The sequence below is a fragment of the Canis lupus genome, chromosome 9 (genome assembly GCF_048164855.1).
Source record: "Canis lupus baileyi chromosome 9, mCanLup2.hap1, whole genome shotgun sequence".
Taxonomy (NCBI): Eukaryota; Metazoa; Chordata; class Mammalia; order Carnivora; family Canidae; genus Canis; species Canis lupus.
Genome location: NC_132846.1, coordinates 30,133,566 through 30,709,267, shown reverse-complemented (window position 1 = coordinate 30,709,267; position 575,702 = coordinate 30,133,566). Strand labels below are relative to the sequence as shown.

Here is a 575,702-nt window from a genome sequence, read left to right as displayed (position 1 = left end):
TATATATTCTTTTGTATTAGTCAAGGGGAAAGGAAGTTGCAAGGAAATACAGTATTGAGTTTGGGGCAGTGTACAGAATGGCAGGATATAGAATTTCATCTCAAAGTTCTTGTTTAGTAAATGTTAGTGCTGTGATGGGAACAGCCTCAGTTATATACATCCTGCTTCAGTCTTCAGTGGCTGTGATAATATTCAAAGAATCCTAAAATCTCAGGATTTATACAGATTTTAGAGGTCAACTGCTCCAACTCTTTTAGTTTCATGTGAACATTTAAATAGCATAGAGTCAAGAAAAGTAAAGCCAGAGGCAGCATGTTAGGTTCAGCCCAAGAGGTTCAATGAAAGGCCTGACTGCACAGTGCAGAGAAGGGAAGTGACAAGCCCCTAAGGAAAGATAACCACTAGCAGTAGTAGAATTCTAAAGCTGGGAGGGGTGAATAGATCAACATTTTCCAAAGCATGTTTTGCAAATATCAGCAGACTTTTTTTTCAGAAAATAAGTTTGGGAAATGCCAAATTAAAAGAATCCTTTACAGCCGGACTTTGGAGCCTGTGATACACTAAAGGTATTAAGAACCTATCTGCTACTGTGGGGGTTGGGTCAGGGAAGGGCAGTTTTTCCAAATTTATTTAACCAGGTTTATTTTTGTTTTTTTGTTTTGGAATATACTTAGAGAAATCCTGATCACATTTAATTACTCCATTTTACAGAGATCTGCACCTTCATGCAATCTCTTCATTTGACAAGTGACCACTCCTACTCTGTAAGATCACATGGCCAGCCAATGACAGAGTCAGAACTAGAACCTAGTCCCCACCCCCAACCCCTTCCCAGTGACATCTTAGGCCACACTGTGGTCTGTTTCCTTCCCCTAGTAGATCTGGAACTCCTAAAGGGCAGAAACTGCCCCTCTTCCTTGTTGTGCATCCTCCTCGCCCCACCTATAGCCCTCTTGTGTAGCCTGATGCTTTATGGGCTGCAAGCTCTCCACAAATGGCTCCTGCCCTGAGTTCCCCAGTTGGTTTCCTTTGTTTCCAAGGCCCTCAAGAAAGAGTGCCCTGCTGGGTGGGGACAGAGGGCCTCTCGTCTTAGACTTAACATACTCAAGAAAAAGAAAAAAGAATGAAAAAAATTTTTTAAAGCTACACCAGAAACATTTTATTAGTTTTCCATTCTGGTGACAAATGCAAACTTGGTAGGGAAGTTGCACAGTGTTCAATAATGTTCGATATTCCCTTCACTCCCTTCCTTAGTGTTTGTATGTTGGCTTTTTATCAATTCATGACAAGCAGGTCCCTTCTAAAACTATTCCAGGGGATCCCTGGTTTGGCGCCTGCCTTTGGCCCAGGGCGCGATCCTGGAGACCCCGGATCGAATCCCACATCGGGCTCCCGGTGCATGGAGCCTGCTTCTCCCTCTGCCTGTGTCTCTGCCTCTCTCTCTCTCTATCATAAATAAATAAAAAGAAAAAAAATAAAAAATGTTTAAAAAAAAATAAAAAAATAAAAAATAAAACTATTCCAACAGAGGTTAACTAATCAAAGTTTTCTCAATTTAAGTATTTTGGAGAACAGAAGAATTTTTGCTGCTGCTCCTATTGCTGATGTGTGTATCTGCTTGTTTCCCTCCAAAAATAATTTCTTGGCAGATAGCATGAACTTTTCCTCTGCCTTTGTGTTTGAATAAGGGTGGGAGTGTGCTTAGTATTGTCTGTCACCTTATGGTTTTTCATTTATTTGTAACAGAGTGCAACTTGCTTCCTCCCCACCCTACAGTTATCTGAATACATTGGGAAGTCACTCTTTAAAAAGATTACATCTGGTCTTCTGTTGGAATAAGATGAAAAACAAGTGTATTAACACTTCACCTTTAATGCTTTCTCCTGGAAAACATGGAATATATGAGCATCATTCATACCTTCCCTTGACTATACCCACACACACCACCTTCTCGGCTTGATCTCTGAAAATCTTTGATTCCCTGTGAAGTTTGTCATAGAAAACTATAACCATTTTTGGTTCCAAGGCTGTCATAATAAATCCAAACTCTGCCAGTAAAAGTCTGGAGAGCTTTTTGCTTTTTGCCATTAGGTACATTTCTCAGAAGCAGCTGGCACTGTGCCTTTCCCGAGACCCTTCAGCTTCCATGACATCTTCTAATATTCGCCCACCCTCCCTGATAGTCCAGCTCTTAGAAGGTAGCCTTTTTCTTTTTCCATTCTTTCCTCTCATTTCAAGGTTAATTTTCTCAGAAACTTCAGTTTTTACTGAAGCATTATTCCTCTTTTATCTCTGCAGTGATTCACTTGGGTGACAAACTATCATTTTAGAATTGTTCAATTTTTATTTTTCTCAGTTGGAGCTAGTGGATGTACATTTAATTTCAGGAAAGTGAGATGTAAATGTAGTTTTCTTCTGGATTACACAATGTTTCTCTAACTGAATGGATCCATTCTCTCATTCACCAGGAGCAAGTAACTATGCCCTAGAGTAACTACCTGAAACAGCAGGCTATTCTAAGCATTCTTAGGAACATAATTCTCCTGATCCTATATAGTTTATGGTAATCTTCCCCAAAAGTTTATGAAGAGTGAAAGATACTAAAATCTACACATTCATGAGCTATGGCCATAATACCACCTCCTACTGGGGAGGTTGGTGGCCACAAGGGCACACTGGCTCCTTCAAAAACATGTATAGATAAAGATTGGCACATTCAGGTCTCGTACAGCATAATCCATTTATAGCTGATCAGTCGAGGGTTCAAAAGATGACCATAGTTCTCAGGCTTTCAAGCTAATCTGAATATGTGATAAGTGATAATTTTCTAATTAACCCCAGTAACCCATGCAGATTAACAACCAACTGGTAGTACATTTCCATTTCCTATCCCCACACCCCTACTTTGGTTGGTGCCAGAATGACTGAGAATTAGGATTTTAGATGTATTTTGTAAGAATCCAGAAATGTTGGTGCTGGGCAAAAGCAATTCCCTAATGGGGTGTTGACCTTAGATTGAGAAACAAGTGGCCAGGATGTCAGGCTACATCCAGAATTGAGCTGAGACAGTGTGTGGACTGGAGAAAGAAAAAGCAAATGGGACTGGAAGAAGAAACTTGGTGCATGGTCAAGTCTGACAGCTTAGCCATTCCAGAAAAGTTAGCCCAGGGGTTATGTTTCTGAGAGATGGGGAGTAGAACAACCTAGGTCTGATCACAGCACTGCTTCAATTAAGCCCTTTGACAACTCCCGTTTATCAGTGGAGGCTCTCCATGACCTAGCCCAACCTAACTCCTGCCTAAGCTCCCACTGCCTATCTTTGGCAATCAAATTTCTCTCACAGCAAACTGCATCCCTTTTGCCTATGAGTGCATGCATTTTAGTTATTGTAGTGGTTACCTGCTGTTTTTGTCCAACACCTTAGTTCTTCTCTTTTGGGGTCCTCTCTCCTCCAACTTCTTATGAAATACTGCCTAGCCCTGCCCACTTTATACAGTTCTAATAGAGCTGCCAATCCTACAAAAGTCTTGCAACATTTCCTACCTCTGTTAAAATTATTTTCTGCTTTGTATGAGTCTCTATTAACAGAGCTCCATATTAGCGCTGTCTATTCCATGGCCAGGTGATGGGTAAACTTCCCACTCCACAAGCTATGGTGATTAGCCTGTTTATTGATAGGCATGTGACCCAAACTAGTTTGGGTTTAGACAGAGCAGAGCCTTTCCATGGGATCTTCTTTGCTGGCCCTGAAATACAGATAGCCTTCTATGGCTATTAAATACAATCCAGGAATCCCTGGGTGGCGCAGCGGTTTGGCGCCTGCCTTTGGCCCAGGGCGCGATCCTGGAGACCCAGGATCGATTCCCACATCAGGCTCCCGGTGCATGGAGCCTGCTTCTCTCTCCACCTGTGTCTCTGCCTCTCTTTCTCTCTCTGTGACTATCATAAATAAATAAAAATTTAAAAAAAAATAATAAATACAATCCAGTGTGATATGAGCATAGTGCTAGCTGTGGCCAAACCACCCTTTCCTCTGCAACATGGATTATGTATATCTGCTATGGGAGAACAGGAAGCATACACACATGAACAGGGTCAAGAGTTCTGGGAGAGCTGAAGCAAGTGCCACCCCCAGATTTCCCAGTTACACTTTCCTTGTATTTATGTAAGCTATTTTGAGATGGGTTTCTGGCCCTTGGAAACAGAAGAGTACAAACTAATAATCATTTGACCAAAAATAACCTCTACATCCTTAATGGAAATTCTGTCTTTGAGGACAATGTCTTGTGAAGCCTTTCCACAGTCCTCTTTTTGAAATTAATTACTGCACGTGAGTACCATGTCTTAGTCTTTGGGGCTGCTATAGCAAAAATAACATAACACATGCCTTATAAACATTTCTCGCAGTTCTGGAAGCTAGGAAGTCCACACTCGTGATCACCAGGAGATTCAGTGTCTAGTGACGGCCTGCTTCCTCATTGACGGCTGTCTTCTCTCTGTTACCTTCACATGGCAGAAGGTGCAAGGGCTCTCTAGGATCTCTTTTGTAAGGGCACTAATCCCGTTGGTGAGGGCTCCACCCTATGACCTAACTTCTTCCCAAAGGCCCCATCTCTAAACTCTGTCACACTGGGGATTAGGTCTCAGTATATACGTTTGGGGGAGAGACATGTTCAGTCCGTAGCATCCTCCATTAACAAATGTATACCTTGGGATCCCTGGGTGGCGCAGCGGTTTGGCGCCTGCCTTTGGCCCAGGGTGCGATCCTGGAGACCCGGGATCGAATCCCACGTCGGGCTCCCGGTGCATGGAGCCTGCTTCTCCCTCTGCCTGTGTCTCTGCACCTCTCTCTCTCTGTGTGACTATCATAAAAAAAAAAAAATTTATACCTCAATAGTTGCACTGGTTTCATTCTGCCTCAATTTGGGGTTTGATTACACATCTCTTTTCCTCATTTGCAGGGTCTTTAAAGGTAAAGAGCATACCTTAATCATCATTGGATGCTCCATAGGACACCACCTCATAGGTGCTTAAATGTTTTGAATTATGTCTAGATTGGTACTATGTATCATGCTCTGTTCTAAGAACTCGGAATAACAGTGAATTTTAAAATATGAAAATTCATGCCTTCATGGAGTTGACATTCTAATAGGAAAATTATTTGACCAAAATTCATGGGAATTGCTGAATTGGGAAAAGCCTTGAAGAAAGGCAAACCCTACCTGGAACCAAGAGCCTCAGACCAAAAGGACTTTGCTTTTTCCACAACCAAAGAAAACAAAACAAAGAGCTCTTAGTGTAGCAGAAGTATGGGAAGTATATGTCAGGATGAAGTTGAAAATAGAACTTGAGGGCAGCCCTGGTGGCTCAGTGGTTTAGCGCCGCCTTCAGCCCAGGGCACAATCCTGGAGACCAGGGATCAGGTCCCGCGTCGGGCTCCCTGCATGGAGCCTGCTTCTCCCTCTGCCTGTGTCTCTGCCTCTCTCTCTCTCTGTATCTCTCATGAATAAATAAATAAAATCTTAAAAAAAAAAAAAAGAAAATAGAACTTGAGCATACTATTTTAAAAGATGGTTGTATTAACCTGTGTCAAATGAAAATGGCCAGCTAGGTAAAATTACAGGCATTCCCCAAATTGTGCCCCTTGGTAACTCAGTAACAGTTTTCCCTCAGAGACCAAGAACTATTTCCTTCTCACCATATGCTCTACCCTAAAACTGACAGTGCGTGTTCATCTTTTTTTTTTTTAAGATTTTTATTTATTTATTCATGAGATAGAGAGACATATCTTTCATATCTTTCAACCTTTGTACCTGCCATCCCCTCACCTTGGAATGTGTTTGGTTTTTTTATTTTGAAGTCAGTAATCACTGAATTCATGGTAAGGAGAGAAAAATCTCTAGTGCTTTCCCAGTTTCTTCTAGCTGCAGACTGTTTCTCTCTATACCAGACAGTACTTTAGAATTTATCCCCAGAGCAACTGAAACATAGTGGAAGGGAAAACAAAGAAGAGGGAGTTTGTGAGAAATGGTAGTTGGTCAGTTAATCTGTTTTTGTGAGAGACTAGAATATTCTGCTTTAGTGTTTATAAAGAAGAGAGTGTACTACAAGCTTGAAATAACTCTTTGGAGCTATAACTTTTTAGGGAGCTAAGGTTTGTAACCATGTTGTTGGTTTTTTAAAGATTTTATTTATTTGACAGCGGGGGAGCGGCAGAGGGAGAGGGAGAAGCAGGCTCCCCACTGAGCAGGGACCACCACCACCCTCAGCCAAGGGGCTGGTTCCCAGGACCCTAGGATCATGACCTGAGCTGAATGCAGACGCTTAACAGACTGAGCCACCCAGGTACCCCACGTACCTATGTTTAAATGCCTCTAATGAGCACATGTACTAAAGATGCCTTCTGTGGGTAAAGGATACCACTGCACAGAGAAGGGGTCTATTCCCACAGGTAGTGACAGCAGAAAGTTCTCAGGCAGTGGGGACAACTGGGGCACCTTGTTTGGGTGCTGTCTGAGCTGGTGCCTCATAGTAATGCCAAATTGGAGATTACATGTTTCTGATGCATGAAAGCCTGGGAATTTTTCTCATCTAGATCTGTGGTTGTAAAAACTTGCAGTTACCACCTGTTTCAAAGTTTTCTCTGCTCATTTCCCCCACTCAATTGTAAAAAGATTTAAGGATATGCCTATATCCGGGGGTGTGGAAGCTTACAGCTTGCCAAATTTATTAAATCTTCCCTTGAGTGGCTTTTATATAAAATCATTATCATTATCTACCTGGCACCTTTCTAGATGCTCTAGATATATTCCCTCATTTAATGTTCACAATACCTCTATGAGGTAACTGCTGTTGTTAAGACTTCTTTTTCCACAAGGAAACCAAGACACAAAGATTTAGGTAACCAGACCCTGGTCACACAGCCACAAGGTGATGGTGGAGCTGCGTTGTGGGGATGTGTAAACCTGTGTTCTACTGCCTTGCCCAGCATGATGTGTGGGAGAACATTCCAGGTAGCCTCAGAACCAGACTCCACATAAATATCTATAGGAAGAGGCCTGGGAATCATGACTCAGTCAAAATTCTAACTTATTCCCCTGCTTGTGGTCTCAATTACTGGTAAAAATAACCACAGTGCTTGCAAGTGGGATACAAAAGCCCATATTTCACTAGAAAAATAAACCTGGGGATCACATCCTACTTTGCCTTCCTCCAGGCTGTAAGTAGGAAGGCTGATGTCTTGACCAGTGGGTTCCTCAGTGAATATAACCTTAACTACTTTCAATACATACAACAGCTAAATATTCTCACCTAGAAATAAAATCATCCTGTGAATGGTCAATCTAGATACTCCAGGTTTAAGAAAGCTGAAAATAACCTGTATTATAATCTATCACAATCATCCTGGAGCTACATTTTTAATGGTATTAAGTCTTTTCCAGAATTCAGACCCTGAAATCTTTCAGACAGTTATACAGGATACATATCAACAATCTTGTTCAACAAGATTTAGATTAAGCACTTCCTCTCACAGGACCTAAGAACTCCATAATGATTCTGTTGTTTTGTTTTACCCTTGAATGTTTCTTACTCTCTGTAGTGAATAATGTTATCTATCTATCTGTCTGTCTGTCTATCTATCCATCTACCTACCTACCCACCTTACCTACCTACCTATCTATGTATCAGCACTCAGGTTCTTAGCTGTGCAGAGGTCCCTAAGAAGTCCATAAATCCTTAATGAAAAATTGTCATTAAAAGGAACTAGAGAGGAGTGTCTGGGGGCTCAATCAGTTAGGTGTCTGCCTTCACCTCAGGTCCTGATTTCGGGGTCCTGGAATCCAGGCTCCCTGCTCAGTGAGGAGTCTGCTGCTCCCTCTCCCTCAGCCCCTCCCCTTGCTCGTGCTCATTCTCTTTCTCAAATAAAATATTTAATAATAAAAATTAAAAATAAAAGGAACTAGAGGGGCACCTGGCTGGCTTGGTCAAAAGAGCATCCAACTCTTGATCTTGGAGTTATGAGTTCAAGTTCCATGTTGGGTGTAGAGATTACTTAAAAATAAAATCTTAAAAAAAAAAAGTATTCCTCAAGTTTAAGTCATGTTTTACATTTCTCTGAGAGGCTTGACAGACTCAGATTTCCACTGACCTGAGATTTGTTGAGTCCTATAAAGATGCCTTTACACAGAATTTAATAATACTTAAGGCAGATTTCAAGATACAGGAGCAAAGTCATGTTTGTAAAAGCCTTCCTCATATGACTTGGTTGAGACAAATTCTATTAAACTAAGAATAATCATGAGATTGTATTACGTATTTTCCTAGATTTGTAAATGTTTTCCTAACTTCATATGCCTAATTCACAACAATTTCCTTTTGCTGCCCATTTTGCCTCACCTTTTATTGATTTCTCATATCTAAATAGCTCATATGTATAGCCTAAGGTGTTGTCATGATAGTGGAAATAAAAGGCAAGTAGTATATGACATCATCCCACCATCTCCATTCTCTGTTAGGAGAGGTCTAATCTTGTGATTTTGGCAATACTCTTATGGCTTAACAAACCAATGAATCATCTAATTAAACAGCTATCTCATTAATAATTCATCTTTATACTTTCATTAGCTAGATTTTACAACCTGGTCTCTGAGGCCTTGATAATTAAATATTTCACCATCCATATACCTTTAAGTTCATTGCTTAAAACTTGCCCCATGTTTTTGCTTTTAGCCTTTGTCCTACTCTTTGGTATGTCACTAAACAGGCTGAGCATTCAGTAAACTATGCTATTCAGATTCTTGCATAACATTCTAGTTTAGAACACAGTAGTCTTTGTTTTAGAGAGCCAAGCCAAAGAATGTTCTCATGTACGTGGTGGCAAATAATCTCAGACGTTATCTAGGTATGTATATCATACTACTATACATTTTTAAAATATTTTACATAAGTCAGCTCATAATTATACATGGCATTGAGGAGAATAGTGCTGACTGAAACAAAATGATGAAAACGGTAATTGTTTTGGAAATGTAATCCAAAAATATACTCAGATATATGTCAACACATGCTTGTGTGTCCTAAGTAATTCAGTAACCCATGCAAGCCCTTTGTCAGCTCTCTGCATGTTAACTGAGCCAGGGTGATGGTAGGAGGTGCTGCAGATAATCAACTATTTATCAAGTCTTGCCTGACCTTTAGTAAGTGGCTATTTGTCAAATGTGGCATGAAAGACAGCTTTTAAATCCATTAAATATTTATTTAAGGACTTGAAGATCCTCCAGCTGGAACACCAGTATGCCCAGGTATGTAACTCAATATTCACAAGAGAACATCTCTCAAGATCTTTGCCTTCTATAATCAATTCATACATTGCCCTTCCTATCTACACCCTTGCAACTGAGCACCGGTTCAATAAAGGACTTATTTACAACTGCAGTATGTCTAGAAATTATACTCCAAAAACCCTTGGGCAGACAAATGCCATTGATCCTAGTGTCACATTCAGGAAGTCACGGATCCAAGTACCATATTCAGCAAATTCCCAGGCACAACCAACTTGCTAGAAAACCAAAAAGGGGAAATCTGGGAAGTAGGCCAACATCCTGGGTGTCATTGTATAGCATCCAAGCCAACTCTGGTTTCAAAATTCTTTTGAAATTGTTACTCCATGATAGGAATGCATTCTGTGCTTGGCCACAGATCATCACACAGAAATATATTGCAGAATTGTTCTTGCACATTGCTGGTTTTTTTGCAACAGGAAAATTTAATCCTTGGTAGAAAAGTTTGTTTTGTTTTTGAATTTGTGTAAAATCTACTGGTGAGGCATTACCAAATAGTAGATAAAACACTGTATTAAGGCTCTTTATCATATGTAATCCTAGGCTAATCTCTTTATCTTCTATCTTCCCTGCTATTTTCAAAAATGCTATGAAGAATTAATAAGAAAATATTTTATGTAAGACATGGTTATGAGCATCAGGAAGACATAACCCAAAAGATACTGGTAAGAAATGGTAAGCCTGCAATGATAAACTTTAAAAAGTAGTAGTGTCTCTAAATAAATTAATGTAATACAATCTCAAAAATGCAGCAGGATTTTTTTTTTTTAAGCAAAACAATTTTTCAAATTCATGTAGGAAAAAAAAAAAAAAAACAGCCAGGAAATTTCTTAGGGAAAAGAAGAGCAATAAAGGTGACTAGATCTACTATAAAGTAAAACATGATATAAAGCTACTGTGATCAAAACTGTAGGGATGGGGATGCCAGGGTGGCTCAGCGGTTGAGTGTCTGCCTTTGGTTCAGGGCATGATCCTGGGGTCCCAGGATCAAGTCCCACATGGGGCTCCCTGCATGGAGCCTGCTTCTCCCTCTGCCTCTCTCTGTGTCTCTCATGAATAAATAAATAAAATCTTTAAAAAAAAAAAAAAAAAAAAAACTGTAGGGCCACCTGGGTGGCTCAGTGGTTTAGCGCTGCCTTCAGCCCAGGGTGTGATCCTGGAGACCTGGGATCGAGTCCCATATCAGGCTCCCTGCATGGAGCCTGCTTCTCCCTCTACCTGTGTCTCTGCCTCTCCCTCTCTCTGTGTCTCTCAAGAATAAATAAATAAAATATTTTTTAAAAACTGTAGTAATAGCATATGAAGAGACAAGAGAGGCCAATGGAATAAACCAGAAAGCCCAGAAATGCATCAGAAAAATTTAGTATATGATAAAGAAGGCATTTTGAATCATTCAGTGAGAAAAGTCTAAAAGTTACACTTTTCATCTATAAGATTGACAGAAAAAAAAAAAAAAAAAACATGCTCTAATGGTCAGGTCAGTAGCAAACAGGTATTTTCAAACATTTGCTAGTGGAAACATGAATAGACATGACCCCTTTGGAGGGCAATTGGCAATAGCTATCAAAATTGAGAATATTTACCCTTGCTTTTACTAATTTACCCTTCAAATATTCTCTTATATGCAAAATGACCTACATATAAGGTAATTGATGGCAGAAATGTTAATGAGAACTAAAAATTAGAAGCAATGTAAGTGTCCATTGACAGATTAGCTAAATGAATGATGATACCTTCATAAAGTGGAATGATGTGCAGCTTAAAGATAAAGATAAGACAATCCTGTTTGTGCAGATATGGAACAATTCCTAAGCTGTAAGGTTAAGTGAAGACCAAAATGCAGAGCAGTATGTATAGAATGTGGAATGTAGAGTGTATAGAATGTATACTTGGGGGAAGGGAGATAGTATATCTTTCAGAAAGGAAACTAATCCTAGTGGTTTTCTCTGCAAAAGAGAATTAGTGAGGGACAGAGCGGAAGAGACTCACTTTTAGTTATATATAGTCATTTGTGTCTTTTGACTTTTTAAAATTGTGCCCATAAATTACTGACCCGAAAATCTGGGGCTTTTTATTTTTTAAGAAACAACAAACAATATAACACTGATAGCAGAAATAAAATAATATGAAAAATAACCTCTGATAAATTTATATACCACAGTCTAAATACCACAGAATATAAATGCTTCTTATTCTGTTCAGAGTGTTGAACAATATAAATAAGATTATTATTCCAGAGGTGGACACTGGAAAATTTAGAATGTAAGAAACGGGAAAGAAATGTCTTACCCAGACATTTAGAGGAATAAAGGGTCAGAATCTCTTAAAAGGACAATTTAACTATCTGTCTCAGTGTTCTGAAAGAGTTTCAGTAACTGATGGCCCTGACGTAGCTTCAAGTCAGCCAAATAACCAGTAAATTTAAAAATCATAATGCTTGCCCATGAATCCTGCCTTTTGAATGGTCTAAACATTTTAGGAATAGTATTCAAATATGCTTAATGGGACTTTGAGCACTTTCTCACAGGACCTAGGAACTCCATAAATGAGTTTGTCATTTTGTATTGTTTTACCTTTGGAATGTTTCTTTTATGTAGTGATTAATGTTAGTCAAAGGAGCAAATGTAACTCTGATGGCTATGAAATCTGGTCCATTTTATGAGGAAGAAAAAGCAGATTATGTAAGATCAAAACTGCAGCCACTTCTGCCTTCTAAGGACAATAGTAGAAATATCAGCCCCCTACTTCACATAGAGGCCAAAAAGAAAAGTCTTTGCTAGCACTACTACCACTGGCAGGCTCGAGGTTCATGAGCATTGTTTTGCAAAACATACCCGTGAGTTTTGGGATATGCAAAGGCAAGCCTGGAAAAGATCAAAATAGTTCTGCATGCAAAGAGAACGGAGTTAATACATAAAGAGCCACAAGAGTCCTGGTAAATTTAAGGTGAAAAGATGCAAACAGCGTGTCAAAGGGAAAGGGAAACCAAGCAAACTTCTGTAAAGTCTGCTCCATACGTAAATCCCTTTTATGAATGTTAATATAAGGGGAAGGAGGGCTATTCCACACTTGGGGACAAAGCAATGCACAATACTAACAGCACAGGGTTAGGCAAAACAGTAGATAAATGAAATTAATTTCCAAATGCCAAGGGGATTGGAAAATACATAAATTACCCAGATTTCTTTAAGGGAGAATTCAAGAGGCTCCAGCTAATTTCAAAGGAGAAGGTAATCCCGCTGACATCTAGGCTATACCTCCTCCCTCCACTCAAGATTTGCACAGTGAGATTGTGAAATAAGCCAATACACTTATTACCTCAACAGCACTAAGCAGGCACAAGGGGAGTACTTGGAATTCCCCACTCCTTCTTCTAAGGAGAGAATTTCAGAGGTTTCACCTAACCCAATCTCAAACTCTTGGTCAGGAAATTTGGCTTTTTAAGACCTCTCATTTCTTCTGAGATCTTTAAAATACTTGCTTCCTCCAAAGAACTCCCAAAATTCTTCCAAAGAATTTATTCATAAGGGATGCCTGGGTGGCTTAGCGGTTGAGCGTCTGCCTTTGGCTCAGGGCCTGATCCCAGGGTCTAGGATCGAGTCCCACATCGGGCTTCCTGCATGGAGCCTGCTTCTCCCTCTGCCTGTGTCTCTGCCTCTCTCTCTCTGTCTCTCATGAATAAATAAATAAAAATTAAAAAAAAAAAGAATTTACTCATAAAAATGTTTCCATGGTTTTTTCTAGTACTCTCAGGGATTCATTTTTTACCATTTAAATCTGTTGATCTCAAATTTATTTTGAGATATAGAAGGAATTTGTGTTTTGTTTTGTTTTTTTACATAGTCACTCAATTAACTGTCCAGCCTTTTTGTATTGAATAATCAATCCTTGTCCTATTCAATTAAAATGCCACTTTCGTTGTGCTAAAATTCTTCACAAGTCTATTTCTGGATTCTGTAATCTATTCCATTGACTTTAACGGTGAGGGAAAATTCTTTGTCTATCCTCGAGGCCTTCTAGCTGGACTAAGAATTAAATTTACCCGAGACAGATTAAAGAAGAAAAAAACAAAATTTTGTTACATGCAAACAGATGCCCCCATAATGAAATTGAGACCCAAAGAAATGACCAAGGCAGGCAATTTTTATACTTTTTATTTTTATTTTTTAAAAGATTTTATTTATGCATGAGAGACACACAGAAAGAAAGGCAGAGACACAGGCAGAGGAAGAAACAGGCTCCATGCAGGGAAGTCCAACGTGGGACTCCATCTTAGGACCCTAGAACCATTCCCTGAGCCAAAGGCGAACACTCAACCACTGAACCACCCAGGCATCCCAGTGTTTATACATTTTAGACAAAGGATGATAGATTTTTGCGGAATAAACAGGTAAGTTTGGGAGCTTTAATTAGTAAATTCTAAGCAGAATTTAGCCTGAGAAAGTGAATTAGTGAAAAAAATAGCAAGGCTTATTTTATAGCATTCTCAACTTTATTCCTCTATTTATGTTGATAAGGATGTCTTTTTACCTCTGAGTACAGGGAGGCTATTTTTCATATGGGAGATTTGTTTTCTGCTTTCAGGGAGACAAAAGAAGTTCTGAGTGTCCTTGTCCTGTTTGTTTCCCAAATAGATTCAATTCAAAGTAATCACTATGCTGTTGCAGCCTGCCCTGGGCCCCTCCAACTACATTCACAAAATACCTGTTTATTTTATTTATTTATTTATTTATTAAAGATTTTATTTATTCATAGACACAGAGAGAAAGAGGCAGAGACACAGGCAGAGGGAAGCAGGCTCCACGTGAGACTCGATCCCAGGTCTCCAGAATCACACCCCAGGCTGCAGGTGACTCCAAACCGCTGCGCCAACCAGGGCTGCCCAAAGTGGGTAGAATTTACTAGTAAAATCAACTGTGACCAGGGCATTATTTAGTTGTTTACTCTCGGTAAGGAGGTTAACAAGTCTCAACATTTGTCTCAGTAATTGCTGTTTTGATTGTCTCTTCTGGGGACAATATTGGCAATTAATATTTCACTAGAAATTCATCCATATTGTGTATTTAATTGTTTTTATTTGCATAGGGCTGAGCAAAATCAACTTTTAGAATTCTTTTAATTTCTCCCACGTGTGTGATTATTAATCCATTTCCATTTCCTTTTTTTTTTTTTAAGATTTGTATTTATTTATTTGACAGAGCACAAGCGGGGGGAGCTGCAGGGAGAGAGAGAAGCAAACTCCCCGCTGAACAGAAAGCCCAACTCAGGGCTTGATCCCATCACAACCCTAGCCAAAGGAGGACACGTAACCAACTGAGTCACCCAGGCACCCCTGCATTTCCTATTTTTAGTCTGTGTGCTTTCTCCATTAAAAAGAAAATGGATTATTAATTTTGTTGGTTTTTGGATTTATTTACCAGTACTACCTTTTGTCTTTCTAATTCATTATGCATTCCTTCTTTTTACTGTATTGAGTGTAATAATGCCAATTCCTGCATAGGTAGAATTTAGGAAACTGTTTAAATAAAATAAATAAAAAGTGATATGCCATTTCTATTGCTCCCCCCCCATATAAATAATTATAAAAGAGAGAGAGAGAGAATTAAACTTTAGAGAGGATAAATCAAATGAAGTCTTTAATTCTTGTTTTCTTCTAGGTAAATATCACGATAACTGTCTTGCGATTTTTGATTTTAGAATTGTTGACAATTCATTTTTCCTAAGAAACAAACCCTAATACACTAGGAGTTAAAAGGATGCTGTTTTTATTGACTTTCTTTAAGATGGCAGTCCTCTGTTCCTTTATTTCTTAATAAATGATTATGCCATAGGTCAAGGAAATCAAGGAAAAATACATCCCCAGCTTTTCTCTGTGCGCAAAATTTTCTTTCTCTATTAATTTGTTTAGATACCTAGCACGTATTCCTTGTCTATGTGTGGTTTTGGTATTATGAGTCAAGTAGTTCCATTCCTTTTAGTTCACTTCAATCCAGCAGTCCTTTAATGCGTGCTTTGACTGTCCTAGGTGCTAGAGAGAGAATACTTGATAAACCATACCTCCTCCTCTCCCTATCTCCCCAGCCTCTCACCCCTAGGAGTTCACACCGTGTTCTGTTGGTACGGATTGCTCTTCTAGTCTCAATCAGACTTTGCAGAGAGATATACGTGTTGTAAGGCAGGACAGAGGAAAAGAGGAATGGCTAAATCCAGATCATTTGCCATAGCTCTAAAAACAAGGAACAAAAGTTAAGCTGGTTAATATGCATGCTCCGTCCCCAGCAGGATATTCACAGCAGTATTACTTGTAGCAACCCTCAGGAGCCTGAATGGAGCTCTTGTTTGACTCTCTAAACCCTGCCAGTATTGAATCCCCTGATTGTATTCCTGGGGAGAAGACTTGGTTCCGGGTGCTGTGCCAAGAAGAGTTGAAGGTGGGGAGGCCTCATTTCCTCCTAACCTCTCTCAATTCTTGATGCCAGGGGATCCTAGGAGGGTAGAACCAGTTTGCATAAAGCTTACAAGAGAGTTTAATTACCTTCAGAGGTTTTAATTTCTCAAAAAATGTAATTATTTAATTCTGACAATTCCACATAAAAGTTGGAAGAAATATGCAGGTAATATACTCATATATAACATTTATTTCATACTTGAAATAGTTAATTCAAAATAATCAACATTATCCCCAGGAACACTGATGATGAAAGCAGCCTTAGATTTATTATGAAACTACAGGAAAGAACAGGGTTTGAGGCTTGCTACTCATTTGAGACATGAGAAACCAGGAGGCAAGCAAGACTATGATAGTATACAACAGGATATCTTTGGAATATTTCAGTACATTTAGATCTTGTATTTTCTTCTACAGTGGAAAAGGTGAGTCATCTGAAGTCTCTGGAACAATAGTTTAGGAACACTGTTGAAGTAAAAGATATCTACACCCTGTGAATAAGGGCCCCCAAGAGAAGGGCACTTGGGTGGCTCAATCAGTTACACATCTGCCTTTGGCTCAGGTCATGATCCCAAGGTCCTGGGATTGAGCCCTACATCAGGTTCCCTGATCAGCAAAGAGCCTACTTCTCCCTCTGCTGCTCCTCCTGCTTGTGCTGTCTCAATCTCTCTCTCTCTCTCTCTCTCTCTCTCTCTCTCTCTCTCTTTCTCTCTCCTCTCTCTCTATCAAAAGAATAAAATCTTTTTAAAAAGGGGGAAGTGCCCAGGAGAAAGGTGTTAGTCTAACTGGAGCCTGGAAAATGGTCCCTCCAATGCTCATTCTACTAGTGATAGAAGAAGAAACAACATTCACTTCTTATCCTTGTCCCATCTGAAAATTCTCAGCCCTTACTTTCTCTCACCTTTTGTGATATATACACAGAGCTTAATGCTGGTTGGGGAACATTTTTATTTTTTAGCTCATTTTGCATCTGTCTTTATCATTAGATTTTTATAAAATTATCTCAGCAACATAATTGGAAAGAATCCCAGAATGTCTTCCCTGTGGCTTTTTTTATATATATAAGATTTTACTTATTTATTCATGAGAGAGACAGAGAGAGAGAGAGAGAGAGAGAGAGAGAGAAGGGCAGAGACACAGGCAGAGGGAGAAGCAGGCTCCATGCAGGGAACCTGACGTGAGACTCGATCCCAGGTCTCTAGGATCATGCCCTGGGCTGAAGAGGGCACTAAAACTGCTGAGCCACCCAGGCTGCCCCTCCCTGTGGCTTTTCTAAGTTAAATTTCTCCAGCTCCTCATACAAAGACTCATCAACCTCCTGGTCACTCTTCTACCATACATATTTCAATCTGTCCCCATTGGCCTTAAAAGAAAATAGTTGGAACAGCAAAATACACTCTAGTGATAGTTAACAAAAGCAGAATATTGAGTAATATGATCTCTGATCGTCTTTGCCCTGTCCATTGTAGCACTCTGGCAGCCTCGCTATTTTATTTTTTATTTTTTATTTTGATTGATTGATTGATTGATACCTATTATGTCACAGTTCACTATGTCTTTTTCACATGAACTGCCAAGTATCTAGCTCTTCTTAGTTGATTTTTGGATCCTGAGCTCAGATATGTTATACTCAACAAGGTTCTTGATTATAAAACAGAAGACAACTATGATTCCTTAAGCAGCAATGGGATGTATTTTGATTCCTGTGGCTCCGAGAAAGACAGGAGGAGCCAAGGGAGGTAAGGCCCAGCTGAGTTTTCACCACAGGAGCAGGCTGCTCAGAATGTGCCACTTGCCAGTAGGGTAGTCACTGCCCCAAGACTGGCCTCACCACCACTGGACACCTACCACTCCTGTGCTGCATTCTGCTGTCTAGACATGCACCTCATTCTTCTAGACCACACACACCCCTAACTTTTCCCCTGCAGAGCCACCCTGAGCACACCTAATTGACCTGAGCCGTGTCATTACCCTTCAGGATACAAAGTCCCACGTGGCAGCATTTGATTAGGTGTCTTAGGTCTTGTCCTTGCTTGTGCTCCCAGGGGGATAGCTGCCCTTTTAGTTTCTGTAGTCAAAGAGGTAGCTGCTTCCTTATCATTATTTTAGGATTCCTCCCAAATAGGAAAAGCTTTTAGATGCTAGGCAACCCAAATTATAAATATCTATTATGCATACATTTTCATTTCATTAACTTGGGTTCATTACTTGCAAATAATAACCTTCAAAGAATGATTCTGTCATCTAGTCAGTTTTCATTCCCAGGTTGCTGCTGCTACAGACTTTGTAAGCTAGTTTTTGTGTTTCTCCACACTCAAAGGATTACACAGGAGAGTGTCAGAAGGAAGCATTGTGACCAGGCTTCCCTGTGGTTGGAGGACCACACATTGATCTCCAGGAAATGGTTGTCTAACCAGCTGTGGTCCTCCTACTTGCCTAATCTGATCACCCGGTACACAGACCTCCATCCTGCCACTTAAATAACGGGCTTTTTGTTATTTATTTTTTAAGATTTTATTTATTTGTGAGAGACACACAGAGAGAGACAGAGACATAGGCAGAGGGATAAGCAGACTCCTTGTGAGGAACCCGATGCAGGACTCAATCCCAGGATCCCAGGACCACAACCTGAGACAAAGGCAGACAACCACTGAGCCATCTAGTCATCCCTTAAATAACAGGTATTAAGGAAGGTTTTATCAGATGCCTTGCACAAATCTAGACACACTAGATCTCTACCAGTAAGTACCCTTATCTACCAATCTACTAAACCTATCAATTTTGGGTTTTTTTGTTTTGTTTTGTTTTGTTTTGTTTTAAAGATTTTATTTATTTATTCATGAGACACACAGAGAGAGGTTGAGACACAGGCAGAGGGAGAAGCAGGCTCCATGCAGGGAGCCCGACGTGGGACTTGATCCCGGGACTCCAGGATCATACCCTGGGCCAAAGGCAGGCGCCAAACTGCTGAGCCACCCAGGGATCCCCTCAGTTCTGTTAATTAATGTGTTCTGTCCAGCAGCCACCAGAGGTATGGAGACAGTAAAGTCAGACAACAAAGATTTAAAACATAGTTTCCGTTCTTCATGTCTTGAAGATAATACGCATTAAAGAATAAACTGTTGAACTTCACAGTATTATTTTTTCTAGTTTTTTTTAATTTTTATTACTATTCTCAATAGACCAAATATGATTAAAGAAGAAATCAGTTTTCCTATCTCATTGGACATGATTGTGTTTAAGGAGACTCTTTATTATCCCAGGAGGAAAGTAAGCTCTAGGGCAGTTCCCTCCCACATGGCTTAGAGGACTATTCTTATAATAGTTCTGTAAATTTGAAAGTATTTAATATGAAAATTATCATTAGCATTTTTAAAAAACAAGCTATTAGAGAAATCCAGGTAAAAAATAATACCTCAGTGCCCAATGAAATGAACATATAGTTTTTTAAAAAAAAGTAAAACCAGCACTTGGGTGACTCAGTTACTCATCTGCCTTCAGCTTAGGTCATGATCACAGGGTCGAGCTCCCTACTCATTGGGAATCTGCTCCTCCCTCTGCCACTCCCACTGCTTGTCCTCTCTCTCTCTCTTTCTCTCTGTAAAATAAAATCTTTTTTAAAAGAGTAACACAAATACCTACAATAATCAAACAAGGAGGTGCTTCACCAAATGCCATGAATTTCAATAACTAATTGTCAAGTAACGCTCTTGAGCTATCCACATTACTAATTATTTAATCCCAGTTTAGATGGTTAATTCTGATTGTTAAATAATCCTAAAGGTATTCCTCCCACCACTCCCAAGAGGAGGATACAAACTCCAACAGGGTAAAAAAGAACTGATAAGGGATATTTAACCAAATTTCAGAAAAGCAGAGCACAAGTCTTGTAAGACTGCATATTGCCTAGCTGATATATATCTCTTCCATCCCTTGTCATCACTTCAAGTTACAGAACATGTAAAGACCCCAAATTTCCAGCCCTCAGACCGTGGTATAGAAAGGAAAACAAACTGGAACAAACCAGTTTCATATATTTATAGAGGAAAAAGAATCCTGACTCAAAGCAAATAGAAAGTAGGAAATTTAGATAGAATGTGAGCAGAGTGAGAAAAAAATTACAAAGGTATTTTACAAACATACTGGCTTTTTAACAATTCAAAGAAAGGGAAACAGTCACAAACCTAATAGATATATGGTCCAATTCAAAAACCCTAGAAACAAGGGAATTGCCTACAACAGCTTGATTCCACAAAACATTTTAAGGACATGAATTAAATAGAACATGAGCTCAAATACCCTGTGATAAAAGAAGAAAAAATTAGAATGAGTTGAAAAAAAATGAGTACAAAACAACATAATTACAAAACTAGGGAAAAAAACAGCAAAGAACAGAGAAACAGCTAAAACTTGAATTACAACATAGAGCAGAGGTTAGATATAACCACAGTAAACACAGGTTTTAAAAAAGAAAGGAACTAGGGACACCTGGGTGGCTCACTGGTTGAGCTCTGCCTTTGGCTCAGGTTATGATCCCAGGATCCTGGGATCAAGCCCTGCATCCGGCTCCCCACAGGGAGTCTGCTTCTACCTCTGCCTATGTCTCTGCCTCTCTTTGTGCCTCTCATAATAAATCTTGCAAAAAAATAAAATACAAATTAAAAAAAAAGAACTAAAGACTAAAGTTAGTAGAAAGGAGGTAGATAGTGGGGATCAGATAAATGCGACCTCATGTAATGACAAGTGGTGTCTGAAGTAGTAAACCACTCAAATGAAAACTACCCAAGAGAATGTCCCTGAAACAAAAGCAGATCTGCTGAATTAAAGAGCATACTGCATTCCAGAAAAATTCCACATGGACTGCCCAACCCTGAGGCCCATCTTGGCCTACCTACTGAAGCTCAAAAGTAAGAAATTATTCACACTTTCAGATTGACAGTATCAGATAATCTGCAGAGAACATACTGACCTCAGAATTCAGTGGCAAAAGACTGGACTGGAGCAGTGACTAACTCCTAACTCAAGAATATCTTAACAAAAGAAGTTGCCACTTCAGGAGATAGACTTTCCAAAACATGAAAATGAAAGGAAACCCAGCACCCATGAGCATCTCTCAAAAAAAAAAAAAAAAAAAACTTCATAATGATAGGCTGGAAATTAAGAATTAAAATTAGAAGAAAAACAGAAGGGGGATGGAGAAGCCATATAAGAGGCTCTGGGTGAATACCAAAACCATTTCAATATAGACCAGTACAAACTATTGTACTGTTGTGAGAATGTCGATGCCCCAAACATGTCTGTATAAAAATACTATAAAAGAGGAAGGGGATATGCAGATGGGAGTAGGTGTGAGAACGTTATCTTTGTCTTATATATAGAAGAGGTCAAGGTTAAAAAAAAACGTGACTTTCAAAATTCCTCCTGAATCCTAAAAAGAGATTTTAGAAGCTAATATTTCTCATAGAGAAGAAAACTTTATCGAGAATTTAGCAATTCTTTTACTTCAATTTTGTTTTGTGTTAAATCCAAGTTGTTTCCTTCTATGAAATACAAGTAAAACTAAATTGACTATCATTATTTGTTTGATAGCAAAGGAAGCTTAATATGTGATGATGTAAATGCATGCAGTTAGGATAATATAGTGAATATTAAATACTGTTGATCTCCCCCTTAAAAAATGTACATTTATTTCATTATATCTACTAACCCACTGTTTTCAAATTATGCCTTCCATGGATATTGCCAAAATTCATCAAACTGTATACTTAAAATGGGTACATTTTATTATAAGTAAATATGCCTCAATAAAGTTGATTAAGTTATAAAGTTGTTTGTTTGTTTTTTTTTTTTTAATTATGGTGCATTGGAGTCTGCAGAGAGAAAAGCAGGGAAGAAATGAGGTGAAGGTGTGTGGGCAGGGCTCTCACCTACCCTAACTCCTACCCATCTGTTAAATTAACCTGGGTAGCTTGGCTTTTTTTTTTTTTTTTCTTTTTTACAGAAAGCCTTCAGCATAGAGTTCCAAAGCTTTGAGGAAAAGAACACTAACTTTTTTTTTTTTTTTTTTTTTAAGATTTTACTTTTTTATTCATGACAGAGTGAGAGAGAGGCAGAGACACAGGCAGAGGGAGAAGCAGGCTCCATGCAGGTAGCCTGATGTGGGACTTGATCCTGGGACCCCGGGATCACGCCCTGGGCCAAAGGCAGATGCTCAACCGCTGAGCCACCCAGGGATCCAAACACGAACATTTTAAGAATAGATGTCATGGCACCTCGGTGGCTCAGGGGTTGAGCATCTGCCTTTGGCTCAGGTCATGATCCCAGGGTCCTGGGATCCAGTCCCTCACCGGGTTCTCTGCATGGAGCCTCCTTCTCCCTCTGCCTATGTCTCTGCCTTTGTATGTGTGTGTCTCATGAATAAATAAATGATCTTTTAAAAAAAAAAAAAAAGGATGTCAATTGACTTGAATATAAATGTGTACAGCTAAAATAATAAATTGTGTACAGTTATAGGAGGAGGGGAGGAGAAATAAGCTAACAAAATAATCCCAGTGAATTAAAGGTAAACTAATATTTGAAACAAAAAAAACACTTCTGAATGAGACCCATGTCTGCTTTCTAAAGTGGCTTCAACCCAGTCCTTCCCAGACAGATAGAGATGTCTCCAGATGGTGGGTAGAGCTTCTGGATGTGTGAATGGGCCTCACCGGGGCTTCAATGAGCCCCTGGGTAGGCCTCCACCATGTCCCCCAGCCCGGCTCAAGCTACCGCAGGCCCAAGCCAAGGAGCAGCTGGCTGGGGTCCTGCCGGGACAAAAACCTTTCCAATTTTCCTAACAATTCCTCCCTCTTCCTTGCAATGTTTTGGCAGCTGTGGGGCCCCTTGTTCTCCTCCCTTTCAACTTGCCTAATGCTTGGAGCCACAGGGGAGACCCAAACCCTGCAGACCATCCCGGAATGCAAAGCATTTGCAATGAGTCACAGCTGCCATGGTGCCAGCTAGGGCTGTTCCAGACTTGGAGAGGGAGCGAGGAGGGGTCAGTGGAAGCAGCTGCAGAGCTCGTGTCAAAGGCTGGACCCAGGAAAGAGGAGCGTCAGCACTGGCTGGAATGAGGAAAGTCAGCACTGGCTGGAATGAGGAAAGTCAACAACCAGGAACAGGGTGCATGGGACCACTGCTCTGAAGCTTCCCCACCTGCTTTACGGGTAGTTCCCAGCTTTTCTAGCCACATTCTCCAAGTCTTGAACATTTTCACAGAAAAAAAAAGAGAAAAAAAAAAAAAACAACTTCTGGAATAGAGAGGGCCGCAAGTTGGTTTTTGGAAAATGATCCCCGACAGTCCTCTAACCAACAATCATAAAGGGCTGAGCCCAGTGAGCTTTGCAATACACTATTTTAAGATGCACTTTAAAAACGTAGTGGGCGTTCTCTCCTTTTTGCCAACAGAGAGGGCATTCACGGGCTCTCTCTGCCGGAAAGTATGACTGTCTTTTAAATCCTGATCAGAGTCCTTGGTGTCAAAACATTGCCTCTTTTATACTATTTTATGAATAACTGTGAATAGAGGATACATTCATATATTCATCCAAAATATTCAAAAAATTGTGGATGAGGACTATATGCCTCTCTTACTTGGCCCACCCTGGCCACCTCCTTCTTCATAGTGGAAGCAAGCACTGTTTACTTGAGTCTTGTGTATTTTTCCACAAGTGTTCTTTACATGCACAAACATGTCTGATATATGTAAATTTCTGTACAAATAGCATATGTTACACAGTGTTTCATTCTTTGTTTTTAACAACCTTGGAAGCCGTTTCATATCAGTACAAACAGAACTCCCTTGTTTATTTGTTCATTTAACAGTACCCTAGATATTTAGCAGTACCCTGTTAATACACATGACAGTTATCTTCAATCCTTGCCCAAGACAAACTGTGCTTTAGTGAGTATCTTTGAATATATGTGCAGGTCTCTATACAGATCAAATTTCTAGACGCAGAATTGCTGTTATGTTTTGATATTTTGTTACTTGTTTTTCAAGATTTTATTTTTAAGTAATCTCTATACCCAACGTGGGTCTCCAATTTACAACTTAGATCAAGAGTCCCATACTCCAGAGCATCTGGGTGGCTCAGTGGTTGAGCATCTGCTTTTGGTGGCTCAGGGTATGATCCCGGGGTCCTGGGATAGAGTCCCGCTTTGGGCTACCCATAGGGAGTCTGCTTCTCCCTCTGCCTGTGTCTCTACCTTTCTCTATGTCGTTCATGAATAGATAAAATCTTTAACAGAAAAAAAGAGTCATATGCTCCACAGACAAAATACAGGTGCCATGTATTTTGACATTTTGAAATGTTGTTAATTGTCCTTCTGAGATATTATACCAGTTTATATTCAAATGCATGAATGTGTCTATTTCCCTTATTCCTCAGCACAGGATTATCCAACTTTCTTTGCCAATTGAGGAGTTAAAATATAGTATCTCATAATTCTAATTTGGTCTCTTTTACAAGTGAGGCTGAGCATCTTTACCTATGTTTGCGATGCACTGGTATTTACTGTTCTGTGATCTATGTTCTCTGCCCATTCTCTAATGTACTGATGGTTCTGATTCATTGAACTCTATGTATTAAGGAAAATAGCCCTTTGTCAACGTATATATAGAGAAAATTGTTTTCCAATTTGTTTTTCTTCTCCCTATAAGTACAGTGTTTATTTCATACAGAACTCTTCTTAGTTTTCTGCTGTTGAAGTTACCTTTTAACTTCTAGCATCTAGAAAGTTTAGCATTTAATAGTATTTCCCCTGAAATTATGATAACTTGGCCCCATATTTTCTATATAAGATGTATTATTTTGCATTTAGCAGTTAAATCTGTGATCCAGCAGAATTTATTGTACTGGTATGATCTATATCTTTCTTCAGATGGCTATCCAGCTGTTCCAAAACCACCTACTGAAAAACCCAATCCCCCCCAACTAAACTGAAATGCTACCTTTATCGGAAACTTAAGTTTTCAGATGTGTTTATATAGTAATTTATTGCTGCATAACAAGTCACCATAAATTTAGCGACAAAAATAACACACTTTTATTCCCTTGCAGTTTCTGTGGGACTCAGGTTAGTTGGGTTCTCTGCATGAGGACCTTTCACAAAGCTGCAGTCAAAGTGTCAGCTGAGGCTGGGGTCTCATCTGAGGCTTGACTGGAGAAGGACATGCTGGCAAGATCACATGGCTGTTGGAAGGATTCAGTTCCTTGTAGGTTGTCAGGCTGAGGGCCTAACTTCTTGCTGGCTATCTGCTGAAGGCCACTCTAAGTTCCTGGCTATATGACAGCTCACTTCATCAAAGCCAGGAAGGGAGAGAGTCAATGAGGGAGTCTGCTGGCAAGATTTAAGTTACCATCTTATCCAGTCTTATCTAATAGATAGAAGTGACATTCCACCATCTATTGGTTAGAATTGAGTCACAGGTCCCACGCACACTCAAAGGGAGGGAATTACACAAGGGAGTGAATACTATGATATGGGTATTCACTGGGGGGTCATCCTAGAGTCTGTCTGCTCTCTGGCCAGTGATTCATGTCCCTTTCACAAGCAAAATGTTCTCCAAAAGTCTCATCCCCTTACAGCATCACTTTGAAGTCTGGAATGTCATCATCTAAACCAGGCCAGGTGTGGCTCAGGTACCTCAGACATAGCTCATTAGGTCCAGTTCCTGGAGCGCAATTCTCCCCATCTGCAGACCTGTGAAACTAATGTGACCTGTCACTTGCCCATGCACCTAACAGAGGCAAAGGATAACAAACACTCCCATTCAAAAAGGAAGATGGTGGGAGGTACGAAAGTCACTGTCCACAGCAATTCACAGGTTTAAGTCTGTTCAAAATGTCCATAACATATATTGGCATATATATAATGGTACATTGTGCTTACTAAATTCCAAGGACTTTTCTAAATGATTTATATGTATTAATTTACTTAGCACTCACAACAGCCCCAGGAAGGTATGTACTATTATTATCCTAATTTTACATAAGAGCAAAATGAAGTACAGAGAGGTTCAACAAGTCCCCAAGGTTATACAGCTAATAAGTGGCAGAGCCAGACACAAGGGAAGTATTCCTCGAAGAGCAATTTGTAGGAGGTTTAGCTGAAGGAGCAATATTTGTTCTCAGCTGGCAAAAATTCTTCCTGGTTCCTTGTAACACAAAATTGTAGGGATGTCTGGGTGGCTCAGCAGTTAAGCATTTGCCTTTGGCTCAGGGCGTGATCCTGGAGTCCCCAGATCGAGTCCTACATCAGGCTCCTTGCGTGGAGCCTGCTTCTCCCTCTGCCTATGTCTCTGCCTCTCTCTCTCTCTCTCATGAATAAATAAATAAAATCTTTAAAAAAAATAGTGTGTGTGTATGTATATGTGTGTGTGTGTGTGTGTGATGCTTTAGCCCTCTCTACTACTCAGTTCCCAGCAATCAACAAATGTGGGGCTATTCACAATTCACAGGTATTTTTCCCCTACCCTACCAACTTCACTGACAGATTGCTTCCTACAAATACGTCAAGAGTGTCTTCATTAAACTCCACCTCTCCTGCTGCTCCTCAGAGCCACCTGAAAATTTCTGCAGCCAGTCTAAGCATCCTTTTTTTTTTTTTTTTTTTTTTAGATTTTATTTATTTGACACAGAGAGAGCACAAGTAGACGGAAAAGCAGGCAGAGGGAGAGGAAGCAGAGAGCCCAATGTAGGGCTGGATTTCAGGACCCTGGGATCATGACCTGAGCTGAAGGCAGACACTTAACACTGAGCCACCCAGGCACTCCCAGCCTAAGCTATCATTTCCTTCTTTCTTTTTTTTTTTAAGATTTATTTATTTGAGAGGGAGAGCACATGTGTGTATATGCACACACAAGCAGGGGGTGGGGGCAGAGGGATAGAATCTCAAGTAGACTCTGTGCTGACCGTGGAGCTCTACACAGGGCTCAGTCTCACAACCCTGAGATCATGACCTGAGCCAAAACCAAGAGTCAGATGCTCAACTGACTGAGCCACCAGGCACCCCTGTTCCCATAATTTCCTACAAGGAAATGTTGAAGTCTCCCTCATGGCACACCATGTGGGGGGAATATGTCTGAGGCCCACACCACAGACATCCCTTCTGATGTCTTTGCCAACCCTCACTGATCCATACTGCATCCAGCAGCCCTTCCTCTATACTGTAGATCAAGCCTTGAAGTTGTCACTTTGGGGTGCCCACTTCACATCCATTTGCCTTTCTCTCCTTCCCAAGAGAATCCAGACTTTCTTGAGGTATCCAATACTCTCTCATGCAGCCCATGGGATTTGAAGGAAAATGACTCTGTCCCCTCTATTCCTGCTCAAGGAATGTGCTCTGATTAACCTAAACCAGTTTCAGTAATTCCTTCTCCCCACTTTGGCAGAGTTTGGTTTGGTAAGCAAGGTTTGAGCCAAACAGCACACAGCAATCCCTTTGGTGACAGCTCCTGAACCAGGGGAGCAGGGGACATATTAATTAAGTTGGTCCATCAGGACTTTTACTTGCTTTCTCATCTAGTGGATAAGAACAAGGAATCACATAGCTAAAATTGGTGTGGGCAGCCATATTAGAGACACAAGGGGAACCAGGCTTCAGATGAATCCTGTGGATAGCAGTGATGAGACGCAGAAAAAATCTGGGTGGTTGATGATATTGTTGAGCCTGTCATAGCTTTGGAGTTCCTATTACATGAATTAGCACACTTCCTTATTTCTAAAGCCAGTCTGAGTCGGACTTGCTGTTGCTTGCAATCAAAAGTTTCCTAATTAGTACAGAATTAAAGATGGTGCCTAATTTGGTCAAAGTCACATCTTTTTATTATTTGGGCACTTTTTTTTTTTTTTGTAACATCTACGTTAGGTTGATTACAATCATTTGTTTTTGAGGATGTTCAAAACTGACTAGTGCTAATTACTTTAGTAAGCTCTAATGGTTATAATAGTTAAACTAAGGTTTTAAACTATCTAAAAGTATGATCAGCTTCAAAACACAGAACAACAGCAATATCCAGGGAAAGCTCAGCTTTGTAATAATTGTCATGCTCAAGGAAGCAGGTGGCATCCCACAACATCACATTTGCACATACCTCCTTAGACTTACCACCTCCTGCCACATTTGTCTCTTTGTCAGTCAGCCACCACTGAGAGTTGTGGGATGCTTGAGGCAGGAGCTGGGTTCTCCTTGTCCAACAACTTAATATATGTATCCCTGCAACTCGAGAGTACCAAAATTGAAACACTCCAGTACTCATTTACAGATCTCAGAGTAATTCCAAAGGCCCTTAGGAGGCACTAAGTATAAAAAGTGAAATCAGAATGGCACCTTGAATAAATAAGCGGGGTCCTGGATGGAATAAAGATTTCTCTAAATTTTCAAAACCCATTTCTATGATGGAGGGCAAGAGGAAATGTTACATCAGGGCTCTTTTTCTCCTCAATTACTCATTGTATTATTCATGCTTAATGTGTTGTGTGCTGACTCTAAAGATCTGGGGGCGGTCCTTATTATTTTTCTCCCAATGAAAAAAAGTTTTTGCACTTGGGACCTAGTATGGAGGACTGATTTAAATAAGTCCATTGGTTCAAGGCTGAGCTTGGAGCTAAGCATTTCCCCAAGCCTGGGTAGCTGGGAAGGGGTAGTATTTATAGATTTTCTGGAAGTGACAAAGATGGGATCCCATTTGCACATCTCAGATGAGAGGTTGGAAAGTGATGCCTTAGTCTCTGGGGGTGGATTTACCTGTCAGCAGAGTGGATCCCTCTGAAGAGCTGCTGTGTTGGCCCAGATTAAACTATCAAAACAAGTCACCTGGAGGTTCCGCACTCCATGGCTACAGCAGGAGCAGGAAGGGCAACCTCAACAACGTCAAGCAAATTTGGTTTCCTCTCTTGGTTTATGCCTTTTGCATTTTCAGAAGCCCTTCTTCACACATAGATCACAATGATTTCTATATTTTCTAGGAACTTCATGATAGTCTTGAAAATGGATCTTTACCCCTTTGGGAGCCAACATTTGTTGATGCAGTTGGTAGGGATTTGGTTTTATTTTTCTCAATGTAGTGAGCCAGTTTTCCCATTCAGTAAACATCTTTTCCTACTGTTTTCCCTCTAGCTGCATCATTTCCTACATTGTATGTGGGGACCAAGTTCTAATCTAAATACAGCTCTGTCCCTAAGCCATCTATTATTCCGTTCCATTATCCATTTTGTCCTTGAATAGGTTTCATGTTTGTACAATCGTAGCTTAGTAGTATGTCTTAAATATCACCTCTATGTATTTCTTTTTCAAAGGAAACTTAGCTAAATCATGGACTTGTTTTTCCAAATAAGTTTAAAAATAAGTTTTCAGTGTTTCTCAAAAAACAAACAAACAAACAAAAACCCTGGCATTTTGATAAGATTCAATCTATAGATTAATTTGGAGAGACCTTCATTTTCATAATATTAAGTTATTCAATTTATTTTTTTTTAAGTTTTTTTTTAAGTTATTCAATTTATGAGCATGGAATATCTTCCCATTTATTCAGATCTTTTGTGTCCTTTGTTTATTTTTATTTTTTATCTTATTTTTTAAAGGGTTTTATTTATTCATTAGAGACACACACACAGAGAGAGAGAGAGAGAGGCAGAGACATAGTCAGAGGGAGAAGCAGACTCCATGCAGGGAGCCCAATGTGGGACTCGATCCTGGGACTCTGAGATCACGCCAAGCCGAAGGCAGAGGCTCAACCACTGAGCCACCCAGGCATCCCCTGTGTCCTTTTTTTTAAAAAAAGATTTTACTTTTAAGTAATCTCTACACCCAGTTGTGGAGCTCGAACTCACAACCCTGAGATCAAGAGTCACATTTTCCATTATCTAAGCCAGCTTAGGCCTTCCCTTTTATGTCCTTTAATACAGTTTAAAATTATTCCTTCTACAGCTCAAGTATATTCTTTAATTCCTAGATATCTTGTAGTTTTTGTTGCTAGTGTGAAAGTATCTTATTCTATTACATATTTTCCAGTTGCTTATTGCTAGTATAAACAAATGCTATTGATTTTTATCTCATCAATTATTTATACCTCACTGGGAACAAATTCATAGATTCTTCCCTGGGAGGAGATTTTAATAGGTAGAGAGGAGAAGAGGAAAAAGAACATGAAGAAACATGTGTGAGGACAAGAGACTTTAAGGAGCCAGCCCAAAGGCCGGAGAAGAGAGCTGCCAGGTAGGTATTTTGGAAACCAATTTTATCACTTCATCTTTTCCCCTGAAGTTTCATGGAATTATCCTAATTCTGGCACAGGCCAGCCTCTTCAGAAATGTGCCATTCTTTCCTCTGTGACTGGCTCCAACAGCAAAGCCTACTGGAGCCCAGTCAGTGCTCAGCACTATCACCACACCCTCATTACTGTAGGCAGCCTCCTGGGACAGCAGCCTCCCCACTGGTCTCCCACACTCCCCACTGCCCAAGTATCTGTCCCATCAGGTCCATCCTTTATCATGTCACTCCTCTACTCAAAACTCTGCAATCTAGACCCTCACCTCCTTCAGATTAGCAGCCAGAGCTGTTGGCGCTGCTCACAGGACTCTCTGTTTGTTCTCTGACCTCACCATGGACTGTGCCCATTCCTGCTCACTTTGTTTCACCACGTTAGGCCCCTTGCTATTTCTCCAACTTGGCAAGCCAGCTGCAGCCTCGGGGCATAAATAATTATACGTTGCTTCATAAAACAACTTAGCAGCTTAAAATAACAAATTTTTATTATATCTCGTGGTTTTTGAGGGTAGAACACTGGGCGTGGCTTAGCTGGGTGGTTCTGATCAAGGTCTGGGAAGAGTGAAGCTTACGGCTGTGGCTGCAGTCTCATCTGAAGACTCAACTAGGGGAGAATCTCCTAAGCTCACTCATAAGGTTGTTGGCAGGCCACAGAGCCCCATGGATTTTTGGACTGAGGACCTCAGTTCTTTCCTGGTTGCTGGCCAGGTACTGGCCAGTTCCTCTGCTCCTTACCACACAGGCCTTTCTGCAGAGCCTGAAGCCGCTCTCCTGGCCAGAGCCTTCCACTGGGGAGAGTGATATGGGAGAAAATGGGCACCCAGAATAGAAGCTGCAATCTCCTTAAAACCTAATTGCAGAAGTAACATGCCACCACTTCTTCCATATCTATTTATTTCAAATTTAGCCCACACCCAAGGGCACGGGAGTTAAGTTCCACCTCTTGAAGAGCATCGAGCATTCATGGACATCTTTTTTTACAACAATCGCAAGAACCTTGCACTTGTTTTCTCATGACCACCTCCTTCTCTCATTCGGGTCTCTACTCATCAGAGAGGCTTCTTGTGATCTTCCTACCTGAAATAGCATCACTCTCTATCCCTTTTTCAAATGAGGTCCTTATAGATGCTATTAAAAGGGTCATTGTGGGGCCCCTGGGTGTGGTGGGGGGGCTCAGTTGGCTGGGGGTCTGACTCTTGATTTCTGCTCAGGTCATAACCTCAGGATTGTGAGATTAAGCCCTCAGTCAGGCTCTTCCCTCTTCTTCTGCCCCTCCCCCTCCCTCTCTTAAAAAAAAAGGATCATCTCTATGACTTACATAAAAATAACAACTCAGAGAGTTTTTCATAATCCTACATGCCAAATAAAAGCCCTTTAAAATCATATTGTGTAATTGCATTGTAATTTTTCAAAAACAACTTACATATGATTAGAATTCTGTCTAAACTCAGAATATACAGGAAACAGCCTCACTTGATGTCTCTGGTGCCTACCACTAGGATGAGAGAACAAAGGTAGTAGAGAGATATTTTTAAGTATATACCCCTTTGTGCTATTCGAAGTTTTATCTTGTGTCATTGCTTTCTTGAACACGTACGTAAGCAAAAAGCATGGCACAAGCAATAGCATGGCACAACGCCTGGGTGGCTAAGCGGTTGAGCATCTACCTTCTGCTCAGGGCCTGATCCTGGGGTCCTGGGATCGAGTCTCACATTGGGCTCCCCTTAGGGAACCTACTTCTCTCTCTGCCTCTCTATGTCTCTCATGAATGAATAAATAAAATATATATATAAAAAAGAATAGCATGGCATTCCTATTGCTTCTATAAACTGTGATGTAGTTTCCACAGAGTTAAAAGTATCTTTTAGCCAAAGATTACTTTTTTTTTTATTTAAATTCAATTTTCCAACATATAGTATAACACCCACTGCTCATCCCATCATGTGCCCTTCTTAATGCCCATCACCCAGTTACCCTATCCCCTCCTTCCTATGCTCTTCCCCTTCTGCAACCCTTTGTTTGTTTCCAAGAGTCAGGAGTCTCTCATGGTTTGTCTTCCTCTCCAATTTTTCCCCACTCAGTTTCCCTCCTTTCCCTAGGGTCCCTTTCACTATTTTTTATATTCCACACATGAGTAGAAACCATATGATAATTGATTTCTCCAATTGACTTATTTCACTCAGCATAATACCCTCCAGTTTAGCCAGCAATTACTTAATCAAAATTAAATATCTATGAAACTATTAATTTGTTTATATAAAGAACACTGATGGAAGCAGAGTGGAGTGATGATTACCAGGTGCTGGAGGAGGGGGAATTGGGCAATTATTGGTCAAAGGATATATAGTTTCAATTTTCCAAGATGAAAAAGTCCTAGAGTATACAGTATAATGCAGATAGTTGACAACAGTATACTGTATATTTGAAGCTTGTTAAGAGGTAGATCTTAAATTAAATGTTCTTATCACAAAAAAAGAAAAAGAAAAGGAGGGAGGGAGGAAACTTTTAGGGGCGATGGTTAAGTTTATGCATTGTTTATTATAGTGACATTTTCAGGGGTGAGTGCTTACCTTCAAACTCATAAAGATGTATATATTAACCATATCCAGCTTTTTGTGTATGCCAATCATACCTCAATTAAGGATATTTTAAGAGGCACCTGGGTGGCTCAGTGGATTAAGCACCTGCCTTTGGCTCAGGTCATGATCTCGGGATCCTAGGATTGAGTCCTGCATTGGGGTCCCTGCCCAGTGGGGAGTCTGCTTCTCCCTCTCCCTCTGCCCCTTCCCCCCAACTTGTTCTTTCTCCCACTCTCAAATAAATAAATAAAATATTTAAAAAATAATATATTTAAAGAAAAGAATAGCAGTATTACTAATAACAGTTTGGCAAACAGTTGTGAAATTTTGGTGCTTGAAATCTTTTTGCAAATCAGACTTGTCTTCCTCTACCTATTTAATTTTTTTTTATAACTTTGGATTGTTAGGATACATTTGCATCTTTTAAAAGAAGGGAATAAATCTTGCGGTGTCTGGGTGGCTCAGTTGGTTAAGCATCTGCCTTTGGCTCAGGTCATGATCCCAGGGTCCTGGGATCGAGACCCGCATCAGGCTCCCTGCTCAGTGGGGAGTCTGCTTCTCCCCTTCTCAGCCCCCTGCGTGTGCTCTTTCTCACTCTCTGTAGCTCTCTTTCACTTTCTCTTGCTCTCTCTTTTTCCCAAATAAAATCTTTTTAAAAATGTAAAAAATAGGGAAATAAATCTTTAAAAAAAAAAGAGAGAGAGGAAATGATCCCAGAACACTGGCCATATTTTGGTTATTTTTTTTTCTAGGTAGAAATGTGAGACAGACATATGTACAAATGTTAAGTTTAAGGATAGCGATTATTACATCCATCAATAAGAACGTATTTTTGGGCGGGGAACAAAAAACAAAAAGTATTTTCAGCAGCCCAAAATAAAATTATACTCACTGATATTCATTTATTCTTTCTTTCATTCCAATGTATTGCCTGCACAAGCACCATGATGTGTGAAAAGCTGAGGATAAAAGCAACAAGGCAGGGAATCTGCTCTCAAGATGGTTACAGACTTGAAACTGAGGATGTATAATTCCCTGTGATGGACACAAAAAATAGCACACAGTAGCCCACAAGAAAGGAGTGAATTACCATGCAGGGAAACATAGGGGAGGTTCAAGAGGACAGTTCAGAAGTCTTACAGATGATCCATTTTGTTAAGGGATCCATGATGGACTATATTACAATAGCATGACAATGATACCAAGCCATCTGAACAGAATCATTCTTCCCTCTCATGTGATCAACTTCTGTGATTCTTGGCAGTGTATATTTCTGATGTGCTTTTAGCAACTTTCAAAAACCTGACTGGGGGTGCCTGGGTGGCTCAGTAGGTTAGGCATCTGTCTTTGGCTTAGGTCACGATCCCAGGATCCTAGGATTGAGCCCACATTAGGCTCTCTGCTCAATGGGGAGTCTGCTTCTCCCTCTCCCTCTGCCTCTCCGCTTGGCTCTCTCTCTCTCAAATAAGTAAATAAAATATTAAAAACAAAACAGAACAAAACTGAAACCCTGGTTGGGCTCATTCACCTATATTATGGGAGGATGACATCATCATCAAAAAAGAGGTATAAATTGGAAGTAGAGAGAGGCTTTCCTGTAAGGAACGTAAAATAAAGGAGCTATAAATTTTGAAATTAAAATGTGACATTCTTGGCTAATTCAGGTCTTTAGTGATTTGCACTCTTTGCAAAATTTCACTGTGAAGAGTGGGGCAATAAACTTCATAAATCTCTTAAGAGTAGTGTGGTTCTATCTAGAGGTTAGCTTATTAGTACAAACCAATTTTTGCTAAAGGACATTATTTCTGTACTATGGCAGGGGTGCTAGCTGCTTCTTGCCGTGCTCTCCTCTTCTTGGGCGCATGGCTGTACCACTGTCCCCGCCTTCCTTGCAGATAGGAACAGCCCTGTGACTGAGTCCCAGCTGAAGTCTCCTGTGCCACTGCCAGGCCTGGCCCACTAAAACTTCCCACATTTGATCTGTCTTGCCCTTTGCCCCTCGCAGCTGGCTGGAACACAGACTACCACCAGGGCTACCTTGGAAGCTACCAGCTAAAGACAGCAGAGACTCCATCAGCTCTGGTGCTCAAAAGACTGCAAGAGGAGGCACCCCACCGACCAGTGGGGTTTACCTGGCACCACTGTGTGAACAAGAAACAAGCTGTAAGATATTTGAGCCATTATACATTTTTTAGAGTAGTTATCCTTTTATTTTTTTTATTTTTTATTTATGATAGTCATACAGAGAGAGAGAGAGGGGCAGAGACACAGGCAGAGGGAGAAGCAGGCTCCATGCAGGGAGCCCGACGTGGGATTCGATCCCAGGTCTCCAGGATCGCGCCCTGGGCCAAAGGCAGGCGGCCAAACCGCTGCACCACCCAGGGATCCCATCCTTTTTTAACTCATAGAAAAACTCTCTTTTACTTTTTTGGGGTGGGAGGAGCACACAAGACAGGATAAATGGAGGGAAATTTAATTATCATGTTTGTGCCAGGCCTCTGTCATTTGCCCTTTTAGACTCATGCTCTATTCTCTGTGTCCTGCTTTTAGTCCCTGAAGACTGACCTACATTCTGGGCCTCTCAGCCCTCTGAGGATCTGGAGAAGAGAAGGAAGGAGAAATGGGAGGTCAGGATATTTCTTGTGCTGCTTTGCTCCCTGTGAGGTCCTGACCAGAGTCCACTGCTCTTCTCAATCGCCAGTTTACATGATGGTCTCACTCCTTCCAGATTCAAAGAGCAGTTTCCTGCCCTTGCCTGCTTGGCTTTGTCTTAGCTTGGCTGCCAAAAAAAACAAAAACAAAAACAAAAAAACCCCACAGATTGGGTGCCTAAACAGCAGAAGTTTATTTCTCACAGTGCTAGAGACTGGGAAGTCTGAGATCAGGCTGCTGGCATGGTCAGGTTCCAGTGAGATCCCTCTTCCTGGCTTGCAGATGGCTGCCTTCCTGCTGTGTCCTCAGAGAGAATGAGAGAGAGAATGTTCTTTGGTCCCTTCTCATAAGCACACTGATTTCATCATGATGACCCCTGCATGACCTTATCTAAACCCAATTACCGGGATGCCTGGTGGCTCAGCAGCTGAGCATCTGCTTTCGGGTGTGATCTCGGGGTCCAGGATCGAGTCCCACATCGGGCTCCCTGCATGGAACCTGCTTCTCCCTCTGCCTATGTCTCTGCCTCTCTCTGTCTGTGTCTCTCATGAATAAATAAATAAAATATTTAAATAAAATAAATAAATAAGCCCGATTACCTCCCAAAGGCTCTATGTCCTAATACCATCACATTAGGGATTAGAGCTTCACACGTGAATTTAGGGGGGCTGCGATGCAGACATTCTGTCTATAACAGACCTAGGCACACATCGTCAGCCACGCTGCTATAAGACCCATGGTACTCCAGAATTCTTTGCAGTGACTCCAGGCCCACACCTTTGTGTTGTCTGTCTGTAAATAAACCCTTCAACAATCATCCCACTTTGAGTGGGCCTTCTGTTTGCTGTTAACACTCTGATTGAGACAACCTTGCTCTGTCTTCACTCTCAAAAGTAATAGTAACAAATTTTATACACATTGGCTGAAATGAGTGGGCATTCAATATCAACCACAAGCACTAATTCCCATGCAAATTATTACATCTCTCTCCTCAGTCGTACCTTGAGCTTCATGGCATCTCCAGATTCACCTCTGTCCACAACCCAAACCTAAGATGTAAGTCTCCTTAAACTTTAGGTCAAAATTTGAATCCTTAGCTCGACATTCAAAGGCTTTCATAATCTGGTCTCTCTCTCCTCTCCAGTATCATCATTGCCATTTCCTCCCCCATCTTCCTTTCCTACCCTTCAAGCTGGAACAATCTGGATTCTGACTCTACACATAACAAGCCCTCTCTCTGGATCGCCTCCCATCTTCCTCTTCATTTAACTCCTGGTAGTCTTTCACCTTTGTCCTGCTGGGGCATTTTGCCCTGACATCTACAACCAACCCCTACCCCACCCCTACCCCCACCCACGCACATACACACCTTCCTGGCCTGGATCAGGCCCTCCTCTATGCCCATATCACATTGTGTCTACCTACCTGTATCACACCACTTTACTATCTAACCCCTGGCTGCTGGATTGGGATTCTTTTAAAGACAGGGATTGACAATTATTAACATCTGTATCCCCACAGTACGTCCTTAATATATGTTTGTTGAATGCATAAGGCTCTAATAGTTTTAGGCTTTTGTTAAACACTTGCATGTGCACTGAAATTCCTGTGGGGGACCTGGATAAAGCTGGAATGAGGATAGGGGCATGCTACTCTTCTGTTCCCATCACTCTTTTACAAGAGCTGGAGATTTGGGGGGGAAAAACCTTGTTTCCCTTCCAGAGTGTCTGTATCCTCGCTTCCTCATGGAATGAAGAGATAATTTCATCACCCCTGCCTTTAACATGTTCAACTCACCACAAATTCCCAATATATAGACCTGAATTACTGAAGTTTTGCTGTTGCACATATGTAATTTTATTTTTTTTTAATTTGGTTTTCTGAATAGGTAATACATTGCCATGGGCCAAAACCAAAACACACAAAAAGTTACACAGTAAAATGTCTCCCTTCATCTCAACCCACGTCTCCATTAATTAGTTCCTACACTCCATATATGTCCCTCTTCTTAACATATACTTAGTTCCAGAGTTGTTCAGTACATCTACAAGCAAATAGCAAATATATATTTTTATATTTTGCCCTTCTTTACCAAAGCATGACATACTTTTTTGAACTTAGGTTTTTTGCTTTTTGTTTTTTGGCAGTTTTTAACTTACCATGTTTTGGAAACCTTTCTCTTCCTGTTCAATCCTTGCCTCCTCATTCTTTTGGACAGGTGCATAGTATTCCTACATTTGGATGTATCACAGTATCTTTAACTAAACCTTCATTGATAGACTTTTGAGTTACTTCTAATCTTTTTTGCAAATAATGCTTGAAATGATGTACATTTAATCTTGATGCCATATGATTTATGTATAATTCCTTTAACATTTTAACTTTGTATTTTACTTCAAAAAACATTTAATCTGTGGGCCAGCTAACATATGACATTTGCTAAAGGATAAATTAAGGTTAGACCATAGATCAGTGACCTGAAAAAGTTATTTAACTTTATGAGTTCACTTCTGGGCATTTAACCATAAGAATGTTGGACGATATAGCACAGTATGAGTTCATTTCAATAGACCAGGCAGTGTATGTGTAAACTTTGCAGATTTTGCCAAGGTCATTTGGACAAAGCAGCATTCAGGGTTCCCCTGGGGAAAAAGCTCAATCATTTTGGTACTTTTGATGATCTTTATTTTTTTCAGATTTTATTTATTCATTTGAGATAGAGAGAGAGCACAAGTGGAGAGGAGAGTCAGAGGGAGAGGGAGAAGCAGATTCTCTGCTGAGTGGGGGGTTCCAATGCAGGGCTTGATCCCAGGACCCAGAAATCATGACCCAAGCTCAAGGCAGACACTTAACCAACTGAGCCACCCGGGTGCCCCATGATCAGTAATACTTTAATATTATTTGGTATTCTAATGCATTGTATCAGCAGAGGTTTATAAAACAAGGGAGGACTCAGCATGTGTATCTGTATCCCGAGCACCAAAGTCCGCTGAAAGAAGGCATAATGCATTGGTGTCAAGATCCTGCTCATTCCAGAGACTGAGAAGTCAGTTGGGGTTTTCTGACTGCACTCTGGTACAGAAAAGAATTTTGTGTGGGCTTCCCTGTATGGTAATCCTGTACATACCTGCTGCTGTAGAGGCTGGTGTTCCATTTGGCCAAAGGAAGATTTCATCCAGCTGCCCTTCTTAGGTGCCTGGTTGTCAAGGTTGCCTGTGAGGAGAGCCCTCAGGCATGGCTGGTGCTGCATCTGCTGGAGGGCAGTGATGGGTTGCAAAGAGCCGACTGAATACCACTAGACCTACCTACCAAAGGCTTGTAAGAGCTAATTTCCTCAAGGTGGTGGTGTGTGGGGGGCACTGTGGGTGGTGTTTTATGAAGCTGCTCAGCCTAAATAATGTCCAGACTTAAGAATAAATCTGTAAGACCAGATGCATCTCCATCCAGGAAGGATGGGTCTCCAGGCCCTCTGAGGCAGAACCAACTGAGGACACTCCGTGAAGTCAGGCCAACCTCTGCCAGACCGTGTTTGTAGAGCCTAATGATCTAAACTCATTTAGAAGGAGCAAAATGCTTTATTTTCTTTATCTCTTTACACGTATATTTTATACTTTCCAGTTTTAAGATCTTCTGATTTAAGAAAATAAACCCAAAGGAAAAGATAAAATTAGAGACCTAAATTAGAGGGAACCATTGCTGAAGGATATAGGTTTACAGCCTTGTTATGGAAAGTTTTCACAAACCTTGGCTTCATTTTGAACTTTAGCCTTTATAACGCTTTCTGAGTTTCTGGTAATGGTATCATATCTATTTTGCAGATTTATGGAACTCTTTCCAACTCACTCTACCTCTTCCCATCTCACTAGTCATCTGTTTGGAAACCCTAATATGGATGAACTACTCTATTACATTTCTGATATTTATTAGGTAAAATTTTAAAATGATATTGCTATTTCCATGTGTGTTTGTTTATTTCCTACCACAAATTTCCAATAAGCATTTATTAGGCAAGTCCAGTTCCAGTTCTTTGGGGATGTATCAGCAAGCCAAACTAGTAAAATCATGTCTCTACACTGAAGGATGAAATGGTAGATGAAGAGTTTGTGTGATCAATAGTTGAACAGGGGTCAGTTTAATAAATTTACTTCCAGTGGGTCTTAGGTTCAAATATGGTCCCACGAGAAAAATGAGTCCTTCTGTTGACTGTTTTCCCTTTTCTTCTTTCTTCTTCAATTTTCTCAGACATTTCCTTGATCTTCCCTCAACCCATGCTAGTGTATGAGCATGCACACACACACACACACACACACACACACATTCTTGTTATATCCTATATCTAATCTAAACACAGTAATAACTCTTCACATCTTCACATGTTGCTTCCACAGTTTTCTTGCACAGTCTGAATTTCTTACTTTCGTTTGGGAGAGTTATATCTATTACAGAGTTAGGCCCAGTGGGCAGAGCTCTCTCTCTCTCTCTCACACACACACACACACACACACATACACATGCACGCACACGCACACACACACACACACCTGTCTTTGTGTACCTCTTGACTGAAACCACATGCAATTTGGTGCTTAATTAAAAATTTATTTTATGACAATATTTATATGTTTCTGTCATCTAACGCTGTGTGACAAGCAGCCCCAAAACTTAGCTGTTTAAAACAATAGCCATTTTATTTGCTCATGATTCTGTGGGTCAACAATTTGAACTGGGATTAGCTGGGTGGTCCTTCTGTTTCAGATGACAGTGCTTGGGCTCACTGATATGGCTCCATTCAGCTGGGAGTTTGACTGGAGCTGGATTGCTCAAGTTGTTTTCAGGTGTCTGTCCACTGGTTTCTGTCTAGCAGTGATGAGACTTCTCACATGGCTTCCAAGATGAAGACACAGCCTTGGGAATTAGGCATCACTTCTGTCACATTTTATTAGTCAAAACAGGTCCCAGAATCAGCACAGATTAAAGAGGAGAGGAAACAGGGGCACCTGGGTGGCTCAGCCAGTTGAACATCTGACTCTTGATTTCAGCTCAGGTCCTGATCTCAGGGTCATGAGATCAAGCCTGTGTTGGGCTCCATGCTATCCCCCTCACTCATGCTGTCTATCTTTCTCTAAAATGATAAATAAAATATTTGCCAAAACAAAGAGGAGAGGAAACATATTCCACATCCCCCAGTTACTAGGGGAGTGGTAAGGTCACAATGCAAAAGAGCATGTAGGATGGGAGATACCACTGCAGCACCCTTGGAAACATGAGCTACTACACTCTATAGACCTGTTATGTGTTAGCTGATTATCCTCTATAAATCCCAGTTCTGAGCAGGAGTAATGAATCTAGTATTAGTAGTATTAGTTTGTTTTTTCCCTGTATGTCTGCCTGCTTTTGATTAATCAGCACTTTAGCTTGAATGGATGTTTTGAATTATATCCTGAGTTCCATGTGTATCAGTCAGTATGTTCAGTTCCAAGGCACAAGAAGCAATTCTGGCTCTCTTGAGCAGAAAGGGAATTTTCATTGGCTTATCAAGTTGTTTACAGAAGACAGAAAGTTCAGAGAACTAGACACAGAACAGGGACAAAAAACTAAGGAAGGCTGGTGGGAAGGCATATCCACAGTGGCACCACAGGGATGCTCTGCTCAGGGCACTGTTGCTAGCACTATACACACTAGGCTGTGGGGCTGTCAATGCTACTGGGCTTGGGCCTGAGGCTTTAATTCTTTCCCTTATTGTTCTAAGTCCTGAATAAGAACAACCATTTGTCCAACTCTACTAGTTCCATCTTTGATCAGAAAGTGAGGAGAGGGTCCCTCCCACTTTAAAGGTTGGAAATGAGAGTGTTCTGCTCCCTACCTAGACTTACACGATGGAGTGTTCCCCACAAATACAAAGAGCTACCCAGCACCAAACAACCAGTAGTCATTGCTAAAAGTAGTAAATTGTCCTGATCTGGCCCCTGCTACCTCTCTGACCTCAACTCCTATTCACCCCCACTGTTGCCTCAATGTAAAATACCAGCTAAGTATGCTTTTGCTTCCGGGCCTTATTGTATGCAATTTTCACATATGAAATGCTCATCCCCAAATACCTGCATGACTTTCTCTCACACCTTATTCAAGTCTTCCAATAGCCATTTTATCTAAAATTGTAACGTCTAATCCCACACTTTCTATTCTATGGGGCAAGGATTTTAGCCTGTTTTGTTCAGTGTTGCATCTCCAGCATCTAGAACAATGCCTTAAAAATAGTAAATGTTCAATAAATACATCTTCGATAATGTAGAGCCAGTATCAACCCTTTGAAGTCCCTTTGAAATACATTTTTTATATGGTTGACAATGATTCTTCTTAGAATTTAATCTTCCTACCAATATATCTCCCCACAATATGGTTTCCTCATTTTAAATTGTTGTGTAAGACAAATGAAAATTTTTGATAGGTTAAAAAATTGTTTAATTTATTGCTCTCTTTCCTTTAACCAGGCTTATCCCCCTGCCTAGAAGGAAATGAGGTGAGTCAGACAGGATCATTTATTGTAAAACCATACCTTATGTTTTAGTCTCTTCTCAGCATTTCTAAATTGATATTTTGCTGATTTATTGTACTACTTTTCAGGGTATTGCTGCTAGCTTAATAATTTTCAAGGTCATCCCTTTCATCCTTCATTCAGAAAGACATGAAGTTGGACTTTTTCCAGTTTTCAGGAATGCATTAGTCCTTAGAAGCTGCCATGAGCAAAGCAGCATGACAGTGACCTAAACTGATCCATGATATATCCCAAAGGCAAAACATCAGGCCCTGTAGATTTGAACACATTGATAGTGTTCAGATAGTCATGAATGAGTCAAAAAGTTTACCAAGAATCTACTGAATGCAAGGTTTGTATTGAATCTTCCCTTTCTGTGGTTTGGTGAACTTCCTTCTCATTAGCCAATGTGACATCGGTGGAGGAGTTAATCAAGCTCTGCCATTTGCACAGCTTGGGCAAACAGAAGGCAGAAGGGAGGGGATCCGGCAGGCTTTAACAGGTGCTTCATGCCATTTCACATTTGTGTCGCTGGCAGAGTGCCAGTTTCTGTGGCTTGTTTCAGATGATAATGTATTTTCCTGTTTGTATAATAACTAGTAAAGATGATCTCCACTTGCTTTTTCATCCATCTGTCCATCCATCCATCTACTCATTCACAGACAATATACTCACTAAGCCCCTACTTTGCACCACGCATTGTGGTTATAACAGTGAACAAAACAAAGTTTCAGCTTTCAGGAAGTATATGACTAGCTGTACCATCGATTTTTAGAATTCCTGTTTTAATGACTGCAAATAGATACAGAAGAGAATGTTGATGGCAGACACTCATTATCCCCTAAAAAAAGCAAAAAACTTTGGGCCAAAAAAACAAGCAAAAGGGAGAAACAAGGTGCCCAATTCTTACTCATATTCCTAGAAAATGTCATCATGACATTCAGAAGAGGTGGATGATGATGAATTTCCACCTGCCTACTTCACTTCAGGTCCCTGTCACACCATAACATTGCCTTCTTGTTTCATGTCTTCCCCTAATGAAGTCACTCTGCTGTCCTAGGATATATGCTCAAGTGCTATAAGTATTGAAGCATTTGGGGCAACATCACCCCAGAAAATTCAAACGTTTACATGTAAAACAGAAAATACTTGTAAACCATTTTCTCTCACCATTCCCGTCCTGTTCATCTGGGGTAGCCTATTAGATTTCCAGCTTTGTAGCTTCATGTTTTCCTTTTTCTTTTTTTAATTTTTTTTTTTTTTAGCTGCATGTTTTCCATCTATTATTTGCCCCTGTGAAGCCCTGCCTACTAGCCTCAGGCTTTCACCCTGGGGTATTTTGATAGAGTTGGTGTTCAGTGAATGTTGAGTACACAGAATGTGAGAGGTAAGGTATTTTCCAGCATAGGTATGAGTTAAGAATAAAGCAACCTCTGAAAATCTTGATAAAAAGCGATAAAAATCAGGATAAATCATGCATAGCCATTTGTTGTAGATCTTCACTTCTGCACTGAATTGAAGATCTACACAAACATTTCAATGTTTGAAGTGTCCAAGCATTCTCTTTGGACATTTTCTTTCCTTGACTCCACACTCTCCCACTTTTCTTCCATTTTGTGGCTTCTTCTCAGTCTGTTTTGTGGGTTGCTCCCCCTCCATTTGACCTCTATTTGTTGGAGGTCATGGCTCAGTGTTGAGCAATCTTCTCTTCTCCATCCAGCTACACTTTCTCCCTAGGTGATCTCATCTGTCTCTCCCTGTCTTTAATTGCTACACACAATTTTAATTCAATTACTTTGTACACCTATTAATTACTACATATACAGGAGGAAAGGCAGGAGGGAGGGAAAGAGGGAGGGAGGAAAAGTCCATTTAATTACTGTATATATATTACTCTAATTACTACATAGAGAAAGTGAGAGATGGGTTGAGGAGAGAGAGGGACAAGGAAGAGAGAAGGCATATATATATAGCACAGTGACTAATGATTACATGGTTTCAGCCCAGCTCTCTCCTCTGAACTCTAGATCCATATATTGAATGCCTTAACATCTCTTCCTGGATGGTTCAAAGGCACCACAGACTCAACATGTCAAAACTGAATTCATATTCTCTTTCAAAACCTAATCTTTCTTTGTTCCTGATGCCTTTGAACGGTACTTCCCATTCATTCATTTGGTTATGCAAGCTGAAAATTCAGGAGTTATTTTGACACTTCCATCTCTCTTATTGCCCACATCCAATCCAGTACCAAGTTTTGACAAGTTTGCCTTTTAAATATCATTCAAATCTGTTCTCTTGTTTTCTACTCCCATCATTTCAATCCCTGCAGAGAGCAAAAATCCTCTGGATTTGACTCCTGCTGATCAACCCACATCCATTTTTGTCTCCTACAATCCATTTTCCACAGAGCAGCCAAAAAAAATCATTCAGAATGCAAAGTTCTCAAATGGCTTTCAAATGGTTCCACTGCTCTGAGGATATATGTGTCCCTGCTGACTCAGCCCTCATTTGATCTATATTCCCCTCATTCTCTCCAGCCAGGTCCCCAGCCTTCTTTCCAGTTCTCTTCTTTGTATGTCTCCCCTACCACAGGGCCTTTGTCCTTCAACCTGGGAATCTTGACCATATCTTCTTGGAGTTTACTCTGATTCATGCTTCAGATCTTGACTATCTCTTCCCCAGCACTTACCATAAAAATATTTGTTAAATAATATTGGAGCTTGAAGGGGGGCATTCATAAGTGAGACTTCTCTTTTCCCTACCTAGGTTTAGAGCCAACTGAGAGAGAAGATACGGAGGAAACAATCAGATGGAGATCAATATATCAGTTTTATGATCAATAAAGTGGTTGACAAATGAGGTTTAGGTGTACAGCAAAATTGGTATCCCCAGTACAAAACCCCAAACCAGGGACGCCTGGGGTGGCTCAGCTGTTGAGCATCTGCCTTTGGCTCAAGGCATGATCCCAGAGTCCCGGATCGAGTCCCACATCGGTCTCCCGGCATAGAGCCTGTTTCTCCTCCCTCTGCCTATATCTTTGCTTCTCTCTGTGTGTCTCTCATGAATAAATAAATAAATAAAGTCTTAAAAAAAAATCAGGTAGCCTCACTCCCCTAGTCTTTGCTGTATGCACATGCCCATAGAACAAGACCCTCACAGAACTCATCTCCTAGAGGAAGGACAGAATATGTATCCAAGAGAGGAAAGGAGAAAGAGGCCAGACTATGGCCCACCACTACCCTCAAGAGCCTTTCCCAAACTTGCCATCCAGGTAAGCCACTCTGCCTCCAGGATCAGAATGAGGGGTAGGAGAAGAGGCCAAGTGTGCTGGAAAGATCTTTCCCTATAGAAACCAGAGGAGTGGATCAGAAGCAATATTCCTCTAACAGGTCAATAAATACTTGGACATATGACTGAATGAATGAGTGAATAAACATTGACTACACATCTAATAAGTACTGGAGATGGAAAAATAAATAAAGATACCTAACATTTATGGACCATCTACTATATGCCTAGCTCTCTTTTGTTTTGTCTATATCAGTTTATTTAATTAATATTAAATGTATTAATATTTATATATTTATAGTATTGATTTAATTTAATTTAACCTATTTAATTTTATTTAATAGAATTTATCTCATTTTAGTATAACTTAACATACTTATTATTACATGTTATGTTTTATAATTAGAGAATATATGTTGAATATAAAAATATTTTAACATGCATTAATATTTGCAATGTATTAATACATTTAAACCCCATAGCAACTCTCTGAGGTAGAAATTGTTATCTTCCCTACCCTCATCTTTCTGCACCATAGGACAAGGTCTGACCAGTGCGATGATGAGTTTTGAAAGAATCGTGCACACTTGCCTCAGCAACTTCTCTCTTCTTTTGTCTCTGCCTGCCCGCAGAAAGAATATATTCTCATATGCACTGCCTTGTGTGATAAGCTTGATAGTATGGGCCTACAGTTCTGGGGACCTCATTTGCTTTCTTACTAAAAAAAAAACCCAACAGATTAGGGGTGCCGGCTGGCTCAGTCAGGAGAGCATGCAACTCTTGATCTCAGGGTAATGAGTTCAAATTCCACCTGAGATGTAGAGATTACTTAAATAAATAAAACTAAAAAAAAAAATCCCAATAGATTAATCAAATTTCAGATTATGCTCACATTGAATAAAAAAATCTCACTGAGCATTAGTTGAACATGATTCTGTAAGGTTAGGCCATTAATAAAAAATCAGCTCCATCATCTGCATTATTTAGATCTTTGGTAAACAGCATTATATCTGGTTTCGATAATTATACTTTGAAAACAATGTAGCGAATGTGCTTAAGGTTCTAAGAAAAGTGACAAAGATGATCATCAAATCAACAGATAATAAATTACTGCAATGAAAATTTAAATTAATTCAGGTTGTTAACTCATAGAAGAAAAGGTTAACGAATTCTTTGATTACCCCTTACAAGTAAGTGAAGTGTTTTTTGTTTGTTTGTTTGTTTGTTTGTTGTTGTTGTTTTAAGATTTTATTTATTTATTCATGAGAGACACAGAGAGAGAGATAGGAAGAGACACAGGCAGAGGGAAAAGCAAACTCCATGCGGGAAGCCTGACGTGGGACTCCATCCTGGGTCTCCAGGATCATGCCCTGGGCCGAAGGTGGCGCTAAATCGCTGAGCCATAAGGGCTGCCCAAGTGAAGTGTTACAGTAAGTAGGATGGTCCCTATGTCCACAAGAAAAAAAATCGGTAAAACAGATGAGTCTGGTTTTAGCAATTTTAATTTTTTTTTTAAAGATTTTATTTATTTATTCATGAGAGACACAGAGAGAGAGGCATAGACACAGGCAGAGGGAGAAGCAGGCATGGAGCCTGACACAAGACTTGATCCCGGATCTCCAGGATCACGCCCTGGGCTGAACACCATGCTAAATCACTGAGCAACCTGGGCTGCCCCTGCAACTTTCATTTTTAAAACTACAGAAAATTGCAACCAATACAATAAAACCACATTCCTTCCACCCCAAACTAGCAACCATTACCATTTTGTCTTATTTTGTTTCCAGCTTTAAAAAAAAAAAAAAAAAAAAAAGTCATAGAGTGCATGGTAGAAATTAGAACAATATCAAAGGGCTTATAGTAAAAAAAGAGGTAAGCCTCCCAACCCCAGACACTTGATCTCTCCCAGAGGCAACCCTACTACAGGTTTCTTATATTTCCTTACAAAGATATTCTATGCACATATGAGCATAGGTATAAGTGTGTTATCCCACCCTTTTTTCCCCCACAGTTGGGATGGGAGCTCATGATGTACAACGTTCTGTGTCTTGCTTTTTTAAATTAGTATTTCTTGGAGATTGTTGAAACAGGAGAGTTTAAATCTGACAGGATAAAGTACTTTTTAGTGGTCATGATGACAAAATTCTGAAATAAGTCACTAAAATTGATATTAGTTTTAGTTCTCTTAAGCCACTTCTGTCATTGAACAGGTTGAGGTTCCTAGGAAGCCGACTGAAATGGAGATTAGTATGCAGGAATTTTATTAGGTAGTGTTGTTGGGATCAATACCTATAGAGGAAAATAGAAGGAGAAAAATAAAAAGCAGAAATGGGCAGAGAAAGTTTAGGCTGCAATGCAGTCTCCACAACATAAACCCTTGGGGAGCTAAAGCTAGCAAGGCCCTTCTGACTTATCCTGAGTCAAGAAAGAGCCTCCGAAAAAAAAAAAAAAAAAAAAGAAAGAGCCTCCACATCAATCAATTATGAGATGCAGATGGCGTTCGGCAGATGTGGCCTTGGGGTACACAGTCTCTTCAACCAGGACAATTTCCAGAAGAGACCAATAGCTAAGAGCTCTATGCCAGTGGCCTACCAAAGTATGGAGGAGTAAGTTCTTCATCCCTGAAGGGGATCTAGATAAAGCATTGCAGTATCTGCTCAAAAAAAAAAAAAAAGTTCTTGTTTTTAGGACTATATTTAGGACTGAATTTCATTATATAAATAGATATATATTATATACATAATTTAAATTATTTTAAATATATTTATATTAAATTATATATTAAGTATATAAATTAAATATAATTTAAATAAATACATATAAATTATATATTATACATAATGAATTATATATATATTTAACTTTCTTTTTTTTAAGATTTTTTTTTTATTTATTAATGAGAGATACAGAGAGAGGGAAAGAAAGAGAGCGGCAGAGACACAGGCAGAGGGAGAAGCAGGCTCCATGCAGGGACCTGACATGGGACTCGATCCCAGGTCCCCAGGATTAGGCCTAGGCTGAAGGCAGCACTAAACCGCTGAGCCACCCGGGCTGCTCTATATTTAACTTTCAAGTGGTTCAAGAAAATCCATTTGTGGGAGTGTGAGAAAGAGAAAGAGATCAAGCAAACTTACAAATGCTAACAATTAGTGAGTCTACGCAAAGGAAATACGGGTATTCACAGTATTGTTCTTGGAATTTTCCTAAGGCACTGGTGACAAGTAAGAAATTGTACCTGGAACCCAAATGTTAGAACTCAATGTTGTGACTTGTTAAAGGCAGACTTTGTAACTATCTAAGGCCATTATACCAGAGTTTCAGGGTGACATGATTGGGTATATAAAAAAACTCAGTGAGCCCCCCACCAAGGTTTTCTCCCAACCTGTTGAACCTCATTCTGGGCAGGAAGAATTTTCCATCATCCCAAACATGTCTTCAAAAGGATAGTGAAGAGATTTGAGAAGCCATGCTCTCTGCACATCACTGTAAAGAAAAAGTATCCAAAATCTACAAATGAAGTAGAAAGTACCATGTGTTCTTTCAATATTAGAGCATTATCTAACAAGACTACCTAACAAGTCTGATTCTCTAGGAAATATAATGTTTGATTTACTATTTCCTGTTGATTAGAGCCTAGATTCAAGAAAGTTAAATAGTGCCTTATTGAAAATTGATAGTGATTTCTGTCTGGTCAATAAGATAACCTCACGTCACCTGGGTGGTTCAGTCGGTTAAGCACCTGACTCTTGACCTCGGCTCAGATCATGATCTCAGGGTCTTAAGCATGGACCCTGCTTAAGATTCTCTCTCTCTCTGCCCCTCCCACTTGTCGCTCGTGGGCTATCTCTTTCTCTCTCTCTAAAAATAAATAACATGAGATGCCTGGGTGGCTTAGTGGTTGAGCGTCTGCCTTTGGCTCAGGTCATGATAGCAGGGTCCTGGGATTAAGTCCTGTATCGGGTTCCCTGCAGGGAGCCTGCTTCTCCCTCTGCCTATGTCTCTGCCTCTCTCTCTCTCTCTCTCTCTCTCTCTCTCTGTGCCTCTCATGAATAAATGAATGGAATCTTAAAAAAAAAAAAAAAGAAAATGTAATAACATATCTTGTTAAAGGACAATAGCTTTGGGTTCCTTAGAAAAGTATTGCCCGAAACTATAACCGAAGAACTGATTATATTCATAACCAGTTTAGTGAGGATGTTGCCCACTGCCTAACATCTGTAGGACAGTTGGGGTATTTCTGCAAAGCATTCATAATTTGAGTATTATCCAAAAGTAGTTTCATCAGCTGGTACTCTCTCTGCGTATTTACCGAAGTCCTTTCCATGGGCTTTATTAATTCTAATTGTTGTAAGTGTTCAAAAGCCTTCATGACAATAGGTTTCTCAAAATTATAAACAGAATGGGCCTTCCTTTGAATAAACTTCTGAAATTCGTTATAGACCATTTGAAAATTAAAGGGTTCCTCTTCATAGGTGTCATTTAAATGTTTCATTGCAATTATAAGACAGATTTCCAAAACTGAAAGACCAATAGCATGTGTAATGACCACAGGCTTTTGTTGACATTGAAATGCTTTTGTAGTACTTCTCGTACACTTCTATCTTCCATGAGACACAGGGCAGAGGAGGAATCCGGTGACCATGAGAACCGCTCCATGGGCACCGCTCGCCACGTAATCTCCTCAGCTTCACCTGCTATTGCCAACCAGCCATTAAGATTTTGAATATCATCCTTGAATTAATATAGCTGTAATAAGGTTATTGTTGTTTTTGTGATCATTTAAAACCACAACATATTAGAGATGTGTCACCTCCTTTGAAAAACAAGAATCAACATTTATAAAGTGCCTAGAATAGTCAAATTTGTAGAGGCAGAAAGTAAAAGAGTGGTTACCAGGGACTGTGTTTTGGGGAAAGGGGGAGTTCGTGTTTAATGGAGACAGAGTTTCAGTTTGGGAAGATGAAAAAGTTCTAGAGATAGATGGTGGGATGGGGGTTGCACAACAATGTGAATGTATCTAATGCTACTACACTGTACTTAAAAATAGCTAAAATGTTAAATTTTGGGTTATGTATATATATTTTACCACAAAAGAATCACTGTAAAAAATTTTCAACTAAAAAACCAGAATGAGACCACAGGTGGAAGATAAGGTCAAACAGAAAATAAAATGATAGGAAAAAAATATAGGTGTTCTGAAAAACAATAAGAACAAATGGTTATGGGTATTAATTTCTTTGAAGGAACTAAAGATTGCCTACTGGGAAATTATGGGTATATTAATACCATATTTGAAATTTTTAACTTTTCACAGAGAGGAAATAATCTCTAAGAGAACAAGATGAGATTTTAAAATTTGGGTTGATTACTGGAAACACTCCCTGTCTGAGAGATAAATATTAAATTATGAAATGGTCTCCTCAGGGAAATTGTGAAAGTCATCATCCAAAATATTAAAAATTAAATCAGATGAAACATTAGGCAGGTCTAATGTAGGAAATGATCCTGGTCTGGTTTTGGGGAGGCAGACTAGAAGGCTTATTGGGGCTTTTCTATTATTTATTTTAAAGATTCTGCCAAAAAGCAGAACCCATATGCTCAGTTTCAGGGATAAGCTTGAAATTGTTATTCAGACTTCCTGAAGAAACAAGTGTTTGATTAGAGATTTGAAATAAGGTTTGGGTCCTATTTTGGGTGTATAAAACTAGAGACCCAGACTGCCCAGATCCCACACCGCCAACCATCCTGCATACTCAGTTGGGTTAACCACATGAAAAGAAAGAGCCAAATGCAGAACAGAGTTCTACTTTAATAGCAGAGTAAGCACTTCATCTTCCCACAAAGAGGGAAGGGGTCTCTGGCTGGATTGAAGAATGTAGCTTGTGCTGAAGGTCTAGGTGAGATGCCATTTCTTTCCCCCAAGTAAGAGAGGCCTGAGTCTCTGGAAGCCATGTGGAATGAAAGAGAGGAAAGTAGTCAGTTTGCCCCAGGTGTGATATACCTACCACACACACACACACACACACACACACACAAAAGTGAATATAGGTGCAAACTTTTTTTTTTTAAGATTTTATTTATTTATTAGAGAGAGAGCAAGGAGCAAGAGCACAAGCAGGGGGAGAGGCAGAGGGAAAGGGAAAAGCAGACTCCCCACTGAGCAGACAGCCCAACTCTGGGTTTGACCCCAGGATCATGACCTGAGCTGAAGTCAGATGCTTAACCGACTAAGCCACCCAGGCACCCCAAGGTGCAAACTTTAATGTACAGTAAACTTACCTGTTAACAAAAGAGTCTAAAAGAATAATCTGGGCTCTAAACTACAAACTCCTCTCTTGAGGCATTGCAGGCAACAGAGATGGGCAAAGACTTACAGGTGTGGTGAAAACGGGGAGATGCCCTCATCCACATTTTCTCCCAGACAAAACTAAATTATTTATGAGGGCTGATTAAATCTCAGAGATGCAAAATTATTCAATATGTGTTCATATGTTCACCTCTTTTAGAAGTGAGAAGGCCAAGGAAAGCCCGCAGTGAAAAGCCTTTATAGGTTTTAAGGATGGATGTCAAGGAATATTATGATTTGAAAATTTAAAATCCTATTACAGAAGAATATAATTGTATATATAATTCTATATATAATTCTATAGTTAGAATAGAAGGACAAGGGGCACCTCGCTGGCTCAATCACTTAAGTGTCTGCCTTGGGCTGAGGTCATGATCCTAGGGTCCTGGGATTGAGTCCCATGTCAGGCTCCCTGCTCAGTGGGGATTCTGTTTCTCCCTCTCCCTCTGCTTGTGTTCGCTTGCTTGCTCTCTCTGTCAGATAGATAGACAGATAGATAGATCTTAAAAAGAAGAAGAATAGAAGGATAAATGTTTTGGTTGGAAAGGAAATACTTTAAAAGATAAATTCCAACAAAATTAATGGAAAGTAGTAGTAGTATTTTTTTCAGCAAGTAGTATTATGTGGAAAAGACTATTGTCCTGAACTTGAAATGGAAAAAAATGGAAATTTATGATAGGAAAGAGGAGAAGCCTAGAAGAAATGTCAAAGAAAAATATGTTGAAATGTAGATAACAAAAAAAAAAAAAAAAAGAAAGAAAGAAAGAAAGAAAGAAAGAAATGTAGATAACAGAAAACCTAAGAATTTCTCAGATAGCCCTTTGGCAAATTATGTATGAAAGGATTCTTACTATTCATGTATTGTCATTCATTCAACAAACACTCACTGCCTCTCTGTGTTTGTGCCAGGCACTGGTAGGCATTGCAGATAAAACAGGTGCAGTAGGACAGGTAACAGAATGAGCTGGTCTAGCCCGGGGGTGGGGTAAATCTTCCTTCGCATGGGGTATCCTTATTGCATGTCTTAGTCTGGTTGCCCCATAAGTAGACCTTAAGATAAGGATTTGGGCACAAGCAACCTATTGAAGGGTTGGTTCCAGAAAGCTCTGTGAATGAATAAGGAAGTGGGACAAAGAAAGGAAGGAATGAAAATTACTAATGAGCAACTTACACCTGTGGGGAATTGGGGCTCAGTCCTACAGGGGACTCTCTGAGAGACTTTGTGGAATCTTCCTAAGAATGTCTTACTAAGGGGTATGAGGCTAGGCCATTTACCCAGCAACTCCCATCCCTCCCTAGGTAAGGGTCACCCCAGGGGTGTTCAATTCTCAGCACTTGCAGCCTCCCCTCAGGCAGAGAGACAAAGGAAGCTTATATAAACACTATAAGACAGGGGTTCCCAAATCTCCAAATCACCTGGAGGACTTGATAAAACCCAGATTGCAGGACCCCACTCCAGAGTTCCTGATTCTAGGGTGGGGCTGGAGAATGCATTTCTTTCTTTCTTTTTTTTTTTTTTAAAGATTTTATTTATTTATTCATGAGAGACGCACAGATTGAGAGAGAGAGAGAGAGGCAGAGACACAGGCAGAGGGAGAAGCAGGCTCCATGCAGGGAGCCCGACGTGGGACTCGATCCGGGGTCCCCAGGATCACGCCCCAGGCTTCAGGCGGCGCTAAACCGCTGCACCACCGGGGCTGCCCTGGAGAATGCATTTCTAACAGATTACCCTGTGATGCTGATACTGTTGGTTCAGGGACCACACTTTGAAAACTACTGCTCTACACCAGCTCTGGGGCAGAGCACAACAGTATCTGTTACACACTAATATCTAAAGGATAATAGTCGGTAAGTAGACAAAGGGTCAGAGAGAGAGTAGAACTGTCTAGGTAAAGGAAATCCTCTACAAAGCCCCTGAGGCTGGATGGAGTCTGTGTGGTTAGAGGAACTGCAAGGTAGTGCCGAAAGGGAGAGAGTAAAACAAGATGAGGCAGGCAAAGTGTGTGGGGAAGAGATCAATCAGAGCCTTGGAGGCATGGTAAGGAATTAAGTCTTTTCCCTAAGAGAAAGGCAAAGGTATTGAATGGCTTTCAACGGGACAGTGACTGATCAGATTTGCATTAAATGTTCATTCCTGCTACAGCATTGAGAACATTAGGAGGGGCAAAGACAGGTATGGAGATCCCTTATAAGGTTTCTCTTGCAAAGCCAGATGGGAGACCATGATGGCTTGCACTGAAGTGGTGGCAGGAGAGGTGGAGAGAAGTAGATGGATCTCATAAATATGTAGGAGAAAGAATCAATAAGATTTGATGATGGATTAAGAAGAGGAAAGAAGTGAAGACTGTGTCACGGATGACTGTTAAGTGTCTGGTCTGTGCAGGTGGATTGAGAACCATCCTACAAGGAAAGACCCAGAGTTCAATTATGTGCAGGTTGAGTTTGAGGTTCATGTAGGACATCTAGGTGGAGACTTGGAATGAGCAATTAGGTATACAACCCTAGAGCTCATGAAACCACTTAAAGGTGTAATGTTGAACAAAAGTCAGAATGGCTGCACTAATACTTCAGTGAAGCTCAATTTTAAAGTAACCTCTTCCTCTCTTTCACAAACCTCCCCTCCTCCCTCAGTAGCCTGTTGCTTCAGGAACCCAGTACCACCCTAAAGACTTGACAAAGGAGGCTGACAGCAAGTATACAATTCCTGTCAAAACCAGCTAGATCCTGTATTTCCCTGTAAGATCCCCAAACCCCTTCCTCTGGGTGGGCTTGCAGTTTTTTTGAAGGCCATAGCCTGCTGCAGCCTCCATTGCCCAGCGAAGCAATAAAGCTATTGTTCCTCTTTATCCCAAACTCTGTCTTCATGACATAAATAAATAAATAAATAAATAAATAAATAAATAAATAAATAAATAACAAATATATATTTTGTTTAAATGCAATTAATTAATATATAATGTATTATTAGTTTCAGAGGTACAGTTTAGTGATTCATCACTTTTTTTATTTTTATTTTATTTTTTTTATTTTATTTTTATTTTTATTTTTATTTTTTTGTGATTCATCAGTCTTATATAATACCCAGGCTCATGATATCATGCACCCTCCTTAATGACCATCACCCAGTTACCCCACCCCCCTACCCCCCTCTCCTGCAACCCTCAGTTTGTTTCCCATGATTAAGAGTCTCTTGTGGTTGCTCCAACATACAGAGGTCAGTTTTTGACAACAGATAGTCCTGGGTTTGTGATAAATTTGGGAATTATTCACATGTAGCTGGTGTTCGAGCCATGCAGGTGGGTAAGCCCCCTAAAAAGAGTTCGTGGAATAAGAACAAAAGGGGTTCAGACTTAACTTCAAGGACTTCAAAAATCATGGTTAAGATGAGGAACATAAGCCAGCAAAAGGGTGTGAGAAGAAGCAAGACCAAGACAATATGGTGTGACAGGAGACAAGGATGAAGGAGTTATGAATCGCCAAGAAATCAAATCAGGTGAGGGTTGGTTTGTTTGTTTAAGGTGAGGGTTTAAAACACCTTTCAGATTTAGTGAGATGGAGGTAATTCATGAGCCCAACAAGAGGCACTGCAGTTGAACAGGAGGCAGAAACAAGGATGAGATTGGTTCAATAATGAGAGAGTGGGATGGAAATGGAGACAGTGAGTATAAAGACAATGCTTAATCTGCTTTTGAGAAGTTTTGATATCTATGAAGGGGAGGACAGCAACTAGGGAGCCAGTGAAGTCTGGGGTGGACTTCATGGCCTGTCCTCCATGTAGCCTTTCAAATGTTGGGGAAGACTTGAGCATATTTAAATGCTGACAGTAAGTCTCTGGATTGAGAGAGTCTGAAGACCCTGGAGATGGATAATTGAGAATTTATTAATTGAGAGTAGGAAGAAATGGAAAGCAAGGCACAGGTGGATTAACCTTTGATAAAAACATAGATATCTCTTCTGCCTAATGGCAGCAAAGGAGGAGAGGGCACCTTGTGTAGATGCAGGAGGATTAAAAGTTCAGTAGCATAAGTCAAGGAGTTTCTACCCCCCATGGCTACAATGTTCAATGGAAGCAGGAGATGAAGTCATGGGAGAGGGAGGAGTGAGTATAGTTTGGAAAGGGCTAGGGTTGACTATTCAAAGACAGTGGAGAAGATTGAAGAATGATTTTTTTTTTTTTTTTTTTAGGGTGGTGAGGGGTAGAGGGAAAAAGAATCCTAAGCAGGCTCCATGCCCAGTACAGAGCCCAACACAGGAGCTCAATCTCATGATGCTGAGATCACGACCTGAGCTGAAACTAGGAGTCAGATGCTTAACAGACTGAGCCACCCAGGTGCCCTTGATTTTTTTTTTTTTTTAATCCTGGGAGGGAAAAATACCTCATGCCTTGTATTCAAATGATTTTCTCAAATGGGCTGTTTTCGTGTGATGATAAGGGCAGTACCTATGAACATGGATACACTTGTTTACAGCTTGGAGATCAGAAGCACCATGCTACTAAATATGCATGTGGCCCTAAGAAACACGTAAATATTTATATGTGATGTTTATACTCTTGGTTCTAATGACCTTCTAGAGTTTAAGTTTCTTAGAGGCACTGATCTGGGATATGTGCCTAGGATCATCTGGCAAGCTACATTTTATTCTTTCATTCATTTCACAACTAGTGAGCACTTGCCATGTGGCAGGCACTGTACTAGGTGCTGGGGGATATGTCTATGAACAAGGCAGAGGAGGGCAGGCTGCTACAAGGACCTCCACTCACATGGACTGCAACACTGATGGTGTTCCAAAGCTAGACATATCACAATGCAATTGGAAGTTCCCTCCCTTGCAGGAGCTTTAGATTCTAATGGCAGAGAGGACAGCTGGGTGGGGTGGAGACAAGCAAACAAACAAATAAGATAATTTCACATTTTTAATAAGTTTTGTGGAAGAAAAAAGATCAGATGAAATAGAAAGTAACTTGAGGATGGGGACAAAAGTTATTATAAGCTATGTGGCCTTTCTGAAGAGATGATGTTGGGGCAGAGAAAGACAGGGTCTTGGGAAGAGCCAGGGGGAGGGCTTGGTGGTAGGGGGGAAAGGCAAGTGCTAAGGCACAAGCGGGAGGAAGCTTCTAGGACTGAAGACAGTGAGGAGAAGCTCAGCCAGGTAGGTTGGCCCGGATCCTGTGCTGCCTCTTGAGCCATTGTAAGGAGTTTGGGTTTTATCCTAAGCTTGATGGAAAACGCTTGATGTTTCTAAGAGAGAAGTAAATGTTGTGATTTATACATTTAAAGGATCACTCCAGCCACTGTATAGGAAGTGGACTGGACAGGGAGAGAGCAGAGAGGCCACTTAGAAGGCTGCTGAATAAATAATCCAAATGAGAATACAGCGGCTAGGACTAGGGTGGTGATGGTGGAGATGCAGAGAAGTGGATCAATGCCGGATCAATTTCAGAGATGGATTCCACATTAAATTAGTCACTGGAGGAGGCATTAAATTAGTCACAGTGAGGTGGGGGCGGGCGTTAAGCTGAGGCCTCGTTTTTGTTTTGTTTTTTTCAGGCTGAGTGAATGGCTAGAGAGTGGTGTTGTTCCTGCTTCTCCCTCTGCCTGTGTCTCTGCCTCTCTCTGTGTGTGTCTTTTATGAATAAATAAATAAAATCTTAAAAAAAAAAAAAGAATGAGGATGTGGCAATTTCCAAACTCCAAGAGGAGCAAGCATTTAGAAAGACAACACTATGTGTTTTGCAACACAGAGGTCATTAGTGACTTTAAGAACAGTTTCAGGGGAGTGGTGGAAACAGAGACCAATTTGGGGGTAAGTTAAAAAGTAGTATAGGGCTGAGGAAGTAGAGATGTTACATACAGATATCTCATCTGAGTGGTTTTGTATTCTAAGGGACCATAGCAGTGAAGGGGTAGCAGAGGGATACATGTAATCAAGAGAGACCTTTTTCTTCCTTTCTTTATTTTTTTAAAAGATGTTATTTATTAATGAGAAACAGAGAGAGAGAGGTAGAGACACAGGCAGAGGGAGAAGCAGGACCCACGCAGGGAGCCCAATGTGGGACTTGATCCTGGGTCTCCAGGATCACGCCCTGGGCCGAAGGCAGCGCTAAACCACTGAGCTACCCAGGCTGCCCTCTTTATTTTTTTTTTTTTTAAGATTTATTTATTTATTCATGAGAGACAGAGAGAGGCAGAGACAGAGACAGAGACAGAGACATAGGCAGAGGGAGAAGCTCCCTGCAAGGAGCCTGATGTGGGACTCGCTGCCAGATCTCAGAATCACAACCTGAGCCGAAGACAGGCGCCCAACCTCTGAGCCACCTAGGCGTCTCATCTTCCTTTCTTTAAGTGGAGGTGCTGGAGTCTGTTTATAGAGCAATGGCAGTGATATGGAAGGAAGGGGAGAATTAGATGAAGCAGGAAAAACTGGGAATATAGCAGATACCTCCAAAAGCACCCCTTGAAAGAGGGGATGGGGTCCAAAAATGAAGAGTTTATCTTTTATTTTTACTGACTTTTTTTTTTTTTTTTTTTTTTTTTTTTTTTTTTTTTTTTTTTATTTTATTTATTTATGATAGTCACAGAGAGAGAAAGAGAGAGAGGCAGAGACATAGGCAGAGGGAGAAGCAGGCTCCATGCACCGGGAGCCCGATGTGGGATTCGATCCCGGGTCTCCAGGATCGCGCCCTGGGCCAAAGGCAGGCGCCAAACCGCTGCGCCACCCAGGGATCCCTTTTTTTTTTTTTTTGAGATTTTATCCATTTATTAGAGAGAAACAGAGCATACGTAGGGGGAGCAGCAGGCAGAGGGAGAAGCGGGCCTCTCGCTGAGCCAGGAGCCTAATGTCCTAGGATCATGACCTGAGCCAAAGGCAGGCGCTCAACCAACTGGGCCACCCAGGGGCCCCAAAAGTTTATCTTTCAATAGGTGCAGGGATGCTTTCTCCATTTGTTAAGTTCTTAATGAATTATTTGTTGCAGGACGCCTGGGTGGCTCAGAAGTTTGAGCTTCTCCTTTGGCTCAGGTCATGATCCTGGGGTCTGGGGATCGAGTCCTGCATCGGATTCCCTGCATGGAACCTGCTTCTCCTTCTGCCTATGTCTCTGCCTCTCTCTCTGTGTTTCTCATGAATGGATAAATAAAGTATTAAAAAATATATATATTTGTTGCATGCAGTTCAAAGGAGAGAAAAGATTTGCAGTGACACCTCCCAGGCACCAGATGGTGATGTTCAGCTGCTGTCAATTCTCTGTCACCTGAGCACCTTCTTAGGAGCAAGTAGATAAAAGGTACTTTTGTCCTTCTAAATTGGACTGGGTTGGCCCTAGGGCAATTGGAGTTGTAGGTGACTTTCTGGTTTGGCTGTTTTAGTGGAACTGCAAATCCTGTTTTGGGAAGAATAGAAGGTTTATGCATGTGAAGAGGACATTGTGATACAAAGCACAAAGAGAACAGGGATCTTTTCACAGCATGGGGGTTGGGAGTCAGTGGTTTACCTAGTTACTAAAAATTGGGAAGAACCTGCTGGACACTGAATAACATTGGAAATCAGGAAGAAGACTAATGTATTCATTAACAGGCAAACAGTTGAGCAGGTCAGAGTTTCTGGTATGTTGTAGGAACTGACTGCGTGAAGGCAGCTGTCGGAAATGGCCTCGTGGCCTGTGTCCTTTGGAGTGACCTGCGAATGGTGGCTACACTGTCTCAGGCCAGTGGACCCCCAGCAGCACCTCTGTGCTGGGCACGTTGGCATTTGTGCTGTCCCCATTGGTTCTCCCTATGGGCTTTGGAATCTCTGCCCTAGTTGTACTGAAATAATCTCTTAATCACATCCTTCCTTTCTTACATCCCGGCCCCAATCTGACCTCCTGGGAGGGCCTCTGTTGAACAGCACAATAACCCAGCCAGCCCCACCCTCTCGTTGGCTAATATTAACAGTATTTATTTAAATATGTTTATACACAATTTGCTGTATCCTGCTGTGTGTTTCCACTTTTATAAAATAGTTAGATCCTTCCAGTAAACCAATAGCCTAGCAAACTGGTGTGTATTTCTTCTGTGGTGGCAAGGGCTGCTCCTATTTCTCCTGAATCTGGGCAATTATCCCCCCAAAACCCAGAGAGATCTTGGTTTTAAGTTTAAGCAAACTATTTCCCCCTTGAATTTTCCGTAAGTCTTTATGCACGCTCCTGTGTCCTTTGTTTTGAAAAAGCACCTTTGCTCCTGTGGCACCTCCATACTACTATACTCGTTCCTGCTTTCCTTTCACTGAGAAACTTCCTTTTTCTTCTTCAACTCTTTGAAACCTGTCTCAACTAGTTATAAAATTGTCCTCTGCAAGGTGAGCAATGATTTTGGCCAGGCTTTGTGTTCTTCAATCACTCTTTATTCTCCTGAACTCCTCTGCATCATTTGATACTGTTGACCATCTTTTCCTTCTTGAAATGGTTCTTTCATCTTTCCTTTCCCTTTTTTTTTTTTTTTTTTTTTTTTTTACTTCTTTCCTTTTTTTTTGGCTTGCCTGACTCTGGACTAACCTGATCTTTTTTTCACCTCTGTTGCCTTAGAGGATTCTCCTTCCTGCTTCTGCCTTTGGGGAACAGTTAGTTACCCCAAGGTTAGGCTCCTTTGGGAGTGAAGCCATCTCTTCAGGCTTGCCTCTCTGTTCATGATTTCTCTCTGTGATCTGATACTCTCACAAAATGGCCAGGTTTATTTACCTAATTGCCCTTGAAATGTTTCCACTGGGGTATACAGCTTTCACCCTAAGTTGAATATTTCTTTTTTAAAACATGTTGTCTTCCCTTTGCTCCCTGAAATCACCTCCTCCCTAGCTCCATTCTCCAGTTCAGTAACCCCATTGTTCGTCTTGCTTGGTCACCCAAACATGAAAACTTTGCAGCATTTATGACCTTCTTTTTTTCAGACCTAGGTTTTAATCCCAGTTCTCTAGCCATCAGGTAACTCACATTAAAGAAGGATAATCATAAAAACTCAGGGTTGTTGTGAGGAACGTTTCAAGTGCACTAAACAGCTCTTAAAACATCAAAAATGCTCAAAAGCTTTTGATAATAATTCTTTTGAAATCCCCTCCATCCCCCAATCCCTACTTTTCTTACATGTAAGTCATGAGCAGATTCCAAACCAACCTTCTGAATTCTAGTCCCTAGCTCTTGCAATCCAACATGCATATTTTTACTGGATTAATCTTATTTGAATATTGCTTTCATGATATTACTACCACGTAACAACTTTTTAATGACTTACCATTTCCTTTCTCCGAATCTAAACTTCTATCCTACCTACTCTGGCCTCACTCTACCCCCACTCTTCTCCAGAGCATCTCCTTGGCATTTCTTCCTTTCTTCTCCATGGCGGTGGGCATGCCATGCTTACTTTTGCCTCGTGATTTCACACACTACTCCTCCCGATAGGCCTAACTCCATCCTTCAGATCCAGTTAGATTTGTCTTCTTCATAAAGACATTCCATGACTTCACTGATGACCTTCTTTCAGAGGTTAGATTATCATAGTCTTCATAGTGGGTTTGTACTTTATGATTTAGATGTTAGAGTGATAGTTTCTCTACCTTCTGAATTTTTTAAAAAATATTTTATTTTTTTAAAATTTTATTTATTTAATTTATTTATTCATGAGAGACACAGAGAGAGGGAGAGGCAGAGACACAGGCACAGGGAAAAGCAGGCCCCATGCAGGGACTGTGGCGCTAAACCACTGAGCCACCGGGTCTGCCCTAAAAAATATTTAATTTATTTATTCATGAGAGACAGAGAGAGAGGCAGAGACACAGGTAGAGGAGAAGCAGACTCCTCGCAGGGAGACCACTGCGAGACTCAATCCCGGGACCACAGGATCATGCCCTGAGCTGAAGACAGACACTTAACCACTGAGCCACCCAGGCATCCCCCTTCTGATTTTTTAAATGAATCATTTATTTAAATACTTGTACACAAATATTAGTACTAGACAAAAGATGGAAACATCCCAAATGTTTTTCAAGTGATAAATGAACATTTGGGTTGTTTCCATCTTTTGGCTAAGTATTAATATTTGTGTGCAAGTATTTGTCTGGACATATATTTTCAATTTTCTTGGTATATATCTAAGAGTACAACTGCTGGGTTATATGGTAGCTCTATAATTTTCTGAGGAATTGCCAAATTGTATATCAAAATAGTTGACCATTTTACATTCCCACCAGCAATGTATGAGGGCTGCAATTTCTCCATATCCTAGCTAGCACTTGTTATTGTCTTTTTCTAATTATATCATTCTGCTGGGTATGAAGTGTTATCTCATTGTGATTTTGATTTGCAATTCCTTGATGCCTAATGGTGTTGAGCATTTTTCCATTGCTCATTGATCATTTGTGTATCCTTTTTGGAGAACTGACTAATCAGATTATTTGTTCATTTTATTTATTATTTTTTAAAGGATTTTATTTATGAGATACAGAGAGGCAGAGACATAGGCAGAGGGAGAAGCAGGCTCCCTGTGGGAAGCCTGATGTGGAACTCATCCCAGAAACCTGGGATCACACCCTGAGCCAAAGGCAGCTGCTCAACCACTGAGCCACCCTGGTACCCCTATTTGCTCATTTTAATTGAGTTGTCTTATTGTTGATTTATAGTAGCTCTTTATATATTCTAGATATAAGTTCCTTAAAAATATATGATTTACAAATATTTTTCCCATTCTGTGGGTTATTTTTTCACATTTTTCATGCTCTTTTGAAATTTAGGTATTTTTTATTTTGAGAAAATTCAATTTTGTTTTTCTTTTGTTGCTTTGGCTTTGATGTCTTATCTAAGAAGCTATTGCCTAATCCATGGTTACAAAGGTTTACTCCTATGTTTTCTTCTGAGAATGCTATGTTTAGATCTTAAACTTAGGTCTGTGATTCATTTTGAGTTAATTTTTATATATAGTGTAAGTAGGGGCCTAATTTTTTTGCATGTGGATATCCTTTATGATATTTTAAATATAAGTCTCCTACATCAGATGTTCCTTTAAGACTTTGTGATATGTTATATGTCTACATATCTGTCTCAGTGCCTTGTACTGTTCTAAGGCACACAATTAGCTACCTTGTTTGTATGATCCTATGTGTGAATCCTCCATATTTTTGTCGAGGACAGAATGTTTACAAGATGACATGATGTTCAAAATTAAATCAAAGAAAAAAAGTTTTTTTCACGTATCACCCAGCATGGTTTCTTACGAAAAATTTTCTATACTCTGGAGCGGTACATTTGAGCAGTGCATTTCTTTCTCCTTGAAGTAGATTTCATTGCTATTTAAGAGTTCTCCTTTAGGTCCATGTCGAAACATCCCCACCCCCAGCAAATCATCTTTGTCCCTAGGTTTGCTACTCCTTTTCTTGCTGTTTGCAGTGACTACCGTTTCTATAAAAACTGTGGCCCCTGCAGCCTTCCTTCCCATTCTTAGTTTACACTCCATGTCCTTTGACTTCTACCTCCTTAGTAGCTTTACCAGTATGTTCCATTTTTGGCAATCCCTGGGACAAAGAATTCTGTTCACCTGGTATTTGACAGGAATAATTCATTACATTTCATCTTGCTGGCCTCATATGGTGGTTTGAAGTGCATTTTTAGTTACCCTTACACTTTCGCACTCACACAGACCTTCTCTTATTTTTTCCTTTTTTTTTTTTTTCTCTTATTTTTTCCTATCACCCAACATCTCTCTCTTTCAAACCTGGTGGGTTTATTTTGTATTAACCTTTTAGAAATATAAAAGCACAGCTTAGGTAGGGTCAGAGAAAAAGCCGAAGTCAACCTGTGGATTACCCAGCCCAAGGGCTGCATTTGACGGCAGATCTGTGAGGTATCATTTGGTCTAAATCTAAGACCAGTGCTTGGTACCTTATTTGGATATTGCTGCTTTCAGTGCTTGGGCTGTTCTTCCAAACACTGGAGTTCTCGGCTACTTTTCAGCATGATGTCAGTACCACAAGTATTGCATTGTCTTAGAGGTTCTAGTGGGGGATTCCAGATAAGATTCCACATCTGAATACACTGGAAAACATTAGGTAGAAGTAAACATTTAAGAAATGCATTTGAAAGCCTCACTTGATAAACCGGGGGAAAAAAAATCCCGGTTTCAATGATTGGAGTCAGAGTCCTCTTTCATCTTCAAAACAAGCACCAGCTTGAAATACTCAAAAAGAAGGCCCGAAGGAACCAGCTGCACCCATCCTAATCTATTCCTCCAATGGTACTTAACAGAGGGTCACTGCCTTCCTGTGCTCTATACTGCTCAAATATAAACTGCTTATTTTCTCAAGATAGGAAAGTCTCTTATTATGCTATAACTAAGCTATTTCAAATGTTAAGAAATGGGGCTGTTATTTACATTATTAACCATCTCCCTCTGTCACTAAATGTAAAGAACATTCACAGAAGTGCGCATTAGTCAAAGCAGTAGGCACTGTGGTGAGAGGCTGTTCAGAAAGTACTCACTGGAAAGTGAGAAAAGAACTAGAATGTGGAAACTGGGTGCTAAAAGGGTTTCTGAGACAAAACAGCTTTGACAAATTTGTATGAAGGACAGCATATTCAGAAAGAACACGGATATTTTTGGTTCTATGGAGGCATATTCAGAAGCAATAGTTACTCGGAATTTACTGGGACACTTGCAAAGTTCATTAAGGTACAATGTTTAGCCTCATTTCTGGCTCCATTTTAAATCTCTGTCCTTCCATTTCCCACCTCTCCCCACTAACCCTAATTTTGTGCTATACCCCTAATGTATGCTATCTCATAGCCCATGAATACTTATACATTGCCACAAATCTTTTTGAGATAAGATGTGGAAATAACACATAAAATTTAAAAGCCAGGATTTCCCTAGTAATGAGATTTCTCCCTGACTTACTGTTTGACATTTGTATTGATTTGGTATCAGCATGTTTTCCATTTTGTTTCAAGCTATTTATAAATTTGTGGGAAAAACAAAGATTTAAGTCCCTGCTTTGAAAGAGCTCATGTTTTAATTGGGAGGGGGGGGATATTAAAAAACACAAAGGGACACTTTGCCGAGTAGTTCAGTAGCTTCTCTACCGCTGTGTCCATCATTGTGAATGTAACGGCATGCACAGAGAAATTGAGATGTTGAATAAAATTTAAGGTGGTGACAGAGAAGTCCTGAATGCAAAGCTTTGGAGTTTGTAGAAAATGAAGAAGAAGAAGAAAAATCTCCCATGATCTCAACACCCACACAGCTTCTTATCATTTGGTGTATTTCCTTCCAGTCTTTTTTTTTTTCTTCCTCTGAATAGTTGAGGATAAGCTTGTGATGTTACAGCCACATACACAGTTTTGTACAGCTTTTTACCCTAACAAGCAATTCCCTATTTTTGTAAGAACGTTTTCCTGTATATTTTCAACACCATAATTTACACAAATATTCCCTCCTCTCTGGGACATTCATACCACTTCCAAGAGAACCCTCTGAAACCTCCATGAGTAGAAATAATTGGAGAGCGGACAGACGCCAGATCCGAGGCATCAGTTTCTCCATGATGACTAGCTCCAAGTACGGTAGTGGTTTTCCCTATTTTTGGTGCCAAACCTCTGGCATCTGAATTTCGCTGCTTTCCTTTCGCTCCTTTATGGGTCCCATCCCTTTCTCGAGGCCTCTAACCTCGTTTCCCAACTGCGTTGAGGAACGGAGGGTTATTTGCCTCGTAAGTTCCTTTTCAGAGTAATTGGCACAGCTCAAGAACACGGAGACTTTAAAACCCGGGGCTTTCGCGGGACCTGGGATTAGCTGTCTTGCGGACCTAAGTTTTTTGAGCCCTGCGTCTGCCCGCCCGTCTGCGAGGCGGGTTCTCTGGGGGGCCCTTTCTGAATCGAGTGCGACAGTAAACGGGGGAAGTGGAAGTAAAGTGGGAAGCGGGAGGACCATTTTCTATCCCTGGTCGGTCTCAACAGGTAGAGCCCTGTGGTTCTCCCTACCTGCTGGCACCATCCCAGAGCTATTAAAATTCTTTCAAGGTGTGGCTGAGGGTGGGGTAGAGGATGCTTAGCCACCTACAAGCCCCAGTCGACTGTTAGTTCTAAGTTGCATACAAAAATACACAAATGCAAAGAGCTGGAGCGGCCGGAGAACGTTTCTGAGTCAAACTGGCTGTGCTGCGCCCCGCAAACACGGAGCGTCGGGGGGCGTATCTGACCCGCTTCTGCTTGGAGCCTCCGAACGGGTTAAAAGCGCAAGCGAACTCTTGGGAGTCCGGTAGGAGTTGCTGGTTGTGCCGGACATTGCTTACGAGGCGATTTTTGCGGTCCACCTCCCTCTGGGTTTTCTCATTCTTTTGTGGGATGTTCGTGGAGCTGGCCTGGGCACTCACTTTCTCCAGTTTCCACGTCCCAGACCCTCCTCTCCAGGTCCCGGAGCGCCGCACCTATTCCCGCCCCGAGTCTTCGGGACTCGCTCCAGGCGTGGGGGGGGGGCGGGCGGGGGGACTTGGTTCCCTGAAAGCGACCTTGCCCTGGGAATTTCCTGTGACCGTTTCTCACGGACAAGCCCCTTCTCCCGCTGGAAGGACGGACGCCCACCGCCACGCGCTCCCGCAAAGCCGCAGCCCCGCCCCGCCCCGCCGCGCCGCGCCGCGCCCCCCTCCCCGCGCGGGAGGCCGCCCCCGCTCGCCTCGCTCCCCCTCCTCAGGTCCCGCGGCCGAGAGCCCGGATGTTGGATTCAATCCCTACGCCCGGTCCTTCATTTCCATAAAAGGGCAGCGGCTCGGCGGGGCTGAGATTGCTGCGCCGCGGGCGCCCCTCGCCTCCCCCTCGCCGCGCCCGGCACCTCGGAGCGCGCCGCCCCGCCCGCCCCGCCCCCAGCTCGGGAGTGCGCGAGGCCCCCCTGCCCCCCCCTGCCCGCAGCGCGGCCGCGGGGGACCGTGAGGGACTCGGGTGAGGCGGCCCGACCGCTCCGGGCGGCTCGGGGGGCGGGGGAGGAGGGAGCAGGCGCGCCCAGCCGCGGCCGGACTCGGACGGAGGAGGCGGGGAGGGAGGGGTGGAGCGCCGGCAGACGGGCGAGGGGCCGCGACGACGGGACTCCATTAGTCGCTCCCGCCGGGAGGCAGCGCTTTGCCGGCCGACGGGGGGACCGCGCGCCGCCGCCCCGCGAGCCGCCGCCGCCGCCGCCGTGCTTGTTGCTGCGCGAGCCCCCGGCCGGGAGCGCGAGGAGCGCGCGGTGAGGGGCCGGGACCGGGCCGGGACCTGAGGGGGAGCGAGGGCGGCGAGGTGGAATGTGGGGCCCCCGGGCGGCGTCTCGGCGGGCCGCGGTGCGGAGCGCAGGCCGGCAGGTGAAGCCCGCCGCGGGCCGCTAGGCGAGGGCCGCTGGGCTGGGGCGGCGAGGGCCGGGCGGCGAGGGCCGGCGAGGGCCGCCGCGGGGCGGGAGCGCGGGGCGCCGGCCGGGAAGGGCGCGGAGTCCGCCCGCAGTCCCGCCCGCAGTCCCGCCCGCAGGCCCTCCCCGCCTCGCCTCGCCTCGCCTCGCCTCGCCTCGCCTCGCCTCGCCTCGCCGCCCTCCCGAGTTCGTGCGGAAACCCTCGGGTCCTCCACCTCCTCCCGCTCCGCCGCGGACTCCGCGAATTCGGTGGGATTCGCCTGCCTTTGGGGGAGTGACGCTGACGAGAGCCATTTCCTCCGTGCTCGCAGGAAGGAGCCATGGCTCTGGACGGGATAAGGATGCCAGATGGCTGCTACGCGGACGGGACGTGGGAACTGAGCGTTCATGTGACAGACCTGAACCGCGATGTCACCCTCAGGGTGACCGGGGAGGTGCACATTGGAGGGGTGATGCTCAAGCTGGTGGAGAAACTTGGTGAGTAGCGTCGCAGCCGGGTCTAGATAAAGACCTCCAGGCTGAGGCGGCGGCCGGGGGCGGGGGGCGGGGGGAGGGGGGAGCGGCTTACGGCTGGGGGAGGGGTGGGTTTTGGAACTCTTGCTCGGCATCCCGCAGACACTTTTGAAAATGGTAAGATCTTTCAATAATTAAGCAAAAAAGACCTTTCACCTTTGTGTTGTGTTTTGCGTTGTTACTGTTTGAAATTTTCTTAATGTGGTGATTCCTGCCTCCCAATTAATAGACCTAACTGTGTGGTTACTGGCGAGAACGCCTTATTATTATTATTATTATTATTATTATTATTATTATTATTATTATTATTTTACATTCAGCGACTTCACGTTGGAAGAAATGACAAAAGTGCGCATTTATGTTGAGAGGGGGGATATTACAGGGCTTGTGGTTATCACGTATCTTCAGCGCACCTGAGTGTTGGTGACATCTGGTATTGAGGATGATGCAAACATTTTTTTTTAAAGAATAAACTGTACTGGAAAATGTGCAACTTCTTGCGCCAATAATGAAGGTTCTATAGCCGTACTATACGTGATGGAGTGTATTAAAATGTTCCAGTCAACCACTCTTACCAGGGGTGGGGCAGTGTTTGGACTATCTGAAGTCTGTGCTTTAAAAAAGCTATTTCGAGTGTTCAATTGTATATTAAGCTCATGAAATAATTTTATGCTAAAAAAACAGGCATAATTAAACTAATTCGAGATTCATAGTATTTGCTTGGGTACAAGTATATATTGCATTGATTTAAAACTGAATCCATTTAAATAATAGGGTATCCAACAATAGGGACTGTAAGAAAATTCTGTAGTACAATATTTTGCTCGTGATGCATGAAATTTTCAAATTTAAGAATCAACTAAAATAATTCTAAATATGAGTTTATCACAAGAGAAAGGCTCAGAGGTCTGTCTTCATGAGCTTAACATGCCTTTTGCAGGTCATGCAGTTGTGGTAAGGTGAAGTGTGGCACTGCCATTTATTTATTTATTTATCTATCTATCTATCTATTTATTTATTGCCTTTTTAAAACACGGCTTTCATTCTTCAAGCCACTCTGGAAAATTAGAGAAGTGCTTATTTATCAGGAAATGTATTTCTTTACCAAGAGATTGTTGCAAACCTACCATATAAATTTATGGAACTGGTGCCCTATAATGGTATTTGCAGAATAGTGTAGAATTCATTTAGGTGGATCATCTTTGTATCTCTATAGGTGGTGTAATTATTGAAGGACCAAAAAGAAGCTCCTTACAAGATAGACTCTTCTTAGGGCTGTGCATTGTTTGGCTTTCTGAGACTTGGCCCAGGAAAGCAAGCCCCCCTCGGGTAGTCCTTTGTAAATGAGATTTTACTATATTGGTAATCCAATTAACTGTTGGTTAACGTTGTTCTTATCTGATTTGACTGTATAAATCACTTTTCGTAATATCTGTGAATCTTTTTTTTTTTTTCCAGCATTAGCGTGGGATTATTTAAGGAAGAAAATAGAAAGTATAATTTTTAATATTTCCTTTCTTTTTGAAGGAAACAAGCATTTGCGTCAGAGGTTGCTTATATATATGATAACTGGACCTTACTGATACATTGGTTTCAATATGAGATATTTCTTAGTGTGAAAAAGGAGCCATTGAAGGTGACTGAGACAACTTAAAGTTCTTGAAAGCCAGGCTTTATCTGATAAATAAGTAATGACTTCTATATTTATATTGTATTGATTAGAACTGTTTATTACAGAATCACAGGTATAAATAGAAATATAGAGAATACTATTTGCAGACAGAACTGATGTTAATTTAAGTGACTGTACTCTGAATCTTTTAATGTTGGTGACTGTACTCTGAATCTTTTAATGTTGATACATTTAAAATTTTTTATGCAGTGAAAAGAAGCCCTGAAAAGTAGGAGATGCTGTGTAGGTGGAAACCTTGCATTTTTCTCGAACTGAACCAGTACTGATCTTCCATTTTGATTTGCAAGTAGAAAGTGCTTTTCATCATTATTCTGACTTATCTGTTTGGTGCAAGTAGAACTATGATTTTTTGCTTCTGGTTTTAGGATTAGTATCAAATACTGAATGATGAGCTATTTTGTTACCTATTGGTAAGTGAAAAGAGAAGAAATTCAGTAGGGCAGCATTTAAAGTTTACAAACCCCTTTAGTCAGATTAGAAAGGAACTTCATAATTTTTCGGCATTGCCTAAAACTGCAATGGCTTGTCTTTTGAAACGCTGAGTTGTGTCACCAAAGGTATTAAAGGGTGGACTGGGTAGTTACTTGTCAGCAACTGCAGTAGATCAAAGCAGCTTGCAGAATCTAGATGATTAGAGGTAGAGATGGCACAGGGCCTTGTGTCTTGGGATCACAGAGCAGGGATGGACAGTTGGCAGAACCTGGCTGCTGTGGCCTTTGAATAGTTTTGGTACGGTGGAACGGAAGGTTATCACAGCTTTCACCAACCTTTGACTCCAGATGCCTGTCTGGTCCCCTTGTTCTGATCAGAATCTGTATGAATACCAAGAGCATTAAGTTTTAACTCTTTCTTTCTATGTAATCAATGATAATTGTTTCCCTGGGATTAATAGATTGTGTAATGACACCTCCCTTCAAGGTTGTATTAAAATTTTGTAAGTGGGGCACCTGGCTGGCTGAGTCAGAAGTGTGTGTGACTCTTCATCTCACGGTCATGAGTTCAAGTCCCACATTGGGTGTAGAGATTATTTAAATAAAAAAATACTTGAAAAATAAAAAAACAAAATTTTGTATCTCTGTCCATGTAGGGAATTTTCTGAGAAGAGGCTTTTTAGCATTTATTAGATTATCAAAGAAGTCTGTGATTAAGGAAAAAAGATTGTAACACAACTCCTGGGTTTGACCCCTGCAGGTCAGCCTTATTGCATTCAGCCCAGACTTAGTCACTTAATTGAGCAAGCTAAAAAAGTAAATAAATGCTTCCTTAGTATGTGTCAGCATCATTATTTAGTTAGTATTTTATAAAGAGCTTTTGCACTTCAGTTAAGGTCATTAAATCATGATTCTTTGATTCATGACTTTGATTCAAAGATCTGAAAGGCCTCCTTTAAATTTTAGTGTAAACCTCATGTCATTATGCAGTAACCTTTTAAAAGAAACATAAAGAGTGTATGCTATGAAGAAGTGGGCTTTAGGGAATTATATCCTGATGTCACAGAAAATGTTTTGCATCTTTGACTTAATTTAGGATGATACTAGACAGACAATCGCAAGATTGGTCCCTTCTATGTTTATACCTCATTCTGAAATGAAAAATTGTTTTCTGCCCTCTATTTTTTAAAAATCCAGGTTGACAGTTTGAAATAGAACTTGAAAAATTTATTGTAGTTTTTTAAAAAATAATTTTCAAATCTGTATAGTTTATTTTGTGTCTGTTTTTATTTAAAAGTAGAGTTAATAAAACATTAGGGACAAAGAATGAGATGACAGCAAATAAACTAATTGTACAAAAAATAAATTGTAAGGAAGAGCCCCAATTTTATGGGATTTTCCTTATGTTCCTCTAGAGATCAAGAAATATTAAAACTGTCTACTCACTAGTAGTCAAAACTTAGTATGGAGGATTCGAAGTGAAGAGGTGCTTTGTTTCACTGCGTTTTCAGAACACTTTATAAGTGTCTTCTGAACTTTTTTTTTCTTTTTTCTTTTCTGAGCTTCTATGTACAATTTAATATTACCTTTCTGTAAAAATTCGTATTAGTTAGAGGATAAGGAATTTATTCTTCTATGGAACTTACCGGTGTCTAGCCGGCAACTCTGTGAGCTTGGAGGGAGGAATAATGGACTGATTTCTGAGTTTCTTTTCACTCTAATTCTGTGAGTAGGAAGAATGTAGAAGTTGGGTTAAATCAAGTTAAATAATAATCCAGAGAAAAAAGTACAATTTGGGGGACTCAGGAGTAACTAAAAAAAAGATGAGTTGACCTAGAAAGTTAGAGGACTGTTTCTGAATTGTAGCCTGTATAAAGAAGTCCTCTTTGCATTGAAGTGTTATGTTCTTGCTATAAATAATGAAATAGAGTACATTTATGTTGGAATTGCATGTTCAGACGGAGTTAGGCTGTGAAGTTGGCACATATAACAAAAAAAATCGATGTTAAAATACTCCTAAAACTCCCTTAAAGTGTTCATGAATTATATTATACATTTATTCCATCTCCCAGATGTGCAAAAAATAGCTAATTTTTCCTTCAGAAACTTTTTTTTTTTTTTTTTTTCCTTCAGAAACTTTAAAAATAAATTTCTTTAGTTGAGCATCAGATGAAGAGGTTGGCTTGCATTAGGGGATTTGTTGCAAAAAAATACTTTAAACACTAGGAATGAAGCTTGGCAAGATGAATACAAGGAGAAAAGCATGTGTAACTGGACAGCTCCCTTCTCCTACTTGTGCTTAGTGCTCCTTGGGGAAGGCATGTTTATTTAGTGAAATGGTGTCTATGCTATTGAAATCCTGTTGTTGTTTTTTTCCCCTGGAGGACTTATGGTTGAATTAATGGAAATATCTATGTGGTGCAGATTCACAGTACTTATTTTGAAATGTATGAAGATTATAAAAACATATTTAAATATTTTGGAATGGGATGGGAGAAAAATTTTACTAAAATTCTCATACCACAAAAAAGTATGAGCTATTCCTCAGATGTATTATGTATTGCTTGCTGTCATGTTTTGTACCCTATTTTTTAAAAATCAACAAATACTGTTTGATTCCAACTAGAGTTAACTTGTTTATACAGGCACTAAAAAGAAAGTATCTTTCTTTTTTTTTTTAAGATTTTATTTATTTATTTGAAAGAGCGCAGCAGGGGAAATGGCAGAGGGAGAGGGAGAAGCAGGCTCCCTGCTGAGCACAGAGCCTGTCCCTGGGACTCAATACCAGAACCCTGGTATCACCATGACCTGAGCTGAAGGCAGATGTTTAACTGACTGAACCACCCAGGCACCTGCGAGAATGTATCTTTATTTATTCAGTTATTTAACAAAAGATCCCCTTAGAGATGTCTAATAGCTATTAAAGAAAATTGAAAGAAAATTAATGTTTTATTTTTTTATTTTCATCTCTATTTTTTGAAATTTCAGTCTTATAAGTTCAGTAATAAAAGTAACTGTGAGTGGGACACAGGGTGGCTCAGTCAGCTAAGTGGCTGCCTTCATCTCAGCTCATGATCTCAGGATCTTGGGATCAAGCCCCACATCAGGCTCTCAGCTTACTTAGCAGAGAGCCTCCCTCCCCCATGTGATCTCTCTCGCTCTCTGCCTAAAATAAAAAATAAAATCTAAAAAAAAACAACAACAAAAAAACCCCTGAGCACTGTATAATCTTTATTTAGGTCACCAGTTAGCATTTTTGCCATTTGATTTCTCTGTACACATATTCTTTTGAATCACTTTCAGTAAGTTGCAGGCATCATAACCTTTCATCCCTGAATATTTAAAATATGTATTACCTAAGAACAAGGACTTTCTCTTACATATTACATTAGTTATCAAATTTAGGAAATCAGGGACACCTGGGTGGCTCAGCAGTTGAGCGGCTGCCTTTGGCTCAGGGCGTGGTCCAGGAGTCCTGGGATCGAGTCCCACATTGGGCTCCGTGCATGGAGCCTGCTTCTCCCTCTGCCTGTGTCTCTGCCTCTCTCTCTTTGTGTCTCTCATGAATAAATAAAATCTTTTTTAAGAAATTTAGGAAATTAAACATTAATTCAGTAGTATTGTCTAATATGCATCCATGTTCACTTGTATTTGCCACTTGATTGTTTTTTAAAAACAATTTTATTTATTTATTCATGAGAGACAGAGGAGGCAGAGACATAGGCAGAGAGAGAAGCAGGCTTCTGTAGGAAGCCCAATGTGGGACTCCATCCCCAGACCCCAGGATCATGCCCTGAGCCAAAGGCAGATGCCCAACCACTGAGCCACCCAGGCATCCCTGCCACTTGTTCAAGTAATGGCCTTTGTTTTTTTCCATCCAGGATTCCATTCCACATTTAGTTGTCACTAAACTATTCTTTACTCAGTCTCCTTTAATATATGCAGTGGCTCCCAAGTATTGGTAATATTTTTAGACATTGTTAGGGGTATATATGCAGTGACTACCAAGTATTGCTAATATTTTTAGACATTGTTAGGTATAAGCTTTCCTATAATGTTCTCTGTCTTCAGATTGTTCTTGCTAATGTATACACAGAGTAATACAAAACAGCGTTCTGGCCCTGACACTTAAATCATTTGTGTAATCTTTCGACAACTAATCTAATCTTCTAAGTGGGTTTTGACATTTACAAAAAGAAAATTAACACACTATCTCATAGGTTTTGGTGAGGATTAAGAGATAATATGTGTGAAATGCATTTATAAACTTTTAGTACTATACACATGAGAGTGGCAGTTTTTTCAGTGGTATTGTGATACTGAACTGGGGGGAAAAAAAGAACTGCTTTTAAAAGGAGTTAAAATATAATCTAAACTATTTAATGGGTTCCAGCTTTGAAAGTAGAGAATTGTACTCAGAAGGAGTTTAGTTTGGGACTGTTTTGTGTTCTCACTACCAATAATAATAAAAATAGCTATCATTTCACCCTTCCTCTCACTTCCAAACACACACCTACCTCTTTAATATAACAAAAGCTGTTTAACTGCTGTTTTCATGAGGTTTCTGAAGTTGAATGGACCAATAGGTGGATGATGGTATTACAGAGGTTTGAAAAATTTATAACCATGAAGGCATTAGTAGTAAATTAATTCCTTTTATAGGAGTGATGTGTCTTATTCAGTTATTACAAAGGAATGATACAAAATTGTTTCTTGGCACATGAAAACGTTGAGCCCATTTAGAAACTAAGTGGTTTCAGGAAAAAGTTAATGTATGCAGTGTTTTTATTTAAATAATTACTTTACTGAAATAAATATTAATGCTAATGCCATGGTGTGTTACAAAATGATGCATATGCCCAGTGGGAGTTAAATGAATATTCTAAAGGAATATTTTTAAATAATTTTTTAAAAGATTTTATTTATTCATGAGAGACAGAGGCAGAGACACAGGCAGAGGGAGAAGCAAGCTGCATGCAGGGAGCCCAGTGTAGGACTTGATCCTGGAACTCTGAGATCATTCCCTGAGCAGAAGTCAGATACTCAAACGTTGAGCCACCCAGGCATCCCAATAATTTTTTAATTGAGTTGTGATGTTCTACAGTTGGATTTGTGTTTACAAATTCATATTCATTATAATTCCTTTGTAACAAGTTATTTGCATAATTGCATTTTTTATTAGTTTTTTCTTAATGTCTAGCTTTCTGAGACATAATTTACATACATTAACATTCATTCTCTTGGTATAGTGTACTGAGTTTTAACAAATTTATATCATCATGTTAAACTACTATAATTAAGATATAGATGTCCATCATTCTGGGAAGTTTCCTTGTGTTCCTTTGTAATAAGTCATCCCTTTAATCCCAGATCCTGAAAAACACTGTTAGTTTGCCTTTACTAGAATGTCCTATAAATGGAACCACAGAGCATGTAGCTTTAAGTCTGTTTCTTTCACTTAGCATAGTACATTTGACTAAAAAAAATTTTTTTAGCATAATACATTCAGATCTATGTATCATGAGTGTAAAAGTAGTTTTTTCTATTGCTGTGTAGTCATTGTATGGATGTGTACCAAGATTATCCATTCACCAGTTGAAGGGCATTTGTATTGTTTCCAGCTTGGAGAGATTATTTATAGGGCTGCTGTAGAACATTTGCACGAACATATATTTTCATTTCTCTTGAGTAACTATTGAGGAGTGGGATTCCTGGATAGAATCCTAAGTATATGCTTAAAATTTATTAAAAAACTGTCAACTTTTCCAAGGGCCACGGTATTTTGCATGCCTGTCAGTATTGTACCAGAACTGAAAAAAAAAAAAGTTTGAGAGTTCCAGTTGCTCTGGGTCCTTCCCCAGCATTGGTATTGTCAGGTCTTTTTGTTTATATTTTTAATTTTAGTCAGTCTAATAAGTATGTAGGGGTATCATTGTGGCTTTAATTCACATTTTTTTTTTAAAAAATTTATTTATTTGAGAAAGAGTGCTTGCAAGAACACAAGGGAGGGTGGGAGTGTCAGAGGGAGAGGGGAGGAGCAAACTCCCTACTGAGCAGGGAGCCTGGGATCCTGACCTGAGCCGAAGGCAGACATTTGACCAACTGAGCCCAGGCGCCCTATAATTCACATTTTCTTAATGACTAATGATGGGGAGCTTTTCACATGTGTGTATGCCATCTGTGTATCATTTTACTGAAATGTCTTCATATCTTCTGCCTGTTTTTTTTTTAATTGTATTTCTTTCTTACTGAGTTTTAGGTATTCTTTATATATTTTAGATATAAGTCCTTTATCAGATACGTGTTTTGCAGTATTTCCTTCTAGTCTATGGCTTATCATTCTTTTCTTTTTTTTCTTTCCTCTCTTTTAAAGATGTTGTTTATTTATTCAGAGAGACACACAGAGAGAGGCAGAGACATAGGCAGAGGGAGAAGCAGGCTCCCTGCAGAGAGCCTGATGAGGAACTCGATCCCAGGACCCTGGGATCACAACCTGAGCCAAAGGTAGACACTCAACCACTGAGGTACCCAGGTGCCCCTCAAATGTGGTAACTCGTTAAACTAGATGATATATCTACCGAAGGCTTGTTGTGGATAGGAGGATCATTCAAATCCTGGTGTACTTCACTAAGAATACTATTTATTCGTAGTGACTCTCCTAGAGTGACCTGGTAAACTGTTTTGAAAACTATATCTTCTGCTTTTCAATAATTCTTCTAAGTGAATTAGTATATATAAAAGAAGATGATAAGCAGTGAATGAGTAAAATGTAAGGTTAACATTTGGATTTTCTTCATGATTCATGATTTTTTCTTATTATGATTCATGTTTTTGGACTCGATTATCTACTATCTAGTTGTATAAGGACCAGCAGCTACCTTCCGTGTTTCCTTGGGCAACCTGTATACAATTTTCAAGGTTAGGAAACTGACAACCTCCAGCTCAGAGATGAAATCTGCTTTAGAATTTATAGTGAATCATTTCTCAGATATTTATCTTATTTTTATATTATGCTGTAACTAAAAACTGTATCAGATATTTTAAAGGTTGATTATAATTTTAAAGTATCCATGTAATGATGATTTAGACATCTTTTTCTTAATGGAACACTCAGAATTGTGAATAAAGCATCTAATAAAGTGCCAGTATTATTGATGGTAGATGAAGATGTCTATTGGATAAGTGCCTCCCAGCTTAATATTCCTTAGTATAATTCTTGAATTTTATAACTTTTGAAATTAAAAATAACTTGGAAAAAAGCAAATGATTGCTGTTATCAGGTTACAGTTTTATGCACAGTATTGGCATTCTATTGCTGTGATAGAATGCTCTTGTGAAGCATAGACTAGGGTGGGGGGTAGCCTACTGGTGTGACAGTCCTGACTTTACCATATTCTAGCTATACAACCTTGTGCTGGGTGACTTAACTGTCTGTGCCTCTGATTGCTCAGCTGTAAAATGAGGATAATAATAGTAACTTTATCATATTATTAAAGAATTAAATTACTTAATACATATGAAGTCAATGTAGTAATGATGATGATTGTAGTCCAGACTGTTTCAGTGGTATGTAAGTTTTTCCCTTTTACTGAGCTAGAGAAATAATGGTATTTTATAAAAGATTGAGGAAGTTTCTTTTATAAAGAAGCCAGATAGTAATGTTCTCTTACCATATTAGGAATGAATTTTTTAACTTTATTGCGCTACCTTGCATCACTACTGGTAATACTATAAGAAAAATGACAAGAATGTTTTAGAAGCAATAGGTTTTATGCTCCAATATATACAGAATTATAGATAAACTATGCTAGTGTGAAGGTATGTCCAATGAATAAAAATTCTGGTTTAGGCAGATGCCTTTAAAAGGTAAACTTTGTTAGTGTTTAAGAACTTAGTCTAAGACATGGCTACTTATAGTTATATGTGACTGTGGCATCTTATTTAACTTGATTATTTAATCTCTCTTAACCTTAGTTTACTTACCCGTTTCTTGGAGTTAATATGAGAACTAAGTATGGTATTAAAACGATTAACAGAATCCCTGGTAATTAGTAGAATGCTTAGTAAGAGCTCAGTAAATGCTATCTTAAGTTATACTTCAAATATTGTGTAAACCTAAAATGTAAACTTGAATTGTAGATTGAAGTAGTCTAATTTTTTTTCATTGTGCTTATGTAGTATTTAACCAGAAACCTCTTATTTTTTTGCTTTTGTAAGTTTTGTTGAATGGTTCCAAACTCTCTGAGTATATTACCTGAAGCCAGACTGCCTGGGTTTGAATACTGGCTTCACTCTCTATAAGCTTTGTCACCTTGTACCAAATTATGTAACACTGCTGTGACTTGGTTTCCTTACAAGTAAAATGGGGGTAATAATATATTTACTTTATAGGTTTGTCGTGAGGACTAAATGATTGTGTATATGTAAAGTACTTAGTTCTTGGCACCTACTAAGTACTAGTTATAATAATTGTTTCATTGAGGATCCTAATGGACCTCTGGAATATCTCACTACTAAGTATTTTAGCTCATGGGTTTGAGGCATAAATAAATGCCTTAACTCAGACTATGAAAGAAAGGCTTTAGAGTGAGATGGGACATTTGTGTGTAAACATTCCTGTATAAAAATAATTCTATATACTCAAGCCCTATTTTTGATAGGTTATAGAGGTATATAGCAGGAGACTTCTTTGGGGATAGAAGTAGTTCATGAACTTGACCACATTAGGAGTAGCAGTAGCAAACATTTAGGGAGGGCCAAGCTTTATATTAGGTAATGGGGGCATAGTCTCTGCTTAAAGTGTGAGCAGCTTTCTCATACCAAGATGAAAACAGAAGATTGCTTTGAGTTGATAGTCTGGTTGTGAAGTGCCAAAAAAAAGTGGTATAGGAAGATGACGGAAATTTAGAAGAATGAGCAATGACTAGTCTTATTTGAAGAGGGCCAGAGTGAAAAGTTAGGAAGAAAGGCATTCTAGATTGTGATTGCACTGTTCATGATGTATTGGATAACAGCTTGGAGAAGTAGAAAGTAAGATTATAGAGAGGAAAGATAAAAGTTCAGTCAGTGAGGAGATGATATTCTCTATTATTCCTTCACTCACCCACTTAATATTGTAAATGAGAACCTCCTGAATGCTAGACAGTATACTATGAATGGGAGAGACAGGAAGTGACAAAATTAGCTCATTCCTTATTCTCATCTTACAGTCATAGGGACAAGACAATCTTTAAGTAAGTAATTGCTATAGTGTGATGAGTGTTATGATGATTGAAATAGCTACTGGAGTATTTGCTGGGCAATGTCACCTGGTATATAGGGAAGGATTTTTGGAGGAAATAACTTTTAAGCTGAGAGTTGAAGGTGGAGTGGGAGTTAACCAGTAGTGGTAGAGGATGTTAGCCTAAAGGCATGGGATGAAAGAACAACAGGTTAGGAGAGGATGAGAAGTGGAGGAGAGAGGGTGGCCATTTGAGGAACTGAAAGAAGTCTAATGATGATGGAAGAGCAGTCTTGGGGAAGCCAGTGACATGACAGGCTTAAGAAATAAGTGCTGAGGGCAGCCCCGGTGGCTCAGCGGTTTAGCGCCGCCTTCAGTCCAGGATGTGAATTTAGAGACCTGGGATCAAGTCCTGCGTCGGGCTCCTTGCATGGAGCCTGCCCATGCAGGCTCTCTATGTCTATCATAAATAAATAAATAAATCTTTAATTTTTTTTTTTTTTTTTTTTAATGATAGTCACACACACACACACAGAGAGAGAGAGAGGCAGAGACATAGGCAGAGGGAGAAGCAGGTTCCATGCACCGGGAGCCCGATGTGGGATCCGATCCCGGGTCTCCAGGATAGCGCCCTGGGCCAAAGGCAGGCGCCAAACTGCTGCGCCACCCAGGGATCCCCTATAAATCTTTAAAAAAAAAAAAAAAAAGATTTATCAGTACTTTCTGAGATAAATTTAAAATGCCAAACCAGGTTACCTGGGTGGCTCAGTCAACTGGGCTTCATCTTTCGATTCCGGTCATGATCCTGGAGTCCTGAGGTCCAGCCCCGAGTGGGTTCCCCACTCAGTGGAGAGTCTACTTCTCCCTCAGACCTTACCCTCTCTCGTGCGCGCGCTCTCTCTCTCTCTCTCTCTCTGAAATAAATACATAAAATCTTAAATAAAAAAAATAAAATGCCAAAGCCAATAAGATATTCTAAGTTACTTTTTTTTTTTTTAAGATTTTATTTATTTATTTGAGATGGGGGGAGAGAGAGCACAAGCGAGGGAGGGGGCAGAGGGAGAAAGAGAAGCAGACAGTCTACTCAGCAGGGAGCCCGGTGCAGGGCTGGATCTCAGGACCCCAGGATCATGACTTGAGCAGAAGGCAGACACTGAACTGACTGAGCCACCAGGTTCCCCATCACCCTTCCCCCGCTCTTTTTTTTTTTTAAGATTTATTTATTTTAGAGAGAGAAAGACAATGTGTGTGCAGTGTGGAGGGGCAGAGTAAGAGAGAGAGAATCTGAAGCAGGCTCCCTGCTAACTGTGGAGCCCAACATGGGGCTCAATCTCACCACCCTGAGATTAGACCTAAGCTGGAACCAAGAGTTGGACACTGAACTGATTGCATCACCCAGGTGCCTCTCATCACCTTTAAAAGACAAATCCAATTAGTATTTCTGAGAGTCAGATACTAACTGGTGATTTCAACCCTGGTGTTACTCTCAGAATTTGTCAGATGTTGGTATTTCATGGACTCCCCAGTCAAATCTCGTAGGAAATAAGCCAAGTTGAACCAATAGTAAGCCTTCCAGATTGGATAGAAAGTTATCCACCTTCTGGAAATGAATAATTGGTATATCTTTTATTTGTGGGCATTCTGTAATTGCATGCATGTTATCTGGTAAAATTTCTCAGCTACTTTGGGTTAATATATTTTTCAGTATAAAGTAACAAATTGAAATTGTAAACATTATTCTCTTGGGCTTGTAAATAACTTCAAGAGGCAATTTGTAAGTTTAATTGATTCTGGGTTTTTTTTTTAAGATTTATTTAAGATTTATTTTTTAGAAAGAGTTAGTGCAAGCAGGGGGAGGGGCACAAGGAGAGGGAGAGAGAGAAACTCAGGCAGACTCCCCAGTGAGCATGGAGCCTGTCCCGGGCTTGATCTCATTACCCTGAATCATGACTTGGTGAAATCAAGAGTTGGGACTCTCAACTGAGCTACCCAGGTGCCCCAATACTGTTTTGATGAGTGAATTCCTAAATTTTCAGTCACTACAGCTATATCAAAGATACACCAATTTGTTACTTTTATCAGTTTAGGTTCTAAATGTTTTCTTTAATTGGTTGGTCTATCTGCTTTAGTCAGTCATTGAAGTCTTAATGTAAAATAATAATTTTTTAAATTTAAAACTGAATGGGGTACTTTAATTGAAATATATTGGCAGTTTGAATGATATGTAAACTTTGAAGCAGTACACAGCATTTGCTTACAGATTAAAAGCATTTTTAAAAGACTGTAACAGGGCAGCCCTGGTGGCGCAGCGGTTTAGCGCCGCCTGCAGCCCAGGGCGTGATCTGGAGACCCTGGATCGAGTCCCACGTCGGGCTCTCTGCATGGAGCCTGCTTCTCCCTCTGCCTGTGTCTCTGCCTCTCTCTCTCTCTGCATCTCTATGAATAAATAAATAAAATCTTAAGAAAAAAATAAAAAAAATAAAAGACTTAAAAAATAAAAGACAGATTTTTGGAAACCAAAAGTGTGCTTTGCACACTTTTTGAGTATACACATTTCAGTTATCACAGTTTAGTTAAGTAGCATCCGACAATAGGATTTACATTTTAGTTACCACCATACTTTATGAATAATTGCATGAAGTGAAAACTTCTCATTTTTCAGTCCCCAGCTCATTATGTAAATAACAGATGTGCATCATGACTAGTCATGTCACTTATTTCAGAGTCTGTCCGTGATTTGTTACTTGTGTATTTGTTTCACACTTCATGCATAGGTAGCAAAATGTGTAGCTGTGTTGCCTCTTTGTCTCCCACTGATAAACTCATGAGCTGTTTTATAAAAATGGATCATTGAAAGAAGAAATTGGACAACAAAGATAAATATGCAACAAAGAAACAAAAAGATAAAATACCCGAAGTGAATCAAACATAGATGAACAGTTAAAGAAAATAGCTCACCATGGGACAGTGGGTACTTGTTGCCGTTGGAGAGAATATATATGCAGCCTAAAGGATTTAGTGAAAGGCAGATTTATTGACATACGTGAGGAAAGTGATGTGACAAAAAGGATGAAGATTCTCATAGAAAGTAACACCAGCAAAAAAAATTGTTTTAAAGGAACTCTCAGAGATATTTCATGACACTGGAAGTTCAAAGGCTAAAATGGGAGTCTGCCCAAACTCAGAAGGACAGTGGGCTTAAAATATTCATTAAACCACATTGTAAATAGAGAGCTATCCTCCAGGCTCTGTTTTTCCATTTATAGAACACAGGCAGAGTAGAGTAATTCTTAAGGGCCCTAGGATTTTTTAGAGTAATCAAGTAAGCATTGGCTTCAGCTTCAAGTCACCAGCTGCATTAGCCCCTAACAAGACAGACTGCCTGTCCTTTGAAGCTTTGTTTTGTTTTTAAGATTTTATTTATTTATTCATGAAAGACACAGAGAGGGAGAGAGGCAGAGACACAGGCAGAGGGTGAAGCAGGCTCCATGCAGGGAGCCCGATGTGGGACTCGATCCCGGGACTCCAGGATAGCGCCCTGGGCCAAAGGCAGGGGCTAAACCGCTGAGCCACCCAGAGATCCCTCCTGTGAAGCTTTGAATCCAGGCATTGGCTTCTCTCTAGCTATGGCAGTTGTAGAAGGCATCTTTTAATACAAAGGCTGTTTTGGCTACATTTGTTTAGTGTAGCTACCTTCATTAATGATCTTGGCTAGATCTCCTGCGTAATTTGCTACAGCTTCTACATCAGCACTTGCTGCTTCACTTTGTACTTTATGCTGTGGAAATAGCTTCTTTCCTAAACCTCATGAACCAGCCTCTGCTGGCTTCAGACTTTTCAGCAGCTTCCTCACCTCTCTCAACCTTCTTAGAATAGAAGAGTTAGGGTCTTGCTCTGGATTAGGTTTTGGCTTAAGGGAATGTTGTGGTTGGTTTGATCTTCTGTCCAGACCATTAAAACTTTCTTCATATTAGCAGTAAAGCTGTTTTGTTGTCTCATCATTCCTGTGTTCACTGGACTAGCCCTTTCCTTTCAAGAACTTTTCCTCTGCGTTACAAGTTGGTGTAAGAGGCCTAGCTTTCAGCCTATCTCAGTTTTCAACACTAGGCTTTTGATTTAAAGTGAGAGATGTGCAACTTTTCCTTTCACTTGAACATGTAGAAGCCATAATAGAGTTATTAATTGGCCTAATTTTAATATTATTTTGTCTGAAGGAATAGGGAGGCTAAGAAATGGGAGAGAGATGGGGTAATGCCCAGGCAGCAGTTAGAACACACGCCAGCCATATTTATCAATTAAGTTTGCCATCATATGGGTGTGGTTTGTGGTATCCAAAATAATTATACAATAGTAACATCAAAGGTCACTCACTGATCACCATAACAAATATACTGAGAAGGTTTGAAATAATGCAAAAATTTCCAAAATGTGACACAGAGGAAGAAAGTGAGCAAATGCTGTTGGAAAATGACACAGATAGACTTGCTTGGCACAAGATTACCATAAACTTTCAATTTATAAAAAATGCAGTAAAGCGAAGCACAATGAAATGAGGTATGCTTGTAGTTGCTATTATCAGTTAAAGACATGCATTGTTTAAATATTTCTTCATTCACATTTGTTGTTGGGAGAATGACTTGATGATGAAAGACTTGTGTAGTTTTGGCTGGTTCTAGGCAGGACCTCCTAAGACCACTTGAATTACAGTTTCCATGGTCTAGTTCATAAATTTCTGGAATAATTTCTTAGCTTCCTTAGTGTGTGTATATATATATATATATTTTTAAAAAGATTTATTTATTCATGAGAAACACAGAGAGAGAGGCAGAGACACAGGCAGAGGGAGAAGCAGGCTGTAAGGAGCCCAGTGGGGGACTCCTTATGAATCCTGGAGTCTGGGATCACGCCCTGAACCGCAGGCAGAAGCTCAACCACTGAGCCACCCAGGTGTCTCCCTTAGTATAGATCTTGAATTGATTAGCTTCTTGGTAATGAACTGGTAAGTGTATGGTAGGGATGAGGTCCATTATATATCAATAAATTGCTATTCCAGTATATGGATAGTATTAAAACAAAGAAATGGAATCGTTTGAGTATTTCAGTGTAGCTCTTGGAGATCCTAATGAAATAGCAGTCTCTTTGGTGGACAAGGTTTTTCTGTGCCTGCGAAGCATGTTTACTTTGGGCAGAGCTGAATGAACATAAATTTAGTCTGTGAACCCGTTTTTTTCATGCTGACTATCGATTCAGTTAACATTTCAGGTGTCCGTGAGAACTGAATTTTAATCTTAGCTCTGCCACTGAGGAATTGTTGGGGCTCAAGCAAACCACTAACCCCAATGGACCTGATTTCCTTATCTATAGGAAGAATTTAGACTGAGTTTCGTTTCTTCTCTTTATTTTTCTTTTTCTTTTTCTCTCTTTCTCTTTCTCTCTTTCTCTTTCTTTCCCTTTCCCTCCCTCTCTCTCTCTCTCTCTCTCTCTCTCTTTCTCTCTCTCTCTCTCTTTCTCTCTCTCTCTCTCTCTCTCTCTCTCTCGACAGACACACAGAGACGCAGAGGAGAAGCAGGCTCCCTGTGGGGACCCAATGTGGGACTTGATCCCAGAACCCCGGGATCACACCCTGAGCTGAAGGCAGATACTCAAACACTGAGCCACCCAGGAGTTCCTAGATGGGGTTGATTTCTAAGAACATTTTCAGGTCCTACTTTATAGAAGCTTGATAGCATCCCTGTGATACTGTGATACTGGTGGGGGAAAGGAACAGATTAAACATGTTGCAGTAAGATCTGGTGAAGTCAGACTTAATGGAAAATTTGTTGAAACTCTAACCAGTATATTACTCTCTGCTGCAGCCCTTTGCCGTTGATATTTCTTGAATCAGGGCACCCTGGCTGGCTTAATTCATGGAGCTTATAACTCTTGATCTCAGGGTTGTGAGTTCAAGCCTCACATTTGGCATAGAACCTACCTTAAAAAAATCGAGGTGCCTGGGTGGCTCATTCGGTTAAGTATCTGCCTTCAGCTCGGGTCATGATCTCAGGGTCCTGGGATTGAGCTCCACATTGGGCTCCTTCCTCAGCAGGGAATCTGCTTCTTTTTCTCTTCTCTCTGCCTCTTCCGTGGCTTGTGTGTGCACACTCTCTCTGTCTCAAATAAAGTCTTTTAAAACATTCCTTAACAACAACAAAAATTTTTTGAGATCTACCACATAATAGTGCTCTTACCAGTACAGGTCACTTATCTCTGAGGCAGGAAAGGCAGGTGCTAAGGAAGGGAAGGGAGGAAATAAAATCATCAAGTGAAGCATACTTCACTTCTCATTGTTCGCTCTGGCAAGACCTGGTGTTTCCACTGTAAGGGTTTTTAATTTAAACTATTTATTTGAGAGAGAGAGAGAGAATGAGTAGGTGGGAGGAGCAGAGGGAGAAGCAGACTCCCTGCTGAGCACAGGCTAGATCCCAGGACCTGGAAATCATGGCATGAGCTGAAGTCAGATGCTTAGCTGACTGAGCCACTCAGGTATCCCGTTCTTGTTTTGGTTGTGTGTGTGTGTTTATTTATTTATCAATATTTTTTAAGAGAGAGCGAGCATGCAGAAGGAGGGGCAAAGGGAGAGGGAGAAAGAGTCTTAAGCAGACTCTGCACTGAGTGCAGAGCCAACATGGGTCTCAAGACCCTGAGATCACAACCTGAGCTGATACTAAGAGTTGGCTGCTTAAGCAACTCTGCCACCTAGGCACCCCTGCACTGTATGTAATAATTTCTTTATCTCCCTGTAGATGTCTACTCTATCTTACTCCTAATACATATTTCTTATATAAAATGTGTAGGATGGTCATCAGGATTTTACTGTGAAATGTGAATGAATCTTAACATTAGTCCTTTGTCCTCAATTTAACATATCCAAACCTGCTTCTCTTCTGAATAACTTTATCTTGGTTAATGGAGTGGTATTTAAGAATGTCACTATTTACCCAAAGAATACAAAAACATGAATTCAGAGGGATGTATGCATCCCTGTGTTTATAGCAGTACTATTTACAAGAGCCAGGATATGGAAGCAGCCCAAGTGTCTATCAATTGATGGATTGATGGATGTATAAAGAAGATGTGAGATATATATATGTGTGTATATATTACACACAATGTAATAATATTCAGCTGTAAAAAAGCATAAAAAATCTTGACATTTGCAACAACATAGATGGATCTAGAGACTATAATGCTGAGTGAAATAAGTCAGAGAAAGACAAATACCATATAATTTCATTCATGTGGAATTTAAGAAACAAAACAAATGAGCAATGGGGGAAAAGAAAGACAATTCAAGAAACAGACTTAACTCTAGGGAACAAACTGATGGTTGCCAGAGGGGAGGTGGGTGTGGAGTGGGTGAAATAGGTAAAGAGGATTAAGGAGTACATTTGTGATGAGCACTAGGTGTTTAAAATAAAAACTTAAAAAAAAAAAAAAAAGAATGTCACTTCAAGGGTGCCTGGGTGGCTCAATCAGTTAAGCATCTGCCTTTGGCTCTGGTCATGATCTCGGGGTCCTCATATCGAGCCACATGTTGGTCTCCATGCTCAACAGGGAATCTGCTTCTCTTTCTCTCTCTCTCTCTGCCCTTCCCATCACTTGTGCTCTCTCAAATAAAAAATAAAATCTTTAAAATAAAAAAAAATGCTAATTCTTTTTTTTTTTTTTTAAGATTTTATTTATTTATTCATGAGAGACACATAGAAAGGCAGAGGCATAGGCAGAGGGAGAAGCAGGCATGGAGCCTGATGCAAGACTTGATTCCGGATCTCCAGGATCATGCCCTGGGCTGAATACCATGCTAAACCACTGAGCCACCTGGGCTGCCCCTGCAACTTTCATTTTTAAAACTACAGAAAATTGCAACCAATACAATAAAACCACATTCCTTCCACCCCAAACTAGCAACCATTACCATTTTGTCTTATTTTGTTTCCAGCCTTAAAAAAAAAAAAAAAAAAGTCATGGAGTGCATGGTAGAAATTAGAACAATATCAAAGGGCTTAGAGTAGAAAAAGAGGTAAACCTCCCAACCCCAGACACCTGATCTTCTCTCCCAGAGGCAACCCTGCTACAGGTTTCTTATATTTCCTTACAAAGATATTTTATGCACATATGAGCATAGGTTTTAGTGTGTTATCCTCCCCTTTTTTCCCCCACAATTGGGATGGGAGCTCATGATGTACAACATTCTGTGTCTTGCGTTTTTAAATTAGTATTTCTTGGAGATTGTTGAAACAGGAGAGTTTAAATCTGGGACTTGATCCCAGACATCAGGATCACACCCTGAGCTGGAGGCAGAAGCTCATCTGCTGAGCCATCCAGGTATCCCAAAAATGCCAGTTTGGAAGTCACACTAATCTGGATTCAAAATCTCACTTCTGTATATGCTAGCCTTTTTTTTGTTTTGTTTTGTTTTTTTACCTTGGGCCAGGTTATATAATTCCTCTGTCCTTTGGTTTTCTCATCTCCCGAAACAAGGATTAAACAGTATTTATTACTTGGGATTTTTTTTTTTTCATGGTAAAGACTGCTTTATTGGTGGCAGTTAGTATAAGTCAATAAATATTGAGTTTATCAATTACTGGTCCATAGAGAGCTGAATGAAACTGAACCAACTGCCTGCTGAGATGAACTGAAGTCAATCTTGCTTCTTGGGAAAAGAAGCCACAGCTAGCTAATAATGGCATATGCTGTTCCACCAACTGTAAGCATCATAGTGGCTCTATACAGGAGGGCATCAGCTACTCCATCCTTTAGATGCACTGGTATTCCATTATCCTCCTGAAATAGCTTTTGTTTCTCTGGAACTTTATTTTCAAACTGCCTGCGTGAAACAGTACTTATGGTCGTCTGGGCAATCTGGCGAAGAGTCAGCAGATTCCGCAGCATCTTGGCTCAGTTACTACCCACCAACTGCGACAACTGAACACCAGGAACGAAAGTCCCCGCACCGGAACCGGAACTACCTCTCTACTTGGGATTTTTGGGAGAATTAAATGATAGTGTATTAAGTGCTCCTGGCATATATTTAATGTTAAATAAACAAATCTTAGTGCTTTTGTCACTGTCCGTTTAATTCTCAAGCTAGGAGCTTTCTAGCTTTTCTCTTCGCCTTCCAGCTGTCTTTTCTTTCTTTCTTTTTTTTAAATTTTATTTATTTATTCATGAGAGACACACAGAGAGAGAGGCGGAGACATAGGCAGGGGGAGAAGCAGCCAGCTATCTTTTCTCATCGATAGTCAATCTTGTTAAGACCTGTGATTCTTAGACATGTTTCTCATATTTGGCTCTTTTTCTTTAGCTTCTTCCTGAGGTCAGGTCCTGCTTCCAGAGTATTGCAGTAAATGTCTTGTTGCCAGACTCTTCCTAATTCATTCTCCATAATTCCATCACAATCTGATTTGGAGACTCCATTATTTATAGGGTTGTTCCTCTTAGCACATGTTGGAAGTCCCACATCTCATAAGATGGGTAGAACATCATCTTTAGAACCTCATTCCTCTTTGACATTAAAGTTGGTTGCTTCTGTAGCATTTTGTTCTTTTATCTTTTTAGCTCATTTTACTTGTCTGTGTCCCTTACTTGGACTATGTATGTCTCTTGGATGGGAGTTCTTACTTGCTAATTTTATATTCCAGTGGCCAAGTGTAGTGTGGCAAATGGTAGGTACTTGGAAAATGTTTATGGATTAATTTATTGATTGTGTACCTGAAGAATAACAGTCTTCATTTTACTTCCCCTTTCCCTTTTTGAAGATCTGAGTAATTAAAGAGACCAGAACAAGAAGGCACACCTAAAATTAAGGGAAGAGGATCTTCAGCATCCTTACCTCTGAAATTAAAAGTTTGAGAGGAAGGAGACCTAAAGGGGTGAGAGTAAGGAGTTCTTCAGGACAAAAGAATATGTGATTGAATGGTGAAATTAAGATCTGCTATCCTTAAAAAAAAAAAAAAAAAAAAAAAAAAGATCTGCTGTCCTTAAATTTCAATAAATATTAGAGATAACATCATAGATATCATTTTTAAACCAATAAACCTATTTAAGCATTAATTTTACTTGTAGATCTTGTCTTTACACATTATTGGCAATGACATCTCATTAGAAACATTAGAAGAGTTGTGTATTTGTTTTAGCAAATAGAGAGGAAAGCAGAAACAAAAGCTTCTACTGTTGGTAGCTTAGTAAATGTAAGAAACGTTGCCTTAACACAGTACATTACAGCTGGGAAAGAGGAAGAAGGTAGGTTAGTTCCTGGAGTTGCGGAAAGAGGACTAGGGAGATGCCCAGTGCCGTTAGTTAGACGGAAGCCCTTGTCTCCCTTACAACTTAATAACCGTGTTCTCGTTCTTCCCTCTCTAACCCACACTCTGCAGGTGCTATTGCTAGCAGTTTTCCTTACATCTTGTGTTGAAGCACTGACCATATATTTTCCAAAAAACCTTGTGATACCTGTTTAGTGTGATATAATATTGTTAGTAATATGCTTTGGGTCATTTTAGATTTGGGCAGCAGTCTGATTTGGAACCTAACTGTTGTTTATGATATTTCTTTGTGGCAAATCTGAACTTTCAAACCAAAAAATGAATTTTTGGAATATAATCATTTTGCATAAAAGGGATTGCCTTCGACAAAGTAATTCATCCTTTTTAGAAGATGTGAGCAAGAAGAGGAAGTCAATTCAGTTTGATTTCTCCACATCTAGGGGAAATCTCTGTTGTGCTTCTGGTTGTTATAGAAGCATGTTTTACTTCTGAAGTTGAAGACAAAGTGGATTTTTAAAATTAATTTACATATTATTTTTCTTGATGTTTTAAGGATACTTTGCCTGTTGGGGCAATACATTCTTGGGGTAGTAATGAAGGATCGTTAAATTTTTCAATATGAGGATTTATTCATTTTTCAGGTATTGTATGCCAGGCATCGTGCTAGGTGTAGTAATATAGTGGTGACTGAAATAGACAGTGTTTTTGTTTTAGAGTATATAGTCTAATTGGGAAGAAAGACACTCCTCCCATGAACAACAAACAATGAATGCAAATTTTGATCATCAATATCACAGTGTACTGAAATAGAGAATAACAGAGGGACATAGGTCAATTGGAAGGTTTATCTTAGGGTGGCTAAAAACGACTTCTCTGGGAATATGAAATTTAAACTAAAATTTGAGAAAGATAAGAGAATTTGCATTCAGAATGGAATAGTGTGTGCAAAGCCACTGAGGCAAGATAGAGCTTACTTATTAGTTCTTGGAGAAAAGAAGGAAAGTGTGGTTGAAGCACACGGAAGAGTAGCATAAAATAAATTCAGAGGAGTAGATGGGCCATAGTGTGTGGGCCTTTGTAGACTACGATAAGGTATTTGGATTTTGAGTGCATTTAGAAGCTGTTATTTTCATCAGGAGAATGACATGAGTGTTAAGTGGATCACCTTGGATGTTGTGTGGAAGGTGCTGAATGGAATCAGGAGGCTAGTCAGGCTATTGCAGTAATCAGTGGAAGAGATGCTAGTGACCTAAACAAAATGGGTTCATGCTAGTGGAAATTGGAGATTTTTGGAAGTTAAACTGAAAGGATTGCTGATAAATGTGGGGAATGGTGGGAAAAGAAGGATCTATTACTTCTAGAATCTGGTTTGAGCAACTGGGTTGATGGTTAGTGCTATTTAGTAATAGTAGAGATAAGAGAAAATTGGGTTAAGTTTTGGATATATGAAGTTTGAGATGCCTGTGAGACATCTAGATGGAGAAATGAGATAGGCAGTAGGATGTATAAGCTGGTACTCTAAGCAGAAGTTTGGACTGTAGATAAAATGTATAGATGACATTTAAAGCCGCGGTAATGGATGAGATACCTAGGGAGCCAGTGTAAGAAGTGTATGGTTCCTAGAAGGTGAGTAGGGCAGCAGAGCATAGTTAACAGGATTGGTTTGAGATAAATAGATACTTCTTTTATTATAAGACAAAGGCAGAGACCCATGCAGGTACAAAGGCTGCCACAACCTTTAGTTTGTTACAACAAAAAAACAGAGTATCTGCAAAGCATGATAAAAGGAAGTGTGCCTGTGATTGTTTCAATCTAGTTGTGAAATGAATGAGGGAAAATCTGAGTTTGGTAGATGAGTAACTAGGTGGAATAAGTAAATGGTGTGATGGAGTTCTAAAGTCTTATTTTGGAGGTCAAGAGGACACTGGCCTATGATATCTGGTCTGGTCAGTTTGCATGGCTAGTTCGCAGTGGTGTCAGAACCAGTTGCTTAGTAGCTTTGTTAATAGCTTACTAGGATTGAAGAGTTTTTGCCATCATTAAAGACAGGGTGAATTCTTGACATGCAATAGTTAACACTACCTAATTTGGAGTTTTAAGAGGATGCTAAAATAAAACGGAACAGGACAAACTGTATATTAGCACAACAGAAAAATATTACTAAAAAATAAGGCATGTGCCCAGAAAGCATCTGTGTACTTATAATTTAATACAAAATGTTGACTTACCAGAGATTATCTAATGTAAACTTTGCTTCTGGTTTATGAAGTTATGAGAATGCTAAACAAATTTTGTATTTCCTTCCTTCCTGAATATTATTTCTTAAATATGCAACAGAAATCTAAGCCACTTAAAAGTAACATTTTGTTTCCTATTTGTTTCAAATTGTTACTAATAAGTTACTTATTTTTGAAATGTGGTACTTAAAAATAAGTTAATTTGGTTAACTTTCTATTTGTCATTTTTTTACTTTTTAAACAATTAAAAAAATTTTTTTAAGATTTATTTATTTATTCAGAGAGAGCGAAAGAGAGGCAGAGACACAGGCAGAGAGAGAAGCAGGCTCCATGCAGGAAGCCCGATGTGGGACTCGATCCTGGGTCTCCAGGATCACACCCCGGGCTGCAGGCAGTGCTAAACCACTGCGCCACCGGGGTTTCCCAACAATTAAAATTTTTTAAAAAATGAAAGTAAATAATTACATTTTAGAATTGCATAATAAAATAGTTAAGAAGGAATTGTGGCCCTAATAGGAAAAGATTAAATAGAGTATTAATAGTGTATCCCCTTTCTCTGTGCTTATATTTTCTAGAGTGTAAGGAAGCTATCATTGCAAAAAGAGGGACATAGTATTTTCCCTAGCAGAAAGCTTTTTGAAATACTTGATTTTTTTTTTGTGACTCCTGGAGTCATGGAGCAGGTGAATGCTCCAAAGGCCATTTGGTAGAATAAGCAATGTTTGTATACTCAGCCTCACAATAATGAAACCCTTAAGTTTTGTTCCTTAGAATACACAAATGGTGTCTTTGTAGGTTAAATACTCAACTACTTCTTGAATTTGAAGAGCATTCTGTTAGTCAAGAGAGATTTTTATTGATTCAGTTAATGTTTTAGCCATTTGCAATTTTAATGATGTAAATTTGAGTGTCAGATAGTGTTACTTTTATGTGGAACAGAGCACAGCATGATTGGATCTATTAAATAAGGGAGGAACACAGCAATAATTCTTTCCAGAATTCTAGCAAAATTTTTTTAAGTTAATTTTAAAAGTTTATAAATTCTAGTATAATTAACAAACAGTGGTAGCTTTAGGCATATAATATAGTGATTCAATAATTCTATACATTACTCAGTGCTGGCAAAGTGTTTTTGAAAAATTGACGTATATTACTAAAAGTATTATAGATGACCTTTATTGGTTTATGGAACCATAATCTAAATAGTTCTTGACTTCTGAAAAAGGCTAGATTTATGAATAAAGAAAGAAATGTCTTTTCTAGTGCAAGAGAGAAAATGACTTTATAGTATTCCCCCCTTAGATTTTCTTTCTGAGGTTTGTATTTATAGTGTGTTGCCTCTTAAAATCTAGATAAAATATTTTAAAGTCACAATATACCAAATAAAAGAAGGTGGTTACACTATACCTGGAGCATAACTGAAAATTAACTTTGGAAAAATTGACTACTAGAACATATTGTTGAGCATGATCTACCCCTTGAATGGTTTTATAATGCTGATGAAACAAGTCCCCCTTATGGTGATGCTTGCTAACTCCTACCATGGCAAGTGCCAGGCTGATGGTTTTGTTGTTGTTGTTGTTGTTGTTTGTTTTTGTTTTTGTTTTGAGAGTGAGGGTATGGAGAGAATCTTAAGCAATCTTAAGCAGCCTCCACAACCCGTGAGAGCCTGGCGTGGGGCTCCATCTCACAACCGTGAAGTCATGACCTGAGCCAAAATCAAGAGTCAGTCACTTAATTGACTGAGTCACCCAGGTGCCCCAGGCTGATTATTCTTATGTGTGAGTGTGTGTGTTGCATTTAGTTGTCTAATGCTATGTTTGAAACACTAAGGCTGCCATTCTAAAAAATTAGAAATGTTTATTAGAACAGGTGCGGGTTTCAGATTTTGATGTGGGAGTAAAATACATGGAAAGTTGTTCTAAAGTTTCATTATGTACATGTAGGGAACTTCAATAACTTTCTTTATAAATTGTAATGCCACATAAGGAAAATAAGCCATTATTTTATGAATCACCAGCATTTTCATTTGCTTTTCATTATTTATTTGTAGTGATTTTATAGATGACCATTTTACTTTTAAAATCAAAGTTTTTATGCTTCTACTCAGTCTTTGATTGGAGGAATATATAAATATATATCTTGATATTTGAAATCTCCTGTGCACATTGTGTTTATATCAGTTACAGTTGACATAGTATAGTTTAACTTATTACTGTGGAGACAAGCTGTGCTGTAGCATACTAGATAACCTAAGTACTTTCAAGAGTTACTGCATTAAGATATACTGCTTTACACATACATACAAAATTTGTTAAGTATTTTTGATGTACAATTGGCTCTTACACTTGCCTTGTTGAGTGATTCTCAATTGGTAGATCATCGTTTTTCTCAGGATTTTTATCAGTGTATAAAATTCATTTTTGCTGCTTCTGAATAGAACAGCTATATTCTTGTGATATTCTGGGTGAAGCCAGTTATGGTACTTGAGGTGAAGGTATTACTAGTTTTGAAGTAGGATACATAGTGTTATACAAAGCCAGCAGCAAAGGAAGATTTTCTAGAAGGTGAGAAAACATTATTTTGTGTATTTAAGAGAGCTTAATCAAGTTTCTAAAAAGTTTTGAGGTGAAACAGACACAATGACTGTGCTGAAGAGCAAATTAAGAAATGGTAATTGTAAATGCGTTTTGAGTTTTATATTATCATTCCAATCACTTTTTAAAGGAGCACTTGGGTGGCTCGATTGGTTAGGCATTGGATTTGATCTCAGCTAGGCTCTTGATCTCAGGTTGGAGAGTTCAGGCTGGGCATGGAGCCTATTAAAAAAAAAATGACATTGTAGGGGCACCTGGGAGGCTCAGTCGGTTAAGCGTCCAACTCTTGGTTTTGGCTCAGGTCACGAGCTCTGATTTCTGCATGGGGTGCCCCACTCAGTGAGGAGTCTATTTCCCCTCTCTCCTCCTTGGCTACTCCCCTCTTGCCTCTCCCCCCTACTTATGCTGTCTCTCTAAAATAAATCTTTTTAAAAAATGTAATTCTTTTAAAAAATGATCTTGTAATAACTTCTTTGTTTTCTTCTTCTTTCTTCTTCTTCATGAGAGACACACAGAGAGAGGCAGAGACACAGGCAGAGGGAAAAGCGGGCTCCCTCTGGGGGGCCTGACCTGGGACTCAATCCCAGGTCTCGTAATCAGGCCGTGGACTGAAGGCGGCGCTAAACCTCTGAGCCATCAGGCTGCCTCAACTTTCTCTTCTTTAAAACAAACCTAGGGCAGCGCTGGTGGCTCAGCGGTTTAGCGCCGCCTTCAGCCCAGGGCCTGATCCTGGAGACCCAGGGTCAAGTCCCCCATCAGGCTCCCTGCATGGAGCCTGCTTCTCCCTCTGCCTGTGTCTCTGTCTCTCTCTCTGTCTCTCATGAATAAATAAATAAAATCTTTTAAAAAAATGGAAAAAAAAACCCTAAAAATACTCCTTGGATTTGCTTTCCACTTTCTGTCCATCTGCCATCCTATTATTGTGCTCCTCCTGTAACAAAGTACTCAGGAAAAGTTCTCTGTATTCCTTATCACTACTTCCTCACTGCCTAACCATTGCTACTCGGACTTTTATTTCCACTCCCACATTAATTTATGTATCTCTCATTTTCACTCTGTTTCCTGTAGTTCTTCAGAATTATCAGTGATGATTTTGAAACATAACATTCCCTTGTTTATTCTTGCTGGATGCAGGTGGGCTGCTCCTTTGTTGTGAGGAAGGGAGGTGGAATTGATAGGGAGGGTCAGATTTTTAGAGGAAGATCAGGAGAGTTAGCTGTTTCTGAGTTTAGAGTTCAAAACCTAATTGATGGAAAGTTGAGATTTTCATTCATCAGAGACCCATGAAGTTTTTCTGTAAAAGTCCTGATACAAATATTTGGGGCTTTGTGGGTCTGCCTGAGTGAAGGGTGGCCAGCTATATGCATTGACAGCCAGAAAGTAGTAGGAATTTAATGGCCTTGGGAGCAACCAAGGAAGTAGATAGATACCTCACCTTATGTTTCCTTAGGTGGGACAAGTCTTAGGCATCTTCTACATAATTCCTCAGGGGGTCTTTAGCAGGACTGAACTCCCAGTTATACACAGTAGTCAGTGAACCCTTAATACACTTCTCTGTAACCGTCTCACTTCCTATTCCCTTCAAAGTGTGCTTCCCTTCAAAGTTCTCATCTCAGGTTTGCCTTTTGGGGGAATCCAAATGATATATCAGTGTTTACAGAGGAGGAGGAGGATACAGCTTTTTCTTCCCTTTTCCCCCCACTGGGGAGATAGGTCTTCCTTAGTGGTTGACATTGGCCCAGAGGACAGAAGAGTGAATGGACTGAGGTATGGGGAGGAAAGTAATATATGCCTACCTACCATTAATTCAGTTCAGCTCAGACTTACTCAAATTGGTTCATTCTTTGCAGTTATCTTTTCCTGTTTTGGGTTCTCTCTTCGTGAAAAGTAAACCCTTTATATAATGTGTGTGACCATTTACCTCAATAAATGAAAAGGTTCCAACCTTGGTGGTTTTTAATGTTAGATAAGATTTTCAGTATTTAAAGTTAATTGACAAATTCTGTGCTGGAAAATAATTTAAGATGCAGGGTACTGGGCAGCCCAGCCCAGGTGGCTCAGCGGTTTGGCGCCGCCTTCAGCCCCAGGTGTGATTCTAGAGACCTGGGATCGAGTCCCACATCAGGTTCCCTGCTGCGTGGGGCCTGCTTCTCCCTCTGCCTGTGTCTCTGCCTCTCTCTCTCTCTCTGTGGGTCTCTCATGAATAAATAAATGAAATCTTTAAAAAAAAAAAAAAAAGATGCAGGGTACTACATACAGTGTGTCTCACAATTAAGTGAGTAGTTATAAAATAGGAATTATATATATTAATACAATTAAACTTCAATTGACATAATTGACTGGGTTTTTCCAAAACAAATATTAAAATTTCAAAGTGGCAATGTAGTCAGAAGTAACTACAATTCTCCCATTACTTACTGATTAATTTTTTTTAATGTCTGGGGATTTAATTGAAGACTTTTTCCATTTGTGTTTCTTCCACAATGAGAAATTCAGTCATGTGATTTAAGTTTCACCATTGAAGAAGGTGTTTCTAGGCACATGATGTGGAAATTTTATTTTTTACTGTGTGAGGCTTTCAGGTATACAAGTTGTGTTAAAAAAAAAAAAGTATATGCTTTTAAGCTCTTTTTTTTTTAAAGTTGACCAAGGCTTTTAAAACTTATATTAAAATGATCTTTTTATCAGAATCATGAGAGTAGTTTTTGTTTCCAAAAATGTTATTTTCCAGGGTTTTTTTTTTTTTTTTTCTTTTCCTGGAAGGCTTTGTTTCTTTTTTTGTTTTTGTTTTAAAAATTTGTTTATTTGAGACAGAATGTGCACAGGAGCGGGTAGGGCGGGGGTGGAGGAACCAAGGAAAAGGGAATCCTTGGAGTCCCAGGCTCAGTCTCAGGACCCTCTTCATCCCTGTGTCCCATATTGTACCTGGTATAAGCATTATTAGTGTTCTAATAATTCTGCGTCAGCTACCTCATGTATGGGCTTTCAAGGGCACAGAATGTTTTCTCTGCTCTTTAGTATTTCTTTTATACTCATCACATAAAAGACAATATTTAATTAGTTGCTTATATTAAATATCCAATTTAGTTATCATATAATTTCTTTCGAAGTAATCTTAGTGATTTTTAAGTGTTTTTAAATGTTTTGTGTATTGCTTGTGTTTTTATAGATGTAAAAAAAGATTGGTCTGATCATGCTCTCTGGTGGGAAAAGAAGAGAACTTGGCTTCTTAAAACACATTGGACCTTGGATAAGTATGGCATTCAGGCAGATGCTAAGCTTCAGTTCACCCCCCAGCACAAACTGCTTCGCCTACAGCTTCCCAACATGAAGTATGTGAAGGTGAAAGTGAATTTCTCTGATAGAGTCTTCAAAGCTGTTTCTGACATCTGTAAGACTTTTAGTAAGTATTAAATTCTTCATGAACATATGAGTTATGTGAAATATGTATGACTGATGATTAACACTGAGCTTATTTCAAAGAGTAGGCTGGGGTGAGCTATGTATGTATGTGTATGTCAGTTTTTCACTTTATTCTTGGAAGTTTTATATCACTTCAAGATAAATATTAAAGTAAGATGGAACAGGAGGAGTCTAACATAGATTCTTTTCTTGCTAGAAATGTATCAGGTATGTATTATTATATAATACTTCATTCTGATGACTTAATTTATTTCTCGGGAAGGAGAAGGAAAAAGCATTATTTTCAGGATGTAGCTTTTGTAATGTTTCCTTCAGGTAAGTCACTATTTGACTTTAGTGATTGAGCACATTGTGTCACTTCCTTCACTAAAGGCCTGACACAGCTCTAAAGGAAATGACCATGAGTGTTACCTTCCTTAAGCAGTCTACAACTTGAACACTCTTGTAGTAATTCTGTTTATGCTTTCTGAAATGAAATGTGGGTTACTTTTGGCTGACCCAGTTATGTCATGTGACAGGAAGTATTCGGCCATCAGAGAGAATGTGAACTATTGTCATTATTACTAGAACATAACTCTATTATTCCATAGATTTAGAGGAGATGCAGGACATTACTATTTTGATCTAATGACTGAAATTACAGTGTTTTTTTTATGCTTGATGGAATTTTTAGGAAAAAAATTAAAATACAGAAAAGTATAAGGAATTATATGAAACTTACCTAATTCCTGTTATTTTAGAATTAATAACTGCCATTTTGCAAAACTTTTTAAGTCACAATAATAGAGGTAAAGTTCTTGAGTCACATTCTTATAATTTGTCTTCACAAAGCAACCACTGTCATAAGTTAGTATATAACCTTCTAGTACTTTTAAAAATACATTAGTAACACACCAACATGCACATTCATTTTTCCATATCTGTTTAGATCCATAAACAATATGTTAGTGCCATTACTTTGTGGGGTTTTGTTTTCAGTTTTGTATTTGTATGTAGGAGTTTCTCAAGTGGCTATACAGTAGTCCCCTGCTATATGTGAGGGGTATGTTCAAAGACCCCCAGTAGATTCTTGAAACCACAGATAGTAAATGTACTGTATTTTATCCTATACATATATATATATATGTGTGTGTGTGATAAAGTTTAATTTATAAATCAGGTACAATAAGAGATTAACAATAATAAAATAAGTCCATTATAACAATATACTATAGTAAAAGTCTTGTGAATGTGGTCTTTCCCTCAAAATATCCTATTGTACTATACTTATCCTTCTTGTGATAATGTGTGATGATAAAATGCCTACATGAGATGAAGTCCGGTGAAGGATATAGGCACTGTGACACAGCATTAAGCTGACCTTCTGATGATACATCAAAAGAAGGATCATCTGCTTCCAGACTACAATTAATGGAAATCGTGGATAAGGGAGGACTGCTTTACCAATTTACATTACAACCAGCAATGTATAAAAATCCATTGTCCCAAATCATCACAAACACTTGAATGTTGTCAGTTTTTAGTGTTTACTTCTAAAATGAAATACTATATTTTCTCATTCAAAGCTGATAAAGTTAAGAATGTTTCTATATCTTTATTAGCCATCTAAGGTTCTTTTTTGACTTACCCATTTATATGATTTATCTTTTTTTTTTTTTTTTAGTTCATAAACTTTATTTTTTTAGAGCAGTTTTAGGTTCACAACAAAATTAAGCAGAAAGTACAGAGTTCCCATTTATTCCCTATCCTTGCACATGTACAACCTCCCCACTATCAACATCCCACACTAGAGTGGTACACTTGGTAAATCGACACCAACACATCATCTAGAGTCCGTGGCTTACATTTGGATTCGCTCTTGGTATTATACAGTCTGTAGGTTTGGGCAAATGCATAATGACATGTATCCATCATTATAGTATCATATAGAGCAGTTTCACTGCCCTAAAAATCTTCTGTGCTTTGCCTTTTCATCCTTCCTTCTTCCCTAACCCCTGGCAACCATTAATCTCTTTACTGTCTCCATAGTTTTGCCTTTTCTAGGATATCATACAGTTGGAGTCATACAGTATGTAGTTTCTTCAGATTGTTTCTTTTGCATAGTTATATGCATCTGAGTTTCCTTCATGTCTTATGGCTTGATAGCTCATTTCACTTTAGCACTGAATAATATCCCATTGTCTGGATGTACCACAGATTATTTATCCTATGTACCTACCAATACCAAGGGTATTGTAGTTTTTTCTAAGATATGCAGTATAAGTAAAGCTACTATAAATATCTGTGTGGAGGGTTTTGTATGGGTATGTTTTCAACTCCTTTGGGTAAATACTAAGGAATGTGATTGTTGGATCATATGGTAAAAATATTTAGTTGTTTAAGAAACCACCAAACGGTCTTCCAAAGTAGCTGCACCATTTTGTATTCATACTGGTAATGAATGAGAATTCTTTTTTGCTCTGAATCCTCACCAGCATTTGGTGGTGTCAGTGTTTGGTTTGTGGCCATTCTAATGTGCAGTGACATTTCATTGTTATTTTTTTTTAAGATTTTATTTATTTATTTATTCGTGAGAGACCCAGAGAGAGAGAGAGAGGCAGAGGGAGAAGCAGGCTCGACACAGGGAGTGGGACTCTATCCCTGGACCCCAGGGTCACGCCCCGGGCCGAAGGCGGCCCTAAACGGATGCGCCACCCGGGCTGCCCCTCATTGTTATTTTAATTTGTATTTCCTTCATAACATAGGATGTGGAGCATCTTTTTGTATGTTCATTTGCCATGGGTACATCATCTTTGTCGAGGAGAGTGTTAAGGTCTTTGGACCTTAACCACCCCCCCCCCCCCCAACTAGGCTCTCATGACAATGAGATTGAGACCAGAGCTGAGATCAAGAGTTAGATGCTTAACTGGTTCAGCCATCCAGGCATCCCTTTTGACCTATTTTTTAATCAGTTTGTTTTCTTACTGTTGAATTTCAAGAGTTCTTAAGTTTTTAGTATATATTTTGGAAAATGGTACTTTATTAGATATTCCTTTAGCAAATATTTTATTCCAGTCTCTGGCTTGTTTTTTCATTCTCTGACGGTTTCTTTCAGAGAGCAGGAAATTTTAATTTTTTTTTTAAAATTTTTATTTATTTATGATAGTCACAGAGAGAGAGAGAGGCAGAGAGACAGGCAGAGGGAGAAGCAGGCTCCATGCACCGGGAGCCCGACGTGGGATTCGATCCCAGGTCTCCAGGATCGCGTCCTGGGCCAAAGGCAGGCGCCAAACCGCTGCGCCACCCAGGGATCCCGGAAATTTTAATTTTAATGAAATCTAGCTTATCAGTTATTTCTTTTATCGATCATGTCTTTTTTGTCATATCTAAAAACTCATCACTAAACTCAAGATTATCTAGATTTTGTTCCTGTGTTATCTAGAGGTTTTATAGTTTTGCATTTTACATTTTGGACTGTGATCCTTTTGAGTTAATTTTTGTGAAGAGTATAAAGTCTGGGTCTAGATTCTTTTTTTTTACATGGGGATGTCCAGTTGTTCGAGCATAATGTATCGAAAAAGTATCTTTTCTCCTATGTATTGCCTTTGCTCTCTGGTCAAAGATCAGTTGCCGGGATTTCTGGGTGGCTCAGCGGTTAAGTGCCTGCCTTCAGCCCAGGGCATGATCCTGGAGACCCAGAATCAAATCCCATGTCGGGCTCACTGCATGGAGCCTGCTTCTCCCTCTGCCTATGTCTCTGCGTCTCTCTCTCTCTCTCTCTCTCTCTCATATGAATAAATAAATAAAATCTTAAAAAAAAAAAGATCAGTTGCCTATAATTATATTGATCTATTTTTGGATGCTACATTCTGTTCCATTGATCTATTTGCTAGACAGCACCCTGTCTTGATTATGATAGCTTTATATTAAGTCTCGAGGTCATGTAGCATCAGTCCTTCAACTTTGTTTTTCTCCTTCAATATGGTGTTGGCTATTCTAGGTGTATTGCCTTTCCATATAAACCTTAGAATTAGGGATCCCTGGGTGGCGCAGCGGTTTGGCGCCTGCCTTTGGCGCAGGGCGCGATCCTGGAGACCCAGGATCGAATCCCACGTCAGGCTCCCGGTGCATGGAGCCTGCTTCTCCCTCTGCCTGTGTCTCTGCCTCTCTCTCTCTCTCTCTGTGTGACTATCATAAATAAATAAAAATTAAAAAAAAAAAAACCTTAGAATTAGTTTGTTGGTATTCATAAAATAAAATGGTTTTATGTTTTAAGCCCTTTTTTTTTTTTCAAGTTTTAAATTCTAGTTAACAAAGTGTACTTATTAGTTTCAGGTGTAGAATTTAGTCATTTGTCACTTAAATACAACACATAGTGCTCATCACAAGTGTTTTCCTTAATACCCATTATCTATTTAACCTACCCCCCTGCCCTATGTCATAAGCTCTTTTTTAAAATAGATTTGATTTGTTCTGAGAGGGCACAAGCAGGGGTGAGAGGGAGGGACAAGGGGATTCCCCACTGAGTACGGATCCTAGTGTGGGGTTCTATCCCAGGGCCCCCAGATCATGACCTGAGCCAACATAATTTTTACTAAATAAAAAACCTGACAGCCAATCTTCTAAAAACTCACATAAGAAATAGACAACCTGAGTAAACCTGTATCTGTTAAAGAAATTGAATCAATAAATTAATAACCTTCCAAAACAGCACTAAGGCCAGACTGGTTTACTGGTGAATTCTACCAAACACTTTTTTTCTAGTTGTACTGAGATCATGGTGTACATTTAAGGTGTACAGCATAATAACTTAAGTAATACTGTAAAATGATCACCAAAGTTAACATCCATTATCTCATATAGGTACACACACACACACACACACACACACACACACGTGCACTCAAAATCCTTGCAATTGTAACTCTTAACAACTTTCAAATATACCATACCAGCATTAACTATAGTCTTCATGTCATACATCACATCCCTAGTACTTACTTATAACTTAAGTGTGTACCTTTGACCACTTTCATCCAGTTCCCCCCACTCCTCACCTCCTGCCTCTGGTAACCACAAATATGATCTCTCTTTCTATGAATTTACTTTTTTGGTTTTGTTTTGTTTTGTGTTCCACATATAAGCGAGATTATACAGTATCTATCTTTCTCTGACTTTATTTCATTTAGCATAATGCCTTCAAGGTCCATCAGTGTTGTCACAAATGGCAGGATTTCCTTCTTTTTATGGCTGAATAATATCTGTGTTTGTGTATCACAACTTTTTTATCCATTCATCTGTCAGTGAATACTTATGTTGCTTCCTTTTCTTAGCCATTGCAAACAATGCTAAGAACATGGAGGCGCAGATATCTCTTCATGATAGTGGTTTCATTTCCTTCAGTTATATTACCAGAAGTAGAATTGCTGGGTTATACAGTAGTTCTATTTTTAATTTTCTGAGGAACTTCCATTCTATTTTCCATTGTGGCTGGATTCCCTTTACTCCATATCCTTGCCAGTACTAATCTTTTTGACAATAGCCATTCTAACAGGTATGAAGTGACATTGCATTGTGGTTTTGGTTTGTATTTCTCTAATGATTAGTGATGTTGAACACTTTTTCATGTATCTGTCTACCATTTGTGTATCTTCTTTGGGAAAATGTCTATTCAGGTCCTTTACCCATTTTTTTTAAGATTTTATTTATTTATTCATGACAGACACACAGAGAGAGGCAGAGAAATAGGCAGAGGGAGAAGCAGGTTCCTCACAGGATCGATGCAGGACTTGATCCCTGGACCTCTGAGCCAAAGGCAGACGCTCAACCACTGAGCCACTCAGGCATCCCATTCCTTTACCCATTTTTAATTGGATGTTTTTGCTTTTGTTATTGAGTTGTATGAGATCTTTCTATAATTTAGATATTAATCACTTCTTAGTTATATGATTTGTAAATATTTATAGATCTAGTTCTGCTTTTTGTTTTTCTTCTTTTAAGATTCCACATATGAGTGAAATCATACAGTATTTGTCTTTCTCAGTCTCACCTATTTTACTTAGCATAATACCATGTAGGTCTACCCATGTTGTTGAAAATGGAAGATTTCATCCTTTTTATGGCTGCATATATTCCATTGTGTATGTGTATGTTTATATATATGCACTCCATATCTTCCCTATCCGATATTCATCTGTCACTGGGCATAGGTTGCTTCCATATCTTGGCTATTGTAAATAATGCTGCAAATTAACAAGGGTGCATGTATCTTTTTGAATTAGTGTTGTCATTTTCTTTGGATAAATACCCAGTAGCAGAATTATTGGATCATATTATAGTTTTGTTTTCTTTTTTTTTTGAGAAAACTCCATTTTTATTTCCACAGTAAGTATACCAGTGTACATTCCCACCAAAAGTGCATGAGGGTTCCTTGTTCTCCGCAGCCTTGCTAATAATAACACTTATTACTTGCCTTTTTGATTTTAGCCATTCTATCCCAAGTGTTAGGTGATACCTCATTGAGATTTTGATTTTGATTTTCCTGAAGATTAGTGGTTTGAGCATCTTTCTGTGTGTCTTTTGGCCACCTATATGTCTTTGAGAAAATGTCTATTAATCTATTTTTTAAAAGGTTTTATTTATTCATGAGAAACACAGAGAGAGAGACAGACAGAGACACAGGCAGAGGGAGAAGCAGGCTCCATGCAGGGAGCCCGATGTGGGACTCAATCCCTGGACTCCAGGACCATGCCCTGAGCTGAAGGCAGACGCTTAACCACTGAGCCACCCAGGTGTTCCTATTAATCTATTTTTAAATTGAATTGTGTTTTTGGTGTTGAGTTGTATAAGCTCTTTATGTAGTTTAGATATTAACCCCTTATGTGATAAATAATTTGCAAATATCTTCTCCCATTCAGTAGGTTGCCTTTTTGCTTTGTTAATGGTTTCCTTTGCTGTGCAACAGCTTTTTATGTTGGTGTAGTCTCAGTTTAATTTTTGCTTTGTCTCCCTTGCCTCAGGAGACATACCTAGAAAAATTCTGCTGTGGTCACTCTCAGAGAATGTCTGTGTTCTCTTCTAGGATTTTTATGGTTTCAGGTCTCATGTTTAGGTCTTTAATCCATTTTGAGGTTTTTTTTGTGTGTGTGTACGGTGTTAGAAAGTAATCCATTTTCATTATTTTTATGCGATTTGCTAATATTTTGTCCAGTTTTTCCAGCACCATTTTTTAAAAAAGATTTTATTTACTTATTCACGAGAGACACAGAGAGGCAGAGACACAGGCAGAGGGGGAAGCAGGCTTCCCATGGGGAAACTCTTGATCTCAGGACCCCAGTGATCATGCTCAACCACTGAGCATCCCCTGGCACCATTTATTAAAGAGACTGTCTTTCCTGTGTGTTTTGTTTTGTTTTGTTTTGTTTTACCTCGCTTCCTTTGTCACATATTAATTCACCATATAAGCATGGGTTTATTTCTGGGCTCTGTTCTAATCCATTGATCAGTACATCTGTTTTTATGCCAGTACCATACTGTTTTATTTACTACAGCTTTGTGTAGTATATCTTGAAATTGAGAATTGTGATACCCTCAGCTTTGTTTTCTTTCTAAAGACTGCTTTGGCTATTCAGGGTCTTTTGTAGTTACATAAAAATTTTAGTAGTAATTGTCCTATTTAGTAGTAATTGTGAAAATGATGTCGGGGGCAGCCCTGGTGGCTCAGCAGTATAGCTCTGCCAGCAACCCACGGCAGGATCCTGGAGGCCCAGGATCAAGTCCCACGTCGGGCTCCCTGCATGGAGCCCGCTTCTCCCTCCCTCTGCCTGTGTCTCTGCCTCTATGTCTCTCATGAATAAATAAATAAAAATCTTAAAAAAAATGATTTTGCGGGATCCCTGGGTGGCGCAGCGGTTTGGCGCCTGCCTTTGGCCCAGGGCGCGATCCTGGAGACCCGGGATCGAATCCCATATCAGGCTCCCGATGCATGGAGCCTGCTTCTCCCTCTGCCTGTGTCTCTGCCTCTCTCTCTCTCTGTGACTATCATAAGTAAATAAATAAAAATTAAAAAAAAAAAACAAAAAACAAAAATGATTTTGGTATTTTGATAGAGATTACATTGAACCTGTAGATTGCTTTGGGTTGTATGGACATTTTAGCAATATTAATTCTTTTAATCCCTAAACATGGAATATCTTTCCATTTGTGTCATCTTCAGTTTCTTTATCTGTTTTATTGTACAGTCTTTCAATTCTTTCATTAAGCTTGTTCTTAGATATTTTATTCTTTTTGGTGCAATTATAAGCAGAGTTGTTTCTTAACAACTGTCCCATTGTTTCTCTTGCTGCTACTTCATTAGTAGTATATAGAAATGCTACTGACTTCTGGGTGTTTTGTATCCTACAATTTTACTGATTACTTCTAGTAGCTATTTGGTGAAGTCATTAGGATTTTCAATGTATAGTATCATGTCATCTGCAAATAGTGACAGTTTAACTTCTTTTGTACCAGTATGGATGCCTCTTATTTCTGATTGCTGTTTCCAGTACTTTCAGTACTATGTTGATTGAAAGTAGTGTCTTTGGGACACTGGGTAGCTCAGCGGTTAAGCGTCTGCCTTTGGCTCAGGGCATGATCTTGGAGTCCTGGGATCAAGTCCCACATTGGGCTCCCTGCATGGAGCCTGCTTCTCCCTCTGTCTGTGTCTCTGCCTCTCTCTGTGTCTCTCATGAATAAATAAATAAAATCTTAAAAAATAAATAAAGTGGTGTCTTGTTCTTAAGAGGTAAAGTTGTTTTGTTTTTTGTTTTTAGCACTGAGTATATTGTTAGTTATGGGTTTTTCATAGATGGCCTTTATTATGTTGAGGTATGTTCTCTCTAAACCCACTTTACAGAGAATTTTATCCTGAATGGATGTTGAATTTTGTCAAATGCTTTTTTGGTATTGATTGAGATTATATAATCTCTATCCTTCCATTTGTTGATGTGGTGTATCATGTTAATTGATTTATGAATATTAAGCCATCCTTGCATCTCCAGAATAAATCCCACTTGATTCTGGTGAATGATCTTTTTAATGTATTGTTGAAAGTGGTTTGCTAAGATTTTGTTGAGGATTTTTCCATCTGTGTTCTTCAAGGATGTTGGCTTGTAGTTCGTTTCTTTTCTGTCTTTTCTCTTTTCTTTTCTTTTTTCTTTTCTTTTCTTTTCTTTCTTTTCTCTTTTCTTTTCTTTTTTCTTTTCTTTTCTTTCCTTTCCTTTTCTTTTCTTTTCTTTTCTTTTCTTTTCTTTTCTTTTCTTTTCTTTTCTTTTCTTTTTTCTTTCTTTTCTTCTTTTCTTTTTCCGGTTTTGGTATCTGGGTAATGCTGGTCTCATAGAATATATTTGGAACCTTTCTTTCCTCCTCTATTTTTGGAATACTTTGAGGAGAATAGGTATTAACTCTTCTTTAAATGGTAGAATTTACTCATGAATCCATCTGGTCCTGGACTTTGGTAGGTTTTTTATTCAATTTAATTATGAGTAGTCTGTTCAGATCTTCTATTTCTTTGTGATTCAGTTTTAGAAGATAGTATTTTTCTGGAAATTAGTCTATTTTTTTCTGGGTTCTATTTGTTGGCATATAATTTTTCATATGCCATTCTCTTACAGTCGTTTATATTTCTGTGGGGCCAGTTTTTACTTCAAGACTTTCTTTTCTGGTTTTATTTATTTGGGTCCTTTCTCTTTTTTTCCTTGGTAAGTCTAAGGGTTTATCAATTTTATCTCATAATTTCATTGATTTTTGTTATGTTTTGGGTGTTTTTTTTTGTCTCTATGTCATTTATTTCTGCTCTGATCTTTATTATTTTCTTCCTTCTACTCACCTTGGGGTTTATTCTTCTTTTTCTGTTTCCTTCATGTGTAAGATTAGATGGTTTATTTGACTTTCTTTTTTGTTTCTTGAGTAGGCCTTTGTAATACTATATATTCCCTCTTAAAACTTTTTTTGGGGGTGCCTGGGTGGCTCAGTTGGTTAAGCATCTGCCTTCGGCCTAGTTTATGATCTCAGAGTCCTGGATTGAGCCCTGCATCAGGCTCCCTGCTCCGAGGGGAGTCTGCTTTTCCCTCTCATTCTGCCTGCTGCTCCCCCTCCTTGTGCTCTCTTTCTCTCTCTGTCAGATAAATAAAATCTTAAACAAAAAAAGAACTGTGTTTTTTTTAAGATTTTATTTTGTTTTTCTAAGTAATCTCCGTACCAAATCTGAGGCTCAAATTTATAACCCTGAATCAAGAGTTGCATTCTCTACCAACTGAGCCAGGCACTCCTTAGAACTGTTTTCACTGTATCTTCAAATATCTCTTTGTTAATTGCTAGTTATTGTTTACAACATCCTATTTGTCTGTCATAGATGTCATCTTACTTTCTGAGAATTGTATTTAAGAAGGTTTTGTTTTGTTTTTCTGTTTCCAGCAGTATCTCTGGTTCTCCCAAGTTGTTTTCCTTTTCATTTGGTGTTTTTCATGTTAGAAGCTCAGTACATCCATTCCATTGCTACCATAGCAAATTTTATCATAAACTTAGCAGCTTAAGGGCAGCCCAGATGGCTCAGTGGTTTAGCTCTGCCTTCAGCCCAGGGCCTGATCTTGGAGAACCAGGATCGAGTCCCACATTGGGCTCCCTGCATGGAGCCTGCTTCTCCCTCTTCCTGTGTCTCTGCCTCCCTCTCTCTCTCTGTCTCATGAATAAATCAATAAAATCTTTAAAAAAACAAAATAAAATAAACTTAGCAGCTTAAAACAATACAAATTCGTTATCTCACTGTTCCTGTAGTTTAAAAATCTGGGTACAGTGTGGCTCAGATTGGTGTTCTAGTTAGTCTTTTTTTTTTTTTTTTTAATTTTTATTTATTTGTGATAGTCACAGAGAGAGAGAGAGGCAGAGACACAGGCAGAGAGAGAAGCAGGCTCCATGCACCGGGAGCCCGACGTGGGATTCGATCCCGGGTCTCCAGGATCGCGCCCTGGGCCAAAGGCAGGCGCCAAACCGCTGCGCCACCCAGGGATCCCTCTAGTTAGTCTTATAGAGCTGAAAGTAAGGTGTCAGCAAAACCGTGTTCCTCCTGAAGGGTCTGAGAAAGAATTATTCACCGTAGAATTTGGTTCCATGTGGCTGTGGGGCCAGAGTTTCTCCTACCTTGTCTGCCAGAGACCTCTGGCATTCTCAGTTTGTAGAAGCCTCCCAAATTCCTTGACATATGACTTCTTTCCTCCGTCTTCAAAAACAGCAATAGCAAGTCCAGTTTTTATTACTCCCTTCACATCTATCTGACCTCTCCTTCTGTCTCATCTTTCTTGTGCTTACCTCTTCTGCCTTCCTCTTCTGTTTGGCAGACCTCATATGATTACATTGGACCCATGGAGAAATCCAGGATAATCTCCCTTAAATCAGTTGATTAGTAGCCTTAATTCCATTTGCAAAGTCTCTTCACAGCAGTCCTAAATTAGTGTATGATTGTATAATCGGGGACAGAAATTTAAAGGAGTTAACCTCTAGAACTGTGAAACCTACCACAGAGCCCTTTCTCAGATGTCTCTCAATCATTGTCCATTCATACATTTAATAATAGAGCACTACAAATATCAATAGGAAGTTCTGCATGGAATGAGGTTTAGCTTGTCACCCCTCTCTGGGGTATTTAGACACTGAGCAAGCTTTATCAAATGTCAGTATCTAAAAGATTGTTCCGTAGGGCTTAGATTCTCCTCTAAGAGATCCTAAAAGGCATGTATCTAAGGGGTAGGTTTAATCCAATATGGGACAGGATTTGGATTTTTGTCTGTTTTTAGTGCTTGGTCATGCTTGATATTTGGCACTATGAGTCATTGTGTTTCCTATTGGTATTTCCTTTTGCAAACATCTTGATTTTATTTTTCTCCTTTTGTTAAGTCATTTACTACTCTCCCACTCTGGCTTTTGTCTCCCAGAATTTTTCTTTTCTTTTCTTTTCTTTTTTTTAAGGTTTTATTTATCTATATGACAAAGCACAAGTAGGCAGAATGGAAGACAAGGGGAGAGGGAAAAGCATGCTCCCCTCTGAACAGGGAGCCCAATCCCAGGACTGTGGGATCATGACCTGAGCCGAAGGGAGACACTTAAACCAACTGAGGCACCTAGATGCCCCTGACTTTTTTTTATGTGATGTTTTTTACTATTCTTTTTGTCCTTATAAGTGCATGTTTTATTTATTAATTTATTTAGTATGATTTTAGAGAGGATTGAAAATAAATGCACAAGCTCAATATACATTTTTTTGAGATTTTCAGATTCCTTTAATTTTAAAAAATATTTTATTTAAATTCCATTTGACAGCATATGGTATAACACCCAGTGCTCATCCCATCAAGGGCCTTAGTATCTGTCACCCAGTTACCCCATTCCCCCATCCTCCCCCCTTGTGCAACCCTCTGTTTGTTTTCCAGAGTTAGGAGTCTCTCATGGTCAATATACATGTTTAATGAGAAATTCTCACGACAAAATTTATTTTTAGCGGCACCTGGGTGGCTCAGTCAGTTAAGCATCTGCCTTTGGCTTAGGTCTTAATCCCAGAGTCTTAGGATCAAGCCCCACGTTGGGCTCCTTGCTCAACAAGGAGCCTGCTTCTCCCTCTTCCTCTGCTGTTCCCCCTGCTTGTGCTCTCTGGCACGCACTCTCTGTGTAAAAAATAAAAATAAAATCTTTAACAAAATATTTTTAAACTAAAATCTGATTATCCTTCAATCAGAGAAAGACCATTATCATACGATCTCACTCATGTGGAATTTAAGAAACAAAACAGAGGATCAGAAGAGAAAAGAGGAAAAAATAAAACAAGATAAAATCAGAGAGGGAGGCAAACCATTAGAGACTCTTAATCATAGGAAACAAATTTAGGGTTGCTAGAGGGGAGGGGGTGAGGGGATGAGGTAACTGGGTAATGGATATTAAGGAGGGCATGTGATGTCATGAGCACTGGGTGTTATATGAGACTGGTGAATCACTGACTCCAACTTCTGCAACTTAATAAATCATATATTAATTAATTGAATTTAAATTAAAAAACAAGATAAAATCTGATTATCTTACCTGAAAACCCTTCTGTGCTTCTCTGTTCCCCATTTCTTCACTCCCCATAGTTTGATACATATATATATATATATATATAGCATTTATGTAGTCCATCTTCCACTAGATTTGTCTTCTACTTGATAACATACTGATTTTGAACATTACATTTCATTGCTATGTAGTATATCTTTGTGTTATAAAGAAGTCCTGGATCATTACTTTGTGTAGTGACTCATAATACTAGTTTATATTATTGAAGTATAAAATTGAGCATGAATGAAGGCACGGTATTTTGGTATACCCATTTTAAAATAGTCCTCCAGGTGTATTTTCGTTAAATATAAACTTAGTTTAAATTACTTATTTTCTTCACCAGACCTACTTTTACATGCGATTCACATTTCTAAATTCACTAGTTTAATTCTTTCTTGAAACAAAACACAGTCAGTGAATCAGTCCTAAATTCCGGTATGAATGAAATAATTAGTGTCTTATGTGGAAGTGTAGATTTACTTTACCTTTTTGTTATAATGAAAACCTATTCAGACTTCATGTATAGAGAGTGGCTACCTTGTTCCAATGTAGATGTGCCTATCATTTGAGAAATAAGATGTCATTCTTCCTCCACTTACCCCTTCATTAAGCTACTGGTTGTCAAGAAGTTGGAATCAAAATTACCTATGGAGCTTTTTTTTTTTGAGATATAATTGACATATTAGTTTCAAATATATGAAATAATGATTTGATACTTGTATACATTGTGAAATGATCCCCACAGTAAATCTACTTAATGTCGTCCATCACTAGAGCTTTTATAAAACAAGCTGTTAGAAGCCCTAAGTCACTCAGAGTATATGGGGGTATGACTGAAACATATATTTTTAGTATTATTTTTAACTTCACAAGCAATTCTCATGGACACATATGGTTAAGAACTTTTTTACATTCTTATGACTGACCCAAAAGCTAGTTACACTTAACAGTATTCATCCTTCTAATAATATTAATAGCTGGACAGGAAATGACCTAGGAACGAAAATCTCAAAGGATGAATCATGTGGTATAGTGATTCTCAAGCAGAAGGGACATGCCAGAATCATTTGGGATGCCTTTTCAGATGAAACATGCTTGCTTTCCCCTCTCCCACTAAACCTGACTGTGGTGAACTGTGGTAAAAGCATGTCCGTATCTCAGGCATGACTCATTATATGTCCCTTTATACTTTTTTTAGATTTTTTCACATGAATTACTTTGAGGAGATGAATGGGATGGACAGATAGGTTACTACCACCACTTGATACTGAAGTTGTGATTATTCAAAAGCTTGGGATTGTATAATGCCTTTCTTATCTCCTAACATGGTAGTGATGGCATTTAAAGCCGAGGGTACACTGAGAATTGAAAGTGAAACTCATCAGTGATTAAGTCTCTTAGAATGTTAAATCTTATTTTAAAAGTACTCTAGGAGGGCAGCCCAGGTGGCTCAGCGGTTTAGCGCCTCCTTTAGCCCGGGGCGTGATCCTGGAGACCCGGGATTGAGTCCCATGTAGGGCTCCCTGCGTGGAGCCTGTGTCTCCCTCTGCCTGTGTCTCGGCCTGCCTCTCTCTCTCTCTCTCTCTCTGTGTGTCTCTCATAAATAAAAACATTTTAAAGAAATTAAAATTAAAAGTACTCTAGGAAATGATTCAATTCTATTAATTAAATAAATATGGCTCAAAAGATATACTTGATACTTGAAACATCTCCTGAGTTTGTGAATCTACATAAAGCAATTAATGCTAATGCATTAAATCTCAAAAATTACATTTGAGGTAAATTAACCTCTTTTTACCTGGAATATACAAGAATGAAGAGAATCGGGCACCTGGGTGCCTCATTCAGTTAAGCCTCTGCCTTTGGCTCAGGTCACAATCCCAGGACCCTGGGATTAAGCTCCACATCAGGTCCCCCCTGAACAGAGAGACTTCTTCCTCTCCCTCCCTCTGCCTGCTGCTCCCCCTGCTTGTGATCTCTCTGTCAAATAAATAAATAAATAAAACTTAAAAAAAAAAAAAAAGAATGAAGAGAATCTTGGATTTTTAATTAGGTAACCTTAGCTATAAAGAATATGCTATACTATTTTTAACTTTAAAAAGAAATCAAGGGTTGGCTCAGTTGGTTAAGTAGATTACTCTTGATTTTGGCTTAGGTCAGGATTTCAGGGTCCTGGGATTGAGCCCCATGTGAGGCTCAGCCCTCCTTATAGATTCTGTTTGGGATTCTCTCCCCATCTCCCTCTGCCTCCCCCCACCCCCACTCGTTTTTTTCTCTCTCTAAAATAAATGAATCTTTTAAAAATTATTTTTTGAAAAAGGAAATCAAATATGCCTGGAAGCTTTTATAAAGAAAGGGACAGAATTTAAGGAGCAGGCATTTAATTCTAACATGGTTCTGCTGCTTAGTACTTAAAATGTACTTACCTAAAATTTATTAATAATTAAAGGACAGTAATGTTCACCTGTTCTCTGGTAACCTGTTTGTTCAGGACAGTTTTTCTGGTAATTCTGTTTTTATATTTCAGAAAAACATTGCCCAGAAAATAGGTGAAATAATGAGACAAAACAAAAACCTGACCTGTACCTGAGTGTTCCTAATAGTAAAATTCAAATAACCAACAGAGAAACAGAAAAAGCCATATAGTTATTAAAAGGTTTTTTGAACTTATTTTTAAAACCTGGGAGAGAGGGAGGGAGAGAGCATAAGCAGGGGGAGGGGCAGACACTTAACCGCCTGAGCTACCCAGGTGCTCCTATAATAGTATTTTTTAAAATAGAAATCCAGTGTGATTTGCTACTATACAATTTACATGAAAATTAACTCTGACTTGAAGAAACCTAAGAGGAAAAAAAATGAAGAAACCTAATAGAAAAATTAGTGAAGGAAATATAAATGGCTAAAAACTCTTGATGTACAACATCACTAGTAAATAAGGAAATGTAAATTAAAACAAGGAAATATACTATTTTTCAAATAAGCTAAGCTTTAAAAAACATGTCCATCTTGCTCCACTTTTGCCTTAAAATTATTATAAACTTTTGATCTGGTAATTCCACTCCAATGAATTCTTGAAGAAATAAAATGTGGAGAGATATGTACACAGATATATGTTTGTAAAATCATTATTTATAATGGGCTCAGTATTAGAAGAATGGTTGAATTATGCTACATTTACGCAGTGCAATTTTATACATCTGTTAACGTAATCTCTTACTTACATAGCCATATTCCATTTTTCAAGAATGTGTTTTAAATGACTCAATTATTTATACTTTCATAATTTCCAAATTTCTACCATAATTGCAATTTTTTAATTAGAAAAAAATTAATACTTAGCGCTTAATGAAGTACTTGTTATGCCAGACCTTGTTCAAGGAACGTTACCCATATTAATCATTTAATTTTCACAACAACCTCCTGAAGTACTAATATTCTCATTTAACAGATGAAAAAACTCAGATATAGATTTTATATATTTACTTGAGAGAAAGAGAGAGATCATGAGCAGGGCGGAAGGGCAGAGGGAGAAGGAGACCTCATATTGAGCAAGGAGCCTGATGCGGGATTCAGTCACAGGACTCTGGGATCATGATCTGAACCAAAGACAGACACTTCATTGACTGAGCCACCCAGGTACCCTTGGGTTATTTCTAGTTTTGGCTTTTTTTTTTTAAAGATTATTTATTCATGAGAGACACAGAGAGAGGGAGAGGCAGAGACACAGGCAGAGGGAGAAGCAGGCTCCATGCAGGAAGCCCGATGTGGGACTTGATCCCAGGTCTCCAGGATCACGCCCTGGGCTGAAGGCGGCGCTAAACCACTGAGCCAGGCTGCCCTGTTTTGGCTTTTATGAGTAATTCCCTAGTTTTGGCTTTTATGAGTAAATCTATTACATAATGTGCTTTTATTTTCTTGAGTAAGTAAGTAGAAGTGATATGGCTGAGTTGTATATGTTTAACTTTATAAGAAACTGTGAAACTTTAAAAAATTTGTCTCATTTCCCATTCCCACTGGCTGGGTATGAAAGTTCCAGTTCCTCTACATCCTCACCAACACTGGCTATTATCAATCTTATTAATGTTGGCTACTCTGACAGGTACCTAATGCTTTCTCATAGTTTTAACTTGCATTTATTTCCCTGATCAATATTGTTGAGTATTTTTTTTAAGATTATATTTATTTTAGAGCATGAGCAGAAAGAGAGGGAAGAGAGAATCCCAAGCAGACTCTGTAGAGCCCCACATGGGGCTCAATCCCAAGACCCCGAGATCATGACCTGAGCCAAAATCAAGAGTCAGACACTTAACAGACTGAGCCACCCAAGTGCCCCCAATAAAACACAACAGGTTTTTGTATATTAATTTATTTTATTCTACAACTTCATTGAATTTTATTAACTGATTAGTTCTAACAGTTTTTATTGGAGTAGTTAAGGTTTTCTATATATAGTATTGTGTCATCTGTAAATAGCAGTTTTACTTCTTCCTTTCCAATTGGTATGTTTTTATTTTTTTCTTGCCTAGTTGCTGTGGCTAGGATATAAATCTTAATTTTTTATGGTTTTAGAAAAACAAATACATATATAAGAATTCTAGTATATTTTCTCAGTACCCCCAGCAGATGGTTATTTCTCTACTTTACGGTTACTACACTTACTACAAAGCTATGAATTGAACGCTTTGGTAGATTATTTTTAGAAGTACCATACTTCAGTCTTTTGAGTAACATTAATATTTGGCAAAACATAAACATACACAGAAGGAAATTATTAATTCTTATATTGGATGGATTTGCCAGGTGTAAAGTGTTTAAATTTTCCATTACACTACTAAAATAATCTTTCTTCTTTATTTTAATAGATATCAGACACCCTGAAGAACTTTCTCTCTTGAAAAAACCCAGAGATCCAACAAAGAAAAAAAAGAAAAAGCTAGATGACCAGTCTGAAGATGAGGCACTTGAATTAGAGGGGCCTCTTATTACTCCTGGATCAGGTGAGACTTTGTTAGACTAACTAAAGGATACTGTGAGAACCATGCATATATCCATATGATTGTGTTTTTTTGACAAATGATTTACATAGGTTTAAGAGAGTGATCATTTTTTAAAAACTTTCCGTCAGCATTTTTCCCCTGCAATCATGAAATCACCACCAGGCACTGTCGTGTGCAAATCATCATGTCAAGTGTCTGTTAATAGCTGCATCAATAAAAAGGAAGGCTGGTTCTCTGCTCAAGAATAATTAAAAGGGGGGCAATAACTTTGTATTGCAAAAAATTGGACAGTGTTTTATATTTAGTTCTTTTTTCTGTATTCTGTGAAAACCACAATTACTTATTTAAGACATTATTACTACTCTGGGTTATTTAAAACCTCTATGCTTTGCATGTGTTGGTCCCTTTGGCTTTCCACCTTTTTCCTTTAAGACTTTGCCCCTTTAAGAAGCTTCCTTAGATTTCCTTCTATTACTTTCCCAACCTGAATTAAGTATCCTTCTCTTCTAAGACCAGACTTTTCTGTGTTTAGTATCATACTGCATGTTCTCACCTAATAAATTGTGAGCTCTCGGCATGATAGAACTTTCACATTTTTGTTATCAGAACCCAACTCAGCATATGGCATCCAGGAGGAGCATAGGCAGTGTCTTTTGGGTAGCTAGATGACTAATTAAAGTACATGGTTCTTTAGTCCTGGGCATATACAGGGACTGGACATCCTTATTCGTAAGTTTTTAGGCTAATTGAAAAACAGTTACTGTACTTAAGAAGGTAATATATAAGTGCTAAATGAAAATACAGAAAGTAGGATTGCAGGAATTTGGAAGACAAAACAATTCCAAACAGGGTATATTTACTTTATAGGTTGAGGAACTGAGTTTGTGAATTAAGCTTTTAAAAAGTTGCAGTGGCTAGGACTCTGATGGTAAGAAAAGGCAATCCAGACAGACTGATCTTGACAGTGAACATTTTGGTCAAAGAATAGTTACAAGATGTTAATAAACCGGTTGAGCCAACTGACTGGGGGGAGACCTCAAGGAACTTCAGGATTACACGGAGGATAAAGGAGAATAAAACAATGTGCCTTTAATATAGAGTAGGGTTAATTTAAAAATTCAATTAATACATGAAGATTTATGTTACTGAAGGCATCTGATAGGGGACACCATCCCTTTTTCACTTAGTTTATAGTGTAAATGGGACTAAGTAACTGCAGGGTGGGTTTTTGTTTTTGTTTTTTGAGGTGTTATATACAGTAAAGTGGACAAATTTTAAATTATAGTTGAATATTTACAGATGTATACTCCATCTAGTTTGTATGCTTCCATGACTTGTCAGCACCTTAAGTCAATATTTGAACCAAATATTGAAAAACATGATCAGATGCATACTGTTTCCCTAAATACAGGTCCAGGTATCTCAGTATGTGATACCTTCATGATTTCAGATGCCTTGCTTCGCAAATGTAAATGTTCCTCTACTGCAGGTGTGGTGAGGATTAAATATATACTCTTCAGGCTTGGTTTCCGTTAGTTCCTCCTTTTTGAATTGTGAGCATCTCAGTGTGAGCATGGCCAGTTATACTCAGTAAGTGATAACTGTTATTTAATGTATACTTTATCTTTCATTTTTCCCTGTGATTTTGGTGGTATTAAAAGCAAAGAACCTTACAAGAAGTATGAAATTTATGGGGTGCCTGGGTGGCTCAGTCGGTTAAGTGTCTGCCTTTAGCTGGGTTCATGATTTCAGAGTCTTGGGACTGAGCCCCAAGTCAGGCTCTGTGCTCGGCAGAGAGTCTGCTTCTCCCTCTCCATCAGCCCTTCCCCATGTGCCCACATTCTCTTTCTATCAAATAAAGAAGTAAAATCTCTAAAAAAAAAAAAAAAAAAAAAAAAAAGTAATTTGCCCAAGGTTTATAATAGAGGGCAGAGCTAGAATTCAAATCCAGGTCTATCTGGCTCACACTCCTGTTACTAACCATTACATAATATCATTTCTCCAGTTATATTTAAAGTAAATACTGTGTGAATAGTCGTTGGAACATTTGATAAAATATTAGCATATAAATTATACTTTAACAAAGTTTAATTTTTTTTTAAAATGTAATCTTTCAAGAACCATCATGAATGAATTGATTCTCAGACTTTTTTTTTTTTTTTTTGATTCTCAGACTTTAGTCAAATTCTTACATAGAATATGACATATTCTAGGAGTTCTTAAATACCTTGCTTTCACAACTGTGCTCAGGTGGTATGCCCTTGAGTGCTTCACCACTTTACTGAGGAAAATACCAAATCTCTAATTACCTATGAGGGAGGGAAATGAGCCTGATCAGCTGGGGAAAGAGTTTTTCCAAGAAACAATTAACTTTGTAGTATAGTACTGACTTAAGAATTACTAATTTCAGGATTTACTATATAAGTAGAATTAGAAAATTATCTCATTAGAAATTTTTCTTAAAAATCTTAAAGGCAGTTTAGACAAAGAAAAATTCTGGGTTCTAAGATAATACAGAAAGTAATGAATACTTTGCTTGTTTGGCATTGTCAGGAAAATCATTTATGCAAGACGCCATTTTTCCTATTTGGAGTTTGCCATTTTTAAGCAGCAAAAACATTTAAAAAAATTTTTAAGCAAACTAAATTATTAAATTTGCTCACTTTAAAACAGCTGGCTTTTTTTCTGAAAATATTCATTAAAATACGTGGCAAAGGCCTTTAACTAAAAGTGCCCAAATATAATAGGGACCATGTTATAATATTGACAATATATTTTTAGAAAAAAGATAACAGGTTATATACGTAAAAGAAAACATATTTTTAACACTTGATATTGCTTCTTCATATTCTGTAATTGTAAGATTTCATGTGTTTAGTTTTCTGTCTATTCCAGGAGATTTGTATTGAAATTTGTTTTCACCATTGAAAACAGCGATTCTCTATGGGATTTTTTCAGCTGTGCATGCTGATTTTGGAAACAGATTTGGATTCTGTCTTGTTCTAGATTCAGTTTTGAGCGAAGTCTTCTCCAGTATTAATACCAGCATTACTCATAGCATTTACTGTAAAGACATTTTCCAACACTTCAGTCTGGTTTTGACTAAAAGCAGTTCTTGGTCTTCGGCCTCTATACAACTCAGCCCTCTTTTCAGAAAGACAGTCTTTCTGAGGCTGAGTAATTTTCATATTTCAAATATCTTTTTCTGGTACTGGGTGATGCATAGTACAAGGGAATGAGATCCCATTGGGAAGGCTCAGGATATGTAGACATAGGTTAACATCTTTTGCTGAGGAACTACAGGTGTCTGTCTGTCTAGGGCCTGTTTCATTGATGGAACACAGGCTTTCTTCTGGTCTTGTCCTAAAATGCTCTCAATTGAAAAGGAGCAGGGTGAGGATTTGCTTTCCCCAAGCCACGCACCTTCCCGGAGGCTGGGAGACATCTTTGCATGGGCTGCACAGGGTAGCTCTGGCCTCTCCTCGCCTCTTGACTGACTCCACCCCACGTTTACAGTTGGGATCCTCCTGTAGTTCATTCCAGGCTCCCTGAAAACATTTTTGTAAACTGTTCTTTAATTATAAAAGTATGCTCACAGTAAAAATTCAAATATTACAGAATTATGCATTCATTTTTGTCTTTCATGAAAGCGTGGTTTTGGGGCTCCTGGGTGGCTTAGTGGGTTAAGCGTCCAACTCTTGATCTCAGCTCAGGTCTTACTCTCAGGGTTGTGAGTTCAAGCCCCATATTGGGTTCCATCCCTACTTAAAAAAATCAATAAATAAAAATAAATTTAAAAATTAATGGGCAGCCTGGGTGGCTCAGTGGTTTAGCGGCCCATGGCGTGATCCTGGAGGCCCGGCAAGGATCGAGTCCCACGTCGAGCTCCCTGCATGGAGCCAGCTTCTCCCTCTGCTTGTGTCTCTGCCTCTCTCTCTCTCTCTGTTTCTCTCATGAATAAATAAATAAAATCTTAAAAAAAATTTTTTTTTAATTTTTGAAAAAAAAAGGACTGTTATACATTTGTAATTTATGTTTTTGCACTTGGAATAACATTAATGGATCTTATAATCCTTTAATTATAGAAGTCCTACATTCATACAGTCTGATTATAAAAAATTCCAATAGTATAGAAAACCTACTAAACTGAATGTGAATATTCCACTTCAACTTACTCCCTTGCTGCTGTGAAACTCTGTTGTAAACAGTTGGAGTACAACTTGCGAGTACCTTTTCTATATGTTTATATTTGTGTCTAATTATGTTTTTTATGACATGAATGAGAGTTTAGTAAATACTGTATATTCTGCAATTTGAGTTTTTCCGTTGAACAGTAGATTTTGGTGATCTTTCTGTGTTGGAATAAAAGGTCTCCCTAGTTCAATATAAATAGTGTCAAAATTTCCGTTTAGGAAATGTATATTTAACTGTTTTCCTACCTAGATAGTATTTAATTATTCTATCAAATATACTCCAGAAAGTCTCCCAGAAGTTCAAATATACACCATAAAAGTGTAAAAGTGATAGTTTTACACTCCCATCAACAGTACATGAAAATGCCCCTTTTCCTACCTTCTGACTGATAATACATGTTGTAAATCACTACTGATTTTTGCCAGTATGTCAATAAAAATATCTCAGAATTACATTTTTAGTTGCCCTGATAAACACTAGTATGAATAATAGTTGAGTAATATATATTATAGTTTTTAATTTTGTGATCTTTTTACTGTACTAAAGTTTTACATTTTTTATGTAGTCAGATTTGTAATTTGCTTTATAGTTTTGGGCTTTCACCCTTGGTTAAGAAAATCACAACTATTACAAAAATTCTTCTATATTTCCTTTTTATATACTTTTATATAATTATTTCATATTTATGTGTTTTAATTCATCTGTAATGTCAACATTTGTTATTTTCAATTCACCTGCAGTTTGTTTCCTAAGTATGGTAGGAGATTGATATTTTGATGGAAATTTTCTAAAATGTATTAAATACTTTCACACTCTGTTTTAAAAAAGAATAAGAATGTAATTAGTAACCATAGTAACCAAGTTATGAGGCAGATTCTAAAGTTACATGGGGTTTTTAAGATTTGTAGTAGGTGGCCCAAGACTGTAGTGCTTTGTTGAACTCACTCTCCCCTCCTCGCAGTTTGGGTTATCCTTCCATATAGTTGAGCAAGCTCCTATTTGTTGTTAACTAAGTATCTTAGTTCATCTTATCCTTAATAACTTTCTACTTCAAATATGTTTTAAATTGAGCGATCAGAAACACAAGGCAGTTGGGATTGTCACTGAACTGAGACTTAGAAGGAATATAAAATGCATTAACCCTCTGTCCCAGCATTGAATTGGGAAATAAGTACAAACATACCTGTTGGAAGGCACATTTGCAGTAGCAATGGTGTAGCTGACAAAATTCTAAACAAATCACACCAATTGGAAATGGCTTAAATAAGTTATGGTACCCAGGAGGTGGTGTGTATCGCTTCAATCAGACTGGCTGATTTATAGCTTGGCTCTGAAACTTAATAGCTTTTGACATTGGACAACTTATTTAACCTCTCTGTGCCTCAGTTTGCTCCTCTAAAATGAGAATAATAGGATTGTTGGAAAAACTAACTGAATTATTATCGTGGAGTGCCTAACAGGGTAAGAATAAGAGCAGTGAGGTGATCACATGTGAAGTGTAGAATATACAAAGTCGAGGAAATTGAGAAGGCAGAGAATTGATGGGGTGGCTGATTCTATTAAATATTGTATAATTTAGGGGAATATATTTTGTTTTAGAATCTTTATAAAATTGTCAATTCTACCTTTAATTCTGAATAGTCCATCAAATTAGGAATGAATTTTCAGTATTCTGACATTCCTAGTAAAAGATTTATTTGCTATATCTTTGAAATATACAATGAGAAGATTTTGCCTGGAAGATAGTGTTTTTCTATTCCTTATTTATATATATACTCACTATAGCAAGATTATTTTTTGCCCACTTAAGCTGGAGTAATGTTTTCAGCCCTTTTAATTAGTATGGGCTGCCCAAGTAACCCTTTCACAAAATGCCTTTGTAGTTTTAAAGTTCAAGCATTTAAGGATATCACTGACTATCGCAATGTTCTTTAAAGCTAATAAAGAATTGACAGCTTTCTTTGTTGCTTATTTAATAATGTTTAGGTACTGCAAATTGCTTTACTGACTAATAACATTGGGAGAACACATAGGGACATCAAATGAGATACCATGTGGCTAGAAAGATTTTTTTTTTTTTACTTTGTGTGCTCTTCCTAGACTAGGTCATGACAACTATAAAAATCTCTAGCATGACTACCTCTGTTTCATAGGGAATTGTTTCTGTCATTGCATGGAGTAATTGTTTTTATCATTGCATGGAGGGGTTGTTAGAGTGGAAGGGAAATTCCTAAGCATATTCCTAAATTAGATAAGGGAAAACAGTCATTCTCTTTGCATCCTCCATTTACACATTTTCTTTTTAAAAATTATGACTGAAAACAAACATAAAAGGGTTAGGACTTCGAGGGAAGGTTCTTTTACTTAACATTATTCTGAACTTTGAAGTCTTAATTTAATCCAGTCTCCTTAATTTTTGTAATTTAAAATGATGGAGGATATATTGTCAGTTGACTAAGTCAACAAGTTTTAATTAATGTAGCCTCTACTACATGTATGTCCCTGTTGAACACTGAGGAATTGGAAGATAAAATACCCCTGCCTTTGGGGCTTAATTATAAAATGTATCTTTGTTTGCAAAACTTTATCTTCCCGTTTGCTTTACTAGTTTATTTGTAAAGCTGTTGGAACCAGTTCAGCTATTAACTGAGAAAATGTTAACATAAAATTGTTCTTAGTTTATGTGCATTTATTCAGTTACATCAAGCTGTCTTAAAACAGGGTGTGGATTTCAAAGAGTGATAAACGTGGATATGTTTGTCACTGGATGCTTGACTAGAGCACTTCATTTTTTTGAATTGGACAAAAAAACTTATGTTACAGTTTTTAAGATTCTTTACTCTTAAATTCATCTAAAATATTTACTTCGGTTTATAATTCACATTAGGAAAATCTGTTTTTCTTTTTTCCATTTCCTTTTCCTTTTCATTTCGTTTCTGTCTTCTGTTGTTACCTTTCCTTTACCTTCTGAATTCCTGTCTTTCCTTTCCTATAGGCACCGATGTTCTTTACATTGGCCCTCTGAAAGGTGAGCCTTGCCACAATTAAAAACTTGATCTGTCTGCTTCAGCTATATTCTTAACATTTAGCTTCTAATTCCCTTGAACTGTTTTCCCCAGAATTTCTGCCAATGTAATTATATTCTTTTGACCTTGTTATTTATTATATGTTCTAATGTTGTACAAGTAGAATTAAAGTTAATTTTACATGTTTTCAAGACAGGTAAAATAATGTACTAAGCTCTTCCATAATGAAACTTGTTTCACAATTTGCGTTATATAGCATGTATTATTAAAAACTAAAATTCTGTACTTCATTCATACTTATTACCTATTTTTCATGTTATTTATTAGGAAGTATATATTCAAGCCCAGGACTTTACAGTAAAACAATGACCCCCACTTACGATGCTCATGATGGAAGCCCCTTGTCACCAACTTCTGCTTGGTTTGGTGACAGTGCTTTGTCAGAAGGCAACCCTGGTATACTTGCTGTCAGTCAGCCAATCACATCACCAGAAATTCTGGCGAAAATGTTCAAGCCTCAGGCTCTTCTTGACAAAGCAAAAATCAACCAAGGGTAAGTTTTAAAATACAGAAACATTGAGGGACGCCTGGGTGTGGTTCAATCGGTTAAGCTCTGACTCATTATTTCAGCTTGGGTCATGATCTTTTGGGTCATGGGATTGAGCCCCACATCAGGCTTGTATACACGCTGTCTCTCAAATAAATTTTTTAAAAATTAATGAATTAAAGACACACTGAAGAATTTCTTTCTCCAACTAGAGGTAGAAATATTTTATTAATCTTGTCTTGCATTCCACTGCTCTTGTTAATTTGTCCAGGTGGCTTGATTCCTCAAGATCTCTTATGGAACAAGATGTGAAGGAAAATGAGGCCTTGCTTCTCCGATTCAAGTATTACAGCTTTTTTGATTTGAATCCAAAGGTACCGAGGGTTTAGAGGGATCTCTTTTTTTTTTGGTTCATTTGGATGTTTGTTTTTTAGAATTGATGGGGTAAGTAATCATTTGTATATAGAACATCTGAATAATATTACAAACCCAAGCTTTAGACAAAGGCATCTGTATTTGAAATAAGTATTGTGTTCCTAGGTTGGGAACATAATTAAACTTTTTCTTTTTTGTTAAAATAATTGAATTTTTGGTTGATTTGTATTTTAAATGCACTAGCTTGGTACTATAGAATTGATAAAGTTAGTTTTAGGGATTTTTTTTTTTAAGTCTCTCTTTAAGCTGTGATTTTAGTAAAATAAGAGTTTCTGGAAAAAAAAGTGTTTCTGAAATAGTACCTTTTCAATGACTTTCAAATTTCTAATTATAAATCACAAGATGTTGCTTCAAAGAAAAACTAAGTCTACATTTCTTCCTACTTAGTTAGGCAAACATTGTTATATATTTTTACTATCAAATGACTGCATCATCTGTCCTACTGAAATACTTTGCTTTTCTGAGAAGAGTAAATTTGATAAGAAATCTTGGAGTATTTTTCCCTAGAAAACATATGGCATGGTGTTTTGGATCTTTTGCTTCCTTATTATCGTTCTTAGGTGAAAACCTCTCTTGGCTACTTCTCATCCTTTTCATGTCTAGATTATAGTATAGATTTTAATGTATATGCTTACCATTTTTTATTATGTGCTTAAGTAATTCTTTAACGGTAAAATGTATAATTTGGAACTACAAAAAACAGTCTTAGTCCCCTCAGGCCATATCATGTCTCATTTCAGTAAAACCAAAACTGTTTTGGGAACATAAGTTATATTTGCTAGGGAAGGGGATGCCATATGTTTTGTTACCACTCTAAAATAGTATTGCTAGTACATTACTATTAATTTTTATTAACATAACTAAATGGATAATTCAGTAACATATAAGTAAATCTTTACCACAAGTATATATATGTACTCTGTATTTCAGATTCTTAATATAATTACTAAGGACCTAGTACTTTGTCTAAGTATGCTTTTCCATAGTGAGCAGGGTGTTCCCTGAAGTAACTTACTCCCTGACTGTAACATTTTAGTGTGGCAGGTTGCAATAACAAGTGAAAATCAGTCACTTGTACCTTACTTTAAATGTCTCTCAAGTTAGATTCATTTTGTTAAGAGCTCTGTAATATCTAATTATTATTTCCCTGTAAAATAACATACAGAATCTTATTTCTAATACTGAGTAATAATATTTTGGCATATTTTTAATGTCATTTTTAATGGAAAATTAGATGTGGGAATATATAGATATACCTAACCCGATAGGTATCCTTGTTATTGAGCATTTGATACTGTATAAAAATCCCAGAAAAAAAGTATATTAAAACTTTTTGTTAAGCTTTGAAAGTGAATATTCACTTTTCAAACATTTTTATGTTAAGGGTGATGTAGTAAAAAGATTGTGTCTCTTTTGCTGCAGTATGATGCAATCAGAATCAATCAGCTTTATGAGCAGGCCAAATGGGCTATTCTCCTAGAAGAAATTGAATGCACAGAAGAAGAAATGATGATGTTTGCAGCCTTACAGGTAGTGGAGAGTATTGGTAAATGGGACTTTCAAGGGAAAGAGTAGGGGATTATTTTTAAATAAAGTAGCATTGTAATTCCAGTAGTATTTTGATAGTGTTTACTTTTTGCTGTGTGGAAACTGAATACACTTAAAGACAAATCCATGAATTTAATTTTTTTGTCATCTCATCTAAGAGTTTGGTGGTGGTGTACTGTTAGTGGTATACTTAACAGCTATTTTTCTGTATCCTATAGGAGAAATACATTGTCCTACCTCTAGATATATAGTAGCTTAACACTACCCCATTTTCCCTTAGAAATGGGATCTGTGTTGAAAATCACATTTCTAAAATGAAGCTTATTACTTGCATAATTTCCTAAGTAGCTGGGGATGATAATGTTTGTTAAATGGCTATAGCAAAAATAATACATTTTAAAGGTGATAAAATAGTGAAACTAAACATAAAAAAGTTTTTAGAATGATAATCCTTAAGAAGTAGGTAGCTAATATTTTCCTTATATTAAACCAGTGTTACCCCAAAAGTGGTTCTGAACTGCATATCAACTTTTTCAGAATTACAGTAGTGCTTATTTAAAAATTATCCAGGGCAGCCCGGGTGGCTCAGCGGTTTAGTGCCGCCTTCAGCCCAGGGCGTGATCCTGGAGACCCGGGTTAGAGTCCCACGTCGGGCTCCCTCTGCCTGTGTCTCTGCCTCTCTCTGTGTCTCTCATGAATAAATAAATAAAATCTTAAAAACAAAAAATTGTCCACTTCACTACTGCTGTCCTCTAATAAAATAACATAGGGTGGCATCCACAAATCCGCATTTAAGAGACACTGAGGGGATCCCTGGGTGGCGCAGCGGTTTGGCGCCTGCCTTTGGCCCAGGGCGCGATCCTGGAGACCTGGGATCGAATCCCACGTCAGGCTTCCGGTGCATGGAGCCTGCTTCTCCCTCTGCCTATGTCTCTGCCTCTCTCTCTCTCTCTCTCTCTCTGTATGACTATCATAAATAAAAAAAAGAGAGAGAGAGAGACGCACACTGAGCTGCATGCAGTTGACCACTAGATTAAGTCATTCTTACATTTTAGATTGAGTGAGGCTTTGGTGAATGCTCTCAGATTATGGTAGAATTCTGAATTCTGGTTTTGTGTAAAGTTCTAACAAAATTGGTGTTCTTTAAGTACAGGAGGCAGAGGTGACATTTAGTTATGAAAAGCTTTCACTGTGGGGGTGTCTGGGTGGCTCAGTCGGTTAAGCATCTGCCTTCTGCTTCATGTCATGATTGTAGGGTCCTGGGATGGGTCCCCCATGTGTGGGGCTCCCGGCTCAGTGGGGAGCCTGCTTCTCCTTCTCCCGCTGTCTCTCTGTCCCTCTTCTCCCTCTCCATCTGCCCCTACCTCCACTCATTCTTGCGCGCGCGCTCTCTCTTAGGTAATAAAAATCTTAAAAAAAAAAGATCAGGGTGCCTGGGTGGCTCAGTTGGTTAAGTGGCTGCCTTTGGCTTATGATCCCAGAGTCCTGGGATTGAGCCCTACATTGGGCTCCCAGCTCTGCGGGGAGCCTGCTTTTTCCTCTGCCCAGTTTATATGTTCTTTCTCTTAAATAAAATAAAAATCTTTAAAAAAAGAAAAAAAGCTTTCCTTATGATTTTATTTTCTTCTCTTTAGAACACAAATAAAAATGCTCTTAATCTTCTAAATGCTTTTATGCATCCAGGAAGGTTTTCTGTTTAAGACTCCTAAAATTGTCCTTTGTGATGGAAGAGAAGCCCCTTTCTTCTGTTATATGATGAAGGAAAGGAATTGAAACAAAGCTTACACAAGGAAAATCTTTCATGATAGATGAGTTAGTTTAGATAGACTTGCTTAATCAACTAGTTAAGGGTCTTCTGTTGTGTTTCTAGATAATTCAGACTATCTGAAGAATTTCTTGAATTAAATTCTGGAGTAGGGTCGCCTGGGTGGCTCAGCGGTTTAGCACCTGCCTTCGGCCCAGGGCATGATCCCGGAGTACCGGGTTTGAGTCCCACGTTGGGCTCCCTGCGTAGAGCCTGCTTTACCCTCTGCCTGTGTTTCTGCCTCTCTCAATCTGTGTGTCTCATGAATAAATAAATAAGATCTTTAAAAAAAAAGTTCTGGTGTAATTTTACTCAGAGTACCTCACTTGGTTTATGGCTTTCTGCCTACATCTTTCTCACTTAGAATATGGGCTTATAATTTTCTAGTGAAGGTTTTGCCAATGACAGAATAATACATATAAAATATATGTCGGGGGGACACCTAGGTGGCTCAGTGGTTGAGCATCCGCCTTCAGCTGAGGACATGATGTGATCCCTGGTCCAGGGTTTGAGTTCCACATTGGGCTCCCTGTGAAGAGCCTGCTTCTCCCTCTGCCTGTGTCTCTGCCTCTCTCTGTGTCTCATGAATAAATAAATCTTAAAAAAAAATGTGTATATATGTATACACATACACTCATACATATGAGTTTCACATATATATGTGTGTGTGTGAAACATATATGACATGTGTGACATCTATATGTGTGTGTGTGTGTGAAACTCAGATTTTTTACATAGTATTTATCTTTTTATTATAAAAGTAATGCACTTAAAAAATACCAACAGATACGAATGTGCCTGGCACATAGGTGCTCAAAAAAATTTGGTGAGTGAGAATATAGCTGACCCTTGAACATGGGTTTGAACTGTATGGGTCCACTTACATGCAGGTTTTCTCAAGTAAATATAGTCCAGTAAATGAAGCAGGCTCCATGCAGGGAACCCAATGCAGAACCCGATCCTGGGACCCCAGGATCACACCCGGAGCCGAAGGCAGATGCCCAACCACTGGGCCACTCAGGTGTCCCCAGAATATGTGTTAATTGATTGCTTATATTATCAGTAAGGTTTCTAGTCAAGAGTAGACTATCAGTAAAGTTTTAGGAGAATCAACGCCCCTCCCCCCATGTTGTCCAAGAGTCAAAATGTACACACAGTTGTATTTTCACAGAAATGGGATTATTTTGTAGCTTTCCCTCACCCACTATACAGCAGATGTTCCATTTTAGTGCAGTAGAAAATGCCTCAGAAATCATGAATTTTAATCTGTGGAAACGGAATGTCCCAAAGCATAGGTCTCGGGGACCATTTTAGAATCTAGATTTAGAGTGGCTGCACCAGTTCACAGTGTAAGAGGGTTCCCTTTTCTCCGCATCCTCTCCAACATTTGTTGTTTCCTGCCTTGTTAATTTGCCCCATTCTCACTGGTGTGAGGTGGTATCTCATTGTGGTTTTGATTTGTATTTCCCTGATGGCAAGTGATGCAGAGCATTTTCTCATGTGCATGCTAACTCTGGGAAACGAACTAGGGGTGGTAGAAGGGGAGGAGGGCGGGGGGTGGGAGTGAATGGGTGACGGGCACTGGGGGTTATTCTGTATGTTAGTAAATTGAACACCAATAAAAAATAAATGGAAAAAAAAAAGAATCTAGATTTAATGAGAGAACTCTGGACCAAAAACCCCCTGAATTCTTAGAAGCCTTCCCAGAGACTGTCCCAAAGGCTCTAGGAACCCATCCAGTACCAGAAGGGGGAAACTTTGAAAAAACGGCAAGGAAATGTCTAGTATTTTTATCTCCGACATACCGTACACTCTGAATTATTTTCTCCTTGGGGCTTCTGTTTCCTTGTGTTTCATGAATCTACATAGTATAAAGAAACAAGTAATTTAAGGTAAGGTGTGTAGGGCACCTGAGTGTGTCAGTCGGTTAAGCTTCTGCCTTCAGGTCATGATCCCTGGATCCTGGGATCAAACCCTGCCTTGGGCTCCCCGCTCAGCAGGGAGTCTGCTTCTCCCTCTCTGCCCCTGCTCATACTTCTCTCTCAAAAATAAATAAATAAAATCTTTAAAAAAATAAACTAAGAAGGTGTAAATAAAGAAATAGGTTAGTAACACTGTTTTGAAGCAGTTACGTTCAAGTCTGTATTATAACATTTAATAGATACCCCATGCACCTCTGAAAGCAAAGCTGGATTTTATGACCAGTCCCATTCATAGCCAGGGTTTCTTCAGGATAACTTTTTTTTTTTTTTTAAGATTTTATTTATTTATTTGAGAGACAGCACGCATGCTTGAGCAAGCACAAGCAGGGGGAGAGGCGGAGGGAGAAGCAGATTCCCTGCTAAGCAGGGAGCCCAATGGCAGGGCTTGATCCCAGGAGCCCAGGATCATGACCTGAGGCAAAGGCAGACACTTAACTGAGAGTGCCACCCAGTTACTCCTCCTGGATAACTGCTAAGGACTTTTTGCATCACAGCCACCTGAGTCACTTAATAAAAATACAGATTCTGGACTGGACCCCCCAGATCTGCTGAATCAAAATCTCGGGGGGTGAATCTAAGAATCTATTTTTCACCATCTCTCTTAAGAATCTGTATTTTTCACCAACTCTCTTCATGATTCCTAATGTTACTCTGCCATTTGAGGCAACTGCCCAAGGGCCTCTACCTACTTCATTCTCCATGATTCGTGAACATGGAAATTTCTGTCACTGTAAGGATCTCATTTTAGCATAACCGAAGGTACAGCCAGAGACTATTAATTACCAATTCACTAAATCTTAAAATATAGAGGAAAACTGACAACTGGCCTCAAATTAGTTCACTGTTTCCTATGAATAAATTGTATTCAGTGAATGAATGCTTCAGAAATTTGGATTGCTACTAAATGCTTTGAAAGGTAACTGATTAAGTGATTTAAAAATTCTGCTTATCATTCCATCAAGATCTAACAGATCTGTAATAAGTGACTTACTTACCTAAGCATATTTAAAATCATGACTAGTTACTCAAAAGCAGAGATTTTTCTATCTACATAGAGGAGTATTACTACTCATTATGTATCTACCCAAATATATACTTATGTGTGTATATCCACATATAAATGTAATCAATCTTATTTATTTTGTTCATTTGAGAGAGAGAGTGCATAGCAGGAGGAGAGGCAGAGTTTGGAAAGGGAGAAGCAAACTCCCCACTGAGCCACCCAAGTTGAACTACCCAAAACCCCTAATCTTATCATTCCTTTTTTAAAAAAAAGATTTTTGGCATTTATTCATAAGGACATAGAGAGAGGCAGAGACATAGGCAGGAGAAGCAGGCTCCATGGAGGGAGCCTGATGTGGGACTCGATCTCAGGACTCCAGGATCATGACCTGAGCCGAAGGCAGATGTTTAACTGCTGAGCCACCCAGGCGTCCTAATCTTACCATTCTTCTGTAACTGAGAATATAAACACCTTCCTCTGATTTTATTTTCAGTATTGAATTGAGTTGAGGAGTGGGGTTGGGGAGAGTAGAGCTTTAGATTTCAGCCTAATACTGATAACTAATTTTCCTCCGCTGGGTAACAGTAGTAATATAAGGTAATCAATGTTATCCATCTTTACACAAGACCTTATTCCTATTCTGTTAATTCATTCAGTGTTCATTGGGTTCAGGACCTGTTTTAGACACAGGGAATACTGCAGTGAGGGAAAAAAACACATAAAAAAATCTCTGCTCAGGGGCAGCCCTGGTGGCTCAGCAGTTTAGCGTAGCCTTTGGCCCAGGGCGTGATCTTGGAGACCCAGGATTGAGTCCTGCATCAGGCTCCCGGCATGGAGCCTGCTTCTCCTTCCACCTGTGTCTCTGCCCCCCACCCCCCACTTGGTTTCTTGGTTTTACATGTCCAAACACCTTTTGGATAAGTATTAGGATATTTCGGACACTGATTTCAGGTGCTATTTATTTCCTTATCATTCCAGTTCTTGGACACTTCTCTTTTCAAGTTAAGTGATGAAAAGCGTTGAATATAGATGCAGGCAGTAATCTCATTTTAAAATGTTACTAAATTTAGAATAGTCACTTAAATAAATATCATTTCTGTTTTCAGTATCACATCAATAAGCTGTCAATCATGACATCAGAGAATCATTTGAACAACAGTGACAAAGAAGTGGACGAAGTTGATGCTGCCCTTTCAGACCTGGAGATCACTTTGGAAGGGGGAAAAACATCAACAATTTTGGTAGGGTGAATCTTTTTCCTGCTAGTATAGTTTGAATTGATGCTTATCTTTTTGTGGATTTAGGTTCTTATAAGTATTGGGTGGATATAGAGAAATATTTCAAGCTTTACAGAATACAGGTGTTGGCTTTTCAGAAACTTTATGGAAAATTATAAAATTAATATTGTTCTAGTCTGCAGTGCTTCTAGTACAGCAAAGATAAATTTTGTGATATCTGCCCATTCTGTCATAAGCAGTGGGAAGACATTTTTGCAGAGTGAAAGGTAGTCTCAAGTCATGGTAAAATCCATTAGTGAGCTGCACATTTGTAGTGAGCTACAAAAGGAAGAGAAAAATATATCTTGGGAAAATTTTTAAATACTAAGTTTGGTTTTAAAACTTAGAAATTAGGAGATCCCTGGGTGGCTCAGCAGTTTAGCGCCTGCCTCTGGCCCGGGGCGCAAGCCTGGAGTCCCGGGATCGAGTCCACGTCGGGCTCCTGGCATGGAGCCTGCTTCTCCCTCCTCCTGTGTCTCTGCCTCTCTCTCTCTCTTTCTCTCTATGTCTATCATTCATAAATAAATAAATAAATAAATAAATAAATAAATCTTTAAAAAAATAAAAATAAAACTTAGAAATTAGTTATTACAGAAGAAACACTTAGGGCTGTTATGATTTTGCATAATTTCATATGCAGATACAAACAGTTCTAGCTGAATTAGAATCAATAATATGTTCTTAAAGGTTATATGAACTGCTATTTTGATCAAAATTTTTATTAGCTTTTTATGTCATTTGAAAATGACCGTACGTATAACCATATAATGATTCTACCTTTAAAACCTTCATTAAAAAAAACCTTCATAATCTGTATTTTATGTAATTTTGTTTATTGAATAAGCTCATACTTGATAATCAGATACTATATATTAGAGCTTCAAATTTCAAGAAAAATCAGGAAAAAATGATTTCTTTCCTTAGGGTGACATCACTTCTATTCCTGAACTTGCTGACTATATTAAAGTTTTTAAGTAAGTACAAAAAGGGGAGGGATTCCAAATATTAATGAATGATAAATATTAATTTTATAGTAATGTTCACATTGTTGAAATTTACTGTAAGATTAGCAATGCATCTCTACAAGCATTTATCAGTTAGAGAAACACTAAATTGAGAGAAAATAACTATCTTTACCAAATTAAAACTGTAGTACTCATGAACTTGTTTTTTTCTAATAAACATTTTTCTTAAAAGGGAAAAACAAAGACAGTATAGCCTAGATTGCATTGTGTAGATTCTGAGACATACAGTGGCATTTCAGTACAAAGCATCCCCTCTGGGTGAAAGCAGGACATAATGAACCATTATTGCCAGTGGTTATTTCCTTGTTCAAAGCCCCGGATTCTATTGCATTTTATTCATTTGATCATGGAACATTTTATGAGTGTATCTTATCTAGACTTTTATCAATCTAGGCACAGTCCACAGAATCAAGAGAGTTGGGCATTAAAGCAGAGAGGGTAAAGAGGACAGGATGTGATATGGAATATAAGATGTAAAGCCATTATGGAATAAACCCTTTACTGTAGCTAAACATAGAATAGCTCACCATAGAGAACAGTTTCTGAGATCAGGGCATGATTTCAGATGCTGCTCCCTACCCCATTCTCCCGTTACACATCCTTCCTTATCCATACTCCATCGTGACTATTCTGTTTTCTTTGTGTTTGGCTTTGGTGTGGCAAGTTGAAACACCAGATACACCCTGAGAGAGACAAGTATTTTCCTCACTTTAGTTATGCTAGGTACACCTGCCTGTCCAGAGAGGCCCCAGAGGCAGCCCTGCACACACCCAAGAACCTACTGGTGGATTACAGGACCTAGGAGCCTTCCCATTGGTGACATTTACTTCACCTTTTCTTGTCCTTTCCATGTGACCTGCTAGTGATAGAGATGCCAACACTAACAGAAATACTCGAATTCTGGTCCTTCTGTCTTTCTCCCCTGCCCATTCATTCTTTGTGAGGTATTCCTGAGTAGATTGTTCGAGAAGGCGCAAATCCATTAACAGCAACATTGAATATAACATGCTGGCCCAAGGGAACGGAGCTCAGCATGTGTAAAACTTGGCCTTAGACTTTCGCTGTTGTGAAACTTGGCTGCTAATCCTATTGATAAAGTTATTTCAAAAGTTATTTTTCTGTTAATTCTATTTGACATGTAGGCCAAAAAAGCTAACTCTAAAAGGTTACAAGCAATATTGGTGCACCTTTAAAGATACATCTATTTCTTGCTATAAGAGCAAAGAAGAATCCAGTGGCACACCAGCTCATCAGATGAACCTGAGAGGTAAGGAAAGCCTTGGAATGAGCAGTGTTGATGGAGTAATTTCTGTTGGCTGATCATTGATAAACTTCACTGTGGTGGGCCAGGGTAGTTTTTTAGCAGATTCATTGCTTCTTTAGGTTCTATTTTAGGTCTAGATTCTTCTTTTCTTCTTCTTCTTCTTTTTATAAGTAGTTTTTGTCACAATTTTGGGTATTCAATTTCACATGAATATTTTGTTGTAAACTCTTTGTGCAGTCCTCATTTGAAGTGATTCCACTTTTCTTGTCAGGTAAATTTATGGTACCTCTTTTCTCATCTTCAGCATTTCAGCATTCAGGTTTTCTTCATTCTCATCCATGTTGTAGTCCTCTGTTTTTGCTGACTTCTCCCTTCCTCATCAGCATTGTACTCCTCTTTCTTTACTGATGACAAGCTTGTCCCCTTCAGGTTCCCTAGCCTCATTTTTGGCTCAACAGTGGGGTAGCAGGCATCTATGGGGTTTGGCCAAGTTTTTCCCCTACCCCATAACTCTTCCCTGCACATTTTTGTTCAACACTCAGCTCTCAGTCTCGCCTCTGGGAAAGCCCCAGGATACTGCTCTGAGGCTCCTCCTAGCTGACAACCGGAATCTCATTGGTTTCCTCTTGTCTCTTCAAATCTAGTGCTATCACTAGGATCTGGTATTTGAGGCACATGTTATTGGACATGTTTCTACTCCATTTTAGCAGGCTTGCTTCCTGTGGTCTGGACTAACACCGGCTGGGAGCTCAGAGCTACTGGCTTTGGTCGTCGTCCCTCCCCCCGCCCCCCCCAACTTTATTTGCTATTTGGGTGACTTCTTTAGTTCTTCATACTGCTTCTTCACCTCCCTTACCTGATTGATGTAGTGGTTCAGGTAGAAGGCGAATTTCCTACCCAGGTTGGACTGGTTCTTCTGCCGCTGGAGAACATCTTGCTGCCTCCTGCCATGATTTTTCTGCAGGGTCTTGCAGATCGTTGATGAGCCCTTCACTTGTGGACATATTCACTAAAAAGTACCTGGCTACCTGGCTTACTTGACATAAGAACTGCACTCACCACACCTTTGGCACGAGTGTGTCCGGGGGAGGATGCAGTAGTTTGGCATCTCACTGTTCCACACTCTTTACAGCAAAGGCCAGAAAACTAAAATACATTTTCTGGACTCATTTCCAGTGAGATTTTGATTCCAATCAGATACATTCATGTGAAACTTGAATTTCCAATTATGTTAAGGGGCTGGAGAGACAGAATTGAGAAAGGAGCAAGGTGCTTCTGGGCTGTGGAGCTGCAGGGGCAGCCTCCTGTTTCCAGCCTCTCTAGGGTAGCAAAGATTGCACTTCTTTAGCAGGCCAGTTTTGAGGGCTGTATTCAGGGAGTTAATTCCTATCGGCCCGGCCCATTTCTCCTTTGGGCTACATTTTGCATGTACATTTATGATTATATGTTAAAGCAGTAAGTCTTTCTAACTAAAAATATCCATATTTGGACAAAAGTACCCAAGAAGGGGGCCCCTGATTCATTCACAAAAACGTTTCCCAAAATAATTTCATTTAATTGCTTAAAATACAGAGGTGCTTTCCTTGATCTATAGTCTTAATTTTCCATTCTGCATAGTACATTAGGATATTTTTAGTATATTTCAACAAAAATAATTCAAATCTCTACCCTGTGTTCTGCCCAGTAGTCCTCTGAACTGTTGTTTTAAAAAATGGGAAGTCTCTGTCCTGGGTAGAAGACTGCTATGCCCATGTGTTAGAATTCTGTAATTTTCCTCAAAGTTTTAATTAGGCTCCTGCCTTTCTCTCATAAGACCCATGGGTTTGACTTTTGGGTCTCCATCATTATTTGTTACTCTTAGACTCTATTGCAGCTCTGTTGTTGCTTCACTCCTAAGCTGCCCAGGACCATTCCAGATGATCTCCTCTCTGTCTGTAGACTAGATCTGTGTTCTGGCCCCTGTCGTCTTTGTCCCTGTTACATCCTTAACCTTCTCCCTGTGTGAAGTCAAGTCCTGGTATGGAGAATGGCTTACACATGCTGCCTCTACCAGGTTCTCCCAAAAGAGCACTTTTCCAGCACATCACACTAATGAAGATAACACCAGTCTTAAAATCAAATGGCCTAGATTCTGCTCTGCTATTAAACAAGCCCTATGATTTTAGAAAAATAGCTTCTTTGGACCTCAGTATCTTTTTCTAAGAAATAAGTGTGTTGGACTAGATGCTCTCCAAGGCCTTTGGACATCTAAAATATAAAGTTATAAAAAATTTAGTTTAGTAAATACTGATTGAATTCCTGTACTGAAAACTGTCCTAGATACTAGAGACGTGAGCAAGAACAGATGACAGTACCACTCCTCTAGGAGTTTAGAGCATGTAGGGAAGATAAACAGTTACAATTTGGACAACAGTACTTTAAAAAGTAACAGGTCAGGAGCTTGGGTGGCTCAGCAGTTGAGCATCTGTCTTTGGCTCAGGACATGATCCCGGGGACTGGGATCAAGTCCTGCATCAGGCTCCCTGAGGGGAGCCTGCTTCTCCCTCTGCCTGTATCTCTGTCTCTGTCTCTGTCTCTCTCTCTGCGTCTCTCATGAATAAATAAATAAAATCTTAGGAAAAAAAAGTAACAGGTCTAAGGGGGAGCAAAGGGACAAGGTATCAGTGTTCAGTGACAATGGAGAGAATCAGGATAGACTTTGTGGGGGAAATAATGCCAGAGTTAGAGTTTCACGAAGGGAAAGTGAATTAGTAAAAGCCAGGCAGGCAGAGACTGTTGTGCAGAAATGTATGGAGAAAGCATCAACAACCAAGGGGGTGTTTTGTGCTGCTGGAACGTAGAGTCCAAGGGGGAGGATGAATACTTCTTAGTGGTTGCCGAATCTGATTTCTACTAAAATGAGTGATAATAGCAGAAGAAATTGGCAGAAATTAAGAGGATAAAAACGTTAAGGAGATTGTTTTTTAAACTGGCAGCAGTGAAATGCCACTGAAAAGTCACTAACATGAAAATGATGGGATTCATCCTATTTATATTGGCTATAGTATAGAGGAGTAATTTTAAAGCAGTGACTGATGCAGATTCAGGTGATGAGTATAAATGGGGAAGAGGGTGCCAACTCAGAGAACCCTAAGGAAGCCTCAGCAGCACCCTGGGTGACAGACTTGGGAGAGGCTGATGGGGAGGAATTTATTTCTGGCTTGCGCAGTTGAGTGAAAAGGGTTGAGAATATAGACGACCTGAGTTTGGGTGGAAAGATGATGAGTTTAATTTTGGTACCTGTGGAATATCTTTTGGAGATAACCTGTAGGCCACTGGATAGCTGGAAAGCTGCACTGAAGATACTAATGGTATTAGTTTTAGGATTAATGCTTACTGCAGCCTTAGAATGGTTGTCTGTACTATGAAAAAGCTAAGAACAGAACCCTACAGAACACCTATGTTTGCGGTATAGGACAGATTAGAGGAAGAGGAGCTTGCAAGGGAAACACAAATGCTTATGAAGACCATGGAAATGAGGTATGGTGGGAACTAAAGTAACAGTTGTTTTAAAAAGACAGTAGTCAATAGCATCAAATGCCACAGAAAAGTAAAATAAAGATTGTTAAGCCTCCATAGCATTTATAGCCGCATTGGAAGTGGATAGTGGAGTGTATTGTATAAGGAAAAAGATAGACCTCTACATACCCACCACACAAATAGGACAAATGTTAAAACTGAAGTATTATATTAAAGAAACATTTTAAATGATAAATGGGAGATCTTCTTCTCTCCAGATGCAACTCCTATCATGAATTTGGTGGACTTTCTCTCCCTTTTTGCTTTCTTTTAAAAATATTAGCAACAGCATTTAACTTTCTCTTCAAGTATTACAAACTATCAGGAAGTTGTGTGGCAATTCATTTAACCTGCAAAGTTAAAACAGAGATGTCTGAAGATATGTGATCTTTTACACACTTCATTAATCATCCAAATGGACTTAAAGGATACAACCCCATAATAATTAGACCTTTAAAAGTAAAGTACTGTGGTGCCTGGCTGACTCAATTAGAGGAATCTGTGACTCTTGATCTTAGTTAGGGTCGTGAGTTTGAGCCCCATGCTGAATGTGGAAATTGCTTAAATAAATAAACTTTAAAAAAGAAAAAAAAGAGTAAAATGCCAAAAAACCCAAAAAGCTTGGAAATGCAAAGTGAGTGGGAAGTCAGGTGTTGGTGTAGGCGCAGAGGCACTTATTAGGCTACATCTCAGACAACAATCACTGCATGCCATCTTGGCTGCCTACTTCCATGGCAACATGCTACACTTCAGTGTAACCCAATTACTGTTCCTCTGAAATGTTAAATGCAAATTTAACAGCAACACAAGCTTCATTCCTCTCTTCAGACTATCTGAGGGACTCTCTCCCTACAACCCCTCAACTTTCTCCCCATTAGTAACATATTTTCACCTCTTCCTTTTCCGGAGTCCAGCCTGCACACCATTTACCAGGTATTAACCTTCAATTCCCTAGATTCACTGTCTTTTCCATTATATACATTTACCAAAACCTTAACCAGGGCTCACTCCAACCACCTGTCTTTTACTTGCTTACATTAGGCTGCTGAGCACTCAAAGGAGGGAAGGGGGGGGAAAAAATCACAAAACCGAGTGGATAGGTTTCACTAGATATTCATGGATCTCCAACTTCAACCTGGGCCTCAACACTTGCAGTACTTCTGTGTTTTTTTAGACATTCTCAACAATATTTCAGATCTTCTCAGGCCTCTGATGCCATTCAATCTCAGGGGACAACTTCATTTCTTTTTTCTTAGAAAGCCATTAGAAGGGAGGTCACATAGCTTCTCTGCCACGACAGCTGAGAAAGCTAGCTTCCCTCAACTTCCACACAGTGGAAGGAGGCACCTCTTCTCTTAAGGCTCTCCTATCCAAGTGGGCTGAGTTTTCTGCCATCCCAGGAGCCTCGCTCCATCAGAGACCCTCTTTATCTCCCGGACACTAGATTTCTTTCTTCCTATTTCTAGTGTGATGTTTCCATCAGCATTTAACTTCCTGGAGTCTCTCCTATCTTAAACCACAAAGTCCCTTTCTCCTTTATCTTATACCTCTCTCTGCTGTAACTGCCCTCTTTCCTCCTTCCTTGTTACAGGCGAGGTTCATCAGAAAGCTATTTTTGTTTCCTATTTATTTATTTATTTATTTTTTGTTTCCTATTTACTTCTCAGTCATGGTACTTTGGCTCAGATCCTCAAAGGGCTACTGAAATCTGCTGAATCTGTTCTCCAAGGCCACTATCCACCTCCAGTGCAACTATAAATGCTATGGAGGCTTAACAATCTTTATTTTACTTTTCACACAGTATCAGGGCACTTGGGTGGCTCAGTAGGTTGAACATCCATCTGACTTTTGGTTTCATCTTGGGTCATGATCTCAGGGTTGTGGGGTCAGGCTCTCTCTCACCCCACCCTACCCCTCTCACATAAATCTAGGGCACCTGGGTGGTCCAGTTGGTTAAGCATCTACCTTCAGCTCAGGTCATGATCCCAGGATCCAGGGATCGATTTCCACCTCAGGCTCCCGCTAAGCAGGGAGCCTGTTTCTCCCCTTTTCCTATTCCCCTGCTTGTGCTCTCTGGCACACACTCTCTCTGTCAAATAAATAAAAATCTTAAAATTTTTTTTAAAATCTTTTTTTTTTAAAAAAAAAACACAGCATCAAACTTGCCATGTGGTATTTTTTGGTAATATCCTTTCAATAGGACCCTTCTCTTTTTAATCAGGTTTTCTGAGGGCCACAAACTGTATTAGATGTGTCTCTGTGCTCTGCCTCAAACAAAATTATTGGGTGGTAAAAATTTCCTTCTCAATTAATAGATTCCAAAACAGCAAAATTCAGCATGTTAAGATACCATAAAATGAGGGCTGCCTTTTTTGGCTTGAGATTTCTTAAAAGTAAATTTGACCATTTTCACGTTTTTTTTAAATTCTAGGATGTGAAGTGACCCCAGATGTAAACATTTCAGGGCAAAAATTCAACATTAAACTCCTGATTCCAGTTGCAGAAGGCATGAATGAAATCTGGCTTCGTTGTGACAATGTAAGTTTTCCAATTAAAAGTATAAACCTTAATTTTCTTTGATTACTTAGAGTTGACCAGTCATCCTTAGATTTTTAAACCCAAAGGATATGTGATACATATCATATTTCAATATTTCTTTTCAACAGGAAAAACAGTATGCACACTGGATGGCAGCCTGCAGATTAGCCTCCAAAGGCAAGACCATGGCAGACAGTTCTTATAACTTGGAAGTTCAAAATATTCTTTCCTTTCTGAAGATGCAGCATTTAAACCCAGATCCTCAGTTAATACCAGAACAGATAACAACTGATATAAATCCTGAATGTTTGGTGTCCCCTCGCTATCTAAAAAAATACAAGAACAAGCAGGTATTTGATTCATTTTACTTCATCTGTTTTCTTCCGGTTTTATGATTTTGTACATACACTTTAAATTCAGTTCCCCTCTTAAAACTTTTTAGTGTTAGTGATGGTCTTAATTTCATATCCAGTGATCAGAGCATAAAATAGGATGTAAGTAACCTTCAGTCCATTTAAATTAGTCATTAAAAAATATTTTTCATTTAATAGGACAGATAATGAGGTAAGATAGTTGGGAGCATATTTACTCAAAACCTAAGGAAATCATCCTGTGAACAGGGTGTGTTCTTTCAGGGAATTGAATATGGTGAGGATGCTTTGGGTTTTATTCCTTATATAATTAAGTGTAGTATAAAGCGCAGCCAGCATTTCTCAACAAAGTCTATAACAACTCTTCTTGCTGTCAAAATGGACTTTCCAGCCTTGGAAATAAACTTTACAAGGGTAGAAATAGTTTATCTTTTCTTAACAGTAAAAAAAAAAACCTAAACCAAGATTTGCACATGTGACAAAGTTTGGTAAATTTTCATTGAAATTCGCTGCTTTTGTTCACTCTGTTTAGAATTCCTTTCCTGGAAATTAATACCATAAAAGGATTGCTATTTAGGAAAATGGTTCTTCGGTACAACATAAAAGGTTCTTTGCAGGGGAATTTCACTTGGGATAGCCCCCAGTATTTGCTACACCAAACATCATGCCATAAAAGGCAAAGGCTTCAGTCTGAGGTGGGGCGGTGAAGAAGACCTTTCAAATAAATATTTCATTTCTATCTAGTTTCATTTTTATTTCTGTTAAAGAATAATTTTAAAACATTACTGAAGGCACCAATGAAATACCCAGAACATTTACTAATTCTTAACTTTAAATATAATGTTTATCAAATGGGTCTGAAATCACTTAGCTTAATGTTCAGAAGTTTTAATCACCAAGTATTTGTCTTTAAGTTTCAGAGGTTGTGTAAGCTACATGGAAATTGTTTATCCCACAGTCCTATGATGTGGGAGTAGTAAGGAATGGAGGAAATGCTGCCCTGGGGAGCTTTGTGGAATGTAGATTGTAAGTTAAAAAGGGAAAGTGAATCAAGTACTAATTTTTTTTTATTCTTAGTTATTTCATTTAAAAATTACTCATTTAAAAAAAAACCTTATTTCTGAAAGTGGATTCATTTGCCTTCAAAGACAAGGAACAATTTCAAACCTTAGCAAGCATATCATTTACACTATCTGCTGTCAGGAAAGAAAAATACAAAGTGTTACTGAAGATTGCCAACTGTTGGTGTAGTTGTCAAAGGTACTGGATTGTTTTCTCAGAAGCCTTTTAAATGATAGTTTTCACTTTAAAAAGATAGTTCTCTATCCCTGATTTCTCAGCTAGCTTGTCATAGTGAAAATTCTCTGGAGGACAAAAACAGTGACTATCTGACTGTCTTTAACTCGCAGGATGGCAGCATGTGTGTGGTCCGTGGTTAAGGATTCTTCTAGCCTTTTCTTCCATGCTGGCATCTTATCAAATGCACATTCTTTTTTAATGCTCTTTTCTCTGACTAGATTTATATTGGTTGTTCCCAGAAAGTAGAGACCATGTATTGCCCTGACAATTCCTACTGTCAGCTAAGAAGTGCTGACAGGCAGAGTTCGTTGCTGTTGTGTGTCCAGCACTGCACCAGTCGTTGGATATAGTGCTTAGTAATTGTTAAACTATACAATACAGTGGCATTCAGGAATCCAGTAGAAAGAGGTTTGGGCCATGAGCTCCTCTATTCCTACCAGGGCCCATCAATAAAGATTGTGTTATATTTAATCTACTTTAAATCCCTGCAACTATTTATTAATTATTTAAACTCACTGTATGTATCTTTATATGACTATGATTCCCAAGCTGAATTTTTACATTTTAAAGAAAAGAGTTGTCTCTGTTTTATCCATGTGAATATACATTGAACTAGATAATCTATTTATAGCCATTGTTCCTAGTGTAGTATATAGCATCTCTTCATTTTCCCTTCCAGGAAAAAGGATGCAAAAAACAGATGGTAATTTGAGGGGTTTGCTTTTCTTGTGCAAATAAACCGTATGGTCCTGAATACCTTCAACTTATTTCTGAACAGTGATGCATGGGTCATAGTATCAGACTCAATCTGAAAACATTAAAGGTTTTTGAATATTAATTTTGATTTTGCTACTAAAAGCATTAGTTCTGCCTAACGAGTAAGAACTGGTAAATGAACAGGGAAAAGGGTATTTGCTCTTTTTTTTCCCTACAAATAATTTACCCATAATTTTAGTAACACTTATCAGTTTAAAATAATGTGGAAGTGTTTCTCAGTGTTCTAAATGGAAAATAATCGCTGCTTCCTTGTTTTCATTTTCATGCTTGCATTTACTTTGCTTGGTTTCCACCTAAAGTAATTTTTTTTGCATGGTTTTTGGCTGGAATTTTGGTTTGCAGGTTACCGCAACTTTTTCTTTGCTTCATTGCCATTTTTTCTGATTGCCTTTTTTTTTCTTTCTGCTTCCTTTTTCTTTCTTCGCATTGCCATCTACAGCCAGGCTATATAAGAGATTTGGTAAGTTCTCCATATTTACCAAAAAAAGAAAAGAAAAAAATACATAAAATATTTAAAGCCTTAGCCACAATCCCTTTTTATGGATTAATTTCCTTCCACTCTTTTTGGCAGTAGTCATCCCAAAGTGAGTGTAATTTAAATTAAAAGTTAACTTTTCTAATGATTCATTTAGAAAAAAATTTTAATTATTATGCTGGTTTCAAGTACTTTAAAGGTGCTAATAAATATTCCTGCTAGAAGTTTATATTCCAGGTACTCATTCTGATACTGTGTCTTGGTGCTAAGTTTAAAACTTCATTATTCATAGGATTAGAACATGCCTTTTATAGAAGCAGCGACATATATGTGTGTACTTGGAATATACCTCAAGAGTGGCAGTTACATACTCCTCTAATAGTACCTTTTGTTTCTGGATATATGGAAACTAAATTAAGAAGAAATCTATCAAGGTTTATTTTGAAGAGTCATCATTATACTAAAATTTCCAAAAGTAGCTGCAGAGATTTCCTAATTCTAGTTCTTAAAATATGTGATTGTGGGGTGGGGCACGTGATTCAGTTTTTTACTTTTTGTCATGATCCTCCCATGAAAGAATATTGTCTCGATGGTAAAGGTGGTGTTTAATCATGTTTAGATAACAGCAAGAATCTTGGAGGCCCATCAGAATGTAGCTCAGATGAGTCTAATTGAGGCCAAGATGAGATTTATTCAAGCTTGGCAGTCATTACCAGAATTTGGCATCACACACTTTATTGCAAGGTCAGTGGTTCTCCTAAACATTTATGTATAAATCTTAATTAGTGCCTTTTTATGTAATCTACTTCAATTAAACATTTAAAGTACCTACTGAGATCCATTAGCAATTTTACAGTAAAATGTCAAGAATATTGAAACCTATTTTCTATACTTGTAATTTTTGCATTAAAAATTCAAAATGATTTCTCTTTTTACTTATATGAAAATATCCTTTGTAAGAGTTAAAAAGCTCATCTTAAAAACAAAGCAACATGTCCTCCCATCCCCCACTTGTTTTTAAACTTTATGTTTTTAATACTATAGGTTTCAGGGAGGAAAAAAAGAAGAACTTATTGGAATTGCATACAACAGACTGATTAGGATGGATGCCAGCACAGGAGATGCAATTAAAACATGGCGCTTCAGTAACATGAAACAGTGGAATGTAAACTGGGAAATAAAAATGGTAAGCTTGAACAGTGTTACCTGAGTGCATGTAGAGCCCTTCTACTAAGAATTAGTAAATTAAGAATTAAAAGGCTATTAAATTCTGTAGATTATTTGTACCATTACCTTTTAAAGTATAAAACATGGTTGGTTATTTCCCACTTAACTTGCCATTTCATAACTGTCCCAATTATTAGAATTCTAAGAACATAATGATCTGCTTAGAGGGTGGTTTTCCTGTAGTGGTACATCCCTGTCAGTAGCAGCTACTGTTTATTGAATTCCTACTCTGTGCCAGTCATGATGCTAGATGTTTTTACATTTGTACCTTATTTCTAATCTTACCACGGCCTTGTGAGGTGGTTGGATTGTCCCTACTTTACAAATGAGGACACTCAAAGTTAATGGCTTAATGGCCATGATTGCCATGACTGCACACTTAGTTAACAGAATCAGGATTTAGACTGATGCTCAGAGGTCTAAAACCTGGCACAGCTACTACTGTATATCATGCTGCCCCTAGCCTTGGAGTACAATGAAAATCATTTAAAATAAACCATCTTTTACTGATAAGCCATGTGTTATTGTAGGATCATTAGGATTATTGTATCAGTTCCTATTACTGCACAGAATCTCCTATTTCTGAAATATACTAGTATCCCTTCTTATCTGTGGATAACCATGGTCGAGATGCAGATAACCCATCCTCCTCCTGACATATTGCTAGAAGGTCTGTAGTAGCCTAACACTATGTCACAGTGCCTGCGTCCTTCACCTTCATCCATCACGTGGGCATTTTATCATTTCTCATTATCACAAGGATGAGTACAGTACAGTAAAATATGTTGAGAGAGAGACTATTCACGTAACTTTGATTATATATTGTTGTAATTCTATTAGTTATTAATCTCTTACAATAACAAATAATAAAGTATCTAATTGATAAACTTTATCACAGGTATATGTGTGAAGGGACAAGAACCATATATACTATCCGTGGTTTCAGGCATCCATTGGGGATCTTGAAATATATTTCCCATGGATAAGGTAGGGGAGGGCTACTGTATCCACACATGATACCTAAAGGTTAAATATCTAGAGCAAATATTAAATTAAATGCAAGAAGTAAGTTTTCTCCCAGGCCTTGAAGAGAGACCTTCTCATAACTAGACTAACCAGAGACCATTGGGAACAGAATGACCTAAACCCCTTGCATTCAGTCTTCCTTTTCAGAACATGAAAACTAAAAAGGTGTGGGGGAGGGGTTAATAAACTTACTCTTTAGGATTAAAAAAAAAAACAAGGCTCAACAAATATTTTGTGAGAGGGGAGACGTTAAATAGCATGGAAGCTTCGCTGGTCCCAGCCACACAGAGTTTTCCAGGGACTGACAGTTCTTGGTCTTCATTCTAGGTCACGGTAGAGTTTGCAGATGAAGTACGATTGTCCTTCATTTGTACGGAAGTAGATTGCAAAGTGGTTCATGAATTCATTGGTGGCTACATATTTCTCTCAACACGTGCAAAAGACCAAAATGAGAGTTTAGATGAAGAGATGTTCTACAAACTTACCAGTGGTTGGGTGTGAATAGAGACACTGTGTGATGAAATTCCATGGCCATAACAATATTTAACTTTGAAAGCTGTTGTTTGTTATATGCTGCTTAATAAAGTAAGCTTGAAATTTATCATTTTATCATGAAAACTTTTTTGCCTTACCAGACCAGTTAGTAAGTGCACTAACAAGCACGACTGTTAATCTGCTCTCGTGATATAATATATGGACTCAAATATGGCACACATTCCTTAGGGACATGAATTGAAAACTAAAGTAGGGGGCAAGTCGGGAACAAAACATCACTGATTTAATCTAGCCAAACCAAGAAAGTCAAGCCATCTACTTTAAAGCTATCCAGGGCTTAAACTATATGAAGTCTATTTATCATGTTTAATGCATGTGTTTTAATGTATGTTTAATTTGATCTTGTGTTTTAAAAATACCTACTTCTGGTAGCCATTGATTCTCCATCCCCCCACTCCCACCCCCAAGTAAATCAGGCCTGTGAAAGGTCCCTGATACTTAATAATGTCATTGTTTGACCTTGAAGGAAAATGCTATCAGTCCGTTTGGCTTGGTTTATTTTTGTCTTTGAATAAGCATGTATGTATACTGTCTTCTGTTTTTATTTTTACACCCTATTGTATTACAACATTTTTAGTATTCACCAGCATATTCACTGTCTGCCTAAAATATGCAACTTTTGCATTACAATATGAAGTAAAGGTCTATGAAGTATGCATTTTGTGTAACTAATGTACAAACACAAATTTTATAAAATTGTACAGTTTTTTTTAAAAAAAACTCACAGCTAGCAAATGGCTTAGATGTAGCATCTTTGCATTAATTAAATGCTTTAAAAATATAATTAATGTGCAGATCTCATACCTGCTAAATTAAGAATGACTTCATTATAGTCATGATTCGCCACAGCGTCCTTAACTCTAATGCCTGGACTGGCCATGTTCTCGTCCGCTGTGCTGTTACAGTCCGCATTGGTGCTAGTTGGAAAATTCCTAGCTCACACAACCCAAAAGGGTGCCAGGAGGGGTGGATTACCAGTATTGTCCAATAATCCATGGTTTAAAAACTGTATAAATGCATTTTATTTTAAATAAAAGCAAGATATTTTATTTGTTTCTTTTTGTACTTCTTGTCTTTACTGTTTACATAGAATTAAAACTGAAGAAATGAACTTTTGCCTTTGGAAACGTGTTGTGTTGTGAGGACAGCTTGCTGGTACCAGAATGTCAGCAGACAGGAATATACTCCATCTCTAGGATAGGTTCTTCCACCACTTCACTTTTTTCTACTACTTAAAAATGAACTGCATGAATATTAGGAATCTAAACAGTATGACAGATGAAAGGACATTGTTGACTTGGGAAGAATTCGTTTTAAACTCAAAATGAATGACTCCTGGTCTAAAAAACCTCAACTCACATGTGTGAATTTACTGCCTGTTGTTAAGAGCTATTGGATCCTCACTTGGCTACAAAACTTCAGCTCTGGATTTTCTCCCTTAGCTCTTGCTTTTCATCAGGCCAAGTCTTCGTTGCTTTTTCCCTCAGGCAAACTTTTGTCATTGATGTCACTGACACCTGTCACTGTCCTTTTCTTGTGCCCACCACAATGACACAGCCTCTAAAGCAAAGCGCGTATCACATTTTCCATGACTTTTTATACTCTGTCTGGTCCTACAAACCTCACTCCAAAATATAAGGGCTCCTTCCCACTTCAAAAAACCTAAATAATATATTCCCTTTCCTCACCTGAAATGCAGGTCACTAACTTGGTTAAAAGCCCTAAAATATATTGAGATGAAGGCTTACCTGAGTGCCTTAGTGTTTCACAGCCTCTGTACTGATTTCTCTGAGTTTGCCCCCCCCCCCCCCCCCGCCATCCTAACAATCTCGATACTAATTTAGCCCCAGCATAGCACTGGCTGTATGTCAGCTCTGATGACTCCAGTCAGGAGCTAAGAGGGCTTCTATGCTCTGTATCCCAGCCCACATTCTCCAAGACCATTTGCACTTGCTCATCGCCATGTCATTTTGCAGACTTTCTTCCAGTCTCCCACATGTACCAAATCCCATTTTTCTAGCATTTTAGGAATTTTAGAAAGAGGGGCACCTGGGTGGCTCAGTTGGTTGAGTGTCGGCCTTCAGTTTAGGTCATAATTCCAGGGTCCTGGGATTGAGCCTCACATAAGGCTTCCTGCTCAGTGAGGAGTCTGCTTCTCCCTCTGCCCCCTCCCTTCCCTCCTGCTTATGCTCTTCACCCCTGCCGCCCCGTCAAATCTTTAAAAAAGTTTTTAGACCTCAAGAGTTCTTCCATGAATACTTCCAAGCTTCCTCACAGCCCCAAATTTTCTTACTCCGGTGAACAGCCACTAAATTTGGTCCTTTTTGGAACTTAGGAGCAATCATCCTTATTATGATTATTGCTTATAATAATTCATTACTCCCTTGAGGACTGGATCTGAGCCTCATAGTTGTTTTTTTTTTTTTTTTTTAGATTTTATTTATTCATGAGAGACACAGAGAGAGAGAGAGGCAGAGACACACAGGCAGAGGGAGAAGCAGGCTCCATGCAAGGAGCCTGATGTGTTGGGACTCGATCCCAGGATCACGCCTTGAGCCAAAGGCAGATGCTTAACCACCTGAGCCTCCCAGGCATCCCAGAGCCTCATAGTTTCTACTTAGGATCAGTTAACACGTATATGTTCATTGAATATAATAATGGCTATTTTAGAAATCAAGGAATTAGGACAACTTAGAATTTTTACAACCTCAGCATAGTTTAATATAGAGGAAACAGACATGCACACCAGCTATGCTTTAAGAGACATGCTGAGTGCGTTCATGTACAAGATCTAAAGACTTAGACAATCCATCCTCATTTTCTAGACGAGACTCCAGCCAAGTGACCTGTTCAAAGCAACATGGCTATAACTAATTAGTACCAAGGCAATCTAGAAGTGGAACCCAGATTTCCTTCTCTGTACCAGTAGTGTTAAAAACAAACCCTGCATGAATCTTGAGGAACCCCATTGGTAGTGGTCTCTATACAGAGACATCAGTCCATGAAAAGAACCCTGGCCAGGGCCTTGAGAGACACAGTTTCAGGTTTACACTCTCAGTTTCACATGAACATGAAAGCACTGGGGACAGGAGACCAACCAAGCTCTCTTCCAATTCTTTATCTTAAATCAGCAAGTTAGAGACCTGCTGATGCTATAGTTAATCAGTAATTTTAACTTGGTACAAATTATTTTTTACACAACCTTGAACATCAAAGGTCAGGGACCTAGAGACATGAACTTATTTTCTTTTTCAGCTTTATCAAGGCATAACTGAAAAAAATTGTAAGATACTTAAAGTGTAGGGGCACCTGAGTGGTGCAGTTAGTTAAGCGTTTTATTCTTAATTTCTGTTCAGATTGTGATCTCAGGGTCAAGAGATCAAGTTCTGTGTTGGGCTCTGTGTTCAGCAGGGAATCTGCTAATCTGCTTGAGATTCTTTCTCCTTCTCCCTCTCCTCCTCTTGCTCATGCTCTCTCTCTCTCTCTCTTAAATAAATCTTAAAAAAAAAATAAAGTGTACATCATGGTGATTTGGTAAATGCATATAATATGAAAGGATTTCTACCATCTAGTTAGTTAACATATCCATCCCCTAGAGACACAAACTTTGTAGAAGAAAAGCCACTTGCTGTTCTTGACCCTCTGCTCTTATACAAGCCGAAAAGCAACAGGTGGCAGATTTTACTTTTTGTGTTCTGTACACCATAGTTTTTGTTCCTTTTTATGTTAAAAGTCTTTGCAAACCAGAACCACTATGAGATGTCATCTCACACCTGTCAGAGTGGTTAGACTCAAAAACTCAAGAAACAAGTGTTGAAGAGGATTTGGAGAGAAAGGAATCCTCATGCACTGTTAGTGGGAATGCAAACTGGAGGGTCCTTAAGAATTTTTTAAATAGAAATCCCATATGATCCAGTAAATCCACTACTGGGTATTTACCCAAAGAAAACAAAAACATTAATTCTAAAAAGATATATCCACCCTTATGTTTATTGCAGCATTATTTACAACAGCCAAGATACAGAAGCAACCAAAGTACCCATCAATAGACAAATGGATAAAGATGTGGTGTGTATACACATACACACAATGGAGTTATTCAGTGAGCCACAAAAAAGGATGACACATCTTACCATTTGCAACAGCATGGACAGACCTAGAGGATATTATGCTAAGTGAAATAAATCAGCCTGAGAAAGACAAGTATCATATGACTCACATGTGGAATCTAAAAAAACAAAGGAAATGAATAAACAAGCAGAAACAGACCCTTAAGTACAGAGAACAAACTGATGGTTGCCAGAGGAGAGGAGGATAAAGGGATGGATGAAGGGGAGTGGGAGATCCAGGCCTCCAGTTACAGGATGAATCTTGGGGGCAAAGGGTGCAGCACAGGGGTTGTAATAGTGCTGTGAGGGGGCAGATGGCAGCTGCGCTTGTGGTGAGGATGGCAAGAATGTAAGACTTGGCCAAATCACTCTGTTGTACACCTGAAGCTAATGTAACACTGTCAACTGTACTTCAAAAAAAAAGTGTTACTCAAGTGCTTTTAATTAGTTACCAGTTAGTTATGTGGTAGGATCAGACCAACCTCGGTTTCTGACTGTAATTTATCCGGAAAAAAATACCACAGAATTGAAAATGTTTAAGTACCCAATACTCCACCTACATTGAGCATAGTGATTTCCCAGTGAAATGCTAGGTTTTTAAACTCAAAACTTCTTTGATCCCCTAAGACACTTTCCTATCCTATTCCTTTCATAACTGTTTCTACCCTGTATAGTCAATATAGTCAAGTTTGACGGGGTCTAGCTAGTTTTAGACTAATCACTTAAAACATGGCAACATCTTCACCAATTTGATAATTCATAAGAGAACAGGGCTTTCTGAATTCAGCTCTTTGTGCCAGAACCGTCACTGATACTCACAGGAGCCTTTCCTACGTGCATAACCCTACCCAGCTATCATCTGCTCTGCTTTATTCCAAACATGTAGACGGATTCAAAAAAATCCTGCCACCCCCCAATAAAGCATTTTTGCAGCTATTGTAGTCATTCCTTCTTTTTGTTGTGAAGAAGGCAAGGAGGAGTTGCCCTGCTGAGCACAGACCCATCAGATATGGTACGATAATAACTTGGTCAATTCTTAAATCTGCTGATAAGGGTCGGGTCATCTCTACACAGTAATATCCAGGAAGAAGCTGTTTACCGAAAGCTCTGTGCTCTTCAACAAATTAGCTGTGTCTTTATCTGTTTGAACTGCTTTGGTTTGGCAGCTCAAGAATGGGGGAGGTGGTAGAGAGCGACAGGAAATGGGAAATTTTCAATCTGGGTAAAAGGAATGAAATTCTCAGAGTGGACTGCAGAGCCACCCAGAACAGGAAACAGAGTAGCAAAAAAAAGCCTTATCTGCTGACCTTATTTCCCACTGTGCTGATTCCTCTCTTGCTTTCTCTGGTTTATTTAATAAACAATACAAAGTTTCCCAGGCTGAATGTGTACATTAAAATTCTCTATTCCCTTAGTAAACACCAGCACACATGCACTCTTAGTTGAGTTTCCCTTTTGGATTTGTGCATAGGCCTGCATATTACTAAAAATTATAAGCACTTAAAATAATTTGAGACCCTTTATTTCATGAAATCTAGTTAGAGTCTCATGTGGCTTCATTGGCCAGGCATTATCTGTATTACTGCTCAGGGAAGTGGTCCAAGGCCAATGTTAATTAAATTTGTGATACAAACAGCACAACCAATCCAAACAAGTTTGACATACCTGTATTAATATGGTTTGCAGATACTGCACAATAAAGAAAATGCTTTTTATGAGCACAAATTCTCATCTCAAATCTAAATTTTGTTTTATTTTTATGACCAAATAAAATTCAGGTAAAACACATTTACTTTCAGGTTTACTGATCAAAATATCTAAACTTTGTTTCGATCTTCCTGGCCTAATTATAAATTCAGCTAACTCTTTGAAAGAACATTTGGAAAACACTCCCTAAAGACCAACAGGTGGGGGGAGTAACCTCACCAGATGGCAAGAAGTCATATCACACTGTACTCAAAGGGTAATTTTGGCACTGGGGTAAGTAAAATTAACCAAAGTCCAAACAGAGACTTGAGAAACAAACATGCACACATATGGACCCTCAATTTCTGAGAGCCAGCCTTGCAGATCACGAAACAGACGGACTTCCCAATGAATGGTGCTGGTGATTATCTTTAGGAAACAAAGGAATTTGGACCAGTGCCTTCATACATGTGTGTAGTAGTCCACATCAATTCCAAATGAATTTCAGACTTAAATGTGACAGGAAAAACTGTAAAATTCTTAAAAGGTGACAGAAGACAGCATATATATGTGACACTGAGGAAAGTGGACATTTGGACATCATCTGGTAAAATTGGTGATATATCCTACAATCCTGCAGTTCTACTCCTAGGTATGTATGTACCCTGGAGCAACTCTTGCATGTGCAGAACAGGAGACCTGCACAAGAATATGCATAGCAGAACTACTTATAATAACAAAAAACTGGAAATAATCGAATATAGAATAATCAGAGTAGAATGATTTACAATACAGTCATAAAATGGAATCAAAACAGGGGATAAATTCCAAAACACAACATGGATGAATCTCAACCCAAAGCTGAACCAAAAATTTAGCTGCAGAACACAGTATGATTAAAGTTGAAAAAATGTTCAAGTTTTCTCAAACATTAAAAAATAATATAAGTGGCAAATATTTTCCTCTTCTGTTGGGAGGGTAAAAGCCGCATTATTAAAAGATTGTTGGTGATTCTGAAGTTCAGTGTGAAACAGTGTGATGCTAAAAATCACTGGCCTAATGGGTATAGGGGGTCTTGGCTCTTGATAGCTGCCCTCTGCTTCTGACATACTTTCCTGTTCTGGACTAGATCAGCACGAGTCTGGCCACTGCTGCCAAGTGAATCACTAACTGGCTGTTTGGCTGTCCTAGTTTAAGAATGGAGCTAATGAGCCCAGTGTCAGGGGTTCAGTCCCCTTGTGGTCCACTGGCTTTCTGTTTCATGCTCACAGGCCACGCCATTTAAATTCTGTAAATGTGCAGAGATAGTAAGAAGAGGGACTGGGTAAGAAGCGACAAACAGATCTATCAGTTCAACTAGAAAATCAACTTTAAGCGCAAGGCTCTGGTCAGGATACAAATGACAGCATTGTTGTTACTCAAGCAATCGTGGAGATGTCAACCCAAATCTTATTAAACCATCCAAGTCACAGCAGAGGAACCAAGGAACTTACCTGACACCTTCTCTTGCTTGCTGTCTGGTTGAGTATAAAATGTATTCCTGTACTTGAGAATGTGCCTTCTATAGAGGCTGACTTTATGAGACAGGAATACTGAACAAGATACGATTCTCAAGAAATTAAGCTTTTGTGATTTGAAAGTGCCTTATTAATGTATGAGCATGAAATCAACAGAATGGGAAATGTTGATAAACACCACTGCTATGTAGCAGGACAATCTCGAAAATACCAGGAGTCTGTTTTGTTTTGAAAATGTTCCTGGTTCATACAGAAAGTACCAGAGCAAGGAGTGATTACGGGTAGGTAGAACTGTTAGGCGTTTTTTGAAAAAGTCAGTAAAGCTAATTCAGGGCAGCTTCAGTGAGAATGGAAAAGACACCATATCACAGATGAAACAAGACCTTAATATATACAGGTTTTGTTTTCCTACAACGGACATTTTGAAAAGCCACCATTCGTCCTGGGGTAGGGCAGGGGGTACAGCAACAGTTGATCTGTACCAAAGGTGGGGAAAAGGAAGCCAGCTCTTCAAAAATAGCCTGAACAGGAAAGAAATACAGCTAACAAGAGCAGAGAATAGGCAGAAATTAGGAGACCATTTTGAGGTCATCTTTGTCACTCATGTTTGACTTTGATTCCTAAATCTCCACTCAAGAAATTATTTTGTATAAACACTCTGCCTATGTCTTCACACAAGTTTTGCAAATGCTTCAATTTCAGGTATTCTCAAAAAAGGCCCAACTGTCTTGTCCTAAATGTGTTTTTTCTTTTTTTGATTGGGTTTTAGCCTTGCTTCAGAGCTCCACGTACTTGCCATCTGGCAGTAGTTTAGAAACTTCCTTTTGCTTTCTTATAAATTTTGTGGAAAACCACCACAAAACGAAGAGTAAATGCCGTCTACTGATTTCTTAGCAGGAAGCCAGAACTAAGCTCCCTGCCATGCCCCCGCCCAGACCTTGCTGTGCTATAGATGGAGGTCTGCACTGTCAACTTGATTCTTCACATGCCCAGAATTCCTCCTCTGAAGATCTTTAAAGAGGGAACTGGACAGATGTTTTCATTAATTGTCACTGGTTAAGACAAATCTGGAATGCAGACCTTCAAGTTTTGTTTGCTTTTTTTTTTTTAAGGCAAACAACATGAATTGACAATGTTTCCTCTAGTCCCAAGAACTGCTTGAGATCAAACCATGTTGATCTCTAAACAAAAATGACTTCTAAACCTATGAGATTTGATTATAAACCTTGTCCTTGATTTATATTCTAAGAAATAACACTAAGAAGCTGTGTTCCAGAAAAGCCCAGGGCACAGTCTTCTGCAATCTGTTAGGCAACTATTTTTAAAAGCGGGTGGGGGAGGGGAGATATGTAGAATAACTGTTTGGCACATAATTAATTGAGTTCCGTCTCCAAGTACGAGGTCACAAATTACTGGAGGCAGTCAGCTCATTTTAGTTCTAAGAGATCTATACAGTCAGATGTATCCCTCAGTGAGGCAGGTAAAGCTGCATGGTCGACTGTTCTTTTGAGAAAGGAAAGAAATGCTTCTGTAGAGCTGAAAACCAAAGTAGGTTGCTGAAGATGGAGCAGTAGAAGCAAGGAGCTGTTACCTTTTTAATAAATCTAATATTTTGAATACTCAGAAGGAGAAAAATATATTAAGTGATTCGGGGCCCAAAAGACTCTTCTACTCATGTGAGACAGCACAAGTGCACGAGAAGTTTACGACTTAACTGCCAAGAGAGTGATAGAGGTGATAACTGCTCACGAGTCAGAGTGCTGGGGGGCAGAGCAACCCCAGACAACTGCCTGACTAGGGGGACCCCAGAGGACAGGCTTTGAAGGATGTGGAGAGAAGTGCAGGAGGAGGGCAGGAAGGCAGGAGGATTGGAAACAAGGATTCAGGTCAGTGAGAAAATCCCAATCCTAATAGCAGGTGTTCAATAAGTATTTACGAAAACATTTGAAAACATTTAATCCCTAAAAATTTTTAAATATTTAATCCTTAAGTAGTTTTTCCTTAAAAGAGGAATTTTTTTTTTTTAAGAAACTGATTAAAATACTCAGAGTTCTGTGAGGTAATTTAGTACATGTTTGACTTACTCAAGTGAAGCTAAATCAAGCCAACTGTTTCAGAAGTACAGACCGGGAAACCAGAATGTGAGGAAGACAAACTACTGAAAATCATCCTGAAGAAACCAGACAATAATATGCACATGTGATGTGTTGGCTATAACTTTAATTAGCATCAATTCTTGTGTTATTAAAAAGCAGTGGAGGAACAATGATGAGAAAGTAACAAAAAAGCTTTACAAAAATACAAGATAAAGGAGTACATCGAAGCTTCCAAAAACAAGATGTCATGGAAGACCCACAGGAAGGCCAATTTCCATTTTAAAAGATGCTCCTTACATTTCAGGAGAGGAGGGAGAGGGCCAGAAACAGACATGAGCATGTGAGCACGTCCTCAGGGGAGGTCTGAAGGGAAGGAGAGAAATCACCCCATCGAGCAAGACCGCTGAAGCGTGGGAATCTCAGAGACACGGTAAGGGGTGTGCGGAGAACTTCGACCCTGAGCAGATGTGCCTAAATCTGCTTTTCTAAAACAAATATATAGTGGTGCTTGGAGTGATTTCTGTAAGGGATTTAGAAATATTGCCACAATTAAGTCTTCAAAGCCCACTCTTTCTGGCAAATTGCATTTAGGTCCTCTAAAGAACAATGACACCAAAACTCAAACACTATGTATAACCAGCACCATGTAAAGCAAGAAAAACAGACCCGTGGGGCCCTTCCTATCTGACAGGATCTGTGCTCCTGACCTCTCGAAGAGGCCTGCCTGGACAACCCATGTGTCCCCATAAGCTATTTCCCAAGTGTGTCCCAACCCAAGAACTAAGAGGGCCTTGCTCATCCTTACTTCCCAGTGCCTCTGATGTAGTCTTTGAATAAAGGAAGGAAAGAATTGCAGTCACAAAGAAAAGGATTAGCCTCTAACAATGTGAAATCCTGAAGGTGACAGTCGCTATGGGGAGAAAGTCAGAGGGAACTGTACTCCAGGCCTGAGATTGAATATGGTCACATGCTTGCTTTTTTATTAGCCCAGCTGGGGATTATTTATTTTGCTATTTTTAGCTCCAAAAATCTTAGCCTTCTCTCCCTACCACTAGCTGTTTTGAAGTTAGAAAACAGCCAATTTAAATACTAGCCCAAGAGAAACATCCCAGAGACAGGTGCCCTCAAAAGAAAAAAAAAATAAGTATAAATTCAAAAACAAACAAACAAGATAAAAAGATTTCAGGATTGCCTATGTTCTTGTTTTCTGTTAGGGATTTGAAGACAGTCTCGTGGAGATAAAGTCTAGGTGTTGATTGTCAGGGGAAGCCTGAAGCAGAAGGGGGTGGGGCACACTTGTGTGATTTCCTCTCAGCACATCTTCCCCTGTGTGAATCCCCTGAGTCCACTCCCCAAAAACGGCCACAGTCCCACTCCAACAGAAATTAAGAATTTTTTTAACATGATCTCTGCCACATTTTCCCTTCACTAGTGGTAATAACCAACATTAATTGAGCAAGAACTTGGCTTTACTTTACACATAACTCATCTCACTGGAGCCTCACAAAGGGAGCTAGCTGGACTATGGAGAAACCAAGGAACTTTCTCAAAGCCATGCAAGCTAATAAGTGAGTCCAAAGCTCATGATCTTAAACCACTGTTGTACTGCTCCATTAATATAGACAATTGAGTATGACTCAAGAAAAGCACAGCAACAAGAGCAACCCATGACCCATCCAATTAACTTTTTGTATTTCATAAACCTTTTAAAAACTTTTATTGTAAAAAATTCAAACAGATAAAAGTAAGTGAGATGGAATGCTCAATCTAGAGTCAGATGCTTGGGACACCTGGGTGGCTCAGCAGTTGAGTGCCTGCCTTCAGCTCAGGGTGTGATCCCGGAGTACTGGGATCGAGTCCCACATTGGGCTCCCTGCATGGAGCCTGCTTCTCCCTCTGCCTGTGTCTCTGCCCCTCTCTCCCTGTGTCTCTCATGAATAAATAAATAAAATCTTAAAAAAAAGTCAGATGCTTAACCAACTGAGCCACCTAGGCATGCCAAAAATGGATTGTTTTTATTATTGCTTATACAGTTCTTATATAGTTCTTTACGTGTGTGTGTGTATATATATGTATATTTGTATGTATATATGCATACACTCACATAAATATATTCAGGATACAAGTCCTTTATTATATATACATTTTGCCACTCCTTTCAGGCTGTTGATTGCTTATTTCTTTTCCTTTTTTTTTTTTTTTAAGATTTTATGTATTTATTTGACAGAGAGAGAAAATGTGCACAAGCAGGGGGAGAAGCAGAGGGAGAAGCAGGCTCCCCCTGCTCCCCGCAGCTGAGCAGGGAGCCTGATGCAGTGCTTGATTCCAGGACCCTGGGATCATGACCCACACCAAAGGCAGACGCTCAACTAACTGAGTCATCCAAGTGCCTTGCTTATTTTTATATATTTTTAAATATTTCATTTATTTATTTGACAGAGAGAGCAGAAGTAGGCAGAATGGCAGGCAGAGGGGGAGGGAGAAGCAGACTTCCCGCTGAGCAGGGAGCCCGAAGTGGGACTTGATCCCAGGACCCCAGGATCACGCCCTGTGTCCAAGTCAGGCGCTAAACTGCTGAGCCACCCAGGGATCCCCTCTTTCCATTTATTAGAATCTTTTTAATTTTGAGGGGGGTAAGACTGAACCTATATTTATTTGACAGAAACAAAGTTATTATTATTTTTTAAAGATGTATTTATTTCAGAGAGAGAATGTAGGGGAGAAGGGCAGAGAGAGAGGCAGAAAGAGTCATAAGCAGACTCCTTGCTGAGCATGGAGCCCAACATAGGGCTCCTGAGATCACGACCTGAGCAGAAACTAAGAGTCAGATAGTTAACTGACTGCACCACACAGGCACCACCAAACTTATTATTTTTTAAATAAACAGCTTAGTTAAAATATAATTGAAACAAAAAAAACTGTACATATTTAATGTATGTGATTTTATCAGTTTGGACATACCCATATTTCCATGCTATCATACTGGAATCTTTAAAAGAAAAATGTTGTCAGAAATACCTTATCCCAAGGTTAAAAATGCTTTCTATTCCATTCTATCCTACTCAAAAACTTGTTAGCTATTGTATTATTTTAGTCAGAGATTACCTCAAATAATAGTAATAATTCCAAACAGGGAAAAATGCATTCTTCAAAATGTAAATAAAGGAACTATATGAGCTAATCAAGCAAGATGGCACTACTGTGTTAAAGCATATTTTTTGGTTATTGTATACCTTTTTTTAAAAAGTAGCATGTTAAGGGGCTGGTCATACAGGCTATACAGGTCATACAGCAGGGGAAATTAGTCACAAGATTTGAGGTCCTGAAGTTGGACAACATAACTTTAAAAAAAAGAGAGAGAGAGAGAGAGTAGATGCTAAAAGATAATCGAAAGTGGAAACCCCAGCTTCCTCATGATATCACAAGACAGCCTCTCTCATTAACTTCTGAAATATAGTTAAGTGTGATTTTTTTAGAGAAAAAAGCATTGGCTAGAGTGATATGTGGTATACTCTAGTGTCACAAGTCAATTCTCTTAAAACAGTACAAAGACCAAGAAGTGACAGAGAAGTAGTTCTATAAGAGGGAAAACTCTTAGCAGGGAAATAAGAAAGGATGGGTTTGGTCTCAGTGGTACTTTTTCTGAGACTAACATCCAGCAATGGTCAAGTTTCCTGCAACCACATTAATTAGACTACTAAGGTATTAATAACATACAAACTTTGTGATCTGGGTATATCTTTTCCTTTGTGAATAAAAAGTGCATTAGAGATAACTGAACCAAGTTTTGAAACTGCTTTTCTCTACTGTGTAGTAGAGATGATTTTGACCAAAGAAGCTTACAGCACAGAATGTCAGTCTTTAATAATTTTAAAAACATCCTAATTCGGGCAGCCCAGGTGGCTCACTGGTTTAGCGCTGCCTTCAGCCTAGGGCATGATCCTGGAGACCGGGATCAAGTTCCACGTCAGGCTCCTGCATAGAGCCTGCTTCTCCCTCTGCCTGTGTCTCTTGCCCCCCGACCCCGTCTCTCATGAATAAATAAAATCTTAAAAAAAAAACCCATCCTAATTCTTGAAATGTATCAATGTAACTATTAAAAATATCTAGTACTCACCAGAGATATCCCAGTGTCAATGATTTAATCTACATTTTAAATGCACCTTCTATTTAAATATGCATAATCAACTCAAATTATAATCACTACAAAATCATGACAAGTCCTAAAGGGAGAGATGTGTGTGTGTGAGAGAGTGTGTGTATGTTTGTGTATATGTTGGAGGTAGAGGTGATGGTCACAGAAAGAAAATCCTCTGTTAGGTGTTTTTCAGCACCATAGTCTTCTCATTTTTCCCTTAAAAGAAGGATTGGATAGAAAATAACTAAAAGAAATACCGCCAGGTCTGGAGAAACATATGCTATTGCTTCAAAATAAACATGAAAGAAATGGGTCTGGGTTATGCGCACACACATCTATGGATTACTCATGCTCACTTCCAGAGCCTATCCCTGACACAGCTGTGAAGTAGGCAACATTCATCTTTAGATTCTCCGACTTCCCTTTCTGGGCTACAGTTTTCTCTTCCACTCAATGCCTCATGCTGTCCAGGGTAGCTCCAAATCAGGCGTGCCCTGCTTGGAATGTGGCCTGTTCCTTAAAGTAGTGTTGCTCCTTTCCCATCTTGCTCTACTTCTCTCCAGTCCTTCAATAAAGTTGACGTTAAAATTCCCTTCTTCTCAGTTAATCAACTGTGAGGAATGTAATGTTGTAAGTGGCATGGAAATGACTAGTGTTTTTATTTCTCCCATGTGCACTTCAATTCTAAAGGTTTGTTAAGCTAAAGGAATATATTCCTTTAGGAGGAAAGCTCAATCCAACAAAGTAAATGCAGGGAGGTCTGGGTTTCCTCAAGGATCCTTCATAGGAGAATCCTTCATAGGAGCAGCCTTGTCACTTCTAACAGAAGTAAAGTCACTACCCCCATTGACTCTCTAGCAAAGGGCTGATGAAAAACTGTGATGGATGCATAGATTTTTGAAAACCTATTTAAAAGTGAAATGTGGGCAGCCCGGCTGGCTCAGCAGTTTAGAGCCACCTTGGGCCTGGGGTGTGATCCTGGAGGCCTGGGATTGAGTCCCATGTTGGGCTCCCTGCATGGAGCCTGCTTCTCCCTGTGCCTGTGTCTCTGCCTCTCTCTCTGTGTCTCATGAATAAATAAATAAAATCTTAATAATAAATAAAAATAAATAAAAAAGTGAAATGTACATCTAAAAGTAATGCAACTCTAAGAGTTTCCTCTTCACAGTATAAGATTAAACTCAATGACAACTCAATGACAATTGAATGCCAAGACCATTCAATGGGGAAAAGATGGCCTTCAACAAATGGTGCTGGGAAAACTGAATATCCATATGCAAAAGAATGTAATTGCTCCCATACCTTATATCATATATAAAAATTAACTCAAAATGGATCAAAGACAGGGATCCCTGGGTGGCTGAGTGGTTAGCACCTGCCTTCAGCCCAGGACATGATCCTGAAGTCCCAGGATCGAGTGCCACATGGGTCTCCCTGCATGGAGACTGCTTCTCCCTCTGCCTGTCTCTCATGAATAAATAAATAAATAATCTTTTTAGAAAGATAAAAATAGGCAAAGGACTAGAGTAGACATTTTTCCAAAGGAGATATACAAATGGTATATATAATTACATAAAAAGAGGGCACCTGGGTGGCTCAGTGGTTGAGTGTCTGCCTTTGGCTCAGGTCATGATCCTGGTGTCATGGGATCAAGTCCTACATCAGGCTCCCCACAGGGACCTGCTTCTCTCTCTGTGTCTCTGCCTCTCATGAATAAATGGATAAAATCTTTTTTAAAAACCACATAAAAAGGGCAGCCCCGGTGGCACAGCTGTTTAGCGCCACCTGCAGCCCAGGGCATGATCCTGGAGCCCCTGGATCGAGTCCCACGTCAGGCTCTCTGCATGGAGCCTGCTTCTCCCTCTGCCTGTGTCTCTGCCTCTCATTCTCTCTCTGTGTCAATATGAATAAATAAATAAAAAATCTTTAAAAAAAATCACATAAAAAGATGCTCAACATCATTGTCAGAGAAATACAAATCAAAACCACAATGAGATAGCACTTCACATCCATCAGGATGGCTACTATAAAAGAAAGAAAAGAGAAGAGAAAATAAGAAAGCAAAGGAGAGGGAGAAAGAAAAGAAAGAAAGAAAGAAAAATGAAAGAAAGAGAAGAAAGAAAGAAAGAAAGAAAGAAAGAAAGAAAGAAAGAAAGAAAAGAAAAGAAAAGAAAAGAAAAGAAAAGAAAAAAGAAAAAGGAAGGAAGGAAGGAAGGAAGAAAGGAAGGAAGGAAGGAAGGAAAAGGAAAGGAAAGGAAAGAAGGAAGGAAAGGAAGGAAGGAAGGGAGAGAGGGAGGGAGGGAAAGAAGAGAGAAATGTTGAGGATATGGAGAAATTGGAACTCTTGTGCATCGCTGGTGGGAATGTAAAATGGTACAGACACAGCTGAAAACAGTATGATGGTTCCTCAAGAAATTAAAAATATAATTACCAAATGATTCAGGAATTCCACTTCTAGTATATATCCAAAAGAATTAAAAGCAGGAACTCAAACATATTTTTATATGTGTGTTCACAGCAGCATTATTCACAAAAGCCAAAAGCTGGAAGTAACTCAAGTGTCATTTAACAGATGAATGTATAAACAAAATATGGTATACACATATAATGGGATATTACTCAGCCCTAAAGAGGAAGGAAATTTTGACACATGCTATCACATGGATGAATCTTGAAGACATTATGCTAACTGAAACAAGCCTGTCCTAAAAGGACAAATGTATGATTCCACCTGTATGAAATGCCTAGAGTAGTCAAATTCAGAAAGACAGAAAGTAAAACAATAGTTTCCAGGGACGAAGGGGAGGGGGCAATTGGGAGTTTGTATTTATGGGTATAAAGTTTCATTCTGGGATGATGGAAAAGTTCTGCAAATGGACAGTGTGAATGTGAATGTACTTTCATGCCACTAAATGAGTTAAAATGAAAGAGTTAAAATGAAAAAAAATTGTTTAAAGTGGTAAGGTCTCATTCTTTTTTATGTTTAAGTAATACTCCATTATATGTATGTATATGTATATATATGCATATACCACATCTTCATTAACCATCCATCTTTCGATGGACAAAGGTTGCTTCCATATCTTCTTGACTATTGTAAGTAATACTACAATGAACATATGGGTGCATATATCTTTTCAAATTAGTGTTTTCGTTTTCTGGGGGTGCAAATACCCTGGAATGTAATTAGTGGATCATAGGGTAATTCTATTTTTAATTTTTTGAGAAACTTTCATAGTGTTTTCCATAGTGGCTGTACCAATTTACTTCCCACCAACAATACAAAAGGTTCCTTTTTCTCCATATCTTTGCTAAATTTGTTATTTCTTGTCTTGATTCTAGCCATTCTGATAGTTGTAAAGTCATGGTCACTGTGGTCGTGATTTGCATTTCCCTGATTATGTTTCATGTGTCTTTTAGCCATCTGGATGTCTTTCTCTGAAAAATATCTATTCAGGTCCTCTGCCCATTTTTAATCAGACTATTTGTTTTTTTTTTTTTTTTTGGTGTTGAGTTGTACAGCTTCTTTAAATATTTTAGACATTAACCCCTTATTGGATATATCATTTGCAAATATCCTCTCCCATTTAGTACACTCCCTTTTTGTCAATGATTTCCTCTGCTGTGCAAAAGCTTTTTATTTTGGTGTACTCCCAATAGTTCAATTTTGCTTTTGTTTCCTTTGATTGAGGAGACATAAAAAAAATTTATCTATGGCCAATGCCAAAGAAATTACTGCCTATGTTTTCTTCTAGGAGTTTTATGGCTTCAGGTCTCCAATCTATTTTGAGTTTATTTTTGTGTATAATGTAAGAGAGTGGGCAGCCCGCGTGGCTCAGCAGTTTAGCGCCGACTTCAGCCCAGGGTGGATCCTGGAGACCCGGAATCGAGTCCCACATCTGGCTCCCTGCATGGAGGCTGCTTCTCCCTCTACCTGTGTCTCTGCCTCTCTCTCTGTGTCTCTCATGAATAAATAAATAAAATCTTAAAAAATAAAATGTAAGAGAGTGATCCAGCTACTGGACAGCTACATTGCAAAAGAACTAAATTACTTTCTTACACCATACACAAATATAATCCTTAGATCTAGTTTAATAGCAATTTGTTTGGCTGGACCTGGTGCGGTGGGCCACAGTGAGCAGAAGGCCTGTAAGCTCTGGCTGGCCCAACTGTTGATGCTGCTGGTACTCTGGCAGCATTTGTGGCCACCCTTCAGAAGAAATGCACTGGGCCCTCACATGGCAACCCTGTGTGAATGACTTCCCAATCACAAGGCTGAGAAGGGCTTTTCCTCCTCTCTCTGATTAACTGTACTCTCCATTCCTCTTTCTGCAGTGAACAACCAGATTTAGTACAGATGACAAAGATTCTCCTTGACCGAACTTCAGTCAGGCTCCTCTGAGACCTTTACTTGACTAGGCCTCAGCCTTGGCCTTCATCCTTGCTGGAATCAATTTCCTCATCTGCTACCTTTTATATGTGTCCTAGTCCTGCCTTTGGCAAGAATCCTGTTAAGCTGGTTTGGCAAATTCCCCCATCCTCAAATGTCTCCTCATGGTAATTTCCTATCCACTGACCCCTTCTCTTTGTTAGTTGGCTGTTAATCTCCAGCTCTTCACTGTATTTGGAGTTGAGTACCATCTCTCTCCCCTACTGCAATTTTTTTTTTTTTTTTAAGATTTTGTATTTATTTATTCATGAGAGACACACAGAGAGGCAGAGACACAGGCAGAGGGAGAAGTAGGCTCCATGCAGGGAGCCTGACGTGGGACTGGATGCCCCATACCCAGGATCAGGGCTGAGCCACCCGGGCTGCCCTCTGTGGGGTTTTTTGTTTTTTTGTTTTTGTTTTTTAAGATGTAATGCTCTTATTACAAGAGTCTTGGATAAAGTCTTCTTTACTGTTTTAATAAAAATAAATCTTGGAGTACCTGGGTGGCTCAGTTGGTTGAACATCTAGCTCTTGATTTCAGCTCAGGTCATGATCTAGGAGTCCTAGGATTGAGGCCCTGCATTAGGCTCCCTGCTCATCAGGGAGTCTGCTTCTCTCTATCTCTCTGTCTCTCTCTCCCTCTGCCCCTCCCCTTGCTCAAGCTCTCTCAAATAAATAAATCCTTAAAAAAATAAATGAGGGATGCCTGGGTGGCTCATTCAGTTGAGCATCTGCCTTCAGTTTAGGTCACGATCCCAGAGTCCAGGGATCAAGTCCTGCATCTGGCTCTCTGCTCACCAGAGAGTCCTTCTCCCTCTTCTCACCCTGCTTGTGCTTTCTCCCTCAAATAAATAAATAAAATCTTTTGTAAAAATTAAAATATACAAATGAATAAATAAATTTTTTAAAAGATTTTGTTTATTTATTTATTCATGGGAGACACAGAGAAAGAGAGACAGGTAGAGACACAGGCAGAGGGAGAGAAGCAGGCTCCATGCAGGGATGTGGGACTTGATCCCGGGACTCCAGGATCACGTCCTGGGCCAAAGGCAGGCTCTAAACCTGTTTAGACCTGAGCCACCCAGGGATCCCGAACAAAATAATTTTTAAATTATTTAAGTTAAAATTTTAAAATTTAGGATAATTTTTCAGAGTAATTTTTAACACACATCAGCAGTAATATTAGAAATTTAAAGAAATTAGCATTTCAGAAGTAACAATCCCACAGGAGTCACAGTTACTGGCAAAGTCACCAACAATTAATCCAATCATCTAACTGTATCCTGGTAAATAAAATCCAACAGTTGTTGAGCTTTACATTCATAATCTTCTCAAAGTTAGAAAATTTAATGACCAGACTTGAGGTCTTGTGGGAGAATGGAAAAGAAATTATTAGTGGTGATTTAGAAAGCAATACCTAAGGCTTGACATACTGTTGCAGGCAACCCAAATCTTAGACATTTACTATCTCCACCAGTCTACCCCATCCAGACCCCACACACTTCCATCCCCCCTATACGCTCAGCCTCAGCAAAATACCTGTTGCTCTTGATCTGAAATGGGCATCAATTACCCATTTTCCCTCCTATTCTGTAGGATCCCCAGACACATGCCCTGGTTCCTCAGGGCTACAGCACTAGGCTGTGACACTCTGAGAAAGTGGAGGAGGCTGCTGAAGCTGTAGGCAATGTGGGATGTTGGTACAATGCAATCCTGTCTGTGCTTAGCAGAGAAAATGCCTGAGACCTCAGAGTGTGTGTCTGTGTGACTCACTGGAGGAGCTGTCTCTTTGGGAGGAAGTAGGGGGCAGCCTCTCCGAATTCCATTTAGGTACATTAAGAGGTGGAAAACCACTTGGAAGAAGCAGGAAGCCAAAGGCCAGAACTCATCCCTGGCACATGACTGCTTTCTGCATTCAGCTGGTACAGACTCATTTGGAAGGAAACGATTCATTCCCTTTACCCAGTGAGAAAGAAGTATGTCTCTGTCCTTTGTCAAAATGTCCCAAAGAAGCCTGTGTTGCTCTCAATAACAGAGAATAAGTGCTTTCGTTTGCATCACATCTCACCTCCTGTACGGTCAATAATGGAAAATATTGTAGAAATGTGTCTGGCAACAACATTTGTTTCATCAGAGATGTTTTACATTTAGTTTTGGAGATCTTCCTTGGTCCCAGGGCCATTTGGGTTTCCCAAGCAAGGGGTATTGACTGAATTGGTAAGTTAGCCATTTGTCTTAATAAACTGTATTATTAACTTTCTGACTTGATTATAGGCCCCACAATTAGTTGGTTTCTAAATGAGAATGATAGTTTTTTTTAATGGCAATAATTTGATTCATTAAATTTTCTAAGTAAAACAGAAAAAAAGCTTTCTTTTTTACAGAAGTAATATCTACTACTTGGGGATTTTTGACTGGAGATCAGCTGTTAATCACATAAACATACACAACTCTCCCCACCCCCATCAAATTCTAATTTAATATTTGTCCTGTTTTATAAAAACTAAATTATTTGCATTGCTCATGAAATATTCCTTTAAATAAACTCTATTTCAAAAAAATCTAATAATTCAGAAGTCTCCTGAACTGTGTTCTTTATGCTCTATTGTCCAAAAACATTCTTCTAAAGTATGACATGAACCATCTCTATATATATCTGCAGCAGAAACAATGCCAAGACAGTGAGTCAGCCAAAGTGAAGACATTAAATGATACACTATAGGACTTCCATTTTTGGACCAAAAGGTCCACGACAGTGATTTTAACTAGACCATATGACATTGCATAAAAATGTATTTCAAAACAAAGAGTTTCTTCTTAGCTATCTGTACTACATTATGCAATTCTTTGTTCCTAATTAGCTATCTAATGTTATCTGTCTTTATATATCTAATGGGTTTTCCCCATTGAATAATATTTTCAGTGAATTTCAGTGAATATTTTCAGTAATTTAATCAAATGTCTCCCTCTGTTTAAAAAAAGGGAAGGAAGGAAAGAAAAAAGAAAAGGCTAAGGTTGCTACGGGCTAAATCTAGTTTAATTAGTTTTGGTTTGTCTTTTGTTTTTTTAAAGATTTATTTAATATTTAAATTTAAATTAATCTTTAAATTTAATTATTTAATCGGAGAGAGAGACTTTTTTTTAAAGATTTTATTTATTTATTCATGAGATACATAGAGAAAAGGCGGAGACATAGGCAGAGGGGGAAGCAGGCTCCCTGCGGGGAGCCCGATGCAGGACTCCATCCCAGGACCCCAGGATCACGCTCTAGTCAAAGGCAGATGCTCAACCACTGAGGGACCCAGGCATCCCAAAGAGAAAGAGTATCTTAAGCAGACTCCCCACTGAGCCTATGGGCTCTATGTGGGACTCAATTTCACCATCCTGAGATCATGACCTGATGAGTCATGATCATGATGATCATGACCATTAAGAGTCCAACGCTTAACCAACAGAGCCACTCAGGTACCCCTCGCTTAATTAATTTTTTAGAAAATGTATTAAGCTGAAGGAAACATATTTGAGAAAAGCTTGTTCCCAGTGACTTCAATATCTTCTCATTAACTTTTTTAAAAACTCAAGCTCTTAGTTTTCTCTTATGTTATGAAATTAATTAACTGAAAAGCATATCTGGTTTTAATTCCCAAGCCTAGCTCAATTCAAAAAAGCTCTTATTCATAGAACTTAAGATATAGGGTCTGTCTTGCCCACTGACTGTGCCCAGGGCAAAGAGGAAAACTTAGATTAGGAAAGCATATTAGAGAAGACAGGCCCATCAAAATGATTTAGTCAGGCATTATTAGGGTATGTGTTTCCTATCCAGAATTGATCCTAATTAAGTCCTAGGAGGAAAACTACATCTTCTATTGATTTATCTCTTAACTGGATGCCATAGCCTGGCCAAAGTGACACAAAAACTAACCATCACAGTACTAGTTACAGGATGTTCAGTGATCATCACTGGTTAAGCCACTGTGGGAAATGGAGATAAAGCCTAAAAGAAAGGTAAATTGTAGAGACCAACCTATTCTAATTACTTATGAAATAACTATAAAAAACTTAAAATGAGAGAATGAAAGCCTCAGCGCCCAGCATCAGAGCACATGATTCAAGGCAGGTGGGAAGGACTGGGAGAAGGGCAGGGCTCAGAGACAAAGGAATAGTGCAGGAGTTAAGGGTAAGAAGGTTTAGGTTGGTGGATGGGATGGAAGGTTCTTCCAGATGAACCCACTGAACTCTTTTCTCTTCCTGGTCTTTTTACTTTTGGAGAGTTTTAAAACAAACAAACAAACAAACAAACAAACAAAAAAACCAAAACAAGCCCTTAGTAAGCAGCATTATGTTATAGGATTTAATGCCCTACTAAATAAATGAACATCCTCCGTTAATAAATCCAGCAGATTTATAGCAGAACTTTCATACTATAAAGAGCTACATGGGGGGTCCCTGGTTGGCTCAGCGGTTCAGCGCCTGCCTTCGGCCTGGGGCGTGATCCTGGAGGCCTGGGGATGGATGAGTCCTGCATCAGGCTCCAATCCTGCGTCGGGCTCCCTGCATGGAGCCTGCTCCTCCCTCTGCCTGTGTCTCTGCCTCTCTCTCTCTCTCTCTCTGTGTCTCTCATGAATAAATAAATAAAATCTTTAAAAAAAAAAAAGAGCTACAGCATTGATAGCTTGGTTAAAGTTTTCTGTCTTAATCATTTAAATATGTGGGAAACTTTTGTTTGCCTTTAATATGAAAGCCACAGGATTTAATTTTTTAAATTCACTATTTTTTAGTCTGTAAAAGTTTTTGGACTTTTGAAACTATATTATGGACTTACTATTTTCTTAATTGAAAATCCAAGCATAATTTTAAAAGAGAACAATAATCACTATATCTAATTACTAAAAAAGTGTAAGCACTGACATTATTTCATTTAACTCAAACACAACGTTTAAAAATAATGACTCCCAGATGGACAGGAAGTTACCATTAGAACAGCTGGAGGTGAAAGAATTTTATGTTATTAAAGAAGCCCTTTTAAAAAATCTCAGCTTAATCCATATTAACTTTCCAAACTGCATCTGTAAACTCAATCTTAAAATATCAGGAAAAGTTTTGGAATCCCAGGTCTTTGACTCTTTTTTTATTGTTGTTAATTAACATTAATGACAAAGAAATAAAGAGAAATAAAATTTTGTATCTCTACAGGACACATCAAATCCTCATTAAAATCTGCATGCAGCTACTTATCTGAGTCAATGGGACTCATCAAGAGGTCTTCTATTATTACTTCTACATATGCAAAGAGTAAAGCCTTGCTCTACCCAGTGCCTTGTATGTATAATAAGCATTTACTAACCCAACAGTCACTTAGTATGTGCCTACTGGATGCTTAACTCTGCATAAATGTTGAAACTAAACGAGTTCAGTAAGTAGATGAGCTAAGACCAGGTGCACATATAAGGTTCACTGGGTGCCTTCGGATGTGCCTCAGGGCACAATGCAGAAGCTTCTCAGCAGGGGGCTCTTTCAAATAGCAGGCCTAGAAGTCACTGGCCACATTCCACAGACATATAAAGTGGCAAGTGTCAGAAAACAAGGCTGTATTTGACACCTTAATGGTACTCCCTTTCGCCTTGGCTCTTCAGATGCCCATCTTTTCCCTTGGTTCTCCTTTCTTCTCTCCCCTTAGTAATTGCTCTCTTCCCCTCACTGCACACACTCTCTCACAGTGCAGTCAGCTGTGCTGTCACTTCAGCATCCTCTAAAGGCAGGCTGGTGACCCCCAAATCCCCACTTCAACTCAGACCTCCTCAGTAGTGCTGGTCCAGTGCAGATACCTCTCAAGTGCAGATACATCTCAATGCACCATATCCAAGGCAGAACTCATTATGATCCTCTCCTACTCTCCCACCAGCCACCAACATCCCCTCCCTAACCTACCTACTGTGGCACCATGACTGACTCAGTTCTGAAAGTCCCTCCACTTCCCCTTCCTGCCCTCTCACAGGCCAGCACCACAGACATCCAGTCAGCCACCGAGAGGAGTGCCTCAACTCTACCCACTAAACATTTCTTGAACCTGCCACACCCTTTCTGTCTCATGCCTTAGTCTAAGACCTGGCCATTCCCTGTCTGGATTACTTTCATTACCTGACCCTATTCTTCTAACTGCAGTTGTGCCCTCTTATAATTAGGCCTCTACACCACAGGGTCTTTCTAAAACCCAGTTGTTTTCAGTGGTTTCCTATTACTATCAAGATAGAGTCATAAAAGAAAAAGAAACAGAGAGGAAAAATGAGTGTGTGCATATATATGAATGCATGTGTGTCCGTGTCATATAAGCACTGGATCTCTAAAGACAGGTCCCCGCCTTCGTTTCAAGGCAGGATAGTAAATAGGTTAGGTGCAACAACTCTGGAGTTTGAATTTCAAATTCTGGGTTCAAATTTCAAATTTGTAATTTATGAGTTATGTGACCTTTAATATGTTGATGACTCCTTGTCTGTATTAGTTATCTCGTATTGCATAATAAATCATAATAAATCACCTCAAAACATGACTGGGGCTAGATCTTTTTTCTGAATGGCTCCCACACATGGAAGATAGCAGGAGGCTACAGCTCCTTAACGACTACTGGCAAGAGGGCTCACTTTCTTGACATATGGGCCTCTCCACAGGGTTGCTTAAGTGTCCTCATCATATGGCAGCTGGCTTCCTCCAGAGTGAATGATCTGGGAGACAACAAGGAGGCCATAATGCTTTATGACCTAGTCTCAAAAGTCACAAATCATCACTTCTTGCCATATTTTATTAAGTGGAAACAAGTCATTAACTAGCCCACAATCAAGGGGAGAGGAATTAGGGTATACATCTTAAAGGGAAGAGTATCAAAAAATTTGTGGACATGTCCTCTGTTATAAATGTCCTCCTCTACAAAATGGAGAAAATGCTAACTATTTCATGGAGTTAGATGAGTATTAAATGAGCTAATAAATTGCTAAATGTTCAGCATGGTGCATCACCCTCATCCTCCCTCACCAACTCCCTCATGAATCCTGTCTCCTGACCTTTATGAATACTTGCCATTCTCTGAACAAGTTAAGCCAACATCTCTGTCTTTTAGGAAGACTCTCCTACTCCATATCTTTCCTCCAACCTTTAGTGGTCCATCTCCAAGCAGCTTCCTAGAATCTCTCAGGCTGGCTAAGTGCCCTGCAGCTCAGCCAGGCACTTCCTACATACATCTACCTTTCTCTCTCTCTCTCTCTCTCTGTCTATCTCTCTCGATGGCAATTGTATCTTTCTCCAGTAATCATCCCCTCTTCAGGCAGGTCTTCCTTGACATTCCCAGGTAGAACCAGGAGCTCCCTCCCATGAGACCTCTTGAAACTTCAAACATATTTCTGTTTGTGCATCTTTACATTGCAATTATCTTTGTCTCCCACTGAGAGCTTTGTCTTAATCATCTTTGTAGTTTCAGTCACAAGCATAGTGCCCAGAATACAGTAAGCATTCAACATATAATTTGTTGAACAAATGGATAAGTATCTAAAACTTCAGAGAATACTTTTAATGTGTAGAAGGAAGAGAAATCACAAAAATGTCAACAAAATGGGTCAAGTACACTGTAAATCTTACAAGCTCTGGCTAAAGTCATGCTATACTATCCATCTGCAATGCTGAGAATGCTGTTTTCTTAGAATTTACTTTTGTCTTCATCACTAATTAATATAAGCTAAGTTTTAAATGATTATGATATAAGGAAAACCATCACTTTGTTTATAAACTATGAATAGCTCTAAGAACTCTGAGAGAAAATAAAGCCTGTTCATTGCTTACAGTTTACAATGCCAAGGCACAGAAATATCTCCTATACTTAACACATTTTCATAATCTCTTATTTAAAAACCTTATTTCATTATTATTCCTTTAAATGTAGTTGTTTAACAAGGCACCCAGAAATAAGTATTTTTTCCTACAAACACTGATGGCCAAAAAATGGAATATGATACAGATAAAAAAAATAATTTCAGGGGCGCCTGGGTGGTTCAGGATTGAGCGTCTACCCTTGGCTTGGGTCATGGTCCCAGGGTCCTGGGATCAAGGCCCACGTCGGGGTCCCCACAGGGAGCCTGCTTCTCCCTCTGCCTATGTCTCTGCCTCTGTGTGTCTCTCATGAATAAATAAATAATCTTTTAAAAAATAATTTTGAAAATAAAGTAAATCTTAACTTGAAATCTATTTTTCAACAATTCAAGTGTGAATAGACAAATTGAGAGATGACTTATTTTTTTGAGAGAGACAGAGCATGCCCGAGTGTGCACTGAGCAAGGGTAGGGGGCAGAGGAAGAGACAGAATCTTAAGCAGAAGCCCAGCACAGAGCCCTACTTGGAGCTTGATCTCACAACTCTGAGATCATGACCTAAACTGAAACCAAGAATCTGAGCTACCCAGGGACCCCTGTGACTTAACATTAAAGCATAGTACACTTGATAACATAGGAATGAATAAAGAGAATGTGAAATGGGAAGATGCAAATGTATCATTCATGGTGTTTTAGTTTGAACTTGACCTACTATAACCTTAATGGGTATTCCTTGTCCTCCCAAGGTTAGATATCTTTCCATTTTTTGAGAGGTATGTTTTTAAAGCATTTGTGATAGCTTTTTTTTTAATATTTTATTTTATTTATTCATGAAAGATACAGAGACAGAGAGAGGCAGAGACACAGGCAGAGGGAGAAGCAGGCTCCATGCAGGAAGCCAGATGCGGGACTCGATCCCGGGACTCCAGGATCATGCCCTGGGCCAAAGGCAGGCGCTAAACCATTGAGCCACCCAGGGATCCCCTGTGGTAGCTTTCAAGAGCCAAAGGTAAACTCAGTAACATTGGACTAACACTCAGTGGAATGGGTATTTTTGGATGAAGCACCCTCTCTGGTATCCCCTCAAATCATGACTTGTATAATAAGTAGCCAGCTATTTATTTTCTATCTACGTTAAGGCAGGCCCTAGATGGAGAGGATTAGGGATTTGTTACACACCAGAGTTTCTGTTAACATTTCCCTGTGCAAAAAAAGGATGTACAAACATCTGTGCATATAGTTGTACTCTTCCAGATGTGTCCATGCCTGGGGCTCACACAAGGCCTTATTTTAGGAGTTTGGTAGCAGCTTCTTTGCCTGTGGCTCCAATACTTAAGCACTGCCTTACCTGAGTAACTAAGAAAATAGTAGCCAGCAGTGCCTCTAAACTATGGGATCTGGGATCAAGCTTAAGAGACAAGAGTCCAGGAGGTTCTTTGCTGAAGATGCTGTTGGAAGGACACTGTGAGCAGAAAAGCATTTCAAAATCAGAAGGGATTGGGCAGCCCTGGTGGTTCAGCAGTCTAGCGCCGCCTTCAGCCCAGGGCCTGATCCTGGAGACCTGGGATCGAGTCCCATGTCAGGCTCCCTGCACGGAGCCTGCTTCTCCCTCTGCCTGTGTCTCTGCCTCTCTCTCTCTCTCTGTGTCTCTCATGAATAAATAAATAAAAATCTTAAAAAAAAAATCAGAAGGGATCTTAAATGCATAGGAGCCACATGCCCCAGATTTTCCAATGTCAGCACAATTTCAAATATTCTGCTCCTATGGCAGGCAGGTCATGAGTCATAGGTCATCAGGCTACCACCTTAATTTTATAGGCAAAAAAACTGAGGATAAATAACTTGCCAAAGATCACATATAATTAGTGCCAGATGGAAATGTTAAACCATTCATTCCTTAATGTCCTGCTAACCAATCCCCAGGAAAAAGTGAAGGTCTCTTGCCGTTTAATTCTAGACTTTTTTTCACTATATAACATTGAATATGCTTTTTATGAGTTGCATCATTACAAGACAATTTGAACTACAAAGCGAAGTTTCAGATGGGCCAATAGTTTTTCCTAGAACAAGAATGAATAGTTTTAAGTTGGGGACCGGGAGCTAGCAAGCAGCTTTCAATCAAACCGAGCACCTTTCAGTAATTAATTCAAGAATGAACTAAGGAGCATCTAGCAAGACATCTGAATGTGTGAACTTTATGTTAGTTAGAAAACTTAATTTGAATTACAATGCACAAAAACAGATTTTAAAAATTGAGTCAACAGGGGATCCCTGGGTGGCTCAGGGGTTTAGTGCCGCCTTCAGCCCAGGGTGTGATCCTGGAGACCCGGGATCAAGTCCCACGTTGGGCTCCATGCATGGAGCCTGCTTCTGCCTGTGTCTCTGCCTTTACTCTGTGTGTCTCATGAGTAAATAAATAAAATCTTTTTTAAAAATTGAGTCAACAAAAACCATAGAATACAATAAAGAAAGGAGAAGGAAAATCTTGAAGAAAAGTGGACAACATATATTCAGGGAGGTGTGTTTAGACATGATTATTCAGTCCTGTCTAAAATGAACTTTAGACTTTAGGGTTTAGAAATTTTCTCAATCTTAATTAAAGAGTTTAAAAGGGGGGACACCTGGGTGGCTCAGCAGTTGAGCATCTGCCTTTGGCTCCCAGCGTGATCCTGGAGTCCCAGAATCAACTCCCACATCAGGTTCCCTGCATGGAGACTGCCTCTCCCTTTGTCTATATCTCTGCCTCTTTCTCTCTGTGTCTCTCATGAATAAATAAAATCTTTAAAAAAAAAAGTTAAAAGGGAAAGCAAATCAGACATAATTATTCTGCCTCTGGGAAATAATATTGTAGGGTTTCCTCATATGACTACCAGTACAAGGAAGCGAAGAGGGAGACAGAGAATCTCCAATCTCAGATGATCTACAGTTATATAACTGAGGTAGCCCCAGGTTTATAGATTTTAATCTCCTCTCTAATTCAGCAAAATATTAACATTTTCTTATGTCATTTAAAATTATTTGCAAGCAGTCTATAAATGGCTGCCCGATATCATAACCATACCCTAATTTATAAAATGATTATAAGTATTATAAATTATGCTGTGATCAATATCTTTGTATATAAATCACTGTCCACATTTCTGATTTTCCCACAGAGAAGGGCCTAGAGGCTGAACTATGTCAGAGTTTGAACAATTGAAGCTTCCTTTTTTTTTTTTTTTAACATTTTATTTATTTATTTATGAGAGATACACAGAGAGAGAGAGAGAGAGGCAGAGACACAGGCAGAGGGAGAAGCAGGTTCCATGCAGGGAGCCCAATGTGGGACCCAATCCCAGGACTCCAGGATCACGCCCTGAGCCAAAGGCAGATGCTCAACTGCTGAGCCACTGGTGTCCCACAATTGAAGTTTCCTGATAACATCTGTCAAATTAGCTTTCAGAGGAAGCTGTACCAATTTATGCTCCCACTGACAGAGGGCAAGGTGCTTATTTTATCATTGCTTCAGTATCTCTGAGGATAATCATAGATTTTTGCTGATCTGGAAGGAATAGGAATACCACTGTTTTAGTTATGATTCAATTATTAGTGGGTTTTAATATGTTTTCACATAACTATCAACAATTTGTGTTTCTTTTTAAATGAATTACCTCTTTAAACATGAGTTCCTCTTTGGTAAAGTAATTTTGATGTATGCATAATAAAATCCTATCATCTTTCTTTATAATCTATTTTCATATAAGTTAGGCAAATGTTCTTTTAAAATTTTCTAAAGAAAACTTCATAAATCAGTAAAAGTAAAATGAACTCTTAAACCTGTTACAACAGTGTAATACTGTTGAAATAATTATAGAATGACTAATTTTTTCTTGAATAAATCATACATTAAACATTTTACAAAAAGAGGCCATAGTCCTGGCTCTGCCTCTAACCAGAATTTTTATTTTAAACAGCACAAAATTTCAACGAGTCTCAGTTTGTTCATCTGTAAAATGCATAATCCTTAGGAATCTTTACAACTTCAAAACTAGGCAGTCTTGTGCTTACATATAACAATACATAGCACCACCTAGAGGTAAAAAGAAACACTTTTCTACATTTTTCCTTAATGAATCTTCAGTCCTCCGCAAAATATCAAGTTGATATATTTTGTATTAGCAGAAGTCACCTGAGCAAATATATCAGAATTTTAATAGTCTCTGTCAGACAGGATAAATATTATTAATGAATCTGTCATAGAATCTGCAGAAGTTCTTAGTGTCTATTATAAATTGAGCTCATTTTTCCCTACCATCACTTTTTTAGGGGATCTATCATTTTCTCTGGCATTGCTTGAGAAAATCAATGACACCCTTCTATGTCCAACTCTAAGGACCATCAATGTCATGATTACCTAATAATGTGTTATATTGCAGTAAACAATATATATTCAGCATACTAGACTCATTTTTTACTCTTTGGGGCTCTGTGGACTTGATGAAAACCAGGGTCAAAAAACAATTTATCTCTGATTAGATATGTAAGGTCACTCCCTGGCTTCAGCTTTAGGAAAAAGAATGCCTGGGTTGGAACTGTGAGTAGCATCAGAAAGTCCCAGTGGTGGTGCCCTGAATTTACGTGGACTCAGAAAAAAAAATCTATGGGAAGGTCTGAAATCCATGGATATCCATCTAGATTATTGTGACAGCTTTCTTTCCAAGCTGATGTGAGCAACAGCTTCTTCCTCTTTATAACCCCCTTTTGGAACTGTGCTATTTTAATTTGTGCTTTTGAAATTGTTCTGAGTGTGTTCTTCAGCTTCATCATGTTGAACTTTCCAATAAAACTGTAAACTCACCAAGTGAAACTGCATCTTCTGATCATCTTGGTACCATACTTCCCCAGACCCTGGTGTGCTATAATGCAAAAGTTTGTGTGGACTGAGTGAGAGTACTTTGCTGGTGACTGTGAAGACACAATTCCTCTGGCAAAGGTGAATGTACAAGGTAAAAGAGAGTTCAGGCAAACAGAAGTTAAATCATTGTGACAAAGTTCGGGAAGAGTGCTGCCTCAGATCTGAGTTTACCTTTGATTGATGCAACTTAGATTTCAAAGAAAAACAGTAAAATCTGTTCTGAAATGGTCTTAAATTTGTATGGTCTCCAATTTCTAACTCATATTTTTGGGGCTAGATTCCTTCTGAGGGAACTGCATAATCATAAATTATTCTTAACAAGGAAGAAAAAAAGAAATTAAAAGTTTTACACAACTTTTTATGCTAGAGGTTTTCAAACATTCAGAAGTTGAAAGAACAGTACCATGGGCACCTACAAACCACCAACAACATTTAACCATTGTTAACATTCTTCTCTATATAACTATTTATTTCTGAAACACTGAAACTAAGTTGCAGATATTATGATGCTTCACACCAAATACCTCTTCAAGCATCATTTAATATCAAGGATATCTCTTTCATAATCCTGCTGTCATTGCCACACTGAAGAAAATGAACAATAATGCTTTAATATTTCATATGAAGTTGAAATCCAAACGTCCAAAACTGTCCCAATGATATCCTTTATAGCTGTTTGTTTTTTAATTAAGGTCTAATCAAGATTTGCTGATTACATATAGTTTATGTTATCTTTGAGGCACTCATGTTTTGGGCAACTACTATGTCCCAGATGACACAGACCTTCCTATTTAATTTTCACAAGAAAATATGAGATAAATTTTAGTTATATAAAATGTGATAGTCTTACCTCTGAACACTCTGATCTGTTTCAGTTATTCACCATTATATTCACAGAATCTAGCACAGAGCCTTGAACATACTAGGTACTAATAGATAGACAGTTGTGGAATAAATGAAACAGGGTGTGCTTGTTTATTCTGATGGGAAAACTAAAAGAGAAACATGATGGTAAATTACATAACTTGTTGTGATAATACACTGAGGCAGAGGTGACTCTCATTCACACTCTCAGGCTTTTCCGGGAATATTTGAATAGTTCACCATTAGCTGCCTGAAGCAATATGCCTGAAGCAACCAGGGTAGCAATTAAAGTTCATGCCAATTTTAATCTATTCAATAAATTCATTTTTGTTTTAATATTAAAAATGGTTCTTCAAGGGCACCTGGGTGGCTCAGTCGGTTAAGTGTTCGCCTTTGGCTCAGGTCATGATCCTGGAGTCCTAGGATTGAGCCCCGCACTGGGCTCTCTGCTCAGCATGAGAATCTGCTTCTTCCTTTCCCTCTGCCCCTACTCCACTAGTGCTATCTCTCACTGTCTCTCAAACAAATAAAATCTTTTTAAAAAGTGGTTGTTAATTTAATATCAAGGAAAAAGAGTTTCCCGTTTGTTTTATCAGGCTACAGGTTTTATCAAATTTGGACACAAGTGTGGGACACTTGGGTGGCTCAGTGGTTGAGCATTTGCCTTCGGCTCAGACGTGATCCCAGGGTTCCGGGATGGAGTTTCACATCGGGCTCCCTGCATGGTGCCTGCTTCTCCCTCTGTCTATGTCTCTGTCTCTTTCTCTGTCTCTCATGAATAAATAAACAAAATCTTTAAAGAAAAATTTGGACACAAGTGATTTAAAGGAAGCCAACAACAAATGTCAGGTTTAGAATCCAGGCCATTTCTTTGTTTGTTTTTTGGGGGGGGCTGTTTTTTTTTTTTTTTACAATTTCATTTTAAGTAATCTCTACACCCAACATGGGGCTCAAACTTACAACCCCAAGATCAAGAGTCGCACGTTCTACCAAAAGAGCCAGATAAGCACCCCTTATCTAGGCCATTTCTCTCTTTTGTGTGGATTTAGAGAACCCATAACCACATAAAGATATAGAAATAAATAGCAAGGGGCACCTAAGTGGCTAAGTTAGTTAACCATTTGCCTTCAGCTCAGGTCATGATCCCAGCATTCTGGGATCAAGCCCCAAGTAGGGTTCCCTGCGCAGTAGAAAGTCTGCTTCTCCCTCTCCCCCTGCCCTGCTCATGCTCTCTCACTTGCTCACTTTTTCTCCCTCAAATAACTTTTAAAAAAAGAAAAAAATAGCAATAGTATTTTAATTTCTAAATTATGGCAGGTCAATCCCTTATAAGATATACACAAAATATTGCAAAGTTGCTGACAGAAACAATGACTGCAGCCTCATTTTGGTAAACATTCTGATAAACATTACCTGGCAAGAAGGTAAGTCATTTATGTCATTTTTGGGTTAAAATGTTCTGATTTTTTTGTCTGTGTCTTTTAGAATCTCAGAGACATATTTGTCAAGAATTGTTTTAGAAAAGAAAGATGATTAATAATGATTCCTTTACCATGAATACTGTAATTTCTATGACATGTAAGAACTGAAATAATAGTTTCCATAATAAATATTAATCACACCAATCTTGTACAGAAATGTGTAGTTCTGCCTTCCAGTTAAGTCAACTTTGTAAGTCACCTATCAGCATTTAAGATGAACAACGGAGTCATTCAGTTTGTTGTGATATCTCTTTGGTTCTCCATCAAGGGAAATCATTTTTTTTTAACTTTATTTATTTATTTAGAGAGAGAGCATGAGCATGAAGAAGGGCAGAGGGAGAGGTAGAGAATCTCAAGCAGACTCTGCTGAACACAGATCCCAACACGGGGCTTGATCCCATGGGCCTGAGATCATGACCTGAGCTGAAATCAGAAGTTGAACAGTTAACCAACTGAGCCACCCAGGGGCCCCAATGAAGGGAAATAATTTAAATTTGAATTCAAAGAAATTCTTGCCAGTCCTTTCTCCCTGAGCCAGAATGCATCTATTCAAAAGGGCAATTTTCAATTACTTTTTTTGTGTGACTAGTTTTCATAAAAGGCTAGTATTAATAACACCGTTTGCTAAATTTATTTTTTTTAACCATCACATTTTACAGACTGAGAGAGTAAAGAGGCGCATTCTCTGGGTGAGATATTTTTAGGAAGGATGCAGGGGTGGTGGGCATGTTCAGAGTGTGAAGTTTTGGTGGCAGCCTTTGTCACTCCTGTAGATTTTGTTGCGTGTCATAAATCTGGCCTCAATTACACAGATATCCATAAATTTTTAGCCAGTGAATGCTGTACACATTAAAACATGGAACTCTGGTCAAAGATTTCATCACCAGCAATCAAGCGTTTTTCAAATTACCATGTCTTTGGAACTATTTGAAATATAGAGAATAAAGACCAATAAAGGATGAAATTTCATTAATAATCATGTAGAAGGCCCTTCGCATTTTTTAGTAAAGCACTGTACTCAGCAAAAAATAACTAGTTTCCTTTTAATAAACTAGAATATAAATATCATGAGAACAGAGACTATATGGATTGTTACCACAGCCACAATATAGTAGGCACTCAATGAATATTTACTGAATGGATATGTCAAATGTTTCAACTCTTGAGGAAGCTATTAGGCTTTATGGAGGTCAATGGACCACAACTGATGACTCAGTCTAGGAAGTGCCATGAAGTGGGTACTTTCTGATTTATATATCTATAGCTTTGGCATCTCCAGCAATCAAGTAGAAACAACCATCAGAACTGAACCCAACAGGACCTGACCGCACAAGCAAAGTGACTTACATTCTTGGCCCGCATTCTCTCTCAACCCTCACCTACAGGACTATGCAGAGCTCCCTGGGACCAGAACTGAGGCTAAGAAAACTCAGACCTGCTGAGTGGAGGATGTGTTATCAGATATTAAGAGTTCTTTAAAAGCTGTAATAACAAATACTGTTTCTCCATATAAGAATAGAAAAACAAAACAAAATAGAAAAACAGACTAACTAGGGAAAACAGCTTAGAAAAAGGCTTACATTTACATGAATATTAAACAGAAGACGGAGATGACATTACAAATTAATATGAAAAGGATGGAATAATCAACAATGGTATTGGGACAAATGGACACTCATATTGTAATAAATTTAGATATATACACTCTGCACCTAGACACAAATTAATCTAGGTGAATTAAGTATCTAACTATGAAAAGAAAATCACTTTAAAACTTTTAAAAGGGGGACACCTGGGTAGCTCAGGGGGTTAAGCATCTGCCTTTGGCTCAGGGCGTGATCCCGGGATCCCAGGATTGAGTCCTGCATCGAGCTCCCTATGAGAAGCCTGCTTCTTCTCTCTCTGCCTGTGTCTCTGCCTCTCTTTCTAACTCTAGTATATAAATACATAAAATCTTTTTAAAAATATAAATAAATAAAACTTTTATAAGGACATATACTACAACATGGATGAAATCTGAAGGCATTAAGCTAAATGAAGAAAGTCAACCCCAAAGGGTGAATAGTGTATGATTCCCCTCATATGAAGAGCCTACAGTATATAAAATCATGGGGACAGAAAGTAGAATGGTAATTATCAGGAGCTGGGAGAAACAAAATGAGGAATTTGTCTTTAACAAGGACAGAGTTTCGGGGATCCCTGGGTGGCTCAGCGGTTTAGCGCCTGCCTTTGGCCCAGGGTGCAGTCCTGGAGTCCCGGGATTGAGGTCTGCATCAGGCTTCCTGCATGGAGCCTGCTTCTCCCTCCTCCTGTGTCTCTGCCTGTCTCTCTCTCTATGCCTATCATAAATAAATAAATAAAACTTAAAAAAAAAACAACAACAACAAAAAACAAGGACAGAGTTTCAATTTTGCAAGATGAGAAAAGTTCTAGAAATGGATGATGCTGATGTTTGCATAACATTGTGAATATATGTAAAGTCACTGGTGAGAATGGTAAATTTTATGTTATGTACATTTTATGAAAACAGTAAATTTTATGTATATTTTAGTACAAATAAAAAAACTCAGAAGAAAATGTAAACAATGCCTTCAATTTCAGTAATACGGCACTCAGTTATACAATACCTATATCCTACCAATATCTAAAAATGCTTTTTTTGAAGATTTATTTATTTATTCATGAGAGACACAGACTGAGAGAGAGAGAAGCGGAGACACAGGCAGAGGGAGAAACAGGCTCCTCGCAGGGAGCTCAACGCGGGACTCGATCCTGGATCCCAGGATTACAACCCAAGCTGAAGGCAGATGCCCAACCGCTGAGCCACCCAGGCATACCTAAAAATGCTTAATAAACATTTAAAATATTTCTTAAAATATCAAGTGGTGATTCCCAACACTTCAAACTACAATTTTAAAGTAAGTGGTCCTGTTATTGGTAGAGCTCTAGGCACTTGGTAGAAGTATATTTAATACTCTTTGAAGGAATTCATCTTCATCTGTGTCCTCACAGAATCACCAAATAGTTTTCAAGAAAAGGAACAGTTTATAGTAAAAACAAAAAAAAACAAGCATACAAGAAACAAGGCATCATGAATAAGAACCAGCAGAAACGACAGCAGAAAAGGACTCATAAAGATTATCAACCAAAGGAATAGTCTATATTGCCTGATATGGACAAAAGAAGAAACAAATTTATTGACAAATATAGGTAAAAAATAATGATTTATGGAATAAAATTTGAAAAGACATAACTAAAAATACACAGCAAAAATAGCAGAAATAAAGAGGAAGATAAGTGGACTTGAAGTATTCTTATGTTATATCAAAGGTAAAAGTATTGATTAGTTTAGGACTTTTTGTTTTATTTTTATTTCTTAATTTTTAATTTTAATTTTTATTATTTTTAAAGAATTTATTTATTTATTCATGAGAGACAGAGAGCGAGAGAGGCAGAGACACAGGCAGAGGGAGAAGCAGGCTCCATGCAACGAGCCTGATGTTGGACTCGATCCCGGACCCTGGGATCACGCCCTGAGCTGAAGACAGACGCTCAACTGCTGAGCCACCCAGGCATCCCAGCTTAGGACTTTTTATTCTTTTTAGTTTTTAAGATTTTGTTTATTTATTCATGAAAGACATAGAGAGAGAGGCAGAGACATAGGCAGAGGGAGAAGCAGGCTCCATGCAGGGAGCCTGATGTGGGACTCGATTCCGGGACTCCAGAATCACGCCCTGGGCCGAAGGCAGGTGCTAACCCGTTGAGCCACCCAGGGATCCCCACCAGCTTAGGACTTTTTAAAGTTAATGTGCATGTTGAAATTTCTAGTAATCACTAAAAAAAAAAAAAACAAAAAAAAAAAAACTTACTTTAACTTCTAAGTAAAGGGTAAAATATAGAATGATTATTCAGAAAAACTTAATCCAAAACAATTCAATAAAGGAGAGAAAAAGAAATTAGACAACTAGAAATCACAAAGTAGAATAATAGATTTAAATCTAAATATAGGGATCCCTGGGTGGCGCAGCGGTTTGGTGCCTGCCTTTGGCCCAGGGCGCGATCCTAGAGACCCGGGATCGAATCCCACGTCGGGCTCCCGGTGCATGGAGCCTGCTTCTCCTTCTGCCTGTGTCTCTGCCTCTCTCTCTCTCTCTCTCTGTGACTATCATAAATAAATAAAAATTAAAAAAAAATACAACAGCATTTAAAAAAAATAAAAAATAAAAAAAATAAATCTAAATATATAAGATATTAAATGATAACGTAGATTAAATACTTCAGTTAAAAGGTAAGATGGCCAGACTAGATAAAACTAAAAATCTAATGATACTTTCTTTGAAAGAAAGATACCAAAAAATAAGGTAGACAGAAAAGTTTAAAGTAAAAGAATGATAAAATAATATATCATGCAGATTTTAACCAAAAGATAGCTAATATAGTAGATTATTGTGAGACATAATAAACTTTAAGGCAAAAAGCACTACTAGAAATAAAGAGGTCCAAAATTTTCACAAACTCCAGTCTCAGATGACTTACTAGGCAAGTTGTTTCGTTTTTGTTTTTTTTTTTCAGATATCATTTATTTATTCATGAGAGACAGAAAGAGAGGCAGAGACATAGGCAGAGGGAGAAGCAGATGCAGGACTTGATCCCAGGACCCCAGGATCATGACCTGAGCCAAAGGCAGACAACCACTGAGCCACCCAGGTGCCCCTTACTAGGCAAGTTCTATCAAAATGGTCAAGAAATAAATAATTCCAAAATGTTTCAGAGCTAGTGTGACAGTAAGTGAAGACATTATAAAAAGAGTAAAAAGAAGGACAATTCTAGGACAATATCATTCACAAACAGCTGCATAAATCCTTAACAAAATAGTAACAAGTCAAATCAAGTAAGTATAAAAGAAAGCAAGAATAAAAAGGAAAATCTAACATGACTAAGTTGAGTTTATTTCAGAAGTACAAAGTTGATTTCACTAAGAAAAAGAAAGCAAACAATGTAATTTACTACATTAACTGATTAAAGTGAAAAACCATACAAATATCTCAACAGATGTAGAAAAGCATTTGATAAAATTCAACATAAATTCATGACTTAAAAATCTTACCTAACTAAGGAACTAACTATGGAAGAAGACCAAGTAGGATGACCCTAAACTCACCTTGTCATACAAATACGAGATAACACATCAGTGTAAACAACCCAGGAAATGACCCCAAAATGGCAGAATAAACTCCACAATTAAATGTAGACAAGAGGTCACATCTGAGAGGGTAGGAAGGGTAGAGACTTGGTGGGGAGGTAAACCCTGCAGGTCTGGCCACTGGAGGGAGGGAAGGGGAGAGCCTTGAGTGGGAAAAAGGATGAGAAACAGACTATCACACCAGGGTGCCTGCACAGCAAAGATGAATTCCCATAGCATTTGGCTTTGAAAATCAGAAGGGCCAAATTCTGTAAGTTTTTACAGTCAATGGGACTTAAAGTCTAGAGCTTTAAAAACCAGTTAGCTGGGATCCCTGGGTGGCGCAGCGGTTTGGCACCTGCCTTTGGCCCAGGGCCCGATCCGGGAGACCCTGGATTGATTCCCACGTCGGGCTCCCGGTGCATGGAGCCTGCTTCTCCCTCTGCCTGTGTCTCTGCCTCTCTCTCTCTCTGTGACTATCATAAATAAATAAAAATTAAAAAAAAAAAAAAAAACCAGTTAGCTTAGTTCTGGGAGAATCCAGGGGGCAATAGGAAGTTAAATCCCTGCCCTTAAGAGACAGCACAACAAACAGCCCAAGGAGTTACAGCTTAGAATCAGCAGTTTGAAAAACGCATAGGGCTTATAGGAGGGATAGTTACTAATCTCAGAGTAAGTGAAGAACTTCTCCAGAACAAAGGAGTTAGCAGGTGCCACTTCTGTCTTCCACAACCCAGCATAAGCACACAGCCACCTGTGGGAACCAGCATTCACTACCTAATTTGTTTATACATGCCCCACCCCCTCCAGCTGGGCTTGCCTCACTTCTGGTGTTGCAAGTCCCCTCCCCTAGAAGATCTGTGCAAACCTTGCCAAGACTATATCTTCCCATTGTGTGATTTTCAGGGACTCAGTCCTGGCTGCGAAAGGTAGTCATCACCCACAGAAGGTGTGCATACCTTGTTAAAACTGTAGCCCCTGCCCAGGTGTGCTTTGCAGATCTGCCCCAGCTGGCCCAGTCTCCACAGTGACTATGCATCCCCATGGAAGAGGACAGATACGCACACCTTGCAGGCACTGAAGCCTTGCCTGCACATGCTTTGCAAAGGAGCTCAAGTGGTCAGTTTTCCACAGCAACTGCATGTCTTCTGTGAAAGAAGACGAGGGCCACCTTGTTAAAAATGTGGCCCACCAGGGCAGCCTAGGTGGCTCAGTGGTTTAGCGCTGCCTTCAGTTCAGGGCGTGATCCTGGAGACCCTGGATCGAGTCCCATGTCAGGCTTCTTGCATGGAGTCTGCTTCTCCTCTACCTGTGTCTCTGCCTCTCTCTCTCTCTCTCTCTCTCTCTGTCTCTCATGAGTAAATAAATAAAATCTTTAAAAAAAATGTGGCCCCACCCACTACTTTCAGGAACAGAGACATAGCTGACTTTCTAACACATAGGAACAGACAGAGAGTTAGGCAAAATGAGGATCCAGAGGAATATGTCCCAAATGAAAAAACAGGACAAAATCACAGAAAGAGACCTACGTGAAAAAGAGATTAGTCATATGTCTGATAGAGAATTTAAAGTAATTCTCACTGGACTTGAGAAAAGAGTAAGGGACATCAATGAAATCCTTAACACACAGAGAAAAAAGAACCAAACAGATGAAGAACACAATAACTGAAATTCAAAATACACTACATGGAATAAACAGCAAACTGGAAGAAGCAGAAGAATGAATCAGCAACCTAGAATAATGGAAAGTAAACAAGCTAAGCAGTTGAAAGAAAAAAAATATGCAAAAATAGAAGAGGCTTAGGGAACTCAGTGACTCCATCAAGTGTAATAACATTAGCATTAGAGGGACCCCAGGAGAGGAAGAGATAGAAAAGGGATTAGAAAGTTTATTTGAAGAAATAATAGCTGAAAAATTCCCAAATTTGGGGGAAGGAAACAGAAATTCAGATCTGGGAGGCACAGAGATCCCCCAACAAAATCAACCCAAAAGGACCAAATGGAGACACATAGTTGAAATGCAGTGATAAAGAATTTTATAAGCATCAAAACAGTTGCATAAAAGGGAAACCCCATAAAGCTATCAGCAGATTTTTCAAGAGAAACTGCAGTCCAGAAAGGAGAGGCATGATATATTCAAAGTGCTTAAAAGGAAAAAATCTGCAGCAAAGAATATTCTATCCAGCAAGGCTATCATTCAGAATAGAAGGAAAGATAGCTTCCCAGGCAAACAAAAGTTAAAAGAGCTCATGACCACTAAACCAGCCCTACAGGAAATGTTAAAGAGGACTCTATGAGTAGAAAGGAAAGACCATAATTTTAAAAAGTACAAAACAAAAAAGTTGTAAAAATAAGGATATCTATATATCTATAAAAATCAGTTAAGGGACTCACAAAATAAAATGAAGTATGATACCATATACGTAAATATGAGGAAGGGAGGAGTAAAGAATGGGTTTAAACTTAAGCAACCATCAACTTCGTAGACTGCTATATGTAGATGTTATATACAAACCTAATGTAGATGTTATATACAAACCTAACCACAAATCAAAAGCCAGTAACAGACACACAAAAAATAAAGTGTTTCACTAAAGAAAGCCAACTTATGGTGTGAGAAGAGAGCAAGAGAATAAAGGAGCAGAGAATATCCACAAAAACAAACACAAAACAATGGCAGTAAATAATAAAATGGCAATAAATACATATCTATCAACAATTATTTTAAATATAAGTACTAAATGCTCTAATCAAAAGACATAAGGTGATGGAATGGATTAAAAAAAAACAAGACCCATCTGCATACCACCTACAAGAGACTCACTTCAGACCTAAAGACACATGCAGGTGAAAGTGAGAGGATAGAGAAACATTTATCACACAAATGTAGGTCAAAAGAAAGCTAGTGTAGCAATATTTGTATCAGACAAACTAGACCTTAAAACAAATACTGTAACAATAAACAAAGAAGGACACTATATGATAATACAGACAACAATTCAACAAGCAGATATACCAATTATAAATATTTATACACCCAACATGGGAATACCCAAATACATAAAATTGTTAATAGCAAACATAAAATAAATAGCAAACATAAAAAAAAACTGTTAATAGCAAACATAAAAAAAAAATACAATAATAGTAGGGGACTTTAACACGCACTTACATCAACGGGCAGATCATCCAAATAGAAAATCAACAAGGAAACAGTGGCTTTGAATGACACACTGGACCAATGGATTTAACAGACATATCCAGAGGATTCCATCCTAAAACAGCAGAAAAAAAAAACATAATAAGCCACAAAAGAAGCCTCAACAAATTAAAAAAAAGTCAAAGTCATACCATGCATCTTTTCTGACCAAAAACTATAAAACCAGAAACCAACCACAAGGGAAAAAAACCTGGAAAGACTACAAATACATGTAGGTTAAATAACATGCTACTAAACAATGAATGGATCAACCACAAAATCAAAGGGGAAGTAAAAAATTACATGGAAACCAAAGAAAAATACAACAGTCCAAAATCTTAGGGATACAGCAAAAATGGTTCTAAGAGGGAAGTTTATAGCAATAGAGGCCTACCTCAAGAAGCAAGAAAAATCTCACATAAACAACCTAAACTTACACCTAAATGAACTAGAAAAAGAACAAGCACAACTCAAACCCAGGCAAAAGGAAGGAAACAAAAGATTACAGCAGAAATAAGTGATATAGAAACTAAAAAAATAATAGAACAGATTAATAAAACCAGGAGTTAGTTCTTTGAAAGGGTCACCAAAATTGATAAACCTCTACTTAGATTCAGCAAAAAAAGAGAGAGAGTGGAGCACCTGGGTGGTTCAGTCAGTTAAGCATCCAACTCTTGGTTATGATCTTTGGGTCATGGGGCTACATTGGGCTCTGCACTTAGCATGGAATCCACTTGTCCCTCTTCTCCTCCTCCCCCCATTCATGTGCTCTTGCTCTCTCTCTCAGGTAAATAAATAAATAAAATCTTTTTTAAAAAAGAGAGAGAGAGAGAGAAAGCACTCAAACAGAATCAGAAACAAAAGAGAAAAAATAACAAGCAGCATCACAGAAATACAAACAATTATAGGAGAATATTACAAAAAATCATATGCCAACAAAATGGACAACCAAGAAAAAATGAGCAAATTCCTAGAAATATATAACCTCCCAAAACAGATCAGGAAGAAACAGAAAATTTGAAAAGACTGATTACCCCCAATGAAATTGAATCAGTAACCAAAAAATGCCCAACAAGTTACACAGGTGAATTCTATCAAACATTTGAAGAAGAGTTGAAATTTATTTTTCTCCAACTTTTCCAAAAAACAGAAAAGGAAGGAAAACTTCCAAATTCATTCTATGAGGCCAGGATTACCCCAATCCAAAAACCAGATAAAGGCACACCAAAAAAAAAAAAAAAAAAAAAAAGAGAGAGAGAGAGAAAGAGAGAGAGAGAGAGAGAGAGAGAGAGAGAATTATAGGCTGATATTGATACCACTGATGAACATAGATGCAAAAATCCTCGACAAAATACTGGCAAAACAAATTCAACAATACACTTAGAAACTCATTCACCATATTCAATTGGGATTAATTCCTGGGATGCAAGAGTGGTTCAATATTTGCAAATCAATAATGTGATATATTACATCAATAAGGCAAAGGATAAAAACCATATGATCATTTCAAAAGATGCAGAAAAAGCTTCTGACAAAGTACAACATCATTCATGATTAAAAACCCTCAACAAAGTAGGTTTAGAGGGAACATACCTCAACACAATAAAGCCCATATATGAAAAATCCAGAGCTAATATCATTCTCAATGGGGAAAAACTGAGAGCTCTTCCACTAAGGTCAGGAACAAGACAAGGATGTTCACTCTCCCCACTTTTATTCAACATAATACTGGAAATCCTACTACAGCGATCAGACCACAAAAAGAAATAAAAGGCATCTGAATTGGTAAGGAAAAAGTAAGGCTTTCATTATTTGCAAATGACATGATATTCTATACAGAAAACCCAAGACTCCACCAAAAACCTGCTAAAATTGGTAAGTGAATTCAGTAAAGTGGCAAGATAAAAAAAAAACAAAGTACAGATATCTGTTACTCTTCTACACACCAATAATGGAGCAGCAGAAAGAGAAATTAAGGAATCAATCCCATTTACAATTGCACCGAAAATAATAAAATACCTAGGAATAAACCTAATCAAACGGTAAAAGACCTGTGCTCTGAAAACTATAAAACACTGATGAAATAAACTGAAGTTTGACACAAAGATGTTCCATGCTTATGGATCTGAAGAACAAATATTATTAAAATGTCCACAGTACCCTAAGAAATCTACACATTTAATGCAATCCTGTCAAAATACTAACATTTTTCACAGAACTAGAACAAACAATCCTAAAATGTGTATGGAACCACAAAAGACCCAAATAGCCAAAGCAATCTTGAAAAAGAAAAACAAAACTAGAGGTATCACATTCCAGACTTCAAAGTTATATTACAAAGCTACAGTAATCAAAACAATATGGCACTGCACTAAACAGACACATAGATCAATAGGACAGAACAGAAAGCCCAAAAATAAACCCACATTTATATGGTCAACTAATCTTCAACAAAGGAGGCAAGAATATGCAATGGGAAAAAGATAGTCTCTTCAACAAATGGTGCTGGGAAATCTGGACAGCAACATGCAAAAGAATGAAACTGGATCACTTTCCTACACCATACATGAAAATAAACTCAAAGTGGATTAAGGGCCTAAATGTGAGACCTAAAATCATAAGTATCCTAGAAGAGCACACGGGCAATTTTTCTGACATCAGTTGTAGTAACTATATTTTATTTTCAATTTTGAAATTTGTAAATTTTTAAAAAGATTTTATTTATTTATTCATGAGAGACACACAGAGAGAAACAAAGACCTAGGCAGCAGGAGAAGCAGGCTCCCTGCAGGAACCCCAATGGGGACTTGATCCCAGGACCCTGGAATCATGACCTGAGCCAAAGGCATAAGCTCAACCACTAAGCCACCCAGGCATCCCAGTATTAACTATGTTTTAGATATGTCTCCTGAGGAAAGGGAAATAAAAGCAAAAATAAACCATTGGGACTACATCAAAATAAAAAGCTTCTGCACAGCAAAGAAAACAACCAACAAAACTAAAAGGCAACCTACTGAATGGGAGAAGATATCTACAAATGACATATCTGATAAAGGGTTAGTATTCAAATATATAAAGAACTGATAGAATTCCACACCAAAACAAAAGATAAAAAATATATAATCCAGAATAAAAATGTGTAGAAGAACAGACATTTTTCCAAGGAAGACATCCAGATGGCCAACAGGTATATGAAAAGATGCTCAACATCACTCATCATCAGGGAAGATGCAAATCAAAACTACAATGAGATATAACCTCACACATGTCAGAATGGCTAAAATAAAAAACACAGGAAACAGATGTTGGCAAGGATGTAGAGAAAAAGGAACCCTCTTGCACTGTTGGTGGGAATATAAACTGGTGCAGCCACTCTGGAAAACAGTATGGAGGTTCCTTAAAAATTAAAAATGGAAACTACCCCACAATCCAGTAATCACGCTACTTTGAGTATTTACCCAAAGCATACAAAAATACTAATTCAAAGGAATACATGCACCCCTATATTTATTGCAGTATTATTTACAACAGCCAAATTATGGTAGCAGCCTAAGTGTCCACTGATTGATGAATGGATAAAGAACATGTGAATGGAAAAAGTATACGAATAGTATACTTATCTTTTATTAATTTTTAATTCCAACATAGTTAATACACAGTGTTATATTCTTAGTTTCAGGTATGCAATAGAGTGATCCAACAATTCTATACATTACTTAGTGCTCTTTATGATAAGTGTACTTTTTAATCTCCATCACCTATTTCACCTATTTCACTCATCCCTGACCCACCTCCCCTCTGATAACCATCAGTTTGTTCTCTATAGTTAAGAGCCTGTTTCTTGGTCTCTCATTCTTTTTTCCCCCTATGCTCATTCCCCTATTTTTTGTTTCTTAAATTCCACATGTGAGTAAATTATGCGGTATTTGTATTTCTCTGAGTGACTTATTTTACTTAGAATTGTACTCTTTAGCTCTATTCATTTCGTTGCAAATGGCAAGATTTCATTATTTTTTATGGCTGAATAATATTCCATTATATATGTGTGTGTGTATACACATGTGTGTGTATATATATATATATACACACACACACCCCTATCTTTTTTATCTATTCATCATTCAATGGACACTTGGGCATGTTTCATAATTTGGCTATTGTAGATGATGCTACTATAAATATCGATGATGCTACTATGAATCCCTTTGATTTAGTATTTTTGTATCCTGTGGGTAAATACCTAGTAGCACAATTGCTGGATCACAGGGTAGTTCTATTTTCAACTTTTTGAGGAACCCCCATACTGTTTTCCAGAGTGGCTGCAACAATTTGCATTCCTACCAACAGTGCAAGAGAGTTCCCCTTTTTCCACATCCTCACCAACAGCCTGTTGATTCTTATGTTGTTGATTTTTGCTATTCTACAGGTGTGAGGTTTTGCATGTAGTGCTGCGCTGTAACTGCCTCTCATCAGATCATGAGAACCAATTCTTAAATATTTAGAAATTTTGCAATCCTATTGCTAAACAGTTGGTAGATTGAACTCAGCCATTTTTTAGGAGTATTTACACTATAGAAATTGACAAACAGTACAAATCAGGGGTTTATTTAATCATTCTGGTATACCCAAATGATGCTGGTGTGCTATATTTTTCTAGTTTAAAAGTTTCCCCTAGGGGCAGCCCCGGGTGGCTCAGCGGTTTAGTGCTGCCTTTGGCCCAGGGCATGATCCTGGAGACCCGGGATCCAGTCCCACGCCAGGGTCCCTGATGGAGCCTGCTTCTCCCTCTGCCTGTGTCTCTGCCTCTCTCTCTCTCTCTCTCTTTTTCTGTCTCTCATGAATAAATAAATAAAATCTTTAAAAACAATAAAAAATAAAAAGTTCCCCCCTAGACAGCAAACTGACCTACAGGTTAAATCTGGCCTGTCACATGTTTTTGTGAATAAGGTTTTATTAGAATCCACCCATTGGGGATCCCTAGGTGGCTCAATGGTTTAGCGCCTGCCTTCGGGCCAGGGCCAGGGCGTGATCCTGGAGACCTGGGATCGGGTCCCACATCGGGCTCCCTGCATGGAGCCTGCTTCTCCCTCTGCCTCTCTCTCTCTCTCTCTCTGTGTGTGTGTCTGTCATGAATAAATAAATAAAATATTTAAAAAAAGAACCCACCCATTTGTCCATTTGTTTACATACTGTCAATGACTGTTCTTATGCTATAACAGCAGAGTTGAGTGGTCATGACAGAGATCAGAGCCTAAAATATTTACTATCTGGCTCTTCACTGAAAAAGATATGGTAAACAAAAACTATGTTGAGCAAGGGTAACAGACATGCCAAATGATAATAAATTATAGTTTGAACAGAATTCATCAGAAACTTCCATCTTGGAAAAGTGCTTTTTCCATATTCTTCTACACACAAAGCCTAAAATCTTATAGCCATTTGTTTTTTTAATACTCTAAGATATCTAGCAACAGTATACATTTGGTAGATAACCTCTTTTTGTTAAAAGGGTAAACAATTATATTTATGCATAAATATTTTGGAGAAGATGCACAAAGCTCTTGTAACATTAGTTGCCCCTGAAAAGAGGAACTGGGTAACTTATGGGCAGGGAAAAAATAGTTTTCACTTTATATCCTTTTCTATTTCTTGAATCTTAAACCATGTGTTTATATGGCCTACTTAAAAAATAAATAACATGTTTAAAAAGTATTGGCTAAGAAGAGATTTAGGAATCTCAATCCTTTCTTCTAAGAGGCACCCTGGTGTAATAGAAAGAGCATTGTTTTGAGATTTAAAAAAGAAAAAAAAAGAAGATATGGTTCCAAAACCTGGTCTGCTACTTATTAGTTTTGTGATGTTGGCTGAGTTCCTTAAATTAGCTGAATTTCAGCTTGGACATTAATAAAATCAGTATAACAAAAGCTACTTTGTGAGGATTAGACATTATATAAAACTGCCTTGTACTTACTAAATGGTAGCTATTATTCTTTGGATTTCAATTATCCCTGCTATCCATTACCATCAATTATGTTTTGGATGTTGATTAAAGGGAGCCTGAGGTATGAGGTGTAGAAGAGTCTTAATTTACAGATATCAACTAACGACCTGTGGGGGAAAAGCAATCAGTCATTTAAAAATTGTATTCAAAAAGGGTGTTGCCTGTGTTCTCCTCTAGGATTTTGATGGAATCTTTTCTCACATTTAGATCTTTCATCCTTTTTGAACTCAGCCACAGTAACTTCTTGCAAGATACATCCACGAAGGCAAAAGAAACAAAAGCAAAGATGAACTATTGGGACTTCATCAAGATAAGAAGCTTTTGCACAGCAAAGGATACAGTCAACAAAACTAAAAGACAACCTACAGAATGGGAGAAGATATTTGCAAATGATGTATCAGATAAAGGGCTAGTTTCCAATATCTATAAAGAACTTATTAAACTCAACACCAAAGAAACAAACAATCCAATCATGAAATGGGCAAAAGACATGAAGAGAAATCTCACAGAGGAAGACATAGACATGGCCAAGATGCACATGAGAAAATGCTCTGCATCACTTACCATCAGGGAAATACAAATCAAACCACAATGAGATACCACCTCACACCAGTGAGAATGGGGAAAATTAACAAGGCAGGAAACCACAAATGTTGGAGAGGATGCGGAGAAAAGGGAACCCTCTTACACTGTTGGTGGGAATGTGAACTGGTGCAGCCACTCTGGAAAACTGTGTGGAGGTTCCTCAAAGAGTTAAAAATAGACCTGCCCAAAAAAAAAAAAAAATAGACCTGCCCTACGACCCAGCAATTGCACTGTTGGGGATTTACCCCAGATACAGATGCAATGAAATGCCGGGACACCTGCACCCCGATGTTTATAGCAGCAATGGCCACGATAGCCAAACTGTGGAAGGAGCCTCGGTGTCCAACGAAAGATGAATGGATAAAGACGATGTGGTTTATGTATACAATGGAATATTACTCAGCCATTAGAAATGACAAATACCCACCATTTGCTTCAACATGGATGGAACTGGAGGGTATTATGCTGAGTGAAGTAAGTCAATCAGAGAAGGACAAACATTATATGGTCTCATTCATTTGGGGAATATAAATAATAGTGAAAGGGAATATAAGGGAAGGGAGAAGAAATGTGTGGGAAATATCAGAAAGGGAGACATAACATAAAGACTCCTAACTCTGGGAAACGAACTAGGGGTGGTGGAAGGGGAGGAGGGCGGGGGGTGGGGGTGAATGGGTGACGGGCACTGAGGGGGGCACTTGACAGGATGAGCACTGGGTGTTATTCTGTATGTTGGCAAATTGAACAATAAAAAATAAATTTATTTTAAAAAAATTGTATTCAGGTGCTTTTTGGGTCTTCGAGTGCAAAAGTCCAAGGGGTTTTCAAGGCTTCGTAAGAACTATCCCAAGAGATCAAGCAATCAATGGCATTTAATAATGGCCCAAAATCCACAATGCATTTTCATACTGGTTCTCTCTCCTCTGCTTTGCTTCTCCTTTTCTGCCCTTGTATCTTGGAACTGCTTGCCCTAATAAAGTAACAGCTCATGAGTCTTTTGCCTCAGCTTATGTATACTTCTGGGGGAAGCTCAAGCTAAGACCCGGGACAACCTAATTCTTTTCCTTTTTTATTTTATTATTTTTTAAGATTTTATTCATTTATTCATGAGAGACACAGAGGGAGAGGCAGAGACATAGGCAGAGGGAGAAGCAGGCTCCATGCAGGGAGCCCATTGTGGGACTCCATCCTGGGACTCCGGGATCAAGCCCTGAATCAAAGGCAGTTAGATGCTCAACCGCTGAGCCACCCAGATGTCCCTCTTCTCCTTTTTTTAAAAAAGATTTTATTTACTTAACTTGACAGAGAGAGAGAGAGCACAAGCAGGTGGAGCAGAAGGCAGAGGGAGAGGGAGAAATAGGCTCCCTGCTGAGCAGAAAGCCTGATACAGAGGCTCAATCCCAGGATACAGAGATTATGACCTAAACTGAAGGTGGATGCCTAACAACCCAGGTGCCCTGGGCCTGCCTAATTCTACTGAAGAGAGTCTGGGACTTTGTAGCAGATACTGTTGGTGCCCTACTTTCACGCCTTAATATTACAGGGCCTGCTTTCTTGACTGCCAGTATTTGCATCTCTTGTTCTGTTGGAGGGCTTATCTTTATCACCCTCAATCAATATATTCTCCCATTGTATGAGATCTCTTTTACTTTCTTGATGGCATAGTTTTCTCTACAAGTTTTTAATTTTGATGAAGTGCAATTTTTCAAATTTATTTTATCACTTGTCTTTTAGGGATTGTATCTCAGAGACCACTGCCTAACCCAAATTCACTAAGATTTACTACTATGTGTTCTTCTAGTGTTGTTGTTGTTGTTGTTGTTTTTAAGATTTTATTTATCTATTCATGAGAGACATAGAGAGAGAGAGAGGCAGAGACATAGGCAAAGGGAGAAGCAGGCTCCATGCAGGGAGCCTGATATGGGACTCGATCCCGGAACTCCAGGATCACTCCCTGGGCCAAAGGCAGACTCTACTCAACTGCTGAGCCACCCAGGTGTTCCCTTCTAGTGGTTTTATAGCTTTTTTACACTTAGGTCTATGATCCATTTTTAGTCAACTTTTGTGTAGGGTTCCAGTAAGAGTCTAATTTCATTCTTTCACATGTGGATATTCAGTTGTCCCAGAACCATTTGTTGAAGACATTATTTTTTTCTCCATTGAATTATCTTGGCACCCTTGTGGGAAATCAATTGGCCTTAAAGGAAGGGTTTATATATAGATTTTCCATTTTATTCCATTGACCTATAGATCTATCTTCATGCCATGACCATAGTGTCTTGATACTGTAGTTTTGCAATAGGTTTCAAATTGGGAAGTATGAGTCCTCCAACTTTGGACTTCAAGACTTTTGGCTGTCATCTTTGCTTCCTGATTTATACTTTCTAGATCTTCTTTAAGAAATCCTTTTGGACTTCAAAGCCAGAAAATATTTTTCTGTAATAGTTTTCAAGAAGTTTTATCCTTTGTCCTTCTCATTCCAGTCATTGATTTATTTGGACTTTATTCTAGTGCATGGTAGGAAGGAGGGGTTTAAATGTCATGTTTTTCAATTGTTTCAATGCTTTTTTTTAAGTCTGCTTTTTCTTTCACTGATCTACAATAAAAGCCTGTCACAAATCAATTTTCCACATAAGTGTGGTTCTGTTTAGGTATCCAGTTCTATTCTATTCGTCATTTTTTTCTATCCCTGAACCAGCAACACAGTGCCTTAATTATTATACCTTTTATTTTTAGATATTACAAGGTTTTTTTGTTTGTCACTATTAGATGTCTGAATTTTAAATCAGTTTTTTAGACTGGTGGTTCATATCCATCAGCTTATTCAACTTTAGTACCAGTCTCATCCCCAGCAGCTTTTCCAGAACTACTACCCTCACCATGAAGCTCCATGAGCTTTTCCAATTCACACTTGGGCTTCTTCATCATTTTTACTTTTCTAACAAAGACATCATGGAGTGGATAAATAGATTGGCAAGCCTTTTCTTTGTCTTTTTCCATATGCTGCTTGAAATTGATTTAGTGATTAATTCAAGTCATTTGTCTACACCTCTTGGGTCATGATTTCCGTCATCTTTTTCCAAATTTAGCAGATCTGTTGGTGCTGAACCTAAGAGGTCTTCTAAATCTGACTGTTGTGATTTTTAGTAAAACCAACACAAAATAGGTAAAGCAAATAACCAACAGTAGTCTTGACAACAACATGAGCTTCAATTAGGGTCTGCCATTTTTTGACCACGGAGCACATTTATGACAGTTTAAGATTAGTCAGGCAGTTTTTGTCCTGAACATCCTCAGTAGCAGCTTGGATTTTCTAAATGCAACATCATCATTCTACCTGCAGAAAAGCTTAGTTCAAAAACACTACCCTCAAGGCCATTAGATGCAAGTTTGGATCCTTGAGTTCTTATAGCTAGTATATTTAGAATATTTCTAATACTGAACATAGCTGGTGCTTTCACATCATACCAATCTTTCTTAGAAAATGGATCGACCCTTTCTTTTTTACTCCCTTCTGGCCATCTTTTGTAAGGTTCTTGCTTTTTCCAACCACCATGATGCTGTTCAGGGAGCCAAAAGGCTTAGTTATGATAGCTTTTTAATAAGGTAACCTGTAAGGCAAATCTTTCCACCTTGTTCTTCTTCATAAGTATATTTATGGCTCTTACATATAAATTACATAGTTTGACAATTTACACGTACACAAACACACACTTATTTCATTTGGATTTTGGCTGGAATTGCATTGAATTTACAAATCATTTTGGGAAAAAATTATTTTTAAAAATATTGAGTCCTATAATCAAGAAGTATGATCATTTACTTAGATTGGGCTGTACAGTGTTGTAGAGTTCCAGGGTTGTCTTTCTCACCCAAAGATTCACTTAGATCTTTTCTCCTTTATGCTACCTTCTTCTTTCTGAGATTAATGAGAATGCTTTCAATATATCAAATTAAGAATAATGTTAGCTTTCTGAGATTAATGAGAATGCTTTCAATATATCAAATTAAGAATAATGTTAGCTGCTGTATTTGGCCTGTAACCTTTATCTGGTTAGAATGGCCCTTTTTATTTATTAAGAGGTTTTAAAATTCAAATTGTTGAATTTAATCAAACACAGTTTATTTTTAATATTAAACGAAACCTGGATTTGTGAGATAAACTCATCCTGGTAATGATGTATTATCTCCTTTGCATACTGTCAGGTTCCATTTTCTAACTGAACTTATTTAGGATTTTCACTAAGGTCATGACAGGTCATCTATTGTCTGAGGTTATACTGATAGCAAGGTTATACTAGCTTTATTTTTTTTACTTCTTATTTTTTTTAAGACTTTATTTATTCATGAGAGAGAGAGAGAGAGAGAGGCAGAGACACAGGTGGAGGGAGAAGAAGGCTCCATGCAGGTAGCCCAAAGTGGGACCCGATCCTGAGTCTCCAGGATCACGCCCTGGACTGAAGGCAGCGCTAAACCGCTGAGCCACCCGGGCTGCCTTTATTTTTAAAAAGTTAGAAGTTGACTTTTTTTTTTTAATTATTTCTTTATTCATTAATGGGAGACACACAAAGAGAGAGAGAGAGAGACAGACAGAGAGATAGAGAGAGAGAGAGGCGCACAGACACAGGCAGAGCGATAAGCAGGCTCCATTCCCGGGAGCCCGACGCGGGACTCGATCCCACGCCTCCAAGATCACACCCTGGGCGGAAGGTGGCGCCAAACCGCTGAGCCACTGGGGCTGCCCAGATCTTTTTCTATTCACTTGTATAATTTGTATACTACTGGAATTGTAAGGTCATTCACTGATAGAACTCTGGGTTTGAAGCTTGCTTTGCACAAAGATTTTATTTTCTTTATTTTTTTATCTTTTAAATAAAGATTATTTATTCATGAGAGACACAGAGAAGAGGCAGAGACATAGGCAGAGGGAAAGCAGGCTCCTCACAAGGAGCTCAATGCGAGACTTGATCTCAGAATACCAGGATCATGCCCTGAGCCAAAGGCAGGCGCTAAACCACTGAGCCACCCAGGTATCTCTGCATAAAGTTTTTTTTTAAATTTTTATTTATTTATGATAGTCACAGAGAGAGAGAGAGAGAGGCAGAGACACAGGCAGAGGGAGAAGCAGGCTCCATGCACCGGGAACCCGACGTGGGATTCGATCCCAGGTCTCCAGGATCGGGCCCTGGGCCAAAGGCAGGCACCAAACCGCTGCGCCACCCAGGGATCCCCAACAAAGATTTTAATTTACTAACCATTTATATTATGCTTAATGAATGGTTTAAATTTACTAACCATTTATATCATGGTTACTACATTAGTAGTTATGGAACTACTATTCAGATATTCAATTTATTTTTGAGATAGGAAGAACTTCTGCAGGAAATCATATTTTCTAAAACTATCAATTTTAATCTAATTTTAAAAAACTTTAGCATAAATTTATCTTTTGAATGTTGGAAGAGTTTCTAAGCCCCCCTTCTCACTTCTACTATTGTTTATTTGTGCATTCTTTTTTTTTAACCAACCTTGCTAGAAGTTTGCTTTTAGTATCCTTTTACTTGAGCCTTGTACAATTTTGTTTATTATGTAATTTTCTTCTCTTATTGTTTCCTTCTGTTTTGTTCATTCTGCTGTTTCTTTTCTTAAGTTTTATGCTTTCAGCATTCATTTTTAGCCATTCTTCACTATTAGGAGCATTTACCACAGTAAGTTTCCCTCTAAGCTCTGTTTAGCAGTTTTTCAGTTACAGAACTTCCATTTCACTTTGTTTTTCTAGTTTCCATTTTTCTGTTGAGCTTCCCCATCTGTTCAGTCACACCTCTAAGGGAAACTCCATCTTTTTCTTTAAATTCTTGAACATATTTATAATAACTGCTTTAAAGTACATATCTATTTAGTCCAACATCCACGATCATCTTTGTTTCTACTATTTTTTCTCTTAATGGTCATATTTCCCTTCTTCTTGAGTTACTTGTCTAGTAATTTCTCCCTTGTGTAGAACAATTTTAGCTGCTACACTGTGAAGAACTGTATTATATTTATTTAAAGTATGTTGAGTTTTGCTCTGGTAGGCTGTTCATTACAGTGTTCACCTTGATCCTATTCTGGTTTTGTCATACTCCTAGGGCATGTGATAAGCTCTCTCTAGTGTGAATGGATTGAAATTCCACATTCTTCCAGCACTGACATTTGTGTTAAGTTCTCAGTCACTACTGGTAGGTCTCACCTGGGCTCACTTTACACATATGCAAACACTTAGCCATACTCCTAATGATAACCTTCCCACAGATCTTTGAGATTCCCTCCTTCACAGCTCAACCATCTAAGGTATACTGATCCACAAATTGCAGCCATCTCAGCAGCCTTGATCCCAGGACCCTGGGATCATGACCTAAGCTGAAGACAGATGCTTAACCGACTGAGCCACCGCAGGTGCCCCAAGTTTCAGGTTTTAATATTATAGTAATGCTACAGAAAGAATTAAGTCTGAGTTCTAATACTGACGGTACCACTTAATATCTGGCTTTTTTTGTTTGTTTTTAGAGTTTTCAATGTTCAGAATCTCAATTTCCTTATCTACACAGTACAGATAAACACAGAATAAGCCTTCATTTAAATTTTTTCCTTCTCTTTGTAATTTTATTAGAGTTCTTTCAACACGGTTTTTCAAAAGTATTCCACTTCAAAAAATATATATTCTGCAATTTTTGGGTAGAATATTTTATATATGCCCATTGAAACAAGCATATTAGTTTGTTTTGCTCAAATTTTCTATAATCTTGTCAATCTTGCTTTTTTGTGTGCTTGATGTATCACTGAGAAATAGGTGTTGAAATCTCTTATTATGATTGTAGGATTTGTCTCTTAACTCCTTGTTCCTGGTGATTTGCTCCTTTTATCCTATCTAGTGATCCTCTTTAGTCATGCTTTTTGCTTTAAAATCTTACATTTTCTGGTATTCATAGATTTATACTAGCTTTGTTTTGCTTAGTATTTACCTGATATATATTTTATGCTCCTTTATTTTCAATGTTTCTATATTCTTATTTATTTATTTATTTTTATTTTTTTATATATTCTTATTTTTAACTCTATATTTTGCAAAGATTAAAAAACCATTTGTAGACATTCAGTTCAATCCTGTTTCATTACTATGAAACAGGTGTCCCCTAGCAACATGTGGTAATAATAGCTTGTGATAAAATACACTTCATCCTTCATAATAGTTTTCTCCTTTTTTGTTCCATTGTGGAAATTGATACAACACAGGGAAGATGGGTAGCTCCAGGGAAGGAAGTTATTGAGTTATTAGAAAAATAAAGTATAAGAAATGAAGAAAATTCAAGCTATGGGAGTGATCTTCAGATAAAATTAGATCTTACATGAGAGATCTAAGGATAAAAGAAAAGTTAAGGTTTTACAATCTATAACAAAGAGGAGAAAAAGCAAAAGAAAAAAAAAAAAAGAGGGCTTCAAACTGTTCAATTTAAAGCTGGAACCAGGGATCCCTGGGTGGCGCAGCGGTTTGGCGCCTGCCTTTGGCCCAGGGCGCGATCCTGGAGACCCGGGATCGAATCCCACGTCGGGCTCCCGGTGCATGGAGCCTGCTTCTCCCTCTGCCTGTGTCTCTGCGCCTTTCTCTCTCTCTCTCTGTGACTATCATAAATAAATAAAAATTAAAAAAAAAATAAAATAAAATAAAGCTGGAACCAAGACAACACTTAAGATCTGACCTAAAAAGATCTGAAATACCCAAGAATAGGAAGGTAAAAGACCACTGAAAGGTTTAAATATCAGGGCGCCTGAGTGATTGATTCAGTCAGTTAAGCATCTGCCTTCAGGTCATGGTCCTGGGGTCCTGGGATTGAGCCCCCTGCGTCAGGCTCCCTGCTCAGCAGAGAGCCTGCTTCTCTCTATCCCTCTACTCCTCCCCCTGCTTGTGCTCTCTCTTGTACACTCTATCTCAAAGAAGGACAGGACAAGGACAGGACAGGGAAAGGGAAAGGGAAAGGGAAAGGGAAAAGGAAAAGGAAAAGGAAAAGGAAAGGGTATAAATGTCACCCAGAATTTAAAAAGCAAGACTTAGGGATCAAGTTATAAGCATGATTTTGATATGAACCTGCATTTGCAGGGTGCCTAGGTGGCCCAGTTGGTTAAGCGTCTGCCTTTGGTTCAGGTCATGATCCTGGGGTCCTGGGATTGAGCCCCCAGCATTGAGCCTGCTTCTCCCACTCCCTCTACCTCTGCTTGTGCTCTCTGTCAAATAAATAAATAAAATATTTTTAAAAAAGAATCTGAGGGATCCCTGGGTTTAGTGCTTGCCTTTGGCCCAGGGCATGATCCTGGAGTCCTGGGATCAAGTCTCACATCAGGCTCCCTCCATGGAGCCTGCTTCTCCCTCTGCCTGTGTCTCTGCCTCTCTCTCTCTCTCTCTCTCTCTCTCTCTCTCTTTCTCTCTGTGTCTATCATGAATAAATAAAATCTTTTAAAAAAAATCTGTACTTTCATATCTATGTGTAATCTAAACCCTGAGATTTTTATATTCAAAATGGCTGATTGTGTATGCTATGTGCTGGTCAACTATGATTCATGATTCTCCTTCCTGAACTTTATCTTCCTCCAGTATTCCTTATTTAAATAAATAGCATCCACCCATTTCCGTAAGCCAGAAATCTGGAAGTCATCCTTGATTCATCTTTCCCTCACAATCAAATCCTATTGATTCTGTCTCTTAAATATCTCTTGAATCAGTTCACTTTTTCCTCCTCCTCTTTGCCAACCCTGTCATTCACTTCCTTCAATTGTCTCCTGTTTCCCTACATCTATGACTTGGGCACCATTCTGCTCAGAGTGCCTAGAATGATCTTTTAAAAATGCAAGTGATTATGTCACTTCCTGCTTAAACATATAAAACAAGAAACAAACAAAAAATTTCAATGGTTTTCCATTTCTCTCAGAATTAAGACCAATCCCTTAATAAGGTGTCTGAGATCTGGATTTTGTCTCTCTAAACTGTAACCATGTTGGCTTTCCTTTCAGTATCTCAAAATCCATCAGCGCTATTCCCTCTGCTTAAATCACTTTCCTTACACTCTTCGCTTAGCCAACTCCTCATTTTTCTTGTTAATAGCTTTGATATATCTAAAATCTATTCCGATTCCCAATATACATTACCTAGTCCCCTGTTGAAAGTTCCGATTAGCATTCTGTACATTTGCATCAACTGAGTACATTTGTAAATACTTGTATAAAGTTGGTCTCCCTTGCTCTTTATACATGAGGACTGGAACTGTCTTATCCCTCTTTGTATCTCCAGTCCCTAGCTGGAATGACCTCAACTGGTGAATGACCAACTTACTAAAAAAAATGAATGAATAAATGATAATTGAGCAAAGAATTTATGATAGGGCAGAGCAGTGTAAAAACCTGCTGTCTGCAGGTCAAAATTTAAGGAAATTCTCCCTTCAGAGGAGGATTAGCAATGAAAATGGGGAACACTCTATTCAAGGGCACCATGAATGGTTCAATTATTATTTATTCTTCCTTTTGCTCAAGTTTTTGCTGAGAAGAACGAGGCTCACAAATTTGGTATACCCAAAACATACCAGTAAAGTGCAGAAGGAAGAAAGTCTGTATCTCCATTTTTTTCAGATGAGGAAATTGAGATTCAGAGATCAAAATTTCTATTTACAGTCTCAGAGTAGTTTGGTGACCTGTGACTTATCATTTTCTATGTTTGATGCTGAGGTATGAACACTATATTCCAAAACTGTTTTTATGATTTGGATAGTCTGATACCGAAAATGTAATCATTCCGAACCCTAAAAATATTTCTAACTTAATGTCAGTATAATGCAGTAATTCTTCCTTCCTGAGGTAATGACATTCTCAAAATAGAGATTTTACCTCATATAAAATAGATTATAACTGGAGTGAACTAAATTATGAAAACAAAACTTTTTTTATGTACCATATTTCCAAGTTATCTGTGCTATGGAAGTGCAATTTGTAATTCTCTTTTCTTTGGCCACAGCTCTTCCAACATAGCTTCCCAACAGTGTCATACATTTTCTTCTTAACATTATGTTCCAGTTGTGTGACTAACACTGACAAATTTGTCTGTAACAAGAGTCTTCCTTGACCAGCCTGTCACCACTTCCCCTAAATGCAGGGTGGTTCTAAGTGAGTGATCTTTCAGAGACACTCCTCATTGGTGTCTGGGTGTTACCTCATAATCTAGCCAAATAACTTTTACAGAGTTCAGTAAACTCTTTGGGCTGAATAAGGCTGATTTCATTTTTTATTTCAATCACAATCATCTAAATTGTTAAGACTCTCTGTCATCTTAAGGAAAAACTGACAGAATTTACTCACAATGTTTGTGCAACGTAGCCTAGTTGTATGGCAACAAAGTAAACCACTGAAAAAACAAATTTTTTAGGGGAAGAATCATAAGTATGTGACTAAGAAAGGTCTATTCAAATTATACTTCAATTTAGCCAATTACTTGAAAAAAATACTTGAAGTATTTTTAAACCAGTTCTCTAATACTCAAAACTTTTAAATTGCTTATAGATATATTTTGTGCAGCTTATTTATTAATTTTTTTCATTCTCGATATAGGAAAATACTGTTAGAATTATTAGCAATTGAGGTTATATTTAAATGAAAGTCACCACTAAGTTTTATTTCTCAATCTGTAATTTTTATAGGGAATTGATTATATATGTCTAATCACTTTAAAGGGAATGAGAGGTATAAAAAGTAAGACAGAATTAAAAGTTCAACAAATAGGGACGCCTGCATGGCTCAGTGGTTGAGCATCTGCCTTTGGTTCAGGGTGTGATCCTGGAGTCCCTGGATGGAGTCCCATATCAGGCTCCCTGCCTGAGCCTGTTCTCCCTCTGCCTGTTTCTCTGCCTCTCTCTCTCTCTGTCTCTCATGAATAAATAAATAAAAACTTAAAAAAAAAAGTTTAACAAATAATTGGAAAGGTAAGATTAACATACATAATGCAATTATGCAGTGATGAACAACAATCCTAATCGAATGCTGGATTGTATAGGAATTAGTCAATGAGGATGTAGAGAAACAAAGCAGTTAAAATACTGTTTCTGAGGAGATAAATTGGTAAAACTTTTCCTTTTTTAAAAAAAGATTGAGAATATTTATTATATTTATTATTTATTTAATTTTCTGTTTTTCTTTTCCAAAATACTGATATAAAATCTGGATGTCAGCTTTACAACCAGTTTTATTTTTCATTTTTAATTATTTTCATAGAAAATTTGAAACTTAACACAAAAATAGGAAAATGTGTTTTTGTGTTCATATCACCAAGCCACACTAATACTTTTATTTTCTTGGGATGTTCTCCTATAAAAGATATTCACAAGATATTTTTCATACCTTTCAGAATTTAACTACAGTCACCTCACAAAGGTTTCTGTGGGCATTCTATTTAAAACTGTATCATCAAGGGGCACCTGGGTGGCTCAGTACTTGAAAGTCTGCCTTTGACTCAGGTCATGATCACCAGATCCTTGGATCGAGTCTCACATCAGGCTCCTTGCAAGGAGCCTCCTTCTCCCTCTGCCTATGTCTCTGTCTCTCTCTCTCTGTGTCTCTCATGAATAAATAAATAAAATCTTTTAAAAATAATTAAATAAACTGTGCCCTCAAAACTCCCTCTGCCTCTTCCGTTTCTTTTTTTCTCACCATAACATTTATTACCTTCTAACACATTATACTTTATTTTTTTTAAAGACTTTATTTTTTTATTCATAGAGACACACAGAGAGAGAGAGAGGGAGGCAGAGACACAGGCAGAGGGAGAAGCAGGCACCATGCAGAGAGCCCGACGGACTTGATTCAGGGTCTCCAGGATCACGCCGTGGGCTGCAGGCGGCGCTAAACCGCTGTGCCACAGGGGCTGCCCTAACACATTATACTTCAAAAAAATATTTTATTTCTTACCTGTTTGCAACCCAATAAATTACATGAAGACAGGGATTATCAAATGTTATCTTCATTGTTATAGCCCAGTATTTAGAATAGGCCTGATGCATAGAAAGGCTTACTAAATGGTCAGTGAGGGGAGCCGGGGTGGCTCAGTTGTTGGGTGCCTGCCTTTAACTCAGGTCATGATCTCAGGATCCTGGGATCAAGCACTACATCAGGATCCCTTCTTAGCAGGGAGTTTACTTCTCCCTCTGCCCCCTCCCCTACTCATGCCTGCTCATTCTCTCTCTCTCTCATACTTTCTCTCACAAATAAATAAAATCTTTTTAAAAATAAATAAATGGTCAATGAATGAATTAATATGTACTGATATGGGGAAATGTCCATGATACATTAAATTAAAAAAAAACATAAAAACTACAACACAATTTGGATAATCTACATTACTGGGTGGCAGGAAAGGTGGACTTGAAAGAGGTAGTAGCATTCACCAAATATTCTGCACTTCACATTCCATATGTCTACAGCTTACTTGTAGCAGGGCAGGGCTATGATTACCAGTTCTGACTAGCAAATTGTAAGTGCTGAAATTTAGTATGTCAATTATGGGCTGAGGCAGTAAAAAAAACCGATGTGTGATTTATAGTCTTTTTGTTGCTGTGATGACTAAAAGCACCATGCATTGCAGAGTGTGACCACAACATGATAGAACTTCCATTACCCTGGGCCCCTGAGTGACTGCATGGAGAAAACGCCCTGCCAATCTGCAATAAGATATGCAGCATTAGCAAGAAGTAAATTTTTGTTGTGTTAAGCAACTGATATTTGGGTGGATTTTTTGTTATTCCAATATAATCTAGTCTATCTTGACTAACATATGTATGCAAACTAGCATTTATGAAACTTATTATATATCAGTAACTCTGCTGAATGCTTTATCTTATTAAACCCTCTCTCAGCCTTGTGAACCAGTAAACTATTACTATTACTCTGAAATGAGGAAACTCAGGCAGTGTGAGGACCAATAACTTGTTCAGGGTAGCCAGCTAAATGGAAAAGCTGGAAATGGAAACCAGACAGTCTAGATTAAGAACTACCAAACTGTTAATAGTAGTTATCTCTGAGGGCAGGATTATGGGGAGTGATCATTCTTTGTTCTTTGTTTCCATAATGTTACAAATCTTAAAATAATCATTCATTCCTTTGCAGTAAGCAATAAATAACAAATATGTAGATAAGCTCTATGTTGGATACTTAAAGACTAAATTTAGAGATGGAAGTCAAATGACACTGGAGAATGGAATAATCAAGGAATGCCTAAAAATGACTCTGCCACCCATAGCCAATACCTGATTTTTATAGGTGAATTCCAGAAAATAAGGTGAATCATACCATATTTCACAATTAATTTGGTTTAGTTTTGGAGTGGGGGCTGGGAGTAAGGGGAATACCTCTGTATATTTTCACTTACAGCAAGGAAGGAATTAATAAAACGGCCATGCCCACAACAGGATGAACATAGTAGTTCTGGAAATATTTTTCAGATTTTCTAGTACTTAATAGCACTCTTTAAAATAAAAGTAATAATAACAAAACAATTCCTTATGGCTAAAATGGCCTTATTAAATGCACATTTTAAATGTTCTTGGGATGTCTGGGTGGCTCAGCGGTTGAGCATCTGCTTTTGGCTCAGGGCGTGATTCTGGAGTCCCAGGATTGAGTCCTGCATAGGGCTTCCTGCATGGAGCCTGCTTCTCCCTCTCTCTCTGTCTCTCATGAATAAATAAATAAAATCCATAAAAAATGTTCTATTCAATCCTATTTAAACAAAATACATATGGCATAATACATAATAATCAATTGTAAATGTACTTTTTCTGGCTGCCCAGGATCTGAATTTGGGAATTCAGCAATGTATAACTTTTTTTTTTTTTAAGATTTAATTTATTTATTCATGACAACAGAGAGAGAGAGAGAGAGAAAGAGAGAGAGGAAGAGACACAGGCAGAGGGAGAAGCAGGCTCCATGCAGGGAGCCTGACGTGGGACTCGATCCTGGGTCTTCAGGATCATGTCCTGGGCTGAAGGTGGCGCTAAACCACTGAGCCACCTGGGCTGCCCAAGCAAGGTATAACTCTTGACAGGAGGAAACTTAAAAACCAAAATGCTGGTTGCCCCAGACTCTGGGCAGCTAGCTGTTCTGGGTTGCCTAGACCCTCTTGGCTTCTCTTATTTTCTGAGCCTGTTGGTTCTCCAGCCTCCTCACTGATTCTGTAAACTAATGATCAACCCTCTACAGTTGGGTTTTTTTTGCTTGGAAGCAAGACCCTGACAACCTAGCAGTAGCTAGAGACAAGTATACAATATGAAGGCACAGTATCCAGGTGAAAATGAGCCACCTTTGAAGGTCAAAACAACAAGACATATGTTGTTATCTATGATAGTAAGTACCATAAATGTACTTTGATTAGATTATTATTATTCTAATATTCAGCTATATACAGAACAATTCCCTCTGAGAGACATCTAGAAACTAGCTGAGTGACTCTTACACATCAAGCAAAGGAGAAAAACTCACACTGAAGTGAGTAGGACAGCCTCACATACAATCTCACCATCCATCTCAACCCTGGCACAGGGAACTCACAACTCAGAGCTTCTCTCTGAGGAGTGAAAGGTATGAACCCCACAGCTGGTACCACAACTCTGAAGACTTCCACCTGAAAAATGGACTCCCAAAGCATCTACCTTTGAAAGCCAATGGGATTTGCACCTATGAGGTCCATAGTCTATAATGAACTAATAGTTCATAAAGGGTTTCTGTGGACTCTCCATGGTTTATCCCCCAAGGCCCAGCATAGAGGCAGCAGACTGAAACAAACCCAGTCTTTGCATGAAAGAAACTATTTGCTTACCTTAAAAGCCTTGGGGGCAGGTGTCTAATTTAATACTATCCAGACATTGGAGGCTGGTATGTGCATCTTCCTGTTCTCCCTCAGGCCATCAGTCTCCCAGAAAGGAGCTCGTCCACATGTCTGATGCCCCAGTTTTTGTAGCTGCTGCCCAGAGGGAGCCCCATAATGGGGCTTATGTTTGTGGGTACCATAGCACTGTAACAAACAGAGAAACAGTTCTTAACCAGACATCCCTCCACTGAACACTGCAGAAATAGCAGATTGAAACATGTAGTCTTTTTGTGAAAGAGGCCTATTAGCTTATCTTTTTTCTTTCTTTTTTGCCTATTAGCTTATTATCTTAATAGCTGAGGTGAGGGCCAAGCTTCTATTTTAACAACCATCCAGGGACCAATTGCCATCCTCTCCAGAAACCAGTAAGGCCAACAGGCACCATCACTGTGCTCTCCCCTCTGCCCCACTCCAGACTGCCAATGTTTTTGAGAAAGGAGCTTATGCACATGTCTGCCACCTTGGTTTTTGTGACTGCCACCCAAAAGACACATCTCTTGATAACTGGGCACTAGTGGCCACTGGGGCTTGTATTCATGTATTCAGTAGGATGGTAGCAAATAAAGAAATAGTTCTTAACGGCCTATCGCCCCAGGGTTTGACGTGCAGAGGGAGCAGACAGAAATAAACATCTCCTAGTCTGCCGGTGAAGGAAGTATATTTACATTCTTTAAAAGGAAGTGGATCAATGATGAAAATATCCTAATCTGAGCATCAGAGGCCTTCCAGTATGTCTAATGCATGATCTTTATAATTCTAAGAAGTAAAAGTAATTTAAAACAATAAGGGCTTATGTCTAGAGTTAGGAATGTGCATGCATGCGTTTATAAGGTGATAGTGTATAATTGAGAACTTGTTGATGGATGAATGAGATAAGGTGGGGGGGTGATGTGTGTGTATGAAAGACTGATCAGTTCTGATCAATTACTAAAAAGTTTTACTACAGACTTTTATAACTGTGAGGGTTTATACACTTGATCTGAGATCAGAATGAAAAAAATTTTTTTTAAGATTTTTAATCTACTTATTCATAAAACACACACACACACACAGAGGCAGAGACACAGGCAGAGGGAGAAGCAGGCTCCATGCAGGGAGCCCGACATGGGACTTGATCCCGGGTCCCCAGGATCACACCCTGGGCTGAAGGTGTCACTAAACCGCTGAGCCACCGGGGCTGCCCTGAAAAATTTTTTAAAAGAAAGGAAAAGAAAAAGTTCCCTAAGGGTCTTGCTTCTAATTAGTCTGCATTTAGTGCTGAAATCCTCCCCTTTGGGACACTGACTAATACTGGCATACCCTCAACTACTGGGAACCATTAAGAACATAAAAGGCCACATGGACAATCACAAAGGTTGGAAGAAAACCATGAGGAGCTCAGGACTGAATAATAAGGTTCACCCCTTCAAGACTGAGAAAGGTGGTTGTTTCATCTAATGCAAACCAAGAAAGCTAAGAAAACTGAATGGAGGAACATGTTCCAAACAAAAGAACAAGATAAAATCTCATAAAAATACCTTAATGAACTAGAGATAAGTGATTCACCTGACAAAAAGTTCAAAATAATGGTCATAAAGATGGTTGCTGAGGCCAGGAGAACAATGCATGAACAAAATGAGAATTTCATCAAAGAGATAGAAAATATAAGAAAGTACCAAACAAATCACAGGGCTAAAGAATTCCATAATTGAACTAAAAACTCAATAGAAGGTTTTTCTAGCAGATGAAATGGAAGAAAAATCGGCAAACTCTAAAACAGAGCAGATTTCATCCAATAAGAGGTTCAAAAAGAAAAAAAAATGAAAAAGAATAAAGATAGCTTAAGGGACTATTGGGACAACGTCAAGAGGCCTGATATATACACTATAGGGGTCCCAAAAGGAGAAGAAAGAGAGAAAGGGGCAGAAAATTTTTTAAAAGAAATAATAGTTGACAACTTCCCCAACCTGAGGAAGGAAACAGACATTCAGATCCAGGAAGTTCTAAAGAAGAGGAATCCAAAGAGATCCATACCAACATAAACTATAATTATCAAAAGTCAAAGACAAGGAAAGAATAAGAAAAGCAAGAGAAAGACAACTTGCTATGTATAAGGAAACCCCCATAAGCCTATCAACAAGGGGCATCTGGGTGGTACACTCAGTTAAGCATCTGACTCTTGGTTTCAGTTCAGGTCATGATCTCAAGGTTGTAAGATCAAGCCCTTCATTCAGTTCCACACTCAGCACAGAGTCTGCTTGAGATTCTCCCTCCCTTTCCTTTTGCCCCTCTCCCTCATGCACACACACACACACACACTCTCTCTCTCTCCTAAAATAAATAAATCTTTTTTTAAAAAGACTACAAGTTTTTTCAACACAAACCTTGTAGGTCAGAAAGGAATATCATGATATATTCACTGAGCTGAAAGAAAAAAATCTGTCAACCAAAAATACTCTACCTGGCAAAACTATCCTTCAAAAGTGAAGGAAAGATAAAGAGTTATTCAGACAAGCAAAAGCTGGAGTTCAGCACCACTATATTGAACTTACAAGAAACGTTAAAGGAATTTCTTTAAGCTGAAATGAAAGGAGGCTAATTAATAACAGGAAAACATGACAGTATAAATTTCACTGGTAAAGGTAAATATATAGTTAAATTCAGAATAATCAAATATAATAGTGGTAGGTTAATCACTTATAGATCTAGTATGAAGGTTAAAAGACAAAAGTAGTAAAAATAGCTATAACTACAATAATTTGCTAATGGACACACAGATAAAAGATGTATATTATTTTTTTTAAAGATTGATTGATTGGGACGCCTGGGTGGCTCAGCAGTTGGGTATCTGTCTTGGGCTCAGGGCTTGATCCTGGGGTCCTGGGATTGAATACTGCATTGGGCTCCCTGCATGGAGCCTGCTTCTCCCTCTGCCTACATTTCTGCCTCTCTCTCTGTGTGTCTCATGAATAAATAAATAAAATCTTAAAAAAAAAAAAGATTGATTGCTAAGGAGCCCATTTAATATTTTCTCTCCCTTTTCACTTTGCCCCTCCATCATGCTTTCTCTCTAAAATAAAGACATCTTTAAGAAAATGTAAATAGACTAAATTCTCCAATCAAAAGACACAAAGTGGCTGAACAGATTTTTTTTTTTTTTTTTTTTTTTTTTTTTTAATATATGGCCTAACCATATGCTACCTATAAGGGACTCACTTCAACTTTAAGGACACACACAGACTAAAGGGAAGGGATGTGAAAAGATAGTTTATGCAAATGGAAACCAAAGGAAAGCTGAAATAGCTATACTTATATAAGAAAAAAAAGACTTTAAGACAAACTTGTAACAAGAGACAAAGAAGTTCATTATATAATGATAAAGAGGTCAATTCAATAAGATGATATAACATTTGTAAATTCACATATACTCAACCTAGAAGCAACTAAATATACAAAGCAAACATTAATAGACCTAAAGGGAGAAGTAGACAGCAATATAATAATAGTAGTAATACTTCATTGTCATCATTGGATAGATCATCCAGACAGAAAATCAATAAAGAAACATTAGACTTAACATGTTAAGCCAGATGGACTTAACAGATATTTACAGAACATTCCATCCAAAAGCAGAAGAATACACATTTTTCTCCAGCACATATGGAACAATCTCCAGGATAGGTCACATGTTAGGCCACAAAATAAGTCTTAATAAATTTAAGACGACTGAAGTGTGCCTGGGTGACTCAGTTGGTTAAGCATCTGACTCTTATTTCAGCTCAGGTCACGATCTCAGGGTTGTGAGATCAAGTTCTGTGTTGGGCTCCATGCTTAGCACTGGCTTAGATTCTCTCCCTCTGCAACTTCCCCACCTTGAATCAAGTGCACAGTCTCTCTCTAAAAAAAAATAAAAATTTAAGAAGATCAAAATCATATCAAGCATTTTTTTTCCAATCACAATGGTATGAAACTAGAGAACAATTACAAGAAAAAAACTGGAAAATTGACAAATACATGGAGTTTAAACAACATGCTAACAAAAAACAGGTCAAAGAAGAAATAAAAATAGAACTCAAATCTTGAGACAAATGAAAATGGGAATATAACATACCAGAATTTATGGGATGCAGCAAAAATAGTTCTAAGAGGGAAGGTCACAGTGATAAAACCTACACTAAGAAATAAAAAACACGCTGAGTCAAGGCTTTGAACCATTCCCCATGATCTCCTTATTTGCTGCAAATAAAGTTTTCTTTGTGTAACCAATTAAAAACAAAACAAAAACAAAGAAACAACAATAAAAGAATAAGAAAAACCTCAAATAAACAACCTAATTTTACATCTTCAGGAACTAGAAAAAGAACAAATTAAGACCAACTTAGTAGAAGGAAGGAAATAACAAATATCAGAGTAGAAACAAATGAAGCAGAGACTAAAAAGACAATAGAAAAGATCAATGAAACCAAAAGCTGGGTTTCGAAAAAATAAACATTTAGCTAGACTCACCAAGGAAAATAAAAGAGAGAAAACTCAAAAAAATCAGAAATGAAAGAGACATTACAACTAATACAACAGAAATACAATCATAAAAGACTACTATGATCTATGCCAGCAAACTAGATAATACAGAAAAAAAATGGATACATTCCTACAAACATACAATCTGTAAAAACTGAATTATGAATTAATAGAAAATCTGAAGACTAATTACCAGTAAGGAAACTGAATCAGTAACATCCAACAAAGTCCAGATGGCTCCCCTGGTGAATTCTACCAAATGTTTAAAGAATTAATACCAATCCTTCTCAAACACTTCCAAAAAAGTAAAGAGATGGGGATCCCTGGGTGGCGCAGCGGTTTGGCACCTGCCTTTGGCCCGGGGCACGATCCTGGAGACCCGGGATCGAATCCCACGTCGGGCTCCCGGTGCATGGAGCCTGCTTCTCCCTCTGCCTGTGTCTCTGCCTCTCTGTCTCCCTCTGTGTGACTATCATGAATAAATAAATAAAATCTTAAAAAAAAAAAAAAAAGTAAAGAGATGGAAATACTTCCAAACTCATCTTATGAAGCCAGTATTAAATATCAAAACGAAATAAAGGCATTACAAGAAAAGGAAATTATAGGTCAATTTCCTGATGAACATAGATGCAAAACTCTTCAACAAAATATTAGCAAATCGAATTAAACAATACATTAAAAGGTTCATAGACTGGGAAGTGGGTTTTATTCCTGGGATGCAAGGATGTTTCACCATCAATCAAGATGATATAGAACATTAACAAAGTTAAGGATAAAAATCATCTAATCATCTTAATAGATTCAGAAAAAGGATTTGACAAAAGGCAACATCACTTTCATCTAAAATAGTACTGGGAGAGGGCACCTGGGTGGCTCAGTTGGTTGACTGTCCATCTCCTGGTTTTGGCTTGGGTCATAATCTCAGGGTCATGAGGTTGAGCCCTGCATCAGGCTCCGCCCTCACTCCCTCTCCCTCTATTCCTTCCCCATTTGTGCTTTCCTTCTCTCTCTCAAATAATTTAATTTAATTTAATTTAATTTAATTTAATTTAATTTAATTTAATAGTAATAGCTGTCCTAGCTAAAGCATTTATGCAAGATAGATAAAGTGCATCCAAATCAGAAAAGAAGTAGACTGTCTCTATATGCAGATGACATGATACTATATATAGAAAAACCCTAAAAACTTCACCAAAAAAACTATCAGAATAAACAAATTCAGTAAAGTTGTAGCATACAAAATTAATACCCAAAGTCAATTGTGTTTCTATACACTAATAATAAACTACCTGAAAGAGAAATTAAAAATACAGCTTCACTTAAAATTGCTTCAAAAGAATAAAATGCCTAGGAATATATTTAACCAAGGAGGTGAAAGACCTATACACTGGAAACTATAAGACACTGATGAAATAAATTGAAGAAGTCACAAATAAATGGAAAGATACTCCATGCCCATGGACTGGAAGAATTAATACTGTTGGAATGTCTATTCACCCAAAGTAATCTACAGATTCAATGCAATCCCTATCAAAATTCTAACAGCATTTTTCACAGAAATGAAGCAAACCATTGTGGAGAAGCGTAAGAGACAGACTAGAATACAGGGGAGTGCACGGGAAAGATAATTCCCCATAGCAATTGGTTTGGGAAGTGAGCGGGGCTGAATCTTGTGAGTTCTTGCAATCAGTGGTAGTTAAGGCCTAAAGTTTTAAAGGTCTGCAAGTTGGCTCTAGGAGAGCCCTAAGATATTGGGGCTGCTCTTAGAGACAAGGCAGGGAAAACAACCTGTGACATACAGCATGGAAACAGTAATCTGAAGAGTTCCTAGGGTACATAGAGGGGAGGTTATTTGCTCTTCTTCAAGAGGCAACAGTCATGGAGAGACCCTTCTGGGAGCAAAGGACATGGCAGGTGCCATTTCCCTCTCATCCCTCAGCATAAGCACAGGGCCATCTGTGGGAACCAAGAGAGCACCAATACTCATTACCTATCTTGCTATACCAAGCCCCATCCCCCCAAGCTCTGGTGGAATCACCCTTCTCAGACATGTTTACCTCAGGCACAGCAAGGTGGACCCCCTTGCCCAGAAGATTGGCTCAAACTCCGGCCACACCCTGTCTTCCAATCTGGTTTCCAGGGTCTCAGTTCTGGCAGCTGGTCTCAGTTCACAAGCAGACAAGAGCACACCCAGTTAAAACACCACATTCAGGCCAGGGACCAACCACTGACCACAACAGGCAGACAGCCTCTGCAGACGACTAACCTTAAGGAAAAAAAATGGCCAGGATACAATAGAAGAGCCCACAAAGCACATATTAAAGACATTCTCAGAAGTACCAGGCCCTGGGGAACAGAGGACACCACATGGCAGGGCACTACAGGGTCAATTTTTCATAAGGCCATTACCCTTAAGAATAGAAGTACCTGACTTTCCTAACACACAGAAGTAGGCCCAGAGACTTAGACAAACCGATTAAGACAGAGGAATTTGTCCCAAATGAAAGAACAGGACAAGGCCACAGCCAGAGATCTAAATGAAACAGATATAAGTAACATGCCTGATGGAGAATTTGAAGCAATGATCATAAGGATACTTACTGGACTTGAGAAAAGGAATGAAGACATGTCTGAGACTCTTATCACAGAATAAAGAATAACAAAGCAGAAACAAAGGCTCAATAAATGAGTTGAGAAACATGCTTGATAGGATGAACAGCAGGATGAAAGATACAGAAGAACAAATTAATAGCCTAGAAATGACCTAGAAAATTGAGTAATGGAAAGCAATCAAGCTGAACAAAAGAAAGAAAAAAAATTATGCAAAACAAGAAAAGAATTAGGGAACTCAGGATGCCTGGGTGGCTCAATGGTTGAGCAACTTGCCTTTAGCTCAGGACGTGGTCCTGGGGTCCTGGGGTCCTGGGATTGAGTCCCACATTGGGCTCCCCTTGAGGAGTCTGATTCTCCCTCTGCCTATGTCTCTGCCTCTCTCTGTGTCTCTCATGAATAAATAAATAAAATATAAAAAAAAAAAGAATTAGGGAACTCAGTATCTCTACCAACATAATAACATTCACATTATAAGAGTCCCAGAAGGAGAGAGAGAAAAAGGGAGGGGGGAAATTTATTTGAAAATAGCTGAAAACTGATGGCCCTAACCTGGAGAAGGAAATAGATATCGAGATCCAAGAGGCACATAGAACTCTCAACATAATCAACAAAAGCAAGATATATTACAATTAAAATGGAAAATGTAGTGATAAAAAATATTAAAGCTAGAAAGACAAAAGAGACAGTTACATACAAGGGAAACGCCAGAAAGCTATCAGATTTTTCAGAAGACATTTTCCAAGCCACAAGAGAGTAGCATTATATACTCAAAGTGCTGGGAAAACAAACAAACAAACAAACAAACAAAACACAAAAAAACCTGCAGCCATGTATACTATTTCCAGCAAGGCTATCATTCAGAATAGGAAGAGAGATAATTTCTTAGACGAACAAAAACTAAGGAGTTTATGACCACTAAACAAGCCCTGGAACAAATATTAAAGGGGACTCTTCCAGTGGAAAGGAAAGAACAAAAGTAACAGTGTGAAGATAGCAAACATAAAAGCAGTAAAAATAAGTATTTTTGTAAAATATCAGGAACTCACAAAATAAAAAGATGTAAAATATGATACCATATACCTAAGACATGGAGAGAAATAAAGAATGAGTTCAAACTTAAATAACCATTGGGCAGTCCCGGTGGCCCAGTGGTTTGGCGCCGCCTTCCGCCCTGGTGTGATGCTGGAGACCCGGGATCGAGTCCCACATCGGGCTTCCTGCATGGAGCCTGCTTCTCCCTTTGCCTGTGTCTCTGCCTCTCTCTCTGTGTGTCTGCCATGAATAAATAAATAAAATCTTTAAAAAAAACTTAAATAACCATCAACTTAATATAGACTGCTATATGGAGAAGAGTTATATACAAGCCTAAAGTAACCATATATCAAAAACCACTAATAAGTTGTAAAGAATAAAGAGAAAGAAATCCAAACCTATCACTAAAGAAAAGCAGCAGACCATGAAAGAGAAAGACAAGAAAGGATCAGAGAAAATCTTCAGAAATAACCACGCAACAAGTAATAAAGTGGCAATAAATACATATCTATCAATGATTACTTTGAATATAAATGGACTACATGCTCCAATCAAAAAACATAGGGTAACAGATGGATAAAACAAGACCCACCTATATGCTGCCTACAAGACTTACTTTAGACCTAAAGACACGTGTAGATTGAAAGTGAGGGGATGGAGAAACATCTATCATGCAAATGGATATCAAAAGAAAGACAGGGGATCCCTGGGTAGCTCAGCGGTTTAGCGCCTGCTTTTGGCCCAACGCATGATCCTGGAGTCCTGAGATCAAGTCCCACATTGGGCTCCCTGCATGGATCTGGTTTCTCTCTCTGCTTATGTCTCTGCCTCTCTGCCTTTCTCTCTCTCTCTCTCTCTGTGTCTCTCAAGAATAAAGAAATAAAATCTTTAAAAAAAAGTCTGTGTAGCAATACTTATATTGGAGAAACTAGACTTTAAAACAAAGACTACAGGGACACCTGGGTGGCTCAACGGTTCAGTATCTGCCTTTGGCCCAGGGCATGATCCTGGAGTCCCAGGATCGAGTCCCGCATGGGGCTCTCTGCATGCAGCTTGCTTCTCTCTCTGGGTCTCTCATGAATAAATAAATAAAATCTTTAAAATAAATAAATAAATAAGACAAAGACTACAACAATAGACAAAGAAGTACACTATATAATAATAAAGATGACAATCCAGCCAGAAGGTACAACAATTGTTAAGTATTTATATACCCAATACAGGAATACCCAAATACATAAAACAGTTAATAACAAACATAAAGGAACTAATCAAGAGATCATCTAAACAGAACATCAACAAGGAAACAATGGTTTTGAATGACACACTGGACCAGATAGAATACATCTGTTAAGGTGTATTCAGAACATCCCATACTAAATAAGAATACACATTATTTTCTTTCCTTTAAAGATTTATTTTTTTAAGATTTTATTTATTCATGAGAGACACAGAGAGAGGCAGAGACATAGACAGGCTCCGTGTAGGGAGCCTGATGTGGGACTCGATCCTTGGACCCTGGGATCATGTCCTGAGCCATCCAGGCATCCCTAAAAAGAAAACACAAGAGGGAGGGGCAAAGAAGGAGGGAGAGAGAGACATTCTCAAGCTGACTTTGTAGTGAGCGTGGAACCCAGTGCAGGGCTCAATACCACGATCCTGAGATCAAAATCTGATCTTGATTTTGACCTGAGCCGAAATCAAGAGTCAGCCACATAACCAACTGAGCCATCCAGGTACCCCTACACATTCTTTTCAAGTCCACATGGAACACTCTCCAGAATAGATCACATATTAGCTCACAAAAAAGAAGCCTCCACAAATTCAAGATTTAAGTCATATCATGCATGTTTTTTGACCACAATGGCTAGAAGTCAACCACAAGAAAATATCTGGAAGACCACAAATACATGGAGGTTAAATAAAATGCTACTAAACAATGAATGGGTCAACCAAAAATAAAAGAAGAAATTTAAAAGTACATGGAAACAAATTAAAAAGAAAATACAATGGGTCAAAACCCTTGGGATGCAGTGAAAGCAATTCTGAGGGAAGTTTATAGCAATACAGGTCTACTTCCAGAATCAGGAAAATTCTCAAGCAACCTAACTTTACACATAAAGGAGCTAAAAAGAACAACAAACAAAACCTAAAGCCAGCAGAATGAAGGAAACAGTAAGGAATAGAAAATAATATAGAAACTAAAAAAACAATAGGACAGATCAATGAAACCAGAAACTGGCTCTTAAAAAAAATCAATAAAGGGGCATCTGGTACAGTTGGTTAGGTGTCTGACTCTTGGTTTCAGCTCAGGTAGTGATCTTGGGGTCGTGGGATCAAGCCCTGTGTTGGGCTCCACACTCAGCGTGGAGTTGCTTGACCTTCTCTCTCCCTCTCCCCCTCTTCCTTATGCTTCCTTGCTGTCTTTCTCTAAAATAAATAAATCTTTTAAAAAAAATCAATAAAATTGATAAACCTCTACCCAGACCTATCAAGAAAAAGAGACAAATGACTAAAATAAATAAAATCAGATAAGAGAAGAGAAATAACAACACCACAGAAATAAAAACAATTAAAAGAAAATATTATAAAAAACTATATGCCAACAAACTGGACAACCTAGAAATTCCTAGAAACATATAACCTCCCAAACAGAATCAGGAAGAAATAGAAAATTTGAACAGATCAAATTCTTTAAAGAATTTTAAAGAAAATTCTTTACCAGTAAAGAAACTGAATCACCAGGGACACCTGAGTGACTCAGCAGTTGAGCTTCTGCCTTCAGCTCAGGGAGTGATTCCGGGGTCCTGGTTTGAGTCCCATGTTGGTCCCCGCAGGGAGGCTGCTTCTCCCTCTGCCTGTGTCTGACTCTCTCTCTGTGTCTCTCATGAATAAATGAGTACAATCTTTAAAAAAATATTTAAAAAAAAAAAGAAATTGAATCACTAATCAAAAAACTCCCAACAAACAAAAGTCCAATTGCTTCACAGGTGAGTTTTACCAAACATTTAAAGAAGAGTTAATACATATTCTTCTCAAACTATTACAAAAAATAGAAAAGGAACGAAAAGTTCCAAATTCATCTATGAGATCAACATAACCCTGATTCTAAAACCAGATAAAGACACCACACACACACACACACACACACACACACACACAAAAAAAAAAAAAAAGAGAGAGAGAGAGAGTGAACTATAGGCTAATTCTCTGATGAACATAGATGTAAAAATGTTCGACAAAATGCCACCAAACCAAATCCAACAATATATTTTAAAAAGTCTTTCACCACAATCAAGTAAGATTTATTTCTAGGTTGCAAGGGTGGTTCAATATTTGCACATCAATCAATGTGATACATTATTACATCAATAAGAGAAAAGATAAAAATCATATGATCATTTCAATAGATGCAGATAAAGCATCTGACAATGTATAACATCCATTCATGATAAAAACCCTCAACAAAGGAGGTTTAGAGAGAACATATTTCCAATATAATAAAGGCCATTTATGAAAAACCCACAGCTAACATCATCCTCAATGGGGAAAAATTGAGAGCATTTCCCCTAAGATCAGGAACAAGACAGGGATGTCCACTCTCACCATTTTTATTCAATATAGTACTGGAAATCCTAGCCACAGCAATCAGACAACAACAAAAAAATGAAAGGTATCCAAATTGGTAAGGAAGAAGCAAAACTTTCACTATTTGCAGGTGACATGATATAATATATAAAAAACTCAAGACTCCACCAAAGAACTGCTAGAACTGATAAATGAATTCAGTAGTGGCAGGATACAAAATCAATGTACAGAAGTCTCTTATATTTCTATATAACAATAATGAACCAGAAGAAAGGGAAATTATGAAAACAAACCCATTTATAATTGCATCAAAAATAATAAGATATCTAGGAATAAATGTAACCAAAGAGGAAATACCTGTACTCTGAAAACCATAAAAGACTGATGAAAGAAATGAAGACAACACAAAGAAATGGGAAGACATTCCAAGCTTATGGATTGGAAGAATACTGTTAAAATGTCTATACTACCCAAAAACAATCTACACATTTAATGCAACTTCTCTCAAAATATGAAGAGCATTTTTTATAGAACTAAAACAATCCTAAAATTTGTATGGAACCATAAAAGACCCTGAATACCCAAAGCAATTTTGAAAACTAAAGCAAGGCCTGAGGCATCACAATTTTGGACATCAAGTAATATTACAAAACTATGTAATCAAAACAGTATGGTACTGACATAAAAATAGAAATATAGATGAATAGAACAGAACAGAAAACTCAGAAATAAACCCACAATTACATGGTCAATTAATTTCTGACAAAGCAGAAAAGAATACCCAATGGGAAAAAGACATTCTCTTCAACAAAAGGTGTTAGGAAAACTGGACAGCTTCATAAGAAAGAATGAAATTGGACCACTTTCTTACATCATATGCAAAAATAAATTCCAAATGGATTAAAGACCTAAATGTGAGACCTGAAACCATAAGAACCCTAAAGGAGAACACAGGCAGTAACATCTTTGACACTGGCTGTACAAACGTTTTTCTAGATAGGTTCCCTGAGACAACAGAAACAAAAATAAAAATAAACCATTGGGACTACATTAAAATAAAAAGCTTCTGCACAGTGAAGGAAACAGTCAACAAAACTAAAGGCAAACAAACAAAACAAAAAAAACCCTAAAAGGCAACCTTCAGAGTAGGAGAAGATATCTGCAAGTGACATATCTGATAAAGGGCTGGTACCTAAATATATATAAAGAACTTACACAATTCAATACCCAAAAAACAAACAGCCCAATTTAAAAATGGGTAGAAGACATGAACAGACATTTTTCCAAAGAAGATATATAGATGGCCAACTTTCACATGAAAAGATGTTCATCAACATCTAACCATTAGGGAAATGCAAATCAAAACTACAAGAGATATTACCTCACATGTCAGAATGGCTGAAATGAACAACACAAAACAACAGGTGTTAGCAAGGATGTAGAGAAAAAGGAAACCTTCTGCACTGTTGGTAGGAATGCAAACTGGTGCAGCCACTGTGGGAAACAGTGTGAAGGTTCCTCAAAGAATTAAAAATACAACTATCCTATGATCCAGCAATCACACTACTGGGTATTTACACAAAGAATAGAAAAACACTGATTCAAAAAAGATATATGCCCCCACATGTTCATTGCAACATTATTTAAAATAGCTAAGATATGGTACCAGCTAAAGTGTCCATCCATGGATGAATGGATAGAGAGGGTGTGGAATATATATGAATATATATTCATATATATATGGTATATACATTCATATATATTTATATATATGAATATTCAGCCATAAAAAAGTCATGAAATCCTGCCATTTGTAACAACATGGATGGAGCTAGAGTATTATGCTAAGCAAAATAAGTCAGAGAAAGACAAATACTATATGATTTTGAGAAACAAAACAAGTAAGCAAAAGGAAAGAAAAGAGAGAGAGACAAACCAAAAAGCAAACTCTTAACTATAGAGAATAAACTGATAGTTACCAGAAGGGAGGTGAGTGGGGGGGGGGGGGGAAATGGATGAAATAGGTGATGGGGATTAAGAGTACACTTATTATGATGAGCACTTAGCAATGTATAGAATTACTGAATCACTAAATTGTACACCTGAAATATAAACACTGTATGTTAACTAACTGGAATTAAAATTAAAACTTAAAAAAACTGTTCTAAACAGCACCAAACAAAAACATGTTCCTCAAAAATTTTAAAACAGAAACTATCATATGGTCTAGCAATTCCACTTCTGTTATCTATCCAAAGCAAATTAAACTGCCATCCAGAAAAGATATACATATCCACATGTTCATAGCAGCATTATTAATAAATAGATAAGACATGGAAACAACTTAAGTATCTATTCTTAGATGAGTGGATAAAGAAGTTTGTGTTTATATATATGTAGGTACACACATGGTGGCATATTATTCAGCCATTAAAAAGGAAATCCTGTCATTTACAACAACTTGGATGGAGCTTTAGTACACTACAGTAAGTGAACTTACTGTAGAGAGAAAGACAAATACTCTATGATCTCACTTATAAGTTGAATCTAAAAACAAGAACAAATTCATAAAGAGAACAAATTAGTGGTTGCCAGAGGTGGGGGGTGGGGAACAAAATCAGTGAAGGAGTCGAAAGGCACAAAGTTCCAGTTATGAGTTAAATTAGTCCTGAAGATGTAATGTAGGCATGGTGACTATAAGTAATAATACTGTATTGTATATTTGAAAGTTGCAAAGAGAGAAGCATCTGGATGGTTCAACTGGTTAAGCATTTGCCTTCTGTTCAGGTCATGATCCCAGGGTCCTGGGATTGAGCCCTGTATCAGGCTCCTTGCTTCTCCCTCTCTACTCTGTTCATGCTCTCTGTCGCTATTTCTGTCTCTCTATAATAAATAACAAAATCTTAAAAAAAAAAAAAAAAGCCTCAAAGAGAATAAATGTTAAAAGTTCTCATCACAAGAGAAAAAAATTTGTAAGTATGTGTGGTGAGGCATGTTACCTAAACTTACTGAAGTAATCATTTTGCAATACGTAAGTACATCAAATCATGATGTTATACATCTAAAACTAATACACTGTTACATGTGAATTATATCTCAATAAAAAACTAAATAAAAATGACTAGAGAACACATTAATGATTCCATTAAACTAGACTTTGAGATTGTCATCTGGCTACGCTTGGTTCCTCACTGCAAGTAAACCAACAGGCAAAGAAGGAGGACACTCACTGTACTGGCTAGTGACTATTAAGGAGAAATTGTGTTCCTCTGGCACAAAAGGGAAAAGGAAGGAATATATCTGAAATGCAGTAGGTACCTGCATTTTGGTGGTACCTCTTAGAACTGTGCTCTGTGATAAATTTTATAATTGACTGCTTCAGTTTTTGCTAAATTATAAAATTTACCTCTTAGAACTGTGCTCTGTGATACATTTTATAACTGCTTCATTTTTTGCTGAATTACAACATTTACAGGATTCTGTTACTCCGAGAAAACTCACTGAAAACGTAGGGCCAGAGTGTGATAAGGAAACAAGGCTATATGTTTCTTAATATTTGTGGCGTTTCTTTTTTTATAGCTTATACATTCTTTCCCATGCAAAAGGCTAAAAAGAAGAACGGATACAGAAAACTGGATGCCATCAGCCTCACTGATGTTTGAAGGTGGTGAGAATGCACGAACCTGTAAAAGTGTTAACCGGAATTTAAGTTTCACAAGGAAGCAGAAAATAAAACTCCCGGCAAGACTATATATGGTGTTCATTGAACAGTATTGTTTAAGAATAAAACACTTTGCAATTTCAGAAAGTTGAAATTTATGGTATACCCCAGCGAAGGGGAGCTACTAGCTAGCTGTGTGACGTTGGTACATTACTTTAACATCTCTGAACTCCGGTGTCCTAATCTGTAAAATGAGGACACATGTTTTGGAAACGGGAGGTGGGAGAAAAAGTCATTTTTTTTTTTCCGTGTCCTAACCCCCACCCCCACCCCACCCCCGGTGTTTCTCCGTCTCAGCAGAACTGACATTTCACCCCGGGCTGGAAGGTCGTCGTGGGGCCCTGTCCTGTGTACTTGGAGACGGTGAACAGCATACCTGGTCTCTACCCACCTGTACCCTCTGTCATCTGGAGAGATGCTAGTGACACGTCTCCCACAGACAGGAGGCTGAAAAAGCTCCCGACATTGCCAATGGTCTTCTGGGAGGCAAAAACCGCCACAGCTGAGAACCAGTGTCTCAACCCTACGGTTCATCCAAAAAGGATCTGAAAGGAGCGTCACGGCCCCACTTCATGAGGTGACTCAGCTGCCAGCCAGTCGCCGAAGTCCTAGTTAAACGGGCTATTGAAGGAAGGGGCCCCAAGGAGGGCAAGAAGCCGCACCGCCGGCTTCCGAAAATGAAAGAGGCCCACGCGGTGACCACTTACAGAGCGTGGCCGACGGCTGGGCAGAGCGCCCTCCCCCGAGGCCCAGAGCCGGACGCCGCCGCGAGGGCCGCGCGCGGGGAGCCAGCCGGGGCGCGACCCCCACGCCGCCGGGAGGCGGAGCCCGGGGAGGCCGTCCTCGCCGCGCCACGTGCCGGAGCCGCCGCAGGCCCCGCCCCCCGAGCGCCCCTGCGTAAGCGGCCGGGCTGAGGCGGAGGCGGAGGCGGAGGCGTTGGCGCTGCCACGTCCTGGTCGCGGCTCGCGCAGCGGCGGCCGCACGGCAACCGTGGCTCGGGAGGTGGAGGAGGAGGTGGGGCTGGCGCTGAAGCCGGATCCGGATCCGGTACCGCGTCGCCGGGTGGGAGAGAGTCCGACGGGCCTGGAGAGGAGCGCCGAGCGCGAGGCCCCCACGGGTGAGGGAGGCTGAGGGCCGGGGAGCGAGAGCGGGGCCGCGCCGGGTGACCTGGGGGCCTGGGGGGCCTGCCTTCGCGGTTACCAAACAGGTGTGACTGGGACCGCTGCCCGGGTCGGGCGAGGGAGGTGGGCCCGGGGCGAGGTGTGCGTTTAGCTTGGCCAGGTGGGGGCACTTGTGGTTGTGGAGCGCGGTTGGGAGCAAGTTGAGCGGACGCGCGCCTGGAGCCGAGCGCGGTTCGGGATGAGGGCGGGTGGTCCAGCCGCGCGGGGCTGGCCCTGGCAGGCCGGAGCAGGGCCGGGAGTCGAACTCTCGGCTCGGCAGGCTCTGGCCCGGGGGATCGAGACGCTTGCCCACAGTCTCTCTGCCGCCATCGGTTTTGAACGGGCACGAGTGCCCCGACCCCCTCCCCCTCCCCCGTCCCTTTCCGAGCTGCACCCCACGGCGGTCGGGAGCCGCTTGAGGACACGCTCCTGCTCGGAGGAGCACACCCTGCCCTGACTGGTTGGGGCTTTCCGTGCGGGGAGGAGGCCATCCTTTGTCTCTTTTCCCGGGGCTCGTACCCCTGGACGCACTGGGCGCTAGGATTTCCCCTTACAAGAGGTGCTGATGTTTACGTAAACCGAAGTCTTAACATTTCCTACAACGTTGAAACGGGGGGGGGGGGGGGGCGGCGGAGGGTGGATTATGGGATTAGTTTTGTTAGGTTATATACAGTGGTGAGCAAATCTTAGAATGGATCTCAAGAAATCATTGAGATCAGTCCTATTTAGGCAGAATTCGCTGACTTTTTTTTTTTTTTTTTTCTTCAAAATGAGACTTATTAACCTGTCTGGTGCGATGATGTAAAGATTGGCGTGTATTGAGTATGGTATTTTAGGGCTCAGGGTAGGAAAACAAGATAGGATTCTAGGCTCAGTTCACTCATTTGCAGTGTTACCTTGGGGCTCCACACGCTCCAGTTTCCTAATCGGTAGTCTGGGAATAATGCCAGATTATAGGGGTCAAATTAACGATCAGAAAATAACTTTGTAAAATTCTCAAGTGAAGTATAAATTGCACGGTTTCATAAAAATGGCCAGGCCTCCTAAAATCATCAGCGAATAAAGAGTGTTTGGCCTTCAGATAAAAAATGTAGCCAAATTATTATTGAAATGGTTATGAAATGCATATAGACAAGACCTAAAGTCTCAGAGAACCTTTCCCCGTTCACCATGTACTGAAGTAACATAGCGATGGCCTTGAGGTATGTAAAGCAGTTTACATTGGGCCTTGGATTATGCTTTTAAAATTTTTGTATCGACTTTAAAATTTTTCATTCCCAGTGTCCAACTTGTTGCTCCTAGTTACTTGCTTCCAGCAGCACCTCCTCCCTATTTGTATTTTTGTGTGCTGTAGAAACTGGGAAACCAGATTGTAGAAATTGTGTCCAGAGAGTAGTCAAATGAATGAAAACCTGATGATCCTAGTAAAAATGAGTTTGGTGGATGATTTTTGTCATATCACTTGTGGCAATTTGGGAATCCTTCTTTTGAGTTTTTTGAAATGTGACCTTCAAGTAAGTCTCTTGCCATTTGCTATTCATTCACCAGGCATTTATTGGGTTGTTAGGCATATATGGGCCTTGTAAATGCACACAAACTTGGCAGTTAAATTGGAAAAGTTCTGGAGAAATATTTAGGGAGGTTAAGGGCTTACTTTTTTAAAATCGGTCACCCCAGTGATAATGATGAGATTCCCCCTCAAACCACTGCAGTTCTATTTACTGAAATTTCCTAGTTTTGCAGTACCTTGGGGTACCTTAAGATGCTAAATTATTATTTATTTTTAAAAAATATTTTATTTATTCATGAGAGACAGAGAGAGAGGTAGAGACACGACACGGGCAGAGGAAGAAGCAGGCTCCACGCAGGGAGCCTGACACGGGACTCAATCCGGGTCTCCAGGATCACTCCCTGGCCTGAAAGCAGGCCCCAAACCGCTGAGCCATCCAGGGATCCCCTAAAATATTTCTTTTGTAAACCAAATTTATCTATTTCATTCCTTTCTAAAATCTTTCAAAATTTGGTGTCAAATCACATCCTATTTTAACTTTCCCAGCATATTAATTGGGCACCAGCAGAATTTTACTAACTGGGGGTGGAGTAAGATGAAGGAAACTTTAAGTATAGCTTTGTTTTATAAAATAGCCATACTTAAAATAAAATAACATTTTGTTATTTCTGATGACCTGAGTAATGGATTCTTATTTCTATTTAGAATGCTTTATTGTATTTTGACATGTCTGATACTCTTATTTTTCAAATACAGTTTATAAGTGTTGCGTTTGATTAAATTTTTATCTTATACAATGAAGTAGGGAATTCATCTTCACTAGTTCATCTTCAGTACAAAGAGTACAGAATCTGGAGTCATGCAGGAATGGCTGCATAATCTGTGGTAACCTGTGCAGAATTTCAAGACAGTGGCAACATAGACTAGAACCAAGTGTGGGGCCCTGGGCAGCTGCACAGGTCCAGTGCCCTTGAAGCTGGCTCTGTTGTCTGGTTCTAATCCTAACTTTGTTCCTTATTGGCTTTGTTATCTTGAGCAAGTTACCTTGCCTGCTTCCTGGTCTGTAAAATGGAGGTAATAGTGATATTTCATTTTATTCTTATGTGTTAACAAATACAAAGCACTCCATAAATTTTAGCCAGTATTATTTATTTTTATGATCATTCGTGGAATAGGACCATTAGGCTAAAGAAAAGCACAGGAAAACATTAGTATTTACTGTTTTAAAATTCATTCGTTAAATGCTTCGTAATCCTAGTTCTCCTGTATACCTCCTCTCCCCTTTCTCTTCAAAATTATTATTTTGCGTGTTTTCTAGGCTATATTTTATTGTGAACTCAGGCAGCTTCGTAGGAAAAAGTAATCTAGTTAACTTTAAATTATTGTAATGTTCATCTAAATTCCCTTTTCGCTTTCTTTAAACTTCATGGTTATACCTACATGATAAATAAAATGATCATCAAACTGTTTAAATAGTGTGCCACCCTGAGGTACTTAAGTTTTTTAACACTTTCTGGCTTCTGAAATTAATATATGTTTTACCTTGTTAATAAATAAATAGCCTGTTTATTTGTATACCTGAAAAACAGTGTTGTTACCCATCTTTCAGATGGGTATACCTAAAAGCTTCAGGGATCAGTTATCAGGGACAGATGGCAAAATGCATGCATTAAAGTTAACTTATAAAAAAATGTTTCAAGTGGACTGTAAGCTTGTTAAATTTGATTGCTGATCATCACAATTTATTTCCTTATTATTCTTAGAACCAGGTATAGAGTTTATAGCATAACATATTTGAGTCCTTTTTGGGGGGCGGGGAAGCCCCTTGGATTCTACATAATACACTATGATTTTTTTTTTTATTCTTTCTTTCCTAAGAATGTTTCAGTTTAACATAACATAAACAGGGATGCCTGGGTGGCTCAGGGCTTGATCCTGGGATTGGGGATCTGAGTCCCATATCGGGCTCCTTGCAGGGAGCCTGCTTCTCCCTCTGCCTGTGTCTGCCTCTCTCTCTCTGTCTCTGTGTGTCTCTCATGAATAAACAAATAAAATCCTTAAAAAAAAATATATAGATAACCTGTCATCCTTTTTGTAGCCCTTGCTACAGTGCCTGATTCATGAGTTAATGTAAAGATGAAAAATATCAAAAATTTACAAACATGAATTTGTAATTAGTTGCTAACTAAAATATGTCTTGTTGAGCATTTGCAGTATGCCAGGCACTATTAAGTGCTGTATATAATAATTCATTTTGTCCTAATAATTTCATCTCCATTTTACAAATGAAACATTATCAGAGCTGACATTAGCCATAATCAAATTTGACATTTGAACATTAGTGTGACTCCAGAGCTCATGCTCTTTTCCATCTTAGATTTAAATTCTAGCTCCACTTTGTGATCTTGGGCAGGTTACTTTACATGTCCTGCCTGCATTTCCTCGCCTGTTAAAATGGAGAATAATCACCCTCATCCTGTAAGATTGTTAAAGTAAATGAATTAGTAATGTGTAAAGTCCTTTGAACAATGTCTGGTCCATCAGAAGTGCTGAACAATGTTAACTTCTAATTAACTTCTTAATTACATCACACTACCTTCCCAAAGCCTCTACTACAGTTGCAGCATTACTTGTATGGTTATGTTGGGTTCCACAGGCAGGAGTTTAATCAACCTTTAAGAAAAAGTTAATAACAATTGCCCTTAAGCATAATGTGACTTAGGAAATAAGGAACATAATGGGAGTAGGGTTATTGGAAAAATCGTTAAATGGACTTTAATTTTTCCTGTTTCCTTGTTTGGTGGTAGTTATAGATAGGTATCTTAAATTCTTTGTTTCTGGAAGCAAGTATCAAATAGTTTCTTTAACTGAGTAAAGGGATAGAAATAAGAGAGGTTGCTTTACAGTCTCCTAATAGTTCTTAGGAAGACCCCATTCTAGTGGCTCTGTGTTCCACAGACATTCCGCTGCCCGCATTGTTATTCTTTATATAACTTGTTTTTCTATTATATCTGTTATTTAGTCTTTTTTATTAGACTACAGGTAGTAAGAATCTTCCATTTCTAAATGTTCAAAAAAGACAATACTATAATTGATCCTTTTATAATCACATGAAAGACTGGCAATTCTTAAGCTGCCTAAATGCCGCTGAGAAAGTTACATTACAGATTTTTGGAAAATCCTGGTGTGAAAACAAAATCCAACAGATACCTTTAATATGAATGTCATAGCTGAAACCAAATATTACAATTAATGTAGAGAGTATTTTAAGCCAGTTCATCAATTATCTTTCCATAGTCCATATAAAAAAACAAGTAACATGCACAGTAAGTCTTAGTGGTAAGACTGCCAACAAATAATTTCTTAGCCAAATAATAAAATCCAATAATGAAAAAACATAAAAGTTCATGGGAAGTCAGCTATTCACAGAGCTATGCTAGTACCAACCCATAGGAAAAATGTGTTATTTTTTTAAGAATTTATTTTTTATTTTAGAGTGCACATGTGTGAGTATGGAGAAGGTCAGAGAGAGAAGGAGAGAATCTTCAGCAGACACCATCCATGCTTAGTGCGGAGCCAACACTGGCTGGATCTCACAACCCTGAGATCATGACCTGAGCAGAAACCAAGTCAGTTGCTGAGCCACATAGGCACCCCAGGAAAAATGTTTTAAAACACTTGGTAGAAAATGGGGTTTTAAAGTTTAAAACTTAGAAATTTAGTCACTTGTTTTCTGATGATCACCATGAGTTTTCTATTTATCTGTGGTTGTGGCATTTATGTTAGATTCAGGATAGAATAAAATACCTTGCATATGTGTTAATTTTTATTAAGTAATTTCATCAATCCTAATTCCCTATTAAAAATGCCTTACCATTTAAAATTGTATTTTAGACCTTACTGCAAAGATGAAACCTGATGAAACTCCTATGTTTGACCCAAGTCTACTCAAAGAAGTGGACTGGAGCCAGAATACAGCTACATTTTCTCCAGCCATTTCCCCAACATATCCTGGAGAAGGCTTGGTTTTGAGGCCCCTTTGTACTGCTGACTTAAATAGAGGTAGGGACTCAGTTTACAAATCCTGGTTAGAATTATACAGTTGGCCCTTGAACAACATGGTAGGTAGGGGCACTGACCCCTGTGCATTTGAAAATCTGTTTATAAATTTTGATTCACCAAACACTTAACTTACTAATAGCCTACTGTTCACTGAAAGCCTTATCAATAAGAAATGGTTGACTAACACATATCTTATAAGTGTTATATATTGTATTTTTAAAGTAAGCTAGAGAAAAGAAAATGTCATTAAGGAAATCATAAGGAAGATAAAATTTACGGTACCGTAATGTACTTATTAAAAAAAATCTGTAAGTGGACCTGCACAGTTCAAACCTGTGTTATTCAAGGGTCAGCTGTAATTAGCATTCTATTTTCTCTAGAAACATATGTTGTTTAAAAAATATTTGCATTTTGAATTATTTTTATACTTAATTTTTTAAAAGATTTTATTTTGAAGTAAACTCTCCACACAGTGTGGGGCTCAAATTCACCACCTCAGAATCAAGAGTTGCATGCTCATTTATAAAGTGACTGAGACACTCAACTCCCAATATATGTATGTATCATGGCTAAGTCCAAGTATTACTCTGAAATATTTCATATGGCTTAAATACAGCACTAATTAAGAATCCCAAAAGACTTTTCTTCATGAAGGTGAAATTATCATCTATAATGACACATAAGGAAGAATCTTCTCTAAGAAGCTGAATAGGGAATGAGAGTGGAGATAATTTGCCTTGGATACATTGCAAAGGTTTTGTTTACATATATTTTTAATGTCTAAGTTCTCCAAAATGATTTTTTAAAATTTTATAATAAAAAAAAAATGAACTTTTTCATTTCCTTTTTGGTAGGAAATCTAAAGAAACTAATTTTGGTAAGCTAAATATTGAGTGTGTAGAAATTAAGATTCTCAAAGTTTTAAAATGTTCACATTAACAATAATGAAATCGGTTATCTTGTCTCAACAATATTGCTTTTATTTTTAAAATAGTATACTTGGGCATAATGACAGTCTTGTTGCACTTTTAAGTAAAATCAAAGCACGTATTTGGGAAAACTTGGCATTTCCTGCACCAAATTTAATGCAAATTACACATTGAAAAATATACCTGCTGGTTTTTAAATATTGAATCATTAAGGTCGGCGCTATTCCAAAAATCTCATACAGCCAAAAACATTGGTAGAACCTATTATTCTTTGTTTTATGTAATGATTACAGAAGGAATAATGGGTTTCAGCTTAATCTTTAATAAAATGATTATTTTTAAAATGATTACAGAAAGTTGTGAAAACACAAATGCCCACAATCCTACCAGCTTCACACATTCATTCCTTCTTTTAATCTTTTATATGGTCTTCTCATAATTTGAAATCTGTTTTTCACACTAGGTTTTTTTAAGGTATTAGGCCAACTGACAGAGACTGGAGTGGTCAACCCTGAACAATTTATGAGTAAGTACTACAGCCCCTTTTCCTGAATGAAAAATAAAGGGAAACAAGATTTTTTCATTTAGGGCTATGTTCAGTGTCTACTTGTGTTTTTCTTCAAATAGCTGGAAATTATTCATATAGCAGTTAGCCATTTTCTTATTTAAATGTTTAATGTGGCTAACCTGTTATAGGATCCAAGAGTAATAATTACCGTGTTTTACAAAACACCTGACTTTTTAGATAATTACTGTAGCTGGTGACAGCTCTAGAGATTGTTCTGTACTGTAGTATATTTCATGTGGTTAGGTTATTCATGGAAATTTCATCACCAAATATAGGGTAAGAGATTATGTTCTGAATTTAGTTTGTTTTTATTAAATTTTAAGATCCATAGGAATCAGAATGTATAGTTCAGCCCCTTTTTTTTAGTCCATATGAGAGAATGGAAACCAGAGAGGTCAAATGACTGAAGATCACAGGTAGTTATTGGTAAGGAAAGGAATAGAACTTTCCTGATTCCATCTAGTGCTCTAACACTGTCCTCCTGTTTGCTATAATATCTTCATTTCCTCCATTAGGTAATTTTGTTATGTACTCTATTTGAGCCTCCCAAGATGAAGATCATCATTTTCTGATTTTCATTGTTTTTCTTCACTGAATTTATTTCTTCTTTCCACTCCAGAACCCTATCTAGAACAAGACTATGGAAATAAACTATATATGAGATTAGGCTTTTTTATGCATATCTGATTAGATGGAGAAACCTATTATTTGGCAATATAAGTTCTAAAAATCAATTTGAGAGTAAAGTATTCCATCTTTGCATTTGTCATGGGACTTTGGAATGATTACCTAGAAATGAAGACAATTTTCAACCTACTTCACAAGGTGCTTTCAAAACAAGCAAAACTGAGGATTCTGTTTTTAAAAAAGCAAGTCAGGTAGTCATGAAACCACTTCAGGTCACAAGGAGAAAACTGAAAACTACTTGTCAAAATGTTTTGAAGCCAGAAGACTAAAAGTTACAGAATGGAGCCGTGTAAACATTCTATTAAAATTTGCATTTTGTTCTACTCAAATACTGAGTGTTGTAAAGGTTAAAGAAAGTAATGACTTAAAGTAATGAAGATATTAAGACAGTCTTCAATTCATTAGTCACAGAAGTGGCAACATCTACAATTTATTTGTATTATAAGTGCCATTCATCTGACATAGCTGTTAATAGTTGTACTTTGCTAACAGGTTTTTCAAAGGTAAGGGCCATATTCCAAGTGATAATGATTGCTCATATTTTGGCCACTTGGACATTTCTGACATTTTCTTTAGAAACAAAGTGTAAATTACCATGATGAAGTAGCTTTTAAGTATTCAATAATGGTATTAGTTAATCCTAGCATTTTTATGGCACCTACTAAAGTTTAATGTCCACCACATAACACTTTTCCAATTTCCACAGAATCTTTTGAGCACATGAAGAAATCCGGGGACTATTATGTTACAGTTGTGGAAGATGTGACTTTAGGACAAATTGTTGCTACAGCAACTCTGATAATAGAACATAAATTCATCCATTCCTGTGCTAAGGTATGTGTTCACATTAATGCTTAGGACTAAAATGAACAGGTGTTTTCTAGCAAAACTAACTTTGAGTTTCCATTAGACCAATCTATTTTCTCACTGCATTTCATTATAAAATGAGCTGTACTGCCCTGAAAACTTTGCTTACTAGAAATCACTTAGTAACATTTTCCCATTGTGTTCTGGAAGTTGGAAGAAAATGTATTAATAATCTGAATTGTTTGCTAAAAATTGTTTTGTAAGGTGTCAGATTTGGTAAAATCCTAGAGAAACCAAGTCAGCATCATGTATTTGGCAGTAATGATTAGAATACCTGATGCTATTTTTCAAAAAACACAATACTGTATATATAGATTAACACAAATTTCCATCAGTTTCCAAGCAGTTAAAGGGTTCAGAATATTATATCATTAACCCTTGACCAACATGAGTTAAGGACACTGATACCCCCCCACCTATCTGCAATCAAAAATCTGCATGTTACTTGACTCCTGAAACTACTAATAGCCTACTGTTACTGGAAGTGTTACCAATAACATAAATAGCTCATTAACACATTTTGTATGTTAGATATATTACGTATGGCATTTTTATAGTAAAGCTAGAGAAAAGAAAATGTTATTAAATCATAATGAAAATATTTACAGAGTATTTATCCAAAAAAATCTGCATATAAGTGGCACACCTGTGCTGTTCAAACCCATGTTGTTCAAGGGTCAACTGTATTCTCTAATTTCTAGTGCCCGTTCACTCCTCATGACTCACATGAGAACCTAGGTAATCCAGTGAAAATAGATAGGAACATTTGGAATGTATTGTGAGGTATGAATTTTGGTGGGGTTTCTTTACTAGAAATTAATCAATTGTATTTAGATGTTTGAAAGAAAACTATTAAGCAAGGAGTTAAGATGTTGTAGTATAACATGACAAAATTACATTTTGGTGATGTGGATTCTGAAATCTTTAAAACAGTGGGGTGGGCAGATTTAAGACATGGACAAAACAAGATTAGGCCACAAGTTGATTCATTATAGTAAGTAAAAAAGGCATTTTGGTTTTTAAAGTTTGTTCATAAAACATCACTGAATTGTCACTTGCTGATTTAGCTAAAAACAAAACTACATGCCTAAGTCTTTTAAACATTGTTAAACATTTTCAGAGAGGAAGAGTAGAAGATGTTGTTGTTAGTGATGAATGCAGAGGAAAGCAGCTTGGCAAACTGTAAGTAGGCAGAAACAAGGTTAGATATTTTTTCTGTTGTAGTTAATATGTTCTTTCGTCAATGTTTTCCTGTTTGAAATTCTTTTTAGATGTCATCAATTAGGCTCACTCAGCAGCTTAAGCTAAATTTAATGAACAAAGTACTTTTATGTTTTATCATTAAGTTTAGAAATTAGAAGTATACTGTTTCGTAGACCATAAATTTTTTTTTTATTTTTTATTTTTTTAATTTTTATTTAGTTATGATAGTCACAGAGAGAGAAAGAGAGGCAGAGACAGAGGCAGAGGGAGAAGCAGGCTCCATGCACCGGGAGCCCGACGTGGGATTCGATCCCGGGTCTTCAGGATCGCGCCCTGGGCCAAAGGCAGGCGCCAAACCGCTGCGCCACCCAGGGATCCCGCCATAAAATTTTTTAAATTAACTTTTTAAAAGATTTATTCATGAAAGACGGGGGGGCGGGCAGAGACATAGGCAGAAGGAGAAGCAGGCTCCATTCAGGGAGCCTGATGTGGGACTTGATCGGGGACTCCAGGATCAAGCCCTGAGCCGAAGGCAGATGCTTAACCGCTGAGCCACCCAGTCGTCCCTTTAAATGAACTTTTAATAATAGTATTCTACTAGTAGGAAAAAAACTTGTGGCCAGGTCAAGTGATTCACCCCAGTTTCCCAGTCATGTTTAAAAACAAAGGAGATGTTCTGTCTCCTAAGTTTTATTTATTTTTGTCTCATAAGTTTTAGAAACATACTGAAACAGGCTTTGTTAAAATCTTCTGTGCATTTATCTAAATCTTTTAAAATAAATGTCTCATAGGTTTATTGCCTATCTTATAAGCTAGAACTTGCTTTAGTACCATCTCTTCTGAGTTTTAGGAATTCACTCAGTAAATTTTTAGTACTTGCTATGTGCCAGATACTATTCTAGGTATTTAGGATATATCAATGAACAGACCAGACCAGCTTCTAGTATTCTAGTCCACTTAATTTTATCATACCTTTTATAATTTCATAACTTCAGTCAAAATGTTCTCTCTTCAAAATGATACACAACTTTTCAGTCTATGCAAATATGAGAAACCCTTCTGGATAAATTTTTGTAGATCTTTTCTGGTCTTTTTCTCCCTAAGGCAGTTAGAATCATATTCCATTTTTTTAAGATTTTCTTTACTTATTTGAGAGCAGGGGGAAGGGCAGGAGGAGGAGACTCCCCACTGAATAGGGAGCCCAGGGTGGAATGGAGGGGCACCCATCCCAGGACCCTGGTATCATGACCTGAGGCGAAGACAGACACTTAACCCCAGCCAGGAGCCCCTAAAATCACATTCTATTGGGTTTGGAAAATGTATACTTTTTTGCTGTATTTCATATTAATTAGAGCAATCCAGAGTTAATCTGATACATATTTTCACAAACGTTAGCTTTAAAATGATAACAAAAGCTATTTATTTCACATGGGAAATCACGTGGGAAATGTTGACTGTTCCTGAGTAGTTTGAATAGATTTAGGGAAAAAAAAATTTAAATTTTGGCCATATTTTTAAAAAGATTGAGTCTTTAGTTTTTTTTTTTTTCTTTAGTTGTTAACATTAATCTTAAAACTAGTATTGGGATCCCTGGGTGGCGCAGCGGTTTGGCGCCTGCCTTTGGCCCAGGGCGCGATCCTGGAGACCCGGGATCGAGTCCCACGTCGGGCTCCCGGTGCATGGAGCCTGCTTCTCCCTCTGTCTGTGTCTCTGCCTCTCTCTCTCTCTCTCTCTCTCTGTGACTATCATAAATAAAAAAAAAAAAAAAAAAAAAATTAAAAAAAAAAAAAACTAGTATTAAGGAGGGTTTAGGGTGAATTTAGTATTGTTCTATTATATAATGGGCTAGAGATTACTAGGTAAAGTATATTTGAAACAGTAAAATGCTTGGGGTGAATTAAATGCTTACCCACTTACAATTTGAATATTTAAATATAGTGAGAAAGGTCATGGTTAAATCTCTAATATAAATTTGAAGTTTTATTTATATAATCTTCATTCATATTATTACTCAAATGCACTTTTATTAACAAATGCTCTATGCTTTCCCTCCCTCCCCCATTTTTGAATTTCAGGTTATTATCAACCCTTACTTTGCTAAGCAAGAAACTGAACTGTTATAAGATTACCCTTGAATGTCTACCACAAAATGTTGGTTTCTATAAAAAGTTCGGATATACAGTATCTGAAGAAAACTACATGTGTCGGAGGTTTCTAAAGTAAAAAATCATTTAAGAAAGACATTTGTAAAAGGAGCTAATGCAACAAGGCAATACTCTCCCTAGAGTTAAAATACTTTGTTGCTGCAACTCAGTGACCTCCATAAATACTGGATCGGAAAAAAAAAACATTGTAATACAACAAGTATAATGACATTTAGAAGATTACTTTGGGCTGGTGGGACATGCTGTGAGCTTAGATTACAAATGAGTATTATAAAAGGGGATGATTTTTAACCAAAGGAATATATTTTTAACTTGAATCTTTTCTTGCATTGTATTTTTCTAAAGTTTGGCTTCATTTCTTTGTAGTTACAGTATAGGTAGTAAGAGTTATGTGTCTGCTATCTGTACTGATCATTAAAAAAAAGCATACCATGAATAAGGCTGTTATCACATTCATAAAATGAGTATTTTTGTTTCAAAGAAATACCAGAAACCACTTGAGTGTATCATTTTTCCATATATTATATGAAATTGGATAAAACTAAATGTAATACAGTCCAGCATTTGTTGATCCTAATATATATTGGTAAACAACCTGGTCAGCCTTTTAAAGTAGAAATGAAAATGATAAAATGTGACAAGATTCAAAGTAAAACAATTTAAGTGTACATCTAAAAGTTTATAATTCTTATGCAGATAAGGTACTACCTGTCTTATATGTGAAATATAATTATTGTTTAAAATGAGCAAATATAAGGTACTTTTTAACAGTGAATTAACAAATCTTGGCATATTATGTATTTCTAACCTGATTTCTCATCTTTTCATCAATTTCTGAAGCCTTCTGAGTAATGTTTTTATGAAAAATAAATAACAAAATTGAGTGGAATATTTAAATATGTATCACTGCATTTGTTACTCCTTAAAATGCTGATGGAAGCTTTTCTATTTACTGTGAGTGTCATGGTACTATTATTCTGGTCACTATCTTATTTTGATTTTATTTATTTTAATTATTTTTTTAAGTTGAAGAATTGGATATTTTATTAATGGTTCTAATCTTTTGCATTCCATGTTACATTAAACCTGTTCATATGATGAAGTTTTAAAACTCTATGTCTGGGTTTTTCTTGAGTCTTCGGTCACATCCTGGTTCATAAGTGACTTCAGTTTTGTGTGATTTTTGTAAATTAAGTGGGAAGGTAAAGACAACCACTTTTTAATCCCTCTAACTCACACCTACCTCAGCTGGATTTAAGATTTCTCCCCTTGGAGTAAGCTAAAGTTGGCTGTCTAAAACAACAAAAACCCTTCTTCACCAAGAGTGTACTACTTACCTGCTAATGACCTATGCATATGAATTGATGTCTCTAGTGAAAGCAACAAACCTGCTAGTTTTGCCTTTTCAGGAGTCCTACAACCTTAGCATGACAGTAGCTTTATTAGGTACATTCTGGTAATTAAGATCCATATTAAAAAAAATAATCCCTAACAGAATGCAAAATTGAATGCTTTACCTTACTTCTGAACAATTTGAAGTAAAATTATCTACAAAGTTAGTATTTAAATAAATCACTTTAACCAGTGTCCTTAAGGTCTTAAGTCCTTCCTATAGGAAAGTTACAAAGTACATTATATAAAAATTGTGTCCTTGAGCAAAATGGTGATCTATATTTAGCTTTAGTTAGCCAGAGTATGTTTAAAATTTTCTAAACCATACTGAGTAAACCTTGAGTACAGAAAACTGCATAAAACATTTCATGTAAACCATATATGCATATTTTAAAGCATTACTTTGCTTTTGAAAAGGTAGAATGAAGTGACAGTTGTGATTTTTATTATGCCTCAGATATTTTGTATATTTACATTTCCATAATTGTAGGATGCACATTTTTTACACTAGTATTTTGGAAATCTGGATCTCTCATTTTGGAAATCAAGATGCATTTTATTTATTTATTTAAAAGATTTTATTTATTTATTCATGAGAGAGACAAGAGAGGCAGAGAGAGGCAGAGACAGGCAGAGGGAAAAGCAGGCTCCATGCAGGGAGCCCCAATGTGTGAATGTGTGACTCGATCCAGGACCCTGGGAATCACACCCTCGGCCGAAGGCAGACGCTCTAACACTGAGCCACCCAGGAGTCCCTCAGGATGCATTTTATGATAAATGGCTTGCCCCATTTTATTCAACAATATTTTCCCTTTTAGTCATATCTAAAATTACAGAGATAGCATCTTAGATTTGATGAAGAATATGTAGGTAGGCTAACAACGTGGTACTGTGAAAGCAAGTTTTTTTTTTTTTTTTTTTAATGGGCTAGAAGCTGCTCTGTGGATGACTTATATACCCTTTCCTTCAGACACAAATTCCCTCACTTTTAACTCCAAATCTGCTCAACTAATCCTGAGAAATATTCTTGAGCTAAAATTCAGGCCCTGCCTGGACTACTGACCATAATTTTTGTGTGTGTGACTACCGTGTTTTGGAAGATACTCTTAAGTGCTTCTCAAGGTCCAGTGTTCATTCATCCTTAATCTGAGGTAGTAAAACTGGGTTACTTATACCTAAAAGACAATAATCCAAAATTCTGAGGCATAAGGAGTACAAATGAGCATTTCAATCTTTTTGAGGTATAATGGCACAACAGTTTTAATACAACCACCAGTCTTCACAAAATAATTTTAATACTTTGTGCCTGGGCTAGCAGCATCTTGCACTGTGACATTCCTATACATACATAAGCATTTTATCCAAGTACAAATGTTAAAAGCAGAGTTAACTTAAGCAATTGCCTGTACAAAGGTAAATAGACACTGTAGATTATTTTTCTTGAATCATTTTTGCTGCATAGTAAATTGCAATTACATGTCAGTATAATGTTACTGATCTATAGAATACACTTTGAACTGTGAGGTATGGCAACTCCCTATGAGAGAGCTAACATGTAAACCTGAATATTTTGATTTTTTTTTTTTTAGCTGCCATGGATGGGTAAGACAAAAAAATCCAGCATTCAAAGATCCTATAAACCTTCTAATCAATAAAAGTAAAATAAAATCTTTTAGTAATTCTCAGCTATTTCCTATCACTTCCATATTGGAATATTGTTGAATGGACAAAGAAAGTAAATACTGAAATGAAGCTAAGTTTGTTATGGAATTATGGATTAAACCAGTTATTAAAAAATAAAAATCCGCCAGGTAACTGCTCATTTACTTTACATCAAGTTGAGATCCTTATATATAAGTATATATATATGTGCACCCCAACTTTATAATTCAAGATTGCAGTTAAATATTTCTAATTCACTTGAATTACCATGGTAATAAGACAGTTAGAAACCTTGTATTTTCTTAAAAAGGACATGCTTAACATTTTCTGACATTACTTCTAAACTCAGATGAAGCACAAAATCCCCCCCCCCAAAAACAAATATTCTGCTCTAAAAGTCAAACAGTTGAGAGTTGGTAGCAGAAGCTATCCCAGTTTAACATTTCCACCTTAGAGTAGATACAAATAAACGTAACTGCTGTTTAAACACCCAATGAGTATGAAATTAACACAAACGAATAAGGTAAGAATACTGCCATTCCAGTTTGAATATTTTCAATATTTGCTTCATACTTTTAAAGTGGACAGTAAAGCAGTTTTCCTGTTTTTGCTGCAATTTGTTTTAAATCCTTGCCCAGATTACATATTTAAAATTGGGTGCTATACTCATACATTATTCAAATATTGTAGAAAATAAATCATGATTGGTTAATTGTATTATAGGTAACTATCACAAAATATCCACAGAAATAACGGAATTCCAGAAATGGAACCAAATAGAAGACTGGAAGAGCTAGAACTAGTTGAACATTAGGTGTAAAAATGGATCCAGGGTAAAACAAACTTGGGGTGCTTACATGAAAGAATAAACTTCATGTTTTGTCCCCATTAGTACTGTACTCAAGAAGATGATAGTCCCTTTTCCTAGTGTTCAAGAGACAGTCTTTAATATACAGTGCTGGGCAGGCACTTTAGTGACAACATAAAAATTACAGTGGTTAGAAAAAGTGGAAAATTACCAGCTTTAAATTAATGACCAAATCTGTATTTTTGGCCCAAGTACTAGAGAGGATATGTCTCTTTAAGAAACTAATTTTAAAAATCTTAACTCCCTCATTTTAAAACCTAAATGTACTATAACGAAGATTCTTTTAAGCAGAGTTTCTGCTGAATAAAGGAGTATCATAGATTATTAGATTGCAAGAGAGATCTTTGCTGACCTATATAGTGATCTACATACAGGAAAGCTGTGTTATCTGGCACTTTGCCAAGTGGAATTTCTGAACACAATGCAAATCTTGACTGTACTAAACTACCACACCAAATGACCTAATCACACAACAGAATACAGGATCACAATGGGATTAATAATAAGCTTTTGTCAGGATAGTAAAATGTGGGAAGGGAAGGGAATCAGAAAAGGAATACCATCTGGGTCAACGGGAATGGACTCAATTTTAATTTCCACTTTCCTGCTATGCTGGATTGAAAAAAGCTCTTATGGTATTATATTACATTGTAGGGAGGAAAGCAAAGCAAGTAACTTGGTGTAATGGGTTACCTTGCATAGTACCTATTGGTACCAAGGGAATGTATGTAAATCATTCCCGTCAAAAAAGCACCTCAAGAGAGGACTGAGAAAAGTGAGATATAAAGGAGTTTTGTTTGTGCTACCCTAAATCAACTATAAAAAGTTAAAAACACTCCTCTCCTCCCTCATGGCATACTTAAAATAGAAAAAATGTTTTTCTTAGAACAATTGTTATATGTATAAATAAAAATATGGAGAATTAAGGATCCATAAAGTGACTTTGTTAATGCAAATTATGGGGGATATTTGGATTAACTCAATGTAAAGAATTAAAACACTAAATACAGTGAAGTTTCCCACAAACCACTTTCCCCAATAAATGCATCTTCAAAGAAAAGCTGCTGCCTGAGCCAGAACAACCTCACAGAATCATTAAAACAACATAAAATGAAGGAGTAAATGTTCCATATTCCAAATAATTTACTGAGGTTTCTTTAAGCCTCAGACTCTGTCTTAACTAATTTATAATTAAAAAGAAAAAGAAATTACAGAAAAGTGTTTAAACTTTGTACTGTTCTACATACTAATTTAAAGGTCATGAAGATTTGTTTCTTTGTTGTTTTTATTTTCTTTATTGATGCAAGGCACTTTTCTTTTTTGGGCTTCATTTAGAAAAAAAAATAGTGCTACATTAGTTAATATATTCTACTTAGAACTATTTTGGACAAAGGAAAAATGGGCTAAACAACTAACTCTAAAAAGGAACAAACAACATTTGGCTTTTAAGGAAAAAAGGAAGTCACTTGAAAGTCTAAAACTCCTTGTTTTTTGAGTATCTGGTATTACCAAGCAAAACATCGTCCTTTGTTCATTAAACTTTTTTTTCTATAGAATTAACAAATTAGGAAGATAAGACGAATGGAAGCAATACTTGGATGTTAAAGTAAGAAGAGTTAGCTAATGTCATGATTCAAAGATTAATAAGGATTAAGAAATTTAAAAAAATAAAAGGGTAATGAAGCTATTGAGTTATACTAAAACAAAAATGTGGCAGATTCCTGCATGTTAATGTTTCCATAAGAGGTTCCATCATAAAAGTCAACTGTAAAATTATTTTTTAAATGTAATATATAGAACACAAAATGAATTTTTAGCAAACTTTAGGAAATTCTTGTTATAAATTACCCAGATTTTATAAACAAATCCCCCCTAACTTGCATTTTGTTTAAAGTAATAACTTTATATCATACAAATAAATTTCAAGTATGAAAAGTGCATTATTGCAATAATACCTCTTTGCAAGTCCAAAATTCTTGTTTATAATAAAACTGTAAAGTGTAAAAAGAAAGAAAGAAAGAAAGAAAGAAAGAAAGAAAGAAAGAAAAAAGAAAAAGGAAAGGAAAAGAAAAAAAAGGAGTAAAACCAGTGCCATCTATTGCAGAAGTCCAACATCTTCTTAAAATGTTGCTCAACAAGTTGCAGAGAAACACACCTGGAAGCAACATGTAATTGGAAAAAAAAAAAAAAAAAAAAGACTTGTGTTTTTACCATTTTACATTATTATTGTCTCTAGTATTTTCTCCTTCCCAAATAGAAATTCACATCCTCTATAATGTTGCTCTTGAGTCAGCCATTCTGTGCAGTCGCTACTTGCATGTTTCCAAAATCCTCTTCTTCTTCATGTGTTCTCTTCAAACTGCCTAAAAATTATTGCATGAATATAACGGGAACTCATTTGTGAGAATGTTAGAGCTAGTAAAATTTCATTTTCATAAAGTGTTATCATGTATATGCACTATGAGAATTCCAAGACTGAATTTTTAGGAAACGTCAGCAAATCCTTTTGCTATAAATTACTAAGCAACTTTGTATCTTCATGACAGAATACATTTCCCCTCGTGAGAATTAATTATGTCTTAGGTATTACTAAAATTATGTCTTAGTATTACTAATAATCATTTTTAAAATAGTTTGAAAAAAATATATTTTAAAGATTATATAAAATGACAATATCGAGTGACAGAGAGCAAGCAAGCCCACAAAGAGGGAGCGGCAGGGAAAGTGAGAAGCAGACTCCCTACAGAGCAAGGAGCCTAATGTGGGACTCCATCCCAGGACACTGGGATCATGACCTGAGCCAAAGGCAGACATTTAATCAATTGAGTCACCCAGGCACCCCTAAAATAGAATTTTAAAGGAAATAATGGTACTTAAATGTTTGGTTACCTTTAGGCACCAGACTCTATGACTTAGAACATAAAATATAAGACATTAATTTTACATTGTACAATTTTATTTTGTAGATTATCTTTTTTGCTTTCATAGACACTGCTGAAAATTTTTCCATTGAAAGCTGTGGTTTTATTACCAACAGGTCTAGAGCTGGGAGAAAGGATGGCTTGCAGCAGATAATACGGCTGCTATAGCTAAATTTCAGATGCAGTGCTATACCTGCATTCTAAAAGAGGTATGAGGCATAAATAACTAATGCAAAGTAGAAAGTGAGGAGGTATAAATAAAGCTCTATAGGAGTTCCGAATAACTAGGGATTGGAGGAAGATGAAGTTAATCATCATTTCTCTTGAGGAGATATAACATGAACTAAGTTTTTAAGGGTAGAAAGACTGAATGTGCATTCTAGGAGGAGAAAAGAGACAAAATGAAACCATCAAGTAGTTAGGCTTTCTGGAGTGCCTATATAAAGAGGAACACTGGGAGATACCAAGATCCAGAAGCACCTTACTTACTATTAACACTCTAGGTTTTCTTCTGAAGGATTTAAGCCAGTGAAGGCTTTTGTACAGGAAAAATACATCAGAACTATCTTTTGTAAAAATAAATCTGGCCACAATGTACAGAATAGACCAAGTGAGAGTTTGGATGGGAGGCCAATATCGACCTGAAATAGAATGAGACTGAGTAAAAAAAGAGATAAACAAAGGTAGCAAGGTCTTAGAAAAGAAGACACAAGTTAAAAGATTTTGAAAGCATGCTTGGATCATTAACTTTGAAAATAGGGGAAGGAGTACTCTGACAGGCATAAGGAAGAAAAGGAGAAGGGATTGAAATACTAATTACAAGAGAAAAATTGGAGTAGCTCATAGTAGTCAACCTACTTAACCTGAAAAATCCTTTCATTTATTAATCACCTTTTATTTTTATTTTTAATAAGATCACCTGAGTGTACTTAGAGCCCCTTCTCCAGATCCCTCTTATTATTTTAATCTTTATAGCAGTTATACTATGTAAAGACTTAAGTAGAAGTTTGATCTTCCAGCCAGCATATTCTATTAACCAGGTACAATGGTATACACACAGCAGAAACTCAATATAATACACATGGATTCATTATAAAATTAAAATTTGCAATTATATTGTGTTTAATATTGTGTATTGTGTATTGTCTACCCAATGTTTTCTAAATAATTTAGATTGTTCAGTATAACTTATAAAGAGCAAAAAATGCTTTCTACCCTTCATACCATCATCCTTCTCCCCAACCCTCTCTAAAATACAAAAATCCTTACCTGTAGGTCCAGAATGAACAGATAACGACCTTTCTATCTGCAGTGGTGACATCATCTGTATTGTTAATTTTGCTAGATAGATGGCTTCATATTCCTGAAAAAGATTTAATTAACTTGAATATACATTCAAATTCTTGGGTACCCAAAACAGTGATTAATGTGTACATTATTTGTATTCTTAGTTTATACTGAAAAATTTGGTGCCATACTGTTGAAAGAGTTTAGGGATACCTGGGTGGCTCAGTATGTTAAGTGGCTGACTCTTGGTTTCATATAAAGTCATGATCTCAAGGTTGTGGAATGGAGCCCCACGTCAGGCTCCACACTCAGTGCAGAGTCTGCCTGTCCCACCCCCCAACACTCTTGCCATGCACTCTCTCTCTAATAAATACATATTTTATTTATTTAAAGACTTCATGAGAAACTTATTTTATTTAAAGACTTTATTTATTCATGAGAAACAGAGAGAGAGAGCGAGAAAGAGAGGCAGAGACACAGGCAGAGGGAGAAGCAGGCTCCATGCAGGGAGCCCCATGTGGGACTCGATCCCAGGTCTCCAGGATCACACCCAGGGCTGAAGGTGGCTCTAAACCACTGAGCCACCGGGGCTGCCCAAATACATATTTTTAAAAGAGAAATAAATGCAAGTTTAAAATTCTTATCATAAAAAAATTAAAATAAAATTCCTATCTCATATTTTCACATTTACTGACAAAACTATAAATCAAGCCACATTAACAACTTGCACTAGGGTATCATACACTGAACTGCTAGTCAGGCAGTTATCTGTTTTCTGCCACTGGGTGTTAGCTATATGATCTCTAACTTCCTCTGTTAAAACACACACACACATCCCCCAAACTCAAAAAATGATAAAAATAAAATGAAGTTCAGTAAAGATAAAATGTTATACAGTTGTAAAATATTTTAAAAATTAGAGTAATAAGTCACTTAATGGATTCAAATATATATTTGATTTTCTAATTCCTTAAATTTAATAGTCCTCTACTTCCAAAGATGGAAGAATAAAAGCATTTCTATCCCTCTCCCCTTCAAGAAAACAAGAAATAGAGATCTCCTTATTTGATCAAAGTAGGAAACATCCATAACCCTGAATATGAGAAGAATGATAAATAAAGAACGGATTACCAAATAGGTCAGAATAGAGGTTACCTTTACAAAAGGAGAAAGTGTTAGTGGTTGGAAACGGGTTGTAACACAAGGGGTCCTGGTGTATGTTCAATTTCTTGACCTGATGGTATTTACATGGATGTTTATTTACATTTTATGCATTTTCTATATGTGTATTATATTTCACACACACAAAAAAACTTACTTTTTAAATGGAACCAGACCAAGCTAGGCACACAAGATGCCAGACTCCAGAAATCAGGCAGAATGGGTACACTTTAAAGTGCTCCCAAAAAAGGTGGTGGTTCTTTTTTTTTTTTTTAAGATTTTATTTATTTATTTATTTATTTATTCATAGAGACCCAGAGAGAGAGAGAGAGGCAGAGACACAGGCAGAGGGAGAAGCAGGCTCCTTGCAGGGAGCCCAACGTGGGACTCAATCCAGGGTCTCCAGGATCACACCCCGGACTGCAGGCAGCGCCAAACCGCTGCACCACCAGGGCTGCCCAAAGGTTCTAAGATAAAACAAGCCCTTGTACAGTATGATAGGAAATATGAGTGGGCTGTGGGGATGAGGTAGGGCATACTGAGGAAAATGTTTATGCCGACATTTCATGCCATTTTGCAAAAAGCAGGTATATGTATAGTAAGATGAAAGAGAAACTGAGTTGTATGTAGCGAAGTATCTGATCTTAGCTAAAAATATACTAAAACAGTAATTCCCAAGCCTGGCTGTACCTGAGGATTACCTGAGAATTTTACAATACATATATGCTCAAATCCCACTCCCAGTGATTCTCATTTAATTGGTTTAAGTTAGATTCCCCTGGATGGCTTTAATGTGCATGCCATGTTTATCAATACAAACAAGAAAAACCTGTGACATAAGGGGCGCTCTGCTTCTTACTAAGTTAAACCACCAGAAAAAAGTGTTGGTGGGAAAGTCTTCCAAGACAAGTGAGAAAACTTAAGCTGTTTGCCTTCCCCAACCACTACCCAGGTTCCTCTCCCACAACTTTACTGTTGGGCAAATAGCTGTTCTAAGAATACTTCCAGTACAAAGATCACCAATAATCAAAAAGGAACCACTGCAGGTTTTAGCATAAAGATGGCACAAGGGGAAAAAAACTATTTCAACATTATAGTGAAAAGTCCTATGAAGAGCATTGCATGAAAATCACACCATGAAGCAGATGAAAATGATTAATTCTCCATGAAATCAATGAGAATATGGCATTTCTGATGTGAGTTCAAAGAAGAAATAAAAGGACTCATGGAAGAAATGTAACAATTAAAAAGATGACATACCAACTATCAGAACTTGGGAGAAAAAAATAAAACCATAGAAATAATGAATATAACAGAATCAACAACGAGAAAAGGCCACACTATCCCATTCCAGTGTAATAGTAATTTTCTCTTTTCTCCTGGATTGTTCCAAATAGCAAATATGCCATATTTCCTACCATTTTAGAAAACAAATAAAATCCTCCTTAGTAACCCATTTCCCCTCTAGCTACTGTCCTTTCCATTTTCCCCTTCAAAGTAGAATTCCTAGAATCATCTATTCTTGCTATTTACATTCCTCTCTTCCCATTTTCCCTTAAACTCTGAGCAATGTTTATCCTTCCCCTTCCACAAAACCTGTTTGTTAAGGACACCAAGGACTTCATGTTCCTGACCGAATGTCCATTCTCAGCCTGTATCTTATATAATATATTATCAGCTTTTGAAATAGTGGTTCCTTCCCCACTCTTTTTTTAAAGATTGATATTTTATTTTTAAAAAAGACTGATATTTTATTTTACTTATTTTATTTTAGGGGGGCAGGGGAGATAGAAAATCTCAAGCAGACTCCACTGAATGCAGAGCCTGACACAGGGCTCAATCTCATGACCTGTGAGATTATGAGATGACTAGAAATCAAGAGTCAAGGGATCCCTGGGTGGCACAGCGGTTTAGCGTCTGCCTTTGGCCCAGGGCACGATCCTGGAGACCCGGGATCGAATCCCACATCAGGCTCCCGGTGCATGGAGCCTGCTTCTCCTTCTGCCTGTGTCTCTGCCTCTCTCTCCTCTCTCTCTCTCTCTGTGACTATCATAAAAAAATAAAAATTAAAAAAAAAAAAGAAATCAAGAGTCAGAAGCTTAACCAACTGAGCCACCCAGGCACTCCCATTCCCTACTTCAAACACTTTCTTCACTTGACTTCCCAAACATCAAGCCACCCTGATTTTTTCCTATCTCACTGGCCATTCTTTTTCATCTCTTCTATTAATTTCTCATCTCCCCACCCTCTATATGTTGGAGTACGTTAGGATCTGTTTTGGAAATTCTTCTCTATCCACACTCCCCTAGTGATCTCACCCAGTTTCAGGGCTTTCAGTAGCATCTACATACTGATATTCCTTAAATATATGGTTCTTCCCCATAAACTGTGAACTTCTAAAACTGCCTACTGTCTAACAGCCCTCTAATCTGACCAAAACTGACCTTGATTTTACTCCCTGTAAACCTTCTCATACAGTTTCTTCCATATCTTCCATAGAGGACTAGATTCATTCTAATCTCTCTTCATATCCAATCCATCAGCAAATCCTGTCAGCTATACAGTCAAATCCAAAATGTGCCCTCTTCTCACCTCTTCCCCTACCATTTTGGTCCAAACTAGTATTTTCTTTTGACTTGTAGGGATTAGGGGGTAAGGGTAGAGGTGGGTATACCTGTTAGGAAGCTATTGCAGCAATACAGTCAAAAGAAAATTAAGGAAACAAGTCATGCAGATATTTGGAGAAACGCATTCTAGATGTGAAGAGATACAGGCAAGTGCCTTGAGATGAGAACATGCATAGTATTTTCAAGTAATTACATGAAGGTCAGTGTGACCTGAGTATATATAGTATGAAATGGATAGGAGGAGATCAGAATAGAGAGGTAAGGGACTACATAACGTAGGGATTTATAAACCACTGTAAATAAGGCCTTTGTCTTTTAAGTAGAGGAATAATTTCTCATAATACGATTCTGCCTACAGAGCTGAGTATATTGTGCTGAATACAGGATACTGTAAATTTCATAAGAAATAAATATGTTCTACACAAAGAAAACTTTAAAACACAAAAGGACACAGAAATTGATTTGAATAAATGGAATCTTGGAGAGGAAGACTAAAAATGTAAAGGTGTCAAATCTTTTTGAACTGTGAATATAGTAGCAATTTAAAAAATATAGGGCTCTTTCCAGTAAAGTTCACACCAAAAAATAAATGCTAAGAACTTGCCAGGAAAATTCTAGAAAGAACGTTAATGAGGGAATCTTGAGCTATGCCATAAGTTACTTATATAATATCACAGTACTTAAAATGGTTTGATACAGTTGCAGCATTAAGCAGAGCAATGGAACAGAATTCAAAGTCCAGAAACAGACCCAAGTATAGATCAGAGTTTGGTATATAATAAAAATGGCATTTCAAACCAGTTGGCTAAAGACATTCTTTAATGTAGAAAGAGCTCTTATAAACCAATGAGAAAAACATAAAAATCTGATAGAAGAATGAACAAACCAGTCACCACTTTCACCACCATGATGACAATGATCAGAAAATCTGTTAAAATACTTTTGGCAATTGGTACTGAATGGGAACTACTAGGAAAGAGATACTGTTTCCTGGGGGGTCTTACACTATTTCAGCCTTTTGAAAGACTATTTGGTAACATCAATTTCAAATACCCCTTACCCTGCAATTCCACTTTATATATTTATCTTACAGGTGTATTTGCACATGTAAACAAAATGTACCTACCAGTTTATTTTCCCCAATATTGTTAAATCATTAAAGGCTAGAGACTATCTAAAAGGTTTATGTGGGATCCCTGGGTGGCTCAGTGGTTTAAGCGCCTGCCTTCAGCCCAAGGCATGACCCACATCAGGCTCCCCGCATGGAGCCTGCTTCTCCCTCTGCCTGTGTCTCTGCCTCTCTCTCTCTGTGTCTCTCATGAATAAATAAATAAAATCTTTAAAAAAATAAATAAAGTAAAAGGTTTATGTATGAGGAATCAATATATGAAGTTGTGATGCATATATATGTATGCATATATACACATGCAATTAAATATATTATGCAGTTAGACTTGTATATATACTGTATTTTTTAAATGTGTATATGTTACTTTTTCAAATACAAAAATCAATTTTAAAAGACAATGTTTTTAAACAACAGGGTTAAAAGGCAAAGAAACTTACAAATTCTAGTTTTACATAATACAATTTAAAAGGAACAAAAATATTTTACATAAACATGCTAAAGTCAGACATATCACTTTCTGTTTTAAATGAAGTAAAAACTAATAAAAACTAAAAACAAAACAAAACAAAAAACCCTGTAGTTTGGTAACTGAGACAATCCATTTCATTATTTTTTTTTTTTAGGGTTTTATTTATTTGAGAAAGTGAGCACAAGTAGGGAAGGGGAGAGGGAGAGGGAGAAGTGGACTCTCCACTGATCAGGGAGCCCAATGTGGGGTTGATCCCAGTACCTCAAGATCATGACCTGAGCCAAAGGTAGATACTTAACCAAATGAGCCACCCAGGTACCCCTAAGACAGTCCATTTTGTAATGCTCTTGATGTCTCTCAATGTGAGATTTATTCCTGCATAACTGGATAGAATCAGCCAGAGGACATTCTTCAATCTGATTTTCGTTCTTGGAAAAAATTAAATAAACTTAGTTTAAACAGATACTTCACAGGTATATCTTACTTTTTAGTGCATCTTCTAGGCACCAATAAAATTTGAAACATGGAAAAGGAAACATAAAATAGATTATAAAAGCTGCTACATATAGTATACTTAGAGTCAATATTCTTTATCTGTGTAATCAAAAAAGAAAAAACTGAAAAATTTCTAACATCAATTATTTTCTCTTACATTTAACGATATGCCTTTAACCCTTTTGTCACAGTAATGGCAGCTTTTAAGAAAGTACTTTAAAAAAGAAAGAAAATACCTTTAGCTGGAAATTTGAACTTGAATAAAAAATCAAATTAGGGGTTGCCTGACTGGCTCAGTTGGAGAAGTATGAGACTCTTGATCTCAGGGTCATGAATCTGAGCTCCATATTGGGTGCAGAGATTACTTAAAAGGAAAAATAAATAAAATTTGACTATGGTCATTTTTTTAAAAGATTTCTTTATTTGAGACAGAGAGAGAGAGAGAGAGAGAGAAAGAGAAAGAGAGCATGACTGGGAGGGACAGAGGGAGAGGGAGAGAGAATCTCAAGCAGACTCTACGCTGAGCATGGGGCCTGACATGGGGCTTGATCTCACAACCCCGAGATGACGACCTGAGCTGAAACCAAGAGTCAGACGCTCAACCGGATGAGCCACCCAGGAGCCCCTGACTATGGTAATTTTTTAATATTTAAAGTAAACTCTAGGGACGCCTGAGTGGCTCAGTCAGTTAAGTGTCTGCCTTCGGCTCAGGTCATTATCTCAGGGTTCTGGGATCCAGCCTCGAGTGGGCTCCCTGCTCAGCAGAGAGCCTGCTTCTCCCTCTCCCCATCCCCTACTCATGCTCTATCTCTCTCTTCTCAAATAAACAAAATCTTTAAAAAATAAATAAAATTTTAAAAATAAAAAAATAAATTCTACACTTAAATTACATGGACGTAAGATTTTAATTACACTACTTTCCGATTACTTTAAAGAGGAGAAAGAGAGAAGTTACCTGAAGTTGATGGACAAATCCAGCATTAGGATTAATACAAAATCTTCTTTCTTGAACATAAGCAAATGCATCTCTGAAAACAAAAACAGAAAACTAAGGTGATGGTATTATTTCATGAATCAATCTCAATTTACCTAAAATAGGAACTTACCCAAAAATTTACCTAAGCAGGAAATCATAATCATAAAGCTTATACTACAGAGAGGTAGTGAGTTGTAGTAGAAAAATGAACAGCATGGGCAGATGAAATATCACCATCCCTCTGTTTACCAGCTTGTGTTCTAAGGGAAACTGCTGAACTTTCTAAGCTTTTTCTTCTTTGTAAATTGAGGATTATAAAAATTCCTACCTTGGAGGGCTATTGTGAGATGCATGATAATAGGTTTACAGCACCTTATATGGCATCTATTACATAGTATGTGCTCAAAATATTATCATTGTTAGACAAGGAAAAGTATATCTACTTCCTTGTTTTGTTGTAAAACTTAAATGAGATAAAAGAGCTTAGAATAATACCTAGCACATAGCAAAGACCCGAAATGTGGAAGCTATTTTCACTATTCCTATCAAGACACCAAATAATAAAGAGAATACATAAACATAGTCTACCGAGCACTAATCTTTTTCAATTAAACAAAGCATTTGTATTCAAATAATATTAACTGATACTTTTAAGCCAACCTTCCATCAAAATCTAAACTTAAAGGATACCAAACAAACTAAACAAACATTTGAGTATACTGTGTGCCAGGAATATTGATCCAATGCTGAATACAGCTCAAATGAGAGGAACAGGGAAAATGGTATAATGATGTAAAGGTTGATACAGGCACATCATGCAAAGTTTCACTGGCCATGATAAGAATTATTAAGGATCAGAAACCTCTGAAAGCTTTTTGGGATAAGGTGATTATTTGATCAGATTTATCTTTTGAAAAGATCATTCTGACTGTAGCGTGGGGGGAAAAAACACTGGAGAAGGAGAGAATACATGAAACCACTAAGAAGACTACCATTGTTAAAGCCCAAGAGAGACGTGACTGGAGCTTCGATTAGGGGATTAAATGATGATAAAGAGAAAGATAAGAGACAGATTCAAGGTATATTTTAGGATGCAAAAGAGGATTAGTAATGATAAATTTGGGAGATGGGGAGTGAAAGACAAGGAATTGCCAATGATTACAAGATTTCTAACTTGTACAAGACACACTTAAAAAAAAAGGAAACAATGTACAATGGTCAGGCATTTATTTCAGGGCTCTCTTTTTTATCTAGGCAATACGCTTGGAAAAGCTGATTTTGGTTAAGAAAGACTACACTGAATTGTGAAAGAACCTGAAACAACTTCTAGGTAATTTTTTATCCAATTGCCGTTAAAGGAAAACATAATAAATTAGCCTTTTAAGCAAGGGAAGAAATAATATCTGCATCTAAGTTTTTAAACTAGGACTACACAATTCTCTAGCAGCAAATAATTTTCCATGATTATTTCCAAATATAACTACCTTGGCTTCTTAACAACAGTTAGCACTAACTCCCCAAAACCACAAAATGTTAGCCTAAGTAGATATATACAAGGTGGACAAGCTACAAAGGTTAAGAGGCTAATTAATCGTGGGATACAAGAGCCTGACTAATCAACATAAATAGATAACAAAATCAGGATATCAATTGCAAATTCCCAAACTTTCAATTAAGCTTCATTTTAATGAGAATTTAAACATGGCTATGTTTCAGAGTACTTTCTTACCTGTACTTCATTCCAAATGTTTCCATAATGTACGCAATAACAAAGGCAGCACTGAAGAGGGGGAAAAAATTTTAGAAAAAAAAATAGAAAACAGAGCTCATTAATTAAATGCTAGAGAAAGAAAAATAATCTTTAACTTCATACCTCCTGGAGATCCCTGCATTTCCATGGACAAGAACTTTTCCTGAAAAATAAGAAATAGTTATTCTCACAAAAAAACATCTAACTCAGCAACTAAAATAATACTAATAAGATAAATAAGATAGTAAGATAAATTTTTCTTAAACATTTTATATTTTATACAAATCACTTGGATATTTATTTAACTTTAGAACTTTACAATTTAACTTTGAAATTCAAGGGATTCATTATTTTTTTATTTTTTTATTATTATTATTTTTTTATTTATGATAGTCACACAGAGAGAGAGAGAGAGAGAGAGAGAGAGAGGCAGAGACACAGGCAGAGGGAGAAGCAGGCTCCATGCACCGGGAGCCCGACGTGGGATTCGATCCCGGGTCTCCAGGATCATGCCCTGGGCCAAAGGCAGGCGCTAAACCGCTGCGCCACCCAGGGATCCCGAAATTCAAGGGATTCAAAGCTGACTCAAAAATTTGAAAATACTTATAGGGATATTTAAGAAAGCCTATCCAAATGAAACAAGGAATTGGGAAAACACAAATTTGGGAATAGTCTATTACCTACAATTGCAACCTCCATATACTGCACTTAAGACAAATGTTAACTAAAAAATTAACTATGACACATAATCTAAAAATGAACACTAAGAAAGTATTACTTACCTCCAGTTTGTAAGCTTCCATCAATAAATTCTTTAGTCTGAAGGCAAGACAGTGTGTTTTAAGAAAAAGTGGATTAGCATAAGCATAAAATACATAGAGTAAAACAAAATATATTGAAAAAATTTACTGCTGACTCATATTAATATTGCCTTAATTCAAGAATTTCCAAAAGGCTACAAATGCAACTATTACAAATTTTTAGAACCATAATTGAGACAAATCATAAATTATAAGTGATAATAAAATATTTGATACTTACCATGGGAAAATAACGTATTATATTTTCAACTGGATTATCTGCAATGTCCAAGACTAAATATCTGAAAATAGAATATTCTGTGATAAGCACACTTTCAGACAAAACTCTACAAACAAGAAACTTCAAAATTTGTTGACAACCATGAAAATAATGCGAAACAACTTTCAAAGCATCATATTCCCAAGACCTTGGTCATAGTTTGTATACTGCTTAAACGCATAGCATTTAAAGCCTTAAATAAGTTAACATTTCTGATATTTTTACATTAAAAAAAAAATCTATCTGGTTAAAATTGAAAAATGACAGGAAGAAAACTTTCCTCTAGATCAGAGTGGACCTGGAATAAAGACAAAAACTGTTTGTATTCTTTATTGTTACTCTATTTCTACTAACTTCCCCATAGACTAGAAGATTCTTCTTTGAGTAGCCCTGTGACCCTTCCTCACAATGCCACTGAGGACAATTCCGAGGAAGCACAACCCCTTTCTCTGAAAGAGAAGGTAAGCAAAATAGAAGTCTAAGGGAGCCATGAGTCAAACATCCATTGCTTGAAAACCTTCAGTAGAGCAAAACCCACTAAAAAACCACTTGTCCTACAATTTTGTAGTTTTTTGGAAAACACCAATAAGAAGACATCATTAATATGCTAGGCTTATTTTATTTTGTGAAAAACTTCCCTCTCTAACTTATCCAGACCACCAGTTTAGTAATACAACTATAATATTTAACTAAGATTCAAAATTAATTCTTAAAGTCAATATTGCCTTAAAAATTACAGTTCTTTAGTGATCGTTTAAGTACTAAAGCAATCATTTAGGTTGTCACAACTTCAATAAATTCAGAGCTTATCACAGAGAAGCTGAAACTCAGTATCCAAGGACAATCCAATGTAAAACCCAAAAGGATTCTAACAATGACTGTTTCCTAAAGTGACTATGTAGGCTAAATTACAGGGAAAAAAAGTTAATTCAGAGTCAATCTTAAAATATTCTACTACATGTCATGTTGAATATTAAAAACTGTTAGCAGTTGGAAAGCCTGGGTGGCTTAGCCAGCCAGTCAAGCATCCAACTCTTTCTCTCTTTCTTTTTTTTAAGCATCCAACTCTTTTTTAAATCTTCTTTTTTTCTTAATTTTATTTATTTATGATAGTCACAGAGAGAGAGAGAGAGAGGCAGAGACACAGGCAGAGGGAGAAGCAGGCTCCATGCACCGGGAGCCTGACGTGGGATTCGATCCCGGGTCTCCAGGATTGCGCCCTGGGCCAAAGGCAGGCGCCAAACCGCTGCGCCACCCAGGGATCCCTAAGCATCTAACTCTTAATCTCAGCTCAGATCTTTTTTTTTAAGATTTTCTTTAAGATTTTATTTATTTATTTATGAGACACAGAGAGAGAGAGGCAGAAACACAGGCAGATGGAGAAGCAGGCTCCCCACAAGGAGCCCAATGTGGGGCTCGATCCAGCATCCTGGGATCATGCCCTGGGCCAAAGGCAGATGCCCAACCACTGAACCACCCAGGTGTCCCTTTTTTTAAAAATGTTATTTTTATTTATTCATGAGACACACAGAGGCAGAGACATAGGCAGAGGGAGAAGCAGGCTCCCTGCAGGAAGCCCGATAAGGGACTCAATCCCTGGACCCCAGGATCACAACCTGAGCCAAAGGCAGACACTCAACCACTGAGCCACCCAGGCATCCCTCAGCTCAGATCTTGATCTCAGGGTTGTGAGTTTGAGCTCGACGTTGGGTGTACAGATTACTTAAAAATAAAATCTTTTCGGGCTCTTTGCGTGGAGCCTGCTTCTCCCTCTGCCTATGTCTCTGCCTTCTGTGTCTCTCATGAATAAATAAAGTATTTATAAAAAGATAATATCTTTAAAAAAACAAAAACAAAACTATTAGCAGAATTATCAGTCTATAATTCAATATTCTGAACCTAAGGACAAAGGGTTTTTTCCACTGGGATAAAAAAGCTGTGGGATGCCTGGGTGGCTAAGCAGTTAAGCATCTGCCTTCAGCTTAAGGTGTGATCCTGGGATCAGGGATTGAGTCCTGCTTCAGGCTCCCTGTGAGGAGCCTGTTCTCCCTCTGCCTATGTCTCTGCCTCTCTCTCTGTCTCTCATGAATAAATAGATCTTTAAAAAGGAACAAAAAAAAAAAAAAAAAAAGCTGTACCTAGGACATTTTGATACTAAAAACAAAAACTATATAAATTAGAAATCTCTAGTATAGCCATTTAAAATATGGCATTATTTTTAATATATGTTAAGTCTATATGAGTGTAGATATAATACACATGTATAATAGGGTTAAGATTTAAAAGGAATATGCCAAAATGTTAACTAAAGCGTTTCCTCTCGGTTGTGGAATTAGGGATTATTTTATATTTTTCTTGGCATCAATCTATATTTTCTAAAATATCTATAAAGAATAAGGATGTCTTTTATAATTAGAAAAAAATTAAATCTAATTCTAGAATGCAGACATTCCTTGTTTGTTTTAAATATTTTATTTAAGAGTGAGCAAGCAAGAGACAGTACACAAATGGAGGAGGGGGGCAGAGGGAGAAGCAGACTGCTGAGCAGAGAGCCCAATATGGGGCTCTATCCTGGGACTCCAGGATTATGACCTGAGCTGAAGGCAGATACTTAACCCATGTGCCCCTGGATATTCCTTTTTTTTTTTTTTTTTAAGATTTTATTTATTTATTCATGAGAGACACACAGAGAGAAAGAGGCACAGCAGGCCCCATGCAGGGAGCCCGACTTGGGATCCAGGGATCAGGCCCTGGGCTGAAGGTGGCGCTAAACTGCTGAGCCACCCGGACTGCCCTAGATATTCCTTTTTTAAAATTAATTAATTAATTAATTAATTTATTTATTTATTTTTAAGATTTTATTTATTTATTCATGATAGTCAGAGAGAGAGAGAGGCAGAGACCCAGGCAGAAGGAGAAGCAGGCTCCATGCAGAGAGCCCGACATGGGATTCGATCCCGGGTCTCCAGGATCATGCCCTGGGCCAAAGGCAGGCGCCAAACCGCTGTGCCACCCAGGGATCCCTAGATATTCCTTTTTTAAAGTAAGTTTCTATTAACTGAAAAATGTATACACATGGTAAAAAATTCTAGCAGTATAAAAATATTTGCAGTAAAAAATATGCCCCTCTAGCATCCGAGACCCTGAATTTTCCTTCTCAGAAGCAATCACCAGATTTCTGGTCTTTTAGACTAGAAATTTTCTACACATACACAAGAATATATGCTTAACATATTGTATATATTTTTAAACACAGAGTATACACTGGGTTGTACACCTTGTTTTTTGTTGTTGTTGTTTTTGTTTTTTTGTTGTTTTTTTAATTGAATAAATCTTAGTGATTATTCCAAATCAACATACATAGAAATATTTCATTCTTTTTCAGGATTACAGTATTCTATTATACATTTACACAATATATTTTAGAGTATGTTGTACTGATGAACACTCAGGTTGCTTTCATTTTTACAAATTTTAATAAAGCAGTACTTTAAAATATTTTTAACATACATGCTTTTATATACACACAGAATATCTCTGATGATATTTTAAGGGTTAACAGTAGCTACCTCCCAGGAGGGAAGCCAGATGGCTGGGTTTAGAGGAGGGAAGAGACTTACTTTATTTATATACCTTTTTTCCACCTTTTCTTTTTTTTTGTATCATGTGTAATACATATGCTTTATTTTTAAAATAGAATTAAAATAGCAGTAAAAACCATTAAATGCTCAACCACACTCATTATAATGAGAAACGCAAATCAGAACTACATGAGACATCACTTTTACCCTAGAAAATTGGGAAAAATTAAAAATGCTTAATAATTCTGTCTTGGAGAGATAACCAAGGAAAGTCTCTCTCATCTACTTTAGAGTGGGAATGTAAACTGATAGAAGTCACTGGAGGGCAATCTACAACATCCATTAAAATTTTAAATGCTCATATTCTTTGTTCCAGCAATTCCACTTCTACAGATTTATCCAACTGATATATTCACACATGAATTAAATGACATGTAGATGAATACTCAATATATTAGCAAAGACTGGAAACAATCTAAATGCCCAACAGAAGACGGGTTGAATAAATTTTAGTATAGCTATATAATGGATTATAATGCAAGTTAATTTTTTTAAAGATTTTATTTATTATTTATTTATTCATGAGAGACACAGGCAGAGGGAGAAGCAGGCTCCCCTAAGGGAGCCTGATGTGGGACTTGACCCCAGCCCCAGGATCATAGCCTGAGCCAAAGGCAGATGCTCAACTGCTAAGCCATTCAGGCATCCCCCATGCAAGTTTAAAAAAACAATACAGCTAAGTAATGATATGAAGTGATCTCTAAAATATATTTTAAAAACTTTTTAAAGCAAGGGTAAAAAAATAAAAGTTTATCTACAGAAATATGCTTATATATATATAATATAACCCTGGGTGCCACTCAAAAATAAGAGTGGATCCCTCTAGAGAGAGGAACTGAGTATATAAGGGACAGAAATAGGGAAATTTTTCAGTATATTATACATGCTTTTTAATCTTTAAAATTCTGCATTATATGTATTACTTGCTTAAAATTTTAAAGGAAACTTTTTTTTTTTAAAGATTTTATTTATTTATTCATGAGAGACACAGGGAGAGACGCAAAGACACAGGCCGAGGGAGAAGCAGGCTCTATGCAGGGAGCCTAACGTGAGACCCAACCCCGGGTCTCCAGGATCATGCACCCTGGGCTGAAGGTGGTGCCAAACCGCTGAGCCACCAGGGCTGCCCAGGAAACTTATTTTTTAAATGATACATGACCATCCTTATAAGACAGAGAAGTTTGCCGTAATAAAATCAACTTGAAATAAAAACTACATTACATGTTTGCTGCCCATACATTTTATTAATAAATCAAAGCAATAATTCTTACCTAAATAATTGTTGAAAGTTTGGTTTAACAAAGTTTGCTTCAATATTTTGTCTTATGCATATTATATGGGTTATTCCATATTTCTGTAGTATAGGTAGCTATAAAAAAGAGGGACAGGGAGAGAAATAGTTTAAAATACAAAACATCATCTTATTTTACCATAGATGTTTGAAAATATGCACAACTGAACATTAGAATTAATACAGCCACATATGAACCTTAACTAAGTACAGGGGATTAAAGCTACTTTTATAATAATATATCTGAAATGATCAGCAAGATATTTCAATGATTCAAGATTAATATATATCACGTATCCTCAATAGGATTGTTTTACACAATTTTATTTTTTTAATTTTTAATTTTATTTATTTAAAAGACTTTATTTATTCATGAGAGACAGAGAGAGACAGAGAGAGGCAGAGACATGGGCAGAGAGGGAAGCAGGTTCTATGCAGGGAGCCTAATGTGGGATGGATCCCGGAAGTCCAGGTTCACGCCCTGGGCTGAAGGAAGGCACTTAACCACTGAGCCACCCAGATGTCCCTATTTTACATGATTTTAGAGCTTGTTGAGACCTTAAAGACAATTTATTTGGGAAACACTACTACTACACAGTGGTTAAAGCCATGGGCTTTGGAGTCTTGAGAGCCCAAGCTCTATATTCCAGCTCTGCTAATGACCTGAGCACTCTGCGGCTCAGTCTTCCCATGTGAAAATGGGGGAAAATATTAACCTTTTCATTGAGTGGTCGGATGGATGAATTATATATATCAGATGTTTGGCACAATGCCTGGGATGTATGGCAGGTATTCAGGAAATAGTTGTCATGTATATTGACTACCATTCTTTATTCTATAGAAGGGACTACAAACACATAAACAGTTACTGAACATCACCAACATAGTTAATATCAGCAACCAGAGCCCAGATCTCTAGACTATACCTTGCTTCTCCCAGTAAACTTTTTCTATTACAAGCCAGAATTAATTTATACAGTTCACAGACTACTAACATTTTAGTTTAAAAATTCTTCTAAAGTTAAAACTGGTAACTCCAAATGATATTATATTCTGTGGGACATTTTTGGCTCTACATTTAAAACAATTTAATATGACAATCCTCGATATATCAAGTTTTTATTTGCAAGTGATCACAGGTTTCAGTGAATACAGTAACATGTTAGATAATGTATATATGTGTCATATATACTATATATCATAATGACATATTTTAGTAGTTAGAATGTAAATTCCTAAGAACAAGGATTTTGTTCACTGATTCATATTAAGTATGTGTAGGAGTACCTTGAACATATTAACTATTTAATAATTATCTGTTCAATAAATGAACAAAATCATCCTGGCAAGAGGAATCAGAATTCAGAATCTTGAGTTTTCTATAATTTCAGCTTATATTCCTATATATTTAATTCCTACTTTCTGCATTAAATCCAGAACAATAATACCAATAACCTATGTTAGAAATCAAAGAATAATTCATATTTGTTATGGACTGAGTATTTTTGTCTCTGTCAAAATTTGTACATTGAAGTCCTAACCCCCAAGGTGATGATAGTATTAGATGGGGCCTTTGGGAGGTAATTAGATTTAGATGAGGTCATTATGGTGAAGTCCCATCATGGAATTAGTGCTCTGGTAAGAGAAGAGACCCGAGAGCTTGAATCTTTCTGCCATGGAAAGATAAAGCAAGAATGCAGCCATCTCCACACCAGCAAGAGGACCCTCACCAAAACCTAACTATGCTGGCACCCTGATCTCAGATGTCCTAGCCTCTACAATTGTGAGAAATAAATGCCTGTTGTTGAAGCCACTGGTCTATGGTATTTTATTATAGCATCCTGAGCTAAGAAAATGAGGTTTTCAAAAGTTTTAAATGTTAATTTTTGCAGCAAATTTTCCTATGTCTGTATTTCCTGAGTGTATCCTGAGTTAGAAGAAAGGAGGTAAGCATTCGGTAGGATTAAGATTTAATCTATGTTCCATATTCACATTTATTAAACCTCCAAAATGTATTCAACTTTTTTTTTCTTAAGATTTTATTTATTCATTCATGAGAGACACAGAGAGAGGCAGAGACATAGGTAGAGGGAGAGACAGGCTTCCTGTGGGGAGCCTGATGCAGGATTCGATCTCAGGACCCCAGAATCACAACCACTGAGCCACCCTGGTGCCCCTCAACATCTATTCTTTTGTTTATATAGATCTGTAATATATAAAGAAGTTTTCATATCTACGTTATTACTGCAAGAAACCATAGAAGATACACATAACTCTGGATAAAAACCTGGTTTAACAAGCACTGAAGGCATGTATATGAGACTATTACTAGTAAAAACAAACCTTTACAAAATGCAACTCAAATGTAATAGCATACAGAATATTTTCTACTTTTCAACGGGTTTTCATTTATATAAAGCAAATTATAATCTTATCTCATACCTACAAATCACAGAAAAATTATACACGAAGAAACAGTTCAAATGTATCTGAATGCAATAAAAGGTAGGCTTAACTAAATGAGTATTAGAAAAGGAGTTTAGGTTTCTTGGTCTCTATTATCATTTGTTGTTACATATTTTTTGGATGATGGTATAAAAAAGGGATATAAACTGTAGTATGGTGATTCAGAATGGGAAATAATCAAATTTTGCCATAGAAACTTTTCCTCAGTCTAATAATTAGAGCATGGTGAAACTGAGGGGGAAGAGGTTTTGAGGCGATCTGTAAACACTTATAATTTAATCTGACAAATACTATAATAAGTATATTTATAAAATGCTGTAGGCATACAAAAAGCAAGTAATCTAAAACTATCTTGAAGGCCAGTATTTTGTGAATACTACATTATTTGGCTTTTGTTTATCTTAAGTAACTCACAGTTAAGTCTGTGAGTTATCTATCTTTTCCTTAGTACTTTTTTTTACCAACACCCTACCCTTTCCATCCTAGCTGTAGGGCATCAAAACTAGGTTTACTCTTACATATGCCAACAGTGACAAAGCCTTCCAGTTTCAAAGAAATGACTCTAAATTTAAAAAACTCCCTATTGGGAAGCCCTGGTGGCGCAGCAATTTGGCGCTGCCTGCAGCCTGGGGTGTGGTCCTGGAGACCCGGGATCGAGTCCCACATCGGGCTCCCTGCTTGGAGCCTGCTTCTCCCTCTGCCTGTGTCTCTGCCTCTCTCTCTCTGTGTCTATGAATAAATAAATAAAGTCTTTAAAAAAAAACTCCCTATTCATCTAAAATTCATAAATACATTAAATTAAATCATTAAAGTTAAAAATTCTAGTTTTGTTTTTGTTTTGATTTTTAAAAAAACCTACTGTAGATAGATATCATACAAAATACTGACTTCTAAATAGAGTATTGGGGAAAGCATGCAATACAGTATTTCACATTATAATTCAAAATGAATTAGTAGCATTGTCATAATTCATAAGACTGAATCTTCTAGGAAGTAACAACATTGCTGCATATAGTAAAATGAGATCTACCCTGTTAACTGTGTAATGAATGAAATCCATTTCAGTTTGACTATACAGGAGACAGATATATATGATATAATACTTTACGACCTGGAGCATAGGTCTCTGAAGTTTGCAAAAACAGAAGATTTTATCAATTAAGATACATGTGCATACACATGTACACACCCCCTCCACACACACACATTTACACTTGATAAGGAAAGATTAAAATGTCAAATATACTTGTTTTAGGATTTAATTCTATTTCATCGTTCAGAAGATACGATTAGCAATGATAGATGTCAAATATTTTAGAGGATAAAAAGTCAATTATTTAGTAAATCTTTCAAATACATGGATTTCACAAGAAAAATAATACATAGAAAAGCTCATTTGTGATTTGTTGTGAAATACCTAACAATGACTGGTCCAGTAAAATGTAAATAGGTTGGTACTCCAGGCTGACATGCAATATTTGTGGATCTTACCTCAAATAAAACGCCTACTACTAAAAAATTTATTTCAAAAAAGCTGGTTAATAGTCTTTTGATGAACCTAACCTAAAGTTCATACCTTGCTTTTCATAGCAGAAGAATATGGTCCTAGAAACAGTCCAGGTAAAATTTCCTAGGAAAAATAAAATAGAGATATTGACCATTAAAAATTTAAATCTATACAAACTATATACCATATGAGTGGATTTGTGGAGTATTTCCATAGTTGTTATAATAATTTTTTTTAGCAAAACAGCTTGTTATTTAAGGAACATTTCCTAGCCACACTGAGCCAATGATTGGGAAAAGAAATGCAGATGTGCTTTATATATCAGGTGAAACATTTAAAGTTTAAATCTGGTTTTGAAAAGTCAGATAATGTGAAATGTGAACTTCCACAGTGCCTTTTTATTTTTTTATTTTTTCCACAGTGCCTTTTTAAAAGCAGTTTGGGTAAAATAAGCATACTGTAAGACTATCCTTTTTTTTTTTTTTTTTTTTTTTAAAAGACCGAGGGTGTGGGCAGCCCTGGTGGCTCAGCGGTTTAGTGCCGCCTTTAGCCCAGGGCCTGATCCTGGAGTCCCAGGATCGAGTCCCGTGTCAGGCTCCCTGCATGGAGCCTGCTTCTCCCTCTGCCTGTGTCTCTGCCTCTCTCTCTTTCTCTGTGTCTCTCATGAATAAATAAATAAAATATAAAAAAATAAATAAATAAAGACCGAGGGTGTGAGGAAAGGGAGAAAGAGAATTTTAAGCAGGCTCCATGCCCAGCACAGAGACCAAGGCAAGGCTCAATCTCATGATAATGAGATCATGACCTGAGCCAAAACCAAGAATCCAACTCTTATCTGAGCCAAAGAGGTGCCCCTATATGATTGTCTTTTAGACTTATTAATAAAACATCTCTAATTTTATTTATATTCTCTCTCATACAGTCTAGAAATAAAATAGGCATTAAGAAAATCACCCCTTTGGAATTACACAAAACCTTATTTAGCCAAATCAAAAGTAGCTCAAGACACAAGGTTAGAAGTGTTGTTATCTTTAGTTAATAAAAGTATTGCAAAGTTTAAAAAAGACCAATACCAAATATCTGCCTACTGACAGAGCTTCAACAATTTTAAATTGTTTAAATACTTTCCAAATGCTAGATTAAAATTTATTCTATGTGAGTTCAACATAAAAAGATTTCAGTTGGACTATATCATATCCTAGATACTAATACAGTATAATTTTGTAGTTCAGTTCTATGAAAAACTGTAATTATTTGAGTATAGGTCTGATTTCTCCTACCAGCTTCTTGTGGCAGAAATTACACTTTACTCATCTGTGTATTCCCCAAAGCACCAAATAAAATGCCTCACAGATACTAAGCTACTTTTAAAAAGAGAGTTTTCACTAAAGAAATGAAACATTTTCATAAGTCAAGGTATTCCCAGGAACAGGAGACACTGCTTGATTCTGGGGCTAGCAGAGTGTAAATGGTAAGAAATACAAAGAAAAACAATCTGCTACAAGGGTTAACTATCACTTTATCATTCCATATTGGGAGTATTCAACTCAGTCTTCTGGAAACTTCATTATGGAAGTTGACTGGAAATCAGACACAAAGAGGAACAATTACTCAGGAGTGATTTGCCTTATAGTCAATTCTTTTGGACTTTTCTAAACTAGTCAAACAGAGAAAGGAAACTTTTCAAAAGGAATAAAAATACTGTATCAAATTTTTCAGATAAGAAAAAACAAAGTGACTCATTTTACACATACATTTATTACTATGTCCATGATTCTAATCTAAGGAAAAAAGGAAACAATTCATTTCCCATCTTTTTAAGATCCATGATTAACCTTAAACATGCTGATTATTTAAAATACTCAATGATGAACCTACATGAAATCATGAGCCAACAGGGCTCAAATCCTTTGTGAAATAATGTTATTTAATAATGGTACTAGTAATATGGGTTGGCTTAAAAAAACAAAAAGGTTACCTTACCTGCATCTCTCGTCTCATAGGGTAGGTCCATTCCTTGAAGATGGAAAGAAAACATGAGGATAAAAGTAAATGACATATAAAAAATGTTACCCATTTAAAAGTTAAAGATGTGACATATGAATATATGGATATTTAAAGAATACATTGTACTTTAAGAATATTCTATAAATAAATTAAAACTGGCTTCACAAACACCTGAAATTTTAAGTGACAAGAAACAAAGATTAAGGTATTCTTTAGATAATTGTACTTCCATAATTACAATGATGTTATTTCATATAATGGATGGACCCGTTCATTAATTAAAAGAACACAAACTCTAGAAGTTTCTCAAAACTGATCCTCCAAAACAGAAATGTCAAATAGCTATTTTGTGATTCATGTCAACTCTAACCAAGTAGATAGCTAAGTGTGAAGGATTCAAGAAGAGTACTGCGATTAGTGAGAAGTATACCTAATGGATGAAAGAATGTTAAGTGACAGGTATTTGCCATCCCTGATCTAATAAACCTCTAAATGCTTATCAAACAGCCCTTTTCATATCTTACTTGAGCTTAAGATCCTGTCTTTTAGTTTGATTCCCTTTAAAGATACATTTCACAAAAGTATAGAATTCATTCTGTCTTTGGAATGCAGACCAAAACAAACAAGTTGGGAAATAACGCAAAATGCCAACAGCAGAAGACAGAAAACATTTTAAAAGGTGGGAAAGGGGGCACCAGGGTGGCACAACTGGTTAAGCACCTGACTCTTGGTTTCCGTTCACATGATCTTGTGGTTGTAAGATTCTCTGCCCCCCGCCTCCCCTTGCATGCACCTGCCTCCACATTGAGCAGGAGTCTGCTTGTGATTTTCTCTCCCTTTGCCCTTCCCTCTTGTGTTCTGGCTCTCCAAAATGAATGAATGTTAAAAAAAAAAAAAAAAAAAAAAGGGAAGAAGTTGGGAAAAGAGGGGCACCTGGGTGGTTCAGTCGGTTAAGCACCTGACTTTTGATTTCAGCTCAGGTCATGGTCTCAGGATCATCTGGATCAAGCCCTGTGTCAGACCCCTCATATGGAGGGAGTTAGCTGGAGATTCTCTCCCTCTCCTTTTGCCCCTCCATCCCCAAAATAAATAATTCTTTAAAAAAATAGAAAAATCAGGAAAAGAAAAAAGCAGTTACAGTGAATTGATACGAAGAATCAAACATGGTGCAAATAGTCCTCATTTATAAATGGACTACATTCCAAAAGTTTCTAACTTAGTTGCTTAAAACTCAGAATTATAAAGAGAAATGAGTTTTCTAAAGTTAAAACTTGAAAAGCGGGATCCCTGGGTGGCGCAGCAGTTTGGCGCCTGCCTTTGGCCCAGGGCACGATCCTGGAGACCCAGGATCGAATCCCACGTCGGGCTCCCGGTGCATGGAGCCTGCTTCTCCCTCTGCCTATGTCTCTGCCTCTCTCTCTCTCTCTCTCTCTCTCTCTCTCCGTGTGACTATCATAAAAAAAAAAAAAAAAAAAAACTTGAAAAGCTTTTTAAAAAAATCTTTTATTTTCAGATGAAAGGGATTAAGGGGTACAAACTTTCAGTTATAAAATAAGTGACAAGGATTAAAAGTACAGCATCATCAGGAATATAGACAATAATTTGGAATAACTTTGTATGATGACAGAACTTACCTACACTTAATGGAGAGCGCTGAGCTGTGTATAGAACTGTCCAATTAGTATGTAATGTATCTGAAACTAACGTAACATTGTATGTCAATTAGAAATACCCTACCCAGCAATTACACTACTAGGTATTTATCCAAAGGATACAAAAACAGAGATGCATGCATGGGCACATGCATCCCAATGTTTATAACGGAAATGTCCACAATAGTCAAAATATGGAAATAGTCCAGATGTCCACTGACAGATGAATGGATAATGATGTGGTATGTATACACAATGGAGTATCATTCAGGCATCAAAAAGAATGAAATCTTTTTGGATCATTTGCAATGATGTGGATGGAACTAGAGAGTATTCTGCTAAACTAAGTCAGAGAAGACAAATATCAAATGGTTTTCACTCATATGTGAAATTTAAGAAACAAAATAGATGAACATAGGGGAAGGGAAGGAAAAATAAAGTAATGGAGAGGGAGGCAAACCATAAGAGACTCTTAACTACAAGGAATAAACTGAGGGTTGCTGGGGGAATTGGGTAATCAGGTAATGGGCATTAAGCAGGGCACTTGATGTAATCAGCACTGGGTACTATATGCAACTGATGAATCACTAAATTCTACTTCTGAAACTAATAATACATTATAGGTTAACTAAATTTATTTTTTTAACCCAAAATGTTATTTTAAATGCTCTGTGATTGAAACAATTTGCAGAAAATATGTGCCGTGCTAAGCTAATATCCAGTGAATGCTTCTTGCAATTTCTACAACTCTACATAGTGACCTGCTTAGAAGTACATTTGTGTATTTGCTCTCCAGTCTAAATTCTATTTTTTTTTAAAGATTTTATTTATTTATTATGAGAGACACAGAGAGAGAGAGAGACACACAGGCAGAGGGAGAAGCAGGCTCCATGCAGGGAGCACAAAGTGGAACTCAATTCTGGGACTCCTGGATCACGCCCTGGGCCAAAGGCAGCCACTCAACCACTGAGCCACCCAGGTGCTCCTAAACTTAATTTAAATAAAAAATAAAACAAACAAACAAACAAGGGGTGCCAGGGAAGCTCAGTCAGTTAAGTGTCAGACTCTTGATTTCTGCTCTGGTCACGATCTCAGGGTCATGAGACAGAGCCCCAAATCGGGCTCTGCACTTGGCGGAGTCTGCTTCTATCTCCCTTCGTCCCTCCCCTTGTATCCTCTTACTCAAATAAATAAATCTATATATAAAAAAACAAATATCTCCCTCTACTTTGCTCCCCCTCCTCTCAAAAAAAAAAAAAAAAAACCTACTTTCACTTTTAAATAATTTTAGAATTACAGAAAAGTTAAATATAGTGCTAGGAAATTTCCTTTACTCTTCACCTAGATTTTCCAAGTCAAAAAATATTTCTAACACATAAGGTAGAAATGTTAAAGCCAGGAAAGAATTTGTCTGTTTTGCAGAACAAGAAGCTATGGCTAGGTGTTCCATCAAATACCCTCCTCCATGAGCCAGTTTGGAGCTGAGGACCTGCATAGAAGCCCTCTGAGTTGCCCTAAGGTTACCTTTAGTTCATTATAAAATTAAGATCTCCCATGGGCAAGGTTTTACAACCATTTTTTGAACATACAATGTATACACTAGCATGTTCACATACTAAGATGAGCAGCTGAAACCAAGTGCCTAGGTAATAAAATGTGTAAATTCCTTAATGTATCAAGCTCCCCTGGCCTTATTCCCTAGCACACTGAATAAAAGTTTCATCCATGTACCCCAAGGGGGAAACAGTACTTTGAGAACCATTTCCCTGTCTCCTTGTGACAAATTAATAAAAATCTCTTCGCTTTCTTTTCCTTTCTTCTTAAGAGAGCAAGCAAGCAGAGGGAGAGGAGAGAGTATCTTTTTTTTTGTTTTTTTTTTTTTTGTTTTTTTTTTTTAGGAGAGAGTATCTTAAACAGGTTCCACAACCCTGAGATTACAACCTAAGCCAAAATCAAGTCAAACACTTAACCAACTGAGCCACCCAGGTGCCCCAAAATTCTGTTTTCAATACTTCCTTGGGCTGTGTTCAGTTTAATGCACCTCAAGTAGCAAACCTCTTGAGTTTGGCTACAGAAAAGAGACAGCAATTTTTTTTAATGAACAGAAAGTATTTTTTTGTCTTTAATGTTGAAAATGGATCTTGGCAATATGGTATTAGTAGACTATAAACTCTGAGAAGTCATATCCTGAGAGGATCTGATTTCTCATGGCCTTATATTTTTTCTGTTCTTTTAAAACGGGATATCAAAGAACACACAATGAAGTGTTTAAACACCCAAATCTGAATGTAAAGCTCAATGAATTTTCACAGGCAATACATCCATGTAATTACTACCCACGTCAAGATTTTCGTCATCCCAGAAAGTTCCCTCCTTCTCTTCTCAGGCAATATCCTCTTTACAGAAGTGAGCGCTAACTTCTATCACTATAGTTTTGCCTGTTCTTGAACTTAATATTAATGGAATCGCATCACTACTATTTTATGTCTGGTTTCTTTCACTCAACCTAATGTCTATGAAATTCATACATGCTGTCCGGTCCTTTTTATTGCTGTACAATATACTACTGTATGAATATTCCACAATTTACTCACTGTCCTGTTGCAGGAGATTTAAGTAGCTTCCAAGTTTGGGCAAATATGAATAAAAATGCTGTGAAAATTATCTTCTATGTCCTTTGATGCACTTACACATTTATTTCTCTTGGCTATAAAAGCAGCAATGGAGGGGTGCATGTCTGGCTCAGTTGGAAGAGGATGCAACTCTTGATCTCAGGGTTAGGAGTTTGAGCTCCACATTGGATATAGAGATTACTTAAAAAAATAAAATCTTTAAAAAAAGTAGCAATGGAATTAGAATTACTAAGTCACAGGGTAGGCCTATATTTGTTTTTTTAAAGATTTCATTTATTTATTCATGAGACAGAGAGAGAGGCAGAGACACAGGCAGAGGAAGAAGTAGGCTCCCTGTAGGGAGCCCAATGTGGGACTCAATCCCAGGACCCTGGGGTTACAACCTCAGCCAAAGGCAGGTGCTCAACCACTGAGCCACCCGGGTGCCCCACTATATTTGGTTTTATTAGATACTGCCAAAAGTTTTCCAAAACCAATTTACACTTCCACTAGCAATGTATGGGAGTTGCAGCTGTTCCACATCCTCATCATGGCCTTATTTTATATCCTGTACATGTGAGACATAAGACAAAGCCTGGGACCTGATCAAAGATGAAAGAGAAAAGAAGAAAAAGAAAAAGAAAAAGAAACAGAAAAAGAAAAAGAAAAAGATCCACACTAGAAAGCTGAGATTCCAATAGGCAACAGTCTCAGTGAATGATAAACTGGGGAGATAGGCGAGGGAAGGAAACTCACCTCATCCCCATAGAAATGAATACTCCTGCCTTTCTTAGCTTTGAAACTGAGTAGAATGTGGTAGTAGTGGTGGAATGGGATCTTCCTAACCACAATCTGGCCTTCACTCAACTTTGGCATTACAATTCAATGATTTTTGTGAGGCCAAGTGAAAATTCAATGTCAAATGATCCTGGGTAGATAGTGTCCATGGATTCTTGGGAGAAGCAAATGCACCTTCTGCAGAGAAGCATATCCTAATCTAGACCAGAAATAATTCACAGAGATGAGTTTCAATGAGCTCACAAATAAATGCGAATTTTTAAAGAAAGAGGAGGAAATGGACCACCATAAAAACCAGATACAACTGAATCACATTCACAAAGGCTGCAGGTATTAGGACAATGAAAAATAATACATTTAATATAAAAAGAAATGAGAACAAAAAAAAAAAAGAAAAAAGAAAAAGAAATGAGAGCACCAAAAGTATGACCAAGGTTTAAGAAATTTTTTTTAAGAGAACTGAAAGGAATATGTAGAAATGAAAAAATACAATTGAAATTAAAAATCAGTGGATAGGCTAAAGGGAAAAAAGGATGTAGATAAAGAGAAATTTTATGAACTGGAAAATAGAATTGAAGAAATTACCTAAATTCAGAGTTGGAAAATAGAATCAGTTAATAGACATATAAAATAGAATTTAAAAGTCTAACATCCATGAAGTCTAAGTTCCAAAAGGAGAAGAAAGAAAATAAAGGAGAGATAATGTTACACAAGATAGTAATAAAAGTTTTCCAAAACTGGTTAAAGACAGCACATCTCTGAAATAAGCAGCCCAGTGAATAAATCCCAAGCTAGAAAAGGGGAAAGAAATACACAGGTAAATAGTATACCAAACATGAACAGAATTTCTTTTTGTAGACTAAAAGCAAACAGGAATGGAATAGAGTCCAAAAGACCTTCACATATGCAGCTAATTAATTTTCCTAAAAAGACAACAAGGCAATTCAATGGAAAGTCTTTCAATGACTGGTGCTGGAACAATAGATAAATGTTTGGAAAATAAAATCAATTCTGATCTTGACTCCTCCTCACACACAAACATCTTAACCTGTCTTCACTGCTGCATTCTACTTCCAACACTCGGTGACAGTGCCTGGCACATAATAGGCACTTAATACATACTTGATGAATGTATGTATAAACACAACTGCAAAAATGATAAAACTTCTAAAAGAAAACAAAATATCTTTACAACCTTGGAAAAAAGCAAAGATATCTTAAAGAGGGCACAAAAGACTTAAAAAAAATTTTTTTTTTAAATTTATTTCAGAGAGGGGATCCCTGGGTGGCTCAGCGGTTTGGCGCCTGCCTTTGGCCCGGGGCATGGTTCTGGAGTTCCGGGATCAAGTTCCCCGCACCCGTGCTGGGCTTCTGGCGTGGAGCCTTCTTCTCCCTCTGCCTGTGTCTCTGCCCCCCCCATCATGAATAAATAAATAAATAAATCTTTAAAAAAAATTATTTAAGAGAGAGCACGTGAACACATGAGCAGGGGGAAGAGCAGAAGGAATGAGACAGAATCCTCAAGCAGACTCCTTGCTGAGCAAGTAACCCCACACAGGGCTCTATGCCAGGACCCCAAGATCATGACAGTGATCATACAATGAAATAGTACTCAGCAATAAAAAAGAATCTGCTACTACTTACAAGCACAATATAGGTGAGTTTCACAGATATTATGTTAAATGAAAAAAAGCCATAAATAGGGGCACCTGGGTGGCTTACTCAGTTAAGCATCCAACTCTTGGTTTTGGCTCAGGTTGTAGTCTCACATGTGGTGAGACGGAGCCCCAAGTTGGGCTCTATGCTCAATGGGGAGTCTGCTTGAAGATTCTCTCCCTCTGCCCCTCCCCCATCCATACACATGCTCTAAAATAAATGATCTTTTATTTTCTAAAGATTTTATTTATTTATTCATGACAGACACAGAGAGAGAGGCAGAGACACAGGCAGAGGGAGAAGCAGGCTCCATGCAGGGAGCCTGACCTGGGACTTGATCCTGGGATCACATCCTGGGCTGAAGGTGGCGTTAAACTGCTGGGCCACCAGGGCTGCCCTAAAATAAATAATCTTTTAAAAACAGTCATAAACAATAGGGCCCCTTTTACACGATTCCTTTTATATGAAGTACAAGAAGATAAAACTAAACTATGGTTATAAAAATCATTATTCATTGCCTATCTGGAATAGGATAGGGGTTGCCTGGAAATGTATGTGATATAACTTTTTACATTGATGTTCTATATCTTGATAAGAGTAATACACTGGTCTATATATTTATCAAAATTTGGGGCACCTGGGTGGCTCAGTCAGTTGAATGTGTGCCTTCGGCTTCAGTTGTGATATGAGGGTCCCAGGATCAAGCCCCACATCAGGCTCCCTATTCAGGAGGGAGTCTGTTTCCCTCTCCCCCTCTGCCCCTCCCCACTGCTGTGTGCATGCTCGCTCTCCCTCTCTCTCTCAAATAAATAAAATCTTAAAAAAAAAAACCTCACTGAATTGCACATTTAATATCTATGCATTATACTCTGTAAATTTTACTCCTCCTTAAAAAAAAGGGAACATGTGGGGACACCTGAGTGGCTCAGGGGTTGAGTGCCTGCCTTCAGCCCTGGGCGGATCCTGGAGTCCCAGGGTCGAGTCCCACATCAGGCTCCCTGCATGGAGACTGCTTCTCTCTCTGCCTATGTCTCTGCCTCTCTCTCTCTCTCTGATTCTCATGAATAAATAAATAAAATCTTTTTTTTTTTTTAAAAAAAGGGGGAAACATGCAAATAAGAACAAGAGATTAAATAGACTCCCCTTGACTTCTCAACTGAAAGAATAAAAGCCAGAAGACTGAAGAATACATAGAAAGTGGTGAAATAATCATGAATCTAGAATATATGCTCAGAAAATCATCTTTGAGAACAGAGTGAAGTAAAAGATTAATCCCATACAAACAAAAACAGAGTTTACTACCAGTAGACTCTTACTAAAGGAATTTCCAAAAGATGTTTTTGAAAAGGTAGTGCCTGGGTGGTGCAGTTGGTTGGCTAAACATCCCCAAATCTTTAATTTCAACTCAGGACATGATGTCAGGATGGTGAGATCAAGCCCTACCTCAGGATCCATGCTGGATATGGAGCTCTGGCTTAGGATCTTCCCTTTCTCTCTGCTCACCCCCCCAAAGAAAAGGTATTTTCTCTCTTATATTTCTACTTTAGCCACTGAGAGCCTAAGTAACTTTGAGTCTAAGCAGCTGACTTCAGAAACATTGACACTATATAGCCACTCAATGTAAGAAGGAACTATATGGCAGACATAATTGTATTTAAACAAATTCTGACTGCATAAAATAATTAACTTATAGAAATAAAGTATATATATACATATATAAAAAAAGAAATAATGTATTTAATTTCCAAGGAATAAATGTAATCAATTTGTACAAAATGAATGTTTATGTATCTCTTATTTAATGATATGTTATAACCTTTTTATACTAAAAAGTTTTTAAAGAACTTAAGCCAAAGACTCTTGTCATTTTCATCACTGTATCCCTAACACTGAGCAGAGCCTGTCACAGAATAAGCACATGATAGATATACATTGTGGAGATGTATGATGCTAGATTTTTTCCTTTCCTTTTTCCTTTCCTTTCCTTCCTTCTTTCTTCCTATTCTTAATTCTTAGTCTAACCGTCTTATCTTCCCAAAGAAACTTACCAGTTGCGAGAGTAAAAAAGAATAGCAATTGAAGAAATGTGTACTTTTGAGTTACCTAAAATGAAATTTCTAAACTGTGCATGAAAAAAAAAAGAGGATGTATATAGTGAAATGGTGTACATATATTCCAGGGAATATCTGGCAATATCTATGCCAGAAGGCAAAGACACAGGATAAATGTGCTTCCTTCTGGATTACCAATTTTATCAAAAGATTTTTTTTTTTTTTGAGAAAAACGGTTTTCACTGACCACTAATTTAAAACATTTTTATATTAAAATAAACATGACCAGGGCTGCCCGGGTGGCTCAGCGGTTTAGGGCCTGATCCTGGGGACCCGGGATCAAATCCCACGTTGGGCTCCCCGCGTGGAGCCTGCTTCTCCCTTTGCCTGTGTCTCTGCCTCTCTCTGTGTGTCTCATGAATAAATAAAATCTTAAAAAAAAAAAAAAAGTTTGTTTTAAAAATAAATAAATAAAATTAAATAAACATGACCACATGGGATAGAATGCAAAATTTACCTAAGTTTTCAGTGAAATAAGAGGTTTCAAAGGAATTTTGAACTTCCAAATGATTGTATACAATAGAACGTATATGCTGTATTTATACAAGGAAGGTATTATAGGAGTAAAAAGCAAGTTGTTTAGCAGGAGAGAATGAAAAATTATTCCTATTCACCGGACAGTAAACCATACAGCCTGTTTCTGTAAGCATCAAATTTGCCATAATAGGCATGAAACCTTTGAAATCTAAAAGCTTTCTGTCACAGAAGATTTCATTAAACTATTCCTAGTGCTAGAATTCGATTTTGACCTCCAGAGTCTACCCTCTTTGTTTACCTAGCCCTGATAACTACCCTACAAAACAAATCTTAATCCTGTCTTCTCTACCAATTCTGCTAATACCTTTAGCATACTAAATCAAGATTTTAAGTCATTCATGCTCACACTCTTGCTCTACTAGATGTCCATCTGTCTGAACATCTCTACCAACCAAGTCTTGCCTGTATCACACTCAATCTTAATCTCAGCCTGCCCACGTTGCTGCTAAAATCCATCAGTTTAGAGATAGTAGTGGTAATGGGGCAGATTCCCAATGATCTACTGTGAGTTACTACTGTACTTAATTAGTAGAATCAGTTCCCCAAACTTAAATGATTAGCAACCAGTCCAACTATATTTTTTCAAACCAAAGCAAAGCAGCTAAAACAAAATACCCCTAATTGTGAAACACACTATGGTTCTGATGAAAATAAATTCAGTAATGAAAAATTCTTCAATCATCAATCCTCAATTGATGATTGAAGAAGGTAGGACTTTCAGGTTTTCTCCTTCCTTCTCAAACAAATGCAGTTATGTGAGCTATAAAATTGCACTTAGGGGATAGAAAGATGTTATAAAAATGTCCAAAGATCAGTAAATAAGTAAATAAACACAGCAAAGGATATAGGCTGTAACCATTAAACAAAATAAAAACTTAATCCTTATTATCAGATGGATCAGGCTGGATGAAACCTAACAACCTTTAGAAATACCAAAATAGATTATGAATTTTAGCTGATGGGAGGAGCGTTCAGAGAAAAAAAATCATCAAAATACTATACTAGAGCTGGGACATTCACAAAACAGAAAAAATAGTATTGCAGTTTCTCTCCTCCAAAAATGGTAGCCCTCTTCATAATAAGCCTTTTCCTTTAATTCTCATTCTTATTTCAAGTTTCGCTTCAACCAAAGGCAAAAGGAGTTTTTCACTCTAAAACCAAAAGGCAGAAGGGCATTCAAGTAAGATGCTTTGAAGTTAGTTACTCATAAACCTGGCTGCCATCAGAATTATCTGACTCCTTATCAGACCAGTTAAATCAGAATAGGGGATGGTGGAGTCTAGGAATGGTTATTTTTTAAAAAGCCCCCTGGGTGATTCTACTCTACAGTCAGATTTAAAAAGCATCATTCTAAATTTAAAGGCCCTCAATCAGAAATATTAAGCAATTCCTATTTTTTATTCTGTACTATGGGCATCAAAAGAGAAAAAAAGTAACATTTCAGTTGCCAAATTGCAACTGAAATAAATTATATTACATTTTCTATCTGAAAACATTAATTTCTAATTATAAAACCAATAACCCTAACTATGCAACTAATTTATTTAAAAATTGATAACGTAAGCTGTTCTTTTCTTCATACCTATAAAGAAACTACTGTAATCTTGTCACAAGATTCTATTATCAACACCAATCAAGATTCTTTCATTAATTCAACAAACATTTGTTAAGCTTATGATATATAACTGGACACTGTGTTAAGTGCAAGAAAGAGTGGGCAATAAGACAGGAACATATTGGTGAATAAACTACCTTGTGAAATATTCATGGAAATATCATGGCAAATAAGCGACCAAAACTACAAGTAGAATATCTGTTAAAAGGTAGGTATAAAAGTACCAAGTGCTACAGAGACTTATAAACCTAGAGGATTAAACTATTCTGGGGAGTGGAAGGGTACAAAAGGGGAACAGAAGGAATTGGCAAAATCAGGGAACACCTTTCTCAAGAAAGGATACCTAAAGTGAGATCTAACCCAAGACCAAACAGTTAATTAGGTGAGGGCAAGGGTAGTGTTGGTGGCCACAGCAGGGGAAAATAGCAAATGCAAAAGTACTGGGGAGGGGTGTGTATAGCAGGAACCAAAACATTCCAGGAACTGAGAGAAAATGAACATGGCTAGGGCAAACACAGAAGGGAGCAAGGGAAAGAGTAGTTCATAATGAGGTTACAAAGGCAGACAGATGCCAGATCTCACACAACCTTGCAAATAAGGTTAAGGGTTTGAACTTCATCCTGCAAACAATGGGAAATCACAGCAAAGTTTTAAACAGAGGAGTGACAATCTTCTTGCAAACTGATCTGAACACAGCTAAATTTTGGCTAGTACTGTCCTGAAAGAATGCCTTGACTGGTATTTCAGAAAACAAGGAACTGATATTCTTATACAGGTGATCGGATCATCAAACTGTCATAGATTGATCACATCATTAAGAGAATGCATTAAAAATTTCTCTACTTCAATTCCATTTTTACTAAAACAAGATTTGGATTGTAATTTAGGTTTCCATGAAATGCTTCCTGGGTGGAAGAACACTATTAATTGGCTGGTCACCATAACTATGTAAGACCATTTGACACTTTATATATCTCATGGGAAATTAGAAAATTAAAAAAAAAAAAAAAAAAAAAAAAAAAAGAAATTAGAAAATTAACATTGTTTTATTAGTTTATCAGGAGTAACTATATGCCCTGTTTAATGATTATTTATAGTTTTGTCTGCCAGAAAGCACCCTCCATCTAAAGCATCCTCCATCTTCTGTGGGAATGCTCCTATGGGTATTGGTAGGACTATCCATGATAAACTTCACACCCTCCCCGGCAACCTTGGCCACAGAAGTGAGTATATGACCCAGACTGGGCTCCTCATTGTATTCACAACTTTATGGCATAGGGTCTGATCCAAAAGATGGACACATGACCTAAGTTAAGCCAATCCTCTAGATTTTAAATACTGAAGCTTAGAGAGATATTATTCCTCAATGTAATAAGCTCTGTAAGGATGTGACCTTGAAGCAGCTGGCAGTCAAACTCCTTATCTGTGGAGAAGCCAGAGTAAAAGCAGAAACGCTGAGAGAAAGTATAGACAAGCACTGATGAGGCAGAGGCAGTTCTCATAAATTGAGACTGTCTAGTCAAGTCCCTGAGACCAGCTGCATCCCTACCTTTCTGGGTTTAATTCTTCTCTTTTTGCTTAAGCTAGTCTGAGTTGGTTTTTTGTCAGTTGCAACCAAAAGAAAACAAACATACAATGCTATGAAAAAAACAATAAATTGGCTTTCAGTAAACAATACTTGTGTCGTTATCTACTAGGCTTTAAGCATTACATCTGTCCTTGCACAGGAAAGAAAGCTATGTTCCCAGTAAGATTTTATAATTTTTATAGGAATAAGACACATACACAATAAAAGATTAAATGCAAGTCTGTAAATATTTTAAACTAGAATTTTAAAGATCAGAGCAGGAAAGAATGGAGGTATATTAAAAACAATGAATTAGGGGGATCCCTGGGTGGCTCAGTGGCTGAACCTCTGCCTTCAGCTCAGGGCAGCGTGATCCTGGGGTTCTAGGATGGAGTCCCACATCCCGCTCCCTAGTGGGAGCCTGCTTCTCCCTCTGCCTGTGTCTCTGCCTTCTCTATGTGTCTCTCATGAATGAATAAATAAAATCTTTAAACAAAAAAACAAACCCACAATGAATTAGGAATCAAGAGACCAAGGTCCTCAACTGTGTCTTACACTACTGTTACCTTGGCATATCACTTATTCTCAATAAGCTACAATTTCTTCACCTTTTGAAAAAAGAGAATGTTCTATATTATTCCTTAAGGTTGCTTCCAGACTGAAATCACTAAATCACTTTAAGGACAAAAAGCATATTCCTCATTCACATTATTCCATATTAAACAAAGAAAAGTGTAAATTTATTTTTTAAACTAACCTAAATTCAATTTTTTTCCTATTTGTCTACCCTTAAAATATGAAATTCTCAAAAAATACTACCACGAGCAGAGGATCCCTCCAAATAAAAAATGAGAACCCCAAAAGAAGATACTCAAAAGAATATTTGGTGTAAACTGAATGGTTTCTTAAAAATATAGCTTTCCAATTATTTTTAAGATATTTAGAACTAGAAATTTAATTTTTCTCAATCCTACTAGAGGATAATTGAGTATCCTTGTCTTTTGTTTTTTCCGAGTATCCCTGAATTTAGTCTTTAGAAATATTTTAGTAGTGTGCAACACCATAAAGTGTTTTAAACTAGCAATAGATGGGGGAAAAACTCAATACAAACGTTAGACAAGGAAGAAGATGGAGTAAACAAAATCTGGAGTTAGAAATCAAGAGAAAGGTTATAAAGAATTTCATTCTATCAACTCCCTTCCAAAGGGCAAGTTTCATGATTTAAGTTTTTAGATTTAAATGTGCTAGCTTCATGACATTTTATTCTGCGGGTCACAGTTTTGCCTCAAAAAAAACAAAAAAAAAAAACCAAACAACTACCTTGGAAAACTTTTTGAAGGCACACTTCGAAAGTTGAGGCCCCAGATCTACTTCACGTGTGGGGGCCATGTGTCCCACAAGCAAATCGATGACACCAAATCTCTCTCAAATTGAGATTTAAAACATTACCTTCGTATTTCCTTAGCAATAAAAAGGGGAACCTTACTCAGAGTAAGTCCTCGAAGCCGGGCCTGGGGGTTGGGGCGGGGGGATACCTACTTTTCTCCTCCCCTTTTTATTAAGTAGATGAGACCCGGCAGCCCCTCCACCAGGGGGGGAAAAGATACTCAGTGAATGAGGGTCCAGGTACACCGTCCCGGAGCTCCACCCGAGGTCCCAAGACGGCCTCAAGAGGCAACAGGGCTCCGGTGGAGCTGGAGACTTCGACGTTTGGGGCCTGGGGTCGCCCCGCGGTCAAGGAGCCACACAGTGAGGCCTGTGCGTGGCAGTCACGGGACAAACTCACCTCGGCGTCTTCTTTGCATTGCGGGAGTGAAGGAAACTCCAGCTTCACGTCCTCCATGGTCCCGGCCCTGGGGCTTGTGGGTGGGGTGGGAGTGGGAGTGGGAGTTATCCGGCCCGCCCGACCCTCGGGCTGCCAGCGGCAGAGAAAGGAAGGAGGGCGGGTGGACCGGAGGGCCGACGGGCGGGCAGCGGGCTTACAACTAACACGCGCAGACTAAAAGGTCCCAGCGACTCCGGCGGCGACGGCGGCGACAGCGGGGAAGAGGAGGGTTGGGCGGCTCATACCCGGCCGCCATGCTGCTGCCGTCTCCCTCCCCCTGAGTCTCCGCGCCCCTCAGGCCGCACGGGCTCGGGCACAAGCAAGAGCCCTACAACCGTCTCCCCTGCTTCCCCCCGCCCTCCCCGCGCTGCCCCAGCCAATCCCAGCCCACGCTTGCCTTTGGCCCGCCCCCCGCGGCCGCCAGGTGTCAGCGCGCCGCCGCCCCGCCCCTTCGCCAGAGCGCAGACGCGGGGGGGGGCGGGGCCTCGGAGAAGCAACGGCCGAAGCTCACCGGGTGTGGAGGAGGTGGGGCTGCGGCAGGAGGGAGGGAACGACTGAAGGTCCTGGGAAAGGCGGTGGGACAAGCCAGACCAGCTCTGCCCTTTCCAGACAGGACGCAATTCCTTTTTGTAGTATAAGAACGGGCAAAACATCATAGCCACCAGAAACTGGCATCTGAAAGGAAAACTGTAGTTTCTACCCTCAGAATTCTGCGCAATCTGTGGTAAGGTTATAACCAAAAGAGTAATAAATGAAGAGTTCATCTTAAAACTAGGTTATGCTACACAGAAAATGAACCCATCACTTTTAAGCAAACTGAAACGGACTTTTAAGAATACTTGGGAATATGACAACTAGAAAATCTCAAGAAACAATGGAAATAAAAATCCTAAGAAATAGAAACAACTTATGGGTTCACTCAGTAAATTACACATCATACTGAAGGAAGCTCTCTTTCATTCTAAGTTTATGTTGAAATATTAATATAATTATGTTAATAAACTACAGGGCTTTCAGTATCTTTTAAAGTTTGAGTCTGTTAACATATTGTAAATAGAAATAAGGTATAGGATACTTTCTCTGGGCTTAAGGAGATACTATTATCCTTTTTATTTTCAAACGGATGAGGAAAATTAAGCAGAAGAATCCACACTTAAACTTTCAAGATTTGTAAACCAAACTGATTCTTTAAAAAACAAAACACCACCACCTAAGTAGAAAGATAAGAAGTCAAACTAAATTGCAAATTACAATGAATAAAGTTAAAAGAATCACAGGGATGTTTGACCTGGACCCCCTTGACAAACATCCTATTATTTTTATATTGTCACATTTATGAAACACACTGTCAAAATGTAGAAATAGAACTGGTCAATAACTTGAATATTAAATGGCTAGCTTGAGTACTCCATTTCTCTACCACTATTTAAACTGTTCTCTACCTTTTAAAGTTATAAAAAGACCCACAATACTCCACAAGTAAGTTTAAAGAGTGACTGTGTAACTACCCACATCAAATATGGTACATTCTTTAGTGTTTATGAAACTGAAGTCAATTGGCTTTTTTGAAACAGCATCTTTAACAAAATCTCAATTGAAGTCAAATGATGACTTCCTATTTTAATTTGTTAAAGCTTTAATTCCACATGATATAGAAAGAATTGTATGTAGGTAACAGAACTTTTGCTTTGAACATTTCTGACATCAACATCCCCTACATCAGACACTCTTAGCTTGGTATCCATAGATACCTACAGAGTCAATGGGTGAGCTTGAGATATAATAAATCTCCTTTCACTTTAGTATATGCATAATTGTGTGTATGAATGTGTGACTTTTTGGGGGAAGAGGCTCCAGACCTTAACATTATAAAAAGGGAACAACCATCTCACATAAATCAAGAAAACCAAGTCACATTTGTTAGCAAATATTACTTTTAATCATAATCTAAAAAAAAAAGTTATGGATAAGCATGTACTTGTTCAATTAACTATGACACAGCCTAATCATAATAGGTGAAGAGTAAAGACCTTTCATTATCGATTTAGACACACATGTCTATGCTTTATATAACAAGATGCTCTTCGGAACACTGAGTGTGGGTGCAGTTTTAAAATTCAAAAGCCTGTGATCTAAATGCAACTCATTTTGGTTATTAAATAGTTTATGTACTAAAGAACCTAAAGAACCATAATAAATGTACTTTTTAAAAAGACAAAAATATGTGTAGGAGAACTGAATCAAACATTTTATTCAACTTTTTAGGATGAAGAAAACAAATGATATAAAATAAGTCATAAGAAATGCTCTCTTGTACTATTTCAAACTACTTTCAATGTTTTACAAAATGCTCACACAGCAAATACGAAAAGCTTCAACATACTCATAACTTTTGCTGCAATAAATGCAACATTAACAAACATACAAATTTCTTTATCAATCTTAAAAGTAGAATTACTGAATTACTAATTTTTAATGTTATTCATACTTATTTTTATTCATAAGTTTTTAATGAGATCATTACCAATACATACATTATTTTCCTTAACTTTATTTTTACATTAAGCCAGTATCTGTCATGCAACCATCAAAAACCTCCCAGTAAATTACACAGGTTTGTAGTCCAATTTAGACTCTAGCTTCTTAGAATCAGCCACTTTTCTGACTGCTTTCATGAAGTCTTCCTGTACTACAAAATCATGATCAGCACGAATTGCAAACATACCTGTGAAGAATAAAACAACATCACTGCTGTATATAGTATGTGAATAATTTGTTTATTTGAAGAAAACTACGGGGGGCGGGTAGGCAAAATGGGTGAAGGTAGTCAAAAGGCACAAATTTCCAATTATAAAATAAGTCCTGGAGATGAAATATACAGCATGATGACCAGACTTAATAATACTGTATTGTATATTTGAAAATTGTTGAGAGTAGATCTTAAAAGTCCTCAACACAAGAGAAAAATATCATTAACTACATGTGGTGATGGATGTTAACTAGATTAGTGGTCACTTCATAACAAAAACAAGTATCAAATAATTATGCTGTTCACCTGATATCAACATAATCTTATTAGTCAATTAGATCTCAAAAAAACGTTTTTTAGGAAAACTAAGTAATTCTATGGAGTAAATGTGAAGAAGCCTAAATGTATTACTTCTGAGCCAGTAGTTGCTGGTTTTTTAAAAAAGACTTTATTTATTTATTTATTTATTTACTTATTTATTTGAGAGAGAGAGAGAGAAAGAGTGAAAGAATGAGAGCATGAGTGAGGTGAGGGGCAGAGGGAGAATCAGACTCCCTGCAGAGCAGCGAGCCCATTGTGGGGCTTGATTCCTGTGGGGCTCAATCCCAGGACTCCAGGACCTGAGCCAAAGACATTTAAATGCTAAACTGACTGAGCCAGCCAGGCACCCCTGAGCCAGTAGTTCTAATTTGTTAAAAACAAGCATCATTGTTCACTTAATTTCCTTAACTATAATAAGCATTATTTTCCAAACCAAAAGCTAAACCACAATGAGGCAACTATCTGGATATTTAAAATCTAGCTCGCTCAGTCCCTGTATCCAATGACATTCTGAAAAAGCAAAACAAAAACTCAACTATCAACATATTTTAAGTAGTAGTTTCTTAACTCTATAGACAACAACTGCCTGAAGGAGGGAACACATATATGGTTTAGGAACACAAAACACTTCCAGTAATTCTGATAGCCTTTCCTTGTTAATATTCAAAAGCTTAGATAATAGGAATAAAAGAAAGCCAACACTAGGCTTTTTATCAAAAAGCCAGTGCTAGGGATGCCTAGGTGGCTCAGTGGTTGAGCATTAGCCTTCAGCTCAGGTCGTGATCATGGAGACCCCAGGATCGAGTCCCAAATCGGGCTGCCTGCATGGAGCCTGCTTCTCCCTCTGCCTATGTCTCTGCTCGCTCTGTGTCTTTCACAAATAAATAAGAAAATCTTAAAAAAAAAAAAAAAAAAAAAAAAAGCCAGTGCCGTTATTCACATATTAAAATTTACATTATTTATGTACAAATTGGGATTTTATACAACTTTCATAGTCAAGTATCACAAACTTGAAAACTTTCAAGTTATCAACAAGTTACTTGACAAAACAATAAGTTTCGCATGTGCATGTTTTTGAACATTACATATATCATGGATATGGGGTCCAAGATTTTGAGACAATCCTAATTTCATTTTTTTTTTTAATTTTTATTTATTTATGATAGTTACAGAGAGAGAGAGAGAGAGAGGCAGAGACACAGGCAGAGGGAGAAGCAGGCTCCATGCACCGGGAGCCCGATGTGGGATTCGATCCCGGGTCTTCAGGATCGCGCCCTGGGCCAAAGGCAGGCGCCAAACCGCTGCGCCACCCAGGGATCCCCCTAATTTCATTATAAGCTAAAACTAGTAAGTTATCAGTATCTGCTAATTAAATGAATCCTACTAATATTTTCGTTTGAAGATCTGCTTATATTAACTTTTCATGTACATGCATGCAATCAATGGAATAGAAGATTTCAAGGGTTACTTTTATCTTTCCTTTCAAGATTTCTATATAGTCTTAGAAATAGCCACTCTATGTTGTACTGAAAAATCAGATGAATGGAAATTTCTAGTTTTTTAATAATGAAATTTTAAAACCTTGTTTTGAAAGCTACAACTAAAGTAGGTTATTTTTCCAGACTTTGTACATATGACTATTTCCAAATCATTGTTTAGTGTATGACTGAATCTGAGATACATTCTAATCCAAAAAGGATAATCATCTCAGGATTTGAATGGGAAAGATAATTATAACCGAATCAAGTTTATTTTAAATTACAGGAAGATGTTAGCAAAAAAGCTTGACGTCTAATAAAAAGAAAACCAGAGAATTTCAGTGTCTCCAAATATGAGTGTCCCAGGCCATTTAAAAAGCTAAATTTGTGGGCAGCCCAGGTGGCACAGTGGTTTAGTGCCGCCTTTGGCCTAGCGTGTGATCTTGGAGACCAGGGATCGAGTCCCATGTCGGGCTCCCTGCATGGAGCCTGCTTCTCTCTCTGCCTGTGTCTGTGCCCCTCTCTCTCTCTCTTTCTCTCTCTCTCTGTTTCTCTCATGAATAAATAAATAAAACCTTAAAAAAAAAAAAAAAGCTAAAATTGTAATCCACACAGACGTTATAGCTCTTTACTGGAAATGGCTAACAATAATTTTTTTAAAGTAAGCTCTACATCCAATGTGGGGCTTGAGCTTATGACCCAGAGATCAAGAGTCGCATGCTCTACTGACACAGCCAGCCAGGTACCCCAACTGAAAATAATTTTCAAAAAATATGTGAGGTACAAATTTCTATTTATAAAATAAATATGTACCAGGGATTTACAACATGATGACCATAGCTAATACTGCTATATGATATATAGGAAAGAGAGTAAATCCTAAGAGTTATTATCACAAGGAGAAACTATTTTTCCTTTTTTCTAATTGTATCTATATGAGAAGATAAATACTAGCCAAACTATTGTGATCATTTACACAATATATGTAAATCTAACCATCATACAGTAGCTACAGACTTATATGGTGATATGTATCAATTATTTCTCAATAAAACTGAAAAATGTAAAAACAATAAGTATCATAATTTGATGTTATCAACCTTTAGGATTATGACATTGCTTTTTTATTTTACCACAACAATATTCTTTTTTTTTTTTTTAAGATTTTATTTATTCATGAGAGAGAGAGAGAGAGAGAGAGAGAGAGGCAGAGACATAGACAAAGGGAGAAGCAGGCTCCATGAAGGGAGCCCGACACGGGACTCAATCCCGGGTCTCCTGGATCAGGCCCTGGGCTGCAGGCGGCACGAAACCACTGAGCCACCCAGGCTGCCCTCACAACAATATTCTAATAGTAATTTGGTCCAGTGAAGATTTTGGAAAGAGAATGTTGTAAATTACTCCAAGTAGTTCAAGCCACATGCAAGTTTACCACTTAACATTTTTTGTATATTTGTCTTTGTGAGCATGATTTACTCTGATCTGTACTGAGTTTCTAGACCTGCAGATTTTTAATCCAGATATTGAGTCACAATAGATCCATAAAGATAATCCTATGAAGAAGTCATGTCTGAGCAACCCATGAAGATAATCCTATGAAGAAGTCATGTCTTAGCAACCTCTTTTAATACTGTTTAATTTACAAGAAATGTTAAAACAAAGCTACCGGTGATACGAAAACAAGAGGAAATCACATATTACAATACTTTAAAACTACTCACCTGCAACCTATGAAAGTCAGTAACTATAAAAACAGCAAAAAATAATTAAAAATTTTTTTTATTATTATAGTAAACTCAACCTTGAGATCAGGACCCGAGTTGAGATCAAGAATCAGACATTTATCTAAGTCACCCAGGCACCCCTCATTTTTTTAATTTTAAGATTGTGTGGGGCTTCCCCGGTGGCGCAGTGGTTTAGCGCCGCCTGTGGTCCGGGGTGTGATCCTGGAGACCTGGGATCAAGTCCCATGTCAGGCTTCCTGTATGGAGCCTGCTTCTCCCTCTGCCTGTGTCTCTGCCTCACCTCTCTCTCTCTCTCTGAATAAATAAATAAATTAAAAAAAAAAAAAAAAAGATTGTGTGGAGGACAAAGACTAAATGACTCTAGCTATGGTTTTAAAGCTACTTGGTACCAGAAATAAAATAAAAAATAGGATTACACAATGCACAAAGAAAATTATATTAAAAATGATTACATTTTACACAAGTTGCATGATCACAAAATTCATAAATCAATCTTGCAGGGTACCTGGATGGCTCAGGTAAGTATCTGCCTTCAGCTCAGCTCCTACTCCTGGAATCGAGTCCCACATTAGGATCTCTGCTCAGTAGGGAGTCTAATTCTTCCTCTCCCTCTGCCCCTCCTCCTGCTTGTTCTCTCTCACAGACTCTCTCTCTCTCAAATAAATAAAATTAAAAAAAAAAAAATTGGGAGGGACGTCTTCGTGGCTTAGCAGCTGAGTGTCTGCCTTTGGCTCAGGGTGTGATCCCAGAGTCCTGGGATCAAGAACCACATCGGGCTTTCTGCATGGAGCCTGCTTCTCCTCCCTCTTCCTATGTCTCTGCCTCTCTATGTCTCTCATGAATAAATAAATAAAATATTTTTTAAAAAATTTAAAAATTAATTAAAAAACATTTAAATCCATCTTGCAACACTGATTGTTAACAGACTAGAATCAGAAAAGATGTTTTCCATTTTGCAGCAGATTACTTCTGTTACTGGCCCAGTATGATTTCAGCCACAAATGTGGCAGATTTACTTCAGGGGGCGAGTATGCTATCACATGAATGTCTTTCCACATTTTGCCCTAAGGCATCCAGAAGTAAAAAGGAGTTAACATCTCCAAGGGCAAATTCTCATGGGGGATGAGAGCTGGGAAATAAATGCTCCAGTCTCCATATCAGCCAGGTAATCCTAGGAGGCATTCTGTATGTTTCTCTGAGGTCTCATCAAATCAAATCCCACGTCTATAGCATCTGCCTTAATGGTACACCCTTATAATAGCTTTGCTTCTTTCCAACTCACTTGCCTGTTCTCTCCTGCTTCTTAGAATCAATTCCCCAAAAAACCAAGCACCCAAATCTTTGCAAAGGCCAGGCTCTGCTTTTGGATAAACCCAAACATGTTTTTAGCAAATTAAAATCAATAGTAAAAACTGCACTTTAAACTCATACCTGCTTCAGTACAAACATTTCTCAGGTCTGCTCCATTAAAGCCATCTGAAAGCTTCACAATTGCCTCATAATCTGTTTAGGAAAAAATACTGGAAATTAGGTTTTTGGTTTTTTTGGAAATTAGTTTTAAAAAAATTTAGACTTTTTCTAACTTATGCCTATATGGAAAATTTAACTGCAGAGCTTGCTTTGAATATTAGGCATCATCTCTATTAACATTCCTCCACATTATTTAGCAAGTCCTCCACAATATTAACGACCAAAACTTATACTTCTGTTAAGTAAGCCAGCACTAAGTAGAAATACATATACTACTTAAACTCTAAAATCAAGAAATATCAAGATCTGGTGTCTCTCATGAATAAATAAAATCTTTAAAAAAAAAAAAGAAATATCAAGATCTGAAAGCATCTTAACCTGTTTCTATGAAGCAAAACAGTTACGTACATGTGAACTTGAGATATCTGTGAAACCATGTCTCTTATAAAAACTGTAACCAAGGGATCCCTGGGTGGCGCAGTTGTTTAGCGCCTGCCTTTAGCCCAGGGCGCGATCCTGGAGACCCGGGATCGAATCCCACGTCAGGCTCCCGGTGCATGGAGCCTGCTTCTCCCTCTGCCTGTGTCTCTGCCTCTCTCTCTCTCTCTCTCTGTGACTATCATAAATAAATAAAAATTTAAAAAATTAAAAAAAAAAAAAAAAACTGTAACCAAATATTTAAATGGTCATCAGAAATCATTTTCATCATTTTTTTTATCATATATTTTTAAACAACCATTTTTAAATGGCTACCTTTTCTGGTTCCGATGCAAGCTCCAAGTGGTGATCTATGATAACAGTAATGGTTAAGTGACCTTTTTATCCACATGACAGACTTGAAAGGAGGAGCTGTTGGCTTGGAATAGCAGTTATTGACTTGATAGAGTAAGGATAAAAATAAGACACAGCATGGGCTACTACAGTGTAATTGTTTTTAAAAATTTATTTATACATTAAAGACACACACACACAGAGGCAGAGACATAGGCAGAGAGAGAGAAGCAGGCTCCATGCAGGGAGCCTGATGTGGGACTCAATCCTGGGACTTCAGGATCATGCCCTGGGCTGAAGGCAGGCGCTCAACCGCTGAGCCATCTACATATCCCTACAGGGTAATTCTGATGAGATATACCCTTTGTCAGGCCACATAGAGTATGTCAATCTCTATTTGAAATCAGACAGATACTCATTAATTCTGATTCAGGTTCAAGTTCATGTAAGCTTCCCTAGAGCAGGGATTCCCACAGTTAGCACGGCATTTGGCACCTAGCAAGAGCACAGTATTAAAGAAACCTATAAATTGGCATCCCTAGTTTAGCTCAGTCTTTCCAGCTCAAAACTATTTTCACGTAAACAATGAGAAAGTTAGTAGCAGGCAATAATCAACTATTTGTAATTTTTTTTTGACCATTAACTTTTAAGGGTTTGTAAAGCTGCCTGGCAATTATACTACAATAGTATAACGACCCCTAGTCCAGGAGTCAGCAAATTTTCTGTAATGGGCCGGACAGTAAATATCTTAGACTTTGTAGGCCATGTGGTCTCTGTCAAAACTATTCGTTTCTGCTATTGTAGTGGGAAACCAGTCACAGGCAATATATAAACAAATTGGAGTGGCTATGTTAAAATAAAGCTTTATTTACAAAAAGAGAAGGCAGATAGAATTTGACCCACAGCAATGGTTTGCTAACTATCTTGGAGTCCACTCTCTCACTTCTGAAGATAACTATTTTATAACTTCTCCCATCTTCAAATGTCTAACAGTACTTTCCCATCTCTCACTCTGAACTTGCTTCCTATTTCACTGAGAAAATAAACACATTCGGGGATGCCTGGGCGGCTCAGCAGTTGAGCATTTGCCTTTGGCTCAGGGTGTGATCCTAGAGTCCCAGGATAGAGTCCCACATCGGGCTTCCTGCATGGAGCCTGCTTCTCCTTCTCCCTCTGCCTGTGTCTCTGCCTCTCTGTCTCTCATGAATAAATAAATAAAATCTTTTAAAAGAAATTAGTTGTAAAGGTGAGTTTTTGGTTATGTAAGATAAAATTTGGCTTGAATTTTGGGACTTTGGTATAATGGGCCAAACTCTCTTCAAGGAAAGTGCATTATCAAATTTCACTCTCTCATCCAGATCATTAGCATTAAAAAAGTGTTGTAAATTCTTTCATCTTAAAGAAAGCTCTTCCAAATCTTCATCTCCACCTCCACTGCAGCTACATTTCTTTTCTTCTCCCTTTGCTGCAGAACTCCTTGAAAGAAATGTCTGAACTCCATGCCTCTGCCACAATCTCCTGAAATCCATTTGAGGTAGGCTCTCTCTTTCAGCACTCCAAAAAATTGTTTTGATAAGGTCACCAATAACCTCCACATAGTAAATCTAAAGGTCCATTCTCAGATGTCTATTTATCTGACACAGCATTTATTTTTTTTTTTTTGTGTGTGTCTTTTCATATATTTATTGGTCATTTTTATAATTCTTCAGTAAATTATTTATTCATATCCTTTGCATACTTTTATTTATTTTTTTTTATGTTTATTTTATTTTATTTTTTTTATTGGTGTTCAATTTACTAACGTAGAGAATAACACCCAGTGCCCGTCACCCATTCACTCCCACCCCCCGCCCTCCTCCCCTTCTACCACCCCTAGTTCGTTTCCCAGAGTTAGCAGTCTTTACGTTCTGTCTCCCTTTCTGATATTTCCCACACATTTCTTCTCCCTTCCCTTATTTTCCCTTTCACTATTATTTATATTCCCCAAATGAATGAGAACATATAATGTTTGTCCTTCTCCGACTGACTTACTTCACTCAGCATAATACCCTCCAGTTCCATCCACGTTGAAGCAAATGGTGGGTATTTGTCATTTCTAATAGCTGAGTAATATTCCATTGTATACATAGACCACATCTTCTTTATCCATTCATCTTTCGTTGGACACCGAGGCTCCTTCCACAGTTTGGCTATCGTGGCCATTGCTGCTAGAAACATCGTGGTGCAGGTGTCCCGGCGTTTCATTGCATTTGTATCTTTGGGGTAAATCCCCAACAGTGCAATTGCTGGGTCGTAGGACAGGTATATTTTTAACTGTTTGAGGAACCTCCCCACAGTTTTCCAGAGTGGCTGCACCAGTTCACATTCCCACCAACAGTGTATGAGGGTTCCCTTTTCTCCGCATCCTCTCCAACATTTGTTGTTTCCTGCCTTGTTAATTTTCCCCATTCTCACTGGTGTGAGGTGGTATCTCATTGTGGTTTTAATTTGTATTTCCCTGATGGCAAGTGATGCAGAGCATTTTCTCATGTGCATGTTGGCCATGTCTATGTCTTCCTCTGTGAGATTTCTCTTCATGTCTTTTGCCCATTTCATGATTGGATTGTTTGTTTCTTTGGTGTTGAGTTTAATAAGTTCTTTATAGATCTTGGAAACTAGCCCTTTATCTGATATGTCATTTGCAAATATCTTCTCCCATTCTATAGGTTGTCTTTGAGTTTTGTTGACTGTATCCTTTGCTGTGCAAAAGCTTCTTATCTTGATGAAGTCCCAATAGTTCATTTTTGCTTTTGTTTCTTTTGCCTTCGTGGATGTATCTTGCAAGAAGTTACTATGGCCGAGTTCAAAAAGGGTGTTGCCTGTGTTCTTCTCTAGGATTTTGATGGAATCTTGTCTCACATTTAGATCTTTCATCCATTTTGAGTTTATCTTTGTGTATGGTGAAAGAGAGTGGTCTAGTTTCATTCTTCTGCATGTGGATGTCCAATTTTCCCAGCACCATTTATTGAAGAGACTGACACAGCATTTAACAGGGAATTACTGCCTCCTTGTAACAATTTCTTCATTTATCTTTTTTTTAAAAAGATTTTATTTATTCATGAGAGACACAGAGAGAGAAAGAGGGGCAGAGACACAGGCAGAGGGAGAAGCAGGCTCCATGCAGGGAGCCCGACGCGGGACTCAATCCCGGGTCTCCAGGATCGGGCCCTGGGCTGAAGCTAAACCGCTGAGCCACCCGGGCTGCCCAATTTCTTCATTTATCTTCCAGGACATCACAAGCTCCTGGTTTAATTCCCCTCTGTGACTATAGCTTCTTAGTCTCCTTTGATGGTTCTTCCTCTCAACTTCTTAATATTGGAATTAGCTCAGTTTTTGAAACTCTTCTCTATCCATATTTACCTCTTCAGAAATCTCATATAATCTCAAGACTTTAAAAATAATCTTATGCTATTATCCACAATTATATCACCAGCATTAGACCACTGCAATAAGCCATAGATGCATATAGAATTATCAATTAACATCTTCATTTAGTTTATCTAATTGGCATCTCAGCTTTAATACATTCAGAACCAAACTCCTTACTCTCCCTTTAAAACCTAATCTTTCCAGTCTTCTCCCATTTTAAATGATGACAACTCCATTTTTCAGTCGCATGAGTCAAAAACCTAAGTGTTCCCTGGTTCTTCTCTTTAGCTCACACCCCACATCTAATTCATTAGCAAGCCCTGCAATCTCTATTTCCAAAATATGTCCAGAATCTCATCATTTTAAGATTCTCTTACCACCTTGGATCACACTACCATCTTTTTATCTGATTATTGAAATATCCTCCTAACTTATCCTCTTGTTTCTATCCTTGTTCCTCTACATGCAACTAGAATGATCTTATTTAACATAAATCAATTTCAAAATATTTACGGATGAAATTATACAATGCCTGGGATTTGTTTCCTAAAAATCCAGAAGGTAAGTGGAAGAGATTACAGATGAAGCAAGATTGGCCAAAAATTAATAATTATTAAAGCCTGGTGGGGGATGGGTAAACCTAAGTAAGGTTAGAAGTTCATTATACTCTTATCTCCACTTGTATTTCTAATTTTCTACACTACAAAGTTAAAAATAACAAAAGGTAAGATCATTTCATTCCTCTGTTCACAATCCTCCAAGGACAAAAAAATAATAAAATAAAATAAAATAAAATAAAATAAAATAAAATAAAAGCCAGAGTTCTTACACAATGATCTAAATAAGGCTCTACACAATCTGATTCCCATCATTTCTATGATTTCACTTGCTACCATTGTTCTGCTTACTCTGCCACAGACACCTTGGCATCTTTGCTACTCCTGAAGTGTTCCAGCCATATATACACCTGCTTCAAGGTCTTTCTCTTGCTGTTCCCTTTGCATCATTTTCCACAAATATCTATACCTACTTCCTTCACCTTTACAGGTCATTGCTTAAAAATCACCTTATCACCTTCTTGGTAAAGCTTCCCTCTGCTTCCCCCACCTCACCTCCATTTAAAGATGTATATATTCATTCTGGCTCCTCGCATTACCTATCTCCCTTGCTTTATTTTTCTACATAGCACATATCACAACCTAATGTACTATAAATTTTCTGACTTTGTCTGTCTTGCCTGACAAGAATGTAAGTTCTATAAGGCAGGAATTTGTCTGTTTTGTTCATTGCTATGTTTCCAGCACTTAGAACAGTTCCTAACAAAAAATGTTCAATAAATATTAGTTGAATTTAAGATCTCCATGTTTGCCGAATTTAAAACCAAATTTGGTAGACTATCAGCAATATCTAATAGCATTTTGCTTCATTTACCAAATGCAAATATACATAAAATAAGTTATTTCCTTACCTATTTCACCATGCTTTGTAATGGGACCTGCATGGATTTTCAATATATCTAATCTTGCTTGTTCGTTTGGCAAATCAATATCTGAAAATGAAAAATCATAAGATGCAGTCAGGTTTTTTGTTTTTTAAATAAAGTAGGGGGTGAGCAGAGATATGGAAAGAAAAGTGGACATAGACAAAGAGAATACACAGCAGATAAAGAACTTTAACTCACGTATTTTTCTATCTAATCTTCCTGGACGAAGCAAAGCAGGATCCAGTGTATCTGGTCTGTTTGTAGCCATGATCATTTTAACTCTATGTAGAGTATCAAACCCATCCATTTGATTCAGTAACTAATATATTTGTAAATAAAAATCATTGACAGATATTTACAAAACATTTCAATCATTAAAAAATATAAAGTACACAATTCTATATGCTAATATTATAAAATACATTGTCTACAAATACTGTGCAGACTTCAATGGACTTTTTTTTAGTCAAGTATTATAAAATGAAACTATGTGGATCTGATTTCCAATATTCAATTTTTTTGTATTTTCAAAAACATTATTAAAAAAGTCTAATATATACAGTATTATGGTATGTCAGACATAAAATTTACATTCCACAAATTTGATGACATTTCCACATATTTGATAATTAATCTATTAAATATCTTTTCAAATAATTCCACTATACAAAGAAATACCAAAACATTAAACATATTTCCTTCAATTCCAAAAGTGTTCTTGAATAAATATTGAAAAATCTAACAGCATTCAACAAATCTTTTAAAATATAGCTAGCTTAACAATGTGTATTTCTTTTCCAAAATATCTGATAGCTAGTTAACATATTATGATAACATAGTATGTTATGTGAATAAGACCAGTATCTATGTTCTTTCAAAACACCTCAATTTAAGGTTTCCAGGAGGTATAGCTAATTTGAAAATACTATATATATATTCTGAACAGATTGTAATTTATGAAAAATCCCTTTCAAATACCCCTACTAAGATACAATTTAACATTGTGTTATCTATACTACTTAGCTTCACTCTGTAGAAGGCTCCTCACAGGGAGCCTGATCTTGGACTCAGGATCATGCCCTGAGCCAAAGGCAGATGCCCAACCGCTGAGCTGTTCAGGTGCCCCAAATATACAATTTAAATATCTGAATGGCTGGTCTGCTCAAAACACATGGAGTAGTAGAGCTGTACATCATATAGAATTTTGTAATATTCCTATTACTTTCCAGGAGACATTTTCTTACTAGAGATTGTGGTAGTGAAATGTGTTTATTCCTGACATTTTCAAATTTTATATTTAGGTGTATTTTTTTTAAGATTTATTCATTTATTTCGGACAGAGCCTGTGCGCACGGGGAGGGGCGGAGGGAAAGAATCTCAAGCCAACTCCCCACTGAGTGTGGAGTCCAACTCAGAGGATTGATCCCATAATCCTGAGATCATGAACAGAGCGGAAATCAAGAGTTGGATGCTCAACTGACTGAGCAACCCAGTGCCCCTTAAGTGTGTTCTTCATTTAAACCATTGCACAGGGGCACCTGAGTGGCTCAGGTCATAATCCCAGGGATCTAGCCCTGCATTGGGATCCCTGCTCAGCAAGGAGTCTGCTTCTCCCTCTCCATCATCCTGATGTTCTCCCTGCTTATGTTCTCTCTCAAATAAATAAAAGCTTAAAAAAAAAAAGCCCAACAAACCATTGTACACATTTTGACTTTTAAATATCCAATGTTTTCATTTAATACATACTGACTTCTTTTTAACCTCCTTTACCAAATATTACCTCCATTAAAGTTCTCTGAATCTCTCTATCAGCTGAAGTACCCTCAGAAAACCGACGACCACCTAAAATAATGATATGGAAAAAATGACATGGAAACTCATATGTGTTACTCTTTCCTCTACAACCATCATTTAAGAAGACAAAATAATAGTGTCTGCAGTTAAAAACATTAAGATAAAAAATGAATAGTAAGACTTATACTGACAAACTTAGAATTGATTTTGTTATGACATTACTCAATTTTGTCACTATCAAACTAAAATTGGTTAAGCTTTCTTAAGAATTTTTTTTAAAGTAACGTTCAAGAAAAAGAAAAATAAAGTAACATCCATTTTGTTACTTCACACAGATTGCTATTAGAAGGGGAGAAGAACTCCTTCAGAATTTTAAAAATTTCCTAAGACTTTTTTAAAAAGTTCAAATAAATTTTAAAAGGTGTTATTCTTACCAATAGCATCTATTTCATCCATAAAAATAATGCATGGTTGGTGATCCCTGGCATAATTAAACATTTCTCTGATCAAACGAGCACTTTCACCAATGTACTTGTCTACAATAGAACTAGATACAACCTGATTAAAGGAAAAACATTTAGGTAAACATAAGACAATTCAAATAAAATTTAATTTCAACAGTTACAAAAAGAACCTTCCCTTTACCTTTAAGAAATTGCAGTCTAGCTGGCTAGCAACAGCTCGAGCCAAGAGTGTTTTTCCTGTACCTAAAATAACAAAAGAAGTCCTAAGTAGATGGAAACTAAACAAACTCTCAAAAGCCTTTTACTCCTCTGGATAGTAAATTTTGCAAATGAAAGCTAAATCCTAAAGAGAATTTCCATTTATAATTTGAAAACTCTTCAACTTACAATATTAAAACCTTAAATTTTATTCAAAATATCCCTTTTAGAGACACGTAGGTAGGTGGCTCAGTGGCTGAGTGTCTGCCTTTGGCTCAGGGCTCTGCCTTCAGCTCAGAGCGTGATCCCAGAGTTCTGGGATCGAGTCCCGCATGGGGTTCCCCACAGGGAACCTGCTTCTCTCTCTGCCCAAGTCTCTGCCTCTCTCTGTTTTCTCATGAAAAAATAAAATCTTAAAAAAAAAAATCCCTTCTAATGCTGAATACTTACTTCAAAAATATATCAACCCCTATTTACAGACCCTACAAGAGAAGCCTGTTACACAATAATCCATTGGTCTATCCTGCATAATGAATATGTCTTTTACCTATGCATGATATTGTAACAACTATTGGTTATTTGGAAGCTACTGGTTCATGAGTCATGAAAATCTTCGAGCTGGCATTTTTCATTATACAATATGTAAAAGTCACATTTGTTAATATCACCGATCTCATCTCCTTTTTTAAGTATTAACATCAGAAAATCCCAGATGGGGGTGCCTGGGTGGCTCAGTTGGTTAAGTGTCCAACTCTTGATTTCAGCTCAGGTCATGATCCCAGGGTCATGAGCTGGAGGTGTCAGGTTCCATGCTGAAGCATGGAGCCTGTTTAAAATTCTCTCCCTCTCCATCTCCCTGCCCTTCCACCTCCTCCCCACATGTGTTTTTTCTTAAAAAAGAAAAAACAAAACAAAACAAAAAAACCCTGTCAGATATAAGTTTTGAAAACCTAATTTTCACTTGAAAGCTTAAATTTTACCATTGGCTACAGATGGTGTCAGTTATTGTAACATAGTAGGCTAACTTCATTTTTTTTAAAGATTTATTTATTTTAGAGAAAGAGTGTGTGTGATTGCATGAGTAGGAGAGACAGAGGGAGAGGGAACTCAAGCCGACTCGGCACTGAGCATGGAGCCTGACGTGGGACTTTCAAACCCAGGACTCTGAGGTCACAACCGAAGCCAAAATGAAGAGTTAGATACCTAACTAACAAAGCCACTCAGGTGCCCCTCATTCATTTTTGAAAAATTTGTCAGATAAGCAATAACCAATCCGAATAATCAAAAACCAGTCTGACAATGACAGAATGTCCATAAATTATGTTTTCAAGTAAAAATGATATTCCACGAAAAGCAGCTAATTCAGCTGGCAACTCAAATAACATACCAGTGCTTTTCCCAGTGATAACTATACTATTCAGTATGCAACAGAAGCACTTACATGTATTTTCCATTTCAATACATAGAATTTAAGACATTATTCCAAGATCAGGATTTCATAAAAACAGTTTTTAATGCTTCATCAAGGACACCTAAAAGTTAAACTCATATATATTTTTTTAATATTGCAAATATGAGCAGTCAATAACACAATGACTACTTGTGCCATTTCATGCCACTGACCTGACTAATGCTATGGCAGGAGCAGTTTTACCCATGCTGCTGTTGCACCATCAGCATAGAAGTCAACACAGTGAAAATGGCAACTAACATCTTAGTATTTCAAATTAAGGTTTAACCTTGCAGATTCCCTGAAAACATTTCAGGGACAGCCAGAGGTTGGTGAACCACATAGGACCAACACTAGAATCATACAACATCTTAATATGAACATTCTATAAGGCATAAGAGGACTAAGCATACCTGAGAGAATAGTAGACACACATGTCCTATTCTTTCCTTACTTTGAATAGAGTGGAGGCTGGAAGATCCTACATTAAATTTTCACTTTTTTATTCCTTAATTTATTCACTTTTCACTTTTTTTATTCCTTAATTTATTCACTTTTTACCTTTTTTATTCCTTAATTTATTCATTTATTAGTAGGTCAGATATAATTCAACACTAACCTGGTGGTCCATATAACAAACAGCCTTTTGGAGGTATTATTCCTACACGCTGGAATAATTCTGGGTTTGTAAGAGGTAATTCTATCACCTAGAAAAGAAGTTGAAGGTTTCTTAAAAAGTCAGTAAAGATTCTGATAAACTTAAAAATACTTTAAGTAAAGTATCAGCATAGTTAGGTATACGCACAGATGTAATTCACATAAAGCCATTTATATTAGAGGTCATTCTTTAGGTAGATTTAATAAATTTTCTTTAATTATGTAAAAATTAATTTAAGTCTGTAATTATTTTAACATACTATACACTTCACAAGTGATCGCTACACAGGCATATGATTTGTCAAAACACATCTGAATTGTACACTTAAGGAATGCCTGGGTGGCTCTGCAGTTGAGCGTCTGTCTTTGGCTTGGGGCATGATCCCGGTCCCAGGATCAAGTCCCACATCCGGCTATTTGCAGGGAGCCTGCTTCTCCCTCTGCCTGTGTCTCTGCATCTCTCTGTGTCTCTCATGAATAAATACATAAAATTTTTAAAAAGTGAACTGTACAATTAAAATCTATGCATTTTACTGAATGTAAATTATGCCTCAATGAAAAAAAATCACACTACAAAAAAATCAGGTAAGCAAAAAAGAAAAACAAAACAAAAAAATTCTTATTTTGCATTTGGGACTGTAACACAAAATAATAAAATGGGAAAATTTAGTAAAGTTAAAATTGCCATTAGGAGAAAAGGCATAAAAAAAATAAAAAAAGGGAGAAAAGGCATATAAAATTTTCTTATGTTGGCATTTTGTCATAGTAGACTTAGAAGAACTATACATTCAGGGTACCTGACTGTCTCAGTTGGGAAAGCAGATGACTCTTAATCTTGGGGTTGTGAGTTTGAGCCCCATGATGGGTGTAGAGATTATGAAAAAAAAAAAAAAAAACTAAAAAAAAAAAAAGAACCATATATTCACTCTTAATGTCCTACTAAGATTGATTCGAGAATAGAAAAATTGAGGGTTTGACTGCCCACATTAAACTCTTTATAGACAAGTAACTTGAGAAATAAGCTTCTATTGAATACTTGTATCCACCAGGTGTGATTAAATAAACAAAAAGTATAAGAAGTCAATATTCTTAGTGTCTCCAGATGGAAAAGGTTATTACATGTGCATATGTTTTGTGGAGTGTGTGTGTGTGTGTGTGTGTGTGAAAGAGAGAAACTTTCTGCTTCTACAGTTGATGCAGCAAATCACTGCAAAAGACAAGATTTCAGTTCCATGAAGCATTTGTTGTTCCTCTGTTGCCCTTTCTTTAACTACAAAGTAAAAATAGACTTTTACTTGTAATTACACGAGTGCTTCCTCAAGAATGACCAAAAACAATTTGGTTTCATAATCACCTGGAATGTTTGTTTCAATGCTAATTCCTATGTTCCATTCCCCAATCTCCTTCATGGAAATCATGCAGAGGGCCCATGAATCTCTATTTTTAATAGGAGTTCCAGAAAACTCAATATGCTATGTGAACTGTATGAGAACTACTGGCTACAGCTTAAATCAGATGAGGTAAGCCATACCAACTATCCTCACTCATTCCTAAACATTTCCATCCTAAATTAGGATGAAATAAATAGGGCGACATAATTTGCTTCAAAGAGAATTGTTAAGAAGCCATCTGTGTTACGAGGTGAAGAAATCCTGATTTGACTCTTCACCTAAGTGTTTAAAAGGTTTAAGCCCCCCTAAAGCCAATAGTTTTCTTGAATGGCAGCAAATAGCTTTATCAAAATAAAATATTTAAGGTACAGAGGCGCCTGGCTAGCTCAGTCGGTGAAGCATGCAACTCTTGGCCTCGGGGTTCTGAATTCAAGCCCCACTGGATGTGGAGATTACTCAAAAAAATTTTAAAATCTTAAAAAAAAATTTAAGGGTACAGATAACTTACTTTCATAGCTAGAAATTCAGTTCTATTTTTCTCTTCTCAGCAAGAATATTAAATATATAATACTTTGTAACCACTATTTGGACAAAGTAATCTTACATTCTCTTTCTCTCTTTGGGTGTCTTAAAATCAGTACTATCAGAGAACAAAGCATATATTACCAACCTCTCTTAATTCCCGAATCTGTTCTGATAGTCCTCCAATCTCAGAATAAGAAACATTCCCAGGGTCCTCATGAGACATGTTGTAGACCAATGGATCCACTTCTCTTGGCAAATATCTATAATGATAAGGTACGTATTTTTCTTTACAAGATATATTTTCTCTCAGCCTACAGAGAGAGTATAAATTGACCTGCTTATGCAAGAACCTATAAATGATCTTATAAAAATGTATATACATTAATTAGAAATTAGTAAAAGGGAAAAAGTAGCATGATATTCATTGATCTCAAGAAGCATACATTTTAGCTAAAATCTTCCCTCTGTGAAAATAAAATAAATAGAATAAGAAACCCACCTCATGATAGTTAGTGTAGTCATATCCAAAGCAACTCTTGTTCCTGGCTTCAGCTTACTTTTGTCAAGCTAATTTTATAAAACAAAAAGTGTTACATGACACATAAAAGAGAAAATAATACTCTAACAAGAGCACAATATTTAGAAACCAAATAATCACTTTTACCCTTCAGAGAGAACACTAATATCAGATTAAAATACAATGCCAACAGAAGGGCTTATAAAAGTAATAATTCAAAGTTCTTTCCCTTAAACAAGTACCTGTTATGCAATCTAATTGTGAAATGTGAAATCACTAATATACAAAGTTTGTGGTGGAAAAGATCTTATTTTTAAAGAAAGAAATGGGTATTAGTTTTACTTCCAAAGGCTTACTATTTTATACAGTTTTGCTCATTATTTTGATTCAGGCACTATGGCAATTGATACTAAATTTTTTTTTTTTTTTGATACTAAATATTTATACAGAAATCTCTAAGTGAACATTTTGGGGAAAGGAAAGGAAAGCACTTTACAGGTATGCCCTATATATTTTTTTCTTTTAAAGTCGATTGTTATTTATTTTTTATTAAATGAATTTGACATATAACATTGTGTCAGTTTAAGGTGTACAGTGTTACTCTGGTAATATGTCCTTTAGATTTATTTTAAAGCAGATAGCTTTGAGGAAGAACATATTACTTGACTACAGGAATTAAGCGAGAAATGCACTCATTCTTTATCCTCTTAGAGGTTTTTATTAAAATGCTAAAACCAAAACCAAAAAAATCCCAGCAATCGAATCATTCATGCTTTTGCTACATGTCGGATATTATGATAAATACATCATAGATTAGGTTGAATCATACTAACAATTTACTGGCATATTGGGCAGGGTAACTTATTAGACTATGGATAGAATCTATCCAAGAGATTCACCTCATATTCAGGATATTACTTTTCCAAAATTAAGTTACTTTTTGATAGTTTAAAAAACTACTTGCCAATACAATTTCAGAATCATACAAATTACTACTTTTCACAGGATTCTGCAAAGTACTGTAAGTTTACAGTTTAATGCCAATTAAAATGAAGGGGAGATAGGCAAAAATTCTAGGTTTAATATAATGGATTAAACTTTAAATAAAATTGCTGGTAAGTGAGGTACTTGAAAAGAGTTCAACAAAAATCAGTACAAAGCTATTTCAACATTTACATCTATAAAGAATATATACCCTGGCTTTTCTTTTCTTTTTTTTTTTTTAATTTTTATTTATTTATGATAGTCATACAGAGAGAGAGAGAGAGGCAGAGACATAGGCAGAGGGAGAAGCAGGCTCCATGCACCAGGAGCCCGACGTGGGATTCGATCCCGGGTCTCCAGGATCGCGCCCTGGGCCAAAGGCAGGCGCTAAACCACTGCACCACCCAAGGATCCCTATTCTGGCTTTTCTTATTTTCCAGCTTCAAATACTCTCTTGCCCCCCATACAACCATGAAATATCTTGGAAATACCAACTCTTGGAATCCAGAGGGCCTGTAAGGTAGATAAAACTCCTTTGTCAGGCTAGCCATTTAATATTTTGATTTAGGAAATGTTTTCCCACTTATATGCTAGGTGAAATGCTGGGATATGATTTAGTCCCTGGGTTAAATTCTACTCTACAGTCTTGCTGTATCAGTTTTCAAACATGAACCTGATGTGACACTCAGAAAAAGCTCTTTCAATCAATTTACTAAAAAAGTTGTTTTGTTTGTTTGGTTTTTGTTTTTTTATTATTAAAAAAGTTCTAATGATGCTCCTAAAGAATAGGATTGTACATAAACTGGCTTCAGAGGCTACTAAATTATTTAAAGCCATTTGTTGCCATTTTTTATGACGGTAAAATGAAATCTGCAGTTATTTTAATTTGCCTATTCTAATCTAAATGAACTCATACAAAATCAACTTAGGCTACAGAAAAGTCTTTGAGTATCATTTTTAAATGTTTAAATATAAAACATCAGTAATTGATAAGGTGTAAGTCTCCTCAAAAAAGACCTTAAAAGGGCAGCCCCGGTGGCACAGCGGTTTAGCGCCGCCTGCAGCCCAGGGCGTGCGTGATCCTGGAGACCCTGGATCGAGTCCCACATCAGGCTCTCTGTATGATGCCTGCTTCTCCCTCTGCCTGTGTCTCTGCCTCTCTCTCTCTCTCTGTCTCTATGAATAAATAAATAAAATTAAAAAAAAAAAAAAGACCTTAAAATAAAATGATCTGAGGTATTTACCAGTTCTAAAATTCTTAGATTTCTAAATATGTAGAGCAACTGAGGCAATGTGATATGAATAGAAAATAGAGAATACCAGGTCATTGTCTATGGTTTGAGTTCAAGTTTTGCTAGTTATTCTGAACAAATCACCTTTAGGAGTTATGGGCATGTCTGACCTACTCACCTCAAAAATCAAATAACGTATATGAAAGCACTTTTATCAATTATAAAGCACTGTACAAATGTAAAGTGTTACCTGTCGACGACAACCCACAACATATCTTGGTCCATTTGTAGCTTTAACAATGACTAGAGAAAGAAAATGAAAGGATAAACTGAAAAATAGAAATTGAAAAATAAATATTTTTTATATATATATATCTCCACATGGATGGCAGGTTGAGTTTTATTTCCGTTCTCCAAGGAAACAATAGTTGAAAGAAAACTTAAATCTATGCAAGAATATCATCTACTTTCATTATTATCAGTAAAACAATGAACATTTCCAAAGTTCATGATGGAAAGGAGAGTCCACTCTTTTTCTTTTTTAATTAACAGTCCAATCCACTTACATTTTTCTTCAGTTAGTTGCTTAAGTACTTCCCCCACAATCTGGAAAATTAAAAAAAAAAAAAAAAAAAAAAGAAGCATTACTTTTGGCCAATAATCAAAAAACAAATTGTCATCACTCCCTACACCCCGAACTTGATTACCTACCTGCCCAACACTTTGTAGGGCCTTCAGATCATTTTCAGACTTTTCATACTGCTTGGTAAGTTCTTTTAATTGTTCCCTTACTGAAATAATACAATTTGAACATTTTTAATTAAACAATAATCTCAGTGAATTTAAGTCACTAAGTATCACTTTACTTAAGCTTATCTCAGTCTACTTCACTTTAGTATATTTTATAGCCACTTTATGAAACCATGAAAGAAATAAAGCCGTTTGTAGAGGACAGGTTTAAAACTGAAATGTTACAGAAAAAGCACCATATTTTTATTTTCCTGATTGGCCATACTTGTTCAAGCACATTCATAACATTGTTACATTCTTAACAGATACTGACAACCACACTTCTGGGTTTGAGACTACAAATAACGAATGATAAGAGACTTTCCCTCATCTCTTCGGCTACCCGCACGGATTACTTACTACTCTATACTTTTCGGCCCTAAATAAGGTCAACAGGTGCAGTGATCTACAGAATTATATGGTTATAGTCTTTCTCCATTTAATCAAACCACTCGGGCTTTGCAGTGAAGGCGCACTACGAAAAAATGTAAGCGCCCTTTTAGTGCAGGAGGTTAAGAGAAACCTGTGTGCCTGATAGAGTCAAATCCAAATAACAGGAAAGACAAGGGAGGTTATTATCACCCATCGATGGACCCCTCTCTTAAGCTCCGCTCTGGCTTTCCACCCCAATAACAAGCCAGCACCTCGAGTCTCTCTCTTGCTTGAGCTTCCTTGACTCCAGTCTCCTCTCCTCTCTGGGTCCCGGACTCACCTACAGCGCCGCGCCCTCCTTGCACTCAACCTGGCAAACATCCGTGGCCCACTTCTTTCCACTCCTCTAGTCCTCTTCCACCTCCATCTCAGAACTGGGGATGTTCTCCCTGTCACCTGGACCAGACTGGGCCGTTTCTACGCCCGAAGAGGCTGTGCTTTCCAAGCTCAGGGCCGGATGACAAAGCGCCTTGTCCCTGGACCGAGGCCTTCCTATCCCTGGAGCTCGGATGCCGGGCTCGGCTAAGGGCCTCTGCTTTGTCAGAGACGGACGCAGGTCCAGGCATAGGATTATGTGGAAGGAAAGGCGCACTCACACTCCTTGAGACGGCCGTCGATCTCCTTGTGCTCCAGCAGCTTCTTGCGGTAGTCCTGAAGCGCCTTATCTCTTGGGTCCGCCATGATGAGAAGCCGTCGCTCATAGGGGATGCCGGGAATGGCCATGGCCGCCCGGGCGGGGGAAGGGGCGGGGCGAGGGAGGAAAGCCTCCCGGGGGGCGCGGATTCGTGGACAACCCCGCCCCTTCCGGTTGGCTCCGCCTCTCTACTCCACTCCTCCCACTTCTGCGTCTCGGTTCACCGACGGCGCAGCCGCGCACAGAAGGAGGCCTCCACCCACACCGCCCCCTGCAGGTCGAAGTAGGTAGAGCAAGGAGCTGTTGTCCTGGTTGTCCCCTGAGACATCTAGACAGTGTCAAACCACTGTTGCCGTGGAACCACGGAACACTTTCTGAGAAACTGAGATGACAGTGAAGTAGGCAATGTGCAGTCTTGCTAAATAGTTCCAGTGGACTATCGGGGATAACGTAGATAGCCTATTAGTCTAACAGAATATTAACAAGGACCTTCAGGAACAGAAGGGGTAGGCTATTTTTTTTACTTATTCATTCAGTGAATGAGGTACTAAGGATGCGACCTGGTGGGGAGATTAAAAAATAGTTTGAGTGTAACTAGTACTACAATGTTATAGTTCTAGAGTAAGGCAAGGAGAACTAATTTAGAAGAACATCTGACATAAGGACCAAGCCATGCAACACAGTGGAGAAGAACCTACCTGACAGAGGAAACAGCAGTGCAAAGATCTTGAGGTGACAGAGAGGTTGGCTCATTTCTAGGAATAGAAAGGAGGCCAATGAGACCGGAAGAGGGTGGGTTATAGAAATATGGGGCAGAAGATAAAGACGATGAGGTAGGTTGAGTCAGGAACTTGAAGTCTAACAACTTTCAGATTTCTATCCTTTGGACAAAATATTTAATCTCACAAAATCTCTGTAAAATGAGCATAATAATTGTACTTATCTCATAGAGCTATCATGAGTATTAAATAAGCTATGTGCCTATATCTATTAGCACAATGTCTGACACAAAGTAAGCACTCAATAGTGTTTTAAATAGCGATTTTATTTATTTTAAGGGTAGTAATAACCTCGATTTTTGCAGAACAGGCCCCCTTTGCTGTACCTCTTACCAGAATTGTTCCTGGAGATAACTTATTGTTGTTCCAATAGACTCAGTCACTAAGTCTCCAGATAGATTCCATTTGATCTTACCTTACACAGTGGCCCTAGACATTTGAGTTTATTTTAATTTTTTTTAATATTTTATTTTATTTATTCATGAGCGACAGAGAGAGAGGGGCAGAGACCCAGGCAGAGGGAGAAGCAGGCTCCATGCAGGGAGCTTGAAGTGGGACTCGATCCAGGGTCTTCAGGATCACACCCTGGGCTGCAGGCGGCGCTAAACCGCTGCGCCACTGGGGCTGCCCAACATTTGAGTTTAAATAGGTATGTTCTACATATACATATAAAGTGCAAATTTATGTGAATTAAATTACCAAAAGTTGCATAAAGGTTTTTAAATTTCTTAGGAAAACATGGGTATTGCATGACTATTACATTCTGTTTTTCTTAATATAGTTGAAAATTGCAGTAGCTGATAAACAAGGAAGATGGATTGAGCAGGGACAGTCCCTTCTGCTCAGCTGCAACTATTCTGGTCAAACTAGTCTGTCAATACCAAAATATATCACCTCTGACATTAAGAAGTAGAGAAGAGAGGATGAGACAGAGAAAAAAGACAGCTCAATTTGGTTCAATTCAATAAATATTTATGAGCACCTACTATTGTGTTATTTCAACATAACACACCAATATTTTGAACTCTGTTGACCCTTGTTCTTTTTCTTTCACCCATCTGGCAAAAATCCAAATTCAGATGAACCTCCTATCTATTTTGCACATGGCTTCTCCAGAACAGCTCTGTTTCTTTTTTTTCCCCCTCTTAAGATTTATTTATTTATTTATTTATTTATTTATTTATTTATTTATTTATTTATTTGAGAGAGAGAGCATGCGGGCAAGTGGGGGAAGGTGCAGAGGGAAAGAACTTCCAAGCAGACTCGCACTGAATGCACAGCCCGAGACTGGGCTTGATATTATGACCCATGAGATCCTGACCTGAGCCCAAAACCAAGAGTTGGACTCTTAACCTACTCAACCACCCAGGCACTCCCTATTTCCTTTTAATATGCACCCATGAGACTGTATTCAGAAACTGAGGCTTACTGCCAGCAGCGGCTTGAGTGAGGTGTCTTGGAAGCAGAGCCTTCAGCGCTAAAGAAGCCTTCAGATGACTGAATCCCTAGTCTTGATTGTGACACAGTGAGAGATTGAGTCATACACCCAGCTTACCTGCTCCTGAATTGCTGGTCCGAGGAAAATTGTGAAGTGATCGGTATTCACTGTATTAAGCTATTAAGTTTTGTGGCAATCTGTTACACAGTGATAGATAACTAATAGGAACCAATTTTTTTCCAGAGAGAAATTGGGAAATGGTACTAGATAAGCAAGTAGCAACTATTTTTGCTTGCACATCAGCTGGAACATTTGAGATTTTGGAAGTTTTTCATCCCAAATATCTACCCCAAATGCCTACCAGAGTGCATGTAATTGAATGTATCCCTGGCTAAGTGGTAAGATGTTGAGGTAGGAGTAGAAGTTAGAATTCCTATGCTTCTGGGAAATAGTCTTCTTTAATAAAGTAATACATAAAGATTTTTTTTCTTTAAAGTACTACAGCACTTAGATTGAAAAAGAGGAGTCCACTGCCCCATCCTATTCTACCCCTTGGTGGCATTCCCCAACTCTTCAACATGTTTTTCTGTATTTTCTTTCTAAATAATATGCTTATGCTGCTATTTCTTGACAGATTAATTTTAGGTTTTGTCTTTGGACTTGCTAATAAGGAAGATAAAGATTTAGCACCCTTATATCACTCCAGATCCCCCCTTTCCCTACCTCTGTCCTCCATACGTATAATTTATACAAGTTTGGTTAATTCAACATCCAATATTTGTCTTATTGTGGAGCTATGTAAATCAAGCAATATACAATGATTATGTTTTATTATAAAACTGTTTGAGGGATCCCTGGGTGGCGCAGCGGTTTGGCGCCTGCCTTTGGCCCAGGGCGCGATCCTGGAGACCCGGGATCGAATCCCACATCGGGCTCCAGGTGCATGGAGCCTACTTCTCCCTCTGCCTGTGTCTCTGCCTCTCTCTCTCTCACTGTGTGCCTATCATAAATAAATAAAAAAAAAAATTAAAAAAAAATAAAAAAATAAAACTGTTTGAGGGATCCCTGGGTGGCGCAGCGGTTTGGCGCCTGCCTTTGGCCCAGGGCGCAATCCTGGAGACCTGGGATCAAATCCCACGTCGGGCTCCCAGTGCATGGAGCCTGCTTCTCCCTCTGCCTATGTCTCTGCCTCTCTCTCTCTCTCTCTGACTATCATAAATAAATAAAAATTTATTAAAAAAAAACTGTTTGAACTTCCTAGAATTAAAAGCTGCCTCATTTTTTAAAAGCTGTTTTGTTTTGATGGCTTCTCCCCAACTTTACAATATAGTTATTAACTTGCTCCTAATAGTGTTTTCCATAAAGTCAGTCATATCAGATATCCCTCCAGTTCACCTAGTGACACTTCTTGTGAAGCTGCCCTGCTGTCTCTAATCTGGGCTCTGGGCTGTTGTTGCATGGCTATCTTCTTAGAACTTCTCTAACTCCTCTCTTGGGTGCTATCTTTTCTTTCAAGATACCCTTATCTCCTTATTCCCGGTTACTTCTTTGGTTAGATCATATCCTCCCATAAAGTTTCTGAGAAAGGATTTAAAGCTGTACATTATTCTTCATATATAACAATATCTTAATTCTATTCTCGGACTTAATAGATTGGCTGGCTAAAGAATTCTCAGAATTTTGAGGGCCTTGCTCCATTGTCCTGGAGCTTCCAGTGCTCTTCTGATTCTTAATTCTTTGTAGGGGACCAGGAGTTTTGTTTCTCTTTCTGCACATTTTATCTCTGTTAGGGGCATTCTCCATCCAGTGGACTGGGAACTCTGTGTGCCCTATCAATCTGGATAGCCATCCTTCAATTTTAGCTATTTTCTTGAATGACCTCTAATAATCATCTGTTTCCAATGTTCTCTCTTACTGGTACTCTTATTAGTCAGATTCCGTTCTCCTTGAATTAGCCCTCTATTTTTTCCATCTCTTCTCATTTATTCTACCTCTTTGTTTTTTTTTTTTTATTTATTGCTATCTAAGAGATTTCCTCAATGTTTCCTCTAATGTTTCAGTCAAAATTTTTTATTTTGGCAATCATATATTTAGTTTCAAAGATCTCTTTCTTGTTCTTTTGATAGACTCCTTATGTATTTGATGATATTGATTATAGCTTTTTGTTTTTCTTCCTTTCTTCCCTCTTTGTTTCCTCAAAGTTCCTATTTTCTTATTTGTTTTGATCTACTTTGTGTTGGAAGCTTTCCTTAACAATCTTGTGAGCCTTGGTATTCTGATCATAGACTGAGACATTAAATAAAAAGGCAGTAGAATTCTGAGTGTGTGAGTGGGGGGAGGCCACTAACGGTTCTGTTGTTTTGGGTTTGTGTGTGTGTGTGTGTGTGTGTGTGTGTGTGTGTTTAAAGATTTTATTTATTTATTTGACACAGAGCACAAGCAGTATGAGCAGCAGAGGGAGAGGGAGAAGCAGACTCCCTGCTGAGCAGGGACTCTGATGCTGGGCTTGATCACAGGACTCTGGAATCATGACCTGGGCCAAAGGCAGATACTCAACCAACTGAGCCACTCATATGTCCCTGTTCTGTTGTTTTTGATGCTGTTGTTTATTCTTGGAAGAATTCTCACTCTCCTTTTAGAATGGGAAAGAAGGGGATCAGGCATGAGGCAGTGAATGGAAACCAGGTCTGTATTAGGTCTGCATTTTTTGGACTGAGTGCTATAGGTGGTCTGCTGGAGGTAAGGGAGATGTTTTAACATTCAGCAGGGAGGGGCTTCACTTAATCCACCCTTTTTGGGGGCAGCCTAGGTGGCTCAGTGGTTTAGCACCGCCTTCAGCCCAGGGCGTGATCCTGGAGACCCGGATCGAGTCTCATGTCAGGCTCCCTGCATAGAACCTGCTTCTCCCTCTGCCTCTCTGTTTCTGTGTCTCTCACAAATAAATAAAAATAAAATCTTAAAAAAAAAAAATCCACCCTTTTTCATTTTGGAACTCTATCCCCTCTCTCTGTAAATGTAGAGTCTAGAGTCCCTGAGTTTGTAGCCACTCTTGTTTCTTGACTGGACAATCTTGATCTTGAAATGTGTTCTAAATAAATTTTATTTTAGTTTATTTTATTTAAGATTTTATTTACTTGAGAGAGTGAGAGACAAAGAGATCACGAGCAAGAAGGAAGGGCAGAGGGAGAAGCAGACTCCCTGCTGAGCAGGGAGCCTGTCACAGGCTCCATTTTAGCACCCTGGAATAATGACCTGAGCTGAAGGTAGAGGCTTAACTGACTGAGCCACCCAGGTGCCCCCTAAATTAATTTTAGATAAGTTTCTTTTATTTTTTTCCTAATCCATCAATTGGTAGTTGAGCTCCTACTTTGTCATCAATTTTCCAAAAAAAAAAAAGAAAAAAAAATTTTCCCACATCCCTACCTTTTGTAAATTTTCTCTTGCCAGTTCTAATTCTCTGTGTCCTCTGTCCAATCCAAATTTACTTATGTCCAAAATGATTGCTTTGCCTCTAAGTTTATAAAGTTTGTTTGAAACATAATCACATGTTGCCCTGTGACATCTTATACTGTTATCTTTCAAGTTCACTAATTTATGTATACATTCATTAATTCATTTTTTTCTTTTTTTTTTTTGGAAAATTTTTGTTTGAAACATAATCACATGTTGCCCTGTGACATCTTATACTGTTATCTTTTCAAGTTCACTAATTTATGTATACATTCATTAATTCATTCAGAAGTCGTCTTCTGAAACTCACATACATGCTAAGTGCTGGGGAAGCTGAGACTACCAAGGTGAGTTCTCTACCCTTCTGTTGAATGGGGAGAATGTCTGCATAAATGCATACTTGATTCCATGTACTGAGCACAATTGTATGAGCTTACGGAACCAAAAAGGAGAAACCTAATCCAACCACAGAGGAGTTAGAGAAGACTTCATACAGGTAGCAGTCACCTAAGCTTAATCTTAAAGTAGTTAGCGAGGTAAAGTGAGGATGATTGATGTGGGGCAGGGTAGAAAACATTTCAGGAGTGAAAACAGAATGAGTAAAGACACGGAGGGTGGAAACAAGGTCTATATGAGGAATTGTTTTTTTGTTTGTTTTTAAATATTTTATTTATTTATTTGACAGAGTAAGAGAGAGAGCACAAGCAGGAAGAGCAGCAGCCAGAGGGAGAGGGAGAAGCAGGGAGCCCCATGTGGGGCTCTATCTCAGGACCTTGGGATCATGATCTGAGCCAAGGGCAGAGGCTTAATTGACTGAGCTACCAAGGTACCCCCTGTATGGGGAATTGTTAATAGTTCAGTTACTACGAGACAGAGAGATATTGGAGATATAACTGGAAAAATAGGTGAGGCCGGATCATGGGGACCTTAAATGCCATGCTGAGAATCTTGAATTTGATACCTCAGAGAGTTGGGAGCATGGGAGATTATAAACAGAGTTGTGATGTAGGTCAGACTTATATTTTTGAGAAATCAGGCTAGCATTGAGGCTGTGTTTTGATAGGTGAGAGTGGGTGATCATTTAAGAAAATGTGACAATAAATCAGGTGAGTGACAATAAGAGCTGAAACTAAGTCCTTAATCATAAAGGAGAGGAGGGACTAAACTGAAGAAAGAAGTGGCAGGACTTGACTGACTAATAGATCAACCAATCTTTGGTGAAAAAGAAGGAGAAACTGAGGGTGGCTTCCTGCTTTCTACGTGTCTAGATATGGATGGTGGTATGACCAAACAGTTCTGAGGGAAGCAGCTGGTTGTATCCAATAGGCAGTTGGAATTTGAAGGTCGAGGGAGAGATCTGAATTGGAAAAATAGATTTGGGAATCATCAGCAGGGAGGGGTATTTAAAATCATGAGACTGGGCAAGTTTCTTTAGGGGCAAGTATAGAAAAGAACACTGGACAGCAGATAGTATCCTGCGGGAACACTCACATCATAGAGGTAGGCTAGGGGAAACAGAAGACAGTTATATAATATTTGAGAAGTGGAAGGAGAATCTGAAGTGTTTGGTGCATAGGAAATTGAAGGAGGATGGAATCAGCATTGTCAAAATGCAGCAGAGATTTCATTATCTCATGAAAATGGTAATTAGATTTGACCATAAGAAGGTCAGGTTTAGAGGAATAGGAGGGTAGAGTTAGAAACCAGACCGCACAGTGGGGTTAGGTGTAAATGGGAAGTTAATAAGTCTGTTACTACTATATGTAGCTTGTTCTTCCAGGAATATGAGGGAAAAGAGGTAAAGATAGAGCTGAGGTGGCATTTCTCCCCCAATTCAAATAATCTCAAGCATCTTGAGAGAAACGTCTAGCAATGTTTTATCTGCACATTTATAGTCAATGGATACTAGTATTTAATCAACTATCAACACCAAACCTTTAGATTTTTACTTAGCCTTTCTTCCTCTTGTCATGATATTCCTTTTCCTTGAGCAAATTTTTTCCTTTTAAATTATTTCCTTCCAGCCTATTCTCTGCCAGAAAATGTTTAGGTACTGAGAAGCTTCCTATAGAAATCGCCATGTCTCATTTTCAGAAATTGGGCTCAAGCTATTTCCTGCTTTGGTCATTAAAAAAAAATAATAATAGCTGTTGTTTGCATAGGTAATCAGAATTCCATCAGGAAATGCTGTGTACACTAAATTTATGTTATTGTTATAATCACTAGTATTAGAATAACAAGGTTGTGACCTTGTTCATCTCTAAAAAATGTAATGCTGTTTAGCTAAGGTGTAATAGGTGGGAGGCTGTGCTTCTGGAAAGCAAAGGTTGAACTATGTGCCCTGTGGGTGCTCCTTAATAGTTACTGAATGACTAACCAGTTATTTCATAGGCTCTAACACAGGTGAGATAATTGCCAAAGCAGGCAGAGGAGGAAAAGTAAACTCACACAAAGGACCAACTTGAAGGATTCTCAGGGAAATAAATATCACTGGTAGTTATGCCACGTGTATAAAACTGTATTTTACACATTCTAAAGTCCCTTACAAAGCCCAAAGGAGAAATCATAATTATCAAGAAAATAAAGTAAGATGTAGCAATCCCACTTCTAAGTGTATATGAAACTATTCTCTCAAAGAGATTATCTGCACTCCCATGTTCATTACATCATATTCCCAATTGCCTAAGTATGGAAACAACCTAAGTGTGCAGCACTGGTTAAATGGATAAAGGGGATGTGGTATACATATATACAATGGACTATTATTCAGCTGTGAGAAAGAAGGAAATCCTGCCACATGTGTTTGCTACCACATGGATAGGCCTGGAGGGCATTATGCTAAGTGAAATAAGCCAGATAGAGAAAGACAAATACATTGCATGGTATTACTTACATGTGAAATTAAAAAAAAAAAAGTCAAAGTGAAAGTCATAGAAACAAGAGAGTAGAAAAGTGGTTGGCAGGGGTTAGTGGGGGGACAAATGGGGACACATAGGCAAAAGGGTACAAAGTTTCAAACATAAAGTGAATAAGCTCTGAAGATCTAATGTATAATATGGTGACTATAGTTGGTAACATTGTTTGTATAATTGAAATTTACTAAGAGAGTTAAATGTTCTCACCAAGGAAGAAGAAAGAGTAAATAGGTGAGATGATAGATGTGTTAATGAACCCATCAGGAGGATCATTTGACAATGATCTAGTTAAATCATCATGACATATACTTTAAATATCTTAAAATTTTATTAGTCAATTAAACTTTCTTAAAGCTGAAAAAGCAATAAAGTATAAATTAAATTGTCTTAATATGGTGATTGTTTCTGATTACAAGTTTGCTGGCATGAATTCAAATCTTCAGAATGGAGCTTTCATCCTGAGAACATTCTTACTTTTAAACTCTCCCAAATTACAGGCTTATTGCATCAGGGTGAAATCCAGAGCCGATTCATGATCACATTGCTTCCTTCTGCAATTTTAGGCTTTATTCATTTAGTTTCTCCATTTTCATATTGTCTTTTATTTTTGATAGTATAATCTTCAGATATTAATATTGTATATGAAAAAATATTCCTTCATTGTACAAACACATGCAAAGAGAAGCTTTGTTAAGATACTGAGAGTCACAGTATGTTTGAGACATAATCCCTGCTTAAAGAGTTTAAAGAGATTACAATTCAGTGGTAGAAACATCATAAAGGATCACATGCTAAATTCTGTGTTTGAACAGAAGCAGAGGGAAAGGAAATAGAACATAATTACTATGTTTTATGATAACATATTATGTTATCATAAAACTTTTATCCCTCCACATGCAGGGACTGGGCCTTCCATCTCTCTAATGTCAAGCTCAGTCTGGCATAGGGTAAGTTTGTTGAATTAAAATTCATTTAGAGACTGGAAATGCGTGAAGAAGAAACAAAGAAGACCATGTGGAAGAGGGAATGAATGAGCTGGGTCTGGCCCTGGAGAGACAGATAGGATCAGTACAGGTATAATGAAAAAGAACTTCCTAGGCAAAGAGGGGAGATTGGATTAATAAGAAAATGTCGAATATTGTGGATATTAGACTCTGGTGGGCTTCTCAGGCCCACCAGAATCTCAGATGGTTGATGACTTTTTACTATGTGTCAGTCCACTTGGCAAATGATGGGCAGAGCATAGGTTATGGGCATTGAAGTTAAGAAATGTCTGAGTTTGTGGGGCTGCCTGGGTGGCTCAGTCAGTTAAGTATCTGCTTCAGCTCAGGTCATGATCCAAGGGTTCTGGAATCAAACCTGGTATGAGGCTCCCTGCTTCTTGGAAAACTTGCTTCTCCCTCTCCCTGCCACACCCCCTGCTTGTGTTCTTGCTCTGTGTCAAATAAAAATAAAATCTTAGAAAAAGAAATATCTGAGTTTGGGTTTCACCTCTAGTGTACCATGTAACTTTGAATAACATATTCCTATGAGTAACATATATAAGCTTGCTATGCTTATTTTTCCCAGCTGGAAAACAGAGGTAATACCTATTTGGGGCCTACCATATCTTAAAGCTACTTCGTTAAATGATTTTTTTTTAATATGACATACCAAACAAAAAGATAATTTGAAATATTTTAATGTGTAAGATAAGATGTTGGGAATCTTTCCAGTTTCACTATGAAAATTTCTCCTTAAAAAAAAAAAAAATAAATAAAAAATAAAAGCTTTTAGGCTAGACCCATGGCTGGGAAGAAGAGGACCAGCTCATCCCTTGCTCAAGTCATCTTTCCACCCTGGGCCTGTTTCCTCCTATGAGATGAGAAGGTGGCCTCCACCTGCGCTGACGGACACAGCTGCCACTCGCTACATTTGACTATGGAATACGGCTAGTTTGCATAAGATGCACACCAGATTTCAAAGATTTAAAAAATATGTAAAATATTTTATGAATAATCTAATATTGAGTATATTTCGAAATGTTTTGCACATAGTGGGTTAAATAAAATATATTAATGGCAGCCCTGGTGGCTCAGCGGTTTAGCGCTGCCTTCGGCCCAGGTCGTGATCCTGGAGACCTGGGATGGAGTCCCACGTCGGGCTCCCTGCGTGGAGCCTGCTTCTCCCTCTGCCTGTGTCTCTGCCTCTCTCTGTGTCTCTCATGAATAAATAAAATATTTAAAAAATATATATTAAATATAATAATCTTTAAATATATAATACATTATATATAATATATATTAAATGTATAATATATAAAATACATAATATGTTATATATAATAATCTTTAATATATATATTATATATATTGAAAGTAAGTAACTTCACCTGCTTCTCTTTGCCCTTTCGACGTAACTCCTGGAAACTCTGATTTACCCATGCAGCCTTGTGTCCCTTTCAGCTTTAAGGCATCCAGGGGCGCTGTGGACGCGCAATTCGTGCGGTTCGCCTCGTGGGGGTGGGCGGGGGGGGCGGAGCCCGGGGCCTGCGGGGACGCTCGGACCCCTCCCGCTTCGCCCTCGCCCTCGCCCTCGCCCTCGCAGCGGGAAGGACCCCGGTGCGCGCGCGGGGCCGGGGCGGCCGCAGCCGGGCGAGGCTCCCGGGCCGGGCCGGGCCGGGCCGGGCCGGGCGGGGCGGGGCGGAGCCGCGCCGGGAAGCGGGCTCGTGCGTCAGCCTCACGCGGGGAAAGGAAGCCGCCCCGAGGCCCGGGGCTGGCGGGCTGGCGGCGCGGGCGCCGAGGCACGTCCGCAGGCTCTGCCGGGAGGCGGCGGCCGCGGGCGGGCGAGCCGAGGGCGGGCCCGGGAGGAGCCGGGGGTGGGGCGCCGCCGGGGGCCGGCCCGCGCGGGCTTCTTCTGCGGACGCGCGGCCTGCGCCCGAGTGCCGGGCCCGGAGGTGCGGAGGGCCGGAGCGGCTATGGGCCGGCGCTGGGGCTTCCTGGTCGGCCTCGTGGGCGCCGTGTGGCTGCTCGGCCCGAGTCACGGCGAGCAGCGGCCCCCCGAGACGGCGGCGCAGCGGTGCTTCTGCCAGGTGAGGGCTGTGCGCGGCCGCGCGGCGCGGCGGCTCCCGGGGCTGCCCGCCTCCGCCCTGCGCTGGGGGCCGCGCCCCGGCAGGTGACACCGGGAGAGCCCCCGCGACTCCGCCCTCCCGGGCGCCCCCCGGCGCCGTGCCCCGTAGCTCGCGGGGCTTGGTGTGGGCCGGGGTGGCTGCGCGCCGCTAGGTCTTTGCCGACTTGGGTTATGCATCTTCGTGGGTCTTCCCTGCCCGGGAAGGGCGCGCACACTGTGCACGCGCACTTAATACTGGCCGTTTTAGCAGAACCTGGATCTTCCCGACTTCCAGTTTGACCCGGAACGGTGCTCGGTGTGGTGTGCAGGGCGCAGGATCTCGGATCTCGTTGTCAGGCAGGAGAAGGGCTTCGTGTGGCTCTTCTGTGTGCAAGCCCAGCTGCCCTGTGTCTTGAGGGCCGCCGCTTGCCCCCTGGCTCCTCGCCCTGTGTCCTTTTTTTCCCCAAAATGTGATGAGATTCCCTTAACGTGACACCCGTTTGGCTGGTCTGAATTGGGAGGATGAGCCTTATTCAGTGCACAAGTTTAAGTACAAGCTTATTATGATCTATTTTTTTTCCCTTTTTAGTTAGAGAGGTAGGTTCCTTGAGAAAAAAAAAATTCAAAGAAATTTAGAGGTTTTCGGATATGCAGTGTCCTGTATTTTAATATCATTAAAGTCACGTTTTGGTTGGCCTCTGTTGATAAAAAAATTACATTTTATACAAATTTGAGGGTAGGCATCCAAGTTTTTTCCTGTTAAGTGGATTTTACAATTAATGATCAGAAATAACATTTTATGTGTAGGGGCAATGCTACTATTTCAGAGTCAAGAAACAGCTTTAAATATTATGGGAGGAAGAAATAAACCAATATTATGAGGGGAAGAACTATCTCTTTCACTGCTTGGTATTCTTGCGTTTTGTTGCTTTGCTGAGTGATTTGAGAGTTGAGATGTTATCTAGCTACGAGTAGGAGAGTTGAAAGGAAATTGCTGCTTTACGACTAAGATTGAAAAGCTCCTTTACCTTCAGGGATTGCAACTGCACGCCATCAAGTACTTATAAGGAAGAATACAACATAACACAAAGTACAAACATTTGCACATAAGAAAAGTTGAAGTAAAAGACTAAAATAAGTTAGTGTTGGAAGAAGATGTCCAATATAACATTTTCAACTGTATTTTGGATTTTTAAATAATGAAATAATAGTACCCGTTGAGCTTTTCAACTTTTATTCCCCCTATAACTTTTTTAGATATTTGATTAAAATTGGGGAGTTTTAAATTTTTTTAAATTTTTTCTTCTGATTAGTATTTAAGCCTCCCACTTCCCACCCCTTAAAATGTTTTCAAGATTCGAATATTTCCCCAACACAAAAATCTGTTAGGTCCCTTTCTTTTGCTTTTAGAACAGGACTGGCTGTTTTTCTTTTTGGAATCAACGTTAAAAAATTACTGAGGGTTGCATGTTAAAAGTTGTAAGAAAAAATTTTTTTAAAAGATTTTATTTATTTATTTGTGAGAGACATAGAGAGGCAGAGACATAGGCAGAGGGAGAAGCAGGCTCCATGCAGGGAGCCTGAGGTGGGACTCGATCCCAGGACCGCAGTATAACATCCTGAGACAAAGGCAGATGCTCAACCGCTGAGCCACCCAGGTGTCCCAAGAAAAAATTTTAAATGGTCTATTTAAATCAACTTAAGAACAGAGACCATCAATCTCAATTCAATAGATTGAAATAAAAATACGTTTTAGTTCTCTTACGGTCAATAATGGAAGAGATGGGGGTAAGGAGGAGAAAGGACAAGTGATGAATAGATATGAAGAGAAAATTGGACAAGCATATAGACATAGATGTATACAGAAATGAGAGACACAGAAATAAAAAAAGATGGAAGAAAAGACTAGGGGAGATGAATGGTGGAAATTACTCATTCAGTAAATATTTATTTATTTATTTTAAAAAAGATTTTATTTATTTATTCATGAGAGACACAGGCAGAAGGAGAAGCAGGCTCCATGCGGGGAGCCCCATGTGGGACTCGATCCTGGGTCTCCAGGATCAGGCCCTAGGCTGAAGGCGGCGTTAAACCGCTGAGCCACCAGGACTGCCCTCAGTAAACATTTATAAGCACTGTGTACATTGACCTGAATATTTGTGATACAGAAATAATTATGGTATGATCCCTGTCCTTAAGAACTTAACAATTTAGTGAATAATGTTCTTTGGAGCTTGAGATCCTAAGCATTTTAAAAAACTAGTAGGGGCACCTGGCTGGTTCAGGTGGTTGAGCATGCCACTTTTGATCTCAGGGTAGTAAGTTCGAGCCCCAAGTTGGGTATAGAGATTACTTAAAAAATAGAATCTTAAAAAAAAAGTTCATAAATATTGCTAGACAATAGTTAGTCAAAAGACTAACTTTTGACCTAGAGTTTAGAAATACAAATTAAAATCTCTCATTCTCTTTGCAGTACCCAAGTAGCAGGAAAGTTCTGTGGAGACCGTTTTGTTAATTGTCTTTCTCCCTTCCTGTTGCCAATCTCTCTTACCACTCCTGCCTTGAATTACCACATCAACACCCCTCATCACACTCTTTCATGGGTGCCCGGTAGTAGGGTTTCTGTTAACAGACTATCAACTCTAAATTGAGCCAAAGCAGCATGTGCACCTATTTGGCCTTAGAAAATTATTGAAGTAAAAGATACGAAGCTTTACTTTGAATAGATTAAATTCAATAATCATTTATTGTGGCCTATTGTGAATAAGTTTTGAGAGATCAAAAAATAAACTAAAAATTTAGTCCCATTTCTTGATACTACAGAGTACTGAGCCTGGTACATAATTGGTACTCAAGAAGTGTTAGGGAAATTATAATACAGGATTTCTTTTTTTTTTTTTTTAAAGATTTTTAAATTTATTCATAAGAGAAACAGAGAGAGGCAGAGACACAGGCAGAGGGAGAAGCAGGCTCCTTGCAGGTAGCCCAATGTAGGACACAATCCCGGGGCTCCAGGATCACGCCCTAGGCCAAAGGCAGACGCCCAACCACTGAGCCACCGAGGCATCCCAGAAATTACAATTCAGGATGTGTGCTACCTGGAGTATATTCTTTCAATCATTCTGCTTAGCCATTTGCATGTTTTTCTGGAATTGATCTTTCAGATGGGTTGATGGCTCCAAATGAATCTTTAAGGTTAGTCCATTACTGCATATGCCTCTTGACATCAAATCCTACCAAAACCATTTTCACTGTATGTTGTAAGTTATTTTGATAACAATGCTTCAGTGTTAGTTGCTGCAAATAAGTGATAAATTGCCGGGGACTTATAACTCTTCCTTATATATAGTTCCCCACTTTTTTTTTTTTTTAAGATTTTATTTATTTATTCATGAGACAGAGTGGGGGGGGTGGCGCAGAGACATAGAGGGAGAAGCAGGCAGAGTTAGAAGCAAGCTCCATGCAGGGAGCCTGACGTGGGACTTGATTCTGGGTCTCCAGGATCACGCCCTGGGCTGAAGGCGGTGCTAAACCGCTGAGCCACCTGGGCTGCCCTCCCCACTTTTTTTAAATCATCATTCTTTTTAAAATAATTTTTTTTTTTAGATTTTATTTATTCATGAGTGACACACAGAGGCAGAAACAGGCTCCCACGGGGAGCCTGATGCGGGACTTGATCCCTGGACCCTGGGATCATGCCCTGAGCCAAAGGCAGAGGTTCAACCACTGAGCCACCCAGCGTCCCTAAAATTTTTTTTTTTTGCACAGAAAATTGGTCTTTTTTACCTTTTGGGGTGTGCAAGTCTATGTAATTTTTATAAAGAACCCCATGATCATGACCCACCCTGTCTTTAAACCAAAATAATAATTGTAATATTTGTTGTAATAGGTATGGGCTTGAAATAAATGGAGACTCTTCAGACTTTCTTGTTTTCCTTTTTTTTATTTGTTTTTTTTTTTGTTTTGTTTTGCTTTTGACAGAGTTTTGTATTTCCTTTTACCCATTATGTACCATTAGGATGAATGTAACAGAACTTTAATCCCTGTTCATGGAATCCCAAGATGCATTTTAAAGAAATAACCTCAGAAGAAATATTGAAGCCCAGATATGGAGGCAGAATGGACATGTTTTTCACTTAAATTAATTAGAAATGTCTATAAACTCCCATGTCATCAAAATGTTTTATTAATCTTAATATGGCTAGTGCTAATAACACTCAGATCAACTCAAATCAAGATCTGAGTGGTGTAAATTTCTATCAGGCTAATGAAAGGGAAGTAACTCAGATAATCCAAAATGGCTATTTCAAAATCAATTTTCTTTTGTAGTGCATTGTAGATACATTCTGCATACATGATTTTTAGCAGATTTACTTGTCTAATGTCTTGTGTAAGTCAATTTAAAAAATAGTTTTTATTTGTTAGTCAGAGTAGCCAGACCATGGAAGAAGAAACACTTGATAATATGTTGCGTGGTAGGTGGAACTAAGCCTGGATTAAAATTTAGTCAGAGGAATCTTTGAAACAGGTTATACTGGAGAGATGTCCATTGACTCTGAGCACTTAATACATTCCAGGCCCTTTTGAACAAAGAGTGTGGAACAAAGCATATTTTACATTGGTTACTACACTTTGGGTCACAACAATAATTTAAAGTTCTAAAGACTAAAGGTTTAAAGCAGAAATAGCTTGTAGCTCTCCATGTCACTTAGAGTGGTGCCAACTACCCAGTATAGAATCTTCAGTGTTTCCATGCTCTCATTAACAGAGGTCTCAGTCAGCTCTTTCAATGAGTACTTTTCATGTTCTTTTTCACAGTCACAAACCACTATAAAATTAAACATAACTAAAGGTCTTTGCAAAAAAAGGAACAGTTTGAGCACTTTTAAAAGATATTTCAGGTAGGAGGAATATATTCTCACAGTGCTTTGGGAAAAAATGATAGTCTGGTAGGACTGGAAGTTTTTGGCATGTAAGAAAACTAGAAAGTGGGGTTTTTTTTTTGTTTTTTTTTTGTTTTGTTTTGTTTTTTTGTCTTTCATTGTAAATTAAAGAGTACCTGTAACCAGAAAATAGTAAACAAGCAGGCCTATGTTATTTTCTTTTCTTGCCTTTTATATTTTGGTAATTAGTCCAAACCAGGCAGAGTCCGTGGAGAAAGTGTTTGAGACTACTTCTGCATCTGACTGTTGGCTCTCCAGTTCTATGTTCCACTGAGGCTACAGATGTAAAATTTTTGAAAAATTTTAGTTGCAAACTGGGCCTTTTTTTTCCCCTTTGTAAACAAAACAAAACATAGGGGCACCTGGGTGGCTCAGTTGGTTAAGCATCTGACTTGATTTCAGCTCCTATCATGATCTCAGGGTTGTGAGATTGAGCCTTGAGTCAGGCGTAGAGCCTGCTTAAGATTCTCTCTCCCTCTGCCTCTCCACCCCCCTACTTGAGAGAGTGATTTACTCTCTCTCGCGCGCTCTCTCTCTCAAATAAAATGTTGTGGGTTGCTTTGGGACTAGTAAGATTCCTTTCACTAGAAACATTTAAGTAGTGGTACGTTAATGATACTGATTAACATTTACTGGCCATTTATTCTGTGCCAATTCATTTTGATATCAACTCTTAAAGATGGGAACTATTAGTATTACCATTTTGTGTTCAGATAGGAAACTGAGGCTTAGAGGGGCTAAAAAATACTTGGGTAAGACCAATAACTAATAAGTAGAAGTGATGGGATTCAACCCCAAGAAGGCCTTACCCCAGGGCCTGCATGCTAACCACCGTTACACACTGCATCCTTCTTGAGAGTGCATAGGAGGGCATTGCTGTGTGCTTGGGAGGCTGCAGTAGAAGGCCTTCAGAGGCTTTTCAGCTCTTTAGAGACTTGGACTTTAAACTGGGAGATGTCTGTCAGGCCTTCCCTGGTCCTTCTATCTACCATCCCTCAGCAAGGGCCTTCTGTTTGCCACCTATTAGTTTGGCCTCCTACCAAATTAGTTTGGCTGATTGTTGCCTGGAGCAGCGAGCTTCAAGTTTTAGCATGCATCAAGCACTTTGTGTATGTGTGTGGTGGGGCTGGGGGGGGGGGGCGCATTAAATAGAATTGGTATTCCTATGGGAGGGTCAGAATTCTGTTTCAGTTTAGGAGATAATGTGGCAATGATTTAAGCAGCCTTAGCACATCCCAAAGCTGCAGTAGTATCCAGTCATTCTTGTTCCAGATCAGTACCCATTGTTTGGTCTTAGAGACTAGGCTTTGCTTTGTTTCCAAGATTTTGCTCTGGGCCTGTTAACTGGATTTCTTCTTTTTGCCTTCTCCAGAGACTCTGTTCTGGTAACATGCTGGTTCTCTAATTTCTAGAACTAGGTCTGGCATCTGTACCTGCTAGACTTCTCTTCAGGGATTAGGTTGGCAAGCTTATCTGAACAGTCACATGTCTTGGGTTTCTAAGTGTATTCATGTCTCTCCTTTGCTGGGCCCTCTGCATCTATTGAAACTCCTCTATCCCTGCTCTACCTACTTAACTGCCCTGCTACATTTTGTTGTTGGTGGAAGTACCTCCTACTCAATTTCTAAGGTAAAGGTCTGAGGATTTTTAAGCCTACGGTTGTCCTGTGTTCTCTCTTTGAGGTCTCTGGGCTATCAGCTATTTCTGCTTTGAATGCATCTTGCATTCCTTTATGGTCTGGAGCCTCCTCTAGCTTCCTTTGTAGTTAAGGTGTATAGATTGGTAAAAAATTGGACACAATGGGTTATTTACCTCTGCTGTTTGCTTTCCTTGTTCTGAGTGCATTTCTGCCACTTGGGCTCGTGTGGTCTGGAGCACTGAGCACCAAGCACCATAGGTGACATGGTAGTTCATAGTCATAATTAGACTGTGATGCTGGTCTCCAGTGAATGAGCGTGACCGTGGACAGCATTTATCGAAACATTTGTTCATATATCCGTTCTACAAATAAATACTGAGCATCTACTATGTACTGTCTAGAAGTACAGTGCTAAGGACTAAGAATACAAAATGAATGAACATGATTTTGCTCTCAAGGATTTTAAACTCTAGAGGGAGGAATTGAAATAGATAAATCCAATATAGTGAGGTAATTTGTATCTAAGAGTTATGTGGAGTGTCATGGGAGCACATAGGAGCGACAGTTAAGCCAGCAGGAGTTGAGTGGTACTCCAGGGGATAGCTTTCCAAAAGAGGTGATGCCTGAACTTGAATTTTATTTTATTTTAATTTTGAATTTTTTAAAAAGATTTTATGTATTTATTCATGAGAGATAGAGAAAGAGTGAGAGAGAGAGAGAGACAGAGACAGAGACACAGGCAGAGGGAGAAGCAGGCTCCATGCAGGGAGCTCGACGTGGGACTCCATCCTGGGTCTCCAGGATCACGCCCTGGGCTGAAGGCGACACTAAACCGCTGAGCCACCCAGGCTGCTCCCGAACTCGAATTTTAAAGATAGAATTTTTTTTACCTTAAAATGAAATACATAAGGGGGAAAAAATAATTGCTTCAAATCCTTTCTCTTGTTTTTTTTGTGTGCTTGTTTCTCCTTATGACCTAATGTCTCTATTTGGCATGTATCCCTTTGGCCTTGGCATTCTTTGTGTCTCTTATTTCTTTGTATAATGATTTGTATCCAAGGGGAAAAACAGTAGCTAGTTTACATCCTTAGAAGTTCTGTTTTTAATGCTTGAAAAAAAGGGGTGTGAAAAAAAATCAAATCATCTAGGTTCTTTAGAAGCACTTTTGTTTTGTTAGTACCTCAAATTAGGAACTAAAGATTATTGTATACTCAGAGAATTTTTAGCAGGAAATAAGGAAAAATTTGCATATGGAATGAAAGTAGTTATTACAGTAACAAAATATGTAGATCAGATTTCTGGAACCTGAATTAGTCCAAAACAAGTAAGACTAGGCAAATCGGTACAGAATCTTAGCTGTTAGATATTGCTGTCATCATCCAAAGTATTATCTCTCATCATCCAAAAGTATTCACTCTTAGGTGAAAAATTTACATTACTGTTTTGTAATATTTCAAAATTAAAAGGTACTGAAGGTATTCCAGAGGGAAATCACCTACATTTGGTATTTCAATGAAGTATTACTTGCTTACTTACCAGTAGATTTGAAAAAAAATTTTTTGACAAGTCTCCCTAAAATGTAATCCAAAGTAGTTTATATTGCAAATATTCAGACCAAAGTATAAGGACCTCTTTTCTATAGCATGCCCTATATACATATTTTTTTAAAAAATCTAGTTACTATTCTTAAATCTTGACATATTTGTTACTTGCAGCATTACCATGTTAGCAATATATAATTAATTTTGTAGGTATTTGCCTAGCCCCAAATAAACATCTGAGACTTTTAGTTTCACTTCTGATAACATTGTCTGATTGTAATTATTTTTAAGCATTTGAAGATCAGAATTGGTTTTGTGGTCAATTTGCTATCTGTGCTGCTAATGATAAGTGATTTCTTTCTTTTTTTTTTTTAATTTTTATTTATTTATGATAGTCACAGAGAGAGAGAGGCAGAGACATAGGCAGAGGGAGAAGCAGGCTCCATGCACCGAGAGCCCGATGTGGGATTCGATCCCGGTCTCCAGGATCGCGCCCTGGGCCAAAGGCAGGCGCCAAACCGCTGCGCCACCCAGGGATCCCTGATAAGTGATTTCTAAGCACCAATTCTAACCTAGACAAATTATCATGGTCTAATATTTGGGAGTAGTTAGATTGTTATAGTTATTATTGTTTCTCTTATAAATACCGTATTTTTTTTTGTACCTTCACTAAACTTGTCTCCAGACTATACATCTTGTAGGATACTAAAAGGGAAGACTGACAATTGAATTGTAGGAATATGGAGTCTTAGGAGAGCCAAGAATGGGAATGCAACTGGGGCTTCAAGGAAGATGGGGAGAAGTAGGAGCGGGAAAACCGAATCCATCTCCTGTCTCTGCTTCACTGTGTATCTTAAAATCTTGCTGACTGGCTCATGTGTTCCTCAGTTCACATGCTAGCATATGGTCTGTGTTTAGTTGTTTAGGAAGACCCATCTCTTCTTCTTCTCAATTCCAGATTCCTGGAGCAGGGACCATGACCTGGTTTGTATTAGATGCCTACACCTAGTCAGGCCTGGGGGGAGTTACAGAGTGGCTGCAGGGTATCAACTCACTACATATATGTGTGGGCACATGTGTGATGATGAGCTTAGTACACCCTACAAAAAGCAGCCACTGCATTCCTCCAGGTATATAGTAAGAGCAATAGCATTATTAGATTACTGTAATACCCCATCTCCGAAAATTATTTTTTTTAATTTTTAATTTTTAAAAGATTTTATTTATTTATTCATGAGACAGGGAGAGAGAGAGAGAGAGAGAGAGAGAGAGAGAGAGAAGCAGGCTCCATGCAGGGAGCCTGACGTGGGACTCGATCCCAGGACCCCAGGATCATGCCCTGGGCTGAAGGGAGGTGCTAAACCACTGAGCCACCCAGGGATCCCCCCATTTCCAAAAATTAGGAGAGGAGAGAGGATAAGAGTTGGTTGAGTCATAACCTTGTAAGGAAAAAGAACCCTGTTGTACCTAAGATATTTTGATGTGTTATTTCATTTTCTTTGTAACAGGTTAGTGGTTACTTGGATGATTGTACCTGTGATGTTGAAACCATCGATAGATTTAATAACTACAGGCTTTTTCCAAGACTACAAAAACTTCTTGAAAGTGACTACTTCAGATATTACAAGGTATTTTTATTTTAAATTTTTTTGCACAAGAATACTTAAAGTTTAAATGGATAATTATATTTTCTTAGGAATTGTTGAGCTTCAAAATTGTGGCCATTATTTAAAATTCAGTTTACAAGAGTGAAGAATATAAGTCTGAAACCATCCATTGGATACTTTCAGTTTCAACAAGTCAGTTTTGCACTGTGGCGTTGGAAACTTGTTTAAATTGAAGTCAGAACAGAAGTTATTATATTGTTATCAAAATTGCTAGTTCATACTTCTCTAAAATATTAGATTGACTCCTGTTAAATAATTAAGTTTTTTGAAAAGCATGACTTTATTCTGACCTGTATTATTTTAACTGGTCACTTGTGATATTTTATCTTGAGATAACTACAGAAGGAGTTTAGAAAAATCTAATTACTGGAATATGTAATTATCATCTAAGTTCACAATTGTCTGCTACTTGCTAAAAATGAATATCATTTCAGCAGTGGTGATATCAGCTACTTTGTCTCCTAGTTGCCCTCTGTTTGGAGTCTGTTTAGTAGCAGTCTGTGTCTTTTTTTTTTTAAGATTTTATTTATTCATGAGAGACACAGAAAGAAAGAGAGACAGAGACACAGGCAGAGAGAGAAGCAGGCTTCATGCAGGGAGCCCGATGTGGGACTTGATCCCGGGACCCCAGGATCACTCCCTGGGTCGAAGGCAGACGCTCAACCGCTGAGCCACTCTGGCATCCCAGTCTGTGTCTTTCTAACCAAGTCTACCAATTTACTTATATAAGGTACACATAGATACAATCACTGGAACTTGGCAGCTGGGAAATGGAAGAAAAAGAAAAACTGCAACTAATAGCATGACCAGGTTATAACATTGTAATTGAACACATGTCAATAATAATCTCAAGATTCTTACTTTTATAACCTTTTCTATTATCCTATAGGTAAACCTGAAGAGACCATGTCCTTTCTGGAATGATATTAGCCAGTGTGGGCGAAGAGACTGTGCTGTCAAGCCTTGTCAATCGGTAAGAACCACGTATACATTTAAGATCTGTTACATCTTTTTTCAAATAATTGCACTTTTTAAAAAGGGGCAACACAACTAAAATAACATTTCAGTCCTTAGGTTAAATATAATGTTGTTTAATATTTACAGATTAAAAGCCTAAACTTGGGGTGCCTGGGTGGTTCAGTTGGTTAAGCATCCAGCTCTTGATTTGGCTCAGGTCACAATCTTGTGGTCCTTGGATTGAGCCCTGAGTCGGGCTCCACACTCATTAGGGAGTCTGCTAGAGATTCTTTCTCTCCTTTTCCCTTCCCCTACTCTCTCTCAAATCTTTAAAAAACAAACAAACAAACAAAACAAAAACAAAAACAAAACCTAAACTTACTAACGTAAAACCTGTTTTGAATTATTCTGCCTTCATAATAAAAGAATTTAAATTTTGTGATAAATACAATCCTTGATTTACTTGTGAGATTAACAGTTCTTTTGGCTTGATGTTTTTCTTCCTATTTCTTACTCAAAGTTGTGTTTATAGTAGAACGAAATGAAATTAATGGAAGTGTAAGCAAAATCTCTCCTTTATCCACAGGTATATTGTTTTCCTTGGGTGGGAAGGGGTTGGACTAAACACCTGTTTTTTTTTTTTTTTTTAAGATTTTATTTATTTATTCATGAGAGAGACACACACAGAGAGAGACAGGCAGAGACACAGGCAGAGGGAGAAGCTGGCTCCATGCAGGGAGCCTGACGTGGGACTCGATCTCGGGTCTCCAGGATCATACCCTGGGCCGAAGGCGGTGCTAAACCGCTGAGCCACCGGGCTGCCCTGTTTTTTTTTTGTTGTTGTTGTTGTTTTTTTATTTTATTTTATTTATTTATTTGAGATAGAGAGCAAGAGAGAGAGCATGAATGAGAGGCAGAGAAAAAGGGAGAAGCATACTCCCCGCTGAGCAGGAAGCCTGATGTGGGGCTCTATACTAGGATCCCAGGATCATGACCTGAGTTGAAGGTAGACGCTTAATCATCTAAGCCACCTAGGTGCTCCTAAACACCTGGTTTTACTTAAGAATCCTCAGACATTAAAATTTGAAGCATTTTACTCTGAAAACTGAATTTTACACTTTTAATGAAGCCTTTTTTTTCCATTTAAAAGCATATATTTGTATTTTGCTTTTTTATTGTGATAAAATACATATAACAAGATTTACCATTTTAACCATTTTTAAGTGTACAGTTTGTTGGCATTAAGTATAGTCACATTGTTGTGCAACCATCAGCACCATCCTGTTGCAGAATTTTTTTCCTGATCACAAACTGAAACTGCATGTTCGTTAAACAATAACTCCCCATTCACCCATCCCTCTTGCCCTTGGCAACCACTATTCTATTTTCTTTCTCTATGAATTTGATTATTCTAGGTAGCTCATATAAGGAGGATTATTATTTTTTTTTTTTTTTAAAGATTTATTTATTTATTTATGATAGTCACAGAGAGAGAGAGAGAGAGAGGCAGAGACACAGGCAGAGGGAGAAGCAGGCTCCATGCACCGGGAGCCCGACGTGGGACTCGATCCTGGGTCTCCAGGATCGCGCCCTGGGCCAAAGGCAGGCGCCAAACCGCTGCGCCACCCAGGGATCCCTATAAGGAGGATTATTACAACATTTGTCCTTTTGTGTCTGGCTTGTTTACCTTAACAGCATTTTCATGGTTTATCCATAGTAGCATGTATTTGAATTATATTCCTTTTTAAGGCTGAATAATGCTGCATTTTATGTGTATCTGCATTTCATTTATTCCTTCTCCTATGGATTGGCTTTTGGGTTATTCCCATCTTTTGGCCATTGTGTATAATGCTGCTCTGGATACGGGTGCACAAGTATCTTTTAGTGTTCCTAATTTCAGTTCTTTTGGGTATACACCCAGAATTAGAATTACTGGATTATATGGTTGTTCTGTGTTTAATTTTTTGAGGAAATCATACTGTCTTCACAGCACCTGCACCATTTTATATTCCCACCAGCAATGCATGAGGTTTCCAATTTCTCTATATCCTCATTAACATTCACTCTTTTCTGTTTTCTGGATAATTAGCCATCCCAATGGGTATGAAGTGGTGCTATAATTTTGAGTGGTTTCTTTTGATATGTGTAAATATTGCTATATAGACCTATCTAGCATATGGAATTAATGCTAACGTAAAATAGTATTTGTGGATATTTTATCATTAGTTAAATGAAAATCAAGCCTTTAGTTAAACGTATCCTCATAGACAAAGCTTTTTGAAAATTCAAGAATTAACTTGTGAAACAACCTGTTATGATAATATCATTAAAATGATATCATCATTTTAAATGTTTCATTTTATTTCCTAAGTTCTAGCATTTATATTTAGTAGTATATAGTAGTTAGGGAAATTCAAGTTTACCAATAACTTATTTATGACTTATTAAGCATGCTAAAAATATGGTAGATAATAAAGGCATTTAATTGCACTTATACATTAAATGGGCCATTATTAATATTGGTCAGAACTAAGCAAGTGTTTTTACAATTATTAAAAATTTGAATTTCATCATTATTTTAAGAAATTTTTAAAAAATATTTCTATTTTTGGGGGCTTGAGCTCATGACCCTGAAATTTAAGACCTCAGCTGAGATGAAGAGTCAGATGCTTAACTAATAAACTCAGGCATCCCTAAACATTTAATTTTTTTTTTTTTTAAAGATTTTATTTATTTATTCATGATAGTCACACAGAGAGAGAGAGAGAGAGAGAGGCAGAGAGAGAAGCAGGCTCCATGCAGGGAGCCCGACGTGGGATTCGATCCCGGGTCTCCAGGATCGCGCCCTGGGCCAAAGGCAGGTGCTAACCCGCTGCGCCACCCAGGGATCCCAACATTTAATTTTTAAGTAGTCTCTACACGCCCAACGTGGGGCTTTAACTCGCAGCCTGGACTCTATAAACTGAAAGGCCAATTATTTATTACCTTTATGATGGGTCGAAACAATGTTCTTTCCCCTCTATTATTAATTGACCAATGTGAAAACAAATAACAATATCCACTGTTTGTGAATAAGAAATGAATACTCTGGTGGTTAAATCCTTTTGGAGATCAGTTCAGCATATGTATCAACAAAATTTAAGCAGTTCCTTTTTTTTTTTTTTTCTTAAGATTGTATTTATTTATCCATGATAGACACAGAGAGAGAGAGGCAGAGACACAGGCAGAGGGAGAAGCAGGCATCATACAAAGAGCCTGACGTGGGACTCGATCCAGGGTCTCCAGGATCACGTCCTGGGCTGCAGGCAGCACTAAACCGCTGCGCCACCGGGGCTGCCCTGTATCAACAAAATTTAAAAGGTCCACATTTTTTGGTCTAGTAATTCCACCAGGATTTAAACAAAATTTTTATTTAAATTCAGTTTGCCAGCATATAATACCCTATGCTCATCTTGTCATGTGTCCTCCTAAATCCCATCCACTAGTCCACCAGGATTTTCACTTACTAAAATAATTGGACAGATGTTCAAAGATGACTGTAAAGCGGTAATAAATATTGTAAAGGTGTCGATTCTGCTGAAATTAGTTTATAAATTTGGCATGATATGAAAAAATTAGAAACCCTCTAAATATCTGGTCTTAGAAAAAGAATTCTGGAAAGTTACACAATAAAGTGTTTATCTCTGTGTGGATCATTCCCTTTGGGCAGGTATTATCTATTTCAGAAATAGACTTAGCACTGGAATAGGGTCCTGCAATTTATAGAGTACATACATCATTGTGTCTATTCACAGCATCACTTTGAGGATATACAGATAGGTCCTATAGTTGGTTAGTGGCCAACACATGACTAAAACCAGTACCATTTTCCTCTGAAAAGAACTAGGGCTCCTTAAAAAACAGTCAATTCCAGGACTGGAACAAGAAATATACACGGTGAGCCTGGAGTATCTTGTCATAAAAGAAAATGGAAAATGCTGCTAAAGATTACTGAGGTCATATCAATAGGAGACAGGTGCAGATAACAAGTCAGCACTTTATGGGTCCCCTAGTGGCCAGTGTGGGACAATTTGAACATCAAAGGGAGTAACTATTTTTACATTTCTGTGCTATTATGAGGTATTAAAATATATGAACAGCAACCTAGAGAATAATTTGTTGGGTTTTTGTTTACTTTTAAGAAATAGTATAAAAACTGACTATTTCAGTTTAAAAGTAATCTCATAGGGGCGCCGGGCTGGCTCAGTTTGGAAGAGCATGTGACTCTTAATCTTGGGGTCATGAGTTAGAGCACCACACTGGGTATAGAGATTACTTAAATAAATAAAATAAACTTAAAAAAATAAAAATAATCTCATAAATCATAGACACTTAAAAGTTTTTTTCAGAACATAGAATAAATGTCTGATAAAAAACATTTTTTTCTTTTTTAGGATGAAGTTCCTGATGGAATTAAATCTGCAAGCTACAAGGTATATACACATACTTACTAATGTGTCTATTATCTTAACAAAAAAATTCATAAATTTCATTTCCCTTGCCAGGTATGACTCCACTCCCCTCCTTTCCTTATTTTCTGGCACTGCTTGTGTATTTCTGTCTGTCTGTCTGTCTGTCTCTTTTTTTTTTTAAGATTTAATTTATTTATTCATGAGAGACAGAGAGAGAGGAAGAGACACAAGCAGAGGGAGAAGCAGGCTCCTTGCAGGGAGCCTGATGCGGGACTCAATCCTGGGAATCCAGGATCATTCCCTGGACCAAAGGCAGGTGCTCAACCGCTAAGCCACCCAGGTGTCCCTTTTAAAAAAGAATTAATTAATTAGTTAATTAATTAATTTATATTTATTTATTCATTTGAGAGAGAGACAGAGATAGAGTATAAGCAGGAGAGAGGAGAAGGAGACTCCCGCCTGGAGCAGGGAGCATGATGCGGGGATCAATCCTAGGACCCTAGGATCATTACCTGAGCTGAAGGCAGATGCTTAACCTTAACCGGCTGAGCCACCTAGGCTCCACTTAAGTCTTTAACCTATGTCCATTCCCTCTTCTTTTTTCTTTCTTTGCAAACTTATCTGTTGAAGGAAATGAGTCCTTATCCTAGAGAACTTTCCACTGATTGTATCCCTGTCACATCATCATTCAACACATTGTATTCTGTAAACTGGTGGTTATATATTATAGCTTTTCAGATTCATTTTCTGATATATATTGATTAGTGTTGCTGTATACTTACTCTTACATCATATCAAAAGACACATAATGTCTGGCTTTCTTTTTTTTTCATGAAATTAAGATTGGTCATTAGGTTCATTATACAGTTCCCTACTCGTTTTTTCCCTGAAAGTTTTAGCAGCTTTGATGATCATTACCTATTGCATTCTTTCAGTTTTGAAAATGCTTATATTCTAATTATATCATTCTTTCTATACTTATTATCTGTTGTATTTCTCTAAAGACCTTTTCTTGTCAACTATCTGGATGCCCTGAAATACAGTTTATACAGGATGGACAAGATAAATGCTTCATTCTTTTCCTTTGTTTACTAGTTTTCAGATTAATTATGAGTTTGGAGTCCTGGCACCTCCAAAGATGCCCAATAAGGTTTCGGTTATATTTATTGATTGATTGAATGAAAGAGAGCCAGCATGAGCAGAGAGAGAGGTAGAGGGAGAAGCAGACTCCTCACTAAGCAGGGAGCCTGATATGGGCCTGGATCCCATGACCCTGGAATCATGACCTGAGTTGAAGGCAGATGCCTCAAAGTTTTTATTTTTTTTTATTTTTAAAATCTTTTTCTTTTTTAATTTTTTAATTTAAATTCAGTTTGCCAACATACAGTGTAACACCCAGTGCTTATCCCATCAAGTGTCCTCTTTAGTCAAGAGTTTTTATTTATTTTTATTTTATTTTATTTTTTAAAGATTTTATTTATTTATTCATGATAGACCTAGAGAGAGAGGCAGAGACACAGGCAGAGGGAGAAGCAGGCTCCATGCAGGGAGCCCGACATGGGACTCGATCCCGGGACTCCAGGATCGCGCCCTGGGCCAAAGGCAGGTGCCAACCCGCTCAGCCACCCAGGGATCCCCAAGAGTTTTCATTTTTAAATGTTATTATGAATTTATGAGTTTTGACTTTTTTAATGTGAGACTCTATTGTAGTCATTTTTTAATTCCTTTTGATGCTTGAGTTGTTCTGCCTTTGGCCACTAGGAGCTCCTTCTTTTTTAAAAATGTTTTTAAATTTTTAAATTTTTAAAATTAATTAATTAATTAATTATTTAATTATTGGAGTTCAGTTTGCCAACATTTAGCATAACACCCAGTGCTCATCCTGCCAAATGCCCCCCTCAGTGCCCATAACCCAGTCACCCCAAACCCCTGCCCACCTCCCTTTCCACTACCCCTTGTTCGTTTCCCAAAGTTAGGTGTCTCTCATGTTTTGTCACCCTCACTGATATTTTCACTCATTTTCTCTCCTTTCCCTTTATTCCCTTTCACTAATTTTTATATTCCCCAAATGAATGAGACCATATAATGTTTGTCCTTTTCCAATTGACTTATTTCACTCAGCGTAATAACCCTCCAGTTCCATCCATGTCGAAGCAAATGGTGGGTATTTGTTGTTCTAATGGCTGAGTAATATTCCATTGTATACATTAGGAGCTCCTTTAAGTTAGTGACTGTGGCCTTTTGAGATGATCCCAGTAATCTTTTTTTCTTTTTAAGAATTTATTTATTTAATCATGAGGGAGAGAAAGAGAGAGAGAGAGAGACAGAGAGAGGGGCACAGGCACAGGCAGAGGGAGAAGCAGGCTCCATGCAGGGAGCCGGACGTGGGACTTGATTCTGGGTCTCCAGTATCACGCCCTGGGCTGAAGGTGGCACTAAACCACTGAGCCTCCAGGGCTGCCCAGATCCCAGTAGTCTTAGTAGACTTTTTGGTTTCTTATAAAAAGATCTTCTAGGCTAATTTTGTACCTTTCTTTCTAATTTCTTGAAAATAACCTTTTTTTCTAAGAAGTCCTACTTCTTTTAGCATGAAATGTTGTTTCGAGATTATAATCTGGGCTTTAGGGGATGCTAATTGTTAGGGGATTGTTAATTGTTTCAAGGCCTTTTTTGGTAGGCCAAATTCGATTTGTGATTACAGAGTTTTAAAATATACCCAGAATCTTAATCTTTAAAGCCATAATCAGTTTTGCCTGGATTATTGTGGTAGCCTCTTAAATGGGCTGCCTACTTCTGCCCTTGCCTCTCTATTTTCTCTCTCTCATTCTTTTTTTTTTTTTTTAAGATTTACCTATTCATGAGAGACACACAGAGAGAGAGGCAGGCAGAGGGAGAAGCAGGCTCCATGCAGGGAGCCTGATGTGGAACTCAATCCCAGGACCCCTGGATCATGACCTGAGCCAAAGGCTCAACCACTGAGCCATCCAGGCATCCCTATTGTCTCTTCTAAAGACAGCAGCCAGAGTGAATTTTTTTTTTTTTTTTTTTTTTTTTTAAGAAATCAGATTGTATCTTTCTTTTGTTGAAAATCTTCTTATGAGTTCCATCTCTCTTGGAGTAAAATCCAAAACATTTAGAGAGTAACAAGAGTACATAAAGAGACCATATGCCAAGGCTTACCTGAGGCAGAACTGGTTTATGCCTGTTTTTCTGGCATCCTGAATGATTTATCATTTGTCCTGAGTTTTAAATTTTTTAAATAAAATATTAATAGTTGCATTAAAGTAAGTTAAGATGGATTTGATTGACCAAATACTTTGTATTTCTAGCTTCCTCTTATTGTCTCCTCTATTTAAGACATATGTACACTAACGAGTTCTTAACACTAAGATGACCAATAATAACTTACACTTCTTTTTCTGACCTTTTCTAAATAAATGATTTTTCAAAGAAAATATAATGGGCAATAAAATACTTGCTGATAAAATAATTGCCGGCAGACACAATATCTGGGGATTGCTGACTCCTTACAGTCTTGGGAAGTAGGGGGAACATCATTGGACATTCTTCCCTGCTGGTCTTTTAGAGTTAGCAGCCAACTGTGCTGTGGCCTATGTCATACCTGTGAATGTCCTAAGCTTCCAGGCTGCCATTTGACTGGTCAATGTTAAACTTGGCAAATTATGGGTCAGGTTTATGAAAAAAATATATATGGGAAATAAATGGTTAGCGATCCTGCATATAAAACCTATTTTGGTTTTATACTTTTTTGTATAGCATAAATCAACAAACTATTTTACTATTTAGTAACTTAAAACGTTTTTTAAAAATATTTTATTTATATATTTGACACAGAGAAAGAAAGAGAGAGCATAAGCAGGGGCAGCGGCAGGCGGAGGGAGAAGGAGAAGCAGGCTTCCCGCTGAGTGGGGAACCCGATGGGCTCAATCCCAGGACCCTGGGATCATGACCTGAGCTGAAGGTAGATGTTTAACCCACTGAGCCACCCAGGCAAGCCAGTAATTAAAAATATTTTTACAGTGAATCCTATTGGCCAAGATAACTAAGAAAAAAGCGAAATATATGCTTAATGAAAAAGTATTACATTTAGAAATCTGATGACAAACAGTTATTGGTGATATGTAACCTTCACAAAAGGTCATCATTTACCATCCACAAGGGCCATAGAACTATCTCTGACTGTATGAACACCAGAACACGCAAATCTACTGATAAAGTCTAAGCATCTATTTCATAAATTAGTGGTTAAGAAAACTGTCAAAGAATGATAACTTGGGGCACTTGGGTGGCACAATTGGTTAAGCATCTAGCTCTTGGTTTTGGCTTTGTCATGATCCCAAGGTGGTAAGATCCAGCACCTCGGGCTCTACGCTCAGCAGGGAATCTGAGGCTCTCTCTCTCCCTCACTCCCTACTCCCTTTGGTGGACTCTCTCTCTTTCTCTCTTCCTCTCAAATAAATAAATAAATAAAATCTTTTTTTTTGAAAAAACTAAACATGTATAGCTGCAGTGGTGTACTTACATATCATTCTGGCATATGTGATTTTTTCATTTAGACTAAACTCTTCTGAATTAAAATTTTCTGGTGTTACTATGAAGATTTTCATATATACAGCAAAGTTGAAGGACTTTTCCTGTGAACATGCATAACCATCAGGTGGATTCTACTGTTAACATTTTTGTAAACTTACATTATCATATATGTATCTGTCCATCTTTCTAGTTATACAGTAAAAAGATTATTTTCTGGATGTACTTCAAAGTAAATTGCAAGCATCAGTACACATTGCCCTAAATGTGTCATCAACTGTGTGTGTGTGTGTGTATATATATATATATATATATACACACACACACACACAAACATACACACACAACTAGAAGTATATCATTAAGTAGAGTCCAGTATTACTTATAATGTATTTTTATAAAATTAACATACAATGAGATGCACAAAATCTTTTTTTTTTTTTTTTTTTTTTAAGATTGTAGTTATTTATTCATGAGAGACAGAGAGAGAGAGAGAGGCAGAGATAAAGGCAGAAGGAGAAGCAGGCTCCATGCAGGGAGCCCGATGCAGGGCTTGATCCCAGGACCCCGCTATCATGCCCTGAGCCACAGGCAGATGCTCAACCGCTGAGCCACCCAGGCGTCCCAAGATGCACAAATCTTAAGTGTGCATTTGCTAAATGTATATCCCTGTGTAATCTATACTTCTGTTACAATAGAGAGAACATTACCATTACCCTGGAAAGTCACTTGATACCCTATCCCAATCAATTTCTTTTTCCCCTTGGGGCAACCACTATTCACTTTTTCCACTATAGGTCTAAAATAATTTGCTCATTTTGATTCCATGTTTTCTTGTTTGCATACAAAGAATGAAGTCATAGCTATTAATGTATTGGCTTCAGTGGCAGAACTTTGCACATAGTTCAGTGATGCCATTATTGGCTGTTTTAAGTAGAAAGTCATTTAATTCCAAAATTTGTTAGATTTTTAAAATTAATTTGATGGACTCAAAACTTTTGGAATTTCATTCTATTGAGGGAAAACATTTGTCCCCATTGTCGATGCAATTATAAATTCATTTAAAGCTCAAAATTGAAGACAAAATATTTGTTTTGTGGTGATAATATACAAATTTTGGTAAAAACAATTCTGATTAAACCAAGAAATCTGTGGAGCAGAAATGAATTTGTAGTTGGCTAATATATACATAATTCAAGGGCACCTGGCTGGTTCAGATAGTAGAGCATGTGACTCTTAATCTCGGGATTGTGTGTTCAAGCCCCACATTGGTGTAGAGATCATCTAAAAATAAAATCTTAAAAAAAAAAGATATACATATAATTCATAATTGTGTCCAAACATGCTGTGATATTTTACCAAATAAGATAGAAGTGGTGGGGCTCCTGGGTGGCTCAGTTGGTTGGGTGTCTGCCTTTGGCTTGTGTCATCCCATTCGATTCTGGGATCGAGTCCCACATCAGGCTCCCTAATCAATGGGAGCTGCTTCTCCTTCTCCCTCTGCTGCTCCCCTGCTTGTGCTCTCTCTCAAATAAATAAATAAATACATACATCTTAAAAAGAAGTGGTAATTGTTGGGGCAGCCCCGATGGCCTAGCGGTTTAGTGCCGCCTTCAGTCTGAGGTGTGATCCTGGAGACCTGGGATCTAGTCCCACGTCAGGCTCCCTGCATGGAGTCTGCTTCTCCCTCTGCCTGTGTCTCTGCCTCTCTCTTTCTCTCTCTTTCTCTCTCTCTGTCATGAATAAATAAAATCTTTAAAAAAAGTGGTAATTGTCAAAATATACAGGTTTTTATATTTAGATAGACACTTAATGACCATAAAATTTTTGAGGTGAAACTAATCCTGGAATAAATATTACTTTGGTATAGACAGGAAGCATAGACTTTCTTAGCTGTGCATCATCAATCAGATTTTATAAATATTTGAGCCTTTGGAAACAACCCAAGAGTCCTTCAGTGGTATTAACCAATTTTTAATATGTGAGATCTCGAAATGTCAATTGCAATATGTTTAAAATCAGTGGAAAGTCATTATTCAAAGTATCGATGAATGGAATGCTTAAAGAAAAAAGTTCTTAGCTTTTGAAGGGTTAGCAAATTGCAGTTATTATAACAAAGCTTTTAAACAAAGATGTCGGGATCCCTGGGTGGCGCAGCGGTTTGGCACCTGCCTTTGGCCCAGGGCGTGATCCCGGAGACCTGGGATCGAGTCCCACGTCGGGCTCCTGGTGTATGGAGCCTGCTTCTCCCTCTCTCTGCCTGTGTGTCTGCCTCTCTCTCTCTCTGTAACTATCATAAATAAATAAAAATTAAAAAAAAAATAAAGATGTCGAAATTTATTCCTACAAAAGCTAGGGAGGGATTGAATACATTAAGTGGGGAAAGTTCAAATAATATTTAAGCTTTAATTGTGGGATTTTATAATTGTTTTTGGAGTATCTCCTCTTGTAGGAAGAGTTTCTTCTTTTTTTTTTTTTTTAAAAGATATTTATTTATTTATTTATTTATTTATTTATTTATTTATTTGAGACAGAGACACAGGCAGAGGGAAAAGCAGGCTCCATGCAGGGAGCCCGATGTGGGGCTCCATCCCAGGACCCCAGCATCACACGCTGAGCCAAAGGCAGACACTTAACCACTGAGCCACCCAGGCGTCCCAGTCTCTTCTTGATGAAACTCTTGTTTTTAATTGGATAAATTTAAATTCTCATCTGAAATGGAATGAAATAAGGCTTATAATTTTGTAGCATCTATATTTGGCAAAACATTTAAAATAACAAAAAAGAGAAACATTATTTGATGAGTTTTGTCTTAAAATGTTTAGTGAAGAAACATACTTTGAAGGCAAAAGAATAGACCTTGTGAAAATACTTGATTTAAAATATTTTCACGTATTTATACCTGTAGAGAGAATATTTTTCTCAATTAAAAATTGTATCTACAGAGAAGAGTTAATCTAGGGTAATGATTTCAAGTTGACTAGCCATAAAAATTAACTTTGAAGATTATGAGCAGTTTTATGAAAAAATTAAAAATGATAAATTAGAAAAATTTTTTTTTTCTCAGGAAAATGCCAATGATTTAAAATCAAGACCTCTGGGGCACCTGGGTGGCTAAATGGTTGAGCCTTCAGGTCAGGTTGTGATCCTGGGGCCGTGGGATCCAGTCCTGCATCAGGCTCCCTGGGTGGAGCCTGCTTCTTCCTCTGCCTACGTCTCTGCCTCTGTGTCGCTGATGAATGAATAAATTAAAAAAAAATCTTTAAATCAAGACATTTGTGACTTAACAAAACTGATTAAATTGTTAAAAACTAAGAATAGTAAAAAAAAATATGGTTAACTTGTTTTATTTAATTAATTTATTTTTAAGATTTTATTTATTTATTCATGAGAGACACAGAGAGAGAGAGGCAGAGACATAGGCAGCAGGAGAAGCAGGCTCCATGCAGGGAGCCTGATGTGGGACTCAATCCCAAGACCCCGGGATCACACCCTGAGGCAAAGGCAGATGCTCAACCACTGAGCCACTCAGATGTCCCAACTTCTGTTTTAATATTTAGATAATTCTGATAAGGATTTTAATTTTTTTTAATATAGATATGTTGCTTTTTGAGCAAATTTTGTTTTGTTTTGTTTTTTTTTTTTATGATAGTCACACACACACACACAGAGAGAGAGAGAGAGGCAGAGACATAGGCAGAGAGAGAATCAGGCTCCATGCACCGGGAGCCTGACCTGGGATTCGATCCTGGGTCTTCAGGATCGTGCCCTGGGCCAAAGGCAGGCACTAAACCTCTGCGCCACCCAGGGATCCCAAATTTTGTTCATTTTTTGATGTGTATTTTAACTTTTTATTTTGAGCTAATTAACAGCTTATAGAAAAGTTGCAAGATTAGTATAAACACCTCTTGTGTACTGTACAATTCACTAGTTTTTAATATTATGCCTCATTTGTGTTATCATCCTATATCTATGTATATATTATTTTCAGAACCATTTGAGAGTAGATTGAATATATCATATCCCCTTTACCCCTTAATAATTATGTAGAAAGAATTTTATTTTTGAAAATAGTGTTCAAATTGAGCTGCCTTATAGGTCAACCAATGTAACGAAACAAAGTTGTTATTCAATAAACATTTCAAAAAATTGTCTCAGTTTTAGTGTTCTCTTTTATCCTCAGAAGTGTCATAGGCTGGGCAGTCGTTAGTGTGGTCATCAGAACAATAAGAGCACTCAATAAATATTTGTTGAGTGATTGAATCTGTGCCTTCTGCTTCTGATGTTATCTTTTAGCCCTTTGGTGGTGATGACTAATGTGTTGTGAAATCTTAGGATCTGCATTTACTTCCCCTGTGCCAGACACATGCCTAGCAGAATAGTGTGTGTGTGTGTGTGTGTGTGTGTGTGTGTGTGTCTTAGACATTGAGAAGAAAGGTGATTGCTAAAGAACATATTTTAAACACCTAAAGATATTGGAATACTTTTTTATAAGACTTGATGAGTTCCAGAGCATATATAGAATCATGGCATATAGAGTTGAGATAGACCTGGGCACACATCATCTGGTCCAACCACTTACTTATGGAAGGGAAGACTGACTGATGCTTACAATTAGGCCATTAGAAAAGTGGAACATTGGGGTGCCTTGGTGGCTCAGTTAGTTAAGCGTCTGACTCTTGATCTCAGCTCAGGTCATGATCTCAGGGTTGTGAATTTAAGCCCTATGTTGTGCTCCACACTGGCATGGAAAAATAAAAAAAAGTGGGACATTACCTCATGATGCCTAGTATTCCTTAGACCTTTGATTTTCTTGGTGAACAGCTTGGTAATGAGTTATCAGAAGTACATTCTTTATTTTGTGACCATGTGGCAAATGTGTTCAACAACAAAAGCAAAGCCTTTTATGTTTGTTTTGTTTTGTTTTGTTTTAGCTTCAGGGGAGATGTTTAGTGATGTTGATTTTTTTTTTTTTTTTTTAAGTTTTGAAGCTAAGGAAATAGTATAGATATAAAAGAACTTTTTTATTTTTAAAGATTTTATTCATTTTTTTGAGAGACAGAGAGAGTGAGTGAGAGAGAGCAATAGCAGGGTGAGGGGCAGTGGGAGAAGCAGACTCCCTGCTGAGCAGGGAGCCCAGTATGGGGCTTTATCCAGGAATTCTGGGGTCACGACCTGAGCCAAAGGCAGATGCTTAACCAACTGAGCCACCCAGGTGCCCCTTAAAAGAACTTTGAATAATTTTGAAATTCTTTTTTTTTAATAAATTAATTTTTTATTGGTGTTCAATTTACCAACATACAGAATAACACCCTGAAATTCTTTTAAAAAGTCTTAAAAATGCACTAAATTGTAATCTGCTTATTCTCCTTTCCTTTTAGTATTCTGAGGTAGCCAATAACCTCATTGAAGAATGTGAACAAGCTGAACGACTTGGAGCTGTGGATGAATCTCTAAGGTTAATTAATTTTTTTTTGCAGTAGTATTTGTTTTTTTTCTTGTGAAATGTTTACTTAAAAAAGGGTACCTTTTTTCGTTATTTGAAGTGAGGAAACACAGAAGGCTGTTCTTCAGTGGACCAAGCATGATGATTCCTCAGACAACTTCTGTGAAGCTGATGGTAATAACATTTTTTATTGTGGGCATTTTAAAATTGGGTCTAAGAAAAAAAATATTTTAAAACAGTTTCTGGAACTCCATTTCTAAAGATCCTCAAAAGTTAAAGACAAAATTACCATGTTACCTAACAATTCAACTCCTAAATATGTGCCAAAAAAGATTGAAGGTGGGGGAACAGATACTTACTTGTATAGCCATATTCATGGTGGCATCATTCACAATAGCTGAAAGGTAGAAATGACCCAAATATCCATCAACAAATGAATGGATAAACAGAGTATAATAAATACATATACGGGAACATTATTTAGCCATAAAAAGAAACAGAGTTTTGATATATCCTGCAACATGGATAAATCTTGGAAATACTATGCTAAATGAAATAAGCCAGGGGGTGCCTGGGTAGCTCAGTTAGTTAAATGTTTGCCTTCTGCTCAGGTCATGATCCCAGCGTCTCCCCGGATCAAGCCCCACATTGGGCTCCCTGCTTAGCAGGCATCTGCTTCTCCCTCTTCCTCTTTTTCAGCTTGTGCAGGTTCTCTCTCTCTCTCTCTCTCTCTCTCTAATAAATAAATACAATCTTTAAAAAAAGAAATCAGACACAAAAGGACAACCATTGTATGATTCCATTTATATAAAATATCTGGAATAGGCAAGGTGATAGAGACAGAGTAACTAGAGGTTAGCAGAAGGGGAGAATGGGGTGTTAATTTTTAATGGTTACAGAGTTTCAGTTTGAGAACATAGAAAAGTTTGGAAACAGTTAGTGGTGATGGTTGCACAATGTCCTGAATATAATTAATGTCACTGAATTGTATTCTTAAACCTGGTTAAAATAGTAAGTTTTACGTTATATACGTTTTTCCGCAGTTAAAAAAAAAAAAAAAAAGAAAGAAAACCAAACCCTCAGTTTCTGGAAAAAATTGACCCCCTGTGTATCTTAGTAGTGTGTGTATATATATATATACATACATATACATATATATACACACACATATATACATATATAAACACGTAAACATAGATACATATATACATATTTATAAACATACATATATATATAAACATATATACATATATAAAATTTTGTAATATACACAGGCATTTTGCATAAAGAGTTCAAATGTAGATATTTAGATTGCAAAAGCTTGCTTTTGTTGTACTGGCCTTGGATTGTTACATATCCAAATTAAAGGACCTATTAGAACCCTTTAATCAGATTTATAGATTCTCCCATTCTTCCTTTTTCTAAGTTGAATTGTTAGCCTTTTAATTGGCTAAACAAACCCAAATCAAATTGAGTTTTGGTATCCTTCAGTGGCTCTTTTGAAGCAGATTAATGATCTTTAAAAAAAAATTAGCAAAAAGAATGATACAGATCATTTTAATTGCAAGCAAGAGACAAATCCTGCAATTCCCCCTGAAAAGAGGAAGGCTAAGGGAAAGTACTTATTTTTAACTCTGTGGTTTCATTTTGAAAAAAAAAAAAAAAAAAAAAAAAGAAACATGCTTTCCTTAGTGTAAAACATGATTATGCCTTGGCAAATAATATTTATAATCCTTTATTTCTAATTCTAAAATCTGAAAATGAATATTTTCCCAAGTCTAGCACAGACTCATTTAGTATGAGTATGCACATGTTTCACTACAGAAGTATTTTTGGTATTATAATTAAGAGTTGCTGCCCCAGTCTCTCTTGGAGTAATATTCAGTACATGTTGCATATATTATAGTACTTTTCTGAAATCTGAAAAGTTCTGAATTCCAAAACACATTTGACCCCAGGGATGTTGGATAAGGAGTTGTGGACTTACACTAAGGTTTAGACTAGGAAAGGAGGGAGGATAAAATGATCTCCCAACCTCTAAACCTTACTGTCTTGTCCACAAAGATTCTTTGGCCTAAACATTACTATTGAAATAAAATTAAGGAGAGAGAAACCCCTGCTGCCAACAACATGGAGACCTTGTACCGCGTCCCGTTCTTAGTGCTCGAATGCCCCAACCTGAAGCTGAAGGAGCTGCCCTGGTACACATGCCGTCGGCCATGACGGTGGTGGTGTCTTACTTTGGTAGTGGTGTCTTACTTCCTCATCACTGGAGGAATAATTTATGATGTTATTGTTGAACCTCCAAGTGTTTGTTCTATGACTGATGAACATGGACATCAGAGACCAGTAGCTTTCTTGGCCTACAGAGTAAATGGACAATATATTATGGAAGGACTTGCATCCAGCTTCCTGTTTACAATGGGAGGTTTAGGTTTCATAATCCTGGACCAATCGAATGCACCAAACATTCCAAAACTCAATAGATTTCTTCTTGTATTAATTGGATTCGTCTGTGTCCTATTGAGTTTTTTCATGGCTAGAGTATTCATGAGAATGAAACTGCTGGGCTACCTGATGGGTTAAAAAATGCCTTTTGACAAGAAATCCGTGGATATTGGATTTGCTCCTGTTAATGAAGTTTTAAAGGCTGTAACCAATCCTCTGATGTGAAGTATGGAAAAAGAGTGAAGCAGCAGAAAAGAAGCATCTCGTGAGAAATAGGAATCATATTAAAGCTTGAGCTAGAATGTCTTCTTGGTATCAGAGACAAACTTCTCACAGTATTTCTCCTGCTGACCTGTACTGACACACCAATGATATTTAGTGGAATTTTCTTCTTAGTTTTTCATTTCTTTTTTTTAGTATATGTGCTGCCGAAGCGAGCACAGTTTTTCATTTCTTAAAGAAAGTATACTCCCATTTCCACAACTATAATATTGAATAAAGTGATTATTTCTTACAGCCCCCTTAACATTTTGTGGAGATGACATTTCTAACTTTCAAAAATTAATGTAAAATCAGGAAGCAAGATCCCATAAGCTGAGAACTCTGATCAGCTTTACCTATGGTGCTTTGCCTTTAAACAGTGTGACAGTACATTATTCAGATATGTGTGAGACTGTTTCTGCACAATAAGATGTATGAAAGGAGCAGAAATAAATAATTTTTCTAATTAAAAAAAGGAAATTAAATTTAAAACATGCGTTTTTCTGTAGTGTTAAGAACAGTAATGCTTTAACTTCATTTAGCAAAGTATGCTTTTGAAACTATCTGCTTATGTTTGTGTAGCAAGGAGTGAACATCAATAATTGTTATCTGATGGAATTCTGTTATCTTGGATGAATCACTTATCCATTCATATTTGTTTCTTCTGCTACAGGAGGATGAAAAAAAAAGGATAGCTTTATAAAAAAGATATAATGTGTATAAATGGTAGGTAGAAGACAGAAGATATTTTATAAATTTTAATTTAGAAATTTGAGCTTTTGTCATCTGGCAAAATATGGTTATATTAATTATTTTTTATTAAAAATTTGAGGTGAGATGAAGTATTTGTTATAAGTAAAATTATGAGTCAACTAATATTTATGTCTAATTAGACATAATATAAAAACTTTAGTCATTTCTTGGTAGTTTTCTGTCTTAAAAGTACTAGATGCTGAGCATTACTCATGTTTTTAAAATGAGGATTATTTTTATGAATGTATCATAATTTGCTGTACTTTGGCAATACTTTTAGTATTAGTTGAGATGAACAGAAGTATCTCTGTTCTTGAACCAGAGGATTCCAGGTAAATTTGTTTTAATTTTTTTTTTTTCTTTAAATAATCTCTACACCCAACGTGGGGCTTAAACTAACAACCCCAAGATTGGGAGTCACATGTTCTACTGACTGAACCCGCTATGTGTCCCTTTTCTAAGTTTTTATTTCTACTTTTTCTAATTATTTTAATTGCCGCTTCTGCATGGACTCTCAGTTATTTCTAGATGCTGTCACTGTGCTACTTTTAGAAGCAAAAATTCCTAAAAAGTCTCTAATGTACTGTCAATTGGGATAAAAATAACCAAGCTTGTTTATATTTTTTTATTGTGTTTTTAATAAGAAGTAGGTACTGTTGAGAGCTTGATGGGCCTTCTTATAAGCACCTGTGTGCTCAGATTTTTGTCATCTACTTTGGTTGCTTTGAGGCCATTTTTGCCCACTTTTTCATTTTTTTGTTCATGTTGTTAGGCTTTATACATGAGTAATTACTCATTAAATAATTTATAGTATTACTGTATATTGAATAATTTCCCAAAGCCCCTGGGGAATGAGGGGCCATTTTTTTTGTTTCAAAGTTACAATACATTACACAAATTTATAGAACATATGAGAAACTAATATCTCACCAATTTTTGTTGTTTTTCATTTCTATCTGTAATTGACTTCTGTAATGCTTATTTTTCATTTTATTAGATAGCCTTTGTACTTAGCAGTTTTGTTGATTGTAACATGGTGTGTTAAGATATATCACAATATCACTAGCTAATATGTATCATACTCTTAGCATTGTTCTAAGTACTTTGCACGTATAAACTTAAGTCTCACAGTAACACCGAGTATTATCTCCATTTTATAAATGACAGCACCAATGCATAAAGAACATATATAATTTGCCTTGGGTTCGACACTGAATGAGTAGTAGGGCTTGGATTGTAACCAGGCACTTTGGCTCCAGAGCCTGTGTTCTGCTCTATTGGATGGTTGGGTTGCTTCTGATTTTCTCTTTAATAAATAATGCTGATGTAAGGATCATCCTGCTTATAACTTTTTGCATGTCTAGGATTATACTTTTGGGACAGCTTTGTAGTGGATCTTCATGGTGGTCATGTAAGAAGGAAGTTTTTGATAATAGTATTTGGTAGTAACACATCTTCATTTACCTTAGTTATTGATGAGCCGCTTGTGGTTAATGTGGAGGGAGATATAGAGTATATTTTTCATCTGGATAGCTTATGAAAATTTAATTACCATGTTTTTTCAATTCTAAAATTCATGTATTCCTATTTTTTTTTTACCATTTTTAAAGGCAGGATGCTTTGTAACCAGTGAGTACATTAATGTGACTGTTTGTGTTTTCCTCTTTTCTTTCTTGTAAAAGGTTTTTTTTTTTTTTTTTAAGATTTTATTTGAGAGCAAGAGAAAGAGAAAGAGAGGGAGACTGCACAGCAGATAGGAGGGAGGAAAGGGAGAAGCAGGCTCCCCACTGAGCAAGGAGCCCCATGTGGGGCTCTATCCCAGGACTGCAGGATCATGACCTGAGCTAAAGGCAGCTATCCAACCAACTGAGCTACCCCTGACACCCCAAAAGGTTATTTTTAAAATTTGGATACACTGTGACATTTATGGTGCCTTAGGATCGTGGAATTTAGTTTATTATACTAGTTTTTCAAGGTAATTGCAGAAAATATTTAATGAAACATTTTATTTTATAGACATACAGTCTCCTGATGCTGAATATGTAGATTTACTCCTTAATCCTGAGCGCTACACAGGTTACAAGGGACCAGATGCTTGGAAGATTTGGAATGTCATCTATGAAGAAAACTGTTTTAAGTATGTGTCATTTTCATTTAGAAAATCCTGATGGATATAGTGATTTTTCTTTATAAACAAATAAACAAATTATAATGACTTTAAACTGCAAATCACATTCACATTGTTAAAAGATGTATTTGGACATGGAAACTTACTTATTCATTAATCCAGTTCTCCTCTGGAGAAACATGTGGACGTGTGTTTCAACAAATATTTTTTTTCTTCTTTAAAAGACAGAATAGTATAAGACTATTACAGGAGTATTGTTGGACATTTCACAAATGTTCCTTCAGTGGATTATAGAATCTCATTTTATAGATGAAGTAACCAAGAGCCAGCCAGGTTTACTTCATTTCCCAAGGTCATCCTAATTCTTTTTGGTGCTTTGTATTCATCTTTTTGTGGCTATAATTATTTTATCTGCTTTCAAACTCAAGTTAAATTAATTTCAGAGAATAATTATAATAGGTAACACTTGAACATTCACAGTGTGCCAGACTAGTGCTAAGCATATATGTACATTTTCTCTTTTAATCCCTGCAATAGCCCTGTGTTGTAGTCACACTGTTTACGGATGGGGAAACTGAGACTTGGAAAAGGTAAATGATTTTTCAAGTCTCAAAATCTAGTAAGTGGAAGAACCCACTTTGTACTCTTAACCACTACAAAGGAAATAGTCATTTTAATCACTATGCCTCTGGGACATGCTTCAAGTTTACCCACTTGTAAGCCAGTGACCTCTAAACAATGCGCTTATTGATTTTTGGAAAGAATTTGTGTGTGTGTTTGCTTTATACTATCTCAGAGATGGGGGAATTCTGGGAAAATCTTTGGAATTCCTAGATATGGTAATAATACATTTCACTTTGTATAAGTCAAATATAAGAGATTAGCAGAATACCAATAAAATGTCAGTCTGTTTCTTTTTATAACTTAAAGAATTTCTTCAGTTTTGAAGTGGAGAATTTCCAGTATTTACTAATTTTGCCATGTGTTTCATTTAAATTCCCTTGTTTATTATTAGGAATGTTTGATTTAATTGGCTCACTTTAAAGGTTTTGTTTTGTTTTAGATTTTATTTTTAATTAATCTCTACACCCAACTTGGGGCTCTAACTTGCAGCCCTGAGATCTAGAGTTGCATGCTTTACTGACTGAGCCAGCCAGATGCCCCCAAAGGTTTTTTTTTTTTTTTTTTTTTTTTTTTTTAACTAAAATAGAGTTAGGAAGCATTTGTTAGATTTTATATTTGTATTGTGGTTATTTCTTAACTAATTTATAACATGATTCCCAGTATAAATATTTCTAAAATATAAACAATACACGCACTAAATTGAGAATGTTAAAATATAGCTTACATATTCTCTTCTCAAAATGTCTCAATTTGTGCGAGTTTGTAAAATTTAAATTGCAGATAAAGCAATCCCTCCACTTTACTAATGATACTAATGAATATTCATTCTGAGATTTAAAAGCACTTTAATGACATTTTAACTTTTTTTTTGTATGATAAAAATACCTTTTATTGAAATCATAACAAACTTGGTGGCTGCAGGGCTATTTGATGTACCTAAGATTAACTAAGTGGAAAATAATCTACCCACAGTGTTTTTTCCCCTTTATATTTTAATGCTTGAGTTCAGTATTTATATTTTTTGTTTGTCTTTCAGTCAGGAATGTACTTTGTGCCACACACAAACATATATGTATACACTTGTGTAGGCACACATATATGTATGTAATATATGTAAAAACATTAGTGACTCTAGAAGAGCTTACCTGGTATTTTCTTCCTTTGTTTGAAGAAGTGTTTAGGAAATGACTTTCTGGTGCTAAATGGGAAAAAAGCAGAAACAATTGCTAAAATAACTAATGACCACCATCCCTTAAAGCAATTAGAGAAAACTAAATATTTTATAGCTCAATAAAACAGTTTGATTTTGGATGTAGTCATTAAGCAACTCTCTGAGATAATTTCGCTTTTACTTAGATAATTGTAACATGATAGGTAATGTAATTATATTTTACAATTCTTTTGTTTCTAGGCCACAGACAATTAAAAGACCTTTAAATCCTTTGGCTTCTGGTCAAGGTGAGTTATTTATTTGCACTGTTATATTATTTATCAGTCAGTGAACTTTGGTTAGAAGAAGGAGGAAGGCCATATAAGGGTTGGCAAGAGCAGTTGAGATCACATATTCCTGTTTCCATAGAAGTTATGCCTCACCCTTACAGAGAACTTGGTGTTTAAAATATTTATACGTCAGTAAGGAGTATTTGTGTAATGAAGTTCATGGTATTAGGTTGTCATAAGTGGAGATTTGGTAAATATTTATTCTTCTGAGCATTTTTACATAATATCTGTGTTTATTTTTTTACTATTTTTAATCATTTTGTAGCTAAATGAATATCCAAAAAAACTTTTGCCTCAAATCAGATCCTAAGATGATTATACATATTGAGAGTCTGACTTCAAATTCCCGTCTTTATGTTTTATTAACATTTTTCATTTTCTCCTCACACTTGAGGTATTGCCCCAAATGCTGCCTTTTTCACCTTCCCTGACTCTCCTAACTGGAAGTAACCCCTCTCTTCTTATAAAATGATCTTATGTCATATTTTATTTCTCTTACTACCTTTCCATTGTCTGGTGTTATTTTACTATGATATATTGATCTACCCTATTAGTTTGGGCATATGGAGAGTGTTTGTTTCATTTCTTAATAGAGAGCCTGACACATAACAGATGGAGTAGTTTGTTAAATGAAAGATTGATGAAAACTGCTCTCCTCATTTAATGGTCTTGCCTACAATTGTAAAGATCACTTGTTCCTTCAATAGATGATTACCTTCCATTTACTATGTGCTAGGCACTGTGTAGTTGCAGAGGAGATGTGAAATTGGAACTCAGCATTTCAGTATATGATTTCAAACTTTTTGCTTAGGAAATATACATCCCTGTTCCCATAATATGTGCTTAATGATGAAATCTTTGATGTGCTTTTAGGAAATGTGTAAGTTTTTCACTTTTAAAATTTATTTGAAAAGCTGCTGATCTCATATAGTCAATAAACATAAATTTCCTCCTGGAAAGCATTGAGATTGCATCATTCCCTTAATGTTGGCAGACGAGTCTTTCTTAGATTAGAAATAAAAGAACAACTTTAAACAAGGACTTGGGTTTATATGAGTCACATATGGTAACTCATTGGAAGCTATTGATTTAATATCAGATGAATGTCAGTTCCAAACAGAGGGGTGATCCTCTGTATGGATGCACATTTTGATCTGATTAATTAACCACTCTCACTTATCATAAAGATAAATGGGAATAATTTAAATGTTTATCATTAAGGAACTGGTGAAATGATTTTTGGTGTATTCATGTAATAGAATACAGCCATCAGAAATACTGCTGAAAACTTATTCATTTAGGTCAGGAATGACCAATAGCACATTGAAGAAGGGAAACAGGTCTCAAACAGTATGTACAATATATTTTTGTAAAAACATACATAATATAATATCTAAATATCTATATGCAAAGAAAAAGGACATTTATCAAAATGTAAATGGTATTTATTATTTGGGCAGAGGGAGTTATGGATGACATTTTTAATTTTGTCTGTGTCCTCTTTTTTTCAAAATGTGTATTTGCAATGAGCATATGTTATTTTAATAAACAATGATGGCATTAAATAAGTGTGGGCAAAATGAAGACAGTTTTTTAATAGTAAATGAGCAGCTGCTTACTAATTGCTGAACTGTGCATAATTTGAATCTTAACAAATAGTCTCTAAAAATATTCCTGAATCAGGTAAAATTCCTGAATCAAGTAAAATTTTACAGTGTCCGTCTGGAGTTTTCAAAGCAAGAACACAAATCTTTAGCAGAAACGGTGTTATAAATTTAGGGTAAATAAATGTGGAAAAAGGCTCTGCCAGCCAAATAACTGTAAGTCCTTAAGATACTTGAGAGTATTCTCAGATGATAGATTAGATTTTTCTCCCCTGTCAGCCCATATTAAATCTTGTACAAGCTGAAACCACTCCTTATCCACGCTCTTGGAGATGATGCCCTTGAAGCGAATCAGGCATAATTCCTACTGCCACTAGATAGAGTTGTGTCATGAGTAACTCTCTCAGATTTTGCTTATGTGAGTGAACTGAGTGATTAAAACTAACCAGTTAGTCAAAATCTTATTTTTATGCAATTATAGCATTTTAAAGTGACATCTGGAAGGACATTATAATAATAAATATTTTGTTTTGTTTTTCAGGGAAAAGTGAAGGTAAATATAATTTCTTTATATTATATATATGAATTTGCTGATACATTCAGAATTGTATTTGGCAGACTTTTCTTCTGCTTCTGAGAGCTCATATTTATTGAAAATTCAGGAGTTGAAAGCATAGGTTAAGGGAAAATGACTCTGCCTGGGCTCAGGCAGTAGTGACAACCTGCCTCAGCCTCCGATAATTTACTCTTGCATTTTACCCACTGCTCGCCAAAGCTAGGCATTTCCCTCCAGCTTCTGTCAGGGAAAACTCACTCTCCTTTACTGCCAGACAGACCTCTGGGATCTGTTGGGTCCCTATAGGAAGTTTCTAGGCATGGTCAGTGTTGCTCTACTGGCTTCCAAGGCTTATGCTAGCTCTTAGGGGTAGTTATTGCCAACTCTTTTAGTTGTGATGCTAAAATGTTTAACATATTTTAGGTTTACTCTGTCTTTGTGAGAATCTTTTTGCCTTGTGAATGAGATTGAAATGATTTTTCTTATTTTTTTTTAAGATTTATTTATTTATTCATTGACAGAGAGAGAGAGAGAGAGAGAGAGGGGCAGAGATACAGGCAGAGGGAGAAGCAGGCTCCATGCAGGGAGCCTGATGTGGGACGCAATCCCGGGTCTCCAGGATCATGCCCTGGGCTGAAGGTGGCGCAAAACCCTGGGCCACTGGGGCTGCCTGATTTTTCTTATTCTTAAGGCCACGTGTTTAAGCATATGAAAAGACAAAGCAGTACTTAGCTTTAGTCCAGCTAGATGAAATTGCTAAAATGTGAAGTATCAATTTCCTCTCCTTCAGAATTCGGTTTTCTGAACATTAGTTTTACAAATTGCTTTTGTATTCTGCCTAAGTAATAGAATACCAATGTCTTATAATATTGCTCTCTTTTTTATTGTACTTTATATTATAGTAACAATAACAGCTAAATAAATCAGAACTGTATCTGAATCAGAACTATACTATTTGGGGGATCCCTGGGTGGCGCAGCGGTTTGGCGCCTGCCTTTGGCCCAGGGCGCGATCCTGGAGACCCGGGATCGAGTCCCACGTCGGGCTCCCGGTGCATGGAGCCTGCTTCTCCCTCTGCCTATTCTCTGCCTCTCTCTCTTTCTCTCTCTGTGACTATCATAAATAAATAAAAATTAAAAAAAAAAGAACTGTACTATTTGGAAGAGAAATTCTTTAGCATAAGATTGTTCTTCCAGTGGCACCTGGATGGCTTACCTTGAGCATCTGCCTTTGGCTCAGGTCATAATCCTGGGGTCCTGGGATCGAGTCCTGCAGTAGGTTCCCTGTGGGGAGCCTGCTTCTCCCTCTGCCTATGTGTCTGCCTCTGTCTGTGTGTCTCTCATGAATAAATAAATAAAATCTTAATAAAAAAAACATTGTTCTTCCAAAGATACCTCATATTACTGTTAGTAGTGATCCTATAATTTTCAGGGGTTTTATTTTTTCCCCCTCCTCCCTATAATTTTCAGTTTTTGAGAGATTTTATTCTACCTTGGGTATTCCTAGTTATGTTAGAGGCTGTTATTTCAGTTTTTTAATACTATTTAAAAACATCCTGTCTCAGAGAAGAGATTGTTAACTTCTAGAGGCTATCCTTAGAGAAACTATCTTGTTTATGAGTATATTTATAGGTTTTCATTTGAGTAAAATTTAAGAGTTATCCCTGACAGCTGTCATATTAGGTGATTATCTAATTGGATCATAGCCATGTCAAGTTGAGCATAGCTACTTCAGAAACAGACAGAACTGAAAATTTCATTGGAAAGCTAGGTCCCAAGTAGTATTATACTCCCATTCCCTGTAATTCATGGTCCTAAACTTGAAAAAAAAAAAAAAAAACCAAACACCTTTGAAGATTTATTTATTTGAGAGAGAGGAAGCGAGAGAGAGAGAGTTTGTATGTGTAGCAGGCAGGGGCAGAGAGAGAGGGAGAAAGATTCTTAAAAGAGCAGACTCTGCACTGAATGTGTAGCCTGAATCTGTGCTCAATCTCATGACCCTGAGATCAGACCTGAGCTGAAACCAAGTGTTGAACACTTAGTTGACTGCACCACCCAACTCTGAAGGTTTTTATAAGGAAAGAAATCATTTGTAATCCCACAACCCCAAAATAATTGATAATGGCAATGGCTAAGACTACATGCCAGTACTTTTTTAAGCAGTTTACAAATAGGGTTTCATTTAATTCTTCCGACATTCTTAGGAGGTATTACATTTATCTCCATTTTATAGACAAGAAAGTGAGTGCCAGAGGGTTTAGCAACTCAGCTAAATCATGTATGACTTGTAAGTAGCACAGCTGCAATTGAAATTAGTCAGTTTGGCTCCAAGGTCCATGCTCTTGGGATACCTGGGTGGCTCAGTCGGTTAAACGTCTATTTTCTGTTCAGGTCATGAGCCCGAGGTCTGGAATTGAGCCTCACATCAGGCTCCCCACTGAACAAGGAGCCTGCTTTTTGCTTTCCCTCTCCCTTTGCCCCTCTCCTTCCACTCATGTTCTCTCTTTCTCTCTGTCTTGAATAAACAAAATCTAAAACTCTTAAAAAAAAAAAAAATCCGTGCTCTTGGTTACTCAGACTGCTTCTCTGTTGACATTTTGATAATTATTTATTTACGTATATTTTTATACTGGATATATTTATATCTTTGTGTATTATTATTCCCATGTCTGCTTGCTTCCTTAGCCTATGTCTTAGCTCAGGCTGCTCTAACAAAATACCATAGACTGGGTGACTTGAATAAGATGTTTATTTTCTCACAGTTCTAGAGGCTGGGAAGTCTGAGATCAGGGTTGCCAGCAGATTTGATTCTTCATAAGGGCTCTCTTCCTGGCTTGCAGGTAGCCAGCTTTTTCACTGTGTCCTCAGCGGCTGAGAACGAGCTGTGGTTTCTTCTTCTGCCTATAAAGGACACTAATCCCATCATGACACCCCTACCCTCATGACCTCATCTAAACCTAATCATATCTCAAGGGTCTCACCTCCAAATACTATTTCTTGGGGAGATAGAGCTTCAACATATGAATTTTATCCATAATAGCCTCGATTTCTAGAAATGGATTTGCTGGATCCAAGGTTACAGACATTTTAGGTTCCTGATACATATACCAGATTGCATTTTGTCATTGAAAGCATGTGCTAATTTACATCCCTTCCAGTCAGTGTGCCTGACCAATAGTTTTACCTGACCCTTGTCAGCATTAAGTATTGTCATATTTTTATCTTTACTTTTAAAAGTGGTATCTCTATTGTTGTAATTTGGATTTTTTATTACTAGTGAAACAGTGATTTTTATGTTCTTACCATTTGTAGTTTTTCCTTTGAATTCTCTATTTCTATATTATTTGCCCATTTTAAATGGGTACTTTAGCACTTTTTCAGTTTATGAGCTTTTTATATATTTAGAATATTATCCCTTTGGGGCTCCTGGCTGGCTCCATTGGTTAAGCAGCTGTCTTTGGCTTAGGTCAGGATCTCAGGGTCCTGGGATTGAGCCCTTAGGCTCTGTGCTCAGTGGGGACTCTGTTTCTCCTCCTGCCCCTCCCTCTCCCTCAAATAAACAAAATCTTTTAAAGAAAAAGAATGTTATCCCTTTGTTGTTTTTGTGACGTACATTCAACCTACTTGGTTGTTTACCTTTTACTTTCACTCGTGAGGTTTTCTGACAGGTGTTTTAAGTTTTTAGATAGTCTGATTTACTGTGTATTCTCTTTGCCATTCCTTTTATTACTTTTATGCTTGTTTAATTAATTGTTAATATTATTATAAGCAACTTTAGTCAAAAGAACTGTATAATTTTTCGTCTCTTGTAAATGCATACATAGAATTTTTACCTAGGTATGAAAACTATTTCTATGCCTTTTTATACGTTATCTCAAATAAACATTTTCATGTATTGTCATGTTCCACATTTTTTATTTTAAATAGTTTTATATTATTCTACCATGTTACCTAGTTATATAGTATCCTATTGTGTTAACTTAGACATTTATTGTACATTTTTATTATTTCAGGTCTTAATAATTATATATAATATAATCATCATTGTACACATTATTGACTCCTTCACCATTTGAATTATTTCTTTAGAACATAATTCTAAAAGCAGAGTTATCAGGTCTAAACATATGAAAAGTGATCTTTTTGGGTCATAGAATATAAGTGGTATTTAGTTTTGTAACATTTCCTTGGTATTGCTCCTTTGAAATATTGAATGGCATGAAATAGTATGAGCTATGTGCAAATAATATACCATCAACTCTATTTTATAATTTTTATTTACTTTCACAAGTTAGAAAAGCATAATAATGAGTCCTTAATTTTCATAGCTAAGTCCTTAATTTTCAAGGCTAAGTAGTTTTCCTTGCATTGATTTATTATTTAAATTCTGTGTTCTGACCTCATATGAAACATTTTATCTAGAAAGTTATGAGACTGAAGCTACCAAAGGCAGTGCTGAAACTTTCTAGAGACTGAGCAAGAGAATGGTACTTAATTGAATCTACACCAAGAAAATCTCTTTCCTTTGGATAAATTGCAGATAAAATTTGGACCTTTCATTAATTGTTAAATCGCTGTTTGGCACAAATTGGGTATTATATATTGAAAAACTTACATTTTGGCATTTTTACAACTTTGTGACTTATGTTTCTTTTAATTTCAGACAACACCTTTTACAGTTGGCTAGAAGGTAATTGGAAGCTTTTTTTTTGGAAGCTTTTAAACAAATTTAAATGTTAAAAATTTTTCTCATCTATAAAACCTATGAAATTAATTGTGTAATGGTACAAGTTTCACATATAAAATTTCTATTACCAAATTGCTTTTTTTTAGGCCTGTGTGTAGAAAAAAGAGCATTCTACAGACTTATATCTGGCCTGCATGCAAGCATTAATGTGCATTTGAGTGCGCGGTATCTTCTACAAGGTATGTGACATTTACTTTTATTTATTTCACCATACTTATTTTCAGAAATTCTTAAAATTTTTTGGCATTTACCTTAGTGGGATAAGGTTGACTCTCTTGAATATTAGGTAGTAAAAATTCATTCTTAAATAGTAGTAATCAGGAATGTGGGAACTATAGATTTTATAAGGACACATTCAGCATGATCTTAACTCTGTTTACCTTCTTTTAAGCTGCTCAAAATTGTGCACATCATTTTGGAAATATCCTCTTGTTTTGTTGGAGTTAAAATAGCTCCTAATAGTACAGTTTGTTATTCATCAGGTACTACTGTATTAAAACCCTTTTATTTGTGTGCCAGCTTCAGGCCTGGAGTTTAATGGGTAAAAGCACTTTCTGCTGCTCTTAATGCTTTAAAAATGCTGTTGCAAAACAAGACCATGGTTAATTTTCATCAGTAACCTATTTCTTCTGGAATTTAAAATATCTCTATGCCTCAGGAACAAAACACACTAACTTCAAACTTATCAGTAATTCAGACAGTCATTTTTAAATTGTGTATCTTGGTTTTATAAAGATGTTTATATTCAGAAATTTGATTTTTGTGAAATCATAAATCTCAGTAAAATAGTGAATTTATTTTCCTTCTAAGGGTGGGTTCTAGAAGATAAAACTAACTTCTGTAGGCATAAATAACCCAATGTAAGTAAACTGAAACTTTAAAATTCAGATTTTAATATATAATTCTTCTTACTTCTTAGAAACTTGGTTGGAAAAGAAATGGGGACACAACATTACAGAATTTCAGCAGCGATTTGATGGCATTTTGACTGAGGGAGAAGGTCCAAGACGGCTCAAGAACTTGTACTTTCTCTACTTAATAGAATTAAGGGCTTTATCTAAAGTGGTACCATTCTTCGAACGCCCAGATTTTCAACTCTTCACTGGAAATAAAGTTCACGACGCAGAAAACAAAATGCTACTTCTGGAAATACTTCATGAAATCAAGTAAATTACATATTACAACTTATACAACTTAGACATTAATAGAAGAGTGACAAGTGGTATCCAAAGTTCAATTCTTAAATGTTCAATTTAGAGAAAGGAAAAAACATTTTTTTTTTTTTAGATTTTATTTATTTATAGAGCGAGAGAGAGAGCACGAGTGGGGGAAAAGACAGAGGGAGAGGGAGAAGCAGATTCCCCACTGAGCAGGGAGCCAATGCAGGGCTCAATCCTGGGACCCAGAGATCATGACCTGAACTGAAGACAAGCACTGAACTGACTGAATCACCCAGGTGCCCCGAGAAAAGAAAATTATTAAAAAATAAATAGTTAAAAGCTAATTTTGCTTGTAGGTCTTTTAGAATTGAGTTTTGTTTTTGTTTAGACTTCAGTACTAAATGGCACAAGTTTTTAGTCTTAAGAGTCATTCTAGTAGTACTTGGTACCTGCATTATTTTCATACATGGTTGAATACATTGGATTTGGGGCCAAGCTTCTACTATTTTATGCAGTTGTTTTAGATTTAAGGATAAGACTTTGTTTTGGGGCAACAGAGTGTTGATTTTACTATATTTTCCACTCTTTCTATTATATTATTCATCACCAACCAGCAAAATGTTATCTTAGCGGGACTTCTAATATTTTATAATACCTGAAAATGAATCTTCTCTGTTTTAACATGTAGGTCATTTCCTTTGCATTTTGATGAGAATTCCTTTTTTGCTGGGGATAAAAAGGAAGCAAACAAACTGAAGGTAAATATTTCATACTTTTACTTAAGTTTTAGATTCAAACTCTTTTGCAGGTATGAATATAAACCCATGTTTTTATGGTTAACAATAAATCTTATTATATATTAGGAAATTAAAAGCCAGAGTCATAATCTTTCTTTTCCTCCAAAAAAGGAAGCCCAAAAGCAGGCCAACTTAAGATCTAGTTTATGTTGTGCTCAAAGTAATGACTGAACTCTGTCACTGCACACCTAACAGATGGCTTTCACATTGATGGTCTCATAAAAAATAGGTGTTATAAATGAAAGGAAATGGATCTAGAGCATGAATGGCAGTATTTGTCTTTTGTTGAGGAGAATTCTGAAAATGGTTTTGGATAAATTAAAGGATCCTCTTTAGAGGGAGAGGGTACAGTGTTTGTCATTCATCTTATTCAGTGGGATGGGAAGCCAGCAAAAGAAAACACACGATGCCCTACAAAATGGGGATTGGTATTTATCTTGTCTCTTAGTAGAGGTATAAGCTCATACAAGACCATCTTTGTGTATATTTGCATCAAAATCCTACAAATATAATAATAGAAAGACTCTTTAAATACTCAATATGAGCAAAACAGAATTCTTGTCATTAAAGGATGAGACTACCCTCAGTAGATTTCTAGTTTATTTGGGGACTCAAAATTTTATTACTATTCTGTTACAAAGCTATAGGTAAGTAAAGGCAGGGAGCTCTCAGGAGCACTGGGTTTGATCTGATTTCTTCAGAATATTTATCACAATATTCCTGTTTTATATTCTTAGTTTCTTTCTATAAGGAAAGAACCTGATTTTATGCAGTTTGTAAACAATGTTTCTTGGACTCATTTTCATTTTTTTTTTTTTGCTGTTAAATAATAGTTATTTTTAATCTCCCATTTCCCTCCTACTGTAAGCATTTTTGCTAGAAATACATACTTCAGTGCTTATATAACCTTCCAGGCAGCTTCCAGGAACTTGGAAGTGAGGGGGAAGATACTGTAATAAGACTTGTTTTTTTCTACTATTTTCACTCTTTTCGTTATTTTTAGTACACTTGCTGGATTATTGGAAAGTGTTTTGGCATTAAAACTTTTTATATCGTGCAGATTAGAAATATTTCCCGTAATGTTTTAATTTTATCAAAACTCTGAAACACTCAGCTTTGATGTCCTATGGAGTTTAACAGATAATTTTTCTGAATTCTTTTATAATAAAGAAGTAAAAAAAAAAACAAGAAAACTTGTTAATATCAGAGATTTACTTTCTTTAAAAAAAGGTAGTTTATGGTGAACATTATGGCTTTTAGTTTTATTTATTTTTAAACTTTTACAAATTTTATTTTTATTTAAGTAATCACTATACTCAATGTGGGGCTCAAACTCATAACCCTGAGATCAAGAGTCACACGCTTTTCAGACTGAGCCAGCCAGGCTCTCCGAGTTTTATTTTTTTATAATTAACATAGATTGTTAAACTAGTTTCAGATGTATCTGAAAAGATCTTGTTTTGCCTGCTTTATATAGTATCAATGTATGGTTAGAAATAGACAGTATGAAAGAACTATTTAGTGTTCAAGATAGAGTAGGACCTCACTTGAAGGCTTCTAAAACATACAAGTAATGGGTGAGAATTGTCAATTGGTGTCACTGAATGTAACTTACAGTATATAACCACAGCATGTTTGATCATTCTACCCACTGACTGTAACTTTAAGTGTTGACTTAATGGCTGCATACAGGGGATCCCTGGGTGGCACAGCGGTTTGGTGCCTGCCTTTGGCCCAGGGCGCGATCCTGGAGACCCGGTATCGAATCCCACATCGCGCTCCCGGTGCATGGAGCCTGCTTTTCCCTCTGCCTGTGCCTCTGCCTCTCTCTCTCTCTCTCTCTCTCTCTGTATGACTATCATAAATAAATAAATAAATAAAATTAAAAAAAAAGCTGCATACATAAAACAAGGAGAATTTATAAAGTGACTTAGGTTCAGGTTACTTTAGGGTTCATATATTTTTCTAATCTAGGATAATTTAGGGATATATTTTGGTTATTGGACATTGATTATCTATGGAGGTCATAAATATTTTCTCCTGTTCTGATCTAGTAGATTACTAGCTTATTTTTGGGGTCTCAAATATTAAATTAACCTACACACAAGTACTTGGTTTAAATTTTGCAGTGTTATTTTGGCTATCATAAGCAACCATGCTTACTCTCTGTGATTGCCAGACAAAGATTTACTCAAGACTTGCCACATTCAAGGATTTGAATTAACAAACAGATCCAAATACTGAATTTAGACAATGTCTGCAAAAGCAAGCACAATCTTTTAAAACAGAGGTCTCCAACTTTTACATGAATGAGAGTCTAAAAGTCAAAAACTTTCAAGGCCTCTTCCTATGATACAGTATTTTTAGTATCTATTGATTGTGAAAATATAATTGCCAAAAGGCCACTATGCATTTAGTAATTCTTTTTAAGTAAAAGATGTGTTTTATTGATCATAACATTTATATTCATTTGGAAATTTATAGTGCATACATGTGACTTATTTATTCTGTCTGTATGTAATGCTTGTCTACATATGGATTTTTTAGGCACTTAATAATAACTATTAAATATTCCAAAGGTCAGCACCTCATAGGATGGGAACATCTACTTTAGAGTGATTTTACTAGGCTGTTATTGTTAAAAGTGTGGTTTTCCTTTTTTTAAAATTTAATTCCAGGTCGAAACACAAGTTTATTTTTTTAATTTTTAATTTTTAAAAATATTTATTTATTCATAAGAGACACAGAAAGGCAGACAGAGATATAGACAGAGGGAGAAGCAGGCTCCTTGCAGGGAGCCTGATGCAGGACTCGATCCCCAGACTTGGACCATGCCCTGAGCCAAAGGCAGATGCTCAACCGCTGAGCCACCCAGGCATCCCTTGAAATACAAGTTTAAAAGAATCCTTAAATCACCAAAATTTGCTTAGAGTAATATTACTGGATAAATATTTTTTAAAACTTGGTTTAAAATTCAAATTACCTCTTACTGAACTCAGTCCAAAAGATACAGAAACACAAGATGTATTGTTAACATATAATAATTAATATTAATAATTTGGGCTTTATATTAAATTAATACAAAATTTATATTAAAGATACAAAATCTGGGATCCTATTATTTAATTAATTTATTTTTGGGGGGATCCTATTTAAAATCTTTTATATAATACACCTGTTTCAGAGTCTTAAGCTGAATAAAGCATCTGGGAAGAACAATACCCAAAAGGAATTGAGGTCTACTTTGAATAGTGGGTACCAATCTTTGCTGGTTTATTCCCATTTTTTTTTTTTTAGATCTTTGGTCCTGTTCTCTTATGATTGAGCCCAGTATGTGGTTTATCACATTAGAGAAAGAGAGAGAGAGAGAGAGAGAGAGAGAGAGAGAAAGAGAGAGAGAAATGCTACATGTTGCTCAAATTGTAGGCTGATTAGTATAATGGATTTTCATTCAGAAGTGTATGTCAGGGGCCACCTGGGTGGTTCAGTCAGATGTCCGACTTTTGACTGTTACGGTTTTGGCTCAGGTCATGACTTCAGGGTCATGGGATGGAGCCTGCATGGGGCTTCACTGTCAGTGCAGAGTCTGTTTGATATTCTCTCCCCTTCCCTTCTGCTCCTCCCCCTTCTGCTCTCTTCCTGCCCCTGCTTGCATGCTCTCTCTCAAATGAATGCCTGATTGAATGTCAAATTTCCTGCTTAGAATACTATACTGTAAGCTTGGGATTCCAATATAAGTCCAGGACAGAGGGAATAACTTAAAGGATCAATTAATAATTTCCATTGGAGTAAAAGAAGGATGTGTTCTTGACTTCTTTCTCTTTTACTTGTCCTTTAGGACATATACTACTTTTGGATGAGCTGGATTCATTTTGTCCAATTATAAACAACACAGTACCTTAGTGTTCATAGATATATACGTATGTATTAAAAGTATAAAAAGAACAATAAATACCAACTTCAGAATAATTATAGAGGGTAGGATATAGGACTTTGGAGAGAGACATAGAGGGCTTCCATGGTACTTGTAATGCTTTCTTTCTAAAGATTGGTGAAGTGTACATGGATGTTCAGTATATTCTGCATATATGTATGTGGTAACATTAATTATGCATATATTTAAAAATGAAAATATTATAATAGAATATTAATAACCATAAGATATCTAATTGTTTTACCTAATTAATACCAGAAAGCAAGACTTTACTCTTATGAAGGCCTATTTTGAAATTTCTCCCCTCTTCTCTCCCTCTTTCTCTCTTTTCTTTTTTCTTCTTTTTTGGTAAATGATGCTCTCCTACCCCAGACCCCCTTCCTCTGATATTCACATGTAGTTAATGATCACATAAAACAGAACACCTCAGCTCAGTTACTTTTGTGTATATTTGCAGATAGTTCAGTTTTTGAGTCAGGCAGGTCCAGGGTCTAAGTTTGCTGTTTACTACATATGGGAATTTAGGCAACCTAACCTCTCTGAACCTTGTGTTTTTAATTCATTATAATAACATCTACTTTTGGATTTGTGGTGAAGATGAAATGAAATTGTATATGTAGATTCTGGTATGCAGGAAGTGCTCAATGAATGTGGACTTTAATTCTCTTCCTTTTTTTCCATACGCTCTAAGATCCCTTGCACAGTGCTAGGCACATAGAAGACGCTCAGTAAATATTTAGTGTTTGACTATATGGTACATCTTAATAAAAATCTCATTAAATTGTTTTTAGGAGGACTTTCGACTGCATTTTAGAAATATTTCTAGAATCATGGATTGTGTTGGTTGTTTTAAATGTCGACTATGGGGAAAGCTTCAGGTAAGCAAATCTAGTTTGGTCTAATTTTTCATTTATTCTCTGCGCAAAGAATTTTCTTACTTTTCTTTTTTTTCTTATTTCTGTTACAGATTCAGGGTTTGGGTACTGCTCTGAAGATTTTGTTTTCTGAGAAACTGATAGCAAATATGCCAGAGAGTGGGCCCAGCTATGAATTCCATCTAACCCGACAAGAAATAGTATCATTATTTAATGCATTTGGAAGGTTAGTTTGAATGTACTGAAATTGTTTTTGTTAGCCAAGTAAGTCTAATGCAAGTCATATATTCTCAGATAAAACTGGGTAAGGAATATCCTATTTAGTGAAATTATCTCACTACAGAATTCTGTGATTTTATGAAATACTTTAAGTATGTATACACCCACAATCATTAGGTATTATTCTTTCATCTATTGATTTTTATAATTATGACTAATTACTGATTGGACTTCAATATTCATCTTGCTGAATTTGTATATTTTTTTCTAATTATTTAAAAGTAGTTTTTTGTGCTGCCCACATATTTTTTGAAGGTCCTGGAAAAATCATGTTGTTTAATATAAGCATACATATAAAATTCCTTTGCAAATTCACCGTTATATAAAAAAAGTTAATAATACTTTAAAAATAATGAATTTTTGAGGTGCCTGGGTGGCTCAGTTGTTTAGATGTCTGCCTTTGGCTCAGGTCATGATCCCAGGTTCTTGGGATCTAGCCCCTCATGGGGCTTCCTGCTCAGCGAGGGAGGGAGGGCCCACTTCTTCTGAATTTCTTTTTTTTTTTTTTAAAGATTTTATTTATTTATTCATAGAGACACAGCTAGAGAGAGAGGCAGAGACACAGGCAGAGGGAGAAGCAGGCACCACGCAGGGAGCCTGATGTGGGACTCGATCCCGGGTCTCCAGGATCACACCCTGGGCTGCAGGCGGCGCTAAACCACCGCGCCACCGGGGCTGGGAGGGCCCACTTCTCCCTCTGCCCTTTCCCCTGCTTGTGTGCACGCATGCTTGCTCTCTCTCTCCCTCCCTCCCCCTCTCTCAAATAAGTAAATAAAATCTTTAAAAAATCTAATTTTTTTTCATAAAAATGATTGGAAGATAAACTTGAAATAAGGAACTTACATTACAGAATTTAAGTGTAGATATATTTCTTTCTTGCCTACCATGTAAATAATGCAGAGATTTATACAAAGTAACATTTTCTAAGGACTACATTTCTTTGCTTTAAAAAAATTATGATATAATATTTTGGGTGTAAAATAATTGACCTTTAAAATTATTCTCTGGCACACAGAAACTTGACAGATAAAGTTGATTGAGAATTCTGCTACTTTTTCATGGTGGAGAGTAGAACTAAAATACACTTAAAATAATGACAAACTTTTTATAAAAAGTAATAAAAATAATTTGGTCACACATTTACTATTTTTACTCTTTATAGTCCAAAAGCTTTTATTTTTTGTGTATTTACTAAATGTGGAATATTGATTAGTTTTCAATATTTGTATACTTATACATACTTAAAGATTTTGGTTATTTATGTATTTTAGAGTGAGAGCCTGCATGAGCAGGGGGAGGGGCAAAAGGAGAGGGAGAAAGAGTCTCAGGCAGACTCTTGCTAAGTGAGAGCCCTACTCACAGCTCATGACCTGAACCAAAATCAAGAATCATATGCTTATCTGCCTGAGCCACCAAGGTGCTTCAACTTATGCATATTTAAAGTACATATTTTAATGCCTATGTAGTTTATATTTGTGTACTTTAAGCATGTGACTATAATTGTGAAACCTTTAAATACCTATTATTTTGAGGCACCTGGGTAGCTCAGTCATTTAAGTGTTTGACTCTTGATTTCAGCTCAGATCTTGATCCTAGGTTCATGATTTTAAGCCCTGTGTTGGACTCCACAGTGGGTGTGGAGCCTACTTAAAGAAAGAAAAAAAAATGACCTAAGTATTTTAATTAAGTATTGAAGTAGATTTATATATATTTAGTATATATAAATTGAGTATTTATATATACTAAAGTATATATACTAAGTATTGAATAGATTTATATATATTTATGTAATTTCTAATTCTGCATTTTAGAATTTTTTTAAAAAGAGATTTATTTATTTGAAAGAGTGAGGGGGAGAGCATGAGCAGGGGGGAGGAGCAGAGGTTGAGAAAAAAGCTGACTCCCCTCTGAGCAGGGAGCCTGACTCTACTTGGAGCTTGACCCTGGTACTCTGGGATCATGACCAGAGCCAAAGGCAGATGCCAAACTGATTGAGCCATCCAGGCACCCCTGTATTTTAAAGCTTTAATACTAAGTTTTGAATACTTAAAAATAACTAATTTCAGGGCAGTATTATCTTGGTTTTACAATGTCAAATTAAGAACTCAAGTACATCAAAATTGACTAAATGGTTTATGCATCTTTAAATTTATTGAAATAAATTACATGAAAATTTTCTGTGCTCTAAAAACGTAGTGTTGAATAACAAAAGGTATCTAAAATATCTTCTGAGAGAAATTTTTTTTTTGGTTACAGAATTTCCACAAGTGTGAAAGAATTAGAAAACTTCAGGAATTTGTTACAAAATATTCATTGAAGAAAACGGAAAACAAGTTGAAATATGCCTGTTTCTGGACTATGAAGGCCAAAGAGTGGAATTTCATTCAAAGGCATAAGAGCAATGACATTCTTAAGCCAAACATTTTATATAAAGCTTCTTTTATAAAAGAATTATATTGTTTTAAGTAAACAATTTTTTTTAATTGTGTTAAGTCTATGTATAATATTATTGTGAGTAAAAGTAATGTTTTGATGATGTGATATAAATTTTAAAATTTAATATTGAATAAAATCAGGATTATCAAATTCATATATGTTAAAACTAAGTAAATGTAATTCTCTCAAGAATTTTTTGTGAGAAGATGTAATATAAATAAATCTATGGTTAGTGTATTGAGCGTTTGATAGGAAAATGCTAAGGAGGCTCATGAATAATCCATAATTATCAATCTGAAAGTTTTCAATACATTTATGGTTGCCAGATTTAGTAAATAAAAATACATAATGCCCAGTTAAATTTAAATTTGAATGAATATTTTTTTTTGTTTACATTTTTTTATTTGAATTCAATTTGTCAACATATAGTATAACACCCAGTACTCATCATATCAAATTGAATAATTTTTTTACTATAAGTATGTTGCATGCAATATTTGGGACATACTTATACCAGAAATTGTCTCTTACTTAAAATTCAAATTTAACTGGGAGTCCTGTGTTTTATCTGGCAACCTAAAAGTACACTGGTATGAAATAAATGACTTTGAGAAATTTATATTGCTATTTAGATTGGCTTGTTTCAGTGTGTAGAAAGATACAATAACAACTCAAAGACGGGATTTCTAAACGTCGTGAAAGGTTAAATAGATTTATATATTTATTCTCATACTTTACCTAATGCTGAATAAAATTTGGGGAAAAATTTATTTTTATATAATTTTAAATTTACAGAAAAGTTTCCAGGATAGTAGAAAGAACTCTTCATTCAGATTCACTTATTGTTCACATTTGCTTTACGTTTCATTCTCTCTCTCTACACACACACACACACACACACACACACACACACACGTGTTTATTATTTTTTCCTAAATCATTTGAAAGTCAGTTCCAGGTATCGTGCCCTTTGAACCTTAGATACTTTAGTGTGTGATACTGGATTATTTTTTAAAAATGATTTCCTCTGGAAAAAAAAAAAAGGAACTATATAATACTGTCAGCCTTAGAATAAGGAATCATTTTGAGTTCTGGTGTAAATAAAGTCCTTTTTGAGTTTGTTGTCCTTTATAATGCTTGATCTGTATAGTCATAGGGCATAGAATTTTTGTGTTTCATACATGAGGTTCATTTCCTTTTTTCTCCTTAAAAATAAACTAATTTTTGGAGGTTTTCATTAGTGGAAGTTCAATGATAAAAATATTTGAAAGGGTTTAAGAATTTTGATCAAATGGTAATTGTGAAAGAAATGATAAAAAAACTATACTTCAAAATGATGTGCCCTCTATCCATTTGAGTGGGTGTACCATGTTGAGATGTTGCATTATTAATAAAGCAGGGTTTATTTATATAATAGGTTAGAAATATCACCTTATACTGCTGTATGCTTTTTCTTTTCTATGTCCCTAAAATCCGGTATAGTGCCAAGTACAGAGTAAGCACATGGTGGGTATCCAATAAATATTTGTTGAATGAATGTATTAATATATATTCAGTATCTCTTAAATGAATAACTCCAGAGCTATTTTTAACAGAATGTGTCATATTTTCTCTCTCCTCCCCTCATTTGGATAAGGCAGGAAAAGAAAGACCATTACCTACTAATTAAGTCAATATTCTTGGAGACTCAAGGGACTATGATGTAAGCACCATGTGTAAACGTTTAGAGGACATTTGTAGTACTCTGAACGTGTGGTGGAAGGGTTTTCGTGGCAATTTTGTCTGTATGCTTCTCTAACTCTCAGGTAATGCCCTCACCCTTTTTTTAAGTCAATCTTTTTGAAAGAATATTCCTATCATCATTTTGTCACCTCCCACTTGCTCCTTAACCAGAAATCTTGCTCTTGGCTCTGTAGTTCCTAACAATTTCTTCTTTTGAAGTAAAAAATTCCAATTCTAAATTCATAGTTCAGTTCACAAGCCATTTCTTGACTTTTTTTTTTTTTTCCTGCATTTGATATTGTTTGGCAGCCCCTTCTTTAAAAATCTTTTTTCCCCCCTGGGTTCGTTATATGTCATTCCTGGGCTCCTGATGCATCCTTTTTTAGCCTCTTTTCGTTTATGCCTTAAATGCTATTCCTTAGACTTTTGATTCTTGTTCTAGATCACCACCACTTCTCACTCTTGGGTAATTCCAATTCAATGATATAGAAGTCCTTATCTTCTTTTTTTTTTTTTTTTTTTAGAAGTCCTTATCATTAGTCTGTATTTCTCAATCTGTTTACCACGTCTTTACTGTTGTCCCACAGATACCTGTGTGTCTTAACCCTTTTCCCCCTAGATCTGTTTTTATGCCTGTGTTGCTTACTCTGGTTAATTTCAGAGCCATCATCTAAATTCTCTAGGCTCACTCCTCTTTGTCCTTCCCTAACCAGTCAGTGTGTAAGCGCTGTGGAGTTGATCTCCCTATCTTGAATGCTTTACTGTCCTTCCTTTTCTTTGCTCTTAATCTAGAAAACTACACTAACCTGCCTCCCTGATTCCAGCCTGTCTCCTCTCCTGCACCCCACGATGCTGCCACAGCAGACTTTGTAGAAGCACTTCAACAAGGTCCACTGATGTGTGTCTCCCAGCCCTGTGCCCAGCCCTCATGCTTTGATAAAACACTGAATTCTTCAGATATGCCGGGGTCAGGTTGCCACACATGGGTGCATGCTGCTCTCTCTGCATCATGTGCTCCCAGCCATCCTTCCTTACCTGGAATGTTTCCATTTCTCCTTGCAGGCCAGCATCAAGGTGGCCTCTGTGAAATCTCCCTTGTTCCACCCAAGGAGTACCCTCTAATCTCCTCTTTAATGTCACCACTGTAATTACAGCCTACCTCTATTGTGTCACATATTGTACTGTATTTTCTTTTAAACCTCCTTTATTAGAATGTGAGCTCCTTAAGGGCAGGAAAAGGAACTTGATCCATTTTTGCATCTCCATAGCATAATTTTTGGCAGATGAACACTTAATAAATGTTTGTTGAATAAACTGCTTTTCAAATGACAAATTTATTGCATTAGAGATCAGACCTTCACTCCAAATATTCCTTACAAAAAGAATTAATAGACTCCCAAGGATTTGTGGACTTCCAGGAGAGGTCAGTAAAACTCCTTCTGAAATTGCATTCAAAATTTGGTGTGGTTTGGAACGCCTGGGTGACTCAGTGGTTGAGCGTCTCCCTTCCGCCCAGGGCATGATCCTGAAGTCCCACATTGGGCTCCCTGCATGGAGCCTGCTTCTCCCTCTACCTATGTCTCTGCCTCTCTCTGTGTCTCTCATGAATAAATAAAATCTTTAAAAAAATTTTTGGTGTAGTTTTGGCAAGTTATGTGGGAGTCTATTATGGAAAAATTGGTAAGCCTTCTTTCAGGGGAAAGAGCAACATCACTGAAGAATTTCTTGAATAATCAAAGAATAGCTGCCCAAGATTATGGGCTAGCTAAATTTATTCCTGTTTAAAATTCAAGGAGAAGGAGAGAGGTGTTATAAGTTATTTCATACAAAGATTTTTCTTAGCTTAATGTTTGAATAAATGTACTATCAAGATCCTATTGCATTTTAAAGTGTATGGCAGTTCATGTCAAATCAGTGTATAGTATTAAGGGACGTGATGTCCAGATACAAGATCACTAACTCATTTGTAATTCCTGATATTTTTCTCCTTTCTTTGGTAGTACTAGGGTTCTTATCCTTGTGTGCTAGAAACTCAGTGTTGTCAATTGACACATTTAAGAAAACCAGACCACCAAATAAAAGCACAAACACTTTTATTTTTAACAGTAGTGTTTTGTTACAATTTAGTGAAACAACAAATAAATACATTCATTGGCCACAGCTATACTTTTACAACCAGTTTGAAACTGATTATATAGCTGAGAAACACTGTTAAACAATAAAAAAGGCAGCTATGCATAAAAAAGCCACTTTAGCTATAAATTACACCTTTCATAAAACTACAACCAGCTATAATGAGTGGTAAGAGTTTCAAAATTAATGACCACCCAAATGAAACGATAAAACAAGAACTGCTAGTCACTGTAGAATTACACACTTAAGCAATGAAATTCACTGTTCTAATTAATGAACCGAAAAAAGGTTTGAAATTGTCATCATGTGCTTCAGTGCAGGATGAGCAGGGAATCGGTAGCCCTTTGATTTCATCAACTCCTTTCGAGACCAAACTTAAAGTGCTTCTAGTGCTTTGGAATTTTTAAGCAAATATTGGGCCAGAAGCTTATCTTTCTCTTTGGTGATGTATTGTGGGAGATGTGTATAAGGAGACAAATGCAAGAATTCAGGTACCCTAGTCAGTGATAAGAATAAATATACAAATCTGAAATTTGGAAGAATCAACTAATGCAGCTGAAAGAACCAAGATACTTTACTTGGAATCTTTTTTTTAAAAAAGTAATCTTTGCTTATCTGGTCAAATAGGAACGCTACCTAGGAAGGCCTTAGAAAAATTTACCTTATTTACTTTGAACCCCAAGGATTCACAGAGATAATACATCTTTTCAGATAGTTCTAGGTAGATACCCAACATTATTAGGAAAATAAATAGTTGGCATTCTAAAAAGATCTAATAACTGAAGTTGTCCTCAAAATATACTCAGTTAAGTGCATGTTACCTTGTCACGTAAATATCAAGGTTAACTTCTGTAATTTGGTTATAATGAGAGAACTTAGAAACAAACCCAAAGTAACATTTATAACCATATAACCATAGGTTTATGCTTCTGATGGAGTTCAAAGTCATTTTGTATGATAAAAAGATGGAATTTCTTTGGCTGTGAACCAGCCTCTCAAAAGACCAAAAATATTTAAAATTTCATTTGTTCCTGTTACGCTTGTGTGAGGTTACTAAATAAGCAATTATTAAAACATTGAATGGTATTTTTTTCATTGAAAGGTATTTTAAGAGTAGAAATAAAACATTCTAATCAAAGTAGAAGACAGAAAAGGACAGTTGTATTAGTTCAGTTCTGAAGAAATAGGTCAGCAGACAATTTTAAGTAGCTACTCATCTTTAAGGATGTGACAACTTCCCAATGTTGCCTGTTTCCTTGGCATCTTGAGGTATTCAGCATCTACTTCTTTCCATATAGACACTGGTAGAAAGTGCATTTTAAGATCCTTTATTACCTTAGCCTACCATATATATATATATATTTTTTTAGATTTGGGATAGGACATTCAAGACAGTTTTAATATAATTCTAGAAGTATTCCAATATTGTTAAACAGTGGATTTATACTTACCTATTTAGTACCTTTACAACAATTTGCTTATTTAGTGCTGGAATTAATTTGAATTAAATTTAATCTGGCTTTGCCCATATATAAGATATAAAAATGGGAAAACTAAAGGAGGAATTATATGTCTTACAAAGTATTGCACTTGAGTTTACTGCCATAATGTATCATGATTTAATTTACCTGAGGACAATCCTGATTCAATAGGTACAATCAGCTATATCTTGTTCAGCTAAATCCAATGCTTTTGAAATGTATTTATGTTTTAACTTAGAATTGTACATTTTATGAATAATTCTTAAATACATCTGTAAACTTGTTTAGTCCCAAGAAGTTTCTACCAAAATCTCCCTATGCAAAAATCACTATTGCTTTCTTGAAGAATCATGCTTAAACTACTACAGATATCTTAATCAGATGAAATAACCACTTGACCAATTCTACTCAAAGTAGCCACATAATTTTCACTGGTATACTTTCTTCTTGTAGAAATGGCTGTGGCTTTCCAAAGAACACTGCTGGTCATCACTGTAAAGGATTACTGTGGTCTTTTAAAAATGACTGAATAATTTCAGTTGGTATCTTAAAATCATGCTTAAAAGAACTGTCTTCAATGATTACACGTTTTTTAGATTTTAAAAAAGAATGATACATTGTTAACCTTAATCCTGTGCACTGTTCACACTAAAATTTTTATTGGGTAGGAATTCTACATAGAATATACCACTGAATATACAGGCTTTGATTTTTCATAGGAAAATTGCCTCCTAATTAGGTGTACAATATAGTATCCCAGTGTGAACACTGGAGTGTGACTTTGGGGACTGCAGTGTACTCTTTCAGAACAAAGATAAAAGTGCAAATATGCAAATACACATTTGATGTTTCAAAGTCAGGATGTTTGCAGCCATCAATCCTTTTCTTCCACTCCAAACTTCCCATTTTACTTCATTTTGCTATGAAGAGGTCAAAAATAACAAGTGTGTCCTCTGCTGAACACAGCCACATTTCTAGGCTTTGTTTTCAGTTGCAACAGATAATGGAATGTTAATGTAGATGGAATTTAAACACATTGAATATACACGTTCATGAAAAACAATGGAAGAATCATGGCTTGGTAATGCTTTCAGTTTTGTGGTGTTACATACAAGCTATGGTGATTGCTCATATCTAAATTGCTACAAGTAAAGAGCAAAGGAGCAGTGTCTGTCACAGGTCCATTCAGGTGGGGAGAGACTGTGTAACTGTTGTTGCCACACCCAGTCATGGTGCCATACCAGCCCAAACCTTGCGAATTTGGTAAACTGCAACAAAAAAGGCAAAAAAGCCACAGGATTGTGAACAGGATATAGGTCACATTGACATGTTTAGTGTTCAGTGACTTTTATAATACAGTTATATCAAATATATTGAAATACATTCTTTGCCAAATAACACAATAGCTTTCTACAAAATGTAATGACTTTAATATCCTTGATTTTATATGACATAGTACAGAAGAATAAATACATCGGGACTTAGAACTTGATTATCAGATAATAATATAGTGCTTACTAAGGACTGGGTTGTATTCTAAGACATGTTTGTGTGTGTGTGTGTGTGTGTGTGTATAATCTTCACAAACCTATTTAAACTTCACAACAATCCTATTAGATAAATTCTATTACCACTATTTTACAAGTGAAAAACAGGCTAAAAAAGGCGGCTAAGTAACTGTCCAAATGAACTGAGAATGGTTTTAGAGTAAGAAGGACACACGTTTTCCTGTGGCACCTCAGCTTCCCCAGAGTTTCATGTAGGGTTTCTCAGTGGGTTTTGAATAGCACTATAGATAAGGAAACATAATCATGCTAATTGTATTCCTTCCCTGCTCACCAAGCTCTGCCAGCTTTGAACAAACATGGAATTCTGAAATGAGATGGTACCATTTTATGTCCAAATGTATTTCTCAAATAAAGGTAATGCATAGGCTTAGAGTTAGATGATAATTCTTTATAGTACAGGTCCCCACTACGGATGTAACATCTACTTTTCTAAAATCCAGTTTAAGTGATCTTATTTATTGACATTTGTCACCAAATCCCCTTTTTTCATATTTGGGTTAAAGCTTACATTTGTTCTTTCCAATCTATTCAGTACTAATCTAGTATATCTACCTTCCTTCTCTTGAACTTCCCAGTCTTGGCAAGTCATCATCACTATCGTATCGTCTTGGATTGTCGAAAAAGTAAGCTCTGGAACTATAATTGTGACTATTTATCATGCCAGCAGGTGCCTGTGAACAAAGTATTAGATAACATATGAAGATTTACTTTTTAAGAAAGGAGGCTGAGATCTATAATGCTTTTTAGTCTTAAACTTTCCCCAAAAGAGAAAATCAACATAAATGTTTCATTATTATTATTTTTAATGTTCCATTATTTTTAAAAATAAGGGAAACAGGCACTGGGGAATATTATGATATCATACCAAATTCTGGTTTAATCTCTGCGCCCGGAAAAAGAGTACCACTGACCATGCTGGCACATGTTCCCATAGAAAGAGGACCATTCCAAATACTATATACTCTTCTCCACTTATGTCTTCTATATGAGCCTGTAAACAGAGTATGATAGAGCAATTTTTAAATCTGTTTTATGTATAAGCAGTCACCTGCCACAATTAATTTGCCTCAGGTAGGGTAAGTTAAAACACATTAACCATAGGCACATAAATCTCTAAATTCATTTTCCATATTTAGTGGTTTCATATCCTTTAAAGGACATAAAAATGCTTTGATGTTAAATAGAATAAAAAGCTATTAACTTTTTCAATCATCAATTTATGAAAATATTTTAATATATCAATAAGTTGGAGTGATCTCATTTTTAGGCTGCATAGTCTAAAGACAGTTAAAAAGCAACTACTGGGGGATCCCTGGGTGGCGCAGCGGTTTAGTGCCTGTCTTTGGCCCAGGGCGCGATCCTGGAGACCTGGGATCAAATCCCACATCGGGCTCCCGGTGCATGGAGCCTGCTTCTCCCTCTGCCTGTGTCTCTGCCTCTCTCTCTCTCTCTATCATAAATAAATAAAAATTTAAAAAAAATATTTAAAAAAAAGAAACTACTGGTTCTAGCTACTACTTAGGTAACATACTACATAGCATTTACTGAGTTACATCTGTAGAGAAATGACACATGTTAAGTTGCTCAGCTCTGCTGTTATTTAAACATATGCTTTTGGGCCTCAACTTCATATTGAATTTGCTTTTATTCTACTAGATGTTGGGAGAGAGAAATGGCAAAAGGAGTGAAGAGAATCTGCTACCTGGAACTACATAAGAAAATTCCTTTCCGGGATCCCTAGGTGGCGCAGCGGTTTGGCGCCTGCCTTTGGCCTAGGGCGTGATCCTGGAGATCCAGGATCGAATCCCACATCCGGCTCCCGGTGCATGGAGCCTGCTTCTCCCTCTGCCTGTGTCTCTGCTTCTCTCTCTCTCTCTCTCTCTCTCTCTCTCTCTGTGACTATCATAAATAAATAAAAAATAAAAAAAAACAGAAAACTCCTTTCCTTGGAGAAGGGGGAAAAATCTGTTTTCTTTAGAAAGGTAACTGAAATTCTGATAAAACGATATTCCAGAATGCCTTAAAGTCAGTACAAAGTTTAATACAAAGACATGACACGTAGCTATGTCAAACTGCACTTCTTAGGAAGGGGATGGAGAATGCTGGGAAGTTAAATATGATAGAATACTGGGAATTACTACAGCAAACAGCTGGATACCCAAGGAGCTATGAATGCTCTCCCATTATCATGACTGATAATATACAATTTTCATAAAAATCCCTTAAATATCTAAAACCAAACCAAATATTTAGGTTATATGTAGGTCTCGGGTTTGAGAGAATAAACTCCATCCTCACAAATTAAAAACATACCCATATTCACTAGCTAATGACAGGCAATCTATTTATCTAGAGATATTTTTATTTTATTTATTTATTCATAAGAGACATAGAGAGAGAGGCAGAGGCATAGGCAGAGGGAGAAGCAGGTTCCCCGCAGGCAGCCTGATGCGGGAGTCAGTCCCAGGACCTTGGGACCAGGCCCTGAGCCAAAGGCACTCAACCACTGAGCTACCTAAGCTAGAGATATTTAAACACTATCCTTGAAAAATTAGTAAAATAGGTTCATGACCAATAGGTTTATGGAAATATTAGTATCATCTACAAAAAAGAAAGAAAGAAAGAAAGAAAGAAAGAAAGAAAGAAAGAAAGAAAGAAAGAAAGAAAGAAAGAAAGAAAGAAAGAAAGAAAGAAAGAAAGAAAGAAAGAAAGAAAGAAAGAAAGAAAGAAAGAAAGAAAGAAAAGAAAGAAAATACTCCTTTGGGAGAAGTTCTCTCTGAAGAATGATTTTAAGTGACACATGTAAATGAGGATTTTTGAGCACAGAACTTTATGATTACTGTTAGTAGCTGGAGATAAGTGTTTGTAAGTCAAACACTTAAAATGTTTCCTTAGTTAAGGCTAATTTTATTATTATATTATTTGATTAGCAATACAAGTTAGCTACTTACCTTATCTGAAAGATTATCCCAGCCATAATTAAATGGACTTTCTAATGTATCCTGAGATATGGTGATCACCACTAAATTATAACATGCTCTTGAAGAGTAGAGAAGAATGACTACAGAGCCTACGACAACAGTCTGGCACAGAGACATACCCTAGAAGAGATAAAAACTCATCATCATGAAACTGCACATTTGTCATGACAAACTGTTATCCAGATACAACACAGTCACCTCTTGCAATGCACTCTTAGAAAATACTGAGTGAGCACCTATTGAAATAAACTCTTGATTATCTTGCTTTACAATGCCTATTCTTGGAATAATTTGTGTTTAAACTACCCTATTAATACAAATAAGTAATTTGTCAACTTTCCTAATGGCAGCTGGAGGGAGATTTTGTCCTGCCAAGGTTATCTTACTCCCTTAAGTAATATATGAGCAAATAAGTTGGCAAAATTGATACTAATGAGGGAAGTAGTTTAGTCATAATAAGAAAAGAATGGGAAATAGAAGCGTTATTTCATTTCATACACTTAATTTCTAATGAGGTACAAAATTAGAATAGAAATAAGCTCCTATGTTATTTGCTTCTTTCTATTAAAGAGTTGATGTTAGTCCCTTAATGACGTCATTATGTTGAGAACAAAATGATATAGGCACTCAAATGCATGTTCAAATCCATAATATTTTAATACCAAGGATTCAATTGTTTCCCCAGATAGAAAACCATACAATTTAGTTCACTCACAATTTAGTACTCACATTCTATTGAAGTATATGTACTGGAGAAAAGTGTAGTATCATCTTTTTTACAGGGATTTGTAACCTGGGGTTTGTATTTCAACAATTGGTTTCCTTGGTAATCCTATTTATCTTAAACATTACAAACATTATTCGGAGAGGTGACACAATTGCCAAAGAGCCCCATTGCAAAAAACACCAATGTGGTGTTTTGAAAGTTTATGTTCTGGTTGTCACAATGATGGCATTTAGCGCACAAGGGTGGGGGATGCTAGATGATCAGTAATCCTCAGGAGAGTTCTCCACATGAGAGAATTCCTTTCTGACCATCATAACTTTCCAGTATCATCTTAGATATTCATGAAGACCTAAAAAACCCGTTTGTAATGATCTGAGCCAAAACCTAATTGTTTTATATATAAATAATATTTATGTTTGCATAGTTTAAACAGATGCCAATATTTCCAGACACATATATATCATGTAAACTGAGGGAACTTTTCCTTTGTTTTGTTCAGAACTTTATCAAGAATGGTCAAATATTTCAGAAAATCATGAAACTGACAACAATACTGTGTGTGGTATGTAAGGCACCAACACAATACCCCTGTAACAATCTGTATTTATAGTTGTCCCATTCAGTTTCCCATTCAGTTTCTTTTTTTTTTTTGTTCCCCATTCAGTTTCTATGTATAGATAACAAGCATCTGACTAGTACATCATGTCCCAAAATTTACATATTGAAATATTTGTTAATTACTTTCCTTTTATTTCCTCTTTATATTATGGGTAATTATGTTGAATTTTTGAAGTTATGTTTGTAGGCAGATTAATAATTAATAATTAATAATAATTTTAATTGCAGGATAGAAAGAGTTTATTAAAAATACTTAGAAGAGTATGATGGGTTTGGTAGGATTAAGAGGATTATTATAACTGATTTCTTTATAAGAACACCACAATTTTAGAGGTACATAAGAAGAACTAAAAGATAAAAGATACCTTGAAAGATGTTGAAAGAGTACCTTTTTTGAGCTTACTCACTACCATAACAAAAAGTATATGTGACAATAAATAAACCCTAGCAAGACTAAAATTTTCTAAAGTCAAGGCTATAATTTTCTACAGTGTGCATTTTTATTTTTGTGAATCCCCAAAAAAGTTGTTAATAAAAAAGCTAATCTAAAACCAATCCAGATCCAATTTTAAAAGTACTATATTATTAAAGAAACATTAGGTATCAAGAAGTTAGAATGCTATAAGCATTACCATTCCTTTAAAATAATCATAAGTAACTTTACAGAGAAATAAAATGACTGCTAAAAAGACATAATAGGGAAAGACTCTGCTTATACCTGTAAATACTATAAAAACTAAAAAAGTCGTGAGAAAAGAGCAAAGAATCAATAATACTGAGGCTATTAATAAAATAAAACAAAATTACAGCTAGATTACATACATATAACAATGAAAGAAGCCCACTAATTTAGAAAACAAATTAAGATTGTTCAAGCAAAGTACAGGATTACAAAACAAAACAAAACAAAACAAATGGAAGCTGTTGTCAAAAAGTTAAAGAAAATCTTCCTAAAATGAATAGAGTCATAATAGGCAATTCTACTCAGGAGCAATCCTCAAGGTATCTTTCTCCCTTCCTCTATCTCTGACACCTACACCACTTTTTCAGTAATTCCATTCCAGACAAAGGATGAGTTACACCTCACTCCAGGATGCATATTATTAACACATTGGTATGCATGTCATTGACTATAGTTCAGTATTTGTTTACAGGTATTTTTAAATACAGATATGCAGAAACTTCAACTTACCATTCACTGAGTTTTGATAAATGTGTATACCAGTATAGCCAAATCTCTACCAAAGCAGAGAATATAATCATCACTCTAGAAAGTCCCTCACACCCCTTCCCATCACCCAAAACCTCAGAAATGTATACTCTTCTGCTTCTGTTTTTACCACAACTTAGTTCTGAACTTCATATAAATGGGACCAGAGAATATGAACTCTTGTGGTTTCACTCAGCATGTTTTCTGCTTCATCCATGTTGTCGGATATTTCAGTAGTTTGGTCTTTCTATTGCCGAGGTAGATAATTAGAATGACCAACTCCTTCTGGTTTGCTCAAGAGTTTCCTAGTTTTAGCACTGAAAGTCCCACATCCCAGAAAACTTCTCAGCCCCAAAGAAACCAGGACAGTTAATCATACTAATTTCACTGTATAATTACATGAGATTGTTTCTATGACAGTTCCTTCTCTTGATGCACATTTTCTATAAATATTCTTATAAAATCTTTTTGTGAGCATGTGCTTTCACTTCTTTGTGGTAAATGCCTAAGAATGGAATTACTGGGTCATGTGGTAGGTATAAGTTCAGCTGTAGAGGAAACTACCAGATCTTTTTCCAAAATGGATGTACAATTTTACACTTCCAATAAAGTATGAGAGTTCCAGTTGCTCCACATCCTAGTGAACATTAGGGGTTTTCAATCTTTCTAATTATAGCCATGCTGGTAGATGTGTAGTAGCATCTCATTTTGGTTTTAAACTGCATTTCTCTGAAGACTGCATTTGGCTTATTAGCCGTTTGTATATCTTCTTTGTGAAAAATCTATTCATATCTTTTACCACTTCTAAATTGGGTTTTTTTTTTTAATTGAGTTGTAGGAGATCTCTATATATGCTGGAAATAAGTCCCTTGTCAGAAATACGTATTGCAAGTATTTTCTTGAAGTCTGTGGTTTGCCTTTGCATTTTCTTAGACTTTTTTTTGGATGAGAAAGTTGAACTTTTAATTAAGTCTAATTTATCAATTTTTTCCTTCTGATTACTTTCTATGACCCAAGACATCTTTGCTTATACCCAAGTTGTAAAAATATTCTTCTGTATTTACTTTTAGAAGCTTTAGAGTATTTTCATTTATTTTTAGGTCTATGATCCATTTAAAAATTTTTTTGTATGGGTATAGTTTGAGATGGAGTTAGGGGTTCATTTTCTTTCATATGGATATCCAGTTTTTCCAGCCTTATTAGTTAAAAAGCTTTCATTTTCCCTTTGGATTGCTTTAGTACTTTTGTCAAAAATCAAAAGATCTTACAAATGTGGATTGATTTCTAGGCTTTCTATTCTGTTCCATTGATCTGTTTGCCTCTTTTATGCCAGTCATACAGTGTTTTAATTATTGTAGCTTTATACTAAATTTCAAAGCTATGTAGTGTAAGTCCCCTGCTTTTTAAGGGTTTCCTTCTCCATTATTCAGTATAATAGCCATTAGCTACATGTGAGTATTTACATTCATATTAAATTAAAATAAATTACTTACTTGAGAGAGAGAGAGAAAGAACGAAAGAGAGAGCACGAAGGGGAGGCTGGGGCTGAGGGAGAGGGAGAGAGAAAGAGAGAAAGAGAGGAGAGGGAGTAGCAGACACTTCACTAAGCAGGAAGCCCAGTGTGGGGCCTGATTCCAGGACTCTGAGATTGGACCCTGAGGTCAGGACCCTGAGATCAGGACCCGAGCCAAAGGCTGACACTATCAATTGTGCCACCCAGGCACTCCCTATAAAGGACTCTTAACTACAGGAAACATACTGAGGGTTGCTGGAGAGGAGGTGGGTAGGAGGATGGGGTTCTGGGTGATGGGCGTAAGGAGAGCACATGATGTAATGAGCACTGGGTGTTATATGCAACTGATGAATCACTGAACTCTACCTCTAAAACTAATAATATACTATATGTTAATTAATTGCATTAAAATTTTTTAAAAATTAAATGATCAGTTCTGTCACAATAGCTACCTTTCAAGTGCTCAAATGTTACACATGGCTAGTTACCACACTGAATAATGCAGATATAAAATACTCTCATCATTGCACAAAGTTCTGTTAGAGTACTACTTTAGAAGTATTTTTAAGTCCTTTTCATTTCCACATAAATTTTAGAATAAAGTTGCCAATTTCTGTTTTAAAGAAACTCATGGTAGAGTTATGATTAGGATTTCTTTGAATCTGTAGATTATTTTGGGAAGAATTGCCATCTTAACAATACTGCATCTTCCAATCCATGAGCAATTGTCTCCATTGATTTAAATCTTAATTTCTCTCAGCAATATTTTGTAGTTTTTTCAGTATAGAGGTATCGTATTTTGGAAAATTTGTTCTGAAGTATTTTGTTTTTTTATGCTAATATAAATGTGTATTTTTAAAAATTTCATCTTCTAATTATCTGGCCTTGGCTATATATAAAAATACAATATTTTATTATATTTTTTAATTTTTATTTTTCATATATTTATTTTTATATAAAAATACAATATAATTTTTGTATTTTGAACTTGTATCCTGAGAACCTGCTGCATTCACTCATAAGTTCTAGTAGTTATCAAGTAGTTATTTAAATATATAGTTATTTAAGATGTTCTACCAAAGCAATTCTGTTGTCTGCAATTAAAGAGTTTTACTTTTTTATTTCCAATTTTATACTTAAAAATTTTTTTTTCTTGGAATATTGAGTAGAAATAGTGAGAAGGAGCATCCTTGCTTTGTTCCCAACCCTAGGGACAAAACAATACTTTAAGTATGATTTCATTGTATATTTTTTATAGATGCCTTTTATCAGATCGAGGAATATTCCTAATATTCTATATTCTGTTTGTTGTTTTAAATCAAGGAGGGTCTGAATTTTGTCAAATGTATTTTCTACAGCTATTCAAATTGCTATTTGTTTTATTCTCTTCTCGGAATGTAGTGAATTAAATTGATTGATTTTCAAACATTAAACCTATTTTGCATTCCTGGGATAAACTCTTCTTGGTCATGATTTATTATCCTTTTTATATGTTGCTTAGATTCTGCATCTTTAAGTATAAAGGACACTAGTTTGTGATTTTTGTTTTGTAATATCTTTGTCAAGTTTGGTATCACAGTAATGCTGTCCTCATTAAATATATCAGAAAGTGTTCCTTCTTTTTTTTTTTCAAAAGAATCTGTTTAATATTAGTATTATTTTTTCTTTAAGTATTTGATAAAATTAACTAGTGAAACCATCTGAACCAAACAGTTTTCTTTGAGGGAAATTTCTGATAACAAATTAAATTTCCTTAATAAGCACAGGGTTATTCAGATTTTATATTTTGTCTTCTAACAATTTGTTAAGTTGTATTTTTTTTAAGTTGTATTTTTAAAGCAACTTGTCCATTTCCTTTAAGTTGTCAAATTTGCTCACGCAGAGTTGTTCATAATATTCCTTCATTTTTCTTTTAATGCCTAGTAATATCTATAGTGATATTCTCTCTTTTATTCATGGTATTGGCAGTTTGTTTTTTCACTCTGCTTTTTCCTGTACACAAAATTTGTCGATCTATTCACAAAATTAACTTTTGGCTTTAATTTCTTTATTGTTATTTTCTGTTTCACTGATTTCTATTCTTATCTTTATTATTGCATCCTTCCACTTATTTTGCCTACTTTTCTAAATTAACTTTGTCCTAGTTTCCCCTTGTAGTTTCTAAGGTGAAGTCTTAGGTTACAATTTTGTATCTTTCTTCTATTCTAATATATAGCATTTAAGGATATATTTTTTCTCTTCAAGCACTATTTTGAGCAACATCCTACAATTCTTGGTATATTGTATTTCATTATTCTTCTATATGAAATATTTTCTAATTTCCCTTGTGATTTCTTCCTTTTCCCACGAGTTATTTAGAACTATGTTGTATAATTTGGAATTATATAATTTGGAATTTTAGATATCATAATGTTATTGATATTTAACTGCATTATGGCAAGAGAACACTCTGAATCCAACTCTTTTGAATGTATTGATACTTGTCTTATGGTCCACTGTATGGTTTATTTTGATGACCATTTCCATGCTCAGTTGAAAAGAATGTGTATTCTCCAGTTACTGAGAGTCAATTAACTCAGGGGTTGATAATGTCGTTCAGAGTTTTTGTACTGATACTTTGTTTTCAATTGTTGAGGGTGGGGCATTAAAATCTCCAACTATAATTGTATAGATTCCCCACCTCCACTATTTCTTCCTATTTGGTAAATCTTTTTTCTACTTTATTCCCTACCGTTTTGGCTTCATGTGCATATTTATAATTTTTAAAATTTAAATTCAATTAGCCAACATATAGTAGTACATCATTAATTTCAGATGTAGAGTTCAATGATTCATCAGTTGCATATAACACCCAGTGCTCATCACAAAACCTGCCTTCCTTAATGCCCATATTTATAATTTTTATCTCTTTCTGATTAAATGTACCTCTTTATATTTGGTTATATTCTTTGCTTCCTGATGAAAGGTATCTTTATATCTGGTAATATTCTGTCTTTAAGTCTATTTTATCTGATGTTAGAGGGCCTTTTATGCATACTGAATGCAGCGTAGTTTCTGTCTATTTTTGATAGCTGTATCTTTTTTTATATTTAAAGTGCCATTTTGACAGTCTCTACTTTTTAATGGGAATGTTTGGTCCATTAACGTTGAATATAATTGGTGATATGTTTGGATTTAGACCTTATATTTTACTGTTTTTCTGCTTGTCCCTTTTGTGTTTTGTTGTTGGTCTTGTTTGTTTTTCCTCTATCTCTTATGTCCTGTGTTCTTTTGGGTTAATTTAATATTTTTTAGAATTTCATTTATCTTTTGGATTTTTAACTATTCTTCACTAGTTTTTGTTTTTGCCTTAAATGGTTGCTCTAGGGCAGTAGTTCTTAAAGTGTGGTCAAGGGACCTTAAAGACCAAAATCAAAATGACTTAAAAAAATGATTTAACAAAGACACTGAGATGTTATTTACCTATTGTACTGTAATTCTCTTTTGAATGTACAACAGAGTTTTCCAGACTAAGTGATGTCAACACTTTGTGTGCATGTGTATTCTTGTGTTTTCTCGAATTCCTATTATAATAGTATTAGCGTATAAATAGGTGCATTTTCAGAGATTAATTTAGCTTGTTCTTTTACTTTTACTGGGTTCTTACTAGGTTTCTTTGGTTATACCTGCTGTATCTGCTGAAACCTCATTATCACCCAATAAGTAGTTATTTTGAAATCCTTGTATCTCCATGGAAGTACAAGAATTGGTACTCCTGATAGATTTGTTTTACAATATTTAAGAACTTTCTTCAAAAAACTTAAAAAACTTTAAATTTGATGTTAAACTCGTTTTATAAATTAATCATATATTACTCTAAAATGAAAAAATATTTTTTCATATTAATGAATTATTGGCTTAAGAATGGGGAATTAATTTTTAATGGATATAGAGCTTCAGTATGGGATAATGAAATGTTCTGGAGATACATAGTGTTGATGGTTGCACAACAGTATGAATATACTTAATGCCACTGAACTGTACACTTAAAAAATAATATTTATATTCTATCACAATAAAAAATATCTTTCTCAACACACATCTCTGTTTACCTCTAAGATGCTGAAAAAGATGAAAGTGATTAGAATTCTATGACTCAATAAAGAAAGGAATCTACCTCAAAGGAACTGGATGAAATTGATTTGTTTTGTTTCATCAAATAAAATGTAATGAAAATTATCTTTCAATAGGCTTTGCAAATGTTAATAATTTACCTTATTGTGTCTTCTATGACGGAAACGTTTTGAATAGTATATGGCCCAATGAGGCTACAGCATCATCTTGAGACCAATCATTCAGAGTTTAAAAGCAAAAGGAATGGAAAATTTAAATGCAGGTGTGGTTTTAAAATACCAAAAATTGTTTTTATAACTTTCCAAACCAGAAATGAAAAAGTCATTCAAACATTTCACAGGCTACATTATTATACTACATTGGCTAATGAAGCACACACAGTAGCTGAGAAACCAGTAAATTCTTACACAGCTGACATTGCTGAATGCCTACTGGATGGGAAGTCCATTCAGGAAATTATGACATTGCCATTTTCCAATAATACAGAAATTCACTGATTTAAAGATTTAACTGAAAACAAAGAGTCTAATATTTTGTCTACAGATTTATATTTTTGTCTTACAAATAAATGAACCTGATGTAGCAGGACTAATTTTGTTCATATTCATTTGGTGTCAGGACCAGCTAATCATTCAGGAAGATATTCTTTTAGGGCAATCTGGAGAAGAAAGATAAGTGATTGAAATATCCTAAGTGTTGAAAACTCTTCTGATTGTTTATTGTGGGTCATTTGTGTTGATATGTTCACTAATGGTGCAAAAGCAATGGTAACTAAAACTTCTGGGCCTTAGCACAAATCAAAGCAGTGATACCAAATTGTGTAGTATTCTTTACTGCGTCACATTCCCAGTTAAAAAAAAAAAAAGTTTCACTTAAGAATATCCTTGATGAAGCACTGAAAATTTTAATTACCAACCCCAGAGTTTGTGTCTATTTAACATTCTGTGTGATGAGATGAGACATACACTTAAAGCAATTCTACTGCATGCTGAGGTATTGTGGCTGTCTTGAGTAAAAGCACTTATGTGGTTGTTTGACTTGTGAGCCGAAGTAGCCATTTTTTTCCTCAGAACACCATTTTTTACTTAACAGACAACTATGAAAGACAAACAATGGTTATTCACACTTGGTTACTGGATATATATTCTTTTGAAAATAAATGAAATGAGTCTGTCACTTCAAGGAAAATATATGACACTATTGACAATGGTGAAATATATATTTCAAATTAAAATTAGAATTTTTGAAAACTTGTAAGCACTTATGTTCATGATAAGACTGGGATGGCAGCTTCTGAAAACTTAAACACCTTTCTGATGAGGTTGGAGGTGATATTAACAAACATGAATTAGAATATTCAATGAAATGTATCATCATTTTGAAAATCTGTGACCAGTATCTTCCAATGATCAATGCACGATGCTACACCATCTTTCAAACAGCAAGAGAGACAAATGGTAGTACAGAAAGTTCACTAATATGGTTTTAGATTTCACATGGCAACTAACCTTCAAGAAACCTCCACTTCAGATTTTTGGTATAGTATTAAAGAAGAATATCACAATTATCTGAAAAGGTTATTAAAATTCTCCTCCATTTTTCAACTACATATATGTGTGAGGATTTTCTTCATATACTTCAACTTAAAGGACATACCACAACAGATTGAATGCAGAAGCAAACATGAAAATCCAACTGTCTTCCATTAAGTCAGAAATTAAAGATATCTGCAAAATGTAAAACAATGTTGATCTTCTAATTTATTTTGATTTGGAAAATACAATTATTTTTCATAAAAACATGCTATACTGGATTTATTATTGTTATTTTAAGTGAATAAACAAATATTTTTTGAATTTCTCAATTTTTATTTCTAACAATGTATATATAAGTAGATATAATTTATGTAAACAATAGCTCTTTGGGGTTCTCAATAATTTTCAGGGTTGTAATGGGGTCTTGAGATCACAAAGTTTGAGAACTACTACTCTAGAGATGATAAGATATATCCTTAACTTTTCACAGTCTGTTAATATCATACCACCTGACAGAAAATGTAAGAAATTTGCAACCATATGGATGCATTTATTGCCTGTCCTTTATTCTGTAGTTGCTATGGTTGTTATATATACTATATAGAGAATTATATATGTACATATGTAAGCCTCACATTATAAGTTTTGCTTTGCCCAGTCATATTTCTTTTTTAGAAATTAAGAAATTATATTTACCCACATATTTACTATTTCCTGTGTTCTTCATTCCTTCCTGGACAGATGAAATTCAAGCTGACTTTATTTCCCTTCAGTCTGTAGAATTTTCTTAACATTTCTTGTAATTCAGGTCTGTTGGTAACTAACCCTCTTAGTTCTATTGGAAGATGCTTTTATTTTTCATCATTCTTTATATTCTCTATATTTTGATTGGATTTGATTGATTTATATTCTTTATATTTTGATTGGATATAGATTTCAGAGTTAACCACATTTTTCCTTCAGCATGTAAAAGATGTTTCCACATCTTCTGGCCTCCTTTATTTCTGATGAGAAGTAGTTGATCATTTGAATCAATGTTCTTTTATCTATGTGTCAGTTTTCTCTGTTCTCAAGATTTACTTTTTATTTTTGGTTTTAAGCACTTTGATTAATAATGAACCTAGGCAATGATCTTTTCTTTCTTTTCTTTTCTTTCTTTTCTTTTTCTTTCTTTTTTTTTCTTTCTTTTCTTTTTCTTTCTTTTTTTTTCTTTCTTTTTTAATATTTTCTTTATATTTATCCTGATTGGGGTTGCTGAACTTCATAAAATTGTAAATTTATGTCTTTCATCAAAAGCGGAAAATTTCAATCATTATTTCTTCAAATATTTTTTCCAATGTCATTTTCTCTTTTCCTTTGGGGATTCCCCTAACACATACTTAGGTCCTGAGATTCTGTTCATTTTATTATCATCTTCCCCTCACCCTCCTCTGTTTTTCAAATTGGATACTTTGTTGTTTTAAGTTCATTGACTTTTTCTTCTTTCATCTCCTATCTGCTGTTAAGCCCAACTGATGACTTTTTAATTTTAAATATTGTGCTTCTTAATTCTTCAATTTCTTTTAATAGTTTTTATTTCTCCTAAGATTTCTATTGACTTATTTATCAAAGCATATTTTCCTTGAGCATATTTAAGCATACTATAAAATCTCTGTCTGATATGGTGAACATCTAAGTCATCTGGAAGGGAGATTGCCTCCAATGATTGCTTTTTGAGCATGAGTTGTATTTTTCCTGTTTCCTCATATACCCAATAACCTTGAATTGTATTCTGGACCTTGTGAATGATGTATTTTAAAGAGTCTGGATTCTGTTATACTCTTCTGAAAGTACTTATTTTTCTTTTCTTTTTTTTTTTTAAGCAAAAATTAACTTTGCTAGACTCAAATACCAAACTACCCCTAAGCATGGAGAGCTGAAATATCCTTAACTGTGGCTCTTGAATTCTGTCCTGCTAATGTGTAGTTTAGGTATTAGATTATAATTAGGCTGAATTTATCATCAAAATTTGTGTCTTCCTCTCTCTGGCTGTCTTCTTCCTGAAATTCCCCACTCACTTTCCATATGTGGTAATTACTTGAATTTTGTCTTCTGATTCTTCAGGCAAGTAAAACAGAGGTTTTCTCTTCAAGTTTTGGCTGCCCCATGGATGAGAACTTCCCTCAGGCTAGAAGCTGTAAAAAACAGGAAACTTACTCAGTGTCATTTCCTTCTTCTAAGTGGTTGTTCTCCAGTGCCTTCAGTGCTTTTTATATTTTGTCCAGAATTTATCACTGCTATCTGTGGAAGGTTTGTCCAATAGAAGCTTCTAAGTCATTACCAGAAGCAAAATCCTACATATATTTTTTTGAAATCATCTCACAAATGCTATTTCCATTTTGAAATTAAAATACCAAACTAAGCATCAACAATAAGAAAACAAAGGAATAGCAATTAGTAAATTAAAAAATATACAGTTGAAAAAAATATACAGTTGATCCTTGAACAACAGGTTTGAACTGTATGGGTCTACTTAAACACAGATTTTTTTGTTTTAATATTATATAGTATTGTAAATATATTTTCTCTTCCTTGTGATTTTTTAAAAAGATTATTTATTTATTAGAGAGAGAGAGAGAGAGAGCGTGCACACAAGTGAGAGCACAAGCAAGGGGGAGGGTCAGAGGGAGCAAGAGAAGCAGACTTCCTGCTGAGCAAGGAGGCCCAATTTGGTGCTTAATCCCAGGACCCCAGGATAATGACCTGAGCCAAAGACAGTTAAACAACTGAGCCACGTGGGCACCCCTTCCTTATGATTTTCTTAATAACATTTCCCCCTCTAGTTTACTTTATTATAGCAGTATATAATACATATACAAAGTATGTGTTTAACTGTTTATATTATTGGTAAGGCTTCTACTCAATAGTAGGTTATTAATAGTTAAATTTTGGGGGAGTCAGTGTGTCCACTATACTTAAAAAATACAATGATATTATTAGATGTTTTGGGGGAGCCAAAATTATATGTGGATTTTAATTTTTAAAAAAGATTTATTTATTTATTTGAAAGATACAATGAGTGGAGGAAGAGGCAGAGGGAGAGGGAGAGAGAATCTCAAGCAGATTCCTCGCTGAGCATGGATCCCCTACATGGGGTTCAATCCCAGGACCCTGAGATCATGACCTGAACCAAAATCAAGAGTCAGCCACTTAACCAACTGAGCCACCCAGGCACCCATTTGCACATGGATTTTAAACCGTGCAGTGGGTAGTGCCCCCAATCCCTTTGTTGTTCAAGGGTCAAGTGAATTTTGATGATTATAAACTCTGAAGAGTTTCAAAAATAGTTTCATGTTGCAAAGACCATGAAATTAGATCTCTGGCTCCTATGGATTTTTAAAAATGGGACAAGTATGTGGTGGAAGTAACATAATAGGAAGTAAGACTTGGGGTATAAAAGAACTGGAAAAATGAAGGGAGTAAAGTAAAGAAGTGCCTCATCTTAAGATGATAGAGTAAATCCTTATAATTCAGGAGAGAAATTAGAGCAAAATATTGGGAAGGTGGTAATCATATCTATTACAAAGGATGGTGCAGCCTCTATTTCTCTGCCATCGTGCTCCCCAAATTTGGGTTAAATCATATTTCAGGATGGTGGAAGAAAGACACTCATAGTATTTTAGACTATTTCTTTATGGCTTAAATTACCACAAAACACTGCTTTGGTCTTAGAGGATCAGTTCGTCTGTATGAAAGATCAGAAATATCAGTGAAATCGAAAGTCACTGTGTCTCTGCAAGATGTTGATGCTGTTTTCTATTCCAATATATTAAATTAATATGCATAAAGGGTTGAGTGAACATTGGACAGAAAGGTTTACATAGTAATTAAAACTTAGGAATTCAGGAGAGAGAGAGAGAGAATCCATTATTTGCAAATGGCTGGCTGGGCTGGGAGATAAGCTGATCTGATATTAAGTATCAGACAATGATTCCTTTTACACTCTTACCTAGATATAATATTGAGCATATCCCTGACCAGAGATATAAACCTAAAAGCTTAACTTTTATTCCCACCTTGTCTTTGAGTGGTCTTTTATACAGATAATACCAACCTGTCATTACAGGGAGTAAACATCAACATTAGTTTATTTATTTATTTATTTAAAGATTTAAAGATTTATTTATTTATTTATGATAGAGAGAGAGAGAGAGAGAGAGAGAGGCAGAGACACGGGAGGAGGGAGAAGCAGGCTCCATGCCGGGAGCCTGACTCGGGACTCGATCCTGGGACTTCAGGACCGCGCCCTGGGCCAAAGGCAGGCGCTAAACCGCTGAGCCACCCAGGGATCCCTCAACATTAGTTTAAAAATTTTTGTGCTGGTAAGTTATTTTGTCCATTAAAAATGGTATATATTCTATGTTCTTTTTTTATGTTCTATGTTATTATAAATATTCTTATTTTTCTGAAATGGAAAGGAATATTAGAATAAAAATAATTTTATCAGTATGCATTTTATTTATTTTTTAGAAGATTTATTTGAGAGAGAGAGCATGAGTGCAAGCTGGGGGCAGGGGTAAATGGAGAGAGAGAGAGTCTTTTTTTTTTTTTAAGATTTTATCCATTTATTCATGAGAGAGAGAGAGAGAGAGAGAGAGAGAGAGGCAGAAACATAGGCAGAGGGAGAAGCAGGCTTCATTCAGGAAGCCCCATTTGGGACTTGATCCCGGGACACTGGGATCATGCCCTAAGCTGAAGGCAGACGCTCAACCACTGAGCCGTCCAGGAGTCAAGAGGGAGAGAGTCTTAAGTAGACTCCACCCTGAGCCCAAAGCCCAGAGCCTGGAGCCCAGAGCCCAATGAGGGCTCGATCTCATCACCCTAAGATCACAACCTGAGCCAAAATAAAGAGCTGGACATTAAACCAACTGTCCCACCTAGGAGCCCCATCATTATGCATTTTAATGATAAATAATAATTTAATAATGTTAAGTTATAATTCTGACAAAAATTAAATAAATTCAAATGTAGCACAGAAATCATAGAAATGAAGGCAAAGAAAACAGCAATAAAAAAACCTAATGGGAGACCAATATTAACACACAATCATGTCAATAAATATTAACTGTTTACCATATAAAGGATTTGTAAAAAAAAAAAAAAAAAAAAAGACCCAACAACTCTATCTTGTTTAAACTAATGAGACACACTTAAAATGTTTGCAATAGATAAAAAGTTAAGATAGCATCATATTTCATGACCATGCAAATAAAGAAAAAAGTTGTAATAAAAGATACAGCACATTTCAGAACAAAAATACCTATGATTAAAAATGCCATTACATAATTTCAGTAGTATTTGTTCTAAAAATTTGAAAGGGAAGCTAGTTAAAAATTAGATAACATGTAACCTGTTAGACTTCAACCCTTATCAAAATCTGTGTGGAATGGTACATAAATTAGGTGGAGTCACATTAAAATTAAAATTAAATATTTAAAGAGAAATTCATTTCTTCAATGATTCTTATTTTTTTCTGGATCTCTGTTCCTTTTGAGGATTGATTACGTATATAGGACCTCTCTCTAGATAAATTTTGCCAACAATTTCAGATATTCAAGAACTTCCCAAAAGTACATTACCATTCCTTAGTACATGTTAGATCATAATAGCTAATATTTATAAGCATTTCTCAAATGCTAGGCATTATACTAATGCCTTACATAAAATTTCACTTAATCCTTAGATTAATTAGAAGATACTATTCTTACTCTAATAGCATAGAGTTTTAAGATATACTATATCTAAATATATCTAATATTTAGATATACTATATATATCTATACTGTACAGTATATATATCTAAAACTACATACCTAAAAACTCTATATAACCTATCAGATCAACACTATCATTATTTTCATTTTACAGATCAGCTGAGTGAAGCTTAGAGATACTGTTACTTGTCTAATGCCACATAGCCAGTAAACAGGAGATGAGATTTATGGTCTTATTTCTTTGATCTCAGGTTTCCGGCTCTTCATCACTATGATACATTGTCTCTCACTAAGGCCTTTCCAAATTAATTAAAATTAATATATCTGAAAAAAGATATAAACATATCCAAAGATATAATCCAATATCATATTTTTTATTTATACCACCCTCATTCACCAAGGAGAATTTGAAGTAGTTACAGAGAAGAATACAAAATAAAAAAATATACAGGAATATGTATGTGTGTGATGGTGATGGGGAATAAAAAAATGAAATATAACTAGAGATAGAGCCAGAACCCAAAGTGGATATCATAAGGTCATCTATGATTGATATAGAGGTGAGCCACATATTTGCTTCTGAATGGCATAGTGGCCAGAGAAAAGAAGGATTTAATCAATATTGTTTTACCTGGTACTGAGCTGGAGAAAAAGATATTTTCTGCACAACACTGTGTAGACAATATCCTCAAGAACATTACACAATAGTGGCTTTCAAGATAAATGTTTCTTACATATTTCTTAGTACAGGCCAAAGCATGATGTCAAAGTATAGGTTAGAACAGACAATTAATTCTATCCATGGTACAATGTAATCTTAAGTATAAAACGTCTGGACTGGACTAAAGATAAAATGTAGAATAGATAGGGAGATGGAAAGACTAGACATTTCTTCAGGTAACCTTTCTGGAATGAAGCTTTTGAATTTAACAGTTGAGAGTTTATTTCAAGAACCTGGAGTACAGAAATTCTATATTGTGTAGTAGGCCAGATTTATATGCATAGACAGTCAAACAGAGGGTAAAACTGATAACTTCTCAGGAAGGTCAGGGGACCTGAATAGGATTAGATGTCTGAATTTTAGACTTTCCACCAAAATAAGTTGAAGGAAGACCCTATATTTAAAGACAATATCTAATTCACATTGATGTGTAAATATGTAATGTTGGAGTCATGACTGAAATTGAAACAGAATGTTTTCTTTGTTTTTGTTAAATAAGAATGTTGGTACTATATAACATGATTATGGAAAGCTGCCAAAGCAGTACTAGAGAAAACATATTGCTGTAAATATCTTATTAGTTTACAAAATAATAAATTATGTATCTATATAAGAACATAGACAAAGAACAAAGTAAAAACCTTAAATATGTAAGAAAATTTAAAAATTAAAGAGAAGAAATAAACTATTAAAATTGACAACTAATATATTTTTTAAAGATTTTATTCATTTATTCATAAGAGACACACAGAGAGAAACAGAGGCAGAGACACAGGCAGAGGGAGAAGCAGGTTCCATGCAGGGAGCCCCACGCGGGACTCGATCCCGGGACTCCAGGATCACACCCTGGGCCAAAGGCAGGCGCCAAACCACTGAGCAACCCAGGGATCCTCAAAATTGATAACTAATATTTAAAAACCTTGTTAGAGTTGCTACTTTGAAAAAGAGAACTAATACACAGCACTGTGCTAGCTGCTAACTGAATAAAAATAAGTTTTTTATAGAGAATTCAGATAGTTATTTCTAAATTTTATTTTGGAAGCAAGGAGGAAGGAATCAAATTAAGTTCATTAAAAGGGGAAACATTAGAGTTATGCCTTCAAAGTTTGGTTAAGATGATGGCAACAGGTATAGAGCCCCGGGTAGAGGAGAGACATTTCTGGAAAATGAAACAGCCTAAGGATATAGAGACAGGAAAGAATATTGTATGCCATTTAGAAATAAGGTAGGTAAGATTTAATTGAAACAAATCATGGAAGATCTCATTAAGAAGGAATGAAGAATAAAAAGAAAAACAGAAGACCAAAGTTTGAGCTTTAAGGAAATGTTCTTAGGGACAGTAGGAAGCAAAGTTGGTTTGAACGTGGAAGAGGTAGGTGTTCAACCTATATTTGTCGACTGAATGAAAGAAATGGCTATTCCTGTACAGAGGTCAAACAATAAAAATGGGCCTAGTGATTTCACTAGGAGAACATGAAAGCAAGATGATGTACTCTTTGAATATATAACTTTATAACCTAGTTAGGAAGACCAAGAACTACATAATAGTACAATGTCATACAAATAATCTAGTGTTTCATATTATGTTTACCTTTAAAATTGAAGTATGTTTTAAGCATGTCTCTCTGTAATGTTCCTAGAGAATTCTGAATCCACACACTTTTTAAATGTAAGACTTCTACAATTATACTAATAAAAAAGTCAATACCTTTTATATGATAGGGGAAGATGTTTAAAATAATTCTGGAGGAGTTATCAGATTAGATTTTCCTTTTAGATTGGAAACTTTACTATATTCACAGAAATATCTATTTCAAAGCAAATAAACCAAAACTTTAAAAGTTGTTAGATATCCAGAGAGGAAGCCTTTTAAATTCAACCACATCTATTTATCTGTTTATCACTAGATAAGCACAAGGTATGAATGTTATGGTGATATTATTACATTAAGTGGAGATGCTATTGCTACACCAAAGATTATATACTGTAACAGTGACATTATCATTTTTAACACTTACACTGAAGCCAGAATTAGCAAAAACATTTACATTTTGGGAACTTTTTAGAACATAAATGGAATAAAATAATTTTCTAGGTAAGATTAATAGGTTTGAAAGTCTCTCTCTCTGTATATATATTTTTGTTTCTATTTCTATATTTATCCTGCATTCTACTGACACATGTTTAAAAAATAAAATTAAAGTCTCTTCCTAAATTTAAAGGACAAGTTGGTTACCATACATTTAATTAAAGCACCTTACTTCACTAGGATTATATGAGAGATGACAATACAGAAGTCTAACTATATTTCAGAGAACTGTTCTGTTTAAGACACTATCTTGCTTACCTTCTGTGAATAGATAATGATACCAAATTAAAGCAAGCTTGTGTGTGTATAAATCACACCCCCAAATCTACACATCTATACCACACACCTAGTGCCATATATCACTGTGATGACTGATTCACTGCTCAACAACATGGTCAATCGATTGTAGAAACTTCTATTGTTCTTTGTTAATAGGTTAGCATTGGCCTCTGTTTGCTGATCCAAAGTATAAGGAAAGGCAGAAGCAAGGCATTTATAAATTTAATTACATGATTAGTTGTTTCAAAATAATTGTGTCTTCATATTATGAGGTGAAGTAACATTTTCTGAATCCTGATACAAATAAACACCATCTTAGACATATGATACCTTAACACTGCTAACCCAAAGGTATGTAGACATAATCTGATAAATTTGTTTAATGGCAATATTGCCACCCTTACTGACGAAATCTTAAGTTGTTAGTGTGGCTTTATATATTAGACCATTTATAATATATTCATGTAAATCCTGGTTTCTTTCATTTATCCTCCTATGCAGAGGATATAAGTCACAGAAAATAACAGTATGTTCAATACAAACTTTTAAAAAAACTATTACTTAGGGCCAAGTTTTGAATGCCTTTTAATGTCTTGTGACCATTCTTTCAAACTCAAAAATGTACCTTACATTCAGAATATGTTTTAAAAAAACATAAGCTTTCCATTAAAATATGCTTCACAGGATGAGGATTTGAAGTTAGATTCTCAGGTGTAAATATAAGAAATATACTTACCTTTGATTCGAGGTAGACATTTGCTGATGACATTTTTGTAATTTTGCATATGTAACTAACTAAAGAGATGGCACAAAGAATAAACAGACTATCATTAATTAATGCTCGAACAAACACAGTCCATTTCAACTGATTTTCTGGGACATCTCCGTGGACTAACATTGCACAAGTCAAGTTCACCACTAAAAAAAGAAGGCTTGCCAATATAAAGCCCAAATGCAACAGAATTCTGAAAGAAAAAAAATAAATTTATTAGATGTTTATATACTAATGAGACTAGATTTAATTCTGAATTAGTGTGTTACTTCAGATACAATAATAATACCTTCAGTTTAAAATCTTTATAATTTCATTTAAATACAAATTTAATAATGACTCAGAGTTACTTGGGATATCTTTGCTATTATGGAATTAATATCTAAGCAATTTAAAAATGGCATTAGGTTTTAAAACATTAATTTAAGGATAATCACATGTGGACTTGAACTTAGTTGTCCATGCCAGGAAGAATAATATAAGATTATTTTAATACTAATTAAAGTAATCCTGTACTTTTCATTTTTTAAAAAAAGATTTTATTTATTTATTCATGAGAAACAGAGAGAGAGAAGCAGAGACAGAGGCAGAGGGAGAAGCAGGCTCCATGCAAGGAGCCCGATGTGGGACTCAATCCCCAGACCACAGGATCATGTCCTAAGCCAAAGGCAGATGCTCAACCGCTGAGCCACCCAGTCAGGCATCCCTACTTTTCATTTTTATAACTACTAAACATATGTTCATTTACCTTTCCATTCTAAGAATTACCAGGCTTTTATAATCTGCTTGGAAAATTAATAAACTCTATCTAAATTTAAATTGATCACTAACATTAGTTTTAAGAGGTTAAGGGAAATGTGTTTTAAATAATGTTCAACTTTTATGATCTTCTGACTATCCATAGTAACCATTACTTTCAAACATCACCAAAGAAGAACATAGGTACAGTATATGTAGAGTTTCAAGCACCTCATTGATACCTCAGCTTCTTATAAAGTTATACTTACTATGCATACAGAGCAACTCTGAAAATGAAATGCCTTAACTGTAGCTCCCTAAGAAAAATGAGATCACTGCATAAAGTGATCTTACCTTTCAGGTAAGCTGTAGATATTTGTATTAAGTAGCTGTAACAGCTATCTATTCCCAGTTCAAATATGTTTATAACCTAAATTAATATGAGCCAGAAATTTATTTGGCATCCTCATATCTTCTATTTTGGGTCACTTTCAAGAGTGGAAATCATAAAATGTTGTCGACCTTTGGAAATAGTTTATAAGAGGTTAATTGAAGGTAATGTGTAATCTATAACAAGCAATCTTTGTTAAGTGTACAAAGTATAAAGATTTTAGTTGGTGAAGTTTATATCTTAATATTCTCTTCAGATTACATAAGTAATAATATGTAATTTAAAACCCAAAAGGGACCTTGAAGTTATTCATATAACCAGGGGAGTCCAAGATTTAGAGAGGCTAAATGAGTTGCACGGTCAACAAGTTAGTGGGAGAATTGGTCTGAAACCCAAATTTCTGACTCCCCAGCTTAGCATTCTCATTTTTGAGGTTAATCAGTACTGAAACATTCCTTAATTCATGGAACTATTCTATACATGCTTGCCCCAAACAGTAAAATCTAACTTTAGTATGTGTGGGCCCTATGAAACTATATCTCACATCTAAAGCAGCACAGTAGCAGAGCAGCAAAAGAAGGTGTTAAGCAGCAATATGGCTGAAGGAGGAGAACTGTGGTTACTCAATTCATTTCCCATGTGCTAATCTAACTACTGGACTTCCTATAAAACTACTACAGCACCTTCAACTACCATGCCCTTCTACCTTGAGAAGTCTATTGTGAAAAAAATTAGATCTTGCTACTCATGAAACTTACTTGTGTTTGTCAAGTTCAGTGGCACATCTGACTTTACATATAACCTATAAAGAAAGTATAGAAAAAGGTTTTGAAAAAACACTTGTAATATAGTATTCATAAACTTGTTTTGACTTTGTGTTTCAAGTGATACAACTACAAATAATATGTTCCAAATAACATTAGATCAGTAAATTCAAATATTAACATCTGAACTACCATGAAGCAAAATAAGCAGGTTTCCAAAGGCTTAAGTCAGTAATAACTTTCTTTGTTATAGTCTTAAATTTAAATTTCTATCTTTAAAATTTTAAGCAGAATAAATGAAACATTTATTGAACTTTTATTATGAGCCAGACATTGTGCTGGATAGCTTACCACCTAAACTTCATTATATTACTTACATTTTGTCTTAAAATGGAACTACTTACTTAAAAATGAATATGGCTGAATGTTCTTCAAAGATTATTTTTCAAGGGAATAGAAGGGAAGGAAGAAAAGGGTAGGAAATATCAGAAAGGGAGACAGAACATAAAGACTCCTAACTCTGGGAAACGAACTAGGGGTGGTGGAAGGGGAGGAGGGTGGGGGGTGGGGGTGAATGGGTGATGGGCACTGAGGGGGGCACTTGACAGGATGAGCACTGGGTGTTATTTTGTATGTTGGCAAATTGAACACCAACAAAAAATAAATTTATTAAAAAAAGATTATTTTTCCCTAAGATGAAATGAAGTAGTAAAAGGAAACAAGGGACCAAAAAAAATGAACACAAAGATAATGAGCATATATATTTAGTAAACTTTCTTCCTTCACAAAGCCTTGCAAAGGGTAAGTTCTCAAATACTTGTTGAATAAAATGAACATGGTAAATTCTGAGAGCATAGTGTGGAAGGTCTTAATTTCTTACTAGTGAATTTGGACTTTATTTATTTAGATAATGAGAAGACACTGACGTTTGTTTGCTTGTTTAAAGATTTTATTTATTTATTCATTCACAAGAGACACAGAGAGAAAGAGAGAGAGAGAGAGAGAGGCAGGGACACAGGCAGAGAGAGAAGCAGGGTGCATGCAGGAAGCCCGATGTGGGACTTGATTCTGGGACTCCAGGATCACGCCCTGGACCAAATGCAGGCTCTAAACCGCTGAGCCACCCAGGGATCCCCAATACTGAAGTTTTTTATGTAGACACTCCAAAATATGAAATTTCATTAATCTGGCATCAATGCACAGGCTAGTACAGAGGAAATTTGGGCAAGGAGAGGAGTAAAAAGACTAGTTATAGGACTATTTAGATAAGGTATTAACTTTGGGGGCATGGAAAGAGTCAAGTATAAAACAGTATAAAGAAAAATAGTATAAGTACTCAATAACTTACTAATTTTATTCAAGCTTTTATTGAGCATACATTATGAAAGGTGCTGTGGATTCATAAATATAGTAACTTTCTACTCCCAAGAAGCTCAGTGTACTGAAGAAATAGATAAACCACTTATTCTGATACTTTGTGGTATCAATGCAAAAGATGCTATCACCTCATCTAAGAAGGGAGAAAGACTAATTCAGTCCAAGAAATGGTGTGAGGTAAGGAGAAAGGGGAAAGACTGTGTAGTCAGGGGGGACTTCTCAGGAAATCACATTTAAGCCAGAACCAAGTTATGAAGGGCAAATTAGGTAAATTTGGTGTTAGGTAAATGCTCAGGCAAAGATAGTAGCTTATGCATGTACCCATATCTGTGTATTTTGGTAACCCAGAAGCTAGATGTGATACAGGCATCTAAAATATTATCCTATTAATTTCCTAATCATTCTCAGATATATCCATTTTCTCTGTCTCCACTACTAAGGTACATATTACAACACCTTTTTATTTGGTCTCTCTGCTTCCATTCTTTACTCCATTTATATCTTTAGAAGGTAAGGGTTCATTTTACTACTTTTTCTTTATTCTCACCTGTCTACATTTAATTTTAATTATTCTTATTTTATAAATTGTACTAAAATATGTATAACACAAAACTCACCACTTAACCATTTTTATTTTTTTCACTTAACCATTTTTAAAATATATTTTTTTATTCATTTGAGAGTGTGCATGTGCCTCTGTGCATGTGTGTGCATGCATGTGCAGGAGGGAGGGGCAAAAGGAGAGGGAGAAGCAGACTTCCAGCTGAGCAGAAGGCCTGACAGCCAATCCTGGGGCCTTGAGATTATGACCTGAGCCAAAGGCAGATACTTAACTGACTGAGGCACCCAGGCACCCTTTAATCATTAAAAAAAAACCTTACATATTTATTTTATAGAGAGAGAGGGGGAGAGAAAGGGCAGCACAGTGAGAGAGGGAGAGAGAAACTTAAACACTCTATGCTGAGCTTGGAGTCCAACATGGGAGATCTCATGACCCTGAGAACATGACCTGGAATGAAACCAAGAGTCAGGTGCTTAACCAACTATGCTACCCAGGTGCCCCCCATTTAACCATTTTTAAGTGTATAGTTAAACTTCATAAAGTATATTCACATTGTTGTGTACACCGTCATTATCATCCATCTCCAGAACTTTTTCATCCTCCTAAACTAAAACTCTGTATTCATTAAACAATAACTCCTAATTCCTCCCTCCTCCAGCACCTGACAACCACCATTCTACCTTCTGTCTGTGAATTTGACTATTCTAGTAACCTCATATAACGGGAATCATACAATAATTGTTCTTTTGTGATTGGCTTATATCACTTAGCATAATGTCGTCAAAGTTCATCCATGTTATAACTCATGTCACATTTTCCTTTTCTTTTAAAGCTGAATAAGATTCCACTGTATGTATACATCATATTTTGCTTATCTGTTCTTCCATCAATGGACACTTGAGTAGCTTCCACCTTTTTGGTATTGTGAGTAATGCTGCTATAAACAATATATTCTACACATGAACTTGTTTTTATATGATTAAAAAAATCATTTGACAGTAAATTGTATGTATGTGTGTTGCTTCTTTAACCCTAAATATGTAATTCAATGTATACTTCCTTAAAAAATAAAATTCTCTTATGTGACTACAATATAATTACAAAAATTATAAAATTGAATATTGATATAATACTATTATCTAATTTCCAGACCTTATTTAGATTTCGCCTTTTGTTCCAATAATGCCATTTATGGGAGGAAAAAATACCAGGATTATGTGCTAATTTGTGAATATAACCTCCTTTAATTTTCAGTTTTTCCCTTTGTATTTACAGTGATTTTGTAGATGCTTCTCAGTTTGAATTTGTCTGTTTTTTCATAATTAGATTCAGGATATGCATTTTGGTAGGAATACCACAGAAATGATGGTGCTATGTTCTTCTCAGTGAATTACATCAGGAGTTTCATGGTGTTGATTTGTCCCATTCTTGTGATACTTTGAGCAATTGGTTAAGGTAGTGTCTACCAAGTTTCTCCACTAAGTTAGCATTTTTCTCATTGTAATGAGTACCACATGGAGAAATATTTACAATATAAATATCTTCTGTTATTCAAACTTTCATCCATTTGTTTTGGCATCTATTGTCTGAATATATATTTCTTAAAATGGAGCATTTTCATTTTAAAAAGTAAATCTGATACTGTTCCAGGACAAAGCTCACACTCCTTTCGACATAACAGGTCTTTCATCATCCCACCCTACCTTCCCATTACTTCATCTTTTTATCCCATCTTCAATCTCATGGTCTGGTCATTTTGGATTATTTACAACTCTTCAAATAAGGGATTCAGTTTCACAACTCTGTGCTTTCCTGTGTGTTTTTACTTTACCTGAAATCAGCTTTCTGGGTCATATAACAAATTCCAACTCATCCTTCAAGACTTTACTCAAGTGTCATCTCTTATACTGTCACCTTAAGTGACTTAGGAAAAGAAACACCACTCTGTATCCTTGCTTTACTAGTCACATTTTATGGCATTTATTTACATTTTTATTTCCCTCTTAAGAGAGACCATAACTTACTCATATTTATAGCTCCAGTGCCTAGCATAATGCTTGGTTCATAGTAAGTTTTCAGAAAATGTTGGAATAAATGAGCAGTGGGTTTAGGTTAAAGCAAGTATTCTGATATGTGAAATACAACACAAGTTGAAATTGGAGGGGCAAGCAGTTGCTCAGTCACGGAAGCCTTGTAGAAAAAGGCTAAAGAATTAGTCTTTAACTCCCACAAATTCTGTAATACGATTTTATGTTTGAGTGATTTCTTAGGTAAAGTGGTGAAAATGGATTAGAATGGTGGGAAGAACTCTAGTTAATAAATACTGTTGAATTTGAGTGAGTCTACTCAACCACCTTTTCAGGTTATGAATCTAAAGACTTAAATGTGAGGACCTGAAAACATAAAAATCCCAGAAGAAAGCACAGGTAGTAATTTCTCTGACATTAGCCATAGCTACATTTTTCTAGCTGTATCTCCTCAGACAAGGGAAACAAAAGCAAAAATAAACTATTGAGACCACATCAAAATAAAAAGCTTCTGTATAACAAATGAAACCATCAACAAAACAAAAAGGCAATCTACTGAATGGAAGAAGACATTTGCAATTGATACATCCAATATATGAACTTCTACAACTCAACACCAGCAAAACCAAATAATCTAATTAAAAATGAACAGAAGACATGAAAAGACATTTCTCCAAAGAACACACACAGATGGCCAACATACACATGAAAAGATGCTCAACATCACTCATCCATTAGGGAAATGCAAATCGAAATCACAATGAGGTATCACCTTGCACCTGTCAGAATGCCTAAAATCAAAACCACAAGAAACAACAAATCTTGGTGAGATGTGGGATAAAAGGAACCCTTTGTGCAACATTGGTGGGAATGCAAACTGGTATGGCCACTATGGAAATCAGGATGGATGTTCCTCAAAAAATTAAAAGTAAAAAAAATAAATAAAAGTAGAATTACCATATGATCTAGTAATGTCATTACTGGGTATTTATCCAAAGAATATGAAAACACTAATATTAAAAGATATATGCACTTCTATGTTTACTGTAGCATTATTTACGATAGCCAAGACATGGAATCAACCCAAGGATCCATTGATAGATGAATGGATAAAGAAGATGTGGTATATGTATATAATGGAAAATTACTCTGCCATAGAAAACAATGAAATCTTGCCATTTGCAATAACATGGATGGATCTAGAGGGTATTCAGCTAAGTGAAATGTTTCAGAGAAAGACAAATACCATTTCACTCACTGTGGAATCTAAGAAACAAAACAAATGAACAAAGAAAAAAAGAAACAAACAAAAAAAGACTCTCAGAGAAAATACAGAGAACAAATTAGTGGTTGCCAGAGGGAAGGTGAGTGGAAGGATGGATGAAATATAAGAGTACACTTATTGTAATGAGTAGTGAGTAATGTACAGAATTGTTGAATCACTACATTGTACACTTGAAACCAGGATAACACTGTACATAGTTATACTGGATAAAAAAGAAAAGAATGTCATATAAATGGAATTATACAGTATATAACCTTTTGGAATTGGATTTTTTCACTCACCATGATTCTTTGGAGATGCATGTAGATTGCTATGCATACGAATACATTCATTCTTAAAAAAATAGTAAAGAATTGATAGAATGAGTGCCCCACTGACAAAAATTTCAAAAAGTCAGATTGTGGAATTGATTCTTAGGTTTAAAATTTATTACATATAGGCAGAAATTTTGAGAAGTTAGGTGACTGGGAATATAAGAAGGAAGTACAATCACCTACAGAAGTGACAACTGAAACTTCAACTAGAAGACATTTGAGAGAACAATTTGGAATAGAAAGTCACCCTGTGATATGTTCACATCTAATGTCAGAATGAAAAATCACAAAGAGGGAAGAAAAGAGATAGGCAAAGGAGACAGTCATAGAAAACTGCATAGCAGTTTATTTTTTATTTTTTAAAATTTTATTTATTTATTCATGAGAGACACACAGAGGCAGAGACACAGGCAGAAGCAGAGGGAGAAGCAAGCTCCATGCAGGGAGCCTGATGCAGGACTCGATCCCAGGTCTCCAGGATTATGCCCTGAGCTGAAGGCAGACGCTCAACTGCTGAGCCAGCCAGGCGCCCCTGCATAGCAGTTTAGAGGTAATAGAAAGCAAGTATAATCTTTGTTAAATTCCACAAAAAGTCAAGAATGATTAAGAAAAAGACCATTTGGTTGAGTTACCAGTATGTCATGGGTACCTTGGAGAAAATGGTTTTCAGTGGAATAATAGAATAAAAAGTACGATGAATTAATAGAGTTAAGACAGTGGGAAGAGGCCATATGAGATATATTTGAAGTTAAGGGAAACCTGGGAAAATCTATGTTGAGAAATATTTCTCTATGAATATTACATATTTCTGTGTGGTATAGGTCTTCTGAGCAAAGGGCTTTGCATAGCAAACATCCTTGAAATAGAGATGGTGTCTACCTTAAGTCCAGAGGGAAGATTTGTTTCCTGACTAGAAGAATAGAGAATATCTCCCTCTCTGGAGATATTCAGGTGTGAGGGCAGGTGATGGTCTTCCTATCCTTCCTTGTTTACTTTCCAGAGTAAAGATAAGATCTGACTGTCCGCCTCCTTTCATTTCAGGGTTCTTCCTCTGTAACATACCTTGCTGCAGGCACAAATAACATCAGGCCCTTACTGTGTTAACCATGTGGGAATTGGGGCTAATGACCTGATGCAAGATATTACTTTGGTTGTTGTTTTTGCCATGAGTAATAAATGGTCTTTTTCTCTGACCCATGGGCCTTGCGTTTTCTGTCAGTATATGTATATATAACTGTGGCAAGCTAATCTGTTAGCTTCAAGTAAGGTAAAGTCTCAGACTTTTCAGTTTCTGATTTAATAATCTGCTGGCCAGAGATAAACTAGAGATAGTGAAATGATAAATGGAGAGCAGGGGAGAGGAAGGGAGAGTTCAATTGTTAAAGAAGGCTCTAAAAGAAGTTGGTTAGCCCTGAAAAGGAAAACATACTTTTGAGTCAAGAGGTTAGAAGAGACACTTGAAAAAGTAGGAAGTCTGCAGAGAAAATTTAGAATAATCTATAAACCAGCTCTGTTAAAATCAGAAATTTGGATGTAGCATGGATATAATCATTTTGATATAGAGAAGATAGATGAGAGAATTGGGCAGATGGATTCTATTTTTTTCTAGTAAAGTAGGAGGCAAGGTCATATCCTGGGAAGGGATGTTAGATTTAAGCACTTATAATATGGAAAACATTTGGAACACATGAACAGAAGGGTTATAAAGGAATATATTGAGAAGAATATAGGTCCAGCTAAAGTCAGGTAGTTGACAGTGGATACAGTCTGCAAGATTTCCTAATTTTAAAATTGAAACAACCTAATAGGAAAAAAAATGGATGCCGTTATAAAAAGTTCAAATAACTAGATTTCATTTTTCATGTAATAATTTAAACCTGTAAGATGTAAAACTATCATAGAGAAAGAAAAAGTGGGTGAGTAAACTATATTGTCACAGCATAAAGCAAAGAAGGGGAATACTAGATTGACCATAGGTTCTAAGTACAAAAGACATCACAAGGAAGAAAACGGAGTAGAGAAAACAGAAGTGGTAAAGTAATCAAAAGTTAGTATGAGGGTGAAAAACAGATAAAAGGATGATTCCAAGATGTTTAAGGGAAAAGAGGTTAGAAAGACTGGTTAGAAAGACTTGCTCCTTTTTCTTTTTCTTTTTTTTTTTTTTTAAAGATTTTATTTATTTATTCATGAGAGACACACACAGAAAGAGAGAGAGACAGGCAGAGGGAGAAGCAGGCTCCATGCAGGGAGGCTGAAGTGGGATTTGATCCCGGGACTCCAGGATCAGGCCCTGGGCTAAAGGCAGCGCTAAAGATGGCGCTAAACCGCGGAGCCACCTGGGCTGCCCTGCTTCTTTTGCAATAGTCGACCCAAGGTGTGGCCTTGCTGTTGGGTGGCTCAAATAGAAGGGGAGGGTTTTAGGGCTCTAAGAAGCCATTGAATTGAGACACATTGGATGGATTATCAATATCGGCTTTGAAAGAAGATCTATATAACAGTAGACCAGGCCAGAAGAAAGAAAAGCTGATTCATCCAGGAAAGTGGAAGTTATTATTATAGCCAATGATGACCTAATCAGATGGCATGGATTTCAGGGATGATGATAGTACAATATCAGTAGGTAGTACTGGGAAACATAATATAGGCTGATTGTTCTTCCCAAAATTGAGATGGGGGGAGCTTATCCTTATATACAAAGTGTGATCTGGAAAAAGCTAGATTTTAGTGAAGGCATTTAAAAGTTTCAAATGAAGAACAGAATGGGAAGAGGGTGGGAAGTGTAATAAGATTACAGATCATATACAGGGATAAATAATGGGCATGAGACGGAGTTGAGCAGAATAAGGAAAGAATTAAAGGTCAGCTATCAGCTGAGATATGCAGAATGTTACAATGCATCATAGATTCAACCAGGTGCTTAAGTCACACTGAGAGTATAATAAGGTTAAAAACAATGATCTGAGTAGATTCCAAGTATTTATAAATATAGCTAATAAAATGTGATCTTGAGTAAAAAAGAAATTAGTAATATAAAAAAGTCAAGCAATTATATATTATTTGTTAAGATAGTGAAGGGAAGTTCATGAAACATAATAAACATGTACTTTACGTAGATTTTTTTGAAGTTTAGAATAGTAAATAACATACATCTAAGTACCTTGCTGATGTCAATTTATGACAGAGGGGTCATATCTTCTTCCTAGGTGTTTCTGAATATCAGAAAAACTAAATAAATGGGCCATTTATAGAAGGATATTGTTTTTTTATTACGAAGGTATGAAGAATTACAATAGAATATCAGTCATCAAAAAAAGAAATCTTACCATTTGCAATGACATGAATGGAACTTGACGGTATTATGCTAATTGAAATAAATCAATCAGAGAAAGACAAATTATCATATGATTTCATTCATATGTGGTATTTACGAAACAAAACAGAGGATCATAGGGGAAGGGAGGGAAAAATAAAATAAGATGGAGTCAGAGAGGGAAACAAACCACAAGAGACTCTTAACTAAAGGAAATTAATTGAGGGTTGTGGGAATGGGGTGAGGGGATGGGGTAACTGGGTGATGGGCATTAAGGAGGGCATGTGATGTAATGAACACTGGGTGTTATATGCAACTGATGAATCACTGAACTTTACCTCTGAAACTAACAAAATACTATATGTTAATTGAATTTAAATATAATTTTTAAAAAGTCTGAAGAATTATATGGGTTGGTGTGTATCAAATGTTTTTCATCATATAACCCATCTTTCTCCCACAAAATAGTGGCCCTTAATTCAGAAAAAAATATTTAGAATTTTTGAATTAATAAATATTTAAAATACTGTTATCAGCATACTTTTATTAAAATTTTTTATTTTATTTTATTTTTTAAAGATTTTATTTATTTATTTATGAGAGATACAGAGAGAGAGGCAGTGACACAGGCAGAGGGAGAAGCAGGCTCCATGCAGGGAGCCCGTCATGGAACTTGATCCTGGGTCTCCAGGATCAGGCCCTGGGCTGAAGGTGGTGCTAAACTGCTGAGCCACCTGGGCTGATCCTATTAAAAAAATTTTAACCTGGGGATCCCTGGTGGCTCAGCGGTTCAGTGCCTGCCTTTGGCCCAGGGCCTGATCCTGGGGTCCCGGGATCGAGTTCCACGTCGGGCTCCCGGTGTGGAGCCTGCTTCTCCCTCTGCCTGTGTCTCTGCCTCTCTCTCTCTCTCTGTCTATCATGAGTAAATAAAAACTTAAAAATTTTTTTTAACCTATTTTTAAAAAAGATTTTATTTATTTGAGACAGAGGAAGAGAAAGCATGTTCGAGGGGTGGGGCAGAGGAAGAGGAAGAAGCAGGTTCTCTATTGAGCAAGGAGCCAGATGGAGGGCTCGATCCTAGAATCCTGAGATCACAATTTGAGCTGAAGGCAGACACTTAACTGACTGAGCCACCTAGGTGCCCCTTAAAATACTAATAAGTTATCTGCAATTGTTTTTCCATTTTAAAATGTCAACTCCATGTTTTGTCTCTCCTCCTCAAATAAAGGGAAGAAAGATCAGAGTATGACAAATACGTTTTATTTGTGAATGTTATCTAATGTAAGTTTAATTAGTGAAGGTATCCCAAGATTTGAGGAAGAGTTAAACTGGAACTATATGTTATTTATTGTTTTTCATTGCATGTGTAACTATGTTGCTTCGAAATGGTAGGTACTGAAATCCTTACAGAACGAATGATTTTTATAGAATTTCTTTTTGTCAAGTTGATTTTTCCACTTTTGTTAACTTCAAATAGAAACTTTATTGGAGGGCAACCCCGGTGGCGCAGTGATTTGGCGCCGCCTGCAGCCCAGGGTGTGATCCTGGGGACCCCGGATTGAGTCCCGCGTAGGGCTCCCTGCGTGGAGCCTTCTTCTCCTTCTGCCTCTCTCTCTCTCTCTCTCTCTGTGTCTCTCATGAATAAATAAATAAAATCTTAAAAAAAAGAAAAAAAAAACTTTATTGGAGTTTTCATTGGAATTTTCAAATGTATACTTTATTGGAAAATTCGGAATTGATGCAAAAATGAATTATGGTGAATATAATCTCTTCTCCATGGTGAATAGATAGACATAAATATCCATCTATGTAGATTACTTTCACAGACCTAGCTATTCATAGTTTCCATCTCAATTGCTTAAGTTCCCATGAAGAGTAGTGCACCATTTTCAACCTTACCGTTGCTATTGCTCGCATTAAAAAAAAAAATGAGGCTTTAGCTCCTCTAGTTATAAATTGAATTGATGGACTTCTTTCAGATGTTCTCTTTCAATGCCTATATTTCATTTTTAAGAACTCTTTCTTTTAACCTTCAAAGTATTTTTTCTTTACCATAGCTTGTTCTTTCTAGGATACATAGGATATAATATCTTTTTGTCTCTTAGGATACTAATAACTTTTTCTTTTAAGATTTTATTTATTTGAGAGAGAGTGCACGAGTGGAGGAGAGGGGCAGATGGAAAGGGAGAAGCAGACTCCTTGATGAGCAGAGAGCCTGACATAATGCCAGGACCCTGGGATTATGACCTGAGCCAAAGGCAGATGCTTAACTGAGTTTCCCAGGTGTCCGAGACACACTAGACTTTAAAACAAAGACTGCAACAAGAGACAAAGGCACTATATAATAATAAATAGATGATCCAATAAGAAGATATGACAATTGTAAATATTTATGCCCTCAACATATGAGCACCCAAATACATAAAACAGTTAATAACAAACATGAAGGAACAAATCTGATTTTAATACAATAATAGTAGGGGACTTTAACATACCACTAACATCGATGGATAGATTATCTAAATAGAAAATCAATAAGGAAACAATAGCTTTGAATCACAGACTGGAACAGATGGATTTAACAGATATATTCAGAACGTTCCATTCTAAAAGTCTACTATACATATTCTTTTCAAGTGCAAATGGTACATTCTCCAGAATAGATCACATATTAGCTCACAAAACAAGCCTCAACAAATTCAAGAAGACTAAAGACATACTATGCATCTTTTCTGACCATAACGCTATGAAATTAGAAGAGTCAGCCAAAAGAAAAAGTCTGGAAAGACTACAAATATATGGACGTTAAATAACATGCTACTAAACAATGAATTGGTGAACTAGGAAATAAGAGAAGAAATAAAAAAGTGTATAGGAACAAATAAAAATGAAAATATGATGGTTCAAAGCCTTTGGGATGCAGAAAAAGTGGTTCTAAGAGGGAAATTTATAATAATACAAGACTACTTTAAGAAACAAGAAAAATCCCAAATAACCCAAACTTAGACCTATGGAACTAGAAAAAGAACAACAAATATAAAACTAGCAGAAGCAAGGGAAAAATAAAGATTAGAGTGGAAATAAATGATATAGAAACTAAAAAACCAAAGAACAAATCAATGAAATCAGGAGCTGTTTCTTTTTTTTTTTTTTTAAAGATTTTTTTTTTTAATTTTTATTTATTTATGATAGTCACACAGAGAGAGAGAGAGAGAGGCAGAGACACAGGCAGAGGGAGAAGCAGGCTCCATGCACTGGGAGCCCGACGTGGGATTCGATCCCGGGTCTCCAGGATCGCGCCCTGGGCCAAAGGCAGGCACTAAACCGCTGCACCACCCAGGGATCCCAGGAGCTGTTTCTTTAGGAAAAAAAGAATCAATAAAATTGACAAACTTCTAGCCAGACTTATTAGGAAAAGAAAAAAAATGAAATAAATAAAATTACAAACAAGAGAGGAGAAATAGCAACCAAAAAAAATGCAGACAATTATAAGAGCATATTATTAAAAAAATATGCTAAGAAATTTGACAGCCTGGAAGAAATGGATAAATTCATAGAAACATATAAACTACCAAAACCAAAACAGGAAGAAACAGAAAATTTGAACAGATAACCAGCAAAGAAATTAAATCTGTAATCAAAAACTCCCAACAAACAAAAGCCCAGCACCGGATAGCTTCCTAGGTAAATTCTACTAATAAATTAAAGAAGAATTAATAACTATTCTTCTCAAACTATTCCAAAAAAACAGAAAAGGAAGGACAACTTCTAAATTCATTCTACGAGGCTAGCATTACCCTGATACCAAAACCAGATAAAGACATCACACAAAAAAAGAAAACTACTGGTCAATATCCCTAATGAGCTTAGATGCAAAAATTCTCAATAAAATACTAGCAAACTGAATCCAATGACACATTAGAAAAATCATTCATCACGATCAAGTGGGATTTATTCCTGGGTTTCAATAAGAACATTATATCAATAAGGGAAAATGTAAGAACCATATATCATTTCAATAGATGCAGAAAAAGCATTTGACAAAGTATAACATCCATTCATGATAAAAACTCTCAACAAATTAGGTTTAGAGGGAATATACCTCAACACAATAAAGGCCATATATGAAAAACTCACAGTTAACATCATCATTAATGGAGAAAAACAGAGCTTTTCCTCTAAGGTCAGGAGCAAGACAAAAATGTTCACTCTCATCACTTTTATTCAACATAGTACTAGAAGTCCTAGCTACAACAATCAGACAACCAAAAGAAATAAAAGGCATCCAAATTGGTAGGGAAAAAGTAAGACTTTCACTATTTGCAGATGACATGATGCTCTATATAGAAAGCCTGAAGACTACACCAAAAAACTGCTAAAACTGATAAACGAATTCAGTAAAGTTGTGGAATACAAAATCAAGGTACAGAAATCTGTTGCACTTCTAGCCACCAATAATGAGGCAGCAGGAAGAGAAATTAAGAAAACAATCTCATTTACTATTGGACCAAAAATGATAAAGTACCTAGGAATAACTCTAACCAAAGAGGTGGAAGACCTCTACTGTATAAACTATAAAACACTGATGAAAGAAATTCAAGACAACACAAAGAAATAGACATTCCACACTCATAGATTAGAAGAACAAATATTCTTAAAATATTTTAAAAGCAATCTACACATTTAATGTATTCCCTATCAAAACACGAATAGCAGTTTTCACAGAACTCAAACAATCCTAAAATTTGTATGGCACCACAAAAGACCTTGAATAGCCAAAGTAATCTTGAAAAAAACAAAAGCAAAGCTGGAGGCATTGTAATTACATACTTCAAGTAATACGACAAAGCTGTAGTAATCAAAACAGTATGATATTGACACAAAAATAGACACATAGATCAATAGTACAGAATACAAAATCTGGAAATAAACCTACAATTGTATGACCAATTAATCTCAACAAAGCAGAAAAGAATACCCACTGGGAAAAAAAGTCTCTTCAAAAAATGGTGTTGGGAAAACTAGACAGCAACATGCAAAAGAAAGAAATGAGACCACTTTCTTTTACCACACACAAAAATAAATTCCAAATCTAAATGTGAGACATGAAAGCATAAAAATCATGGAAGGCAGTAACTTCTTTGACATTAGCCATAGCAACTTTTTTCTAAATATGTCTCCTGAAGCAAGGGAAATAAAAGCAAAAATAAACTATTGGGACTACATCAAAATAAAAAGCTTCTGCACAGTGAAGGAAACAATCAAAAAACTAAAATGTGACTTATGCGGTGGAAGAAGATATTTGTAAAGGGTTATTATTCAAAATATATAAAGAACTTACACAACTCAACATCCAAAAAATAATCCAAAAAAATAGGCAGAGATACGCATAGACATTTTTCCAAAGAAGACATATAGATTGGCCAACATACACACACAAAGATGTTTATCATCCCTTACCATTGGTAATACAAAACCACACACATCTGTCAAAATGCTAAGAAAAACAGCAAAAGAAGTGACAAGTGCTGGAATGATGTAGAGAAAAAGGAACTGTTGAGCACTGTTGATGGGAATGCAAATTCATGCAGCCACTATGGAAAAGAGTATGAAGGTTCCTCAAAAAGTTAAACATAGAACTATGCTACAATTTAGTAATTGTATGACTTGGTATCTACCCAAAGACTATGGAAACATTAGTTTGTAAAGATGTATGCACTCCCATGTTCATTGCAGCATTATTTACAATAGCCAAACTATGAAAGCAGTGCAACTGTCTCTCAATTGATGAACGGATAAAGAAGACACACACACACACAGGGATATTATCCAGCCATTAAAAAGAATAAAATCTTGCCATTTGCAATGACACAAATGGAGCTAGAGAGTGTAATGCTAAGCAAAATGAGAGAAAGATATATACCATATGATTTCACTCGTATATGGAATTTAAGGAAAAAAAAAAAAAGAGAGAGAAAGAGAGAAAGAGAAATCAAGAAACAGAATCTTAACTAAGAGAACAAACTGATGGTTACCAGAGGGGAAATGGGTGTGAGATGGACTAAATAGGTGATGGAGAATATGAAGTGCATTTGTTACAATGAACACCAGGTGATATATGTAATTGCTGAATTGCTATATTGTACACCTGAAACTAATATAACATTGTACGTTAACTAACTGGAATTAAAAACAAGTTTCTTCTCTCTGCTTCATCTGTTTTCTTTCAAGTTGTTTAAAAATGATGTTATACAATCAAATTGGGGTGTTTTGTTTTATAGTCAAACAAAATTCCAGGTTAATACTGAATATAACATATGTAATTTTGTTCTCACCTGAAATTCCACTAAAACAATAAATAAAGGGATTTTCTTAAAAGGCATAAACCCCCAAGTTTGAGTAGAATGGGAAAGGATACAATAATAAAAATTTGGAAGCTAGAAAGCAGGCCCATGTGTGTACAGAAAAGTTAAGATAGGGGCACCTGTGTGGCTCAGTGGTTGAGTGTCTGCCTTTGGCTCAGGTCATGCTCCTGGGGTCTTGGGATCGAGTTCTGCATCAGGCTTCCCTCAGAGATCCTGCTTCTCCCTCTGCCTATGCCTCTTTCTTTGTGTCTCTTATGAATGAATGAATAAAATCTTAAAAAAAAAGAAAGAAAAGTTAACATAGCATGCTTAAGACTGTTAATTTAGAAAAGCCTGTTTGTAAGGTTGTTCTTTGGCTGGTATTTGAGAACTTGGATTTCAGGAGGATTCAGACCATTCCCTAAATGATAAGGGTGTTTCATCATGCCTAAACTGTGCAAACAGTAAGGTATATACTCAACATCTACTTTCCTTTTGGGAGCCTGGAATTTTGGTATGTCTTAGGCAGAGAGTGCTTACCTGCTTTAATCCCAATAAAAATACTTTGGCACTGAGTTTCTAATGAGATTCTCTGGTAACATTTCACATGTGTAATTATATATCATTACAGAAGGAATTAAGTATATCCTATGATTCCTCTGAGAGAGGAATGCTGGAAGCTTGTGCATGGTTTCCTCTGGACCTTACTCCATGTGTCTTTTCCCTTTGTTGATTTGACTGTATCCTTTCACTGTAATAAACTATAATCATTAGTATAATAACTGTGAGTCCTTCTAGCAAATTATCAAGGCTAAGGATAGTCTTGGAAACTCCCAAGAGAATATGTGACTATCCAAAAAGGATGAATCCCAAAGCAGTAGGGAGTAGGGTTCACAACCAACCTAATATATATTTCAGAATCTTCAAAAGATATAGGAGCCAAGAAAATAAAGTACTACTGAAACTGAGAATGGGGGTTGCTAAAACAGGTAGATAAAAACTATTTAATGGCAGTTAAATCCCTAAATCTATTTACTACTCCATGCCCTGGAAAAATGCCCCTTATTCATCCTGACAGATATCTGGATGTTTATTTTCTAGAGAGATTCCTCTGGCCTGGAATATGAAAGTTAGATGCCAGGCACAGTTGATAGTTTGGCATCATACTAAAAGCAGAGACTTTAACAATGAAAACCAAGTACAAAATTCTCTCATCTCTTACCCTCTTCCCCAATTAGGTTCTCAAAAATGCTGTAAACTAGACCTCTATTCTTCTTTTTTAAAGATTTATTTATATATTTGTTTGTTTGTTTATTAATTAATTTATTTATTTATGATAGACATAGAGAGAGAGAGAGAGGCAGAGATATAGGAGGAGGGAGAAGCAGGCTCCATGCCAGGAGCCCAATGCTGGACTCAACCCCAGGACTCCAGGATTGCGCCCTGGGCCAAAGGCAGGTGCTAAACCACTGAGCCACCCAGGGATCCCTAGACCTCTATTCTTTAAAGGATTAGAGTAGTTTTTCACCATGAAGAATCTGATCATCCAAAGAGGAAAGACCCAAATTTACCAACATCAATCGTTCCCTAACAAGTTGACCAGTCAGATCACCCAACAATGTGTACATCCCTCACCCATGTTTAGAGCTTCCATTCTTAATTATGAATAAAAATCCAAGTATAGCTCAAGAGTTTTTAATTAAAGATAGAGATCAAACAAGCAGGAAAAAGAAAACTATACAGAAAGAAAAAACCTAAACAAAAAATCCTATGGTTAATAGAAAGATAAGATACTGTAATCATGAAACAAAATAAGATTCTATTAATAAAAAATTCAGAGACTAAAAAAGAGCTCATATAAATTAAATATGTTGATAGAAATGAAAAATAAGAGGTCTGGAAGTTGAAGAAATCACCTCAAAAAAGTAGAGCAAAAAGACAGAAAATAAGAGAGAAGAGGTAAAAGGATTTGTCTTGGGAGGTCCAACAGCCAAATGTTAGGAGTTCCAGAAAGAGCAGAAACAAAGGAGGAGAGAAAATCATTGAAAAATTAAAGAATGTATCCCTCAAGGATATATGTGACTAAATTGAAAGAGCCTGTTCAATGTCCATCAAAATGGATAGAAAACAGACTCATATGAAGAAATAATTCCTAATTTTCCCTAATCCTTAGGGAAAATTATCTCCAACCTAGAATTCTATAGCTGTCTAAACTATGAATCAAATATGACAGAATAAAAATATTTGACATGAAAAGTCTCAAAAAACTGCTTACCAAGCACCCTTTCTCAAGAAGGTACTGGAGGATTACTTCGCTGAACAAAAGATAGGCAGTGAATGATTAACTCAGGAGGCCTGAGCTGCCTAACTCTGCATATTTCAAAGAAAGGCCCTTCCCTGGCTCTTGGAAGGTAATTCATAAATCCTCCATGATACCAATGTCTTTGTTTACCTAGAGCCTCAGGCCACACCAAATAATCTATGCTAATAATGTGATTTATTGTGGAAACCCTGGGTCAAATGGTACCAATTTTGATCTTTGAGGAGGCTGGAGATTAAGAAAAAAAGGTCTGCCCCAAAGACACCCCATGCTTACATCACTGACCTCCCAATAAAAACCCTGGACACTGTGCCTTAGGTAAGCTCTCCCAGTTAGTAATACTTCACAGGTGTTGTCATATATTGTTGTAGAATAAATGCTATATGTAAGACTCTGCCTGGAGAGGACAACCAGAGCTTGTCCCTGGTCTCTTCTGTACTAAAAGAAACTTTGGGATTTAATCCAATAATTTAATTTCACAAATAACAAAGATGAGCTTTAGAGATTAAATGCATTGTTAAGGAACACATAGGAAATTGAAAGGATTAAAATCCAAGTGTCCTGACTCCTAATTCAAGACTCATAGGAATGTTGGTTTTCTTTAATATATTTGCACATTTTGGTCTGTGATGGTATATATACTTCAAGTTAATTCCCTAATTTTTTTAATTCCCTAATTTTTAAGGTGACAAATACTGCTTTATTAACAGTGGTGTCATCCATATGTCACAGCAACTACTTGTTAGTTGTTCAAGATTTGAAGAATTGAAAGGTCCAAGAAAAATGTATTCAGAAACCAAATTGTTTAGTAAAATGTAATGACCTGAAGCAGTTTAACACCTTCATTTTGTGTTGTTTTGGATGGTACCAAGGTCCTTTACCACACCCTTTACTTAACCATAAGTATTTTTAAAAGCGTAAATAAAATTATCCAGGAATGAAGTATTAGTTTTATGAATGAGAAGAAAAATTTGTGAGCTTTCATTATCAAGAATCACCCTGAAATATAATAGATTACTATGGACTCTTCATTAGTTTAGTATAGACAGCTTTTTGAAGATAATTTAACATATTTTATGTTAAGGAATATACAGAATCTATTTCTGAACTGAGAGTCTCACTCATTATAGATTTAGACTTCTTAGGAAACTGATTTAAATTGAATTTGTGTTGAAACTGTTTTATCCTTTAAAAAGGTTTTTCTAATACCAAATCCCCCATTGTATATTACTGATTTTTCATAAAGCCTTTCATGCTTTTTGAACTAGGAAGATAGCAGATTGCTTTTTGAAAAGATAGAAAAATAGAGCCAGATTCATTGGAGAATATTGGTCTGACTGATAATGGTGGAGAAAAAATAGGCAGAATATATCAGAAGAAGCAATAGAATAACCTAGGAAAGGAAGGAACAGAAGGAACACTGCGCTTACTTTCTTTTCATCTTGATTTTGTTAAAAGCAGCAACAGTTTGAACAAAATCAGTTTGAACATAACGTAATTACATTAGCTTAACACTTTCTAATTCCATGGTATGACAGAAAAGTTCCCCAGAGGACATCGAATCACCTCAAATTAGCCCAAGTGTTTCCATTAGCAATTGAATAAAGTCCTATACAATAACTGAAGGAAAGAGCAAAAAAGTTTAAGAAAATGTTACTTAACATTTTTTTTTTAATAGAGTGGGAAGGGGAGAGGGACAGAGGGAAACAGAGAGAGGGGACAGAGGGATACAGAGAGAGAGCATCTTAGGCAGGCTCTACACCCAGCTCAGAGCTGACCTCTGCTCAATCTCACAACCCTGAGATCATGACCTGAGCAGAAATCAAGAGTTGGATGTTTAACTGATTGAGCCACCCAGGTGCCCCTACTTAAGCATTTTTACCCTGAGACTGAAGCTGAAAAAAAATTCTAGAGTGTGCTCAATGTGCTATTAAAAATGGCACCTATAACTGAGTTTTTTTTTTTTTTTAAGATTTTATTTATTTATTCATGAGAGATACAGAGAGAGAGAGAGGCAGAGACATAGGCAGAGGGAGAAGCAGGCTCCACTCAGGGAGCCTGACGTGGGACTCCATCCTGGGACCCCACCCTGAGCTGAAAGCAGACACTCAACCACCCAGGCATTCTATAACTGAGTTTTTGTAAAAAATTGTAACACATATATTTGAAGTATCCAGCCGGAGCTTATTTTAGAAAGCAAGTAATTCTAAATGTTTACTTATGTCCTAAACAAACCAAACTTTGATTAGTTTTAACATGATAGGTATAACTTTTTAAAATTGGCATTCATGAGACTCCTGGGAGATGCAGTTGGTTAATCATCTGACTCTTGGTTTTGGCTCAGGTCATGACTTCAGGATCTTGAGATCAAGCCCTACAGTGGGCTCCACACTCAGCGCAAAGTCTGCTTGAGATTCTCTCTCCCCCTCTGCCCCTACTGCTCATGTGCTCTCTCTCTCTAAAATAAATAATCTTTTAAAAAATAAAATTGACATTCATATCACACAGAATTCACAGTGTATTCACAACTCAGAACTCACAATTCACACTGTATTAAATCTTAGAACTAGGTCATAAGGTAAGAACAGTTTTTCTTTTTTAAAACCCTCAAATTCCAAGGGCGTCTGGGTGGCTTAGTTGGTTAAGCATCTGTCTTCAGCTCAGGTCATGATCCCGGGGTCCTAGGATTGAGCCCTACATTGGGCTCTCTGCTCAGTGGGGAGTTTGCTTCTCCTTCTTCCTCCACCCCCCCACATTCTCTCTCTGAAATAAATAAATAAAATATTAAAAAAATAAAACCCTTAAATTCTAGATTGCTTTATTAATGTCAGACTATTAGAATTAAAGATGTCTTGGATATCAAGGAGACTAATCACTTTACAAATTAAACAAATGGCCCAGAAGAGTAGCGATTTGGTAAACATCAATTAGTCAAGTAAAACAGACTTTGGACTAGAACTCAGATGATCAGACTTCTAGTTCAGGGCTACTAAAGTTACACTACTTTAAACAGATCTCTAAACAAAGTTAAAATTAGAAGATAACAAGGACACTTGATTTATAAAAGTTTGTCTTTATTTAAAACAAATTAGATGAAAACTTATACTTTGCTGAGTTAGAGATTCTGATTTTCTTGTGAAGATAGAAGAAAACATTTAAGTTCCGTGAATTTGTTCAACTGTCCAAATCAATGCATTGATCACATACATAACAGTATTAGACGCTTAAGCACATGCAAAATTTCCTTCAAAATATATGTACAATAGTGGCTGACCTAAATAATATATAGTGTAGTGGAGGGAGGCAGACATCAATGGTATGTCATGTGATATGTGGTACTTTCTTTATATTTAGTCAGACTCAGAACACTGTAAATTTCCCTTAAGTAAAAGTGCAAATTATTCAGTTCATTTTAACTAATGTTAATGAGTATTAACTATAATTCAGCTTTGTTACATGGAAATTATAAAGACAAGATTGTGCTGACTTGTTTTGTTCCTTTAAGCAAGATAACACAGAAGTAAAATGGGGAGAAGAAAATACAAATTAGTAGCCCATGGGTTGGGTTTTACCTACGAAATGTTTTGTTTGGGGATGCCTGGGTGGCTCAGTGGTTGAGCATCTGCTTTCAGCTCAGGGCATGATCCCAGGACCTGGGATTGAGTCCCACATCAGGCTCCCTGTGAAGAACCTGCTTCTCCCTCTGCCTATGTCTCTGCCTCTCTAGGTCTTTCACAAATAAATAAACAAAATAATAAAAAAAGACTTACTCTTAAAAAAAATGTTTTGTTTGACTTATCCAGTGTTAGTCTGTGGTATTTTGAACAATACTTCAATACTCTGTCATTATTAAAAAGTAGATTTCCCATTAAAAAAAAATCCAAACTTCTGGGTGCCTATGTGGCTCAGTTGGTTAAGCATCTGCCTTTGGCTCAGGTCATGATCTTGGAGCCCCGGGATTGAGCCCTGTGGTGGGCTTCCTGCTCAGCAGGGAGTCTGCTTCTCCCTCTGCCTCTCTCCCTACTTGTGCTCTGTCTCTCACTTTCTTTCTCTCAAAAAAAAAATGTTTAAAAATAAATAAATAAATTCAAAATTTTGATTTCTCATGATGATTTTGCAATGCCAGCTCACAGCTGGACCTGAATTAATGTGGCTGTTCTCTTTAGATATGAGCTGTCTAGTTGACTACACTCACCTACCATCCTGTTATCTCTCAAAGGGTAGTGTCCAGGATTCTCTAGGCATTTGAATTAGGTACCTCTGTTTTAAAGCAAATGTTCTTTTTGAGATGAGGAGGTAGATAAAGGAAAATATAAAAAAGAAAACATGGGTAGAGAAAGTTCTGTTGTGAAATTATATATTCAGGGATTCCTTTACCCCAGAATATTTAAGGTATGGTGAACAATGGTTTCATTCACTCAATGAATATTTATTAAACACCTAATACATGCCAGGTATTAACTTAGCTACTAGGGATATAGCATGAACAGATTTGGTCCCTATTTCTATAATGCTTACACAGTTCAGTAAACTCCCCACATAAATCACACAAATACAAAGTTGCAAACGTGTGAATGATATGAAGGAAAGGAGCATAGTGCTCTGAGAGTCTATAATTTTGGAATCTAATCTGGTTGGATAGTTGGGTGAAATCTTTCCTGAAGAAATGTCACTCTGGAGCTGAGGGTTAACTAAGCAAAGGAAATAATATTCCAAGAAGAGGGAAAAGAATATGGAAAGGTTTGGGGGTAGAAGGAAATATACAAAGAACTGAAAGAATGCTAAGTATGGTTGGAGTGGTGAGGGATAAGGAGGAACACAGTAGTATAAAATGAACCTGGAACAACACGGTAAAAAAAAATCAAGTAAGTAAATAAGTAAGTAAGTAAATAAATAAATATCTGACTTTGATTTATTCTGCTCTATTATCTATATGTCTATTTTTGCCCACTATTACAATGTCTTGATTACTGTAGCCTTACAGTAAGTCTTATAATCAGGTAATATGCTTCTCCAACTTCTTTTTCAGAATTGTTTCATTTATAAGTCCTTTGTGTTTCCACATACATTTTTAAAAAGATTTTATTTATTTACTTGAGAGAGAGAGACTGCATGAGTGGGGGTGAGGGTGGGGGAGGAGCAGAGGGAGAGGGAGAAGCCAGCTCCCTGCTGAGCAGGGAGCCTGATGGAGGGCTCAGGGTTCAATCCCAGGACCCTGAGATCATAATCTGAACTGATGGCAGATGCTTAAGTGATTGAGTCACCCAGGCACCCCCGTATACATTTTTAAATCATCTTGGCAACTGCTACCAAAAATTCCTGCTGATATTTTAATGGGGATTGCATTGTATATATAGGTCAATTTGGAGGACAAGTGACATCTTAAAAATAATGAACTTTCCAGGGTATATCTTGCCATTTATTAGGCCTTCTTTAATTTCTCTCAGTAGCTTTTAGTTTTCATTGTAGAGGACTTGCACATCTATTATTACATTTATTCCTAAGTATTTTAATTTGGGGGGCACTATTGTTAATGGAATTTTAATTTCATTTTCCAATTGTTTTCTGCTAGTATATAAAATACAGTCATATACTGCAAGCTTCTTAAATTCATTTATTAGTTACAACTTTTTGTTGATTTATTAGGATTTTTTAAAAATCTAAATAATCATGTTACCTACAACTGGAGAGTTTTGCTCCTTTTCTTCTAATTAAAAATTTTTTTTTAACCTTAGTATAGGTAATATACAAGGATATATTAGTTTCAGGTGTACAATATAGTGATTTAATAATTCTATACATTACTTAGTGCTCATCATTGTTTAAGTGTACTCTAAAACTCCTTCACCTAGTTCACTCATCCCTCACCCCCCACACTCACCCTCTGGTAACCATCAGTTTGTTCTCTATAATAGTCTGTTCTCTTTGGTTTCTCTTTTTTTTTTTTTTCTTAAATTCTACATATGAGTGAAATCATATATTTTGTCTTACTTTGGCATACTTTACTTAGCATTATACCCTCTAGATCCATCCATGTTGTTGCAAATGGCAAGACTTCTTTCTTTTTATGGGTAAGACACACAATGGAATATATATATAAAATCTTTTTTTATCCATTCATCAATCATCTTATCCATTCGTCAGTTGATGGACTCTTGGGCTATTTCCATGTCTTGGCTATTATAAATAATGCGATAAACACAAGGGTTCATTTATCTTTTCAAATTAGTGGTTTTGTATTCTTTTATATTTTTTGGGTAAATACCCAGTATTCTTTCGTATTTTTTGGGTAAATACCTAGGAGTGGATTATATGGTAGTTCTATTTTTAATTTGAAGAAGCTCCATACTGTTTTCCACAGTGGCTGCACTATTCGCATTCCTACCAATGGTGCACAAGGGTTCTTTTTCTCTGCATCCTTAACAATACTTATTTCTGGGGATCCCTGGGTGGCGCAGCGGTTTGGCGCCTGCCTTTGGCCCAGGGTGCGATCCTGGAGACCGGGGATCGAATCCCGCTTCGGGCTCCTGGTGCATGGAGCCTGCTTCTCCCTCTGCCTGTGTCCCTGCCTCTCTCTCTCTCTCTCTCTGTGTGTGACTATCATAAATAAATAAAGAAAAAATATTTAAAAAAAAACAATTCTTATGTTTTTGATTTTACCCATTTTGACAGGTGGGAGGTGATATCTCATTGTGGTTTTGTTTTGCATTTCCCTGATGATCAGTGATGTTGAGCATCTTTTCATGTGTATGTTGGCCATCTGTATGTCTTCTTTGGAGAAATGTCTCTATGTATTCTGCCATTTTTAAATTAGATTATTTGTGGGTTTTGTTTTTTTTTTTTGGTTTCTGTCTTTGTGATTTTTAAAAAACATTTTATTTATTTGAGAGAGAAAGAGCATGAGCAGGGAGAGGGGCAGAGGGAGAAGCAGACTCCCTACTCAGCAGGGAGCCTGCCACAGGGCTTGGTTCCAGAACTCTGGATCATGACCTATGCCAAAGGCAGATGCTTAACTGACTGAGCCACCAAGGTGCCCCTATCATTATAATTTGTATGTCTTTTTTTTTTTTTTCCTTACCTATTGCAATGGCTAGGATCTCCAGCATAATGGCTAGGACAAGTGAAGTTACCTTCTTCTTGTCCTAGGGAGTAATCGTTCTCCTTTTTTTAAAAAGTAATCTTCACAAACAATATGGGGCTCAAACTCATGATCCCGAGATCAAGAGTTGCATGCTCTAGACCTAAGCCAGCCAGGTGTGGGAGTAATCTTTTAATCTTTCGTTATTAAGTATAATGTTGGCTGTAGGTTTATTGTGGATGTTTTTTGTTAGATTGAGGAGTTTCTCCTTTTCCCTAGTTTGCTAAAAGTTGAGTTTTAAAAAATCACGGTTGTTGAATTTTGTCAAATTCTCTTCTGTATCTATTGAGATAATATGATTTTCTCCTTTACACTGTCAATAAGGTTTATTAAATTAAATTTGATTTTTAAATGTTAAGCCAATGTTACATTCTGGGGATAAAATTTGGTCAGGATATGTTATCTTTTATGTATATTTTTGGATTTGATTTGCTATGGTATTTTGCATCTATGTTCATGAGAGATATTTGTAGTTATTTTTCATAATTACTTTTTCTGAATTTGATATCATTTAGTCCTCATAGCAACCCTATAGGATAGACATTACTACCCATTTATGGAGATGGAGCATAGGCACAGCTAGCTGGTAAGTGTTGAGATGCACTTTTTTTTTTTTTTAAAGATTTTATTTATTTATTCATGAGAGACAGAGAGAGAGAAAGAGAGAAAGAGAGAAAGAGAGAGAGAGAGAGAGAGAGAGAGGCAGAGACACAGGCAGAGGAAGAAGCAGGCTCCATGCAAGGAGCCCGATGTGGAACTCGATCCCGGGACTCCGGGATCATGCCCTGGGCCGAAGGCAGTTGCTAAACTGCTGAGCCACCCAGGGATCCCCCTAGATGCACTCTTAATCACTGTCTCACCATCTCTAACTTGTAATGTTGCTTTAATGTTCTAGGTTGTACCAATTTCTAAAAATATTCCATGTGTCAATAAAAAGAAAGTGTACCCTGTTATTGGGAGTTGTATTCAATGAATGATGACTTTTTGTATTCCCTTATATTTTATATACTTAAGTTTTTATGTTGCTTATATTTTTCAACAGCAGAAATGAAAATGGAAAATTCACAACTATGTGGAAATTACACAACACACTCTTGAACAATGGTTGGGTCAAAAAAACAAAAACAAAAGGGAAATTAGGCAATATCTGAAGATATATAAAAATGATGTAAAAAATATAAATAAAAATGATGTTACTTGTAGCATTTTACATATGGCCTTTATTATGTCGAGGTAATTTCCTTTTATTCCTACTTTGTTGAGAGTTTCTATCACAAAAAAATGTTAAATTTTGTCAAATACTTTTCTGTATTTATTGAAAGGACCACATGATGTTTATCCTTTATTCTGTTAACGTGGTGTATCACAGTAATTGATTTTCCTATGTTGAACCATTTTTGCATGCCAGAGATAAATCCTACTTTGTGTATCATCCTTTTATTGTATGATTGGATTCAATTTACTCATATTTTTGCATCTATATTTATTAGGATATTAGCCTCCAGGTTTCTTTTCTTGCATTGTCTTCATCTGGCTTTGGTCTCAGGGTGATGCTGGACCCATAAAATGAGTTAGGAAGTATCCTTTCAATTTTCTTTTGGAAGTGTTTGAGAAAAAATGGTACTAATTCTTCCTTAAATGTTTGGTGTAGTTCTCCAGTGAAATCATCTTAGTCTAAATTTTGCTCTATTGGGAGATTTTTGATTATTGATTCACTCTCCATATCACATATAGGTCTTTTCATATTTTCTGTTTCTTTATGATTCAGTCTTGGTAAGTTGTGCATTTCCAGAAATCTATCCATTTTGTTGGTGTATACTTACTTGTTCATAGCAGTCTTTTATGATCCTTTTTATTTATGTGGCATCAGTTGTAATGTCTCTTGCTAATTTTCTTTTTTTATTGGTCTAGCTAAGAGTTTGTCAAAGATTTTTAAATCTTAAAAAAACTGTTTCATTGACTTTTTCCATTGTTTTTCTATTCTCTATTTCTACTCTGATCTTTGTTATTTCCTTCTTTCTTCTAACTTTGGGCTTAGTTTGTTTTGTTTCATTTTGTAGCTCCTTGAGGTTTAAAGTTAGGCTGCTTATCTGAGATCTTTTTTCTTTGATAATGTAGGCATTTATAGTTACGGACTTCTTAGTACTACTTTTGTTCACATAATTTTTGATATATTTTCCTTTGTCACAGGATATTTTATTATTTCCTTCTTTGACCCAATGGCTGTTCAAGAGTGTGCTATTTAATTTCCACATAGCTGTGAATTTTCCAGTTTTAAGTATCTTATCAATTCCTAGTTTAATTTCATTATGATCAGAAAAGATGTTCAGTATGATTTCAATCTTGTTAAATTAGCTCAGACTTATTTTGTGATTTAATATGTCACCTACCCTGGAGAAAGAACTATATGTGGTTGAGAAGAGTGTGTATTCTGTTATTGGGTAAAATGTTCTGTATATGTCTGTTAGGCCCATTTGGTATAAAGTGTTAACTTAAGTGCTTTGATCCTTTTTGATCGTCTGCCTGGATATTCTATCTGTTATTGAAAATGGGGTATTGAAGTTTCTATTATGGTATTACTGTCTATTTCTTCCTTCAGTTTGGTCAATATTTGCTTTGTATGTTTAGGTCTTTTGAAGTTGAGTATAGATATAATTGTTCTATCTTCCTGGTGGATTGACCCTTTTATTAATATATAATGGCTTTTTCTGCTTATGACAGATTTTGACTAAAAGCCTATTTTGTCTAAGTATAGCCACCACTGCTCTCTTTTGGTTACTATTTGCATGGAATATTTTTTTCTATCTCTTCACTTACTTTCAGTCTATGCATATACCTAAACCTAAAGTGAGCTTTTTGTAGAGGGTGTAGTTGAGTCTTTTATTTTTTTTTTCAATCCATTTAGCAACTCTAAGTAGTTTGGGGAGTTTAATTCATTTTATTTATTTATTTGTGTGTGTGTGTGTGTGTGTGTGTATATGTGTGTGTGGAGCAGAAGGAGAGGGAGAGAATCTCAAGCAGACTCACTGCTGAGCATGGAGCCCAATACAGAGCTTGATCTCATGATCCTGAGCTGAAATCAAGAGTCACATACTTAACTCTTGAGCCACCCAGGTGCCCATTATTCGTTTACAGTCAAAGTAATTATTAATAAGGAAGGATTTACTTCTGCAATTTGTTGATATTTTTGTTAGTCTTGTCATTCTTTGTTGCCTTTTCATCACTTGCTGCCCTCTTTTGTGATTTGTTGATTTTTTTGTATTGGTATGCTTTGATTCCTTTTCCTTTTTCTATTGTATAACTTCTATATGTTTTTATGTGTGCATGTGTGTGTAGTTACCTTGGAGTGGACAAAAAAATATCTAGTAAGTTTGAGGCTATAATAACTTAAGTTCAATTATATATAAAACTCTACACTTTAACTTCTCCCCTTTAACATTTTTCGTTGGCACAATTTGTATCTATTTATTTTGTGTATCTTTTAACATTTTAACTGTTATTTTAATACTATTTTCTAAACATTTATACTGGAATCAAAAGTGATTTAATAAAAACATAATGAAACAGTATTCTGTATTTGTCTATATATTTAACTTTACCAAGAGTTTCATACTTAAGCTATTGTGATATTTTTCAGCATCTTTTTGTAAGGCAGATCTAGTGGTGATGAACTCCTTCAGCCTTTATCTGTAAAAGTCATTATTTTCTCACTTTTGAAGGATAGTTTTGCAAAAACATTTTATTCTTGGTTGGCAGTATTTTTCTTTTGGCACTTAAATTTTTTTTTAATTGGAGTTCAATTTGTCAACATATAGCATATCACCCAGTGCTCCCGTCAAGTGTCCCCCCTCATTGCCCATCACTCAGTCACCCCAACCCCCCACCCACCTCCCTTTCCACTATCCCTTGTTTGTTTCCCAGATTTAGGAGTCTCTCATGTTCTGTCACCCTCATTGATATTTTCACTCATTTTCTCTCCTTTTCCCTTTATTCTTTCACTCTTTTTTATATTCCCCAAATGACTGAGACCATATAATGTTTGTCCTTCTCTGATTGACTTATTTCACTCAGTTCCATCCATGTTGAAGCAAATGGTGGGTCTTTTGGCACTTTGAATTAGGTCATCCCACTTTTTTCTGGCCTGTAAGACTGCTGAAAAATCTGCTTATGGTCCTATAGGGATTCCCTTGTATGTGATAAGTCTCTATTTTTCTCTTTTCTTTCAAAAATCATCTTGACTTTTGACAAGTTGATTATAATTTTTCTTGGTGTGAATTTCTTTGGATTCCTCTTTTTAATAATTTTTTGTCTTCTTGGATCTGGATGTCCACTTTCTACCCCAGATTTGGGAAGTTTGCAGCCATTTCTTTGAATAAGCTTTCTGGTCCTTTCTCTCTTCCCCATCTGGGACTCAGTGTATATATATTGGTCTGTTTGATAGTGTACCATAAGTCTTTAGCTTTGTTCATTTTTTTCATTCTATTTTCATTTTGCTCTTCTAAATTATTTCCAGTGACTTGTCTTTGAGTTCATTGATCCTTGCTTCCATTTGATCTAGTCTGCTGATGAACCCCTCAAATGAATTTTTCACATCAGACTTTGTTATTTTCAGCTCCATGATTTGTTTCATATTTTTATTTTTTTTTTACTTTATATTTTCTTAAAAAGATTTTATTTATTTATTCATGAGAGACAGAGAGACAGAGAGGCAGAGACACAGGCAGAGGGAAAAGCAGGCTCCATGCTGGGAGTCCAATGCAGGACTTGATCCTGGGACCTCAGGATCATGCCCTGGGCCAAAGGGAGGTGCCAAACAGCTGAGCCATCCAGGGATCCCTGATACTTTATACTTTTTAATTTTTAAAAGATTTTTAGGGGATCCCTGGGTGGCTCAGCAGTTTAGCTCTTGCCTTCGGCCCAGGGTGTGATCCTGGAGCCTTGGGATTGAGTCCACGTCAGGTTCTGTGCATGGAGCCTGCTTCTCCCTCTGCCTGTGTCTCTGCCTCTGTCTCTCATGGATAAATAAGTAAAATCTAAAATTTTTTTCAAAAAAAAAAAAAGAGACACAGAGAGACAGAGGCAGAGACACAGGCAGAGGGAGAAGGAGATTCCATGCAGGGAGCCTGATGCGTGACCTGATCTCGGGTCCCCAGGACCACACTCTGGGCCAAAGGCAGGCGCCAAACCGCTAAGCCACCCAGGCGTCTCTCTCACACTTTTAAAATATTTTCTCTTTTGAAATTCTCATGCTTTGTTGAATTTGTTCATGCTTTTTTCTCTTGACCTCAGCATCTTTATAGCAGTTATTTTGAGTTCTCTATCAAGCAAATCATGTAACACTTTAGGATTTCTGAAGACTTAATCTTGCATTGGAACATCTTTGCCTGATTATTCATTTTTCTTCACTTTCTCTGTTGGTGTCTATGCAACAGACAAAACAGTCACCTCTTTCAGTCTTCAGAGACTGTCTTTATATAGAAGACTCTCACCATTCAGCTTGTCCAGAGATTCTGGGGGCCACTACCAACTCTTCCTCCCGAAGGCAATAAAGGAAGCTATAGTTCTGGTTTGGTCTGTGCTGAAATTTGGGAGGGGAGCTGTATCTCCTACTAGTTTAAATTGCTGTCTTTGTTTTCCTCTAGGTGGTTAGACCACATTGGACCCATCAGAGCTCCAAGGCTGGACAGACAGAAGCTTGACATCTGGGGAATCACTTGGGAAAACTTAGGCTGCTAGATGAATGAACAAACACCTTCCCTCCTCTGAAAAGAAGCGTTATACGGTATTGCACTAGGGTCAGGGACTGGTTTCCTTACTCATTTTGGTGATTGTCATTTTGTTTTCACCTAGGGGACAGAAGCCTTTCAATTAGTTTCTGGATTTCTTACAAAGGAGATTTATGAATTATTGCCAAATTGGTATGTTTGTAGGGGGAAGGAGGGTCCGTGGCATCCTATTCCACCATCTTGCTGATGTTCCTCCTGGCAAGGCTTTTATTTCACCCTTATTGTTGATAGTTTCATTGTGGGTGGAATTTCATGTTGCTGGTTTCTCTCTTTCAGCATTTTGATGGTTTCACTGTGTCCTGAATTTTTTTTGTTGTTAATGAAATGTCAACCCTCAAACTAATTCTCTTCCTTTGTAATATCTTCTCCGTCTAGTTTTTTTTAAAGTTTTTTAATAGATAATATGTTTTTAATTTTACTTGAATTCCAGTATAGTTAATAGGGTTCTATTAGTCTCAGTTGTACAATATAATGGTTCAGGAATTTTATATATTACTCAGTACTCATCGTGATAAATGTACTCTTAATCCCCTCACCTAGTTCACCCATTCCTTCATGCACTTCCTTCTGGTAACCATTAGTTTTGTATAGTAAAGAATCTGTTTCTTGGTTTGTCTCTTTTTTCCCTTTGTTCATTCGTTTTGTTTCTTAGATTCCACATGTGTGAAATCATATGGTATTTGTCTTTCACTCAGCTTATTTCACTCAGCATTATACCTCTAGATCCATCCATGTTGCTGCAAATGACAAGATTTGTTTTTTTAATGCTGAATAATATTCTATTTTATATATACACAACATTTTCTTTCTCCATTCACCTATTGAGGGACACGAGCTGTTTCCATGTATTGGCTATTATAAATAATGTTGCAAATAAACATAGGAATGCATATATTTTTTTGAATTAATATTTTTGTATTCTTTGAGTAAATACCCAGTGGTAAGGTTACTGGTTATGACAGTTCTATTTTTAATTTTTTGAGGCATCTCCATACTGTTTTCCACAGTTGCTGCACCAGTTTATATTCCCACCAACAGTGCATAAGGGTTCCTTTTTCTCCACATCCTCACCAACACTTGTTTCTTGTGTTTTTTATTTTAATTCTACTTGTTTAAAAAATATGCTGTCATTGTTATTTTCAAATTTTACTCTCTGTTCACTTTCGTTTAGTCTGTCTTGAATTTTTGGGGCTTTCTTACTGTGAAACTTGGTGTCTTTCGTAAGTTTGGGCAAACTCTAAATCATTATTCTTTTGAACAATTTCTCTGAAATTTCAGTTAGATATATATTGGATCTGTTTATTTTCATTCTTCCTTAATCCTTTTTTTTCATATTTTTTATTTATTTTCTGGGGTATATTTGAGGTGATTTTTTCTCAGATCTTCACTTTTTTTTTTTTTAAAGATTTTATTTATTTTAGAGAGGGAGCAAGAGAGATGGCACGTGAGCAGGGGGCAAGGCAGAGGGAAAGGGAGAGAAGGCCAAGCAGACTCTGAGCTGCACGTGGAGCCCAATCACATGACACTAAGATCATGACCGGAGTCAAAACCAAGAGTCAGATGTTCAAACTAGGTGCCCCCACTAATTTATTTTTAATTGTTTAATCTGTTGTTTAACCACTCATTTGTTTTTAATTATATTTTTAATCTAAAAATGATTTATTTCCAAATGTGCCTAGTTAACTTTTAAAAATCATGTCAATACTGTTTACTTTAGTTCACATGAATGAATATTTTATACTATGTATTTGATCACTGTAATATCTTTAAACCTTGTAGGTAGATTCTGTAATTTTTCACTTTGAGCTCATGTTCTGTGAAATTTTATCTGTCAGGATTCTGTATTTAAATTATACTCAACGAATGATTTGAATTTGCTCCTTCCAGGTTCTTGAGGTTACTACCAAGCCTGGATACCTCTAAACTACATTTTCAGGTTGGGTTTTATTAATTTTTTCCTCCAAGGTCACAGAAGTGGTGTTAATTCAGGTTTCAAACTTTTGTGAGAATAAACTTGTGCATTCTCAGGGAAGACTTTTCTTTCCCAATTTGTACCTCCTTCACCCAAAACCAAGGCAGAGATAAGCACAAAGCCCATCATCAACCTTTGAGAATCTGCTTATTTTTCCTAGCCCATCCACCGAAGATAAATACTTTGAGAATTCTGGGATTAAGATGGAGGGAACAAAGTCTCTGATTAGACCTCACCATAAGGTATTGCCCTCAATGTCACCTTCTCAGACCCCCAATGCATAAAATTAAAATCCAGGCTTTAAGCCAGCAGAAAGCAGCCAATAACCACTCCTAACCCCAAGACAAACATCTGTGTTACTTTATCATTCTGCATTCACTTCTTGTGTGTGTTTTCTTGCCTCTGAAGAATTTCCTCACTTTCAGCTCATTCATTGAAAAAAATTAAATACTCTGCAGCATTTTAAGGTATCTTTCTGAATCTTTGTTCAGCCAGATGGCCCTAGTTTCTTTTATAAACTAGAAGTTAAGGGTCATATCCTGAGAATGAAGAGGGAAGAAAGTTTGCTGGAGAGGAAAGGTTTAAAATGGGGGGAAGTAAATTAAAAGTAAAGCACTAATAAAGAGTTGATGGTATCCAGGAAAGTTCATAAGGATGGATCATTTGATAAGATGTTATAACCTTTGGCTATATGGTAGCCTTATATCTGATACATGTTAGTAGTATAACCTTGGACAAATCACCCTGTTTGTATCTATCTATATCATAAGTATTGTGAAGACAAGTGTTATAAAATCCAACACTGAACTAAATCACTATTTCCAGCAAATAACTCACTCATGATGTGAAACTTATTTTACAGACTTCTCTATTTAATAGAATTTGAAGCCAAATTAGCAAAGACCTAATTAAAATGGGCCATTTGCCATGATGTAAAAATAGTATTGCTAAGCAAAACTCAAATATATTCAAGTGGTTTTCATTAGTAATATTTTACCTGCGGTAATCAAAATTAACTTTTATCTAATTAAACCATGATAATCTAAGAGAATCTCAGCAATAGGCAATCTTTTAGGCAGAAAATAAAGATCCCAGGAAGTACACAAATAATTTACCTGAAATGTTCATCAAAATCAAGTTAACCCCCAAATTTCAGGTGGCTAAATATTTTCGAGATTTGGCCTTCTCAAAAATGTCATTCGATAATATATTCACCATTGTTCTAGCTGCTATGAGGTAAAAATAAATTATCCTTAAGGAGTTTCCATGTTAGGTGGTAAAAACACTTTTGTGAGAAATCGCAGAACATTATAATGACACCTAACTACATGTCAGTTAATCTACACGTAATATTTGACATATTATCAATATTTGGAAGAAGGTATTCATTGTCAGAGACAATGATAGCATCTATGAGCGTAAGAGTTAAGATTCTGAATTTAATTTTCCTAGCTGTTTTGGCATCATGATTAAATCACCATATTTATTCCAATCAAGCAACTGGCATTCATGTTACAAAACTGTAAGAAAAAATGTCAATGTGGGCCTTGACGATGAACTCATTGATTTTGGCATATATAACAATACTCCAACTCTCATCTTAAGCCTTTTTACTTCTTCCGGTAGTACGTAGCATCAATTTTCTCACATAATCTGTTTTAAAGACTTAAGCCTTCCCTGGTAAAAGTACAGGACTGTAAACCTTTCTCTGGTAAAGTACACGTTCTATTGATCATGCCAGAAAAAGTTCAGTAGGTGTTTTTAGATTACTGTATAGTGGGTTTTGTTGTCCACCCAACCCCCCACCGCCGCCCCCCAAGTATCTGTTCTAGGAGATTGAGAAGTCTAATTACTTTAGAAGGGCTACTTCTCCTTATCTCAATTCCACTCAAGTGTAGTCAACAAAAGTAAGTGATTTAGGCAGTCTTAACTCTTTGAAAACTTAAGGAGTTTTAGAAGAACCACCAAAATGCATTCAAAGTGTAATGGTTGTTTTTCTAACTTTATTTTTATTCTGCTCCATAGTTCTTTGTAACTAAGTCCTTAAAGTTAGAATGTTTCTAATCTTGAGAAATGCATGCAAGCAACGCTTAAAAGAGGCCAAAAGCAAATTGAAATTGGTATTTAATGATAGATAGTAAATACAGAGTGATTTAGCAATCAAGAAGCACAACTATTCAAAACAGATATAGGGCCTTTTAGTAAAAAAACCAAACAAAAAAACCAAAAACCAAAAAACAAAAAAAATCAAGTGTCAGTTTTGTTATTTCTCACCAGATTCTCCCTACATACTTCTATAATACCAAGAACTTACTGAAAAAAAGCTTCATTAAATCAGATCAATAGAAAGTATACTTCCAGTTACTTGGAATTGATATAAAAATTTGAGTTCAAATATTCTTTTAAATACAGATTCCTCTGGATTTTTTCTAATGAATAGGGAAATGATTTCTGGTCAAGATATCTCTCTTTAAACATTTGAAATTTTGTTCTTTTAAGTACAGTTATGAATCTTAAAATTGTTAATTTGATTATAAAAAGACGAGCATAGACAATCTACACTCTTTTTAGGAGACACTGCAAAAGGAAAATGCTTTAGTCTATCGTCTTTCCAAATTATATTTTCTAGGTTTATTGAGTTTTATTGCTTTTTGAAAAACTACATCACACAAAAGATTCATTTAATAGGAAGACTTTAAGACATTTAAGTTCTTCTCTTGGAATATCAGCAACTAAAATATGAAAACCTAATCTGGGTATCATGTAGTTTATCCTGTAGAAGCATACTTTTAGAATTTTTAGCTTAACTATGGATGCTTTTTCTATTGTGATAGTTTCTAGCCACTTTATAATTACCTCAGGGTGAGAGGATGACTGGGAGAGGGCACAAGGGCACCAGAAATTATGTTTATCTTAATCCAGGGGATGATAACATGAGTGTATGTATATGTAGAATTTCATAGCTGCATCCTTAAGATTTATGCTCTCTATGGCATATGTTGTATTCTCAAAAAAAGTAAAAAAGAGTGTTTAGCTACTTTATGAAATGGTATTTTACGAGACATCATTAATATGATTTTACAAGTCAAAATGTATAGGGAAAAACAAATTATCTGATGCTTATGACATAAGGATTGCTAGCACTTTCAGGTAAATTATATCTGAAGCTAGAGTTACAGCTTCAGTAATAAGAGGTCACTGGTATTCTATCAAAAATGGTGTCAGGAAGAATACAATGTATCAATTTAACTAGGAAGGACAGAAATGTTATAACAGCTTAAACAGCAACTAGAAGATGAGAGCATCATCAAATAAGTGACGTGACTATGGCATGATTATTTGATTTATGATTACCCGTGTTTTTTATTTTTGCTTTTCACTGGGTTTTGTCATTGTATTGCTTGGACTTCCAAAGGATGGGGAAGGAAAAGAATTCAAGTTAAATTAGTTTTGTTACTTATTTTCAAGTATTGTTTTTAATGTGGTAAAAAGCTGAAGTTATGACTGTAATTTTAAAATTATGCATCCTACTTTCCATCTATTATGGGAGAAAAGAGTTGGTTTACACAGGAAATATAAACAATCTGCCTCAAATGTTTTTTTACTTTTGCTCAGAACTATGTTAATTCTCATCACCTCCAAAAGCCTTTGAGAGGATTAGCTGCATAGACCAATATTGCTCTATATTAGTCAGTATTAAGCATATGATGTCACCTTGTTTCCTCCCCTCCTCAGCTTTTTTTTTTTTTTTGGTGGGGGAGGGGGAAGGGAGAGTTTTGGGCAATTCTCAAAATTCTGTGGCTTAAATACCACTAGCTGACACACATGATTGACAACCTTACACTCTCAAACCTGTTTGAAATGGGTCAAATACCTAAGCGCTGCAGAACAATGCAATCCAGCCAGCAATTCCCCATAAAAGAGAAAGGGGGTGTGATTAGGTTCCAGCTATTAAGCAAGTTATTGCAAAAACAGTTTGGTGGTTTGTTTCTGCAATAGTCACAGGTTAAGCTAGTATTTTCTATCTTAATTAGCTCCAAAAAAAAAAAAAAAAAAAAAACCAAACCACTAGGCTGTAAGAGGTAGGATAAATAGCTAAAGCTTGGAGCAAGTGGGGCAAACATTAAGAGCTTTATGGAGGTCTTTATACTGACCCTCGGCTTTGGTTATCGATCATTAACCCTGCTGGGGAACTATCGAACGGAATCTGTGTGAGGCTTATCGAGCCACAGGAAAGGAGATGCAGGAGGGAATATAAGCTTCTAATAAAAGAAACGCAGCAACAATAGCAGAGGAACAGCTCTGCCTGGTGACGTAATGGCTGGCAGCAGTCCAGCTTCAGCAGAGCTGCTGCTACCTCAGCATCCAACCTCTCTCAACACAGTTCAGCTTCAGCAGAGCTACCGGGGCTGCTACTTCTTGCGATGCCACTTTGTTGCTGCCACCAACACCTTACCTTGGAGGGCCAAAACACCGAACAAAGGGTTGTCCTGTCGTAAGTTGTCAGAGCCCGCACTCTCACTCACCCAACCCCGCCAGCCTCTCAAAAACCGAGTCAATCTACCGCTTAAGTTTAGGGCGAGCATACGCGCGCACACTCCAGGCGTGCCTCAGTTTCCCCAAGCTGCTCTCAGGTCCGCCTCATAGCCGGCCCCCTCCCCCCCCCCCCCGCCCCCTTCCCGGTCCTCAGCCCGAGTTGATCGCGGCAGCCCCGCTCACCCGCCCGGCCCCGCTCGCCGGTCCTCCCGCCTTACCTCCGCCAGGTAGAGGTTGAGGAGACAGAGCGTGGAGAACTGGAGACAGGAGGGGAAGCAGTAGAGCAGCCAGTGGGGGAAGAAGTGCAGGTGAGCGGGCGGCCGGAGCAGGGGCAGGGAGCCGCTGAGCGAGAAGGCGGCGGAGAAGAGGGTGGTCCTGAGCGCTGCCCACAGGAGACAGAGGAAGAGGCAGAGGCTCTGGTAACTCAGCCGCCGCTCCCGGTACAGGAGCAGCCGCCACAGCTGCAGGTAGGCAAAGGCGAAGAGCGCGGCGTAGAGCAGGGCGTGCAGGATGCTCAGCGCCAACTGCACCGAGCCCGGCACCGCGGCGCCTGAGGCAGCAGCGACGGCGCCTCCGCCTCCGCCCCCGGGCGTCGAGGGCTCGCGGCCGGCCGCCGGACCCGGCACGGACACCCTCATGAGGGGGCTGGGGGCCGGACGAGAGAGCGCGGGAAGGAAGGGGCCGGACTCGGAGCCGCCGTCGAGGGGGAGAAAGATTTCCCCCTTACCCCCCACCCACCCCAACCTCCGACCCCAGGAAGCGCCGTGACAGGACCCGGAGCCCCGCGCAGAGCAGCCGCGGCTCCCCGGACCCCGCCTCCTCTCCCCGCCCCCCCCGGGGGTCTCGGCTCCTCCTGCTGCGGCTCGGCTCGGTAGCTGCAAAAAACAACTCTCGGCTGGAGACAATCAGCTGAGAAACCCGAGCATTTGAGGCGCTCGCTCCGCACCGTGGGCTCGCGCCGATTGGCCCGGGCGGGCACGCCCCCTGCGCGCCGCGCTCGGAAGGCCACGGGCCACGGGACCTGTCGCTCGAAGGCTGCCGGATCTGATTGGACAGCCGCTTGCCTCACTTTCTCCCTCCCCTTCACTTCCCACCCACACTGCCGATTGGCCCAGCAACTGCACGGCCCGCTCGCGCCGGCGGGAGGACTCGGTGGTCGCCCGTCAGCTGGGGCGGCTCTCGCTCCGCCCCCTGCGCTTCCCATTGGCTGGAGAGGCCGCACGTAGGGAGCACGAGGAGAAGGCGGAGCCTCGGGGTTGTTTTTTCGCTCGCAGGCCGACCTCGCTGTGCGGTGGTGGCCGCAGGCGCGGAGGGCGGGAGTGCTGCGCCCTAGCAGGTAGGCGCGGCTGCTCGCCGCTACCCTCCGGCGAGACTCGGCCCCGCCTTCTGCTTCTCCTTCGCGAGGCGGGAACCGTCGGCCGCGGGAACCTTCTGGCTTCCTCTGACTAGATCTTGCCCGCAGGTCTTGGGCAGGTAGGTGGCCGCGCGGGTCCTTCAGTCGAGGGGCTGTGGTTTCTGCCTGCAGGGATGGGGATTCAGCCTGGCGGCTGTGCCCCGCCAGTGAACTCTGGAGTTCGGGTTAAAAGGGGCCTCACCTGCATCTTCTGAGGGGCATTTTGCTTTCTTCTTCTTCTTCTTCCCCCACCCCAGCCTGAGAGGGCGAGAAAAACGTGAGGGAGAGAGGATGGAGAAGGATGAACTGACACCTTAAGCAAAATTCTTCCTTGGGGAAATCTCTCTTAGAGGACGAGGCGGTATTAGGATGAGATGGATGTCCAGATGAGATGTAAAGAGGAGGAATGTGGGTCTTTGAAACTTAGAATTTGGAAGGATGCCCTGGGCATAAGTTTAGGGAAAAAAGAACTGTAAGCCTGAGGAATGTCGAGGGAGAAAGAAGCAGAACAGTTTGTACTCCTTAAATTCCACATGTATTCCTTCAAGCCTTGGTCCTGTATTGGTGGATGGTGGCGCCCTTCCTGGGGCTCCGAGAGGTACAAAACAAATGCTATATTATGCTATTGCTGTAAATAAGTGAGGAATAGATCTTCCAGCGTGTATCGGACCGACGACATTTGCTGATTTGTTTCCTTTTTAAGTGTTTGGTAACAAAATGAGCGAAGTAACGAAAAATGATGAGAAAACCATCTGTGTTCTTAGAATGAGTGGCACATCACAAAGTCCGTATCCTTTTGAAAGATACTGCTACATTTACTGGTGCAACCAAGACAGCCTTCCCTAACTTGCCATCCTTTGCCTAATGCTTTGTGTAGGAAGAGTTTTGCTGTCTTTTTTCCTAGCTAAGTGATCCATAGGGAACTTTAAAGTCTACTCTGTACTCCAGATTCTGGGACAGTGGTCCCCCTGTCAGATACTGGTGTGTTTTGGGTTCTTTACAGGTATAGTGACAAAATGTGATGTTTAGGCCTGGCACAGTTGCGTGGATCTCTCAGATGAAACATTCAGCTGAGCAGGTTGTACAGTGCAGCCTAGAGCAGGGTACAACTTTCTGAAAGAAGTTCATGGCTCTGATCCAACATTAACAAAGAAGAATCACTTTTTTTTTTTTTTTTGAAATTTATGAGATTTACCTCATAGATTTTTTAGAGAATGTGGTTAGGGCAGTACACATTTCTTTTTGAAAAGGGATGGAGTGAGTGCTCGTGGCAGCAGTGAGTTAAAGTGAGTTAAGCAGTTACGTGCTTAAGCATGAACTCGGAGTTCTGTGATTTTTGGCACTCATCAAAATCAGGGGAACCTCCTGTTCCCTGACATGCCTATTTTTGTATTTTCCATAATGATGAGGTACTTGTTTCATTTCACGAATAGATTTTTACCATGAACTGGTTTTTCTTTTTCTCCTATATTCTCTACTCATAGTAAACAACATCTGGAGAGTATCCATACTAGTTTTAGGTCTTTGCTTGTGAAATTTTTCATTTCAGAGCAAGTCCAGATAGCTATCGCTCTTCCCCTTCTTTTTTTGAGGGGGGGCACGAGGGATACAGATAGAGGATTTTGCTCCATTGCCTTGAAGGGGCTTTGAAGTAGAGAGATGTTGACTCCTTTTATTGCCTCCATCCAGACTTAAATGATAAACTTTGATGATATCTAATCAACATTTTATTTGAAACTGGTTCAGTGAGCAGGTTTTCTCCAGTAGCAGCATTAAACTGTAAGCTAATTTTTGCCAGAATGTTCTTACAGGACGTTCGTAAGCATTATATGCCCCATTTGTTGCAAAATATGAAATGTGCCTTTTCCCAGAGAACGATGCCCACAGAGTTTGCTATAATTTGCTTAATGTTTACAGTTGTTCATTTCCTCTTTTTTCTTGAGAGGGAAAACTTTTAGTTTTGTGGTTAATTGTAAGGGAAATTTAAGTCTATAAAGAGGAAACTAACCAAGGTCTTCTAGAAAAGCTTGCTGCTTGGTATTCTAAAATTTGAAATGTGTCCAAATGCACAATGGTTGAATATTGTTCTAGGAGGGTACATTACTCTAGCACACTGGTCTTCCAAACATTTAAAAGTAGAAGAGCTGTTTGCCAAGTGGTATTATAAATAGGACCCAAGCCCCAAATGAGATTGTTCTAACTGTAGAGAGTTACCAGCTCCTCCAGCTGTGGAACACATGAAGGCAGATCCTTCCCTCTCCCCTCACTAGCTGGAAGATAAATGTTTTTCTGTTGAAAATTCTTTCTCCTCATTGCCCTCTGGGGACCCTCAGTATTTTGGTGCTGAACAAAATTTTGTTGCCTTTATTTAGTTATTTGTTTATTTTTTTAAGTAGGCTCCCCACGGGGCGTGGAGCCTAATGTAGGGCCAAACTCACAACCCTGACATCAAGACCTGAGCTGAGATCAAGAGTCGGACACTTAACCAACTAAGCCACCCAGGTGCTCCAGAATTTTGTTGCATTTTATTTAGTCTTTAATTTGCAAGCTTTAACTCTTTTTGTACTATAGCCTCATTGTTCCAATTCCCAGTGTTTGTCACCCTCTTGTATTTGCCCTTAGTTAAATGTCACACATCTTTTCCTTTTTTTTTTTTTTTTAAGTAGTCTCCACGCCAAGCATGGAGCCCAATGTGGAGCTTAAACTCATTACCCTGAGATCAAGACCTAAGATCAAGAGTCAGATATTTAACCGACTGAGCTACCCTCAGTTGGTGCCCCTACCAACTATTTTTTTTTTTTAAGATTTTATTTATTCATGAGAAACACACAGAGTGAGAGAGGCAGAGACATAGGCAGAGAGAGAAGCTCTCTACAGGGAGAGCAGGCTCCTCTACAGGGAGCCTGCTGCAGGACTGGATCCTTCCTGGGATCACTACCTGAGCCAAAGGCAGATACTCAACCACTGGGCCACCGAGGCGCCCTGCCCCTATCAACTTTTAAATGAACTGTGCAGGCATTCTTGTTTAGAGTTTAGGGATAAGGCAAAAGTTACATCTTGCATACCAACTCTATTAGTGCTGACAAGGAGCATTATACCAACAAGTTGAGAGCCCTCTCCAGGCTCAGTATGAGTCTGCATGTAGTTGGGTGATGTATGTGTGTAGTATTGGAAGACATTTGCCTATGACTTCCCTATTTTGGTGTCGGCACCTGTTGTGGTTATAGTCAGTTGCATTTGCAAGAGTTCTCTTCCCTTTTAGAATTGTCCTACAGTGAAATTGAGTCAGTTTCCTGTTAATTCTTTGATATTTAGTGCTTTAAAAATCCAGTATATGTATTTATGTTCAAGTCACTCTCCTCTTGGCTGTTATTAAAACCAGTAAGGCTAGGCTGGGTTATACTGTAATAACAACCCTGAAACTTTAAGAGGTTTAACACAACAGTGTTTAATTTAGTTCACTCTTGATTACTCTTGAGTTTTTCCCCATGTTGTTCTTTTTCTGAGACTTGGTTCAACAGAGAAGGCTTTATTTTGAGTGTTATCATTCATCACAGCAGAAAGGAAGTGTGTTGCGAGGCATGAAAATATGTCGACTTTGAAAACTCTTGGAAGTAACATGTGTCATCACGCATTTCATTGTCATGAAATGTCAAGTCAGTCAAGTCATGGCTATACCAAATTCAAGGAAGTGGGGAAGTACAATTTTAACAGGTGTGGAGAACTAGAAACATTTAAACAGTCCACCCTTTTTGTGAACCGATACTCTCCTTGCATATAGTTCATTGTTGGCCCTTCCCAGTAGACATAACCCCCAAATCTCATCCAGTCACTGTGTCAGACTCAAAGTCCAGGATTTCTGATTAATGTCCAGTAGTGCTAATCTCTTATCAGTCTGGACATTATAAGTTCTCTGTCTCCCACCCCCAGTTGAATACATAGAGTAGTGTAGGGACAAATAACTATAATAAGTGTACCCATTTGGAGAGGGGAAGAATGGAAGAGTATACACAGACTCTAGTCTGTAGGAGTTTTGAAATCTCACTGGGCAGGTATTGCTAGGGCTCCTGTTCTGTTCACTGTGTTCTGTAGGTCAGTGCTTCTCAAACTGTCATGAATGACCAGATATTGTTTTTTTTTAATGATTCAAAATCTAAATTTGAATTTTGTTAGATACAGTAAAAATGAATTATAATAAAAATGGAATGAAAACACATAACAAATGATAAACCCAATTAAAAAATTTTTAGATTCAACAGACAGAAAATTACCATGTAAAATGAGCTATAATAGATTTTTGACATTTACACTCAATTTCTGTGTTTATCTGATTATTTTGGACCAGTAACAGTTCGTATTCTGGCACATGCCCTAGGGCATAGTTCTCCATGGTCCTTGGCATTACTCTGCAAGATGTCCTTCCATGTTTATTATCCTTGGCCACACCTGAAGTTGGCTTTGGAGAATATGGCTGAGCAGTTTTGTCAGCTTGCTTCCTAATGATAGAAGGGTGGGGTCTAAAGGACTGTTTAAGTTTTAAACAGTTAGTCTCTTGGATGGCAGTGGTCCTTTGAGTACCTTTCTTTGAACTCCTTATTAAACATAACCAACAGCAACTATCATTCGGTGCCTCACCTCCTATCTATAAGCCTCTTCTATTAGGGCCATAAATAAGTTCATTAGCCGTACCACACTGGGGTAACTGCTCATTACAAATTCATGAGGTATATGTCACCTTCAAATGATTGTGGTTAACAGTTTTACCAAATGTTTTGTCACTCCTTAATGTGGATTGCCAAACTCCAGTCTGTCCTGATTAAGTTCTTGCTCCGTGGCTTCTGAGCCAGTATTTTGGGGTTCTTGTTAAGGTGGCACCTCATTCTAGTTTGTATACTAGTGAGGGTAAACTAGATTATGCTGCCATAATAAGCCCTCAAATCTCAGTGGCTTATGACAGAAAGATGGATTTCCTCTCATGTTACATGCTCCTTGCATATCAGACTGGTGTATGTCTTCCATTCTCTGTGTTGTGCTCATTCTAGGAATAGCCACCAGATGAGCAATTTTAATGCCTGTGTGAGAAGAAAATACGGCCTGCCCTACCACATGCTAGCTGATAAACTGTTGTCTGAAAGAGACATGCTACTTTTGCTAACATTTTATTGGCCAGAGTAAGTCACCTGGCAGCCACAATTAATTTACTACAAGTGGGAGGTAGGAAGTTAAGTGTAATCCTGCCTTCTACAGCAGAACTGGAACTATATATACCCCATACCAATGAACTACTACTATACCAAAGTACCAAGGTCACATTTCTCCCAAGGTACTCCTCTCTTTGTTGAGATTTAGATTTTGAATCATTAAGTATTGTTTTTTATTCTATTTTCTACTTACCAAAGGGAAAAAAATCACCGAGTACCTTCTGTATATTTGTTTTTACTCTGTTCTGACTGGTGTTCTCATTCTCCACCCTTTCCCACTTATACTTCCCTTCTCTTTAAATATATATCTTTTAGGGATTTTATTTATTTATTTGACAGAGAGAGACGGGGGGAGAGAGAGAGAGAGAGAGAGAAAGAGCAAGCAAGCAAGCAAGCATTAGCAGACGGAGCAGCAAAGGGAGAGGGAGAAGTAGGTTCCCTGAAGAGAAGGGAGCCTGATGTGGGGCTTGATCCCAGGACCTTGGGATCATGACCTTAGCCGAAGGCAGATGCTTAACTGACTGAGCCATCCAGACGCCCCTGAAAATATTTTTATATGGACAACATGTCTCTAGGCAAATGCATTTTATTTTTCATGCATGTGAAATGAACATTCTTCTGTGGCCCTACAGGGATAGGTTGGGTTAATATGAGTAGAAACTATGGAAAATTTGATTACATACAAATAATAACTTTAATTTTTATTTATATTTGTAATTCCAGTGTAGTTAACATACAATGTTGTATTAGTTTCAGGTGTATGATACAATGATTCAGCAATTCCATATATTACTCAGTGCTCATCAAGAGAAATGTACCCTGTTATTTTTAAGATTTATTTATTTGAGAGAGCGAGAAAGAGAGAGTGTACACTCAAGCTTGGGGAGGGGCAGAGGGAGATGGAGAGGAAGAATCCTTAAGCAGATTCCCTGCTTAACATGGAGCCCATTGCAAGGCTCAATCCCAGGATCCTGAGATCACAACAAGAGCCAAAACTAAGTTAGAGTGAGCCATCCAGGTGCCCCAAGAGAAGTGTACTCTTAATTCTTAATCCCTTTCATCTGTCTCACCTATCCCTCTCAACCCACTTTTCCTTTGGTAACCCTCTATAGTTAAGAGGGTGTTTTTTGCTTTCTCTCTCTTTTCCTTTGTTCATTGGTTTTGTTTCTTAAATTCCACATTTGATTGAAATCATATGGTATTTGTCTTTCTCTGACTTATTTCACTTAGCATTATACCCTCTAGATCTATCGTTGTTGCAAATGGCAAGATTTCATTCCTTTTATGGCTGAATAATATTTCATTGCATATATACTATGTCTTATTTATCCTTGTATCTAGCGATGGACACTTAGGCTGCTTCCATAATTTGGCTATTGCAAATAATTCTGCAAAAAACAAAAGTGTGTATAAAAATCCTTTTGAATTAGTGTTTTTGTATTCTTTGGGTAAATAGTAGTGTAATTACTGGATCACAACATAGTTATATTTTTAATTTTTGGGGGAACTTCCATACTGTTTTTTTTTTTTAAAGACTTTATTTATTCATGAGAGGGAGAGAGAGAGAGAGAGATAATGAGGCAGAGGGAGAAGCAGGCTCCATGCAGGGAACCCGATGTGGGACTTGATCCCAGGACTCCAGGATCACACCCTGGGCTGAAGGCAGGTGCTAAACTGCTGAGCCACCCAGGGATCCCCTCCATACTGTTTTCCATGGTGGATGTATCACTTTGCATTTCCACCAACAGTGCATGAGGGTTCCTTTTTCTCCATATTCTTGTCAAAACTTGTTTCTTAAGCTTTTGATTTTAGCTATTCTGACAGGTGTGAGGTGATATCTCCTTGTGGTTTTGATTTGCATTTCTCTGATGATGAGTGATGTTGAGCATATTTTGAAGTGTTTGTCAGCCATCTGTATGTCCTCTTTGGAGAAATGTGTATTCATGTCTTCTACCTGTTTTTAAATTGGATGCATGCTTTTTTGATGTTAAGTTCTTTATATGCTTTGGATACTAACACTTCTTCAGATACGTCATTTGCAAATATCTTCTTCCATTTAGTAGTTTGTCTTTTAGCTTTGTTGGTTGTTTCCTCTGCTGTGCAGAGCTTTTTATTTTGATGTAGTCCAAATAGAATGACTTTAACTTTAAATAAAAATGAAAAGGTATACTATTTAAAGAGTCAGATGGTTCTATATAAAATTTCAGAAGTCCTCTTGGTATCCTCCTCTTGCAATTTCTTATTCCTTAGAGGCAGTTATTTCAATTGCTCCCTGTTTCTTTTGGTATTGATCTTCCTATTTCTAATATACTTGGCTTTTGGTTTTATGAAAGTGAAGATTTAGCTCTTTTCCCACTCTGACTGTGTGTTCCCTTATTTTCTGCCTCTCCATCCTCTGAACTGTGGTTGTCTTGAATTTGGTTAAATCATTATTCAGTGTTTATTTTATTACAACCATGCAAATTCTATTTCTGGCTGACCCATGCAATCTTCTCTACCTTATGTAATTCCTTAGATAATCAAATTTATCAAAGATGGAACAAACTGCAAAGGTTATAGTTACTAATAAGTTCCTATACCTGAAAGTATGTATGTAAGAATAATCATTAACATCTCTAATTGATCAAATGCATAGTACTTTCACATCTATAATTTCATTTGTCCAATGAGATAAGTGTGGGAAAGTATTGTAGCACTGAATATGCAGTTAGACTTTTTGCTGCTACAAAACCCATCATATGGTAAAAGAATCATATGTTAACCCTACTGTCCAATTCAGTGTTAAATAATTGAATTGTAACCAGAAGCCCAGTCAAAGTTATATTTATACTGGAATTGTTCAAATGCACTTTTATTTAAAAAGTTTATCTTTTCATTACGTTTTAGCTATTTTATATAGTAACAAATGTTACATGGTTATTCCCTTAGCCTCAGGATGCATGCATTTCCCATCCTACCCCCTAATAAAGAAAATATTGAATGACCTATTTTAAACCGTTCCCATTAGTATAAAGTGGCTATAAAATACACTGGTTTAAAATGGCTATAATGTGTAATCAGTGTTAATGTTGAGGATACCCCTTAATTATATCATTAAAATGACTTTTTTATATATACTCACAGTCCTCACTCATTCTACTTGAGTTTTTGAACTCTTGGTTCATTATTAACTATCAATGGCACATTTGTTCACTGATATAAAATAGCTCTAATAAAAAAAATGCTAAGAAGTAATTAATGAGTAAGTAGTTCCTTTTTAAGGAATACCTGCTTCTTGAGAGATGTTATATGCTTACTGATAAGATTAAGAGTGAAATAAATGTCCAATTTAGTATAATTTTCCCTTAATTTTTTATTCTTTTATCATTTTAATCTTTGAGAAAGTCTACCCTCTCCTTATGAGTAATTTTTAGCTATTTTTTTTGTTTTCTGTTTTGTGATTGTGATCTTTTGTTTGAAAGATAGGGGTTCTATTTAAAATTTTTAAAAATTGAAATTCTTACCTATGCTGGTATGTATGTCTTTACCTTCTAGAATTATGATATATTTATACTAACTTTCCCCAACTATCTTCTTTTAAACTTAGGTAGTATAGATCATCAGTAGAAAAACTTCCTGAAAGAAGAAATTGTTCAAGAGAAATTTGAAAGTAGCAAAACAGAAGACGAGGAATTGACAACAGATGCAGAGGATAGCATGGAAGTAAGTACAGCATGAAAGAAGATGAGAGGAGGATATCTAAAACAGATCTGAGTTCAGAAGATAGAGTTGAATTAAAATATGGTTTGATAAAGATACTTGAATTTCTAAGCTGCATAAATAAGTCTAAGTCATGTATTAAAAGTATATTTAGAAGGAATGTTCTTAAGTAGTTTTAATAGCTATCTTCTAGGGAATTTAAAGTAAAAAGGATGTAAACATGGTAGACATAGATTTTGGATGTCTCACTCCCCTATTAATGGTATTAAATAACTACTTGAGTATTGATTGTAAATCTGTTCTAGGTAGAGAAAGTTAAAATGCCCAATTTAAAACAAGAATTGAATAATGTTTGAGAATTAATTTTAGAACCCTTAAAAATGACAATTAACATACTCTAGTAAATATCTTTTAAACTTAAGTATTTCGTATTGTACTTTCTAGATATCCTTCATGTCTTTTGGAAGTATCAAAAATCAATAGTATTATTAAATTAATGTCATCTTATATATCCCTCTCAATTGTTTAATAGAAGGAAATAGGAAAGTACTGGCAAAAATCAAATATATAAGTAATGCCTTATATTATTATTTTTTGCAGATTTTACTTCATTCATTTGTTTAACAAATTTATTCAGCAAAACTTTGTTAAACACCTACTCTTCCTAGGTATTATCCTAGGCAACAGGACCACAACACTGAACAAAACAGAGAAAAATCTCCTGCCTCTGTACAACTACAGCTGATGATGTCTTCCAGTTTCAATATATTTAGAGTTGGCATCTCTTTTGTCATAATGTGCATTTTTTATAAGTCAGCAGTAGACTCTCTATCAGAACTGAGTCCTCAGAAATATTTCAGTACATTGCAACCAGGAAAAGCTTCCTTAGCTTATTTTTGTCAAGCTGGTGAGTACTTTTTATATTCTACATGATTTTTGTGATGTTTCTATTGCTATTTAATCAGTGTTCTCAGTGGAAATTTATTGTTAGGATTAATATGTGCTATAAAGCTGCTACTAAAATATGTCTGCCTGAGTTTAAATGCTGATTGTGCCACTGTGTGATTTTGATCAAGTCACTTAGCCTCTTTGTTTTTATCATCTATAATGAGGAAATAATACTTGCTTTGTAAATTTGTTGTGAGGATTAAATGAATTTACTCATGTGACTTGTCCATAATAAATACTAGATGAGAATGAATGATTAGTAGAATAACATCTGATTTCCATCTAGTCATTTCTGAAAGTATGCTTTTTGGTATTTTTGGTGAACATATATTTTTAAAGTGTTTTAAAACTTTAAATGTAGTATTAGTAAGGCTTTTGTTTAATACTCTACTGTAGCTGTACCATTAATTATACTGATTAACCAGTGTAAGTATTGAACATAACTAAAGATTGTGATGGTCTCATTAAACCTGTATCCCTTAAAAAAATATTATTCTTGGAATTAGTAAGTGAAATAAATCCACATTTCTGTTGACTCTCTTATAACTCTGGTTTGAAAAATAGTTTTTTAAAATCACTTTGAGGGGTGCCTGAGTGGCTAAGTCAGTTAAGTGTGGGACTCTTGATTTCAGCTCGGGTCATGATCTTAGGGTTGTGAGATCAATCCCCAAGATGGGCTCCATGCTGGGTGTGGAGCCTGCTTGAGTTTCTCTTCCTCTCCCGTTGCCCCTCCCCTCACTTGCATGTATGTTTTCTCTTTCGCTCATAAAAAAAGTTTTAAACTCATTTTGAAAGTTTTTTGCATGTGTACATGTGTGTTGTGTACATGGTATTAAACTTGGAAAAATAATGCCAAATGTTAGCTTTATTTTTTAAAGATTTTATCCATTTATTTGAGAGAGAGACAGGTAGTGACAGCAAGAGTACAAGCCAGGGAGGAGAGGGAGAAGCCAGCTTTGCATTGAGCAGGGAGCCCAACATGGCACTTGATCTCAGGACACTGGGATCATGAGCTGAGCAGAAAGCAGACACCTAATGACTGAGCCACCTAGGAGCCCTTAAATGTCAAGAATAATGAGGCAATAGGAAATAAGGGTATAAATATATATAGGTATGTTTACTGTATTATTTGTTTTGTATACTTGTTAGGTGAACTAATCTATTTCATCTATGGTTTGCAGCTTTGGGCTTTAATTTTAAAAATTCGTCTTTCCTAAGGAGCGAGCCATAAAACATTCATAAAACCTTTCTTATTTTAGATTCTCCAAGAACCTCTATATTTCTTGAAGAACTGAATGAGGCTGTTACACCTCTCCAGGACTATGGAATTTCAGTTGCAAAGGTAGAAAGACATTTTTGTTACTAAATTATTAGTGACAAACATTTGACAATTGTGTGACTGAAGGCTGAGTATCTAAATATACTTATGTTTCACACCTTTTTCCAAACTGGAAAAATAATTTTTCTGCCCTTTTTATATGAAAAAAACAGAAGCGCAGAAAGATAGTTCCAGATTATTGGGTAAATTGGTACATGAAGGAAAAAAAGCTGTCAAAATTCTTTAGCTTAGAACTTATTTTATTTTGTAAACTGTTTTATTGAGGCTATGGTTCAGCTTTCAATCCTATAGTTAGGCTTTTTTGTGTTGTTTTGCCTGACAAATTTAATAGATCTCCACATTCAACTATTTACTAAATTTCTATTAGCACAAACTAAGTTACCAAAATTGAGGTAGTTGAAGCATTTTTCCTTGTCTGTTCTTTTAAGTCTTTGTAATTGCTTATGTTGTAATTTTTCCTTTTTTTTTTAGAACAAAGTCAAAACAACCTAACTTGAAATGACATATTTAATTTTTTTCTCAAAAAATGTTCAAATTTGTCATTGAGTATTACGGAAAATCTCCACATGCATCATAGTTAGCTACCTGAGCTTTTCATTAACTTTAATCTTAGAATTTGTACCTCAGAAAGTTGAATGATTAAAACCCAATGATTATTAAGTTATCTTAGATTAGAATCTACCTGACTTTCTGTGTACATTTATTCTTTCTTAGTTCATTAGCTTTCTACCTCTGAGAGATGGCCACTGTCCTACTTAGTCCCTGCAGTTAGAGTTCCTGGGGCGGGAAGCATAGGAAGGTTAACTAACCTTGACTATTAAAGGGAAGCTCTTTCCTCAACCCAGAGAACACTTCTGACACCAAAGGTGTGAGTTTTCCTCACCATTAAGTTCTAGCACCAGCTGCCCACTTAGCCCAGATCTCACAGGTTGAGGACTAAGTCCTATAAGACTGCCTTCCACTTCGATGCCAGTCACAAGGAGTGATTCCCAGGTTACCTACAGCTTCTGTCTGACTCAGCTACAAATTGGGGGCTCTCACAATTCCCTCCTTGGGTTCAATAATTTGCTGGAATGGTTCACAGGATGAAGAGAACACTTTACTATTACTGGTTTATTATAAATGATAGAACTCTGGAACAGCCAAATGGACAAGATGTCTGGAAGGGCAAGGTCTGGAAGTCTTGAGTACAGGAGCTTCTATCCTCTTGTAGTTTGGAGTGTCTCCCATACATGGATGTGTTCACCATCCTGAAAGCTCTCCAGGCTCTATTGTTTAGGGTTTTTATGGGGGTCTGTTATGTGGGCATGATGGATTAAATCTTTGGCCACTGGTGATTAACTCAATTTCCAGCTCTGAGGATAGGAGGTGGGATAGAAAGTTCAACCTTCTAATCATGCGTTTGTCTTTTTGGTGAGCAGTCTCCCATCTCAAAGCTATATGGGGGCCCCTAGGGATCAGTCACCTCATTAGCATGCAGAAAGATACTCTTAAACACTGCAGAGGTTTCCAAGGTCTTAGAAGCTCTTATATAAGAAACTGGGGTTAAAGACCAAATACTAGAATAAAAGATATTCCTCGCACTCCCGTCACTCAGGAAATAACAATATCAGAAACCAGGCGGAAAAAACCAATGATCTCTTCTTATTATATCACTGCAAAATACTTTAAGGAAATCTTTTAAGTCAATTCCGTATGTAACTTTGTTGACTTTGAACAACTGATTATACTCCAGAATGATAATGGTGCCCATCTTTGAGGAACTTTTAATAAAATTCTACAGTTTACACATGAAATACTAGGTTGATATGACATTCAAAAGGGGTAGTCCTGCTGTTTATCTAGTAACTAGTAACCATGTATCAACTAACTAACTAACAATAGAATATTAAGCTTCATGCCCAGGGTTTTGCCTTTATGAACTGACAAAACTTGGTCTTGATTTTACAGTTGAGGATGCTAAACTATGTGGAAAGGAGACTGGTGAATAAGACAGGCCTCTAGTAAGGACTTAGCTCACTCTTTGGTCTGTAATAGATACTAGGTAAATGTTTATGACATTGAAATGAGCTGACTTTATTTAGTCTCTTAGATAGGTATATGACTAAGACTCAGTCTATTTCCTTGAAGAATTTAGGTCCTAAATAGGGGAGAAAAAATACATTCACATTTCATTTCAATAATTAGCAGAACATGATCATTGTGATACAAATAAAATGCCACTGAAGTTTAAAGGAAGGGCAGCTCATATCTAATTGTCAGGGCAGAAGGTCATGTATGGCATTGGGAAAGACTTGACAAACAGTAGCATTTTGAGATAGTCTTTAAAAGTTAAGATTTCAAGAGGCAGACATAGATGAAAAAAACCCTAAAATCTAAATTGGACTAAATGATAAGACAGAAATCGCCATGCTGAGTATAATAACCAAACCCAACTCTGTACTATTTAGAAATGTATCTTAGAGTTCAGACATCTTTAAAGTAAATGAAGGAAAAAGATGTATCATGTAATTAATAACCAAAAGAAAGCTAGTGTAGCTATTTTACTGTATTGAAGCAGATTTTTTTTTTTTAAGATTTTATTTATTTGAGAGAGAGAGAGAGAAAGCACAAGCAGGATGAGAGGCAGAGGGAGAGGAAGAAACAGAATGCCTGCTGGGCAGGGAGCCTGATGCAGGGCTTGATCCCAGGACCCCAAGCTCATGATCTGAGCTGAATGTAGCCGCTTAACAAACGGACTAACTCATCCAGGTGCACCTCAAAGCAGATTTTAAAACAAAAACCCTTTGAATCATCTTTGATTTTTCATTTTTGTCATAACTAATCCATCAATAAATCTTTAAGTTCTATTATCAAAACTTCCCAAATCTGACCACTTCTTTCACCTCCACTGTGACCTTCCCCCCCTTATCCAAACCTTCATCATTTCTCATCTGGTAAGCTACGGTAGTCGTCGTCGTCGTCGTCGTCGTCTTCTTCTTCTTCTTTTTAAGATTTTATTTATTCATGAGACACACACACACACACACACACACACACACACACACACACAGAGAGCGCGCGCGCGAGAGAGGCAGAGACACAGGCAGAGGGAGAAGCAGGCTCCATGCAGGGAACCTGACATGGGATTCGATTCCAGATCCCCAGGATCATGCCCTGGGCTGATGGCAGCACTAAAGCACTGAGCCACTCAGGCTGCCCCACTACAGTAGTCTTCTAATAATTGGCCTTTCTTTCTCCTTTTACTTTTGTCCCACTAAACTTTTCTCCACACATGAGTCAGATGTGTCAGGTCACTTTGCTACCCCTTCAGAAAGATTTCCCGTGAGATTCAGGATAAAATAGAAACTCTTCACTCTTTTGGACACTGGCTTCCTCTCTAATTGCATTTTTCATCCCTTTACCTTTCTCAGTTTTTTCTGGCACCTACAAGTCATCATTTTGTTACCTGAACCTGCTAGAAGTGTTATTTCCAAAAGGCCTTTTCAAATATTTCCCTTTCTGCTTAGAATTCCTCTCTTCCACACATTTATATAATCAGATGCATCATTCTATTCCTTCTGTTCTTTGTGCAAGGCCCACCCTCTCCCCCAAGCCTTCCTTGATTACCTATCTAAAATGTCTTGTCACACAGTATCCCCTTACTATTTTTTCTTTATGGGACTTAACACTACATATTAATTAGTTTTTAAAATTGTCTGTCTCTACTTTTAGAATGTAAGTTCTAAAGATAAAGATCTTTATTTGGAACTTAACTGTACCCCCAGTGACTAGAAGAGTGACTAACATATGGTAGGTGTTCATATATATGTTGCACGGGATGAATGGAAAAATATCTATTGTCGTGATGTCAGCCATCCCCTATGCTCTGACTTTTAAAAATTCTTTCTAACATTCCATCTTTTTTGGTTGTAGCTGTATTCTGACTTTTTTTTCCTGTATTCTGACTTTTAATTCTAATTCTCTATTCTCAATATTTTTTGACTGTCCATTCTCTTGTAGCTTTTGAAAATAAATGTAGCTTCGCCAGTTGTCATTCTGCTCCCTCAAACTCTATTAAAATTAAATTGAACACACACAAAATCTTCAACCCATTAAAAAGACCAAAAACTTACAAAATGAAATAACTCTTTTTCTGCCAGCCTTAGTTTACGTTTTGTTGGTGGCTACCCATTGCCCCATCTTAAAACCTCTTCGTTCTCTTCATCTCTTTCCTTCCCCCTCTATCCCATACTCTATACATATGCTCAGTCTCCTCCCTAGTTCTACTTGCTCGATTGGTGAAAAGTCTCTTGAATTCTTTTGTCCTCTTCTGCTTTACTTCAGATGCCAGTCATCCTTGCCCTTTATGATATCATATTCATTTAACCTGCTTCATTATCTTTGTGCTCTCTTGCCTTCCATTGTACCTTCATGTTGCTGCCAAGATTATCCTTATATTTTTCACACAGAGTCTAGATTATAAACTATCAGGGACTGTCATGGCTACCCTAACATCATCAATGACTCAGGTTCATTCTTTGTTTTACCATCCTCAGCAAGGGTTTCTCCTTTAAAGATGCTTTATGGTCCATGATTACTGTTGGTCCCCAGCTGCCTTGTCTGTTTTTTGTCAGGAAGAAGTGGGAAAAGAGTATAAGTCAGCTCCCTTTTAAGAACCGTCTGGAATCCAACCCCAGTGACTTCTAACACTATTGGGCCATCTGTAGCTGTTGGAGCGTCTGGAAAATTCTTTCATTGAGGCACTTGTGTTTAGGGAAGTTCTGTTAGTAAAACAAAAATGAAGGATGGATTTTGGATAAGAAACCAGCAGTATCTGTATTCCAGATGCTGAGATGCTTTCATGCTCCCAGCTTACTTCTGCTTCTTGGCTTTTGCTCATGATTTTTTGTCCTGCCTTATTGTTTCTTTCCTTTTCTACCTGGTTACCTCCTACTTGTTCTATAAGTTTGAATTAAATGTAAACTCTTAAGTATAATTAAATATAACTCTTAGATGTGGAAACAATTTCTTTCTCTGGGTTACCTTGAGCACTTGAATAAATGAGCAATTATAGGATATAAATCAGAAAGAAAAGTAAAATAAAAAATTTGACCTGGAGACAAACTACTGTTTAATTTTCCTTCTTGTTTCTCTAACCAAGAAACTTGACCTTTTGATATATACTCTAAACCTTAAATATAATCTTTTAAAGGTTAATTGTGTCAAAGAAGAAACATCAAGATACTGTGGAAAAGAAAAGGATTTGATGAAAGCATATTTATTCAGGTAAAGTATTTTTTTGACTGTGATAGATACAAAGCTTTACTTCTAGAATATTAAAATGTATAAAATGTCACTAAGCCAGAATAAAGCTTTATGCAATGAAGGCCATATGAAGTTTAGCAAACAGTCTAAGTCATAGATTTGTTACCTGCACTTTACCTTCCTTATCTATGAAATGAGATAAAATAGCTATAAAACCTACCTTACAGGCTTGTTTTGAATATTACGTGAGAATTCTTTTTTTTTTTTTTAAAGATTTTTAATTTATTTATTCATAGAGACACACACACACACAGAGAGAGAGGCAGAGACACAGGCAGAGGGAGAAGCAGGCACCATGCAGGGAGCCCGATGTGTAACTCGATCCAGGGTCTGCAGGATCAGGCCCTGAGCTGCAGGCGGCGCTAAACCGCTGTGCCACTAGGGCTGCCCCTACGTGAGAATTCTTATGTAAACTCCTACTATAAGTGCCGGGAAAGTAAGCACTTAACAAATTTAGTGTTTTGAGTAGATCTGTCATGTCCATATTTGGGTGTGAAGGAAATGTATTTTTGAGAGATCTGCCAATGTCCCAGTTACAGATTCCCCTGCATTTTGATCTGCTAGTCTCTGAGGTTTCTCAAAGTCTTTTTCTCAAACTGTTGGGATTTGGCCTGAGAAGTGGGGGCAGAGTCTCTCTCCTCAGAGATCAACTGCTGAGGACACTTCTTTCTCTCTCCTACTTGTCTCCTCCCCAGCTCATTTAGGGAATGTATGTGTATGTGACTGGGAGTATGGTAGGACGCCTTGTTGAGACTCATGTGTTTTCCCAATCTTTTTGCCTAGCCCAGAGCCTAAGCTCTTCAAAGTCAACATACGTAGTGAGTGTATATTCAATAAATATTTGTGTGTTTTTTACAGTCAGCATGCTGGTAGGTGCATGAGATAATGGATAAATACCAAGGCTGTAACGTCAAAGGACTTATAACCTACCGTATTGGAGAGACAAGAAAAGTGAATTCCAAGGAAATATTTCTGTAATGCTTTTTAAATTTTTTTAATAGGGGCAACATCTTACTTAGAGAATTCCCTACTGATGTCTTGTTTGATGTGAATGCCATCGTTGCCCATGTTCTCTTGTAAGTACAGGGGGTACTCATTGATTTATTGTTATTTATCTCGATTTCATTTTAGGCAATCATAATCCATTAAAATATTTTAGGGTTTTAACATTATATTTGTAGGCATTAATTTCACACAAAATTACTGATCTGTCTTTTCCCTATGTAGAGGATCTAAAATGTCTTGAATGGCAAAGGATACAAAAACATCTTTGTTTAAAAAGTAGGAGAGAACACAATCACATGGTCATAGTATTGCTTTTGCTTTTGAATATACCTGTGGAGTAAGGATTTTACTAGGTAAGAAGCTAATCTTTGCTATTCTCACTGGGATTTTTAAAATATCTGGCATGCTTCTCATCCCAGCTTGATTTTTCTGGGGTCTGTAGTTCTGTGTCTACTCAGTAGGTGCAGAAACAGCGCCAGTAGTCCCGGAACACGTCTTAGTGTTTACAGAGAGCGAGACAGAGAGAGAAACAGAGAGAATATCTAAATTTAACTTTCCTAACATGGAATTTGGAAGCCTAGGATTTAGGCCTATGTGGAGTCCATTTGTGCAGTCTCCTCCTGGATGAAGTCTGATTACCTCTTCAGTGACAAAGTTTGAAGCCATGACTTCATTAGGGACACAAGTTTACATGAACCTTTCCAGTTTAATGTTGTGTTAGGGCTGCTGGCCACTAAGACCTTTGCTGACATTGAGTATCTTTGTTTTCTGCTTGGCTCTCCTCTTCCTTCTACTCTCTGACTGGATTCCCATAAAAATTGGGTGAAAGTTAAATGATAGGAAACTCAGAACTTACAGGTGAAAAGTTGTAGTTATCACTTCGCTAGTGGACACTTTTAAATGTTCCAGTACACATCATATATAAATGAAAAGTTTTTAGAAATTCCTGACAACCATGGAATCTGAGGCCTGTAGACTACGAAGCCAATTGTAAGAAGTGAATGGTGGTCTTTTCGAGAGGAATTCCAAAGAACTGTTAGGCTGCATAGAGGCTTTTCTCTTAAAGAAGGATGGCTGGCTGGCTTGAGGATTGGGGTCATAAAAAGGCTTAGCAAAAAGCCCCAGTAGTAGATTTGATACTTGTTCTCGGGAAGCTTACTGGTTTCTGCTGTTTTTACAGCAGGTATCTGACGATAGTCTTAGAGCCAGATATGAGGGTTGAAGAGATAGAGAAAGAAGATTCTTTGAAGGATAAGGATGTTATCCTTAGGTACTAAGATTGTCTTTGAGAAGTTTGATGGCAGATCCTGGACCAGCAGGTCCATGTTGGATAACCGGACAACAAGGTGGTTTTGAAACAGTTGGGCCTTAGTGTGGAGAGGCTGCCCGTGCTGGGAACTGGTTAGCTTGTGGGGCTTGTGTTATTCAATCCTGCTGTAGTGTCCTGTTGCTGTGTTAATGCTGATTCATAGAACACTAATTCCACAAATAGATGATTCCTCGTGTTCCTGCTATGTGCCAGATACTTGTTAGGCACTGGGGATACAGAATAGAAAAGGATATGGCTTCTGTTCTCTAGGAATTTAGTGTTTTGTTACATAGACAGATACATAAACAGAAAATACTGTGTAGTAAGTAAATTGGTAGAAGTTTGTATGCCTGAGCGCTTGTATTCCCAGCACAGGGAAGAGTTACCTGTGTCTAGAATGAGGGTGGGTATTTGTTAAGAATGCTTCCTGGTGGAGGTGGCACTTGGGATGAGTCTTAAAGGATAAGTGGCAGTTTGCTTGGTGAAGAAACAGAAGGTGGGGAAAGCAGGGGAAACTGTGACCAAAGGCATGGAGGTTAGAATAGTTTGGGGGAGTAGTTTTTTTTTAATACTTTTTTTTTTTTTTAGTGATTTTATTGATTTATTTGAGAAAGAGAGAGAAAGAGAGAGAGAATGAGCAGGGGAAGATGCAGAGGGGGAAGCAGACTTCCTGCTGAAGAGGGAGCCTGACTTGGGACTCGATCCTAGGACCCCAGGATCATGACCTGAGCCAAAAGCAGACATTTAACTGAGCCATCCAGGCACCCCTGGAGAGGGGGGGCAGTTTTTACTGGAGTATGAAATGGGAAACAGGAGATGACAGCAGAAAAGTAGGTATGGGGGTCAGATGGAAGGGATCTTTGTTTACCATGAGAAGAAGTTAAGGCTTTGGGATAGGCCCTGAAGGATGAGGAGGTTAGCTCCAGGCCAGAATACTTATGTGGCCTATGAGTCCTGCCCACAGGCAATTACAGGCTTTGTCTGGCAGGACTCATAGGGTAAAGGTGCCCTACCCACACCAGACTCGGTGCATATCCAGTGCATTGCAGTTTTATAGAGAAAATTGAGGTCCAAGACTTAGGGACATAGGCCAGACATGCTCCTATGTAACCTGTATTTTTAGCTCAAGTGTCTCCATTCAGAGGCCTCATTATAAGAAAAGACCTTGACAGAGGCACCTCCCAGGTGCTTCTGCTAAGACCTCTTTATCAGGGGTCTTTGATTGAGGCACTTTTCTCCACTTAGTATATTTCCTCTTTTGGCTCTTCTCCCTTTCTTTCTCCTCAGCCCATGAGTTCATAAAGAGTCAAGAGCCTTTGTTTGGGGCTCCTTGAAATGAGATGCTCCCCTGCACCTGCACTGCACCCCTTTGACTTTTGCCTAATGCTGGCCAATGGTGGGTGGGGCAAGGAATAGAATATTGTAGAACTGTTGCCTCACTTTTGGCCTCTGGCTTGTACTACCACAGTGAGTGAATAAAGGCTTGATTGTTAAATTCGGCTCACTGTCCTGACCACCTCAACAAGTGATTGCTCCACAGAGGATTATAGGTAGAAAAGTGATATAATCAGATTAGTACTCGAAAGCTCTTTCTGGTGGACATGAATAGATTTGTGAAGTCCAAGCACACATAGAAATCATTGTGTGTCTATTATATGATTTAGGGAGGTAAAATATAGATAGCAAGGAGGAGATTTTCTTTTTAATGCTTAGAAGGTGAAATTAACTGGATTTGGTAAGAGCTAATTTGGTAACAGTCAGCAAAACTACAAACTTGAAATTAATCCCTAATCTCTTCTTTTCTGTCTTTCCAATCCTACTCAACCCTGAATCCTCTCTGATCAACATCTGAAGTAGGCAAGGAAGAAGAACAGATTTACAGGGGAAGAGGAGTTGACTTTAACAAGGGGAATGCCCATCGGATGTGAGTCTCCAGTAGGCAGCTGTGGGATTTTGAACTGAGGAGTACAGATGTAGGTATAGTCAAGATACAGGTTATCCAGGTAGCACCTTACACAACACCAGCACTTATGGGAAAAAGAAACTGAGTTGGGGGGGGAATAAATGTCAAGGAAATAAAATTGCAAAAAGGCAATGTAAGAAAAATGACTTTGGAATATATTACAAAAATTCTCTGTAGTGATATTCAGAATGTTGAAGAACTGTGCTTAATAGTGTGCCATATCCTAGCTACACCTTCCAAATAACCATGAGGAAAAACGATACCTTTCAATTTGTCATCCTACTTTTATGTGCTAAAACCATCAATTTGAAATATCTAGTGCCTAGCAAGCAGTTTCCCTCTCCTGTACTCTTTTGTAGTTGTATACTATTCATTGAAATGGACCTGAACATTTGGAATTTGATTTGGAATCTTTTGCCCATTTTTCTGTCATATTTGAACTGTATTAGCTTCTGATACTTTTTTTTTTTTTAAAGATTTATTTTAGAGAGCACACATGCAAGTGAGTGAGGGGAGGGCCTGAGGGAGAGAATCTTCAAGCAGACTCCCTGCTGAGTAGGCAGTCTATCCCATGAGATCACAATCTGAGCCAAAACGAAGAGTCAGAGGCTTCAAACATTGAGTCATCCAGGTGTCTTAGATACTTTCTTTATATGAAGGAGAAACAAACTACATTTCCCCCCAAGTTGTCATTTATCATCTAAATTTCTCTATTCTTTTTTTTTTTTTTTTAAGATTTTACTTATTTGAGAGAGAAAGCTCACAAGAAGAAGAGGAAGGCAGAGAGAGAGAGAGAGAGAGAGAGAGAGAGAGAGAATTTCAAGGAGACTCTGCCCTGAGTGCAGAGCCCCAAGCAGGGCTTGATCTCACAACCCTGAGACCATGACCTGAGCTGAAATCAAGAGTTGGATGTTTTACCAGTTGAACTACCAAAGCACCCCTGAAATTTCCCTATTCCTTAAAGAATTATCTGGTCAAATTTATCTTTTCTCTTCAGAATTGTAGAATTTGAGTTTTACTGTGGTTTGTCTTATACCGTAGTTTTGAAGGAATTTATTCATTTAAAAAATTATAGATTTTGTTTATTTATACATTTTTCCAGGTTTATTTTTTATTTATTTTCAAATTTTTATTTAAATTCCAGTTAACATACAGTGTAATATTAGTTTCAGTCTTATATTAGTTTCATTAAATATGTAATTTAGTGATTCATAACTTACATATAACACCCAGTGCTCATCATAACAAGTGCCCTCCTTAATACCCATCCCCTGTCTAGCCCATCCTCCACCCACCTTCCTCTATCAACCCTTAGTTTTGTTCTCTATAGTTAGAGGTCTGTCTTATGGTTTGCCTCTCCTTTTTTGCCCCTGTGTTCATTTGTTTTGTTTCTTAAATTACACAGATGAGTGAGATCATATAGCATTTGTCTTTTTCTAACTGACTTTTTCTCTTAGTGTAATAATACACTCTGGGTCCATTCATATTGTTGCAAATGGCAAGATGTCATTCTTTTTGATGGCTGAGTAATATTCCATTGTACATATCTACCATATCTTCTTTATTCATTCATCAGTTGATGGATATTTGGGTTCTTTTTATAATTTACCTGTTGTTAATGCTGCCATAAATACTGGGGCACCTGTAACCCTTCAAATCAGTATTTTTGTATCCTTTGGGTAAATCCTTAGTAGTGAAATTGCTGAATCTTAGGGTAGTTCTATTTTTAACTTTATGAGGAACCTCCATACCATTTACCAGACTGGCTGTATTAGTTTGCATTCTCATCAACAGTGTAAGAGGGTTCCCCTTTCTCTGCATCCTTGCCAACACTGTTGTTTCCTGTGTTGTTAATTTTAGCCATTCTGATAGGTATGAGATATTGCAGTTTCGGCTTGTATTTCCCTGATGATGAGTGATGTTGAACATCTTTTCATGTCTGTTAGCCATCTGGATGTCTTCTTTGGGAAAATGTCTATTCATGCCTTCTGCCCATTTCTTAACTGGATTGTTTTTTAGATGTTGAATTTGTTAAGTTCTTTTTAGATTTTGGATATTAATCTTTTATCAGACATGCAATTTGCAAATACCTTCTCCCATTGTGTAGGCTGCCTTTTAGTTTTGTTGATGGTTTCCATTGCTGTGCAGAAATTTTTTATCTTGATGAAGTCCCAATAGTTAATTTTTGCTTTTCTTTCCCTTGCCTCCAGAAATGTATCTAGTAGGAAGTTGCTATGGCTGATGTCAAAGAGGTTAGTGCCTATGTTCTCCTCTAGGAGTTTGATGGTTTCCTATCTCAAATTTAGGTCTTTTGTCCATTTTGAATTTTATTTGGGTATGGTGTAAGTGATCAGTTTCATTCTTCTGCATATTGCTGTCCAGTTTTCCCAACAGCATTTGTTGAAGAAACTGTATTTTTTCCATTGGATATTCTTTCCTGCTTTGTTGAAGATTAGTTGACCATATAGTTGTAAGTCCATTTCTGGGTTTTCTATTCTGTTCCTTTGATCTGTGTATCTGTTTCTGTGTCTGTACCATACTGTCGTGATGACTGCAGCTTTGTAATATAACTTGAGGTTCAGAATTATGATGCTTTGGGTATTCAAGGTCTTTTGTGGTCCCATACACATTTTAGGATTGTTCGAATTCTGTGAAAAATACAGGTGAGTATTTTGATAGAGATTGTATTAAATGTATAGATTGCTTTGGGTAGTGTAGACATTTTAACAATATTTGTTCTTCCAATCTCTGAGCATGGAATGTTTTTTCCATTTCTTTATGCCCTCTCTAATTTCTTTTATCAGTGTTCTATAGTTTTCAGAGTACAGATCTTTTACCTTTTTGGTTAGGTTTATTCCTAAGTATCTTATTATTTTGGTGTAATTGTAAATGGGATTGATTCCATGATTTCTTTTTCTCTGGCTTCATTATTGGCATATAGAAATGCAACAGAATTCTGTACATTGACTTTGTATATTGTGACTTTACTGAATTTGTATATTAGTCCTTGCAGTTTTTTTGGTGGAGTCTTATGGGTTTTCTACATAGAGTGTCATGTCATCTGCAGATAGTGAATTTGACTTCTTCCTTACCAATTTGGATGCCTTTTGTTGTTGTTGTCTGTTTGCTCAGGGGCTAGAATTTCCAGTATGTTAAATAACAGTATGTTAAATAACAGTGGTGAGAGTAGACACCTCTGTCTTGTTCCTGACCATAGCTCTCAATTTTCCCCATTGAGAATGATATTAGCTGTGGATCATTTATATATAGCCTTTATGATGTTGAGGTATATTCCATTTATCCCTATTTTGTTGAAGGTTTTTATCAAGAAGGAATGCTGTACTTTGTCAGATGATTTTTCTATATCGAGAGGGTCATATGGTTCTTATCCTTTCTTTTATTAATGTGGTATATCACGATTGATTCACAAATATTGAACCACCTTTGCAACTTCATAATCTCTTATAATTGTTTATATTTCTGTTGTGTTGATTGTGATCTCTCCTCTTTCATTCATGATTTTATTCATTTGGGTCTTTTTTCTTGGCTAGGGGTTTATATTGATAAATTTTCTTAATTTTATGATTTTAATTTTTTCAAAGATTCAGCTCCTGGTTTTCATTGGTCTGTTTCTTTTTGTTTCTATATCATTTATTTCTGCTCTCATCTTTATTATGTCCCTTCTTCTGGCTTTAGGCTTCATTTGTTGTTCTTTTTCTAGCTCCTTTAGATGTAAGTGTAGGTTGCATATTTGAGATTTTGCTTCTTGAGGTAGGTCTGTATTGCTATATACTTTCCTCTTAGGACCCTTTTGATGTATCCCAAAGGTTTTGGGCCATCGTCTTTCATTTTCATTATTTCTATGTATTTTTTTTATTCTTTAATTTCCTGATTGACCCATTCATTTTTTTATTCTTCTTTTTTAAGTAGAGCCCAATGTGGGGCTTGAACTCATAATTCTGAGATCAGGACCTGAGCTGAGATCAGGATGCCTGCCTGGCTTGGTGGTTGAACATCTGCCTTCAGCTCACGTTGTGGTCCCAGGGTCCTGGGATTGAGTCCTGCATCAGGCTCCCCACAGGAAGCCTGTTTCTCCCTCTGCCTATCTCTCTTCTGGGTCTCTCATGAATGAATAAATAAAATCTTTTTTTAAAAAAACAAACAAAACAAAGACCTGAGCTGAGATCAGGAGTCAGATGCTTAACCTATTGAGCCACCCAGGCGCCCTTACTCATTCATTCTTTAGTAGGATGTTCTTTAGCCTCCATGTACTTGTGGTCTTTCCAAGTTTTTTCTTGTGGTTGACTTCAGGTTTTATAGCATTGTGATCAGAAAATATGATCTCAGTCTTTTGTACTCATTAAGCCTGATTTGTGAACTAGTATGTGATCGATTCTGGAGAAGGGCCCATGTGCACTTGAAAAGAATGTGTATTCTGCTGCTCTGGGCCTAAATGTTCTGAATGTATCTGTTAAGTCCATCTGGTCCAGTGTGTCATTCAAACCCATTGTTTCATTGTTGATTTTCTGCTTGGATCATCTGTCCATTGATGTAAGTGGAGGGTTAAAGTCCCCTAGAATTATTATATTATTAATGAATTCTTTTACGATTTTATTTTATTTTTTATTTATTTATTCATGAGAGACAGAGAGAGAGAGAGAGAGAGAGAGAGAGAGAGAGGCAGAGACACAGGCAGAGGAGAAGCAGGCTCCATGCAGGGAGCCCAATGTGGGACTCAATCCTGGGACCCCAGGATCACACCCTGGGCTGAAGGCAGGCACTAAACTGCTGAGCCACCCAGGTGTCCCAAATTCTTTCATGTTTGTTACTATTTTATATAATTGGGGCTCCCAAGTTGGCATAAATATTTACAATTGTTAGATCTTTTTGTTGGATAGGCCCCTTTATTATGATGTAGTGTCTTTTCTTCATCTCTTGTTATAGTCTTTAGTTTAAAATCTAGTTTGTCTGACATAAGTATGACTACTCTCCCTTTCAGTGGACATCCATTTATATGGTAAATATTTCTCTATCCCCTCATTTTCAATCTACAGGTGTCTTTACGTCTAAAATGAAGTAAGCAGCATATAGATGGGCCTTGTGTTGTTGTTAAAAGATTCTATCTATTTATTCATGAGAGACACAGAGACACAGGCAGAGAGAGAAGCAGGCCCCATGCAAGGAACCCGATGTGGGACTCAATCCCAGGACTCCAGAATCACGCCCCGGGCTGAAGGCAGATGTTTAACCGCTGAGCCACCCAGGCGTCCCTGTTGTTGTTTTTTAATCCATCCTGACACCCTATGTCTTTTGATTGGAGCATTTAGTCCATTTACGTTCAGAGTGATTATTGATAGATATAAATTTAGTGCCATTGTATTACTTGTTTTTTTTTGTTTTTGTTTTTGTTTTTGTTTTTGTTTTTTTTTGGCGATTTTCTTTGTTCCTTTGTAGTCTTTGTGACTTTTGGTCTTTCTTTTCCACCCAGAGTCCCTTATAATATTTCTTGCAGGGCTGGTTTAGTGGTCATGAACTTCTTTTGTTTGGGAAACTCTTTATCTCCCCTTCTGTTCTGAATGACAGCCTTGCAGGATAGAGTATTCTTGGCTATATATTTTTCCCATTCAGCACATTGAATATATCCTGCCACTCTCTTTTTGCCTGCTGAATTTCTGTGGATAGAACTGTTGCTAACCTTATTCTTCTTCCCTTGTTAGTTAGGGACTTCTTTTGTCTTCCTTCATTTAGGATTTTTTTCTTTATCTCTGTATTTTGCAAATTTTACTATATGTCTTGATGTTTGCCAAGAGTTTTTTTTCTTTATCTCTGTATTTTGCAAATTTTACTATGATATATGTCTTGGTGTTGGCCAAGAGTTTGATGGGAGTTCTCTGTGCCTTCTGGATTTAGATATCTGTTTCTTTTCCCAGATAGGGGAAGTTTTCAGCTGTAATTTCGTCAAATAAACCTTCTGCCTCCTTTCTCTCTCTTCTTCTTCTGGGACTTCTATGATACAAATATTATTATGTTTTATGGAGTCTCTGAATTCCCTAAGTCTACATTTGTGATCCAATATTTTTATTTTCAGCTTCATTATTTTCCATAATTTTATCTTCTGTATCACTTTCTTGTTCCTCTGCTTCTTCCATCCTGTGGTCCTTCCATCCAGTCAGTTTTGCATCTCAGTTATTACAGTTTTCATTTTGGCCTGACTAGGTTTTAGGTCTTTTGTCTCTTCGGTAAGGGTATCCCTGGTATCTTCTATACTTTTGTCAAGCCCAGGTAGTATCTTTATGATTGTTGCTTTACATTCTGGATCAGGCATATTACTTATATCTGTTTTGATTAGATCCCTGGCCATGACCATTTTTTGTTCTTCCTTTTAGGTCCTCTGTCTTGGCATTTTGTCCAGGTTTCTGTCTTCTTTGTGTTAGGAAAGCCTGTTATATTTACTGTTCCTGAGAGTAATGGTTTTATGAAGAAGAAGTCCTATACTGTCCAGGGCCTGGTGCTTTAGTAAGTGTTTCAGAGTGTGCACTGGGCTACTGTGTGTTTTGGCACCTCTTTTCCTCAGGTCAGTTTTCTGCACAGTTACATCTTGCCTGCATTGGGGAGTGTTTGGCCTTGGCCAGAGTGTGGTGAGTTTTAACTAGTTGTATTCTGATCTGCTTGTTAAAAGAGACCTGATGCTATTTCCACTAGAGTGGAAACTTTGTGGAACTTTATGGTTGGTAGATGTGGTACGTAGGGTGTGGGGGGTTTGTGCTGGTCTTCTTGGGGAGGGGCTGCCATACTGGTTCTTAGGCACACTTGCCCAAGAAAGCAGCACCAGCAGAGCAGAGGGAATGGGTTTGGCATAAACTGTTTAGGCTACCACTTTTGGCACTTTACTGCTTACTGAAATTAGTTTATGCTGAGGCGTAGGGGAGGGAAATGGGGCCAGCCCCCTCCCTTATCCCTAGAGATGGGAGTTCAAGCCTGTCACTGTCCAGGAACCCCTCCCAGAAGAGCAGAGAATCTCCCCTTAGTGTGTCCCAGGCATCCCTCAAATCCCTACCTTTACCCTGTCTGTCAACCTGATCATATAGTGCACCTTGGGGTCTATCCTAGGCAGATGGGATGAATTTTAAAACTCCAAACTTTAGAGACCTGGTGCAGCAGGGACCTGTGTTGGTTCTCCAGGGGAGGGTCTCACTGTGCTGGGGGTGATGCAGGTTTGTCCCAAAGGGTAGATACGCCAAAGTGCAGGGGTTTGGAGTTTGGTGTAAAACATAGCAAAGAGCCAGTTTCCAGATTAGCTTCCCTCAGCAGGTGTCTTTGCAGCTATGCTGAGACACAGAGGAAGAAAAGATGCTTTCCCAGATGTGCTCCAAGAAGGAGAACTGTCTCTCCCAGTGCATCCCAGGCAATCCTCAGATCACAGGCTATCTGATCTCCTTCTCTACAGGAGAACTGCAGTGCTTGCCAGGCTCCATACCGGCTTTGCTGTGGATAGCTAAAGCTCCAGTCTTTTGAGTCCCACTGGTTGTAAAAATTCACAAAAATCAGTTTTCCCAATCAGTGGCTCTGGGGAAGTGTTTTCCTAATGCAATCTCCTGTGCACTCCTTTCTGTCTGTCTGTCTCTCCCTCTCCCTCCTATCTGTGAGCAGGGCTCTGTCCCCTCTGCAGCACCCACGATCTGTTTCTCTCCCCAAACCACATCTCTGCATCTCCTACCTTCTATGATATGTCCTCTTCTCTCCCTCTATTTGTACAGTTTGTTCTGTCAGTCCTCAGATTTCTTGGGTATTTAGAATGATTTGATCTTTATATAATAGTTTCATTAGCTGTGTTTGAGAGATGAGGCAAGCCTAGGGTCCTCCTACTACTCTGCTCTTAGCTTTTCCTCCATTTTTTCCAGTTTTAGAGTTTTTGTCCTTAACAACTTGACTAAAGAGAAGAATTAGTTAGTCATACCTAGGTTCTGCAATTTGTAAATTTCTCCCCATGGTGCTGGGAATTAACTCTATTTGAGATATAGTGATGAGTGTACACACACTACTACTAGTCTCTTACTCTTCCAATTTAGAGGAGACTGGACTATTTTTTAAAAGATTGTATTTATTTTAGAGAGCATGCATGAGTATGATCAGTGGGGAGGGGCAGAGAGGATGGGAGAAGGACAATTAGACTTTGTGTTAAGTGCAGAGCCTGATGTGGGTCTTGACCTCATGACTCTGAGATCATAACCTGAGCCAAAACCAAGAAGTGGATGCCCAACCAACTGTGCCATCCAGGTGCCCCTTAATTTTCTTTTTTTTTTTTTTTGAGTAATTTTAGATTCAGAGAAAATTGAGCACATAGTGCAGAGAATTCTGGTATGACTCTCTTCTCCTCTTTACTCAGTTTCCCTTATTGTTAACACTTTGCATTAGTATGGTACATTTGTTATAATCAATGAACCAGTATCAGTACCTTATTAATAAAAGCACCTAGTTTACAGTAGGATTCAGGCTTTCTGTTGTACAGTTCTGTGAGTTTTGACAAATGTGTAATGACACATATCCACCATTATGGTATCAAACAGAATAGTTTCATTAGCCTAAAAAAATCTCATACTTCATCTATTTATCCCTCCCACTCATCTTTTTACAGTCTCTGTAGTTTTGCCTTTTCCAGAGTGTCATATAGTTGGAATAATACAGATGTAGATTTTCAGATTGACTTCTCTTACTTAGCAACATGTATTTAAGGTTCTTCTATGTCTTTTCATGGTTTGATCACTCATTTTTTAAAAAATTTTAATTCCAGCATAGTTAACATACAGTGCTATATTAGTTTCAGGAGTACAATATATTGATTCAGTGATTCTGTACATCACCCAGTGCTCATCACAAGTGCACTCCTTAATCCTCATTACCTATTTTATTTGTCTTTCCTCCTACCTCACCTCCGGTAACCATCAATTTGTTTCTCTATAGTTAAGAGTCTGTTTCTCGGTTTGTTTCTCTTTTTTACCTTTGCTCATTTTTTTGGTTTGTTTCTTAAATTCTACGTATGACTGAAATCATATGGTATTTGTCTTTCTCTGACTGACTTATTTCATTTAGCATTATATTCTCTAGCTCTATGTTGTTGCAAATGGCAAGATTTCATACTTTTTTATGGATAAAATAACATTCCATTGTATATATATACCAATCTTTATCTATTCATCTATGGATGGACACAGACTGTTTCCATAATTTGGCTCATGTAAATAATGCTGCAATAAATATCAGGGGGGCATGTATCCTTTTGAATGAGTGTTTGTAGTTGTATCTCTTAGGTAAATGCCTAGTAGTGTAGTTACTAAAACGTAGGGTAGTTCTATTTTTAACTTTTTGAGGAACCTCCGTACTGTTTTCCAGAGTGGCTGTATGAGTTTGCATTCCTACCAACAGTAAATGATGGTTCCTTTTTCTCACATACTTGCCAACACTTGTTTCTTGTGTTTATTTATTTATTTTGGGAGAGTGTTGAGGGGAAGAGCAGAGAGAGAGGAAGAGAGAATCTTAAGCAGGCTCCATGCCCAGCATGGAGCTCTACATAGGGCTTGATCGCAAGGCACCCTTGTTTCTTGTGTTTTTGATTTTAGCCATTCTGACAGGTGTGAAGTGATATCTCACTGTAGTTTTAATTTGTATTTCCCTGATGATGAGTGATGTTGAGCATCTTTTCACATGTCTGTTGACCATCTGGATGTGTTCTTCAGGGAAATATCTGTTCATTTCTTCTGGATGGCTCATTTCTTTTTATCACTGAATAGTATCCCATTATATAGTTATACCAGTGTATGTTTACACATTCACCTATTGAAGACGTCTTGGTTGATTCTAAGTTTTGGTAATTATGAATAAAGCTTCTATAAATGTTTGTGTGTAGCTTTTTTTGTATGGATGTAGTTTTCAACTAATTTGGGTAAATACTTAGGGGTGTGATCATATGGGGGAATTATGTTCAACTTTATAAGATGCTGCCAAACTGTCTTCCAGTGTGGCTTTACCATTTTTGCACGCATACCTACAACGAATGAGTTCTCATTGCTCCACATCCTTGTCAGCATTTACTATTGTCCATTTTAAAAACAGATTTTAGCCATTCCAGTTGTTGTGGTATCTCATTGTATTAATTTGTAATTTCCTTAATTACATATGATGTTTGGCATCTTTTAATATCCTTATTTTCCATCTGTGTATTTTCGCTGGTAGAGTATCTAGATCTTTTGCCCATATTTATTTTATTTTATTTTTAAAGATTTATTTCTTTATTTTAGAGGGATGGTGGGGCAGAGGGAGAGGGAGAGACAGAATCTTAAGCAGACTCCCTGCTGAGCATGGAGCCATACATGGAGCTTGATCTCACAACTCTAAGATCATGACCTGAGCCAAAATCAAGAGTTGGATGCTTAAACTGACTGAGCCACCTAGGCACCCCATCTTTTGCCCATATTTTAATGGGGTTTTCTTATTGTTGGAAGTCTTGTTTTTGACAACAAGACTCTTTATTTCTTAATTTTTAATTTTATTTTTTACTGAAGTATAATTGACATAATATCCTATTCATTTCTGGTGTATATGGTAGTGATTTTATATTTTTATACATTGCAAAATTATTCCAACGATAAGTCCCAATTGCCATTTGTCACCATGTAAAGTTATTATGATACTGTTGACTACTGTCACCATCTTGGACGTTGTATCTCCATGATTTTATTTTTTATTTTCTTTGCTGCAGCACTTTATTTTCCTCACACAATGATGTTTTTCTGGGTCCTAATGTTCTCACATGACAGTAGAAAACCAAAATTTAGTGTCATATTTTAAAGAATTGATAATTGGGTACAAAAGCCTTACATAAGTTAAAAGGATGAATAAATTTATACTTGTAGATGCAAACTGTTTCCAACTCATGGCAATTACAACCCAGAGCATTCTGGTAGGAAAACATTAGGTAAGAAAGGAAAGTGGGTCCAAGGCTAGTATCTTCTCAACCCTGTCAGGCCAGCAAGATAGAAATGACAGCGGGTTCAGGACTCTTGCCAGCCTCTAGAGAAATCCTGGAATAGGCAGTTCTTACATATTATGATACCAGGGACAGATCAAGAAACTCATGATTTTGTAGATTCTCATCAAACCAATGGATTTTTCTTTGACTTTATTTTATAACTGAGGGTTTATACCTTTTTAAAAAAAATTTAAATTCAATTCACCAACATATAGTACATCATTAGTTTCGGATATAGTGTTCAATAATTAATCAGTTGTATATAACCTTCAGTGCTCATCATACTGTGTGTCTTCCTTAATCCCCATCACCCAATTACCCCAACTCCCTTCTCCCCTCTAACAACCTTTAATTTGTTTACTAGAGTTAAGAGCCTCTCATGGTTTGTCTTCCTCTCTGAAATTTCCCATTCCATTTTCCCTCCCTTCCCCTATGATCCTTAGTGCTGTTTCTTATATTCCACATATGAGTGAAACCATATGGTCTTTCTATGATTGACTTATTTCACTCAGCATAATACCCTCCAGTTCTATCCACATCAATGTAAATGATAAGTATCAATCATTTCTGATGGCTGAGTAATACTACATCTTTATCTATTCATCTGTTGATGGACATTTTGGCTTCTTCCATAGTTTGGCTATTGTGGACCTTGCAGCTATGAACATTGGGGTACAGGTGCACCTTCATATCACTACATTTTTATCTTTAGGATAAATACCTAGTAGTGCAATTGCTAGCTGTAGGATAGCTCTATATTTAACTTCTTGAGGACCTTCTGTTTTCCAGAGTGACTTGCATTTCCAGCTTGGATTCCTACCAACAGTGTAAGAGGATTCCCCTTTCTCCACAGCCTCACCGACATTTGTTGTTTCCTATTAATTTTAGCCATTCTGACTGGTGTAAGGTGGTATCTCATTATGGTTTTGATTTGTATCTCCCTGATGCCGAGTGATGTGAAGCATTTTTTCATGTATCTCTTGACCATTTGTTTATCTTCTTTGGAGAAATGTCTGTTCATGTCTTCCGCTCATTTCTTGACCAGATTATTTGTTTTTTGGGTGTTGAGTTTGATAAGTTCTTCATATATCTTGGATAATAGCTCTTTATTTGATATGTCATTTGCAAATATCTTCTTTATCCTAAGGCTGCTGTTTTGTTGACTGTTTCCTTTGCTGTGCCAGGAACTTTTTATCTTGATGAAGTCTCAATAGTGCATTTTTGTTTTTGTTTCCCTTGCCTTTATATACATGTCTTGCAAGAAGTTTCTGCCTCTGTTCTCCTCTAGGATTTTGATGGTTTTCTATCTCACATTTACATCTTTCATCATTTTGAGTTTATCTCTGTGTATGGTGTAAGAGAATGGTCCAGTTTCATTCTTCTGTGTGTGGCTGTCCAATTTTCCTAGTACCATTTATTGAAGAGGCTGTCCTTTTTCCATTGAATGTTCTTTCCTGCTTTGTCAAAGATTATTTGACCATAGAGATTAGGGTCCATTTCTGGGTTCTCTATTCTGTTCTATTGATTGATGTATCTGTTTTTGTGCCAGTACCATACTGTCTTGATGATTACAGATTTTAAATACAGTTTGAAGTCAGGCTTTGTGATGCCTCCAGCTTTGGTTTTCTTTTTCAACATTTCTTGGCTATTTGGGGTCTTTTTTGGTTCCATACAAATTTTAGGATTATTTGTTCCAGCTCTGTAAAAAATGTCAATGTTATTTTGATGGGGACATTGAATGAGCAGATTGCTCTCGGTAGCATAGACATTTTCACAATATTTATTCTTCCAACCTATTAGCATGGAATGTTTTTCCATTTCTTTGTGTCTTTCTCAATTTCTTTCATAAGTATTTTGTAGATTCTTTACTTCTATGGTCAGTTTTATTCCTAGGTATCTTATGGTTTTGGATGCAGTTGTAAATGGGATCGGTTCCTTAAATTTCTCTTTCTTCAGTCTCATTGTTAGTGTGTAGAAATGCAACTGAATTCTGTGCATTGATTTTGTATCTTGCCATATTGTTGAATGGCTGTATGACTTCTAGCAATTTGGGGGTTGGATTCTTTTGGGTTCTTCATATACAGTATCATGTCATCTGCAAAGGGAGAGGTTGACTTCTTCTTTGCCAATTTGAATGCCTTTTATTTCCTTTTGTTGTCTGATTGCTGAGATAGGAGTTCTAGTACTGTGTTGAATGACAGTAGTGAGAGTGGACATCTCTGTTGTGTTCCTGACCTTAGGGGAAAAGCTCTCAGTTTTTTTGTTTTTAAGATTTTATTTATTTACTCATGACAGACAGACAGACACACACACACACACACACACACACAGAGAGAGAGAGAGAGAGAGGTGGGGGCAGAGACACAGGGAGCCTGATGTGGGACTTGATCACAGGTCTCCAGGATCACACCCCGGGCCAAAGGCAGCGCTAAACCGCTGGGCCACCAGGGCTACCCTCTCAGTTTTTCCCTATTGAGCATGATATTCTCTGTGGGCTCTTTGTAGATGGCTTTTATTGTATTGAGGTATGTTTCTTCTATTCTCTATCCCTACATTTAGAAGAGTTTTAATCAAGAAAGGATGCTGTATTTTGTCAAAGGCTTTTTCTGCATCAGTTGGGAGGATCATATATTCCTTGTCCTTTCTTTTATTAATGTGATGTATCATTTTGATTGATTTGCTAATGTTGAACCATCTTCCAGATCAGGATTAAATCCTGCTTGGTAGTGGTAAATAATCCTTTTAATGTACTGTTGGATCCTATTGGCTAGTATCTTGGTGAGAATTTTGGCATCTATGTTCATCAGGGATATTGGTCTGTAATTCTATTTTTTTTATAAGCATATTTTTTTAAAAAGATTTTATTTATTCATGAGAGACACAGAAAGAGAGAGAAAGAGAGAGAGGCAGAGACATAGGCAGAGGGAGAAGCAGCCTCCATGCAGGGAGCCTGATGTGGGACTCGATCCCGGGTCTCCAGGATCACACCCTGGGCTGAAGGTGGCACTAAACTGCTGAGCCACCTGGGCTGCCCATGTAATTCTACTTTTTAATGAGGTCTTTGTCTGGTGTTAGGATTAAGGTAATGCTGGCCTCATAGAATGAGTTTGGAAATTTTCTTTCCATTTCTGTTTTTTGAAACAGCTTCGGAGGAATAGGTGTTAGTTCTTCTTTAAATATTTGGTAGAATTCCTCTGGGAAGCTATTTGGCTCTAGACTCTTGTTTCTTGAGAAATTTTTGATTACTGTTTCAATTTCCTTGCTGGCTATGGGTCTGTTCAGGTTTTCTATTTCTTCCTGTTCCAGTTTTGGTAGTTTATAAGTTTCTAGGAATGTATTCATTTCTTCCAGGTTGCCTAATTTGTTGGCATATAGTTGCTCATAATATATTCTTAAAATTGTATTTCCGTGGTGTTGATCATGATCTCTCCTCTTTCATTCATGATTTTATTAATTTGGGTCCTTTCTTTTTCTTTTTGATGAGTCTGGCTAGGGGTTTATCAATCTTACTAATTTTTGCAAAGAACCAGCTTCTAGCTTCATTGATCTGTTTTGCTGTTCTTTTGGTTTCTATTTCATTGAGTTTTTTTTTTAATTTTTATTTATTTATGATAGTCACACAGAGAGAGAGAGAGAGAGAGAGGCGCAGAGACACAGGCAGAAGGAGAAGCAGGCTCCATGTAGGGAGCCCGACATGGGACTCGATGCTGGGTCTCCAGGATCACGCCCTGGGCTAAAGGCAGTGCTAAACCGCTGAGCCACCTGGGCTGCCCTATTTCATTGAGTTCTGCTCTAATCTTTATTTTTTCTTTTCTCCTGCTGGGTTTAGGCTTTATTTGTTGTTCTTTCTCTGGCTTCTTTAGGTAAGGTTGGTTACTTTGTGCATTTGAGACTTTTCTGTTTTTTTTGAGAGACTTGTGTTGCTATCTACTTATTTCCCTCTTAGGATCACCTTTGCTGCATCCCAACAGTTTTGAGTAGTTGTGTTTTCATTTTCCTTTGTTTCTATGAATTTTTTAAATTCTTCTTTAATTTCCTGGTTGACCCATTTGTTCTTTAGTAGGATACTCTTTACCTCCAAGTGTTTGAGTTCCTTTCAGATTTCCTCTTGTGATTGAGTTCCAGTTTTAAAACATTATGGTCTGAAAATATGCAGGGAAGAATCCCAGTCTTTTGGTATCAGTCGAAACCTGATTTGTGACCCAGAATGTGATCTATTCTGGAGAATATTCTATGTGCACTTGAAAAGAATGTATATTGTGCTTTAAGGCGGAATGCTCCCTTTCTCTATATCTATGAAATCCATCTGGTCCAGTGTGTCATTCAAAGCCCTTGTTTCCTGTTGATCTTCTGCTTAGATGATCTATCCATTGTGGTGTGTGGGTGTTGAAATACCCTGCTATTATTATATTATTATAAATGTGTTTTTTTACTTTGGTCGTTATTGGTTGATGTAATTGGCTGCTCACAAGATAGAAGCATAAATATTTATGATTGTCAGATATTTTTGTTGGATAGACCCTTTAAGTATGATGTATTGTCCCTTTTCATCCCTTACTACAGTCTTTGGTTTAAAATCTAATTTGTCTGATAGAAGGATTGCCACTCCAGCTTTCTTTTGAGGTCCATTAGCATGATAAATGGCTCTCTACCCCTTCACTTTCAATCTGGAGGTGTCTTTAGGTCTAAAATGAGTCTTTGGTAGACAGCATATGGGTGGGTTACTTTTTTATCCAATCTGATGCCCTATATCTTTTGATTGGAGCATTTAACCTATTTACATTCAGAATAACTATTAAGAGATATGCATTTAGTGCCATTGTATTGCCTATAAAATTCCTGTTTCTTTCTGGTCTGTGTTACTGTTGGACTCCCTCTTCAGTTACAGGATTCCCCTTTAATATTTCTTTCAGGTCTGGTTTAGTAGTCACATATTCTTTCAGTTTTGGTCTGTCCTGGAAGCTCTTTATCTTTTCTTCCATTCTGAATGACAGCCTTGCTGGATGAAGTATTCTTGGCTGCATGCTTTTCTCATTTAATATTTGAATATGTCATTCTAGCCCTTCCTGGTTTGCCATGTCTCTGTAGATAGGTCTGCTGCTAGTCTAATGTTCTTGCCCCTGTAGGTTAAGGAGTTCTTATCTTGAGCTTTCTGGATTTTCTCTTTATTTCTGAAATTTGCAAGTTTCAGTATTATTTATCAGGGTGTTGATCTATTTTTATTGATTTTTGGGAGGGGTCTTCTCTACCTCTTAGACTTGAATGTCATTTCCTTCCTCAGATTAGGGAAATTCTAAGCTATGATTTGCTCAAATACACCTTCTATCTCATTCTCTCTCTCTTTCTTCTCCCTCAGGAACTCCAATAATTCTAATATTGTTTTGTTTTATGGCATCATTGATTTCTCAAAGCCTCCCCTCACAGTCCATTCATTGTTTTTCTCTCTTTTCTTCAGCTTCCTTCCTTTCCATTAACTTGTTTTCTGTATGACTTGCTTTCTTTTCTGCCTCATTTACCCAAACTGTTTAGAGATCCAATATAACCTGCATCTCATAGCATTTTTAATTTTGGTTTGATTAGATTTCATTTCTACACTATGAGATTCTCTAGTGTCTTTTATGCTTTTTTTCAAGCTCAGGTAGTAACTTTGTAATTGTTATCCTGAATTCCAGCTCTGACGTCTTACTTGCATCCATATCGATTAGATCTGTGGCAGAGAATATTACCTCTGTTTCTTTCTTTTGTTGTGAATTCTTCCTTCTATTCATTTGCCCAGAGAAGAATGGCTGAATGAGTAAATGAAATCAGAAATATCAACCACGGTCCACACAAAATACACACTAGATAAATCTGAAAAGGTCAGAAACCAAAAAAGAAAAAAAAAAAGGAAAAAAAAAAAAAAAGAAATCAGAAGGGGAGGGGAGAGAGCATAATCTTCCAGGTGGACAAAACAGGGTGACCTACTTGGTCCTGTGTGTATTTTGTTTGTGTGTTAGAAGACAATAAATCCTGAAACTATAAAGAAAGCAAAACTTATATGTACAAAAATAAAATTGAATATGGTGAAAGGAAGCCAAAAATGAAGAATATATCTATGAAATGTAAATATAAAAAATGAAAGTGAAAAAAAAGACTTAGAGACGCCTGGGTGGATCAGTGGTTGAGCGTCTTCATTTGGCTCAGGTCATGATCCTGGGGTCTTGGGATCAAGTCCTGCATTGGGTTCCCCATGGAGAGCCTGCCTCTCCCTCTGTCTATGTCTCTGCTTCTCTCTCTGTGTCTCTCATGAACAAATAAATAAAATCTTTAAAAAAAAATAAATTAAAAAAGACTTAAAACCAAAGAGCTGATAAAATAAACTAGTTGAAATGGAAAAAAAATAAAATAAAAAAAATTTATTCATGAGAGACATGTAGAGAAGAGGCAGAGACATAGGCAGAGGGAGAGGCAAGCTTCCTGTGGGGAGCCTGACGTGTAGGACTCGATCCAGGGATTCTGGGATCATGCCCTGAACCGAAGGCAGATGCTCAACCATTGAGCCACCCAGGCGTCCCAAGAAAAGGAAAATTTTAAATTGAAATATAAATGACTCATGAGAAAAACCCTCGAATTCTATATACTGTTTTCCCCTAGCACTGGAGTTTTGCAGTGCCCTGTGCTCCCTATACTTGGTGTTCCCTTTTCTTCCAGCTAGTTTCTGAGGGAGGGGCCTGCTGCACGGATTCTCAGGTGTCTTTGGGCAGAGTTGTACCACCCCTTGCCCAGGGGCTTGAGCTCAGTGTAAGCTGTTTCTGGGTTGTTTTATTTTATTTTTTTTTAATGTGACTTTTATTCCCTGAAGGTTCCCTGTGCCTCTTTAGAGGATGAGAATAAAAATGGCCAAGCCCAGATCTTCAGCCCTGGAGCTGAAGATTGTGGTCTCCTTTCTTCAGTAAACCCTTAAGGATAAGCAGTCTTCAGTTTTGTGCATGTCACACTTTGCAGGTGGTATGCACTGATCCTCCTGGGGGAAGGTGGAGGGTCGCACATTTGCCACACTTGTTCTTTGCCAGGCCCTTGTATGCAGAGCAGTCGCCTGGTGGTGCCCACTCCGGGGAAGGCAGAGGGCTGCCACTTTTTTTGTCCTTCGCAAGACACCTTCATGCCCCCCACACTGAGTGCTGTTGCCAAATCATGCAGTAGTTGAGGTTTATGGCAAACTCAGCTGAGAGCTCTCTCCTGGGCTCCAGACCGTTAAGGGTTTCTCGCTCCAGTGATTGGGAACTCTGCTGGCTCAGGCACCCCCATTCTCTCTGTGACCCCGGGGATCCCGAGGTCACCTAGGATTCTGCCCCACTTTACCACTGAGCACCTTTCACACAGGGAGGTCTCTCACTGGAGTTGATTTCTAAAGGTTCTGATTTTGTACCCTAGGAATGTATCACTTTTTGATAGTCAAGTTTCAGAGGCTCCCTCCCCACTGCTGTTTATCTTCCAATATACCCCCTTTCTTTCTCTTCTCCATACTCCTACCTTGCAAAAAGCAGTCTCTTTTCTATTTGTAGAATTCCAGGAATTCTTATATCTTAGGTTGAATTCACAGGTGTTCAGAGTGATTTAATAGTTATCTAGCTAAATTCAAGAGACCAGATGAAATGAGATCCTCTACTCTTCTACCATTTTACCTCCCTCTCTGAGTTGGTGACTTTTTTTTTTTTAATTTATTTTTTATTGGTGTTCAATTTACTAACATACAGAATAATCCCAGTGCCCGATACCCATTCACTCCCACCCCCCGCCCTCCTCCCCTTCTACCACCCCTAGTTCTTTTCCCAGAGTTAGGAGTCTTTACGTTCTGTCTCCCTTTCTGATATTTCCCACACATTTCTTCTCCCTTCCCTTATATTCCCTTTCACTATTATTTATATTCCCCAAATGAATGAGAACATACAATGTTTGTCCTTCTCCGACTGACTTACTTCACTCAGCATAATACCCTCCAGTTCCATCCACGTTGAAGCAAATGGTGGGTATTTGTCATTTCTAATGGCTGAGTAATATTCCATTGTATACATAAACCACATCTTCTTTATCCATTCATCTTTCGTTGGACACCGAGGCTCCTTCCACAGTTTGGCTATCGTGGCCATTGCTGCTATAAACATCGGGGTGCAGGTGTCCCGGCGTTTCATTGCATCTGTATCTTTGGGGTAAATCCCCAACAGTGCAATTGCTGGGTCGTAGGGCAGGTCTATTTTTAACTGTTTGAGGAACCTCCACACAGTTTTCCAGAGTGGCTGCACCAGTTCACATTCCCACCAACAGTGTAAGAGGGTTCCCTTTTCTCTGCATCCTCTCCAACATTTGTTGTTTCCTGCCTTGTTAATTTGCCCCATTCTCACTGGTGTGAGGTGGTATCTCATTGTGGTTTTGATTTGTATTTCCCTGATGGCAAGTGATGCAGAGCATTCTCATGTGCTTGTTGGCCATGTCCATGTCATCCTCTGTGAGATTTCTCTTCATGTCTTTTGCCCATTTCATGATTGGATTGTTTGTTTCTTTGGTGTTGAGTTTAATAAGTTCTTTATAGATCTTGGAAACTAGCCCTTTATCTGATACGTCATTTGCAAATATCTTCTCCCATTCTGTAGGTTGTCTTTGAGTTTTGTTGACTGTATCCTTCGCTGTGCAAAAGCTTCTTATCTTGATGAAGTCCCAATAGTTCATTTTTGCTTGTTTCTTTTGCCTTCGTGGATGTATCTTGCAAGAAGTTACTGTGAGTTGGTGACTTTTAATCCTCCTCATCTATTTTGCCCTCAACCCCTCCTGCTTTGAGTCTGTTTTGTTCTTTTGTTTTTTAGATTCCACATATAAGTGAAATCATATGGTATTTGTCTTTCTCTGACTTATTTCAATTAACAGAATATACTCTAGGTCCATCCATGTTATCTCAAATGGTAAGATTTCATTCTATTTTGTGGTGAGTAATACTGTATTGTGTGTGTGTGTGTGTGTGTGTATCACTTTTTTTTAATCCATCTATCCATAGACACTTAGGTTGCTTCTGTGTTTTGGCTATTGTAAATAATGCAATGAATATAGGAGTGCATATATTTTTACAGTTTGATGTCTTTGTTTCCTTCAGATAAATACCTAGAAATGGAATTGCTAGGTCATATGGTAGTTCTATTTGTAATTTTTTGAGGAACCTCCATACAGTTTTCCATAGTGGTTGCAACCAATTTACATTCCCACCAGTAGTGTACAAGGAATCCTTTATATCTTCAGGAGCACTTTTTTTTTTTTTTGTCTTTTTGATAATAGCCAATCTGACAGGTATGAGGTGATATTGTCATTTTGATTTGCATTTCTCTGCTGATTAGTGATATTGAGCATCTTTTCATGCATCTGTTTGCCATCTGTATGTCTTTTTTGGAAAATTGTCTATTCAAGTCCTCTCCCTATTTTTTAATTGGGTTATTTGTTTTTTTTTTATTTTAAGTTGTATAAGGTCTTTATATATTTTGGATATTAACTTCTTGTTAGATATATAATTTGCTAAGACCTTCTTCCATTCAGTAGGTTGTCTTTTCTTTTTGCTGATGATTTTCTTTGCTGTGTAAAGCTTTATGGTTGATACAATCCCATTTGTTTATTTTAGCTTGTGTTGCTTTTGCCTGAGGAGATTAGTCCCCCAAAATATTTCTAAGACAGATCAAAGACTTACTGCCTATGTTTTCTTGTAGGAGTTTTATGATTCCAGGTCTTACATTAAGACTTTAATCCATTTTGAATTTATTTTGGTACATGGTATAAGATAGTGGTCCAGTTTTATTCTTTTGCATATAGTTATCTAGTTTTCCCAATGCCATTTAAGATTTCTTTTATATATTTTGAATACACATTCTTTTTTAGACATCTTGCAAATATTTTCTCTCAGGCTTGGTTTTTTTTTTTTTTTTCATTTTCTTAACAGTGTCTTTTACAAAGCAGGGTTTTAAAAAATAATAATGAAATCCAGCTTACAATTTTTTCTTTCATGGATTTTGCTTTTTGTGTTGTATCTAAAAACTCTTTGCCAAATTCAAGGTCACCAAGATTTTCTATGTTATCTTCTGTAAATTTTATAGTTGTATGTTTTACATTTAGATCTATGTTTCATTTGAGTTATTGTGAAAATATAAAGCCGGTGTCTAATTTCATTTGTTTGCATGTGAATGTCCAGTTGTTTTAGATATCCTTCCTTCATTAAATTGCTTTTGCTCCTTTGTCAAAGATGAGCTTCTATTTGTGTGGATGTATTTCTTCTCTTAATGTTTTAACAGTTTCAGTTTTAAACATAAATCTTTGATGTTTGGAATTTAACTAGTATAAAGAATGGATTTAGCTCTATATTATCCAGTTGGCTATATAGTTGTCTCAATACAACTGAGATTAGTGAATCTCTTCACTATTCAAGACATTACCTTTTATACTAAACTCTCATGTGTGTATATTTGGGTCTATTTTTGGACTGTTTCATTTAAATATATATATTTTATATATGTAATTATTAAAGCATTATAATACAATATCTGAAAGGTCCAGGCCCTTCATATTTCTGTCTTCAGAATTGTTTGTTTGCTTTGTTTACATATGACATTTAAAATTATCTTGTTTGGTTTCTTCCCCTCCCTGACTAAATCCTACTGGCATTAAATTTATAAATTATTTTAGGGACAGTTGACATCTTTATAATGAATCTTTCCATTCCAGAACCTGATGTCTTTACATTAGCTTTTCTTTTGTGACCTGCAGTAGAGTTTTATTTTTATTTTTTATTTTTTTATAATAAATTTATTTTTTACTGGTGTTCAATTTGCCAACATACAAAATAACACCCAGTGCTCATCCTGTCAAGTGCCTCCCTCAGTGTCCGTCACCCATTCACCCCCAGCCCCCGCCCTCCTCCCCTTCCACCACCCCTAGTTCGTTTCCCAGAGTTAGGAGTCTTTATGTTCTGTCTCCCTTTCTTTTATTTCCCACACATTTCTTCTCCCTTCCCTTATATTCCCTTTCACTATTATTTATATTTCCCAAATGAATGAGACCATATAATGTCTGTCCTTCTCCGATTGACTTATTTCACTCAGCATAATACCCTCCAGTTCCATCCACGTTGAAGCAAATGGTGGGTATTTGTCATTTCTTATGGCTGAGTAATATTCCATTGTATACATAAACCACATCTTCTTTATCCATTCATCTTTCGATGGACACTGAGGCTCCTTCCACAGTTTGGCTATTGTGGACATTGCTGCTAGAAACATCGGGGTGCAGATGTCCTGGCGTTTCATTGCATCTGTATCTTTGGGGTAAATCCCCAACAGTGCAATTTCTGGGTTGTAGGGCAGGTCTATTTTTAACTCTTTGAGGAACCTCCACACAGTTTTCCAGAGTGGCTGCACCAGTTCACATTCCCACCAACAGTGTAAGAGGGTTCCCCTTTCTCCGCATCCTCTCCAAAAATTGTGGTTTCCTGCCTTGTTAATTTGCCCCATGCTCACTGGTATGAGGTGGTATCTCATTGTGGTTTTGATTTGTATTTCCCTGATGGCAAGTGATGCAGAGCATTTTCTCATGTGCATGTTGGCCATGTCTATGTCTTACTCTGTAAGATTTCTGTTCATGTCTTTTGCCCATTTCATGATTGGATTGTTTGTTTCTTTGGTGTTGAGTTTAATAAGTTCTTTATAGATCTTGGAAACTAGCCCTTTATCTGATACATCATTTGCAAATATCTTCTCCCATTCTGTAGGCTGTCTTTTAGTTTTGTTGACTGTATCCTTTGCTGTGCAAAAGCTTCTTATCTTGATGAAGTCCCAGTAGTTCATTTTTGCTTTTGTTTCTTTTGCCTTCGTGGATGTATCTTGCAAGAAGTTACTGTGGCCAAGTTCAAAAAGGGTGTAACCTGTGTTCTCCTCTGGGATTTGGATGGAATCTTGTCTCACATTTATTTATTTATTTTTTTTTATTTTTTATTTTTTATTTTTTTGTTTTTTTTTTATTTTTTTTTTTGTCTCACATTTAGATCTTTCATCCATTTTGAGTTTATTTTACTGTATGGTGCAAGAGAGTAGTCTAGTTTCATTCTTCTGCATGTGGATGTCCAATTTTCCCAGCACCATTTATTGAAGAGACTGTCTTTCTTCCAGTGGATAGTCTTTCCTGCTTTGTCGAATATTAGTTGACCATAAAGTTGAGGGTCCACTTCTGGATTCTCTGTTCTGTTCCATTGATCTATGTGTCTGTTTTTGTGCCAGTACCACACTGTCTTGATGACCACAGCTTTGTAGTACAACCTGAAATCTGGCATTGTGATGCCCCCAGATATGGTTTTGTTTTTTAAAATTCCCCTGGCTATTCGGGGTCTTTTCTGAATCCACACAAATCTTAAAATAATTTGTTCTAACTCTCTGAAGAAAGTCCATGGTATTTTGATAGGGATTGCATTAAACGTGTAAATTGTCCTGGGTGCAGTAGAGTTTTCATGCTTTCAAAATTTATGACTGGACACTTAAATGTATTGCTAGATATTTTATCTCTTTAGTTTCTATTGTAAATGGGTTCTTTTTTTCATTGTCTTCTAGAATATACATATTGATATTTTATGTGTGTATATGTATGTATAATATGTGTATGTAAAAGATAGAAGTATATTATTTATGTATTAAGTTTATGCCCTTTGACCTTACTGAATTTTTATTAGTGTTATTTTTAAAAATTTTTATTATTTTTAAGAAGACTGGCAAAACATGGGATGCCTGGATTGCTCAGTGGTCGAGTGTCTGCCTTTGGCTCAGGCCATGATCCCAGGGTCCCGGGCTCCGATCCTGCATCAGGCTACTGCAGAAAGCCTGCTCCTCCCTCTGCCTGTGTCTCTGCTTCTCTCTCTGTGTCTCACATGAATGAATAAATAAGATTTTTTTAAAAGATCTTATTTATTTATTCATGAGAAACAGAGAGAAAGATAGGCAGAGACACAGGCAGAGGGAGAAGCAGGCTCCATACAGGGAGCCCGACGTAGGACCCGATCCTGGGACTCCAGGATCACGCCCTGGTTGAAGGCAGTGCTAAACCGCTGAGCCATCCGGGCTGCCCAGTAAATAAGATCTTAAAAAATAAAAAAAAGACTGGAAAAACAAACTAGTTAGATTATAGTAACAGAATATTTTAGAATGCATGAGAAATATAGAAAGCCATGAAAACCTCACCTAAAAGTCCTCATAATCCCATTACTCAGAACTAAACAGTTATTTATTTATTTTTTTAAATTTTTGTTTATATCCTTAAGTTTTTTCCTAAAACATTGTTATTTTATATTAAATATATACATAAAATGTTTATCTTTTTTCTAAGACACCATTATCTGATATTAAATATATAGAGAGAGCTGTATATATATTATATAGTATATAATATAGTTATATATAAATAATTCTTCTAAGTTTAAGTTCAGTATTTTATTAGGTAATAAACTGATGAGCCAAAACTTACTGACATTTATTCAAATATGTTAATTTCAATTAACTTGTCAGATATTTGTTACCTAAATCCACTTCTTAGTCTTATAATTAAGAAGAAATATTTGTAGATAATACTTGGATTGTTTTTATATTTCCCAAAATACTTGTATATGTTCTTAAAACTTGCACTTTAGAATATTTATATTGCTTTATTTGGCTTTTTAAAAATGCGTAAACGCATGCTATTATTTTTTTCTTCAAAGCATTTGAATTTGTTCTTTATGTAGAATGTTTTCATTGAGATCAGTGATCTGCAATTATATTTGAACTTTGCTTCTTTGGCAACAGAAAAGATCAGGTTTTAGCTAACATTTATTCTCTGAATATAGGAAAATTGCATTTGGAAAAAAGATTAAGTCAGTAAAAATTTAATAATAGAATAACATATAAAGTTAGATTAAGCTTTACACAAAATATTTAAAGAATTATCTAATTTTGGACCATTATGGCCAGTTAAGAAGTGTTTTTTGGTTAAGATATTTAAAGTATTCCTAAAATATCATTGATCAAGAATATACGGACTTACTGGTCTATTAACATTTTCTTACATTGGGTCACCTGGGTGGTTTAGTCAGTTAAGCTTCTGACTATTGATTTCAGCTCAGGTCATGACCTCAGGGTCATGAGATGAAGCCCTGAGTCAGGCTCTGTGCTGGGTGTGGAGCCTGCTTAAGATTCTCTCTCTCCCTCTCCTCATCCCAACTCATGCATGTGTGTTTTCTCTTTCTCTCTAAAAAAATTTTTTTCTTGCATTATTTTTCAGGATATATTAAATGGAATAAACCAAGTGTTTAAAATATAGTACAGCACCATGTATATAAGACATCAGGTGTTATGTCTAGATCTCTGAAGGGTCTCTGATATTACCCTACTTGTATATATAATTGCAGAAGCCCCAGGGCTCTGAATCAGAAGTCAGACCACACAGCAGTGACAGCAGCCAAGGTAGCGTGGTAGTACTAGATCCCTCTTATCCAGTTCTCCTCAGAGCAACAAAGTAAGAGCCATATGTGTATACCTGGACTATAGGCAAGGTTTGGAGAAAGAGAACCCAGAAATTAGTAATCTCTAAGCTTTTATGGGAGCTGACATATCTAATCTTTCTTTCTGGAGGTAGAGTGCTCAGTTTATCTTTTTCTCTGGTAAACAAATTCTTTCTAGGATAGGAACAGAAGGTCTCTGTCCCTAAATTTAACTCTTTGGCCCCAGGGAAGATAGGAAAGGTTTTATTGCTTCTTGAATGGGAGTTGATGGCTTCAGTGGAAAGGAGACAAGCTTAGAAGGTGCAGAGGAGATAGTCTCCAATGTTATGTCATGCCAGGTTTCATCTTTTGGAGGCGTGGACTGTGTAGGAACATGGAAAAATCCAGGGAGGATTGTCTTCTAACAGAGGCATATATAAATACATGTTTGTGGCTTATATGTATATAGTATACATATTCAAGGTTCACAGGAAACTGATAATACTTCTTTATCAGAATGGAATGGGGAAGCTGGGTAGACTCTTAACTCTTCAACTCTTGTACCTTGTGTTTTGAAGCATATGGAAAGTGTTACAAATTTGCAAAATAAATAAAATTTAAAAGTGAGAATTGGGATTTATAGTCTAAAAGTTCTTTGTCCTGTTTCCAAAAATTTACATGGTCAAAACTAGTAGAATTGAGTGGTTTGATAACTATATGAGGAAAATTTTACTCCCAGATTCTAGATGAAAAAAGGTAATACTTAGAAAGTTAAAATAGCAACTAATCTTTATTTGTTGATTGAGAGTATCATATATCTAACCAGGGTGAGGCAGGTCAGGTAGAAGTATAGGAGATTAAGGCACTATAATCTCAAATGTGGATTAGAAAGTTGTATGATATATGAAGAAATCAGGATTTCCTGAGGATTTGAGTCCCTGTTCCTTATTTCCCATAGTGTGATCTGAACAATTTATCTCTTCTGATTGCTAGTTTTCCTCATTTTTAAATGTTACAATTGCAACCTCTTGAGGTTGTTGTGAAGATCAAATAAGGTAATGCCTGTGAAAATAAATTGTGGGTTTTACCCACTACTCCACAAGTGTTAATTGCTTTTCTCTGTGTAAAAGCAGGAAGTCTCCTTTTGCAATTATGGAAAAAAAAAAAAAGGAATCCAAATTCAGGTATCTACCTGTGGTTCTGTTTCATACACAGTGCCAACAGAAGTGAGTTCATTTTAGTTCATGCTGTGATAGTTGCTGTGATGTTTGCCATGAGGTAGCAGTTGCAAAGAAAGGCCATTCTTATACTCATTGTTGATTCCTAAAAACCATGAAATGATGCAAAAAGGAAAGATTATCTGTACTATAAGAAACAATGAAATATCATTAACTCTTCATTAAAATGTGGTACTTGGAAAAAAAAATGTGGTACTTGGTATTCTTGTGACGGTGTTTTGTCACAAAATGGTTTCTTTCCCTTTAAATTAACATCCTACTCAAAATGTTGTGAACTTCAAATATTATAGGAATTATTTTCAACTATCATAATTTCTGCTAATATTTTATTCTTCAACATATTATTGCCAAGCCAGGCTATTGAGTCTAAAGGTGATATGACCTAGAACCTATATAGAACCTCTGGAGAAAGCTGCTTTTAGAAATGTCTTCCTCTAAGATCCTAAGCTGTGCCCATGTTGGTCTTTTCTCAATAGATTTGGACTATTGCTTATTCTTTCATCTGTGTCAAGTTTGTTTATGGTTAATATTGTCAGGTGGGTTCCTGTTTGACATACTTTTTACTGGGAAATTTAATAAAAAATTACTTGTCTTGCATTTGAATTCCTCATAGCCCTATGTTAACTGGTAGATGTATTTCCCCAAACAGTGCCCTTTCCTCCAAGTCCTTATATCAGTGCATAACACCATGCATGGCATGTATTAGGTGTTCATAAAATACTGGATTGATGGATGAATGAATTTGGAAACTTCACCTTTTGGTTGTTAAAAATGGAAGGAGCAGAAATCCTGCAAGATTGTTTCTGGTGATAAAATTTCATAAGGAATAAGCTAGTAGAATATACAATGTATGGCAGTAAGAACAAGACCAGTATTTGTGAATTTGTTATGACTTGTACTCTCCCTTTATATTTTAAAGGTGGCTTCTGTTTGTTATTTTAGCCATATTAATTTCGAAAATGTGTTGTTTCCCTCCTTCCTCTCCCCTGTTTTTTTCTCTTTCAAAAAACTTTTTTTTTTTTTTTTTTTTTTTTTTTTTGTCATGGGGATTTGGTATGGCAAAATAGATGGTTAACATTTCCTTTCTCCTCCTCCTCCTCCTCCTCCTCCTCCTCCTCCTCCTCCTCCTCCTCCTTCTTCTTCTTCTTTTTAGGAATAATGACAGAAACAAAATGTAAAAATAGTCTTTTTTTTTTTTTTTTTTTTAAAGGCAGAACAGCCTGCTGCTCCAAAAGCAGGGTCAAATAGACTTTTCAGGTTCGTTCTTTCTTTTTCTTTTTCTTTTTCTTTTTCTTTCTTTCTTTCTTTCTTTCTTTCTTTCTTTCTTTCTTTCTTTCTTTCTTTCTTTCTCTCTCTCTCTCTCTCTCTTTCTTTCTTTCTTTCTTTCTTTCTTTCTTTCTTTCTTTCTTTTTTTTTTTTAAAGGCAGAACAGTCTGCTGCTCCAAAAGCAGGGACAAATAGACTTTTCAGGTTTGTTCTTTCTTTCTTTCTTTTCTTTTCTTTTCTTTTCTTTTTTCTTTTCTTTTCTTTTCTTTTCTTTTCTTTTCTTTTCTTTTCTTTTCTTTTCTTTTCTTTCTTTCTTTCTTTCTTTCTTGGATACCCATTCAGGTCTGGGCAATATTATAATGATGGTGATAGGAAGATCTCAGGAAAAGCATGCCAAGGAAAAGAAAAGCCTTTCTAGGGCAGGAAGAGCTCCCAGGTCAGAGCAGCCCCAGGCTCTTTCACCCCATCATTAAACAAGAAAATGCCAAGACAGACTTTTCCTTTTACCCATTTCTGTCAGTAATTTTCCTCTTTGTGACTGAAGGAGCACAGGCCTGAGAATGGATCCTAGGGATCCTTAGATGTCCCCATATTCTAGAAATTAACATAAAAAATGTATTAAAGTTAGGAAGCCACTGGGAACAATCATGGAGATCATTAGATTATGAATGTCATTAGTTTTGGTTATTATTACCTCATGGATAATGACTACTTAATGAGCTTTGGGACATTAGGCAGGGTAACCTCTCTGAGCCCCATGACCTTATCTCTAAAATGGAGTTAATGATAGTACTGATCTCAGATGGTTGCTATGAAAATTAAGCAAGACTGAGTGCCTTTCTGAGTGTTTTTAGTTATAAGCCTCAAAATCTGGGTCTGACTGGCTTAAGCAGAAAAGGATTTGGAGTGGATATAGGAAATCTCAGGCTCGATAGAATGGCTAGAGAACTGGACTCAGAATTAATACAGTTCTAAATTATAGTCAAAAGCATAACACATAGCCAGTCTGGGGTGACTGTTGCATTACTGCTGAGGGTCAGATGCCACAGCTTGCATCACCTGTTCTGGGGCTGTTATTGACACTGCTGTCATTCCTGCTTTTAAAGCTGACTATTGCTCTACCGCTTCTTGAAATAATTCTGTACTGTCCCTTATTCTTATATCACTGGCTCCTGATCCAGAATGTCAGGCAAGTGATTCTGGGTCATATGGCCATGCCTTGCAGCAGGGAGCCTAGAAGAGCAAGTTTATATTTTAGCTTTTATGAGGGGACTTAGGCTCTGCTCACTGTGAAGACATAGAAAACTGGAAATCTCCAAAGCAAAAGAGAAGAGTTCAGAGCTGGGCAGTCCCCAAACTGATAAAATTACCACTACCATGGAGTGCTTAGTACTATGCCTGACATGTGGGAGGTACCCCCAAAATGTTAGCTTTTGTTAATTTATATTTGCCAGTTTTATTGAGAAACAAGTTTAGGGAGATTTCTATTCCCAGAAATGATTTTTGAAGCAAATAGATTAGAGCTGCTAGAGCAATAAAGGTAAATGGGCAAATGTAATTTTCAAGCCTCGAATTTACATGGTAGTCTAATTTGAGTTCACTGGATGGCATCTCTGTCTGGATTGAAATATTTCAAGGGAAATTCTAGACAAGGTAGCCAAAATGTATAAGCAGCAACAATCCAGATTGCCACCGAGATTCCCTTGCCATTCATTAGTTGCCTCCATTTTTACCTGGTTTCCCATTTTTGCGTGGTCAGTAATAAACATAGTTTAGAAAAGTTCTGACATTAGTGTTGGAAGACTGGATTTGAATCTCAGCTCTACCTGTGACTACCACTATGATCTGGACACGTCATTTAATTCCTCAGACTGTTTCGTGTGTGTATAATAAAGAATATTTAGATTGGATACAGTCAGCTCAAAAGTCTGGTGTGAAAAAAAAAAGTGTGGTGTGCACTGAGCCACACCTGGAGCACAAAGACTTGGTCAAGGTGAACTTTGCCCTCTTCTGTACCTCATCTCCCTGCACTCCCTCTACCTAAAGAGGCACAAGGTGGCCATTGTGGTTAGCTATTGGACTGGGTTTGAAACCTGGAGAAAATGGATCTGTTGGACACTAAGATCAAGTACATGGAGCCCCATGTGTTCGAGACCATGCTGCACCTTCAGTTTCTGCAGCTGGACTCCAACTGCCTCACCTACATCGAGCCCTGGATCCTCAACTCTTGGCAATCATTGATGAGCATCATCCTGGCCAGGAACCTGTGGGACTATGGGCACAATGTGTGCAGGCTGGCTCATGGCTCAGCAGCTTCCAGGGGTGCTACAATAGCCACGTGCAGTGTGCCAACCAGGAGTATGTGCAGGATGAGGATGTCCTAGCTGCTGTGTATACCTTTCCCCTATGTGAGGATGGGGCCGAGTCCACCAGCGTTTATCCACTCTCAGCTGTGACAACCGCAGTGACCTGGGGCTTCTCGCCAATCTGGCCATCATGGTTACTGACAGCAGGGAGAGGCAACTTGATGGCACCCATCAACTGGCTACTGTGACTTTACTTTCCCCAGCAGTGAGCATGCTGAGAACACTGCAGATCCACAGGTGGGTCATAGGCACCATGGCCCACATCTTCTCCTTCCTCATCATAGTCCTGGTGTATTCTCTCCTGGAAGTGTTTCCCAGCCAGCCTGAGGCAGCTCAGACAGTACTTTGTCATGCAGCGCAGGAAGCAAAAGCAGAAATGGATCATGCATCAGATGGCTGCCTTGTTTGCCCTGGAATACTATGTTGGTTACAAACTGAGCCACATTGAAGGGAGCTCTGGTGGTCATCAATGAGTATGGATCCAGTACCTGCCTCCAGCAGCCAGCAAGGAGATGTGAAGTGTGATTGTCCCAGTTAATCTCAACCCGAGCAATACCAAATATGTGGGATAGCTGAGGCAACCAGTCAACACCAGGCTGGGGTCTCCTGGTCTGTGCTCTGATACACTCCTTGACTGAAACTATAAGGGGGATATCACCCAGAGACTTGACCTTTTAGCTTGTGTCTTAAAAACAAAAATGAAATAAAACCTAACAAAAACCCTGCCCCACAACTTTCAGGACAGTCTATCTTAAATTTCTTGAGAACTCTTTCCTTCCTCTGAAATTTGTCCATATTAAGGAATCTGAGAGTGTAAAAAGATACTAATAATTGATTTTTTTTGTAAACAAAAATGTTTAAAATAGCATTTACGGTTTTCATAAAAAATATTTAAATAATAACACTGAAGATTTAAATGAAAACATGTGAAAATATCTAGCAAATAGTGGGTACTGCTCAGTAAGTATTGCTTTTAAAAACAAAACAAGAGCCCTGGGAATTACAGAAGATTAAGTTTTACATTTCTTTTAAAAAACTTAAAGAAATCTATAATGTATAGGTAACTATGTAAACCAGTGTAATTTAAGGCACCTATTTCGGGGTACCCATGAAGTCATTATAGTGTATTAATAATGCTAAGACATTTGCCTTTTTCATTTTCATTCTCTTATGAATTTAGTTTCTAGAGGCTATATGATATGTTGTGTGATGTTACAACAGATTGAATGAAGAAGCAAATATGAGAATCCAGCTGTTTTCTGTATATTCCAAGTATTAAAGAGATTTGCAAAAGTATAAAACAATGCCACTCTTATGACTGTTTTGGAAAATTTAGTTATTTTTAAATAGAGTATTAATACGCAGTGGTGTTTATTATTATTTTTAAAAGAATTAACAAATATTTCTAAATTATACTTTTAATTTCTATTTTGGTAACTATAATTACATAAACAAAAGCTCTTCGAGGAGCTCAGTGATTTTTAAAAGTACAAAAGGATTCTGAGATTAAAAAGTTTGAGAACTGTTGTGTTCTCAGAAAATGCCATATTTTCCATAAGAGAAAACTATAGTTGATGAGTTTATTGGAGATAGTTTGATTATTTAAGTACATGGACTTGAAACAGGTTTTAAAAATCCTTAAAAGTTAAGCCTAACAAAAATATAGATATGCATGTGTGCACACACACACACACACACACACACACACACGTGCATGCATGCATGTAGGGATTAAGTGGAATGAGTTGTTAGGGATAGATTATGTAGAAGTAGAAAATTTAAAAAGTAAATTCTTTTAGATGAAATATGAATAATTTATCTACACATTGAAAAGATGTTTTGGAAGATTTATGGTTAAATGAAAGGTCACTGAATTAGGAATGAAGAGACCTGTTTTATGTTCTGTTCCTGGCTCCTAATTCTGTAAATGTATTTTTGAGTGAGTAAGCTCTTCTGTTTTGGATTTGCATTTCTTCAAATGACTAGGAATAAATAATACCCATCCTGCTTTTTCTTTAATTCATTCAACAAATATTTATTGATTATTTATAGTATACTAGGCTCTATTCTAAATTATTATGGATTTAGTGATAAAATATGCAAGGCCTCTCTCAGGAAGGTAACAGTTTAATAAGAGATGCAGATATAAACAAGTAAATAAATATATAAGCAATTATAAATTGTGATAAGTGCTACAAAGGATCAAATAGTGTGAAATAAAAGAGAAAAATGGTACAGACCTAATTACATAGGACTGAGAGGTTAGGTTTCTCTGAGGCAGCAATGTTTAAACTGAGACCAGATACATGAGAAGTAGCAAAGAGAATAGTTTTCAGCAAAGAGAACTGTGTGTGCAAAGGCCTGAGGTGTGCCTAAAGTATGGTGAAATGAACATAACACAAAATGGAGTTGGAGAAGTAGGTTATGCAGAGCCTTATATGCCATAGAAAGAAGCCTTCAGTTTAGATGTGTAAATGGCTCAAATGTGCTCCAGGCTGAGAGTGTGTCAGGGATTACTGGGCCAGAGTAGGATGTTAGTGAATACAACTTAAATACATTAAGATGCTTGTGGAGAAGGAGCATCATTTCTCATGACTGTTCCTGTTTGATATTCTCAGGGACAGACCAATAATTGAGAGAGTGATTTTTAATTCAGTATTAAAATACTTAGGTTCTAACTACTGATAATTTGTTCAAAAAAGTTTATTTTTTGGGGATCCCTGGGTGGCTCAGTGGTTTAGCGCCTGATTTCGGCCTGGAGTGTGATCCTGGAGTCCCGGGATCGAGACCCGCTTCGGGCTCCCTGCATAGAGCCTGCTTCTCCCTCTGCCTGTGTCTCTGCCTCTCTCTCTCTGTGTTTCTCATGAATAAATAAATAAAATCTTAAAAAAAAGTTTTTTTTTATTAGGATCTTTAACTTACTGAAAACACATATTAAATAACTATGTATCAGATTCTTTTAACAATTACATCTCTGTTTATTTCAGTGCTCTTCTTTTTAATGAAGTAAAATATATTACCACCCTGGAAGACCTGCAGAACATAGAAAATGCTCTGAAAGGAAAAGCCAACATTGCATTCGCCTACGTAAGAGCCATTGGAACACCAGGTATTTAACTTTTCTCTTAATCTTTGTTGTGCCTCTGCACTTGTCTCAGTATGTTGCAGGACTTAAAATAGCATCCATACCAATATGTTTTTTTTTCTTTAAGCAAGCAGCATAGTATACTGATTGAACAAAAACCCTGGAGCCCAGACTGCCTAGGTTAGACACCCTGCCTCTATGACTTACAATATGACCTTATACAACTTATGGAACTTTAGTTTCCAATCAGTAAGATTGGTGAAAATAACTATGCCTACCTCTTAGTGTTACCGTGAGGACCAAATGAATTCAAATAATTAAAATAGTTCCCGACATATAGGAGTGTCCTGTGTCAGTTACTATTTTTATTTCCTTATGGTCCTCATGGTACCATAGTAAGGTAGTTGGATATTACTAGTCTGCATTTGATGGTGGAGATACAGATTAGAGTTATAAATTTGTGTGATAAAGCTGTGAGACCAGAAGAGATGACAAAGGAAGTGATGTTAGATGGCAAAGAGAAGACTGAACTGTTCAGATCCATCAACATTTACAGGTTACTGAAGTTAGATAGAACCAAAAAAGAGACAGAAGGAATGGACTGTGTGGTAGGGATGTCCTGCAAGTCAAATGAAGATAGGGTTTTAAGGAAGAGTTAGGAACAGTTGTGTCAAATGATGCTGAAAGGTTAATGAAGATAATAGCTGCCACTTGGCCTCATTATACTTAGCACTATGGAATTTGTTGTTGACCTTGACAAGCACAGTTTCTGTAGAGTGGTGGGGTAAATGCCTGATAGGGGTACAAGAGAATAGAGAGCAACTAGAGACTGTAAATACGGAGATTCATTAGAGAAAGTTTTGCTATTAAGGGAAGGAGAAAATGGGGCAGTGGCTGGAAGAGTATGTGGGTCAAGTGAAGAATTTCTTTCTTTCTTTTTTTTTTAAAGATTTTATTTATTCATGAAAGACACACAGAATGAGAGGCAGAGACATAGTCAGAGGGAGAAGCAGGTTCCTCCTGCGGAGTCCAGTGCAGGACTTGATCCCAGGACCCCGGGGTCATGACCTGAGCCAAAGGCAGACGCTCAACCACTAAGCTATCCAGGTGCCTCAAGTGAAGAATTTCTTAAGAAGCATATTTATATGTTGACAAGAAAGATCCAGTAGAAAGCGGAAACTACAGCATGGAGGAAAAAGCGGGGAGAATTGCTGGAACAATGTAGATAAGAGGGGATGGAATCTAGTGAATGAGGGAAGGTGTGGTTCTTTGCTGGGAACACAGAAAATTCATCTATGGTAAAAGGAGGGAAGACAAAGAATATGGACATCAGTTTTGCTAAGTGGGTAGATAAATATGCTTGTGGGAGTTTTTTTGGTTTTGCTTTTTTAATTGGCTATGTTTTCTCAGTGAAATAAAAATAAAATCAGCTTGAGGAAAGAAGAGATGAAACAGTTGTTTTAGGAGGCCTGAAAATAAAGAATGGTTGCGGCATCTGGGTGGCTCAGTCCAGTTAAGCATCTGACCATTGATTTCAGCTCAGGTTTATGATCCCAGTGTGCTGAGATCGAGCCCCGTGTAGGGCTCTGCAATCAGTGGGGAGTCTGCTTAAGATTCTTTCTCCCCTTCTGCCCCTCCCCCCACTTGTGTTCTCTAAAATAAGTAAATAAAATCTTAAAAGAGAATGGTTGCCAGGCAACAATAATAGTTGATATCAGTAATCTAAAGTGAAATCATGAGGCATCTGTGTGAGCCAGTATGTTAAGTGTCAGACCCTAGATTTTGGCTCAGATCATGATCTCAGGGTTGTAGGATCGTGCTTGGCATAGGTGCGGAGTCTTCTTGAGATCCTCTCCCTCTGCTCCTTCCTCTGTTCACATGTGCACTCTCTCTATCTCTCTCAAATAAATAAATAAAAAATAAAGTGAGATCATTAGTGTGGTGATGCTAACAGGTTTTTGTTTTTGTTATTTTTTTTCCCTCCAGCCACATTTACTTTTATGAGTGTAAGTACAGAATAAGCAGAATATCTGATTTAACATGGATTGTGTTTTAGCCAGACAGGCAGGGAAGACTAACTATGGAATGTAAGCTGGGTTAAGACGGAGGAGAAAATTTGAAGGAATGAAGGACTGTGAAAATGATAGGACCATAGTTCCTGGAGGATTATGTGCTAGACAGAGTGACCTGGAGATGGAGGGGTGTGTGTGTTTATGGAAGGAGGGGGTTGGGGGGATGCTAGACATTGAGATTTTGGAGGGGTTTGCAAGTGATTGGTAATGACAAGGCTTGGTGTGGGACCACAGCAGCGATTGTTTAAAGTAGACTTGAAGAGAGATCACTGGAGTCTCTAGAGAGGACCAAAGACTGAGAGGCTAGGATTTGCAAGTATCACCTATGGAGATAATAAAATCATGAAGGATTATGAGGTAGCAGTATTGGAGAGAATGACAGTGTGACAAAAGCTAAATTTCTTTGTGGAATGAGAAGGATTGTTTTTGGCTGAGGTGGTTGATAACCCTAAGTCAGAATGGTAAGTGGGATACTGTGATGAAACTCTTGTGGTAGAAGATCCAGTCAGGGAGGGGAAGGTGACTGTCTCCAAATGGCAGTGAGGAGAAAAGGGAAAATAAAATGGAAAGGAAGAAATACTTCAAGTAAATACTTTGAGAAAATTTCCCAGAACTGAAGAAGTTGAGCTTCCAAATTAAGAGGGCTTACTGAATCCCAGCATAATGGGGGAACTTAGAGCCACATCAAAGCATCTCAGTTTGCAATTTCAGCATAGTGGGAACAAACACTGTTCTAAAATCTTACAGAAAGAGTATACAGTTAAAGGATCAAGAATCAAAATCACATTGGACTTCTCAGTTGCAGTCCTAGAAAATGAAGAAAATGGAACAATGCTTTCAAGATTCTCAGAGGGAAATGACTTGAACATAGAATTCAATATGCAGACAACTATAGTTGTTACAATAGAAAATAAAGACACTTTCAGAAGTATAGGATTGCAGAACATGTGTATTTCATATATCCTCTCATAAGAAGGTGCTAGAAAATTGGAGCAAATCAGTCAAGAAGATGTGGATGGCAACAGGCCAAAGGACCCAACACAAGAGAAAAGAGTAAGAGAGTCCCTAGGATGATGATGATGATGTGGGTAGCGAGTTCCCAGGATAAAAGTTGTTTAGCAGGTCATGTTGCAGTCATCCATACTGCAGCAAGTCCATAGGCTCTGCAGGAAGGTTTCCAAGAAGGGGGAGCTAATAATGTGCCTGATCTGTTTGAAGTATGGAGAGCGTTAGCCAGTAGTGGAAGAATTTAGAAATAAATTAGAAATAAGTTTAAGTAATTAAAAAGTTATAACTGGTGAAAAAAAAAGAAAGTTGCTCAAAAAAGGATAAATACTCATTTTGTACTGTATGGCTCACTTGTAAATAGTATTTACTGAGTTATAACAATCTCAATGCAGGTAATTGTAATAAAAATCAACTATTGGGATTATTGAGGGGATAGAAGTGTGTATGTTTGTGAGATGAGGTTTTGGGAAAGAGCTAAATTCTCATCTGCCATAGTGGGGCATCAATAGATATATTAATAACACCTTTAAAAATCTGGAAATAGGGGCACCTGGGTGGCTCAGTCAGTTAAGCATCTGCCTTCAGCTCAGGTCATGATCCCAGGCGGGGAGCCTGCTTCTCCCTCTGCCCTTCCCTACTGCTTGTTTTCTCTTTCTCTCTCTAATAAATAAAATCTTAAAAAAAAATCAGGAAAAAAGAGTGTAAGAATGTCAATGGATAATATCAAAGGAAGGCAAATACCAAAAGAAACAGTAAAAGAATTGAAAGCAGCTGTCCCTTGGGAATTGGAAATGGGGGAGAAATTGTTGTTTTTCTTAATATGTTTTGTAGAATTTTTTTAAAGCTATGTATAAGACTAAATTTGATTAAAAGAAAACCAAGCCACAAACAATAAGGCACATACATATATAAAATATAGTAAAAAAATTGGAAGGTGGATGCATAATTTCACCCCTGCTATGAGGAGGAAACCCTCACAGATTTATTATATGTTATATCCTCAAGTATAACTCATTTCTATTTCCTCTTAGCTCTTCTCTTTCTTTGAATGGTATAGACTTTTCATAATTTCTTTAACTGCCTGCATTCCCCAGATGGGATCCCTACAAGGAATTTTTCTTTATAATAGAGGCTGAAAGGATGTAGGGCAATATTCAAAAGAGAGTCACACACATTATCTCCATGTGTCTCCCAACTCTCTTATCTCTTCTTCAGAGCACAGAGCAGTCATGGAAGCTGCTTTTGTGTATGGGACCACATACCAGTTTGTCCTAACCACGGAAACTGCCCTTTTGGAAAGTATTGGGTATGTACAAGAGGCATATATGTCAATGATTCTAAGTTTGCTTCTGTCACATGACTTCTTCAACATCTCCATCAGACTCTCACATCATGGAGTTACCTGAGAGGAATTGTAAGCAGATGTGAATATATCAATGAAACTGGAAATCCCCTTTGTTATTGTCTGCCATTCTACAGTCTGAAAATGAATTTACACGTACAGAGGTGATGTTAGGCTAAAGTGAACAAAAACAATATGGAGAAGCCACAGTATGTGATCCCATGAGTGGCCCAAGTGTATTTTAGGAATAGATCTCTCATAGTGATCCGTTAGGGGATAAAATAACAGCTTTCATAACTAGACTACAGAAGTTCTTTCTGAGAGTTCTGTAGGTTACTTTGTTGGAATAATCTTAAATATATCAAAGTACAGAGAAGGATGTTTTAAATGTTTATTTTTCTTGTCTAGTTTCTAGCTTACAATTTTAGGTAGAGGGCTTCTTTTGATTTTTTTTGCCTGGGAAGCCTAGGATTAAAGTTTTTCTTTCCTTTAGCGTTTATAAAGGCAGGGAATACCATTTTATTTTAAAGACTTTGCCTCAAAATGCTCTTCAGGAAAATTAATACAAAGCAACACAAAATGGTGATTGTGACCTTTTTATACCATGCAAGAGTGTTTAATGAGCCCTCCTGCTACCCTCTTGGAAAACCATGACTATTTGATATACCACACACAATTAATTAAATCCCAGACCTTTTACAACTCTGTATATTTAGAAGTTGGTGCATAAAAAACTGATAAAGTGAAATGATTTTTTGGGAGGAGTGGGTAGGCAGAGAATAAAGTTGCAAAGAGAAGTTATGTTTTTACTGCTCTATGTAACAGCCAGCATTCCTTTTTTCATTAGACTCTTCTGATTGAAGTGTTATTCTGCTGATTACCTCATTAATGAATTAGATAAAACTTTGATGCATGATTACTGTTTGTATAAAAATTAATATTTTTAACAGTTTGAGACTTATGCTGACAATACCACAAAGCTTTGCCATAAGTCACTTGAGTCTCCAGATGCAATTAGCAGTGGTTTAGCCAGCTACTTTGCTACTCCCAGTGTTGACTGCCAGTTCCCCATCCCAGAATGGTGGAAGCCTTGTTATTCTCATCTCATGGGGATTCTTTTTTTTTTTTTTGTTTCCCCCTGTTTTTAAAATGAGAATTTTTAAATGTCCAGTTACTCTCCTTTTTGATGTACCTTTGAGTATTTGATACATTGGAGATGTTTCAGTATTCATTTATATATGGATGGCAAGATAGTGAGGAGTCATACCTAGACTGGATATGACAGGGAGGGAGTGTGGATTTAGAGTATAGTAGTCCTATGGCATGACTTCTGGATGAAGTAGTTGGCTATAACTTTGGGTTCACTCCTAAAGGAGAAGAGGTGAATGTATTTTTTCATTTGTTCATTCTTTTATTCAATAAATATTTATTGAATGCCCTGTATGTACTAGACACTATTCCAATTGCTGGAGCTGTAGCACTAGATAAGTCTAGTATACTAATAATTACATCATGTTGGGCCTGAATTTGTTTGAAGTTCTGTGTTGGTTAAGGACAGTGAATATGATAAGTAGTAGTATAAGAGGTGGCATGCCATGAGGACACCAGTGCTTTCTGTTACATCTCCCTTCTAAAGAATCTGTGTATAGACCAGGATGTTACCCCCTCACCCCATATATATTACCGTCAGTTAGATCAGAGGTGGCCACCTGATGTAGGGTCAACCGGCCCATTGGCTTACCTGAGCAGATGAATTCCCCTCTCTCAGGAACTTGGAATTGGTCATGGAAAAATAGGATTATATAGTGTGTTGTCTCTCTTGCTCATAGGAATGTTTTGGCCATGTAGAAGTAAAGCAGAGAATCATCTTAATAAAAAGAGTTAGGAGCTGAAAAGTATTAACAACAATGAAGGTCCCTTGAACTCTTGTGTTCAGATATATACATTTATTCTCTGATTCAGTTACTTGAATTTTTCTCATGTTCTGTGATATGTACTTCCACACTTCAGTAAGCACCCCTCTCACCTTTTTGGTTTCTTTTACCTATACCAATGATCTCTGATTAAATAGCTTTCCAAAATTACTTTATTATTTCAGAGTTTATGGTATGAGGTTCAACCTCAGCTGAGTTCTCTTGCTTTCAATAAATGTGACTATTTAGGACTCTCTTTAAAAAGTTACATACTTTGATTAGGTCTTGGCTATATAGTTCTTTGTCTGAAGTACCCATTTGTTTTATCTTCTTGGAGAAGTCATTCTCTCCTTTATGGTTTTTAATCTCTGTGCTCTTCCCTTCCCTTTCCTTTTTCCTCTCTGACTTGAGGCGGAATGAAATATTTGTTTCTCCTAGTACTTTTCATTTTATAGCACTTACAAACTACATTAAAAAAGAAAAAAAACAACAACTAAACTCCTCTCGCTTAGTCTAAGCCCCTTGAGGATTTGAATCATCTGATTCATCTAAGTCTTTTATATTTGGTACAGGGCCTAACACGACTAGGCTTTAAGTAATCTTTGATTGTTTCTTTAGTCATTAAATCTAATAGAAATTAGTTTGTAATTAAATTTGAACTCAGCGAACCTTAGATCTCAGTTTGAGCGTGTATCAAGAATTAAAATAACATTTTAAAAATAAAAATTTGCAGTGTTTTGCCAAGCCCTGCTAATGCCATATGGAGATTTTTAAATTGCTATTTTAATTTTGGCAAACCTTACTCACCCACTATAAGTTTACCTTTGAATTCTCATATTGAAGGGATGCCAGAACTCAAATTATAAGGCATATTTGCTGAGTTTTGTAATATTTCAGATACAAACTCACAAACTCCCACAAACTGTCACATGGTTTCTATCTTAAGGCATATTTTGGCTGAAGTTTATTCAAAACAGATTTGAGTTTAAATTAAACCTAGAAAATTTGTGTTACAAGGCTTTATTTAGCATAGCTCTAGAAAAGCAACTATATTCGAAGATAATCTCCTTGTCCTCAAGGTGACAGTCTTTTATTTAAAAAACAATTTATGTGGACCTGTTACCTAATTTAGAAGCTACCACATCAAAAAGTTTAGGAAAAAAATTGCTTATACAACTGTAAAACTATTTGTATCTTTTTTGCTTAAGTCCATTTTCTTTTGTTTTATTGCTTTAGATTTTTACTGAAACTAATTCAAAAGCATGAGATTTAAAGATTTTTGGCACTATGTCTTTCTGGATGGTAGAAAGATAACACATTGAATTTCTTCAAGTGAATTTCTCCCTAATTTTTAATTTGTAGCAATGAGGATATAGAAAATGCACATCTCTACTTTTTTCATTGTAAACAAGTCTTGGATTTGACTCTGCAATGTAGAAGAACACTGATGGAACAGCCACTGACTACATTGAATATTCATCAATTTATTAAGACAATGGAAGCACCTCTGCTGGTATGTGTTTAATTCAAGAACATTCCTTGAATTAGTTTGATCTCCCATTTCAGCATAGAGCCCTGAGAGAGAGAGACAGAGAGAGAGAGAGAGAGAGAGAGAGATGTGCTCACTGTTCAGTTCACCACTCTCAGTACTCTCCAGTCATTTCTTTTTTCCCCAGTACCAAAATATTATTAAGAATTCTCAGGATTTTGGGGCATCTGGGTGGCTCAGTCAGTTAAGCGTCTGACTCTAATGCCCATCACCCAGTTACCCCATCCCTCCACCCACCTCCCCTTCAGCAGCCCTCGGTTTGTTTCTCAGTTAAGAGTCAGTCTCTCATGGTTTGTCTCCCTCTCTGATTTATTCTCATTCAGTTTTCCCCATATAGTTCTCTGCACTATTTCTTATATTCCACATGTGAGTGAGACCATATGATAATTCTCTTTCTCTGATTGACTTTATTTCACTTAGCATAATACATACATTTTAGAAACAAGGTGAATGGTACTCCTAGAACTGTACAATGTAGGGTGACCGTGCTCTAAGCCACTGTTCACCCAAAAGGAATATTAATTTAGCAGTCCAAATTCCTTCTACATTGGAATCTGTTTCAACACTGTCATAAAATGCTGCATCAGCAAATTATTAACTAAGCGTCTTATTTTCTTTAGACAACTGGAGAACTGACATGTAGAATTCAGGTAGAGAGGTTCCAGAATCCTGGCTAGACACGTGGGTATAGGGTGGAGCCAAGAAAGATCTGAAAGGCAGAACTGAAGATCAGTTCCAGATTTGAAAGCCAGGCTGAAAATCTAAACCTTGGTGTCAGCCTAGAAAGGCCTGGCAGTCCAAAAACACAGGTTAATGGATTTATCCACATCAGAATAGAGTAAATGAATGCAAAGAACAGAAAAGGGAGGTAAGCCTTGATGAAAAGTTCTCTGAGGCTCTTGGTGGGATAGCTAAGACCTACCCTTTTGGGAATGGGGAGATGATAAAAGGTTCTGAGCCAGTTTGGTCACTTTTATATTTTGGTGCTTTAAACATTTGGCTGCATCAGTATTTGGGGTTGTTTTTGTTCCAGAAGAATTCAGTGGGGATTAAAAAACAAAGTAAGGCCAACCATCATGATAGAAAACATCTCTTAGAACAAGATTTGATTTTCCTGGCTTATGCCTTTAGATGGTATAGTAAGCTAGAAGTGGATAGAGACATCCTGAAAGTTAGTACCTAAGTTTAATCACCTCTTACAAGGTAAGTTTGATTACCTCATACAAGTTTTTACCTACAACTTAGTCATAGTTTACTTTGGGTTAGTATTTCTTACTCTGTTCTATATATTTTTTAAGTGAGTTTCAGTCTTGAATTGGTTAAGTGACATTCTGACAGGTATGGAATTATTCTAGATGCATTCTTAAGGTTTCCAACAATGAAAACATATGGGAAAATGATTCGGTTATTGTCCTATTGGCTAATAGCAAGGATATTTTGGATGCTGATGGTTTTCCCTATATTGGGTTCAGTTTATTCTGGTAGAGGGAAAGTCTTGTTTGAATACCAAGAAGACTCCTCAAGTGCAAATATCTGATAAACTGTTTAAAAATAGATAAATATATAATTTATCTGAAAAGTTTTTTTGTTTGTACATGAGATAGTAACATGGGATAGCTCTCTGTCTCAGATTCAAGACAGTTGAATTAAATTAAACCTACTGTTTTCTATAAGTAATTAGAAGGATGCCATTATAGTTTATTCATTTAGCTCCTATTATTCTTTGAGGATTCATGTGGCAGTGTACGATATTATGTACCAGAGTGTTGGCTCCTTACATTATTGCCTCATTTCCTTTTTTTTTATTGTGGCAAAAATACATAACATAAATTTACCCTCTTAATTTATAAATTATAATATAATATTGTTCACCATGCACATTGTTGTACAACAGATCTCTAAACGTTTTCATCTTGAGTGACTGAAACTCTGTATCCATTGGGAAACAGCTCCCCATTTCCCCATCTCTCAAGCTCTGGCAATATTCTACTTTCTGTTTTTTATGAATTTGATTGTTTTAGAGACCTCTTATAAATGGAATCAGGCAGTATTTGTCTATTTGTAATTGGCTTATTTCACTTAACATAATATTCTCAGGGTTCATCCATGTTGTAGTATTTGTCAGGATGACTTTCTTTTTTTTATGTGGTAAATATGTGCATTTTTAAAAAAGATTTTATTTATTTATTCATGAGAGACGAGAGAAAGAAAGACAGAGACACAGGTAGGGAGGAGAAGGCAGAGGGAGAAGCAGGCTCCTCGCAGGAAGCCAGATGTGAGACTCGATCCAGGGTCATGCCCTGGGCTGAAGGCAACGCTAAACCGCTGAGCCACCCAGGCTGCCCAAATATGTGCATTTTTAAAAAGGTTTTATTTAAAAATAGTTGGTTAGGGCAGTCCCGGTGGTGCAGTGGTTTAGCGCCCCCTGCAGCCTGGGGTGTGATCCTGGCGATCCAGGATCGAGTTCCATGTCGGGCTCCCTGCATGGAGCCTGCTTCTCCCTCTGCCTGTGTCTCTGCCTCTCTCTCTCTCTTTCTCTCTCAATAAATAAATAAAAAATCTTAAAAAAAAGTTAAAAAAATAGTTGGTTAACATACAGTGTAATATTAATTTCTGGTGTATAATATAATGATTCAGCACTTCTATATATCACCCCATGCTCATCACAAGTGCCCTTTTTAATTCCTATTGCCTGTTTAACCCATCCCCCCCACCTACCTCCCTTCTGGAGTATTACTTTCTTTTTGAGACCATATAATATTCCATTATATGTGTGTGTGTGTGTATAGTTCTACATATATACATATGTGTATATGTGTATAGTTGTATATACGTGCATATGTGTGTATATACATATATATAGTTATATATATGTGTGTGTATAACATTTTATTTATCCATTAATCCATTGTTAAGTATTTAGGTTGCTTCCATTTCTTGGCCATTGTGAATAATACTTCAATGAAGATGGGTTTGCAACTATCTCTTTGAGATCCTGTTTTTAATTCTTTTGGATATATATCTATATACACACACACACACAGAAATTAACTTGCTGGATCACATGGTAGTTCTGTTTTTAAGTTTTTGAGGAACCTTCATACTGTTTTCTATAGCGGCTACATCATTTTACATGCCCACAAACAGTGTGCAAGAGTTTTTAATCTCTTTATATCCTTGCCAGTATTTGTTATTTGTGTCATTATTATTGTTTTGATATTAGTCATCTGAATGATTTCGATAATGCTGTTGTGTTTTTGCTTTGCATATCCCTGATGATCAGTTAAGTTTTTCATATATTTGTTGCCCATTTGTATATCTTCTTTAGAGAAATATCTATTCCAGTCCTTTGCCCTTTTTTAGTTTATTTTCATTGTTAAGTTTTAGTTCCTTAATCTAGATATTAACCCGTTATCTGACACATGATTTGCAGTATTTTCTCTCATTTCATACATTGCTTTTTCACTCTGTTGATTTCTTCCCACGGTACAGACATGTTTAAGTTTGATGTAGTTCCATTTGTCTATTTTTGGTTTTGTTGTCTGTGCCTGTGGTGTGATTTCCAAGAAATCATTTACATTCCAATATCATGAAGGTTTTCCCCTATGTTTTTTTTCTAGGAGTTTTATAGTTTCATTTAGGTCACTATTCCATTTTGAGTTATTTTTGTATTTGATGTAAGATGAAAATTCATCATGATTCTTTTGCATGTGGATATCTAGTTTTCCCAGCACCATTTGTTGAAAAGACACTCAATTACTCATCGTTTTGTCTTGGTGCCCTTGTCAAAGATCATTTGACCACATATGCGAGAGCTTATTTCTGGGCTCTCTGTTCTCTTCTCTTGGTCTGTGTCTGTATTTTTGCCAGTATTGCACTATTCTGTTGCTGTACGTTTTGAAATCAGGAGTTGTGAGGCCACCAGACTTATTTTTTCTCAAGTTGTTTGGACTATTTGGTGTCCCTGAGACTCCATATGAATTTTAGGATTTTTTTTTTTTGTATTTCTGCAAAAAATGCCATTGGGATTTTGATAGGGATTGCGTTGAATTTGTAGATAACTTTAGATAGTATGGACATTTTAGTAGTATCAAATCTAATCCAAGAACATGAATGGATGTCTTCACATTTATTTGTGTCTTCTTTAATTTCTTTCAGCAATATTTTGTAGTTTTCAACGTATAAGTCTTTTTCTTTCTTGGTTAAGCTTATTCCTAAATATTTTATTCTTTTTGATGCTGTTATAAAATGGGATTATTTTCTTAGTTTCCTTTTTGGATAGTTTCTTGTTAGTCATAAAAACACAACTGATTTTTTTTTCTTTTTTTTTTAATTTATTTTTTTATTGGCATTCAATTTGCCAACATATAGAATAACACCCAGTGCTCATCCCGTCAAGTGCCCCCCTCAGTGCCCGTCACCCAGTCACCCCCACCCCCGCCCACCTCCCCTTCCACCAACCCTAGTTCGTTTCCCAGAGTTAGGAGTCTCTCATGTTCTGTCTCCCTTTCTGATATTTCCCACTCATTTTTTCTCCTTTCCCCTTTATTCCCTTTCACTATTTTTTATATTCTCCAAATGAATGAGACCATATAATGTTTGTCCTCCTCCGATTGACTTATTTCACTCAGCATAATACCCTCCAGTTCCATCCATGTTGAAGCAAATGGTGGGTATTTGTCATTTCTAATGGCTGAGTAATATTCCATTGTATACATAAACCACATCTTCTTTATCCATTCATCTTTTGATGGACAACGAGGCTCCTTCCACAATTTGACTATTGTGGACATTGCTGCTATAAACACTGGGGTGCAGGTGTCCTGGCATTTCATTGCATCTGTATCTTTGGGGTAAATCCCCAGCAGTGCAATTGCTGGGTCGTAGGGCAGATCTATTTTTAACTGTTTGAGGAACCTCCACACAGTTTTCCAGAGTGGCTGCACCAGTTCACATTCCCACCAACAGTGCAAGAGTGTTCCCCTTTCTCCACATCCTCTCCAACATTTGTGGTTTCCTGCCTTGTTAATTTTCCCCATTCTCACTGGTGTGAGGTGGTATTTTGATTTGTATTTCCCTGATGGCAAGTGATGCGGAGCATTTTCTCATGTGCTTGTTGGCCATGTCTATGTCTTCCTCTGAGAGATTTCTGTTCATGTCTTTTGCCCATTTCATGATTGGATTGTTTGTTTCTTTGGTGTTGAGTTTAATAAGTTCTTTATAGATCTTGGAAATTAGCCCTTTATCTGATACATCATTTGCAAGTATCTTCTCCCATTCTGTAGGTTGTCTTTTAGGTTTGTTGACTGTGTCTTTTGCTGTCAAAAGCTTCTTATCTTGATGAAGTCTCAATAGTTCATTTTTGCTTTTGTTTCTCTTGCCTTCGTGGATATATCTTGCAAGAAGTTACTGTGGCCAAGTTCAAAAAGGGTGTTGCCTGTGTTCTTCTCTAGGTTTTTGATGGAATCTTGTCTCACATTTAGATCTTTCATCCATTTGAGTTTATCTTTGTGTATGGTGCAAGAGAGTGGTCTAGTTTCATTCTTCTGCATGTGGATGTCCAATTTTCCCAGCACCATTTATTGAAGAGACTGTCTTTTTTCCAGTGGATAGTCTTTCCTGCTTTGTCGAATATTAGTTGACCATAAAGTTGAGGGTCCACTTCTGGATTCTCTATTCTGTTCTATTGATCTATGTGTCTGTCTTTGTGCCAGTATCACACTGTCTTGATGACCGCAGCTTTGTAGTATAACCTGAAATCTGGCACTGTGAACACAACTGATTTTTCAATGTTGATTTTGCATACTGCAACTTTGTTGAATTCATTCATTAATATGGTATCTTTTGTGGAATCTTTTTTTTAAAAGATTTTATTTATTCATGAGAGACAGAGAGAGGCAGATTCATAGGCAGAGGGTGAAGGAGGCTCCCATAAGGGAGCCTGATGTGGGGCTCGTTCCCAGGACCCCAGGATCACGCCCTGAGCTGAAGGCAGATGCTTATCCACTGAACCACCCAGGCACCCATTTTTATGGAATCTTTAGGATTTTCTACATATAAGGTCATGTCATCTGTGAACAGAGATAATTTGCTTTTCTTTTCCAATTTATATGCTTTTTATTTATTTTTTGCCAAGTTGTTCTGGCTGTAACTTTGAGTACTATGTTCAATAGTAGTGGCAAGAGTGAGCATCCTTGCTTTTTTTCCTGATCTTAGAGGAAAGCTTTCAGTTTTTCACTATTGAGTATGACGTTAGTTGTGGCCTTTTCATATATAATATTTATTATGTTGAGGTAATTTTCTCCTATTCTTAGTTTGTTGAATGTTTTTATTGTGAAAAAGCATTGAATTTTGTCAAATACTTTTTCTTTGTCAATTGAGATGATGTGATTTGATTTTTGTATTTTTATATGTAGTATATTACATTGATTGATTTTGAACCATCCTTGCATCCCAGGGATAAATTCTCCTTGGTCATGGGGTTTAATTTTTTCTAATGTGCTGTTGAATTCAGTTTACAAGTACTTTGTTGAGGATGTTTGCATCAATATTCATCCAGGATATTGATCTGTAGTTTTTTGTGGTATTTTTGTCTGGCTTTGGTATCAGAGTAATGTTGGCCTCCTACAGTGAGTTTACAAGTGTTCCCTACTCTTCATTATTTGTGAAAAGTTTGAGAAAGATTGGCATCAGTTCTTCTTTAAATATTTGATAGAATTCTCCAGTCAAGCTATCTGGACCTGGGCTTTTCTTTGTTGGGATGTTTTTGATTACTGATTCAATCTCCTTATTATATGTCTGTTCACATTTTCTATTTCTACATGATTCAGTCTTGGTAGGTTGTATGTGTCTGGGAATTTATCCATATCTTCTAGTTTATCTGATTTATAGGTGTACAGTAGTTCATAGCATAATGTCTGTTATAATCCTTTTTTCTGTTATAATCTGTTATATATCTGTTATAATCATTTTTTCCTTCCATATCTTTTTTTAAAATTAATTTCTAAGTTAAATAATTTAATAGTAATTTATGAATTTTAGAAAAATATTGGTGGGGCACCTGATTGGCTCAATTGAGTGGGCATCTGGCTCTTGATTTCAGTTCAGGTCATGATCTCAGGGTTGTGAGATTGAGCCCCTGTCGGGCTCCATGCTCAGCTTGGAGTCTGCTTGTCTTTCCTCTCTGAAATAAATAAGATCTTAAAAAAAATATTGGTAATTCCCCCAAGGCAAGAAGGTTTTGTCACTTTTGTATATTTTATCATTTTATATATATAATCTATATTTTATATAAAATATTTAAAAGTATTTCTGTAGATATGTACAATTATTAATTGCTATTTTTATGTTACTACACTATTACTTTTTCTAAAAGGACTTTTGCAATTTTATCTTTTGTCTAATAGAATGGATTATAACTTTTATGGCTAAGAAACCACAAGTTTTTAGAATTATACCAGTTTGTATGTAAAGGGATAGAAACAGCACAAAATGAAAAGAATTCTTTGGATCTCCAAGTTTCCATGGGCTGGAAAAGGCTGATTAACTCATTTGCAAACACAGCACCTTTTTTGTGAACAAGAAAGAATGAGTTGGAGGGCAAAGAGCCGAGAGTCTTAACTGAACCTCAGAGAACACCTCTTATGGAGTAGGACTAACCCATGAACAGTTAACTGGCAATATATACCTGGATGGACTACACAGTCTCTGTGCTGTAATCATTACTCTGTGCCTCCTCTCTCTCTTTTCGAATAGGATTGTATGTAGTCGTTATCCCATGTCAGTTTAGTAATTGTCTGTTGAGTATGTACTAGAGACAAATAATTTGTGTTCACAAGCCTTCAGATTGAGAACAGTTCTCAAGAGGCTATATCTACGGGACTGCACTAGAAAAACTTTATCTACAGCTGGACCTGAATATAAATGATGAGATCTTAGACTACATTGATCTCAAAGTCTGATGGGATGAGGCCTAGATGGGTTGTGAATTGTTACAGCCATTGCAAAATACACTGACTCCTCTCACTAAGACCTCTGAAGCCTCATCCAGTTAGTTAGACTTTGTATATTCCAAAAACGGCAATAACAGTATCTCCCAACCCATAAGCTCTTCTTATTGTGTGACCTTATCACTTTGCCTATCCAGGGGAGTCTGTGTCCCCTCTCCTTGAAGCTGTTTGGGTCTCTGTGATTGCCTTGACCAATAGAATAAGACTGAAGTGATGATGTGTAACTTTTGAGATTGTATGTCACAAGATGCCTTATGCTTCTCCTTTGCCTTTTTTGGTTGCTCATTCTTAAAACCCAGGTACTGTGATATGAAACTAAATCCAAGGAGAAACCTTGGTGAAGAGGAATTGAGGCCTCTAGCCCAGAGCCCTGGCTGAGCTCATATAGTCAGCATCAGCTTGCAAGCCAGTGAATGAACCATCTTTAAAGCAGACCTTCTAAAAATAATAATAATAATAATAAAAATAATAATAAATAAATCAGACCTTCTGCCTCCTGTCGAGAGGCTCTGCTAATGTTACATCGATCAGAGATGAGCTTGCAGATATATGAACCAAATAAGTGATTTTTGTTATTTTAAGCCATCAGGTTTTAGAGTACTTGGCTATACACATAGTGATATATGCTCAGGACACACTCTTCAAGTGATCTCATCTGTTTCTATGCCATTAGCTATACCGATTCTCAGAGCTGAACTTTGAGGTCAAATTTTTCTTTGGACTTCCTGACCCATATATCTAACTACTAATTAGATGTATCTCTCCTTAAGCTCAATATGTCCAACATCCGTGTGTTGTCCTTCTCCACCATCTGTTCTTTCTTCATTATCTTGGTTAATTTACTATCCATTCTTAGCAGAAACCTGGGAAACCATTCTCAATTCCTGCATCTCCCCACATCTAATTTTACATCTTAAATATCTTTTGAATTCTTCATTCTAACAGCCAGTGCCTTAATCAAGATTTTCACCATCTCTCATGTTCTATTTTAGTAATAGTAACTGATCCGGTCTCTATTCCTCCCCTTTTTTTTCCCCACTCCCTTTGAGTTCATACTTGCCATAGCTAGCAGAGTAATATTTTTAAATATACATGTTACAATATTTCTTACAACTTCTAAATAGTTTCAGTTCATTTACAGAAGAAAGCCCCATTTTCTTTTTTTTTAATTTTTTTATTATTTATTTATGATAGGCACACAGTGAGAGAGAGAGGCAGAGACACAGGCAGAGGGAGAAGCAGGCTCCATGCACCGGGAGCCCGACGTGGGATTCGATCCTGGGTCTCCAGGATCGCGCCCTGGGCCAAAGGCAGGCGCTAAACCGCTGCGCCACCCAGGGATCCCGAAAGCCCCATTTTCTTAGGAGGATATAATGGCTTTTAATGATTTGCCAGATCTCCGTCTTTATTGCTTGTTCCTGTTTTTCACTTTTTAATGGTGAATTGCTGATTTTTCCAAACATGCAAAGAAGGAACCGGGTCTTCCTATTCCTTCAGGCTGTTCTACCCATTCAGTTGTAGGACTGAGGTCCCCACTTTCTTGCTGTTTGTTGTCTGGTGTTGCTCTCAGCTACTACAGACTATTCTCAGATCCTGGCCATAGGGCCTTCTTGAAGAATTGCTGCTTCCTCCTTCAGAGCCAGCAGGACAATCTCACTGTCTTATGCTATGACAGTCTTCTACAATGTAACCTAATCAAGATAATCTTACTGTCTTGTGCTGTACAGTCTTCTACTTCTACAGTGTAACCTGATCAAGGGATTGGGATTATCCAAGATTTGTGCACCAGAAATCTTGGGGGCTATTTTAGAATTCTGACTACCATAGGTGAGTATCAGATTTTCTCTAGAAATGTTTAGGAATAAAAAAAAAATCCTCAATAATTGCAAAGCATGCAAGAAGGCATCTTCCTGTGTATCTGCTTTTATCCACTATTTGGTTACTCAATGGGCTCTTTCATCCTGGCAATTCATATTCCTTCAGTTATGGGAAACTTTGTTTTTATTTTAGAGATAATATCTTCCCTTCTGTTTTTCCTTTCTTTCTTTCTGGAACTCATAGTTGGGCATTGGACCTCTTGACCCAGTCCTTTACCTTTATTACATTTTCTCCCTATTTTCCATCTTTTGCTGTATGTACTTTCTGGCAGAATTGTTCAGTTTTATTTTTTGTTTCTTTATAGATTCAGTATCTTCCCATCACCTGGAGTTTATCAGTGGTGGTTTTCTGAACCTGCTTCCTGAATAGTCCTGAAAACTGTGTTTTCTGAAAACTGTGTTTTCTGCATGTTATCTGTTTTTCTGTTTGTCCTGGTCTCTATGTTTTATTTTAGAGGTTTCCCTCAGATGTGTGTTACTCCTTGGGTATCTGTTTGTGATTTAGAATATGAAACTAAAAAGCTAATTAGAAATTCTGAGAATGTAGATGAGACTTGTTAATTCTGAGCTTTATAGGGTGATTGGACCTTGGCTGCTTTTTAGTGAACCCTAATGTCAGTATCCTTGGGCTTTTTCTTGGGGTTACTCTTGATTCTCAGAAAAGGATCTTCCAGTCTTCTGTTGGGAGGACAAAAGTCTGGCCACTTATATTCTGGGAACTGAGTGGGTTGGGAGTTGGGGGCGTCTTAGCATTTAGTTACTTAATTCCCCACTTTTGGCATGGTATTCACACTCTCAGATTTTCTGAGGTCCCCCCAGATTTCTTCTGGTGTGAGGGAGGAATAGTTGCCTAAATTCATAGAGTTGGGAGGAGAATCTCAGGATCTAACTCCTCCAAAGCTTTTACCTATTCTTCTTATTTCAGAGTCTTCCTGCCACTGCCCCCTCCAGTATTTCTCCTCTGGTTTCAGAGATACCAGGCACTGACAAATCCTGAGCAATTTTAGGATGCTGCAGTTAAAATTTAATTGTTTCGTAGCTTTCTCTCTCATGGCTTAACGGTTTTGCCTTGTTAGATTCTCCTAAGCTAGTTATTATTCTGTTCTTCAGCTTCCAAAAATTTTTTGTCTTTTCTCTTTTCCTGTCTTCACATATGCATGTTTATCTTCTTTAAAAAAAAATCTTCCTGCTATAGTTTTCTTGGGATTTCTGGAGGAAGTAAAATTAGATGTATATATTCAAGCTGCTGTCCTAACTCAGATGTTCCTCATTGTTCTATAATGTGTCATTTATTATATGTTAAATTCTTATATGAAGGAATTTATACCTTAGTTATTCTATTTCATTTGAAATATCTATTTATCAGTACCACACTGTTTTATTAATTGTTTTCTAAAAATTCTTTTTAATATGCTTATTCCTTGTGGTTGTAATTTCATGTCTAACTCTTTGTAAATGTGTTAGTTTTATAATGCTTAAGCTATGTAAGTATATTGGGAGGATGAACCTCAGGAAGTATTGAGGTCATTTCTGTTAATATTGGATTTATTTTACAGACTTGTTTTCTTTTTTTTTTTACCCATGACTTTATTAATAAGAATTAGAGTTTAAATCTGAATGTTGGAACCCTATTCTTGGACAATGAAGATCTTTTGTTCTTTTTTTAAATGAAGACTGAAGTTACTGAAGACCCTCAACAGGTTTCAACTATTCATCTCCAACTAGGATTACCACTAGTTTTTATTGTTAGTCAGCAAGCAACATATGAAGCTGACAGAAGAACTGCAGAATGGGTTGCTTGGCGTCTTCTGGGGAAAGCAGGAGTTCTACTCTTGTTAAGGTATCTTAAACATAAAATATTCACTGTATTTAGTAAAACACTAGAATTTTTCTCTTTTTAAAATATGCTAATATATTGACTTGTAAATAAACCCAGATATCTCTAGTAAATTCTAATATAATTAGAATCACTTGCTGAGCTAAAGTCTGTACATTAATTATTAGCTTGATTAAAATTTAGACCTTTAAACTTTGCTAAATGAAGATGTAGATTAAGATGGAGACTAGAACATCTAGTCTGAATTTATGTCTAAAACTTAGATCACTAAATTGTAATCTTTTTTCATAAATTGTTTTTAGTGTAAGAACTTATATTCTGTTTTATATTGACATCCTGGATGACTGTTCTTCAGATTAGCTGTATAAAACATTTATTTCCATTTTTCAAAAGGGACTCTTTGGAAGTAGACATTCCTCAGCATGCTAATGTGGTCTTCAGAAGAGCAGAAGAGGTTAGTCATTTTATGTATTGGTCTACAATGTCTGCTAATTATTTAAAGAAAGTTAGTAAATGTGGTCATAAAGTAACATATGCTTATTACAGAAAAGAAATTCTATAAATTGCCACTATTCAAAGATTATTGCTGTTAATATTTTGGTGTATTTTTTTCCATTTGTTAATTTTTCTTTTTTCTCATGTTCCCATATATGTATTTTTTAAAAGAAAATTAAGAACATGCTATATATCCTACTTTTCATGTAAAGTTATATTTAATTACTTCCTGTTGTGCCTTTGTGCACTGTTTTGAACATCACTGATTCTTTCCTTCAGCTAAATTTCTGGAGGTGAAATTTATCAAGGAAATGGGATTTTTTTAAGGCTGATAGAATACATTGTCAAATTGCCCTCCAGAAACCAGCAAGGTTTGGAATTACTTGTTTCTCCTATATCTTTGCCACTACTGAGCATTACCTTTAAAAAAAAAACTTCTCCATAGACAAAGTTCCTGTTTTAATTTGCATGTTTTTGGTTATTAATGCGGTTGAACATTTTTTTAAAGGCTTATTTCCCATTTATTTTGCTTTTGTAAATTTCTGTTAATGTCTCTGTTTTCTTATATTTTTCTTAAATGTTTTCTTAATTATTAAGAACTCTTTAATTCTGAACATTTCTAAGTATTATATAAATATGCAAAACATGGGCAGCCTGGGTGGCTCAGCAGTTAAGTGTCTGCCTTCAGCCCAGCGCGTGATCCTGGACGCCCGGGATTGAGTCCCGCATCAGGCTCCCTGCATGGAGCCTGCTTCTCCCTCTGCCTGTGTCTCTGCCTCTCTCTCTCTGTCTCTGTGTCTCTCATGAATAAATAAATAAAGTCTTTTAAAAAATATGCAAAACAATATATTTATGAACTGCCAGACAGGTTTTTTGTTTGTTTGTTTTTTAATTTAAGTGATCTCTGTAGCTAATGTGGGGCTTGAACTCACGACTACAAAATCAAGAGTTGGATACTCTACCAACTGAACCAGCCAGGTGCCCCTGAACTGCCAGACAATTTAAATTCTCTTGCCTATGTCTATGGCATGAATAGACAAAAGTGACAAGACTTGGATTCTGTTCCATCTGGTTCTGGGACCAGATAAGTGAATTATCTTCTCTAAGCTCAGTTTTCTCATTTGTGAAATATTCTAAAACCTTCCCTTCTAACTTACAAGAAGTTTTATAAGACAAAATAGGAAAATACTTTGAAAACTGTACTATTGTTCAAATGTGTATACTATAGTATAGGGCTAGTATGCTCTGCTTTTTGGTTAGGTCATGGAAAGAATACTTTCTGAAGCTTTTTTGCTTGTAGATAAAGATCCTTAAATAAGAAAATATAATATTTATTATTGGGAAATAGGTTTTATGGAAAAATTAAAGTTCATGCTGGTTTCTGAGTTTAGATGCCTTAAATTGTTAAAATATTATAATTTTGTATAGCATGAGGTAAGATAGGTTATAAGATAACTATCTCTGCAAAGATGTCTTCTGTAAAGGGTAGAATAGTTTTTTCTCTGAGTTTCTTTATTGAATTTGGTGCAAATATATATATATATTTTTAACCTTCTCATCAGGGCAATAATGTTCATCCTAAGATTGTATGATCAGTCATTTTTTTTTTTTTCTCTCTTTCCCTTTCCAGGCAAAGAGTTTGAGGGCCCTTAAGTATAGAACTGGTTGCATAGATAGTATCGTATGCTTATATTACTACATTACAAGCATTGTATAGTAAATTATAAAATGTATCTTTTAATATTACATTTATTCTTCAGAAGGTTTTTTTTTTCCTATGGTAGTAATTAGCAACATAGTATTAAGAGTTTATGCTATAGAATCTTATTGCCTAGTTCACATCCTACTTTGTAACTCTGGGCAAATTACTTGATTTCTGTATGTCTCTATTTTTTTTTTTCATTGTAGAGTAGGGTTAACAATACCTATTTTAAAGAGTTGTTGGGTCAGTGTATTAAAAGAAATAATGTAAAGTGCTAAATTAGCACAAGGTACAATACATTCATAATTGCTCAATAAATACTAATATTCATCCATTCATCCTTTCCATAAGTATTTATTGTGTACCTGCTTTGTTTCAGACTCAGTTCTAGGCTCTAAGGACATAGCAGTGAACAAAAACAAGTTTTTGCCCTCATGGAGCTAATATACTAGTGGCAGGAGATGAATACAAAACCAGTGTAGCTAGAATGTCACATGGTGTTAAGGACAATGGAAAAAAAGTCAAGATAAGGTGAGAGAGTAGTCTTGGAAGACCTCACTGCTTAGTAATACTAAAGCAAAGGAATATACCTGTGGTTATGTGGGGAAAGAGTATTCTGGGCTGAGAGGACACACATACAGAAGGCTTAAGGAGAAGAGTTGTTTGTGTTTTAGCATAGTATTACGAGTAATATATTAATGCTTAGGATCTTTCTTAGTATCTAAGTTTTTAAAAGCCCTTTTTAATTCCTTTTTTTCAGTGTTTTTAATAAAATCAAACTAAAAGTAGAAAAATAGAATGAACAACCATATACCTATTACCTAGATTCAACAATTAATATTTTATCATATTTGCTTCACCTATAATTTTTTCTGAAACATTCTAAAGAATGTTAGATATCGTGACATTTACCCATAAATACCTAACATGAATCGCTAAAAATTAGTTATTCTTCTGTATATAATCACAATCTTATCACACTTAACAAAATTAACAGTGACTTTTTAATATCATAGCCTAATCTCCTAGCCAGTTCATATTCAAATTTTCTCATATTAAAATTATTTTCTACAGATGGTTTTGGGGAACCAAAATTTAGTTAAGGATTATGAATTACATTTGGTGTGTTTCTTAAATCTCTCAATGTCTTAATACTCCGTCTCCTTTTCTTCCATGATAGTGCCTTTTAGATAAATGGACCAGTTTTTCCATATTCTGGATTTGTCTGTTTCCTTTTGCTGTTGTCTGCCTTATTTCTCTGTACCCTTATGTTTTCTAAAAACTGGAAGTTAGGTTGCTTAACTCTATTAAACATTTTGGGTAAGAATACTTCACAATGCTGGCTTATTTGCCTTTTATCTTATCCTAATGTGGATGATGTCTGGTTTTCTCACTTAATGATGCCACATTTGATTACTGAATTAAGGTGGAGACAGCTAATTCTCTCCATCATAAGATGCATTTCCTCTATCCAATTAGCAGATAAACTGTAGGTAGAAATGCAAATAAAACCACAAGAGATACCATACTACCCCCATGCCTGGAATAGCTAAAAATTTAAAAAGTAATAATACCAAGTATTTTCAGGAAGGTGGAGTTACAAGAACTTTTGTATATTGCTGCTAGGAGTGAAAATTGGTACAACGGAAACTGGAAAAGTATCTGGCAGTGCTTCTTAAAGCTGAAGCTACATATATCATATGAATCACCAATTTCATTCCTAAGTATTGGCCAACAGAAATGCATATACATGTGCCCCAAAGGATAGCTACAGTAATGTTCTTAGCAGTTAGTATTTATAATAGTCCCAAGCTGGAAATAACACATATCCATGAGCAACAGAATGGGTGAACAAATACATGTATACATACAGTACATACTAGTATACTCATATAATGAATACATCAGTGAAAAAGAATAAACTGCTTTTAAATGTAACATGGATAAACCTCACAAATAGTGTTGAACAAAAGAAGTGGTCACAAAAAGAGCATAAGCCATATATAGTTCTATTATAAAAATTCAAAAACTGGCAAAATTTATAGATGGTAATGAAAGTCAGAATAGTGATTACCTTTAGGTGAGTGTAATGTCAGGAAAAGGCAAGAAAATATGGCCTCTGGGTGTGCTGGTAATGTTCTGTATCTTTTTTTTTTTTTTTAATTTTTTAATTGGAGTTCAATTTGCCAACATATAGCATAACACCCAGTGCTTATCCCGCCAAGTGCCCCCCCTCAGTGCCCATCACCCAGTCACCCCAACCCTCCACCCACCTCCCCTTCCACTACCCCTTGTTCATTTCCCAGAGTTAGGTGTCTCTCATGTTTTGTCACCCTCACTGGTGTTTTCACTCATTTTCTCTCCTTTCCCTTTATTCCCTTTCACTAATTTTTATATTCCCCAAATGAATGAGACCATATAATGTTTGTCTTTTCCAATTGACTTATTTACCTCAGCATAATACCCTCTAGTTCCATCCACGTCAAAGCAAATCGTGGGTATTTGTTGTTTCTAATGGCTGAGTAATATTCCATTGTATACATAGACCACATCTTCTTTATCCATTCATCTTTCAATGGACACCGAGGCTTCTTCCACAGTTTGGCTATTGTGGACATTGCTGCTATAAACATTGGGGTGCAGGTGTCCCGGCATTTCACTGCATCTGTATCTTTGAGGTAAATCCCCAGCAATGCAATTGCTGGGTCGTAGGGCAGATCTATTTTTAACTCTTTGAGGAACCTCCAAACAGGAACAGTTTTCCAGAGTGGCTGTACCAGTTCACATTCCCACCAACAGTGCAAGAGGGTTCCCCTTGCTCCACATCCTCTCCAACGTTTGTTCTTTCCTGTCTTGTTAATGTTCACCATTCTCACTGGTGTGAGGTGTTATCTCACTGTGGTTTTGATTGTATTTCCCTGATGGCAAGTGATGTGGAGCATTTTCTCATGTGCTTGTTGGCCATGTCTATGTCTTTCTCTGAGAGATTTCTGTTCATGTCTTTTGCCCATTTCATGATTGGATTGTTTGTTTCTTTGGTGTTGAGTTTAATAAGTTCTTTATAGATCTTGGAAATTAGCCCTTTATCTGATACATCATTTGCAAATATCTTCTCCCATTCTGTAGGTTGTCTTTTAGGTTTGTTGACTGTATCTTTTGCTGTGCAAAAAGCTTCTTATCTTGATGAAGTCTCAATAGTTCATTTTTGCTTTTGTTTCTTTTGCCTTCGTGCATGTATCTTGCAAGAAGTTAATGTGGCCAAGTTCAAAAAGGGTGTTGCCTGTGTTCTCCTCTAGGTTTTTGATGGAATCTTGTCTCACATTTAGATCTTTCATCCATTTGAGTTTATCTTTGTGTATGGTGCAAGAGAGTGGTCTAGTTTCATTCTTCTGCATGTGGATGTCCAATTTTCCCAGCACCATTTATTGAAGCGACTGTCTTTTTTCCAGTGGATAGTCTTTCCTGCTTTGTCGAATATTAGTTGACCATAAAGTTGAGGGTCCACTTCTGGGTTCTCTACTCTGTTGCATTGATCTATGTGTCTGTTTTTGTGCCAGTACCACACTGTCTTGATGACCACAGCTTTGTAATACAACCTGAAATATGGCATTGTGATGCCCCCAGGTATAATTTTCTTTTTTAATATTCCCCTGGCTATTCAGGGTCTTTTCTGATTCCACACAAATCTTAAGATGATTTGTTCCAACTCTATGAAGAAAGTCCATGGTATTTTGATAGGGATTGCATTAAATGTGTAAATTGCCCTGGGTAACGTTGTCATTTTCACAATATTAATTCTTCTAATCCATGAGCATGGAATATTTTTCCATCTCTTTGTGTCTTCCTCAATTTCTTTCAGAAGTGTTTTGTAGTTTTTAGGGTATAGATCCTTTACCTCTTTGGTTAGGTTTATTCCTGGGTAATTTATGCTTTTGGGTGCAATTGTAAATGGGATTGACTCCTTAATTTCTCTTTCTTCAGTCTCATTGTTAGTATATAGAAATGCCACTGATTTCTGGGCATTGATTTTGTATCCTGCCACATTGCTGAATTGCTGTATGAGTTCTAGCAATCTTGGGGTGGAGTCTTTTGGGTTTTCTATGTACAGTTTCATGTCATCTGCGAAGAAGGAGAGTTTGGCTTCTTTGCCTATTTGAATGCATTTTATTTCTTTTTGTTGCCTGATTGCTGAGGCTAGGACTTCTAGTGCTGTGTTGAATAGTGGTGAGAGTGGACATCCCTGTCGTGTTCCTGATCTTAGGGGAAAGGCTCCCAGTGTTTCCCCATTGAGAATGATATTCACTGTGGGCTTTTCATAGATGGCTTTTAAGATGCTGAGGAATGTTCCCTCTATCCCTACACTCTGAAGAGTTTTGATCAGGAATGGATGCTGTATTTTGTCAAATGCTTTCTCTGCATCTATTGAGAGGATCATATGGTTCTTGTTTTTTCTCTTGCTGATATGATCTATCACATTGATTGCTTTATGAGTGTTGAACCAGCCTTGCATCCCGGGGATAATCCCACTTGGTCATGGTGAATAATCTTCTTAATGTACTGTTGGATCCTATTGGCTAGTATCTTGTTGAGAATTTTTGCATCTGTGCTCATCAGGGATATTGGTCTACAATTCTTTTTGGTGGGGTCTTTGGTTTTGGAATTAAGGTGATGCTGGCCTCATAGAACAAGTTTGGAAGTGTTCCATTTCTTTCTATCTTTCTGAACAGCTTTAGTAGAATAGGTATGGTTTCGTCTTTAAACATTTGATAGAATTCCCCTGAGAAGCCTTCTGGCCCTGGACTTTTGTATCTTGGGAGATTTTTGATGACTGCTTCAATTTCTTCCCTGGTTATTGGCCTATTCAGGTTTTCTATTTCTTCTTGTTCCAGTTTTGGTAGTTGTGGTTTTCCAGAAATGCGTCCATTTCTTCTAGATTGCCTAATTTATTGACGTATAGCTGCTCATAATAAGTTTTTTAAATCGTTTGTATTTCCTTGGTATTGGTGGTGATCTCTCCATTTTCATTCATGATTTTATTAATTTAAGTCTTTTCTCTCTTCTTTTTAATAAGACTGGCTAATGGTTTATCTATCTTATTAATTCTTTCAAAGAACCAACTCCTGGTTCTGTTGATCTGTTCCACAGTTTTTCTGGTCTCAATTTCGTTGAGTTCTGAGTTCAACTTTGTAAAAATTCATTGAACTCTGAACTTACAGTTTTTGTTCTTTCCTGTGTGAATGTTATATTTGAATAAAAAAGTTTACTACCACAATATCTATGTATACATCAAACAAATTTGGTTTGACTTTACTTGCTCTACTTTTTAACTCTGGTATTATTTCTGCAGAAGTAAAAAATTACTCACTTTTTAATATTAAAAAGATGAAGATATGTGATCAGAGAACAAACACAGTTATTTTATAACCTTATTCTAATTTACTTGATAGTTGGATATTAGCGAAAGAAATTGTAATGGTGGAATAATCTCATGGGACTAGATTTGGTATTCTTAAAGTACCTGGGGGCAGGTAGTAATTTTATGTTTTTAGCTAAATTTTAGTGGAATTATTTTAGGATGAGATATTATTTTGAATTTCTGTGGAATATCAAAATAGTTTTGTTTGGCCCTTTTTTTAATTAAGTTTGTGTGTGTGTGTGTACACACATGTATATATATATTCCTTTTATATTAAAGTAGGACATGCTGTTATGTGTGAAATGTTTCAGACTTCAATATAATGCAAGTGTGGACAAGAAGCAAGTGAAACTTTCAGTTCTTTTTTGCCATTTTTTTTTCAGTAGTGCACACTATCTTTATATAAAGTATGTTTTGGAAACTTTTCATTATGATTATGGAATTAACTTCCTTTTTCTGTTTCATTTAATTTTAAAACTGAAGTTCAAAGATTTAGTTTCATTTTAGTGTCAAACAAGTAAAATGTTTTTATTAAATTGCTGTTATATTTTTAGTTGTGGTTTTAAAAATGAATGTATTTCTAGGGAGTGCCAGCGGAATTTTTGGTGTTAGATGATATTGATTCACTAATATCCCATGTGGAAAGTAATGTGCACGTTGAAGAAATTCAAGAAGATGAAGATGAGGACACGAAAAGTCCAAATATGGGTAATACATTTTGCGATGCTCTTTCTCCCTCCAACCCCCATTCCTACTCGTCACCCGTAAGATCAGTGAAATTTAGATGAATTAACTTACTCAAAGAATGTTTTGACATTCAAGACTACGGGTAACTTGGAGAAACCTATTTTGAATGACATTTTGTCAAGTTGATTTGGTGGAAAAGGTAAGGATGCTGTATTTTATTTAGTGTGATGCCTTTCATTGTTACATGCTAGGCTTCCAGCTTTCCGCATCTGTGCCTTTACCTTCTGAATCCATTCTTTCAGCCTTACTGGTCTACTCCATGTTTAAAAATGACCTAGGACCACAACATGGTATTTTACTTTTATTTTTTCCTATTAGGAAATGAAATTCTAATAAATGTTGTTGTATTTGTAGTTGTAAATAAGTCTAATTGTTGACAATTTGGGAGTAAATTTCAGTAACATTTTAAAACCTCTTTTTTTAACATGCTACATTTCTTTTTATTGTACTTATTCCTTATATTTTTGAAGTATTCTATGGTTTCAAGGCTATTTTCCTACACATTATTCACTTTGATTGTCATCCTCTAAGTTAGCTGATGTCACCTTCATGTTGTAGCGGAAGAATCTGTTTTAGCAGGGTTGAGTAACCTACCCAAGGTTGCACAAATGGCATGTGGTGGAGCCTGGACTAGAACTTAAGCGTTCGGACTTGAAATCTTATGTTTGATCATTACTGTTACTGATACCTCTTTAGCAACATTAATCCTATTCTGTAATTGCTCACTTACTTTTTTCTCCACTAGTCTATAATATCTCTAAAGTAGGGATTATGTATTGTTCATTTTTGTATTGCATTTAGTATATACTTGAATGTTTTACAGAGTACTATTATAAGCGCCAAGAAGGGAGTAATTTACATATTCTTTTTGGGAGATCCATTCATTATTTTGATCAGAATCTATATTATAAATTTAATGAGGGCTTTGAGCTTCAATGGTTACCAGTGACCAGTTTCTTGGTTTGAGCTATGTTCTAATTCTTTTCTAATATGCAGAAGTTGGAACTGCTCATGTTTTAAGCCAGAGTTCTCCTTAGTATTGTCATTACATAGACCTGTGGTTTGGTTTCTTTCTTCTGGCTCTGTTTCTATCATGCTTCATATGTTCTATCCTCCAGTTAAGGGAATTGTCCCTCTATCCACTTAATCAGGTCTTGCCCTTAGTGGGAGGTGCTTGTTTCAAGACTTCCTTATTGGCATATCCCCTTGGTTTGCCATGTGGTGTGACTTTCTCTTTCTTCTCTGCCTGCCTTCTCTCCCCAGCCTAGTTCTAGGGTTCCTTATACAGCTTTGCCTTTTGTTTGTTGTTTTGTTGTGGGTTTTTTTTTTTTTTTTTTTGGTCTTACTTTTCTAGGTCTGTAATTCATATTGGCCCAAAATAGTGTATGTCCACATAATACCCCCCTTGTTTTATTCCATTTGTATAGGAAAAATATGCAGTATAGGAAAGAGTTTGTTACCATGTGAGAGGACGACACAAAGAAAAATGTCCTTCAAAGGAAATGGACACAGAATGAATCAGAATAAAGTGGACTGAATTCTACAAAAGGACAATATGGAAAAGATATTAAACTCACGTGTGTGTATATTGATAAATAGGTGAAAGATAGAACTAAAGAGTGGATCAATTTTAAAGTGACAGCTTATTGAGAGAATAGAAAGGAGAGAAAGGAAGTGTTGGAAGAAGTGAACAAGAATGGGTTAAGAAGTAAGAAAGGACTGGAAGGATAAGGAAAATATGTGAAGAAAATAGGCCTTTTTAAATTTTGGTATTGGAGTTCTAACTTGTTAGTGTCATGGAATGTGGTGTTTTTAAGTTCCTTTAAGTTAGTGTTGTACAACTCTTAATGTTTAAGATTTGAACACTGAGGCCCAGAGAGTTATGTGCCTGACTAGAGTCACACAGCAGAAAGCTGTGGAGATATACAGTAATTCAGATCTAGTATTTTATTTTATAGTATTAAAAATCATATGAAAATAATACTTTTTAAAAACTGTTTTCCTCCATTCATCTTTCTTTCTGTGTTATTATAAGGAATTATGAACTTACCATAAAGTAGATGGGATAATAGAACAGATCTCCTGGTATCCATTACCTGGACCCACCCAACCACTATCAATCCATGGCTCTCCTATTCTAGTCACTGCCCACTCCTGATCATTTTGTTGCAAATCCCAAATACATAATTTTATCCAAAAAGATTTCCCTATGTATTTCAGATATATAAGGATTCTTCTTTTAGGATGGACATAATGAGCACTGGGTGTTGAATGCAACTGATGAATCATTGAATTCTACCTCTGAAACTAATAACAGAATATATGTTAATTAAATTGAATTGAATTAAAAAAACACAAAAATTAAAATGAACATAATTGGGGACCTGGGTGGCTTAGTCCAATTGAGTATCCCAACTCTTGATTTCAGTTCAGGTCATGATCTCAGGGTCATGAGATCAAACCCTACGTTGGGCTCTGTGCTAAGCATGGAGCCTGCTTGGGATTCTCTCTTTGCGCCTCCCTCTTCCCCCCTCTCCACCTAGCTTGTACTCACTTGCTTTCTCTCTTTCTCTCTCTCTCTCTCTCTCTCTCTCTCTCCCTGGGGAAAAAAAAGAACATAATGCTATTATTACATCTAAAAACTAATAGTAATTTTGATATCACTAGATAGCCAATCAATGTTTGCATTTTCATTTGCATGCTCCTTCATGCCACTGTGCCTTTGCACATGCTGTTCCTTTTGCTCTGTATGCCTATACTGCCTTCCTTCTGCCTACCTAAGTTTATTTTCTTTTTTTTTTTTTTTTTTTTTATTTCTTTTAATATTCAGCTAGTGTCAACTCTTTTAGGAAACTTTGTCTTTCTAATCAAGTTAGTTACATGTCCTTTCAGTTTTTCTATATAATCTGTACAAACCTCCAACAGAATATTTAAAAATGCAAAATGTGTTTTTTTTACCCCAGACATGGGTGGATAGATGGATGGATGGGTGGATAAATGGATGGGTCTGCTGGTTTGTTGGTTGGTCTGAGTTAATGATAGGTTTTTATATATTCAGAATCCATATAACTTGATGTACTTATAATATAATCTAAAATTCTTGGCTCATATGGCTCCTTATGATCTAGCTACTGCCTAGTCTAGAGTTTTCTCATGCCATTTACTCCTTCGTCCTATCTTGTTTTAGTCAAATTTGCCTTGCCTCAGTATATGCTAAGCTATATGCTAAGCTCTTTTATGTTTTAGAGCCTTTGTATATGTTTTTCTTTTTGCCTAAGACATTTTTTTTTTTTTGGATTCTCTAGCTGGAAGGTTTTGAATCTCCCAATCTAAATTTCCCTATTACAATCTCTCATGTATTCCTTAAACTGGCACAATTTGTAACTATGTGTTTATTCAGTGATCAGTTTATTGTCTCACTTTTCTGTAAATAGAAGCTCCATGTGGTCAGGGACTGTTTCGTTTACTATTTTCTGTTAATGTCTGTTTTGTTTACTATTTTCCCTAGTGTTGATCAGAGTGCTTGTCATCCAGTGAAATTTGTATTTATGTTAGTTTTGCATTTATATATACATTAATTTATTTTTGAACATTTTAGATGTTCAAGATGATGAAGTGGCAGAAACTGTTTACAGAGATAGGAAGAGACCCTTACCTTTGGAACTCACTGTGGAACTAACAGAAGAGACATTTAACACGACAGTAGTGGCTTCTGATAGCATAGTGCTTTTCTATGCTGGTTGTGAGTATGAGCCTTCAGAGGAGGCAGTATTACACATTAGAGCACTTAAAGTTGGCAGATTTTATTTTTGCATTCTGTATATTGCATGTTGTCAAATGACATAGTTTTCATATGTTCCAGGTAGACTGCACATTTTGAAGGATTTACTAATTTAGAAAAATTATTATGATTCAGGCTAATGATTTTTTTTAAAGCTTTTATTTATTTATTTGATAGCACAAACAGAGGCAGAGGCAGAGGCAGACAGAGGAAGAGGGTAGGCTCCCCACTGAGCAGGGAGCCCAAAATGGGGCTCTATCCCAGGTCCCTGGGATCATGACCTGAGTGGAAGGTAGATGCTCAACTGACTGAGCCACCCAGGCCCCCCCGCCCCAGCTAATGATTTTAATATATTAACTGTTCTTATGGATCTATAGGACATATATTGCTTTTACCTTCAAATAATAGCCCTTCAACTATATTCTTTGCAATATGAGTATAGACAATTAGTTGCCTTTGGAATCCTCTTGAATGTGTGTACAATATTGAGTACTGTATATTAGAATATTTCTTATGAAGAAATAACAATTTTGGGAAGCCCTATAAATCTGTGTTTGTTAATGTATATGTATGGATCCTTTGGAGAGATATGCGTGTTGCAATATTTGTTGAATTTTTATTTTAATGTAGGGCAAGCAGTATCCATGGCATTTCTGCAATCCTATATCGATTTGGCAATTAAATTGAAAGGTATGTAATGTGATATGCATGTTTATTTTCTTGATTCTCAGCTGTAGCCATTTGTAAAACCATGTCATGCTAAAGATGAAGAAAACCACTTAAAATTTCATGTCATTATATTTGTGTCTCCAGTGTTATGTTAATGAACCATGAGTTTCAGAGAGGCTCAGAAGCATTCATTTTGGCTCTCTTCATGGAACTGTGTTTAGTATATAGTAGAGAGCCTATGTATTAAGTACTTGTGGCCACAGTTAATCTAGTAATCTTTTTGGCTGAATTCATTCAGTAAATATTTATTGAGAGCCTACTCTGAGCCAGTAACTATTAAATATTATTAAATAAATATTAAATATACTTAAACAAAAATGTGACAAATAAGACTCAGTCTCACAGTCTAACCAAACATGTAAGATCTCTGTTCTTGAAGCTATTCATATAGCTCCTTGTGGACTGGATAGCCAGTGGATCTTAATAGCCAAGATCTTTTAACTGTTCTATGAAAATATGCTCCAGTGGTAGGCAATAAGAATTCAAAGAATGGACTTGAACTCAGAATATCTATCCTGTCATCCCAGCAAAGACATAGGGAGAGGTAAGGAGAAATAATGTTGGATTAGGATAATGTTTTATAAACATTTGAATAAGACAGAATGTATCATGCTTCATATCTGTAATATGATTTTTTCCTACTGTTTTTTTTCCTTAGAGATTCTAGTTAAATAAGCTTATTCTTTTAGCTATTTTACGAATGTATCCACCATTTAGTTTTTTGGGGGCACTAGCTTAAGCTCTTTCAATTTTTAGTAAGTTCTTTTCAGTAGGTAGCATACCTTATACATAGCTCACTGGATTTGGTATATTGCCTTAAATTGTAGAATACTTGATGTTTAATAATTGTTGAATAAATGAATAAGTTAATACTGTAGAATTTAGTGGAAAATGTCTACTAGTATACAACTTATATACTGGGAACTTTTGTGAACTCAAGAAATTAATTCCAGAAAGTCAATCCTAAATATAACATGTTCTATGGTAATAAAAACATCAGAGATTTAAAAAATCACTTTGAACCATTTTTCCTCAGTTCATTTCTCAACAATGTTTGATCCAACTTCTGATTATTTCATTCCCCAAGTGAAGATGTGATTAAGACTACAGATAATGTGATTCCTAATCTTTTTTTTTTTTTAAAGCAAATCCTATTACTCTCTTTCATATTCTCTTTGAATTCTTATTTGCCTACCATTGGATTTCAGATTCTGTAGTTGCAGTCTTTAGAAAGATCTAAATTTCTTCTTTTTGGTTCTCCAGCCACACTGGCAAAAAATTAGAAGAAAGAAAAAGGGGTGGTAAATATAAACCATAAATGAAGGAATAACTAGATAATGCTGTGAATAATAGAATTAACCCCTCACCTAGCCCATTTGTCAATACCAAATGAAAATGGGAACAGAGTTCCTTACTTTCTTCTCTATTGATGATCAAATAAAGAGGCTCCCTGGCCCCTAGAGACACATAGTATAGGTAATTGTTTTGCATCTACATTGAAGCCCATACTACAACTTTGTAAATTAGGAGAATATTGTAATACTTTGGGTGTTCAGTCCTGTAACCTTGCACATTGGCTACATGGGAAAAAGCCACTTTTCATCTAAGACGGTGAAGAATATTTCGGTCACAAGGTGGCAGCAAATGTCAAGTTTTTATATACGTACCTACTATCTGTAGCTAAGAGGATCTGTTTATTTTTCCTTTAAATTAGGAACACTGTTTGAAATTCCTGCATTGATAAAGTATAGGGGGGATGTAATACTGCAGGCATCTTAGACTCTACTAGCAGATGAACATGCAAAAGGGACTCAAAAAAGCAGCAAAGGAGGTGGGGAAATAAGCCAAATAGGGGAAGGGGTTGCAAAAATCAAGGGAAGAGAGTTTCCAGTGGAAGTAGTTCATGCTGATGAGAGGTTAAAATAAGAATGGGCTAAAAAATGTTGTCAAGTCTACACAACTGAGTTTCCTACATTAATATTTATAAAATGTGCATTTCCTTTTGTTTAGGCACATCCACTATGCTACTCACTAGAGTGAACTGTGCAGATTGGTCTGATTTATGTACCAAGCAAAATGTTACTGAATTTCCTGTTGTAAAGATGTACAAGGAAGGCAAGAATCCGGTGTCTTATGCTGGTATGCTAGGAACTGAAGATCTCCTAAAATTTATCCAGCTGTAAGTATTCAGCTTCTCCCTAAGACTTTTAAATTTTGAGGTCTGTAAATCTTCTAATTGCCATACTTTGTTGACACACATTGAATAGATAAGGAGTAGTGAATTGAGATCATAAGATAAACATTGGTGGGGAGAGCTTATCCACATTTCTTCACTTTTAGGGAGATAGAAATTTTGTTTAATGAGAGTGATTTTTTTTTTATTATTAGAATAGTATTTAGTTGTCTTTATTTTGTCAGATATTTATCCTGTGGAATATAGTGTTTGCTAACATCAATATATTTTATTCTTTTGTAAGCTGAAAACTATCTTTAAAAATTAATTTTGAATATACTTATATATTCACCCAGCAGCAGGATTTCATGCCCAGTGAACATAACATCTGTACAAGAAGCAGAAGAATATTTAAGTGGGGAATTATATAAAGACCTGATCTCCTACTCTAGTGTGTCAGTGCTGGGACTATTTAGCCCAAACATGACAACAGGTAAGTAGTTATGTAAGTTAAAAACTTGATTGCTAGTTTTTTAAAAAAGTAAATTAATATCTGTTTAAATTATTGAGAACTCAAATGATAGAATTTTGAAAATTAAAAAATTAGAAGAAAAAAATCTAAAATTATTTAGAGTTAAATTTTGATATAATTCCTTCCCTCTTCTTTCTGTGTATTGCATATTTATATATATTTTATTGTAATCGGGCTAATATTGTGTATCTAGGTTAGTATCTTGCTGTTTCTATTTAATAGTACATGGGTGCATTTTTTTTCCATTACATGGGTGATTTAATATATTTAAAAAGCATCATGACTGTATTTTTGGATACATATACCATAATTTTACTTAACTGTTTCCAACAAATAACATCTGTTGTTTCCCTTTTTTCTTTTTGCCATAAAGAATATTTTTATTTATGCATCTGTGTGAATTTAGACTGTTTAATGGGTATAGAATCCCAATAGGAGGATAACTTTATGTTTTCTGTAAACTATGTGTTACATATGTTATTCATTTTTAAAAATGGGATTTTAGTGCTTGTCTAATGAATTACTATGAAATTTTTATGTATTAAGGATATTCTTGTTATTTTGTTTCAATTATTTTCCCCTAGTTTGGTTTTAGCTTTAATAATTTTATGTTTAGTGGCTTAAATTTTGTTTTCAAATTTATTGATTTTGAGATTTCTTCAGTGGATTTCAGTTGGAGAAAATCTCTGTCATCCTTCTTAATTAATATTCACCTGAATTTTCTTCTTGCTTTAATTTATAGTATTTTCTTACTCTAATTTATAGTGTCTCCTTCTTTAAATATTTTTTCTTTTTTTAAAATTGTGATAAAATACATGTAACAAATTTACCATCTTAACCCGTTTCAGCATATAGTTCGCTAGTGTCAAGTATATTTACATTGTTGTGCGCTAATCTCTAGAACTTTTTCATTTTGCAAAACTGAACCTCTGTACCTGTGAAACAATTCTGTGTCCCTGTTTCCCTAGCCCCTGGCAACCTCAATTCTACTTTGTAACTCTGTGAGTTTGACGACCCTGGATACCTCCTATAAGTGGTATCATACAGTATTTGTCCTTTATTGGCTGGCTTTTTTCACTTAGCACGATGTCCTCAAGGTTTATTCCTGTTGTGTCATGGGTCAGAATTTTACTTTTAGGGGCCCCTGGGTGGCGCAGTTGGTTAAGCACCCGACTCATGATTTTGGCTCAGGTCTTGAGCTCACAATCTTGAGATGGAGCCCTGTGTGGGGCTCTGAGCTCAGAGAGGAGTCTCCTAGAGTCTGCTGTCTCTAAAATAAACCAAAAAAAAATAATTTCCCATGTGATGTGGTGAGCACTAGGTGTTATACTATATGTTGGCAAATTGAATTTAAAATAAAAAAATAGAATAAAAAGAATTTCATTCCTTTTAAAGGCTGAATAATATTACATTGCATGTAACACATTTTATTTATCCATTCATTTGTTGATGGACACTTGGGCTGTTTTCACCACCTCTTGGCTATTGTGCATAATGCTTCTGTGAACATGAGTGTGCAAATATCTCTTCAGGACCCTGCTTTCAGTTTTTTTTGGATATATACCCAGAAGTAGAATTGCTGGGTCATATGATAGTCCTGTTTTTAATTCTTTGAGGAGTTACCATACCGTTCTCCATAGTGGCTGTACCATTTTATATTCCCACCAATAGTATACAAGAGATCTGATTTTTCTAGGTCCTCACCAACACTTGTTATTTTCTGTTTTTTTGATAGTAGCCATTTGTAATGGGTGTGAGGTTCTGATTTGATCATGGGTTTGATTTTCACTTTCTTAATAAGTAGTGATATGGAGCATCTTTTTATGCCCTTGTTGGCCATTTGTATATCTTCTTTGGAGAAATGTATATTCAAGTCCTATGCCCATTTTTAAATCAGGTTGCTGTTGAGTTGCAGGAATTCTTTATTTATTCTGGAAATTAACCTCTTATATATATATGAATTGCATATATTTTCTTCTGTCCCATAGGATGCTTTTCTACTCTGTTGATTGTGTTCTTTGATTTTTTATATAAGTTTTTAAGTATTTAGAATTTTTGTGCATGGTATGAGGTTAGGGGCCAACTTTATTATTGTCTGAATAGTTCATTCTACCATCACCATATTAAATCCATGTCTGTCTGTATGTGTGTATATAATCTGTTTAAATGTTTTTTTTAAAGATTTTATTTATTTATTCATGAGAGAAACAGAGAGGGAGAGAGAAAGAAAGAGAGAGAGAGAGAGAGGAGAGAGAGAGAGACCCAGGCAGAGGAAGAAGCAGGTCACGCACGCCCTGAACTGAAGGTGGCACTAAACCGCTGAGCCACCAGGGCTATCCAGATTTTTTCTATTTTATTCACTTTTATCTCCCTGTTGATACCTAATCTGTTAGTTTTTATTTTAAAGATTTATATATTTGTTTTAGAGAGTGAGACTGAGCAAGGGGAGGGCAGAGGGAGGAAGAGAGACAAGCAGACTCTGCACTGAGTGCAGACTGACAATGGGCTTGATCCCAGGACTCTGAGATCATAACCTGAGGTGAAATCAAGAGTTAGACACTTACTGAGGCACCCAGGCACCCCTCTAATCTATTAGGTTTATAATACATGTTGAATATGTAATTGAGTCAACTCTCTTGATTGTATTTTATACATTTTCTTATCTTTATTTTTTTTTTTGCCTGTTGGCTCTTCCAGCTAAACTTTAATCATTTATACATACATATTGTCTAAACTTATTTGTGTTTTTGTTGCTTGTTTTATGCTTCACTAGTATTTCTTTAGTTATTTTGGTCTACATGGAGTATGCTTCTTTTGGTTTTATTTTCCCCAGAGCTAGAGAAGATGTTCTTTAAAAAAAAAAAAAAAATATATATATATATATATATATATATATATATATATATATATATTAGAATCTATAAGATTAAAGACCTCTTCGATGGTTTTGACTCCTTATGACTGCTTTTAATTTCTTCTGTTACCTTTTTTTCTATATGATCCTCTATAGTCTCATATTACAGACTCATTATCATTATTGCTGACCTTTAATTTTTTTGCATTATATATTTCTCTTTCAAATATTTTTTACATTTTTCTAATTTTTTTGTATATTTTTTTATTGGAGTTTGATTTGCCAACATATAGTATAACACCCAGTGCTTGATCATAAAACTTAACCCTAAGCAATCTGGCAGCAGTCAGAAACAGGAAGATGAAATTTTTGCTGTCTTGTCATCATCATATAATAAATGGGAACATAAAAGTTAGGATGCTGACTCACCCACAGAGAAAACTTTTCCCTGATTGTAAATGCAGAGAGGAATTTTTCTTTATATATATATATATATATATATATATATATATATATATATATATATATAAAAGATCACCATAGGGAACAGTATACTTTATGATAGTTCTATACAAATGATAAGATTTACACATAATTATCTCTCAACAAAGGTCAAAAGTATAAGGCACCTGGGTGGCTCAGTTGGTTTTAAGCACCTGACTCTTGGTTTTGGCTCAGGTTATGATCTCAGGGTCATGAGATGGAGCCCTGCATCAGGCTCTGTGCACAGCTTGGAGTCTCTCTCACCCACCTCTTCCCCTTCTGCCTCCCTCTACTCACATGTGTGCATGCATGAATGCTCTCTCTCAAATGAATAATTTTTTAAAAAAGGATAATGTCAAACAACATAGAGATTTTTCTGGTGTGCCAGAATGATGTAATCTGGATAGGATGCTTTTTTTTTTTTTTTTTACTAAATTGATTGTTCCCAGACTTTTCAGTCAAGTATTAGAACCTCCTCTTTTTTGTTTTTGTTTTTGGCAGATGTTCATGTGGTATTTACTCTACTTTCAACATCTATTGAATGATAAAATGTTTAACAATAAAAGGCTATTATTATGAATTCATTAACATTTTTATGTATGTGTATTTTATTTATAAGAGCTAACCAGTAACATATACTGAGCAATTATTTTGTATCAGATATCGATTTATTGTTCATGTAGATTCTAATGACTTAAAGATTAATATAATGTGGATTCCAGGAGGGCTAAAATGTCTTTGTCCAATGTTGTATCTTACTTGAAAGATACTTTTTTTTCCTTTGTAATTAATAAATATCTTGTGGGGATAGAATTTAAAACTCTGAAAATGTCCTGTTTCTCATTATGCTTTCTTTTGCACTCCAGTTTTAGAGTCCATTACTTGAAAGAGCTATAATGGTTGCCAAGTGGAGAATTTCTAACTACTTATTCCTTCTATATACATACTAATATAGTTCACATACTACTGTAACTTTTCCTTCTCATTTGTTTTTCAGTATGGACACCTGAGTCCTTATTTTATTCAGTGGGTCATAATTAGTTACTGTCATTCATTTACTAAAGTCCCAGATTTGGTCAGTGGGAGCCCCTTCAGTATGATTCCTGTGTCCTTTTGATATGTCTCCATCATTCTCTGACCTTGTCCTTTTGGCACAAAATGTTCCCAGTCTCATTCTTGGAATCAGTTCTCAAACAAGAGTCTATGTTCCTTTTAGTGGGACACTGAATTTAGAAACCAAGATCTAGGAGTTTGCTTTTAATTACTGGAGCATTCTTGCTTCTTAACTCCTTTGTTGGTAGAACTAAAAAATAGATGTATGTATAGTATGTGTAAATGTGTGTATAAATGTAAGGATTCAGTAACATGATAGCGGGGGGGGGAGTAGTATTGTTAAATTAATGTATTTATTTTATGCAATTAAAACATGTTGATAGTTACACAACTAAGTCTTGTAGGTCACCATTAGTATTATGTCCCAAATATATTTGTTTTGATTTAAAAACCTTTTTATTTAGATTAACTGATTATTTTCTTATACTTGGGGTTGCAGTATATTATGACATATGTGTAGTTTTCACCAAGGAGGAAATGTTCAGAGGAAAATTGACAGTCTGATTTAGTGGAAATGGGTATGTATCTGAGGTCTACAGTTTAAATGCTTCCATTGCACAAGTAACAAGATTTATGAACAAGTGGATTTATGAACAAGTGGATTTATGAAGACCTTTTTAACAAACATATTCATGAATAGAGAGGCTTCTGTATAATGAAATTATATGGAAATAGTGTAATTTTTCACTGTTATTTATCAAAAAAGAGAAGAAGCTGAAACAGAATCCATTATGTCATTGCTTTAGGTAATGATCATCAATTATTGACCAGATTTAGTACTATTTTCTCTTAGAAATGAAAGTATAGGACACAGTGCTTTCTAATTGTTTATTTTCTTCTCTTCTTTCTCTTCTCTCTCTCTCTCTCTCTCTCTCTCTCTCTTTTTTTTTTTTTTTTTTTTTGAGGGGACAGGCAGAGGGAGAGGGAGAATCCTAAGCAGACTCCATGTCCAGCACTGAGCACAACATGGGGCTTGATCTCACAACCTTGAGATCATAACCTGAGCCGAAATCAAGAGTCAGATGGCTTAGCCAACTGAAACACCCAGGCATCCCTTTAGTTGTTTACTTTTCTTATGAATCTTTTCTGCTTTGGGTAACACAGGCTAAGGAAAGTATTTTCATGGGGTAATAGTTTCACGTTAAATTCATGATTATAAATGAGGTCTCAGTGCTGCCTGCTTACTGGCTGTGCCACTTAGTAGATTGGCTTTCCTGCAGTGTTTCTTAATCTTGTGGAAAATATGCATCCTTTTTAAGAAATATAACCTTGTGGTTACTGAATGGTAACAGTGCTGATGCTCACCCATGAATATAGTACTGACTACTTAGGTACAGATCTTTTGGGTTCAGCATGTCTAGAGTACTAGGTGCTTTATGATTCAATTCTTCCATCATTAGTTTTCTGTTTGAACTGCCACGAACCTTCCATGCCGTGAACTGAGTTATCATTTGCCTTCACTTGACAAGAATATACCATTTATATAGGTTTACATCAGTTCTTGTCTCATTAATCTATGACTATTTAATTCAGACTTGCTTCTTGGTTATAAAATAGTCATTAATATGATCCAGGATATACTATTACTTATGAAAATGTATTCAGAAAACTACAGAAGTAATATTTTAATATCCATATCCTAACAAATGAGAAAAGACTGATACACAAATTAATCAAAGTTCAAAGGTAACAAAAACACATTACAGAAAATATAGGAAATATAAAAAGACACAAATCCCTAATTGCAGGATCCTGCAGAGATACTGTTAAAGGACTAGAATTTCTAGTCTTCTATTTTTTCATGTAGGCACTTTTAGATTTTGTGATGATAACGTGTGCATCATTTCATATACCTGATTCTCTTTCCAGGCTGTGTATAGGATAGCTATCTCCACTTATCTTACCTTAGGAGTATATTAAAAAGCAGTAAGTCTTTATTAGTAACTCTGTATGATTAGAGTGCTATAAATCTGATAAATCATATTTAGGGTATATTTGTTTAGGGAATCATATTTGCATTGTATCAATTTACATTTCTGCAGTAATCAAATGTCATAAAGAGCACAGATTTATTTTAGAACCACTAAGTTCTATAAGATCTACCTGTAAATATTTATCTTTATAATTAATAATAAATCACAACCATTTATAAATCTGTTCATCAGTTGAATAGCACACATAACTTTAAAGATTTCAAATGTTTGTCTTGTCTATGTATTTGTAGCAAAAGAAGATTTCACTGAAGCAGGCAACTACCTAAAAGGATATGTTATCACTGGAATTTATTCTGAAGAAGATGTTTTGATACTGTAAGTTAATTTGTCTTCTAATTTTAGAAAGGAAGAAGTTTGCAAAGTAATATATTATTTGTCTTTACACAGTCGATGAAAGAAAATAGGTCAGCATTATAACTTTGGGAAGTACCACCTGGCTATTTAGAATTTTTAGATATTCTTTTGCTTTAGGCTAGAGTCCCTAGAGGGGCAACCTTGGATTCATATTATTTCATCTTCCTATAAAAAATTTTCTCTTTGGGTTCTATCACCTGCTGTTTTGGTTCTTTGGAATTAATCATAGTTTGGGGAATGTTACTTCTTGAGTGTCTGGGTTTTGATTTGCCACCTAGGTATGTATAAAAATCAGCATTTTCTCATATTTCTACCAGAGTTTTAGGTGATGTAACTATACCTGGGAGCTCTACCCAATTTTAAGTTTTTGCAAGCAAACATCTAACTTAATCAGTGCTTTTTTTTTTTTTTTTTTTTTTTTTGCCATTTAAGTTGCTTTACTGTAGAATGTGGGACTCTTGTGAACTACCAAATATTGCAGTTGCTTCAGAATGAAGGACTGAACTGAAAATTTGGAGATTATTAATACATACACAATACATACTAATATATGTAAATATATAATATGCTTATATGTAATATATATGTAAATATGTAAATCACATTCTGCATTAATGGCTTATTTTCAGTGCAAGTAGAGTTGGTGCGCCCCAATAATTTGTCTTGCTTACCTTCTGACTATAATATTCCTAATTGTGATTTCTGAGCTTAAATCTTTCATCCTGAACACTGGTGACATATGCACTTGATGACTAAGCTCCATTTCTATCCATGAAATCTGGGACTTTTGAAAATAGTGAACTCCAGATCTTTAGAAAATATGAGACCTATTCACCTGACACATGGACAGTTGCCCACTATCTTCTACTCTGTTGTCATTGTGCATTTAGCTCTGATCCAAAGAGCTAGACCAGTAATTTTCAGAGTATATTTTATATATTAAGAACTGATACCTGCTGAGTGAAGTAAGCCAGTCGGAGAAGGACAAACATTATATGTTCTCATTCATTTGGGGAATATAAATAATAGTGAAAGGGAATAGAAGGGAAGGGGGAAGAAATGTGTGAGAAATATCAGAAAGGGAGACAGAACGTAAAGACTGCTAACTCTGGGAAACGAACTAGGGGTGGTAGAAGGGGAGGAGGGCAGGGGGTGGGAGTGAATGGGTGACAGGCACTGGGGGTTATTCTGTATGTTAGTAAATTGAACACCAATAAAAAATAAATTAAAAAAAAAAAAAAGAAAGGGAGACAGAACGTAAAGACTGCTAACTCTGGGAAACGAACTAGGGGTGGTAGAAGGGGAGGAGGGCGGGGGGTGGGAGTGAATGGGTGATGGGCACTGGGGGTTATTCTGTATGTTAGTAAATTGAACACCAATAAAAAATAAATTTAAAAAATAAATAAATAAATAAATAAATAAATAAAGAAAGAAAGAAAGAACTGATACCTAAGAGTCTGCCAGGTAATTTGAAGATTAGACTCTATACTAATGCTTCATAGTATTATAATGTCTGTACTTTGTTGTAGCATCAATTGATATTTTTCATGATATAAATGTGACTACCTCACTGGTCATTTGACACAAAGCATTTTTTTCTATTTAATTTCATGATTTCTGTTTTTCATTAGCAAAAGTAAGAAGGAGGAGATTTGGGCTTGGTTACAGCAGAAAGACATAGACTTTGTATCTGGGGCACCTCAGTTTGAATCCTATCTCTGCCATCTATCACTCTATGAGTTTTGGTTTCCTCATCTATAAAATGCAGGTGATAGTGGCCTCATTGTAGGGCTGGTCTGAGGATTAAATGAATAATAACGGCACCTGAAAGAGTGCCTGGAAAATAATAGGTTTCTAGTAAATGCTTGTCTCCTTGCTCAGCACTATAATGAGCAGTCCAAAAAGGTTGAGAATCATGCACTATGTTCTAATCCTATCTAGAAATTTTCTTGATAGCTAAATTGCCTGGAGGAAAAAAAAATTGGCTAGATTATTATCTGTTGCTTTCTTTTAATCTAGGTTGTCAAGGCTCCTGAACTTCTCAGATAGCCTCACAGAGAAGATAAGTTTGCCTGGAAATTGAGTTCATTTCTTTAGTATTAGGTCTTCCCCATTTGCTGCTTCCCACTCTGACCTCTTGGCCTAATTGTTTATGTTTTTGATGACTTGCTATATTTTATTGGAAATCTTAATACCACATTTCTCCGTAGGTCAGATAAGTATGCTGCAACCCTTCCAGCCCTGCTGCTGTCCAGACACAAAGAAGGCAAAATAGAGAGCATTCCATTAGCTAACTCCCATGCACAAGACATAATTCAAATAATAACAAATGCATTACTGGAAACATTTGTGAGTATATTTTATAATTAGGATACTATTTGAAATAAAATCTAGACCAGTTAAAAATAGTCTTTTAATATACCATTTTCCAGCTTTTGTCAGCACAGAGCATGATGTTTTGTGAGCTGAAGATTCATTGGGTTGCCCTGTTTTATTGTTCACTCATTGTGCATACAGCTTTTCTAGTCCACTGCCAAAGTTTACATGTCTTTGGATTATTTTTACTGCTGAGACTAGTGTAATTGATGGCCAGTTGAAGTACTTAATGTAGGCTGAAACTTGGTATATATAAAGCAAACGGACTCTGGAAAGTCAGACTACTCAGCTTCAGATCCTAGCCTGATTGCTTACTGGCTCTTTGTTAATGTCTCTGTGCCTTACTTTCGGTATGGGTAAGATGCAGGTGGTTATAGCACCTGCTGCAGAGACTTAATTGTGAAGACTAAGAGAGATGTGTATGGTGTTCTTTGTCATGTTTGGTCCCTGGTGAGCGTTCAACAAATGTGAGTGTGTATTCTTACTTATACAGTTCTAGAACAAAATGGTGTGTTATAAAAAACCTTTTCCATTGCTTCTTTTAAAAATAGTGAATTCAAGGGTATAACAACTGTAACTTGTATTTCTCAATTTCAGTTGTTTTTGCATTTATATTAAACATAGCTAGCATTTATAAATGTATGCTTTTCTGTTTTTCTAAAGTGACATAAGAATCATTATTATCAACTATAAATACTGAATGAACATCCTCCTGTTGTTATGTTTCTTGCCATGATGATCAAAATAACATTACATTTTAGGCTCAAATTAATGGCTGTAGTCTTTATTAAATCTTTTTATGACTTTGGTTCTGTTCCCTCCCTTCTTCCCATTAAAGTTACAGGTTATGATTAATCAAATCATTAATATTTTCAGGATGTAGTTTTCCAAATTATTAAGGTAACGTTTTTATATTTAATGACATGTTATTCAATGAGTATTTCCTTAGCCACAGACATAGTTTAATATTTTTAGAATTATTATAATAATTTTACCTTTCTTTTCCCATATAATACAGAGAACCACAAGAGAAGAAAATTGGAATCAACTGTAACCTCTTTGACCAAATTTAAATTGGGGGAAATAGTTTCCCAAACTTAAAAAAATAATCCATGTGTATATATGTGATTGTCGTTTTTATATTAAGGGATATTTCCATCATGAAATGAAGATACACATATTGGTTTTTTAATATCCACATAATATTCTGTTGCACTAAAACCCCTCACAATTCATTTAATCTCCTGTTGATGAATATTTAAGTTGTATTTAGTTTTACTCAGGGACCAACCTTGTGTATAATCTTTGGGTGTTTCCATGATTACATACTCATGGTAAATTCACAGAATTTGAATTGCTAGTCCAAAGGGCAAACACACATTTAAGGCTGCTACCTGGTCCTGTTTTGTATGAGAAGAGATTGGAACATTTTACTCTGTTTATAGTTAAGCTTTGTGGCAGTGTTTTCAGTTTATAGTGTTTTGGTTTGCAGCATTCAACTAAAAACCAAACAGCTATAATAAAAATTGTTTTGCTTTTAGTTTATGACCTTTTCATAAATTCTAAAACCCTGAAGTGGTTATTAAATTTCTTAAAGCTGTCTGTGTTGGAGATTTAAGCCTAGAGTTTGTAGCAGCCAGCCAGCTGCAACCTCATCTGGCCTGTACTAAATAAGGTCCTAGAAAGACTTTGGTTTTTCATCTGGATAGGAAGGAGAAATGGGTGACCAGATAGTAAACATTTTTTACGTGGCATCTAATTTTTATTTTAATTAATGTGATGATAAATCTTAAATACATAATAATTAACTACATAAGCAATGATCTATCCAAGGCTGTCACATGTAAACATACTTCCTAACAAAAAGTTCTAGCACTTTTCTCAGATATATTAAGTTCCTTTGTTTATGCTTCTATTATGGATAACTTACAGCCTCTTGTATACTCAAGTAGCCAAAGGACACCTTCAATTATCATGTTTGATGACCTTTTCTGTAAGTAGCAACCAAAACTATTGGCAATGCTTTTTCTTCTCAAAATTCTCTGTTCCTCTGGCTTTTGCAATTCAGTCCTCTCCAGATACCTCCATCAACCCTCTGGACACTCTAGAATTCCATCTTCAGCCTTCAGTCTTTTTCTTCATTTGCTGTCCTTTCTTTGGGAAATTTTATCCAATTTAACCATAATTTCTACCATCTATATACCAACTGATAATTCCTAAATCTGAATTTCTGATCTTTCCTCCTCAACTCACAGAACTCTTGGTCTTTCTTCCTTGAAATGCTTGTCACTGGTCTGTCCTTTCACAAGTTCATACTCTAGTTAGTCATCTTTCTAAAACAGGCATAACCATGCCACTCATTTGATACCAGATCTTCTCAGTAGTCCTGGGAGCTAGAAGACCTATCAAGGCATTTTTCCCTTCTGGAGTTACAGCCACATTTGCCTCTTGCATGCCTAAGTCTGGCATACTTCACTCCCACTGTTCCCAGATGGCATGTATGCCTTCACAGTTCTCTGCCTGTCCCCACGACGCTCCCTATATATCTAGAATCCTGGCTCTAGCACTTACTTTCTTCTGTCAAGATCGTATTTCTTGCCCAAGGCCAGATCAAGTATCACCATCTGTGAGCTCCCCTACTTTGTTTTTTTAGCTTAATTTTATTGTCAAACATTAAATTTTCTTGGATCACAGCAGTTTATATACCTATCTCCTCTTGAATATGAGCTCTTTGAGGGCAGGGAAAATATCTTACTTCTTTTTGATTCAAAACCCAGTATAACATTTTGAACTTTGTAGTGGTGGCTCCATCTTCCCTAATGTTTCCGATCTGCTCAGAGTGAGGCGATCAGCTGGCCTGATGAGATCTGTCAATTTTATTTTTTTTCTTAAGATTTTATTTATTTATTCATGATAGACATAGAGAAAGAGAGAGAGAGAGAGAGGCGCAGACACACACACACATATATATATATATAGAGAGAGAGAGAGAGAGAGAGAGAGGCAGAGACACAGGGAGAAGCAGGCTCCATGCCAGGAGCCTGACACAAGACTTGATCCCGGGACTCCAGGATCATGCCCTGGACCAAAGGCAGGCGCTAAACCGCTGAGCCACCCAGGGAACCCAGATCTGTCAATTTTAGAAAGGAGACGTAACTCATGTAGAAGATTAAAGATAACAATATAAGAAGACAGCATAGGGAAATTTGGAGAAGAGGGGATCTAAGATTTAAGTCCTGAAAGAGGAAGGTGTGAGAGGAGGATTTTGAGTGTGAAAGAGAAAGAATTAGAAGAAAAATGAAAACTGGCAGAGGAAAGTGACTTTGAGGACTAAATAAGGAAAAGTACATGCCAGAGTTTGGTATTGTAGCTTAAACTGAAAAGAAGTGGACTGATATTTTTGTTAAAACATGTTTTAGATTATATTAGTTAAGCTAAAATCCATAACACTGAAACAAAGTAAGATTTTTATTTTAAGTAATCATAGATATTGAAAGATTATATCTTTGAAGCTCAGCATTTTTTTTTCCAAAAATTTTATGTTAGATACAATAAGAGTTTTGTTTGTCATATATATGTTGGCTAATCTGGTCCAGATTTTAGCATAAGAAATTATTAGAAGCATTACATCCTTGTAAAACAGGGAACTCGTTTATTTTCAAATTAACTTTATTTTGGAAATAACTCATTAAGATAAAGTAAGCCTAAAAAGGTCTTGAAATTCATAGTTATTAGCAAAATCTCCACTTAAGATATGTTTGAATTATACTTTACAACTAAAATTGCATGAGTGATTTGAACATTTTCTATTTTATGCATCATCATTCAGCATGTTGATTTTTTTTTTTTAACAGCCAGAAATCACTGTGGAAAATCTTCCCATTTATTTAAGACTTCAGAAACCATTACTTATTTTATTCAGTGATGGCAGCATAAATCCTCAATATAAAAAAGCAATATTGATGCTGGTAAAAGAGAAACACTTGGATTCACTTACCCCTTGCTGGTTAAATCTGTAAGTATATTTTTATTTTTTAATATGTAAATCACTATAATGATTACATTTTCATTAGGAAATTAAACTCTTTATATTTTTGGAGTTAATATTATGGACCAGTGTATATGTTATCATGATGTTTTAGTAACTAAACTTTGTCATGTGGTCTGAGATGATCTTATTTTTTAAAAAATATTTTATTTATTTATTCATGAGAGAGAGAGAGAGAGAGGCAGAGACACAGAGAGAGAAGCAGGCTCCAAGCAGGCTCCATGCAGGGAGCCTGATGTGGGACAGATGTGGGTGTGATCTCCAGGATCACACCTTGGGCTGAAGGCTGAAGCCACCCAGGTGTCCCAGATGACCTTGTTTTAGTTTGAATTGCATAATACAATAAATTTTTTATTTTACTCAATATATTTTTAGATGTATATAGGAATAATTGACAAAATTCTAAGATATTTAAAATATACATTGTAGTACCTATATCCATTGTGGAAGGATTCCTCCATCTAATATACTTATTACCTCCTATTATAAAATACATGTATTTATACATATATGATTTGAGGGAGGGAGTAAGAACATTTAAGTTCTACTCTCTTAGCAAATTTCAATTACATAGCATTCTCAACTATAGTCACCATGGTCACCATGTTATTCATTAGATCCTCAGACCTTATTTATTCACCTTATAGCTGAAAGTTTGTTTCCTTTTCCCAACCTCTTCCTACTTCCCCCAACCCTGAGTCCCTGGCAACCACTTTTCTATTATGTTTCTGTGAGTTTGACTTTTTTTTTTTTTTTTTAATCACATAAGTGATACCATGCAGTATTTGTCTTTCTCTGTCTGGGGGGCTTATTTCACTTGGCATAATTTGTGTCTTCAGAGTCCATCCTTGTTAGCAAGTGGCAGGATTTTCTTCATCTTATGGCTGAATAATGTTCTGTTGTTTATGTACCACATCTTCTTTATCCATTCATCTCTTGACAGATTACTTAGGTTGTTTCAATATCTTGGCTGTTGCAAGTAATGCTGCCACAAACATGGGAGTGCATCGATCCATTCAATGTCTTGTTTTCATCTCCTTTATGTATATACTCAGAAGTAGGATTGCTGAATCATATGGTAGTTCTAATTCAGTGTTTTGAGGAACCACCCTGCTGCTTTCCACAGCGGCTGCACCAATTTACATTCTCACCAACAGTGCACAAGGGTTCCCTTTTTTTTTTTTTACATCCTTACCAGCGCTTGTTATCTTTCGTCTTTTTGATACTAGCCATTTTAACAGGGTTGAGGTGGTATCTCACTGTGATTTTGTCTTGCATTACCTAATTAGTGATGTTGAGCATTATTTCATGTCCTTCTTGGCCACCTGTAGGTCTTCTTTGTAAAAATGTCTCTGCCCATTTTTTTTTTTTTTCTGCCCATTTTTTAATTGGATTGTTTGTGTTTGCTGTTATGTGAATTCTTTGGTTATTTTGGATAACCTATCAGATATATGATTTGCAGATATCTTCTCTCATTCCAAAGGTTGCCTTTTCATTTAGTTGGTTTCCTTTGCTATGCAGAAGCTTTTTAATTTGATATAGTCCACTTGTTTAACTTATGATGCCTTTCCTTTTTTTTTTTTATGATGCCTTTCCTTTTGGTTGTCATACAAATAAGAAGTAGTAATTTTTCTGATTTTAAAAGTAATTGTTGTCCATTGAGGCAAATACATAAAAAATAAACATTGTGATATTTGGCATTTTTTCTTCAGCTCCGTTTCCTCTACTTTTATATTTTTCAAATGCAGCCTTAAATGTTACAGATAGTTTTCAGTGCATTTACCAACAATATTTTCTGTTATGCTTTCTAGATTTATAGCTTGTGTTACATTTAATGTCTGTGAACACAGTTTACATAAACACACACTATCCATTGTTCAAATTCATCAGATGAAAGACATTTTTAATTCATTTGAAAAATTACAAGAATGAGGTGACATACTTTTTTTTTTTTTTTTTTTTTCTGTGAAGAGTTCACTACTACTGCTTAAAACAAAAATTTCCCAGGGTACTTATCTTTGTAGGTATCTCAGAGTAAAACAGTATTTTCCATAATGTGGAATGTGCTGTTTTAGGAAAGTTAAGTATCTTTTTTTTTTTTAAGATTTTAATTTATTCTTGGGAGAGACACACACAGAAAGAGAGAGAGAGAGAGAGAGAGAGAGAGAGGGAGAGACACAGGCAGAGGGAGAAGCAGGCTCCATGCAGGGAGCCTGACATGGGACTGAATCCCAGGTCCCCAGGATCATGCCCTGGGCTGCCCTGGAAAGCTAAGTATCTTAAAAGTTATGGTTTCCATGTATGACTATAACTTTTATTTTTTAATTATTTTTGACTTTTTATTTGCATTTATTCTATGCAGAATTTACTCCCAGGCCGTAAATTTTTGTTTCTTTAGTTTCTTCTGGGATATTGTTCTCTTCTGTGCAGCCTCCCCTTCTAATTTCAGAACAGTCTGCTCATTTTCAGTAAGGACCATCTTGATGTGACTGGGAGAACTCATATGTGGGTGGATCTGGCCATGAGCCCTGTAAGTTCTACACTGCATCTTGGGGGCTTTGTTCACTTGGATGTGCTCAATGGCCAGAGAATCTACATCTAAACCCTTAAGTTCAGCATTACTCTCTGCATTCTTAAACATGTGCAGTAAAAATTCAGCACTCTTCTTCAGCCACTGACCCTGTGTCCAGCCCCACTATTTGGCCTGGGCACACCTACCAACTCTACCACTGTAGTGATGGAATGGCACACACTGCTGCAAAGTGACATCTTTCATGTACTTGGTGGCTTTTCAAATATGCATACCCTTGATGGCCTGGGCAGTTTCACGTGTGTTCTTAAAGTGAACATGAAGATTTGAACCTCTCGATTTGCATGATTTTTGTAGGGTTTTCTGGCTCGAACGAATAGCGAACCATTTTTAGAGGTCATTTCATTCAGGCTGCTTAGGGGAAGAGGAAGAGTGGTGGCTCCTAGAAGGCTGACCATAACTTTTAAAAAATTTTTTTATTTGAAAAAATAAAAAATAAATATATTTTTAAAAATAAAAATTAAAATGTTTTATTTATAAAACTTTTTTTTAATGTTTTATTCTTTTATCCTGAGGAAAAACAACTTTATTTGGAGAGGTACTTGTTATAAGTATCTTTTTATTTTATAGTTTGTATCCATTTAATTTTTGTTGACATGTGATCAGATACTTAGCTCAACTTTGGTAGGAATCTATTGATTATATCAAACCCAAATTGACAAACCTTTGAACTATGACTGGTTTTCATGAAAATAGTCACTGGCTACCTTTTTTTTCCCCTAAGAGAAACACAGTGCCCATGTCAAACTCATTAAGAACTTCATTACTAATAACATAGTTCTAGACCTCCTGGTTTTTAGGATATCTTTTTATAAAATAATGGTTTGATATTATAATTAAAGTTTAATGTTCTACAAATTGTTGTATTCATAATTTTGTTATAGAAAGAAATACTAATGCGTTCTGTTGTTCCCTTTTGCAGAAAGAATACTCCTGTGGGAAGAGGAATCTTGCAGTCATATTTTGACACTATGCCTCCCCTTCCTCTTCTTGTTGTGGTCAATCTGCATTCAGGTGGCCAAGTATTTGCATTTCCTTCAGACCAGCCTATCACTGAACAAAACCTTTTATTGTGGCTTAAGAAACTAGAAGCAGGACTTGAGAATCATATCAGTAAGTTTTCTGTTTTAATATACCCAGTTATGTATTTTCATAGATTTTTAAACTTGAATTATAGCTAATATATGCTAGAATGAGTTGAATTGTAATGTTTGTAAGTATCCTAAATATTAATATGTTATAGCATTGTCCATGGAACAATTTTCTTTGTGGTAAGTATTAATTACCCCAAGAAAATAAGTACCATTACATTACATTTTATTAAATTTAATGATAGTAATAACTAACATTTATTGAATGCTTGATAGGTGTCTAGCACCATGTTAAATGAGTTAATACATGTTAATCACTTAATTCTCCTAAAAGTCATAGGCAGTATTGTTACCTGTAGAAGAGTTAGGTAACTAGTTCAAAATCAAATGATTAACCAGTAAATGAGGAAGCTTTAATTCCAACCTGCATTTCTTTCACTCTATTATAAGAAAATAGATCTTGGTCAGTTTATGATGCTGGCTTATGATATGTCATAGTCTCTACTTTTCTAAAACATACGTGAATTTATATCTGTGGTACAAATGTATATGTTAATTCATATACAATTATAATAAACCTGTTACTATAATCTAAATAAGTTAACATGTAATAACCTAGATTATTAGTATATGGAGAAAATAGTTTGAAATTTGATGTAGTGAAAAAATCTGTTAAGATACTACCAAGGATTTTGTTATTGGATACCAGATGAACTATATTATATTTTGACATTGTTCCATGACAGAGTCTCGAAATACAGTGTGTGTGTACATAAATATGAGTGTATCTATATATACATACAATACTTGTGTACAAATTCCAATTCATTATTATATTGTCTCAGCCAGCTTGCATATTGTGAATAAGTCATTATGTATATTTGTGTATATGTGATACAGGTACCTAATTTAAGTGTCAATCATTGCAGCACACCTGTTCTTCCCAGGTGTGGGAACTTCATTTCTGTTAAGTTAGGCAGTTTTAACTATGTTTATGTTTAACTTGCCTATGGATGATATTTTTTATGGATTATATTTTTATATTGAAATATAATTCACATACCATAAAATTCATCCTTTTAAAATGTATAATTCAGTAGTTTTAGTATATTTACAAGATTGCATAACCATTGCCACTATTGAATTCCAGAACATTTTCATCACCTCAAAAAGAACCCCCCTTACCTATTAGCAGTCACTTCTTCTCCCTTCCCTCTTTCCCCAGACAATATATTTTATGTCTCTGTAGATTTGCCTATCCTGGACAATTTATATAAATGTGGCCTTTGGATCTGGCTTTTTCAATCAGTACAGGTTTTTAAGGATCATTGATGTTATAACATAAATCAATAGTTCATTCCTTTTTATGGATGAGTAATTTTTCGTTGTTTGGATATACCACATTTGTTTTTCCATCAGTTGGACATTTAGGTTGTCTCCACTTTTTGGTTCTTATGAATAGTACTGCCATATACATGATGCGTTATATATAAACCTCATGATGACCACAAACGAAAAATCTAAAATAGATACTCAAAAAATGAAGAGAAAGGAATCCAAACAAAACACTAAAGAAAATTACCAAATCACAAGGGAAGAGGACAAGAGAAGGAACAGAGAACTACAAAAACAACCAGAAAACCATTAATAAGATGGCAAGAAGTACATACTTATCAATTATTTTTTTTAAAAGATTTTATTTTTAAGTAATTTCTACACCCAACACAGAGCTCAAACTCAGAGGCCCATGATCAAGAGTTGCATGCTCTACTGACTGAGCCAACCAGGCACCCCTCAATAATTACTTTAAATGTAAGTAGGCTAAATGCTCCAATCAAAAAACTTACAGTGACTAAATAGATGAAAAAACAAGACCCATCTATTGGCTTCCTACAAGAGACTCACTTCAGACTTAAAGATACATACAGAAGGAAAGTGAAAGAATGAGAAAAGATATTTCATGCAAATGGAAACAAAAAGAAAGCTGGGTTAATAGTAATTATATCAGGCAATATAAACGTTAAAACAGAGTATAACAAAAGACAGTGATAAACATAAAGGGATCAATCCAACAAGATATAACAGTTGTAAATATCTAGGCACTCAATATAGGAGCACCTAATTATATAAGCAAATATTATCAGACATAAAGGGAGAAATTGACAGTAATACAATACTGTAGGGGATTTTAACACCCCAGTTACATCAATAGAGAACATCCAGACTGAAAATCAATAGGGAAACAGTGGCTTTAAATGACATATTAGATCAGATGGACTTAACAGATATATAGAGAACATTTGTCCAAAAACCATCCTTGCATCCCTTCCCACAGAAGTACAAAGGATTGTAAGACTACCATGAAAAACTATATGCTAAAAAATTGTACAACCCAGAAGAAAAGGATACATTCCTAGAAACTTAAAAACTTCAAGACTGAATCAGGAAAAACCAGAAAGTCTTTAAAATAAAACAATTACTCCTACCAAAATTGAACCAGTAATCAAAAAATTTCCAAAAAAACAAAAGTCATAGACCATAAGGCCTCACAGGTGAATTCTACTAAACATTTAAAGAATAATACCTATGCTTTTCAAACTATTCCAAAAAGTACAAGAGAAAAGAATTCTTCCACATTTATTTTACAAGGCCAGCATTACCTGGATACCAAAACCAGACAAAGATACTACAAAAAAGAGAAAATTACAGGGAAGTATCCCTGATGAACATAGATACAAAAATATTTTTTTAATAACATTTATTTTTTTATTTAGAGAGAGCGAGACAGAGTGGGGTGGGGGGGTGGAGTCTTAAGCAGACTCTGGACTGAAGCTTGGAGCCTGACATGGGGCTTGATGTCATGACCCTGAGATCACAACCTAAGCTGAAACCAAGATTTGAATGCTTAACCAGCCGTGTCACCCAGGTGCCCCTAGAAGTAAAAATTCTTAACAGAGTATTAGCAAAATGAATTAAATGTATTGAAAGGATCATGGAGGTTCCTTAAGAAATTAGAAATACCATGTAACTTAATAATCCCACTTCTGAGTATTTACACAAAGAAATTTAAAACACTAATTTGAAAAGATATATGCACCCCTATATTTACTGCAGCATTATCTACAAGAGCAAAGATATGGACACAACAGAAGTGTCTATTGATAGATGAATGGGAAAGAAGATATGGTAATTATACTAAACAATGGGATATTGCTCAGCCATAAAAAAGAATAAAATCTTGCCATTCATGACAACATAGATGGATGGAGAGAGTATTATGCTAAGTGAAATAAGACAGAGGAGCACAAATACTGAGTGATACAAGTTATACATGGAATCTAAAAAAATAAAACAAATGAACAAAACAAACAGACACGGAAAGAACTAGTGGTTTTCAGAGGGGAGGGATAGACAAACTAGGTGAAGGGGATTAAGAGGTACAAACTAAAGTTATAAGTCATGGGGATGGAAAGTACATCTTAGGGAATATAGTTAATATTCCATTTTTGTATGGTGACAGTAACTAGACATACGGTGATCATTTCATAATGCCAATCATTATGTTGTATACCTGAAGCTAATATTGTGTGTCAACAGTACTTCAATTAAAAAAATAAAATTAAAAGGTGGTAATGTTCAAAGGTACAGAAACCTGAGCTCCTGATCCTACCCCCTGGATTATTAATGGTGTGGCTCTAAGCAAGTCTTTCTTTATTTCTTCCTCTGCAACTGTAAAGTAAGATTAATAGTTCTTATTCTATGTCACATACTTATTTTAAAAATCAAGTATAAATTATATATGTATAGGCACTTTGTAAGGTATGAAGTCCTGAGTATTTTCATTAGTCATATAGAGATCTTTCCTATAAGGAACATCTGTTGGGCTTTAATTCCTCAACTCAAATCATTACCAAGAAGAAAGAACCAGAATTTTTTTTTTTTTTTTTTTTTTTTTTTTAGTTTCCTGAGACTGGTGTATCTTCCATTGTAATTCTGTTTATGCCTTTGCCAACTCAATCTTTGAGGGTTTTCCATTATTACTCTGTATCAGTGTTCCTATTCTTAAATTAGTCCTGCAGCCTCTGCAGCAGGAAAGAAGCAAACTGAACAGTACTTCTTTCTATTGAGTCCTATCTTCTGTGCCAGCAGGACCTGTTCTCACCTCTTTAAGAGATAGATTGGAGACTGAGATGCTGTAGCTACTCCCAGAAAAGTCTGAATCTGTGGTGCCCTGTGTGTCTGCTTTATCATGCTTGCTGCATATATTAATTTATGTGAAATTGTGACCACTGGCTATTCTTACTCAAGATTTTCATTTAGCCTTCAACTTTTCTATCATAGATCTTGATTTTCATTTATAAAATTGGAATAAAAATTATACTTACTGCATGGGATTGTAAAGATTAAAAGAATAATGCCTGGTGCAAAATAAAGGTTCAAAAATATTAGCTATTATTATCAGTACTAATTTGATAATAAAGCATTTATTATTTATACATGATGAGAGTCCAGTTTAATTTGCAATTGAAAACATCTAGGACCTTTGTATAATTTTCTTAACAAATAATTAGCAGAATTGAGATGCCTACTTCTGGGCATTTTGCCATCATGTCAGACCACTGGATGCAGTGTTTACCTTAAAAAATAAATATGCTAAATATTCATTATGCTTTAAGTTGGACTTTCCTTGAAGATACTTTAATGTCTTTATTTTTAATTATTTATTCATGAGAGACACAGAGAAAGAGACATAGGCAGAGGGAGAGCAGACTCCCCATGGGGAGCCTGATGCAGGACTCAATCCTGGGACCACTGGGACCTATGCCAAAGGCAGACACTCAACTATAGTTGTAGCCTAAATGTAATACCCTTCTGATGTACCATATACTAGGATTTCATATAATTGAGTGTACATGAGGAAATTATCAAGTATAGATAAACTGCATATGTATTTATGTAGATTTTTGTTGGCACTTTTCATCTGCCTCTGGAAATGAGAATTTATATGAGTTTCCTAAGCTTTTAAAGGTATGTATTTGACTTATGAGAGATGCTCAAGTTTGTATTTTATCAACATTTATTTTTATTTCTTTCATGTAATAGTGTAGAGATTCTTTCACTGGAATTTATTTTTTAAAAGTTTACTTTGCATATTTCCCTTAATTTATTTCTCAAAATAGCATTTTAAATGGATACCTAAATTCTAAAATGTTTTTGTAAAGTCTTTCTACTCAATAGAGAAGAGTTGGCTAATTTACTTATATAATGTTATCAGATGAAACCAGTTTTCCTCTTCTAATAACTAGTATTTTAAAATAATGTTCAGATTCACTACTATGAAGCCCATCTAAGACACTATATAATCACTGTCTGTTTGTAGTACAGTTGACTCTGTAGCAATTTTTAATTATTCTTCATTTTATAAAAATAATCCCAGATCTTGTTTTCATAAAGTATATGCAAAGTATAACCAAGAACTTCAAAAACATCTATGAGTGAACATTTGGTTGCATCCATATCTTCACTGTTGTAAATAATAATGCAATAAACACAGGGGTGCATGTATCTTTTCAAATTAGTGTTTTTGTTTTCTTTTGTTAAATGCTAGTAGCAGAATTATTGGATCATATAGTATTTTTACTTTTATTTTTTTGAGGAACCTCCATACTGTCTTCCACATTGGCTATACCAGTTTACATTCCCACCAATGGTACACAAGTGTTCTTTTTCTCCACATCCTTACCAACATGGATGGACCACTTATGCTAAGTGAAATAAGACAGACTGAGAAAGACAAGTACCATATAATTCCACATAAATGTAGAATCTAAAAAAAACAACCAAATAAAAAGCAGAATCAGACCTATAACTACAGAGAACGAACTGAAGGTTGCTGGAGAGGAGGGGATGGGTGGGGATGGGCAAAACAGGCGAAGGGGAGTGAGAGATATAGGCTTCCAATTATGGAATGAATAAATCATAGGGATGAAAGGTACAGCACAGGGAATATAGTCAGTGATATAGTAATAGAACTGTATGGTGACAGATGGTAACTACACTTGTGGTGAGCATAGCATAACATATAAGCTTAGTGAGTCATTATGTTTGTTATACACCTGTAAGTAGTAGTATAGTTGTATGTCAACTATACTCAAATTTAAGAAGAAAGTTTCAAAAACAAAATGCTTTAAAATGTAAAGAAATAGTTGTCTAAATAAATAAATGTGTTTGTTCCAAAAACTTTTTTTTTTGTAATGATTCATAAGAAATAGTTCCAGGGAAGCTTCTGGGGAAGATGACAAAGTAAGAAGATCCAAAGCTCACCTCATCCCATGGATACAACCAAATAACCCCTACATCAGTGTAAAAACCAGAAAGCAACCTGAAGACTGGCAGAAGAGACTCTCCACAGCTAAATGTAAAGGGGCTGCATTGAAGAAGATGCGAAGGACAGAGTAGTTGGGAGATAAACAACTTTTGGGACTGTCCTCAGAAGGGAGGGACCCTGCGGGCACATAGAAGAGAGAGAAACAGACCTTCACACCAAGCATGACAGGCAGGAGGTACCTGCATCCACACAACATATGACTTTGAAAACCAGAGGGGCCTAATTTCATGAGTTCTTAAAATCAGTGGGGCCTAAGGCCTGGAACTTTAAAAAGTCAACAATCAACAGGCTCAGCTCTTGGAGAACCTGGAGGTCAGAGCCCCCACCCTTAAAGAGACAGCACAGCAAACAGCCTAACAGAGATAGAGCATAGAAGCAGAGTTTGAAAAATGCCTGGGGTGTATCAGGAGGAGATTTATTTACTGATCTCAAAGTGTATGCTGGAGTGGCAGGGATCTTTAGGAGACTTCTCTAGGAACAAAGGAGCTGGTGGACATCATTTCCTTCCCCTTCCCCCAGCATAGATATGTGGACACCTGGGGGACCCAGCTCAGTGCTAACAGTCTCTACCTAATTTGCCAACCTACCCTGCATTCTCCTGTGGATATGCCCCTCCAAGACACCCTTGGACAGAGCTTATCCAAAGTGGTGCCACAAGCATGGCAGTGTACAAGTAGCCCGGACCGGGCCAGCAATACTGCAAAGTAACTCCTGCCCTGGAGGAAGGGGAAGACAACTACATAGCAGTCCGACTTCAGCCCCAGCAGTGGGCTAGGGGCAGACATCAGATTTGACTACAGACCTTGCCCAGAACAGAAACTTCTCAGGAAACAGGGAAAGTGTCCCATGGTACTATATCTGGCAAACACCTGGTCCGACTCAAGTGCACTGGGGCCCCATACTGACCCACTAACAACACAAGGATTGATCCCTGTCCACAACAGGCGAAGAGCCATTGGAGATGATTACACTGAAGCAAAAGTGGCTCAGCCACAATAGTAGGGCATATGTAATACAAATAGGAGACATCCATGAAGTGCCAGCTTCTGTTCAACAGGGGCACTGGAGTGCAGGGCACTACAAGACCTCTTTTCCATAAGGCCAGTGTTTTCAAGAGCAGGAGACGTAGCTGACTTTACCAGCACATTGAAACAGAGTTCAGTGCTCCCTTCAGCAGCACATATACTAAAATTGGAATGATACAGAGAAGATTAGCATGGCCCCTGTGCAAGGATGACACACAAATTTGTGAAACATTCCATATTTTTTTATTTATTTTTCTTTAATAAAGTTGCATAAACCAAAAAAATAAAAATAAAAAAGAAATAAGAAAGAAACAGAGTTCAACAAAATGAGGAGACAGAGGAATATGACCTGAATGAAAGAACAGGACAAAAATCACAGCAAGAGAGCTAAACAAAACAGAAATAAGTCATATGCCTGACAGAGAATTTAAAGTAATGGTCATAAAGATACTTGCCGGACTTGAGAAAAGAGTGGAGGACCTCAGTAAGACCCTTAACAAAGAGATATAAAACTTTAAAGATAAAAACATAAAAGAGAACCAAAGATGAAGAACTCAGTAACTCAGTTTAAAAATATACTAGATGGAATAAACAATAGAGGAAACAGAAGAATGGATTGGCAACCAGGAGGACAGAGTAATGGAAAGCAATTAAGCTGAACAAGAGAGAGAAAAAATAATAAAAATTGAAAATAGACTTAGGGAACTCCATGACACCATCAAGTATGATAAATGTTTGCATTGTAGGGACCCCAGAGAGAGAAAAGAAGGCAGAAAATTTATTTGAAGAAATAATAGCTGAAAAATTCCCAAATCTGGGGGAAGGAAACAGAAATCCAGATCCAGGGAGCACAAGAGACAACTAATAAAATCAACCCAAGGAGGTCCACACTAAGACACATAGTAATGAAAATGGCAAAAATAGTGATAAGAGAATTTCCAAAGCAACAAGAGAAAAAACAGTTACTACAAGGGGAACCCCATAATGCTATCAGCAGATTTTTCAGAAGGAACTCTGCAGGCTACAAGGAAGTGGCATGATACATTCAAAGTGCTGAAAGGTAAAAAATCTGCAGCCAAGAATATCTGGCAAGGCTATCATGTAGAATAGAAGGAGAGAGAGAGAGTTTCTCATACAAAAGTTAAAAGAATTCATGACCACCTAAATAGCCCTATAAGAAATATTAAAGGGCACTCTAAGGGAGATACCATAAACAGTAATAAGAAAAGTAGGAACCACAAAAGCAATTAAATTAAATATATATGTAAAAATCAGTGAAAGGATTCACAAAATAAAAGGATATAAAATATGACCCCATATACCTAAATGTGGGGGAAGAAGAGTAAATAATGGGTTCAAACTTAAGTGACCATCAACTTAATACAAACTGCTATATGCATAAGATGTTATATATAGACCTAATGGGCCAACCAAGAAATCAAAGAAGAAATTAAAAAATAGAGATGAGGAAAACAAAAACATAAATGCTGCAAAATCTTTGGGATGCAGTAAAAGTTGTTCTAAAGGTTAAGTTTAGAGCAATACAGGCCTGCCTCAAGAAGCAAGAAAAATCTCAACCTAACCTTACATGTAAAAGAGGTAGAAAAAGAACAAACAAAACCCCAAACCAGTAGAAAGAAGGAAATAATAAAGATCAGAGCATATCTAAGGGAAATAGAAATAAAAAAAAACAATAGGTCAATGAAACTAGAAGCTGCTGCTTGGAAAAGATCAGCAAAACTGATAAACCTTTAGCCAGGTTATGAAAAAAAAAAAAAAGAAGAAGAAGAAGAAGAAGACTCAAAATCAGAAGTGGATAGAGGAGAAATAACAACTGACACCACAGAAATATAAAGAATTACGAAGGATTATGAGAGTATTATGAAAATTTATATGCCAACAAATTGGACAACCTAGAAGAAATGGATAAATCCCTAGAAACATAGAACCTCCCAAAACTGAATCAGAAGGAAATAGAAAATTTGAACAAGTGATGAAATTGAATCAGTAATCAAAAGACTCTCAACAAACAAAGTCCAAATGGTGAATTCTACCAAACATCTAAGGAAGAGTTAATACCTTGTTCTCAAACTATTCCAAAAAAAAAAGGAGAGGAAGAAAAGCTTTCAGATCATTCTATGAGGCCAGATAAAGACCCCACAAAAGAAGAATCACAGGCCAATATTTCTGATAAACTTAGATACAAAAATCTTTGACAAAATATTAGCAAATTGAATCCAACAATAAATTTAAAAAAAACCACCTCTATCAAGTGGGATTTATTCCTGGGATGCAAGGGTGGTTCAATATTTACAAATCATCAATATGATACATCAGATTGATGAGAGAAAGGGAAAAAAACATCATATTTTTAAAAAGATTTCTATTTATTTACTCATGAGAGACACACAGAGAGAGGCAGAGACATAGGGAGAGGGAGAAGCAGGCTCCCTGCAAGGACCCTGATGTGGGACTCAATCTCAGGACCCCGGGATCACACCAAAGGTAGACAGACGCTCAACCACTGAGCCACCCGGGTGCCTCTGATCATTTAAGTAGATGCAGGAAAAGCATTTGACAAAACATCCATTCATGATAAAAATTCTCAACAAAGTAAGTTTAGAGGGAACATACTTCAACATAATAAAGGCTATATATGAAAAATCCACAGGTAATATCATCCTCAGTGGTGAAGAACAGAGCTTTTCCTCTAAGGTTAGGAACAAGACCATTTAAACACTTCTATTCAACATAGTACTGGAAGTCCTAACCAGAGCAATCAGACAACAAAAAATAAAAAGCCATCCAAATTGGTTAAGAAGAAGTAAAACTATTACTATTTGTAGATGGCCTGATACTATATACAGAAAACCCTGAAGATTCCACCAAAAAACTACTAGGACTGATAAATGAATTCCAAAAGGTTGCAGGATACAAAATCAATAAACAGATCTGTTGCATTTCTATATCCTATCAATGAAGTAGCAGAAAGAGAAATTAAGAAGACAATCCCATTTAAAATTATACCCAAAATAATAAGATATCTAGGGATAAACTTAATCAAGGAGGTGAAAGACTTGTAATGTGAAAATGAAAACATTGATAAAGACAACTAAACAAATAGAAAGATATTCCATGCTCATGGGTTAGAAGAATTAATGTAGTTAAAATGTCCATACTACCCAAAGCAATCTACAGATTTTAATGCAATCCTTATCACAGTACCAACAGCAGTTTTTCATAGAACTAGAATAAGCAATCATAAAATTTGTATGAAACCAGAAAAGACCCTGAATAGCTAAAGCAATTTTATGCAGGAAGAACAAAACAAGAACAATCCCAGATTTCAAGAATACTACAAAGCTGTAGTAATCACAACAGTATGGTACTGGCCAAAAATAGACACATAGATCAATGGAGCAGAATAGAGAGCCCAGAAATAAATCAACGATTATATGGTCAATTAATCTTTGACAAGGAGGTGAGAATATGCAATGGGACAAAGATAGTCTCTTCAGCAAATGGTGTTGGGAAACTGGACAGCTACATGTAAACAAATGAAACTGGACCACTTTCTCACACTATACACAAAAATAAGCTTAAAATGGATTAAGGACCTAAATGTGAGACCTGAAACCATAAAAATCCTGGAAGAGAGTACAGGCAGTAATTTCCTTGACATTGGCCATAGCAACATTTTTCTAATATGTCTCCTGAGGCAAGGGAAACAAAAACAAAATCAAACTATTGGAACCCAGCAAAATAAAAGACTTCTGCATAGCAAAGGAAACAATCAACAAAACTAAAAGAAAAGCTACTGAAAAAAAAACTACTGAATTGGACAAGATATTTGCAAATGATATATTTGATAAAGGGTTAGTATCCAAAATACATAAAGAACTTATACAACTTAACACCCCAAAAATAAATAATCCATTTAAAAAGGGGCAGAAGACATGAATAGACATTTCTCCGAAAAAGGCATCCAGATGGTCAACAAGACACATAAAAAGATGCTCAATGTCACTCATCAGGGAAATGCAAATTGAAACCACAATGAGATACCACTTTATACCTGTCAGATTGGCTAAAATAAAAAATACAAGAAATAAGTGTTGATGAGGATGTGAAGAATAAGGAACCCCTGTGCACTGTTGATGGGACTGCAAGCTGGTGCAGCCCCTGTAGAAAACAGCAGGGAGGTTCCTCAAAAAATTAAAACCACAATTACCATATGACTCAGTAATACCACTACTATTTACCCAAGGAATAAAAAAATGCCAATCAAAAAGATACATGCATTTCTATCTTTATTGCAGCATTATCTACAATTGCCAAATTATGGAAGCAGACTGTCCATTGATAGATAAGCTAATACTTCACACACACTGGAACATTACTCAGCCATAAAAAAGAATGAAATCTTACCATTTGCAACAACATGGACAGGTCTAGAGGGTGCAGTGCTAGGTGAAATAAGTCAGAGAAAGACACTCATGTGGAATTTAAGAAACAAAGTGAACAAAGAAAAAAGACAAACCAAAGAACAGACTCTTAACTATATAGAGGACAAACTGAAGGTTATCAGAGGGGAGGTGGGTGGGAGAGGATGGGTAAAATAAGTGAAGGGGATTAAGAGTACACTTACCCTAATGAGCACTGAGTAATACATAGAATTGAGGAATCACTGTATTGTACACTTGCAATGTTAACTATACTGGAATTAAAAAGAAAATGTTCCAGTTCTTTGGGATAAAGTTGGGTAGGGTAGAAAGGAGGAGACTTTTTCACTTTAACTTGTATCTGTATGTAATCTCATTACCACACTGCTATTTTTTTAAAACCTCAACAAGGGATGATTAGAAGATTTTGGACTTTTTTTTTCTTTATTAATACTAACCTTTAATTAGAATACAATAGCTTGCAAATACATAAAGTGAAAATGGCTAGTAATGACAAATGTATCAAATTTCTTAGATCATGACAATAAAAAATCTAGTTTCATATAGATAAGTAAAATTGATAAAGTCTTTACTCCTACAAATATATTTTTCAAAATAAAATATCTTCTAGTGTATTTATATGATGATTTTATAGCTGTTCATTATTAACTTTTGGTTGTATCTTCCTTGCAGCAATTTTACCCGCTCAGGAATGGAAACCTCCTCTTCCTGCGTATGATTTTCTAAGTATGATGGATGCTGCAGCATCTCAACATCCCACAAGGAAAGATCCTGAGTGTACAAAAGAAACGGATGTGCAGGAGAATGATAAAAAACAACATGAAGATAAATCAGCAATCATAAAAGAACCAATTGAAACACTGAGAATAAAGCATTGGAATAGAAGTAATTGGTTTAAAGAAGGAGAAAAATCATTTAGGCATGATAATAAAGAGTTATGATGCTCTAAAGAGCTGGTTTCATAGAGCTGTGGAGAGCTTTACAGTCTTTTTAGTTTATTTGATAGACTGAAGAATTTATTAAAAATATTAAATCATTTCAAGTTTCTACACCAATGTTGTCCAATGGAAATATAATGCGAGCCATATATGTAAACTTGGAATTTTCTAGTAGTACATTTTTTTTAAAAAGTAAAAAATGAGCACGTGAAATAAATTTTAATCTTTCACCCAGTAAGTATACCCAAATTAGCTAAGTTAAGGGGATCCCTGGGTGGCTCAGCGGTTTAGCATCTGCCTTGGGCCCAGGATGTGATCCTGGAGTCCTGGGATCAAGCCCCGCATCAGGCTCCATGCATGGAGCTTGCTTCTCCCTCTGCCTGTGTCTCTGCCCCTCTCTCTCTCTCTCTTTCTCTCTCTCTCTCTGTGTCTCTCATGAATAAATAATTTTTTTAAAAAAATAGCTAAGTTAAATAAAAATTGAGATATTTTACATTTTTTCTGTCAAGTCTTCAAAATCCAGTGCATATTTTACCCTTACTGTACATTTCACTTCAGAGTAGGCCACATGTGGTAACAACTGTATGAGTTCAGTTCTACACAAAAACTGGTATAAATAATTTAACTTAGTTCTAGCTATGAATTAGAATAAAAATGCAACTCTAGTTTAATCACAGCTGACTCCACAATTGTATCACATAGCTGGAAATAGTATTTGTTTTGTTGTAGACATGATGTTAAAACCAGTGTTTTTAAACCAGGGAGCAGTTTTGCCCCCCAGGGGACATTTGGCAATGTCAAAAGACATTTTTGCCTGTTATAACTAGGGGTGTTACTGGCATCTAGTGGGTAGAGGGCAGGAATGCTGCTACACACTATCATGCTTTGGACAGCCCCTCATGACAAAGAATTATCCTGCCCAAATGTCAGTAGTGCCAAGGTTGAGTAACCCTGTATTAAACTAACTTATGGTAGAATGTTCTTGTTCTGCTCAGTTATGTCTGAAAAAATCTCAAATATTAAAGATAAATATTAGGTGGTCTTATCCTGATTATTATCTGAATATAACCATGTCTTTTTTTAAATTTTTATTTATTTATGATAGTCACACACACACACACAGAGAGAGAGAGAGAGAGACAGGCAGAGGGAGAAGCAGACTCCATGCAACAGGAGCCCGACGTGGGATTTGATCCTGGGTCTCCAGGATCACACCCTGGGCCAAAGGCAGGCACCAAACCGCTGCACCACCGAGGGATCCCTAACCATGTCTTTTATTATAAATTCATTTTTATAGTACTTTTGAAAGGTGATAAGATAACCCTAAAAAGGATATAGAATTACATATGCATGTTTATATATGTATTATACATGTACATATATATGTACATATATGCATTATATATCATATATACATTATGTAATATAACTTAAAACTTTAATTATATCATATAAATACATATAACTCAAGTGTATATATAAAGGCATATGAGATAAAGATATATATGTATAAAGGTATATAAGAGAATCTTAAAACCTGCACTTAATTATACAAGTTATATTGCTAAGTTGAAGAGGAATTAGACATTCTGCTATCCTCTTCACAAAAAGAGAAGCTCCCTCATCTGAAACATGTATGAAATGTACCTTTGTAAGCTTTGGACAAATCAATTGGTCTCCTCATCTGTATAATGAGAGGAGAAGCCATAGGGCCTCATCTATATAATGAGAAAGATTAGCAAAAAAAATAATTTTTAATTTTAAAAGCACTTACTTGTCAGGCTGTTCTGTTTGTAGCAGTTTGTCTCATTTTCACTCCATGCATTTTTTTTTTTGAGACATTTGCTGAGAATATCCTACTTGGTGCTCTACTATATTTTTCCCTTTTAATACCTACTTCAGGTGTCTTGTTCTTGAAATTTTCTGCACATACAATTTGCCTAGTACAATTGAGTTCATAAAAAAAGCAAAAGACAGCTACATTTCATTCTAACAGATCATTTGCTACTGTTAATACCCTCTCCTTGATATTTTTCCTCTAGCATGTAATGCATATTATTTCAGTTCATATGAACTATAAATGTAGTTTGTAGTACTGAAACATTAATCTAACCACTAGAAAATGCTAATTAACTATAAGCACACAGAAACTTGAAATTGATTATTGTACTATAGCCAGCAATTTTGACAGTTGTTAATAACATGTTCTTTTAATAATTTTAAATAAAATGTCTAGATTTCAGGCTTCCTTCAAAAACTTCTTTTAATCTGTGTCATGCCCCATATTGGACTGCCTACCTGTATTAAATGGATTTCTTCAGAAAGGTTGCAAGCAACAGAAACTTAAGCAAAATGGGAATATTGGATAATTCACAGAGTTAGAAGAAAAAACAAGCCATGTTTTAAGAAGATAGGAACCAAGGCTGTTCTGGGATCCATGTGTGAGGAACTAAGAGCTCAGTGATGAAGCAGTTCCAATTGTTTTTCTATCTTTTGTGACTCAGGGAATCCTGGGAAACTTGCTTAGGGGAAGGGTGGACACTTTAACTGGGAGCCCTCGCCAGATTTCCACAATGCAGAAAAGATAAATCTCACAAAAGAAATCTAGATGCTGGGGCACCTGGGTAGCTCAGGTCATGATCCCAGGGTCCTGGGATTGAGTCCCAAATCAGGCTCCCCTCTCTCTGCCTATTTCTCTGCCTTCCCTCTGTGTCTCTCATGAATAACTAAAATCTTAAAAAAAAAAAAAAAAAAAAAAGAAAGAAAGAAAAAAATATAGATTCTCTTTAGCAGAAAAAGAGAGTGAATGTAGAGAGGGTTTTCCCATGATACCACTTGCTGTTTTTTTCTGTTCTTTGTATCCTGTTCAGGTCTTTCTGCCATATCCTCCCATTCATTTTTGAGAGCTTCAAAAGTCCTTTTTCTAACCCCAAATGGTTTTAGCTTTCCTAAATGCCCCCTCAATCTTCTATACAACATGGCCACCTCATATGTACATTCTGCAGAATATCTCTAATGAATCCGATTCTTTAATTGTCTCCTGCCTCATCTGTGCTAGAAGGTAAACATTCTTGGTCCATTGCTTCCAGCTCTGGGATGAAACATTCCATGGACAGTTTTTCAAAATTCTTAGAGTTCTTCATCCAAACTTATGCTGCTTTAAAAGACTAACTAAACCTGGCATAAGCAGAACAATGGAGTTTACAAATCAGTAAGTGTCTATCTTTGGTGATAGAAAGTAATCAAATAGATATACCTTGGGAGCTGTGCTTCCCCTTAAGATGTAAAAAGCTGCAGGAGAATGTTACCCCCATCCTAACATCAAGAAAAAAATCATAATTTTTTCCTAATACTCATCAGAGAAGGCAACTAAAGGAACTAAACAAGACCTGTCAAGAGGAGACAGGATATATGAATGGTTTCCCCTTTGGCAGATAATAGAATACTAAAGCAAATAAATTATTAAGACCTTGGAAGAGTCTAAGATTTTTCCCTACCTTCAAGTTATGTTAGTGTGCCAGTTTCCTGAATCAGAGGAAAAGGACTTTATTACTCACTATAATAGCATTTATCAGGGTGTCAGTATTTGTGCTAGTTCCCTGATCCCCAATCCTACAGTGCCATCAAAAGAGGGCCAGGTGACACCTATATAAGCACTAGGTCACATTGCAAGGGAGGAACCCTGAGCTCAGGGAACCTAAATATTTTGTAATAGCTATTACGTGTGCCTGCCCTTTCCTCTGGAGGGAGACATATGTAAGATAGTGGACAGTAATCAAACCTATATCTATTTTCCCAGGCTGAAGAGGAAGTCCAAAGCAAAGGCAGTCAGCTCTTCCATTCATAAATCACTCAGAAATGGGAGACTTTGGAAGAATTGTCTCCCAACCAGAATCAACTAAAATTTTAAAGTATTCTTTAAAGGCCAAGTGTGGATGAAAATATAAGCTTGGAATAGGTGGGAACCCTGACATAACAATAGTTAACATTCATTCACTCAGGGGCTCCTTTTCACAAGCCTCCACTGGATACTAATGAGCACCCCCTAGGGCAGGAGCCTGGCAAGAAGGGATCCCTCAGACACAGATACCAGGTAGTGGTTAATAGAACGGTTTTGGGTGACAGATGTGAAATACCACCCACTTTCTCAGATCTTTCTCTTGTATAAGTAAAAGCCATTAGGCACTGGTGGACAGATAGCAAATCTTCCTGCCTGCAGAGCCGAGACAAAGATCCACTGCCTTTGAGGAATGGTAAGTGCAAAACCGTTTGCCCCTGGGAGAGGCAGAACACCTCGTAGGCCCAGGATCCTGCCCCAGTACCAAGCAGAGATCTATCACTGGGAGAATGTAAGAACACTTCTGTTTAAGAACTGTAAATAAATGTCTTTGCCATGTTTAACTGCCATGGAAGAGGAGTTAGAAATTCTCAGAAGGTACTACCACAGCTCCAGGGACACAGACCCTACCTAAATCTGAGGATAGGCCAGGGGACCCAAGAACTTCTACCCTCCTCCTCATCATCAGCTCAGGATCAAATAACAACTTTGGGAAGCACAAGATTGTGGGATGACACAGGCAACCAGGAGTTGCTGAAGGCTGAGGGCGGAGATGGAAAATGAACCTTCCTGCACCTGGGTCTGACTCAAAGTACAAGATGATAGCAGCTCATTCCTGAAGGAACATGTAGACCATAGTGCAATAGAAGAAAAAATAACAAAATCAAAACCAGTTTCAACTCACTAGATTTACACAGGCCTTCACACTAATGGCCAGGTGGAGATGTTATTAATCTATCTATACTATTTTCCACAATATGTGTGGCATTCAGTTAAAAATTCTAAGACTAGGGGCACTGGGTGGCTCAGTTGGTTAAGGGTCCAACTCTTGATTTTAGCTCAGATCATGATCTCAGGGTCATGAGATAAAGCCTCATGTTGAACTCTTCATTCAGCGAGGAGTCTTCTCTCTCTCTCTCTCTCTCTCTCCTTTTGCCCCTCCCCCCCCTCAAATAAATAAATCTTTAAAACAATTCTAAGACTAAAAGAAACATAGCAAAAACAATCCATTGTGAAGAGATGAAACACATCCCGGATATTGGAACTGTGAGGCCATGACCATAAAATAACTGGGATTTATGTGTTAAAGGATTTGATGGAAAAGATGGGCAACCTACCTGAACAATGAGAAACTTTAGCTAGTCTAGAAATGAAAAAAATATGCTAACAGCAATAAAGAATGCCTTTGATGGGCTTATAAATAGACTTGGCACAGCTGAGGAAAGAATCTGAACTTGAAGACAGGTCAGTGGAAATTATGCAGATGAAACACAAAGAGAAAAACAATAAATGAATAAAACAAGACAGATGGTTCAAAAGCTGTGAGATAATATCAAACAGTCTAACAGACATGTAATTAGAATTCCAGGAGAAAAGAAAGAAAACAGAAGTATTTGAAGAGATAGTAGTTGAGAAATTTCAAAAATTAATGAAAGACAATAAGTTACAGATCTAAGATGCCCAGAGAACTGCAAGTAGGAAAATTTAAAGAGAAAACACCTAGACACATAATAGTCAAATTACTAAAAAACAAAGATAAAATCTTGAAGATAGCCAGAGCAAGAAACAGATTCCCATCCTCTTCTCTCATTCTCTCCTTTTTAAAACCTTTTAAAAAATATAAAAACCATTCTTAGCTCAGGGGCTATACAAAAACAGGCTAGGGGCTGGATTTGGCCTGCTGGCCATAATTTGCCAACCCCTAGTTTAAAGTAAAAACTGGAACAACAATATATTGTGAGACTCATACATATGTAAAAGTAAAATCTATGACCAAAAAACATCTGTGACGACAGCCCAAAGACTGAGGGAAGAAATTGAAATACACTGTGGTAAGGGTCTCACTTTACATGAAGTAGTGGAATACTATTTAGAGGTTAATTGTGATAAGCCCCTAGTAATCACTAAAAATAAAAGATACAGCTAAATAAATAAAAGATATAACTAAATAAAAATTTTCCAAAAGAAGGCAAGACAACAATAAAAATAGGACAAATAAGAAACACCCAGGAAATGGTAGAGTTAAACACACCCATAGCAATACATATATTAATATAAACGGTCTATACACCCAAATTAAAAGGCAGAGATTGTCAGAGTAGATTTAAAAATAATTATATACGCTACAAAAAAACACAACATGAGGATGTAGATAGGTTAAAAAACAATGAGATAAAACCTGTGAGCACTAATCAGAAAAGATAACTGGAGTGGTGGGTATATTAATATCGTGCAAAATAGACCAGAACAAGGACTATTAGCAGGGATAAAGAGGCATATTACATAAGGACAAAGAGGTAATTCATCAAGAGGAGGTAACAAGTCTAAATGTGCATTCATCTAAAAAGAGATCTTTAAAAGTTGATAGAACTGCAAGAATAGACAAATCCATTAAATAGCTGGAGACATCAACACTCTCAGGAATTGATATAATAATAAACAAAATCTACAAGGGTATAAAAGACCTGAACAATAATTTACTTAATTGACATTTACAGGACACTCCACCTAACAAGAGATACACATTCTTTTTTAAATGCACATGAAGTATTCACCAATGTAGATTATATAATCTGGGTTGTACAATAACTCTAATTAAGAGATTAAACCATGCAAAGTTTGTCCTCTGGCCACAGCAGAACTACACTAGATATCAATAATAGAAAGATACCTTGGAAATTTCCAAATTTCTGTAAATTAATCAATGTTCTTCTAAATAACCATGGGTCAAAGAAAAAGTCACAAGAGAATCAAATTTTGAATTGAAAGAAAAGAAGAAGCCAACGTATTAAGATGTATGACACAGCTAAAACAGGGTTTAGAGGGAATATATAGCACTACATAGATTTGAAAACAAAGATCTGAATAATCTAAACCCTTAAGAAACTTTAAAAAAAAAAGGAGCAATTTAGGCCCCAAATAGGAAGAAAAAAATTTATAAAGGTAAAAGCATAAAGCAATGAAATTGGAAACAGGAAACAATAAACAAAAATTAGTGAAACTGAAAGCTGATTTTCATTTCTTTATTTTAGAATGGGGGAGTGGTAGGGGGAGAGGGAGAGAGAGAATTTTTTTTTTTTAAGATTTATTTACTTATTGAGAGAGAGTGAGAGAGAGCATAAGTAGGTGGAAGAACAGAGGGAGAGGGAGAGGCAGACTCCTCTACTGAGCAGCAAGTCCAATGTGGGGCTGGATCCCAGGACCTGAGGGATCATGACCTGAGCCGAAGGCAGATGCTTAACCAACTGAGCCACCCAGGCACCCCTGGGGAGAAAGAATGTTAAGCAGGCTGCATGCTCAGTGTGGAACCTGACATGGGCTTGATCCCATGACTCTGAGATCATGACCTGAGCTGAAATCAAGAGTTGGACACTTGACTAAGCCACCTAGGTACCCCAGAAGCTGATTTTTAAAGATGGTCAATAAAAATTATAAACCTCTAGCTAGAGTAGTCAAGAAAAGAGAAAGACACAAATTATCAATATTAGGAACAAGAGGGGGAACACATCACTACAGATTCTATAGACATTAGAAAGATAGTAAGATAATATTATAAACCTCTAGCTAGAGTAATCAAAAGAGAAAGACACAAATTATCAATATTAGGAACAAGAGGGGGAATACATCACTACAGATTCTATAGACATTAAAAAGATAGTAAGATAATATTATGAACAGCTTAATGTGACAACTTTGATTTTTTTTAGTTGGGCTATTGCCTATTTTGTAAATAAGTTTTATTGGAATACAGCCCTGCCCATTTGTTTACATATTGTGCATGGCTGAGTAGTTGCAGCAGAGATCACGTAGCCTGCAAACCTAAAATATTTGTTATGTAGCACTGTTTTAAAAGTTCATCAACCCCTGACTTAGATAAATTAGATAAATTCCTTAAAAGACCCAAATATCAATTCTCACTCAAGAAGAAATAGGCAAAATTAATTACCCTATATCTATTGAAGAAATGGAATTTGTAGTTTAAAATGTCTCCACAAAGAAAGCTCCAGACCCAGAGAGTTACACTGCCAAATTTATACAAATATTTCAGAAGTAATATGAGTTCTACACAAGGTCTCCCAAAAAAATAAAACAGAAATTTGGTCTGTATTACCCTAAACCAAATCTAGAGAAAGACATTACAATAGAACAACCAATATTCTTCATAGGCATGCACACAAAATCTTTAGCAAATATTAGCAAATCTAATCCAAAAATATATTTAAAAAGCAAAAATATGTAAAAAAACCTCTAAGTGAGGGTTTTATCAAAGGTGCCAGGTTGGCTTAGCACTGTTTGTTTGGCTTACTTCATTTATATTTTAGAAAATGTCTGCCAAATACCCAAATCTAGAGAACCAGTTTGTCCTTTCCAGCACAAATGATATCCTATGGAAAAAACAAACAAAAAACCTTGGCTAGTTCAGCTCTCCATACACACAATTGTTTTTTCTCAAAACAAACATCACACTTTGGGACACTACAGCACTTCTTTATGTGTACTTCCTTTTTGTCACTTAACATTAATAAGATATGCATTTGTTTCAGAATTTAATCAAATAAATTAACAATCTGTATGTTTCATCAAAGACAGACATTCTTCTTTTTAAAATTATTTATGGAGCATCTGGTGGCTCAGTCAATTAAGCATCTGACTTTGGCTCAACTCATGATTTCAAGATCCTGGGATTGATCCCCATGAGGCATGAGGGCCTCCATGCTCAGCAGGGAGTCTGCTTGTCCCTCTCCCTCTGCCCCTCCTCTCAACCCTTTCCTCTCCCTTCATTTATCTATTTGAGAGAAAGGAGGGGAAGGTGCAAAAGGAGAGGGAAAGAGTCTCTCTGTGCTGAGTGCAGAGTCAGGGTGGGACTGGATCTCATGACCCTGAGATCACCACTTGAGCTGAAACCAAGAATTGGACACTTAATTGACTGTGCCAAGTAGTCACCCCAAAGAATGATATTTTTAACTGACATTGTCCTACATCCACCCTACTTTTTTCACAAAGTGTCATAATGATTACCAAACCTGCTGAATAGGGAAAAGAAAAAAGTATGATAAATTTTTTTTATTTTTTATTGGTGTTCAATTTACTAACATACAGAATAACCCCCAGTGCCCATCACCCAATCACTCCACCCCCCACCCTCCTCCCCTTCCACCACCCCTAGTTTGTATCCCAGAGTTAGCAGTCTTTACGTTCTGTCTCCCTTTCTGATATTTCCCACACATTTCTTCTCCCTTCCCTTATATTCCCTTTCACTATTATTTATATTCCCCAAATGAATGAGAACATATAATGTTTGTCCTTCTCCGACTGACTTACTTCACCCAGCATAATACCCTCCAGTTCCATCCACGTTGAGGCAAATGGTGGGTATTTGTCATTTCTAATAGCTGAGTAATATTCCATTGTATACATAAACCACATCTTCTTTATCCACTCATCTTTTGATGGACACCGAGGCTCCTTCCACAGCTTGGCTATCGTGGCCATTGCTGCTATAAACATCGGGGTGCAGGTGTCCCTGCGTTTCATTGCATCTGTATCTTTGGGGTAAATCCCCAACAGTGCAATTGCTGGGTCGTAGGGAAGATCTATTTTTAACTCTTTGAGGAACCTCCACACAGTTTTCCAGAGTGGCTGCACCAGTTCACATTCCCACCAACAGTGTAAGAGAGTTCCCTTTTCTCCGCATCCTCTCCAACATTTGTGGTTTCCTGCCTTGTTAATTTTCCCCATTCTCATTGGTGTGAGGTGGTATCTCATTGTGGTTTTGATTTGTATTTCCCTGATGGCAAGTGATGCAGAGCATTTTCTCATGTGCATGTTGGCCATGTCTATGTCTTCCTCTGTGAGATTTCTCTTCATGTCTTTTGCCCATTTCATGATTGGATTGTTTGTTTCTTTGGTGTTGAGTTTAATAAGTTCTTTATCGATCTTGGAAACTAGCCCTTTATCTGATATGCCATTTGCAAATATCTTCTCCCATTCTGTAGGTTGTCTTTTAGTTTTGTTGACTGTATCCTTTGCTGTGCAAAAGCTTCTTATCTTGATGAAATCCCAATAGTTCATTTTTGCTTTTGTTTCTTTTGCCTTCGTGGATGTATCTTGCAAGAAGTTACTGTGGCTGAGTTCAAAAAGGGTGTGCCTGTGTTCTTCTCTAGGATTTGGATGGAATCTTGTCTCACATTTAGATCTTTCATCCATTTTGAGTTTATCTTTGTGTATGGTGAAAGAGAGTGGTCTAGTTTCATTCTTCTGCATGTGGATGTCCAATTTTCCCAGCACCATTTATTGAAGTGACTGTCTTTCTTCCAATGGATAGTCTTTCCTCCTTTATCGAATATTAGTTGACCATAAAGTTCAGGGTCCACTTCTGGGTTCTCTATTCTGTTGCATTGATCTATGTGTCTGTTTTTGTGCCAGTACCACACTGTCTTGATGACCACAGCTTTGTAGTACAACCTGAAATCTGGCATTGTGATGCCCCCAGATATGGTTTTCTTTTTTAAAATTCCCCTGGCTATCGGGGTCTTTTCTGATTCCACACAAATCTTAAAATAATTTGTTCTAACTCTCTGAAGAAAGTCCATGGTATTTTGATAGGGATTGCATTAAACGTGTATATTGCCCTGGGTAACATTGACATTTTCACAATATTAATTCTGCCAATCCATGAGCATGGAATATTTTTCCATCTCTTTGTGTCTTCCTCAATTTCTTTCAGAAGTGTTCTATAGTTTTTAGGGTACAGATCCTTTACCTCTTTGGTTAGGTTTATTCCTGGGTAATTTATGCTTTTGGGTGCAATTGTAAATGGGATTGACTCCTTAATTTCTCTTTCTTCAGTCTCATTGTTAGTATATAGAAATGCCACTGATTTCTGGGCATTGATTTTGTATCCTGCCACATTGCTGAATTGCTGTATGAGTTCTAGCAATCTTGGGGTGGAGTCTTTTGGGTTTTCTATGTAGAGTATCATGTCATCGGTGAAGAGGGAGAGTTTGACTTCTTCTTAGCCAATTTGAATGCCTTTTATGTCTTTTTGTTGTCTGATTGCTGAGGCTAGGACTTCCAGTACTATGTTGAATAGTAGTGGTGAGAGTGGACATCCCTGTCTTGTTCCTGATCTTAGGGGAAAGGCTCCCAGTGCTTCCCCATCGAGAATGATATTTGCTGTGGGCTTTTCGTAGATGGCTTTTAAGATGTCGAGGAATGTTCCCTCTATCCCTACACTCTGAAGAGTTTTGATCAAAAATGGATGCTGTATTTTGTCAAATGCTTTCTCTGCATCTATTGAGAGGATCATATGGTTCTTGGTTTTTCTCTTGCTGATATGATGAATCACATTGATTGTTTTACGGGTGTTGAACCAGCCTTGTGTCCCAGGGATAAATCCTACTTGGTCGTGGTGAATAATTTTCTTAATGTACTGTTGGATCCTATTGGCCAGTATCTTGTTGAGAATTTTTGCATCCATGTTCATCAGGGATATTGGTCTGTAGTTCTCCTTTTTGGTTGGGTCTTTGTCTGGTTTTGGAATTAAGGTGATGCTGGCCTCATAGAACGAATTTGGAAGTACTCCATCTCTTTCTATCTTTCCAAACAGCTTTAGGAGAATAGGTATGGTTTCTTCTTTAAACGTTTGATAGAATTCCCCTGGGAAGCCATCTGGCCCTGGACTTTTGTGTCTTGGGAGGTTTTTGATGACTGCTTCAATTTCCTCCCTGGTTATTGGCCTGTTAAGGTTTTCTATTTCTTCCTGTTCCAGTTTTGGTAGTTTGTGGCTTTCCAGGAATGTGTCCATTTCTCCTAGATTGCCTAATTTATTGGCATATAGCTGTTCATAATATGTTTTTAAAATCGTTTGTATTTCCTTGGTGTTGGTAGTGATCTCTCCTTTCTCATTCATGATTTTATTAATTTGAGTCTTCTCTCTCTTCTTTTTAATAAGGCTGGCTAATGGTTTATCTATCTTATTAATTCTTTCAAAGAACCAACTCCTGGTTCTGTTGATCTGTTCCACAGTTTTTCTGGTCTCAATTTCGTTGAGTTCTGCTCGAATTTTTATTAACTCTCATCTTCTCCTGGGTGTAGGATCTATCTGCTGTTTTTTCTCTAGCTCCTTTATGTGTAAGGTTAGTTTTTGTATTTGAGTTCTTTCCAGTTTTTGAATGGATGCTTCTATTGCGATGTATTTCCCCCTTAGGACTGCTTTTGCTGCATCCCAAAGATTTTGAACGGTTGTATCTTCATTCTCATTAGTTTCCATGAATCTTTTTAATTCTTCCTTAATTTCCTGGTTGACCCTTTCATCTTTTAGCAGGATGGTCCTTAACCTCCACGTGTTTGAGGTCCTTCCAAACTTCTTCTTGTGATTTAGTTCTAATTTCAAGGCATTATGGTCTGAGAATATGCAGGGGTCGATCCCAATCTTTTGGTATCGGTTCAGACCCGATTTGTGACCCAGTATGTGGTCTATTCTGGAGAAAGTTCCATTTGCACTTGAGAAGAATGTGTATTCAGTTGAGTTTGGATGTAAAGTTCTGTAGATATCTGTGAAATCCATCTGGTCCAGGGTATCATTTAAAGCTCTCGTTTCTTTGGAGATGTTGTGCTTAGAAGACTTATCGAGTATAGAAAGAGCTAGATTGAAGTCACCAAGTATAAGTGTATTATTATCTAAGTATTTCTTCACTTTGGTTATTAATTGTTTTATATATTTGGCAGCTCCCACATTCGGGGTATATATATTGAGGATTGTTAAGTCCTCTTGTTGGATAGATCCTTTAAGTATGATATAGTGTCCCTCTTCATCTCTCACTACAGTCTTTGGGGTAAATTTTAGTTTATCTGATATAAGGATGGCTACCCCTGCTTCCTTTTGAGGACCATTCGAATGGTAAATGGTTCTCCAACTTTTATTTTCAGGCTGTAGGTGTCCTTCTGTCTAAAATGAGTCTCTTGTAGACAGCAAATAGATGGGTCCTGCTTTTTTATCCAGTCTGAAACCCTGTGCCTTTTGATGGGGTCATTAAGCCCGTTCATGTTCAGAGTTACTATTGAGAGATATGAGTTTAGTGTCATCATGGTATCTATTCAGTCCTTGTTTTTTTGGATTGTTCCACTGAACTTCTTCTTAAAGGGGAATTTTAAGAGTCCCCCTTAAAATTTCTTGCAGAGCTGGTTTGGAGGTCACATATTCTTTCAGTTCCTGCCTGTCTTGGAAGCTCTTTAATCTCTCCTTCCATTTTGAATGAGAGCCTTGCTGGATAAAGTATTCTTGGTTTCATGTTCTTCTCATTTAGGACCCTGAATATATCCTGCCAGCCCTTTCTGGCCTGCAAGGTCTCTGTGGAGAGGTCTGCTGTTACCCTAATATTCCTCCCCATAAAAGTCAGGGATTTCTTGTCTCTTGCTGCTTTAAGGATCTTCTCTTTATCTTTGGAATTTGCAAGCTTCACTATTAAATGTCGAGGTGTTGAACGGTTTTTATTGATTTTAGGGGGGGATCTCTCTATTTCCTGGATCTGAATGCCTGTTTCCCTTCCCAGATTAGGAAAGTTTTCAGCTAGGATTTGTTCAAATACATATTCTGGCCCTCTGTCCCTTTCGGCGTCCTCGGGAACACCAATTAAACGTAGGTTTTTCTTCCTCAGGCTGTCGTTTATTTCCCTTAATCTGTCTTCATGGTCTTTTAGTTGTTTGTCTCTTTTTTCCTCAGTTTCCCTCTTTGCCATCAACTTGTCTTCTATGTCACTCACTCGTTCTTCCACCTCGTTAACCCTCGTCGTTAGGACTTCTAGTTTGGATTGCATCTCATTCCATTGATTTTTAATTTCTGCCTGATTAGCTCTAAATTCTGCAGTCATGAAGTCTCTTGAGTCCTTTATGCTTTTTTCTAGAGCCACCAGTAGCTGTATAATAGTGCTTCTGAATTGGCTTTCTGACATTGAATTGTAATCCAGATTTTGTAACTCTGTGGGAGAGAGGACTGTTTCTGATTCTTTCTTTTGAGGTGAGGTGTTTCTTCTAGTCATTTTGCTCAGTGCAGAGTGGCCAAAAAGCAAGTTGTATTGGGAAAAGGGGAAAAAGAGAGGAGACAAAGAAGGAAATTAAAGAGAAAGAGAAAAAAAAAAAGGAAGAAAAAAAGAAAAAAAAAGAAGAAAAAGAGAAAGAAAAAGAAAGAAAAGGAAAAAAAGGGCGGGGGAAGGAAACAAATCAAAAAGCAAAACAAAACAAACAAACAAACAAACAAAAAGAACCACGGGGGAGTATCTTCTGATTCTGTGTACTTTAAGTCCCTTGGCTTCTCCTGGAAGTTGTCCGTCTAGCTGGTCTTCTGGGGGAGGGGCCTGTTGTGCTGATTTTCAGGTGTTAGCACTTGGGGGAGCTGCTCTGACCCTTGCTGGTGCAGGGCTCAGTGGGGGTTGTTCACCCCGTGAGGCCGCAGGAGGAACAACCCCAGTGGCGGGGCCAGCTCTGGAGCCCTGGATTCAGCCCCCGCAGTAACTCCGGAGCTCTCCGTCTGCAGGGCCTGGAGGCTCCGGGGCGGGGCCGCTGATCTGCTCAGCTTGGGGCAGGAGCTTCCTTGCCGTCCTTGGCCCTCCCGGCCTCTGCCTGTCCCGGGGGAGGCGGGATCCTGGGCTGTGTCCCGGCGCCCTGTGCTCCGGAGCCTGCGCTGGTGGATTCGTGCTCCCGCCCCACAGCCCCCTCCGCGGAGCCGCCCCCGAGCCCCCCGAGCTGCTCCCGCCCCGCAGCCCCCTCCGCGGAGCCGCCCCCGAGCCCCACGAGCTGCCCCCGCCCCACAGCCCCCTCCGCGGAGCCGCCCCCGAGCCCCACGAGCTGCTCCCGCCCCGCAGCCCCCTCCGCGGAGCCGCCCCCGAGCCCCCCGAGCTGCCCCCGCCCCACAGCCCCCTCCGCGGAGCCGCCCCCGAGCCCCCCGAGCTGCTCCGGGTCCCGCCGTGTGCGCTGCAGCCCTTAGGGAGCTCGGCGCACTCTCCTGGGTGCGCAGTTGCTGTTACTGTCCCAGGGAACCCGAGGGCATCCCCGCCCTCCTGGGTCCTGCTCCACCTCCCCGCGAGCCCCTTTCCGCCCGGGAAGGTCGGTGCAGCTCCTGCTCCTCCGGGACGGGGCTCTCCTGTCCTGGGGACACTCGCCCCGGCCTCAGCCCGGCTCCTCGCGGGCCCCTCCCCCTTGGAGGCCTTTGTTTCTTTACTTCTTTTTCCCCGTCTTCCTACCTGGATAGAAGCGCGAACTCTTCTCACTGTAGCATTCCAGGTGTTCTCTCTTTAAATCTCAGGCCGAATTCGTAGATTTTCAGGATAATTTGAAGGTTTTCTAGGTCATTTGGTTGGGACAGGTGATTTGGAGACCCTACTCTTCCGCCATCTTGCTCCTCCCCCCAGTATGATAAAATTGAAATTAGAAGACATGGAGAAATTACTGTTGTTCTTTGCCATTTCCTGACATTTTAGAAATATGGGAAAGTCACTTAGCTTGGCAATTGTGACTTGACAAATACAGATAAGTCATTTGAGTATTCCCAAAACAAAAGTTGCATAGACCACTGAAAAATGTAAAATACCAAAATAATTTATATTTGATGGCTTATCTTTGAGCAAAGAGGGACTCTCTGGATTAAAAACCTCATGTAAATAAACTGACTATAATTCATCTATTCAGTTGTACACTAATTTAGTGGGCAGAACTCAGGGTGGCCACTGTATGTTTACACACTATGTAATTTACTCCCTTCAAGTGTGAGTGGGACCCTTGACTTGCTTCCAACCAATAGAATATAGCAAAGGTGATGAAGATCATTCTCACAATTACAATATGTATATACAATACATATGTGTATCCATCTTGCTAGCATGCACTCAGAGATTCTCTTTGATGACTTAGTTAAGTAAATAGGAATTCCTCTAGACATTACAAGCAGCCTCTAGAACCTGAAGGTGACCTCTGGTCAGCAGCCCGCCAAAAGCCAAGTGCCCTTTGTTCTATAGCCCAAGGAAATAAATTCTGCCAGCTGTCTGGGGGGATTTGGAAATGGATTCTTCTTCATTGTACCTCCAGGTAAGAATGCTGTTTGTGAAACCCTGAGTGGCAGACACAGTAAATTCATACCTGTGAGTTTATTCCTGACTCACAAGAATTGGGAGATAAAGAATATGTGCAACTGTTTTTGGCAGTGTGAATAAAACAAACTCCTTTCTCTTTCATGGAACTTATATCCTAGTGCATATGAGATAGAAAACAAACAAGCAAATGCACAGTTAGGTGATGATAAGTTCTTATGTAGAATAATAATGCAAAGGTAGATAGGAATTGGTATGAAAGTTTTTTTTTTCTTAATGGGGAATGGCTAAGGAAAGCCTCACTGATAAGATATTTGAAAAGAAAAAAAGGAGTAAAGAGCAAGACTTAGGGTTCTTTGTGAAAGGGAAAAAAATGTTTCAGATAGATGGAATAGCAAGCACAGGCAGGGGTGCCTGGGTGGTTTAGTTGGTTAAGCATTTGCCTTCAGCTCAGGTTATGATCCCTAGGGTCCTGGGATAGAACCTTGCATTGGGCTCCCTGCTCAGCAGAGAGCCTGATTCTTCCTCTCCCTTTTCTGTTCCCCCTGTTTGTGCTCTTTCTCTCTGTCAAATAAATAAATAAAATTAAAAAAAAAAAAAAAAGAATAGCAAGTGCAAAGGCCCTGAGTGGTGGAAAAGCCTGATGTGTTTGAGGAACACCAAGGAGATCACTGGGTAGAATGTGAGGAATTAATAGTAGAAAATGAGGTTGGAGATATAGTCAAAGTTCCTCTCATTCAAGGCCTTGTAAGCTATGGCAAAGACCTCAGATTCTAATGGTGATGGGAAGCTCTTAGACGGTTCTGAGTATTCAGGAGAGTGATAGGATCTATTTTTTCAGTCATAGTGATTACTCTGACTGCTGATCTGAGAATAGACTGTAGGGGAGTAAGGACAGAAGGCGAGATAGTGGGAAGGCTATTGCAACAATCAGATGAGCACTGAGTGTACAGCTTAATCTAGAATGGTTAAGGTAGTAAGGATTCTGAATTTACTTTGAAAGTATAGCTGATAGGATTTGCTGATGGATTAAATGTGAGATATAAGAGACAGAGACAAGTCAAAGACAACACTCAATATTTTTGGCCTGTGCAACTGGAAAAATAGAATTACTTGATAGTATTACTATCAAGTAATACAAATAGTATCTATACATCAACAGATGTATAGTATAGTATACATATCTATAGTAGTATCTATATAGTATACTATAGTATAGTATCTATACTATCAATACAAATAGTATTACTTGATAGTATTTCTACTAAAATAGTAGAAACAGCAGGAGCAGGTTGGGAGGTGGGTAGGGAATCAGGAGTTTAATTTTTAACTAAGGTTTAAGATGCCTATTAGACAATCAATTGGACATACAAATCAAGAGTTGAAAGGTTGAAGGTCTGATTTAAAGATACAGATTTGGGAGAGGGGTGCCTGAGTGGCTCAGTTAGTTAAGCATCCAATTCTTGGTTTCAGCTCAGGTCGTGATCTCATGGGTTGTGGGATCCAGCCCTGCATCAGGCTCCCTGTGCAGTGGTGGGGAGTCTGTTTGAAAATTCTCTCTCTCTTTCTCCCTGTCCCCCACCCCCCCATGCTCTCTCACTCTAAAAAATAAACAAATAAATCTTTTAAAAAAAGAGAGATGGATTTGGGAGTTGTCAGGGTGTAAGTAATATTTAAGGCCACAAGACTCCATGAAAACACAAGAGGATGAATGTAGGTAGAACAGAAAGGAATTTCAGTTGCTGAACTTAGGGCATGCCAAAATTAGGGGTCAGAGAGATCCATTTGAAGTCCGTAGCATATAGATGGTGTGTAAATCCTTGGGAAAGGAGGAGATCACTTAGAGAAAGAATACAGGATGAAAACAGACTAAGTCCCAGAGAACTCAAGTATTTTAGCTGAGTTCTAGCTACAAGCAGCTGCCAGTAGGAGGAAAACCAAGGTAACATATTACCATGTTAGTGCCTTTAGGCAAGAGAGTAGAGTACTTTATGGAACAATGACTATTCACTAGCATCAGATAAGGATGAGAGATCAAGATGTCAAAAAAGCCAACCAAGGCTTCATGTACAACTATTTGCTGGACCTAATGTAATAGAATATTTGAGGGGCAATTTGGCCAACTGTTCAGTAAAGAATGCAGAGAAGGTCCACTGATAAGCTCATAATACCATTTCACCAGAATGTCATCTAGCATCCTAAATGTACCACAAGTAGGCATAAATCAAATACCTGAAAAATACGCAATTGATAACAGCTACTACTAAGTTTTTCCAGGGATATGGCAGCCTATGTCATTTGGATTGAACCTGCTACTGAATATAGTTTAAAATTGTAGGTAATTCTAAAAATAACCTTTCTTAAAGGCTAACAAGAGACCAGGAAATTATCAGATCAAAATCTAAGTAAAAGCAGGAAAGCAGAGTAGTGAAAGAAGCACTTTAGGTGCTTTTCTGGAAATGCATTTGTTAATGTGTATATAATCTGAACTTCAGCTTTGTCATAGTGACCAGAGTCAAAGTCCAGGGCTCACTCAAGATGGAAAGTTGGGACTCCAAGGGGCTCCTACACCTGTGAGGTAAAAGTAAATTAGGAAAAAAAAAAAGTACAACTACCAGCACCTCCATCTTTGCATACTCAAGTACTAAAAGGATAAATGTTTTGATACTAGATAAACATAAAATAAAACAAAACCAAACCCCAAAGTCTAAATGAACTCTCTCAGAATCTAGAATAGTAGGAGCAGGTTGGGAGCCCTTTAGAGGATGTGCAAATCAAACTGACATAACCTGTGTGGTTCAAGAAAATTTCAAGTAATTAATTCAGTTTTAAATAGTCTCAAACAGGTTCTGGAACTAGGAATCTAGAAAAAACACATCCTTTTGAGGTAAAGCCACTTTCATAGTAGGCCTCAAATGATTCCTCCAAATAACTTTGTCAAGGACAATGATATACATGTAGTAAAGAGTAAGCAAGCACAAAAGGAAAAACCAAGCATACTATGAATGAAAACTAGATTGAGTTAATAGGAAAAACAAACCAATAAAAAATTCAGTTATTAATATTATGAGACACATACTATAAAACAATTATATTTACCATGTTCCAAGAAGTAAAAGGCAAGCTTGAACATATCACAGAAAATAGGTTGTTATAGAAGTACCGGGGCTGACTTGAAAAAGATCCAAATAGAACTTTTAGAAATGAGAGAGTTAACTAGAAGATAGAGGATAGATATTATTCAGAATATACTACAGAGAGGCAAAAAAGGTGAAAGATATAAAAAAGAGATTTAAAGTCCTGGGAGATGAAGTGAAAAAGATGAACATACATGTAATAGGAATTCTAGAAGGAGAAGAAAGAGAGACAATGGGAGCACGTTTCCAAATGAGGCAATTACTGAAGGATTTTCAGAATGTTGAAAGCTACTATAGGGGAACAAACTTTGCCACCCTAAAACGTGTCTTTTTGGCATGTGGGTTCATTTTAGAGTCATTATATCTAAGAAACAGAAGGCTTAGAAAGAAGCTGTGACATTCTCCTTAGTTGTCTAAAACAACTTAGATAGAGGATCTGCTCCAGAAAGGGAGCAATCACCAGAGATGACTACATTGCAGTGTAATATGAACTAGGGGTGGTAGATAGGGAGGAACCTAACAGACTGTTAACATTCCTCTATGTCCCATTGTCTCTGTATGGCCTGGCAAACATTTGTTTACCATTTACTCTTTTTCATCTTCCTGTGAATTGTATTTTATCTCTTTGAAGTCCCAGACCTCTACCCCTCTTCTTAGCTCTGGATGGCATATAAGTCTCAAGTGTATGTCTATCTATAGGTCTCATATACTTATAGAACCCTCATATACACATAATTAAATTGGATTTTCTCTTGTTAATCTGTCTTGTGCCCAATTAATTCTTAGACCAACCAAAAGAAACTTGAAAGGTAGAATAAAATTTCCCCCTCCCTAACAATACCAGTTCACAAATTCAAGATGCTTACAAGTTCCTAAACAGATTAAAGAAAAACGAAATACACACTAGGCACACAGTGAAGCTACAGAACATCAAAGACAAAGAAAATCTTATAAGATGACAGAGAAAAAGACAGATTACATTCAAATAGTGGCAGTTAGACAACAGCTGAACCAGAAGACAGTGGAATGATATTTTCAGTAGGCTGACTGAAAAATAATTGCTAACCTAGAATTTTATATTCAGTGAAATTTTTTTTTTTAAAAAGGAATATGACAAAGACATCTTGGAATAGCAGAAACAGAATTGCCATCAGCAAAATAAAGAGATTCAGTATCTATACCTCATATGAGAAGAAAGAGCTCCTGGATTGAGGGACAGAGAAGCAAAAGGGAATGAGGAGCAAAGTGATAAGTCTGTGGTTAAATCTTCATGAGTACCGAATATATAAAACAATAATGTCCTATGGGATTAAAAAGCAAACATGACAGGGATCCCTGGATGGTTCAGCAGTTTGGCGCCTGCCTTCAGCCCAGGGTGTGATCCTGGAGTCCCAGAATCGAGTCCCGCATCAGGCTCCTTGCATGGAGCCTGCTTCTCCCTCTGCCTGTGTCTCTGCCTCTCTTTCTGTGTGTGTGTGTGTCTCTCATGAATGAATAAATAAGATCTTTAAAAAAATGATGAAATTAACACACACAATATGTAAGTAGGGAAAGGAGTCAATAGAATTAATATATTCTAAGTTCTCTGGAAAAAGATAAAGTTGTCAATTAATTTAGTTTTTAAAAGGCAATAATTATACATTTTATAATTTCTAGAATATCCACTAAAAGAATAGAAAACATTTGAACTATGAGAGGGAAAAAATTTTAGCTATAAAAAAATTATCAACCAAAAGAAGGCAAGAAAGGAAGACAAATGAAATACAGAACAGGTGGGAGAAACGGCACAAAATAAGAGCAATTTAAACTGAAATTAAATAATTGTCATGAAGGATCAAAAAGCCAATTATACAAAAGATACAAGAGATATGTGTTAAACTTAAATAGAAAACAGGTTGAGGGGGATCCCTGGGTGGTGCAGCGGTTTAGCGCCTGCCTTTGGCCCAGGGCGCGATCCTGGAGACCCGGGATCGAATCCCATGTTGGGCTCCCGGTGCATAGAGCCTGCTTCTCCCTCTGCCTATGTCTCTGCCTCTCTCTCTCTCTCTCTCTGTGACTATCATAAATAAATGAATTATTAAAAAAAAGAAAAAGAAAACAGGTTGAGGAAAGTTAAGATGCTAGAGTATTAGCAGGACTTTAGCTTGTCTTATCACTTGAATACAGCTAGAATAGTATAAAATCTTTCTGAACACCCAAGAAATCTGAGTATAGAACAAACTACATAACTAAAGGGAGAGAAAAGACCATATACTGGAAGGTAGGAGGTGCAGAGATGTGATTTAGGAGAGAAAGGGATCACAGTTGTTGTGGAGAGGAGGGAGCCCTGATCACAGA

At 37.2% G+C, this 575,702-nt stretch overlaps 8 protein-coding genes, 4 long non-coding RNA genes, 3 other non-coding genes and 4 pseudogenes across 33 annotated transcripts; 12 read left to right on the top strand and 7 right to left on the bottom strand.

The window, feature by feature from the left end:
* Nucleotides 1-34,591: 34,591 nt before the first annotated feature.
* LOC140639394 (uncharacterized) lies at nt 34,592-36,388 on the top strand. Its single transcript, XR_012036123.1, has 3 exons — nt 34,592-34,841; nt 35,229-35,305; nt 36,326-36,388. It is a non-coding gene; the product is annotated as an uncharacterized lncRNA (long non-coding RNA).
* A 29,923-nt stretch (nt 36,389-66,311) lies between these two features.
* Nucleotides 66,312-146,387, top strand: FERMT2 (FERM domain containing kindlin 2). Of its 7 annotated transcripts, none has more exons than XM_072838580.1 (18): nt 66,312-66,452; nt 67,200-67,365; nt 97,053-97,286; nt 115,267-115,401; nt 122,591-122,623; nt 122,949-123,174; nt 123,440-123,542; nt 125,026-125,133; nt 131,047-131,181; nt 132,142-132,191; nt 133,385-133,509; nt 139,496-139,602; nt 139,731-139,952; nt 141,952-141,975; nt 142,489-142,509; nt 143,144-143,268; nt 143,569-143,710; nt 145,105-146,387. In XM_072838580.1, the coding sequence occupies exons 2-18, from the start codon at nt 67,209-67,211 to the stop codon at nt 145,276-145,278; spliced, it is 2,121 nt and encodes a 706-aa protein (XP_072694681.1). In that variant the 5' UTR covers nt 66,312-66,452; nt 67,200-67,208; the 3' UTR covers nt 145,279-146,387. The 7 variants fall into 7 exon arrangements, with proteins under 7 accessions (XP_072694681.1, XP_072694682.1, XP_072694683.1 ...); XM_072838579.1 differs by lacking the exon at nt 66,312-66,452 and adding an exon at nt 66,597-66,735; XM_072838581.1 differs by lacking the exon at nt 122,591-122,623 and having other exon boundaries at nt 66,313-66,452.
* LOC140639974 (cytochrome c oxidase subunit 7A2, mitochondrial pseudogene) lies at nt 87,419-87,744 on the bottom strand (annotated as a pseudogene).
* Nucleotides 113,366-119,350, bottom strand: LOC140639972 (homeobox expressed in ES cells 1-like; annotated as a pseudogene).
* Nucleotides 146,388-154,058: 7,671 nt separating the features above from the next.
* On the top strand, nt 154,059-169,857 carry LOC140639975 (uncharacterized). Its single transcript, XR_012036621.1, has 3 exons — nt 154,059-154,530; nt 155,045-155,170; nt 168,504-169,857. It is a non-coding gene; the product is annotated as an uncharacterized lncRNA (long non-coding RNA).
* Nucleotides 169,858-186,597: 16,740 nt separating this feature from the next.
* LOC140640672 (uncharacterized) lies at nt 186,598-225,400 on the bottom strand. The gene is made up of 3 exons (XM_072840252.1): nt 224,457-225,400; nt 208,248-208,442; nt 186,598-186,859 (listed from the first exon to the last, which is right to left on the bottom strand). Exons 1-2 carry the CDS (start codon nt 225,398-225,400, stop codon nt 208,328-208,330), a joined length of 1,059 nt encoding a protein of 352 aa, XP_072696353.1. The 3' UTR covers nt 186,598-186,859; nt 208,248-208,327.
* Nucleotides 208,982-209,060, top strand: LOC140640786 (small nucleolar RNA U2-19). Its single transcript, XR_012037419.1, has one exon. It is a non-coding gene; the product is annotated as a small nucleolar RNA U2-19 (small nucleolar RNA).
* LOC140640785 (small nucleolar RNA U2-30) lies at nt 209,217-209,286 on the top strand. The gene has a single exon (XR_012037418.1). It is a non-coding gene; the product is annotated as a small nucleolar RNA U2-30 (small nucleolar RNA).
* LOC140639976 (uncharacterized) lies at nt 211,619-213,790 on the bottom strand. Its single transcript, XR_012036622.1, has 2 exons — nt 213,143-213,790; nt 211,619-212,170 (listed from the first exon to the last, which is right to left on the bottom strand). It is a non-coding gene; the product is annotated as an uncharacterized lncRNA (long non-coding RNA).
* GNPNAT1 (glucosamine-phosphate N-acetyltransferase 1) lies at nt 224,648-238,011 on the top strand. 3 transcript variants are annotated; one of them, XM_072838589.1, is made up of 6 exons: nt 224,648-224,763; nt 230,314-230,481; nt 231,874-231,936; nt 233,372-233,499; nt 234,653-234,714; nt 236,811-238,011. In XM_072838589.1, exons 2-6 carry the CDS (start codon nt 230,328-230,330, stop codon nt 236,956-236,958), a joined length of 555 nt encoding a protein of 184 aa, XP_072694690.1. In that variant the 5' UTR covers nt 224,648-224,763; nt 230,314-230,327; the 3' UTR covers nt 236,959-238,011. The 3 variants fall into 3 exon arrangements, with proteins under 3 accessions (XP_072694690.1, XP_072694688.1, XP_072694689.1); XM_072838587.1 differs by having other exon boundaries at nt 224,652-224,866; XM_072838588.1 differs by lacking the exon at nt 224,648-224,763 and adding an exon at nt 224,805-224,956.
* A 1,514-nt stretch (nt 238,012-239,525) lies between these two features.
* On the bottom strand, nt 239,526-280,350 carry STYX (serine/threonine/tyrosine interacting protein). Of its 3 annotated transcripts, XM_072838584.1 has the most exons (12): nt 280,161-280,348; nt 279,964-280,036; nt 265,606-265,638; nt 263,692-263,745; nt 259,630-259,727; nt 254,679-254,739; nt 254,420-254,456; nt 253,761-253,800; nt 253,617-253,667; nt 251,867-251,939; nt 245,013-245,106; nt 239,526-243,185 (listed from the first exon to the last, which is right to left on the bottom strand). In XM_072838584.1, exons 2-12 carry the CDS (start codon nt 280,018-280,020, stop codon nt 243,112-243,114), a joined length of 672 nt encoding a protein of 223 aa, XP_072694685.1. In that variant the 5' UTR covers nt 280,021-280,036; nt 280,161-280,348; the 3' UTR covers nt 239,526-243,111. The 3 variants fall into 3 exon arrangements, with proteins under 3 accessions (XP_072694685.1, XP_072694684.1, XP_072694686.1); XM_072838583.1 differs by having other exon boundaries at nt 279,964-280,348; XM_072838585.1 differs by lacking the exon at nt 253,617-253,667 and having other exon boundaries at nt 279,964-280,350.
* A 106-nt stretch (nt 280,351-280,456) lies between these two features.
* Nucleotides 280,457-306,250, top strand: LOC140639969 (uncharacterized). Of its 2 annotated transcripts, none has more exons than XR_012036620.1 (5): nt 280,457-280,726; nt 290,008-290,070; nt 299,441-299,510; nt 300,873-300,921; nt 303,695-305,777. It is a non-coding gene; the product is annotated as an uncharacterized lncRNA (long non-coding RNA). The 2 variants fall into 2 exon arrangements; XR_012036619.1 differs by lacking the exon at nt 303,695-305,777 and adding an exon at nt 306,055-306,250 and having other exon boundaries at nt 280,458-280,726.
* PSMC6 (proteasome 26S subunit, ATPase 6) lies at nt 282,228-315,553 on the bottom strand. Of its 3 annotated transcripts, XM_072838572.1 has the most exons (16): nt 315,448-315,553; nt 305,193-305,249; nt 304,457-304,765; nt 303,351-303,430; nt 303,206-303,245; nt 302,890-302,942; nt 300,406-300,473; nt 300,052-300,166; nt 297,953-298,040; nt 295,867-295,928; nt 295,656-295,779; nt 295,208-295,269; nt 293,626-293,746; nt 293,413-293,493; nt 287,727-287,798; nt 282,228-282,727 (listed from the first exon to the last, which is right to left on the bottom strand). In XM_072838572.1, exons 3-16 carry the CDS (start codon nt 304,581-304,583, stop codon nt 282,609-282,611), a joined length of 1,212 nt encoding a protein of 403 aa, XP_072694673.1. In that variant the 5' UTR covers nt 304,584-304,765; nt 305,193-305,249; nt 315,448-315,553; the 3' UTR covers nt 282,228-282,608. The 3 variants fall into 3 exon arrangements, with proteins under 3 accessions (XP_072694673.1, XP_072694674.1, XP_072694675.1); XM_072838573.1 differs by lacking the exons at nt 305,193-305,249; nt 315,448-315,553 and having other exon boundaries at nt 304,457-305,017; XM_072838574.1 differs by lacking the exons at nt 305,193-305,249; nt 315,448-315,553 and having other exon boundaries at nt 304,141-304,593.
* A 415-nt stretch (nt 315,554-315,968) lies between these two features.
* On the top strand, nt 315,969-368,495 carry ERO1A (endoplasmic reticulum oxidoreductase 1 alpha). Its single transcript, XM_072838569.1, has 16 exons — nt 315,969-316,146; nt 325,795-325,914; nt 326,843-326,926; nt 331,344-331,382; nt 341,294-341,370; nt 341,459-341,532; nt 346,837-346,957; nt 348,984-349,030; nt 351,218-351,229; nt 355,895-355,921; nt 356,065-356,157; nt 356,898-357,144; nt 357,827-357,896; nt 362,661-362,747; nt 362,837-362,970; nt 365,280-368,495. Exons 1-16 carry the CDS (start codon nt 316,033-316,035, stop codon nt 365,338-365,340), a joined length of 1,407 nt encoding a protein of 468 aa, XP_072694670.1. The 5' UTR covers nt 315,969-316,032; the 3' UTR covers nt 365,341-368,495.
* LOC140639968 (oligosaccharyltransferase complex subunit OSTC-like) lies at nt 343,226-344,165 on the top strand (annotated as a pseudogene).
* A 762-nt stretch (nt 368,496-369,257) lies between the features above and the next one.
* On the bottom strand, nt 369,258-434,228 carry GPR137C (G protein-coupled receptor 137C). The gene is made up of 7 exons (XM_072838571.1): nt 433,757-434,228; nt 396,562-396,605; nt 394,639-394,867; nt 375,315-375,464; nt 373,229-373,354; nt 372,916-373,034; nt 369,258-372,063 (listed from the first exon to the last, which is right to left on the bottom strand). Exons 1-7 carry the CDS (start codon nt 434,174-434,176, stop codon nt 371,886-371,888), a joined length of 1,266 nt encoding a protein of 421 aa, XP_072694672.1. The 5' UTR covers nt 434,177-434,228; the 3' UTR covers nt 369,258-371,885.
* A 562-nt stretch (nt 434,229-434,790) lies between these two features.
* TXNDC16 (thioredoxin domain containing 16) lies at nt 434,791-556,345 on the top strand. 6 transcript variants are annotated; one of them, XM_072838568.1, is made up of 22 exons: nt 434,847-435,015; nt 443,723-443,834; nt 444,432-444,738; nt 446,039-446,121; nt 451,313-451,386; nt 452,427-452,501; nt 455,597-455,663; nt 489,092-489,213; nt 493,485-493,575; nt 496,887-497,037; nt 508,633-508,799; nt 509,190-509,250; nt 516,994-517,117; nt 520,755-520,898; nt 521,568-521,627; nt 523,677-523,845; nt 524,196-524,332; nt 531,046-531,130; nt 533,380-533,518; nt 537,400-537,560; nt 541,106-541,296; nt 553,823-556,345. In XM_072838568.1, exons 6-22 carry the CDS (start codon nt 452,477-452,479, stop codon nt 554,089-554,091), a joined length of 2,163 nt encoding a protein of 720 aa, XP_072694669.1. In that variant the 5' UTR covers nt 434,847-435,015; nt 443,723-443,834; nt 444,432-444,738; nt 446,039-446,121; nt 451,313-451,386; nt 452,427-452,476; the 3' UTR covers nt 554,092-556,345. The 6 variants fall into 6 exon arrangements, with proteins under 6 accessions (XP_072694667.1, XP_072694664.1, XP_072694665.1 ...); XM_072838566.1 differs by lacking the exon at nt 455,597-455,663 and having other exon boundaries at nt 434,791-435,015; XM_072838563.1 differs by lacking the exon at nt 455,597-455,663 and having other exon boundaries at nt 434,830-435,015; nt 444,500-444,738.
* LOC140640613 (leucine-rich repeat transmembrane neuronal protein 1-like) lies at nt 484,101-486,813 on the top strand (annotated as a pseudogene).
* On the top strand, nt 548,824-548,930 carry LOC140640819 (U6 spliceosomal RNA). Its single transcript, XR_012037437.1, has one exon. It is a non-coding gene; the product is annotated as a U6 spliceosomal RNA (small nuclear RNA).
* Nucleotides 556,346-575,702: the final 19,357 nt, after the last annotated feature.

What these genes read in the sequence shown, in the direction of transcription:
- FERMT2 (XM_072838580.1), top strand. Translation starts at nt 67,209, where the DNA reads ATGGCTCTGGACGGGATAAGGATGCCAGATGGCTGCTACGCGGACGGG. An exon ending in TGACATCTGTAAGACTTTTA is followed by an intron (nt 97,287 to 115,266) that starts GTAAGTATTAAA and finishes TTATTTTAATAG; the next exon opens with ATATCAGACACCCTGAAGAA. An exon ending in TTACATTGGCCCTCTGAAAG is followed by an intron (nt 122,624 to 122,948) that starts GTGAGCCTTGCC and finishes GTTATTTATTAG; the next exon opens with GAAGTATATATTCAAGCCCA.
- LOC140640672 (XM_072840252.1), bottom strand. Translation starts at nt 225,400, where the DNA reads ATGGCCTCCTCCCCGCACGGAAAGCCCCAACCAGTCAGGGCAGGGTGT. An exon ending in CCAGCCGTCGGCCACGCTCT is followed by an intron (nt 208,443 to 224,456) that starts GTAAGTGGTCAC and finishes TGTTTGTTACAG; the next exon opens with TGCTATGGTACCCACAAACA.
- GNPNAT1 (XM_072838589.1), top strand. Translation starts at nt 230,328, where the DNA reads ATGAAACCTGATGAAACTCCTATGTTTGACCCAAGTCTACTCAAAGAA. An exon ending in TACTGCTGACTTAAATAGAG is followed by an intron (nt 230,482 to 231,873) that starts GTAGGGACTCAG and finishes TTTTCACACTAG; the next exon opens with GTTTTTTTAAGGTATTAGGC. An exon ending in CAACCCTGAACAATTTATGA is followed by an intron (nt 231,937 to 233,371) that starts GTAAGTACTACA and finishes CAATTTCCACAG; the next exon opens with AATCTTTTGAGCACATGAAG.
- STYX (XM_072838583.1), bottom strand. Translation starts at nt 280,020, where the DNA reads ATGGAGGACGTGAAGCTGGAGTTTCCTTCACTCCCGCAATGCAAAGAA. An exon ending in AATGCAAAGAAGACGCCGAG is followed by an intron (nt 265,639 to 279,963) that starts GTGAGTTTGTCC and finishes TCCATCTTCAAG; the next exon opens with GAATGGACCTACCCTATGAG. An exon ending in TGGAAGCTTACAAACTGGAG is followed by an intron (nt 253,801 to 254,419) that starts GTAAGTAATACT and finishes CTTATTTTTCAG; the next exon opens with GAAAAGTTCTTGTCCATGGA.
- PSMC6 (XM_072838572.1), bottom strand. Translation starts at nt 304,583, where the DNA reads ATGGCCATTCCCGGCATCCCCTATGAGCGACGGCTTCTCATCATGGCG. An exon ending in GCAACTAACTGAAGAAAAAT is followed by an intron (nt 302,943 to 303,205) that starts GTAAGTGGATTG and finishes TTCTTTCTCTAG; the next exon opens with TCATTGTTAAAGCTACAAAT. An exon ending in ACTACACTAACTATCATGAG is followed by an intron (nt 300,167 to 300,405) that starts GTGGGTTTCTTA and finishes TTATCATTATAG; the next exon opens with ATATTTGCCAAGAGAAGTGG.
- ERO1A (XM_072838569.1), top strand. Translation starts at nt 316,033, where the DNA reads ATGGGCCGGCGCTGGGGCTTCCTGGTCGGCCTCGTGGGCGCCGTGTGG. An exon ending in ACTACTTCAGATATTACAAG is followed by an intron (nt 325,915 to 326,842) that starts GTATTTTTATTT and finishes ATTATCCTATAG; the next exon opens with GTAAACCTGAAGAGACCATG. An exon ending in GACTATGGGGAAAGCTTCAG is followed by an intron (nt 362,748 to 362,836) that starts GTAAGCAAATCT and finishes TTTCTGTTACAG; the next exon opens with ATTCAGGGTTTGGGTACTGC.
- GPR137C (XM_072838571.1), bottom strand. Translation starts at nt 434,176, where the DNA reads ATGAGGGTGTCCGTGCCGGGTCCGGCGGCCGGCCGCGAGCCCTCGACG. An exon ending in ATGTCTACCTCGAATCAAAG is followed by an intron (nt 375,465 to 394,638) that starts GTAAGTATATTT and finishes TATCTCTTCTAG; the next exon opens with GGTATGTCTCTGTGCCAGAC. An exon ending in AGAGATTAAACCAGAATTTG is followed by an intron (nt 373,035 to 373,228) that starts GTATGATATCAT and finishes CTTTGTTCACAG; the next exon opens with GCACCTGCTGGCATGATAAA.
- TXNDC16 (XM_072838563.1), top strand. Translation starts at nt 443,815, where the DNA reads ATGCAGAGGATAGCATGGAA. An exon ending in ATGCAGAGGATAGCATGGAA is followed by an intron (nt 443,835 to 444,499) that starts GTAAGTACAGCA and finishes TACTCTTCCTAG; the next exon opens with GTATTATCCTAGGCAACAGG. An exon ending in TCTTCAGAAGAGCAGAAGAG is followed by an intron (nt 509,251 to 516,993) that starts GTTAGTCATTTT and finishes ATGTATTTCTAG; the next exon opens with GGAGTGCCAGCGGAATTTTT.